Source organism: Loxodonta africana, chromosome 6 (genome assembly GCF_030014295.1).
Source record: "Loxodonta africana isolate mLoxAfr1 chromosome 6, mLoxAfr1.hap2, whole genome shotgun sequence".
Lineage (NCBI taxonomy): Eukaryota > Metazoa > Chordata > Mammalia > Proboscidea > Elephantidae > Loxodonta > Loxodonta africana.
The window spans coordinates 50,409,680-50,986,395 of record NC_087347.1 but is presented as its reverse complement, the minus strand read 5'-3'; the positions used below and the strand labels follow the sequence as shown (position 1 = coordinate 50,986,395).

General features: G+C 37.7%; 2 protein-coding genes across 5 annotated transcripts; one reads left to right on the top strand and one right to left on the bottom strand.

The window, feature by feature from the left end:
• The first annotated feature begins 249,582 nt into the window (after nt 1-249,582).
• SLC39A10 (solute carrier family 39 member 10) lies at nt 249,583-300,454 on the top strand. Of its 4 annotated transcripts, none has more exons than XM_064286873.1 (10): nt 249,583-249,700; nt 268,454-269,478; nt 271,459-271,663; nt 280,891-281,060; nt 282,972-283,160; nt 287,449-287,569; nt 290,946-291,314; nt 292,379-292,459; nt 294,962-295,152; nt 297,687-300,454. In XM_064286873.1, the coding sequence occupies exons 2-10, from the start codon at nt 268,465-268,467 to the stop codon at nt 297,843-297,845; spliced, it is 2,499 nt and encodes an 832-aa protein (XP_064142943.1). In that variant the 5' UTR covers nt 249,583-249,700; nt 268,454-268,464; the 3' UTR covers nt 297,846-300,454. The 4 variants fall into 4 exon arrangements, with proteins under 4 accessions (XP_064142943.1, XP_064142945.1, XP_064142944.1 ...); XM_064286875.1 differs by lacking the exon at nt 249,583-249,700 and adding an exon at nt 250,477-250,804; XM_064286874.1 differs by lacking the exon at nt 249,583-249,700 and adding an exon at nt 265,755-265,828.
• DNAH7 (dynein axonemal heavy chain 7) lies at nt 298,900-561,032 on the bottom strand. The gene is made up of 65 exons (XM_023542658.2): nt 559,767-561,032; nt 553,798-553,860; nt 548,637-548,699; nt 545,631-545,739; nt 544,724-544,871; nt 541,525-541,612; nt 539,545-539,725; nt 538,561-538,636; nt 536,100-536,225; nt 523,600-523,719; nt 520,782-520,965; nt 519,016-519,195; nt 514,131-514,403; nt 512,191-512,318; nt 509,497-509,575; nt 503,843-504,067; nt 501,959-502,105; nt 498,980-499,665; nt 491,757-491,943; nt 484,114-484,307; nt 482,130-482,328; nt 479,123-479,263; nt 471,428-471,640; nt 469,823-469,932; nt 466,881-467,049; nt 464,519-464,621; nt 464,271-464,398; nt 457,677-457,889; nt 454,229-454,327; nt 452,636-452,884; nt 449,801-449,950; nt 448,745-448,927; nt 443,494-443,670; nt 440,632-440,763; nt 438,245-438,469; nt 435,522-435,719; nt 424,412-424,567; nt 423,501-423,669; nt 421,018-421,144; nt 419,043-419,262; nt 413,183-414,055; nt 410,794-411,023; nt 406,433-406,763; nt 402,425-402,771; nt 399,582-399,762; nt 396,551-396,736; nt 394,276-394,439; nt 384,791-384,945; nt 381,332-381,522; nt 374,973-375,106; nt 373,909-374,244; nt 368,346-368,472; nt 365,864-366,058; nt 360,257-360,349; nt 354,847-355,023; nt 353,435-353,596; nt 350,319-350,519; nt 346,835-346,996; nt 328,091-328,276; nt 326,375-326,512; nt 321,732-321,962; nt 318,263-318,415; nt 316,668-316,845; nt 302,593-302,696; nt 298,900-300,895 (listed from the first exon to the last, which is right to left on the bottom strand). Exons 1-65 carry the CDS (start codon nt 559,779-559,781, stop codon nt 300,689-300,691), a joined length of 12,075 nt encoding a protein of 4,024 aa, XP_023398426.2. The 5' UTR covers nt 559,782-561,032; the 3' UTR covers nt 298,900-300,688.
• Nucleotides 561,033-576,716: the final 15,684 nt, after the last annotated feature.

Genomic DNA, 576,716 nt, shown 5'->3' with positions numbered 1-576,716 from the left:
GTCTGCTAATAAGAAATCTAATAAGAAAACCCAGTCCTCGCTCCCAAACCAATCAATCAAGCGAGCAGCTCACACGTGCTTACCCAGAAAATGTCTGTTTTTCCTTTTTACTTTCAAATAAACATTTTTTATATGCATACCAAAAAAAACTTACTCACTATCTTTACCTCACTGCCTATCACCTAGTAGATAGACAGTGAGGTAAAGAGACAGCTTGCTGAGTATTATTCAGTATGAAAACTTGTAGAAATAAGACACAGCCCCTTCCAATATTTCTTATCTAAACACTTTTTGCTTTATTCTCAAAGGACTTGGAATTGTCCATTTGATATCCCTCTAAAGGTTTTTATATCCCAAGGTAATGTTTCATACTAAGAGCTAGGAAAAATGGAGACTTAGGTCTTTCTTTTGTAAAGTGGGAAAAGAATGAAAAGAATGGTGTGAGGGAGAACTGGCTGACCACAAATATGAATTCAAAGAGATCCAAAGAATGGTACGTATGCCAGCTGATAAAAATTATCTTTATTTGGTGCCATGGAGAGCTATTAGTAAGTTTTAGCCAGTGTAAGTATTTGTGTGGATAGTTAATATACTCAACTAGACATTTTAGAAGGAAATTTATTTAAAAAAAAAAAACTTTGCTTGAGTTTTCTACAATGATCATCCCTATTCTCTGAACTTCTGCTGCAATTATTGTCAAAACCACATCATTTAACATTTTATTATATGCTCACACATGACATTTTAATTATAGGTTACTTGCATCTCCTTAACATTATATTAATAACTAATAGTATTGACTACGTGCCAGGCTCTGTTCTAAGCTCTTCAGAGTATTGACTCATTTAATTCTCATAATGTGTTAAATATTTATTTCCCCATTTTACAAAGGAGAAAACTGAGGCTTAGAGTATTTAAACTCCTAAGGTCAAACAGCTACTAAGTGTCAGAATCGATGCAAATATATGCCTTTCAGCTTGATACGCATAGTCCTAAACACTGAGTTATACCATCTCCTACTTGGTGTCTAGCTTGTGCGAAGGGTAGAGGCTTTAGAGTCAAAGACTTGTAGACACACGACTTTCTAATTTAGGGAATTCATTTAATCTCTCCCAGTGTGTTTTCTCCTCTGTAAAATCAGTCTGATAATACTAATTTCATTAACGTTGCTATGAAGATTAAATAATGTGCTGTTGTTAGGTGCTGGGTAGGTTCCAACTCATAGGGACAACAGAATGAAACACTGCCCAGTCCTGCACCATCTTCACAATCATTGATCTGCTTGAGCCCATTGTTGCAGCCACTGTCTCAATCCATCTTGCTGAGGGTCTTCCTCTTTTTTGCTGACCCTCTACTCCACCTAGCATGATGCCCTTCTCCAGGGACTGGTCCCTCCTAATAACGTGTCCAAAGTATGTGAGATGAAGTCTCACCATCCTTACTTCTACGGAGCATTCTGGTTATACTTCTTCCAAGACAGATTTGTTTGTTCTTTTGGAAGTCCATGGTATATTCAATATTCTTCACCAATACTATCATTCAAAGGCGTCAATTCTTCTTCCATCTTCCCTATTCATTGTCCAGCTTTCACATGCATATGAGGGGATTGAGAACACCATGGCTTGGGTCAGGCACACCTCAGTCTTTAAGGTGACATCTTTGCTTTTTCAGGCTTTAAAGAGGTCTTTTGCTGCAGATTTTCCCAGTGCAATGTGTCATTTGATTTCTCAATTGCTGCTTTCATGGGTATTGGTTGAGGATCCAAGTAAAATGAAGCCCTTGACAACTTCAATATTTTCTCCATTTATCATGATGTTGTTTATTAGTCCAGTTGTAAGGATTTTTGTTTTCTGTATGCTGAGGTGTAATCCATACTGAAGGCTATGGTCTTTGATTTTCATTAATAAGCACTTCAAGTCCTCTTCACTTTCAGCAAGCAAGGTTGTGTTATCTGCATAATGCAGGTTATCAAGGAGTCTTCCTCCAATTCTAATGCCCTGTTCTTCGTATAGTCCACGTTCTCCAATTATTTGCTCAGCATACAGATTGAATAAGTGTGGTGAAAGAATACAACCCTGACATACACCTTTCCTTACTTTAAACCACGAAGTATCCCTTTGTTCTGTTCAAACAACTGCCTCTTGATCCATGTACAATTATTAGGATTCTATGAAGATTAAATAATACTGTCATGGAAATATACTTTGTATATTTAAAAATGTTAAAAAGATTCACTTGTTAGATAGCTGGAGGGTGGGTGGGTAGGCGAACAAAAAGAGCAGCATGGTAGAGAGGAGTCAACAAGATCTGGGTTTGATTCTAACTCAAACAGTTGCTATATTGAGAGCCTGAAAAAAATCATTTAAACTTCATCGATCTTAGTTTTGAGATCTATAAACAAGGAAAATACGTGCTGAACTTCTGGGTTGTTCAGAGGATTAACAAAAAATAAAGCACCTGACAAATATAATGTACTCAACAAATGTCATTTCCTTTCTCACTCCCTGTCACATGAACATCATAGAATAATGCCCCATTTCTCCTACTTTATTTTTCTGCATAGAACTCGTCAGCCCCTGACGTATTATATATTGATCTGTTTCTTTATTTTCTGTCATTCCCATCCAGAATGTAAACCCCTTGAAGGTAAAGATTTTGTCCTTTTTTCCCTAATAGATAGACTAGTGCCTGGAAAAGAACAGATGCTCAATAAATATTTGTCAAATAAATATTTTTATTATTATTAATATTATTGCTATAATTGAGGTCAGGGGCCATATGACTGTAATTACTCAGCACAAATGAAGCAAATACTCACTGAATAGCTTGAAAGAGTGTAATATGCTCTCTAATCCAGTTTCCTCAGAGATTAAGACCCAGGACACCTGTATCAGAATTACTTTGGGTACTCACTACACTAAACAAAAAAAAACAGTTGCCATGGAATTGATTCCAACTTGTGGTAATCCCATGTGTGTCAGATTAGAACTATGCTCCATAGGGTTTTTAATTGCTGATTTTTCTGAAGTAGATCACCAGGCCTTTCCTCTGAGGTGCCTCTGGGTGGCCTGGAACCTCCAGACTTTCTGTTAGCTCTGGAGCAGGTTAACCATTTGCACTACCAAGAGACCTCACTCACTTAGAGTAGAGTTACTGAATCAATTGGATAAGTGCCATTGACAAGGAATTTATCTTTTAAACAAACTCTACCTTTTCTTCTCAGCCCCCTTTCTTTAGTCAAACTCCTAGTTACCAGCCATTTAGAAATTCTACTTCTTAATATAATTTTTGTTATTACTTGGGGGAAGGGAAGATGAGGCTTTTGAAACATAAAATGTTAAATTCACACATTGGCTCTGAAACTAATTTTACTTTCTTAACATGGATTAAGTCCAGGAAAAAAGATTTATTTTCTTCTTGCCATATATTTAAAATCCAAATATTTTCTCTAGTCCAAAACACTTGTCATATTTTTTATGAAATGATTTTTCTATTTTTTCTCTCATTTCAGTGTTTAAAATACATATTTGGTTAATATGAATTTGTCAGAGTTTAAGTTTGGTTAGTTAACAGGGTATCATTCAAAAGATATCTAGGAAGCCATTCATATATTCCAAAGATAAACTTTCAGAATGGGAAAATAAGAAGCAAAGCATTCAAGCGACTGCCTCATTCTTATTCCAAATGATCTTACTGTGTTGTGGACCTACACTAGGCTCAATATTGCGGTAGCAATGAAGACTTTACCCAGGATACCCTCTTGCTACCTGACTGCTTGCCACCTGACTACATGCTAGAATTTCTGCCATAGCATGAAGGAGCATTCAGACCCACTTACACACCAGGTTTTGTAGAAGTAAGCACAGTGGCAGTGTTACCTCCAGGTATCACACGGTATATTCTGGGGTTCAAAATTTAATAATGCTTTTCTCTAGGGAGGTATGTTTACTCAACTGAATATTCATTACAAATAATTTCATAGTCTCGGTGCCCTTTTTTTCTATCTGATGTTACTAGCTGAACAAAGAAGCGAAGATACCATGGGAACAATCATTTCTTCCAAACAATACCTGGGGAAGAAACCACAATGAGGCAGAGGGTCAAGGGAAGCCCCAGCCAGACTTCTAAACCAGGTTTTCCTCACCATCACTCACTGACACTAATCTCCAGGAAACCCGAAGTAGAAACATGTGAAGGGTGCTGTAGTTGTGAAGAGACCTCTCTGGAATGAATACTTAAGTTAAATCAGAAAGAATCAGTAAATGTCAATTTTAAACTCAACAGGCATTCAATGAAGGGCAGAAGTAAAAGATGCAGACCTCTTATATTTTAGAAGGTGTTATGGATTGATTGTGTACCCCCAAATATGTGTCAGCTTGGTTAGGCCATGATTCCCAGTGTTGTGTGGTTGTCCTCCATTTTGTGATCGAGGTAATTTTCCTATATGTTGTAAATTCTAATCTCTGCCTACAGTTAATGAGGCAGGATTGGGTTATGTTGAAGAGGATTAGGGTGGGATGTAACACCCTTACTCAGATCACATCCCTCATCCAAAGTGAAAGGAGTTTGCCTGGGGCGTGACCTGTATCAGCTTTTATCTTACAAGAGATAAAAGGAGAGAGAAGTGAGCAGAGAATAGGGGACCTCATACCACCAAGAAAGCAGCACTAGGAGAAGAGCAAGTCCTTTGGACCTAGGATTCCTGCACAGAAAAGCCCCTAGTCCAGGGGAAGATTAATGACAAGGACCTTCCTCCAGAGCTGACAGAGAGATAAAGCCTTCCCCTGGAGCTGATGCCCTGAATTTGGACTTGTAGCCTACTAAACAATAACAAAAAAAAATTGCTGTCAAATCAATTCTGACTCACAGCGACCCTATAGGACAGAGTAGAACTGCCCTATAGGGTTTCCAAGGAGCACCTGGCAGATTCGAACTGCCGACCTTTTGGTTAGCAGCTGTAGCACTTAACCACTATACCACCAGGGTTTCCATAAATGTTACTACTAAATGTCCAATACAGCCTAACACACAGGGCACAGTGTACTCCCTAAACAGACCATAGGCAGTAGAGCACAGTGGTTAAGAGAGGTTTTGAAGTCAGATTAGAATTTGAATTCTGGCTCTGCCACTTACTAGCTGTGTCTTTGTGCAAATCTCTTAATCTCACTTAATCTGAATTTCCATCTCTACTAAATTATGACAGACCTGGTTCCCAACAATCAATGCCCATAGAAGCAGCAGTCAAGAAATCAAACGATGTATTGTATTGGGCAAATCTGCTGCAAAAGACCCCTTAAAGTGTTGAAAAGCAAAGTTGTCACTTTGATGACTAAGGCACACCTGACCCAAACCATGGTATTCTCAATCTCTTCATACACAGTGAAAAAGGAACACTGAAGAATTGATGGATTCGAACTCTGGTGTTGGTGAAAAATATTAAATAAACTATAGACTTCCAGAAGAATAAACAGATCTGTCTTCGAGTAAGTACAGCTAGTATGCTCATTAAAAGAGAAGATGGAGAGACTTTGTCTCACTTACTTTGGTGAACATGTCATCAGGAGGGACTAATCCCTGGAGAATGACATCATGCTTGGCAAAGTAAAGGGTCAGCAAAAAGAGGGAGACCATCTGTGAGATGGATTTTTTACCACAAATTCACAAGTTAGAGCCGCCTGAGCCAATTCTTCAGACAGGGAGAGGTGGGTAGCAAGAGCTGTATTATATATATCGATACATAGGAGACATAGGGGAATGCTCTCCTCCTAAATCTGTCTGTCTCAAGAAACTGGAGATCAGCTGGGATTTTATAGGGAAAGGGGACATGGGTTTCAGGAATTTGTGGAAGGTCCATTCTTTTCTGTGAGGTTTCAGTGGTCATCACGTCTCAAACATGTTGATCTTCTCCTGCCATTATCCCATCAGCCCAGGGGGTGACTGGTGCCATCCTGGTGAGCATCGTCCTGTTTGACAGGCTTAGATTGATATCACTTGTTTTTCCATGGTCTTAGGGGAAACACTGGTTAACTTTTAACTTTTAGAGGCGCTAACAGCAAAATCATACTCAGAGACAGAGACAGGATAGGGAAAGGAAAAAAACATGGTGCAGGTACTATTCAAGATATGGCTGAGCAACCTGTTCCAGATTGACATAGTGGCTGCAATAATGGGCTCGAACACAGCAACAATTGTGGGGATGGTGCAGGACAAGGCCACATTTTGTTCTGTTGTGCATAAGGACACTATGAGTCGGAGCCAACTTGACAGCACCCAAGAACAATAACTTCTTCTTTTATGCATTAAAAGCCATGTGCTATATGTACTTAATAGTAACAAGACTCTTAAAATCAACAGTTATGGAGTCTTTCTATGTGCTAGACACTTTCCCAAGTAATATTTGTGTATTCATTTATTTAATTCTCTGAGGAGTCCTATGAGGAGTTGCAGACAAGAACTGAGATATAGAAGTTATATAGCAAGCCCAAGGTTATACCTCCTAAGCCAAGCTGAGAGCTGACCCCAGGATCTACATCCTTAATCACCATGTCCTCTGCTTTCCATAAATAGTAGCTAAAGGGAGGAGGTGGCCAGAGGCAGGGGATGAGATCAATGCTTAGTCACACGTCTGGGACACCTAGCTGCAACATAAAGAAGTCACAAATAGATAGTAAATTTTTTATTAGGACACACATATTAGAAGCCAGAGTCTCTTTAAGGAAACAGGATATAGAGCAATAAATATTCTACTCAGTCAACTGTAAGAAGTTAAAAAAAAAAAAAAAACCCTCTTTATTCCTATGAAAGAACTATTAACTATAATAGAACAACGACACTGTGATAAACATCAATATTTTATACCTGCAATAATGCATGAACTTTTATGATGCTCCCTGTGCCTAAATAATCTTTATTTCTGTTGCTATTACTGAAATCAAGCAGTTGTATCCTACCCTCACTCAGGAGCCAGTTAGAAACCTGCAACACCATTATCATCAGCAGCTTGTCTCACCACTCCTGGAGACAGCGGGTACCTAACCTAGGAGGGAGCCTCAGCACTCTTATAGCAGCCTTTAATCTCTATAATGATAGCATTTAGACCCTAATTATCCAGGCAAATAATTCATGTTACAGCAGTAAGAGCAAAGGCCTCTTTTGGTCTCCTTCCTCTCAGTGTTTTCCTCCAACTAAACTCAAAGAGAAGATCATGGCAGTTATCCAAGGAGGACCTGCCCTGAAATGAAACAATACCTCTCTGGGGAGGTCAGGACTACCTTAAGGATAGTTGATCACAGAATGGGAAGAACGCCCTAAATCCTGTGATTTAATCAAGCCTCACTAACTACTAACCAGCAGGCACTTGGTCGCTACTAAATACTACTATTAAAAATCTTACTCATCTTGTGAAAACACAGAACATATTTATCCTAATTTTTTTTTTAATATAGAACTGTAGTTTTCAGAAGAGACAAGACCAGTATAAAGGAAAAGAAAGAAAAGCGAAAGTTAACAGACCATTACATATACACACAAAGGAAAAAAAAAAAAATCAGAAAGGGAAATATCCCTGTGGGCTAGGGTATATAACAAAACTGGTAGTAATATGCTTATTATCACCATTAAACAGATAAGTAGAGTAAGATTATACAATTTGTTTAAGGTCACATAATCTGTACATAGGATTCAAACCCAAGTCCTCTAGCATCAGAAACTAGACTCTTTCCACTATACTGGACTGTCTCTTGTGAAAATGGTAGTATTTGAACTGGCACTTGAACAAGTACTGAATTTATCAAAGCTTTTTTTTTTTTTTTTAAGAGGAAAGTTCAATGCACTCCAAGAGGGAGAAGAGTATAAACAACAAAGACACAGAGGTACACTGGCATGTCTTAAAAGGATATATTAAAAAGGATGGTACAACTGAAGTGCAGAATTTAAAGATTAGCAAGAAATCAATTAGAAAATATGGGACCAGGAGGAGGGTCTTGAAAGTCAGCAGAGGAACTTTAATTCATTTTTAAAACCAAGGCAGCAAAATGAAGAAAGTGGTACCTTAGGAAAACCAATCTGACAGCTATCGAGTTTAAGAAGAAATAATGCCATTTGCTGAAGACCTCCTATGTTTCAGGCAAACATTATCTTGCCTAACCTTCATAACATCCTTGGAGATATAAGCATTATCATTGTTATTATTTGACAGCAAAGCTTCTCTGGAGGTGGAAAATCCATAGTATTTCTCTAAATTCAGGCATAAAGCAACAAAGTAAACAGGACCTAGACAATGGGAACCAGTAAAAAGACCTTCTTTGTGTTCTTATTTTCCAATGTGACAGGGATCTTCAGAAGGAAATTCTACACTAAAACTGTTACATTCTTGAAATTAGGAAATTAAAATACCAAATTATGTACCATTTTTAAGAACTGTCATTTACAAATCCGATGCATTTAGCATACAATTACAAAACTGTTTATGAACAAATTGATTTTATAAATAGAAAATCATTAAATAGTGTAATTTTGAATGGGTAAGTGCTTAATGAAGGGGCCCTGGTGGTACAGTGATTAAACACCTGCCTACTAACCAAATTTTTTACTAACCAAAAGGTTCGTAGTTCAACCCACCAGTGGCTCCACGGAAGAAAGATACGACAGTCTTCTTCCATAAAGATTCACAGCCTTGGAAACCCTATGAGGCAGTTCTACTCTGTCCTGTAGGGTCATTACGAGTCGGAATCAACTTGCCAGCAATGGGTTTTGGGTTTTCAGCACTTAATGAAGTATCTTATTCTCAGCATACTCTTTGGGTGAGAAAAAAATAATTATTGTGGTGAATCAAATCAAATTGTGTTCACGCAGGTTTTAGAGCAGTTCGATTGAATAAATATTTATAGAAGACCTACTATATGTTAAGCATTTTCCAGAGCCTTTGGAAGAATCAGCCCCTCACACAGGAGCTATGACACGAATAGTTGTGTTTTGTGCTTATATCCTGCCACTTCCTTCCCCTCTTTGCACAAGTGTTTGGAAGGTGTACACACCTGGCTCAAGAGTAGCCAATCCTTAGTCTGCCTATTAACATACAATAAACTAGGGCCTGGCTCAAAAGTATTAAAAACAATGATTCCTTTTTGGAAATTTGAACTAAGAAACTAAGGAGGAAGTTTCTAGATAGCGATGAAAGCTGAAAGATACAAGGTCATATACAGTCCGTTCCAGAACAGCATGGGCATTGTTCCCTCAGATTTAGAGGAAGCTAGTCTGACAGAACATGAGATGGAAATAAGAGACGCTCTGCATTCCCTGAGAAAGAGAGATAAAAACAAAATTCTTACTTTCTAACGTCTTCCAGTTCTGTTTCCCAAGTCTTGTACATACGTCAGTGCCTGTATTTAGATTTCTGCGAGATTTCACTGGTTGTCCTTACAATAACCTTCTTGTTGAGTGCTTTTCAATGCTTCTCTGTTCCCTGCCAGCAAAATATCCTTGCCTAAGTCACCTGCTGTGATCCAAGCTCTGAACTATCATTCCAATGGTTCAAACATGACTTAGGTAGAATCTCTGCTTTTAAAAGTCTTGCAATCAAGTAGAAAACAAATACAGGCACATATAAAATATAATGCAAGACAGATTGTGTTCAACAGAACAAAGTACAATAAAGGAACAATGGAAAGAATGCTTGGTTCAAATTAGTCGTACCTGAGAAGACTTCTTGAAGACGGTATAATTTTTGCTGGATTGTAAATAATGATAAGACATCAAAAGTAAGTAACGATGTAGAATTATACTCTAGTGTGGAGAAACAGTGTTAAGAAATACACAACGGAGGGAAGAAACAGCTTCTCTAAGGGAGAACAATTGGTCTGAAATGATTTTAGTAGAGAATGCATATAAAATAGGAGAATTTAAGAGGAAACAAAATAAGCACAGCACACGCCATAGAATGTGAAAATTATTTTGCAGCCCATGGAGGCTTTTAATGAGAGAGGTTGTTTTATTAGTTTAAGGCTGTAGAGCACTTAAAATTTAGTATTTAGGGTTCGGGTTTTTTGGGTTTAGGGTTCACTAGGAGCAGAGGGGAAACCCTGGTGGCGTAGTGGTTAAGTGCTATGGCTGCTAACCAAAGGGTCAGCAGTTTGAATCCACCAGATGCTTCTTGGAAACTCTATGGGCAGTTCTACTCCGTCCTATAGGGTCGCTATGAGTTGCGACGGCACAGGGTTTGGTTCTTTGGCTTTTAGATGCAGAGAGTGGCGAGGATGGCAAGGCTTCATCTTACAGACTCTGGATATATTATCAGGAGGGACTAGTACCTGGAGAAGGACATCACGCTTGGTAAAACGGAGGGTTGGTGAAAAAGAGGAAGACCCTGAAAGAGGTGGATTCCACAGTGGCTGCAACAATAGGCTCAAATATAGCAACAATTATGAGAGGCAGTGTTTTGTTCTGTTTTACACTGGGTCAATGAGAGTCAGAACCAACTCTACATAATCTAACAGTGACAACGAGAGGAGCAGAGACAATAACAAGAGCAGAGAAAGTCAAGGTAAGATACATGTTGTAAGACTGAGTGATTTTCAAAATTAAAAGTATAAGCAAGATTCAAGAAAACATATTTACTAGAACACAGAGTTCCACAGGTTACAGTGGAAAAGGTTGGAAAAGGAGTTAATAGCAAGAGGATGGGCCAAGAAGAGATGAAAAACAGGTCAGTCCAAAGTTTAAAGTATGTGAGAAAGTAGGAACATTTTGTATGACAGCCAGGGATAACAGAGTTGAGAAGCATGGTGAAATTAATTAGTCATTAGGCTCCAAGGGAACTCATTTAGAAAGTTATTGTAGTGGCTGCATTTATAGTAGAGAAACAATTCTTGAAACTATGAAAATTATCAGTGCATCAGGGTGACTCAGTAGGTTAGCGAGTAATCAGGCCCATGAAAATCAGAACAATTTGCAATGGATATTTAGAACTAATCTGAGCTATATGTCTAGATCCTAGGAAAATTTGCTTATGACCTAATTCCTGTGAAGGGTATTAAACCCAAGCTAAAATAAATATCAGATGTCTATATTTCTGAAAAGGCATTACTAACTTTAAAATGAAGAGTGCTTTTCTTTTTCCCCTTAGAAGACCATTATAAATTTTATAAACACATTGCAAATACTCAAGCAGTTGAAAATTTTTTAAATACCAACCTAGGTGCTATATTATTTATGATGCAGTCACTGAAAACCATTTGACTTCTTTCTGTCTTTTCCAAATGGCATGAACAAATGCTTGATATGTGGTAGTGCTTAACTCACTTAGAAAGTATTCCGTGAGGTGGATTGATATTCTGTAGACTATGCAGGAGTCAATTGTTGATAAGGGAGAGAGTCATTAAAAAACACATTCCTTTACTGCCTCCTGGTTCATTATTCCATTCTCGTTAGATAAAATAATGGTTTTCTATTACTAGCTGAAGGCTTGTGGTCCTTCTGGGGTGGAGGATGAAAAAAAGACAGTCGATATGGTATTCTTGATATTTTACATTATTTGGAAAGCTGTATTCCATACTGTGGGGTGGGGGGGAACTAGTTTATGATGAAAATTACCAAGAGTTTGATGAATCAAGAGAATGATGAAAAATTAATAAATCTGGTTATATAAAACCAAAATAAGGACTTCTGACAAATAAAAAAAAAAATTTTTTTTTAATAGAGCAGTATAAAAGCATGCCTACCTTACTGAAATCTGCTAAAATGAATGAAAAGAATCAAAACAGAGAAGGAAACTCCATCATAATAAAATTTGGGAATGGAGAAAACCCCATACCATGCTCTGCCAACTAAATCAAATATCTCTAGCAGAGTAGAGATTTTACAAAGTACATTATATGAGAGGTTGCCTGAAAGGCCACCTAAAAGTAATTCGTTTAGAAAACTGAAATTAAGGAAATAATAAGTATTGGTCATGAGAAGAGTAGAAGACAAGTGGCAGAGCAACATAATGACAAAGGAGGTAGAAATGAACTCAAGACCGTGTAACCACTCCTATCCAAACTACCTTCCTAACCAGCAGTAAGGCCAAAAGACAATACTGGTCAGAGGGGACACTTCAAACAGGAGGCAGAGAATCAACCTACCAGAGTTGTCTAAAATCACTTAGCAGAGATCATCTCTGAACTACCAAACAATAGTCTGGGCATTTGGGGCTTCACTGTGATCCACAGGGCTTCACATGGCGCTGAGCAGGATAATCTCCTTGCTCAACTCTAAGTAGAGCCAAAAATCAAAGGAAAGTCTTCCTCCCACAAGAGGATTTGACTTTGTCTCAGGACAAATGCTTCATCGTATTAAACGAGAAAGTGTTCAGAGAACTTCTCCCTAAATTGGAGCTGGCCAGCTATATAATATCACATCTTTTCACCTGCCCTACCAGCCTACAGCCTAGCAAATGAAAGATTGAACTGAGATTACAAATTACTATCATTCATTCCTCAAGATCAAGGTATATGTTTAAAAGAATGTCTATGAAAAGGGAGGGAAGCATGAAAAACAAACCCTTCCTTAGTAGCAAACAAACCCAATAGAACTGTCTCTTCCAAGGAGGAAAAATAAGCAGAAAGGATCAAAATGTTACCTTTACATAGTTACCACACACACAAGGGAAATGCCAGGTGAAGGTCAGGAGGTAAACTAATACTAAAGACATTAAAGTGAACATTACTACAGAAAATTTTTTAAAATGACAAAACCTCTGCATACTTTTAAAGAAAACATGAATTGCATGAACCAAAGATCAAAGAAAACATGCAAGTAACTAAAAACAAGGTGATATAAACAACAGAATAAGATGAAATCTGAGTTGGCAAAAGTAAAGAAAAGAAATCAAAGAAGAAAAATATAATCAAGCTAAAATGAAAACTACAAGGCAAGCATTAAGAATTGACACCACTGGAACTTAGCACAAGAAAGCAAGAGGAACAAAGACTACATCGGCACCACACACACAAAGAAGCACAAAAATATGACAGCAATAAACTCGTATCTACTGATAATCAGAAAACCCTGCTGGCATAGTGGTTAAGTGCTATGGCTACTAACCAAAATGTTGGCAGCTCAAATCCACTAGGTGCTCCTTGGAAACTCTATGGGGCAGTTCTACTCTGTCCTGTAGGGTCACTATGAGTCAGAATTGACTCCTTGCAATGGGTTTACTGACAATCATATTCAGTGTAAATGGCTTAAATGTACACATGAAGAGACGGAGTATCAGAGTGGATTAAAAAACACTACACGTCAATATGCTGTCTACAAGAGACACACCATAGACACAAAAACATAGATATATTAAAAATCAAAGGATGGAAAAAGCAAGCAAACAGTAACCAAAAAACAGCAGAAGTGGCAAAAACGGTCTCAGATAAAAGACAAGGAAGGACATTATATAATGATTAAAGGGATAGTCCACCAAGAAGACATAACCTTAAATAAATGTCAATGCAGCAAACAATAGGGCACCAAAATACATAAAAACAAACTCTAGCATCACTGAAAAGAGAAATAGTTCCACAATAATAGTAGGAGTTTTCAACACACCACTCTTGGTAAAGGACAGAATATTTAGAAAGAAACTCAACAATGATACAGAAGGTCTAAAGGCCACAATCAACTAACATGACCTCATAGACATATACAGAACACTCAACCCAACAGCAGCAAAGTATGCATTCTTTTCCAATGCACATGGAACATTCTCCAGAACAGACCACATTTTAGCCACAAAGCAACCCTCGATAAAATCCAAAGCATCAAAAAATACAAAGCATACTCTCTGATCATAAAGCCATAAAAGTAGAAATCGGTAACAGGAAGAGCAAGGAAGAAAAGTCAAATACAGGGAAACTGAATAACACCTTGCTTTAAAAAAATAAAATAACTAGGTAATAGAATAAATCAAAGAGGGAATCCAAAAATTCCTAGAATCAAATGAGAATGAAAAGACATCATACCAAAACCTTTGGGACACAGCAAAGGCAGTCCTCAGATGTCAATTTATACCAATAAATATACACAGCAAAAAACAACAGGCCAAAATCAAAACATTAGCCCTACAAAGAGAACAAAGCCCTAGAAAGAGAACAGAAAAAGAAGGCTCAGGCACCTAAAGAAAGGAAATAATAAAGATTAGAGCAAAAATAAATGAAATAAAGGACAGAAAAACAGCAGAAAGAATCAACAAGACCAAAAGTTGGTTCTTTGAAAAGATCGACAAAGTCAACAAACCACTGGCCAAACTAACAAAAGGAAAACAGGAAAGAAAAAAAATAAATGAGATGGGGGGGATGCTGGGTGAGAGCACTACAACGGAACCAACTGAAATAAATAGTATTCATAGAATACTATGAAAATTTACACTCCAACAAATTTAAAAACCTAGAGGAAATGGGCAAATGTCTAGAAACACACTACCTACATAAACTAACACAAAGTGAGATAGAAAATCTGAACAGACCCATAACAAGAAAAGAGATTGAATAGGTAATTAAAAAAAAAAAAAAAACTCCCAACAAAAAAAGCCATGGCCAGACAGCTTCACTGGAAATGCACAGAAGAGCTCACACCAGTCCTAGTCAAACTATTTCCAGGCATAGAAGGGGAAGAAATACCCCAAACTCATTCTATGTGGCCAGCATAACCCTGATACCAAAGCCAGGCAAAGACACCACAAGAAAATTATAGACCACTATCTCTCATGAATATAGATGCAAAAATTCTCAGCAAACTTCCAGCCAATAGAACTTAGCATCACATTAAAAAAATAATAATAATACACCACGAACAAGTGGGATTCACGCCAGGTATGCAAGAATGATTCAACATTAGAAAATCAATCAATGTAATCCACCACATAACAGAACAAAAAAAAAATCACATGATCATCTCAATTGAGGCAAAAAGGCATTTGATAAAGTCTAACACCTATTCCTGAAAAAATTCTCAGTAAAATAAGAATAGAAGGAAAATTCCTCAACACAATAAAAGGCATCAATACCAAAACAACTATGAGTCTGAATCAACTCGGTGGCAAAGGGTTTAATTTTGGTTTATACCAAACTAACAGCCAACGTCATTCACAACAGAGAGAGGATGAAAGTATTCCCCCTGAGAACATAAACAAGACAAGGATGCCCTTTATCACCACTCTTATTTAACATTGTGCTGGAACCCCTATCTACAGAAACAAGGCAAGAAAAAGAAATAAAGGTCATTCAATTTGGAAAGAAAGCAACGAAACTATCCCTATTCACAGATGATATGATATTATACCTAGAGAATCCCAAAGATTCCAAAAGAAAACTGCAGGAACTAATAGATTCATCAGAGTAGCAGAATACAAGATCAGCTTACAAAAACCAGTTGGATTCCTATATGCCAACAAAGAGAATGACGAAAAGGAAATCAGGAAAACAATTCCATTTATAATAGCCATAAAAAGATAAAATATTTAGGAATAAATCTAACTAGGAACCTAAAAGAACTATACAAAGAAAACTACAAAACACTATTACAAGAAACCAAAAAAGACCAATGTAGAAAAACATACCATGCTCACAGATAGGAAGACTCAACATTGTGAAAATGTAAATCCTACCCAAATCGATCTATAGGTATAATGCAATCTCAATCCAGATACCAACAGTGTTCTTTAACAAGATGGAAAAACTAATCACTAACTTTATATGGAAAAGAAAGAGGCCTCCAATAAGCAAAGCACTGCTGAAGAAGTAGGAGACATCATACTACCTGATCTCAGAACCTACTATACAGCCACAGTAGTCAAAACAGGCTGGTACTGGCACAATAACAGACACATAGACCAAGAGAATAGAATCAGGAACCCAAACATAAGTCCATTCACCTATAGTCAGCTGACCTTTGACAAAGGACTGAAGTCCATTAAACGGGGAAAAGGAAGTCTCTTCAACAAATGGGGCTTGCAAAACTGGATGTTCATTTGTAAAAAAAAATAAAACAGGGCCCATACCGCAACCATACACAGGAACTAATTCAAAATGTATCAAAGACCTAAATATAAAACCTAAAATATTAAAGACCAGGGAAGAAAAATTAGGGACGATGCTAGGGGCTCTAATACACAGCATAAATTCAATACAAACTGTAACTAACAATGCACAAACACCAGAAGATAAATTAGATAACTGGGAGCTCCTAAAAATTAAGCACGTATGCTCATCAAAACTCTTTACCAAAAGAATAAAAAGAGAACTTATGGACTGGGAAAAAAATTTTCTGGCTATGACATGTCCAACAAAGGTCTAATCTCTAAAATCTACAGAATACTTCAATATCTCAACAACAAAAAGACAACCCAATTAAACAATGGGCAAAGGATATCAACAGACACTTCACCAAAGAAGACATTCAGGCAGCCAACAGACACAAGAAAATTCTAGCAATCATTAGCCATTAAAAAAACAATAAAGAAATGCAAATCAAAACTACAGTGAGATACTATCTCACCCCAACATTACTGGCACTGATCAAAAAAAAAAAGAAAAAACACAAAATAACAATTGTTGGAGGGGTTGCAGGGAAATTGGAACTCTTATACACTGCTGGTGGGAATGTAAAATGGTACAACTACTACAGAAAACAATATGCGACCTCTTTAAAAACTAGAAAAAAGAAACACCATACCATGCATCAATTTCACTTCTATCTATCCTAGAGAAATATGAGCTGTCACATGAATAGAGATATGCACACCCATGTTTATTTCACAATCGCAAAAAGATGGAAGCAACCTGAATACCCATCAATAGATGAATGGATAAACAAATTATGGTACATACACACAATGGAATACTACACAATGATAAAGAACAGTGATAAATTCCCGAAACATCCTCACAACATGGATGAATGTGGAGGGTGTTATGCTGAGTGAAATAAGTCAATCACAAAAGACAAATATTGTACAAGAATGCTATTATTAAAAAAAAAAAATGTTTACACACAAAAAAATACAATCTTTAATGGTTATGAAGGGGGGGGTGGGAAGGAAAAATCACTAACTAGATAATAAACAAGTGTTAACTTTGGTGAAGGGAAAGACAACACACAATATAGGGGAAGTCAACGCAACCTAACCAAGGCAATCATAGAAGCTTCCTAGATACATCCAGAAACCTTGAGGGACCAATTTACTGGGACTGAGGACTGGGGACCATGGTCTCAGGAGACATCTTGATCAATTGGCATAACATAGTTCATAAAAATGTGTTCTACATCCTAATTTGGTGAATAGCATGTGGGGTCTTAAAAGCTTTTAAGTGGCCTTATAAGATATATATATTGGTCCCATCTCATCCAGAGCAAATGAGAAGAAAACCAAAGACACAGGAAACATTAGTCCAAAGGACTAATGCATGACACAAACCACAGCCTCCACAAGCCTGAGCCCAGAAAAACTAGACGGTGCCCAGCTACCATCACCAACCACTTTGACAGGGATCACAATAGAGGGTCCTGGGCAGCATCGGAGAAAAATGTAGAACAAAAGTCAAATTCACCGTAAAAGGCCAGGCTTACTGGACTGACAGAGGCTGGAGGAACGCCCAAGAGTATGGCCCCAGACATCCTGCTAACTCAGAACTGAAGCCACCCGTGAAGTCCACCTTTCAGCCAAAGATTAGGCAGGCCTATAAAACAAACAATATCACCCGTGACGACCATGCTTCTTAGTTCAATCAAGTACATGATACCAAGTGGGCAATACCTGCCCAAAAGTAAAGACAAGAAGGCCAGAAGGGACAGTGAAACTGGACGAATGGACACAGGGAACCGGAATGGAAAGGGAAAGGGGAAGAGTGCTGACACAACGTGGGGATTGCAACCAACGTCACAAAACAATTTATGTATAAATTTTTAATGAGAAACTGATTTGCACTGTAAACTTTCACCTAAAGCACAATAAAATTAAAAATAAACAAAAGGTAGAAAGATGCCAAAATACATGAGAGGAGAGAACAACAATGCCAGAGGAAGAGAAAGAGAGAAACAAAGACAGGCCGAAAGGAAATAACAGAGATAGACTGTGACTGAAAACATACAAGAGAGATGGGCAGAGCAGCAGAGACACCCAGAGTAATAAAGAGGCAGAGACACCAGAGGAAAGAGAGCAAGCAAGAGACTAAACCTTCCTTTCCTTATTGTCAAAGAGGAGCACGTGTGAACTCCATGACTGGAAACATACACACAGCTATGTGGTTATGAAAATACAACATTTATACTTGCAAACTAGGAAAAAGACCTCTCTCTTGCTCTTTCTCATTTACTTATCTACTCCTTTTTTGGATGGAGGACTGAATCAGCTCTCTACATTCTAAAAAGTCTGCTCAGCCAGAACGAGTGATAAAGTTATTTTAAATCAGAGCTACAATTTAACAACACAAATGTTCTTGAAATTCTTATCTCGTTGCGAAAATAAAGAAAACTGCATTTCATATTCTAGAAATTAAAATCATGCGGTCTCAACTCTTGAAGAAACAGGCTGTTTCTTATCACAAATCGCTCCTATTACCACTAACCTTCTAAAATACTGGTGCATTTTTACTATGACGATCCTGCTTCTGGTGTGGCCTCCATTGCGGGGGATTCAGCATTTGTTCAAAGGGCATTTATTAAGTACCTATTTGGTGCTGGGTGCTCTGGGTCAGCAGGAGGTCTCGCTTTGGCTACATTCTGTGTAACCATATCCCAAGTAAAGGCTGGATCAATACCTCGCTGCTCTCTATGTAACCCATGCTAAGGTGACCTTGCTTCTGTTCTCCGACTGTTTCCAAGGTCAGCCTGAAAGGTGAGCATAACCAGGGGGGAGTAGGGCCTAGACCCAGGACAAGCTTATCCACCTAACCTGATTCCTGTGGTCAGTGGTAAAAGCAGCCATACCTGGAAGCCCTGGCATACTCCCTGTTATTGTGCCTAGTTCTGATGGGATCAATGCAGCTATAGGAGATGGGGAGGAGACCAGAATTTCTGGAAGTGGCTTTAATATGCCTTGGCCTTGCACAGAGAGTTTTTGTAGCAGTCACTGAAGGTGGACTACCCACCCTGGAGGTTGCCTGCAGACAGTTCCCTATATACAGCTTCTGGCTTCCTGAGCCTTTCTATCTGAGGACATTCTCTGGAGCTAAAGTATGAGTGCCTGGGAGGTAAAGCCTGGGAGCAAACTTCAAACAATGAGGTCCAGGAATTAGTGAATAAACTACCCAGCTTCCTAGCTCCTCAGTTAGAAAATTCCAACTTGTGTTTCATGATTCGGAATTGAGTCAATAGCAACTATTTGTTTTTGTTTTTGTTTTTTTATGTTTCTCAGTCCCCAATAGGACTGAACCCTATTTACTTATAATGGTAACCTGCTTATAAACTCACCCTTTATTTGTGTTTTTCCCTCCCTCATCTCATTTCCCCCCTCTTTCACTGTGTTAATTGGGGTCAATAACCAAATAAACTTCTTGTACCCAAATTCTTATTTCAAGGGTAACCGAAACTAAGACGACAGCTCATTTAACCCTCACAACAAGAGTTAAGCTCATTATTCTCATTATTAGAAATCATTCACTGAACACCAACAGCTGTGCTGGGCATCAGGCATACAAACACGGTCCCTTCCTCATAGAGCTTATATTCTAAGATGAAAAAAGGTGTTAAACAAATAATCACATAAATAAATAGAAACTTATTATTGTGGCAAATGCTAGAGGTGAGAAGTAGCTGGGCTTTGAGAATGTAAAATAGGCAGATTTGACCCACTCATGAAGATCAGGGAGGGATTTCCTATGGAAGTGGCACTTCATTTGAGATCAGAAGTGGAGGCCGAATATAAACAGAGAAGTTAGAAAGGAAACATATTTAGAGCAATAAGTACAACTTGAATAAATGACGAAACAGGCAAACAGTGGTTAAGGTCACACACATATTAAATCGTAGGAAGAAGATTTGAATTTAGATCTGTGTGAGTCCAAAGTCCAAGCTCTTTACATTATACTTGACAGCTGGGATAGAGGTGGGTACGTAAGAGTGGACGGGGATTTGTTACTCTCATTAGTCATGTTATAAAAAGATTAACTATAAGCTTTCTTTAAATACGAAACTCCCATAGTGCGTTTTACAACTAACTCAATCACAAAATGGGGAATTACAAATTTATGCAAACGTATTTGTTGATACACAGAGGGAAAGTATCTGAAAGGGTACAGAGCAGATGCTTCCAAATCACCAAGAGGTTGGGCGTCTTCTCAAGCCTATTTCATAGCACCTGACTCCAAGGTAGAGCAGCGTTTGAAGGAAGAAGGAAAGGTCAGGGAAGCTGGGTTTTCCTGGGTAAGTGCTAGATGGGAATTAAGTGATCTCTGGGTGTCCAGGGTCATGGGCCTTCCTTTCGTCTCAAAGCAGGGACCCAAAAAGTATTATCAAGGAAAGATAGCACTCTGGGAGATGGGGGAACGGGTAGAGGCTCATTTTTTGTTTCTAGATGAATTATGTAAAAGTATGTGTAAAAGACCTTCACTTTATTCCCATAGTAACAACAATGAAAACACATATACATATACAAACAAAAACAAAAAACCAACTATGGCTTTATCAAAAGACAGTGAATGCGAGAAAGCCTAGATGAACTGAATTCCAGAAAAGAATGAACAGAAATTAATGGCAGCTTCCCTACCTGGGCCAAGTGTCTTATACTGATGCAAGCAGATAGAGGATCAGGCCTGCCCTAGACAGAAAATTTTCAAGGATAAGATGAACCAGCCAACCTTCAAATGACTGTCTGAGAAGGCAGGAAAAATAAAAAAAAAAAAAAAGAGAGAGAGAATTGACACTGTTGAAAGACATCAATAACATATGGAAAGGTTTGAAAAAATTATTCAGAAGACCATGAAAAACAGACATAAGAGATTATAGAAAATATGGTATATATAGAAGACAGCCAGTGGAAAGTCAGTAAATCCATAATAAGTTACCCTGAAAAAGACAACACAACAAATGTGGCAAAAGGAATATTTAGTGATGCCATAATATGAAAATCTAAAACTTAATATGTAATATGCTCCTGAGAGGTGGGAAAAAGAGGTGGTCAAGAGAAAACTTTTAAGACCCAGGAATAGCCTGCTGAATTTATTGGGCCTTAGAAAAAATCATTGAAACAGCAGACACTGTGACCTACAGGGAAAAAAAAATAATAAGGCTGGCCCCAGACTTCTAAAGACTGTTAATGTAAATGCCAAAAGACTATGAAAAAATTGGGGAAAAGAATCTTTAGTAGCGCCTTCTATTATCTTTACACATCACTTGACTCAATAGGAGGTGCTTATATATCTCAAAACCACCAATTATTACATTTCTAGAAATCAGAACCCAGTGGTCATGGTAAGCAACTTGATATAACTGAAATGTCAGCTTTGAAATTGGAACAAGCTTGAACTTTAACTCCCCTTCATGTTAGCTGTATAAACTTCAAGAAGTCATATAATGCCTTAAGTCCTCATCCCTGCTTATGTAAAATGGGAATATTAATATCCTTCTCACAAGGTTATTATAAGAATTATATGAGATAATGTTTTGAAGTTCCTAGCACAGACTGAGTGTTCAAAAAATGTTGATTTTCATCTATCACTCTATCACTTGACCTTGTAACATGAGATCTTTGAAAATCATGTTGTAGAATCAGGTTTTTTATATCTAAGGAGTGATCTCTTCTGAATCGTCTATTCACTAAAAAGCTCTTCTTGAAACCTTTGATGTGTTAAATATAGCTTTAGTTAGGAACACATGATACAAGAAGATATCTTCTTTGTTTTGTTGTTTTCTTTAATTAATTTTGTTTTTAACTTAGATGGTGCCCAAGTCAAAGCTATAAAACAATGCATTTTGAGAGAGGTCTAACCTTCTTCACCATCTCTTCCCCAGTTTGCTTCCTATTCCTACATGTAATCCTTTTTATTAGTTAATTCTTCCATTTCCTTCTTTTTGAAAATATTAGCAAATGCACACACAAAGTATACATGTTCATACACACATGCCAACATTTCTTGCCCAGGATGAGATTTGTAATCCACATTCTTTTGCCTGTTGTATTTTTAATTAACAGTATATCTTGGTGATTACACCAAAGCTTTTAGAAATGCATAATACTTTATTGTATGGATGCACCCTAGTTCTATTTCTGATGGCTGTTTAAAAAAAAAAATTTTTTTGCAAGTAGTTTATAATTCTTAAAGAGAATTATTTATTTTTTTACTTTTTTTTAGTCATTGATGTATTTCCCGTTGAAGACTTTAAAAATTAACTCTGTTCTTCTGGAAATACCCTTCTCTGAAGCACAAAAATGGCCGGCTCTCATGTGAAAATGCATATGTCCACGATGAGAGAAAATGAAGTACACTTTTTTAAACTCAAGCAGAAATTTGTGGTTAATGTTTCCCCTTTGGCACAGATTGAAATGTATTACTCTGTGGATTATAGAACACACGAAAATAAGCAGTAAATTATCGGTTTCAGGTCATGAACAGTGAACGTTCCTTATAAATGTGGATGGTGCTAAGAACTTGCTAAAACTTATTAAAAATTTGAAAAAGAAAACGTTTTGAGTCAAACGAGTTCATTTTTTTTAAACAACACATATCCGTTTCCTCTGCCAATACAGAAATGGCATAAATTTTTAATTCATGTGTGCAAACTCCAAAAATCACTAAATATAGATAAAAAAATAAAAAATATAGATACACATCACAGAAATATAGCAAATGAATTTGTCATTGAAGCTGTATCCATCAAACGCAATTCAACAAACATATATTGGGTACCTATTGTGAGTCACTGGTGACACAGTGGTTAAGAGCTCAGCTGCTACCCCAAAGGTTGTCAGTTCGAATCCACCAGTCGCTCCTTGGAAACCCCGCGGGGCAGTTCTACTCTGTCCTAAAGGGTTGCTATGAGTCAGAATCGACTCAACAGCAACGGGTTTAGTTTGATTTTATTGTGGGTCAAGCACTTGACTAGGCACTGGGAATACAAAGTTGGATTGGCTGCCCTGAATTTAATTTTTCTACTAAACTGTGAACTTCCTAAGGGTTGACAAAAGACAGACATGATTTTAAGGTTCTGGAACAGTGTGCTAAGGGCAACAATAAATACTTAAAAACTACAGCAGAGGCAGCGAAGCGGAGTACTTGATTAATTCTTGGGAAACCTCCCAACTCATGTGGCAGCTGGCTGGGTTGTGAAGGATAAATAGTCCTGGGGGGGGGGAAGTGGTGAAAGGAATATCTGGCAAAGGGAAGAGCAACCAAAATAATATTTTCCTTTAGAAAACTCTATAAATGGACCTTCTCGCTGAGCCTCAGTACCTCTGCCAGTTGCCGTTGAATCAATTCAACTCATGGCAATGCCACACGTGTCAGAGTAGAACTGCGCTGTATAGGGTTTTCAATGACTGATTTTTTTAAGTAGATTGCCAGGTATTTCTTCCAAGGTGCCTCTGGGTGGACTTGAATTGCCAACCTTTTGTTTAGCAGCTGAGCATGTTAACTGATTGCACCACCCAGGACTCCAGGGGCTTTAAAAAATACCAATATCAGGATGGCACACCCAAATTAATTGGTCTGGAGTGAGGCTTCTGCACAGGAATTATTAAAAGCTCCCCAAATAAAATAATGTCAAGCAAGGTTGAGAATCAATGTGATAATTGATGTCTGAACTACTCTAAAAGTTTTGAGCCTATATCAACAGACCCTTTTGGCTCTAGAATAGAGGGATGTCCTCTTTGCTTATAGGAATCCTATCATTGTTGTAGAACACTACATTCTGGATTTGATATTCACAATCTGCTCCTCTACCACAGCCAATTCCAATAATGATCACCCTTTTCAATGCGTATTAAAATCAGCCTTTTATATCTATGTCAATTGTGTTGTTTTTACAAACATATAGAAGCAGCAACGACTTAGCACTAGTTACAAATTAGGCTTCACCTTACACTGAAATCTAATACAAGTGAAGGAGGATTGCCCACCTTGTGGTCATTAATGTTTAATCATGCATTTCATTAAGTAAAGTTTTTTACTTCAATGGGTTTATTAGTAACAATTAGTCTTCTCTCTTTTCTAATTTATAAGCACCTGTTTCTAATTACAATGGCATTTTTTCAACCATAGAAAATGTATCTTAAGCCCTTTAAAGTAACTTCAAACTCCTGCCTACCTAAATATGTTAGTCTTCCTGTTTAAGAAATAACTCTATTTTACCTCAAACGCATTTTCTGTACTTTTCTGGTGTGATGATTTTTGTCCTCCTCTTCTATTTAATAGGTAAATATGAACTCTTCCATTTTGTTTTTGTTGTAAAGGCTCACATTTCACTAAGGTAGAGAGCTTGTCTGAATAAAAAAGGAGGCAGGAAATGTTGAAAGATAATTTATAATCATTAGGTTTTTTTTTTTTTCTTCTAATTCTCTGACCCTCAGAAAGCTAACCAAAGCCCACTAACTAGTATTGGAATGTCTTCTGCCGGAAAAATGTGATTATGGTCTCTGCAAAGGAATGGCCACTAACAATTTTTTGCTCCAAGCTGGTTCTTTAAACAGATGAAGGGCAGAGTTCTGTATTATCAGCAAGGGCAAGAAGGGAGAAACATTTGCTGACAGCAATCTGTATTTATAATGCTAATATGACATATTCAATGAAATTGTGGTATAATATGTAGCATTATAAGTTGTAGACATTAATGCACTTTTGAAAAACAATAAAAATTAATTTCCCATAATTAAAAAAGCAAAACCCATTGCCATGGAGTCTACTCTGATTCACAGGGAACCTTTAGAATAGAGTAGAACTGCCCCCAAAGGGTTTTTAAGGCTATAAATCTTTTGTGTGTGTGTGTGTGTGTGTGTGTTTTAGGGGAAGGTTTACAGAGCAAATTAGTTCTTCATTCAAAAATTTTATACACAAATTGTTTTGTGACGTTAGTTGTAATTTCTGCAACGTGTCAGCATTTTTCCCCTTCCCCTTTTCAACCTGGTTTTTCAGTGTCCGTTCATCCATTTTCCTGTCCTTTCCTGCCTTCTCGTCCTTGCTTTTGGGCAGCTATTGCCCATTTGGCCTCATATACTTGATTGCTCTAAGAAGCCCATTCCTCAAGGGTGTCATTGTTTCTTTTATAAGCCTGTCTAATCTTTGACTGAAAGGTGGACTTCTGGAGTGGCTTCAGTTCTGAGTTAGCAGGGTGTCCGGGAGCTATATTCTTAGGAATTCCTCCAATCTCTGTCAGACCAGTAAGTCTGGTCTTTTGTGTGTGTGTGTGTGTGAATTCTACTTTTGTTCTACAGTTTTATCCCGCTCTGTCCAGAGCCCTCTATTATGGTCCCTATCAGAGCAGTCAGTGCTGGTAGCTGGGCACCATCTATTTTTTCTGCACTCAGGCTGGTGGAGGCTGTGGTTCATGTGGTCCGTTAGTCCCTTGGATTGATATTTTCCTTATGTCTTTGGTTTTCTTCATTCTCCTTTGCTCCAAACATGATGGGACCAATAGATGTATTTTAGATGACTGCTTGCAGGCTTTTAAGGCCCTAGACACTACTCACAAAAGCAGGATGTAGAACATTTTCTTCATGAACTATGTTATACTAATTGACCTAGGTGTCCCCCGAGAACTGGTCCCCCAAGAGCTGTAAATCTTTACAAAAGCAGACTGCCACGTGGTTCTACTGAAGAGCAGCTGGTGGGTTCAACCACCTACCTTCCCATTAGCAGCCGAATGCTTAATCACTGTGCCACCAGGGCTCCTTTTCCCACAATTATAATGTAGAAAATTCTCTTACCAGGGTAAGCCTTGGAGAAAATCTTCAACATTCTCACTTATCTCCTGGGGCACCTTGTTCAGCTTTGCAGCACCTTTCTTTGTCCTTCCTTGCCCATCCTCAAATTCCATATACTTTCTAAGTGACATTCTACCCTGAGCCTGTCTAGCCCTAAAGCAACCCTGGACATCTTCTCTTACATCAAAACATAGCTATCCTCTTTCCCATTTCCTCTGATCTCAATTATCTGGCAAGGACTTGATAAACGAATACTTGCATATGCATTCATGGCTGACAGTAAGTTCCCTTCCAAGTATATTCAAGAATTTTCATTTATCATGTAGAACCTCTATTTGAAAATGAGTAAATTATCCTATATTAAGAGTTGAAGTGACATTGTGGAAAAGTACTAAACAAGATGCCAAAAGACCTAGTTTCACAACTCTGGATAAGTCACTTTGCCTTCCCAATCCTTAATTTTAACAACTGTAAAATTTATATAACACCTACCTTATTTGTTATGAGGATTAAATAGAGGGAGAAAAATAAAAGTATTTTGTATTTTGTAATATATATGTATATTTACACACACACACCAATCTATGGTAGTATTTACTCAATTGGAGAGAGGTTGTAGAACACACAGCTCTTTCAGCCCTGCCTTCAACAATTGTCCAATAAATGAATGACCAGTTAAAATATTAGATGGAAAAAGGAAGAGAAATGACCTTTCAACAGAAAAGGATTGCTATATACCTTGGAGACTACCACTGAGATGCCCAGAGAAATGGTTTTTAGAAAAATGACCACCATTTCATACCTTTAGACTTCCAAGTCCAATACAGCTGAATTTGACACAGTGGGAAAATACAGAATAAAAATAGCCCTGCAGGTAATTTCATCCTATTATGTTTATATGAAAGGAAGACTAGGAACTCTATGCAGTTTTGTGTTTTTTTTTCAGTTTTCTTACTTCCAGTTTTAGTGCACTGATTAGAACCAAGCTGAAGCTCTCTGCTGAAGGCTGTAATTTCATAGGAAGTAACACAGTAAAAAATTTGATGGATGTGTATCCGTAAGGAGATAACCTCAGGAAGGCATCAGGAGCAAAAAAAGGATTGTCTTATATAAACCCACTTAGGACTAGCCTATTTTTTTATCATATAGAGTCCAAACCTATAAAATTATGGATTGGTCAGAAGCAGCTAAAAAAGCTTGTAAGGTATGCTGAAGACACAGGTTCAGGCTAGCGTGCAATCTTAAAATTGCTGAGGCAGGAAAATGACTAACTGCATTTTCTGAGTGACACTTGTGATCATCCTAGCTTCTCATGAAAGAGGATTTTATGAAAATTGAAAGGGTGTTAGGATGTCAAGAAATCAGCCAAGTAGAGGTGTGTTTGCCAGAATATCACTTTCTGTTTTTGAAGGGATTAGCAGGAAGAAGGTTTGTTGCTGTTTTTCCACCTCCTACCCCCGCCCCAAAATCATACTGTGTCTGAGCAATTATTTAGGATGGGTCTCATATACAATGTCTCCTGACATAACTACTGAAGTGGAGAGAAATTCATGCCAACAAGATGTAAATGTCATCAGCTCCCTTTCCTTGTAATTTTACAAAAGAATCTTATAGAAATGTACTGATAAGACCAACTAGTAATAGGATTCTTGAGTGAGGAAAAGAAAGAGCAATATAATGAATGGCAGGCTTCAGGGCAAGAACAACATCATCGTGAGATAAAGAGAAGTTGGGCAGTGTTCAGGCTGAAAAATAATAAGAGGGCCAATATAACAGCTTTTTATCACTCATGTTATGATAACTGCTCTTTTCTGTAGGAAAGAAAGAGCTAAATACTCAGGCTATGGTGCTGCTGAATATATGAAAATATAGCATCTTAATAGAACCATTTAAAGACAGACATTGGCATTTTGGAAAAAGACCCATTTCTCATATCCTAACAGCTTTGATATAGCCTGGGGACATTGATGAGCTAAGTAACAATTGAGTCACTGGATAAAATGAAGAAGACAAAGGGCATTGCTACCTACCTACAAAAGTTATCTCCCTCTCACCTCATTTAAGCTCAGCTTTCTAACCTCTGCCCCAGAAATACTTGACTGTTTAAAAAAATAGTTTTTTTTAATTATTACTTACAATTGGTTAATATGTACCTCAATAGCCTGATGCTATTCTCTAAACCTTAAGATGAGAAAAATATTAGGTTAGCTTCATACATTTATGTGATTCAGCATTAAATGTTATTTATATATAAAATAAAAACCCAGTGCCGTCGAGTCTTTAAAGTTCGCAATTTTAAAAGTGTGTAAAAAGACTTTGCCACCTCTTTAAAAGAACCAGAATCAAACTAATTGCTCTAAACTGCAGATTTAATGCTTTTTTCCCCTATATCCGTATTTCTTATCAGTTAGTCAATCTGAATAAGTTAAACAATGTTGAAAGAATTTGGTATAAGAGAAAAAAGGAGGTGAAATATTTCCACACAAAACTAAGTGATGTACTTATAATTCGTTTCTAGAGAAAACATTCCAAAAAAAATTTCTTGAGCACCTACTACATACCTACCTGTGCTCAAAACTGTGAGAGATAAAAAAAAGAATAAGAACAAAATCTTCAGGTTTATTTGGTTGAAGAAGAAATTAACTATTTAAATATATATATTGGGTTGGTGTTTTATGTATGTATATATGGAACCCCGGAGGCACAGTGGTTAAGAGCTACAGCAAGCTACAGCTGCTAACCAAAAAAGTCAGGAGTTCAAATCCACCATCCGCTCCTTGGAAACTCAATGGAGCAGTTCTACTCTGTCGTGTAGGGTCACTATGAGTCAGAGCTGACTTGATGGCATCTGATAACAGCAAGATATAAACAGAGCCCTAGTGGTTCAAAAGTGATGATTAAGCAGACATAAGATGAGTACTTTACTATGTACACAATGAACTAGAATGAAAAATAGTAAGAAAATTTTGCAATGATCATTTTACTATTCGGGTTGTTTCCGTTTTTACAGTATTAGAGTTAAAAAAAAAAAAAAACAGTTCCCATCGAGTCGATTCCAAAGGGGTCCTAAAATCATAACACTGATAATTCTAATTCAAAAAAGATGCTCATTGTCACATTCTCATTGTTTCAAAGGCTGTAAATGTCTGTATATTTAGGTCCCAATCCATAAAAGATCAGCACAGGAAAACCTATAGCTAAAGTGAAAGAGTCATTGGACACATTTGGGAAAGAAGCTTTTTCTCCTACTGACCAAGAAGGAAAGGTGCTAGCCATACAGTGAACTGCAGATAAACTGGAACCAAGGTGGAAAACTCAAGACCCAGGTCATATCAGGGTTGTGCATGGTGAAAGAGAAGTTGTGGGGGCTGAATTAGAGCTGAGGATCTAGTAGGAGATTCACTTGAGGCCAATCTCTACTGAAGAGCCGAAGCCAAAAATCACTCATGGTTTTACATCTTTTTAAAACACGGCAAGGAATAGTGCTTTTTCTGATTGCTTCTTCCTCTGAACTATTATTCATACTCTTTATCCTTGAGCTTATATTGGTACTTATCATCTTGCAATATTTTCCCACCTGTCTTACAAAACTCTCTTTGTATCTCCAGTAACTAGCACATGATTGTTAAGTAACAGGGAAAATGTGTTTTTAAATGGATTAGGGTGCTTTTCTTATTCTGACTTCTTTGTGCATGGTCTTCCTCTCTACCAATCCCCATTTTCCAAGGGAGGATTACGACTTTAATAGCAGAAATACAGAGTCATTATATTCTGCTTTGACTCACAAAATAAAATATTGAAGTACAATTTTCCCTTAATCCTGATTTTGTTAAAAATTAAAGGGGTTTTCTACATTTCAAAACTATTCCTTTACATATGAAAAGTCGAGTCTGGCTGACTCAGATCAAAGAGTTATGGCATAGAGATAATGGAAAATATGATGTAAAGGAAGTTTCCACCATCAGGAAGTCTTCAGAAATGGGAAGAAGAGGGATTCACAGAGAATGAAATGATGTGAGGGTTATACGGGTCCTAGATAAGGGATCTAGTTCCTCTGCTCCCCAGGGTCTCAACCAAAGGGAATAGGTGATACAAGAGTATAAAAACCCCAATATAGCCCCAGATAGGTTTCAAGGAGAATATGACAGCATCTAATATGTGCTATACTCACCCACCTTGCCCAACATGTCAAGGCATGATAGAGCAGCAAAGTATGATGGAAGTATCTATTCTCGACCCGAAACCAAACCCACTGCTATCAAGTCAATCTTGACTCATAACAACCCTAGGACAGAGTAGAACTGCTCTATAGGGTTTCCAAAGCTGTAAATGTTTATGGAGGCAGACTGTCACATCTTTCTCTCACTAAGTTGCTGGTGGGTTTGAACCGCTGAACTTTCCATTCACAGCTGAGCACTTAACCACTGTGCCACCAGGGCTTCTATCTATTCTAGATAAAAATCTGGATAGATACACTTAAAATGGCATTCCGAGCCCCACTCCCCTTGCATGGAAATATCATGGGGAAAAAAAAAAAAAAACAGAAGTTCCTGGGCTGCCCAACTAACTCTGAAAAATAGCATGTTATACCCAAAAGGGCACCACACCAGCTCATAGCATCACCCAACGACCAACACAGACTAACCATATCACAAGAACACTAGGGAGGACAGCAAGACCAGACCACACTCTCAGTACCTCCAACGTAAGTTCCCATCAGTTTCTCCCTGGTTGGCCATCATGGCAAGAGGCACATTGAGAGGGTACAACCACAGATCAGATACAAAATGTATACTTTGAATTGACCGATTTTGACATAAAGTACACTAAATAGGTCATATGAAACCCAAACCTACTCTTATTTGTCAAGGTTAAGTTCATCGCCCTCCCACAGCATAGAAGTTTGGGGGATCTAGAACAAGATGTAACCAGCTACAGAAAATAAAAATTTCAACTCCACTACAAAAACTCACTTTTTATTAATAACACCTCACTTATTTAAATCAGAATTAACATCATATTTCCATAAATTGATACCCCACATTTCTATGACAGAGTATCAATACATGTATGTACATGTAAGTATATGTGTCACTCTCTTATTCATATATGACATTATTGACCCAACATCAGTAGCATGGTGAGGCTTTTTTTTTTTTTAACAAAGAAAGGTCAATTGAATAACGTCTTTTTCCTCACTCTTAACATTGGTTTAGAAGCACTGGTGGCACAGCAGTTAGCCCTCAGCTGTTACCTGAAAGGTTGGCGGTTCAAACCCACCCAGCCGCTCCACAGGAGAAAGACCTGATGATCTGTTCCTGTGGAATTACAGCCTAGAAAACCCTATGGGGCAGCTCTACGGTATCACGTGGAGTCACTATGAGTTAGAATCAACTCAACAGCACCTAACAACAACATTGGTTTGTTACCTGTACTCGCTATTTTTTTTAAGTCCCTGAAGAAGGAGAAGAATATGTACAACCTGCATTTCTAAGTCCACCGTGGTGACAAGATCAGCCCAAGCCCATTCATGGCAGCCCAGAGAAGGTACCGGAAGTCCCATATGGGCTCATCAGAAGATCCTCGAAAATTTTTTTAAGTCCCCCTTCAGAGGCAAACCAAAAACCAAACCGGTTGCTGTAAAGTCAATTCCAACTCATAGCAACCCTATAGAACAGAGTAGAACTGTCCCATAGGGTTTGCGAGGTGGATTTGAACTGCCGACCTTTCGGTAAGTAGCCACAGCTCCTAACCACTACACCACCAGGGTTTTCCTTTAGAGCAAGGACTAGATGAATATGTATTTATTAAATAAATGAGCGGCTGACTGCTCCTGGTACAGGTGCAGGGTAATCTTCCCTGGCTGGTAATACTTCATCAGACTATGCCCAAACTGCCTCAAGTTGTGGTCAAATTCACTCGTCTGTAGACATCCCGGAAACCCTGGTGGCGTAGTGATTAAGTGCTATGGTGCTAAGCAAAAGGTCAGCAGTTTGAACCCACCAGGCGCTCCTTGGAAACTCTACGGGGCAGTTCTACTCTGTCCTGTAGGGTCGCTAGGAGTCGGAATCCACTCGACGGCAGTGGGTTTGGTTTTTGGGTTTATAGACATCCCAGTAGAGACCTTCAGAGGAGGCCCCACGGGCAAAAGAGATAGATAATAAATAATTCCAAATATGAGCTATTGGAACCAAATCTGTACATGGGCATTGGATCAAAAACCCCTTCAACATGCAAAGATTGGAGGCTATTCTGTGAGGGTACCAAACCTCAGCCAGACTAGCATTCCACTGGAGATTGTTACTTTTTTTTTTTTTTTGCTGAAATAATTCTGTTTCCTTTGTGTTTTTTGCTTAGTTTTTTATATTTTAAATATGAAGGAACAAATCCGCATACTTCTACAATGACCTCTAAATAGACCTCTTTCCTAGATTTCTACTCATTCTATCCTAAATGGATTCAGGGCTATTTAATTAGGAAAAATACATCAAATTACTCATTCGTAACCTTCTCTTAAAAAATGGAAGCAAAAATAGAACGGACATTTTTCTCGGGGACAGCCTGGATAACAATACATTTATACAGTGAAAATAATAATAATGGACATCGCTCAGCTGGCCTGAGACACATGCCACATCACTTCCATTGCTCCAGTTTCACCTCTAAAACGTTGACAGGACTCTGTATGATGAATCTGAAGGACCGGGTTATTTTTTGTCTGTATCATCATTATAGTTTTATGAGAAGAGCCCTTACTTATTTTGAATGCCTTTGTATTTAATCTTTATCAATTTTATGGCCAAGCAAAACAGGAATCAAATTTACTACACACACTCTGATTCATGAAATTACTTGAATAACTATTAGCGTTGGACCAAAAAAGACTTTTACTTTCTAATATCCGAATCATTTCAAATAGGTAGCAAGTCATTTATTTTCTGAGAGTTTGTTATTTAAGAAGACAATGTTGTCCTATCGGGGAAAGTCATACATAGCTTATTAGACCATGTTTTGGCACAAGTATGGTTTGGAATATGGTTTGGAATTTGTTAATGGGTCTCAAGCAGTTTATAACAGATTTACGGGCATGGCTACTAAGGGCATAAAAGTACCAACATAAAAATGGAAAATAAAAAAAGTAAAGAGACATGGATATGACATGGATAAAATCTCCGTAAACAAATAATTTAAATAAGGATTAGACTTTACCTCTAATACATTTTCATTTATTGGACCAAATATTATATATAATAATTAAGATAAAAATCATTTATACCCGTAGCCTTTTAATTTTTATGTCACTGATCAGTATTATATACTTTAATAATGATCAATACTACACATTTTGTGTTCTAAAAGAATCTCCAAATATGTTTTCAATCTCTTGCTTGAAAAGTGAATATTTACATAAAAATACTTTTCTCATTTTATATCATCAAATATATAATGAGTAAATACAAGAGCAGATAAAATTCTGAAACAATAAAGCTATGACAGCAACTTCTGATGGTCACTTTTCTTCCAAATAATAGATTGGCTCATAAAATAAACACTGTCACCCATGAATACTATGCTGACTTAAATAATCAACTATAAGATACCAAACGGTCAACATTTACCCTAAAACAAAGATGAAAAGCTAAAGAGGGGCAGGGAAGCTAGATCAATGGAAACAGAACAAAAAGAATGGAAACGAGAATGTTGACACATTGTGAAGAATATAACCAATGTCATGGAACAAGTTGTATTAAAATTGTCAAATGGGAAACTAATTTGCTATGTAAACTTTCACCTAAACACAATATATTTTTTTAAAAAAACCATGATGGCCATCACTAGGAAATAATAAAAAGGATTATCTATTCATCATGAATCACTAAATACACAGAAGTTCTAGTATATTTTTGGAATTGCAAGTACCTCAGATGATCACTTGTCCCACCTACTATATTTGGATGGGTCTATATTTACAAGTTATCCTAGACAAATAGTCGTCAATTGTTCTTCTAAAGATGCGTAGGAATGGTCATCAGCCCCAGGCTCCAACATCTATTAACTACATTCTAACATGTCTTTCTTCCCTTTGCCTGAATTTTCTCCTGCTGCTATTTCCTGTGGTTTTACCCTCTAAGGGAATTGTAAATAATCTTCCATAAACTGAAGCAGTGTTTATCAAACTTCAGTACAACCAGCTTTTTTTTTAAACTTATTTTATTGTACTTTAGACGAAGGTTTACAGAACTAGTTTCTCATTAAACAGTTAGTACACATATTGTTTTATGACATTGGTTAACAACCCCACAACATGTGAATACTCTCCCTTCTCAACCTTAGGTTCCCTATTACCAGCTTTCCTGTCCCCTCCTGTCTTCTAGTCCTTGCTCCAGGACTAGTGTGCCCCTTTAGTCTCTTTTTGTTTTATGGGCCTGCCCAATCTTTGGCTGAAGGATGAACCTCAGAAGTGACTTCATTACTGAGCTGATAGGGTGTCCGGGGGCTGTACTCTCAGGGTTTTTCCAGTCTCTGTCAGGCCAGTAAATCTGGTCTTTCTTTTTGAGTTAGAATTTTGTTCTACATTTTTCTCCAACTCTGTCCGGGACCCTCTATTGTGATCCCTGTCAGAGCAGTCAGTGGTGGTAGCCAGGCACGATCTAGTTGTATTGGACTCATTCCAGTACAGACCATGGTAGATGTGGTCCATTAGTCCTTTGGACTAATCTGTCTCTTGTATCTTTAGTTTTCTTCATTCTTCCTTGCTCCTGAAGCGATAAGACCGGTAGAGTATCCTAGATGGCCACTCACAGGCCTTTAAGACCCCAGATGCTACTCACCAAAGGAGAATGTAGAAAATTTTCTTTATAAACTATTTTATGCCAGTTGAGCTAGGTGTTCCCCGAGACCATAGTCCCCACAGCCGTCAGCCCAGCAATTCGGTAGCTCAAGGCATTTGGATGTATCTGTGGAGCTTCCATGATCTTGCCTTGTACAAGTTGTGCTGGCTTCCTCAGTATTGTGTACTGGACTACCATTCACCAAAGTTACCACTTATGTATTGTCTATTTAGTGTTTTTCCATCCCCACCCCTCCCCTCCCTCGTAACCATCAAAGATTGTTTCTTTTTTGTGTGTAAACCTTTTCATGAGTTTTTACAGTAGTGGTCTCATACAATATTTGTACTTTTGCGATTGACTTGTTTCGCTCAGCATAATGCCCTCCAGATTCGTCCATGTTATGAGATGCTTCACAGATTCATCATTGTTCTTCATCATTGCATAATAGTCCATTGTGTGTATGTACCTCAGCTTGTTTATCCATTCATCTGTTGATGGGTGTCTAGGTTGTTCCCATCTTTTTGCTATTGTGAAAAATGCTGCAATGAACGTGGGTGTGCATTGTCTATTCGTGTGATGACTCTTATTTCTCTAGGATATATTCCTAGGAGTGGGATTGCTCAACCAGCTTTTTTTTTTATGTTAATGAAATAGAAAATATCAGAGTGCATTGTGTAAAGTAGGAGAAATTGATGTTTCATGAAACTTAGTTCAGTAATTTATATGTACACAATTAATATGTATGTATTTTTTATAGGTCAACTGGAGTCTGGGTGGTAAAAACAGTTAATGTATTCAGTTGCTAACCAAAAGGTTGCAGGTCCAAGTCTACTCAGAGGTACCTCAGACAAAAGGCCTGGTGACTTGTGAAAAATCAGTCATTCAAAACCTTATGGAGCACAGTTTTAATCTGACACATAGGGGATTGCCATGAGTTGGAATTGACTCAATGGTAACTAGTATTGATGGTATTATGGGTCACTGGATATTTATTTATATCCAGTTTAGTGTGTCTACACATCCAATTATGTGTGTGTTAGAATGTGAAATATATTTGTTACTGTCATGGTAAAAAACAATTGAAAATCATAGATGTCTATTAGGACATCAAGACTTTTCCTTGATCACTTTTTACTCCTTCCGTAATTGAAGAGGCTTTTCTGACATGTTTTTCCTCTTTTGGAAGGTGTAGCTCCTTTTTTTCACACAGTTGTACTTCTTGTTGATTGACCAATATTTGCTTTAGGAAAACTCATAATGTTTTCATACATTTCACACAGGCTATTTTTTACTAAACTATATAAACCTAGGATTATGACTCAGAAAATGAGACTAATTTAAATTAAACTTTTGACATGGATGTATGTTGCAGCATACACAATGGATGTATGTACCAGCAACCTTTTAAATTAGAATTGATATAGCCAAGAAGTGATTTTTTTCCTTATGTGATACAATTCAAGCCTCAATTATGTTACAGTATATTTCATTCCTTTGACATGAAATACAAAAAGGCACTTAAGAAAGAATTTTTCCACACTAATTTGACACAATTTCTCATGACTAGAGACAGAAATAACAAAACTTGCGATTAATTTCATGCATCAATCCTAAAACAAAAACTAAAGAAACGAAAAAGAATGTGGCAACATTATAAAATCCAAAATTTGCCTTGAGTTTTTTTTTTTTTTTTTTTCATTTTAAATCAGCAGCTTCCGTAAAGCTTTACAGCCTTGGAAACCCTATAGGGCAGTTCTACTCCATCGTACAGGGTTGCTATGAGTCAGAATCCACTCGACAGCAACAGGTTATCCTTGGGAGATAAAGGAGCTTTGAGAGTGTTATATGCACAGTAGACACTGAAACATTTGCTGACTGAATGAGCTTTACTATGCTTCCATCCTCCATCTGTTAAACTCTACCACATTTTAATCCTATACATTAAAAAAAAAAAAGAAATGTTACTAAAAATATTTTTTGGCAAATATGTAGAACTCTACAACCACCATATATGTGAAATTTTTATCCAGGCAAATGGCCTCCTGTGAATTAGCAGTTTGATCATATAGGTACTCCCCATAGCATCTGCAGAAATTCATTTAGCAAAAATTATATTTTCTACCCACTAGACAATTAGAGCATAGTGCTTGTGGGGGAGGAGGGGATGTGGAAGAAATTATCTATCAAGAATAGCTCAAGGCAGTTGGCAAATGTCCAGGCTTTGGAGGAACCTGGTTAGCTTCCTGTTTTAACCATTGCAAAAGTAATTTTCTTTCTGAAATTGAAAATTAATGTAATGTTCCTGAAGGGAAACATTTAATAATAATCAAGTCAAGGCATCAGGCATTTGATTCCCTTCTGTGACCTTAGTCCTAATATATTAGTAACCTTGCATCTCTACTTTTAACTAGATTGTGGTTCAGAGAATAAATCACTAAACCATGAAGTTATGATGCTCTCCTTGCCCCCATTTCATACGATAATCAATGTTGAGCTGATGGAGATCGCTAAAAAGTATAATAAACTTTTTTTTCAAATGTATTATAAGATTACGGTCCAATAGTATCACTCCATACCAAAAGAAAGCAATCACTTCCATGAGTCATGTTAAGATCAAATTCTAAGACATTTCTATATATTTAAGCTATCACAATTAAAAGATATCTAAGACAAAGATAGAGAATACACATTAACATTTCAAAAAAAGAAAAAAAATTTTTTAAGAGTACTGTTTTGCAATAATATACTATACCAACAGCAAATGCAAGAATTAACACTTTCAATAGAAAATTCATTTCCATTATTCTAAAGTCATAAACATAGCATATAATAATAAAAAAAAAATAGTCTCTTACAAACCTCCAAATTTCCTGCTGTGAAAAAACTCTACAATCGTCTAAAATGACCATATAGTATTTTGTATGATTTTAACAAAAGAAGTGAATATGTCTAACAGGAGACATTTTAACAATTGCAATTTTTTTTCCCCTTAATTCTTTGTCTTTTGAGCTCCTGTTCTATGGAATCTTGAAATCATCTATTTCCATTTTCTGCCTATGTGGAATCCCTTGCACAGCATTCCTGACAAGTAGACTTCCAGCCTGAAATATTTTCATAGACAAAGAACCCAAACTAGTAACCCACATCCTCATAAGCCAGAACACTTCACTGTTTGACAATTTAAATTTGCATCAAATTTTCCTGATACTGCCCTACAGAACATATTCCTCTTATATGGCATAGACTTTCAAATATTTCTCAGCAACTATTATGACCTGAGCAGATTTGCCTTTTAGAAAGATGATCACTTTGGCTGCAATAAACTGAAAGGGGACAAAGCTGAAGGAAATTGGGGAAGGAATAGGCAGAAAAAACATAGGAAAAGGGGAAAAAGTAACTTCTGGCTTCACATTGCCAGAACATCCAGTTATACCACTTGTGAATTTTAAATATAGTTGACATGATAAACTAGCTAACCACTTGGGGAACAATTCCTTAATTATATGCCTAAACCCGTTGAAACCAAATCGGTTGCCATCAAGTCAATTCCAACTCATAGCGACTCTATAGGACAGAGTAGAACTGCCCCATAAGGTTTCCAAGGAGCAGCTGGTAGATTCAAACTGTCAATATTTTGGTTAGCAGCCGAGTTCTTAAGCACTATGCCGCTAGGGCTCCAATTATACGCCTAAAAAAAAAAATGCCTACTATACCAAAAATCAAAAAAAAACAAACCAGTTATCGTTGAGTCATTTCCAACTCATGGGACGCCCATGTGTGTCACAGTAGACCTGGCCGCCATGGAGTTTTCAATGGCTGATTTTTTAGAAGTAGATCTCCAGGACTTTCTTCCCAGGGGTCACTAGGTGACTCAAACCTCCAACCCTTCTGCAGTCAGTCATGTTAATGGTTTGCTCCACCCAATAACTCTTAAAGTTGGGGGAAAAGCTCCATCTTACCTGCTGTTTCTCCACTTTGTATCTCTTCTCCTATTCTATCCTCCCCCTTTTTCTGCTACAATGAACTTTGATGGCATATTTTTAAATATTCAAATTATTAACAATTGAAAGAAAAAAAATATTAACCTTTCATCAAAGGCAAAGAAGGTTAACCTTTCAAACTCTCTCAGGAAAAAATATTTGAAGCAAGGAAAGAAAACTGAAAGATTTTTTACATATTAAAGAGTCTTAACATCCACATAACTACATAAAAGTTTCAAATTTCCATGTAGAAAAAAATCACGTAAAAATTTTTTAAAGATAAAAACCTGAGGAGATTCCTGTAATGTATGTCATAAACAGAGATAGAGAGTTTTTATAAATCAAGATGGAAAAAACAACACCTCATAGAAAAATTGGCAAATAACACAAAAGAGCAATTTAGAGGAAGAAATACAAACTATCATTAAATGTGAAAAGTTTGTCCTGATTCGAAATTTTTTTAATGTAAATTAAGACAATTATCATGTAAATCAGTGATAATTGGCTTTTTTTTTTTTTTAACGTCAGACCAAATATTTAGGGCCAGGATCAGGGTGATACGACTTACATGTTCATTTCAGGCACAAAATTTAAGGAGTCATGAAACTCAATGAACGAGAAAAACATCTAATGCAAATTAAATATAAACATAACAATTAAACATAATATAAAAATTTAAATAAATACAGAGCCTAGTCCTGCACTTACATGACCTTAATCCTGGCCCTTCCAATACTGGGAAATATCAGGAGAAATATGAACTAATATATACTGCATGGCCTACAAATTAGTGAACAATTTGGCAATATAAATCCACAATTGGGAATATACATAGCCTTGACATAAAAATTCCACTTTGGGTAATTTATCATGATAAAATAATATGATAAGTGAATAAAGATACCTGCAGGTGAACGCTCATTTAAACAATGTTTAAAGGGGCAAAAAATTGAAAAGAATGATAAACAGTTGTTGAAATAAATGATATTGAGCAATTAAAAATGACATAGATACACTGTATATACTTTTACATAGAAACCTAAATCATATATACCAAACCTATTACTGTCAAGCTGATTCTGACTAATAGTGACCTTATAGGCCAGAGTGGAACTGCCCATAGGGTTTCTAAGGAGCAGCTGGTGGATTTGAACCACCAACCTTTTAATTAACAGCCATAGCACTTAACCACTATACCACCAGGGCTCCAAACCATACACAAGTAACTGAAAAAAAGCTGCTTTCACTCTTTGTAAACAAATAGTAAAAAGAAAGAAAGGAAAAATATTTGTGTGCGTGTGTGTGTGTGTGTGTGTGTGTGTTATCTCAGAAAGTTTAGAAAGATCACTCCCAAGGTTATCATCTCTGAGAGGGTAGAACTATGGTTATTTTTTCTTTCTAAATTTCTGCATTGATGAAATTTTTTCTGATTCCTAAGGTTATTCCCACCAAGCTGGGGGAGGAGGAAGAACTCAGCTGAGAGACTGCCCATCAAGGGAATAATTTTGATACAAAATCCCAAGTCATGAGAAAAATTCTAAAAACTATTCAACTCATTTATTGCCTCCCTTAGAGTATGACATCCAAAATATCTAATGAGAACTGTAGTACTTTTCGTCCCCAGGTCTTTTCTTTAAGTCATCTTCTTCCCTTTAGTTTTTAGCAAATATGTATACAACTCTGGATTTCACTTTGCTTCACACTTGAATGCTGCGTCCATAACTGTAAAAATAATCAATCCCCAGCTTCCCTGATACTAAATGAGTTGAACAATCTATATCAATTTATTATCAGTTCAGTTCCCCTCTGTTTCACTTCTGTTCTGATACCAGCTGCACGTGCAGCACTTCTTGCTCTGACCCTAGCCCCCAGAGGTAGACCAGAGCTCACAAGTTAAAGGGCACAGTCCTCCAGACTGCCAAGTCTGCCCAAGACCACAGACTCTAGCTTCAAGTTGGCAGTCTATACAACATCATCACTTCTGACCTGCTGGCTACCCGCTCAGGAAACCAGCCATAAGTTGAGGGGTCCCCAGGACTCCCTTTCATTTCTCATTGCCGCTACTCCCTTGGGTTCCACAGTTCACTAGAACAACTTACAGGACTCAGAGAAGGTAGTGTACTTACAATTACAGCTTTAATACAGCAAAAAGGATACAAATGAATAGATGCATAGGTGAGGTCCAGGAGGTGTTCCCAATGCATCAATGTCTTTCACCAATCAAGAAACCCATAGAATTTTCTAGTCCAGAGCCTTTACAGGGGCCTCATTACATAGTCATGATTGATTTAGTCGTGTGCCCCTCAGGTTGGCTGATATCACACGGTGGTGTTTTGTACCTGATCAGACCCCACCTGAGTCACCATGTTAGCATAAACCCTCAGGTGTGGTCTGGGGGTCTCATCAAAGACACTTCATTCACTGGAGAGAGGTTATCTCTCAGGAACCGAAGATAAAGACAATATTCTTTGGATAAATTTAAATTCTTTACCCCACAGCATTCCAATTCTAAATTGAGGGGGATCTCTCTTGTGATTAAGATATATCACAGTTATAACTAATCATTCTCCCAGGCCAGTCCTTCAACCCCAGTTGTAAACAAGAAAGGAAACAAAAAAACCAAGATAATCCACTAGAGCCTTGGTCAAGGCTTGTGTCATGGAAGCTAGAGGAGAATGTTTCAGGAAAAAGCTGAGCAATCTAAAATTCCACAAAGATTTAAAGGCATGGAGACTAAGGCAAAATTGTTGCATTGGTGAACCAGAAATCATTGGTCACTTGCAAGAGTACATGTAGAAGCAAAATGTCAGAAGTTATGAAAGGATATTAAGAAACCCAAGACAATGGCTCAGAATCTTGTAATGTGTAATTTAACTAAGAACTGGTGGGAGAAGGAGAACTTGACATGATATAATAAAAGCGCAAGCACTTAAAAGCCAACGGAGAGGAAGAAATTTCACAAAGAAAATAAGTAATTAAAGGAAAATGGTCCCGGAAGATGTAGGACTGACAAGAATCTAAATTAGTGCTTCCCAAATGTGAACCGATATCAGCTAGGGATCTTGTTAATGTACATATTTTCACTCTTAGGTCCAAGATGGCCCCTGAAATTCTACACTTGAACAAGCTCCTAGGTGATGCCAGCGTTTCTGGTCTACAGGCCAGGCTTGGAAAAGCCAAGATCCCAGACACAGTGCTGAGCCCCAGAAAGGAAAGGAAATACCTTTTACTCTTAGACTAAAGGGAAGGAGACATAAGAACTATAGAAACCAAAGCAGAGCACAGAACAAATGAAGGAGTTTATGCTAGATGACTTTTAGCTCCTCCATCAAATAAGAGTGAACTCTTCTGCTGAGAATGAGGGACTGAGGAGAATTGAGGACTTGAAAATGATGGGGAAGTTTTGTATAAACTGCTTATTAGGAGATCAAGAAGAGATGAACTGGTTTTTTGCTGTGGTATATTAATAACATAATTAAACCATGGAATGAAGTGTGGGCTTCAGGAAAAGGAAGTAAAGATGACATTCCCTAATTAAAAATTAATGAGATAAATTTCACCTGTGGTACCCACACTACATTGGCTAACGACCACCTTGAAAGGCTCAGGGATTCAGTTCACTCCATCACCTACATATTTGAAACAGTCTATCCCAAATTTAACTCAATTGTCTAAGCTTTTTCTACTCACCAAATGCTCAGCAGGTGAATAACATAAAAAATACAGCTCTAGATATAATCAGGATGCCCAGAAACAAAAAACAGATGGAAAAATGATAGTTTCCAATTGTTCAATATGTGGACAAAGAGCAGTTTTCAATTTATCCAAGTTAATTTTTCCACAAGCAATTTTCTACAAGCAGGCATCTACTCAGAACCTAAGGCTGACATTAATCCTTCAGCAACAAATGGCCTGAAAATTCCTAATGACCTAAAGTTCTCCTGGTGTTGGTGGAGCTCCTCGTACCACATCTGAAAAACCACTTCCCCTTTCATTATCTGCACAGCCCCATCAGTGTTCTCACCCTCAGATGTTGCTTTGGTATCCGGTTCTAAATGTGAAAAGAACACTTAGAAAATGAACCTCCCCTATATGTTACTCTGCTCATTAAAAATGGAATAGCCAAAGGAGAAAATAAATTGCAGAAATTCATCAAAAGGAGCCCCTTAGCTGCCTTCAACGTTCACTGAGTTGGCTATTGAAATATGAAAAGGCAAATGTGAAAGAGCTGGAAATGAACAGACCTGAGTCACAGGGCTGAGAGCAGAATCGCAGCCTCTGGGTCTCCCCTGTCCTGTTCTAGCTGCCGCCGAAGCTCCCTGTTACTGATTATTTTATGTTATTATCACTCTCTCATTATTAGCCAGTTTATATACTTTGACCTTCCCTGGTTTCCTCATCCTCTGATTATTTCTAACAGATTCATTCTCAAAATTCATCTGCCATATTCCTCACCAGGCCTTCTCTGAAGCCACTTTCCTCTTCGCTAAATTATCCCTGATGTCCCTTTCCCATCACCTGTCACCTATCTGGTTTTATGGTTATTGCGTAGATTTGAATTATATCCCCAAAAAATGTTTTATAAATCCTAACCTGTATGCCTGTGGTTATAATCTCATTTGGGAATAGGTTGTCTTTGTTACATTAATAAAACAGGGTTAGTGTAGTATGTAATTTGAGTCAATCTCTCTTGAGATATAAAAGAGGTGAAACAAGCAAGTCAGTAAGCAGAGATGGGAAAATGGAGATGTCAAGCCACATGAAGATCACTCAGGAGCAGAAGTTCGGAAGAAACAAGGACATTCCTCCAGAGCCAAGAGAGAGAAAGCTTTCCCCTAGAGGTGGTGCTGTGAACTCAGACTTCTAGCCTCCTAAACTGTGTGAAAATAAATTCTGTTTGTTAAAGCCAGCCACTTTTGGTATTTCTATTATAGCAGCACTAGGTAACTAAGACAATTTGGTACTGGGAATGGGGTGCGGCTCTAACAAATACCTACAATGCGGAAGTGGTTTTGGAATTGGTAATGGGTAGAGGCTGGAAGGTTTTTAAGGTACCCACGAGTAAAAGCCTAGATTGCTTTGAAGAGATCATCACTAGAATTATGGATGTCAAAGGCAATTCTGGTGAGGGCTCATAAAGAAGTGAGGGGAGCTATAGAGAAAGTCTCTATTAGAGAACACATTTCGTACCAGCAACAGAATGTTGCTGGAAATGTGGATGTTAAATGTGCTTCTGGTAAGGCTTTAAAAGAAAATGATGAACATGCGATTGGACAATGCAAGAAAGGAAATACTTTTTTGCAGTGGCCAAGAACTTGTCAGAATTGTTAATGTTTGAGGGAAGCTATAACTTGTAAATGATGAACTTGGATATCCGGCTGATGAGGTTTGTAAGGAAAATCTTAAAGGGGGACCACATAGTTTCTCCTTGCTGCTTAGTAAAATGTGAGACAAAAGGGATGGAATTAAAAATGAACTGTGAGAAATGAAAAGAGAAATTAAAGATTCAGAAAATTCTCTTGTACAAATTAAGGACATGTATCCTAGACTGTTCACCAAGAACTTGGCTACACAGTCTTTTGCTACAGGGATTAAGCCTGTGACTGATGGGTCTAAAAAAAAAAAAAAAAAAAAAATTTTATTTTTTTTTATCCTAGACTGTTCACCAAGAACTTGGCTACACAGTCTTTTGCTACAGGGATTAAGCCTGTGACTGATGGGTCTAACCAACTACCACAGCAGAAAACCCATCAGCTTAGACTGAAGGTGACAGAGAAAGAACAAAAGGAAAGAACACTGTCTGCCTCTTGGAATTCTACAGGCAGGAAACAGGCTAAAGGAGCTACATCTGTTGTCCTCCAAGAAAAGAAAAGGACCATCCCTGAAGCAGCTTGGAGATCAGCAGAACTGTTGAAAGGAACAGGGAAAGCAAAGCCTTCTCGGTTTCGAAGGGTGTGGCCACAGTTTCCTGGATCTCAAAGGGTGGGGCCACAGCCTTCTAGGTTTCAAAGAGGTGGATTTTTTCCAACTCTTTTCTAGAGTGTGGGACTGCTGTTCAGGTGTGCCAGTGGGATGGGGCCACCATCCAAAGCTGAGGGGGAAGGGCTGCCATGCCCAAGAGACAAAAGAATGGGGCCTGCCAGGGCCAAGGGGTTGCCACTAAGATGCAATAGGAGGATGGGACTGCCTAAAGCCAAGCCAAGGGAGCAGAGTTGCCCTCCCAGAGTGCCTAGAAGGCAAACTGAAGCCCAGGGCCAAGAGGCCTCAACCCAGAATCCAGAGGGTATGGCCAACACCCAGAATCGGGAGGGCAGTGCCATTGCCCAGATGGCCCCAAAGAACAGAGGATTATTTTCAAGCTTTGAGAGCTAATGTAAATTGTTCTGCTGGGTTTTGGACTTGCTGGGCACTCGTTACCCCTTCTTGCCCTCCAGTTTCTCCAGTTTGTAATAGAAATGTCTGTTTTGCATTTGTTTCACCACTATTCTTTGGAAACAGATAACCTGTAGTCTAGATTTCACAATTTCACAGATGAAGAGGAATTTTGCCCCAGGATGGAATACACCTAAAGTCTCACCCACATTTGACTTAGATGATTCAGAAGATGAGGTTTTGGACTTGCAGTTGATTTAAGACTTTTGGAATGATGTGATGGGGTCGATGTATTTTGCATGTGGCAAGGACATGAATTTTGGGGAGCCAAAGGGTAGAATGTTATGGATTGATTTGTGCCCCCTAAAAATATGTGTTATAAATCCTAACCTCTATACCTAATCCCGTTTGGGAATGATTTGTCTTTGTTATGTTATTGAGGCAGGATTAGTGTAGGATGTATCTTGAGTCAACCTATTTTGAGATATAAAGGAGAGCAAACAACCAAGTCAATAAGGAGAGATGGGAAAAGAGAGATGCCAAGCTTCGTGAAGATTGCCCAGGAGCGGAAGCTCGGAAGAGACAAGGACACTCCTCCAGAGTCAACAGAGAGAGAAAGCCTCCCCCTAGAGCCAGAGCTCTGAATTCAGACTTCCAGCCACCTGAACTGTGAGAAAATAAACTCTGTTTGTTAAAGCCATCCACTTGTGCTGTTTCTGTTATAGCAGCACTATATATACATCATTTATACTGGAGCCCTGGTGGTGCAGCAGTTAAGAGCCCAGCTGCCAACCAAAGTGTCGGCAGTTTGAATCCACCAGCCACTCCTTAGAAACTCTATGGGGCAGTTCTACTGTGTCCTATAGGGTAGCTATGAGTCAGAATTGACTTGACAGCAACAAGTATCGCCTATATTGAACTATTAGCTTCTCAAAGACTAAATTCATAGCATACTAGTTTCATAATCCTGCATAGCATCTAACTTTATTTTTAAAGTGTTTATCTGTATGGATGTTATGTATACAATGTAAGCCAAATGAAGAGCTAAAATAAGTGGTAAATATGAAAATATGTTTCCATTTAAATTCTGGAATTCAGTAAGCACAGTCAGGGATACCACCCTGCATCCATCCATATCTTTCTTCTAACTGCATGCAGAGTATGTGATACGCATTCCAAAAGATGTTTGCAAGAGAGCTAGTAAGACCTACATAATACACTTTTGATGAGTTAGACTCTACACTCATAAACCACCATAAAATGCTAAATTCTATGGAACAGTTTTCCCCACATTCTCAAATTACAAAGAACAGACATGAAGGGGAAAGTTATAAACTTCAGGATAATAAGAACAAGCAGAGAAAATAATCCAGGCTTTTAAAATCCTTTTTTTTATCCAGCAAAAAATATCCAAGGCATTTCAATAAATATACTCTTCTGACTTCCACATATATCATGTAGAAAATTACAACATGGAATTGATAGAACGGTTTGGGCTTAGACAATACAAAGCTCATTTGCTGAGAAAATTCTAAATTAATTAATTTAATTTATTATGAGCAATTTTCTCAGTCTAACAGGCCCAGTAAAATTTTCAAAACAATCTGGGGCGTTTCTTTCCTGTGCAGTATCACCTTACTATGCTAATATATCAATGGCAGTGTGTCGTTCTTTCATCAAAGTGCTTAAAATATTGGTGTCTAATCTCAAAAATTTTTGCTCTACCCTTAATAAGCCAGGTCTAGTTTCTTGCCAACAATCCTAAGGGTTTTCTTCAGTGTATTAAAATGCTACTGCTTTATAAATAAGAAACATTTAAATTAAACTGAAACCCATTAAAGCCCCTTCTCTTGAAACAAGAAAGCTAACATATAATTGCACGACTTTTTCCAAATGGCACATACTAAATATGTCCACAACATGCAATTTTTAATATGTGACTCATTTCTCCTGAAGTATAATTAAAATAACTTCTCTGACAGGAATAATAGAAGCCCCTCAATAATAAAAGCCGAAAATTAGGAAATTTATCTCCCACAATATGCTGAGTAGAATCAGGGTAGACTTACTTAAGAGACAGACATAACTACCAATTACAAAGTACTTTAAAAATATGTTCAGTCTTCAACCACAAAGACCAAAAGAACATTTCCTAATTTCTGATTCTTATCTAGAATTACTATGGAATGTATAAATTTTCTAACCTCAAAGCGTAATGTGTTCATTGAAAAGTATTATGAACACCTAAGAGGGGAAAAACAAAAAAATTATTTTAAATACTATAGTTACTATTTTCCTCCGTTATTTTCAATCATGTAAAGCCTAAATTAACTAGGTGTGACTAAGGAAGTTAGTCTAGGATTTTTAATAACAAACAAGGATTGTTATGAGTCAATCTAATTGAAATATTCTAATCATTACTTGAATAGAGTAAGATGTAGGTTTTTTTAAGTAATCTGGAGTGGCCGTCTTAAGTACTTTAGCAGAAAGCATTGGGGAAATAGAATCCATCCTTTTCAAATTAGTTTCTGATCTGTAATCACCATGGAGATTTTGAACTGAGCAGACAGTAACTTAATCTATCTCCTTGCTAAAAGCATTACATCGACCTGACTCTATGTAGGTGAAACTTATGCTTGGGAACATTAAAAAAATTGTCCATCAGGATATTGTCTTGAAACAGTGGGCAAACCTGATTATCCCCTGTAGCAACAACAAATACCAACTTAAAATGCAGTAAGAAAAGATCTGGCCACTTATTTCTCCTCCCCAACAATATCCGGGAAGGCGATTTCAAGATGGAAATGCTTCTCTTTTTGTGTGCACAGCCGGCACAGGCATTTTGCTTCCACAGATGTTCCACATTTAAGTACAGGAAAGCAGAATGTCTTTTCTGAAGCCCGTCTCCGTTACAAAATGACAACGATAGTAAAGCGCATTCCCTTCTCCTCCTCATAAAAAAAAAAAAAATTTTTTTTTTTTTTTTTTTCCTCCTCATAGGAGCGTTAAATGGTTTCAGATAGTCGTCTCGTGTGACCCTTGCAATATCCCGCCTAGAATTGTCTTTGGGTTGGTCTCCTCATAATTCTTCCAACTTCTGCTCAGCTAGGACAAAGGTGAGCTGCTTGGTGTTAGAGTTAGAAACTGCTAATTATACGAAGACATATTTTGGCTTATCATTAAAGGAGGCTTGTTAATTATGGTCTTAGAGAGGTCTAAGCATCAATTAAAAGGTAAATGAAATTATTTTACTGACAGCTTGTGTGTCCAAAAATGATTGCTGTTGGTGAAATTGTAATGTTCAGGCATGCTGAAACTATTGCTAACTATACAGTTTCTTCATTGTTTAGGACTGAGCAGAGGAAAAAAATTAATTGAAATATGAAAAATGTTTAGTAAGGTATTATAGTAATTTACCACATGATATTGACTCCAGTCACTTTTACAACTGGAATTGCTGAAACACCTAGCAATTATTTATACATAGTAAAAAAAATTACTGGGTTGGTTAATAAAACATTCACCTCTCCTAGAAGAATTATTTTTAACTTCAAGAAAAAAAGTTAAAGGCTGTGAACACAACTGCTCTGAATTTTATTTCCACTAAATATATAAACCCCACGAAGCAATTATCTTTAAACTTTTATCGACTCTAACATTTTCACCAGAATCAATATAAAATCCAAGTTTTTCCACATAGGAGCCCCTGCAGAGGGGAAGACACTTCTTCCTTGCTTGAAAGTATTTGCATGTCTGAAATGAATGGCTCAAACTCTACCTTGTTCATTAACACGCTTACCAACTGAGCCGTAGCTAAATGAACCCTGAATTTAAGCCATACCCTATACACAGGAAATGTGCAAGAGCACCTAAATAGCAATTTAAATGCATCTGTTTCTGTAAAATGGATTTTTCAATGATTTGGTTTATATTAAACATTGTGCCTTACCTGATTTGGCATCTCCCCATTATCATATTTTTATTTACTCTCTCTCGTTGAAAACTTGGTGGCGTAGTGCTTAAGAGTTCAGCTGCTAACCAAAAGGTCAGCAGTTTGAATCCACCAGGTGCTTCTTGGAAACCCTATGGGGCAATTCTACTCTGTCCTATAGGGTCGCTAGGAGTCGGAATTGACTCGACGCAATAGGTTTTTTGTTTTGTTTTGTTTGTTTTTGGTCTCTCTCGTTACCAGTCTTGCTCTTGCGTATTTTTGGGGAGAAACAAAAAGCACACACCTTATTTTACATTATGATAATCATAATTAGAACTTCATAGAAATTAATGACATTTGTTTTTGATTGACAAGAGGAAACTTTGTTTTAGATGTCCTAAGAAGATAGCTGTATTCTAGTAGAATAGAAAAGGGTGTGTTAGGATAAATGTTTTTTAAAAAATTGAATATAGCTTTAAAAAATCCAGTAAACAAAAGTTGTTACTTAAGGGACTTTGTATTAGTAATTTTTCAGTGATGTTTTTGTTGTTATTTTGACCATTTCCCTCAGTAGGGGAGCACAACTAGCCACATTTGACCAAATAATGAAGGCTGTGAGTGTTTATACATTTTTTCAAAAGTGACTTGGTGACCCATAACTTTAACCAGAAGGAGCCCTGGTGGTGCAGTTTTTAAGTGTTCTGGTGCTAACCAAAAGGTCAGCAATTCAAACCTACCAGCCACTCTGGGTGAAGGATGTAGAAGTCTGCTTCCGTAAAAGAGAGTACAACCTTGGAAACCCTATGGGGCGGTTTTACTCTGTCCTGTGGGTTTGCTTTAACCATAAAATCTTTCTCATTAAAATTCTTTCATTGCATTCTCTTTTCTTTACCATCAAATTCCTTATCTATAGCTACAAATTAGAATACCAGGATATACCCAGACTGCTTATTCTGCTATTGGCTTTCTCCACTGTATCTACTCTTTAGGATATTTCACATGTTCTCAAATATTAGGGGAATATTTCTAATTCTTACCTATTTCAGTTCCATCAAGAATTTTCCATCTCTTCCTTCATAATTCTGATAGCTTTCCCCAACTATGTGGTCACAAGTGTAGAATATCTACACCCCATTCCAAAAGAATGAACAAATCTTAGAAGTACAACCAGAATGCTCCTTAGAAGCAAGGATGGCGCGACTGCATCTTACATACTTTGGACATGTTGTCAGGAGGAATCAGTCCCTGGAGAAGGACATCATGCTTGGCAAAGTACAGGGTCAGCGGAAAAGAGGAAGACCCTTAACGAGGTGGATTGACTCAGTGGCTGCAACGACGAGCTCAAGCATAACAACGATTGTAAAGATGGCGCAGGACTGGGCAGTGTTTTGCTCTGTTGTGCATAGGGTGACTGAGTCAGAACCAACTCAAGGGCACCTAACAACAACAACACCTCATTCCAGCAAGGATTATTATAATCCCTATACCAGAGATCCTCAGCCTCTTTATGGAAAGAAGTTACACTTAATCTATCATCATTATTTCTCAGGAACTCTCTATCATGGAAAAAAAGAATTTGAGAGTAATTATAAGAAAAAGGTTTAAAATAATTTGGGGGAATCCAGGGAACAAGTAGAGTGTAGGGTCAACTCTACGTGACGTAATTGAACTGAATCATCTATATGCAGGGTGTGGGGTGGTGGGGGTAGAAGAGTGGACAGGGAGGATGGGTGTGTATGTGAAAAACAGTAATGGTAGAAGAATAAAGACAGTATCTGATTCCAGAAAAGAGCCTTGCTAAAAGTCTTATACAGATGAGCAATGCAGAAGCTGTGGCCAACGTTATGAAGTCAGACTTAGTGGGAACCATCTAGAGACCTTTTACTACCAGATTCCAGCCAGTACAAATTAGTAAAGGTATATATACTTTGAAAAAAGTATGTTATCTTCTGCATACTTTAAGTCTATTTCTTAATCTTTTTCTAACTTCAATGACACCTATTTTAGGATCTGAGTTTTTCAAGGACAAGAAATACATCTGTTACGTTTTCTTGGCTTAGCACTTAGCACAGTAAATGAGAGTGTTAGATATTATTGGAAGAGGGAACAGTAAAAGTTAATTCATCTCACCTTTTGACCTATTCTTTATCCTGATAAACTTTTCTTTTATGATCCTAGGTGTAAAACTATGTTTGTCTTATATAAATTCCTCAAACTTATTAATATACACGGGAATATCCCGAATTTTTTTCTAGATACTGCAAGGTACAATTGAAGAACTGGTATTTTAAGTGAACCCCTTACCTTGTAGAAGATTAGAATTCTGAGTGACTTTGACAAACTGAAAAAAATATACACCAAAACACCCTGAGGATTAATGAAGGATAATTTGCTTTGTGAACAAAAATAACTCTCAAAAAGGAATGCAAAAAAAAGTTAATTATACACAGAGATGCATTAAAAATTATTGTCTCACTGGAGGAAGTCATAAGAGCGTTTACTTTCTCAAGACGATAAAAATCCTCTAGTCCAGTTCCTGCTATCTACGTATAAGCAAACCAAGGTGCAGGTAAGATAGGTGACTTGTCAACTCAACACGGATAATTAATTGGAAAGTGGGGCAGGGGAAGTAGATACTATCTCCTGACTCCCAGACCAGTGTTCACAAGATGGAGTGATATTGTTATGGAGATATTTTAGAATAAATCATGGGATGTGTCTAATTTGGATGGCAACAATTTTAAGAGACGTGAAGACATGAAGTGAACTTGACAAGAATCCAGAACAAAGTAACTGATTAAAGGTTTGGGAAATGAAATTTATAAGGCGTGTTCCAAGAATCATACTTATTAAGGCTTCAATGGAAACTTAATAACCAACTTCAGGTATATGATGTTATTATATAGAGAATGGTAACCAGATGTTTTCTCTTCACCAAAGCTAGAGCAAAGGACACAAAGCTAAACTGCAGGAAAAGAATTGATGACACCTACAATTTAGATATAAGGTGATTTCTTATGTAATTCTGTGAGAATTGATCATTTCTGTGGATATAAAATTCTATGACAAACTTTAAACAGAAATATAATCTGAAAATCTATGAAATTGAATAATTGATGGCATTTTTTTTTAATTATTAATGTTTGCTTTATGCCACTGTGGACTTTCTAAAATAATTTTTGACTAATATACTTAAAATTGTAGCATCTAAATGGTAAGTGTATCCATTTTACATTGAAAAAACAGGTAAGATTTTCTACTATGGTATAATAAGAAATATGTGAGGGCTTCAATGTAATGCCCATTCAAAATCCCACAATATAATACCCAACTAGGTAAAATATCTTACATTAGCCTCATTTTAACTTCAGGCATTGAACTATCTCAAGTAGAGAGAATGGATTTCTCTATAGAAAGGTAGCATTGTACAGAGGTTAAGAATGTGGATTCTGGAGGCAGTCGATCTGTCTGACTTTGACTCCCAAATTACAAGTTGTGCAAACTTGGAGAGGTTACTCATCCCTCTTCTTGCCACAGATGGATGCAAAATTGGGGTAGTAATAGTAACCAATTCCTACAGCTGTTATTAGGATTAAATGAGTTAAAAATAAAGTATATAGAACAATTCTTGGCACATAGGTTTCATTTATAGCAAAATACCAGTGTATGGAAAACCCTATCACAAAATTAAATACTCAGATTTATAATCCTAAATGCCTAAAAGAATGAATCTCTTCTGAAATGTCCCAGGGAACACACCTGAAAGCCATAAAAGCTTTCAAATATGAAGGAATCATGGCATACATTTGAAACTTGCCAATTTTTCATTTGATACTGAAAACATAAAATGCCTACCTGGAAAAACCTGTCACTGACCCTGCCCAAGGAAATATGGCAAATACAATCCCAGCACAGGAAACCCAAGCCTAAGGTATGCCTGGCTTCTTCTTCATAACAAGAGTGTCTCCCTTCTTCTCTACCAAAACAAATATGTCTGAAGACTTAAGACCAAACAAAGGAAAATATTCAGATACAACATGATAGTCTTCGAGACATTCTTGCAAGACAGAAGATGCTTTCATGGCTGATAGTCAAATACACAACAGTCAGAAGTTATCCCTCCTAAAGTCAGCAGCCAGATCCCACTTTTATTGTTTATAAACACTGGGCATTAGCAAGGATAGGTGCATTTCTTCTAAGCTCTAGTCCAAAGAAGAGAATATTGAAGCAAAACAGCTTTTCAGGATTTTGTGTGTAAGTTTTCAGGAGCACACTTCTTAGCTCCGGAGTTGTTTTTGAGTGTCTTTGAGTTGGTTCCAACTCATAGTGACCCTATGCACAACAGAACGAAACACTGCCCTGTCCTGCACCATCCTCACAATTGTTGTTGTGCTTGAGCCCATTGTTGCAGCCACTGTGTCAATCCATCTCACTGATGGTCTTCCTCTTTTTCCTCTTTTTTGCTGACCCTCTACTTTACCAAGCATGACGTCCTTCTCCAGGGACTGATCCCTCCTGATAACATGTCCAAAGTATATGACCATCCTCGCTTCTAAGGAGCATTCTGGTTGTACTTCCTCCAAGATAGATTTGTTTGTTCTTTTGGTAGTCCATGATACATTCGATATTCTTCAGCAACACCACAATTCAAAGTCTTCAATTCTTCTTCGGTCTTCCTATTCATTGTCCAGCATATGAGGCGATTGAAAACACCATGGCTTAGGTCCGGCACACCTTAGTCCTCAAGGTGGCATCTTTGCTTTTCAACACTTTGAAGAGGTCTTTTGCAGTAGATTTACCCAGTGCAATGCATCTTTTGATTTCTTGACTTTTGTTTCCATGGGTGTTGATTGCAGATCCAAGTAAAATGAAATCCTTGACAACCTCAATCTTTTCTCTGTTTATCATGATGCAGCTTATTGGTCCAGCTGTGAGGATTTTTGTTTTCTTTATGTTGAGGTTTAATCCATACTGAAGGCTGTGGTCTTTGATCTTCATCAGTAAATACTTCAAGTCCTCTTCACTTCCAGCAAGCAAGGTTGTGTCATCTGCATATTGCAGGTTGTTAATGAGCCCTCCTCCAATCCTGATGCCCCCCCATTCTTCTTCATGTAGTCTAGCTTCGCAGATGATTTTCTCAGCATACAGATTGAATACATATGGTGAAAGGATACAACCCTGATACACACCTTCCCTGACTTTAATTCATGCAGTATCCCCTTGTTCTGTTGGAACGACTGCCTCTTGATTCATGTACAGATTTCTCATGAGCACAATTAAGTGTTCAGGAATTCTCATTCTCTGCCATGTTATCCATAATTTTGTTATGATCTACACAGTCAAATGCCTTTGTACAGTCAATAAAACACAGGTAAACATCTTTCTGGTATTCTCTGCTTTCAGCCAAGACCCATCTGACATCAGCAATGATATCCCTGGTTCCACATTCTCTTCTAAATCTGGCTTGAATTTCTGGCAGTTCCCTGTCAATATACTGCTGCAGCCACTTTTGAATGATCTTCAGTAAAATTTTGCTTACATGTGATATTAATGATATTGTTCAATGATTTCTGCATTTGGTTGGATCACTTTTCTTGGGAATAGGCATGAATATGGATCTCTTCCAGTTAGCTGGCCAGGTAGCTGTCTTCCAAATTTCTTGGCATGGATGAGTAAGCACTTCCAGCGCTGCATCCATTTATTGAAACATCTCAGTTGGTATTCCGTCAATTCCCGGAAACTCCTTTCAGTACTGTCAGTTCCTGATCCTATGATCCCAAGGAGGGAGCTGGTTATCTGGAAGCCATTCTGGTAGGAATATGTGAGGTCAGAGTGAAAAACACATGTGCACACACACACAGAAGGATAAGATAATTATTAGACTTTGACTACCTCGTATGTCCTTTATCTATTGATCTGTTAAAGGTTCAGAACTACCTGTATAACTTAAGAAAGAGAAATAATTTTTTTTTAATTCATGAAATTAACAAAGTTCATTGAGTATCTATTACATGTGAGATACATAAGGGCTTTCACTATTTAAACATATTCAGATAAAAATGTTCACTTTCTACTTTATATTACATGTCTAGAGACTTAGTTTCTACCCAGAACTAAAGGACACCTAGATAATTTATTCCTGGCTAGAGGGATTTATCTTTTAACTCCTACCAATTCTTCTCCATCAATCAGGCAAGTCCCTAACTAAACAAATGGGCTTTTCACCAAGCTCTGATGGCCAGCAGGCATTGTTGAGCAAGAATGAAAATTAATTTCATAGACAGTGACCTTCTTCTGAAAATGCTTACATAGTCAAGGTTTTCATTCAGTCACTCAAGGCAGATGTATTCTACTGATTTAAGAGAGGCTTTTCCTTCTATTACTATATTGCCAGCTATTGAACAAGAACTCATAGGAAGGGTATTTGTCAGAAGACAGAGTTCTCTGCCTTTTTCCAAATGATGAGGTTCAGGTCATTTAAAATACGCTTTCTCCATTTGTAAAGTGAGGGTAATAATGCTCATTGCTTCTCCAAAAGTAAAGATAGTGTTGGGCACATCGAGAACCACAATAATTTGTAATGTACTTTGAATGTCGCAGACTCAGACGTTTATAGCATTTTTTAAGTTCCTACTTTATTACAGACACTTTATTACCTTTATTTCCAAGGATCCCAGAGTAACTCTTTGAGGACATGTCATTGCTCCTCTTTTAGATACAAAGAGACTGATGTTCAGTGATGTTACAGGATTTACCCAAAGTAACATTTCAAGTTAGTGCTAGAAATAATATTCAGAACAGTGTCTCCCAACGTTAAGTTCACAGCTCTTAACTGTTCCACCTATCTCTCTTAGAGCAATGCTATCCTATTGTCACAGTAATATCTCCAGATATTAAATTGTTTAGCATATATTGAAAGTAGCCTTCCTTGTAAACTCTGTAGACTACGGATGAAAACTTTCCCCTGTACCTCCAATCACAAAGACCTCACATTCACATCACCTCCAAAGAAATGTGTCTTTTGCTCAAAAGGAAACTGGTTTACAAACAAAAATAGGCCTTCGTAGTTTTTTTCAGTGATTAAAGGAATCCTTCACCAAAACATTTAGAGCCAGGAACTATGCCTTATTGCTTTACGTTTTAAACATATTTTTAATGAAATAAAAGCCTAGTTGGTATCAATACAGTCTTCAGAGGAAAGTTAATAACTTTAACAGAATATAACTAAGTTAGGATCTTTTCTCAACCTACAAAAGTAGTTAATTCACCACCTGGCTCATCGCCTCAAAAGGATTAAACATAAAACATGAAAATTGCTTTCAGTTAAGGGCCAGTGAGATGAGATCGCCTGAGAACTAAGTATAAGACTCACAAGATCAAAGACAGCACATTGGCAGCAGGTCAGGGATATCTGTTTAAGCACAGCTACTCTCACAGTTCAAACAATTGGCATTCATGTAGAGATATAAATAAGCAGGTTCAATCAAAAAACTGTCCCCAGTTTTTTTCCTCAGCAACTACTGGAGGGAGGCCTGTTTATCCTGGATTCTTGTGCTTATCCTGGATTCTTGGTTCTTATTCTTTAGAACCAAATACCATTGGCATAAAGGGAAAGACGTCTCTGGATTTTCCAAAATATAAAAAAATGAAATAAAATAAAATAAGTGTATTGAGTTTATGGAAAAGCCTTGGTGGTCTATGGTTGAGCATTTGGTCAACAGTTCAAATCCATCAGCAGCTCTGTGGGAAAGAAGACCTGCCAATCTGCTCCCATAAAGATTCCAGCCTAGGAAACCCAATAAGGTAGTCCTAGTCTGTCTTATAGGGTCACTATAATTCGAAATCAACTCTGAGGCACACAAAAATAACAACACTGAGTTTCTGCTTATGGTTATGGAAAATTTGGCAATGGATATCAGTGATAGTTGTACAATATGATTGATGTAATTGGTGTCACTGAATTATACAGGTGAAAGTGTTGAACTGGAAAATGTGTTACCTGCATTTTTATAGCAATAAAAACATAAAATAGCATAGGTGTAAGATTCATGAAATATTCTCCATAACTCTAAAAAATTTTTTATTGGCCGTTAGAGACAGGAATCAGATCATATTCGTGTTTGTTTTCTCCCTTCCTAGCACACATCTTGGCACATATTTGATGTCAGAATCATTAGGCTGGTAGGTTAGGGATGTCCACAAACAGCTTATCTGTCAGTGAGCCAGTAGAGTCAGTGATTGAACTATGGATGAACCACCTGGGGTCGAATACTTGCTCCATCACTTAAAAGCTTTATGACTTCACACATTATAAAAAAGGGTATAAAAATGGTATGAACTCATTAAATGAAATACAGTAGGTAATAAAATTAGTACAGTGCCCAGGACATAGTAAGTGTTCAATAAATGTGACCATTTATTGTTACTGTCATTGGTCTGCAATCCAGCAGGATATTTACCAACTTTTATCATCACATCTATGTGGCTCACAGAGAGAAATACAGGATGAATGATAGTTTCGTAAGGTGAATACTAACTGGATAAATGACTACAAAACAGTGGTGATAAATGACCAGAGGGAGATTTCAGGAGCTGTACTTTAGAGCTCTATCTTTGACCTGTTCTAATCAATAATTTTATCAGTGACTTGGATGGAGATTTATCACATTTAGAGATCACCTGACATTTATGGTATAAAATGACATCTAACAATCTCTGATTCAGCCTTTTCCATCTTCTCCCCAAAATATCTGTGGAAAACAAGCAAATTCAAAATATCGAAAACTGAGAGCAGTGATCAATGGATTGTGAAGATTCAAGAGGCATTTGTACTATCAATATGACAAGAAGTTTCTACATTAATTTTTCACAGTAAATACTGGTCCAAAATATATTCATTTTATTCAACAAATATTTGTTGATTGCCTTCAATGTGCTCTCCTAGGAAGCTGAGATCTATCAGTGAACAAAACAAAGATCCCTGTCCTCAAGGAGCATTGAGGTAGACAGGCAATAATCATAATTAATAAAAAAGATATGTTAAGTGCTATAGAATAAAGAGAAACCCTGGTGGCATGGTGGTTAAGAGCTACAGCTGCTAACCAAAAGGTCGGCAGTTCAAATCCACCAGAGGCTCCTTGGAAACCCTATGGGGCAGTTCTACTTTGTCCTCTAGGGTTGCTGTAAGTGGGAATCAACTCAACAGCAATTGTTTTTTTGGTTTTATAGACTAAAGAGGAGGTTGGAGAATACTGGCAGGAGATGAGGGTTGCAGTAAATAAGATGGTTTGGGAAGGCCTCATTAAGAAGTGAAATGTAAGCCAAGGCTCAAGAAAGGCTTGGAGAAGTGAACAGTTGGCTACAAAGCTATCTGAAGGAGGAGTATTCCAGATAGAGAAGAGCTAGAGGAAAGGATCCAAGGTGGAAAGAAAGAATAAAACAAGATAAATCATCTCTGTCTGTGCTTGTCCCTAAGTAAACAACAAATCAAATGAGACACAGGAGCCTATTTTTTAAAAGAAGAATGACGTGCGTGTTGAAAACAGAGTCAGAATCCAAGAAAAAACACACTGAATAAAACGAAGTTTCATATGGGAAAATGTAAAGTGCCATAATTGAGTAAAAAAACAACTAACTATAGTATAGCAAAGACATAGCTTAACAGTAGGATGTATCAAGTGCACTTGGTGATTTTAAGGGTTTTTTTAAACTCAGTTTGCTCAACAGTGAAAGAAAATGACTATATATATATGATATTAAAATGCATTATTACAATGTTATATGTAAAATCAGGAAATTGATATTTTGGTCCATTCTATATGGTTGGTGAAATCCTGGAGTATATTGATGAGTTCTGTGGACCACATTTTAAAGCATAGTCAGAAGAATGCAAACACTATGATAAGAAGACCCAGCAATTCCACTCTGTCTTAGTTATCTAGTGCTGCTATAACAGAAATACCACAAGTGGATGGTTCTAACAAAGACAAATTTATTCTTTCACAGCCTAGTAGGCTAGAATTCCAAATTCAGTTATCAACTCCAGCGGAAGCCTTTCTCTCTCTGTTGGTTCTAGGGGAAGGTCCTTGTCATCAATCTTCCTATGGTCTAGGAGCTTCTCTGCACAGGAACCTTGAGTCCAAATGATGAGCTCTGTTCCCAGCATTGCTTTCTTGGTTATATAACGTCCCCCACTCTCTGCTGGCTTCCTTTTCCTTTTATCCCTTGTAAGATAAAAGGCGATACAGGCCATACCCCAGGAAAACTACCTTTACATTGGATCAAGGATGTGACCTTAGTAATGGTGCTACAATCCCACCCTAATCCTCTTCAACATAATCCAATCTTCCCTCACCAACTACAGGCAGAGTTTAGGATTCACAGCACATAGGAAAATTACAATCACAAAATGAAGGACAACCACACAATACTCGGAATCATGGCCTAACCAAGTTGACGCATTTCTGGGGGACACAATTGAATCCATGACACACTCTTAGGTATATACTCAAAAGAATTTAAAGGAAAGTCTCAGGAACTTATATGCCAATGTTCATTGCAGCAGTGTTCACAATAGCCAAAATGTAGAAGCAACTCAAATGTCCATTAACAGATGAATGGATAGAAAAAATGTGGTATATACATACAATGGAATGCTACTAAGCCAACAGGAGATATGAAGTCTTAACACATGCTATAATATGAATAGAGCTTGAAGACATGCTGAGTAAAATAAGTCAATCACAAAAGGACAAATACTGTATGACTTCACTTTTTTTTTCACTTACGTAAAAAGACAAGAAAAGGCAAATGTATAGAGAGAAAAATTTATTAGTGGTGACCAGGGCTGGGAGGGAAGGTAAACAAGGGATTAACGATTACAGAAAAGTTGCATTGGTTAAGGGTAGGGTTGCACAGCTGATTATTGCAGTTACTATCAATAAGTTGTACACCTGTAAAAAATCAAATTGGCAAAAATTGTGTGACAGATGTACGTACAATGAGGACACACACACACACAAAAAGAGTAGTTGCTGAGGCTACTTACATACAACCAAAAACCTCATGGGATTTGGTTCCTTTGTTTGGAGGTTTGGGGTCATGGTATCACGGGACATCCCGGTTAATTGGTCTAATAACATGTTTAGAGCTTCTGTTCTATTTCCTAGCTCTTTTGCATAGTGCCTGGGGTCTTAAAAGCTTGCAAGTGGCCATCCAAGGCACAACAATAGGTGTATATGTGCCTGGAGCAACAGAGGAAGGAGAGTCAAGAATAAGAGGATATGGAATGTGTGGCTAATTGCCCCTGTGAACAGCTTCCCCCTTTGCCATGAGACCAGAACTGGATGACACCTGGCTACCAATACTGAACATTTTGATCAAAGATTCTATAGAAGAATCCTGATCAAAAGAGGGAAAACGCAGAAAAGAATTCCAAGTTCTCACGGAATCTAGACTTTCAGGAGCCATGGAGACTGGATGAACCTCTGAAAATGTTGCCATGATATAATCTTTAAACCTTAATCCAAAAATATCCCCTGAAGTCTTCTTGAAATGAAACAATAGTTTAACTTAACAGTGGTGAAGAATGTCTGCCTTGAGCATTGTACTCTTTCAAAATCTATCTGTAAGGGATCAAACTGACAACAGCAACTAAAAAGGTTAGATAGGAAGCTTCAGGGGTGGTGGGTTTATGTTAATGGGGAAGGAACAACTCAGAAAAGGTGGGTGAGAATGGTTGCACAATTTGAAGAATATAGTCATTGCTACATGTAGAAAATGTTGAATTGGTGTATGTTTTGCTGTGTATATTCTCAACAACAGCAACAAAATAAATAAATTTTTTAAAAAAGAACACTAGTGGCAGAACATCTGAGAAATAGTTGATGAAACTGAAACTGAGAAGCTGGAAAACGAAAGGCTTGGAGTGGGAATAAGAAAATATTTGAAGCCCGAGAGTATGGCCCCCAGATACCCTTTTACCTCAGTAGTAAAGTCACTCCTGAGGTTCACTCTTCAGCCAAAGATTAGACAGGCCCATAAAACAAAATGAGACTAAATGGGTACACTAGCCCAGGGTCAAGGACTGGAAAGCAGGAGGGAGAGGACAGCTGACAATGGGGAACCCAAGGTCGAGAAGGGGACAGTGTTGACGTGCCCTGGGGTTGGCAACCAATGTCACTAAAAAAAAAGTATTAATTGTTTAATGACAAACTAATTTGATCTGTAAATCTTCATCTAAAGTACAATAAAAAACAAAAATATTTGGATATTTATAAATAAGGTGCATATATGAAGCACTTTAACACAGTTTGTCTTGTTTTATCTTCACACTTCCTAAAGGTGATTGTCATTATCATTACCTTTATTACTACATCTCACATACTTTGGACATATTGTCAGGAGGGATCAGTCCCTGGAGAAGGACATCATGCTTGGTAAAAGAGGAAGACTCTCAACAAGATAAACTGACACAGTGGCTGCAACAATGGGCTCAAGCATAACAACAATTGTGAGGATGCCACAGGACTGGGCAGTGTTTCGTTCTGTTGTACGTAGGATCGCTATGAGTCAGAACCAACTTGAAGGCACCTAACAATAAAAACAACACTGCTGCTTTGAAGGCCGGTGTAGCAGGGGCAGGGGTCTGGGGAACATGGTTTCAGGGGACCCCTAAGTTAATTGGCATAATAAAATCTATTAAGAAAACATTCTGCATCCCACTTTGAAGAGTGGCGTCTGGGGTCTTAAACGCTAGCAAGCAGCCATCTAAGATGCATCAATTGGCCTCAACCCACCTGGATCAAAGCAGAATGAAGAACACCAAGGACATAAGGTGATTACGAGCCCAAGAGACAGAAAGGGCCACATGAACCAGCGACTACATCATCCTGAGACCAGAAGAACTAGATGGTGCCCAGCTACAACCAATGGCTGCCCTGACAGGGAACCCAACAGAGAACCCCTGAGGGAGCAGGAGAGCAGTGGGATGCAGACCCCAAGTTCTCATAAGGCCAGACTTAGTTGTCTGACTGAGACTGGGGGACCCTGGTGGTCATGGCTCCCAGACCTTCTGTTGGCCCAGGACAGGAACCATTCCCGAGGCCAACTCTTCAGACATGGATTGGACTGGACAGTGGGTTGAAGAGGGATGCTGGTGAGGAGTGAGCTTCTTGGATCAGGTGGACACTTGAGACTATGCTGGCATCTCCTGCCTAGAGGGGCGATGAGAGGGTGCAGGGGGTTAGAAGCTGGCAAAATGGACATGAAAAGAGAGAGTGGAGGGAGAAAGTGGGCTGTCTCATTAGGGGGAGAGTAACTGGGAGTGTGTAGCAAGGTGTATATGGGTTTTTGTGTGAGAGACTGACTTGATTTGTAAACTTTCACTTAAAGCACAATAAAAATAATTAAAAAAAAAAAAACAACAACACTGCCATCTCATTTCTTAAGCCAAAGATTGAGCCTCAAACAGTTGAAGGAAGCCCGGGTTGACTTAGGCCCTTGAGTGTGAACTCACACTCTTGGTCCACTAAGCATGGCTCCAATCTAAGTATGCTGACCTATCTCTCAGGATGAGCTCTCCTCGTCCCAGACAAATCCTCCATTCCAAACATTCCTGTTCCCACTCCCTGACAGACTGAGGGCCAGAGTTCTGAGTTGCCAGATGACTACAAATTAACTGAAGCCAGTCTTATAGTTTCCTGTATGTCTTTATCTTCGCCTTTTAGCTTTCACTACTCTCATTTCTCAGTAAATTTCTCTCTTCCTTCTACTCTGAGAACTAATGAATATTCATTAAGTATCTACCTTGTGAATGGCAGGAGAAGAAACAGCAAGAGGAGGGGGAGAGAAGGTGACAAAGATGAGTAAAAGCTCATATCTAGTAAGTCGAGAATATATATTAAACATCATGATTCAGTTTCTTTCTTTCTATGTATATCCTCTAGAGAAACTTGCACGTGTGTACAAGGAGACAGGTAGAAGGATATTTACAGTAGCATTGTTCGTAATATTGAAAAACTGAATCGAATCTAAAGTCCATCAATAGAAACACAGGTAAGCAGAATGTTATGTATTCAAAGGCTCTGTATAAAAGATAAGATGACTGAACCAGTTCTATATAGAGCTACACAGATCACAAAAACTTAAAGTTGGGTGAAAAAATAAATTGCAGAATGATATATACAGCATAATGCCACATATGACATTTTTTAAAAGGACAAAAAATATACATACATATATATTTCTCTGCTTATGTTGCTTCTAAGAATTGCCTTCCTCATTGTCACTTCATTTCTGCCCATGTTCAGATGTACCTATCTACTCTTTTTCTGGAGATTTGGTTAACCCCCACGCCACCCCACCCCATGGAGAAATGTCCTTGTCCTGGGAAGGGAGTGAATAGGAACATCTAGCTTGGAAAACTTTCAGCTGCATCTAAAGCTTGATTCAGTTCATGTTTCTTACCTATGTATCTTTGCTTAGAATGCCTGCCCCCACTGCCTAATATAAATTCTTATCCATCTTTCAAGTTCCAATTTAAACCAATCTCCTCTAAAACACTTTCTTAAATACTCTTAATTGGAATTTAATTATCTCTCATATTGTCTTAGCACCATTCTGAACCACGCTTTTAGCATGACATTTAAAATTATTTATGGGTCTCCCCACTAAACTGACTACCTGCAGAGACCATGGGTTTTATTTTACTTGTTTCTGAATTCTTTCTCAGCATGTAACACAGGTGGAAAACAATAGGAAGTACTCAACAAATGCTCGTTTATCTCATTTGAACCCTGACAGTGTATTCTCTCAAGACTGTTTGATCTCTTGACACCATGATGCCTGAAGCCAAAGCCTTTTTCCTCATCCTCCTGAAACTAGCTTTGTGATCTGTACACTAGACTTATCTAGACTGTGGATCAATTGCTTGTATGAGTCAGAATCAACTCATTGGCAAAGGGTTTTGGTTTTGCTTTTTATCTTCCAATTGGAGCCCTGGCAGCACAGTGGCTAAGGGCTCGGCTGCTAACCAAAAGGTCAGCAGCTCTAATCCACCAGCTTTTCCTTAGAAACCCTATGGGGGCAGTTGTACTTTGCCCTATACGGTCACTATGAATTGGAATCAACTTAACAGCAGTGATTAGCAGTTTTTATCTTCCAATTTACCAATTCTCTCTTCAAATTGTGCTCACTTTAGAGTATGGATGTGTTTTGTAATTTTGGCTTGCAGACTCATTTTTAATGGAATGTGTTCTCCCTCTCTCCAAACCACTCAGTCCTTCCATACTAGCAGTTTTGTGGCTGCATCTGTACAGCCCTCTGGGGAAACCAGTTCAGAAACTTTTTTTAGAGACTTGAGGCTCCTGCACTGTGATAATAATGAATGCCCAGCTTTGCTCAGATCCTACCTTGAGTCTAATCCGCGTCCTCCTGCCTCCCCAAGTATCCAGTTTAGTATAGCCCTAGACAACTGTCAGTAATGACTCTCGTAATCTACCTTTTGTGCAGTTTTATTCTTCCTGAACCTAAAAGACACAAAAACTCTGAGCAGGCCCACAGCTTTAGCACCTGTCACTATTTTGCAATTCTGTTCTGTTTCTGGTCCACAGATGTATATATGTTATCTTGACCATGGTTATGTCTGTTAGCTTTGTCTTTTTACTTGTTTCCAATCATTTTAAAGTATTTGTGGCTTAAGTTGGAGGGAAATGTTCCATTATCATCCACATTCTTGTTTTCCTTGAAACAAGTCACCCTACCACACTGGAGATCTTTCTTCCTGTATCAGGGTAAGTGGTAGGAGACATAAGTTCCTTCAGATGAGCCCAAGATCATGAGATTGTTCCCTTGGATGGGAGCAATCACCCTGGCCCATGTTCACAGCTGTTTTAATATCAGTTTTAAAAAACTGGCAAACGTATATACACTGCTGTCTGCTGATATTGATGCAGCAGAGTCATTTCACAACAACCAACCGATGTTTATATCTACCTAAAGCTGCTGACGTGTCTGTCAGTTTGTTGTACTGTGGGGGCTTGCATGTTGCTGTGATGCTGGAAGCTATGTCACCAGTATTCAGATACCAGCAGGGTCACCCATGGAGGACAGGTTTCAGCTGAACTTCCAGGCTAAGGCGGGCTATGAAGAAGGACCCAGCTGTCTACTTCTGAAAAGCATTAGCCAGTGAAAACCTTATGAATAGCAGTGGAACATTGTCTGATATAGTGCTGAAGATGAGCCCACCAGGTTGGAAGGCACTCAAAAGATGATGGTGGAAGAGCTGCCTCCTCAAAGTAGAGTCAACCTTAATGATGTGGATGGAGTAAAGCTTTCGGGACCTTCATTTGCTGATGTGGTATGACTCAAAATAAGAAGAAACAGCTGCAAACATCTGTTAATAATTGGAACCTGGAATGTACTAAGTATAAATCCAGGAAAATTAGAAATAGTCAAATATGAAATGGAACACATAAACATCAATATCCTAGGCATTAGTGAGCTGAAATGGACTGGTATTGGCCATTTTGAATCAGACAATCATATAGTCTACTATGCTGGGAATGACAACTCAAAGAGGAAAGGTGTTGCATTCATCATCAAAAAGAACACTTCAAGATCTATCCTGAAGTACAATGCTGTCAGTGATAGGACAATATCTACATGTCTACAAGGAAGACCAGTTAATATGACTATTATTCAAATTTACACACCAACCACTAGGGCCAAAGATGAAGAAATAGAAGAAATTTTTATCAGCTGCTTCAGTCTGAAATTGATCACACTTGCAATCAAGATGCATTGATAATTACTGGTGATTTTAACGTGAAAGTTGGAAACAAAGAAGGATCAGTAGTTGGAAAATATGACCTTGGTGATAGAAACAATGCTGGAGATCAAATGATAGAATTTTGCAAGACCAATGACTTCTTCATTGCAAATACCTTCTTTCACCAACATAAACAGCAAAAAAAAAAATCTTTATTTTTTTTATACACATGGACCTCACCAGATGGAGCACACAGAAATCAAATAGACTACATCTGTGGAAAGAAATGATGGAAAAGTTCAATATCATCAGTCAGAACAAGGCCAGGGGCCGACTGTGGAAGAGACCATCAATTGCTCATATGCAAGTTCAAGCTGAAACTGAAGAAAATCAGAGCCAGTCCAAACCAAATCAAAAACCAAACCCAGAGCCATCAAGTCAATTCCGACTCATAGTGACCCTATAGGACAGGGTAGAACTGCCCCATAGAGTTTCCAAGGAGCACCTGGCAGATTCGAACTGCCAACCCTTTGGTTAGCAGCCATAGCACTTAACCACTACACCACACCAGGGTTTCCAGAGCAAGTCCATGAGAGCCAAAATATGACCTTGAGTATATCCCACCTGAATTTAGAGACCGTCTGAAGAACAGATTTGACGCATTGAACACTGGTGACCGAAGACTGGATGAGTTGTGGAATGACATCAAGGACATCATACATGAAGAAAGCAAGAGGTCATTGAAAACACAGGAAAGAAAGAAAAAAACAAAATGGATGTCGGAGGAGACTCTGAAACTTGCTCTCGAACGTCGAGCAGCTAAAGCAAAAGGAAGAATTGATGAAGTAAAAGAACTGAACAGAAGATTTCAAAGGGTGGCTCTAGAAGACAAACTAAAGTATTATAATGACATGCGCAAAGAGCTGGAAATGGAAAACCAAAAGGGATGAACACGCTTGGTGTTTCTCAAGCTGAAAGAACTGAAGAAAAAATTCAAGCCTCGAGTTGCAATAGTGAAGGATTCCATGGGGAAAATATTAAACAACACAGAAAGCATCAAAAGAAGATGGAAGGAATACAGAGTCATTATACCAAAAAGAATTAGTCGATGTTCAACCACTTCAAGAGGTGGCATATGATCAGGAACCGATGGTACTGAAGGAAGAAGTCCAAGCTGCTCTGAAGGCACTGGCAAAAAACAAGGCTCCAGGAATTGATGGAATATCAACTGAGATGTTTGAACAAACAGATGCCACGCAGGAGGTGCTCACTCATCTATGCCAAGAAATATGGAAGACAGCTGCCTGGCCAACTGACTGGAAGAGATCCATGTTTATGCCTATTCCCAAGAAAGATGATCCAACCGAATGTAGAAATTATAGAACAATATCATTAATATCACACGCAAGCAAAATTTTGGTGAAGATCATTCAAAAATGGCTACAGCAGTATATCGACAGGGCACTGCCAGAAATTCAGGCCGGTTTCAGAAGAGGGCGTGTGACCAGGGATATCATTGCTGTTGTCAGATGGGTCCTGGCTGAAAGCAGAGAATACCAGAAGGATGTTTACCTGTGTTTTATTGATTACGCAAAGGCATTTGACTCTGTGAATCATAACGAACTATGGATAGCACTGAGAAGAATGGGAATTCCAGAACACTTAACTGTGCTCATGAGGAATGTTTACATAGATCAAGAGGCAGTTGTTTGGACAGAACAAGGGGATACTGATTGGTTTAAAGTCAGGAAAGGTGTGCATCAGGGTTGTATTCTTTCACCATGCCTATTCAAACCGTATGCTGAGCAAATAATATGAGAAGCTGGACTATATGAAGAACAGGGCATCAGGATTGGAGGAAGACTCATTAACAACCTGCATTTTGCAGATGACACAACCTTGCTTGCTGAAAGTGAAGAGGACTTGAAGCACTTACTAATGAAGATCAAAGAGCATAACCTTCAGTAGGGATTGCACCTCAACATAAGGAAAACAAAAATCCTCACAACTGGACCAATGAGCAGCATCATGATAGACGGAGAAAAGGTTGAAGTTGTCAAGGATTTCATTTTATTAGGATCCACAATCAACAGCCATGGAAGCAGCAGTCAAGAAATCAAAAGATGCATTGCATTGGGTAAATCTGCTGCAAAGGACCTCTTTAAAGAGTTGAAGAGCAAAGATGTCACCTTGAAGACTAAGGTGCGCCTGACCCAAGCCATGGTATTTTTCAATCGCATCATATGCATGTGAAAGTTGGACAATGAATAAGGAAGACTGAAGAAGAATTGATGCCTCTGAATTGTGGTGTTCGCGAAGAATATTGAATATGCCATGGACTGCCAGAAAAATTAATAAATCCGTTTTGGAAGAAGTACAACTAGAATGCTCCTTAGAAGCAAGAATGGTGAGACGCATCTTACATATTTTGGACATGTTGTCAGGAGGGATCAGTCCCTGGAGAAGGACATCATGTTTGGCAGAGTACAGGGTCAGCAGAAAGAGGAAGACCCTCAACAAGGTGAACTGACGCAGTGGCTGCAACAATGAGCTCAAGCATAACAACGATTGTAAGGATGGTGCAGGACCAGGCAGTGTTTCATTCTGTTGTGCATAGGGTCACTATGAGTCCGAACCAACTCGACAGCACCTAACAACAACAACAAACACTGAGTAAATCAGAGTAGACCGCTGGAAGGGCTGGTTTCTCCTTTTTTATGCTTTCATCCAACGAATCAAACAATTACATGAGCAATCTATCCTCTTAGTCGAGACTGCAGAATTTCTACATGTAGGAGGCTTGTTGAAAGGGGTATGAAGACTTGTATACAAGCTGCATTTGTGCTACAAAAATACTGTTTGTACCTAACTGTATGTTTAATTTGGTAGAGTTTTAAAGGAATTTGGTGGAATGCAGCTGCAAGTTACAACATGCATTATAAAAAGAGTTAGTAATTGGCAGACAGAGCAAACTGGTAACCCATAGCAACAATCACCATTCTGAAAACAACACTTTTAAAAAATAATTAAGAATTTAATCACTATTTTTCCAATATTACTTCTCAAAAATACATACATGGATTTATTTGTATGAGAAAGATGAAAAAGAGAAAAAGGTACTAATGGAGAATGGAGAAACAAAATTAATAAAAGCTCTGGTCCAGTATCTTCTACTTTTAATTTTCAGCATTGCTTCCAGTGCATCACATACTTTATCTACAAAGTACAAATGCTAATATTTGCCATATCTTCAACTGACATTCTTCAAGCAACTAGGATTAAGACTCAACATAAATACAGCAGAGTGCTATTTTTACTAACATTTTTCAAAGTCTTCTAAAATTTTTAATCCACTTGAAAATAATTGCTTAATTACATGAAAAGACATGAACAGTTGACTAAAATAAAATTTCACACCCTATGGGAAAATTCACATAGAGCTGTCCCATCAATTTGCAGAGGGAATAAATTAAGCCCATAACCTTGGATCCTTAAGTCAGGTCTACTCGGGTCTACAAAATTTAACCTTTTTGTACGAGATGAAAAAGTCATAAAACATACAGATCTTACACAACTGAATGACTCAAAGTGCCATTTCTCTCAGTAATTATCATATGAGCTACAGGAAGCAAATGAACTCAAGGGATGCTATGGACCACTGTAAAATGCCAGTGCTGATGTTTTAAATGAAGTGGCTGAACATTGTCAAATGAAGTGTTGTGTTATCAACGGTGCTAGAATTTAAAAAGGAACCACAGCTCTGTCTACCTATTCATCACCCACATGGGTGTTGGGAATGGAGGAGGACCCATTTGGAGTGGTTCACATTTGCTTTATTTTTCGACATGTTTATCTTAAAACATCCCTCGAATATCACTAATGATTGGTGTATTCGTTTTCTACGGTTGCCATACAAAGTATCACGATGTGGGTGGCTTTAAACAACAGAAATTTATTGTCTCACAGTTCTAGAAGCTAGTAGTCTGAATTCAAGGTGTTGGAAGAACAAGATTCTCTCTTAAGATTCTTGGAGATCATTTCTGATCTCTCTCAGTTTCTGGTAGCCCCAAACTTTCCTTGGCTTGCAGATGCTGCATAACTTCATCATCACATAGCTATCTTCCCTGTCTCTCTGTGCCTCTTCTCCTCTTTCACAGGACAGCACTGAGGTTGAATGGGGACCCACCCCATTCCTGTATGACTTCATGTTAGCCCCAGTCATTGTGGTTATACAATACATTTGTAATACACTTAGGTTCACTTGTTACGGTTTCTATCCATTTGTCCAAACCTCACCCCACCCTCCCCACCCCTCCCCACCCCACTCCCCCCTACACACACAAGTTGATTTTAATTATTCTCTATATATTAGGGATGTTAGCCCTTTACCAAAGAGGCCTGGTGATACAAACGGTTAAGCACTCGGCTGGTAACAAAAAGGCTGGTGGTACAAACCCACCCTGCTGCTCCATGGGAAAAAGACCCAGCAGTCAGCTTCCATAAATATTACAGCCCAGCAAATCTTATAAGGCAGTTCTACCCTGTCGCAAGGGGTTGCTATAAGTTGAAAATGACTTCAAGGCACCGAACAACAGCAGCCCTTTACCCATGGTGAGGTATCTAGGGTTGTTGTTGTTGTTGTTTGTATTAGGTGCCTTCGAGTCAATTTCGACTCATAGAAACCCCATGTGACAGAGTAGTACTGCCCTATAGGGTTTTCTTAGCTGTAATCTTTATGGGAAGGAGCCCTGGCAGTTCAGTGGTTAAAGTGCTCGGCCGCTAACCAAAAGTTTAGTGGTTCAAACTCACCAGCCACTCTGCAGGAGAAAGATGTGGCAGTCTATGTTGGTAAAGATTTGCAGCCTTGTAAACTCTATTTTTTTTTTTTTTTAAACCCTATGGGAGCAGTTCTACTCTGCCATATAAGGTCACCATGAGTTGAAATCAACTCGACAGCAGTGGGTTTGGTTTTTGGTTTGGAATCTTTACAGAAGCAGATCACTAGTCTTTCTCCAATGGAGACAATGATGGGTTCAAACCGCCAACTTTTCAGTTAGCAGTTGAGTGTTTAACCATTGCCACCACGTTGCAAATATTTTCTCCCAGTTTGGCAGTTGTTTTTACCCTTTGGTTATGGTAAGTTTTTGCCATGCAAATTACTGCTTTATGTAGTCACTTTTTTTTCTTTTACTGTCTCAAGATTTTGAGTCAGTTAGAAGGCCTCCCCCTACTTGAGGTAAAGTAGGAATTCACCCAACTCATGGTTCTTCTAATATTATGTTCTGTCTTACAGTTATTTCTAAGTCGGTCTCCACTACCACCACCACTAATTTCTCCCTTCCTCACTAAACTTTATGCTGTTGGCAGGCAGCCTTCTCTTTATTTTTATAATCTTTAGGGCAATTAACCCATCACCATCTTTAAATAAATCAGTTATCTGTTTCTCCAAAATCAAGTAGATGAGTTTATAAAATAATTATTTTGGAATGAAATGTAAAACAATCTTACTCAACTCTTTTATTCTGTAAATGAGGAAACTAAGACTCATGTAAGTTAAGTAGCTTGCCTGACATCTATGGCTAGAAGACAGAAGCATTAACTCGTTGGTCTATGACTTCTCAATCACACCTTTGTCTACAAACTCACCTCTTACTGTCCCAAACTTTCTCAACTTTGCTAAGAAAGTAAAGCTGGTTTTCAAAACAGTCTACACTCCAATATAATCTAAACAGAATAGTTAATATAGAATAAATGATATTTTTAAAAGGGTTAAAAAATCTTCCAGGCTTTGGTTAGGTTATACTTTGAATGAAGGAGACACCATGGATTTTGATTCCCAAAATAATTGTCTTCTCAACACACTCTTATTAGAAAATCAGCTAAGGCATGTGTAAAACACAAGATTTCCTGTAGCTACTAAATTAGGAACCAACTGCTGACAAACAGCTCAATAGACATGTCTTGCAGAGGCTTCAAACTGGTAGACAGCAGACTGAATGCAACCAATAGACCTATTTTTTTGATGTGCTATTTTCCAATATTGAGCCAACATTTTTTAAAATTAAGAAATTACTTATAAAATATCAATCTTCACCATTTCTAGAAAAACTTTTAAAAACTTGGCAGCTCCAGGCCCATAATTCCACATGATAATAATGTAACTTCTCAGCTTAGATTAACATTATTAGAAGAGTGGGTACCATTTATTGATCATTTTAGGTGCCAGAAATTTTACTCGGCACTTTACATGTATTCAAGCCCTGGTGGCGTAGTGGTTAAGAACGTGGATGCTAATCAAAAAGTTGGCAGTTCAAATCTACCAGTCACTCCTTGGAAACCTTATGGGGCAGTTCTACTCTGTCCTGTATGGTTGCAATGAGTCGGGACCAACTTGAGACTTGACAGCAACGTGTTTGGTGGTTTTTTTTATATATGTACTTTATATCATTTGGAAACCCTGGTGGTGTATTGGTTAAGAGCTATGGCTGCTAACCAAAATGTCGGCAGTTCAAATCCACCAGGTGCTCCTTCGAAACTCTACGGGGCAGTTCTACTCTGACCTATAGGGTCACTATGAGTCAGAATTGACTCGACAAGAGCAGGTTATATCATATGGAATTTACAAAAAAAAAAAAAAAGAAACTCTCTGAGGGAGATAAAATCCTCCCATTTTACAAAAGAAAAAGCTGAGGGCCCAAGAAGTTAACCTGTTCAAGAACACCCTGTTACAATGTAGACAGAGCAGAGATTCAAAGTATTTAAAGAAAACAGATGGTAAAAACAGATGGAGTGATCATATAGAGGAAATTAGAGAAGGCTGTACATCAAGAGGGGCACAGGAAAACTAGAAGAGTTAAAACAGTAAAAACAAATTACAGAAGAGTGTAAAAATACAGGGAAAATAAAGAGAGAATGAAAAATAAAAGAAAAAAGGGAGAGAGAAAGAGAACAATAAACATATAATAACGCTCAGCAACAACAGTAAAGCCCCAGAAGCAAAATATTCACACACCAAGTAAGAGGTCACACTAGAAGAAAACTGAGAAGGCGACATGGCCCAGGTCAGGAATGGAGAGTGGTACATCTTAGAGGATAGGACCATAGGCACCCTCAGCCCACACACTCTTTGAATATAGAGCAAAGTGATTCTCTAAGTTCCTTCACATTTTATTGAATAATTCATGTTTTACTGATTTGCTTAGTAAACCTGTTTCTAACTTTATTCACAGCAATTGTGGGTTACCCGAAGTAAATAAGATGTGGGGAGACTTCACTTGGTCCTATCTAATTTATTTAGCTGCACTGGGAGCCCTGGCACCACAATAGTTAAGAATTTGGCTGACAACCAAAAGGTTAGCAGTTCAAATCCACCAGACACTCCTTGGAAATTCTATGGGATAGTTCGACAACGACAACAAAGGGATATGTGCCCTAACAAAATCCACTTGGTACCACCTAGAGGACCTATTCTAGCCTCATTCCTAAATCATACTCATCACTAGTTTCCCTGAACCTATTCTCTTTTTGTTCCTGACCCTCTCAATTACAGTTAGCAGTTATCTTTTTATTTTCTCACTGGTGTTCTTTCCATGTACTCATTGGTATGCAGCTAAATGTTTAACAACAAGCTCTTCAAAAGAAAGAAAGAAGTAAAGAAGGGAGTTTGCAGATTTTCTGAGGACTCTGCTCCTTTGGATTCCAGTGCATGTCCCTCTTATGGCCCTTACTGTATTTTACTTATATTGTCTGTGTTTTAATCTGTCTCACCTAGTGAACTGTGAGCTTCTTGAGATGTAGATTCAGTGTTTTGCTCATCCTCATAACCTCAGAATGTGACACAATGCCAAGCACACAGTAGACATTCATTAATATAATTTTTTAATTAAAATTACCTTAAATACAGGTGAAAGCCAGAAAAACAGTTTCTGTAGAGTCAGTTTCAATTCATGGTGAACCCACATGTATCAGAGTAGAACTGTGTCCCATAGTGTTTCCAATGATTGATTTTTCAGATGTAGATCACCAGGCCTTTCCTCTGAGGTATCTCTAGGTGGACTCCATCCTCCAATCTTGTGGTTACCAGACAAGCACCTTAAACATTTGCACCACCTAGGGATTCCTGTGATTATATAAAGAAAAAGCATGTATCATTTAATTGGTTTAAAAATGCATTGTTTGGTATTGAAAAATAATCTATTGGCTACAAATTAAACCAAAGATCTAGTTAAGAAAGATGTTGGCTGGAGTTGCAGCAGGTCACATGTATCACTGAAATGAAACCCAGAGAAGCATCCTCAAGGAGCGTGAGATCATCTGGGAACTATCAGGCGCACAGCAGGTGAGGGGGAGTCATTCCCTGTATTCTCCTTTCCAACAGCTGTCACTGTAAATCCACCTTTCCCTAATTTTTAATCAGAGTTTCTCTTCAGTGTTTATCCCATCAACAAAAATATAAAAGCAGCCGCTACAAACAGAAAATGAGGTTCTCTTCTTTCATCACCAAGGAAACCACATTTTGAGAATTCTCCAGATGGCTGGTTATAAGGAAAACAAAACCCAAGCCAGAACACTTGACTAAACCAAGTCAGTAAAGCTAACTGTGGAAAAAGACAGACAAAGAGAACAAAGATCAATGGAAGAGGAGACTCTGTAGGTGCTTATTGTTGTTGGGTGCCATCAAATTGATTCTGACTCCTAGCTACCCCGTGTGACAGAGTAGAACTGCCCCATAGGGTTTTCTTGGCTCTGATCCTGCCAACCTTTTGGTTATTGGCTGAACGCTTGGCTGTTGCACCACCAGTGCTCCTTTCTGTAGGTGCAGGCTCTCGTAAATGTACAGGACTTCTCACAGCTGCTAGTGTGAGAATTGAGTCTCACCTAAAACTTGAGATCACACAAAAGAAGTTAATATTATCTATTTTCATTCTATGATCATTGCCAAATCAATACAAAAAGAAATAGTGACAAAATTCCATCGTTTGTAAGTCAAGAGAGATGAAAAGCATTCCTAATTTTTAATAAGGGAAAAGTCAAAGGGTTAGAAGGAAAAAAATCAGCAGCAAGCCATTTATTGCCTAAATTCATAAATAAATTACATATGGAAAATAACTTTTCTTCTTTTCTGCCTCATGTAAAAACTTACTTGTGCTCTTTCTTCATGGGTTCCTTTGTTCCTCTTAAGCCATTCCTCCAGCCCCTCTTCATCCCTGGTCTTCTGAAATTTCCCCAAATGGAAAACAAACAAAAAAAATTACTTCACATATGTATATTATAAATCTTCCAGTTTCATTTGCCTTCTTTTAACACCAGTCAGTAATCTTAACTCACAAAGTTAAATGTAATGTGGGAAAAACCTCTACAATTTTCAAACCCATAATAATCAAGTTCTATAATCACCCAAAAGAAGAGGACAAAAGAAAACCAATGCTGAGATCTTTTATAAAGCACGTACAAAGGCAGAAGGCAAAATTGGCTATGCACTGTCATTAACTAAAGCTCTCACAGTCCTTTTGTAATCTTAAGCAGCTATTTCATGATCTTTTCCCTTACAGTGATGAACTGAACTTTTGATAAAGGAAAATATTTGATCTCCTTTTAGCCAAAAATTTCCCCTTTGTAAACCCACTTAATATTCTAGAAGGCTTTTCTTTCCTTTGAAGAAATATAAGTTTGACATTCTAAAGGCATTTGTATTTTAAAGCCTACAAAAAGAATTTTGGAGAGTGTCCGGTGAAGTACTGACTTGCCCCTGTGGCTCAAAACTCAATTATTATACACATTTCACTCAGAATAGCATCTCTACCTTTTAACCTTCATCTAAATAATGTCCAATTCTCTTTCACTTTGATGGAGGTCAAGCCCCTGCCATACACTGTAAAAGTTGTAGGAGATACATAATTGTGCTTCTTTTTCTTTGTTCCTAGATTTTAAACATTTGTCTATACCCCCAAGATAAAATAAAACTTCATGTTTTCTGCAGATACAAGTTTCCCAAGAAATAAGTAAGGATAGATTGCTAGTCTTTCAGCCAATAGTAGGCATCAGGCTAGCATATCTCTTTTATTGGGCTTTTGTTATAAATACACAATAAATACATTCCCTCATTTGAGAAAACTATAAAAAGCATTTCTAAAATGTGAAAAAACTACCTCAATGATGAAGCATGAAACTCCCTTTCCAAACATATTTACATAACTTGCAAAGAGATGATTAAAGTTCATCTTGACAGGCAGCTGTATTTGTCGTAGGTGGAAAGGACTATAGGAAAGTGATTAAATGCGACAAGACTTGGCTTTTAAAGACTGACTTCATTTGGCAACTAATAAAAAGAATTGTGCTTACTTGATACGTACAAAAAAAAAAATTTTTCAGTATGAGAAGCAGTAAAATCCAAATGAAATAAAAGAATAAAGTTAAAGAATACATAATTTGAAAATGTGACTGAAAACATATCACAGGTAGAAACTCCTTGACTTTTGCCTCCGTCAGGGTTCTTTGTAAACAAAGATACTGACTCTGCCTAACTGCAGATGAAAGGGAATTTACAGGTAAAAATATAGAAGAAATCAAAGGATATAGGGCAGGAACTGGGATATCTTCAGCACTCTTGGTAGCAACACTTGGTCTCTATCGACCTGGAGCAAAAGAGGAAGGAGAGTCAGGAGTAGGTGGAGGATGGAATGTGTAGCTAATTGCCTGCATAAATAACTGCCACCCTTGCCGTGAGATCGGAAGAACTGGGTGATATCTGGCTACCATTACTGAACATCTTAATCAAGAGTTCTATAGAAGAATCTTGATCAAAAGAGAGAAAATGCAGAACAGAATTTAAAATTCTCATGGATTCTAGACTTTCTGGAGCCATGGAGGCTGTGTGAACCACTGAAACTATTGCCATGAGATAATCTTTATATCTTAAACCAAAAATATCCCCTGAAGTCTTCTTGAAACCAAACATTTTAACTAGTAAAAAATGTCTGCCTTGAGCACTATACTCTTTTAAGAACTATCTATATGGGATCAAACTGATAACAGCAACTGGAAAGATTAGATAGGAACCTTAGGGGGCACTGAGTTTATGTTAATGGGGGAGGAACACATCAGAAAAAGAGGTTGAGAATGGTTGTACAATTGAAGAATGGAATCAATGTCACTGAATTCTACATGTAGAAAATGTTGAATTGGTGTATGTTTTGCTGTGTATATTCTCAACAATGACAAAATAAATAAAATTAAAAAAAGGAAGAAGAAGAAGCGATAGGCCGTTTTGCCTGGGTACTACCACTAGGATGAATCAGCTCCAACTGCTTTCCCATCTAGATTCAAGTCTTGGGGAGAGTTTGATTAGCCTACCTTGGCTACCTACCTATAGGTGAAGGATTGAGTCTTTTGACCAAGGTTGCTCATGATGTGGGGGAGGTAATTTCTTCAAAACATATCAAAAAGTGTTTAAAAGAAGCAAGGAAAATGACTACTAGATGGCTTGTATGTACACATGCATAAATAATTAATTAAAAATATCCTCTACAAGTAAGCTCATGGGAGAGAAAACCCATTCAAAACTCACATTTCACCTGATAATAACTTTGTATGAAAGGCTCTATCTCTTATATGGAAGAAGGCACATGTACAGTATTCTCAACACACTTTAATAATAGAGATTAGCACAGGCGTGAAGAGACACAGGGAGACGAAATTGACTCTGCTGGGTGAGGCCAGAGAAAGCCCTTCAGGCTCTTCACCTGAGCCTTCAGTAATATGCAATAGTCCACAGTTAGTCTACAAACTGATCTTACTTTAATATTTTGATATGCTTAGTATTTTGTATTATTGCAAGAAAAGGCATAAAATTACAAAAAGTAAAATCATTTTTAAAAATGAAGAAGCTGACAAGTAGTATATGAATTAATAGCTAGGAGCTGACAAATAGCTAATTCCTAATTGCCGTTCAGCAAACTGTATCTTAATGTAGCAGTATCTTCCCATCAGAAAAACTTTAATTGTGTCCTAAGTGGCCTTTGGTTTGGGTTTTTTTTGCTTAAAAAAGATGTATTAAAAATTGTAATTGGTGATATAGTTTATTGCCTAAAAACACACCTAGCAAGCTTTGTTTCTCTACCTAATAATTTGTTAAGTACGCATTTACCCAGAAACATCCTGGTGAGCTTCTCACCACATAATAAAACAAAGTGTTAAATTGCTTTCATGACTTATCAAGACCAAGGAACTGGAAAGAGACAGCTTGAAAAAGGAAACCACATCAAAGTGGTTTTATTCTACGAATAAGATCAGGTCATTTAAAATAATACGGAAAAAAACTCTTTTCAAATTTAATTGGATTTTTTTTAAACCTATGTTGATGGAAATGGAAACGTTCTCACGTATTTTATCATAGCAAAATGGAGAGATAAATGCAAATAAAAGTCATGTACATTATTTCAAATGAAGAAGCTGCAGAGTAAAGGTTTTAGGCATAAAGTTCTTCATCTGATAGCAGTATTTTGGCTATCTTTATGCTGCAATCTTCATTTTGACAGTCTTGCAGCTATGAAAGTTTGCAGCTTCCTGAGGTAAACTCAAGAGGCTCTGGGCCCATGCCAGCTGTCTTTCAATTTCACATCAACTCTCTTGGTGTTTTGTCAGTTTAAAGCTTTTGCAAAGTTTGCAGGGCCTGAATTCATTAGATAAGGAAAATGGGTCATCTAAATCTTAGCCAACTTCAACTGCCATAGAGATACACTATTGTAAACTTCCTTCAAGACTGAATTAGAAAATAGACCCCATGGGTCTTTGTCGGTGTTGGTATTTGATGATACCGTTCCAACAGCAGCTGCTGAAACTGTGTGTGCTTCAATAAAAATTTCTGTTTTAAATTCCCTTTCCTTTATATTTTCGGAATAAAATTGGATGCTGACAGCTGCAATAACAAGGGAGAAAGGGTCATTTTGAGTTCAGTTTGCTAGCACATGGTAGGAAACAAATTTATTACAAAGGCAATTTTTTAAAAAATAATGGTAGTTATTAAAAAGAAAAATCCATTTTGTTTTTAGACAATTCTGCAGCATTCTAAAACAGATTAAAAAAAAAACACTGTCAGAGATAGTTAAGGAAGTTGAAACACAAAGCATCAACCAACAAAAGAATTCGCTGATTCCTCAGAGAGTGAAGAAGAGCCTTATTATCACAGACAATCACATGTTATTTTGGTACAGTTTGCATATCAAATAGACAGAGACCCAGTCCTTGCCACATCCCATTATTACATTTAAAAAAACTGTTGCCATCAAGTCAATTCCAAATCGTAGTGACCCTATAGGACAGAGTAGAACTGCCCTATAGAGTTCCCAAGGAGCGCCTGGTAGATTCGAACTGCCAAACTTTTGGTCAGGAATCATAGCTCTTAACCACTACAGGATCAGGGTTTCCACATTATTATATAGAAGTATTAATGGCATGTCTGTATTTTAAAAGGAGAGAAAAACTGAATGTGTGCAGAACAGGAAAAATTATTAACATTCTATAACACTGTAAACGAATGAATGATTACACAAAGATTATAATCTGTCCAAATTTTGCATTCTGGATGTAGTTTCAAAAACAGTGATAAAAGAAAAGAATAAAGTATCAAGGCAGTTGATTCTACAGAAGAGTAGAACTTGCCTTTAGTAGAATTTCAGGTTACCTGAGCCAACCTACGTTTATCGCCAACAGCTTTTCTACAGGAGTCCCTGGGTGGTGCAAATGGTTAACATGCTCAGTTGCTAACTAAAAGGTTGGAGGCTTGAATCCACCCAGAGGCACCTTGGAAAAAAGCCCTGGTGACCTACTACTGAAAAAGCAGCCATTGAAAACCCTATGGAGCACAATTCTACTCTGATACGCATGAGGTCACCATGAGTCAGAATCTACTCGACAGCGACTGGCGGTGGTGGTGTGCTTTTCTGCAGCTCAGCCTTTACAGCACAGTGTGACCTAAAGCATGACCTTCAGAATCCGAAAGACACAAGTTCAAATTATGACTTGGCCACTTAGATGATCTTGGGCAACTTATTCACACTTTTTGAGCCTCTGTTACCTCATTTGAAACATGAAGATTATAATATCTAACTCACGGTGCTGCTGTGAGGGTTAAATGAGATCTAATGTATGAGAAGTACCTGCATATAGTACTTGAACAACAAAGGCTAACTACTATTTTTTAATGCATGCCACAGTGCAAAGAACATAAGTGTATTGTGCTCTTTCCATTTGTAACCCACAGGGGGAAGAAATTGCCATCGAGTCGATTCTAACTCATAGCGACCTTATAGCACGGAGTAGATAGAACTGCCCCATACAGGCCGAGTAACTACTAAATACATTCTTGAGAATTTTGGGAAAATGAGAGTGCCTACTGAAGCTCTATTTCTATACACCACTCTTTACTTTCTTGGAAGAGGGAAGGAAAACCCATGTGGTGGAGTGCTTGAGACACCTGACAAGCCAACTAGGTCCCTGGCCGAGGGATCACAAGCTCTATAACAGCACTGTCCAGTCAAACTTTTTATGATGATAGAGGTGTTCTATATCTACATTACCAAATATGGTAGCCACTAGACCAAACCAAGCCAAAAAACCAAACCCAGTGCCGTCGAGTTGATTCTAACTCATAGCGATGAACCACTAGATACAGGTGGTACTTGAGAATGCCACGTGACTACTGGAACTGAGGAACTGAAATTTTTCTTTTATTTAATTTTAATTAATTTAAATGTAAATAGCCATATGTGGCTAATGCTACCATATTTCATAGTGCAATTCTGTACTAAATGACACTTTCATAAAACTCTCTTAGGGAACGTAAGAGAAAAATAGCACTAAGTGAATTAAAAGTTCAGCACAGAAATTAAAAAGGCCTGCCCTGTTAATGCAACACCTAGATCTTCAGAACAATTTTAATGCATCAAAACTTCTCCTTTGGGAACCAGCAGAAGCTTTGCTAAGTGGTACTGAGAGAAGTGGTGAGCTACCCAGATACCAAAGTATGGTGGAGCTACTTGTCAGCTGTTTAATGAGATGCAAAACAACAGGACCTTACAGGAGTTGTCACTGTTATCAGTTTTCCCAGGGAGTATCCCTGACAGAAGCCAATGCCAATAGGAGCCACCACCTGCAGAATCAGTACCAGAGAACCAACAAGGAGCTGTTGTTAGGGCTGGCTTATGAAGACATAACTTCCTGGAAATCCTCATCTCCTCTACTTTCAGTTGAGTGTAATCCTTATAGAAGAATCAATCTCAATATTGTTTGTTTGTTTTCCATTCCAAAAAAGAGATTTTTGTGTTCCATTGCACAGCATCCAAAGGAGAAAAATAATTTTTTTTTTATTTTTATACTGGGAAGTAGTAAAATGAAAGCCCTAGAAAGTCTGAGTTAGAACTCAAGCCAATTACAACTCAGCCCTTGAATTTTTAGCAGAGAAATATATATTATTAAGATTACATTTTTGCATGTATAAGTAAACATTTGAGACTTGTAAGGGTAAATTCTAGCAGTGCCTCTCCTGAAGCATGAAATCATTTCCCGTGACAGTATTCCAGGACTCACATAAAATGACAGGTTCTCAGAGAAGAACTTAATGCTGTGATGGTGGGGCCTTCATAGTCCTGTACCCACTACCATACTCCTTTGCTATAGAGTGGGTCTTTTGATCATACAGGTTGTTGTGTGGGATCCCATGTCTATGAATCAAACACTCTATGAGCCCTTGTGTAGCGATGCTGGCTGAGGCTCTGCTGAAAGGAAAAGCAAATCCATGCCCAGAATATTGTTTATTCTAGTTAAGATGAAACACTGCCTTTCCAAAGTTAGGGATCAATAAAATTAATTTACCACCAAGTGGCTGGTTGATCACCTTGAGCATGCATATTGGGGCTCATCAGTAGTCTCTTTCTGGCAGTGCCAGTAGCAAGATCAACCTAGATGTGTGGTAGCCCATGCTATTGGGTCCATGGAAAACCTACATCCCTGTCATTATGGTTACTCCAGTCATGAGACCATTGTGCTAGCCTCGGAGTACCAAAAATAGAGGCTGGCTGTCATCTACTAGCCAAGTCATTCTGTCCACCTGATTGATGCTCTCCAGTAGGTGTCATCATGAGACACAAAGATCTTCACACATTGTATTCACGTCTATAAGTCCATTCAATATTCCTCTTTTCCAGACCTTCTTGTCCCTGAACTTCCAATCTTTCACTTTGCAAGCCATGGACAAATCAGCCAAACATTTTTTCCAAGGTCCACGTATATTCTTACTTTGGGCCTCTTCTCTATCCAGATAAAGTGGATGATGAGGTGTAACACTCAAAGCTCTACCTGCCCATTGAGAATATATCCTCTCATTGCTGAGAGGGCCACCCATGAGTGGGGCTGTAGCAAAGTTGCTGTCCTTTTTTGGCTTGCACTTATGTACTGAGAAAGTGAATATATCAAGCTCAGCTGTCTCACTCCTCCATCGGCTGGTCTAAAAGGACACTCTCATGCAGCTGTACCATGTGAGCTGTGGGATAGGTGTTGGTGCAACAATGGTAGAGGACGTGAATATCTGGGCCACTTGCTCATGTGTTTACTTATGCCTTCTGTTCCTGATCTTGCCCAATCCCAAATGTACTAATGATGCACTACTGCTGGACCCACCCAAACATTTGGCTTGGTGGGTCTAAAAGAACTCAGCTCATAATGGACAAATCTGGCCACAAAATCTCTTGATTTTCCATGGTGAGGCATTCTATATGAGGGTCGAGCAGCATCCCAGGAACTGGCTTTTAATGGTACAAGGCCTACTCCAGAACGCTAATGGTCTACGTTGTGAGTATCTTATTGGGCTTGCCACAAGTTTCATGCAGTGATTTTTCCCATCACTGATATCTCTAAAGCCATAGGATCTGTAGGGTCATATGGCCCACATGTTAGGGCTGCTTGCCCTCAGCATGGAACTGCCACAAAGTGCTTTCCTGCTTTGAGTCTTACTCAAAGCACAGTCTTCCATGTCACTCAGTAAATGGATCGAAGCAGCATCCTCAAGTGTAGAATGTGCTGTAGAATGTGCCTAAAGAGGCATCAGACATTGTATTTCCTTCTTAATTGTAGGAGGTACAAAAAGAAAATTGTAGGAGGTACAAGATACAATAATTTGTTCTTCTGTTTGAAGGGAATATTTTGGCAAGTTCCAGGTCACTGGACTCTAAATCTTTTTAGGGTTTATTACTCATTCTCTGAGTGCATGTGTCTTACCAACACCTTCAGAGTACTTGATTATCCGGTTTAATTAACATGGTACCATTGACATAAAAAAATAGTTTTAAAAAATGTGATGTTCTATGAATGCCCAGATGGTTCAGCTGCCTCCAAACTACCCTATGGAACAAGGCAAAAAGCGAACATGTATAGTTCTGGTGATGCAATACATAAGGGCCAGCCTTCCAGAACACAAAGAAAGGCAGAGAAGTATTCAAAATCAGCTAGGTTATGACGGGCAAATGGAGAAAACCTAACACAATAATATCTGTTTATGGAGTATAAATTTAATAATTAAATTCTTTTTATAATTTCTTTACTATGTAGCTTTTTAATGTTCCAAGTTTTTCTGTCCATAATGAAGTCTTATGAGAGAATTTTAAAACCAGAAAGCATAAAAGTGACATTAAAAAAAAAAAGATAACCCTAAGAAAGACCATGTCCCTTGGGAATGTGAATTAATTTCTGTTAAATATGGGAAAGGATCCATTGGTCAAAATACTGGTTGCATCATACCTGAAGCCTTGTTAATCTGCTCTTGCAAAAATACATCTAGCACCACAACTACAATTGGGGCCACTACTTAGCTGAATTTTTAAGTATCTATTGTCATCTTCCAAGATCCATCTGCTTTTTGGATTTTGTAGTAGTCAAACTGGTGACTCAAATGGATTTATAAAGCAGATCATCCAAGTCATTTATGGGTGGGGCTAATCTCTGCTTTTTCCCTCCAGGATTAAATATAGCTTTTGATTTACTATCGTGGCTGAAGAAAAGTTTCAGAAGACTATTTGGCCTTCCCCACCATGATAGCTCTTACCCCACAAATCAAAGAAATGACTATGTCCCCTCCAATTATATATTTGGGGATCAGGCAAAGGACCATAACATGTGACTGAGAACTTCAGAGACCAACTGTTTGCTGGATTTGAGCCAAGTCTCCAATGATTACCTGATGTCTCTATTAGTTTCTTATTACTGCTATAACAAATTACCACAAACGTAGTGCCTTAAAACAACATAAACTTATTATCTTATAATTTTGGAGGTCAGAAGGCTAAAAATGGCTCTCACCGGGCTAAAATCAAGGTGTTGGCAAGGTTGAATTCCTTCCGGAGGCTCTAGGAGAGTATCTGTTTCCTGGTCTTTTCCAACTTCTAGAGACTGCCCATTTTCCTTGGCTCATGGCCACTTCTATCTTCCAGGCTAGCAATTTCAGGCATAGCCTTCTCACACTGCCATCTCTCTGGTTCCCTTTCTTTTGCTTCTCTCTTCCGTTTATAAGGACCCTTGTGATTACATTGGGCCCGTCCAAATAATCCAGGATAAGGAAACGCTAGAGTTTTGAAGAGGGAAGCATAAACCTCTGACACCACACAACCAAGACAGTGGTAGCAGTAGAAAGCCAAGAGAAAACACAAGTTGAGACTGTGATCTGAGACGGGTTCACAGGAGATACTTCTCTCAATAAGAATGGTGGAGGATCTGGGTTCTATCTTCATCCCTAGGATTTCTTTACAGTTCACAGTACTAAAACTCTAGCCTAAAACTTTCTTAATCATGTTCTTTCTTTGTGCATGGCATTTCAAGAGGCTCAAATAGAAATATACTATGACTTTCAAATATTATTAGATCTTACTCATTTTGTACAATGGAATATAAAAAAATAAAATTAGTACACGTAGTGATTTGTATGCAGTATAGTTCTTCTATAGTCCAACATCTCCTAAATAAAGTAACTAATAATTAGGACCAAGGCTATAACAAAATCATCTAAAATTTAATTTGAATAAGTGTAAATATTGTTGGTATTCACATTAACTATATAAAACAAGAAAAAATATTTATTTCACAAGTGAGCAAAGTCTGAATGCAATATTATTTTACTTCTTGTTGCTATAATATGGATAGAATTTGTCCATATATTGGATTATTCCAAATTGTATCATTGCTAAAATGTGTATAATTTATTGAATACCTACTGTGTACAAGAGATAACGGTAAATGCTTTATGTACATCAACTCTTTAATTCTTGCAAAAATACGATGTTTTTTATTATCTTAGCTGAGGCTTAGAGAGTTTAAGTAATTTGTCCAAGTTTACACTGCTAGTATGTAACAGATCTGGGATTCTAGATGACCTGTCTTCAGAATTCATGGTCTTAAACGCTATGCTACACAGCCTCTTAAGAGCACAGGAGACTATGTGATTCTTATCTCAATTTTCTCCTCTGAACCTATTAGATTTATGTAACCTCAAATCTTTCTTTCCTGAAAGATTTATTAATTTTACTGAAGCTTTTGCCTGGGCTTATTCCTGCCTGTGTACATACCCAGAGAAGATTCCAAGGTATTCTAAAATACCTTGATACAGGATGAGTCCCATTTTTTTAAAGATATATTTAATAACACTAGGAAAAGAGGCCGGGTGGATTAAGGGCACCAAGGAAATTTCTAGAAGCAGCTTTTAAAAACCATAATTGAGGAAGAAAAGAGACCACACGCACACACCCAGCCTGGGTGGTTAACTTTATCTCCATTTAAGCATCACAGAAAGAAGTGGCAAAACCTGGTCTCATTTAAAACAAGAATGCCTTTCTCATGATGAAATAAGCTATAAGAGTCTGAAACATTTGGCTCTCTCTAAAGAGGATTACCAAAATTTAACAAAAAACTAAACCATCTCACACCTAGGTGTTCTTTCTAGGTAATCAAAAATAAGCAAAAATAAATAAAAAACATGTTTCAAGAACTTCCAGCTATTTTAAGCTGAAAAGGTCTAGTAAAGGTAATCTTTGTTCAAACTGGATTTAACCCTGGAATGAGGCTGTTATCTGAACGCCACATTTCAAGCTGTGTACACATGTGAGGCAATGATTTTACTTAGGTTGGCATAGTGAGCTAGATGATATCCCTATCAGATCAGTCTGCTAATACCTGGTCCAGTCTAGCTCTTACCAAAAAAAGCAAATAGGTGAAAATGATAGATTTCCTGAACAGGCCAAAGAATTCTTCTGGGAATGTTCTTCTGGGAAATTAAATGAAGGACTTACTTTTATGTGGGGATAAGATTTCTGACCCATCTCAATACCAGAGACTTTTAGCATTTCTCCTCTAACTTTAAGCCACTTCAGTCCATCCTCATGAGATTTTTTTTTAATTGTGAAACGTTAAAGTCAAGATCCACTGTGTACAGATAAAAAAAAAAAAAAAAAGAGGTTAGAGAGAAAACAGTGATTTATATACTTGTAGATGCAAACATTTGATCTTATGACTAAGAGGTTAGAATTCTGTTCTCTTTCCCTTCACCAGTCATTTCTCCTTTCAAATACAGTCATGTGTTGCTTAATGTTCTGTGAGCTAGGACATCATGTGATTTGGACGTTGTACGAACACCCTATTATTTACAGGCAGTCTCCAAGTAACCTACAATTGTAGTTATGAATCAATGCCCGTAAAGTTGACGCCTTAAAAATTCGAGGTACTTACAATAGCTCATAATAACTAACAGGCGCTACTTTGGGACATACATCAAAGCATTATTATTATTATGACTGTATTACTAAGTTAAAGATGTTTTAGTGTATCTGGAAGTGTTCCTTTACTTTTTTTATGTGCAGAAAGGTATATCATATAACCTTATGGGACCATGGACATATATGCTGTCAAATGGAGGTTAAGTGACATATGACTGTACAAGTGGTCCCCGACTTATGACTGACAAGGTTCTGTTCCAATGACTCTGTAGTAAGTTGGTCCCGATGTAAGGTGATACCTCATTTTTTTTGTAGTTTTCATTATTACTGTCTTTTATTATCAGTATCTTTATAAATCCAATCTTTATTTGTCTTTGGGGGGTAGGAATATTACATATAAACTTATTTTAATTCATACATACATAAAAAATACATATATCATACAAATATACTCTGATAACAAAGAAGAGCTGGACAACATTGGTATTTTGTAAGTTTCAGCAATAACTCCACTTGTACAAGGTTCTGGATCATCTAGATTATCCCTGGAAATGGAGAAGGTGTTTTGTCTTAAGCCATCTAGTGCTGCTATAACAGAAATACCACAAGTGGACATCTTTAACAAAGAGAAATTTATTTTCTCTCAGTCTAGTAGGCTAGAAGCCTAAATTCAGGGCGTCAGCTCCAGGGGAAGGCTTTCTTTCTCTGTCTGCTCTGGAGGAAAGTCTTTCTCATCAATCTTCCCCTAGAGTAGGAACTTCTCCAAGCAGGAACCCCAGGTCCAAAGGACACGCTCTGCTCCTGGCACTGCTTTCTTGTTGGTATGAGGCCCTCCAGGAAAACTCCCTTTACATTGGATCAGGGATGCGTCCTTAGTCAGGGTGTTACAATCCTACCCTAATCCTTTTTAACATAAAATTATAATCACAAAATGGAGGACAACCACCCAATACTGGGAATCATGTCCTAACCAAGTTGACACATATTTTGGGGGGACACAATTCAATCCATGACATGTTTCTAGTCAGAGAATTAGTGAGAGTTGTCTGTATGGTCTTTTTCTTTTTTTTTTTCTTCATATATTTTGTAGTAACATCTCACTGCTTCCCAAATCTGCTTGCCAATTTTAGCAAAGCAATCAGTGTTTGGGTCCATCTTTTCAAGCAACTGACATACCTGATTTACTTTAGAAAAAATTTCCAGCTAACCCTTTCACTGTAAAATTTTTTGACATGTTCTTTCTTTTCCTCATTATCTCTTTCTCTTTCAGCATTTTTTTCCTCTTCAAAATCTGTTTAAGTCCTGATACGTCAATTCCTCTTCCCTGTGATTTGTGAGCTGTTCCACAATGGCAATATCAAGTTCTAAATTCAGCATTCTTGCCATATGAATGATTTTTCCACTAATCTCTTCCATCACATTATCCTAATCAAATGCTTGCTGCGTATTCACATCACTCAGCAATTTTTCCATATCCCCTGCATGCATTTCCCTGTAACTTCTTGCCAGGAAGAGGCCATGTTCCAAACGAACCAAGGGTCTTAAGTGCAGTTTGGCATAACTTGAATATTGTAGTAAGTCGGAGGCTACCTGTAGAAACGTGAATAAATACCTCATTCGTTTCCAGCTTAACTCAAATATTTATGTAATAAAAAAAGATGGATCTAGGCTTTAAAATCTCCCTTCATTGGTTTTAAAAAAAAGCAAAGAGGCTATCCTTAGGAAATTTAGTAGCCAACTGCACTTTTCACAGCTGAGGAGGTACTGACATCTATTTGTAATTATCTGAATAAGAATCACTTATATCTGAGTAAACTACAAGACTTATTAACAGCATCCTGTGCCCCACGCAGATTTTTTCCCACAGCACAGTAATAAGCCTTAGAGAATGCAGAGAATTTAGTAAAGTTTTGATTCAATTTTACATCAGTTTCATGAGTCATTTTCTATAGATGAAAGACTATAGTCCAGACAACAATAATAATAAGGATATATTCCATTTGTAATTGAACAGAAGTACAAAAAATAATTATGGCTAAATTGTTGCCTCAAATGAAGCACATGTGAGTATTGCTCGATACTTATGTTAGTAATATATATAGCACTGCAACAACATAAACAACGATTTAGCATCTTAACATTTGAGAGACTAAATAAAATTGTTAAAACTCGTTGAGCCCTGGAAAATTTATCCCCTTACACACACACACACCTTCCCAGGCCATGCTTATTCCCATGCAATATTGTATAATATTTATTGACCCATACTAGTCGAGGGCAGCAGAGATAATCCAAAAGAGATTAACCAAAACCTCTTGAACTTAATTAGATTAGTTTAAGCATTCACCCACTTGCATTTACTTTCCTTGAAATATTTTACATAGTGCAGAAGTGAGGGAATTTTCCAGATATCAATTTGATTTCATCTGAGTTCTGAGTCATTCTTCAGTTTTCTTTCTCTCCAAAAAAAAAAAAAAAAAAATCCTAATTAACTTCTTTATTATTTCAATGTGTTTCACTAGGTGTTATTAATCTCTAGTGTATTAGTGACCTTCTGTAGGAAAATGTTCCCAACTCCAGTTTAGGAGAAAAGAGTCTGTCTCCAAATTAGTATATAAAGCTTTCTTAAGTCAGTTGGTTAAAAAAACCTGTTGCCATTGAGTTGACTCTGACAGCAACCATATAGAATTGCCCCATAGAGTTTCCAAGGAGCCCCTGGTGGATTCAAACTTCTGACCTTTTGGTTAGCAACTGTAGCACTTAACCACTATGCCACCAGGGTTTCCAGTCAGTTGGTTAGAGCTTGGAAATAAAATCCCCCGAGAAATAAACTTTTAAGGGGTCCCCAGGCCACCTTACACAATTCACAATGTATGAAATTTACTGTAAAATCCTTCCATGATGTGTGGTGCCATTTTAATAGAACATCCCATCCACCCCTTCAGGTAGGGGACAGAACGACTGTTTAATAGAACAGTCTCATAATAAGAGTAGGGAATATGCTGGCTCTGGTCAAAGTCACAGTGGCTCACACTAAGGATCAAGGGACATGGGGACGGAGTGGGAAGTGATGGCTGCTTTCCTGGGAGTTGCCCCAACAAGGAGCTCCTGCTGGGGTCAGAGGTAGCCTCACAATATAGGCTTCAACAACTGCTTGTCCTCTGCTCCCCTCAAGGCATGTTCTGGTGTAGCTGCTCTAGACAGCCTTTACAATGCAAATTAGATCATGTTGCTTCCCAGTTCAAAGTCTTCCAAGGTTTCCCACCATGCTTGGAATAAATTTCTAAAGCCTTACCATGACCCGTATGATCTAGCCTCTGGGGGCTTCTCTGATCACACTTCCTGCCATTCTTCCCTCTACTCACTGCTCCTTGCAATTCTTCAAACATACCAAGCATGTTCCCATTTTAAAGGCCTTTGCACTTGCTCTTCTCTCTACCTGGAATTTTCTCCTCCATGTGAGACATGGCTTGCTTCCACATTTAATTTCTGTCTCTGCTCCAATGTCACCTTCTCAGATAGGTCTCCCTGATGACCATAAAAAAGCACTCCTGTCACTCTCGATCAATTTGTCCTGTTTCATTTATTGCCATAGCACTTAATACTATCTGGTTTATATTATGTATTAATTTGTTTATCTTCTTCAGTACAATGTAAGCTCCATTAAGCAGGGTATTAGTTTAGATTACCACTGTATTTCCTAAAACAGTGTGTGGCACACAGTACACAGTTGATATATATTTTTGAATGAATGAATGAGAGGTATGTATCTCTACAATAATTGTCCACAAATCACAGCCTTTCTAAATTTGAAATTGGCTTCTATCACCTGAGACAATATCACCAAATCCCAGGGAAAGAGAAATTAGCTAAATAGAAGCAGTCACCAATATGACAATTAAAACATTCCTCTTGAAAAACTATACTCTAGAAAATTAAAAACCCTGACTATTTTAAAAACCAGCTCATGGAACTGCTGTCTTTCATCCTATCATCTTGTGCCTGGATTGTAGCCAGAAATGCTAAGTGCTACCCACAGCTGCATTCTCCCTACTTCTGTACATTTTCTAAATTGTGCATGTCTGTGAGTTCCCAGGTGTCACAGCTAATGAGCTCGGGGCTACCTAAAAGGTGTGCAGTTAGATTCCACCCAGAGGTGCCTCAGAAGAAAGGCCTGGCAATCTGCTTCTGAAAAATTAGCCATCGAAAATCCCATGGAGCACAGTTCTGCTCTGACACAAGTGGGTTGCCATGAATTGGAATTCACTAAATGGCATCTGCTTTTCTTTTTTCATTCTTTTTTTTTTATTATTATTGTAGTTCTCGAAAGTACTTAGCTTAAATGGAAATCTAAGGCTACTGGCATTCACAGATGCAGTTTTTTCACCTTCACCACAGCTCAGCTTTTCAGGCTTAAAGAAACACAAAAACATTGAGCAGAAGTGAAGATTGCTGATCATGGAATGACAATGTAGAGCTAAGAGATTTCTAAGAGATCATTTTATCAACCCTCTAAACTTATATGCAAGCAAATCAAAGAAAGCCCAGAGAGGGGAACTTCCTGATGAATCTTTACGGTTATATTAAACATCGTTATAAAAGGATTTTGTTTCTATGGCATTATTTTCCCCAAAGAGCATAAATTTATGTTGCATTATCCAGGAGTTTTTGTAATGAACAAGTTTTTAGTAGCTGACCTGTGGACAATTGTTGACTTTTCCTGTCCAGTAACCCCCAATCCCTCCCAGAGACAGACATAGCTCTGAATCACTTTTTTTATCCTGAGGCCATGTCCTTAGATGAAGCTGATAGCTCTTGGCTACAGAAGTCAGACTCTGACCCAAGCCTGTTTAACTGGAGCATAGACTGCTCTGTCCACAATAACCGGTTTATGGGTGGACACATGACTCAATAAGAAGTAATTACAGGACTTAGAAGCCCTAGCCACAGGAGTAAAAAGGAGAGGACAATTTTTTTAAAACTGGGCTTGTAGCTGGAAGAATATGTCTTAATTCAGAGTCAGCCACAGGGAAAAAAGCCTGCCTGAAAACTAAGCCAACACAACTGAAAGCAGAGCCAAGAGATGGAAAGAAGCTGAGACCTGATGACATCGTTAGCCCCTTTGGAGTCAGCTATGCCTACACCTTGATTTTTCAGTTTATCAGGCCAATAGACTTAAGATGACTTTTCTGTCATGTGATACCCAAAATATCCTAATAACTGCAGAAAGTGTTGTATCTGAACCTACCCACCCCACCCATTGCCGTTGAGTCGATTCCAACTCATAACTACCCTACAAGACAAAGTAGAACTGCCCCATATGGTTTCCAAGGAGCGCCTGGTAGATTCGAACTGCAGACCTTTTGGTTAGCAGCTGTAGCTCTTAACCATTATGCCACCAGGGTTTCCATCTGAACCTACGAAAGGCGAATATAGGGGTATAATACAGAGAGTGATTTGAACACACAACGATATAGCTTTTCATATTCATTCACCTTCAGTAACGAGAACCATTGCTTTAAAACTTTTAAAACTAGAACCAATACAAATATACCGCTGGCAAGTTTCTTGGCTCTGGGTTGAAGTAAGGGGCCTAGTTGCCTGAGTTTTAATCATCTGCATCTTTTTTTTTTCCCTTCTTTCTCAATCTCTAGAGGAAATGACTGCCAATAAATTGTTCTAGAAAAAAAAAAGCTTGTGAATCAAATTTCTGTTTCTACTGGCTGATGAAAAACTCTTTAATATAAAAAGATACCATAATAAAGAGCTGCAGCTGCAGAAAATTAAGATCAATTTGGAGATTTGTTCTTATTCTTAAGGCAGAAAAATGGATGACTGTAGTCACAACTGCATACCTAAGTCTCCACAGTTCCTGTGATCCCCCAAATGTAGCTAAAGAAAAGACGCTGTCACCTGTCCCAGCTTTCAGATGAGGGGGATAATACTGCCAAGGAAAAGGGCTCAATTTCCCCTTCTCTCTGTGGGGTCACTTATCTAATGGAATGGGCTGTAATAACAACCAGCAAAACATAACGGAAAAGCTACACTGAGGTAAGCACTTTCCAGTTGTAGCCCCATTTAAAAGGGGGTATATTATAAAAATGCTTTTTTTAGCAACACATTTTCCCACCCCGAGGAGTTTTGGAAGGTTTAAAGTGTCCCCGGTCCTTTCTGTTGGGCTACAATCCCTGAGTCATTTGGCTAACTAATCCACTTTCACCCAACAACTTAAACATTTCTTTGTAATTTAACTGGAGATAGAAGGGTGGTGGTTATGATTATCCATGGCTTCGTCTATACAGAAGCAAAAGTTGTGCTTATGAATATTAGTATCAAAAATTAAATCAATCCAAAGAGTTGAAGAGGAAAAAAAAAAAGGCACTGTCACCTAATGGTGAGTAAAATGAGACCAATGTGTTTTTATTAGGAATTGCATGGAAAACTTCAATTCTTATGTTTTGTGAAAACATCAAATGTGAATTGAGTCTTAAATGCTAGCAAGCACCTGAAAACCCCAATCAGCACCCCTTCCCCCCGCCCCCCCCCCCATCCCTTCTTTGTCTTGCTAACCACAAGCTTGTTTGGAGCAACATTTTTGAGGAAGTCGCAGCAGGTAGCGGCTCCATCCACTAAACTAGCCCAAGCTACACCTTGAAGCACGCGCAGATTAAAGAGATCGCTTCCTTCAACCCTCCCCCGGACCCATTGTCACAGAAAGAACTATATTTCCCAGCCCATGATTTTACCAGATTCTATTTTAGAAACAAGGGGGTCCCACTACACGCACATCCGACGGAAGATGATTTCATATCCGGACCTCCAAGTATGGGCACGGGAGGACTAAGGACGGAGAGTTCTGGGTACCAAACCCAAACCCCCTATGCCACTGGAAACCAAAAGCTCCCCAGCCCCTTTAGACTGTGAGCACGTGGCCTTATGGTCACTAAACACCGTGTTACTCCTTGTCTGAGCAGACAATAAATTTCTGTTTTCTTTTTCCCTTGCAACTGGCGGTGTGGCGTAGGTCTTACTTTGATTAGCTAATAGGACAGGACAAGAACCCTCATTCAGTTACGCAGCCATCTAAGATGCGTCAATTGGTCCCAACCCACCTGGAGCAAAGGAGAATGAAGAACACCAAAGACACAAGGAAAATATGAGCCCAAGAGACAGAAAGGGCCACATAAACCACAGACTATCAGCCTGAGACCGAAAGAACTAGATGGTGCCTGGTTACCACAAATGACCTCCCTGACTGGGAAAACAACAGGGAGTCCCTGCTGAAGCAGGAGAAAAGCGAAGTGCAAAACTCAAATTCTAGTAAAAAAGACCAGACTTAATGGTCTGAGACTGGAGGAACCCCAGAAGACATGGCCCCTGGACTCTCTGTTAACCCAGAACTAAAACCATTCCTGAAGCCAACTGTACTATAAGATATAAAGCAATACTCGTAAAGAGTGTGCTTCTTAGTTCGAGTAGATAAAAAAAAAAGAAATTTTTTTTTTTTTTTTTAGTTCGAGTAGATAACTGAGACTAAATGGCAGCTCCTGTCCGGAGGCGAGATGAGAAGGCAGAAAGGGACAAGAGCTGGTTGAAATGCACAAGGGAAATCTGGAGTGGAAAGGAGGACTTGCTGTCACATTACAGAGAGAGCAACTAGAGTCACATAACAATGTGTACATAAATTTTTGTATGAGAAACTAACTTGAGCTGTAAACTTTCACTTAAAGCACAATAAAAGAAAAAAAAGTGAGTTGAACGTTCTATTAATTAGGAAATGAATTGATGCAGTTAAGATGCCCATTCTCCCCAAACTGATCTATGGCTTTAACGTCATTCCTAACAAAATCCCTAACAAAGGGTGTTTTGGAGGTACTGACAAGCTTGTTCAAAAATCTATATGGAAAGGCATAGAATTTAGAATAGCTAAAAGAATTTTGAAGAGGAAGAACAAAGTTGAAGAACCAATATCCCCAATTTTCAGGCTTATATACAATCACAATAATCAAGATGGTGTGGCAGTAGTGGAGGGATAGACACAGAGATCAATGAAGCAGAATAGAGAAGTCAGAAATAGACCTATACATTGTTTTTGTCAAATGTGCAAAGCAATTCAATGAATGAAGAATAATCCTTTCTAAAAATGGTGCTAAAGTTGAACAGTCATAGGCAAAAAAAAATGAACCTCAACCTAAGTCCCCCACCTTATACAAAAACTAACTCAAAATGGTCATGAACATCAATGGAAAATGTAACCAGAAAATAACCAGCTGCCATCAAGCCAGTTCTGAAAAATAGCAACTCCATGTGTGTCAGAATAGAACTATGCTCCATAGGGTTTTCAATTGCTGATGTTATGGATTGAATTGTGTCCCCCCAAAATATGTGTCAGCTTGGCTGTGCCATTATTCTCAGTATTGTGTGATGACCCACAATTTTGTTATCTGATGTGACTTTCCTATGTATTGTAAATCCTACCTCTATGAGGTTAATGAGGTGGGATTAGTGGCAGTTATGTTATTGAGGCGGGACTCATTCTACAAGATTAGGTTGTGTCTTAAATCAATCTCTTGAGATATAAAAGAGAAAATAGAGCAGAGAGACATGGGGGTCTCATACCACCAAGAAACAAGAGCCAGGAGAACAGTGTGTCCTTTGGACCAGGGGTCCCTGCACTGAAAACTCCTCGACCAGAGGAAGATTAATGACAAGGACCTTCCGCAAGAGCTGTCAGAGAAAGAAAGCCTTCCCCGGGGCTGGCACCCTGAATTCAGACTTCTAGCCTCCTAAACTGTGAAAAAATTAATTTATCTTCTTTAAAGCCATCCACTAGTGGTATTTCTGTTATAGCAGCACTACATAACTAAGACAGCAGATTTTTTGGAAGTAGATTGCCAGACATTTCTTCCAAAGTACCTCAAAGTGAAGTCGAACCTCCAACCTTTCAATTAGCAGCCAAACATGTTAACTGTTTGCACCACCCAGGGACTCCTCACACTCACTAGGATGTCTAATCAAAAAGTGAGATAGTAACAAGTCTTGGCGATGATTTGGAGAAATTGGAACCTTCATGTAGTACTAGTGAGAATGTAAAATGGTGCAGCCACTTTGGAAGACAGCCTGGCAGCTCCTCCAACTGTTAAACATAGAGTTACCTTATGACCAAGCAGTTCAATTCCAGACGTATACCAAAAATGAATGAATTAAAAAAAAAAAAAAATCCCCTCCAGCATCTTGTGATTCATAGCAGCCCCATAGGGCAGAGCAGAATTGCCACATGGATATCTAAAGTTGAAATCTTTACGGAAGCAGACTGTCACATCTTTCTCCCACTGAGCAGCTGGTGGGTTCAAACCACCACCTTTTCGGTTAGCCACCGAGTGCTTAACCGCTGCAATACTAGGGCTATTCTGGACATTTTATATAAGGGAAATCATACAATATTTGCCTTTTTGTGACTGGCTTTTTTCACTTAGCACAATGTTTTCAAAGTTCATTCACAGTGTAGGATTCCTTTTATGACCAAATTACAATGAGACCTGGAGACTCACTGTTTAAAGTACTTGGCTGCTAACTGAAAGGTTGGCAGTTCAACCCACCAGTGGCTCCTTGGGAGGAAAGACCTGGTGATCTGCTCCTGTAAAAATTTACAACCTAGGAAACCCTGTGGGGGCAGTTCTACCCTGTCACTGTTAGAATCTACTAGGTGGCACACGACATATGGATTTATCACATCCTATTTATCCATTCACTAGTTGATGAACATTTGAGTTCTTTCTTTCTTTCTTTTTTTTTTTTGGCACTTTGGCTATTATGGGAAGAAGCACAGCTAGAATGCTCTTTAGAAGCAAGGAAGATGAGACTGCATCTTATGTATTTTGGGCATATTGTCAGGAGGGATCGGTCCCTGGAGAAGGACATCATGCTTGGTAAAGTAGAGGGTCAGTGAAAAAAACCAAGACCCTCAACGAGGTGGATTGACACAGTGGCTACAAAAATGAGGGTCAAGCATAACAGCAATTGTGAGAATGGTGTAGGACCAGGCAGTGTTTTCTTCTGTTGTACATAGGGTTGCTATGGGGTTGTTTTACCCTCTCCTAGAGTCGCTATGAGTCGAAATCTACCCGAGGGCAGCGGGTTTCATAGCAATAAAGAGTAGATTAGTGGTTGCTCAGGGCCAGGAGAAGGGGACAATGGGGAGTGACTGATAATGAGTATGCCATTTCTTTTTGAGTTGATAAAAATGTTCTACAATTGATTATGATGATGGTTGCAGAAATCTGTGAATATACTAACAATCACTCAATTGTACACTTGTCCAAAAATGAATTGTATGGCATGTGAATTATATATCAAAAAAGATGATAAAAAATGAAGAAGAAAAACTCAACCGTAAAAATCAAGCAACCCAACTAGAAAATGGACCAAAGATATAAATAGATATTTCACTGAAGAGGATGTACATATGGCAAATAAGCACATGAAAATGTGTTTAACATCATTAGTCGTTAGGTAAATGCATATTAAAGCCAGAATTAGACATCACTGCAGACCTATCAGAATTAAAAAAAAAAAAAAAATTTTTTTTTTTTTTTTAAATAGCTAAAGTAAAAAATAGTGACAACACCAAATGCTGGCAATGATGCTGGAAAACTGGATTACTCATACACTGCTGGTGGGAACTTTAAATGGCAGTTTCTTACAAAACTAAGTATGCACTTACCATACAATCCAGCAATTGCATTTTTGAACATTTTTATCTCAGAGAAATGAAAATTTATGTCCTCACAAAAACCTGTACACTGATGTTCATAGCAGCTTTATTCATAATAGGCAAAAATTGTGTCATGGATTGAATTATGATCCCAAAAAAAATGTGTGTATCCACTTGGTTAGGCCATGCTTCCCAGTATTGTGTGGTTGTGCTCCATTTTGCGATTGTAATTTTATGTTAAAAAAAATTAAGGTGGGATTGTGACACCACTCTTACTCAGGTCACTCCCTGATCCAATATAAAGAGAGGTTTCCCTGGGATGTGGTCTGCACCACCTTTTTTCTCTCAAGAGATAAAAGGAAAGGGAAGCAAGCAGAGAGTTGGGTACCTCATACCACCAAGAAAGAAGCACTGGGAGCAGAGCACATCCTTTAGACCCTGGATTCCTGCCCAGAGAAGCTCCTAGTGCAGGGGAACATTGATAAGAAAGACCTTCCTCCAGAGCTGATGGAGAGAGAAAACCTTCCCCTGGAGCTGACATTCTGAATTTGGACTTGTAGCCTACTAGATTGTGAGAAAATAAATTTCCCTTTGTTAAAGCCATCCACTTCTGTTATTTCTATTAAAGCAGCTAAGACAAACAGGAAACAACGCATATGTCTTTCAGTAGGTAAATGGTTAAAAAAAACTGTTGTACATCATACCACGAAATGCTACTTATCAATGAAAAGGAATTGATGAGCTAAGCAATTTGGATGGATCTGAAGGGAATTATGCAGAGTGAAATTAAGCTAATCTCTAAAGCTTACATACTGTATAATTTCATTTATGTAAGATTCTTGGCATGACAAAATTATAGAGATGAAGAATAGATTAGTGGTTGCCAGGAAGTTGAGAAGCTAGTGCTACGGGTATAAAAGGGTAGCATAAGGGATCCTTGTGTTGGAAGTGGCCTTCACTATGGTGGTGGTCATATGAATCTACCCTTGCACAGAATTGAATGTGCACACACACACAAATAAGTGCACGTAAAACTCATGAAATCTGAAAAAGGTCTATGGGTTGTATCAATGTCAATTTTTTGGTTGTGTTATTATGCCATAATAATGAAGAATATTACTACTGGGGGAGGCTGGGTGAGAGGATATGGGGTTTTCCTGTATTATTTTTTTACAAGAGCATGTGAATATATACTTATCTCAAAAAAGTTTTTTAAAAAAATGATTTGAACGTCCTACAAAGTTGGATGATCAGGTGTTTTTAGATAAGGTCAGCTGAGCTAGTCATATCATCATTACTGCTTACCATATGAACCAGAGAGTTAACTTTATTTCACTTCATTTTGTCCCTTTAGGACATGGCAGACACTGAAAACAGTGTTCAAGAGCTATGATCTCTAGCTCTGGTCCCCTGGGAGCCAGCAGATTGAGGGAATACCCTTTTATTTTTGTTCATCACAGGTTTTGCCACAAAGGTGAATTGGTGGTGTACCAAGTGAATGGTTGTCTTAGGCTGGGTTCTCTAGAGAAGCAAAATCAGTGAAACATATATGTAGAGAGAGAGATTTATCTCAAGGAAATGGCTCATACAGCTGTAGAGGCTAGCAAATCCCAAGTCCACAGGTCAGGTGTCAGGCTGGAACCTTCTCTTGATTCACATAGTTGCAGGGACTGACGAACCCAAGATCAGAAGGTCAGACCACAGGCCGCTGGTTTACAGGCTGCAGAGACTGATGAATCCAAGATCAACAGGTAAGATGGCAGGCCACTGGCTCACAGGCTGTGGTGGCTGACGAGTCCAAGGCTGAGAGGCAATACAACAGTCCACTGCCTCAAATCCCAAGAACCGAAGGTCAGATTATGACATGCCAGATGCAGATCCAGGGCAAGCCAGCGAGCTTTGCCAGAATGTATATGTACTGGATGAAAGTCACATCCCTGAGGAAACTCCCCTTGCAACTGATTGGCTGATCACATCAGATCACATCATGGAGGATGACTACACCATTACATAACTGCCAAACTACATCATTACATAACTGCCAAACCACTGAGAATCATGGCCCAGCCAAGTTGACATACAACCTTAAGCACCACAGTGGTCCATGACGTCATGAATGTGGGCTCAAATTCCAGTAGGACCAAATCTGCAAGTTCTGTGGCATTGAATATGTTACTTACTCTCTCTCAAATTCAAGGCTCTAAAATGGGATGAAAATAATACCATAAAGAATTTTGTGAAAATTAAATGTGATAAAATATGTAAACAAATGGCCCTACTAAAGAATTAAACAATAGTTATTAAATAGAAATAAATCCATAATGGCACTTCAGAGTTCACCTAGTCAAATTCCTGAGTAATATAAATGAGAAATCTGAGACCAAGAAAAGTGATTGCCAGAGAGTAGTCAGCCTATCATATGCAGAGTAGGGGCAGTTGTTTTTCTAAGGCACCACACTTTGGAAGACCAGTCTCATTTTTACAAGAGAGAGATTTTTAAGCTTTTGAAAGAAATCACCTCTTCGACTACTTCCTGTTAATCTCACCACTGCACCCAGATAATCCTGTGCGCAATATTGTGACTTCATAAATGATGATAGATTCAATTACCAAGGAAGGGTCCATAGGCACATGGTAACAATATACATTTATTTCCTATACAGTTTTTTTTTTTTTTTTGTCCTATTGTTAGCCCTGATTTGAAAATCAACACAGCTTTTCTTCTCTCCTCTATCTCAAACGAAAGAAAGTGACATTCAAAATTTGTGGACATGTCTTTCTATATTTTCTTCTGTGGTATAGAGTCAAGCATCTCAGGCCATTTTTAATTCATTAAAATCAGGATTCTGTCAGCTTAGTCACTGCCTTTACCTTTGGAAAATGAGCTTTTTGATCTTTTCCCTTTATGGAAACTGACCAGATGTTAAAACAGACAGGTTTTTTTTTCTTGGGGAATATCAAAAACATTTTACAATTCTGTTTCTGTAAGTCATTCTGGATAAAAGTTTTAGGATTTTGTTTTATAGCAATGTTGTAGTTCTCCAAGTTGACCTGTCTTGAGACTTTTTTTTTATATTGCTTTATAGACCTGAATATTCAAGTTCTTACTTACCTGAGTCAATACTAGGAAGTCTATTTGAGAGTTCTGCCTTTTTCTAAGCTCCTGGACCTTTATTTGTGCTTGTTCCTATAACCTTACATAACTTCATATGTTTTAGATTTTAGCAGGTTTTTTTTGTAAGCCAGACTTGCTGAAACAATACCCTTAAGCTCCCTAAGGATTTTCTCATCGTAACATGAGCTTTCCTGGACTTTACTATGTCACCACAATTACCTAGGCTTTGTAATAATAAAAACTTTACATGTACAGCACTTTCAGTTTTTCAAAGAACATTAACCTATATAATTGTATCTTATGACTCCTTGGAGGTGCTTTTTTTTTTTTTTTTCTGTTTTATGTGGGGATGAAAACAGAGAGGAAAAGAGATGGTCTGTGTTCCCAGAGGTAGAACTTGGACCAGAATGCAGACGTCCCTCTGGCTGTCCGTCTCAGTTCCTTCCCTGACTGGTAATCAGCCCTCAAAACGATTTGGAAACACTGAGCTTTCCAGAAGGCTATACTGGCCATTGCAGAACAGACTCTACCCGGACAGTTCTACGAAACTGAAATGCTAAGTCTCAGGAGACCACGTGCTGTTGGTTCCTGGGAATGTTCAAACAAATCAAATGACCAGTTAAAGTGGATTCAATCAAATGGGAGATTCGACAAGCATTTTGATTGTCTCCTATTCACTCCATTGATGAGGAAAGGAATCCTGTTCTGGGTCACCTGAATAGCTGAACACATACGTGACACTGGACAGATGAGACTGACAGCAGTTTATTAGTCACATATACTCACAGTCTTGGGGACGAGGAAACCACATGCCATGCAGGGCCATACCGGGATTGTACTTGGTGACAGAGGGAACAAGCAGGTACTATAGGAGGCGGACTTTGTAGTATCAAGGGGATAGAGTTCTCCTGTTCCCATGGGAGAATGTGATTATCTTGTTTAAACAATTCTTTGGGCTGGCAAGAAACTAAATCTGGCTACTTAGGGATATAAGCAGGCACTGTGCATAGTCCCCAAAATAAAGAGTGTTGTTTGGCTGAGAGACCTTCTCTACAGGAGCGCAACAGAGAAGAGAACTTGTAGTTAGGCTGTTCAAAGCCGTCCCAGGTTTCCCCAGATGTCAAGGCACACAAAATACAGGTCTTTAACTTCAGACCTTGTACCACAACAAGAAGATGTGAAAAGTCACTTCCTTTGTGTGTGTGTGTGTATGTTTTAGATGAAGGTTTAGAGAGCAAACTAGTTTCTCCTTAAGCAATTAATACACACATTGTTTTGTAACATTGGTTGCCAACCCCACGACATGTCAACACTCTGCTGTTCTCAAACTTGAGTTCCCCATTACTAGCTTTCCTGTCCCCTCCTGCCTTCTTGCCCTTGCCCCTGAGGTGATTTGCCCATTTATTCTCATTTTGTTTTATGTGCCTGTCTGACCTTTGGCTAAAGGGTGAATCTCAGGAGTGACTTCAGTACTGAGCTAAAAGAATGTCTGGAGGCCGTAATCTTGGGGGTTTCTCCAGTCTCTGTCAGACCTGTAAGTCAGGTCTTTTTTGTGGGCGTGTGAGTTAGAATTTTGTTCTACATTTTTCTCCAGCCTTGTTTGGGACCCTCTATCGTGATCCCTGTCAGAGTAGTCAGTGGTGGTTGCCAGGCACTATCTAGTCTTGCTGGACTCAGTCTGGTGAAGGCTGTGGCAGTTGTGGTCTGTTAGTCCTTTTGACTGATCTTTCCCCTGTGTCTTTGGTTTTCTTCATTCTCCCTTGCTCCAGATGGGGACTAGTAGAGTATCTTACATGGCCGATGATAAGTTTTAAGACCCTAGGCGCTACTCACCAAAGTAGAATGTAGAACATTTTCTTTATAAGCTGTGTTATGCCAACTGAGCCAGATCTCCCCCGAGACTATGGTCCCCACAACCCTCAGCCCAATAACTTGCTCCCTCAGGGAGTTTGGTTGTGTCTATGGGGTAAAAACCTTATGAATTGCAGTGGTACATTGTCAGGTACCGTGCTGGAAGATAAGCCCCTCAGGTTGGAAGGCACTCAAAATATGACTGTGGAAGAGCTGCCTCCTCAAAGTAGAGTCAAGCTTAATGACATGGATGGAATCAATCTTTTAGAACCTTCGTTTTCTGATGTGGCACAACTCAAAATGAGAAGAAACACCTGAAAACATCCATTAATAATCGAAACCTGGCATGTACAAAGTATGAAGCTAGGAAAATTGGAAATCATCAAAAATGAAATGGAATGCATAAACGTCTATATCCTAGGCATTAGTAAGCTAAAATGGACTGATATTGGTCATTTTGAATCAGACAATCATATGGTCTACTATGCCGGGAAAAACAAATTGAAGAGGAACCATGTTCCATTCATCCTCAAAAAGACCATTTCAAAGTCAATCCTGAAGTACAACGCTGTCAGTGATAGGATAATATTCATACGCCTACATGGAAGACCAGTTTTACCACTATTATTCAAATTTATGCACCAACCACTAAGGTCAAAGATAAAGAAATTGAAGTTTTGTTTTTTTAACCAACTTCTGCAGTCTGAAATTGATCCAACTTGCAATCAGGATGCACTGATAATTACTGGTGATTGGAATTCCAAAGTTGGAAAAAAAGAAGGATGGGTAGTTGGAAAATATGGCCTTGGTGATAGAAACGACACTGGAGATCGCATGATTGGATTTTGCAAGACCAACGACTTATTCACTGGAAATACCCTTTTTCACCAACATAAACAGTGACTATACACATGGACCTTGCCAGATGAAATACAAAGGAATCAAATCGACTACACCTGTGGAAAGAAACAATGGAAAAGCTCAATATCATCAGTCAGAACAAGGCCAGGTGCTGATTGCGGATCAGACCATCAGTTACTCCTATGCAAGTTCAAGTTGAAACTAAAGAAAATTAGACCAAGTCCACGAGACCCAAAGTATGACCTTGAATATATCCCATGTGAATTTAGAGACCATCTCAAGAATAGATCTGATGCATTGAACACTAATGTCTGAAGACCTGACGAGTTGTAGAATGACATTAGGGACATCATACATGAAGAAAGCAAGAGGTCATTAAAAAGACAGGAGAGAAAGAAAAGATCTAAATGAATGGCAGAAGAGACTCTGAAATTTGTTCTTGAATGTAAAGTAGCTAAAGCAAAGGAAAAAATCATAAAGTAAAAGAGCCAAATGGAAGATTTCAAAGAGCGGTTCAAGAAGACAAAGTATTATGAAGACATGTGCAGAGATCTGGAGATAGAAAACCAAAAGAGAAGGACATGCTTAGCATTTCTCAAGCTGAAAGATCTAAAGAAAAAATTCAAGCCCAAGGTTGAATACTGAAGGATTCTACGGAGGAAATATTAAATGACTCAGGAAGAAACAAAAGAAGATGGAAGGAATACACAGTCACTATACCAAAAAGTGTTGGTCGAAGTTTAACCATTTCAAGAGGTAATGTATAATCAAGAACAAAATTATGCTGAAGATCGTTCAAAAGCGGCTGCAGCAGCATTTCGACAGGGAAATGCTGGAAATTCAAGCTGGAACCAGAGGTACCATTGCTGATATCAGACGCTTCCTGGCTCAAAAAAAAGAGGCAGCTGTTCCAGCAGAACAAGGGGTTACTGCACGGTTGTATCCTTTCACCATACTTATTTAATCTATATGCTGAAAAAATAATCCGAGAAGCTGGGCTATCTGAAGGAGAATGGGGCATCAGGATTGGAGGAAGGCTCATTAACAACCTTCATTATGCAGATGACACGACATTGTTTGCTGAAAGTGAAGAGGACTTGAAGCACTTACTGATGAAGATCAATGACCACAGCCTTCAGTATGGATTACACCTCACCATAAAGAAAACAAAAATCCTCACAAGTGGACCAGTAAGCAACATCATGATAAACAGAGAAAAGATTGAGGTTGTCAAGGATTTCATTTTACTTGGATCCACAATCAACGCCCATGGAAACAGCATGGTGTTTGAGAAGAATAGTGAATATACCATGGACTGCCAAAAGAACGAACAAATCTGTCTTGGAAGAAGGATGCTCCTTGGAAGTAAGGATGCCAGAATGCTCCTTGGAAGAAGGATGCTCCTTGGAAGTAAGGGTGCCAGAATGCTCCTTGGAAGTAAGGATGGTGAGACTACCTCTCACATACTTTGGACAGGTTGTTAGGAGGGATCAGTTCCTGGAGAAAGACATCATGCTTCATAAACTAGATGGTCGGCGAAAAAGAGGAAAACCCTCAACAAGATGAATTGACGCAGTGGCTGCAAATATGGGCTCAAGCATAGCAACAATTGTGAGAATGGCACAGGACCAGGCAGTGTTTTGTTCTGTAGTACGTAGGGTCGCTATGAATCAGACCCGACTCTATGGCACTTAACAGCAACAAAAACATGGAGCTGCCATGACCTTGCCTTGGACAAGCTGTGCTGGTTTACCCAGTATTATGTACTGTCTTACTCTTTGCCAAAGTTACCACTTATCTGTTGTCTGTTTAGTGTTTTTCCCTCCACACCCTACCCTCCCTCATACAAATCAACGACTGTTTCTCTTTGCAAGTAAACCTTTTCATGAGTTATTATAGTAGGGGTCTCATACAATATTTGTCCTTTTGTGATTGGCTTATTTCACTCAGCATAATGCTCTCCAGATTCCTCCATGTTGTGAGATGCTTGGCAGGTTCATCACTGTTCTTTATCGTAGTATTCCAATGTGTGTATGTATCATAGTTTATTTATCCACTCATCTATTGATGGGCACTTAGGTTGTTTCCATCTTGTTGATATTGTGAACAATGCTGCAATGAACATGGGTGTGTATATGTCTATTCGTGTGGCCACTCTTATTTCTCTAGGATATATTCCTAGGAGTGGGATTACTGGATCATATGGTATTTCTGTTTCTAGATTTTTAAGTAAGTGTCATCATTTTCCAAAATGGTTTTACCATTTTGCATTTCCACCAGCAGCGCATAGGAGTTCCAATCTCCCCTTAACCTCTCCAACGTTTGTTATTTTCTGTTTTTTTGAGTCACTCCAGTAATGCTGGAGTGAGATGGTACCTCATTGTAGTTTTGATCTGCATTTCTCTAATGGCTAGTGATTGCAAGTATTTCCTCATGTGTTTGTTAGCCGCTTGAATGTCTTCCTTGGTGAAGTGTCTTGTCCATTTTTTAATTGGATCGTTTGTCTTTTCGTTATAGACGTGTTGGATTTCCTTTAGGTTTTAGAGATTAGACCTTTGCGGAATTTGTCATAGCCAAAAATTTTTTCCCAGTCTGCAAGTTCTGTTTTCACTCTTTTGGTGAAGCCTTTTGATGAGCATAAGTGTTTAATTTTTAGAATATCCCAGTTACCTAGATTATCTTCTGGTGTTTATATATTGCTAGTTATGGTTTGTATCCTGTTAATGTTGTGTATTAGGGCCTCTGGTGTTGATTCTATTTTTTCTTCTGTGAACTTCATAGTTTTGGGCTTTATAATTAGGTCTTTGATCCATTTTGAGTTAGTTTTTGGTATGGTGTGAGTTATGTGTCCTGTTTTATTTTTTTTGCAGGTGGACATACAGTTTTGCCAGCACCGTTTGTTAAAGTCTGTCTTTTTCCCATTTGATGGACTTTGGGCCTTTGTCAAAGATCAAGTGACCATAGGTGGATGGATGTACATCTGGGTTCTCAATTCTGTTCCATTGGTCAATGTGTCTGTCATCGTACCAGTACCAGGCTGTTTTGATTACTGTAGCTGCTTCTGAGGTCAGGTAGTACAAGTCCTCCTACTCTACTTTTCTTCTTCAACAGTGCTTTACTTAGTTGAGGCCCCTTCCCTTTCCATATAAAGTTAATGATTAATTTTCCATCTCTTTAAAGAATGCTGTTGGTATTTGGATAAGGATTGCCATTGTATTTGTAGATTGCTTTGGGTAGAATTGACATTTTCACAATGTTAAGTTTATCGTATCCATGATCATGGTATGTTTTTCCATTTATGTAGGTGACTTTTGGTTTCTTGCAGTAGTGTTTTGTAGTTTTCTTTGTACAGGTCTTTTACATCCCTAGTTAGATTTATTCCTAAGTATTTTTTTTTTAAGGGGCTATAACAAATGGTGTTGTTTTCCTGATTTCCTTTTCATGTTTCTCTTTATAAGTGTAAAGGAATCCAGCTGATTATTGTATGTTTATTTTGTATCCTGCTACTCTGCTGAATCTTTCTAGTTCCAGTAGTTTTCTTGTGAAGTCTTTTGGGTTTTCTATGTATAGTATCGTATCATCACAAATAGGGACAGTTTTACTTCTTCTTTACCAATTTGGGTGCCCTTTATTTTATTTTATTTTTCTTACCTTGTTGCTCTAGCTAGGACATCCAACACAATGTTAAATAGGAGTGGTGTTAAAGGGCATCCTTGTATTCTTTCTGTTCTTAAGGGAATGTTTCCAGCCTCTCTCCATTAAGAATGATGTTGGCTGTTGGCTTTGCATAGATATCTTTTATTATGTTGAGGAATTTCCCTTCTATACCTATTTTATTGAGAGTTTTTGTCAGTAATGGGTAATTGGACTTCATTGAATGCCTTTTCCACATTGATTGAAATGATCATGTGATTCTTTTATTTATGTAGTAGATTACATTGATTTTGTAAGTGAAAGGCCATTTCTAACACTGACATTCTATCGTTATAATAAAAGACTTTCTTCAGTCTAAACTACAACTTTTTTGTAAATTCCTTTCTCATCTCCTTCCTTAGACTATAATCATTCAAAAAAAAATTTTTTTAATGCTAAAGGTGCTGGGTTATAAAAAGTGTTTTTTGTTTGTTTTTGTTTTGTTTTAATAATATTTGATTGTTTTTTGGTGAAGGTTTACACAGCAGTTTAGGTTTCCATTCAACAACTTCTACACAAACTGTTCAATGGCATTGGTTACATTCTTCATAATGCATGAACATTTTCATTATTTCCTTTCTGGTTGTTCTGTTTCCATTAATCTAGTTTCCTTGCCCCCTTGCATTCTCGTTTTTGTTTTAAAGTAATAGTTGACCATTTGGTCTCACATAGGTGATTTTTTAAAGATGCACAATACTTATGGTGATATTCATTATTTTTTGAGCCAATTTGTTATTTAGTATTTAGCTACAAGCTGACCTCAGGTTTTTCAGTTTCAGTTCAAAGTTTGAACAATATCTCAAGGTAATAGTCTTGGGAAGTTCTCCAGTCTCAACCAGCCCAGTGGGTCTTTTTTTTTTTTTTTTTTTTTTAAGGAATTTGAGGTTCTGTTTCACATTATTCTTTCATTCTAACAGAGTCCATCTATTGTGGCCTTGATTAGAATAGTATAAAAAATGTTTATGATACAGAAATGTTTGCATCATTTTTTGAACCAAGACTCTACTACATTAATAAAGTATTAATTTTTTTCCTGCTACCACTTTTTTACCCTCTCTAACCAGTGCTGCCCATTAGAACTTTCTATGATAATGGAAATGTCCTGTATTTGTGCTGTTCAATCCAGTTGCTACTCACCACATGTAGTTATTGAATACATGAAATGGGGCTGTAGTAACCATGTAACTATTTTTTTATTTTAATTAATTTAAATAGCCACATGTGGCTAGTAACACCATATTTTACAGCATAGTCTATATGACTGTCAACAGTTCTAAAAACAACTCTGTTTCTTGCTTATTCTCCTAAACTCCATTTACCCACATCAGTGTTTTTTTCAAACTATCCTGCCAAAATACCACTGACAGTTGAGGCTGAAGTGCATACTACTACAAAGGCAATGGGGTTAATTTAACACTACGCATATTGGAAATTAATTTGGAATCTCCTTTTTATCCTTAAATTGTGTGTAAAATTTGTCATCCTCTACATAAAAACCAAATTTCTATTATACTATATACAAGTTTAACATTTCTTGCCATCAAATAATACAACAAAATTTTCCTACTTCCTTCATGAAAATGGGTGAGCAAGTATTACATTAGTGATATCACTGGTAAAATTGACTACTAACAATTTGAGAAAATCCATGTGAATGAAAGACTGCTATTGCTACACATGTTAGATTTGACACTCAGTCAATTTCTCTTTCGGGTATGAGTGTCATAATATTTTGAGAACTGAGACTCACATAAATATGTGGATACAAATAGCGACAGTTTTTTTTTTTTTAATTGCTTTATGAGCTCTGTCAGGATAATCATTTCCAGAATGTTGCCAAAAGCATAATGGGTGAAAAATGATTCTAGGTACTTGTTGGTAGATATTTCTATAATCATACCAGTTTGCTGAAAGCCCTGGATGATGTAAACAGTTAACATAATGGCTGCTAACTGAAAGGCTGGGGCTTCGAGTCCATCTAGAGGCACCTTGGAAGAAAGACCTGCCAACTTCTGAAAAATCATCCATTGAAAGCCCTGTGATGCACACTTCTACACTGATGCACACGGGGTTACAATGAGTCAGAGTCAACTTGATGGCAACAGAATTTTTACTACTTTTCTGAGAAGTCGAATCTCTCTATACAATTTTTTTTTTTTTTTACTTTCAAGGAAAAGGCATGTTAAATCGTGTTTCAGCATATGAAGACAGGTGATGATTTGTTCTTTAGTTTATCACAAAAATTATGTTTAATCACACAAAAAATATGTGCTAAATATTTAAATGAACTTCGAGAATCATTCTTGTTCAATAAAATAAATAACATATTTATAACTTGAAAAAAATTACTTTACACAGAAGGGTAAAATAATGTGGTGTTCTTTATTTTCTATAACTGAATTAAACGTTCACATGTGATCCCATCCCACGGATGCATTTTAATTTGCTAGTTACACATCTATGGTCAAACTTTTGACAAAGGTGCTAAGTCCATTCAATGGGGGAAAGAAGAGTCTCTTCAATAAACAGTGGTGGGAAAATTGGATTTCCACAAGCAGAAAAGTTAAACAGGATCCACGCCTCACACCATACACAAAAACAAATTCAAAACAGACTAAGGATCTAAATGTGCAAACTAAAATAATAAAATTCTTAGAAGAAAAAGTAGGGGCAACACAGTAAGGCCTAGCTTTTAACAATACAGATCACCTAAAATAATAACAAAAGCACAAACAGCAAAAGTCAAAATAAATAAATGGGACCTCATAAAAATTAAAAACTTTCTTCATCAAAAGACTTTACCAAAAAAGTGAAAAGACAAGCTATCAACTGGGAGGGTATCTTCAGCAACCATATATCCAACAAGAATCTATTAATCAAAATATATATAAAACCCCAACAATTTAACAACAAAAAGACAAATAATCCAATCGTAAAATGGGCAAAGGACTTGAACAGACACTTCGCCAAAGTTGTTGTTGTTAGGTGCCATCGAGTTGGTTCCAACTCACAGAGACCCTATGCACAATAGAAAAAAACACTACCTGGTCCTGTGCCATCCTTACAATCACTGTTATGCTTGAGCCCATAGTTGCAGCCACTGTGTCAATCCATCTCACTGAGGGTCTTCCTCTTTTCCACTGACCCCATACTTTACCAAGCATGATGTCCTTCTCCAGGGGCTGATTCTTCCTGACAACATGTCCAAAGGATATAAGACACAGTCTTGCCATCCTTGCTTCTAAGGAACACTCTGGTTGTACTTCTTCCAAAACAGATTTGTTCATTTACCAAAGAGGACATTCAAATGGCCAACAAACACATGAAAAGATGCTTAACATCATTAGCCATCAGAGAAATCCAAATCAAAACCACAATGAAATGCCATTTTACTCCCATCAGGATGGCTAAGATTAAAAAAATAATAATAATAATAACCAACATTGGCAAGGATGTGGGGAAATTGGAACCCTGACCTACTGCTGATGGGGGTGCAGAGTGGTACAGCTGTTGTAGAAAACAGTGTGGTAATTCCTCAAAAAACTAAAAATAGAATACCATATGAACTAGTAATTCCAATTTTAGGTCTATACCCAAAAGACTTGAAAGCAGACACTCAAATAGGGATTAGTACACTAATGTTCATTACAACACTATTCACACTAGCCAAGGGTGGAAACAACTTAAATGCCCCTCAAGAGATGAATGGATAAACAAAATGTGCTACATACATACAATGGAATACTACTCAACCAGTAGGAGAAATGAAGTCTTGATAAGCGCTACAATGGGAATGGAGCTGGAAAACATTATGCTCAGTGAAATAAGCCAATCACAAAAGGCCAAATGTTATATGACCTCACTTATATAAAAAGACAAGAACAGACAAGTATATAGAGAACAAAGTTTGTTAGTGGCTGCCAGGAGTGGGAGGGAGGGGGAAGCAGAGGTTCACAGTGATGGAAATATCGTGTTGACTAAGGGTAGAGTTTGCACAGCCAGTTATTGTAATTGCTGTCAGTAAGTTGTACACCTGTAAAAAGTTGAATTGGCAAAAGTTGTGTGATAAATATATTTATAACAAGGACAAAAAAAAAAAAAACAAGACTAGCTGTTGAGCCTGCTTATATACAACCAAAATTCTCATGGGATTTGGTTTCTTGGTTTGAAGGTTTAGGGTCATGGTTTCATGGGACATCCCAGTTAATTGGCCTAATAGCATGTTTAGTGCTTCTGTTCTGCCTCCTAGTTCAATATGTAGTGCCTGAGGGGTCTTAAGAGCTTGCATGCAGCCATTCAAGGCACAACAACTGGTCTCTATTCACCAGGAAAACACAAGAAGGAGAATCAGGAATAGGAGGAGAATATGGAATGTGTGGCTAATTGCCTCCATAAACAATTGCCTCCTTTGCCATGAGACCAAAACTGGACAGTGCCTGGCTACCATTACTGAACACTTTGATCAAAGATTTCATAGAAGAATCCTAATCAAAAGAGGGAAAATGTAGAACAGAATTTCAAATTCTCATGGACTTCAGACTTTCTGGAGTTGCAAACATTGGATAAGCCCCTGAAATTATTGCCCTGATATAATTTTTAAACCTTAAACCAAAATTATTCCCTGAAGTCTTCATAAAACCAAACAATGGTTTAGTTTAACTAGTAAAAAGTGTCTACCTTGAGCATTATGCTCTTTTAACAACTCTCTACATGGGATCAAACTGACAATAGCAACTGGAAAGATTAGATAAGAACCTTAGGGGACAGGAAATTTATGATAATGAGGGAGGAACAACTCAGAAACAGAGGCTGAGAATGGTTACACAACTTGAACAATGTGTTCAGTATCACTAAATGGTACATGTAGAAACTGTTGAATTGGTATATTTTCTGCTGTCCATATTCTCAACAACAAAATTAATAAAATTATTAAAAATAAGTAAATTTGAGGAGAGGCCAAGATGGCAGAATAGTCAGACGCTTCCAGTGATCCCTCTTACAACAAAGGCCAGAAAAACAAGTGAAATGATTATATTTATGACAAAATAGGAGCTCTGAACATCAAAGGCAAAGTTAGAAAATGGACTGAGCAGTAGGGGGAAGGAGAGACAATTCAGAAGCAGAGAGGAATTGCTGGACCTGAATCGCCATGATCCCTCAGGCTCCATTCCTGGGAGCAGCTGCAGCAAGCTGGTGGTAGAATTTGGCCACAGTTTCCTAAGGGAGAAGCAGCCACGCACACAGCCTACTCACATCTTTGGAACCGGAGAAGAACGGGCTCTCAGCAAAAGCTAAGTACTTGCATATATTTAACCTTGTTCCCTGCCCCAAGCCTGCTTCAGAGGCTATTGATTTCCTCGGGCCTGAGATAGGTCCTGTTGAGTGCCTGGAGCCATTCTCCCAGCCTTAGAGAAGGAATAAATTCACAATTACGGGAAAAGATAATTTGCCAGGTCCACTAACCTCCCAGCCTTCGAGAAGGAATAAATTCACAATTATGGGAAAAGATAATTTGCCAGGTCCACAAATGGTCTGTGGACTTTGGATACCTTTCCCCACTACATGGACCTGTGTGGGCCTATTTCATGAGAATAGGCCCTTGTTGGCAGACTGCAACCATTTCAGCTGTGTGGTGGAGAGGTGGGTGTTTGATGATTGATACCACTTTGCCTATTAAACAGAGTCATCACCTACCCACATCAGGGGCCTAAGGACTGGTGGCTCCACTCAGGTCACCCAACCACCCAAGACAGGAGTCCAACGATAACTGGTACCTCCCAGTCCTTACAACCAATAGCATTGGGTGCCCATGGTCCAGCTGCAGAACCCACACACCTGTACACTCTAGGGAAGAGGAACACGCTTTCCTCAGTCACTTGGGGGACGATTCTCAGCCACCTGCCTTGTTCAGAGTGTGACCCCCTCCTGCAACCACATACCACTACCTACAACAACCACCCCTGCCCCTCTAAGACTGTAGGACAGAGCCTGTACCACACACTTGATCAGCTACCTGGACACCTGAGCTGAATTTATACAAGAGAAGTGAATGGACTCCTAGACTGATATACCTGATAGCAGCTCTACCCATCTGGCGACAGGACGTCAGAGCTCCAAAGGCAAAAATAATCAAGCTAGCTCACTCAAGCAACCCATCTGGGCATATCAAAATAAAACAAAGTGAGAAACTAGGATACAGTAAGCAAACATAAAATAAACTAATACAATAACTTATAAATGGCTCAGAGACAACAGTCAATATCAAACCACATAAAGAAACAGAACATGATTGCTTCAATGAGCTCTCAAAACAGAATCAAAGGATCTTCTGGATGAAGGTGCCTTCTTGGAATTACCGGATGCAGAATTCAAAAGATTAATATACAGAACTCTTCAAGACGTGAGGAAGATCAGGCAATATTCAGAACAAGCCAAGGAACACACAGACAAAACAACTGAAGAAATTAAAAAGGTTCTTCAAGAACATAATGAAAAATTTAATAAGTTGCAAGAATCCATAGAGAGACACCAATCAGAAATTCAGAAGATTAACAATAAAATTACACAATTAGACAACTCAGTAGAAAGGCAGAGGAGCAGAATTGAGCAAGTGGAAGGCAGAATTTCTGAACTTGAAGATAAAGCACTTGACACTAACATACTTGAAGAAAAATCAGATAAAAGAATTTTTAAAAATGAAGAAATCTTAAGAATCATGTGAGACTCTATCAACAGAAAAAACCTACAAGTGGTTGGAATACCAGAACAGGGAGGGATAACAGAAAACTCAGAGAGAATTGTTGAAGATTTGTTGGCAGAAAACTTCCCTGATATAGTGAAAGATGAGAAGATATCTATCCAAGATGCTCATCGAACTTCACATAAGGTAGATTTTAAAAGAAAGTCACCAAGACATATTATAATCAAACTTGCCAAAACAAAAGATAAAGAGAGAATTTTAAGAGCAGCTGGTGATAAATGAAAAGTCACCTACAAAGGAGAGTCAACAAGAATAAGCTCAACTACTTGGCAGAAACCATGTAGGCAAGAAGGCAATGGGATGATTTCTATAAAGCATTGAAGGAAAAAAATTGCCAGCCAAGAATCATATAACCAGCAAAACTGTCTCTCAACTATGAAGGTGAAATTAGGACATTTCCAAATAAACAAATTTTTTAAAGAATTTGTAAAAACCAAACCAAAACTACAAGAAATACTAAAAGGAGTTCTTTGGTTAGAAAATCAATATCAGGTATCAACCCAAGACTAGAACACTGGACAGAGCAATCAGAGGTCAACACAGTCAGGGAAATCACAAAAACAAATCAAGAAAAAAAACACTCAAAACAGGGAAACAGCGATGTTATTACGTAAAAGAAGACAACATTAAAACAAGAAAGAGGGACCAAGAAATGTAGTCATAGATCTTTCAAATGGAGGATACGAAAAAATAAAAGTTAGGTTTAAACTCAGAAAAACAGGGGTAAATATTAAGGTAACCACAAAGGAGATTAACTATCCTATTCATCAAAACAAAACACAAGAAAAAATAGAGACTCAGCAGAAACAAAATCAACAACAACAAATAAGACGAAAAGACAATATATAAAGATAAACTACTCAGCACAAAAAAATTAAGTGGGAAAAAGAAACTGTCAACAACGCACGAAAAAAGACATCAAAATGACAGCACTAAACTCATACCTATACATAATTACCCTGAATGTAAATGGACTAAATGCACCAATAAAGAGACAGAGAGGGCACAATGGATTAAAAAACATGATCCATCTGTATGTTGCCAACAAGAGACACACCTTTGACTTAGAGACACAAACAAACTAAAACTCAAAGGATGGAAAAAAATATATCAAGCAAACAAGAATCAAAAAGAGCTGGAGTTGCGACATTAATTTCTGATAAAATAGACTTTAAAGTTAAATCCACCACAAAGGATAAGGAAGGACACTATATAATGATTAAAGGGACAATATACCAGGAGGATATAACCATATTAGATATTTATGCACCCAACTGACAAGGCTGCAAGATATGTAAAACAAACTCTAACAGCATTGAAAAATGAGATAGACAGCTCCAAAATTATACTAGGAGACTCCAACACAGCACTTTCAGTGAAGGAAAGAAGCTTGATAAAGACACAGAAGATCTAAATGCCACAATCAACCAACTTGACGTTATAGACATATACAGAACACTCCACGCAACAGCAGTCAAGTATACTTTGTTTTCCAACACACATGGAACATTCTTTAGAATAGACCACATATTAGGTCATAAAGCAAGCCTTAGCAGAATCCAAAATATGACCGTAAGGCCATAAAAGTAGAAATCAATAATAGAAAAAGCAGGGAAAATAAATCAAACACTTGGAAACTGAACAATACCTTGCTCAAAAAAGACTGGGCTATAAAACAAAAAAGAAATTAAGGATGGAATAAAGAAATTCATAGAATCCAATGAGAATGAAACACTTCCTATCAGAATCTTTGGGACACAGCAAATGCAGTGCTCAGAGGTCAATTTATGTCAATGAATGGACACATCCAAAAAGAAGAAAGGGCCAAAATCAAACAATTATCCCTACAACTTGAACAAATAGAAAGAGAGCACAAAAGAAACCTTCAGGCACCAGAAGGAGGCAAATAATAAAAATTAGGGCAATCTGGTTCTTCAAAAAAAAATAACAAAATCGATAAACTGCTGGCCAAACTAACAAAAGAAAAACAGGAGAGGAAGCACATAACCTGAATAAGAAATGATATAGGTGATATTGCATCAGACCCAACTGAAATTAAAAGAATCCTATTAGATTATTATGAAAAATTATACTCTAACAAATTTGAAAACCTAGAAGAAATGGGTGAATTCCTGGAAACACACTATCTATCTAAACTAACACAAACAGAGGGAGAACAACTAAAAAGACCCATAACAAAAGAAGAGATTGAAAAGGTAATCGAAAAAACTCCCAACAAAAAAAGCCCTGGTCTGGAAGGCTTCACTACACAGTTCTACCAAACTTTCAGAGAAGAGTTAACACCACTACTACTGAACATATTTCAGAGCATAGAAAAGGACAGAATACTCACAAACTCATTCTATGAAGCCAGCATATCCCTAATGCCAAAACCAGGTAAAGACACCACAAGAAAAGAAAATTATAGACCTATTTCCCTCATGAATGTAGATGCAAATATCCTCAACAAAATTCTAGCCAATAGAATTCAACAACTTATCAAAAAAATAATTCATCATGACCAAGTGGGATTCATACCAGGTATGCAGGGATGGTTTAACATTAGAAAAACAATTAATGTAATCCACCACATAAATAAAACAAAGGACAAGAATCACATGATTTTATCAATCGATGCAGAAAAGGCATTCGACAAAGTTCAACACCCATTCATGATAAAAACTCTCAGCAAAAAAGGAAGAGAAGGCAAATTCCTCAACATAATAAGGGCACTTATACAAAGCCAACAGCCAACATCACCCTGAATGGAGATAGCCTGAAAACATTCCCATTGAGATCGGAAAACAGACAAGGATGGCCTTTATCACCACTCTTATTCAACATTTTCCTGGAAGTCCTAGCCAGAGCAATTAGGCTAGATAAAGAAATAAAGGGCATCCAGATTGGAAAACTCTAAGGAATCCTCAAGAAAACTACTGAAACTAATAGAAGAGTTCAGCAGAGTATCAGCATACAGGGTAAACATACAAAAATCAGTTGGACTCCTCTACACCAACAAAAAGAACATCAAAGTAGATATCACCAAATCAATACTATTTACAGTAGCCCCAAGAAGATAAAACACTTAGGAATAAATCTTACCAGAGATGTAAAAGACTTATACAAAGAAAGCTACAAGACACTACTGCAAGAAACCAAAAGATACCTACGTAAGTGGAAAAACATACCTTGCTCATGGATGGGAAGACTTAAGATTGTAAAAATGTCTATTCTACCAAAAGCCATCTAGAGATACAATGCAATTCTGATCCAAATTCCAACGACATTTTTTAGTAAGATGGAGAAACAACTCACCAACTTCATATGGAGGGGAAAGAGGCCCCGGATAAATAACGCGTTACGGCAAAAGAAGAACAAAGTGGGAGGCCTCACTCTACCTGATTTTAGAAACTATATGCCGCCACAGTAGACAAAACAGCCTGGCACTGGTACAACAACAGATTCATAGATTAATGGCACAGTATTGAGAATTCAGACATAAATCCACCCACATATGAGCAGCTGATATTTGACAAAGGCCCAAAGTCAGTTCAATGGGAAAAAGAAAGTCTTTTTAACAAATGGTGCTGGCATAACTGGATATCCATCTGGAAAAAAATGGAACAAGACCCATAACTCACACTATGCACAGAAACTAATTCAAAATGGATCAAAGACCTAAATATAAAATCTAAAACGATAAAGATCATGGAAGAAAAAATAGGGACAACGCTAGGAGCCCTAATTCGTGGCATAAACAGTATACAAAACATTACTAACAATGCAGAAGAGAAACTAGATAAGTAGGAGCTCCTAAAAATCAAACACCTATGCTCATCCAAAGACTTCACCAAAAGAGTAAGACTGGGAAAAAGTTTTTAGCTATGACATTTCCAATCAGTACCTGATCTTTAAAATCTACATGATGCTGCAAATAACCCAATTAAAAGACAAATAACCCAATTAAAAAATGGGCAAAAGATATAAACAGTCACTTCACTAAAGAAGACATTCAGGCAGTGAACAGATACATGAGGAAATGCCCACAGTCATTGGCCATAAGATCAATGCAAATCAAAACTACAATGAGATTCCATCTCACTCCAACAAGGCTGGCATTGATACAAAAAACACAAAATAATAAAAGTTGGATAGGTTATGGACAGACTGGAACACTTACACACTGCTGGTGGGATCGTAAAATGGTACAACCACTTTTGAAATCAATTTCGTGCTTCCTTAAAAAGCTAGAAATAGAACTACCATATAATCCTGCAATCCCACTCCTTGGAATATATCCTAGAGAAATAAGAGCCTTTACAGGAACAGACATATGCATGCCCATGTTCATTGCAGCACGTTTACAGTAGCAAAAAGATGGAAGCAACCAATGTGCCCATCAATGGATGAAGGGATAAATAAATTATGATATATTCACACAATGGAATACTACACATTGATAAAGAACAATGATGAATCCATGAAACCTTTCATAACATGGAGGCATCTGGAAGGTATTATGCTAAGTGAAATTAGTCAGTTGCAAAAGGACAAATATTGTATAAGACCACTATTATAAGAACTTGAGAAATAGTTTAAACAAAGAAGAAAATATTCTTTGATGGTTACGAGTGGGGGAGGGAGAGGGGCTTGCACTAATTAGAAAGTACATAAGAACTATTTTAAGTTAAGGGAAAGACAACACACAATACAGGGGAGGTCAGCACAACTGGACTGAAGCAAAGGCAAAGAAGTCTCCTGAATAAACTGAACGCTTAGAAGTCCAGTGTAGCAGGGGCGGGGGGCTTGGGAACATCTAAGTCAATTGGCATAATAAAATCTATTAAGAAGCCATTCTTCATCCCACTTTGGAGAGTGGCATCTGGGGTCTTAAACACTAAGAAGCGGACAACTAAGATGCATCAATTGATCTCAACCTGGAACAAAGAAGAATGAAGAACACCAAAGACACACGGTAATTATGAGCCCAAGAAACAGAAAGGACCACATAAACCAGAGACTACATCAGCCTGAGTCCAGAAGAACTAGATGGCGCCCAGCTACAACCAATGACTGCTCTGACAGGAAACACAACAGAGAACCCCTGAGGGAGCAGGAGAGCAGTGGGATGCAGACCCCAAATTCTCATAAGACCAGACTTAATGGTCTGACTGTGACTGGAAGGACCCCGGTGGTCATGGCCCCCAGACCTTCTGTTGGCCCAGGACAGGAACCATTCCCAAAGCCAACTCTTCAGACATGGATTGGACTGGACAATGGGTTGGAGAGGGATGCTGGTGAGGAGTGAGCTTCTTGGATCAGGTGGACACTTGAGACTATGTTGGCATCTCCTGCCTGGAGGGGTGATGAGAGGGTGGAGGGGGTTAGAAGCTGGTGAAAAGGACACGAAAAGAGAGAGTGGAGGGAGAGAGCAGGTTGTCTCATTAGGGGGAGAGTAACTGGGAGTGTGTAGCAAGGTGTATATGGGTTTTTGTGTGAGAGACTGACTTGATTTGTAAACTTTCACTTAAAGCACAATAAAAATTATTAAAAAAAAAAATATTCTACCATCTAGCCCACTGGCTCCCAATGTCCTGGAGATAGATACAAATATAAACATGGAGACAGCGATAGACAGAGCTAGAAATATATTGTTGTTGTTAGGTGCCACTGAGTCAGCTCCAACTCATAGCAACCTTATGGCTAACAGAACAAAATGTTGCCTAGCCCTGCACCACCCTTACAATCATTGCTATATTTAAGACCATTGCTGCAGCCACTGTGTCAACATCAATATCCAGACCAATTAACACTGGGGGTAGACCTTAGGCACCAGTAGTTTTAAAAAACTCCCCATGTGATTCTAAATTGCAGCCAGGATTGAGAACATTCTAGACATTCATGAAAAGTACACAATTAACCAAGTGGAAGAGAAGGATTCTGCTGGCTATGCTTGAACTTACATAAGCTAAAACATGTTTCCACCACCTAACGTACAGTCACGCTGCACGCACGCCTATGACCTCTGCCTTTGCTCATATCCCAGCAGGTGAACTATTTATGCTCCTAAGACCACCCTCTCCATCTGTACAATGGACCCCATTTTCTCAAGGACTTCTCTCTAGAAAGTGCCTCCTCCTGCTTCTCCACCATTTTTTTTTTTTCTTTCTCTACTGCAGTACTTCCATTAGCTTGCAAACATAGGGGAGTGTCCCCATTCTTTGAAAAAAAAAAAAAAAAAGAACAAAGCTCAACCCCACATCTTTCTCTAGCTACTTCCTGGTATTGCCCCATTTATCTCTTCCTCTTTCAGAAAAACATCTTCAAAAAATAGATAATATCTGCTTTCTCCATTTACTCACCTTTTGTCCCAACCCTCCAATCAAAGATATTCTTATCAAGGTTAGAGTGACATCTGTATGGCCAGATTCAGGGCGTAATTCTCAGACTTCATTTTACTAAGCCTTTGACACAGTCCATCACTCCCTCCTCAACGCATTGCCTGCACTTAGTGTCCTGGTTAGCACTCCCTCTTGAGATTCTTTGCTTACTCCCATGGTCCCTCCTTCTCAGTCTTCTTTATTGGTTTCTCCTCGTCTTCTCAGCCTTTACACGTTAGTTTGCTGAAGGGCTCACCTTGGACTCCTCTCATTGCTGTATACATTTATTCATTAGGGTTTAATCCCCGTGTCATGACTTAAAATGCCATCTATATGTTTGAGATTCCCAATTGTAAATCCCCAGTGCAGACCGTTCTCTTTAATTCCAAGCTTATTTATGCAGACTATGCATTTCAAACTCCACTTGGATATCTAAGGGTCATGTCACAATTATTATGTCCAAAATCAAATTTAATTCCCTATCCAAACCTGCTCCTTCCTCCATCTTCTCAATCTCAGTAAATGGCAACTCCAACCTTATTGCTCTCACCAAAATCTTTCATTCTTAATTCTTCGCTTTTGATTTCATCCTACAAACTCCACTGGCTTTACCTTTACAACATATCCAGAATACAACCCTTCCCATCACCACACTGCTATCACCCTAGCTGAGCAACTGTCACTTCTCAGGATAAATTTCAAAGTCCTTTTTTATAGGGTTTATATGTATTCTTCTTACCCCAGATTATCTGTCCGGGCACGTCTCTTCTCCATTTTCCCCCACAAATATCTATCTCCCAGAATGCATGTACCATTGCACTTTATAATGTCAATCTCTCCCACTAGGCTGTGAGCAGGTTCCTAGTTTTCTCTTTATCTGCAGTACATAGTGCAGTGGCTGAGCACATAGAGTTTCAATAAATAGAAAGTAGATGAATAATGAATGAATGATCCAACAATGTTACAATATTGACTGTAATGGATAAAGAGATATATCGATCTGCTTGACAGAAAATTCAAGAGGTTATTATTAGCTTCATTCCCTGTTCATGCCAACTGGAAAGCATTTCACACTTGCTTTGATATTTTTTTTTATATATATACCCATTTTTCTTTTTGGTTCAGTGGGAGAATTGAATTGTCTTTATTCTTTTTCAGAGACTGATTAATTTAAACAAAAGGGCATGTGTGGTGACCCTCACAGCACATTTAGTAAGTTAGTTGACTCCGATAATTCAACATGCAGAAAGGAAGAATGTTGAAACACGACAGGAGCTAACTAAACCCAACAAAATCAGACCTAAAAGTTCAGGAGGCCCCTAACGATCCATATATTTTACATGATCTCAAAACTGTTTATGAGGAGAATTGGTATCTGTTACATATTACTGGGTAACTCAAGGCAGCAGAATAAAATCTTTTAATAGCTTAGGCCATTTTTATTTTTATTTCTAGTCTAGTCGATATTAGTTCAGGGAGGCTTACTTAACACCTGGTTTCAAAATTAAAATTAATGTGCATTTCCCTAATTAGAATGACTTCATCATTTGCATTTGCATTAATTCTCAACAGGCTTTCTTAAAATTGTTTTGAATTAGAGTTTCATAATTAAGACTTAACATTTAAATCAGATTCAGGAGGCTGTGCGTATGGTTTAACAGACTGTCAGAATAAATTATGAACTAACAAAATAGTACTCTTTTACTTTAAGGCATTTGGTAAGTCATATTATAGTTATTCTTTTACATTTTCTTACAAAAAAAAAATAATCTCAGGTTTTTTGGCTACAGTCCACCCCCTCATGTGACCCACAGCACTTGCACACAATGATATCACATTCTTCATGCCACCTCAGTGCTCAGGCCTTAGTGAAGTTCTATGGGTCAATGACACGAAGGCAAAACTCAGTGACGTACCTACTGTGTTCAGTTATGTTCTTACTAGCTTAAGCTCTGCTCCTTTCCCCCTCCCAAGCATGGCTTAGCTTCCAATATTGTCATTTCAACTTATGATAGCACCTTCCCAACATTCTATTTAGGAACTGGCAAAAATCACAAGATTGGGTGTTCATACATTTGCTTTTGAAATTTGAGCGTCATTGTTTTGGTTATCTTACCTTCTAACCTTTCAGTCTTCCATCCCTCTCCAAATTTATTGTATCTTAGCTTGGCCACTTTGTCTTTAAGGCAGGGTTAACATTTTGGGCCAGGTGATTCTTCCTTACGAAGTCTGTTCTGTGCACTGTAGGAGGTTTAACAGCATCCCTGGCCTTTACTCGCTAGATGCCGGTAGCAACTTCTGGTACTCCCACTCCAGTTATAACAATCAAAAATGCCTTCAGACTTTATCAAATATCCTAGGGGAGGGGGGCAAAAGAGCCTCCAGTTGAAAATCTCTACTCTAGGGAAACTGAAGCTAAATGTCTTTCCAAGAGTCACTGCTAGTAAGGATCATTGAAATTCAAAACCTATCTGTCCTAATCCACAGTGTATTTCCATTCCCCTAAAATGAGAAATCCTGCTCTAGTGTGGTATGCAGATGGACCCCAACCAGCCACAGTGTGTTCCTGGAGGTCATGAGTATGATGACATAATTATAATTGTATAATTACAGTATGATGAAGTAATGAGTGTAATGAAATAACAATATTGATGCTCCCCCCCCCACACACACACACACATAAACGCACATACTTCCCCTAAGTCAGGAGAATCTTCTACATTGCCTTGAGAGGGATTATCGTTAGTTGTTGTTGAGGCATAACAACCCCATGTGACTGAGTAAAACTGCCCCAGAGAGTTTCCTTGGCTGTACTCTACAGAAGAAGATCTCCAGTTCTTTCTCCCACAAAGCTGTCGGGTGGGTTCAAGCCACCAGACCTTCAGTTAGCAGCCAAGCACTTAACCATTGTGCGGCCAGGGTTTCTTTGAGAAGGATTACTAATGTTTATTTTTTGCTTCTGAAAGCTGTCAAAGAATCAAAAGAGAAGGTTTAGAAGGTTTGAGGGAAGTAAGACCCAGAATTTCTATGATAACAATAGAATTATAAAAAAAAAAAAAAAAAAAAAAGAAGTATCAGACGTGAGAGGGATGGGACAAGAGACAGTATCCTGGACCTGGCGGGCACAGGCCACATGGACAGGAGCAAAATCAGCACTGAAAGCCCAAAGAACACTGTTGCGGGCTGGCCGAGGTTGGAGGTCAACACTAGGCCTGGAGGAAAACATCTGAGGAAGCACTTCGCATCTTCTGAGTGGAGAAACTGCATCAACTATAATTTTGTGACTAAAATGAGTCTATCATCAGCTGCCTACATGCTGCCCAGGAGTTGTGCTCTGAGACTTCTCAGAGGACCATTCAAACTGCCTGTACAGAAGCAACCCTTCTTTTTCAAAGGCTATTCTCGGGTAAAATCACCACAAAGTTATAGTAAAGCAAAAAGAAAGGTTTTATTCGGCATGTGTTCTAAGAGGCAAAAGCAGGAAATGGACAGACATGTGGTAAGAGCCGTGTCTGCCCCAGGCTGAGGAAACATTACAGAATCATCAGTATATATTAACATTACAAATGGGTAAAATCATTGGAAGTTTCACCTTTTCACAGATTGGCTAAAAACTGCCAAATCACCATGATTCTCTACATTTTGAATTGTCTTTCTTCATAATCGTTGGTGCAGGTTTCAGTAACGACAGTCAGGAGGGTCTTCATTTGCCCAACAAATCTTACTATGAGAGGCACCCTGATGCACAGTTGTTGAGCGCTAAGGCTGCTAATCAAATGTCGGCAGTTTCCTTGGCAACTCTATGAGGCAGTTCTATTCTCTCCTACAGGGTCGCTATTAGTCAGAATCCGCTCCAGGGCAGCAGGTAATAAAAAGAGATAAGAGTACAAAATATTTGGGTATTTTGTGCTCTGTTTATGATTAGTTTATGTAAAAGATTCCCTAAAAGATGTTTTCCAGGATTGCCCTGGTGATTGCCTTTATACCTCAGGGCCCAGTTGATGTCTTTGAGAGTTCAGCTCCAGCTAGATCATATTCTCTATACTCACAGACAGGGAATAATGGCTCCAATATTATCTCTTAAATCGGGGCCCATAGCACTTAAAAATCTCTTTCCAGAATAGAAGGTAGAGTTTTCAGAACTCTGAGATACAGAAGAGAAAGTGTTCTGACTGTGATTATAGAGGGGCGCCAGGACACACTTTAGCTGTGAGATGAGTAGGTGTTGCCTTGGCCAGATTTCTCTTCCCCTTTGGTGGTGCTCTTTAATATTTTCACTTTATATAGCACTTCACAGTCCCTGGCCTATGCAAATGGTTTGTGTGCACTGCTAATCTAAAGGTTGGCAGTTCAAACCCACCCAGTGGCACTGAGGAAGAAAGGCCTGGCAATCTGCTTCCATTAAGATTACAGCCAAGAAAACCCAATGGACCAGTTCTACTCTGCAATATATGGATTTGCCGTGAGATGGAATATCAACAGCAACAAGCTGGGGTTTGGTTTTCACAGTTTACCAATCTTTTGTCACACATATACTCTCATTTGAGACTCTCAATAATCCTGGCAGATAAGCCAAAAAAAAGCCAAGCAGGCATTATTTCCCCCTTTTTCATATAAGATAGCTAAGGATCAGGATGGTTAAGTGACTCTAAGTTTACAGAGCTAGTGTGTAGCAGACCAGACTACGCATTCAGCAGCCTTTCTTCAATGCCCACAGCAGTAACATCTGCACAAGACCTAAACCACAAAGCTGTCTTGTTCTTTACTAGACCCTTATCAAAAACCAGCCTCTGAGCCTTATTCACGATAAAGTGTGAACCATTGGTTCTTCTCAGTGGTGTCTTCACTTTATTATCGAAGGAAGCAAATTCAAAGGATAAAATTTCAGGCATTAGCAATCAAGTTAGGGAGAAATGGACTGGGATGGGAGGAGGGCAAAGAAGGACTAGGTCTTCTCAACACCTCTAAAACAACATGGGATAGCCTCTCCCAAATTAATCTAGATGGTAAACTCAATGCCAGTTTCCCCACGAAAATGAAACATTAAGTTAAATCCGCTTCAGACAAATCTCATTTTACTCCGCAAGTGAAATCAACATTTAACTAAGGGAAGATGGAATGTTTAGCAAGAATTAGAGCAAAGAAGTTACAAAGACAGAATGACAGATGGAAAAGAGGAAAATGATGCAGGTAAATAATATTCTGAAGTTGTTATGTTAAATCAGCTACATAATTTTCCATGAAGAAATGGAGAAATTGAAAACATGTCCTCTTCCAAATGATTGAATAACAGCAATGTGAATGCTTTGGTCTTTCTTGTTAAATCAGAATAAATTTCTCTGTACTGAACTCAGGAGAACCTCTGAAGCCCCTTTAGAAAAATGTAATCATCTCTGAAAGTATAGTATCCACTGTAAAGAGCACGAGTTCCTGCCCACCTTTTCCTTTTCCCTACAGTGTTTTTCCATTACTTTTGTCTTCTTGTTATATCTTGACCTGTTTTAGGCTATCAACTTCTCAAATGTCTTTTAACCGCATAAAGACAATCATCCACTTAATATTTCCCTCTTTGAAACCTCAGGCTACCAAAAAAGATTAAAGTAACCAAGTCTGATAAAATTAGACTAAAACCTTCTTTGAAGCAGTGCTGGGGTTTTTCTCTTTAAGTACAGAAAGTAACCACATCTTCTTTATGTCATTATAAAGGCAAAAGGGAACTTCGACAACTTTATTACCTGAATCTAGAGATACTACCTTAAAACCATCAAACAACAGCTCATACCCCTGTTCTTATTTATTTTCAAATCATCAATGAAGATAACTGTGGAGAATATTCATTCTTTTCATAAATGAAAAAAGAATAACAATGATTATCATGGTTAACATATATGGGTGTGTATCCAGTTAAAAAATATGGTTTCATTACTCATTAGATAGATGTCCTGCTTCATCTACTAAATGTAACTATCCATAAATTATGACTATGTATTTCTCTATTTGTTTGGAAACCCTGGTGGTGAAGTGATTAAGGGCTACGACTGCTAACCAAAAGGGCAGCCGTTCAAATCCACCAGGCACCCCTTGGAAACTTTATGGGGCTCGGATAGCTATGAGTCAGAATCGACTCGACGGCAGTGGGTATTTCTTTGTTTAAGAGGAAATAATAGACATGGGGAATTGAAAGTAATCTCCCTCAAAAAAAAAAAAAATAGGAATAATACAAAGTACAGAAAGAACTGATCAGCACCTATGGTCGCACCCAATAACTGAATAGAATGAGGATTAAAGATAATAGATTAATCAGAATTCTCAAGACGAAAGCTGCCCGAGTAGACTCACCCATCTTCTAAAGAGATGAAGCCTCTGAATAACCTGATTAGGTAGTAATAAGGCTGAATGAAGTGCTGAGACATTCTTCTACCAGAACTTCAAGGATATAGGGGAGGGATGCGAAAGTGCTAGAAGACAAGTTGGGAGGGAGAAAGGAGAGGAAACAAACCAGGACTTCTGCCTAAGTTTTTATAAACCAGACTCCCTATTATGTCCTTGAGCCTTAGCCAGGCTCTGAAGCCAGGGCTCTCAAGCAGGAATAAACTGAAAGTAGGGCATTGTCTCCTAGTTGTTACCGAGGATGACAGCTGGTTACATGGGGGATGCTTGACAGAATTTGATCTGGAGCCACTGATTTGATGCTTCACAGAAGTGTCTCTCTTGGCTTAAGATTGATGTCAGGGCTCAAGAAGAAGTACCAATTTATCACAAAACAAAGATGAGAATCATCATTCACCTCTCTGTTCTAATGAGGGAGCCTAAGTATTTTAGGTTCTTTTTACTTATAATTGGAGTATGCTAATATAGAAAACAAAAGTAGTTAAAAATTATTGATATTGATATTTACACAACCCTACTTAAATTAGCCAGATATGTTTTTAAATATTCTTAAATAGTCATAGGCTAGACACTTTCAAACAATAGGTGATCAGCTAATGTTTGTGGTTTATAATGAAATTAATATTCCAACTCCTAGATCCCCCTGAACGGTTGAATCCCAAATATAAATTTATTATCCATGAAAACCCAGCAGTGATGATTAAAATTAGTTGAGAATTTTCCTCAACTGATCTACCTTCTAGCTCCTTAAAAGAAGCATCTAATATCTCTCCCTATTCCTTACCCAAATGTGCTCAGGACTAGGCCCTTACAGATTTGGTGGCGACATCCGATCACTTTAGAACAAGAAAGCAGATCAACCATTCAATAGAAAATGATGACAGCTTTGATTATACTAAGACCTTCCCTCTGCCACTTCACAGTAGTAGATTAAATTTTAATGCATATATGTATATATATATATACACATATACATGCACGCATGCATACACACCTACATACATAAGCAGCCCTGGTAATGCAATGAATAAGGTTTAACACTCAGCTGCTAACCGAAACGTTGGCTATTCAAACTCATCCAGCCACTCCGGGGGAGAAAGGCCTGGTGATCTGCTCCAGTAAAGACTACAGCCTAGAAAACCTTATGGGGCAGTTCCGCTCCATCACATGGATCGCTGTGAGTTGAAAGCAACTTGATAGCACACAACAACAAGCATCCTGTTGCCATCAAGTCCATTCCAACTCATAGCCACCTGTAGGACAGAGTAGAACTGCCCCATAGGGTTTCCAAGAAGGGGCTGGTGGATTCAAACTGCCAGCCTTTTGGTTAGCAACCTGAGCTCTTAACTGCTGAGTCACCAGGGCTCTGATAACATACATACCGATATATTGGTATGTGTGTGTTTATATAAATTAGAACAGAAAGAACTTTATAACTTACTACTAACATAAAATACATTAATGATTTTTTTCCTAATCATAATAAACAGTGGTCTATCACTCAACTCTGCTCCAGGGCCCAGCTTCAACCTTTTCTCATTCATTAGGAAGAAAATTAGCAAATAACTTCATCCCTTCTCATAAGGAAGAGGGAATTATATATTGTAGGAGCATAAACATAATTTCAAATTATTTTTAGATCTAGAAACGATCAGAAACACTTGCATTTCATGTTTGCAAAAGAAAAACAACAAAATAAAAGGGTCATCTTAAAATTAAAAAATCAATTCTGATTTTTATAGTACGTAAAAACAAGAACTTAGTTTAATGTTAAGTTTGGTTATGCCTGAAGACTGAAAGATAAGCATGATTTCTGAAACATCAAAGCTCTCCTTTGCCAGTCCTGCTTTCTGTTCTCTCATAATTATCCCAATGTTCCATGATTTTGACAACCCAAAGGCTGACATTCAAGTTGGCTAATAAAACAGCATGAGAGGAGGAAAGCCTGTGTCTTTCGACAATGAATGGCTGGGAAACATATCCAAGGAACCTGCCAATTACTCTGGAGCAGAATCAAGTTTTAGTCTTACTTGAGAGGTTGTCTCAACCTGATCTGTTGGCTCGTAAGGTTTTGTTTAGGTCCAAAAGCTTACATATTCTGTATTCATACTTTTATCAGCAAAAAGAAGCAATCAGCCACATAATGCTTGAATCAACAGAGAGTACTGTTAGGTCTGATTTGCTTCACAGTTCCTTTTACATCAAAGTAGATTTCCTTTCTAAAGCAAGACTCTCATATCTGACTTTTTTAAAATTTTCTTTCTTCAAAGAAGGGCTTTAGATTATTCTGCTTCCACAACTCTATAAATATGTGTTCTTTCAAACTATACTTTCTAAGCCATATCACCCGGCTCACAGTATATAGTGTATAAAGTGTTCACACTACATGCTGATATTCTCACTCACCCTTTCCCATCCTCACATTCATATTCCTAACCTATAATAAATGCATTCTCAAACAGATACTCATTCTCACACATGCTCATGAATGACAAACATAAACCTTATAGATAATCAAAAACCAAAACAAAATGTCCATCAGAAAAATTCATCAATTATCTATTTTTAATCATATTTCTAACAAGAGAATTGCTCATTTATTTTAATAATGCCTATTGTTAGTTAGGAGTCCTGGTGGCACAGTGGTTAAGAGCTATGGCTGCTAACCAAAAAAGGTCAGCATTTCAAAACCACTAGCCGCTCCTTGGAAACCTTATGGGGCAGTTCTCCTCTGTCCTGTAGGCTCACTATGGGTCAGAATCGACTCAAGGGCAACACATTTGGGTTCTTTTTTTTTTTTTGGTTTATTGTTAGTTCACTAGCTCTGGCTTGCTTTAGCAAAAAGAGAATTTGTGAGAAATATCTGCTGTAGTACACATAACTGATAGGAATGTTGATCAATCAGATCACAGGGAGCTCCAGGAATCACCAGGGCACCACCTCCTAAGTGAATTTGTACAAACCAACTTCAGTCTTTTCTATATTTTAATCAAATTTCACATTCATGAAAAAAAAGCATCTATTCTTTAAGAGAGTTTGAATTAGGCTCTTTGTTCTCCCACAACAGAGAGTGCTAACTTCCCATTCCTTGGCCATGAAAAGGCAAAGAAACTTAATTAATAGTTTCACAGACTTCCCCACGGTGAAACTGATAATCTCAAAAAGAGATTATAGTGCTATTATCAAAATATGGGAAAACTGATACTACCAACCTTATTGTCATCGAGTTGATTCCAACTCATAGCAACCATATAGGACAGAGTAGAGCTTCTCCATAGGGTTTCCAAGGAGTGGCCCGTAGACTTGAATGGCCGACTTTTGGTTAGCAGCCTGAGCTCTTAACCTCTGCGCCACTAGGGCTAAAAATCAACAAATGTGCTTTGTATCCCTTGTTCAAAATACATATTTTAAAGCTTTATTGAAGTGTAACTTACGTACCAGAAATTTCATCCATTTATATATGCAGTTGCATAACTCCACTCCTAAGTGTATATGGAAGCAGCAATCAAGAAATCAAAAGATGCATTGCATTGGGTAAATCTGCTGCAAAGGACCTCTTTAAAGTGTTGAAGAGCAAAGATGTCACCCTGAACACTAAAGTGTGCCTGACCCAAGCCATGGTATTTTCAATCACAACATATGCATGTGAAAGCTGGATGATGAATAAGGAAGACCGAAGAAGAATTGACACCTTTGAATTGTGGTGTTGGTGAAGAATATTGAATATACCATGGACTGCCAAAAGAACCAACAAATCTGTCTCGGAAGAAGCGCAGCCAGAGTGCTCCCTAGAGGCAAGGATGGCGAGACTGCGTCTTACATACTTTGGACATATTGTCAGGAGGGATCAGTCCCTGAAGAAGGACATCATGTTTGGCAGAGTACAGGGTCAGTGGAAAAGAGGAAGACCCTCAACGAGGTGGATTGACACAGTGGCTGCAACAATGGGCTCAAGCATAACAACGATTGTAAAGATGGTGCAGGACCGGGCAGTGTTTCATCCTGCTGTACATAGGGTTGCTATAAGTCGAAACTGACTCGATAGCACCTAACAACAACAACAACAAGTATATACCCAAAAGAATTGAAATCAGGTGTTCGAACAAAAACTTGTATATGAACATTTGTAGCAGCACAATGCACAATAGCCAAAAGGTAGGAACAACACACATGTCCATCAGCTGGTTAATGGATAAGCAACATGCAATATATCCATACAGTGAAATGTTATTCGACCATAAAAAGGAATGAAGCACTGAAACATGCTTCAAAATGGCTGAAACTTAAAAACATTATCCTGGATGAAAGGAGCCACATACAAAAGGTACATCTTATATGATTCTATGTATATGAAATATCCAGAAGTGGCAAATTCAGAGAAACAGAATGGGGCATGGGGTGTGACGGCTTAATGGTGAGGAATTTCCTTCTGGGGTGATCCAAATGTTCCAGACCTAAACAGTGGTGATAGTTGTATAACACTATGAATGTGCTAATTTCCACTAAATTGGAAACCCTAAAATAATTAAAATGGTGAATTTTATGTTATATGTATTTACCACAATAAAATAAATAAAAATAAGACCAAAACCAAAAACCCACTGCTGTCAAGTTGATTCTGACTCATAGTGACCCCATTGGGCAGAGTAGAACTGCCCCACAGGGTTTCCAAGGAACACCTGGTGGATTTCAACTGCTGATCTTTTGAGGAGTGTCAAAATAACTCATTATCCCCCAAGAAACTATAAAGCTTTAATATGAAATTAGTTCCAAAATCTAACAAATATATCTACACGCCTTTTGTAAAGTGTAAGCAAGGCATCATCACAGCATGTTAGGGCACAATCTGAGCATTTTCAGGTTGCTGTCAGATAAGTGAAAACCCTGGTGGAGTAGTGGTTAAGTGCTACAGCTTCTAACCAAAAGGTCAGCAGTTCAAATCCACCAGGCTCTCCTTGGAAACTCTATGGGGCAGTTCTACTCTGTCCTGTAGGGTCACTATGAGTCAGAATTGACTCCATGGCAATGGGTTTGGTTTTTTTTTGGGAGGGGGGGGCAGGTTGTCATGTAAGCAGATGTCATGTTCTCCCAGATGATACTGCTTGGTCACTCACTCTGCACCCCTTGAGCTAACAGTTTTTGTTCTTCAAGGAGAATGATATAATAACCAAGCTTACTGTTTTATGTACCCACATCAATCAGATAAAATGAGTCTTGCAGTTTGATTCCTTTTGAAAATGGAGTTTTTAACACTATCAATATATTTCATACCTTAATTGTTATACTTTACACAGACATCTAAAAAATAGCTGATAATGGAACAGAATATGAAAAAAGATTTATTTTCTGAGATGCTTTCTTAAACAACTAACGCATCGGGGAAAATCTGAGCAACAGTAACAGTTTTTGTGGATATCAAAATAGCACATGCCCAGATTTATTTTACTGCCAACCAACTAAATTATTTCCAAGGCAAAATATCAGTATATGGTATTACCCTCAAATAAAACTGTGCCATCCAGCAACCTAACTAATGTGACTATTTACTTGAATCTGATTGCATGTTCCCTTTGCCTAAATAAATACAATAAAGTTACTACTTCCAAACTAACTGCCATTGAATAGATTCATAGGGACCCCATAGGGTTTCTGCGGCTGTAAAATTCTGTGGAAGCAGACTGCCACATCTTTCTCTCAAGGAGCCACTAGTGATTTCGTACTACCAACCTTTCCGATAGCAGTCGACCACTTTAACCCCTATGCCACCAGGGCTTATTAAAAAAACACTGCGTCCAGTCAATTCCAACTCATAACAATAGCTCTAAACAAATTAAAAAAAAAAAAGTGTGTGTTGGTGTGTGTGTGTGTGTGTGTGTGTGTACACTTGGGCTACGGAGAAAGAAGGCTCTTGCTGAACCTATTTTGTCTTTTTAAAAAAACATGCTTTACATCTGGGTAACAGGACTAAGAAGAATAATTCTTTCTACAGGAAGAACCTTGAAACAAGGATGGGTGAGATGAAGAGGACATTACTTCATCTGCTGCCCAACACAGTCACTCGACCTGAGCTCTTTTTGAGGACACCTATGAGGTCGCCATGGGTTGGAATCAATTGGACAGCAATGGGTTTGTTTTCTTTGTTTTCTTTTTTCATTTCCAGGCAGAATCATACAAAGGGAGCTACAGTGAACACCTTTGATGCCCAGATACCCAGCATAAACAAGCATGACTCCTGAAGTCATGGTGGCAGTGCCTGGTACTACACAGTAACTCCCTGGGAAAGCAGATTTGTTTGTAACACACTTTTGAGGACTTCCAGAAATCATGAGAGAAAGAGACTTTTCAAGTTCAAAGTTCTGGATTCATCAGTGGGCGTACTGAGCTCTCAACGACTGAGCACCAATGTCCCCGTGACCTCGTTTTTCATGATAAATTGGAGAAGTCCGGGGAAATTTGGCTTAGTATGTACCTTTAGATACCTTTTCCCCAAGCCAGTTCCAATCTCTTCTCTTCCTGTGTCCTGACTTCCCACTAAGATTTCCAAAATAATCTAGACAATCAGCAGTCTAAACATTCCTAAGCTTCTTTTCCAACAAGCAAAAATATAAGGAAGTAAAATAATTTCCCTACTCCTTGCCCATCTCTTTGCCTGAACTATTTCTTCCTGCTGAAAGGAATGGCAGGGAATAGTAATAATGACATTTATTGAACCAGTGTGGTGGTAGGTGTAGTATATATTACTTCCTTTTTATTCAAAACAAACTATATATTAATATTCCCAATCCTATTCACCATCCTTCCCACATTATCCATGGCTTTTTTTTCTCCCTCTTCTTTTGCATTCCTTCACCCCATAATATGTTCAGAGAATTCTGAAATTTCCCAAAATAATTTTCCCTGGTTATGGGCAAATCTTAAAATTCTAATTATTTACATTGTATCGATTTGATACAATGGATTTAACGTTTCATTAGTAATTTGTCTATTTAGGGTATTTTTATGATCCTCATTTCACAAATAAAAAACTACATTTACGAGGGATTAAGTAACTTAACTAGGGTCACACAAGGATTAAGGTGTGGAGCCAAGAATTGAAGAGAATAGTAAGCCCCCCTGCCAACCCACTCCCATATCAATTGCTGTCCAGTCAAGTCAGATTTTTTGCCAAGAGTCTTGACTCCCCCAGAGGCCCAAGTTTCCTCAGAAGAAAAAAGATGCATAGCAATAGCCTTTTGTTTCCTTTTTGCACCCACTGGAATTAATAAAAGCTCTTCAAGCAGCAAGCTGCAAACAATTCCACATGCCACTCTGATTGCAGCCAATAGTCTAGTGTAGATGCCAGAGACCACTAGATAGTGGAAATAACAGTGACAGGAGAGGGAAAGAGATTAAAATCAGTCCTAGACCCTATGACAGCTCATGCCAAAAGTATTGCATAGAAAATAAATTCTGCCCATTGAGCATTCAAAGAGGGTTTAAGACAAAAAGGAGGAGAAGAGTAGAGGTAGTTTCCCCCACTTCTTCACAAAACACCATTAGTAGCTTGAGTGCTCCAATGCAGCACACAGAGGAAGTGGCGGTTGTGTAAGTGTGTGCGTGTTCCAGTAGATGATGCCCCACGTAAGTATTACCCAGCAGGGGGAGCCTTAGCAAAGAAAAAATTGGCAGATTCCATATGGTAGCCAAATACAGAGTTGTTCTTTAGCCAGTCTCTCTCTCTCCCCACACAAATCACACACACACACACACACCCCCCACAATTTTGCCTGACAGAGCGTATGTTGGTAGTTGTTGTTAGTTGCTGTTGAGTCAATTCCAACTCATGGTGACCCCATGTGTGCAGAATAGAACTGCTCCATAGGGTTTTCAAGGCTGTGATTTTTCAGAAGCAGATTGCCAGACCTGTCTTCTGAGAACTTCTGGTGGGTTCAACCTTTCAGCTCGTAGTAGAGAACTTAACTGTTTGTGCCACCCAGAGCCTTCTGGCAGAGTGTATATTTAATATAAAACCAATTGCCATCCAGTCATGGTGACTCTATGTATTTCAGAGTAGACCTGTGTTCTAAAGGGTATTCATAGCTATAACCTTTAGAAAGCAGATGACCAGGATTTTCTTCCAAGACACCTCTGGGTGGGTTCAAATCACCAACCTTTCAGTTAGTAGCCCAGAGCTTACCCATCTGCATCACCCCGGGACCCCATATTCAGTACAGCATAAGATAAAACTTATAAGATTAGCAGTAAAAGTGCTGGTCTTGGCTCTGCCTGCATTCTATCTCTGTTACTCCAAACAAAATGAATTAACACTCTCTGCACCTCAGTTTCCTATTCTTTTAAAAGAGGCAATTGTACTAGGTGATATTTAAAACCCCTTAAAATTCTAACCATTTCTAATGTTCAAAGAGGTACCCAGCTCATCATTTGCTAAGGGAATTATAACATTTCTACTGAAAGAATGCCTTGATTCTCTTGATTCTAACAACAATAAAGTCTAAAACGTATTTCTTTTTCTGAATGCCCTAAATTAATGTTTAAGATATATAGAGAGAGAGATTTATATATATGAGGCGGGCAGCTGCCACATGGCAGCTGGGCAGAGCTAAGCCACCATTTCCCCTGCTTCACGGCTCCAGTGCTCTGCACTGACCCAATGACAGGGGCATCATTACAGGAGCTGTCCCCCAATCCTGATGGACCATGCCCTGAACACGCCCTGAAGAAGAGCCCACCCCTCCTCTGTTTCCTCCCCATGTATAAACCTCTGTGCCTGCCATCGAGGAGCCATTTTGGTAATGCAGGTCTCGTGTGTTCCTATGCTTGGCCGAACAAATAAGGTTTTTCTTCTTTCTCTTTCACCCAACTGGAGCTAGACCTGGAGGTCCGGTAACAGATACAGATTTGGTTTGGTTTGGTTTTTTGTTTTTTAAAAAAGTGCTTCTTGCCCTTCAGGCAAAAGAAAATTCTTTGTCCTCCCTCAATACAGTAGTTGGTTACCTCTCCAAGACACAATGCACCTCTAACCTTGGCAAGGCACTTTTTTCCCCCTTTCTTTCTCCCATTGTAAGAGCTCTCTAAAGTCTTGTTTGCAGAATGATGAAGAAAACGTGGCTGTCTGCAAGGCTGCTTGTCACTGCTGAATATACTCCATCAACATGCTGCCACTTCATCTTGTTTAGGCTCATCAACTGCTTTGTAGAAGGACGATGATGTCCACATCTATCTCCTTGAGACAGGGAGAGAAACGAATCCTTTTTCTTGTCTAAAAAAGAGCTGACAAGCTTTTAGTAGTGTTTATCTTCACTGAAGGGTGATAACCTTGAAAATGAAAGTTAAAAGAGACTGATATAATTAGGCACCCAGCTTTCTTCATTCCGTATTATGGCCGGTTCTCTTTTATAGTTTAACATACCAAAGTTTTCTATTGTTCGCATTTATTTTTCTAAAACTAAAAGTTGAGTTTGTTTACAGTATACAAGTGCATCATTTCTATGACAATTTTGCAAAAATGTAATTCCTCTGGTAAGTCTGAAATGAGTTAAAAATATTACTTTTATATTCCCTGCCCTATTCACCACCTCTCCCACAGTATCCATGATATGTTTTTCTCTTCCTTTGCATTCTGTGACCCTATATAGTATCAAGTTCAGAAAATTCTGAGATTTCCCTAATTATAGGAAAATCTGAGAATTCTAATTACTTGCATTGTTTCAACTCAAGGACAATAAAGAGTTGATTTAATGTTTCATTAGTAACTTGTGTATTAAGGTCCTCTCATGACCTAAATTGTGCCTGCTACTAGAGTTGAAACCGATATAGGTATGTCTGGCAAGCTGGCAGTTGGGTCCTCCAGAGGTCTGTTTGCATGAGGGACTGTGGAGTCTCTTAGGAAAACACTCACCCTAACAGAGCAGGAAGTCCGGCAGAAAGGTTTGCCCAGTCACAAAGCCTTGGTCACCAGAGGTCAGCAGTGCCTCTGAGTCCAGTGGCATGTCTATTACTCTGCTATATCCCAGGGCTAGCTCCCCAAGATTTCATGTTTAAGGCACAAGGGAAGAAGAGTCCCCAAGCAAAAACTAAGCGTAAGTCAAACTGAAGGGAGATATTCTTTCCCACTGTGTGGCAGAGCAAGGTGCAGCCATGGCCTCCTGGGGTCTCCTGATGCAGCGACAATGGCGCACAGGGGTTCCTGGTGAATGACTGGCAGAGGATTGCTGAGAAAAGCAGCAGCCAACAGGCATAAAATGGTTCCAAGCACATCTGAATCTCTCTATTGGGACTCATAGACATACTGAAGGGTCATCCTAGAGGGACTGATATCCTACATAGCTAGAGAGGAACAGTGTCTACAGCATCCTTTCTACTCACCCTTCTCTGCTATTGCTACCTGCCATTTTCCCACGCTCTCTCCGTGGGTGTGCTCAGCCAATCCAGAGTCTACAGCAGGAATGAACCCTGAAGTCCTAGCCAGTAATAGTCAGAAAGGGCCTTGGAGACAGATTTATATTGGCCTAACCCATCTCTCTCTGCAGCTAGTTGGTACTGGCGGGGCTCTAGGTACCAAAAGAGTCCATGAGTCAGCATCTGCCCACCTACGCACAAGGGAATGTTATTGTTTGTTCTCTATGGGAGCTGAATGCAGACAAAATATCCTGGTGGGCCTAATCTGGCCCACGGGCTGTATTTAGCTAACCCTGCTCAGGCCCTAAATTACTTCACAGTGATAGAAGAATGTCTAAAAGTCACATCATCTGGTCTTGGCTCAGAACTTGACATTACGTCTTAAGTGTGTTATTCTAATAAAATACATGCCGTCTCATGTCCTTTTTCATACCATTTACACAGAGCTAAAGATCTTGTGCTTGGAAGTCTTTCATATGGATCATTTTTTATCTTTTCATCTCCAACCTCCACAAAATAATTACTACGTCTAATAGATATGCCAGAGAGTAGGACAGAACAATGCAAATTGTAACTTTCACCTGAAATAGCACAATCTAAAACAAAGATATTAAGACTCGATAACAAGGTTTTAAGATGACTGGACTGTAGCAGAGGGCTGGGCATACAGTAACTACATCTCAGTAAGTAATTTTTTTAGTTGAATTTGGATGAATTAAATTGAATGAAATGTTTGCTTGTTTGTTAAATGCAAGACAACGCCATATACGCACAGAGAAGGAGCTTTGAAGAAGTCTCTTTGAAAAAGTCCTAGGTTCAAGATACATGCACAGCCATGTTCATTGCAGCACTGTTTACAATAGCAAAAAGATGGAAGCAACCGAGGTGCCCATCAACAGATGAATGGATAAATTATGGCATAGTCGCACAACGGAATACTACGTATTGATAAAGAACAGTGATGAACCCGTGAAACATTTCGTAACATGGAGGAATCTGGAAGGCATTATGCTGAGTGAAGTTAGTCAGTTGCAAAAGGGCAAATATTGTATAAGACCGCTATTATAAGAACTCGAGAAATAGTTTAAACAGAGAAGAAAATATTCTTTGGTGGTTACCAGAGAGGGGAGGGAGGGAGAGGGGTTTTCACTAATTAGATAGTAGATAAGAACTATTTTAGGTGACAGGGAAGACAACACACAGTACAGGAGAGGTCAGTACAACTGGACTAAACCAAAAGCAAAGGAGTTTCCTGAATAAACTGAACGTTTCAAAGGCCAGTGCAGCAGGGGTTGGGGTTTGGGGACCATGGTTTTGGGGGACATCTAAGTCAGTTGGCATAATAAAATCTATTAAGAAAACATTCTGCATCCTACTTTGGGATGCAGTGGCGTCTGGGATCTTAAATGCTAGTAAGCGGCCATCTAAGATGCATCAATTGGTCTCAGCCCACCTGGAGCAAAGGAGAATGATACAAGGTAACTTTGAGCCCAAGAGACAGAAAGGGCCACATAAATCAGAGACAACATCAGCCTGAGACCAGAAGAACTAGATGGTGCCTGGCTACAACTGATGACTCCCCTGACAGGGAACACAACAGAGAACCCCTGAGGGAGCAGGAGAGCAGTGGGATGCAGACCCCAAATTCATGTAAAAAGACAAGACTTAATGGTCTGACTGAGACTAGAAAGACCCCAAAGGTCAGGGTCCCAGGACCTTTCTGTTAGCCCAAGACAGAAACCATTCCCAAACCCAGCTCTTCAGACAGGGATTAGACTGGACAATGGGATAGAAAATGATGCTGGTGAAGAATGAGCTTCTTGGATCAAGTAGACACACAAGACTGTGTTGGAATCTGTGAGAGGGCAGAGGGGTCAGAAGCTGGTGAAATAGACATGAAAAGAGAGAGTGGAGGGAAAGAGTGTGCTGTCTCATTAGGGGGGAGAACAATTAGAAGTATATAGCAAGGCGTATATAAATTTTTATATGAGAGACTGACTTGATTTGTAAGCTTTCACTTAAACCACAAAAAGAAAAGAAAAGAAAAAGTCCTAGGTTCAAATACTACTTCTCTTACAAAGTATATAATCTTTGGAAAGATCATAAAAGAGATTAAAAAACCATATCTCACTGGAATGCTGTAGTAATTAAGTTAGGCAAGTATGTAAATCACCCAGTGTAATATCTAATTCGAAGAAGAGATTGAGTGGAAATTAACTATCATTTTTTTAAGTCATAAATTATGACTTATGGCTACATACAAGAAGAATTAACAGGTCAGCATATGTCACTTCTCTGAGCGAGTATTGGACAGAGCAGGTAAGGGCTTTTGTAAAGGGTCTCCAGGAATGTGCACACACCACGAGGGGTGTGCCATGTTTGCAAACTGAATGTCAGTTGTAACGTGAAAATGGAAACTCTTGATTGTGCCTGAGAATCATATGTTGTGGACAACACACCAAACCATTTTACTATTCAAAGAAAAGCTGTAGACAGCCACTTGTTTAAATATGGCACAGACCATTTGGCCTGGAACAGCTGGGAGGAAGGCGGTAATAAGACTATTTCCTGATTCCAGGGTCAGATCTGACCCCCTGAACAAGTCATGACCTCTCTGCACCTTAAACAGCCCATTGTGGAGAAAACATTGAACAGACATTGGGGTCTGAAACCATAAGATCTAGAACTGGTTCCACTCCTTCCTAGTGGTATGGCCTTGGGCAAGTTACTGAAGATCATTGAGCCTCAGTTTCTTCATCTATAAAATGAGAGGAATAATACCTGTTCTACCTAAACTATTAAGTTACTGTTGTTATCATCATCTGTGCTGCCCTAGCTCCACCAATAATGCTTGGGGCTGCCACTTAATGAGTGTCTCCTCAGCATTGTGTTAGGACTTGAGTTGTATTACCTCTTCTAATCCTCACATCAACCCAATGAGTTAACTATCATTTCCGTTTTAGAGATGGGAAAACTGAAACACTCAGAGGTTAATTAACTTACACACATGGTTAGTGGCAGAGCAGCAATACAACTTCAAAGCCCATGTGCCTAGTCATTATTCTATACTGCTTCTCAAAAACTAAGGTGGACTTTGAGTGCCCAGAGATGTTTAGAGATATGCAGGGTCAAATCACCATTTGCATCTACCCTAGAAGGGTTAACTGAACCTTGGGTCTTTCAGGTGTTTCATCTGACATGATGCGGGACCAAAACAGAGGCATCCACAACCCTAGTCACCGACACTAAGGTGGGGCTAGAAATAGCTGACCCCTGAGGTACAGCTTCCTCTCTGGCTTGTAAGCAGCTTCCCCTCTATTTTCACTAAAACCCAAACCCACTGCCCTCAAGTTCATTCCAACTCATAGGGACCCATAGGCAGGGTAGAACTGCCCCATATGGTTTCCAAGCTGTGTAAATCTTTACGGAAGTAGACGGCCACACCTTTCTTCCATGGAACTGCTTATGGGTTCAAATCAAAGATTTTTTGTTAGCAGCTTATCACTTTAACCACTGCACAATCAGGGCTCCATTTTCACTAAAGCAGCATTAAAATAAAGAAGCACTTAATTAGTGTCCTTTAGTCAGAAAGAAAAAATGTATTTCGTTTGATCTCAAACAAATTTCTTTTATATTGGGGAAAAAAAAAAACCCTTTTTAAAATATAAAAATGGTAATAAATCCTTGCTGGACTTTCTTACTAATATGTATGGAACTATGGTATTTAATTGCTTCCCCAATTAGAGCTTCAAGTTCAAGAATGCCTAGGTAGTTTTCTAATGCTGTTTTACATAAAAGAATTAGACTGAAAGATGGATCTCTTGATTCCCAGTCCTGTGCTCTTTCCACTGTAAGTATGCCTTTCTTTAGCTATGCTAGTTTTAATTCCCTACCTGAAGGAGAAGAATCTTGTCCTTTCTTCCACTCTGCCACATGCCTATTGATTGGTTGGTGATGAGCGAGTAAAAGCTTGATGAGAATGCAATCTAGGCCTTCAGTGTCAAGATCAAGGAAAGCTTATAAAGATATGCCTTTCATCCCTTCCTAAAGTCAGTGCCTTAGGTAATCACTTCTTGTCAAGAGGCAATGAGTCCCCCAGATGAGGTGCCGTGACTCAAGGAACTCTGCCCCCAGCTTTGTCAGCTCATTAAAAATACCGTCTACCACAAAGTGACTTTTGAACACAATAACGAAAAAGAATCAAATGGTTTCTGCAGAGACAGGGTCAGCTGGATCAGAGCCTGAGCGCCGGAATAAATCAGATATTGAAGAAGTAAACAACAAAAGAAGCAGAAGACAGATTGGATACAAACATGATGCTTTTATCTGTCAGCCAGCAAGCTGCCAACTTTCTCTTTTGCAAGCAGACATAGTGTTTCTGTGGTGCCATCTTATCACATTGTGGGTTACTTGTCCACCTTGTTTTAATGGCTTGTGAGCTCTTGGAGAGCAAGGACTCTGTCACAAATATTTTTATTCCAATAGGTTGCAGCATATTTCCTTTTATATAGTGGGTGTTTGATGTATGAAGAAATAAAAGAAGAAAAGGACAAAAACTCTATGCCCTGTATCCTCAAGAAATTTATAATGAGACTTTTTGCTCCTCTCCTAGACTATTTAAAACCACAATAGAAAATGTGCACAATTTTGTAGAAAGAATGGAGGAAATGGGATATAGGAGAGGCTAATAAAGAAGGGAGACCTGGTGGTGCGATGGTTAAGAGCTCAGCTACTAAGCAAAAGTTTGCAGTTTGAATCCACCGGCTGCTCTGTGGAAACACTATGGGGCAGTTCTACTCTGTCCTATGGGGTTCTCTGAGTCAGAATCAACTTGATGGCAACAGGTTTTTTGATTTTTGGAATAAAGAAAGGAATAAGAATTTGTTTAGAAACAACTAAGTGCCAAACACTATGGTAGATAACATGAAAATGGAATCTCTTGATTTTGCCTGAGAATCATATGTTGTGCACAACACACCAAACCATGTATCATCTCATCTAATCCTTATAGTAACATCTTGAGTCAGATATTCCTATAACTTTTTTTTAAAACAGATAAAGAAACTGGGGCTCAGAAAAACTAATCTTTCCAAAGTCAGACAGCTAGTAAGTGGCAGAGCTTGACTTCAGATCACTGACTCCAAAGCCCATATTCTCTTTCCTTTATCAAACTGCTTGCCACAAACAGAACATATTGTTCTACAGGCATAATTTCCTATATTTAACAGCATTCTAGCAATAAGCATTTCTATCACTGTAGCACCACAAGCACTACTGCCTCTTCTCTCATTGACGTACTTTAAAATAAACAAACAAAAAACACTGGGCCTTCTTCAAACCAAGGTGTCCAAATTTACCCTCTTGCCTGAAACAATAATAAAAAATAAAATATATTAAATGAGACACTGCTGAACATCAGGCAGTAAAGTATAGGGATTCCTGAGAGATGGCAAACAAATGAGGTGAGCCCTATGAATATCCCAGCTTACTGCTTTAAAAGTATTTGCAGTTTATGGCACAGAGAGGAAGTATCCTGGAAGAGTCCAGCAAATGATCTGAGTTGAGAAGACAGAACTGAGGGTCCAAGGAGACCCAATGGGGCTAGAATTTACGATGCAGAGTACCAAAAAGGAGAGAACTGTACAAAGTGAAAACTCCAGAGATTTGCACAGTGTCCCTGTTGAGTACCTAGCAGAGTACTGATTGGTACATGCATGTGAGGAAACTACCTGTGGTATATAAAGAACAACCCAAGAGAATTAAAGGGAATAGTGTCTGATGCCCATACAAGGCCAGAACAGGCTATTTTTCTAGCCAGATTGGAATATCTCATAATTCGTGAAGCATTGGGTAGATTACTCATTGGGTAGTCTTACTTCGCCACTCATCTGCAAGTTTGTCATACTGTGGTGGCTTGCATGTTGCTGTAGCTATGCCACCACTATTTCAAATACCAGCAGGGTCACCTATAGTGGACAGGTATCAGCAGAGCTTCAGACTAAGGAAAAAGGACCTGCTGATCTACTTCTAAAAAAATTGGCCAGTGAAAACCTTATGAATAGCAGCAGAACATTGTCTTACTTCAGTTAAAAAAAAAAAAAAAAAGTTGTTGAATCAATTCCAACTCATAGCAGCCCTATAGATCAAAGTAGAACTGCCCCATAGGGTTTCCAAGGAGCAGCTGGTGGATTCAAACTGCCAGCCTTTTGTTAGCAGCCAAGCTCTTAATCACTGTGCTACCAGGGCTCCAGTAGTGGGGAATAATTAGCCCTAGACTAAACACTGTTCTGATCCCACATAAAAAACCTTAAAAGCAAGACCCATATGATAAAACTGTTTTCAGTTAACTTAACTACATCCCAGAACAAAGTATGAAAATATTTATAGGAATACAAAGATATCCAGCAAACAAAAGTATAAAATTCACAATGCTAAAAAATGCTAGGGACCCAATTATCCAAAGAAGCAGACAAGCAAAGTAGTAGGAAAACACAACCTATAATAAATAGAAAATCAACCAATCAATACTGACCCAGAACTCACATAGATGTTAGAACTAGAAAACAAAGACTTTAAGATAATTATTATCGCTGTATTTCAGATATTCAAAATATTAATAGAGACATGAAACATTACCAAAAAAAGTGCAAATAAGGAAAACTATACTGAGATTTTTTTTAATCCACCAGATGAGATTAACAGCAGATTAAACATTGAAGAAGAAAATATTAGTGACCTAGAAGCCATAACAATTGCAATTATCCAAAATGTAACACAGAGAGCTAAAAAAAAATAAAAATAAGTGGAATCAGTGAATTGTGGGATGACTTTATGCAGCCTAATATACATTAATTGGTGTCCCAGAAGGAATAGGTGGGTGGGGCAAAAAATATTTGAGGAAACAATGGCTGAAATTTTTCCAAATTTAATGAAAATGATGAACTCCACAGACACAAAAATCTCAACAAAACTCAAGTACGAGAAACAAACAAAACTACATTAAGGTATATAGTAACCAAATTGCCAAAAATCAGTGACAAAGAAAAAATCTTAAAAGCAGGTAGAGAAAAAAGATACACTGTATACAGAAAAACAAAGATAAGCAAGACACGATATTTCTCCTTGAAAATAATGAAAGCCATAAGACAGTGGAACAACATTTTTAAATACTGAAAGAATAAACTGTCAATCTTGAATTCAATACTCAGTGAAAATCTTTCACAAAGGCAAATTACTTTTTCAGACATTGAAAACTGAAAAAATTCATCACCAATAGGCCTGCACTACAACTAATGTTAAATAAAGTCTTTCAGACAGAAGGAAAGATAATTTCTTTTAATGTTTATATCTCTTAAGTGGTAGTTGACTACCTAAACAAAAAATAACAGTGTATTGTGAGATTTATAACATATAAAAGTAAAATGCATAAAATTAGGGTAAAGGCTGGAAGGGAAGAAAAGAAATTGTTATAAGTTTTGTTTCTTATACTATACGTGAAGTAATATAATAACACTTGAAGATAAGGTAAGAAAGTATAAATCCTAAAGCAACCACTAAAATAACAAAACAAGTTATAGTTAATAAGCCAACAAAGGAGATAAAATGGTGCTATTAAAAAATTCAACTGAGAGGCTCTCGATTTTGCAATACTTACCAAATGGTTTTAATTCTCCTCAGTTATGACATTAAACTGCTTTACTTTCAATTTAGGTCCCTGGATGGAGCAAACAGTTTTCACTCAACTGCTAACCTAAAGATTGGTAGTTTGAATCTACCCAGCATCACCCCAAAAGAAAGACCTGGCAATCTGCTTCCATAAAGAAACCCTACGGAACAGTTCTATTTTGTAAAACACAGGATTGCCAAGAGTCAGAATCTACCTGACTATAATGGATTTGATTTAGGTTTTATCTTTCAACTTAGAGAAATGACTTTGCCTTCTAATATCACATTCTGTGATGATGCTTATCCGTGTAGATTGCAACATGAGATGCTTTGCTCCTTTGACTTCCTTTCATGCCAAACTCAGCAAAGGCTGGGAACTGGACTTCTGGATTATAGATCTTAGAGCTTAGCCCTTTCAGACCAGGTATTCCTGCTGTCTCCCCAAGGCCTCAGATTCTCAAGAATACTGTATTATTGCTTGAAGACCCAGAATCACAGTCCACTTTCCTTGCCCCAGTATCATTCACCAGGGATCAGGAAGACATTCCCTAACTGTTTTCCAAACAAGGTGTTTCTGACTGTATCTCCTTTTCCATACAATGGTGTCACCGTCCAGCTCTTCAGTCCCCAGGTATGACTAACCTTAGTGTCTCCAGGGAACTTGCACCTACACTTTAGGAGGCAGCTATCTTCTGTGATTCAGACGTCAGCTACCTTCTTATGAGAGGCCAAAGTAACCATTTGACACTCTCTTGACAGACGAGAGGAAAACATACACATGCACATATACAGACACACACCAAGTCTAATTTGGAGAAAGGTAACCCTCCTCTATGCTTGAAATTTTTTCTTTTCAGGTCCTCATTAATCATGAACAGAAAACATATCATTCCACAATTGGCTACAATACCTTAAGACTTAAACCAAACCTGTCGTAATAATAGCAACACAAACAACAACAACATTTAACATGAACTGAATGCTTCTTACATTCTCCACCTGATGAAACGCTTTGGTTACCAAAACCAAACCAAAATTAATGATAATAGTAATCATAACAGAAGCAGCAATAATAACAGCATAAACTGAATGTTTCCTGTGTTCTAGACACATTCAAACCAATATATACATATGCATATATGTATATTCACATTTATTTCTCATAGTGCTTCTATGTGAAAAAAACAAAAAACAAACCTGTTGACATTGAGTCGATTGCAACTCATATCAACCCTATAGGATGGAGTAGAACTGCCGAAAGAGTTTCTAAGGGGCAGCTGATGGATTTGAACTGCCAATCCTTTAGTTAACAGCCACGCTCTTAACCACTATGCCACCAGAGCATTGTTTGCCTCATGTCTTGTCATTATTTCCTAAACAATACTATTTACAAAGCATTTACATTGTTGTCATGGATTGGATAGTGTCCGCCAAATATATGTGTCAACTTAGTTAGGCCATGATTCCCAGTATTGTGTGGTTGTCCTCCATTTTGTGATAGATGTAATTTTCCTAAGTGTTGTAAATCCTAATCTCTGCCTGTGGTTAATGAGGCAAGATTAGATTATGTTAAAGAGGATTAGGGTGGGATTGTAACACCCTTACTCAGGTCACATCCCTGATACAATGTAAAGGGAGTTTCCCTGGGGTGTGGCCTGCATCAGCTTTTATCTTATAAGAGATAAAAGGGAAGGGAAGTAAGCAGAGAGTTGGGGACCTCATACCATCAAGAAAGCAGTGCCAGGAGTAGAGCATGTCCTTTGGACCTGGGGTTCCTTGTAGAGAAGCTCCTAGACCAGGGGAAGATTGATGACAAGGACCTCTTTCAGAGCCGACAGAAAAAGAAAGCCTTCCTCTGCAGTTGGTGCCCTGAGTTCAGGCTTCTAGCCTACTAGACTGTAAAAGAATAAACTTCTATTTGTTAAAGCCATCCATTTGCGGTATTTCTGTTATAGCAACACTAGATAACCAAGACAATTGTATTAACCAAACCAAAACCACACCTGTTGCCATTCAGTCAATTTTGACTCATAGACGCCCTATAGGACAGAGTATAACTGCCCCATAGAGCTTCCAAGGAGTAGCTGATGTATTAGAACTGCTGACCTTTTGGATAGCAACCAAACTCTTAACCACTATGGCACCAGGGCTCCTCACATCATATTAGGTGTTATAAGCAAAGTAGAGATGATTTAAAGTATAGTTACTATGAGTTGGAATCGACTGGAAGGCAATGGGTTTTGGGGTTTTTTTGGAGGATGTGTGTAGGTTACATGCAAATACTATGCCATTTTATATAAGGGACTTGAGCATCTTGGACTCTAGTGTTCTTGGGGGTCCTGGAGCCAATCCCCCACAGATACTGAGGAACAACTGTGTAGGGTAGTACCGAGAAAGAAATGATTCATGTATTCTGAAAGTTTTTTTGATCTGAAAAGAAAATTTACACTGAGTTACACATCAGCTGCAAGAACAACAGAATGAGAATAAATGCAACAAGATTTCAGTTCTTAAATATAATGAGGAAAAGTACGCAAAACTGAATTGATGTCTTTGTATTTTTTCAGTTGTTTTATATAGGTTTCCGAATTTGAAGTATGCAAGTGGTGGTAACAAGCAAGTAGATAAATGGTTATGCTGTTATTTTATTTTTTCAAATAGTTTTAGGAACTGCTTATGAGCTTTATTTTACCTGATTTTCATTTCTACAAATGGGAAAGTGTTACCAACTACTGGGCCAATGTAATCAAACTTGTAAATACTCAGTCCTTGCACAAATTGCAAGCAGGGTAACTAAGCTGAATTATCAGTCTTTTTCAAGATGGAGGAGCCCTGGTGGTGCACTGGTTAAGAGCTCAGCTGCAAACCAAAAGGTTGGCAGTTCGAATCCAACAGCTACTCCTTGGAAGCCCTATAGGACAGTTCTACTCTGTCCTATAGGGTTGCTATGAGTCAAAATTGACTCCACAGCAATTGGTTTTTTTTTTTTTTTTTCAGATCAAGTACAACACCGTGAGTGATAGAATAATATCCATAGCCCACAAGGAAGACCAGTTAATACCTCTATTATTCAAATTTACACACCAACCACTAAGGCCAAAGATGAAGAAATTAAAGATTTTTACCAACTTCTACCATCTGAATTTGGTCATGCAGTTAAGATGCATTGATAATTGCCGGTGATTGGAATGTGAAAGTTGGAAACAAAGAAGAAGGATTGGTAATTAGAAAATATGGCCTTGGTGACACAAACAATGCTGGAGATTGAATGACAGAATTTTGAAGGCCAACAACTTCTCCGTTGCAAATACGTTTTTCGACACTTAAACAGTGACTATACACATGGACTTTGCCAGAAGAAATACATAGGAATCAAGAAAGAGACAGTGAAAAAGCTCGATATCATCAGTCAGGACAAGGCCAGGGGCCGACTGTGGAACATATCAGCAATTGCTCATATGCAAGTTCAAGTTGAAGTTGAAGAAAATTAGAACAAGTCCATGAGAACCAAAGTATGACTTCAAGTATATCCCACCTGAATTTAGAGACCATTTCAAGAATACTTTTGGTGCACTGAACACTAATGATGGAAGACCAGGCAAGTTGTGGAATGACATCAAGGACATCATACATGGAGAAAGCAGTAGGTCATTAAAATGATGGGAAAGAAAGAAAAGGCCAAAATGGATGTCAGAAGAGACTCTGAAAGTTGCTCTCAGATGTAGAGTAGCTAAAGCAAAAGGAAGAAATGATGAAATAAAAGAGCTGAACAGAAGATTTCAAAAGGCAGCTCGAGAAGACAAAGTATTGTCATGAAATATGCAAAGACCTGGAGATAGGGAATCAAATGGGAAGAATACACTCAGCATTTCTCAGTCTGAAAGAACTGAAGAAAAAACTCAAGCCTCTAGTTGCAATAGTGAAGGATTCCATGGGGAAAATATTAAATGATCCAGGAAGCATCAAAAGAGGATGGAAGGAATACACAGAGTCACCATACTAAAAATAATTGGTTGACATTCGACCTTTTCAGGAGTTAGCATATGACCAAGAATCAATGGTACTGAAGGAAAAGGTCCAAGCTGCACTGAAAGCATTGCTGAAAAACAAGACTCCAGGAATTGACAAAATTCCGACAGAGATATTTCAACAAACAGATGCAGAACTGAAAGTGCTCACTTGTCAACACCAAGAAAATTTGAAAGACAGCTACCTGGTCCACCAACCGGAAGAGATCCATATTTGTACCCATTCCAAAGAAATGTAATCTAACAGAATATGGAAACTATTGAAAAATATCATTTGATATCACACACAAGTAAAATTTTGCTGAAGATCATTCGAAAGTAGTTGCAGCAGTAAATCGACAGGGAACTGCCAGAAATTCAAGCCGGGTTCAGAAGAGGACATGGAACATTGCTGATGTCAGATGAATCATGGCTGAAAACAGAATATCAGAAGGATGTTTACCTGTGTTTTATTGACTATGCAAAGGCATTTGACTGTGCGGATCACAATAAATTATGAATAGCATTGCAAAGAATGGGAATTCCAGAACACTTAATTGTGCTCATGAGGAACCTGTACTTAGACCAAGAGGCAGTCATTCAAACAGAACAAGGGGACACTGCACAGTTTAACATCAGGAAAGGTGTGCATCAGGGTTATTTCCTTTCACCATACTTATGCAATCTGTATGCTTAGCAAATAATCCAAGAAGCTAGGCTATATGAAGAAGAACATGGCATCAAGTTTGAAGGAAGACTCATTATCAACCTGCAATATGCAGATAACACAAATTTTCTTGCTGAAAGTGAAGAGGACTTGAAGCACTTACTGATGAAGATCAAAGACCACAGCCTTCTCCTCAACATAAAGAAAACAGAAATCCTCACAACTAGATCAGTAAGCAACATCATGATAAACTGAGAGAAGATTAAAGCTGTCAAGGAATTCATTTTACTTGGATCCACAATCAACACCCATGGAAGCAGCAGTCAAGAAATCAAATAATGCATCACATTGGGTAAATCTGCTACAAAAGACCTCTTTCAGGTGTTAAAAAGCAAAGATGTCACTTTAAGGACTAAGGTGTGCCTGGCCCAAGCTATGGTCCTTTCAATGGCCTCATATGCATGTGAAAGCTGGACAATGAAAAAGGAAGACTGAAGAAGAATCAATGCCTTTGAATTATGGTGTTGGTGAAGAATATTGAATAGACCATGGACTGCCAGAAGAACAAACAAATCTGTCTTGGAAGAAGTACAGCCAGAATGCTCATCTGAAGTGAGGATGGCAAAACTTCAACTCACATATTTTGGATGTGTTATCAGGAGGGCCCATCCCCTGAAGAAGGACATCATGCTTGGTAGAGTAGACAGTCAGTGAAAAAGAGGAAGACCCTCATCGAGATAGATTGACACAGTGGCTGCAACAATGGGTTCAAGCATAACAACGATTGTGAGGATGGTGCAGGACAGGGCGGTTCTTCATTCATTTGGTTGTACATGGGATTGCTATGAGTAGAAACTGACTCGATGGCGCCTAACAACAACAACAAGGGTTGTGTCAGGGAACAAAACAATGTTGTTGCAATGGAGCTGATGTTCTAGTCAGAGAGAAGGATAATCATTTAAAAAGTAAATATGTCCTATGTTATATGATGCTACTATGTTACATGATGTTTAGTTTTGGTATTTGGGGCATTTTCGTTTTGTCTGAGATGTTTTCACAAACTATTATTCTGGGCCCACAATCTTAAAAAAAAATCGTTGCAGAATTTCTCTTTAAAAGTCATGATTTCTGTGTGATTTAACCCATTGACACTCTTAAATTTGTTTTTCTTTTTATTTTAAAAAAAAAGTGTTAGGACGAGTAGTTAGAAGAGATTTTAATTCATTATTGTAGGGTTCATGAGAATTTGAGATAGGCTTCTTATCTGCAAAAGTTAGAGAAATATTTTGCGACCCTTGTCTTGTGTTTCGCTTTCATCCATCACTATAGATGGCATAGGCATTTAAATGCAAGTGGGTGCTTAACTACATTTTGATGATAATGGTGATGATGGTGATTATGGTGGTGGCAAATATGTCACTGGACTTTCTCTTTTATAATTGGGTTAGGATTGGTATTACTCTACAAAATATAGAAGAGTAAAAACTTACTCTGTATATCTAACTTTCAGATTCGGGGACCTCATCAAGTGTCAGGAAATAACTACCTGGCATTGTGTAGCTCAGAAAAGCTACACACAGCCACTCCTGCCTAGCACAAGCCTAGGAGGGGAAAAAAACCTCAATAAGGAAAACTCCATTAACTTTTTTCTTAAACCCAGCTACAAAAGCAGCTGGATAAGTATGGGAATGTAAATATTTTTCACCTAAAACTCATCTATCTTCCTGAGGCCTTCTGTTCTTGAAGATCATTAGAATAACATAATCACTCGAAAGATCCTGCTGAATAAACCCAACAATATTAATACTACTTTGATACTGATGCTGTGATAGATTGTTTATTGATGTGGGTTATTACATATAGATATAGGTTATTCTTTATAGATTTAGATTATTATATATAGCTAAATATGGGGAAAAGATTATTTGATTTAAAAAGTTAGCAATCAAGATTTCAAAATCTGATTTCTACCCTGCCACACACTGTGACCTTGAGCAAATTACTTAACCTCCTGGTGGCTTAATTTGTTCATCTATAGAAGAGTAAATTACCACCTACCTTATTTACAGAGAGAGGGTGAGAATTTACTTAATGTAGTAATTAGTAGGGCTCTATTATTTTGGTAAAATTCAAACTCAGCTGGAAATCTGTACAGATATAATTTATGGGGAATCTTAATGCTAAAATAACTACTGATGCATTTTTTTAAAAAGGAACTATCCAACTGTAAAATCGGCAAAGTGTTTCCCTTGGCTCAACAAATGAGTTGACTTTGTCAAAGCAAATGAGCTCACTGGCTCAGATTACAGGACTACAGAGTTCAAGGTCACTGGAGTAGTTCCCACATTGTTCAGCTACCTTCAGACCAAAAAAAAAAGGGTGAGCTGTAACTTGAATTGCATTCTTGACTACATCCTAATCTACTGCTTAACGGTATATGTCACAGGTCATGAAGGAGTCTGGCCTAAGAATGGGGATGCCTCCGTAATACTTCTATCATCTTTACTGAGAAAAGCAATGCAAAACTCAAGTCTTGCTAATCCTATTGGCCCCTAGGATCCTCTTTGTTTCATTACTAGAATGTAGGCTTCAAGAATATTGGGGTTCTTGTCTGTTTTTTTCATTACTGTATCTCCAGCTCCTAGAGCAATGTCTGGTACATAATAAGCAATAAATACCTGTTGAGTGAATTAATCACTCTCAATTAGCGATTTGAAGGGCTCTTTCATTCTATTTTCAAAGGAACTATGGAGTTTTCCAGAAGACAGTTATTTAAGAAAGCTCTTCTTTTAGATTATTATGATATAGTCAAATAGACATGTGCATCAAAAATATTTAGAAATAAACAATGTAAGGAAAACCAGAAGCATCTCTGTTTAATGTGATGCCTAATAGTGGGGTGCCATTTGTACCAGATTGCCTGAAGACATCCCCATTTATATCTGTTGACCTAACCTAATTATTAATAAACCCTTATCATTTTCCAAAAGTCCTGCTTGAGATGACAGAATATATGGTCAACCTTATGTATTGATCTAACGACCTAGATAGTCTCTTCAAGTTGACTTTCTCTAAGTCAAGCTAAAACTGAATCCTGAAATAATCCATTAAAGTGTCCAATAATAAAGACCAAAATGCACTGCAGTATAGAGGAAAAGATATTAAACTAGAAGTTAACAAGGTTGAAATATAGACTAAATTGTGCCCACTAACTAGCCAGGTGCCTTTGGAACAAAACATTTAAATGAATGTCACTTTACCCACTGAAGAGGGCAGGATCAACCTAAACTGGAAAAACTTTAAGATCTCTTCCGGCACTGCTAGTTTAAAATTCTTGGTTTATCTATCGCATTTTCTGTTTTATTTTTATTATTTGTTGAAATATGATTTTTGGTACACTATTTAATTTTCTAATGGCTAAATGATTTCTGAGAGCCCTTCAATCTAACTCTAAAAATGTAATTGGATTTTTAAAGTCCAGATCTGCTATACTCTATACTAAAGGAAAAAAAAATTATGGCGAGATAAAATAAGAAGGAAAAGAGCAAATGATATATATAAGTACAGTGGACGTTTTGACCGGGAAGGCAAGTCTGGATAGGACACCACAGTGTTAGGATGCTAGAAAAATGTTTGGGTTCTCTAAGATCCAGCAGCAAGAGGAGAGAAAACCAGAAGATAAAAGAAGGGACATGAAGGGAAATGTACCCTTCAAAGTCAATCTCCTTTCTGGAATTTGTTTAGATACAACTACACCTCAGCCACTTCACCAAACCAGGCCAAATCAGTTCTTAATTAATGAGATATACTATAATTTAGCCCCCTCTTCATTTCTGCATTATGCATACCCATTGGTAATTGTAATAATTTTAAAATATGTCCACAAATTCTTTGTTACTTTTCTCTTTAAGAAAAAGAGGTGGGACTTAATTCCCCTCCCCTTGAGTGTGGGCTGGACTCAGAGGCTTGTTTGTAACAAATAAAATGTGGTAGAAGCGATGGTGTATGATGTAGGTTAAAGTTTAGAACCCCAGGCAGGATCTCAGGCCATGTTCACCTCTTTTACCTTCATTGCCACCCACAGAGCACTGGAAGGGCCTATATCTTGAGCTTACAATCTAAGTGGATATCACAGGGCATCAAAGCAATTTCTTGCTCTATTCCATCCCCTTCCTGTAAAGAAACCTAGAAATGCCTGACTTGGCTATGTAACAATAGTAAGAATTTGTCATTTTCACAAGCAGCTCACTGCCAATGAACCACAAGGCCAAGCCCATTCATCAGCCCAGGCTCCCTTACAGCCTCTCTCACAGCCATCATCACTGTCCTCATCTGTTCCTCTGAATGTAGGATGTGGCTTACCCAACTTCCCTCCTTCTTGGAACCAGCATGTTGTAACACATACTTGTTTTTTATGGGTTTTGCTATTGCCAGTGCAGAGAAACAGGGCTTAATAAATTATTAAAAAGTGTTATAAAATTACAGAAATCCCAAAAAATATAAAAGTGGTACATGTGGTCTTCAAGAAGATGTCGTTGAAGTTTGGCCTGTCATCAGCACATGGCAATTGCTCAGTAATGATCGCTATTGTCACTTTATGAGCCACTTCTGAATATGGAGCCCTGCATTAGACCACTAAGAATAGAATGATAAGGAGATACAGTCTACGACCTCAAAGAGATTATGCTTCAGAAGGGTCACGAATATCTAAGCAAATAGGGCAATCGATGTTAAAAAGTATATGTGTCATATTGAGGTGACATAATTTAGTTGTCAGGAACAATTTCCAGAAGAAAATGAGTTTGAATTGAGGCTTAAAAAAAGTAGATGCTTGTCAAGTAAGCAAGGTAGGAAAGGACATTGCAACATGAGCTAGGGTCCAACAAGTAGGTTGGCAAATTTGGGGAAACTGCGAATAGTTTATTATGGATAGAGAGACATAAAATAAAATTGAAAACAAGTAAGAAAATCCATCTAAGGAAAAATATGTGGAGGGGAATATGATGATAGCAAAAGAGAAGTTAGTTCAGAAAAACATGCCATGAATGCCCATACTTTTTTAATAGATAGTTTTCACATATGGTGCTGTGCGTCATAGTAGGTAATTCAAAAAAGGTAACTATGGGTTAAGCTCACAATATTATAAGGTAAAAATGGATCTTTTGCTCTAGAGAACTAGAATAATATCAGCAAAATACAAAAGCATTGTCAAGGTAGCAATAAGGAAGAGGAGAGAACAGAGATGAAATTAAAACGGTAAGGGGGTCGAATAAACTGGACTTCATTATGGATGAAATACTGAGGATCAGGGGAGGAAGAACCACAGGAGGGCTTCCAGATTTCTTGCCCTGGTGACAAGAAGAATGGAGCTGCCATTAATTAAAATGGAGACTACAGGCAAGAAAGATAATGAGTTCAGTTGGGGAGATATTAACAGTTGAGTGCCATGTGGGAAAGTACTCCTGAAGCTGTGCAGTGAGCAACAGAGACCACAGAACTGGAACTCAGATGACATATTTTTTTTTCTTTCTGTTTTTTAAATTGTACTTTAAATGAAGGTTTACAGAACAAACTAGTTTCTCACCAAACAGTTAGTACACACATTGTTCTGACATTGGTTAATAACCCCAGTACATGTCAACTCTTTCCCTTCTCAACCCTGGGTTCCCTATTACCAGCTTTCCTGTTCCCTCTTGCCTTCTAGTCCCTGCCCCAGGGCTGGTAGTCCCCTTTGGTTTTGTTTTGTTCCATGGGCCTGTTCAATCTTTTTATTTCTTTTATTTTTATTGTGCTTTAAGTGAAAGTTTAGAAATCAAGTCACTCTCATACAAAAATTTATATACACCTTGCTATGTAGTCATAGCTGCTCTCCCCCTAATAAGATAGCGCACTCCTTCCCTCCTCCCTGTATTCCCCTTGTCCATTCAGCCAGCTTCTGTCTCCCTCTGCCTTCTCATCTCCCCTCCAGAAAGGAGATGCCCGCATAGTCTCATGTGTCTACTTGAGCCAAGAAGCTCACTCCTCACCTGTATCATTTTCTGTCTTATAGTCCCTTCTAATCCCTATCTGAAGAGTTAGCTTTGGGAATGGTTCCTGTCTTGGGCTAACAAAAGCTCTGGGGACCATGAGACCTCTGGAGTTCTTCTAGTCTCAGTCAGACCATTAAGTCTGGTCTTTTTACAGGAATTTGAGGTCTGCATCCCACTGCATCTATCAGGGATTCTCTGTTGTGTTCCCCATCAGGCCAGTCATGGGTGGTAGCTGGGTACAACCTAGTTCTTCTGGTCTCATGCTGATGTAGTCTCTGATTTATGTGGCCCTTTCTGTCTTTCGGGCTCATAATTACCTTGTGCCTTTTCTGTTCTTCATTCTCCTTTGCTCCAGGTGGGTTGAGACCAACTGGTGCATCTTAGATGGCAGCTTGCTAGCATTTAAGACCCCGGACACCACTCTCCAAAGTGGGATGCAGAATATTTTCTTAATAAATTTTATTTTGTCAATTGACCTAGGTGTCCCGTGTAACCATGGTCCCCAGACTCCCGCCCCCTGCTACTCTGGCCTTTGAAGCGTTCCATTTATTCAGGAAACTTCTTTGCTTTTGATTTAATCCAGTTGTGCTGACCTTTTCTGTATTGTGTGTTGTCTTCTCATTGACCTAAAATAGTTCTTGTCTACTATCTAATTAGCGAATACTCCTCCACCTCCCCTCTTAACCATCAAAGAATATTTTCTTCTCTGTTTAAACTATTTCTCAAGTTCTTATAATAGTAGTCTCATACAATATTTATCCTTTTGCAACTGACTAGTTTCACTCAGCATAATGCCTTCCAGATTCCTCCATCTTATGAAATGTTTCATGGATTCATCATTGTTCTTTTATCAATGCGTAGTATTCCATCGTGTGAATATACCATAATTTATTTATCCATTTATCTGTTGATGGGCACCTTGGTTGCTTCCATCTTTTTGCTATTGTAAACAGTGCTGCAGTGAACATGGGTGTGCATATATCTGTTTGCATAAAGGCTCTTATTTCTTTAGGATATATTCCAAGGAATGGGATCACTGGATCATATGGCAGTTCTATTTCTAGCTTTTTAAGGAAGTGCCAAATCAATTTCCAAAGTGGTTGTACCATTTTACATTCCCACCAGCAGTGTATAAGTGTTCCAATCTCTCCCCAACCTCTCCAACATTTATTATTTTGTGTTTTTTGGGTTAATGCCAGCCGTGTTGGACTGATGTGGTATCTCATTGCAGTTTTGATTTGCATTTCTTTAATGGCTAATGATCATGCGCATTTCCACATGTGTCTGTTAACTGCCTGAATGTCTTCTTTGGTGAACTGCCTGTTCATATTCTTTGCCCAATTTTTAATTGGGTTGTTTGTCTTTTTGTTGTTGAGTTTTTGCAGTATCATGTAGATTTTAGAAATCAGATGCTAATTGGAAATGTCATAGCTAAAAACTTTTTCCCAGTGTGTAGGTACTCTTTTCACTCTTTTGGTGAAGTCTTTGGATGAGCACAGGTGTTTGATTTTTAGGAACTCCCAGTTGTCTAGTTTCTCTTTGGATGTTCGTGCGTGGTTAGTAATGTTTTGTATACTGTTTATGGCATGAATTAGGGCTCCTAGTGTTGTCCCTATTTTTTTCTTCCATGATCTTCATCATTTTAGATTTTATATTTAGGTCTTTGATCCATTTTTCATTCATTTTTGTGCATGGTGTGAGGTATGGGTCTTGTTTCTTTTTTTTTTTTTTTTTTGTACAGATGGATATCCAGTTACATCCAGTTATGTCAGAACCATTTGTTAAAGAGACTGTCTTTTCCCCATTGAACTGACTTTGGGACTTTGTCAAATGTCAGCTGCTCATATGTGGATGGATTTATGTCTGGGTTCTCAATTCCGTTCCATTGGTCTACGTATCTGTTGTTGTACCAGTACTAGGCTGTTTTGACTACTGTGGCAGTAAAATATATTCTAAAATCAGGTAGTGTGAGGCCCCCCACTTTGTTTTTCTTTTTCAGTAATGCTTTACTTACCCAGGGCCTCTTTCCCTTCCATATGAAGTTGGTGATTTTTTTCTCCATCTCATTAAAAAATGTCATTGGAATTTAGATCGGAATTGCATTTTATCTACAGATTGCTTTCAGTAAAATAGACATTTTTACAATGTTGAGTCTTCCTATCCATGAGCAAGATATGTTTTTCCAGTTATGTATGTCTCTTCTGGTTTCTTGCAGTAGTGTTTTTGTAGTGTCTTATAGTTTTCTTTGTATAAGTCTTTTACATCTCTGGTTAGATTTATTCCTAAGCATTTCATCTTCTTGGGGGGCCATTGTAAATGGTATTGATTTGGTTGATTTCCTCTTCGACATTCTCTTTGTTGGTGTAGAGGAATCCAACTGATTTTTGTATGTTTATCTTGTTTCCTGATATACTGCCGAACTCTTCTATTAGTTTCGGTAGTTTCTTGAGGATTTTTTAGGGTTTCCTGTGTATAAGATCATGTCAGATGACATATTATTATAGCTATAAAAACCAAAAAACCAAACCCATTGTTGTCGAGTTGATTCTGACTCATAGTGACCCTATAGATACCAAATAAATGAGATTATAGGTGGATGTTGAAGCCAAAGAAATAGATAAGCTCACTCAAATGGACTGATAGAACAAGAAAAGAAGATATATGATGAAGAGGTTAATAGCACAGGTTATGGAGCCAGAATGTTGGGATTCATATCTTAGTTCTATGACTGCCTAGCAAAGTAGCCTTGGACAAATGAACCTAACTTCTCTATTTTTGTTCTCTCAAATGTAACATGTTGTGAAAATTAGATGAGTTATTTCATATAAGGTGTTTAGAAGAGTGCCTGACCCATATAAGTATTAAATAATATTAGCAGAAACAAAAATGAGGAAAGAGTGAAAAGAGAGAATGATTAAAGACAGCCAAGGAAAGAAACCTAAGGAAAAGTAGCACATAAGCAATAGACAAAGAGGAGTCTGCAAGAAAGCCTGGAAAGGAGCTAGTAGAAAGGGTGCCCAAGACAACAAGTGTCTCAAGAAGGGTATGTTCAAAAGTTGAGTCCTCAGATAGGTCTAAAGATGGATGAAGAGTCCACTCAATTGGCATTAGATCAATGAAAAGCTCTTAGTGCAGTGAAGGAATGGCAGCAGAGAGAGCAATTAGGAGGTACTGCAAAACCCTCTTCACTCACCTTATACTGTTTTAATGTGCATACACACACACATTATAGATAGAAACCATTTTCCTTGGTTTGGAAGTGTAAAATAAAGATTTAGCATTTCCTTCCAATTTAGTCACCTTCTTATTGTTCACGCAAATAGGCTTTGAGAAAGCATTTGAAGTAGATAATATAAGTTAACAACAATTTTATTATTTTTATCACTTTCCCCGATTCACTATTGCCACTGACCATCACTTTCCTCTCCCAAAGATAGTAAATAGTGACGATCCCAGAGAGGTAGCAGAGGCAATAAGGAAAATGCCACCCCCTAAAATGAAAAATATAAGAAAGTGGAATAAAAACTGTCTTAGTCATCTAGTGTTGCTACAACAGGAAAATTGCAAGTGGATGGCTTTAACAAACAGAACTTTATTCTCTCACAGTCTAGTAGGCTAGAAGTCCAAATTCAGGGTGCCAGCTCCAGGTGTAGACTTTGTCAGCTGTGGAGGAAGACCCTTGTCATCAATCTTCCCTTGGTCTGGGAGCTTCTTCTCTCAGGAATCCTGGGTCCAAAAGACACACCCTGCTCCAGGCGCTGATTTCTTGGTTGTATGAGATCTCCCTGCCTCTCTGTTCATGTCTCTCTTTTATATCTCAGGAGATAGACTTAAGACACAACCTAATCTTGTAGATTGAGTCCTGCCTTATTAACCTAACTCCCTCTATTCCTGTCTCATTAATATCATAGAGGTAGGATTTAAAACACATAGGAAGATCACATCAGATGACAAAATAGTAGACAAACACAAAATACTGGGAATCATGGTCAAGCCAAGTTGACACATATTTTTGGGGAACGCAATTCAACCCATGACAAAAACTAAATAAGAGCCTGTCTCAAGAGAAATCCTACAGCAGTGGAGAGAAAATTTCTGTGTACTGAAAAATCGATTGGAATGAGTGTTTAAAATGCAGATTTTCAGACCCTGCCTCCAGACAGGACCCAGAATCTGCATTTTAACACATCCTCTGTGTGATCCCCCTACAAGTAATCTGAGCATCTGACTTTTCAAAACAATCATTGAGTGTGGATATCACTTAATTGAGGTCAGTGGCGGTTCAGGGGTAGAACTCTCATCTTCCATGAGGGAGACCCAGAGTTGATTATGTCTGCCAGTGGAGGCTTGCATGTTGTTAGACTGCTGAGCAGTTTTCAACAGAGCTTCCAGATTAGGATGGACTAGGAAGAAAGGCCTGGTTGTCTTAGTCACCTAGTGCTGCTATAACAGAAATACCACAAGTGGATGGCTTTAACAAGGAGAAATTTATTTCCTCACAGTAAAGTAGGCTAAAAGTCCAAATTCCAGGCCTCAACTCCAGGGGAAGCCTTTCTCTCTCTATCGGCTCTAGAAGAAGGTCCTTGTCCTCAATCTTCCCATGGTCAAGGACCTTCTCAAGCACAGGGACCCTGGGTCCAAAGGACACCCTCTGCTCCTGGTGCTGCTTTCTTGGTGGTATGAGGTTCTCCTGTCTCTCTGCTTGCTTCTCGTTTCTATCTCAAGAGATTGCCTTAAGTCACAATCTAATCCTGTAGGTTGAGTCATGCCTCACTAACACAACTGCCACCCATTCTCCCTCATTAACATCATAGAGGCAGGATATACAATGCATAGGAAAAGCACACAATACTGGGAATCATGGCCCAGCCCAAATGATACCCATATTTTTTGGGAGACATAATTCAATCCATGACAGTAATCTGCTTCCAAAGTCAGCCAATGAAAACCCTATGGATCACAACAGTCAGATCAGTTTCGCATGGGGTCACCCTGAGTCAGGAGCCTACTCCACAGAAGCTAACTACATTCTTTAATTAAAAAATAAACAAACTGGTTGCCATCGAGTCGATTCTGACTCATAGTGACCCTATAGCACAGAGTAGAACTGCTCCATAGGGTCTCCAAGGAGCAGCTAGTGGATTCGAACTGCCCACCTTTTGGTTAGCAGTCATAGCTTGCCGTAGCTCTTAACCATTATGCAACCATGGCTCTCCATTCTTTATTTACCAACAAAAAAAAAACCTCAAACCCATTGCCATTGAGTTGATTCTGACTCATAGTGATCCTGTAGAACAGAGTAGAACTGCCCCGTGGGGTTTCCAAAGCTCTAATCTTTAGGGAAGCAGACTGCCACATCTTTCTCCCATGGAGTAGCTGGTAGGTTTAAAACACCAACCTTTCAGCTAACAGCCAAGCTCTTAACCACTGCGCTACCAGGGCTCCTTTCTTTAATTACAGGGTCAGAGATATCTCAAAAACCAAACCAAACCCGTTACCATCATGTCAATTCCTACTCATAGCGACCCCATAGGACAAAATACAACTCCCCCATAGGATTTCCAAGGAGCAGTTTGTGGATTTGAACTGCCAACCTTTTAGTTAGAAGCCGAGCTCTCTCAAAAGTATTCCTATGTAGAGATGGTTCTCAAATTTTAGAGATTATTAACATACAGATTTCTGGATCCCACACCTGGAGCTTCTGACTCAGTAGATCTGGGACGAGGTCCAAAAAAATAGAAGTCCTAACGAGCTTCCAGGTGATGCTGATTCTGCTGATCCAAGGACCACAGGCTGAGAACTGCTGCTCTTCAGCTTCATAAAATTACAATACTTTACTCTCCCTTGTCAGGAACGTGAAGAACCAGGGGTGGATTAACCAGTAAGCAAGGTACTCACGGACTTACTTGTGTAGCACACTACAGAGTAGTAAGTAAACACGAGTGAGCCCTGTGTACCTTGCTTATCAGGTAATCCGTTCCTGAAAAATCATACTCATTATACAAAAACAAAGCATAAAAAACAAAACCAATTCTGATCCACAGTGGCAAATATTGCAAAGCTCTAAATGTTAAAGGAGGAGAGTGCCTCCACACATCAATTACACCATGTGGCCTCAAGGTCAGCCCACATGGGTCAACGTAGAGACCCTATTATATTTCATTTCCTCGATTATATCACCCTCTCCCGAAACTATCCTGGGAAGTTTGAAATGACATACGCAAGAGTACTAGATTTAGCTCTTATTAAAGAGTGTTGTTTCAACTTGCTTTCCATGGAGGAATTCTGGGTTGAGGGCTTTGAGATGAAGTTCACCTGACTTGCAGTGAGGAATAGTTTGAGGATCATTTCTCCTCCCTAACTCTGGGATATTGTGTAAGAATCCAAAATGAAGATTAAGTTAATGATAAAGACCAATTTACTATGCTCGTGAATGACTTATTCTCTAACTATGATTCATAAGCACATACTTGTATGGTGTGTGTCTGACATGACTATACCATGATTCTTCTTAGCAAATTCCTTTAAAATGAGAAACCTGAAATAATTTTCATATGATGCATTTATTGTGTAACAAATTGAAGTGGAAGACTCCTCCATAAAATTGTACATTTTGCTAATATTTTTATACTAAGTACTTTTTTTATAAATGTACACTATGTGTTGAATTTCCTGTAAGAAAGGCTATCACAGTAAATTATATCTGTTAGGTTTTCATATTTTTGTTGAGAAAGTATTCTTTTAAAGGTACATGCTCAAGCTAAAATTGTTCATTAGAAAAAGAACAGATGTTTTATAAGAGCGAAGCAACATTTACAGTCTTTAATAAATTTATAACAATTAGAAATGAAGATCTGTGACCATCAACGACATAGTCACAGGTGAATTTCAGGCAAATAATTTTTTTTTAACAAAATCACAGGTGATGAGATTGGAAAATAAATACCATTTTGTCCTTACACCCTCACCCTGGCTTAGAGTAAGAGAGGTTTGGGCTCACAGGTGTTTTAGATGGAAACCAGGTGGTTCTGATCTAATTCCTTCTGGGGTGAAGATGAGATTTCTAGAGCCCTGTGGATGTCCAAAGCAAATCAGTAGCAAAACTCCTTCTTCTCCCCTCCCAGATACATTTTATGCTTCTGTTAAGGAAGTAATGTCCACAGTATGAGCCACCTAATGGCAATAGCTTTTCAAGTTAACTTCTACTAAGATACAGAAATAAGAGATTTCTTTTTAAAAAAAATACATACTGTTTTTAAAGTACAGTAGTATGTACATATGGTTTTAAAAAGTATGAAATAAAAGGGAAAATGGTTTATCCCTCCCATAATACTCCAAGTTTCTCTCCCCAAAATTAACTACAGTTAGTAGTGTAGTTAATAGAGAAATGTGTTAGATTAGCCAGTTTACATTGTCATGCAAGGCCTGGTATCAACAGCTTTGTGTATATACACACAAAAATATTTTATGCGTGTATCAGTTTAGACATATTTCTTTTTTATACAAGTGCAGTCATCCCATGCTTGTTGCTTTGCATCTGGTTGAAAAATATATCTTGAGAGCTGTCCATATCTATACATACAAATCTTCCTCATTCTTTCTTTTCAATTGCATAATATACCATTGAATATGTGTGTAATAAATTATGCAATCCTTTTCTTATTTTTTCTTATTAGCAAACATTTGATGGTTTCCAATTTTTTGCTATTATGAAAAATGCTGCAATGCAAGTATATCAACTGAGTAAATGCCTCACTGTAGAATTGCTGGGTCAAAGGCAATATGAATTTGCAGTTTTGATAGATAATACAAAATTGTTCTCTTCAAGGGTTATGCCAAGTTTCACTCCCACTTACAGTAAAACAGCCTCAATAGCACTGGTTCTTTTCTTTCTCCCCCCGCCCCCCTTCAATTTTTCCTTTCTTTTTTTAATTTTTTTAATTTTTATTGTGCTTTAAGTGAAAGTTTACAAATCAAGTCAGTCTCTAATACAAAAATTTATATATACCTTGCTATATATTCCTAATTGTTCTCCCCTTAATGAGGCAGCACACTCCTTCCCTCCACTCTCTCTTTTCATGTCCATTCTGCCAGCTTCTGACCCCCTCTGCCCTCTCATTTCCCCTCCAGATAGGAGATGCCAACATAGTCTCATGTGTCTCCTTGATCCAAGAAGCTCATTCTTCACCAGCATCACTTCTACCCCATTGTCCAGTCCAATCCCTGTCTGAAGAGTTGGCTTTGGGAATAGTTCCTATCTTGGGTAACAGAAGGTCTGGGGACCATGACCTCCAGGGTCCTTCTAGTCTCAGTCAGACCATTAAGCCTGCCCTTTTTACAGAATTTGGGGTCTGCATACCACTGCTGTCTTGCTCCCTCAGGGCTTCTCTTTTGTGTTCCCTGTCAGGGCAGTCATCGGTTGTAGCCAGGCACCATCTAGTTCTTCTGGTCTCAGGCTGATGTAGTCTCTGGTTTATATGGTTCTTTCTGTCTCTTGGGCTCATAATTACCTTGTGTCTTTGATGTTCTTCATTCTCCTTTGCTCCAGATGGGCTGAGACCAATTCATACATCTTAGATGGTCGCTTGCTAGCATTTAAGACCACAGACGCCACTCTTCAAAGAGGAATGCAGAGTGTTTTCATAATAGATTTTATTATGCCAATTGACTTAGATGTCCCTGAAATCATGGCCCCCAAACCCCTGCCTCTGCTACGCTGGCCTTCAAAGCATTCAATTTATTCAGGAAACTTCTTTGCTTTTGGCTTAGTCCAGTTGTGCTGACCTCTCCTGCACTGTGTGCTGTCTTTCCCTTCGCCTTAAGTAGATCTTTTTAAAGTAGATCTTATCTAATTAGTGACTGGTGCTTTTCTTAATCATTAGTTCCAACAACAGTAAGGGGAAAAGGCCTGTTCCAAACACTGGCAAGTATCCATCTATTCCCTGTAGGATTTTCCTCCACTTATCAGGATTCACTGAACTCTGGCGATAGCCGTCAAAGGCATCTCTCTAAGCTCCCTAGTCAGTTTATCATATGCATATATATATATATAGCATACTTGTCAAAGGATACCCACCATATGCTAGTTTCCCTAGAGCTTGCTGACAATCTGGAATTTTTGCATCTGTCCTGTATTTCCCTTTGTTCTTGGGAAACATGTAGTCCCAGCATCCGGATGGTAATAATAAATAGTAATAGCAGCCTTATATGGCACTTTTGCTCCAGGAACTCAGAACACATTATACATGTTATCTCATTAATCATCAAAACATCCCTTTAAGGAAGGCATTTTCACCTGTATTTCAAAATACCATAGAGCTTGAGTCACAGAGTTTTAAGGATTTCACTTAAGGGTCTTCATGAGTAAATGGGTTTTATGTATTTCATTCTCCTGACTTGAGTTCAGCAAAGTTCACCACGGAGGCTCTCTGAGCTCTCTTCATTAAGGAAAGTTTCCGTGCTCTTACAAAACTATAACAAGCAAAATGGGTCAGAGGTCACCAGATGAGAGACGTAGAAGGTTGTGAACTACTTTTCTCAAAGGGTTTTAGCTCCTTCCATTAAAAATTTACAAAGGAAATAGAAGTCAGGTCACAGGTAGGGAAGGAAGCATATTATAGATGCAAGTTTACAGGAGCGAAGCAGGAGATATTCAAGGTGGTGATCTAGATGAGATAATTAAATCTCTGATGTTTTATGAGACTCCTCAAGCTGTGATCGAATTGGAATGGATGGGGGTGATTTGAAAGTTATACTAGATTTGAAAGGAGAGAATGAGGATTTGGGGAGAAATGTGTTAGAGTAGCTGGTTTACATTGTCATGCAAGGCGTGATACCAGCATTGTCAGAACATGTCTGACAAGTAACACTGAGCAGAGTGTGCCATTCCACACCACCACTATGAAATCTAGTATTGGTTGCACAAAACTCCTGAGCTGTTGTGGGGGAGGTAATACAGCAGAGGCACAAACCTGTGGCATTTCCTTCAGGCTAATCTGATTGCCAGCTGCAAGCATATAATGGGTTTTCCCATTCATGCATTTCTATTTTTCTCTCATAGAAGTTAAGGTTCTGGGAATAATGTCTTACACAAAAGGGTAGAAGAGCTTTCCACCCTGGAGCCGACTCAGGAGTTGATCCCCTTCCTGCAGTTTTGAGGTCTTAGCATTGGCTGTCTTTGCCTCCTCTTGTTATAAATTACAGTAGAATTCTGCAGCCTCAGAACAGGAAATGCAAGGTGGTGAACAGAGAAAATAACACAAAATTCCGTAAATAAAACCCCCTCTCTTGCTTTCTAACTTCAGCCAATGATGGCTTGTAAACCAGTAGCACACAGATATTTCCAGAAAGAGTACTGGGGTAGAATTTTTTTAGCATTTCAATTACTAAAGCAGGCCGAAGGAATTCATAAAAATAATATGCAAAATACTGTGGGTTTTAACTAGCAGAACTGATTTGCTTTCTATAGCAGTAAAATTACGTGTGACTATTTTCAATGCTGAGAACAATGGAGCCCAACAGCATGGCTCATATTCATGTTAATCTAGTGTGTTAAAAGGTTTTTCTGGGGTCCACGGTCTTGGCGGACATCTAGATTAATTGGCATAAAATAGTTCATAAAGAAAATGTTCTACATCCTACTTTGGTGAGTAGCATCTGGGGTTTTAAAAGCTTGCGAATAGCCATCTAAGATACGTCTACTGGTCCCATTCGCATCCAGAGCAAAGGAAAAGGAAAAAAAACAAAGACACAAGGAAAATATTAGTTCAAAGGACTAATGAATGGCATGAACCACAGCCTCCACCAGACAGACCCCAGAAGAAATAGTGCCTGGCTACCACCACTGACCGCTCTGACGGGAATCATGATAGAGGGTCCTGGACAGAGCCTGAGAATAATATAGAACAAAATTCAAATTCTCAAAAAGAGACAAGATTTACTGGTCTGACAGAGACTGGAGGAACCTCCAACACTATGGCTCCCGGGCACCCTCCTAACTCAGAGCTGATGTAACTCCCGACATCCAGTCAAAGATTAGACAAGCCTATAAAAAAAATTACACGTCAGAGGAGCGTGCTTCTTAGTTCAATCAAATATATGAAACCAAGTGGGTGACACCTGCCCAAAAGCAAAGATAAGAAGGCAGAAGTGGACAGAAAAACTGGACAAATGGGCATGGGGAACCCAGGGTGGAAAGGGAGAGAGTGTTGACACATCGCAAGGACTGCAACCAATGTCACAAAGCGATTTGTGTATAAATTTTTGAATGAGTTAAAAGAGAGAGCAAGAAGGTAGCAAAAAATAAAATGAAAAAAGATTTCTTGTTGTTTTTATTGGTTCAAGCCACTCAAAAAACATGAACACTCCAGCAGTACCAAAAAAACCAAGCCCAGTGCCAGCGAGTCGATTCCGACTCATAGCGACCCTATAGGACAGAGTAGAACTGCCCCATAGAGTTTCCAAGGAGTGCCTAGTGGATTCGAACTGCTGACCTCTTGGTTAGCAGCTGTAGCACTTAACCACTACGCCACCAAGGTTTCCCACTCAAGCAGTAGTACTGAAAAAATTGTGCCATGTTTGATTGAAAGGCTTCTTAAGATAACATACAGTTGGGATTTCTGATACTTGAAATATTTCATAAATGGGAAGCAGTTACTTTAAACACACATGTCCACATACTAAACCATCTTCTGTAAGAAAAGACAAGGTCAGACACCAAGGGATGCCTGTCTCCCGTAGGGTTTGCCATTAGAGAAGGAAGGCAAATTGCCAGTGCCTGGCTAGATGAATTGTCTTTATTCTCCTTTATTTCAGTTTGGGGCCTATCCTAGTGATTTTACAAGAAGCCTGCTGTGTTCTTGAGAAAATAAAATGTGCAAAGTATCCTTCCCCTCAGCTTGTCCTCACCCAAGGGATATATCCTGAGTGATTAATTGCTGGACTCTTAACTGCTGCTCTCTGCACTCCTTAAGCAGTTCGGTGTTAATCACAATAAAGTTATCCTTTCCAGTGAAAATGCTGGCAGGTCCCTCTGGGTTTTATTGGACCCCAGAGATATTTGGCCTAATCCGAATCTGAACTGAAGCTTAACTTCCAAAATTTAACTTAATTTTTCTAATTTTTTAGAAAGTCACTGATATTGCTGAAAACATAGGTGACACTTTGAAGATCCTTTCAGGAAATGTCAGTGATTTAAAGGAACATTCGATGCAGAAATCTTTCTTTTCTCTAAAACTGAGAGAGCTTTTCATGGAAACACATGATAAAGTAATTTTAGAGCTAGGCAGGATCTCAGAATCATCTAATCGAGGTCTATCATTTTACCAGATAAAAATTTCCCTGATATAGGTTTTTTTAATTTATTATTTATTTAATTTTTTTTAAGTAATATAAATATAAAGGTGCCCAGTGGCACAATGGTTAAGCACTAGGCTGCTAACCAAAATGTCAGTGATTGAAACCCACTAGCAGCTCCACGGGAGAAAAGACCTGGTGATCTACTCATTTAAAGATTACAGCCTAGGAAACTCTATGGGGCAGTGCTATTCTGTAACAGGGTTGGCTATAAGTCAGAATCAACCTGATGGCACACAACAACAGTATAAATGTATGGTTCCAGTTCAAAAAGCTAGGCAATAAAAAGTAAATCTGCCCAACTTTTGCTCCCCAGTCAACTAGTTAGCATTCCTGGTGGCAACCACTGTAACCAGCTTCTTGTGATTCTTCCAGAGATACTCTATGTAGGAGATGACATCCCTTCAGCAAGAGCTTCAGATCTGGCAAGGCCAGAAATGTCATAACCAAATCATAATTTGATAATTAGTATCACAAAGTAGTATGGACCTTTTAATTCTAATCTCAGCTATGTCACTTACTAGTTGGGCAAGTTAATTATCTCTTTCTCAATTTCCCCATCAGTATGACAGAACTAATGATATCCACCAGGCAGGAGTGTCAGAATTAAGTGAGATAATATTTTAAAAAATGCCATATACACCCTGTGATTTTGACTATAGGGAGATATAATCTTTTTTGCTAACTACTTGCATTTCAAATGCAGAGGGCGAGGTCTTACCCAGGTATGAATGAAGGAGACTATGTTGCTGTTGTTGTTGTTAGGTGCCATCAAGTCAGTTCCAACTCATACTCTATGTACAACAGAACGAAACACAGCCCACTAATGCACCATTCTCATAATCATTGCTATTTTCGAGCCCATTGCTGTAGCCACTGTGTCAATCCATCTCTTCAAGGGTCTTCCTCTTTTACTCTGACCCTCTACCTTGACAAGCATGATATCCTTTTCCAGGACTGGTGCCTCCTGATAACGTATCCAAAGTATGTGAGATGAAGTCACACCATCCTCACTTTCAAAGAGCGCTCTGGCTATATTCCTTCCAAGACAGACTTGTTTGCTCTTCTGGCAGTACATGGTATATTCAATATTCTTTGCCAACACCGTAATTCAAAGGCATTGATTCTTCTTCAGTCTTCTTTATTAATTGTCCAGCTTTCTCATGCATCTGAGTCAATTAAAAATATCATGGTTTGGGTTAGGTGCACCTTAGTCCTTAAAGCAACATCTTTACTTTTTAAAACTTTAAAGAGGTCTTTTGTATAAGATTTGCCCAGTTCAATACACTGTTTTATTTTTCAACTGCTGTTTCCTTTGGCATCAATTGTGGATCCAAGTAAAATTAAATCCTTTGCAAGTTCAGCATTTATCCGTTTATCATGATGTTGCTTATTGATCCAGTTGTGAGGATTTTTGTTTCCTTTAAGTTGAGGTGTAATCCACACTGAAGGTTGTATTCTTTGATCTTCATCAGTAAGTGCTTCAAGTCCTCTTCACTTTCAGCAGGCAAGATTGTGTCATCTGCATATCCCAGGTCGTTAATGAGTCTTCCTCCAATCCTGATGCCAGTTCTTCTTCATATAGTCCAGCTTCTTGGATTATTTGCTCAGTATTTACATTGAAAAGTATGGTGAAAGGAAACAACCCTGATGCACACCTTTCCTGATTTTAAAACATGCAGTATTCTGTTCAAATGACTGCCTCTTGGCCTATATACAGGTTCTGCAGGATCACAATTAAGTGTTCTAGAATTCCCATTCTTCACAAAAGAAAATAAATAAAAAACCCGACCTGTTGCGGTCTAGTCAATTCCATCTCATAGCGACCCTATAGGACAGAGTAGAACAGCCCCATAGAGTTTCCAAGGAGCTCCTGGCGGATTTGAACTGCCGACCTTTACGTTAGTAGCCGTAGCACTTAACCACTACACCACCAGGATTTCCCTTTCTTCACGATGTTATCCATAATTTGATATAGTCCACACAGTTGAATGCCTTTGTATAGTCAACAGAGCACAGGTAAACTTCTTTCTGGTATTCTCTGTTTTCAGCCAACATCCATCCAACATTAGCAATGATATCCCTTGTGCCACGTCCTCTTCTGAATCTGGCTTGAATTTGTGGCAGTTCCCTGTTGATGTACTGCTGCAACTGTTTTGAATTATCTTCAATAGGAGTCTATAATAGAATACATATAATAAGGAAGTATGTGTCATGTTGTCTGTTTGCATAGCACTATCACTTTACTCTCCCTACCCTTGATGAAGTTGATTGGCTTCTTCCTTGCTCACTTTCATTCCATTATTAGTTGTTTTTAACATGTCTAGTCTATGAATCACCAAAACCACTTCATACAACCTGTCAGAAGCCTTTGATACTTGACTGCTTCCAAAGATTCTATGCAGATAGTGTTACTGAGAGAACAAGAGAGGGATGGATTTATCATTAAAAAATATGAATGATGCAACTAATGTGTCCCAGGCACACTGCTAAGTGACACAGAGCCAGGCAATGCACAGTAGAGAAAAAGGTGCCAAGGGCTACTCTCGGTAGAGATCTTAGAATTCAAGGGACTACTTGGTCTACTGAAACGTAGAGAACTATTAGTGTCACTTAAATTTAAGAATATTTTGATTATAAGGAAAAGAAAGCCAAACCAACCATCTTTAACAATTAAAGGAATTTATAAGTTCGTATGACTGAGAAATAAAAAATTTGGAGGAACTTTAAGAAAGACAATGGTTCCATAATGCCAACAAAAAGGAAAACCTAGTTTCTTTCCATTGCTGCATTCTCCCTTCCATGATGTTATTTTCATCGAAGACTGGCTCTTCTATTGTTCTCAAGATATTAGCCGTATCTACCAAAATAGAGAGAAACTTTGAGGCCACTCCTAAGAACTAGAGAGGAATTTTCTTTCCCAAAACCCCTGCAACTGTTTCTTAGACTTTATTGTCCCTAATCGATTCATATGCTTACTCAGAACAAATCACATGGGTTGGTTCAGGATGATGGGATGTGCTGATTGTTTTCAAATAATTAGGGATTATCTCTGGAGCTGGGCAGTCAAACCCAAACCAGGCCGGAAAAGTCAACATTTATTTAGAAAGTAGAAAAAGAGGCCTGAATGATGAAAAAGGATTTCGCAAATGTCAGCTATAACTCTCTTGACTGCTTTTCCCTGCATGTCTGACCTACGTCGCTTTCTTAGGTTGGCTCCACATGCCAAGCTTTTATTCCAGGGTCCCTCATATTTTTATTTACACATGGCTTACACTTGCCATGGGACAACTCTTACCTCAGGTATTTGTGGCTCTACAACTCTGATGCTCATCCACCATCTATGACTTAGATGCCTCTGTTCAAATTGTCAAAAGGTAATCTAATTGGCTTAGTCTATGGATTGGCTGTCTTGGGGTAATGTCCACAACACTGGTCCAATCAGCTGTAGCCAGAGTAGTAGGGTCACCTGATATAAACATGGATAACGAACCCCATCTGTTCAGCAGGGACTGTGGTGGGAACAGATTATTTGAGGAGTGGATGTGAGCAGAAAGGCAATTATATACACCTCTAACCAGGAAGATGCTAGGGATGAAAATGATATGAAGAAAATGGCACCAAATTTAAAGATAAAAGAAAAGTTGCAACCATGATTCAAGATTAGACTGTGTGACTGATCATAGTCTTTTGCTTTAATTGCTATTTTAACGTTATAATCTCTGAAATTTACAGAGCACTTACATACTTCTTTGAGGAGAAACATTGAAGAAGAAAATAATCTTTAATCATAAACAAATACATAACTCTAAAAAGATATTTATGCTCATTATATCCCAGGTGCAAAAAAGTGTCAAAGCATAGCTAAATTTCATACCTCTTACAAACTATTACTATTATTTCTTCAAAATGAGTTTAAATACTAAAAGGGCTATCAGAATATCTCAGTGAAATTTTTCCCAGCAAAACTTCATAGCTCATTTTCAGTTGCTTATTTGCAAGACAGTGTCAGAAATATGCATCACATGACCAGACTAAATCCAAATGTTTCACCTGGGAAACAGGAAATGTTCGAGTTCTCAGCAATACCTATGACCATAAGATAGAAGGCTGTAAGAAGCGCTATGTGGACAGGAATCAGGCAAGGATGCCCTTTATCACCTCTTATTCAACATTGTACCAGTGGTCCTAGCTAGAGAAATAAGGCAAGAAAAGAAAATAAAGGACATACGAATCAGTGAGGAAGACATAAAACTACCCCTGTTTGCAGACAATAAGATCCTGTATGTAGGAAATCCAAAAGAATCCACAGGAAAGCTACTAGAACTAATAGAAGAACTCAGCAAAGAAGCAGGACACAAGATCAACACACAAAATCAGTAGGATTACCATGCACCAACAAAGAGAGCATTGAAAAGAAAATCAGGAAAGCAATGCTACTTATAATAACCTCTAAAAACACAAAATACTTAGGAATAAATCTAACCAGGGATGAAAAAGACCTATACAAGGAAAACCACAAAACACTATTGCATGAAACCAAAAAAAATACATAAATGGAAAAACATGCCATACTCATGAATAGCAAGACTCAACATTGTGAAAATGTCAATTCTACCCAAAGCAATCTACAGATACAGTGCAATCCCAATCCAAATTCCAATGGCATTTTTTAGTGAGATGGAGAAAAAAATCACCAGGTTCATATGGAAAGGGTAGAGGCCCTGGATAAGTAAAGCATTACTGAAAAAGAAAAACAAAGTGGGAGGCAACATACCTAATTTTAGAACATATTATACCACCGCAGTAGTCAAAACAGCTTGGTACTGGCACAACAACAGATACACAGGTCAATGGAAAAGAACTGAGAATCAAGACATAAGTTCTTCCACCTATGAGCAGGTGATATTTGACAAAGGCCGAAAGCCCATTAAATGGTGAAAAGACAGTCTCTTTAACAAACATCATAACTGGATATCCATCTGCAAAAAAAAATAAAACAAGGCCCGTACTTCACCCCATGCACAAAACTAACTCAAAATGGATAAAAGACCCAAGAATATAAAATCCAAAACAATAAAGATCATGGAAGCAAAAATAGGACAACAGTAAGAGCCCTAATACATGCCATGAACAGAACACACAACATTACTAATGATGCACAAACACCAGAAAAGAAACTAGATAACTGGGAGCTCCTAAAAATCAAATGCTTATGCTCATCAAAAGACTTCACCAAAAAAGTACAAAGACACCCTACATACTGGGAAAAAAAATTTTGGCTATGACATATCTGATCAGGGTCTAATCTCTAAAATCTGCAAGGTATCGCAAAACCTCAACAACAAAAAGACAAATAACTCAATTAAGAAATTGGCAAAGAGTAAGAACAGGCACTTCACCAAAGAAGACATTCAGGCGGCTAACAGATAAATGAGGAAATGCTCACGATCATTAGCCAATAGAGAAATGCAAATCAAAACTACAATGAGATATCATCTCACCCAAATAAGGCTAGCATTAATACAAAAAACACAAAATAATAAATGTTGGAGAGGTTGTGGAAAGACTGGAACATTTATTTATACACTGCTGGTCCGAATGTAAAATGGTACAACCACTTTGGAAATCGATTTGGTGCTTCCTTAAAAACTAGAAATAGAAGTGCCATACAATCCAGCAATTCCACTACTTGGAATATATCCTAGAGAAATAAGAGTTCTCACACGAATAGGTATATTTCGATTCACACCCATGCTCACACCCATGTTCATTGCAGCACTGTTCACAGTAGCAAAAAGATGAAAACAACCTAGGTGTCCATCAATGGACGAATGAATAATCAAATTATGGTATATTCACACAATGGAATACTACGCAATGATAAAGAACAGCGATGAATCTGAGAAACATCTCATAGGTGAATCCAGAAGGCATTATGTTGTGTGAAATTAGTCGCAAAAGGGCAAATATTGTATAAGATCATTTGCATAAGAACTCAAGAAAAGGTTTAAACACACACACAAAAAGAAAGGTTTAAACACAGAAGAAAACATTCTTTGATGGTTATAAGAGTAGGTAGGGAGGGAGAGGGGTATTCACTAACTAAATAGTAGACAAGAATTATCTTTAGGTGAAGGGAAGAACAACACACAACAGAGGGGAAGTCAGCACAATTGGACTAAACCAAAAGCCAAGAAGTTTCCTGAATACAACCAAACACTTCAAGGGACAGAGGAGCAGGGGTGGGGGTCTGAAGCCGTGGTTTCAGGGGACATCTAGGTCAATTAGCATAACAGTTTATTAAGAAAATGTTCTGCATCTCACTTTGGTGAGTGGTGTCTACGGTCTTAAAAGCTAGCGAGCGGCCATCTACGGTGCATCAGTTGCTCCCAACCCACCTGGAGCAAAGCAGAATGAACACCAAAGAGTCAAGGAAAATATAAGCCCAAAAGATAGGAAGGGCCACATAAACCAGATACTCCATCATGCCGACACCAGAAGAACTAGACGGTGTTCGGCTACCACCAAAGACTGCCCTGACAGGGAACACAAAAGAGAGTCCCTGACGGAGCTGGAGAAAAGTGGAGTGCAGAATTCAAATTCTTGTAAGAAGTCCAGACTTAATGGTCTGACAGAGGCTGGAGGAACACCGGAAGACATGGCCTTCAAACTCTCTCTTAACCCAGAACTAAAACCATTCCAGAAGCCAACTCTTCAAACCAAGATTAGACTGGAGTAAACTAAAACCATTCCCGAAGCCAACTCTTCAAACAAAGATTAGACTGGAGTATAAGACATAAATTGATACTCGTAAAGAATGTGCTACTTTATTCAAGTAGATACATGAGACTAAATAGGTAGCTACTGTCCAGAGGCGAGTCGAGAAGGCAGAACGGAGCTTGTTGAATGGACATGAGAAAGCCCAGGTAGAAAGGAGGAGTGTGGTATCACATTACAGAGAGAGCAACTAGGGTCGCATAAAAATGTGTGTATAAATTTTTGCATGAAAAACTAACTCGAGCTGTAAACGTCCACTTTGAGCACAATTTAAAAAAAAAATAGTTCACCAAAAGAGTAAAAAGAGAACCTACGGACTGAGAAAAAACAATTAGGAGTTAAGAAAAGGAGGCAAGACTTTGGACATAAAGGTAGAGTGGTATTTTTTAAGTCAGCATTGCATGCAGCAGCTACACAGGGCTTTCCCATTTCTCAGTAGCTTTGATTTGTGGAAATAATGGTTATGCAATTTCCACACATTGTGCTCCAATCACAGCATGTAGGCAACAATAAAAAGAAAACAACCAAACACACTTGAGGCTGGAGATTTTGATAAGCTTTTCTTTCCATTTCACAAAGGTTTTTAACTCAATATTTTTGTAGGACAACTGAAATATTCCTACTGAGCTTTAAACAGAGATATGTGAACATAGCAAACTGGCTCTTTTTCTTAAATGTATCTGTGTGGCAGGAACGTTGGTTAATGTAGTTGGGAAAAACTAACCGAAAAGAATCTATTGGACTACGAGAATTCAACAGTTGACAGATTGTTGGTCTTTCTCTTAAAAAAAAAAAAAAAAAGCCATCTGTTTACAAAAGATGAGAAACGTTGCAGAAAATTATTTCCCTTCCGGTGTAATGCTACAGCCGTTCAGAAATAGGTCTCTGGCATTTTCAATGAGGATTTAGTACAAGGAACAGGACACAGCATCAGGTCTGCACAGTCTTGGCGAGAAAAACAAAGATGATTTCCTCTGGTCCCATTTTAGTTTTACTCTTTGAACTTTCAACAGTTTATTTATTATTGTTATTATTTTTAATTTGGCAGAGTTTGTTTCAGGAATCACCTTGGTTCCCTTTTTTGAAGTACATTTTTTTAAATTATTATTTGTTGAGACTGGTTTCTGAAGTACTCCACGCCCACCACCTATTACCAAATGGGGGGCTGCAGCTTGCAAAACATTCATCAGTCCTGAGTTCATCTGCTGACCGGATGGTGAAGGGCAGCAGCATAAGGAGGTAGAGGTGCAAATTTGGAGGTAGGTAATATTTCAAAATAAAAATTGCCAAGCTGAGGAGCAGTGATATATTTTCCTATGTCAAGAATACCTGGAGAAATAAAACTAATCTCTATCAATTTCAATTCTCTCAGAAAGATTTTTCCCCTGATATACAAAGTCCTGGGGATTTCGCCTCACCCAGCCATCTGCAGGTGATTAATTGAATATTGGTCACTCATCACTAGATGGCATTGTGTAGTGTTTCTTGACAGCAATAATTAAACAGGCAAAGTTAAGAGTTTGAGCCTTTTTTCAGTATTTTCTTCTTTGGTATAAATCTAGAAACTCAAAGTCTGTTGCTAGATATTTCCTCTTCATTTATTTACAAGATTTGATTTCGTAAAATTTGTATTTTCTGTGAGATTCTTTTTCCTGGGCATAACTTGCTTTTTGCCTGAACCCAGTAATTATTAGCCTTAAATGGACAATAAATTAGTTCTTCCTCTGAATTTTATTCCAAGTCACATACACAAATGTTTACTTAGAGAGAATTTGCAGAAATTAAAAACAAAACAAAACAAAAAAACTCAACGTATCTAGGACATCTACCTAGATGTGGAGTTAGAAAAAAATAAAACCACTTGAAAACTTGCGTTATCTGAACAAGACAAGGCGAAATTTAGGTCTGAATAAGTGATGTCAATGGAATGATATAAAATGATCAGTTGATGCTTTCATGAGCCTCTGGAATTTATAGAAGAAATATGATAACCATAAATAAGTACAACTGATGTAATATAATATGAGGTAATAGTCATAGTCTGGTATTCTCCCAGACGTGACAAGTGATTATGACTATTTGTATTTGTTGTATTTCAATTTGGCACTGAAGAATAAACTCTAACTTTTATGTTGTCAATGAAACAAGATAAATCTCCTACGTACGATTATGACCTAGTGACCTGAGAATTTGTAAATAATAGTGGATAATACAATGTATTCTTTGGAGTGATGCTAACAAAAAAAATCCAAACCCATTGCTGTCGAATCTATTCTGACTCCTAGCGACTCTACAGGGCAGAGTAGAACTGCCCCATTGAGTTTCCAAGCAGCGCCTGGTGGATTCGAACTGCCAACTTTTTGGTTAGCAGCCGTAGCACTTAACCACTACGCCACCAGGGCTAGATAAATAGATGAATAGATAGCACCTCATAAAATACTTTATATTCTGAATAGTTGTTTAAAAACTATAATATCAATCTTCTGATTTCATTTAATCATTTAATATCCAAAAAGGTATTTTTCTCTTTCAATTTACTTTTTTATTTCATGCATTCATTGAACACCTACTTTGGGTTAGGTACTCCGGATGAAAAGATAAGTGAGGCACAAAATTTGTCCTAAAAAACTGTTAGTTAAATTTTAAAATCATTTAAGAGTGGGGAGAGGGAAGAGAAAGAGAAAGAAATGTAATGCAAAGGTTGTTAGATTAGGAGACAAGATATGTGGTTAATGGTAATAGCTCTGCCAGTAACTCATGCTGTGACCCTTAGCCTCCCTCATTGTAAGCTCTAATAATTTTATATGAAAGTGCTTTGTAAAATGTAAAATACCTTTAAATTTATATTTTATTGAAGCTTTTTAATTTCTTCCAATAAGAATCCCAGTGTTTTTAAATAGAACTTTGACCCTCCTATCAAGTGCTTCCTCTCTTTTGATTTTCCTTTTTATTTCAAAATTCTAACTACATAAATAAAACCCACTGAATTTCCAACTCACCTTGTAAAACAAAAAGTAGACAGAAGCACTCTGATGCTGGAGAGAGAAAAGGTAGGAGGCTAAGCTAAATCGTCCTGTGATCACACTGGACTATAATAAAACAATGAGGCTGTGATTATTCCCTTCACCTCTTCTCTACTAATTCTTGCCACTTCTGTTGGTTTCTGCAGTCAAGAAATGTAATTTCAAGCAAATTCTGTTACAATTCACATGTGGGATAACAAGACCTTTTGTGAGGTTCATTCTGGTCCTACAACTTAACCTCTTCATGCTGTGATGGTACAAAAAACTTAACCAAAGGCTGTTCTAGTTGGTTACTGGATTAGGAGATTTGGTACAATGCCATTTATTCTTAGACAAGTTCTGTAGCTCTGCAAAATACTTCTTAATTTTCCTTAATGCCAGTTATACAATATTCTACAAAAGATACATGAGAAAACTTTTTCTTTTTCCACAAATTGTATGCAGAAATCAATATGTAATGAACTCTGAAGTCAAATGTATTTAAGCGCACTAAGAAAGGTACATAAAAAGGTGTCCTTGATTAAGTCCATGACTGGATCTGGGTGCATGTTGAAAGGTGGTTTATCTTAGTTCTTTGGTTCCACCATTTTGGGATTTTGTCTTTTAGTCTGTTATTATATTAAGTTGTATTTGTAGCATGATGAACTTTATCAGTAAAGATTAAATTCTAATTAACTATTTAGGCTGATAATATTGCCTCAACATATCAGAATATCCTTGTTTGAAATAATCTCACTTCATTAAGAAAAAAGTAACTTGGATTCATTCTACTGGTAAGAAACATATGCCTTTCCTTATTTCGAATGATTAGTTTCTGTCTAGAATATTTGTTTGCCGTCAGACACAAACTAGGAGAAAACATAGGGGTTAAAAATGAAAGTTCAGAGACCAAACTACTTATTTAACATGCTATTTCTTTGTGCCAGGCACTCCTTGGAAACTCTATTGGGCAGTTCTACTCTGTCCTATAGGGTCGCTATGAGTTGGAATCGACTGACAGCACTGGGTTTTTGTTTTTTTTTGTAATTTCTTTCTTGGCCCACCTTCCTTTTTTTAGGTTTATGGTATTTTCCGTTTTAACATATCGTTTCAGTCTAACAAGTATCATGTCTTATTAGTATTTGGGCACAAGATATCTAGGAAATGCAATTCTACTTCACCAGTTTCAGAGACCATAGCACTTCAGCCTTGTATCATCATTATGTCTGGGTAAAAAAAAATTCCTTATCATGAAAGTGTATGTACCCACATCTGGCCATGGAAAAAACTTCCCTGGAAGGTAGCAAAGGTTTACACATATAAATACACATATATATGTATATATATGTGTGTATATATCCCCATTCCCATTGAGTCTATTCTGACTCACAGCAACCCTATAGGACAGCGTAGAATTGCCCCATAAGGCATCCAAGGAGTGCCTGGTGAATCTGAACTGCCAATCTTTTGGTTAGCAGCTGAGTTCTTAACCAGTGTGACATCAGCGCACTCTCTCTATATATATTTATATATATATTAGGAAAGTATATTGATGCTTTTCTCTAAAAATAAAATGACATTTATTTCATTTGTACTGGTCATTTTCTAGCCATATATGACAAACGATTAAAGATGCTCACAAAAGTCTAAAAGAAAATGAATGTTGTTCTCTTGTGAAATGGCAAGATATCTTTCCTTTAACTGATTTTAAAACAAAAACAAACTTTACCACTTTGACTGAAGAGAAGGGAGGAAGTCATGTGGTCCCACCCAAAGTTCCTGCATTCAAAATGTCTCATGGGGAAGAAGGTTCAAGGTGTTTTTAAGAACCAGACTTTTAAGTTTCTGCCTATAACAATGGCATTTCCTGTTTTGACCTCTAACCTTACTTTGGCTATCAAGAATGCAAGATTATGGACTCCTTTTTACACAGTTAAGGGCATTTATACTCTTTTTCACCATATGTGTAGCATTCAAAGTGAAATTAATTACCACTACTCAATTCTCCTTGAGGTTCTGTACATTGATCTATGGTCTTCCAACAAGGGTTGGAATTTTCAGTAATTTATCATTAGTTAGTCATGAGCCTAGTATTGTAGTCAACAGAACATGCAATATTCGTTGTCTCAAATATAAATGAAGCTACATTTTGCCTCTAAATTAGCCCAGTGTTTACTAAAAATTATTAGTAACCTGGAACAATTCGGGTCTCAGTCACGCCTCCTTGTAGGCCACCTTCTTTCAAAAAGGAAGAAAGTAGAGAGGGAGAGAAAGAAGAAAGGGAGAAAAAATTAAAGTAGAACTAGGAGACCATCACTTCAAAGTAAGAAACAACTTGTGAGATTTAGTAATCAAAGTACATGTTTCTTCCTAAAATCAGAAAACTGTATTTTTTTAAAGCAAATTTAATACAACTAAAGATTGATGTAATGCTAAAGTTGTAAGCATGACATCATAATAAATAATAACAGCATTTCAGAAGGTGTTATTCTAAAAAATCTCCGCTATAGCACAAATTAAAAAAAAAAGACTACTGCATGTTAAAAGAGGACACTATTTGAAGTGGAAAAAATCACAGCAACTATTCTATTTTCTGTTTTATTTTGAGATTGACAGTTTATAAGAAATGAGAATATGCTTTCTTAACAAAAAAGACAGACCTTGTCCTGGAATTTATCCTTCAATTCTTGAGGGAAGTTACATATTTCTATGCTGTAGAAAAACTTTTTGTTGACTTTCTTTCCCAGATTCTATAAAATCTTCTTTAAATATAAATGTACCTGATGTGAAATATATGTATATAATTTAAAGTAATTGAAAATAAATGTTTTAGGAAGACTTAAATGACTACTTTCTTTAAAATATTTTAGTAATTGAGATAAATACAGTAAAAATAAACTCCTTAAGGCATTTATTATTAGTAGTAATGATTTACGTATATATTTTTAAAAAATAAATTCATGCATTTTTAATGCAAACTCTAGATTGTTGCTCATACCAAATGTTGTTAAAACAATAAAACCTTTGCTAAGGCAGAAAATAAGCAAAACACCTACAATGGATAATATTAGTGTAGCTAATAGCAGTTAAGACTGCTAATTTCATTTGAAAACATATGCAACTTGATGAACGGAGGCACAAAAGATATTAGTTGGAGACCAGAGGTACTTAGATGTCAATATTTAGCAGAGTGAGTTCTGGGGAAATAAAATAAGTCTTAGATGCAGAGTAGTTTCCGGCACAATAAGTAAAGTGATTAGGCTTTCATGACTAATATTTCTATAACTTTATAAAACTCCAGTAACAATGGATAACTGTCAAAAACTGATATTTTCTTCCCCTCACACAAAACAATACTTTCAAAAGTAATTTTTCTCTAAAAATTATCACTGGTGCATGTTTTACTGCAATTCTTAATTTAGGCTTCTATACATGGAAGCAGCAGTCAAGAAATCAAACAACACATTGCATTAGGCAAATCTGCTGCAAAAGACCTCTTTAAAACGGTAAAAAAAAAAAAAAAAAAAAAGATGTTCCCTTGAGGTCTAAGGTGTACCTGACCCAAGCTATGGTATTTTCAATGGCCTCACATGCATGTGAAAGCTGGACAATGAGTAAGGAAGAGCAAAGAAGAATTTGAATACCTTTGAATTATGGTGTTGGTGAAGAATATTGAATATACCATGACTGCCAAAAGAATGAACAAATCAGTTTTGAAAGAAGCACAGCCAGAATGCTCCCTATAAGCAAGGATGGCGAGGCTTCATCTCACATACTTTGGACATGTTATCAGGAAGGACCAGTCCCTGGAGAAGGCCATCATGCTTGGTAAAGTAGAGGGTCAGTGAAAAAGAGGAAGACCCTCGATAAGATGGATTGACACTGGGGCTACAACAATGAGCTCAAACATAGCAGTGATTGTGAGGATGGTGCAGGACTGGGCAGTGTTTCCTTCTGTTGTACATAAGGTCGCTGTGAGTCAGAACAGACTCAACAGCACCTAACAATGACTTAACAACTACAACAAATATTTCCCAGGAATAAAAATTTGATAAATTAATACTATCGATTCATTGGAAACCCTGGTGATGTAGTGGTTAAGAGCTACAGTGCTAACAAAGAAGTCAGCAGTTCGAATCTAGCAGGCCCTCCTTGGAAACTCCATGGGGCAGTTCTGCTCTGTCCTGTAGGGCCACTGTGAGTCTGAATCGACTCTATAGCAGTGGGTTTTTGGTTTTGGAGATTCATTAACAATTCTCAGTTGGTTCAGGGAATCAGGCAATAAATATGTAATTTTTTTAAACCTTTATAACTAAAATATATAATATGACCAAGATGATCCATCAAGTACAAGGAACACTCCATATATAACATTCCTTTTATCTCCAAAAGTTGTGCTCAGCAGATCTACTTTTAGACAGTGAGTTAGCGCTAAGCAGGAACTTGGGAATCAGACCATCTATATTTTAATTATAGTAGCACCACCCAGAAGCCATGGTAGTGCAGCTGTTAAGAGCTAGCCCACTAACCAAAAAGGTCGACAGTCCTGACTCACGGTGACCCCATCTACAACAGAGTAAAACGTTGCCCAGTCCTGCGTCATCTTCACAATCCTTGGTATGCTCACGTCCATTGTTGTAGTCACTGTGTATTTTGAGTGCCTTTCAAGCTAGCGGTCTTATCTTCCAGCACTATATTTGGCAATATTCTGTGGTGATCCAGAGTTTTCATTGGCTAAATTTCAGAAGTAGATCACCAGGTCTTTCTTCCTACCCTTAGTGTAGAAGCTTCACTAAAACCTGTCCTCAATGAGTGTCTCTGCTGGTATTTGAAATACTGGTGGGCTATTTTTTTTTTTATCTTCTAGCATCATAGCAACATGCAAGCCACCACACTGCAGAAAGCCGACAGAAGGGTTTCTAATCTTAACCTGGGCCTAAAGGGTAAGCCTAGACCTTCTGTTTTCTCCTTGAGAACTCAATTTCTACACAGGGGTTGTTGTTGTAATTTGCCATCAAGTCAGTTCCAACTCAAGGCAACCTCATGTGTACAGAGTGTTACTGTGCTTCATAGGGTTTTCAAGGCTGTGATGTTCAGAAGCAGAACATCAAGACTGTCTTCCCAGGCACCTCTGGGTGAATTCAAACCACCAATTTTTGGGCTAGTAGTCCTGCTTAACCATTTGATAAAATTCCGTTCTCACTTTGCTGACACTTTCACACTTCAGTAGTCCTTAAGGAGGCATAGAGATTTGAAGAGGAAAAGGCCTTCACTGAATATTTAAGAGCCGCTTCTGAAGGGAGAGAAACCATAAAGCCAGCTTTGGTTTTGTTTACAATTTGTTTACAGTGGGAGAAGAAAAAAAAAACAAAAACAACTATATAGTAAAGTCATAAGAATCATGGCATAGAAGGTATAAATTTTTGAGGTCAGTTATATCTCAACTGTAGAATCATAGTCCTATGGAATTTGATAAAATTATAAGGTGGATTTTGGAAGTTCAGGAACGTATGATCTGTGCTGAGGAAAACAAAGAGAACTAACAGACTACAAAAATTACAAAAGGTAGAAATATACAGTGAATTACGGTTTGATGGGTGAGCCATTGTGATGCTGATTACTACCAGCACGCCCCTCCCAAAAGACCCAATTGGTGGGAGCACAGGAATACTTTAGACAGAGGCAGGGTGAAGCCTTTTTGACTTCTCATTCTGTGTCCTGCAAGCCCCACCAAGATAGAGTGTTAAGGGAGAGCAGAATTATACCCTTTTCATTGGACCTAGAGCATCTTGGGAAGCTGTTGCCCGGTAAGTCTTCTAATGTCCAACTCACCAATGCTTAAAGCATAGTTAACAGAGGCCATGGAAAGAATATTCAGTGCCTCTCGGACCTGGCTGTGTATTTCCATATCATTTGAACATTTGAACTCGATGTTGTGGAGATGGCTCTTGACCAGGCTCCAGGGATGAGAGAATGCTTTTGAGGATTAGTGGAATAATCTGAAGAAGACATAAACCTATATCTCTACATAATAGAAACTGATTATCCAAGGAGAAATTTGCAGCCTTTGATTTTGAGATTCTTTTACCTTGTTTCTTCATCTTCAAGCCCTTTTTTCCCATATTCTTCTCAGAGTAACTAATCTAGGAACTACTAAGTATAATAAAAAATATATGTGTTCGCAAATACAAATTTAAATTATTGATGTTTATTGTATACCCAGGAATTCAATCATTGAAAGCCTTAAATTGTTAGATCTGTGTTTTTAAAAGCAATTCAATACAAGAAAAAATAAAACTGAGCAGCTGGATCTTTGACATCTCTCTAAGCAATATTAAGTGTTTCTCCAAAGTTTCATTGAGTCAATAGTGTGGCCACATAAATATAATTGTGAGAAATCAAATAAGCCAACAACCGCAAGTTTGATTTGATCCTTTCAAAGCTTCTTTCAGATCTGAGGATCTAGAGTCCAGGATGATGCAGAATGCTGAATATATGACATAGTTCTCAGGCAACATTGTATAAGGCAATGTGCAAAAGTGTGAAAGACACTTGTGTGTGTGCACGCATTTTAACTGCCTTGATAAACTTTTCAATTCAGATAAAAGGAAACAGCAACAAAAGAATTTTTAATTTCTGATGTGTGAAATACATAGTTTTGTATCCGCAGATAGTGGCACAGGTGTATGCTGATTGTCCAAAGTTTAAAGCCTCCCTAGTTTGGATGACATCACAGTAATTTGCACAGCAGACACACTAAGGTACTTCCGTTAACAGTTTGATAAATAGCCTAAGGCTTGTGTGTAATTTAGTCAAATAAACATTTTGATCAGCAAAGGTGTTCAGGCTGATCAGAAAACTGAATTAGTAAATTGATAAGTCAGTGAAATAAGCAAAATTGTACTGAAAAAGATATGTTGCTAGTATGACCTGATTGGTCTCTTTGAATTGACCATTAATCTCCCATGGTGAGAAAATATACTCAGAAAAATCAAGGGACAAACTGAACACTGAAAAAAAAATCTCCTACTCTAATTATCTGGAAGGACTGATTCAAATTACAGAACACTTTTGTGAAATGGCAAAATAGAATATTAAATGAAAGTGAAGTGCCCTTAGGAAGGACAATAGGCAATGAAAAGTAAATGCCAATAAATTTCCATATGTTCTTTTAAAATTGTTTTAAAGCAAGCGAAGTTTTCATAAAGCTAGTCTTGAAAGTTGATGAATCAAATGTAATACAAAGACAGCTGTGTATATAAGGCCATTAAATAGTATTTATGTTTCTTGGGGAACTAATATGGAATTTACAAGATGTTTAGCAATTTTTCAGATTCTGGTTTATATTATGTATTCTCTGCTGGAATTGTTTTGTGCTCTTAAAATTTTTTTTTTTTTTTTTAATGTTATACCTTGAGATTAGCTGTGCCAAGGGTACTACAATTTTAAAGGTAAAAGAAAATGACTTAGAGGCCCACACTGGTCAGTAAGTTTTTCGGGTCAATGCCAACTGTGAAATGAACTGGAGGCTGTTATTCCCTAGGAGAGAAGCTCAGACTCCAGGCAATAAGAAGGGTTGAAGTATGAATTAATTCTGTTGGTGCAAACCCTCTTCCAACTGGAAACACTCTCAGCACCTCGATGCAGGTGGCCCATCCTGATTTTACATCTCTGAAAACTTCTCTCTTAAAAAGTATGTGATTTGGAAGCTTAATAACTTAAAAAGAAATAGTGTTTGGGACGTGGAGTTTAGAAGTTGCCTTATATAAGCCCCTATGAATATTTTTCCATTCACTGAAACAAAGCAATGAAGTCAGCACACCAAATAAAGCTAATATCTGTGACATTTACACATTGGGAATAATAAATGTTTGTAGGGTTTTTTTTTTTTTTTAACTGTACCTTGTATGCTCAAAAAATTTCAGATTCTCAATTCTACAGAGTTCTGATGACACTGTCTTTGTTCCAGACCACGTGAATCCTGGGCAATTTTGTTTTTGTCCTACTGGTCCGGGTGGTGGCGGTTTGTTTGTGCATGTTCAGTCCTTGATCCCAGTGCTTCAGCCATTTTGTCATACAATAATTTCGATTTTTCTGTAATTCTGGATTTTCTTTATTTAACCTACACCATGGGAGCACACTAGGTATTTATCAATCCTCTCTAAAACCCATAGTTTTAAACTCACCTCTGGATAACCTCACACTGAAGCTCAGGCTCTCAGATCTGAAGCTCACTCAGATCTCAGTTGCCTTTTTCCTCAGGACACCATCCAGATGCACCTGGGAGGCCTGGAATTCTCTACCTCTCATCTTAACTTCTTTTTTGCTAATGAGCCATCCTCTTCAACTAGGTTTTCTTTTCCAAGCCTCTTATTTTCCTCTTTTCTAATTGCCACAAACAGGAGTACTCCTATTTCACAGTTGAGGTAATAATAAAAAAAATATCCAGACATAAATCTGTGTGTACTAGACTTTCTCTCAGGAGGACCTCAAGTAGGGGAAGCATTACCTTGCTGTAAGTAAATAGCCCTTTGTTTGTTGGGAAACTCAAACAGGTTGAGGTTTCAAGGATTGAAGGGTAGAGTGTGTAAGAGGTGAACCATGGACACAGTCCTCGCTGCATGCAGGTCTGACAGGACAACAATGGACTAAAATGTTCAGGCTTCTTGCTAGCAAGTCCCTGATTACAGATACAATACTTCAGCCCACCAGGAGGCATTTTGTACTGTTCAAATTCCTAAATTTTAAAACTACTGTGTGCCTACAAAATGAAATATTTAAAGGCTGTCCAGGCTTTGTAATATTTAGTGCTTGACTCTACAAGCCTTCAAGAGGTGCCCCTGTTAGCATTTCATTCCTTTTTTCATATGATAATAGTAGATTAAGGCCAAATTCTGGCCCAGGGATGGACTATTTCTGGCTCACCATTGTCTTTTGGCCAAATGCTTCAAACTGCTGACCCTTTGGTTAACAGCCCTAGCGCTTAGCTACTACACCACCAGAGTTTCCTTCGACCATTTAGTTATCAGACATTTCTAGGTGTGCTAATTAAAGAGATGGAATATGGTGTTGGGGCAGCTGCTCAAAGGAAATATTTCGGTAGAAGGGAGTAGAAAGATTAAATCAGAAGGAACCGATGTTCAGAGTCTGTAAAACCAAAAGCCCTCTGGCTGGGCCAGGCAGATCAGTCTTCTTTGCCTTGCTTCGCTCATCCACCAAAGGCATGTGGGAAAGCACTGAGGCGCTGCACTTAGATTGCGAGCTCAGCTCTTGTTAAAACCAAGCAACCTTCCACACTTAGTCACTGGCCCCTTTTCATTCAAAGGCACGGATGGATTTTTAAAACTGTAAGGGTGGAGCAATCAGTATTGTAGAACATGACTCTAGATTTGTAATCAGACCCATCATATTAAAAAAAAAAAAGTACATAAAATTGAAAAACCAAATCAAATCTACTCTCCAAAGTGAATTCTGGCTTCCAAAATTTTGATCTTTCTTTCCTTGATTTGCAGTCATTTAAAGGAGAGAGAGAGGGTAGCCGCTGTCTCCAAATTCACCACTTTGAAAAAGCACATATAAACAGAATACTTAGCACTGATCTTCCTCACAATGGAACCCAATGGGCAGGTTGGGGCTGTGCAAGACAAGTGATGGAAATAGAATGAAACCCCTGTTATTGTTTTCCAAAAGCTAATCTGAGGGTTGCTATGGCAACCCATCAGGGTATAGGACTGTTGTGAGCTTCAGGATACAATCTTGGGTTACATTCCTAAAAGGGGATGTACTTTCATCAAAATAGTAAGAAAAGAATCTTTTGGGAGTAGATTGAAACTGATTTAACATTTTGGTTTGCACTTTTGAGAGAGAAAGTGTCTTGGGAGAATAACAATAGAAATCTGACAATTCTTTCTAAGCTTCAGGGGAAAGTTTCAGACCAGGTCAAAAAAAAAAAGAAAAACCCAGTGCCTTCGAGACAATTCTGACTCTGACTTGAGTAGAACCGCCACAGAGGGTTTTCAAGGCTGAAATATTTACAGAAGTAGACTGCCACGTCTTTTCTCCCACAGAGTGGCTGGTGGGTTCCAACTGTCCACCTTTCGGTTAGCAGTGGAGCATTCGCACCACCAGGGTTCATTCGGAGCAGGTAGTAGAACTAAAAGAAAGAATTTGAATGTGAAAAACAATTGGAGGCATTTTATAATTTAAATGTGCACATTCTCATAAGAATGGGCGCTATGGGAGGAATTACTGTCTACGATTTCCCTTCTCTGTGGTCTTGGTATCACTTACAGGAAGACTCCATTTTAGAAGATTTGACCTTATATTTTTTTTATTCTGAAGTCATCTTTACAATGTATTATTAGCTTTTTACAGCTTTCCTCCTTTTTACAGAAAAACATGAGTGAAACAAGGTCTTATCACAGCAATTTACTTTCAAAATAATTACTGTTTGTAAGCCTATTGAACTATATAGAATTTTGCAATTAAATTTTTATCTAATATTTTTATTAGAGCAAGTAAGCCTGTCTCTTTGACTTTTCAAATTAGAGTTCTATATCCTTGTAGGAACAGGTTCTGTACAAGCAGGTACACCATTCTGGAGCTTTAGCTTTACTACAAAATTGGGGGTGGGGGATTGGGGGGGTGGAGGGGTGGAGGGGTGGTGACATATTATGGAATGGAATTTTAAATTTGCAGCAGCGTTTAAGAGAAAACACAGAACTTGAAAAATGTCATATTCGGGGTAGGACATGTTCCTATGCCTTTCTGTCAATGATAAAAAGAAAAATTTTTTTTTTTTTTTTACTTACGGAAAAGTTTGAGAAGCTGTGATTTAAGCAGTGAGTGTCTCGAAGATTCCTGAAGACTAATCCAAATATTTAATGGGATCACTGGTGGTTCAGTGGTAGAGTTTTCACTTACCATGGGGGAGATCCAGGTTCGATTCTTGGCCAATACCCCTCATGCACAGCCACCACCCCTCTGTCAGTGGAAGCATGTGTGTTGCTCTGATGCCGAACAGGTTTCAGTGGAGCTTCCAGACTAAGATGGATCTAACTCTGAAAATCAGCCGATGAAAACCCTGTGGAGCACAAAGGTCTGATCCACAAATGATCATAGGGATGGTGCAAGACCAGGCAGCACTTTGTTCCATTGTATAAGGGGTCACCATGATTTGGGGCCCAACTTGATGGCAGGTAAACAAACAAAAATTATAAACAATCCAAACACTTAGTGAAATATCCAAATAGACTCATCTTACTGTATCTAATTATTTACACTCTGTTTGGGGCATTTTGACCTATTTTTTTACACCAATTACAGATGGACTGTGGATTATCTAAGTCAGGGGTCAGCAAACTACAACTTGCAGGCCAAACTCAGCCCTAGACCTGTTTTTCTACAGCCCTTGAGCTAGGAATGGTTTTTACATTTTCAAATGGTTGAAAACAAATTAAAAGAAGAATAATATTTCATGACATGTGAAAATTATATGAAATTCAGGTTTCAGTGTCCATAAATAAGGTTTTATATATTATTTGTGACTGCTTTCGGGTTACAAAAGCAAAGTTGAGCAGGTGCCTCAGAAACCATATGGTCAGCAAAGCCTGAAATATTTACTGTCTGACTTTTTGTAGAAAAAGCTGGTTAACTTCCCATCTGTGTCACGATCCCCACTATTGCCAAGCTTCATCCTGAGCTGTCCAACTATAAAACATTAGTCAAATTATTTTAACACCACTCTAATGAGAGCTGCGATGTTCATTGCCCTGATGAAGAATCCTGAAAGCTAAAAGACCGGATTTCTGAGTGCTGGGACTGACAAGACAAGACACACAAAGAGAGAGCAAGAGATATTGTGACTTCTCTAAATAATCTTCCCCAAAGGAAATGAAAACCCTTTCAACAGTATTTGCTGTTAGTTTTCCTTTTTATATCAGAAACCAAAATGCTCTAGTTTCAACCATATGAAACTGGAGACATTCCCACCTGGTCAGTGATTTTCTTTCGGAGGAATTTGTGATCAAAGTGTGCAAGTTCAAATTCTGACCTCATTTGTCAAACTGTGGTTAAATGTTCTGGGATAACGACAAAGAGAAGGAAGCATATAGATATGTGTCTCCTGAGATGTCATTCCTCTCTGATTAACTGAGGAAACAGTAAAAATAGCTTTCTGGGCAAATGACAACCAGTTTGCTTTATGTAAATGGAGGAAAGGTATTCTTTTGAATTAGAAATCTACTAATGATTCTAATTTAGCCAAGTATCTTATCTTACTCTTAAAGTTAGGAGAATGTAGTACTTTATTCCTGGGTCTAAAGAAGTCTTCTTAAAAACAGAACAATTGAATTTAGATTATCAGAGTTGTACTCTTTCTTACACTGAGGCACGTATTGGGTGACATTCATATGGAGTAAGTACTCACTTGGGTGTGACCCACCAAAACAAAAAAAAAAGTTGCTGTCCTGTCAGTTCTAACTATTGGTGGCCCCATGTGTGTCAGAGTAGAACTGTGCTCCAGAGTGTTGTTTTTTTTTTTGGCGGGGGGGGGGCGGGGGTGGTATTTTATTTATTTATTTTAAAGTTGTTCATTGTTTCTCTGTGTGTGTGTGTGTGTTTTAGGTGAAAGTTTACAGCTCAAGTTAGTTTCTCATTAAAAAATTTATACATATATTGTTACATGACCCTAGTTGCTATCCTTATAATATGAAAGCGCGTTCCTCCTTTTCACCCTGGATTTCCCATATCTATTCAACCAGCTCCTGTCCCTTTCTGTCTTCTCATCTCGTCACCAAACAGCAGCTGCCCATTTAGTCTCATGTACCTACTTGAACTAAGAAGCACACTCTTCACGAGTATCATTTTATGTCTTATAGTCCAGTCTATTCTTTGTCTGAAGAGTTGGCTTCAGGAATGGTTTTAGGTCTGGGTTAAGAGTCCAGGGACCATGTCTTCTGGGGTTCCTCTAGTCACAGTCAGACCATTAAGTCTGGTCTTTTTACCTTTTTTTTTTTTTTTTTTTACTAGAATTTGAGCTCTGCACCTCATTTTTCTCCTGCTTTATCAGGGACTCTCTGTTCTGTTCCCTGTCAGGGCAGTCATTGGTGGTAGCAGGGCACCATCTAGTTCTTCTGGTCTTAGGCTGATAGAGTCTCTGGTTTATGTGGCCCATTTTGTCTCTTGGGCTAATATTTTCTTTGTGTTTTTGGTGTTCTTCATTCTCTTTTGCTCCAGGTGAGCTGGGACCAATTGATGCATCTGAGATGGCCACTCAAAAGCTTTTAAGACCCCAGATGCGACTCACCAAAGTGGGGTAGAGAACAATTTCTTGATAAACTTAGTTATGCTAATTGACCTAGATGTTCCCTGAAAACATAGTCTCCAGACCGCCACCCCTGCTACTCTGTCCCTCAAAGTGTTTGGTTATTTTCTGGGAACTTCTTAGCTTTGGGGTTCATCCCATTGTGCTGACTTCCCCTGTATTGTGGGTTGTCTTTACCTGAGATAATTCTTGTCTACTATCTAGTTAGGGAATTCCCCTCTCCCTCCCTCCCCACCCTTGTAACCATCAAAAATGTTTTCTTCTGTGTTTAAACTTTTTCTTTTTTTTGGTTTCTTATAATAGTGGTCTCATACAATATTCATCTTTTTCGACTGACCAATTTCACTGAGCATAATGCCTTCCAGATTCATCCATGTTATGAAGATGTTTCCAGGATTCATCGTTGTTCTTTATCCTTGCATAGTATCCCACTGTGTGTATATAACATTGTCTTAGTTATCTAGTGCTGCTATAACAGAAATACCGCAAGTGGATGCCTTTAACAAGGAAATTAATTTTCTCACAGTCTAATAGGCTACAGGAAACCCTGGTGGCATAGTGATTAAGTGCTATGGCTGCTAACCAAAGGTTCAGCAGTTCAAATCCGCCAGGCACTCTTTGGAAACTCTATGGGGCAGTTCTACTCTGCCCTATAGGCTCGCTATGAGTCAGGATCCACTCGACTGCAGTGGGTTTGGTTTTTTTTGTTTTTTTTTTTTTTTAGTAGGCTGCAAGTCCAAATTCAGGGCGCCAGCTTCAAAGGAAGGCTTTCTTTCTGTGTTGGCTCTGGAGGAAGGTCTTCATCATCCACCTTCTCCTGGTCTGGGAGCATCTCAGCACAGGAACCTCAGGTTCAAAGGACATGCTATGCTCCCGGCACTGCTTTCTTGGTGGGATAAGGTCCCCCCAACCCCCACTCAATTCTTTCTTTTATGTTTCAAGAGATTGTCTCAAGACACAATCCGATCTTATAGAGTCCTGCCTCACTGGCACAACTGCCGCCCATCCTGCCTCATTAATGTCATAGAGGCAGGATTTACAATATACAGGAAAATCCCAAAATAGCAGGAATCATGGCCCGGCCAAATTGATACACACATTTTTGGGGGTTCATAACTCAATCCGTGAAAACCATCATTTGTTTATCCATTCATCTGTTGATGGGCACCTAGATTGTTTTCATCTTTTTGCTATTGTTAACAGTGCTGCCATGAACATTGGTGTGCATATATCTATTCATGTGACAGCTCTTATTTCTCCAGGATATACTGCAAGGAGTGGGATTGCTGAATCCTATGGGTCTTATATTTCTACCTTTTTAAGGAAGCATCGAATCGATTTCCAAAGTGGTTATACCATTTTACATTTCCAACAGCAGTGTGTAGGTGTTCCAGCCCCTCCACAACCTCTCCAACATTTCTTATTTTGTGTTTTTTGGATTCATGCTAGCCTTCTTGGGGTGAAATGGTATCTTATTGTAGTTTTGATTTGCATTTCTCTAATGGCTAATGATCATGGGCATTTCTTCATGTATTCGTTAGCTGCCTGAATGTCTTTTTGGTGAAGTGCCTGTTCATATCCTTCACCCATTTTTTAATTGAGTTATTTGTCTTTTTGTTGTTGAAGTTTTGCAGCATCTTATAGATTTTAGAGATTAGACCCTGTTTGGATTTGTTGTAGCCAAAATGTTTTCCCAGTCTGTAAGTTGTCCTTTTACTCTTTTGGTGAAGTTTTTGGATGAGCATTACGTGTTTGATTTTTAGGAGCTCCCAGTTACTTAGTTTCTCTTCTGGTGTTTGTGCATCGTTAGTAATGTTTTGTGTTCTGTTTGTGCCATGTACTGGGGCTCCTAGCATTGCCCCTATTTTTTCTTCTATTATCTTTATCATTATAGATTTTATGTTTAGGTCTCGGATCCATTTTGTAGCTTTTGTGCATGGTGTGAGGTACAGGTCTTGTTACATTTTTTTGCAGATGGATAACCAGTTATGCCAGCACCATTTGTTAAAGAGACTGTCTTTTCTGCACTTAATGGACTTTGGGACTTTGTCAAATATAATGATGCTCGTAGGTGGATGAATTTACATCTGGATTCTCAATTCTGTTCTATTGGTCTATGTACCTGCTGTACCAGTACTTGACTGCTTTGACTACTATGGCAGTATAATCTGGATCAGGCTTCATTTCTAGACCACTAAAAGCTGCCAAGCATTCTCAGTGGCCTTTTTTTCCCCACAAAGTGCTGGGAAATAAAGCGTTTCTTTTATACTTTGGCTGGTGCAAATGGTTAAGCACACGACTACTAGCCAAGAGGTTGGCAGATTGAACCCACCCAGAAGTACCTTATAAGACCTGAAGATTTGCTTCACAAAAGTCAAAGCCTTGAAAGCCCTATGGAGCAGTTCTACTCTGCACACGTGGGGTCACCATGAATCAGAATTGATTTGGCAGCAAGTAAAAACTTTCTGTCAGTATTACTCATTTCTGTGCATGCACTGCAGTGTTTTCAAGAATGTACTCATTTTCATTAGACTTGAAGGGCACTCTTCCAAGGTCTTGCCTTCTCAACATCTTTTGCCCTCAAATATTTAAGACAGCAGGTACTTTAGGAATGAACACTCATCAAAATCATGCAGTGTGCGGTGCCTTCTTTTAGCAAGTTGAAGAAATAGAAGGAAGAGTTATGGAACAGTGGATCTAGGTTGAAAGGATACCTGCTATTAAGGGAAAAATGAAATTCTCTAAGTCAACACACGAGCTTTTAGATTTCTTCTTTTACCATAGCTTATGGCTTCACCAGACATGAGTGAACTGACTCAGTGGATCGGCAGGGGAGTACCAGCCTGCAGTAATGTGGTACAATGCAAGTTTGGATAATTGTTACAAATCTGCAGGAAATCTTCATCCTCAGAGAGTTGCAGTTCTAATTGCCTAAAAGAGAAGGCAGCCCACCACCTGATGTAGTAGAGAAAAGCCCCTTTGAATACGGTGACTGGCAGAGTACTCTGCAGGAGCAAAGGACATTTGAATGTAAGGCTTGTGGCAAAAACAGACATTTAATTAATGTCAAATGTCTAGATAGTAAATTTGTAATAATAGAACTTAATTTCTGAAAATGGCTTATAGTACATGGCAGCCAGGAGCCCAAAACTAAGGCTGCCCGAAGAAGCCTGTCTATTTGGTTGGGCTTTGTTCTCTATTTCTGCTTCCTTGAGTAGGAGATAATTTTTTTTTTCCTTTATTTGTACAATTCTTCCTTTTTGACTGTTCACTAATATCCTTTCACTTGGTTAACTTTTTTTTTCCTTCTTACTGTCTTAATACCAATCAATCAAGTCTAATATTTTTCTTTTTTTCTATGTTTCCCTTTTTATTTTCTGTGGTAATTGTGTTACTTCAATTTTAAACATGAATACGCTGATGTAGTCAAAACATCCTCTTTCAATGGAACTAATAAGGTGTGATGAATTTTCTTGGCGTTGTTAGGTGCCGTCAGATTGGTTCTGACTCATAGCAACCCTATGTACAACAGGACCAAACACTGCCTAGTCCTGCACCATCCTCACAATAGTTGTTATGGTTGAGCCCATTGTTGCTGCCACTGTGTCAATCCATCTTGCTGAGGATCTTCCTCTTTTTCACTGACCCTCTACTTTACTAAGCATGATGTCCTTCTCCAGCGACTGATCCCTCCTGATACCATGTCCAAGGTGTGTAAGATGAAGTCTCATCATCCTAGCTTCTAAGGAGCATTCTGGCTGTACTTCTTCCAAGACAGATTTGTTTGCTGTTTTGGTAGTCCATGGTATATTCAATATTCTTTGCCAACACCATAATTCAAGGCATCGATTCTTCTTCAGTCTTCCTTATTCATTGTCCAGCTTTCACATGCATATGAAGTGACTGAAAACACCATGGCTTGAGTTACCAAAAAAAAAAAAAAAAACCAAACCTACTGCCATCGAGTTGATTCCGACTCATAGTGACCCTATAGGACAGAGTAGAACTGCCCCATAGAGTTTCCAAGGAGCCCCTGGCGGATTTGAACTGCTGACCTCTTGGTTAGCAGCCATAGCATTTAACCACTACACCACCAGGGTTTCCTGGCTTGAGTTAGGTGCACCTTAATCCTTAAAGTGACGTCTTTGCTTTTTAACACTTTAAAGAGAACTTTTGCAGCAGATTTGCCCAACGCATTATGTTGTTTGATTTCTTGACTGCTGCTTCCATGGGCGTTGATTGTGGATCGAAGTAAAATGAAATCCTTAACAACTTCAAATCTTTCTCCATTTATCATGATGTGGCTTTTTGGTTCAGTTGTGAGGGTTTTTGTTTTATGTTGAGCTGTAATCCATTCTAAAGACTGTGGTCTTGGATCTTCATTAATAAGTGCTTCAAGTTCTTTTCACTTTCAGCAAGTAAGGTGGTGCCATCTACACAACGAAGGTTGTTAATGAGTCTTCCTCTAATCCTGATGCCCCATTCTTTTTCATAGAGTCCGGCTTCTAGAATTATTTGCACAGCATACAGATTGAATAAGTATGGTGAAAGGATATAGCTCTGGTGCACACCTTTCCTGACATTAACCCACGCAGTATTCCCCTGTTCTTTTGGGAAGACAGCATCTTGGTCTACTTATAGGTTCCTCATGAGCACAATTAAGTATTCTGGGATTCCCATTCTTCGCAATGTTATTTGTAATTTGTTATGGTTCACACAGTGTAATGCCTTTGCATAGTCAATAAAACACAGGCAAACATCTTTTTGGTATTTTCTACTTCCAGCCAGGATCCATCTGACATCAGCAATGATACCTCTTGCTCCATGTCGTATTCCAAACCTCCTTGAATTGTTGGAAACAACAACAAAAAAATCTACCTTTAATTAGACTAGACTTTTCATGTCATTAACATAGCCTCTTCTTTTTTTTTTTTCCAGCTTTATTGAGGAATCATTTATATATAATAAAACTCACTGATTTTAAGTGTACATTTTAAAGAGTTTGACAAATGTATAAAGCCCTGTAACCACTGTCAAAATCAACATAAAGAGCATTTCCATCACCCAAAGACTTCCTTGTTTTCCTTTTGCAGTTAATCCTCTTTCCCCCCCCAGGCCCTGACAATCACTCATCTTTCTTTCACTACACTTCTGCGTTTCTAGAATTTTATGTAAATGGAATCATACTAAGATTATTCTTTTGTGTCTGGCTACCTTCACTTGTTTTTATTGTTAGTGTTGCCCTCCAGTGAATTCTGTCTCATGTGACCCCATATGTTACAGAGTAGAACTGCTCCATAGGGTCTTCTAGGTTGTAATCTTAACGGAAGCCAATCACCAGGTCTATCTTTTAAGGTACCACTAAGAGGGTTCCAACTGCCAACATTTAGGTTAACAATATAATGCTTAACCATTTTGCCACCAGGAATCCTAGGGTAGTGGCCTAAAGAATTTTAATTATAAATTAAAATCTTTTTTGAAGTTTGTGTTTGGTGAGGAGCCCTGGTGGTGCAGTGAGTGGTTAAGCACTTGGCTGCTAACTGAAAGGTCAGAGGTTCAAACTCACGAGCTTCTCTGCTGAAGAAAGATCTGGCAGTCTGCTTCTGTAAAGATTACAGCCTTGGAAACCTTATGGGGCCCTTCTACCCTGCCCTACAGGGTTTCGATGAGTTGGAATCGATTCAGCGGCAATGGGTAATGGGGTGTGTTTGGTAGTTTGTGTCTTCCGTGGAACTTGCCCATTTTATCTAGAAAATGTAATGCAGTTCTCTTTTTTCTTTCTTGAAAGTTTTCTTTCTCTCTCTCTCTTTTTTTCTTAATCTACTTGGTAGAGGTTTATCAATTATATTGGTGTTTCCAGAAAAGTAGCCCTGATGGCACAGTGGTTAAGCACTGGGCTGCTAACTGAAAGCTCAGTGGTTCGTACCCACCAGCTGCTCTGGTGGAAAAAGACGTGGCAGTCTGCTTCCATAAAGACTACAGCCTTGGAATCCCCATGGGGCAGTTCTACCCTGTCCTATAGGGTTGCTAGGAGTCAGAATTGACTCAACTGCAATAGGTTTTCGTATTGGTGTTTCCAAAGAACCAGCTTTTGGTTTATTATTTTTTTTCTCTATTGTTTGTTCATTTTCTGATTCATTGATTCCGCTTTTTATCTTTTTTATTCCGTCTGGTGACTTTGAATGTAATTTGCACTTCTAGTTGCTTAATATGAAAGCTTAGATCAATTGTGAATTCTGCTGTTCTTGTGTGGAGTGTTCCACAAACATCAATTAGGTTAAGTTGTTCATAGTGTTGATAGTTTTTGTTCACTGCAAATGTTCGCTGCATCCTAGGCTCCTAGACTTGCGCCTGGCGTGTTGTCAGTATTCCGTAAATGTTTGTTGTGTGAATGAATGAATGAATAAGTACATGATTTATATCATGACTGTAATTATTATTTTTATCATCCGCCCAGATTTATAAATATGGGGCTGGTCCAAGAATAATCTCAGATCTAACCAGTGCATATCTTTCACTATGATACAAATGGTCACAGGTGAAAAATATATTGAAAGGCCATTCAAGTTGCACATTATCCTTTTTACGTCAGTTCTAAATATATCCCTGCAGAGTTAATTGGGTGTTCCTGGCTATTTAAAATTCAAGGGACTGTTGATCATTTGAAATGTAAACAGCTTTTCAATACTGTTCTGTAAGAAAACATCCAGAGAAAAAGGTCTTAAGTACATGTATGGAGAATCAGCACAAATTTGATTTCGTAGTGGACAGGTGAGGATGGAGTCTATAGAGGAGGGAGCCAGACGGGGATTATTGCACTGAAATGTTTATATCGTGAATATATTCCTTAATGATTGCAACATTTTTATTGCACTCTCTGTATAGAAAGCCTTTGCTTTTTTGCATGACTGTTTTAAGAGAATTGTCAGTCATGTTTGTAGCCCAAGAAAAAAATTGTAGTTCCTCCAATACCGATTATCAGTCTTCTTGAAGTAACCTCACCATTCTCCCCAAAAGTTGTATTTTGTGTGTATTTCTTTTCGAAATTCAGCTAAATCAACATTAGTTTTATTTTTAGACTTTTATAATACCCCTCAAAGTTAACGGTATATAGACTGGGATGTCAGACAAACAGGATTTCTAGAGTGGGATTTTGACTGATCAACTACATTTATAGCTTTTATAGTCTGCAAATGTGGTGGGAGGGGTACATTTTTCTTAAAGCACCTAAGTTCATTCACGTAAAATTTGTACGTTGTTGTTGCTTCCTGTCATTTTAAGCCTCTAAAAAAAAAAAGCCTCTAAGGGACTAATAACTTTTTCTTTTGTTTATCTCCCGCCAAGGAAACCTTGCTAGAAATCAAGTCTGACCAGTTTTGCTAGTTCTTACCTCAAAGTGTAAGTGCTATCTTGAAAATCATGGAGTCCTGCTTGCTAGTCTGAGGTGTTCCTCATTATGCCAAAACATGTCGTAGCCTGAGAATTTATCTGCATAACGTTAGATTTTAATATTTAAGAAAGCTAGCCAAGGGAATATTATGTGTGTATTTTTGTTGTTGTTGTTGTTAAGCCAGTTGAAACTAATTTAATATAAATCTTTATAAAAACTTTCCTAAACCCCCTGAAATATTTTAACTAGATGATGCTCTGAATATGCAAACATTAACTTGGCATTCACTTGTTTTTAGCTCATGGTCTTGTACATTTTTTCTTCTGACTATTTTTTCTTTTATTACTTCCACCGGTTACTCCAGCCCAAAAGGGATTCCTTGTGCCCTGTTTTTAGATATTCAGTAAGAATGACTTTGCCCTGGTATGGAGGAGAATCGTTCCAAGTCAAACAACAACTGTTCAGCCTTGAAAGTCTGAGAAGGAGACCATTAGTCACAGTTCTGGGGACCAGAGCTGCCAAACAGAGTCCCCTTAGGGGAGCAGTTGCAGGAAGAATGAGGGATTGTGTGAACACTTAGGCAATGGGAGTCAAAGCTACCTCCTCCCCAAGGCTCTTCTCAGATAGAAAGAAAGCTAGCACAGACTCTTTCCCTCCTAATGACAAAAGGAGGAAATAAATGTACTTCCCCTGGGAAATGGATTACTAATTATGGTGAAGGTCTGCAGTGATATTGGTCCTCTACATCCTCTATTGCCATCAAGTTGGCTCTGACTCACAGCAACTGCATGTATACCAGAACTAAACATTGCCCAGTTCTATGCCATCTTCATGATCATTGGTATATTTGAGTCCATTGTTGTGGCTACTGTGTTAGTCCATCTCGTTGAGGATTTCCTTCTTTTTTGCTGGTCCTCCACTTTCCCAAACATAATATCCTTTTCTAGCAATTGATTTTTCCTGATGACGTGTCCAAAATAAGTGAGCTGAAGTAGCATTCTGGTTATATTTTTTCTAAGACTGATTTGTTCCTTCTTCTGGTAGTTCATGGTCTATTCAATATCCTTTGCCAAACTACAACTCAAATGCATCAATTCTTCTGTTTTCTTTTTTCATTGTCCAGCTTTCGCATGGATATGAGGCAATTGAGAAGGCTATGACTTGGGTCAGGCACGTTGTCCATACTTAGGTATTAAATCGGGTCCTTGGGAGGACACCTTTAGTCCCCAGTACCAGCCTACTTTTGGAAAACCTTCCACTTGTTTTTTAGTGTGGTTTTATTTTGAGAGTGCACACAGCCAGTCCTAGTTGCGTGAAATAGAAAAATGCACTTCTTCATAGGCAGGTGAATACAACCTTTACCAGGGCACTCAGCTTACCTGGTGTTCTTATGCAGTAACAACCTGCACAAGTGGTTGTGGTTGCCCCGCAGCTACATCTGTGGCTGTGGCCCCAGGGTGACTCTGACCAAAAAAAAAAAATCTGTCCTGAGTGCTTCTTGAGATAACCTCTGAGAGTGATACCCAGCAATTACAGGGGAGTTACAGGACAGGGAAGCCTGCTAATTATCACCAGTGTTGCAGAGAAAGGCCATAGGTGTGGGGAGAAACTATGTCTGCTTTCTCATCTTCTATGTCTTCCTAAGCTTAAATTTCCCTTCCTAAGACAGGCCTTCCCTCACCAACCCATATTGAGTGCCAGTAGGTTTTTTGTTTTCTTACAAGTGACAATTATTGTATTTGTATGTTTTTCTTGGTAATTAACTACCTTTTCAACGATCTCTTCAAGGTGCTCACCAGCGTATCCCCAACACATAGCTAAGTGCTTGTCACAGGGTTGGCACACATTAAGTTTTTGTTGAATCAACGAATGTCTTTAGCAACCTCTGACAATGGCAAAGGTAAGAGATATAAAGAGGATCTAAAATAACAAGAGGACAGAGGGTGGCCAGCAGCCATTGATCAGAAAGAAGCAGTCTATCTAATTTCCCATACTACATGGGCTTTCCTTGACTTAGTAGCCTTTTTACAGATAGGAGCAGCTGAGTAGTTACTGTTTTGTTGTTTGTTTTTGGATAACATCCACTGAGAATGTCAGGCACTGTGCTAAGTGCTTTGCATACATTATGTCATCCAACCTGCACAATAGGTGCCCCATCAAGAAGATATCATTAGTATCCCCATTTTACAAATAAGGAAACTGAGATTTGGTGGGTATGGGGGTGGGGGTGATTAAGCAACTGACATCATAAATGTCAGTGTTGGAACTCAAACCAGGTCTGTCTGACCTCAAATGTTGTTGTTAGGTGTCCTTGAGTCGGTCCTGATTCATAGCGACCCTATGTACAACAGACCATAACACTGCCTCTTTCTGCACTGTCCTGGCAATGGTTGTTACACTTCAGCCCGTTGCTGCAGCCACTGTGTCAGTCCATCTCGCTGAGGGTCTTCCTATTTTTCACTGGCCCTCTACTTTACCAAGCATAATGTCCTTCTCGAGGAACTTGTTCCTCCTGATAACATGTCCAAAGTATGTAAGATAAAGTCTTACCATCCTTGCTTCTACAGAGCATTCTGGCTGTACTTCTTCCAGGGCAGAGTTCTCCAGGAAACTGAGACTTGGTGGGTATGAGGATAGGGATGCTTAAGCGGTGAACATAATAAATAGCAGCGCCAGGACTCAAACCCAGGTCTGTCTGACCCCAAATACCTCACTCTTAAACATTGTATTGCCTTTATCTTGATCACAGTAAGATAGGAAATAGAACAAGAGACTCAAAATTCAAATTCTTACCAGCCTTACTGTCCTGACAGAGATTGGAGAAACCCGAAGAGTATGGCTTCCAGGCACCCTTTTACCTCAGTAATGGAGTCACTCCTGAGGTTCACCCTTCATCCAAAAATTAGACAGGCCCATAAAACAAAACGAGACTAAAGGGGCACGCCAGCCCAGGGACAAGGACTAGAAGGCAAGAGGGGACAGGAAAGATGGTAATAGGGAACCCAAGGTCAAGAAGGGAGAGTGTTGACATGTTATGGGGTTGTTAATCAATATCGTAAAACAGTATGGGTATTAATTGTGTAATGAGAAGCTAGTTTGTTCTACAAACCTTCATTTAAAGTTCAATAAAGAAAAAAATTCAAATTTTTATTACAAACTTACTTAGCCCTGGGTCTTCATGCCCCAACTTTATATTTGGCCTTTCTTGGTAGTGAAGAATTTCTGGCTCTGCCCTAATCCTAATCTAATAAATCCCTGCCTCCATACCCATTGCCTTATCTTGTTTCTTTGGGATTGGCTTACTGCCCATGTTATATAGGTTGAGCTATCTGCTGTATAGTGACCACATTCCCTCAGGAGGCACATGGGGGTTTGGCTGCCTACTTCAGCAGTAAACAATGCTTAGTCTTCCAAGTTTGCTGTTGTTGGTTGCCTTTGAGTTTGCTCTGACTCATGGCAACCCAATGTATAACATTGCCTGGTCTGTGCCATCGTTATGATCATTGGTATATTAGAGTCCATTGCTGTGGCTATTGTGTCACTCCATCTCATTGAGGGTTTCCTCCGTTTTTGCCAACCCTCTACTTTATCAAACATGATGTCCTTTTCTAGTTATTCGTCTTTACTGTTGATGTGTCCAGATTAAGTGAGCTGAAGTATCACCATCCAGGGGAGCCACCTTAATTTGGACTCTAGAATTTAACTGGAGGGTGGTTCAGGTGGGACTTTTTTCCTCTCTCAGGTTTAACGACCTCTTATAATGGTGACCTTCTTTGCTTTTTCAGTTTTGAAACTACAGTAGTGGTGGCCCAGTGCCCTGGCAGTTTGGGAAGGTCAGCCACCCCCAGGAAAAAAGTACAGACCAACTGTTCCTTTAACATAATATCAGTAAAGTTTCTAAATTTCCTAATCCTAAATGATCAAAAAATGTTTTCACAATCAACTACAAACATTCCTATGCTAAACATTCACTTGGTAGGTAGTACATTATGATAATTATTAAGACTTGTACATCATTTCAATATATGCAAATTGTCTGATAACTTTAAAAATTATATATTAATACATATGTGTGGAAGGCCTGCATGGTAGGGTAGAAATAAAGATAATTAAGTTGCCTTCAAGAGGTTAAAAATTTAGTTGTAATTCTTCATAATGAGACCTAGATATAATAAATTGTTTTAATCTTTGGTTTAAAATGTTTGTACCACGCTTCCCTTCATAAACCATTCTGACACACCAGCCTCCTGCTAATAGGACATATGCTTTCATTCCTTTGAGTCTCCAGTAATGGTGTGGTAGCTCACCTTGTGTTATGAATTGAATTGTATTCCCAAAAAATATGTGTTGCAAATCCTAACCCCCATTCCTGTGGTGGCACAGTGGTAAAGAGCTTGGCTGCCAACCAAAAGGTCAGCAGTTTGAATCCAACAGCTGCTCCTTGGAAACCCTATGAACCAATTCAACTCTGTCCAGTAGGGTCATTATGAGTTGGAATCAACTGCATGGCAACAAGTTTGATTTGGTTTCATACCTGTGGCTATAATCCCATTTAGGAATGGGTTTTCTTTGTTATATTAATGAGACAGTATCAGTTTAGGGTGTGTTTTAAACCAATCACTTTTGAGATATAAAAAGCAGGGAAGCAAGGAGAGCTGAGGAAAAACAGATGCCACACCACATGAAGATTACCAAGAAGCCAAGGAACAAGGACCTTTCCCCAGAGTTGACAAAGAGAAAGACTTCCCCTAGAGCCAATGCCCTGAATTTGGACTTCTAGTCTCCTAAACTGTGAGAAAATAAATTTCTGTTTGTTGAAACCACCCACTTGTGGTATTTCTGTTATAGCAGCACTGGATAACCGAGATACCTTGAATATGAAAAACATACACACAGAGTAGGGTCACAGAGTTGTTGTTGTTGGGTGCCCAGTGGAGACAATTTCAACTCACAGAGATCCATGTGCCTGAGTAGAACTGCCCCATAGGGTTTTCTAGGCTGTAATCTTTATGGCGCAGTGGTTAAGAGCTATAACTGCTAACCAAACGGTTGGCAGTTCGAATCCGCCGGGCACTTCTTGGAAACTCAATGGGGCAGTTTTACCCTGTACTATATATAGGGTCGCTATGAGTCAGAATCGACTCGACTGCACTGGGTTTGGTTTGGTTTCAATCTTTATGGAAGCAGATTGTCAGGCCTTTCTCCTGTGGGGCAGCTGGGTGGGTTTGAACTGCCAACATTTTGGTTAGAGGCTGAGTGCTTAACCATTGTGCCAGGGCTTCTTGGGCACAGGGTAGTACAGCACAATTATTACTTCCCCTTATCTGTCTCTCCCTCTCTGACCAGGCTAAATTTTACGTATTAAAATATCAAGGCAATTTAGTTTGTGACTTTTCCAGAATTGAATGTGGAGTAACATAGAGACAAATCAGCAATTCACTGATGATTAAGAATAAAATAGCTAACAGATTAAAAAACAAAAAAAAAACCCATTGCTGTTGACCCTGTAGAACAGAGAAGAACTGCCCCATAGGGTTTCCAAGGAGCAGCTGGTGGATTCTAATTGCTGACCTTTTGGTTAGCAGCCAAGCTCTTAACCACTATACCACCAGAGCTCCTGCTAACAGATAGGCCCTAAATTTTATGATCTTGTGCACTGTGTAGTTATAACTAAAGGGAAATTTAGTTTTGGCTGCATTTTATTTGGTAAACTTTTGTTAAAGTTGGGACTTCACACATTCTAATTATTCTTGAAGACAGTTACACTAGCCAGAAAGTATTTAAAATCACAAATATATTTCTATCTGCATTTGTGAGGGCCTCCGCTACTAAACATTAAGTGCTATTCACCTTGTGCTATTTTAGGAATAGCTAATATTAAAATTTTTGGTGCTGCAATTTAAAAGTTACCCATCCTACTGTTTTGTGTGTGTGTGTGTTTTTTCTTTTGATTAGTATACTTCAGCAGCGTGTTGTGAGTTGAAGGTGTCCACTGAAATAAGTATTCTCTGCATTCTAGAAAAAGGAATACTGAGAAAGACCAAACAATTTATTTTGATTTCCAGGTAGTGCAGTTTGCACTCGACTAGTGACCTAAAGGTTGATTGTTCAAACTCACCAGCAGTGCCATGGAAAAAAGGTCTGGTGATCTGGTTCTGTGAGGAAGCAGTCAAGAAAACCCTATAGAACAGTTCTATTCTGACACACATGGTGTTGCCATGAGTCAGAATCTACTCAAAGACAGTGGGTTTAGCACGTATCAAGAGCCTAGGTGTTAGTGTTATATGTAGAAGGTAGAAAGAGCAAAACAATCCTAATAAGGGGATAAGACAGTACAGAAATGACTATAGTATAAAATATGGCAGATATTTTTTCCATAAGGGAGAAGATTACAGCTAAGGAGGGGGAATATTTGAGGAGTTGGTAATAACAGGTGTTATGTGAGATCGTTTCAATTAAGAATTCCTCCAGGAGGCTATAACCTCCTTGAAGGGGTCACATGCAATTTTATCAGACTGTGCTGGTTTCTATCTTGCACATTACTTCTCTCCCACTCACACTTCTCCATCCCCACCTCCCCTGGCAAACGTTTTGAGTGGTGGAAGGAAAGCACTTTCCTTTCTTTTCAAATGTAAAATGTATTGTTTGGCCTAAGGCTGATAAACAATGAACAAAGTTTTACACTCTGGCAGCAAACGCCATAAACCTTGAGAAATTTCAAAATGGCCACGGGGGAAAACGTAGGTGAGGGGACAGAGATGGGGCGGGGAGGGGCGGGACGGTGGGGTGGGGGAGAGAAGATGAAAAGCCAGAATGCGTGTGGGTACACATGTTGCCGGTTTACAGCAGTCATGTGTTATAAAAGGATCAGTCCAAAAGACCTTGTTTTATTGTTTTATTTATTTAATCAAATAATCACACTCTCTCTGAAAGTTTCGGATGCTAGCTCAGAGAAAAAGGTATTCATGAAGTCAGACTTGCAATTGCCTAAGAAGTAGTAAAGAATGCCAATTTAATCTCTTTGCTACCCATGTAAGTCCTAAGAGGAAGATGAGCTCATGAATGCAGATATAGATCATTATAAGGCTGAATTAAAATATATTAAATATGGAAGTCGGATATAAACCCCTGAGGGTTAGTCAACATAAAAAGAATAGTTAAAGAACAACCTGAAGCTTTAAAAGTGCGGGGAACCCTGGGAAAAACAGTTATTATGCACCCTTCAAGGAAAGCACCTTATGTATATAGATATATATATAGCTTGGTGTTTGAAAGCATCCCAGCTGATCTAAATGAATGTAAATGTAGGAGGGACTTACTTTCTCTTTTTTGTGTGTGTGGTCTTCATAGACCAGGACCCCGAAGGGCTTCAGTAACTGTTACTGAGTTGGACTGAGCTGAATCAAAGGGGTGAAGATCCTAAATCATCTACTGAAATCTTCTTTAAAGGGTAAGTTTCATTATCACTTTTTAAATGATATACTTAGTCAGTAAAGTATATGTTATTGGTTAAACAATTGAACACTTAATGTTTAATTTTTCAATAACTTCAGTAGTTATTTTTGAGTTTTTTTCAGTAGTCCAGAGGTCAGCGCAATGATGACAGCATGCCCCCCCAGATGTGCGGCAGGAAGTGTCACAGTTCTGGCGTATGCTATTCAATAGACACTTAGTACAGTAATGAACTGGCATCTCCAGAGAACTCAATGGGAACAAAAACTAAAGACCTTAAATTAGAATAAAGTGGCTAAGAAAGTTATATGTAGATTTATATAAAGGGATGAGAAAAAAAATCAAAATCAATTAAAATCAAGAGACTGTCAGGACAATGGAAAGCATTAAAAATGGAGAAGCATGAACAGGAAGATTTATGTGCAGAAATAGGTATCTGGCTACAAGAAAAAAGAGCCAGTGTGGACCTTCATTTTGAAGGCATATGGCTTCTCTAAAAGATACTGAAAAGAGAACCACAAAGGTAACCATTTTAGAATAATGGGGAAAAGATTAACAGTGCATTGGTACACATTATTAAACTTTCAGAAATATCCATTTGCTATAGTAACCAACATGAACAAAATAAGGAGACCAAATCTAGAAAGAAAGAAAAACTATTTTTCTTATAATCTCAGAACCGGACCTAACAAGACATGCTTGTAGTTGTAGAGATTAACTGATTACTTAAGAGTAGGTTTAGAATGACAAGGAAACTCATCCTACATGATTCTGAAGCAAAAAAAAAATCCAGTTGCCGTCCAATCAATTCCAACTCATAGCGACCCTATAGGACAGAGTAGAACTGCCCCATAGGGTTTCCAAGGATTGGCTGGTGGATTTGAACTGCCGACCTTTTTGGTTAGCAGCCAAACTCTTAACCATTGCTCCACCAGGGCTCCAAACTAGGTTTTCTGCCACAGTGACCCCAACCTGAAAACCTGAAGGTCAAATGAGCCTTTACTATCAAAAAGAGTATTTTTATTCTATGACATCACCTTAAATTCTGAATTACTCAACATCAGGCACATTCAGAATCTTAATAGAAAGAAGTAAATAACAAAGCACTCCACCTTGAAATTCTGCATGTCTTTAATAGCAAAGAATCATCAACAACATAGCAACTCAGAGCCCTGGTACAATTCTTTCAGTAACAAATTCTGATAATTTAAAAGTAAATAGACTAATTCCAGATACGATATTCAGAAAGAAAAAAAAAAAGAAGGCATTAAGAATTTAAATCTTTAGCACTTTTCTTCCAAGTAGAACAACCAAAATGAAATGAGTGGAAGTCCAGAAAAAAGTATTCAGTCTGCGTTTGGATTTGTTGGTATAAAGAATCGGTTATCAGAGTGTAACTTTACAATAGTTGGATTTTAGTCTGCTCATTTAAGTTCCATCTTGTATAAACAGCTCATCTTCTTGTCTCTGCGTGCTCTTTTCTTTGAAGTGATGCCACGTTTTGTGTCAGTTTTGCCAGGAAAGGCTTCGTGCTTGCTTGTTTGTTATTTGTGGCATAACAGAAATATTTGTCAATTTGCCTTTAAGCTAATAACCAGCTAATGCAATTCAGCATAGAGTTTCTTTTTATTATTTTGGTTATGTTATCATTTGGCATTTTAACCATTCTTTTTGCTGACTTCAGTTTGCTGCATTACCTTATATGGGTAAATTTTAATTTTTTCTGCAGGTCTTCAAATTCATATGGACAATGACATAGATGCCTACACATGTTTGAAGAAAGCGTGTGTGTGCGTGCGCACACGCATGTGCACACATGCGATTTTTTAAAAAAATAAACATCTCATGTATGTGCCTGTTTGGAAGTATGTACCCAAAAGCTAAAGTATTCTATGCTGCATAAAAGATGAGTGAAATTCATCTTTTGCCTTCATGGAGATTATCATATTTAGCTGATTTAATTTGTCAGATATGTTCTTTTCATAGGATGAAAATTTCTGCAGTTGAGTTCTGAGTTTGTTGAGCAGTAGTGAGATAAAATGTTTTTGGAATCAGGTGGATCCGAGTTTGAACTCTGACTGTACACAGTACCTTTGTTCCCTGAAGCCTGAGATTTCCACTTATAAAATGGGGATGCTAGTTTTTAATTTATAATGTAGTCATGACGGCTATAGAAAATACCCAACACCTAGATGTTATTGTAGTTGCCCGGAGTTGAATTGCAAGATGTAGAACTGCTCCATAGAGTTTTTAAGGGCATGACCTTTCAGAAGCAGGTTGACAGGCCTGTCTTCCAAGGTACCTCTGGGTAGGTTTAAACCCACCAACCTTTCAGCTGGTAGTTGAGCGCTCAACCGTTTGCGCTACCCAGGGACTCCTGCAACACCTAGATAGGCCCTCATTTTTTACTTCTCCCTTATATACATTATTTAAATGAACTGATCAATAATAAAACCAAAAATCAAACCCATTGCCATCGAGTCTCCTGTCGATTCTGACTGATAGCCACCCTATATGACAGAGTAGAACTAACCGCATAGGATTCCCAAGGAGCACCTGGTAGATTTGAACTGTTAATTCTGGTCTAGGATTTCTCTAATTCCATAAATGCAACCAGGTCGTAACTGACAATTCTTTGGATGGTAAGTGAGGCAACAATCTTGTTAAAAATTGAGACCCGGTGTGGGAATGTGAGAGCCTGAAACTCAGGGGTCAAGCAGCAACTCATCACTGGCCACGCCTCTACCCTTTGATATGATCTACTGGGCTTGTCCAGAGGTGAGGAGCGTGGGTGAAAGGATTCATTGTGTGCTTTACAAGCCTCGAGAAAAGAAAATGCTGAGAAGATTGAGCTTTCTTTTGTCAGAGTTCTAGATAAAAAGAAGAGCACTTCAATTTTAAAAAGAGAGTTTGACTAGAAACAAATACTGGGATTTCTCTCTCCCTTTTGCTTCCAATCTACTGTATCCATTATGCAGTTTTCACCAGAGAGAACACAAAGAAAGTTGAACCAAATGTACATCATTCATTGTGGGCAATGCTACTGCCGAAATCCGAGCTGCCTCTTTTCCCATTCTTTTGAACCGTGTTGAACAACACTGAAGATCAAACTTCAAGATCAAACTTCAGTTCTCTATCCAAAACACAGTCAATGTTCTGTTTATTCTCCTGGCCACACATTGTAAAGGGGTATTTTCTTAAAAGAGAATCGGAATACTCCACACAGTGTTTGAGGAGATAGAAGTGTCTCCCCAACTAAGAACTACTAAAATTTGACAGGTGTACCCAAATAGCCCTGGCCGCGCCAACAGTTAAGAGCTCAACTGCTAGCCAGAATGGTGGTGGTTCAAACCAGTGTGAGGAAGACCTGGTGATCCAGTTCCTTAAAGATTATAGCCAAGAAAATCCCATGGGGCAGTTCTCCTTTGTCACATAGGGTCACTGTGGGTCAAAAGTGACTCGACAGCACCCAACAACTGGAGCCCCCAGATCCCACTAGTTTTCTTGGAGCCTTTTTAATTCTTTACCCTCCTCTCATCACATTCTACACTTCCACGTCATAGGAGAGCAGGGAGATTAAAAGAAAAGCAAGTCAGTTGGATATTCTCTCAAACCCTGGCAGAGTCGTGTCTCTTTATTTTTTTTAAATGGGACTACCCCTTTGACTTTCGTTTAACCTGTAGGCATTTTGATGGTGGCTTTTTTACTTTTTTTTTTCCTCCACTGTGAATTATTTTTAATGTTATTTTTAAAAATATTGAGGAATAACACATAAAGTACGCAAATCTTAAGTGTCTAGTTCCTGAATTTTTTATATGTATATACCTGTTATACTTCACCCAGCTCAGGATCTAGGCATTGTCAGCACACAGAAGGCACCCTTCCCAACCAAAAAACCCTCCCTGGTAACCACTCTTCCGACTTCTAAGCCTTCCCTGATTTGGAACTTCATCAGATGTGCCCATTTTTGTGTCTGGCTTATTTTGATAAAAATTAAGTCAATTTGATGGGGGTTTTTTTTGCCATGTAGTATTTCACTGTATAAATATACCATAATTTATCCTTTCCTGCTGATGAATATTTGTGGGTTTTTTTTTTTTTTTCTCATTTTTGGCTATTATGAACAAATCTTGAACATCTTCACTGTGGATTCTAATATTCTCCAGGTGCCCTCTCTGTAGCAATTGTGACGAGAGGAATTGTGGAGAGGGTTTAGGGGCATCCAATTAATCCTGTGTCACATTGATTCTTCTGGTTACTTTGGCACCAGAATTCAAAGAAAGATAAAAATCCTCTGTCTTTCAAATTAAGAGAAAGAAAGGAAGAAGGAGAGAAAGAAACTGTATAGTCATGTTAGTATAAAACCTTAAACTCAGAATTCCCATTTTATAGAGGTATCTGGTAATTTTCATTTGCAATGGCTAAATAATGCTTCATGATTACAGAGTTCTTTACTCCACTTTTGGAAATATTCCATACCCTTTGGAAAGTATTTAAAGAGTTTCGTTTTATCCCTGAAGAAGTGATAAAATCACTGTCAAATGCAAGTTCCAGTGCCAAGTTCACTTTGAGTATTTTTCCTAAAAGGTTTACGGTGTTTTTTAACAATGTGGAGTCGAAACTCTTGAGCAAATCCCAAGGAAGCTGAAGAAGACAGTGAAATGCATCTTTAAATATTGGCTGTGTTTTATGCAATGTCATTAGCAACCTCCATTGCTGACTCTTAACCTTTTGATTCCTTGTTCCACTTCCCCTGGATTTCTCTGCTTTTGTTACTTTAATTTGCTTCCTCAAATGTACAAAGTCATCAGATGTTCAAGTTTCTTTGAGCCCCAGAATCTACTACATTAATAAATGAACTAGATAATTATCTAGATCCTATCCCCTTTAAATTTTTATATATAGATCACCTAAGAAGCTGGTTAATTAAAATAATCAGTGCATGGTAATCAGCAAATTATTTGCTCAGCAGTTTTTTTATTACTGAAATTTTAATTTCTATCATTCAGATTAAGGATAAATTTCATTTTGGAAATTTTTTTTTTTTTAACTGTGTTATTTGTTTAGTTATAGAGGAAATATACATATCCTTTGTCATGTCACTGCTCATGCTCAGTGTTTGGAATCAGATTGTTGTCATTTTCAATTCAGTTTGTGTCAACTGGAGATTTAGAGGCTTAGTGATAAGCCAAATTAGAACATTTTAGGAATAGCTACTTGGCTTGTAGAATACATTGCAAATGATATGAAAATAGTGGCCAATGGCTGTGCAGACCTGGCCAGCCAACGCCTAGGCATTGACTCTCAAACCAAAAAGAGTTAATATTAGAAAAAAATACAAATGACTTCTCAGTTTCTAGTTTTTAGAAAGCATAGGCAGAAGTTTAAGATACGGTTGTGACTATCCCCCCACCATTTAGGGATGGGTGAGTAAAGCTTCTATGATGAGCATATTACCTCATTGCTCATGTACTGGAAGCAGTTTTATTTCAAGACAGAATGGAAAGTCTATAGGCCAAAGCTGAGTGGAAAAAAGATAAGTATTTGTGTTGAAAGGACGTGGCCATAGAAATGCGTGTAAGTAATAAGTATATAAAAGGCTGGGAATTTATTACATTGTCTAGGACGTTTTTGATTCTCCTGAGTTTTCTTGAAAACTACTTTAGCAGCTTCATCTGGGAAAGCCTCAGTTCTGTGTCCTAACAGACATACCAAGGCCAACTTACAGGCTTTCCGAAAAACATGCTCTGTATTAAGCTGTCAGGAAACAACCGTTTGTTAGCTCTGTAGCTCTGGGCTCAAAAATGCTGAAGTGATAAAAATGTAGATTGTGATTTGATTAAAAAAAGAAACTTAGCTGGAGCTGGTTTTGAATTCCTACGATAGAGTTTAACTTGTTCCTGGTTGACATTCTACATTTACAATTGGCTCAGTGTTAGGAAGCAGGAGAAACCTGTTGATAGAGCTCCTTTAAGGGCTGTCGGTTTCAAAACACCAAGTAGATAGCACACATTCCTGTGGTGGGAGGCTGCCATTGAGCCCATAGGCTTCCCCATTCATTCAGAGAAGGGGAGAGAGACTGAACATACCTCCCAACAGGTGAAGTTTAGCATGTTCTTTAAGTGGATTGATTTGTTCTATAAATTGAAGTTCGCAGGGGCCATAAACAGTACTCTCACCTGGTACCCTTCTGTCCCCCTAATCCCAACCCCACATCCCCCTAGTTCACTGCTGAGAAAACATGTACTTCTGGCTCAGCGATACCTTTCTTCCTCTTTGATAATTGCTATTTTTTTTCTCTTTTTAGCTCAAAAGGAGAATGTTTTTTTCTTTGTCATGTCTTTGTGCCTGGTCTGTCTAATAAATTACGCTGTTTGTCTTTTCCTTTGTTACCATGCTTGTGCACTGGAACCATCTTAAAAACAAATGTGAGCTTTGTATCAAAACAAAATATGCATGCTTTATAAAATTACAAAGGAATAATACAGCTGTTCTCAGTGATTATATTCTTCCAGCATTTAAAATTTTGAAAGTGCTTAGAAACTTCCTTAAAAAAACTCAAGAAACTTCTTGTAGAAACCCATTTTGTGAAGCTTTAAATTGTTGCTCTTTTGGACTGTTTACAAAAATACCTAGTGTGTTCCAGAAAATAATTATGCATATTTTAGCAAAGTTGAAGTTCAACAGATTAAGGCTTTAGATTGCATGATTTAATTTTCATTTGCAATGAGTCAGTTGTATTTATCCTTACAAGTGATTTTATGCATTTCAGCAGAGGTAGATTAAAAACATTACCCAGTGCAACAAATTAACCTAAAAAAAAAAAAAGGACTGTATAGGGGTAGTGGGAGCAAGCGAAAATGTTTGCTGGTCTTTATTATTGCTTGAAAGGTATCTCCTCATATTGCCATTTTAAATTTTGTAACTGTTGTCAAATTCTTTAGCAATGTAGAGAGAGAAACCTGTGGTTTATCTTTACCTTTTCTGTACCCACTTTCTCCCTCCTTTTGCTCTGCCCATATCTCTGTGATCCTTAGTATTCAAAGACAATGCTACTGAGCTGGAGACAGCCTCTAATTGGAGAGATGGACTGCTCTGGGTTATGCACATTTTCATCTTCTGAGATCTATGAGCCATGACATCCGTTTTCCTGGACGCTGTTGGGGGAGGGATAAGGACAAAATCCATGACCATAAAATGAGTAAAGTTAAAGAACTTGAACTAGTACCTTATACACAATAAGAGTTGGTAAGTATTTGTTGGATAAAAGACTACAGCTGTTTTCATTATGCTAGTTATCCCCAACCAAATCGTGCGGGAGCAGGTTTTCTTTTTTTGCTCATTTCATATTGCAATAATAACACTTGCTTTAAAAATATTGAGTGATTTCACAGTGCCTCTGAATTAAGTAAATAAGCTTTATTCCAGCATTCCAGGTCTTCCAAGCCTTTATTTATAGCTTTATTTTCAATTGTTGTGTGTCATTCAGTCATTCCAACTCCTAGTGACCCTACAGGACGGAGCAGAACTGCCCCCATGAGTTTCCTTGGCTGTAATCTTTACATGGAGCCCTGGTGGCAAAGTGGTTAAGAGCTCAGCTGCTAACCAAAAGGCGGGTAGTTCGTATCCACCAGCTGCTCCTTGGAAACCCTATGGGGCAGTTCTGCTCTGTCCTATAGGGTCACTCTAAGGCAACAGATGTATGGTTTTCTTTCTAAATCTTTACAGGAGCAGATTGCCAGGCTTTTTTTCCCCCACAAAGTCGCTGGTGGGTTCGAACTGCCCGCCTTTCGGTTAGCAGTTGAGCACTTAACCATTGCGCCACCAGGGCTCCTTTTTTTCTTGTATAACCTGATGCCAGAGAGCCAATTCTGACATAGTTGCCCTATAGGACAGAGTAGAACTGCCCTATAGGATTTCTAAGGCTATAAATCTTTAAAGAAGCAGACTGCCACATCTTTCTCCCACGAAGCGGCTGGTGGGTTCCAACAGCTGACCTTTAGGTTAGCAGCCAAGCACTTTAACCACTGCGCCACCAGAGCTCCTTTAGTTCTAATATGCTTATTAAATTTTCCTTTAGGGTGTTGGGGTAAAGTGTTACTGAGCTGATGGTGCTCCAAACCCCCTACCAATTTAAGAGCAGTGTTAGATATTGACCTTTGACATAAAATATTGTTGGCAGGATTGCTTTAACTGCTCAAAAAAAAATTTTTGAGTAAATACCAAAAAAAAAATCCACATTTTCAGAACTTCTGCCTTAAAACAGCCTAAGCTTTAGACAAACTCCAGTAGTGCACCTTTCCCTCTATAGCAAACTGAGAGGCCTCAGTCTTATTTTGATGGCCTGCACATCATTTTCAATTATTTGTGTTGTTTTCAGCAGTATAAATAACAGTAGATTAACTTCAACCAGGCAGCCTGCGTTCCCCTATGGAAACGCTCCACTGATGATGGGCAATGAGGTCGCCCCTTCAGAGGAAGTCAAGGTTCTCTAGAGCAGCGAAGTCCCAAAGCTTTACAGTGTGTTCGAATTCCTGGAGATGTCTCAATGCAGATTCTGATTCTGTAGGTCCAGGGAGGGGCCTGGGATTCTGCATTTTAATGGGCCCCAGGTGATGAGGACGCTGCTGATACACATTGGAATCACCTGTGTGTGTGTGTGTGTGTGTGTGTGTGTGTGTGTATGTGTGTTAATGCAGATGCCTGGGTTCTTCTCCCTTGGATTCTGATTTAACTGGTCTGGATTATGGTCAGAGCAGAAGCCCTGGTGGCACAGTGGTTAAAGTACTCAGCTGCTAACTGAAGGGTCAGCGACTGGAACACATCAGCCCCTCTGGGAGAGAAAGATGTGGCCATGGCCACTTGCTTCCATAAAGATTAAAATAAACTAAACCCATGGCTGTGGAGTCTGCTGGTGGATTTGAACTGCCGACATTTTCTTTAGTAGCCAGAAGCTTTAACCACTCTGCCACCAGGACTCCTCCATAAAAATTACCTTCTTGGAAACTGTGGGCAGTGCTACTCTGTCCTACAGGGTCGCTGTGAGTTGGGACCAACTCCACGGCAGTGGGTGTATGGTCTAAGCAGGGATTTTAAAAAATCTTCCAGGTGATTCTAATGTGCTGCCAAGTTCAAATTCAAGAATCCCAGAACAGTTTCTACTTGTCCTATTCACTTAATCGATATTATCTGGCCCCTGTAGGCATTTGATTTACCTAAATTAAATACCCTTGCCTTTCCTAAGGAAACCACAGCAGTCTTTCAAAGCCCCTTTTCATATACTATTCAATTTTTCAGATGTAACACATTTTAAAAATTCTTCTAGTCCATACACATTCATTTGTAACTCCTAAAGCAATGATGACATGCTGCCTTCTAATTATATGCGTATTTAACCTCCCTAGTTGATAAATTTTTTTAGTTGATAAACTACCTAAGGGTAGAGATTGACTCACCTTTTTTTATCTTTCCCTGTAGTTTCCCACACAGTGCCCCCGCACAGTACCCTTGAATATGCATTTGTTCATTCAACAAATATTCATGTAGATCCCATGTGCCAAGCAGGCCAGGCTCTGGAGAGGCATGCAAACACAGTGTTCCCTCCCTGCCTCCAGGAGCTTCACAGCCAAGTGAGGGAGACAGACATCCACAAACGATTGACAGAAACAAGTATAAAATTACAGCCTAGATCTGAGAGAATTTAAAATTTTCTGAGCTGGAAACAAAGTCTCCTTTAAGGAAATGGTTGAGATCTGAAGACTATATAACTAGGTGTGGAGGTAGGAGATGAGGGTAAAGAATATTCTGGGTAGAGAAAACTATATACAAATACCCAGTGTTGGGAAGGAGCGTGGCAGTACATGGGCAGAGGATTCAGTGTGAGAGGTGTTTCTGAGTACCTAGGAAAGTGGCATACATTTAGTAAACATGTAAATGACAAAATAATGAACCAAAAAGCCAAGTAGTGGTACTGGTACAGTAAATTTCATTGTTTATATAATGATTGAAGCAGCAGGCTACTGGATCGATATGGTCACAGCATTTGGAAATTTGGAACTCACAGTAACTGGACTGATTTGATTGCATTGGCTGGTTACAATCTGAAGGTAACAATGAGTCTTAAAAAAAATTGTGCATTATTCTCAGAAAATGTCATAATCCCCAGCAAGATCTAAGTGTCTTATTTTTATCAATTTTAAGTTTTTAATAAGTAATACATTTACATTATTTTAAAAAGAAAAAAGTTTTTAGTTAATTCCAACCCCTAGTGCCATCTACCTGGATCCCCAAAGAATTGGGAACTGTTATTAGTTTCTTAGGTGTTCTTTCAGCATCTCTTTAAAAGCATACTCCAGCAAAAGCAGATTAAGCATTGTATTCTCACCTCAGAACCACGTTTTTGTTTTTAATTCCTCAACCATTTATTCTGTAGTTCTTTTCATTTAGTAGAGAGGGCTTCCTTATTTTTTCATGAGAAAAATTTGTTTTCATGCTGTGTATTAATCTATCATATGGATGAATTAACTGGTGTGTCCCCTACAGTTGGGTTGTCTCTAATATTTTGCTATTGCAAACAATGCCACAATGAATAATCGTATACTTTAGACATTTTTCTCAGATGAAAGTGTACCTGTAAGGTAATTTTCCAGAAGTGAACTTGCTGAATCCGAAGTACATGCATTTGTCATTCTGAGAGGTACTGAAAATTACATGATTTTACATTCCGCCAGCAGTAGTCGAGAGTCTCTCTTTCCCCATAGCCTCCCCAATCATGTGTTATCAACTTTTTTTTTCAGATCTAATAGGTTACAAAATGATTTCATAGTTTTAATTTGAATTTTTCTTATTATGAATGAAATCCTTTTGTTATGTTTTAGCCATTTATATATTTTTTTCTGTAAACTGCCTGTTTTCATATTGTTTGTCCATTTTTATATTGGCTTGTTGGTCTTTTTCTTATTGACTTATAAAAACGTATCAGTAACGTTACATTTTTATGATACAAGTTGCTAATAATTCTTCCATTTTATCTGTTGTATGTGCTTCTCATGTTTTGGAGCCTTTTATTTCTTTGTTGTTTGTTTTTTGCCTTACGGAAGATTATGGCTTTGATAGAATTAAATTTTTCAATCTTCTATTATGATTTCAGGAATAACTCCTAGTTAAAAATGCCTATACCTTTCCAAGTCTATAAATGGAGCCTTTCAAATACCTTCTATATCTTATAACCCCACTTTTTACATTTATATTTTTGATCTTTCACATAGATTTAACATATGACATGAAACATGAATCTGATGTTTTTGCATGCCCATCCATAGTCCAAATACCATTTATTGAATTTTTTTTTAAAGGTTAACTGTGAGAGCAATGAGAATGGAAAGCAAGACTGGATTCTGCAAGTCCAGTTCTAAGAAAATAAAAAGTTATGAGGTAATAAAGGAAATTTAGAAGAAATATTTATCTAATCTATATAGCAAGATGGGCAGCAAATAAATGACATAAGTGCTACCATTACCGCCACCCCTCTTCATGGTAGACATGGCCAATCTGTCATGATGCTTTTTTATACACCATAGTGTTTCAGGCAGCCACTTCTAATTGGTCAGAACTGACACATTTGACACATTTCGGAGGCATGGGGAAGGAGGAAAGTGGCAAGAGATGTGGCTGAAAAGACAGATGGTGTCAGGGTCTTGAATGCATTTAAGCAATGGGATCCTATTGAGTTTATTTAAGGCATGAAATGGCAGGAGGAGAAAATGATAGAAGCCAAAAGCTACTGCTATAGTCTAATCCAGGGATGCTGAAGACCTGAACTCAGATGACATAGAAAAGAAGAGCCATATTCAAGAGGTAAACTAAACAGGACATGTCAGAGTTAAACTCAGTGAAACCTGGAAACAACTTAGCTGTAGGCAGTGAGAGAAAATAGAATAAAGAAAGACTGATGTTGAGAAACCAGACAGAACTCAGGAGGAAGAACAAATTTGGGTATGCAAAATAATAGTGAAAAGAAAGTCTTGTCTTGGACTCCAGATATCAATACTATATGTGGGATTGTTTGCATTTGCATAGCACTGGGATAAGACTATGATGTGTTTAGTAATAAGGAGAACATTTAGTGTTGATACACACAAGGTGAAGTAATTATATATACCTAAGCTAGAGAATGACTAGTTAGATTTATAAACACTCAATTTATAAGGTGTTCAGAAATCGTGGGAAAGGCATAACTTGCAAATAGAACGTATAATTAGTGAAAGGAAAGGAAAGGAAAAACAAGTCTACATGAACTGAAAAAGGAATCCTGAGGTGCATCTACAGTAAATAATACATAGCATTAGACAGTCTCCACCTGCCAGTCCCAGGATCTTACATGCAAGCTTCTTGTTGTTGTTAGGTGCCTTCGAGTCGGCTCTGACTCATAGCAACCCTATGTACAATAGCCTGGGCCCCATCATTTCAGACAAAAAAATTCTGGAGAACATTCAAAGGGCAACAAATGTAAGTGTATTAGTCATGTAGTGCTGCTATAACAGAAATACCACAAGTAGATGGCTTTAACAAAAAGAAATTTATTTTCTCACAGTCTAGGAGGCTAGAAGTCTGAATTCAGGGTGCCAGCTCCAGGGGAAGGCCTTCTGTCTCTGTCAGCTCTGGGGGAAGGTCCTTGTGATCAATCTTTCCTGGCTGAGGAGCTTCTCAGCACAGGACCCCCAGTGCAAAGGACATGCTATTTCCTTGGTTCTTATTTCTTGGTGGTATGAGGTCCCCAGTCTCTCTGCTTGCTTCTGTCTTCTATAATCTCAAAAGAGGTTGTCTTACAACACTACCTAATCTTGTAGATTTAGTCCTGCTTTATTAACAAAGCTGCCTCTAATCTTGTTAACATTATAGAGGTAGGATTTACAACACAGAAAATCACGTCAGATGACAAAATGGTGGACAATCACACAATACTGGGAATCATGGACTAGCCAAGTTCCACACACTTTTGGGGGACACAATTCAATCTATAACAGTAAGTAAGTAAAGAGAAAGAAAATCTGAGGTGCGATATTTTATTTGAGTTAGCCTGGAGAAAAGAACAAATGGTGACTCCATTAACAACAGATGAAGACACTGTGGAGATACTTCCCCAGAATTCAGAGCAAGAGAAGAAGGAATTAAATTGTGAATTAATATGCATGATAAATTGGGGAAAATCTTCCTGGGATGAAGATCAAATACTAAATTAGAGTTAAATTTAGTGCCTAGAGGTTGTCTTCTGCCTATGAATCTTACACTGTTGAGAGCTATGTAGATACTCTATTTACCAAGCACTGTTTACTAAAGAACAAATCTGTCTTGGAAGAGGAACAGCCAGAATGCTCCATAGAAGCAAGAATGGGGGCACTTGTCTCACATACTTTGGACACGTTATCAGGAGGAACTAGTCCCTGGAGAAGGACATCATGCTTGGTAAAGTAGAGCCAAAAAAAAAAAAAAAAAAACCCACTGCCACCGAGTCAATTCTGACTCATAGTGACCCTATAGAACAGAGTAGAACTGCCCCATCAAGTTTCCAGGGAGCGCCTGGTGAATTTGAACTGCTGACCTTTATGGCTAGCAGCCACAGCACTTAACCACTATGCAACCAGGGTAAAGAAAGATCCTTGAGGAGAAGGATTAGACACAGTGGCTGCAACAATGGGTTCAAGCACAGCAATGATTGTGAGAATGATGCAGGACCAGGCAGTGTTTCCTTCTATTATACGTAGGTTCATTATGAGTTGGAACCGACTCCATGGTACCTAACAACAATTTTACTTAAGGATGGATGTTCCTGCTCTTTGCCAACAAAAATTCATCACGAACGTAAGATCCCCATTCTAGAAGGTTGTCTCCACTGTCAATACCCCTTCAAGAACCCATTCATTCATTCAATAAATATTTTTGAACAATACATGTGAGACATTGTTTTAGGTGTCAACAATACCAAACCAAACCCATTGCCATTGAGTCAATTCCCACTTATAGTGACCCTATGGAACAGAGTAGAACTGCCCCATAGGGTTTGCCAAGGAAGCGGCTGGTGGATTCAAACTGCCGACCTTTTGGTTAGCAGGCAAATGCTAAACCACTATGCCACCAGGGCTCTGCCATGGATACAAGGGTGAACAAAAGAGAAGAAAGAAATGTATCCAGTCAAATTTTACTGAGTGCTGCTATGTATAAGGTATTGAGCAACTAGCTGCTCAACCCTCTCAAAACCTACTGTCATGGATTGAATTGTGCCCCCCCAAAATACCTGCCAACTTGGCTAGGTCATGATTGCTACTATTGGTGATTGTCCACCATTTTGTCATCTGATATGATTTTCCTATGTGCTGTAGATCCTATCTCTATGATGTTGATGAAATAAGATTAATGGCAGCTATGTTAATGAGGCAGGACTCAATCTACAAGATTGGGCTGTGTCTTAAGCCAATCTCTTTTAAGGTGTAAAAGAGAGAAGCAAGCAGAGAGACAGGGGGACTTCATACCACCATGAGACAACCAGGAGAATAGCTCGTTCTTTGGACCTGGGGTCCCTGCACTGAGAAGCTCCCTGACCAGAGGAAGATTGATGACAAGGACCTTACTCCAGAGCCTACGGAGAGAAAGCCTTCCCGTTGAGCTGACAGCCTGAATTTGGACTTGTAGCCTATTAAACTGTGAGAGAATACACTCTTTGTTAAAGCTATCCACTTGTGGTATTTCTGTTATAGCAGCCCTAGATGACTAAGACACCCACCTTATTGAAACCTTGTCTCTTGCCATAGTCCCCACTTCATGGATCCCTAGTATACTTCTTCCCGTATCCCTGCCTACTCTGTTAACTCAGATCAGCCCAGTGTACTGGAGGGTTAGCCTCCATTCCAAAAGTAAGTAAACGGTTTAAGAAACTGGATCTAATATTTTCAAAAAGAACATGAATTATCTGTAGTTTTAATATGTATCAAATTCATTTCAGGTTGTAATTTATTCATTTGGCTTACCCATTTTGTCTTGAGTAAATGCTGTCTGACTGCCCCTGGTGATGAGATAGCATGATGCCCATTGATAGTGATTATCTGAGTCATAGACAATGGTTTATTTTAATTGCTCAGACAGGCAAAATTAGAATATGCATCATGTAAGTAGTCTGTTTGTACCATACATGCAGATGTAACAGTTATTTCTAGATGTTCAATAATGCAAAATATTTGGAAAGCAGGCTACTACAAGATGACATGTTTGGCGATTAGCTGAACTTCTCTTAAAGGCATATTTAAAGTTGAAAATTGATTGACAGGTGTGTTGTAAATTCTTTGATTTCTTTGAAGGTGGTATTGATGGAGTTTGCTTTTTTGGTACTGAGCTCAGCATAGGGGCAAAAAGGGCTGTTTATAGCTTTGTAGAAATCAGCCAAGTCCATTTAGAAGCTAACTGTGCTGTAGGAAGTCAGTTTCCTCTTGTTTTTATTATCTCCACTGACTTTAAAGCAGCTCCACATGATCTGATCCAATTCTCCAGGGAGAGGAACTGGTGGTAGCAGAAAGTAGGATTAAGGAGAAAAGTGGCAGTGTCGACACACTTGCAATAGATCATATTACTGATAAAATTTTCACCAATTTAGGCATGGCAAACCAGCCAGAATAAATTAGTAATAGCATGAAATAACCAAGCATTGGAACAGAGCTTCGATTGGAAAAGATAGGTGTTAACGAGCAGATTTTGTAGCTGTACCCAAACAGGTGGAATTTTTTTTTTTTTTAAAGCATTTTATTGTGCTTTAGGTGAAGGTTTACAGAGCAAATTCGTTCTCTGTTCAATAATTTATTACAAATTGTTCTGTGACGTTGGTTGCAATCCCCACAATGCCCCTTCCTGCCTTCACATCTTTGCTTTCGGGCGGATGTTGCGCTTTTGGTTTCGTATAGCTGATTGTTCTAAGAGGCACATTCCTCACAGTGTCACTGTTTATTTTATAGGCTGAAACAGTTTGAATTTGAGGATCCTTTGGGAACAGAAGAGGTAAAGGGGGTAAGTGATGAACACAGAGCATTCCAAAATTAATTCTTTGTGTTTTTATAGAACAATTATTTACTTACGATAGTACTAAATCCAGCGAATGATTTACCCTGTAGAGGGAAATGTGCTAGGTGGGGTATGTACACTATCCCACTTAATCTTCATAAACACCCTGTAAAGTGAGGAGTATTTTGGAGATGAAGAAATGGAGACTCAGAGCTAAATAATTTCCCCTACTTTGTAAATAGTGGTGCTAGGGTTCAAAGTGAAATCTCTTTGGCTAGAAATCTGTACCCACCTTTTTATATCACATTGCTTCTTGCTAGGGTGCCTATTATTGCACTTTTTAAGAAAACGAATGATTTAGAAGTTACTTTTTTAAATCCAAGCATTGTCTTGGGTTAAACAGACCCACCAAAGTCAACATTTTCAGTTTGAGGCCAAGGGTTAATATCTAACTACTGTTAACAGTTAGATGACAATATCAAACTATCACTAGTTAGCCATGCCTTCCAGGCATAAGTAAAGGTAATTTTTTAAGGGTAGGGAGCTTAAAACACGCAAATGTTTGAAAGAGAAATTGTGGTGAATGTGATAAAGTGACTTGGACAAGAACTTGAAGATCCCACAGAGAAAACGTGAGCAAGCAATGCTTACCTAGACTAAGTCAGCCCAGAAAACATGACTGAAAGAGATATGAGGAAAGTAGAAGAGTAAAAGTTTGTATGTAAAGGCATGATGTCACTTTAAAGTAAAAGGTGACACCCATTGAACAAAAAGGCCCATTGTATTCAGGGAGCAGCCTGTTCTGCCAAATTACATAAAGGCATGTGTTTTCATGACTTCATTGGTTTTGAGTGTGCTGTCCTATCAATACTGTGACTTTTTTCTAAGTGTAATTCATAATATTTAAATACTAATGCCTATGTATAGAATTCATTTAGGAATGCCTTGGTACCTTTATAAGTTTTTTTTTTTTTAATAAAAATGTACAGTCTCTCCACCCCCGCTACTTTAACTTTTTACCCAGTGTTATATCATTTATCGTAAATACAAACTTTATCAGTGATATATTACTGTACTAGAAGAAGATGTACCCTTTTAGACTTGGTTTCTTAAGCAATAGAGCCATATTAAACCAAATATTTAATATGAAGCAAATAACTGGAATTCTACACATACGGAGTCTTAGGGGAGTAATTTTATTTTAGTTCTATAAGTAAACTTGAGGCAACCCATTTATTGTATGTTTTGGCTCTCAAACAGAAATTTGGCCCAGAAAATACTTTGGCTTTATATAATTGCTTATTTTTGAATTTTAAATGGGACAAAATGAATACACTATATTATATTTTTTTATTTGCATTATTCTTTTTCTCAGCAACTAGCTTTTTCATCTTTTGAAAATGAAAGAGCCTGAAAACATTGTGAATATATTTGTAACATTACATAACCATTCCATAAAAGCAAAAATGTTTTGTTCATATGTTAAAACAAAACAAAAGGAACCAAAACCCATAGATACATAGATTAGGGAAAATTAGACCAAGAATTGAAAATAAAGATTTGTCATTTCCTGAAAATTTGTACTTGGGAAGAAAACAGAGGAGGGAAATCATTTACCACTTAAAATCCTATGACTTCTTTAGTTGTACCTACATGTAAAAGAAGGCTGGTAGTTTCAGCGGAAACCCTGGTGGCATAGTGCTTAAGTGCTACGGCTGCTAACCATAAAGGTGGGCAGTTCGAATCTGCCAGGCGCTCCTTGGAAACTCTATGGGGCAGTTCTTCTCTGTCCTATAGGGTCACTATGAGTTGGAATCAACTCGATGACAACAGATTTGGTGTTTGGTTTATTGTGAGGAAGGCATTGGAGTAGGAGATAGGTGAGGAAAATACATGCCTAAAATAAAGTCTTGGTCTATCCTGGATTACTCTGTGGACACCAGTAAAGAAGGGATACCATAAATTGAAGAGACTTCAGTGATGATAAATTTATCCAAACATTTATAACCAAAAAATCTGGAGAAAAGCTCTTAATTTAATTATGCATGTAAATTTGCTATTTTGCAACTTATGCCTAAAATTTAGAGAAATGGATTGGTACCGACTTTATTTGAACAATGTATGAGGAATCAAATCTTTTCAGAGCTTCAGTCCTCTGAAAGTTCTAAAGGAGGCCCTGTTCATGTCTTCCTAATCTTGGGGAGATTAAAAGCTTCTGAGATTTCTTTCTGTCCTGTACTCTTTATTTTTTCCCTAGAGATAGCAGTCTTATACACAAAAACCTTAAAACTTGTCAGACTCCCCTTGGGATAAGAAGGTATTGAATTCAGATGAGACCCTGAGAGCAGTGAATCCAGCTCTATCTCTGTGGTATGACTGTATAGTAGGGCCATTTTCCAATTTACGTCTTCTTTCATGGTGGCTTTGTTTCTAAGTCTTCAAGAGAGTCATAAACAAAATTTTAATTTGGCATATAAAAGAGAAAATCATATTAATAATGTTTTTCATCATTGCAAAATATGGATTACTAATCTATCGTTGTTGTTGTTGTTAGATGCCTTCGAGTCGGTTCCATCTCATAGCGACCCTATAGGACAGAGTAGAACTGCCCCATAGTGTTTCCAAGGAGCATTGATGGATTTGAATGGCCAGCCTTTCGGTTAGCAGCTGAGTTCTTTAACCTCTATGCCACCAGGGCACCACACTAATCTATATAATTTCTAAAAACACAAACAAATAAAATGAAAATAAAAGAGCTTCCATTTAAAAATAATAATAATAAAATAAAAACCAGTTCTCTAAATTTTAGGAAGAATTGTAGGGATTCTGGAAACACAGACCATAGTTAGGGACAGTTGGAAAGTAACTGTGCAAGATGTAGACAAGGGTGAAGAAGATGTCAGAGAAAATATCAGTAAGGGGTAATGATTTTGCTGAACAAATTTTCCCCGAAGAGATTTTTCTACATAGAGTCGCTCATCTGTATCCTAGGCTCACAAAATGGCTGGCAAGTTTTATTGGCAAGAAAATTGATGAATGGCTGTGGCCTGGAGATACAGTATCTCCCCTTGTACATAAATGTCTCCCTAGGTCCCTTGGCTGTTTTTATCTCAAAGCATTAATCTATGTTTCTTGAAGAAAATATATTTATGATGATGCATCAGTAAACTCTCAGCAGCTCAAAGATTTGCCTGAAAATTACATTTTAAAATATTACTTTTCTTTATTAAATTAAGAGTAGACTATCACCTCAGAGGTGATCTAAACCAGGAATTTGTAACCAGGGATATGCTTCAGTTCCACTTTGCTATATGACTCTGGATAGTTTATTCCTGAGCTTTTTCTGGGAGCGTTTTGATACAGTGCATCTAGAAATCTGCCTTAGGACAAAGCAAAAACCTCCTTAGATGACTCATACCCACCTCAGTGATTTAAACTAAAAAGCAACAGCTTCGAAAATCATCTGTTTTTGTATTTTAAAATGAAGTAAAGTATGAAGACGCTTATTTAAATAAGTGCCCAATTTACACCACTCTGTGTACCATTGTGTACCATAGAGCTGGTGATGTGATTCGAGCAGCACTAGTTTCCCGCCATTGGCAGCACACCCTAAAGGCATTTGTATTTTCCAAATGAACATAACTGAGAAGGTAATGTACTTACTTGAGTAGCTGGTAAAGTGAAGAAGATAGACTTCTAAGGACCTGCCAGATCTAGCATGCTATGAGTCTTAGAATAATTGTTCTATTAACCCACGGTCGCTCATTTCCTTGCACAACAGGAAACGAATCAGAAAGAAATTGGAAACAAGACAAATTCAGAAAGAAGGAAGATGTACATAGTATACCAAATGGCCAGAAGTTGCATTGGGAATCTCTGAATACCAAGGGGTAGCAAGAAACCACTGGTTATATTGGAGAGGAATAAAAATGCCCAAGATGGGAACAGATGGTTGTCAGCATCAAACTTTGCAGAGTTCACAGAGTTCACACTTCTCACAGTGCCTGCTGGGAGTACAATTTATTCGGTCCCTTGTGGAATAAATCTCTCTGTAAAGAGACATAGTAAAGTAAATCGTAGAAATGTAGCTCTGGATAAGGAACGTTTACAAAGATGGACACTTTGACTAAGATAATGACAGCAAACTCTGTCATTTCCTCATTGTTTACTAAAGTTATAATTAAAACGTAAGCAAATGTTTTAATGCTATAATTAAAGCATACACTGAATGAATAAACATTTATGGATTATTTATGGACTATCCATCATACATAAGAGGACTGTAAGGGAAGATATAGATGAATAAGACGTGCTTCCTCTACTCTGGGAGCTTGTGATGGAACACTTGTACAGTTGATGAATTGTACTTTGAACGTATAAAGTTCTTCACAAACATTTGTATATCACAAGCCTTCCATGGATAGTGAAATGGCATTCTCAGGTGCTTGAATCCTTTGCTGTATAGGGTTGCTATGAGTCAGAATCAACAGGACAGCAATGAGTTCGTGGAAAAGTTCAAGGTAAATGATAGTTGATTAATGATACCTTAAATTATATATATATTTTTAAATTATATGTATGTATTTTTTTATGTGCGCATATGTATGTTTGTGTGTATATATATATATATTTGAATTGTTATTATGTCCTTAGTGGAAATATTCACGTCCACTTTAATTTATTATCAATACTCAGTATTTATATTATATGAAACCCTGGTGGCGTAGTGGTTAAGTGCTACCGCTGCTAACCAAAGGGTCAGCAGTTCAAATCTGCCAGGCGCTCCTTGGAAACTCTATGGGGCAGTTCTACTCTGTGCTGTAGGGTCACTATGAGTCGGAATTGACTCGACGGCCCTGGGTTTGGTTTGGTTTTTTGGTATATTATGTGCTAGGCACTGTGCTAGGCACTGGAGATACAGAGTAAAACAAATGACCTCTGTCCGCGTGAAAGGTACATTCTATTGGAAAGACAAATGCAAAAACAAATATTCACAATTAATTGTGAGTTGTGATAAGTACTTTGAAGAAAAAGAATGAAAGTACATAACAGGGTCTGCCTAAATTAGACTAAGGGGTGAGGGAAGGCCTTTTGAAAAATGAAAATTAAGCAGAGACCTAAAAATATGAGAAGTTAGCCTAGTAAGTAGGCTGGGGCTATTGTCTGAGTTGTCTAGGCGGAGATCCTAGATCTTCTTTACATTTCACTTGATTATTCTTGAGCAATCTCATCCAGTCCTGTGGTTTCAAATGCCATCTAAATGCTCACAACTCTCAACCTTATTATCAGATTGAAGCTTGCCTGTATATTCCATTCACTACTTGACATTTCTGTTGGGATGTCTCAAACTTAAAATATTGCAAGCTATTAAGTCTTCACTTCCCTTCACCCACCTCCAAATCTGCCCCTCCTCCAGTCTTCTCACTTTTGGTAAAATGTACCTCTATATAGTTAAGGACCCTTGGTGGTGCAATGGGTAAGCACTCAGCTACTAACAGAAAGGTTGATGGTTCAAACCCATGAACTGCTTTGCAGGAGAAAAGACCTTGAATCTGCTTATGTAAAGATTGCAGCCTAGGAAACCCTATGGGGCAGTTCTGTTCTGTCCTATGGGTCACTGTGAATTGGAATCAACTTGATGGCACACAACAACATCCATATAGTTGCTCATACAAGAAACCCAAGGGCTATTCTTGATGCCTACCCTATGGACTGTAGACTCAGCTATTGCCAAGTCTTGTTCATTCTACCTCTAAAATATATCTCAAATCTATCTACTTTTCTGGGCATGGCTTCACACCAGCATCGTTCTCTTGGATGACTGCAATAGCACCAGTGAGAACAAATTCAGCATCTATGTCTGAATACAACTATAGCTGTGGAGGCATTGACTGAGCATGTCAATAAGACGTTTGAGTCTTCATTGTCATGGGAAATGCTTCACACTTATGTTATAAAAATGACTCAGTGAAATTCCTTTTAGGATGGCTAATAAAGCTACCAATAACTCAAAAATTGATTTTGTCCTGTAGCACCTAACAGGAAAAAAAAAGATGATTAAGAAAAGAAAGATTTCTACAATTATTGCTGGAAGAATTGAACTAGTTATTTCACTTGACATCTCTGCTTAAAATGTCAAATTGAATCTCTGATTAAAAATTTTAATCTCTAATTAAAACACAAACATATCTTAGCCCCAGCTGCTTAAAAATATTTTTTATAATGCCTGAAAACACTATATTTTTTGAAAGTTTAAGGAGACTATCTTTTTTAAAAAAAAATCACACCAAATTGTTACATGTAATTATAATTTAATCCATTCAGTCATAATTTACTTATAAGTTGCTGATACCCACCCAGTTTTCTGTTAGTGCTTGAAGATGGTTTTAAAAAAAATGCATTATTGAATGGAAATATATTAATTTTTGTTGAGCCTTTGGTTTGAAGTTATTTCTGAAAAATATCTTCTGAAAGCGATCTCAATTTGTGATTAAGAATATTCACTAGTGTATAACACTAAGTCCATTTGCATCAGGGATGTAGGAAAAGAATTGACATTAGCACAGGATCAATTTTCCTCTATTCTAAGGTACAAAACAATGCAAAATTTAATAAATATATTTATCAGTGTTTATAATAAACTACAAAATACATAACTAGAGAGTTATTTTTATTTTTATTATATTTTTGGTACAGGATAGAAGATTTCAATAAATGCACAATTACTGTTATATACAAACCAAAAAAACCAAACTCGTTGCCGCCAAGTTCATTCTGACTCATAGCAACCCTATAAAAAAAAAACTTAAAAAAAAAAAAAACCCTATAAAAAAAAATAGGACAGAATAAAACTGCCGCATAGAGTTTCCAAGGAGCGCCTAGTGAATTCAAACTGCCTGACCTTTTAGTTAGCAGCTGTAGCGCTTAACCACTATGCCACCAGGGTTTCCACTACTATGTATGCGATCCTTAAAAATCTTTGTAAAGCACACAGTTACTGAAGCTGCTGTAAATATACTGTTTCTTTAACTCGTAATTTGGGTAACATAACAAATCGGTCATGGAAGAAGTACAGCCAGGATGTTCCTTAGAAGGGAGGATGGCGAGACTTTGTTTCAATTTCTTTGGACATATTATCAGGAGGGACCAGTCCCTGGAGGACATCATGCTTGGTAAAGTAGAGGCTCAGCAAAAAAGAAGAAGACCCTTGGCAAGATGGACTGACACAGTGGCTGCAGCAATCGGCTCAAACTTAGCAATGATTGTGAGGATGGCACAGAACTGGGCACTATTTCGTTCTGTAGTACACAGGATCTCTATGAGTTGGAACTGATTTGATGGCACCTAACAACAACAACAACAGTGTTCATCAGTGAGGGTCTCCTGTTCTAGGATTTTAAAGATCTGCATTATCCATATTTGCTCTGACATTAGAGAAGAGGATTTTTATCATGCTTTCTATTTGAGATAAGCTATTCCCTGAGAAGTTCAATGGGTCTTGTTCTTATCAAAGTTTTTTGAAGTTGAATTTGAACAGTAATGTCAAATACAATGAAGGGTCCTTGATTCTCATTCCACTTCCTTTATACTTTTTATAGTACTTGATCTGCTAATATGAAATAAGATTCGTAGTTTCATCTAAGATGCTGTTAGTGCCTTAGACCCATTTCCACCTGCCAATTTGGCCTTTTCGTCTGGTAATAAGTTAAAGGTACTGCACTTCTATTGTGAAGCCTCTAAAATAGGAAATCTAGATTGTGGTTATATCTACTTATTTCAGAGCTAGTCCAAATTAAAATATACAACTCAATGATTTTTTTGCTTGAGCTTAAAGCATTGTTTCATATCATTGAGTTTTAGAATTATTATGCATTAGAGGAATTGAAAGTTTCCTTTTACAGGGAGAGATTATTTCCCTAAAGCTTCTTTATACCATAGACTAGATTCTCCTTGTAGAGACAAGAACTTAGATCTTGAAAGGCACAAAGAGTTAAGAAGCATTTCTGCTCTATTAACACAGAGGGAAAGTGGTTAGGAGAGCTTAAAAAAGAAAAGTAGTTTTTTCTATCTAAAAGAACAGTTTGTTTCTCTTTTATTTCTTGTCTTAAGCCTTTCCCCCTTCTGAATCTCACGGTGTGATAGTCAAATATTAACAGCAACAACAAAAAAAGGCATTCGGAAATCTCAAACCCACACGCAGATATCAAAAGATAGACCTGTTTTATTTTTAAAAGAACTCTTTATTGTAACCTGAAAATTCACAAATAGTTTTTCTTAACATTTCCTACTTCTGATCACATCTCCAAGTTTACTGGTAGAGCATTGTTTGGTTTAACACAAAATAGGGAACAGTTTTCTCTTGGTCTACTACATAATCTATGATTTAATTTCTTGAATACGCAGCAAGTGTTTTGCCTCTGAACACCTGGTTACTTTTCTAATCCTGATTATTGTATAATACTGAAAGAATGATTTCTAGTCCCAGAATTTTTGGTGCTATAGTCTCATCCCATTAAGGGTTTTCCTTATGTTTTTTATTAAAATTTAAGTTTGTTTCTCTCATTGGATTTGCCTCCATATAAGCCACCTGTTCTAATTGTTCAACTTGGTCTGCCTCCTTCCAGCTACTGTGCCCTGTTAAGTAGCTTGTAATCATCTGGTTTTCTCGCTCAGTTTAGGGAGTGTGGAATATATCAAACTTTTGGTGATCAGCCTCTTGGGGTCTCTTGAATAGTGATGGATTGGTAGCAGGTGTAAGAATATGTATGACTAAAGATGCCTTCAGCTGTAAGGAACAGAAAACCCATCTAAAAATCACTTAAACAGTAAGAAAAATTATCATTTCACATAACAAGAATTCTAGAGACAGGCCAGTTCCAAAGTTAGATGATTCAGTGATTCAAGAATGACATCAATTACCCGGGTGTTTTCCATCTTTCTCCCCTCTCAAATTCAGCATGGTGCTTGTCCACTTGGGCAGGTAGTTTTTAGGTTTCCCATATAGATGACAAAGTTCAGGAGTAGAAAAGGGAAATTACTGCTTCCACATTTCTTGTTAAAAGGAAGAAAGCTTTCCCAGAGGCCCCTTTGGCTTATTGGCCAAAGTTATGTCACGTACATATCCAAAACTAGTAATTGGTAAGTGAAACGGAATATCACATTGGTTTAAGTCAGCATTGGTATCTGGAACCTAGGGGTCCTTGAGACCGTTTCAGGGAGTTCACCAAGTTAAAATCATTTTCCCTAGTAATGCTGAGGTATCGTTTGCCTTTTTCACTACACTGACCTCTGCACTGATGGTACAAAAGCAAGAGTGGGTAATGCTGCCTACACTTTAGCACAAATCAAGACAGTGGCACCAAAATGCCTTAGTAGTCATTGTTTTTTTCACTGCTAGGCGCTCAAATTTTTTTTTAAGTCAATTTTAGTTAACAATATCTTTGACGGGGTATTAACCAAGAAAAAAAAAAAAACCCAAACCTGTTGCCAGAGAGTCGATTCCGACTCGTAGTGACCCTATAGGCCAGAGTAGAACTGCCCCATAGGGTTTCCAAGGAACGGCTAGTGAATTTGAACTGCTGACCTTCTGTTTAGCAGCCGAGCTCTTAACCATTGCACCACTAGGGCTCCGTTGATGAAGTAGTAGAAATTACTAATTTTGTAAATCTTGACCCTTGAGCCTATGTCTTCTCAGTATTCTGTGTGCTGAAATAGGAAGTACACATAGGAAGTTCTGCTGCATACCAAAGTGCTTTGGGTATCTTTGTAGCACTTGTGCAATTGTTTGAGTGGTGACCAGAAGTGACCAGTTTTTCCATAGAATACTTTTTTTTTTTACTTGAATGACTGACAGAGAACTGCCCCATAGGGTTTCCAAGGAGCACCTGGTGGATTTGAACTGCTGACCTTTTGGTTAGCAGCTGAACTCTTAGCCACTGTGCCACCAGGGTTTCCAACAGACAGTACAGTATATGGTTATTCTGACTTGGGTGTTTTGCAGACATTTTCTTGAAAATCAGCCATGTGAGCCTGTTACATCAAGGAAAATTGACAGTATTGTTTGTAAATGATAAAATTCAAGCATTCAGATAAAAATTAGAATGTTAGATAACTTATATACACTACTGTGAGCTTGACAGCCTCCCAGTACAGATTTTTTTGATGAGATTGTTGGTAGTTCTTTGATATAATAATAATGAAATGTGTTAGGATTTAGAAGTCTGTGTAACTCCGTGAATCAATATTTTTCAAATTATGCATGGGTAAAAGATCAATTCAAGGAGCAAATAGACCAACAGATTTAAGTGTAACAGAGTACAAAATTTTATTGATATCTTCTCAGATTCAACCTTGTAAATAACCTTCAAGAAACTACTACTCGAACTTTGGTATAGTATCAAAGAACAATATCCAGATTTATCCAAAAAGGGATTTAAAATACTTCTTCCTTTTTCAGCTACACATTTGTATGAAGCTCAATTTTTTTTTAATACTCCTCAGCTAAAATAGCAGACTGAGAGCAGAAGCAGATACAAAAAGCCTTGTCTTCTATTGTGCCAGACCTCTCAACATTTGTTTTGAAAAATATAGTTATTTTCCATAATATTGCTTATGTAATATTCAATTGGCTTATTAGTTTTAATGTTAAATGAATTAATAATTACTTTTTGATTTTTCTCATTTTTAATTTCTAAACTGATAAATATTGTTAGATATGACTCTCATAAACAAATCAGTCCTCAATAATTTTTTTAAAAGTGTAAAAGGGTCCTGAAAGCAAAAAGTTAGCGAACTTGGCTTTGGTTTCCTCTGAGTACATGATTTTTCTGTTGGCTCAATAAACTCGGGATTCTATTAACAAGGGAAAGTGGAGGTGGGGAAGGGAAGAAGAGCAGTGGCTTGATTATACGGGAATGATCTGTCACAGTTAAGGAGAATTTTTGCAGTGGACATGTGGCAATCAACAAGCTATAACCTCTCTTTTGGGAAATGTTGGCAAAGGTCCCTTAGGCCTCACAGGCTGAGACTTCATACTGCAATGTCCCTGGGCTGCCAGATTCTAGGGAAAAGCTGCACATAGAAAATGGACAGGCCATTGATTGCCCTTCATGCCCCTTGGAGATCACCCTGAATCTCTGTTCTGGCCCCCAAAAGCCATGAAGTCTGTGCCCCAAGCCATGGCTCTTTTGTATCTTTCCCAGAAAGTACAAATAACATCTTACATTAGTATGGTATATTTTTACAACTAATGAATGAATGTTGATATGCTATTTTTTTTTTTTAATTTTTTTACCTAATGTCCTTTTTCTGTTGCATTTAATTGTCATGTCTCCTTGGGCTCTTTCTGGTTGTGACAGTTTCTCAGACTTCTTTTTTTGATGGCCTTTCCAGTTTGAGGAGTATTAGTCAGGCACTTTGTCTGACATACTCAGATTTGACAGACATTTTTCTCATGATAAGGGTAGGGCTGTGGGTTTTGGAAGGAAGGAGGACGACGGAGAGCAGAGGTAGTGTCATTTTCATCATACCATCATATCAGGGGTTGGAAAAAAAAAAACCCGTTGCCAGTCAGTCGATTCAGACTTATAGCAACAGGACAGAGCAGAACTGCCCCATAGGGTTTCCAAGCAGTGGCTGGTGGATTTCAAACAACTGCGCCACTGGGGCTCTATAGCAAGGGTACATACTATCTGTCTTAGTCATCTAGTGCTGCTATAGTAGAAATACAACAAGTGGAAGGATTTAACAAAGAGAAGTTTATTCTCTCACAGTCCAGTAGGCTAGAAGCCAGCTCCTGGGAAGGCTTTCTTTCTCTGTCACCTCTGGAAGAAGATCCTTGTGATGCATCAGTCTTCCCTTGGTGTAGAAGCATCTCAGCCCAGGAACCTCAGGTCGAAGGGACACACTCTGCTCCTGGCACTACTTTCTTGGTGGTATGAGGTCCCTAGCTCTCTGCTTACTTCCCTTTCCTTTTATCTCTTGAGAGATAAAAGGTGGTGCAGGCCACACCCCAGGAAAACTCCCTTTATATTGGATCAGGGATGTGACCTGATAAGGGTGTTAAAATCCCACCCTAATCCTCCTTAACATAAAATTACAATCGCAAAATGGAGGACAACCACAGAACACTAGGAATCATGGCCCAACCAAGCTAATACACACATTTTTGGGGGAGACATAATTCAATACATGACACTATCAATACGCTGTAACTGTTGATATTGACCTGTCTGAGGTAGTGTTTGTCAGGTTTTTGCACTGTAAAATTATTCTCTTTTCCCTCTTTCCAAACTGTACTGTTTGGAAAGAAGATACTGCCTGCAACCCATACTTAAAGCTACGTGGATATGTAGATACTCCTTGAGGATGGAGTATCTACATAAATTATTTAGAATTTTTGTACATGAGAGATTTGTATCTTCTCCTTTATTTATTTATTCAATTACTATTATGTCAGTATGGACTTGTGGACATGTATTTTATACCTTGGGTTATAATCCAAAACTATTTTTTTTTAGTCAAATTATTCTGGCTTTGGTCATTGGGATCTCTTTCAGTTGGCTCCTATGTCTCTTTGACGTACTCCTTCAATAGTGACTGTGAGTGAGCCATTTTAGCAGAGTGGTAAAGACAGGCACAACAGTGCCTTGAGAAGTGATGAAGCAGTGGAAGGAGAAAAACAGTTAAGTGGCACTTAAAATCAAGGCGACACTGAATATATGTCTTTATAAATCCTACAGAATTTTAATTTCATAGAAACAGAAGTAGATAAAAGCCCTGGCTATGCCATGAAAAGCCCATAGAATTAAAAAAAAAAAAAACCAAAACCTAAAATGCCCAGAATGATCAAATTGGAGGAACACTGAGGATGCCATTTAAAATTTATATCTGATGAGACTGAGAAAAGAAAATAGCTACAGTCTGTTCTTACTGCTTTTACAGTTGGTGTACACTAATTTTTTTTAACAGAAAGTAAGGTGGTAAATGCTAATTATAATGTGAGCGTGCCAGAATTTTTGATATATTAAAACTCCTTTGTGACTGCCTACAGTACAGGATTATAGAGAAAATGATTTGATTTTAGGTCTCATTTAAATTCCTGCAAAGACTTGATCTTCAGAAATGCTATAAAAATGTTTCCCTGTGAATAGGTAATCCTTCTTACAGGGAATATCTTTTAGTAGTAAGGCAATTTAAAAATATTAGAAGACATATAAAGTGTGTTCATTTTCTCTTCTGATCATTTCCTCAGTCAAATTAACTGAAGGTGTAAAATTTTATAGGGGGCAAAAGAAGAGAGAGAGGGCTGGGGATGTTGTTTGATAGGGTGTGAGCAGGTTAAGAATGAAAAGAAACTATTAATTCTTAACTCCTTCCACACATGCCATTATCAGCCATGTTTCACGTTGTGGGCTTAAAGAAGTCATTTCAGTCAGCCTTTCTACTAGTATTTACTCAGTACCTACTTTGCACCAAGCAATGTTCTAGATGCCGGGGATGCTACGTTGAACAAGGCAAAGTCCCTTCTATCAAGGAATTGGGCGAGTATAGGAAACATTCTGGTATAGGGAGGGAGTGGACAAGTAAACTATCAAGTGCAATATAGTGCAGGATATGCGCTATGGTGGACGTAAATGTAAGAGCTTATGAGAGATGTGCTTAACATAGAATAGAATTGGTTTGGGTATGAAAAGGGACAAGGAAGCTCCACACCGTAATACCCAAACTAAATCTTGAAGGACAAAAAAAAAAAAGAGGGAGGTAATTAGATGAAGGGAAGGGGTGGAGGGGAGAAAGGGCAATTTAAACAAAAGCATGACATTTGAGAAAGTTAACAAATCTTCCAGTATGTCTGGATCATAGAGTTCTAGAGTAGCATTGTCTAATAGAAATACAATGCGTGTAATTTTAAAAGTTTTTAATAGTCACATTAAGAAAATAAAATAATTAATTGAAATGAATTTTGATATTTTATTTGGCCTAACATATCCAAACCTTATCATTTCAGCATGTAATTAATATAAAAGTTATTGAGATTTTAAAGCTTTTTTTTATATGAAGTCTTAGAAATCCCATGTGTATTTTACACTTACAGCACATCTCACTATACATTAGTCACATTTCAAGAGCTCAATAGTCAGATGTGGCTAGTGGGTAACAATTAGCACAGTTCTAGAGTGATTTTTTTTTTTTTAGAGTGAAGTCTTGTGGTTGTTGTGTGATTGTAGTGTTGATTCAGACTCCTAGCAACCGTGTAGGGCAGAGTAGAACTGTCCTATAGGCTTTCCAAGGTTTTAATTTTTATGGGAGCCACTGGTGGCTTTCAGCCACCCACCGTTAGGTCCAATAGCCTAGCACTTAACCGTTTTGGTGCTAGAGCTCCTAGAGTGAAGCAATGAGAAATAAATCTGCAGAGATAATATGGGGGCAGATTAACTAAGAGTTTAACCCAGGGGGTCTGGGGAGCTTTGAAAAGTTTATGCATGGGAGTAGTCTGATCAGATCAGTGATAACTTTCACTGGAGACTAGATTGGAGGTGGACTTGACCAGGAAGCCGATTAGTTCTAGGAAGCAAATAATAATAGCTTTTTTTTTTTTAATTTAGGGGAGTAACACAGATGTGGTGAACAACAGGAGTCAAGAGTCATAGGGAGAGGTAGTGGTAGTGTTCTGAGAGAGGAGACAAGAATGACTACCTCACTTCTGCTTTTGTTTTCCTCCTGGGTGTACAGTAGAGCTATTTTGAGAACCGAGGGAAGAGGAAGAATGACAAGATTGGGAGACAATGTGTTCAATTTGGAACATTTTAAATTAGAGTTGTCTGTGAGATGTCCAGTGGATACTTTCAGATCTGAAAACAGAGATAGATGTCATCAGCATATAAATAGTAACAAGCCAAGGGGTTGGATTACATTACCCAGGGTGAGTGTGTAGAACAGTAATTCTCAAAACTGAATTGTTAAATAAGAATTACCTGGGAGTTGATTAAAAATACAAATTTTTGGTCCTCACCCCCAAGATGCTGGTTCAGTAGGTCTCAGAGGTAGGAGGGGCCTGGGAAATTGCACTTTTAATAAGAACCCCTGGAGACTCTGATGCAAGTGGTCCTTAAAGCAGTCCTTTACAAACATTGGTGTAGAATGAAAAGAGGCTCCTGAAGAGATTCCTAACCGGAGCCCTGGTGGCATAGTGGTTAAGAGCTCCGCTGCTAACCTAAAAGGTTGACGGTTCCGAACCCACCAGCCGCTCTGTGGTAGAAAGATGTGGCAGTCTGATTCTGTGAAGGATTTACAGTCTTGGAAACCCTGTGGGGCAGTTCTACTCTGTCCTATAGGATCACTATGAGTCAGAATAGATGGTAATGGGGGAAGATATTGCTTACATAATGTATGGAAGGTCAGAGTCATAAGCCCTTGAAGAAAGCAGAAAAGGAGCTACTAGAGAGGTTAATTGAAAAAACCAGAAGAATGTTATTAAAGTTGTTGCATTCTTACTTAAAGGGCAGCAAGGCTGGGGTGGGACAGCAATGCAGACGCCTTGCTTGGTGGGGCACTCAGCATGGGATAAAGCCACCACCCTTTGGCTAGTCTCCCCTGATCAAGCCTTTTTCATCTACCATCAAACTTCTTGAATCCCCTAAGGGCTTGAAGGAGGAGGAAGTGCTTAGCTTCCTCCAAAAAAAGCTGAGAAATCAACAGAATACTAGCTGAAAGTGACAATTGGATTTAGTAACTAAGGTCCTTTGTGGCAATTTGAATGGCTAACCCATGAAACATCTCCACAAAAATAAAAGAGAAAGAAAGGTTTTATTACTGAATGAGCATTAAACCAGAATGTGATGCGTCACAGCCAATCCACTAAAGAGATTGCAAAACGAAAAGGCATCTTAACCATTACATACAGTGAAACCTGTGGGAGCCAGAACTCAGTGGGACTGCCTTGTTTTTCTGGGTCTCCAAAGTTTTCTGCCTTTGACAGGATGCAGTCTTATCACGTTTCTATCACTCATTTTAGTGGAAAATATTTGAGTTTTCCTTCTCTGACAGGTTTCCGCCTTACCCAGGTTCCAGCTTTTACAGGTTTTTCTGTAGCATTCATGCCAGTCTCCTTCCAGGAAAAGCAGGAAAGTTAAGGAGGGTTACCTGAAGTTACATTTCAAAGAGGAGGCAGCCAGAATCTAGGTTTTCAAAGAGACAAATAATTTACAATTACAAGCTATCTAAAATGAATTCTAAAGAAAATAATGGAGGAAGGACCTTCCTTCCCGTTTTCACCAGGGAAATTTAAATTCTTTTATTTCAATTTGTATTTGTCCTTACAAAGCCCAATTTCAATAGATGAATTGAGTAACTGGGTCCAGTGAGTATGTAGAAAAATCTTTTTAAGAATCCTGGTTATGAAAGGGGGGAAAGAGAAGCAGAGCATATAAATGGATGTTTCCCTAGGAAATACTAAGGTATACATGCCTTCCTTCTGAGTCTGCCCATCCTTGTTGCATTTTATTGTCTGTGTTGATTCAGTACTATAAAATCATAGAATCTCGGTCCAAGCTTCATAGAATCCAGTTATTAACTAATGTGCTTATATATTCAAATGAGTCAAATGGTGTTCATACTATCACCTCTCCTACTAACTATTGGAGTGGATAAATCATTTTGCTGAATAGCTAGCTGATTGCTGATGGTTTGGAAGAAGTGGGGTTGGAGTGATGGAAGAGAGGAAGAAGAAGAAATGAGGACTTTAAATTTCTAAGTCTCTTTCCCAACTGCCTTTTCTGGCCAATCATCTACAATTGGCAGAGCTTGCCTCTCCAGCCCAGAATTGTTAAATCTTATCATACCTTAACCATGGTTGGATTACAAACCAGTTTATGTATCTTTAATAAATACAATTTTATCAGAGCTTCATTGTTCAACAGTAATTTTGAATCAGCTGTTACTTCCTCTCTACCCTTCAACACCACCTCCATTACCTAGTTGAGAGCTGGCTGATCATCTGTCACCAAACTTGTTACTTAACACTGTAAAGTGCCAGTTTAGGTATTCTGCATATGCAGTAAATATTAAAAAGATGTGCTTTGCTTTTAATGTCAATGTGGAGTGCTACAAAGTATGAAAATTCAAATAAAATGAGATAAAAATAGAAGTATTTCAGGTTTACTTTTAAACATAGTTGAACACTAGAGTGTAGTTCAATTAGGTCTAATATAGTTATTTTTTATTTCCGCCAAAGAGGGTGGATCTGTTTTGGAATGAACTCAATTACTTTTTTTTTTTTACATTTCATTGTGGTTTAGGTGAAAATTTATAGAGCAAACTAGTTTCCCAATCAGCAATTCATACACAGCTTGTTTCATGACATTGGTTGCAAACCCCTGAACGTGTTGCACTCTCTCCTCTTCCTCCCTGGGTCCCCTGTGTCCATTCCCTCAGCTTTACTGCCCATATCTTTAAGACACAATTACTTTTAAAATCACATATGCGTCACTTTCAAGGAGTGCCCTGTTTGCCCCACCCATGACCAATCTAACTACTTTGTTTAAAAATGAGTGCTGGGTAGAAGTATGACAGTCTCGTACTGGCTGATGTCACAGCCCATACATTTGGTGATCTTAGAGCTGCTCAAGCTACAAAGCTACTGTATGGAATTTGAAATTCATGTTTAAAATGTAGGGAAAATCCACCTCTGCCCATCACCTTACTTTTTTACGATAAATAAACTTTATGAGGATACTTGGTAATTGAGGAGGGTAGGGATGAAAAAGCAGGCAGAGTTTTGGGGGAAAAAAACAACCCCAGCTTTATAAAAATTTCCAACTTCTTAGGAGGTCTGAGTCATAGTATATAGCCCTCTCCCTTCTCTTAACTCTGAAACCGAAGACATTTTTACTGAAGCATATAAAAATTAAAGGAAAAAAAAAGGTATGTATGAACCTGCATTCTCTTTCACCTTATTTGACTCTCTGGATTTTTCTGAGGTTTTAGTGATTCTTTTTTTTCTGCCTGTTTATATTAAACATAAGTGCCCCCTAAGGTTTCATTCTTAAACTTCTGTTCACTCTATACCAGGATGTTCAAAAGTTTTCAATAACACTGAACAACAAATATTATGTTCCAATCCTCCCCCCTCCCCCTACTACCCCCTACCAAGTGCTGGAGACATAGCATTGAACAAGACAAACAACATTCTTGCTCCCTGATCCTTACGTTCTTGTGAGGAAGACAGGCAATAGACAGTAAGTAGAAGTTCTTAGATGGTGATAACATGCTCTGAGGAAAATAAAATAGTGTGGTGAGTGTGATGGTGCTGGAGTTGTCAAGGAAGTCTCACTGAACAGAAGACATTTAAGCTCAGCCCAGAATGACAAGAAGAGTGAAAATCAACTGGTGAAATCTTGCCCCCACTCTTTTCGTTGCAGGTATGCTATCTATCTGGAAGAATAGTTTCTTTTTTACTATCTCCTCTTCTTCACTTTCCTTTTTTCTTCAGAATGTTGCTAAAAGAGGTTTTGCCCTCAACACCAGCCTGAACCTGCTGAGGTGGAGGTTAACATTGATTGCCTAAATCTATATCCAAGAGATGCCCTGCAGTCCTCATTTTACATAGCCTCTCCCTGGCATTTGATATTATTCACTCTCACTTGTTGTCACTCCCTCTTGCCTTGGCTTCCATGACATCACTTTTCTCTAGTTTCTTTCTAGCCTCTTACCTTCCTCCTCAGTCCCCTTTGTAGACTTCTCCTTTTTCCTACCTTGCTGGGTTTAGGTAGCAAACCTCTTCCTTCTCTTAGACACGCTCCATAAGAAAGTTCATCCACTTCAATGGCTTTCCTTATTACTTTAAAATGGAACAATCCCTAAATGAATTCTACAGTACAGGTCTTTCTGAATTTCAGGCCCCTCTCATCCACATCCAGGTGTCCCATGGTTCCCTTTGTCTGAAAGCTTTCCCTATCTGTAACAAGCCCCAAATAGACATGTTATGCCTCTCCCAAAGAAGACCTGATGGCACAATGGTTAAGCACTTGGCTGCTAACCAAAAGGTTGGTGGTTCGAATCCACCCAGGAGCTCCAGGGGAAAAGACCTGGTGGTCTGCTCCCATAAAGATTTCAGCCTCGGAAACCGTATGGGTCAGTTCTACTCTATCAGATAGGGTCTCTGAGTCGAAATCAACTGAATGGCACCTAACAACAATAACATGCCTCTCCCAACCCACCAATCACTACCAACTACTTCTGGCTTATTTGTCTAAGCCCACAAACCTTGCTTTATCTCTGATTTCTCATGCTCATAACCTCATGTCAACAAATTTGATTCTATCTCTTTGGCAGTTTTCAGATCCACCAATTTATCTTCCATCACTTCTTACATTGGGTTGTTGCTACAACAGCTTCCTAATTGTATTTAGCTTCCTATTCCTGCTCTAATAAATTACCAAAGTTGATGGCTTAAAACAGTACAGATTTATAGTGCTACAGTTCTATAGGTCAGAGATCTGACGTGAGTCTCACTGAGCTAAAACCAAGGTGTTGGCAAGGCTGTGTTCTTTTCTGGAGACTCTAGGAGAGAATCCGTTTCCTTGCCTTTCCAACTTCTAGTGGCCACCCACATTCCTTGGTTTGTGGTCCTCTTTCTCCAGCAATGATGCATCTCTGACCATTGTTCTGTAGCCACATCTTCTGACTTTCCTCTTCTGCCTTTCTTTTCCACTTTTAAGAGCCCTTTGATTACATTGGAAACCCTGGTGGCATAGTCATTAAGAGCTACAGCTGCTAACCAAGGGCTCGGCAGTTCAAATCCACCAGGCACTCCTTGGAAACTCTGTGGGCAGTTCTACCCTGTCCTATAGGGTCACTATGAGTCAGAATCAACTCAATGGCAGTGGGTTTGGTTTTTGTTTTTTTTTTTTTTTGGTGATTACAGTGGACCCACCCAGATAACACAAGATAATCTCCTGATCTCAAGGTAATCTGATTATTGACGTTAATTTCATCTCCAATCTTAATTCCCTTTTGCCACATAGCCTAACATATTCACAGGCCCAAGGATTAGGAGGTGGACATCTTTAGGAGAGCCATTATTCAAGTCTACAACACTAATTATATTATCTATTTCCCTTCCTGCTTGTGATCCTGCCACTTGCCTGGTTAAAATTGTTCAGTGGCTCCTTACTGCCCTCAAGGTAGCATTCAGATTTCTTAATGTGGTATACAAACACCTTGTTTACTGGTCCTATCCCATCTCTCATAATCCCCCATGCCAAAAACAAAAAATCACTCTGTTCTAGTCAGTTTGGACTATTTTCAGTTCCCAAAACTGAAACTCGTGTTTTCATTCATTTCCTTCTTCTGTCATTCATTTCATTCTTCTGGTTGAATTGCTCATCCCCATGCCCTTTCCGTAGCTCTCTCCTTCTCATCCTTCAAGTCAGACTTTAGTTGTCACTTCCTTTTGGAAGGCTGAGCATATCACCAGTTTTTGGCCTCTGCTACCATAGCAACCCATACCTATCTTCAAAATAGCACTTGCCACTCTACACTGCAATTGCTCATTAATTACCTCCCCCACTGGCCTGTAAGCTATTTAAGAGCAATAATCATACTTTGTTTACCTTTATATCCCAGCTACTTAACATAGTGTCTTACACATAAGAGGAGCACAAACTTTTGCTTGAAGATATTTCATCCCTTAGCACTTACTTGTCTCTTTTTAGGGCTATTTCTAGAGTACAGCTATAGAGCTAAAGTATCCTAACAGAAGGATATAGATGTGTATAAACCTAAGGATTGAAAAGTCCCTTTAGTCCCCTGAATTAATTTCACTCTAGGTCTTCTGGGATATGTTCCGCAACTGACCAATTCTCCATTGATAGCAAATTAGTAGGTCATATTTACATTACTGTGATTGATGTCATTAACACACATCTGATTCCGCCTAATTTTAAATATTTCACTGGCATAAATAAATTCTTGAACAACCACATCAAATCACCATGGGGGGAGGAGGGTTCAACAGATAGGCTCATTAAACATTTTAGCTTAAGAAAAATCAGTATCACCCTTGGAATTGATTCAAACTAGTCAAACTGAAAGAGAAAGCAAAAAAGAGCAAATTCGCAATATAAGTTTCTGGTACATTTCTATTGTTCTTTTATTCCATTTAAATTTTCTATTGACCTACAGTATTTACGCACTTGTGAGCCACCAGTTTATGGTTCTCTTGATTTTCTTTTCTTTTTTTTTTTTTAACTACCAATCTTTGCAGAGAAAGTAGTGTAGATATCCTCACAAATACTGGGACCTGCACAGTCTTGGTATAAGAAGTATAATGTAAGGGTTGAGAGCACAGCCTCTGGGATGTTGGCTCTGCCACATACTGTGGCCACCTCAATTTTCTTATCTGCATAGTGAGGATAATAATACCCACCTCCCAGGGTTGCTGCATGAATTAAACTAGTTAACATATTTAAAGCATTTAAAATGGTTCTTGGCACATAGCAAACAATGTATAAGCAACTGTTAGGATTATTTAGGAATGGCCATTTTAAACCATCCAGTTTTATGTGTTCAGGGTGGGAATAAAGACTGAAACATAACTGCTTAGAGAGACAACTGTCATTGTAATTGGAATGAAACTTGAGTGTGGTGAAGTTGTTAGAGGCTGTAGGTGAGATCATCTATGGGAAAGAAAGAAAGCCAAGCACAGTTGGTCGCTAACTATTGGGCACTGCCAGAAATGTTCCTTGCAAAATATTATGAAGTTTCTAAAACTTCTATAATGATATGTGCTGGAAAGTAGAGGTTACTTATAGGATTCTATGAAGAATGGAAATGTGTCTTATTCTATTATAAAATAAAATGTGATTTAAGCTTTACTTAGAAAGTGTAGAATAGAAAAAAAGATCAGAAATCTCCACGAACACTCTCGTTTTGACAATCCATTTATTACCTTCCCTAATATTTTAGAATTTTGCTGTCACATTTTTTATAAACAAAGGTAAGCAGTATTTGTTAAGATAAGCTAAGTATGTCTTGATGTTAAAAGATGCACTTGATTGTTATGCAAATGTCACTTGTGAAACGAGTCTCCTGATTAATTATCTTGGAAGCCCTTGGCAAGATTTGAAATTTGCTCTCAGGTGATGATATTTTTGAGGAGTTTTAAAAAAGGCTTTAGGAACTTCAACCAGTTAAACAAATGAAACTTTTTATTTTTTAAATATCTACATGGTAACTTCATGCTGATTCATTTCTGCATTGGCAATTTTCCTGAAGTGGAAGTGTAACCATCCACAAATACTTTTCAAATTGCAATATCCATGTGGATATTTATGCCACTTATAAAAAATTCTTTCAGACTAGGAGCTAAGTTTTGGACAGTTGCTTTCTGCTGTGCCCTAGTGTTCCAGGAGATCCAAAATGTCTGTCTGTCTGTCGATATCTAGGTCCCCCTGGTTGGTACAAGCAGCTGCCTACACAAGCCTACTGTTTATCTTCATCTTAGTATTCTGTTAGTGAACAAGGTTGGCTGGAAGCAAAATTGACAAGCTGGCAATTTGTCTACAGTTTTCCATCTGTCCCTTTATACCACACTACCCTTAGGAACCTAGGTATTCATTACTTTCTCCTTTTTTAAAACTTCCTTTTCAGAAAAGGTCTAGAAAAATATGCTCCCACAGTAGTATAAAGAAGTAATAAAATGGTAGTAACATCCCTGGGGGGTCAAAGTCCCTTTGGTTTCAAGCCCCAGGGATACAGTTCTAAACGTAGAATCCCAGGGACTAGTGAGCACGGTAGAGTAAATTTGACATTGAGAAGCCTTCCCAACACCATTATGTAGACAAATACCTGGTATTCCTGTTAGCACGACTCTAGTTCTATCTGAGCTTCTTGCTCTGTTCATTCTTCTGAGTGCGTGTTCCTCTTTCCATTGGGCCAGGTCTCACTCTTAGACTTTGCCGTAGCAAAAGAAGCCCTGGTGGCAAAGTAGTTAAAGCACTCGGCTGTTAACCGATGATTCGAACCCACCATTCTGCTCCAGGGAGAAACGTGTGGTAGGTTGCTTCCATAACGATTGAAACCAAAACCAAAACTAAACCCGTTGCCGTCAGTCCATTCTGACTCATAGCGACCCTATAGGACAGAGTAGAGCTGCCCCATATGGTTTCCAAGGAGCACCTCGTGGATCTGAACTGCTGACCTTTTGGTTAACAGCTGTAGCACTTAACTACTACGCCACCAGGGTTTTGGAAATCCCATGGGCCACCTCTAGTCTGTCCTATAGGGTTGCTATGAGTTGGAATCCATTCGACCACAGTGGGTTTGATTCCTTCAGTTTGCCAGCAGAGATGTCTAACGGTAAAGGCCTTTTGTTTGTATTGTCCTGGCTTGAAACTAAGGGAGCTGACTGCTGAGAACTAGTCTAGTATTAGGATCATCTTGGCAAATAATACAAAAGTTCAGTTTTTCTCTTTCAGTGGTAAGTGGCTTGAATTGTAGTGTTTCATTTCTCCAATCTATTTTTGTCTGTGCAGATAGCCTGAGACCCAATTTTACTGCGTAGGCTCAGCATATCAGAATGATCTCACTTGACTGGCACCTCAGTCAAATCTCTTACCAGAGTTGAATTAGCTCATCTCTGCCTGCCTTGGTGTACCCTCCTTGAAGTGGTAGGCTCGCTGGAAGAGAATGGCTTTCTCAGATGTACCAGTCCTGCTCTTTAGAAAGGGGGGTGGGGTTGGTCATGAAAGGAGTGTACAGTTGATCATACTCATCTAATGAGATCTTCCATAAAAGGTCTTAAGGTCCACTTATTTTAATTTTAGGAATGGCAAGTCTTTAGATTCTGTAGAAAATGAGATAGTAGAACCATAATTTCTGAAGGGATCAGAAAAGGACTGCCCTCACAGGTCCTGCCTCCCCATCATGACTTAGGCCAGCCATGTTAGATGTTAAGCAATGCCACAGGCCTCAAAGGACAGCAATAGGATGTACCTTTTGAGTTTCTCTGGCTTCAGATCCAGAACTGGGACCTCAGTCCCAGTCTCCAAAAGCGAACATGCAGGTGCTAATTTTGAGGCCTAGGTTTTGACCTTTACCGAAGTATTACTGAGCCCTTCTTCTCCCAATTCTTTAACGCCTATCCCTGGTACTTAGTACCCTCCATGCCTTGTCAAAACCAAAAAATCAAACCCTTGCCATCCAGTCAATTACAACTCATTGCGACTCTACATGACAGACTAGAACTGCCTCATAAGGTTTCCAAGGATCGACTGGTAGACTCAAACGGCCGACTGTTCGACTAGCAGCCAAGCTCTTAACCAGTGTACCACCAGGGCTCCAATTTGATCATTCTGGGCATTTTAGTGTAGTGTAGTGTTTTTTTTTTTTTTAACCCCTTGTAGTCTTCGTTAATGGCCTCTCTAGGTACAGCTTTGCCATGGTTTCACAGGAACCAAACTTCCTTTGCCATGTAAAAATCAAAGTTTAAGCTGAAGTTAAGGTGGTTGTCTGTTGTTTATTTAATCTTCGATTATTAACTACTCTTGATTTATGGAAAGAACTATTGAATTTGAAAGATGTGATTTCTTAGAAAAGATTTCACTAAAGATGCTTAACTTCGTTGCAGATGGTGGCTATTTTCACCTCTACTACCACCACTAGTTGCCCTAGAATTGATTCTGACTCATGGTGACTCCATGTGCCAGAGTAGAACTGTGTTCCACAGTTTTCTTTTCTTTTTTAAATTTTATTTATTTTGCTGTTGTTGAGAATATACCCCGTGAAATACACACCAATTCAACAGTTTTTACAGGTACAATTCAATGACATTGATTACACTGTAATCAAAAGCAACCATTCTCACCCTCCTTCTCTGAGTTGTTCCTCCTCTGTTAACATAAACTCACTGCCCGCTAAGGTTCCCATTTAATCTTTCAAGTTGCTGTTGTCAGTTTGATCCCACCTACATAGTTCTTAAAAGAGCACATTCAGACATTTTTTACTGGTTAAGCTAAACTGTTGCTCCAAACGGTTTTCAATGGCTGATTTTTCAGAACTAGATTGCCAGGCCTTTCTTTTGAGGTGCTTCTGGGTGGACTCAAACCTCCCTCCAACCTTCAGGTATCAGGCAAGTGCTTTAACCAATTCTACCACCCAGGGACTCCACCAGGTTTATGACATGGACTTCTCCTTAATCACGGCAAAAGACTGAGATATGAAGCAATGGTTCTTATTTCCTCCATTTGTTGTAGCTGGCTCTTTTCCTCTGAGGGACCCGAAGTCCACTGGATTTATTATGTCTCAGAGAGGTAGATTAGTCATGCTTAAAATAGTAGACATGTGAAACAAATTTGTGACCAAAGCAGTGTAAATAAGCAAAAGAAATGAAAACTAAGCAATTTACACATAAGTCAATACTCCTTCTTCCCTCCACACATGTGAATTATCTATACTGTTTTTATAGTTCAGACGAGTTTCCTCATGAATCAGATGATGTAGCTAGGAAAAAAACAAACAAACAAAAAACTGACCCTTTCTGAAAGTTCTGTGATTTTAGCATATTGGCAAATTCTTTTCCCTAAGACATATTTTTCTGTAAAACTAGTAAAAATAAAACAAAATTAATACATTAGAGTGATATTTTTGCTGCACCTTCCCTTGATTAACTCAGTGGGTGATTTCGAGTAAGCCTGTAAGTCATTTTCTGAGATTCCTTTTCCCAACAGGAAAATGATACACTAGTTTGCAGCTCAGTCATTTATCCTACCTAGTCATTTTGCTCTAAACCTTGCCCTAAGCTGTGCGTATGTACTTGAATGTATACGAATGGTTGGGTGAGCCTATAAAGTGATAGGAGAAATGGTCTCTCATTTTAAGTAGCTTACCATATATATATATATATTTTTTTTACCATATAGTGTTATTCAGGGATGATATCGAAAAGATGTAATAATTAGTAAAGCGTAGGCACCAACCAATCAGAATGGGAGTCATTGCTAAGAGCTGGATGCTGCAGATATTCTTCTTAGCCAGATATTAACCCTTTAGTTTCTGAAATGTGGGAGGCCTGGCAAATCCTGAGAGAAGGGGTGGGGTGGCAGTGGGGAGCATGGGGAGGTCCAACTCAGAGCTGTAGTTCACTGACCAACTTGTGTAGAAGCATTTATTTGATCAATTGGCACAGCTGTACCTGTGCATACCAGCTGAACATTAGCCATGTAAATACATAACCAAAATAAAAACAGCATCAAAAACAAAAAACAAATCCATTGCCGTGGAGTCGAATTGACTCATAGCAATTCTATAGGACAGAGTTGAACTGCCGCATAGGATTTCCAAGGCTGTAATCTTTACGGAAGCGGACTACCACATCTTTCTCCCGTGAAAGGCAGTGTAGGTGCCCTAAAATGTAAGCAATGTAAGTGCTATATGACATTTAGGGGAAAATAGTATGTATATTTTAAGGGTGCTGATAATAATGTGTCCAATAATTTAATTATGAGCCTTAAAATATCAGGGTAATTTGGATTTTTTTACACTTTGGAGCCAAAGGATATACTATACTGTTTTTATAAAATGTAATGACTCAGTTTTGGAACGAATCTTAGAATGCATTTAGATCGATCCCCTTAACTTATCCAGGAAATCTGAGGACCACAGTCATTGTCTTCCACAGTTGCCGGCAATGCTGAGACTTGAAGCTAGGACTTAGACTTGAGCTCTTTCCTCCACACTTCAGGACTCTCTTTGTCTAATAGACGCTGTGGAAACCAAAAGTGAGGTCGATGAGTTGGCTTTACCAAACAAGAAAAAAAGGATATGAGAAGCTTAGTATCTTGGTAGCCAGTAGGCATTTAAGCAGCACTTATTTTCTTTGTAGAGATACAAAACAGAAACAAAACAACCTTCATGAAGGTATAATAGCAGGATTCTGTATCCAGACTGCTGAGTTTGGATCCCAGCTCTCCTCCCTACCTGCTCTATGGTATTAGTCAAGTTATTTAACCTCTGTGCCTCAGTTTCCTGGGATAGGAGAATAGTACCTACCTCATTGTTACAGGGATTAAGTTAACATGAGTAAAGCCCTTAGAACAACCTGACACTTAGTAAACCTTGACATTACTATTGATCATGATTTCATACACTCTCCTAGGCACCAATAAGGCACCTCCAGAATTCACTCTCAGTATTAATTGGATACTGGTTGGACACAGAATACACAGATATATCAGGCAGAGCACAAATAAGCCTCAACATGGAAACTAAGTAAGTGCTAGGAAGCAGAGTAATGAGGCAAAGGGAAAGTGTCCAGGCCTAACCTTTTAAGAAAATGTGGGTTGTGGATTGCTTCAGAAGAGGGGAGGAGACAGTTCAGAAGGCAAGTATGGCGTGAGCAAAGGAATGGAAACAAGAATGAGCGTGATGTACACGAGAGTCCATGGAATTACTTGGCTTGATCGAAAGTTTGTGTGGTTGGCTCTTAAGAAATCGATGAATTAAGTATAAAGTGGTGGAAGACCTTGGAAAGTTGACAGAAGCCTCCAGAATTACTCTTGAGCGCTTGACATGCTCTTCGGATTTAACTTTTTCTTTTAGACTTAGATGGCCTGCAGGAAATAAGCTTTAGAATATATGAGGGAAAAAAACTATGCAAAACACCTCGCACTTAAAAAAAAACTAAATAAATATTAGTTCTTTTTTGTCCTAAGGTTACTTTAAAAGAGGGGGAGGGATTAGTTGAAAATAGATGTTTAATTCCTGTATAACTAGACATCCCAACTTATCAATCAAAAACCGTTTGGTTAAAAGGGTTGTGCTTAGAGCTCCCATTACTCATCCGCCTGCCGAAGGCCGCGGCAACCAACCGGCCAAGCAGCGAGAGTAGTAGTAAGGGGCCCTCCACGCATGCGTTAGAAGCCCGACTCCCGCCCACCCGCAACTCCCCGGTGGCGTCCTTTTCTTCGAAGAAAACTAGCGCGGAGCCATTGAGCTCCGCAGTTTGCGTAGACTCGAATTTCCAATTGCTCCGACCATCCAAGTAGAATCCGCGAGCGGTGCAGTTCTACGCAGGCAGCGTTGTCCGGAGTGAATGGCTGGGTGGCGCGTGTACGCCTACAGCGTAGCACCCCTAGGCGAACGGGGTGCGGCTGCGCAGGGACCTGAGTGCTCCTTGTACGCAGCTAGCGTAGAGTGGTGTCTGATGCGCAGGCCTCCGCGACGCAGTTAGCGCTGCCGGCTTTGGTGAATACACGATTTGGTGCAGCCGGGGTTTGGTACCGAGCGGAGAGGAGATGCACACGGCACTCGAGTGTGAGGTAACTATAAAACCCCGATTTGTTTACATTCCCTCCCCCAGAACCGGTCCCAAGCGCGACGGAGACAGCTAGTCCCGGGACGGCGAGGGGGGGGGCGGGGAGGGGGCAGAAAGGGAGGAAAGAACTGGGGAGCCGGGGCCCCGGGTGCTGGGGTTCCCGAAGCTGCTGCAGTCGGCGGCGGCGGCGAGGACGAGCCGGAGCAGAGCGCGCAGTGGACGGCGCGTGGAGCGCCGCGACTCCTCGTGTGCGCTCTGAGCTACTGCGGGCCGTGGGGTCTGTGGACGGGATCTTTCTGTCCCGCGTGCGGGACCCCACGCCCGGCTCGGCCTCCTGCCGAGGCTGGGGGAGCTGCGCGGGCCGCGCCGGGGGGTGTAGGTGTCTCCGCTCGGCGGGTGGCGGCGGTTAGGGGGCTGCGCGCGGGTGGTCAGGGGGCCCGTGGTGGCGTCGCCAGCGGAGGCGGGGACCTTGTGGCCCGATGTTGGGAGGATCCGCATTCGGGTCTTCGGGAGGCGGCTATTAATCCCCTCCGATTCCCCCTCCTCCCTTCCGGTTCGGGTGAGGGTACCCCAGGACGGAGCCTTGGCGCCGCTGTTCAGGCACAGCGGTCTAACGGACGGCCGCGCCACTGCTCCTACAGCAGGAGGCTCGTGGGGATTTCTCCCTGATCAACCGAAAAGCCGTGGCGGGGGAGTCAGCATTTAAGCCTGTTGGGTTCCCGGACCTGAGGGCTTGGGTGGGGCAGGGTCGGTGGGGGAGGCTGGGTGGGCCCGGAGGTGGCGCAGCCTCTGAGGCTTTGTTCCTTAAAGCGTTTTAATGGAGAGCGGTGCGGGGGTGCGGCTGAGGGAGGGTGTGAGGGAACCTTCGCGGCCCCCTTCCCTGGTCTGGGAGTGCTCTGAGCTCCTTGATTCTCTCCTTGGTACCCCCGAGCGCCTTATGTAGGATGGGAGCCTTGCCAGAGCGCGGGCGACGTGACGTCGAAGGGCTTCCTGTGGCTTCTGCAAAGACCAGCTCACGTGGGAGCCTGTCCACATGGGCCCTTTTGTTAAAGGAACTGGACCCGCAGCCCTCTGTTGGAAGGGTAGTTCAGCCAAGTACCTGATTTAAGTAAGAGTGACATAAACTACATAAGTTAAAAAAAAAAAAGAGCTCATCCTTTTTTAACTTTGATTTATGCCATTGTCACTGTTCAGTGCTCCAGTTTTACCTTGGAAATGACTTAATCTCTCTTGATGAAGTAAAAATAGCATGTGACTGGTTTGCATTTGCTTTTGTTTTTTGTTTTTAATGTGTAAGTTCTGCGTAATTAAGAACAAGCAAGTAATATATTGGAAAAGCTAGAGATATAGAAATTAGTTAATTGCAGCAGTGCAGTTGAAAGCCTATCTGAAGAGTCTTCTGTTCTGTATTATATTCTCACTTCTTATTCTGCAAATGGAAACCCTGGTGGCGTAGTGGTTAAGGGCTATAGCTGCTAACCAAAAGCTCTACAGTTCGAATCCACCGGGCGCTTCTTGGAAACCCTGTGGGGCAGTTCTGCTAGGGTCGCTAAAAAAAAAGGGTCGCTATGAGTCGGAATTGACTTGACGGTAGCGGGTTTTTATTCTACAAATATTTACTGACTTTACTATGAGCCAGGCACTTGTGAAAGGCTTGGGGGTCCATGCCAGACAACCTCTATCTCTTGCACTGAATTTGGCGGTAAAGGGAGAAACGATGCATAATGGCAGTGATAGTGCTATTAAAGAAAACAAAACGGTGGTGTGTGCTAGCAAGGTTTTTAACTTCTTTGTGAAATTAAAAAAAAAAAAAGTTCCCGTCGAGTCCATAACGATTCCTTGCGACTCTAGGACAGAGTAGAACTGCCTCGTAGGGTTTCTAAGGAGTGCCGGGTGGATTTGAGGTGCCACCGTTTTGGTTAGCAACCTGAGTTCTTAACCACTGCCACAACAGGGTTCCCTGTGTGAGCTAAACCTCTTCAAAATGGTAGTTTTAAGCCTATACAATCTGGCTTTAGAATCATCGGTTCTTGTTCCAAGCCCTGCTGAGAGTTTGCATTTCTAATAAGTTTAGGTAATGCTGATGCTGCTGATGAGGGTCCAGGTCTGAGAACCACTGGTAGAGCAGTGGGTCCCAAAATTTTTTAAACATAATCATTTGGGGATCTTGTTAAAATGTAGATTCTGATTCAGTATATCTGGGGTGGAAATGCAGGTTGTCAGGGGTTTAACCAGAACCAATGGGTTTGAAGCGCTGTATAAAATACATAGGATTACAGTGGAAACCAATTATATTGATATACAATGATCGAAACATTACATATGAAGTACTGTCTTTGCTTCTTTAGTAAAGCATTGATACAAGAGTAGTGGCAGTTAAAGAATTTGGAGAGGACATTCTTAGCTTCACCTGACAGGTCTTCTGAGAACACCGAAAACAACAGACTTTTATTGATACTTGGAAAGGTTTTGCTCTAACCCAGCCCAGTGTCGTCGAGTCGATTCCAACTCATAGCGACCCTATAGATTTTGCTCTATCAGGGAATAATTAATAGAAACAAGTTCATTTGGCAGTATAAATAATGTAAATAAAACTCTTAAATTAAGACTAGTTACTGTACTAGTAAATCGAGAGCCAGAAGCAATAATGTGATGATACGCCCATTTAATACTTTCATATCAATTTTAAGGTTTCTTATCAGGATAAACTTTGTGCACCACCCCCTCTTGCCCCCCAAAAAGAAAAGAGTAGTGGCAGATCTAGGATCCCTGGTGGTGCAGTGGTTAAGCAGTGGGGTACTAACCCAGCAGTGGGCAACTGGAACCCACCCAGCGGCTTCAAGGGAGAAGAGAAGGTGATCTACTCTTGTAGAGATTATAGTCCAGGAAAACTGTCACATAGATCTCTAGGAATTGGCTGCACACAACAATAGCGGCAGGGCTAATAATGACTAATCTTAAAGTAGCGAGTAAAAACGATCTTTAAAGGCAGCTATTTTATAACAACTACAATTTGATGAAATAGCTTTGATTTCTATTGATAAAGTATCAGGTACTCTGTGTTACTGTGATTTTGCTCCATTCATAACTGAAGGAATTGCCATATTTCAGTGGCTAAAGATGTATTTTTCCTCCTACTCCAAATTCAGGAACTCCTGCGTTCTGTCCACAGATGCCTAGTTAAAAATCCCTGTGCAAGAATGATTGGTGCTACTCTAAAGGAAGTAGTAATGAAAAGGCCACTCTTAAAAGGTTGTATCAGTAATACACTGCATTATAACCTGTACCGATTCTGCCTTTCACCAAATTATATTACACACACAGATGGCTAAAAGCTGACATCCTTTTTTGAGCATCTGGTTTGAAATATTTTTTAACAGGCCTCTAGTTTAGATTGCAAGTTTTGTTTAATAACATCTTTAAGATCTATAAACAAAAAAGACACAAGATATAGATAATAGGGAAAATTATTCAACAGCTGGGATAATCATTTGCTTTTAATTAAAGAGAATTTACCTTGTTAATATTATTCTATTCCCACCACCTCTTTTCTCTCCCTAGTATTGGAAGGAATTTTGGGCTTTGGAATGAAGCTTAAGGTTCAAGACTTTGACCCACTACTTCCAAGTTGCTTTATCTTACTCAGTTTTTTTGTGAAATTGAGATACTAAAACCTACCTCATGGATTTATTGTGGCTGTTAAATGAGATACTACACCAGAGTACTAAGCCAAAAAAACCAAACTCCTTGCCATCGAGTAGATTCCGATTCATAGTGACCCAAGAGGACAGAGTAGAACTGCCCCCGTAGGGTTTCCAAGGAACAGCGGGTGGATTTGAAATGCTGACCTTTTCGTTAGCAGCCAAACATTTAACCACTGTGCCACAAGGGCTCTTATGCCACCAGGTACTTAATTCATTTACCTTTTTTTCTATGTACAAATGTTTTGATTCTTTTATTCGTGGTTGAAGGACTACTTCTTTTCCCTGATAATTTATAACCCCAGAGTGAGGTTCAGTGGTCTCTATTGCACACCATGAGTGGGAATGAACCAGATGGCAATAGGGGTTGGGCCTTTGAGACGATGCAGTTATTCTATTGTTATTGCTCTGTTACTCATATATGATACCTATAGACATTTTCTAGCTTGTAATTACATATGCACATCCTGTTTTCCTTGCCAGACTAACTTCCTGTGGGGAGGGAGGGGGCATGCTCCACAGCTTTATTGTCATATAGTGGGTACTCATGACACATTAGTCAATGAGTGTGCAAAGCTTGGTTGTCAAAGGTTTTGTAACTGTTCGATCCAGTTTAAAATGTTGAGTGAAACAAAACATAAATTTAAGATTACTCCAAGGAAATACTCTGGGACAGTATCACTAGTGCCTTTTAAACTGATGATACATGCAAAAGAAGGTACACAGTAGGAACTAGAAAAGTGTAAGGAATCAAAACAGAAAGCTAGGGTTTTTTCCTCCTTATAACAAGTTATATAACCCTGTAAAGTTCTCTTTGTTGTCAGTGTAATTCTCCTTAAAAATATACTAACACAGAAGTTTACAAGCCACAAAACTGCCTATTCTAAGCCTCCACAGTTTGATGCTGCCCCCTAGTGTTTCGTTCCCCTTTAATACTCTTTGAACTTTGCTTCACCTTCATCTTTTCCTAAAACAAAACACTGTTTAAATTAAAATTAGATTCCATAGTGCTATAAATTCCACCATGGAATTACCTCCAGTTGATTAGTGTTGCATAGTCTTTTTGAACTGGTTAACTTTGATCACTTTTAGCCCCAGTTTTCCAGTGGGGAGGAGCTTTGGGTGGGGATAAAATAGTGTAACTCCAAGTTAACCTTGCAGAAGAGTACGTGGGATTTTTCAAAATGGGAGGAGGGGTGTATGTTAAAGCTGTATCGTTAAAGTTAGTTTCGTATAAGAATAACAGCAATTTTATTCATTTGATCTGAGCTTTTCTTTTTCTTGAAAATGGTTATGTAAAAATCTGCTTATGTCTTCATAACTTTATCTCCTCAACGGTAGTGAAAATAAAGTTCAAAATGTTAAATGCACACGGTGAACTTTTTATTAAATTCAAATTTATTTTAAACTGGATTTTATAGAATGATATTTGAAAAATAGTCTCAAGAATCTTTAATGACCACCAGATTTTCTGTAGTCATTTATATAAATTTTAAGATTTCAAATTATACCAATTGTCTATACTCAAAAGTGTTTTTTCCTTTTTGCTATTTTTATCTGTAAGTTTTATGTGTAGGCCACACTATGATTTTAGGTTTAAAATAACCAAGTGTGCATCCTCAAAAGTAAAAATTTACCACAGTCAGGGAACATTCAAAAGTATATCCTGTAGATATGAAGCAGTTTACAACTGAAATGTTTTAAGTAGCAATAACAATAAAGTTTTAAATAACTGTAGCATTGAAATTATTTCCAAACTGACAGCACAGGAGGCCACACTTCGGCTCAGGCATGCTAAACCAACACAATTTATTTTCATTATCACATCGTAAATAACGTAATGTCAGATTCTGTATTTCTCTTCTGCTGTCAGAACATAAGGGTTCTTCTGGCTGCCACATAAGAGGGTTGGATAATTAGTAGATTTTTGTGTTGAGTTTTCATGTTAAAAGATGTTTTACAGTAGGGTAATGGTGGTTATAAGTTTGTGCAAGCATGAGGATAAAATCGAAAATCATGTTCAACTAGTGTTTACATTATTTTCAGAATTTAAAAGTCAGTGGTAGATGATTTTATAATTAACAAATTATTTTGTACATATTTTACTCCTGAAAGAGAGTGAGGTATCAAATAGTATTTGTCCTTGTATAAACATCTCTAGCAAGCGTGGTTCTTCCCTTAATATGTACTCTGTAGTTTGGGGGACCACCCATTTCATTCAGAAGGGGTTTTTTTAGGAATTAGAAAGGTGAATCAAAGTGTAGGAAGTATCCTTATCTTGTTAATAAGATTATGCACTTTAATAGGGCCAGAAGTATTGTTTTTAATAAGAACACTATGAACTAAACTAGGGATCCGTTTATCATACTTGGAGTTGGAAAAGGAATGTGAAGCCCTGGGCCTTCAACAGTAGGCTACCACCTAATTTACCACACTGTTTCTACTAATTCTGACATAGCTTCTATCACAGTTTACCTTCTCGAATTTAAAAGCTGGTTGTGTCTTCCTCATAACTCCTTCAGAGCAGAAAAAGTTTATATATTTGGCTTATTTTTATGCCTCCCTCTTCTCCCTTCCCTTATAAAGTGATTTCAGGCCTGTGAGCAAATGTTTTGGTGTATTACCTCTCAGTGTGCTCCTACTGAAGGTGAATTTTTAATTTAATGTGCATATATGTGAAGAAATACACTTTGCACTGTATTACCTAGAGGAAAATAAAAATAGCCTCTTGAAGAAGAGGGGCAATGGAAGGATTCATTAATATTCCTTATCGAGATAAATAGTATAAAAAAAAAAAAACCCCATTGTTGTGGGGTTGATTCCAACTCATAGCAACCCGGGAGAGAGTAGAACGCCACAGTTTCCTAGGAGCGCCTGGTGGGTTCGAACTGCCGATCTTTTGGTTAGCAGCCGTAGTTCTTAACCACTATACCACCAGAGTTTACAAATAATATAATACATATTTCTAAATATTATAAAATAATGAGGTCAGTAAAAGAATGTATTAGAAAAATATATCTTATGTAAGATAGGATATAATTATAACAAAGTTATATATATAGCATTTGTTTGTAACGTGTTCCTATATATAGAAATCATAGAAGAAATTGCAAAAAATTGATAGGTTTTGTTGAATGTACGTGAAAATACCTATATACAAAAGGGGAGAGTTCTTAGTAAAGAAGGAGTTCTACCAGAACTGAAGATTTTTATTTGTAGAAATTATGATTGAGTAATGTTATAAAAGCTCAGATAGTTTGATAAAAATATCGAGACACTAAGAATAAGACAAGGAATATGAATTTTAAAACCTTGTTTTATTTCAAAATTAATAATATCAAGTGCTAATAGGGTGCAACCAGAATGCTATGATCATACTGCTGGTGACAGTAAAACTGAGCTTAATTTCCTTAGAAACCGATTTGGAAGTATGAAACAAGACCTGAAAAGTGTTAAAATTTTTGTAGCCTTTTCCCAAGCAATCCCACACCTGGGCATTAATTCCAAACAAGTGACCAAACATAGGAAATCCGGTGCCGTCAAGTCGATTCAGACTCATAGCGACCCTATAGGACAGAGTAGAACTGCCCCACAGAGTTTCCAAGAACCAAACATAATAGCACCAAATTGGGATAAAAATGTTTGCATATTGTGATTTAAACACTGCAGACAAACGCTTGTGAAAATCACAGAACCAACCAAATCCACTGCCATGGAGTCAATTCCACAACTCAATGACTCTATATATAGTACAGTAAAACTTGCCCCATAGGGTTTCCAGGACTTGTGTAAGTCTTTACAGAAGCAGACTGCCACATCTTTCTCGAATAGTTTTATGAGGTTTTTTAGGGAAAAAATACCAGTCCCCTGTTGTCCTTCTTAAATATTATTCTGCCTAAAGGTAGAAGGAACTTTTTTAGCTTCTTTAGTTGATTATTTTGCTATTTACGGCCATGTCTCTGTATAGCACATTACTGTTTGTTGATTTTCAATTTCACCCATTGTCTCTTTACTTCCCACAATGAAATATGAAGAGTTGATGCTCTTCTCATCTTTCCATGTACCTTCCCATTTCTCATATCCCAGTTTCTTAGTACAGTTATATTGGAATTTTGGTTCCAAATAGGATTCAGTGTTATATTTTATTCTATATGTTTTATTCGCAAATGAGGCATTATAATAAACTATTTTCCTTTCCTGCACAACTTCTGGTTTTCTCGGACAATAATTTTCTTAATTTTTTTCTATGTACCTTTATATCATGACATTCACCCCAGCTCTGTGATTTTGAATGCAGCTCCGTAAGGAAAGAGAATGTGCCCTAAGGAAACTTTATGTTTAAAAATTTGTAGTTTTCTTAAATATTGGACATTGTTAAAAGTTGACAATAAAGATAGTATTGGACTGGGAACTTTGTAGTAAAAATTCCATAGTTGGATGTTTGGATTACACATTTGTAAGAGCCTGCTGAATGACTGAAGTGAATCATTTTACCTCTTCCAACCATTAAGTAGATCTCGATGGCTTGAAATAATTAAAAGGACAGCTAAAGTTAATTGGACAGAAAGCTTCCGTTGTGGAGGAGAAGTAGCTTTTGTGTTGTCAGCAACACCAAAAACTGTCAGTATTATAAAAAGATTGCCCTGGACATTCTCTGATGAGTTGATTAGCTGATTTCAGGAAAGGATTCATCAGTTTAACTGGCGGTACTTCTGAATGGCAATCTGGTATAAAATTGGTACATGTAAGTGACAAGATGTTAAAAGAGGAAACACAAAGGGAAGAGAGAAGGTGGTTATAGTGATAAAGATTTGAAGCTGTGGAGTAGCTCTTCTTAGAAGGAAGGCAACTGCCAGTGATGATGAGCCGAAAGTGAACACAGCTCTGCAGGTTGAAGGGAAAATGCATGTGAGTCTAATTCAGGTTGTAAGTTTATCACTCATGTCTTGAAGCCCTTTTCATGGTGCATGTTACATAGGTTTGTGTGCTTTGGGGGTAGAAAGAGGTCGAAGCCTATTTACTGAAAGAGTACTGAAGTGTTCCATGTTTTAGTAGCTCCAGAGGACATCTCAATATTTAGTGACTGATAAAGGTACCCTGGGTGGTGCAAACTATTAACGGACTCGGCTGCTAAAAATGAAATGCTGGAGGTTCAGTAAACCCAGAGGTGCCTCGGAAGAAAGGCCTGGTGATCTACTTCTGAAAAATCATCTCTTGAAAACAGTATGGAGCACAGTTCTACTCTGACACACACGAGGTGCCATGAGTTGTAGTTGGCTAGCAGGCAGCTGGTGGCTTTAAAGGCATCCTAGCCAATGCATTTACTAATCTCAGATAGGGAGATATTCATTGTATGAATTGGCGACAAGCCGTAGTAGATTGGTGGTAATCACTTTATTGCCACCACTACCACTGTAGTCTCAAACTTAATGGACAAGTGAGTTTGAGCATGACTGAAAAATAGACCATAACTTCCTCCTTTCTTGCCTCCCTCCATGCTTTCCATAAATATCAAGCACTTCTTAAGTTCCAGGCACTATGCTAGATACTAGTGATACAGTGGTGAACATTGCCAGTATGGATCCTGCTCTCCTGGAAGAGTGGAAGCAGGATCTAAAGAACTAATTAGTAAATATATAATTACCTCTTGAGGTAAAAATGCTCAGAATAAACAATGGAAAACCATTAAAAAGGACTAAATGAAATTTTAAAACACTTCTTGTTACGGAGAAAATTAAAGCATATAAAATGTAGAAAAAATAAGTAAAATGAACCCTCCTGTTCCTACCACCCAGCTTCAGAAATTGTCAGCTCTGGCCCAATCTTTTGTCTGTATCGTTGTCTACCTCCCATGTTATTATGAAACAAATCCCGGACATCATGTAATTTTATCTACAAACATTTTAGTGTATGTCTTTAAAAAGATACTCTTTTTAATACATAACAGAACCATTAACCCTAAAAATAACTATTTGCATTAAATATTTAGTCAGTGTTCAAATTTTTGTTTTATTTATAAGTGTCTTAAAATTAAAAAAAAAAATTACCATTTGAGTCAGATTTCTCATTAGGTCCACACAAGGTGTTTATTTAATGTCTCTTAAGACCCTTTTAATCTATAGATACCACCTCCATCTCTCTCTCTGCAATTATGTTATTGTTGAAATGGGAACTGTTATATTTGATACTAAAATGATTTGTGGCTCTCCAAGAGGGCCACAGTACATAAACAGAGGGGTATGATTATGAAACATAAATGTGTAAAAAGACTCTATAAGGGGATGATACTGAAAAAAAAGTTAAACACTGATCTGTAGGCATGATTGGATTCAAGTTTGATTTTTCCTCCTCTTCCCTCAGCCCCGTCTCCCCTTTTGCAAGACTACTTGTAGGTGGTAGTGTATTCTACCACCTGAAGGCTTGTGATGTTACCAGTTGTTGAAGCTCAGTGTTCAGGCACTTTAATTCCTTAGGTGATAATCTAATTCTATTATTCCTTCTTCATTTATTGACTGAGATGCTTCCATAAAGAGGAACTTCCCCTCATTACTATTTGGTGACTCAGTGGTACAGATGGTTACTATCAGAAGTAGGAAAAACATTTAAAGAAATTAATTTGTGTTTTAAAAGGTCACTCAGTGGCATAATGGTTAAGAGCTAGGGCTGCTAACCAAAAGGTCAGCAGTTCAAATCCACCAGGCACTCCTTGGAAATCCTATGGGGCAGTTCTACTCTGTCCTGTAGGGTCTCTGGTTTTGGTTTTGGTTTTCAGTCTGAAAGGAGGAGGAACTAAAAGGGAGGGAGCTTCTGAAGAGGACGTTTCTAGTTAACAGTGCTTATTGGGAAGTAAACTGGAATGTTAATTCATAGAACTGAACTAAAGTGAGCCTAAGTCACTGGGTCAAATTTTTAGGTAAAGTGGTAAAATATTCTATTACTACAGATGAAGAAACTACAATTTATAATTTCGCAGAGGCATACATCTGTCAATGGTGGGGAAACAAAAATCTTTATTCTGCAGCTTATTATTAAAAGTAACATTTCCTGGAGTAGTTTTATCTCCTGATTTTGTGCAGTAAATCCACTTTTGTAAATTGCTGCTTGTAGATTGTGTGTGTGTGTGTGTAGATTCCCAACAGGAACACAGCATGGAATAGATGATCTAATGTTATTTTGAATAAAATTATTGCTTCCAGAGAACTCATTATTTAAAGAAATTCTATAATTAACCTTTTTTGGGGGGTGTTATTTTTCTTATTATGGCAAACAGGCATTACTTAGGTTATAAGTAATGAAATTCATTTTGACATTTTTTTTTTATATTGAGTAAGTAGTAGGGGAAACCCTGGTGGCGTAGTGGCTAAGTGCTGCCGCTGCTTACCAAAAGGTCAGCAGTTTGAATCCACCAGGCACTCCTTGGAAACCATATGGGGCAGTTCTACTCTGTCCTGTATTGTCGCTGCGAGTCAGAATCAACTCCGTGGCGATGGGTTGATTTTTTTTTTTTTTTTCCCCTAAGTAGTAGGAGACAGTTATTTTTTTCTTTTTTAAAAAAAATCTTTGTAGTATGTTTTAGACAGGTTACATTAGTAATGATCTCTCGGTGTTCTGACTTTAAGATGTACAAATAAGCTGATGTGGTAAAAAGAGCCCTTGTCTTTGAAGTTAGAGGGCTTGTGTTTTTTGCAAGTCTGCCACAAACTTGATATATCACCTTAATCATGCTGTATACCATCCCATACATGCTCGTATGTAAATAAGAGCATTTTGCTAGATATATTTAAGGATCTTTTCATCTTAAAATTTCTGTGATTTTATTATATTCAGCTGTATGAAATAAAAGCTAATTATCTTTTAAAGCATTAGAGAATATATCTGTAGGAGGATTTTTAACGTTAACAATTAGTGTATGTTCCATAACTGACTCTTGATATAGGTGTTCAATATTATTTATATATTTTAAGATTTGTAACTTGTCATGTTACATAGTAAAAACGATAATAGAAAGCCTGTAGTTAGAGATTTTTGTTAAGCCTTTATAAAAGAATTTGCTGTGGAGATTACCAACCCTCATTCCTTCCACTTAAGAATCTAGTTAACCTTTCTCTTAAGTATAACCATACATTTTGTTACGCAAGGTTCTCTGGTTATCAATGATACTTTTTTCTTTCTGGTTAAAAAGTAGATTTTCTATCACAGTAATTTTTAAAGGAATGCATGTAAAAAAAAAAAAAGCTGATGAGATTAAATTCTCTGGTTTAGTTTATAGTATTAACGTCAGCTTCCTGGTTTTGAAAATGTATTATGGTTATGTAAGATGTTATAGGAAACCCTGACGGCGCAGCTAAGTGCTACAGCTGCTAACCAAAGGGTCGGCAGTTCGAATCCTCCAGGTGCTCCTTGGAAACTCTGTGGTGCAGTTCTACTCTGTCCTATAGGGTCGCTATGAGTCAGAACCGACTTGACGGCACTGGGTTTTTTTTTTTTTTGGTTAAGATGTTATTGGGCAAAGTTGGGTGAATGGTACATGGGAACTGTCTTATTTTTACAACTTCTTGTGAGACTTAAATTATTTGAAAATAAAAAGTAAAACAATAAAATCGTCTTTGGGAATGATTAAGTATGAGTGTGTTTCTAGAAGCTGCATATTACTGATGTTAACTCATTGAAAGTTGAAGTACATATTTTTAATCTACCCAGAAAATCTAGGGATTAAAAATAAAATTTTTGTTGAAATACAATAAATCTGCAGAAAAATACCTAAATGCTATGGGTAAATTTCATTGAATTTTCATGAAGTGAACACACCCATGCAACCAGCACCTAGGTGACGAAATAGAGCATTAACAGTACCCCAGAATCCTCTTCACGATTCCTTCCCGTCAACTCCCACTCCAAAGTGTAAGTGTTACCTTAACCAAATACATAGTTTTAATATTAATGTTAAATACAGAAGTATATTAATGAACTTTTTTTTTCTGTCGGAAGCAAAATGTTTGCATTATAAATAGTATAATAGTTAAATAGCATAATGATTCAATTCCTTAACTAAAATTGCCCTCTTCACATTAAGGTAGAAACTATAAAGTGGTAGAATACTTAAACGTTTAACTCTGATGATGCGCTAGAAATTGACAGCAAAATAAGAAAATACATATGTAATGACAATTGCTAGTTATTTACCAGAATCCATTCTTCCTTTCTTGTGCAGTAAGATCAGACATAGACGTCCACAGGATCTAATAGAATTTCTTGGGTAGATAACTCAATATATATTTGCTGAATTGAAAAAAAAAAAAATTATAAAACTAACACATGTTCAATGCAAAAAACCTGAATAACTCCATACACAACAGATGTAATAGAATATTTTGGCTAGTACTAAGCATAATCCTGTCAAGGCCAGTGTTTAAAGTTGAGTGGGATATGGACTGGGGCAAAGTTTCCCCCATTTCTGTGTCTACCCAAAGATCCTCTTTGTTCTGTGGCTAGGAAAGGATCCTTAATTTCCTTAGAATGTGTGGTAAAGTTGTAGCTGAGACTGTATTTTCCAGCCTCCTTATTGCTGATTGAGGCCATGTGACTTGAGTTCTTGCCAGTGAAATGTGAGAAGTAGTAGTGTGTGCAACTTCTTCTTCACTTGCTGCTCCAGAGGAAATTTCTGAACCTGGACTTCAATTCCTTCTCCTTTCCCACTGGCTAGAATAGCACTCACATAAGCCCTATGTTGAAAATAAGGGTCTCTGAATGATTGGAGCAGAGCAGCCCACAGACCTGGAGCATCAGCCTTCTTTGATTTTGAGAGAGAAGTAAACTTTGTTGTTTCTTACACCACAACCTTGTAGGAGGGGTCTCTTTACTGTAGCTCCTTAACCTATGCTAATGACTCTTAAACACACATATGCAATAGCAGTTCCAAGCCAAGTTGAAAAGTTTATGAATGATTTACTTAAAATACTTAGACTAGGTTGAATATTACCCCTATCACGTCACTCATGTACTTAACATTCTGAGAACACCCTTTTGTATGTAAATAATTAAGGGACTCAGGATATTCAGAAACGTTTGCAGCAAACAAACTGAGTACTACGCTTTTAAATAAAAGTAGAGATGACAGTTTACAGCTCATATAGACCCCATGGCTCTCTGTGTGTGTGTGTGTCTCATTTTCCACCATTGATACCCATTCGTTTGACAGATAATGTGCACTAAAGAAACCTCAAGACATTTCTATATCAGATGAATGGGGCAAAATCACTGTGCATGTCAGCTTTCACTAGCATATTCTGGTGGAGAACTAAGGTAACTGCAAGGAGTATAGCTTACATGTGGGAGCTGGGAGCACATGCATGTGTGTCCACTTCTGCTTTATGGTGATTGGCCTTAATCAGCCATGCCCTTTTATCCTCCTTATACCTGTACCTGCTGCCTTTGAGTTGATTCCAGCTCACAGCGACCCTATAGGACAGAGTAGAAGTGCCCCATAGGGCTTCCAGGGAGCGGGTGGTAGATTGCAACTGCTGACCTTTTGGTTAGCAGCCATAGCTCTTAGCACTGCACCACCAGGGCTCCAATTATCTTCATTAGTATACAAATAAAATTGGTATATTTTAAATGGTGACTTTATCCATGATATTATATAAGAAATTGATGTGTTTGAATTAAAAAACCTCAAAATCAATGTAGCTTTGGAATTGATATAATACACGCAGACATATTTATAGACCAACATATATGTATATTTTGTAAAATAAATGCATAATTTAAAAATTCTTAGCTAATAAATGCCATATGTGATAATTCAACGTAATTTGTTCAGGTACTTATAACATTTGACAAAAGTATCCTAAATGGAGTGTTTGGTCATTTATTTGTATAGCTACTGGTGCTCAAATTTTTAGCTAGCTTGCATCACATTGACTAGGAGTTCGTTCAAGAAATGGCTGGGCCCATCCCTGAGTTTCTGATTCAGCAGGCCTGGGGAAGTTGCAAAAATTTGCGTTTCTGGTAAGTTCCCAGGAGATCCTGATGATGCTTCTGCTGCTTCTGCAACCGCACTTTGGTAAACTACTGATGATAGGTTATGTGATGTATCAGACTCACAGGAAAATGCATAAAAGGAGGTAACAGACACCGCTGAATCCCGTTACCCTGCTCTAATATTAAACACTTGCCACATTTGCTGCAAATCTTTTTTTAAAAGGAATACTGCAGATGCAATTAAATATGTATACCCCCTCCTCCATCTGATTCCCTTCCTGAGAAGATAACCACCCCCCAGAATATAATTTATCACCCAGTCTTTACTCTCGGTATCTGTAGTATCTATAGAGTCGCTATGAGTCAGAATCGACTCGATGGCAACAGGTTTTTGGTTTTTATATGTTTATGTATCCAAAAGTAAGATATAGTTTTGCATGTTTTTAAATATTCCAATATGAACGATACAAGGTATCTTTTTGCAGTTCTTCTTGTATGTTTCTGAGATTTGTGTATATTTGTATGTGTTCCTTCATATTCATACATTTCTAACTGTAGTGTATTCTTATATAAATATACCCCTTATTTTTTATCCATTCTTCCATTGGTGGGCAGGTAGGTTTGTGGCAGGCTCTAGTGGTTGCATAATCCACAGCCATTCCTCATTTACTTCCTTTCACCTTATTTTTAGACCCCCAAGTTCTGTGCATATTCCGCCTTCCGTATACTAAGGAAAGGTGACTCCTTTCCAGCCGCAGGGGAATGAATGTTGATTTGTCTGAGCCAATCATGGTAATTCTTCTTTACTAGTGATTGGTTTTGGCATGGGCATGTACTATGGTCCTGAGCAAAGATATGTAAGGAGAAATTTGGGAGAGGCTCCAGGGAAAATTTTCTCCCTGGCTGAACAGAGAGCCATGAAGATAAATCTAGCATCGGATGTGGTTGTCAAAGGTGGGATGGTGGTAGCAACAGCTGTTACCTTGAGATCCCGAGGTGACAAATCTGAGCATGAAAGCACTTGGAGTTTTGGTAATACAATTGTTTTGGAGCCACCCATTTCTCCTGACCTTTTATGTGAAATTTTCCTCTTTTAGCCACTTTTAGTTGAGTATTTGCAGCCAAGAACATCATGTGACGAGGTGGTTCACATTATAAAACAACATTTCAACCTTACTGCAATAAAGATTCTTGAACTTCTTTCCTGTGCCTACGGGCAAGTGTTTCTCTAGGGTATAGTATAGGAGTGGAATTTTGCAGCTATAGAGTGTGTTTATCTGCAGCTTTGGTAGTATATGTCCAATTGTATCCCAAAATAGTTGTACCAGTATATACTCCCTCCAGCAGTGTAAAATAGTTTCTGTTTCTCCATATTAGATTTTTGCTAACACCTGGTATTGTCAAGAAGCCCTGGTGGCACAGTGGTTAAGAGCTCGGCTGCTAACCAAAAGGTAGGCAGTTTGAATCCACCAGCCACTCCTTGGAAACCCTATGGGACAGCTCTGCTCTGTCCTGTAGGGTCTCTGTGAATCACAGTCAACTTGATGGCAACGGGTTTGGGTTTTGGTATTGTCAGATGTGAATTATCTCTATTTGCACCACCTAGTTTTTTTTTTTTTTTAGAGTACTAGTGATCATATGTTGCTGCTCAGTTAGCTTTTCTGTTTATGTCGTTTGTGTAATTGTCTATTAGAGTTTTTTCATTATTGATATATTGATATATGTTTTATATATTCTGGATACTGATCTTTTACATACATTGTTTATATATATGTACTGCATATATTTTCTAGTGTGTGGCTTGTCATAAGTTTTGTTTATGGTGTCCTTTCTTGTAGAAAAAATTTTTTAAGAATTTGAATTTTTCTTTATGGCATATACTTTCTAAGAAATCTTTTCCTACCCTAAAGTCATAATATTTTCTTATATATTGTTCTAAAACTTGTTAAAAGTTTTGCCTTTTTAGGCATTTAATCCTCTTGGAATTGACTTCTGTGTATGATGTGAGGAAGAACCATTTTTTTTGTAATCACTATTACTGATTCTCATTCTCAACTCAGTTTTACTCCCCTGGTCTATGTCTGTCCTTGTGCCAGTTTTATGTTATTTTATTTAACTTTATAAAAAGAAGTCTTGATATTTATTGCCTTGCCGATTTCTGAATTGGTTATTCTTGGGTTTTTGCTCTTTTGTGTAAATTTCTGTGTGGTATTCCATTGTGAGATTATTTCTGCTTCACTTACCCGTTGCACTAATGATGAACATTTTTTTTCCCAGTAGTGAGCTGCTATATGAATAAAGCTTGGGTAAATGTTCATGTGCGTGTCTTTTGATAGCACTTTTTATTTACATGTAGCTATCAGAAATAGCTCATCAATTTTCACAGAATAAACTCCTAAGATTTTGGGATTACACTGAATCTATAGCTCAACTTTGGTAGAAGTGACATTAATTTACATAAGTTTTTTAATCATAAAAATGATGTATTTAGGTGTTTCTCTCAGTGATATGTGATTCTTTTCTATGTAAAGGTCTTACACATCTTTTGTTAGATTTATTCCTACCTAAAAAAAAAAAAATTTTTTTTTTTATTTGTTACTCTAAATGGTATTGCCTTTTTTAAAAAAAAATTTTTATTGTGCTTTAAGTGAAGTTTACAAATCAAGTCAGTGTCTCACACAAAAACTTATATACGCCTTGCTACATACTCCCAGTTGCTGTCCCCCAGTGAAACAGCCCGCTCCCTCCCTCCACTCTCTCTGTGTCCATTTCGCCAGCTTCTAACCCCTTCTACCCTCTCATCTCCCCTCCAGACAGGAGATGCCAACGTAGTCTCAAGTGTCCACCTGATCCAAGAAGCCCACTCCTCACCAGCATCCCTTTCCATCCCATTCTCCAGTCCCATCCCTGTTTGAACCTTGGGGTTTGGGAATTGTTCCTGTCCTGGGCCAACAGAAGGTCTGCGGCCATGACCACCAGGGTCCTTCTAGTCTCAGCCAGACTATTGAGTCTGGTCTTTTTACAAGAATTTGGGGCCCGCATCCCACTGCTCTCCTGCTCCCTCAGGGGTTCTCTTTTGTCATCCCTGTCAGGGCAGTCTTTGGTTGTAGCCAGGCACCACCTAGTTCTTCTGGTCTCAGGCTGATGTAGTCTCTGGTTTATGTGTCCCTTTCTGTCTCTTGGGCTCGTAATTACTTTGTGTTCTTGGTGTTCTTCATTCTCCTTTGATCCAAGTGGGTTGAGACCAACTGATACATCTTAGATGGCCGCTTGCTAGCGTTTAAGACTGGTATTGCCTTTTAATTTCACTTTCTAATTGTTGCTGGTTTATAGAAATATAGTTTATTTTAGGCTATTATCCTTATATTCAGCAAGTGTACTAAAATAACTTATTAGTTCTTATAGATTTTTTTGGATTTTCTACATACCCAATGAAGGACCCCTCCTGGTGCAGTGGTTAAGCGCTTGGCTACCGTTTGAAAGGTCAGCAGTTCAAACCCACCAGCCACTCCATTGGAGAAAGATGTGGCAATCTGCTTCTGTGAAGATAACAGCCTTGGATACCTTATGGGTCAGTTCTACTCTGTCCTGTAGAGTTGCTATGAGTTGGAATTGACTCGATGGCACACAACAGCTACAACACAAAACGTGACCAGTTCTGTCTTTTGTGAATAATGACAGTTTTTTTTTTCTTCCTGATTTATACATTTTATCATTTTACCTGCTTTATTGCACTGACCAGGACCTCAAATGCAGGAACCAGAGAACTTTTTTCTGTAAAGAACCATCTAGGAAGGAAGTCAGCAATTTCTGTATAAATGTATAGACTGTTTAGTGTTATACTTACAAGAGATGAGGATAGTCTTGTAGGTGAGTCTTGAGCAGTTTGTGCTGATCAAAGAACTGTACATATTTTGATAGGTTAAAAGGGGCATTTTTATAGGGAATTGGTGAAGGAAAGAATCATAGCCATGAAAGAATTTGCCTAATATGTTAGCAAATGCTGGAGACTCTGATTATTTTGAATGTGTCTAAGTATAAAATTAATGCTTGTCTGTCTTTTTAAATCCCTTTAGGAAGAATAGAAATGAAGGTACATATGCACACAAAATTTTGCCTCATTTGTTTGCTGACATTTATTTTCCATCATTGCAACCATTGCCATGAAGACCATGACCATGGCCCTGAAGAGCATCACAGACACCATTGTGGAATGACAGAATCGGAGTCAAGCAAATTTTCAGTGCTGGATGCTGAAAATCAAAAAAAATGCTATATTGAAAAACTTTTTTACCGTTATGGTGAAAATGGAAGATTATCCTTTTTTGGTCTGGAGAGACTTTTAACAAACTTGGGCCTTGGAGAGATAAAAGTAGTTGAGATTAATCATGAGGATCTTGGCCACGATCATGTTTCTCACCTAGATATTTTGGCAGTTCAAGAGGGAAAACATTTTCACTCACATAACCACCAGCATTCCCATAATCATTTAAATTCAGAAAATCAAACTGTGCCTAGTGTATCAACAAAAAGAAATCGTAAATGTGATCCTGAGAAAGAGACAATTGAAGTATCTGTGAAATCCGATGGTAAACACATACATGACCATAATCGTCGCTTACATCATCACCATCGTTCACACCGTCGCCTTGATCATAACACTACTCGCCATTTTCATAATGATTCCATTACTCACAGTGAGCGTGGGGAGCCTAGCCATGAACCATCAACAGAGACCAATACAACACAGGAACAACGTGAAGTTAAGCCACAAAAACAAAAGAAGAGAAGAAAAGGGAAGAAAAATGACAATCCCGAGGTTATCACACCAGGTTTTCCCTCTAACCATGACCAGGGCGAACAGTATGAGCATAATCGGGTCCACAAACCTGATCGTGTACATAACCCAGTTCATTCTAATGCACATCTTTCAGAACATAATGGTCATGATCCTGGTCATGGACACCAAGGTCTTGATCCTGATAATGAAGGTGAACTTCGACATGCTAGGAAGCGAGAGGCACCGCATGTTAAAAAAAGTGCAATTTATTCAGCTGCTAGTCACAAAGATCATAATGAAGATGACCATCAACATGATGAGGTAGGTATGGAAAGATGATGGTTGCTCCTTAATTCTCAGTAATCGTGAAATAAGTAAAGAGAGGGCCAACAGTGAAATAGTTATTTAAACATATTTCTGGGCAACAGTCCTTAACAATATATTAAGGAACCAAGATCAGATTAAAGATTTTGTCTGGATTTTTGCTTATATTGTTTGCATCTTATGTCCTCAAATCTAAGTTTTTCAAATTTAAATGTTTACAGGTTGTTAGAGAATAGATTTCTTGTTTTAATTTCCCTTTTTTTATCTTGCTTATGACTTAGTTTCTTTTCCATAATTATTAATTTCTTGAATTAATTATTGAGTGGTCATTGCTCTAGCTCCGGTGTCAGTGTTTTACATTTCGCCGGCTTTTTTTCCCTGTGGCACTTTTTGATGGGGCCTAGTTGCTGACATTATTAGTCTTTTCCCATGCATTTAACAGATTTAAGGGAAAGATACTGTGATGGGAAGCCCTGATAGTAGAGGGATGGTCCTGTTTTCCTTCTAAATTTTCAAACTCTTTCTGATACTTCACATATGATTGGTTCCTTGTTTTTTTTTTTTTTTAATTTTTTGCTTTAAACACATTTATTTTTGTTTCATTAAAGTCATATCAGCGCTCTTGTTCTAATTTTTAGCACTTTTTAAAAATTGAAGTTTAGAAAACTTTGTTGAATCAGAATGTTGTTCCTATGTATAGAAAGCAGCAAAGGAAAGATGTTAGGTGGGCAGGCTTCTGTACCTGCTTCAACATCAAGTGTGGCAAATGACCTCAGCTATTGTTCTCTTTTTCACTGAGATATGTTTTATATCTAAGTAAATACCTTTGTATTTCTTTCTGAATAAATCATCAGGTATTTGGTTTTTAGCAGTTTTAAATACTAATGTTAATTTGAATATTAAAATCGTACTATACTTTTTAAGACTACATTCACTTATTACTATGTATAATAACCTAGAATCTTTTGTTGATAATAACTGGACATTATCATTCATGTTTACTCTTTGTAGCACACCTATGAGGTCTGCACTATAATACCTGTTTATTTTGTATCACCACAAGTCTGATGCGTACTAGGAATTTTCAGGATGTCTGGAAATGTTCTCCTTTGGATAGGGTAGTACCTCATGATAATAAAGACCTGAGAAGAATCACCTTTTTTTTTTCAGTTCCTTGGTTGGTTGTTTTGGTGCCATAGGTAAAATCATGTGGTGAGATAAGCCAAACCCATACATTTAAACAGAGCGGACATGTGTGAAGAGGGGCAGTACTGCCTCCTATGCCTTAATTTAGATAATCGTTTTTACTTCATGATAGAATCCATATATACATACACACACATATGTATGTATGTGTGTATATGTATATTTATATGTACATATATTCTTTATTTTGTGTGTGTGTGTGTGTATATATATATATATATTTTTTTTTTTTCTGTTTTGTTTTTAAAGTTCCACTGGATGGCCAGCTCTATTTCTCTCTCAACTAGCATTGGGCTAGAATTTCCCAATGTAATATTCTTTTGGGGTGTCTTAGACAATGGAAATGGCTATATTATGGTTTATTTTAATATAAAGCTATTAAAGTACTCTAAGTCTATTTAACACTGTTTCACAAATAAGAATCTCAAATCATTGATCATTGTAATCTGACCAGGGAAGTGAATTTTCTGCAAACCCCATAAGAATCTTTGGGAATATAGTTGCGAATCATTCTTACAGACAGCAGGAAGTCATTATCTTTCATGCACTGGAGTGGACAAATGGTTAAAATCCATGAAGTCTAAGTCATCTAGTTGAATATATCCCTATCGTGAATTCTTATCAAAAGTTTTATTTGTAATAGATACCTGTTATTGCAGATTACTTTCAAGTAATATTTAAAGTATTTTCTATTAAACAGTGATTTCTTTTTCTGCATAATCTTCTTAAAGATACTCTTACACTTAATTTGTTTTGTTAATTTCTTTGCAGTGTTTGAATGTCACTCAATTGTTAAGATACTATGGTCATGATACCAACTCTCCTATCTCACCGGATCTATTTACATGCCTTTGCCCTGCATTGTTATATCAAATTGACAGCAGACTTTGTATTGAGCATTTTGACAGACTTTTAGTTGAAGATTTAAACAAGGATAAAAATCTGGTTCCTGAAAAGTCAAATATAGGTGCATCAGGTAAGAAAGAGGTCTGAATGTTTCCTCCTCAGGATAGCTTTACAATACTTACTTTCTAAAGTAAATCCAGACTTGCAAATTTGTCTTTCAAAGTTAGTATTACTTTTACGATTTTTTCCATATACCTGTACACTATTTAATATTTTCATTAGATATCTAATATTTTTCTTATCCTTTACATTATATAGCAGTAATATTCATGAGAACACGGTTTTGATATGATGTGCTAATTATATTTTTTTCTAATATACATATACTTTACATGCCCCAATATGAAATGAACTGTGCATTACATTATATTGTCTCAAAGTTCAGACTTCTTTACTTGGCCCACAAGGCATTCCATACTATGATTCTATTCGTATCCCCCACCCACCATTTAGTTTCTTTCTCTTTCCTTGACTCTAACCATAACAAACTACTGGCTAATGGATTATGCCTTTTTTTCTCTTGTTCCTCTCTGCTTTTTCACATTCTAAGCCTATTACTGAGAATTTCCTTCTCTGCCTGGCTGACTACTATTATTCTTCAAAGATTCAGCGCAAGGATTATCCCTCAGGGATAGCTTAACTGACCATCCTAGGCTTAATTAAGTCCTCTTCCTTGTCACCCTCTGGATGCCTTCTAGTAGAGGTATTGGGAGAATTGTAGTAATTGGATCACTTACCTCTCTTTGTTGTACTTTAAGTTGCTTAAAAGTATGACTGGGTCTTTCATCTTAGTATCCCTAATGCCTAGGATAGAAGTACTTCATAGCAAAAAGCAAACACTCATATGTACACCAATGTTCATTGCAGCATCATTCACAATAGCCAAAAGGTAGAAACAACCAAATGTCCATCATCAGAAGAATGGATAGACAAAATGTGATACATACATACAATGGGATATAATTTAACCATAAAGAAAAACGAAAATTCTGACACATGCCACAGCATGGATGAACGTTGAAGACAGTGAGTGAAATAAGTCAGATGCAAGAGGACAAATACTGTGTGATCCCACTTACAAGAGCTATCTAGATTAGGCAAATGCACAGAGACAAAAGTTTGTTAGTACCAGTGGGGATGAAGGAATGGGAGTTATTGCTGAAGGGGTGCTAAGTTTCCATTTGGGGTCATGTAAAATGTTTGGAAATGGATAGTAGTGATGGTGGTACAACATGGCAAGTGTAAGTCATGTTACTGAACTGTACACTTAAAAATGGTTGAGATGACAAGCTTTTTGTGTTCATGTGTGTGTGTGTATATAGATATATATAAATTGTTTTCTTGTGATGAAACTATGTATAATAAAACATTTGCCAATTATAATTCAGTGACATTGGTTACATTTGTCATATAGTGCAACCATCACCACTATACATTTCCAAATATTCCACCATTTGTTATGTATTTTTTACCACAATACAATTTTTTTTAAAGTTGAAAAAAAAAAAAAAAGCACTCAAATATTGATTGAATGAGTAAATTGCTTAGTATTACTCTATAAGCTTTCAGTTATAATCCAGGAAAGACATTGGTTTAAAATGAGTCTTTGAAGGTCATTATATGAAAATACCAGCTCAGTATACTTTGAAAATAAAATGTTCTTAGAATGATAGGGATTTTTAGGAAGGTATAGATTCAAAACAAAAGTGTTTTCACCGTGGTCAAAACACTTCTGGTTGATATACCCAAGAAGTAGTGGTACTAGAAAATAGTAATTAAAGTGACTAAAATGATAGGTATGAATATGGACTAAGAACTGAATTCTGGCAAGATCAGTGATAGAAAAAGACAGAATTTTAAAAATTTCACAGTAAAGGAATAAGGTAAACATGTTTCCAGAATATAAAATTCGAGTATTAAGCATTTTATTTGGAGTAGAGGTATTCTTTAAATCTTGAAAGAATATAAGTAAAAGGAAATGCTATTGGTACATATTAAAGTAAGTCTCCTAGGCACCTGCATTTGTATTCCTGCTTAATTTCTCTGCAATAGTAAATAGATAATCCATTAACCTGTATTTATTGTTAACCTTATCGTGTACTGGGTGCTATATTAAGCAGTTTTATAAGGATATTTAAGCTATTAAACCCACAAATAGGTACTTTTATTACTTCCATTTGATGAGGAAAGGGAGGCTTAGAGAAGTTAAGTAACTTGTGCAAGGCCACACAGCTGGCAAAGAGCAGGGCTGTGATATGAACTCGGGTATTCTCCATCCAGGAGTCCCCAGGTGATGCAGACAGTTAACACGCCCAGCTGCTCACCAAAAGATTGGCAGTTCGAGTCCACCCAAAGGTGCCTTAGAAGAAAGCCCTGGTAACCTAAACCAAACCAAATTGTCGAGTCAATTCTGACTCATAGCGACGCTGTAGGACACAGCAGAACTGCCCCATAGGGTTTCCAAGGCTGTGAATCTTTACGGAAGCAGGCTGCCACATCTTTCTCCCGTGGAAAGGCTGGGTGGGTTTGAACTGCTGACCTTTTGGTTAGCAACTGAGAGTGCTTAACTATTGTACCACCAGGACTCCTCCTGGCTATCTACTTCTGAAAAATGGGCCATTGAAAACCCTATGGAGTGCAATTCTACCCTGATACACATAGGATCACCATGAGTCGGATCTACTGGACAGCAGCTGGTTGACTGATTCTCCATCTAAAGGCTATGACTGGAACCACTGTGGTCAGCTACTGTACTGTGGCCTACTACTTGCTGCAAGAGAAGTTCTAAAGCGTGTTTTGTTAGAATATAAGTGGCAGAGAGATGAAAAGAGTTATGTTTAATAGTGATTTGACAGATAATGCAGGCACAGGCAAGAAAGTGGTAGACATACAAATACACACAGTGGTTAAGTGCTTGGCTGCTAACCAAACGGTCAGCAGTTCAAACCCACCAGCTGCTGCACAGGAGGACGATGTGGCAGTCTGCTTCTTTAAGGATTTACAGCCTTGGAAAACCTATGGGGGCAGTTCTACTCTATCTTGTAGGGTTGCTAAGAGTTGAAATCGACTAGACAACAATGGGTTTATTAATTTAAATATTGATTAGTCTGTAACAAAAATCTAGGAATAGTCTTCTGGTAGACAAACTGAGTTCAGTCTAGGAAGTCAGTAAAGGCAGAGAAAGTGGATCCACAAACTAGGTTTGAATTCTGATCTTGAGGCAGATAAAAATCAGCCCTGTTTCCTGGCTTCACACTTGCTGTTCTTTGTAGATGAGTAAACATCTTGAGAGGCAGTCCCCCTCAGGTGCCTATAAATTCTCATATGGCAGGAGAAAGGGGTAGCTAGGTGTAAGATTATTTAACTTAAGTAAAAATAAAATAGATTTGTTCCATACAGGGAAAAAAGACAAGTTTGTCTCATCTGGAGTTAAAAAAAATTTTTTAAGGCTTCTAAGAATTTCTAGTTCTTTGTTTCGATATCACCTGTGGTTTACGTCTTTTAAGTAGAGTTGTCTATATTGTAATATTGCCATAATCCATATATTGTAATGAAGATGTTGACAGATGCCTGACTATAGTAACATTTAAAGTAACAACCTATTCAATCAGGAAAGCCTTGGAGGAAATTGTACTTGCTTTGAAAACAAATACATTACTAATAGTGAATATTGATTAGTTGTTTGCAGGTGGTTATTAGCATTGTCAGAAATGAAGCTTGAATTAATTATGTCCTGATAGATATTAATAATTGTTAGTGAGAATGCCCTGCAAGTAATTATTTTTAATGACCACTGCACCATTAAGAAAGGTTAACTTGTTCTATATAAATCTCCCATAGTGACACAGCTACTACCTCATTAACTTTGTTCAAAGACTGCAGTAAACCAAATATGCTATATACTGTGTATGGTAGAAATCGTTTGTTTCAAAGATTGGCTCATTTAGTCATAGAGTTGACCCTAGCTTAATTACCAAGGGGGGTTGCGAATAGGCTGCTAAGCATTTTCTGCCAATTAAAATGCTGAAACAGTGTAGAAAACTGCCATCTTGCACATGCTTTGGACCAAGTTAATTAGAAAGTTTCCACAGATGAGCGCTTCTTTTTAAAAGAATGCATTTTCTCTCTAGATAATGAGAAAGGGAGTTGGTGAATAACTAAGCTTGAAGACCTTTAACGTTTTAAGCAACCTAATTTGCAGAATAAGTGAAGCTTGTTTCAGACATTTAGTGCTTTTTTATTGCATATGGTATCTTGGGTACAAATAAAGAAAACATTTGCAAGTTGAATTTAATAGTTTGTATATTGTTAGTCCGTTATAAGTTTTATAAAAGATACCTTTTTTGTTTGTTTTTTTTATTTTTTGGCATCATACCAAAAAATGGTGATTGAAAAAGCACGATTTGGTTAGAAATAAAAAGTTTTATTACCTGAATTATTCTTTTTACATCTAAGAAATTATGGTACAATTTATGTAAGCCTAAATCTAAATAACTTATAAATTCTAAAAATAAGCACTTAAATAGTACAAGAAAGCATCTCAAGGTACACTAAATGCAAAACAACTTTATATTTCTTACAGGTCAAAAGGATTGTAGTTTTCTTGAACAAGATTTACAAGTTAGGAGGTACACTATCACTTAAATTTTTATTGTTAGGAAGCTAAAATTATTAAAAACTCAACAATAATAATTTAGGATAAGAGAACACGCATCTGTAGTAGCATGCGCTTACATTAAGGGAACAGTTGGGATGTTTTGCTGATGAAGCAGTTGTCATGGAAGAGTTGCAGTCTACAGGAGATAAATGGAAATTTTCTGATTTATCTGAGGAAAGAAATCTTGCTCTTTACCCCTTTTACTTTCTTGGCACTGGCAAGAATTAAGAGATAACTTACGTTAGATAGGAAATAAATATTTTAAATTAAACTTGCTAATACATACTTTTAGATGGCATTGAAATAAGGATAGATACAAACAAAAAAACCCAGTGCCGTCGAAGGATAAATAAGGATATTCTAATCATTTTATATAGCTATAAATATGTAGTAGTCATCTTTTGTCCCACTCCTTCTGTCCTAAATAATTGGCTCAAATTTTGAAGCATTGATGTTGCTTGGATTAATAAAATTAATATTCATATTTTTATGTTTAATTGCACTTATTTTTCTTATTCTCTTTTCTGTGAAACCACCTCTATAAGGTAAATACATAAGTGATAAATAAATCACTTGGCCAAGACTTCCCTGAAACTACTGTGATTAAGGAGAGTTAGAGGACTTTGGGTGTAGTTTGACTTCGCCATCTTAACATTTAACGTCTCTGTGCCTCAACGAGCAAATCTGTAAAGTAGTAGTAGGACCTTGGCCTTCATTAGCATTTTCCAAATTGTGTTCTGCAGGATACTGGCTTGTATATACTAATAGGTTTCACGATGAAGCAAATCAGAGAAGTGCTGCATATTGTATCCCCCTTTCAGAGACTCACATTTCTCATTAAACTCATAGGCTCTAAAGAAACATGTTTAACCCAGCATTACCAAAACTTATTTGATTATTAAACTCTCACCTCTTCCTTTTTGGAATACCACCTGTTAAGGTCCCACAGAACTGTATGAGCCCAATTTGGGAAATGCTGGTGTAGATTATTAAAGTCCTTTTTAGCTATATACAATGAGACAATAGCTAGTACATTACCAGTTTGAATAGTAAGCAAGGAATTAAGAAAGTTATTTTTTGAAAGTAGAATAATTGGCATCTCCGAAAATAAGTTTATAATGTCCAACTCTATCAAAGTAATGTCTACACAAAGGAGTAATTATACTGTATTATAATAGCCCTGGTGGCGCAGTGGTTAAGAGCTATAGCGGTAACCAAAAGTCAGTGGTTCGAATGCACCAGCCGCTCCTTGGAAACCCCATGGAGCAGTTCTGTAGAGTTGCTGTGAGTCGGAATCCGCTTGACGGCAACAAGTTAGTTTATAGTAGTCCAAATTGTGTCCTCTGTGTTTTATGTATAAAAAAAAGAAAAATGCTGTTGAAGGAGAATCATTTTTAGACGTAGAACTTATTTTTTTTCATCAGCTGAAAATCTTTTGAAGGTAACCTTCAAAATATTTTAACAAGCGCACCATTTCCTTTTGTTGAAGGAATGGAAAAGTACTTTTAAAGAGTTAATAATACATTCAAAGTCACGTGAAGGTAAGTTTTTACCTAAGAGCAAAGTCTTTTCCGATTCTTTACTTTTTGTTTTTCAATAACCAATTTACTGACAATCATTTTATCTTATAATCAATAAGTCAGAAACATATCAATTATTTAACACATACCCACATGCATATACGTAATTCTCAATGCATTTTCAAAAGGCAGTTTTCCGAGTTGAATGTAATACCAGTTCATTTAACAACTCCAGGGAGTACCATTCAAATTGTATTCTAAGGAAATGACATGCGTAAAAATACAGGGGAAATGGTGTCCCCTCAAGTTGGGCAGTTCTGTGACCCTAGATTGATTTGTGTAAGTCTTTCCTTTGTGGCATTATGGTTTCTTGTATTTTTTGAGTTTCAGAAGTTAAATATCACAAATGCCAAAGATTTTCTAATCATAAGGTAGGCTTCAAAGCATTTCTAATTTTTGTTCACAGATTTGCTTTCTCTAATGGTCAAGAAAGGCGTGTAGTTATCACAGCTGATACATAAGAAATTGTGCCTGGAAATGTATCCTGATATGTACCTATATGTACACATATGAACTCACAGACCCTTTCACACAGAGGCCGTTCCCCAACTACATGTGTAAACACTTGGCTAGTTTCATCTTGAGATTGGTTTCCATTTATCCATTGGCATATTGACATACTGATTTTCACTGATTTAGATTTTGGTTAACTTGTCGTTCACTGACTTAATTTTTGCCTAATAGACCAAAAGTCATTTGAGATTATTATTATTCATTTCCCAGAGCATTGCGAAGACTCTGTTCGACTCTTCATATTTAAGACATTCTTAGCCAGAAGTTGATATGAGAATCCTAGAAAGGAACTATTTGCTTCGAATAAATTTGTTTATTTTCAGATATTAGTTTTAATTATTAGAAAATAGAATCACATTTTCTCTCAACTCTTTAATAATTAGATTTTTATAAATAATGCTTATGAGTTGTATATATTACTTTAATATTGCCTTACATTTCATAATTAAGTATAAATATAAAGCATATTCTAATGCTAATATTTTATTACATTGTCAAATTGTATAAGCTATCTCAAATGTGTTCTGTATCAAATTAATGGTATTGTCTCTATATTAAGATTTAGAAATTTAATTTCTATTGTAGATGTCTTACTAGGCATAACCAGAAACAAGGGAAGATATATTTTGTAATGTAGAATATAATATAACCTTAGAAAAAAGAATAAACCAGGTTAATAAGATTTACCCAACTAGGTCTTGGCTAATAGGGATTCTAATTCAGCATCTTAACCTGATTTTATGAATTTTCTTGGACATTGTGGCAAAAGAATAAAATAAGACTTATTGGGTAATTTTGGTGACTAATTCTAATGTATTTAAAATAGTTCTGTTAATAAAAAAATTTCTAATAATTAAAAGAGTTTTCAAGTTGTTTACTCTGTATATATTGTATATTTAGAGTCTTGTATGTAGTTCTGGTGAATCCTATCCACATATATTAAATTAGTGGGCATATACATTTATTTTTTCTCTCGCAGAGCACTTAGAGTATTGATTACTGGCTTTTTGAAGTCTCTTGGTGCAGTTTTTTCTTTTAAGTTCTTATTTGAAGTTGTTTTTATGTTGATTGCTTTGATACAAAATTGCTTCTAGATTGGATTATTGTCAAATTAAGGGAAAATATAATTGGAAAGCTAAAGGGGTATATTATTTTCTAAGAAATATTTTGTATTCTGGTAATGTTTGTTACTAACCTCAACTTTTCCTATTTAATTATAAGTACTTTGTCCCTCCCAGCTCCCCTTACCCTCACCCTGTGAGCTAATGAGAAATTAGCTGTAGTGTTTTTAGGTACTATGACCAAAATGTCCACTGGATAAACACAATTTTATTGATAAAGTTCAGCACTTAGTGGATCATTTAAGTTTTGTTTCCTTATCTTTACTTCTGCTTGTCTTTGAAAATTTCAAGTTATCCTGATACGCAGATAGATTTTTCCTTTGTTCTCTTATCAGAAGACTTAATATAAAATCTTTTAGCAGATTTATAGTTTTATCAGATTTGACCAGGAAAATAGCACTTTAGATAAAAGCTTTTACAAAATTGTCACTCTCCAGTGAAATTTTCTGTAGATACATATTAAGATAAGATTTTTTTGACCTAATAATGTGTCTATTTTTAGGCCATTAATAGATAGAAATCCCCACATGCTAAATAAAAGTGCTCCCCCTCCCTACCTCTGGCATTTGTTTGTGGTATTTTATCTGCCCATGAATGGCCTCCTGGAAAAAGAAATGTGTTCAGAATTCCCCTTCCCTAAAAAAAAAAAAAAAAAAAAATTTTTTTTTTTTTTTTTTTTTTACCATACGTGTGTTTTTCATAAGCCATGTTGTGAAAACATTTATATTCTAAACCAGTTATAGTTACATAGTGAGATAGAAAAGTGATAGATTGTGTAGAAGGTCAAATTAGAGGAGAGGGAGTTTGGAGAGTTGGGTGTGGAAGAGAATATACCAAAGTAAACAGGAGTAAATTATTCTTTGTAAAATAAAAAATGAAACACAATGAAGCGATCAGTAATAAGGCTGTTTTGTTATTCCTTCATGTGAATATACTTCTATTTTGGGCAGATGCGTTAAATTTCTTAACTTTGTATTAGAAAGTTTGACAAAGATAACAGTGCATGAGATACTTTGACTCCTTTAATACTAGCAGATTTTTATAATTACATTATTTTAAATAGTTCTATTGCTGTGACTCTACCTTTAGACATTAGAAAAAAATTATTTATAGTCTGGATATTAACAGCGAATCACAGCCTTAAGTCATTTTAAGTCACTTTCTATTCCAGTGAGCCGCTGAAGGTACTATTTATAAATTGGTCTGAGTTGATCGGTTCTTTTTTTAAACAGTTGAGTTATGTTATGGGATTTTGTTTTGTTTTTAAGCAGCAGTGCCATAATATAAAGCTTCTTAAAAAGCATAGTCTGGGTGAGATATATCTATCTTCTATGACTCATTTATCTTTTGTTTATTTTTCTTTGGAGCTTTTTTTTTTTGGCTTATATTGTCATACTAATGTTGACTGTTAATTTCTTTCCAACAGCATGGATCTGTGGTATCATTTCTATCACCGTCATTAGCCTGCTTTCCTTGCTAGGCGTGATCTTGGTTCCTATCATTAACCAAGGATGCTTCAAATTCCTTCTCACATTCCTTGTTGCACTAGCTGTAGGAACAATGAGTGGAGATGCCCTTCTTCATCTGCTGCCCCATGTAAGAAATCTTTTTAATCTTAAAAAAATAAAAATACTAAGTAAAAGGGTTCGTTAGCAAGCCATAACACACTAGTATTTGTGTTTATCTACTTACAAAATGAAGTGATTTTTTTTTTTTCCTAGCTTCACAGGTTTAATAGCAATGTTTTTTTAATCAACTGAATCATTAGGTTCTTAGATAGTACCAAAGACTGGTTATAGCATACCAGTCTCTAAAAATACTCATTGGATAAAATTTGCTATATTAGCAGTTCTGAAAATGAATACTTAAAAGTCATTGAGTGATATGTCTTTTTACCTGTATGGTGTATCAAGAAAGCCTTTAGAAGAAATGTATAAGAAGCCTTATAATGATTGTACATACAGCCAGTATGCCACAGACATCTTTATTTAAGCAGGAATGGGGAGACAGAATTCAGTTAACTATTTTAGGCTTTATCTCTTTTTACATGGGGGCATATATCTTTTCACCTGCATGCTAATTTTCTTCTCCTTGGGGGCACGTCTGATGATATGTTCACAAGCTCCTACTCCTAGTACCGTGTTTATCAACCTGTTAAAACCTACCTCTCACACCCGAGAATATTTGATCTACTGTTGCCGTTTTTACTTTAAATTACTAAAAACAACAGGACCTAATTTTCTTTCCAAATATAAAATTTTGGTATTAAATTTTTAAAATATTATTACCTCCCCTCTTCTGGAGTTTGGGAGACAGGATTGTATTTGTGTGCTATGCGTACCCCTTCTGCACACTTGGTTGAGATCCTAGATCTAGTATCTAAAACAACAAATGTGGCATTGTCTTTTTTTTTTTTTAATGATTCATGGATCTTAAGAATGTGATATTAATTTTTACTCATTCCCCTCTTTCTTGCCCTTTTTACCAGTCACCAGGAACAGCATCAGCCTCTTTAGGAACTGGGCGTGATAAGAGCAGTTGAAGTGGGAACAGTGTTTAAGTGCTGTTTAACTCAAGTTTACTTAAGAAGGGTTAGTGTAACATAGCCCTTAACCTCTTTGACTCTCCTTATCACTCTGAGACATTTAGAAACTGCTTCTGTTGACCACTAGCAAATGGGGAAGGAATTCAGATAAATCTTGGAAGGAAGGAAAATAGTACTTAAGTCTAGTTCTGTAATGTTAATATTGTGAAACTTTAACGTTGACAGTGTTAAAAATTTACTTTATTTCCTGTACATTTATTTTTGCTAAAGTTTTAAAATGTAGAAAATTACACACACATTTAAGGATACACTGTTGCTAATGAGCTCTGGTGGCACAGTGGTTAAGGGCTTCGGCTGCTAATCATAAGGTCAGCAGTTCGAATCTACTAGCCACTCCTTGGAAGTCCTATGGGGCAGTTCTCGCCTGTGTTATAGGGTCGCTGTGAGTCAGAATTGACTTGACAGCAATGGGTTTGGTTTTCTTTGGTTCTTGCTAACGTCTGTAATATACGTAGAGGTAGCATCTCGTCACTACCTTGGAATAATTTATAAGAAGAATCTTATAAAAATGTAGAGTTAGATTATAGGGAGTCACAAGTGATAACCTGCTGGTGAATTGGTTTGTCTGTTTTGTTTTATTTTTACTAAATCTTAGGCATTTAAGTGTGTCATGTTCATTTTAATTTATGAAGGACCTATCACCCAATTCTATGTATCTTAACCCTGTATGCATTTGAGTTTGTGGTCATTGTTTTAGAGTTACCGTGGAGTATTGTACTTTCTAGGCCACTGAGTAAAGCAAATAAAATGGAAGACTGCTTATCTTTAAAGGGGACAATATTTAGGGAAGCCCTTAAGAAATTAAAAGGTATTTTTCTTGTGTTCTCTAGGAGATTATAATCGCAAATTTTAAAATATCATTTTAATTACCTATTTAAAATGTTTCTTCTTATCCTTAATAGTCTCAGGGTGGACATGATCACAGTCATCAGCATGCACATGGGCACGGACATTCTCATGGGCATGAATCTAAGAAGTTTTTGGAAGAGTATGATGCTGTATTGAAAGGACTTGTCGCTCTGGGAGGCATTTACTTGCTATTTATCATTGAACACTGCATTAGAATGTTTAAGCACTATAAGCAACAAAGAGTAAGTGTTTTTTTAATAATTTTATTTTCTAAAATGTAAAACTCAAAGCAAGAGCTATCTTTTTCTGCCATATGCTTTTCTTCATTCTGGTATTTGTATATATTAAATCTGTCTTTTCACAGGTCATCTTCACAGCAAAAACTAACTTTGATCTTTGTCATTTTATGTTAAAAAACAATTTTTTTAATGTTTTTTATGTTATGTTACATTTTATGTTACCTCAGTTAATTTGACATTCATATCAGGATATAGCAGTGCGTTTCGGTTAATTTGTACTGCATTTTACCTAATTGATTAAAATAGCTGGGAAAGCTACTGGCCAATTATGCCTATTATAAAAATGTATAAACAGAAGGAAGCCTCATCAGTCTTCTCAGGTAATATTTTCACTATAAGTGACTTTCATTGTAATATCTTTTAGTGAAAATATTTTTATGCAGCACATTTCTGTATCAGAAATTGAGAGTGATAGAAGTACTAGAGGTAGGGGGTCAGATTAAGGGTCACTATGAGGTGAGTCGGAATCGACTCGATGGCAGTGGGATGAGTCGGAATCAACCCAACTGCAGTGGGCTTGGTTTTTGGTTTGGTGATAGTAACAGAATGTAATGAAATGAAGGAAATAATTCTTAAGAGCGACTAACCAGTTAGGAGATGGTGCTTGGACCATTGATTAAATATCTTAGTATTATGCAGCAGCCTGTGTTTCATGTCTCATTTAAAATAATTTCCTCCGAGAAAGAAAGTTCAGGGCAACTGGCATTCATTATAGTACACATTCCTTCCTGTACATCCGCTTCTCAAACCCTGTCTTTAGTACACCTCAGTAACATGTTTGTGATGTTTCTGACTCATAAAGAGAAGATTGCATTTTTTTGAGTATATTATGTTTAAGAAAGAAAATCTAGAGAACATTTTGAACTTTCCGTAAAAAAAAAAAGTGTTAAAAACATTCTTAAATTTTGTTAGTTAACTCCAAATATCTTTTTTTTTTTTTTTTTTCTTTTGTCAAGAACTCTGAATAGTCATGGTCAATAGTGTATTCAGTCTACACTTATGCTATTTATAGATGTATTTTTTATTTTTCCGTATATGCTTTGTGTATGTCCCATGAGAGAAAATGGGTTTGGAACAGAGCTATGAACTTGGATTCAAGGGGTGCAATTCCAGTTTTTCCTCAGCCACAAATGAGCGGTGTGACTGTGACTCATTCCCCGTGATTTCTAGTAGCTATCTAATCATAGAAAATAAGTCTTAATTCTGGTCTGTATTTTCATATCATATTTTGAGTAAAAAAAAAAAAAAATTTTTTTTTTTTGTAGTGTATATAATTTTAGCTACCATATTTTAATCAGGACATCATCATATTTGATTTGCTTCAAAGGAAGGGTGTTACCAAGATAGCGAGCCCAGTAAAGAATTATCTGAGGAATGATAAAAGGAACTGAGAAGGTTCAACTTAGAGAAAAGTGAAAGAGCTGTAGTAGCATTTGGTTTTTGAAGGGTTATGGGAAGCTGGAGTGATTAATTTTGACGGATAAGCGAAGAATAGAATACAGTAGGAAGAATGCCAAAGCAGGACTACCAGGAGGGAACAAGAGCCTACTAAGGAGGTTAAAAACCCAACAAAACCTATTGCAGTCGAGTCAATTCTGACTCATAGTGACCCTGTAAAACGGAGTAGAACTGCCCCATAGGGTTTCCAAGGCTGTAAATCTTTATGGAAGTCGATTGCCACGTCTTTCTCCTAAAGACTGGCTGGTGGGTTAGAAACACCGAACTTTCAGTTAGCAGGCAAACCCTTATCTACTGTGTCACCAGGGCTCTGCTAAGGAAGGTTACTGCAGAATAATTTAGAAGAGAAGTGATGACGGCTTGAACTGAGGTCATGGCATAAGGATTGGGGACGAGAGGGTGATTAATAGAATTATTTAGATGAAAAAATTAACAAGACTTGATACTTGATTAGTTGTAAGAAATATAAGTAATGAAGAGTTCATTTCTGTGAGTACCTAGTTTAGAACTCAATACATTATGTATTAGAAAGTATATAAAAAAATTTTGAAATTACTGTGAAGCCCTGATTTTCTTCAGTCACGTGTACTTAGTAACATTAGAATACCAAATACTAAGTGTATAATATGTACAAAACATTTGGGACTGTGTAGTTAGCAATATGTATAAAATGTCCTTACTTCAAGGGATAGTTCTAAGCTTTTGGTTTTTTATAAATTAATCTTCTTGGTTTGATCTCATTTGAACTTAAATTTCCTGGCAAAGTTAAACACATTTATTTTTTTACAAAGTAAACTGATGTAGGAGAATGGAGTCCCCGGAACATGGTAGCTTTTTGGGTAAAATTTGAAATTGTGAGAAGTAAAAAAGTGGGGGGAAAAAAAAAGAAATGTAGTCAGATAAATCAGTACATCTCCTTTATGATGAATAGGACAGTAAGTAACTTAAGATGAAAAAGAATATGGTGTTTGTTGAAGGAAAGGAATTAGTGGTACTTTTTTTTTTTTTTTTTTTTATGTAGAATAGACACTTTGACAGGGTTTCAGCAACTTGGGGACATTGAGAGTAATGACTTAGCAAGTATTTAGGAAAGTGAATAATCAGAACCAAAGCAAGTAAGCAAAACCCTACCTGGTATTGGTGTTTTCTTCCTTAATTCTAAATCCTTCTTATTGACTTTGGTACTATCGTTGGCCTCCTTCCACCCGTCTTTAAGTCGTGACTGTTATATCTTCCCTTTAGGACATTCCTATATTATTTTTATTTTTTGGGATACTTTTATTTCCCCATTTTCTGTTGTCTGTTGCTATGAAGCAAATAACCCAAAATTAGTGACTTGCAACAATGACTTCTTCTCACAATTCTCTGTGTCAGGAATTTAGGCAGGATTCAGCTGGGCAGTTCATCTGCTGCACATGGCATCTGCTAGTCACCCCACTGTACTGCGTTCAAATCCAGCTGGCAGCTGGGCTGGGCTGGAAAGTCCAAGAATGCTTCACTTCGTGTGTATATCTTGGCGCCCCTCCACATGGCCTCTTAGAGTGTAGACTGAGCTTCTTTATAGCAGGTGACTGGCTTCCCTGAGCCAAAGCAAAAGCCACCTGGCCTCTTCAAGATGAGCCCTGAAACTGGCACAGCATTTTGTCTGTTGCATTCTCCATCTGCTGATGGTGGAGCAGCTTTTCCAAGGGAGGGAAGGAATTGATGATGACCATCTTTGGAGACTCTTTACCACACCACCCAACTACCTATAACAAGCTAACTTATGTAGAAGTTAGAAGGCTTAGATACCTGAAACAGTTCACAGCTTGTAAGCAAAATCAACAATAAGAAAATGTCATGCCGGTCAGCAAGCATCCCCCAGAAACACTGATTTTTTCTTTATACACAGTTCTAGCATTCTTGGTTATTTGCTTTCTTAAATTAACATAGATTAGAAGTGGAAATTTAAATTAGAAGATTTCTTAGAGGTAGGTACACTGATAAAAGAAGAACGCAATAGAAAGCTGTACTATTAAGAGGTACAAAAAATTTAAACCTAGACAATGAAGCACAATGATTACTATTAATAATTGAGGACAGGTTAAATTATGTTCACTGTCTGATTAAGAAATGACAAAAAAGAAAACTTGTCTTTGCTGAAAAGCTACTGAGGGGTCAATCACAGTGATAGACCATTTTCATGCATTAATCTTCTTAAAAATCTTAACATTTTCATTTTACAGATGTTCAATAAATTTAACAAACATGTCCAAGTCCCAGAAATAAGCTGCAAGCATGGGATTCTAACTCATTTTTTTCTCTCTAATTTATTATGCCATCTAGGGTCACTATGAGTTAGAATTGACTTGATAGAAGAGGAGTTTTTGGTTTTATCATGCCACGTTCAGGGAAATGTGAGATAGTATTAAACACAAATGATGTTCAAAAGAATAAGCTTTTAGTTTTTGGAACTCCCTATCTCCCTACACTATTTAATGAGATATAAAACATATATTTCATAGTTTCATTTGGATGGTTATAATAATATAGCACCATTTATTCTCAATTTTAAAGTAGATGAATTTAACCTTTTAGGTGAGTACTCCTCCCCCCAAAAAATACCTTAAATATTTAGTTGGACCTTCATCTGGTTAGATCCCTTGATTAACTTCTTAAAAAAACGTTCTCACCCCTTTTCTACATAAGTTAACACCGGTTGTTCCCATATGTGTTATTGCAGTTTGCTAATTGTGGTTCCAGGTCTGGTACTAACATCAGATGTTTATTTCAGGGAAAGCAGAAATGGTTTATGAAGCAGAGCACACAAGAATCAACTATTGGAATGAAGCTTTCGGACCATAAGTTAAATAATACACCAGATGCTGACTGGCTTCAGCTCAAGCCTCTTGCTGGTAGACGACATTTATGACTAATGACAGACTTTTAAAACATAAAAATTCAAATATTGCTTCCAGGCTATACCTGTGTTGCTTGAAATTTCTAGTCTTTGTGGCTTCCCTAACTAATGTTTCTAACTTACATTGCCTGAAATATGAGTGTCTCTTAGTTGTAATTTTATTTGTTAGTGTTTTTGTAAATTTCAGCTTTATTTATTGCTGGAATATAGAACCAATTCCTTACATTGTAGGTCAGGAAATATTTTACACTTCTATGTTACAGGGAAAAGAATGAATGAAAAAGGGCTTTCTAAGTGGTGGATTAGTGTTACTTTTGTTTCTTGGCCGCAAATCTCTATGCGGTGACTGATTTCATGTGGAAAAAAGAAAATCAGCCTTATTTTATCACATCTCTGTACTTAAAATCTCCGTCCATCCGTCCCTCCCTCCGTCCGTCCCTCCCTCCCTCCCATCCATCCCATCCCATCCATCCCATCCCATCCATCCACCTGATGAGTACCATGTGGTGTTTACAGTTCTCAGGGAAACATAAAAAAGTTTTTTTGACCAAATTTTTCAACCCTTTCTGTTTGAACTTGTGCTTCCTTCCCCTCAGTGTACCAATGATTTTATGCAGAAAAGGGGCAGCCTGGACTCTAACTGTAGAACTCTGCCTCAAAATACAGTTTAGGAAATATTGTCATCTTTGTCATATAATAAATAACTCTGGAAGATTTCTTTGGAAAACTAGGTGAGAGGCCAACCTCAATTTTTTTTTTTTTTAAATACCTATGTTTTTGTCACTTACGTGGACTTCTGAAATTTATTCTAGCAACAATCTCTGAGTAGCATTGTGGGATATGTTGAGCATTGAGGGTTGTAAAGAACTCTGCCATCAGATTACTGTGTGACATTGGACAAGTCATTTAAATTTTATGTGCCTTTGTTTTTGAAATGCTATGAGAAGGTTGTTGTTAGGTGCCCTCGAGTTGGTTCTGACTCATAGCGACCCTGTGTACAACAGAACAAAACACTGCTAGGACCTGCGCCATCCTCACAGTCGTTATTTTTGAGCCCATTGTTGGAGCCACTATGTCAGTCTCTCTCTTGAGGGTCTTCCTCTTTTTCACTGACCCTCTGTTTTACCAAGCATGATGTCCTTCTCCAGGGCCTGTTCACTCCTGATAACATGTCCAAAGTACATGAGACAAAGTCTCACCATCCTACCTTCTAAGGAGCATTCTGGGTGTACTTCTTTCAAGACAGATTTGTTCATTCTTCTGGCAGTCCATGGTGTATTCAGTATTCTTCGTCAACACCATAATTCAGAGGCATCAGTTCTTCTTTGATCTTTCTTATTCAGTGTCTGGCTTTCGCGTGCATTTGAAGCAGTTGAAAATACCGTGGCTTGGGTCAGGCTCACCTTAGTCCTCGAAGTGACATCTTTGCTTCTTAACGCTTTAAAGAGAACTTTGGTAGCAGATTTACCCAATGCAATACGTCGTTTGATTTCTTGAATGCTGCTTCCATGAGTGTTGATTGTGGATCCAAGTAAAACGAAATCCTTAACAACTTCAGTAAATTCTCTATTTATCATGATGTTGCTTATTGGCCCAGTTATGAGGATTTTTGTTTTCTTTATGTTGAGGTGTAATCCATACTGAAGGTTGTTGTCTTTGGTCTTCATCAGTAAGTGCCTCAAAGCCTCTTCACTTTCAGCAAGCAAGATTGTGCCATCTGCATATTGCAGGTTGTTAATGAGTCTTCTGCAGTCCTGATGCTGTGTTCTTCATATAGCCCAGCTTCTCAGATTATTTGTTCAACTACAGATTGAATAAGTATGGTGAAAGGATACAAGCCTGACACATATCTTCCCTGATTTTAAACCACACAGTATCCCCCTGTTCTGTTCAAATAGTTGGCTCTTGGTTTATGTAGGTTCTGCATGAACACAATTAAGTATTCTAGAATTTCCGTTCTTTGCAGTGTTATCCATAATTTGTTATGATTCACATAATCAAATGCCTTTGCATAGTCAATAAAACACAAGTAAATATCTTTCTGGTATTCTCTGCTTTCAGCCAAGATCCATCTGACATCAGCAGTGATACCCCTTGTTCCATATTCTTTACTGAATCCAGCTTGAATTTCTGGCAGTTCCCTTTCAAAGAACTGCTGCAGCCATTTTTCAATTATCTTCAGTAAAATTTTATTTATGTGTAATATTAGTGATATTTTTAGATAGTTTCTGTATTCTGTTGGATCACCTTTCTTTGCAGTGGGCACAAATAAGGATCCCTTCTAGTTGGTTGGCCAGGTGGCTGCCTTCCAAATTTCTTAGCAAAGACAAGTGGGAGCTTTCAGAATCACATCAGTTTTGTTGAAATATCTCAACTGGTGTCTGTTCACTTCCTGGAGCCTTGTTTTTCACCAGTGCCTTCAGTGCATCTTGGACTTCTTCCTTCAGTACCATTGGTTTTATGATTATATGCTATATCCTGAAATGTTTGAACATCGGCCAATTCTTTTTGGTACAGTGACTGTGTTTTCCTTCCATCTTCTTTGGTATTTCCTGTGTCATTCAATATTTTGCCTGTAGAATGAATCTTTCAGTATTGCGACTCAAGGCTTGAAATTTTTTTTTCAGTTCTTTCAGCTTGAGAAATGCCAAGCGTGTTCTTTCCTTTTGGTTTTCTAACTCTAGGTCTTTGCACATTTCATTATAATACTTTAGTTTTTTTTTTTTGAGCTGTCCTTTGAAGGTTAGAACGAGTAAACTCTAAGGCTCCTTCTTTCTCTGAAGAATGGGTTTCATTTTGTTCCCTGTAAACGCTGTGGTCACTTTCCATCCTTTGATTTTCATCAGCTGTCCCATGATGTGCTCCTTAAGTTTCACGGTATCTTCACGCTTTCCAGTGTTTCTCTCACTTGCCTGCTGTTGATGTCATTTCCCTCCCAGTTACCTTATTTGAGGAAACCCTGGTGGCGTAGTGGTTAAGTGCTACGGCTGCTAACCAAAAGGTCAGCGGTTTGAATCCACCAGGCACTCCTTGGAAACTCTATGGGGCAGTTCTACTCTGTCCTGTATGGTCACTATGAGTCGGAATCGACTCGACAGCAATGGGTGTTTTCACCTCATTTGGAGCATCTTTTGGAGCTCAGAGACCCCAGTTTGTTTCATATGCATATATGTGTTTATTTATTTTTATTGGACCTCATAAAACACTGCTGTATTAAAATGGCTTCTAATTAATTTGAGGGAAATATGTTAAGAGTTTTAAAAGGTATTCACTTAAGAAATGTTCATTACACTTCTATTCTGCCTGGGTTAAATTAGCAAATGTCTTTGCATTTACTTGTTGATCAAGCATATTTTTTGCTATAAATATAGGAACTGATGACTCCGTTGTTTCCGAAGATCGACTTAATGAAACTGAGCTGACAGATTTAGAAGGCCAACAAGAATCCCCTCCTAAAAATTACCTTTGTGTAGAAGAGGAGAAGATCATGGACCATTCTCACAGTGATGGGTTACACACCATTCATGAGCATGATCTCCATGCTACTGCACATAACCACCACGAGGAGAGTAAAACTGTGCTGAGGAAACACAATCATCAGTGGCACCACAAACATTCTCATCATTCACACGGTCCTTGCCATTCTGGATCAGATCTGAAAGAAACGGGAATAGCTAATATAGCTTGGATGGTAATCATGGGGGATGGTATCCACAACTTCAGTGATGGGTTAGCAATTGGTAAGTGGACTTGAAACTTGGGTTACGATTTGTTTTTCATTAAGACTGTTTTTCTTCTTTCACTAGGTCAGCAATAATCTTACGACTATAATATGTAAGATTAAAGTTTGTCTGGAGCTTAACTCTACTATCATACATTATTCCTGTTTACTTGGTGTTTCTAAAGGTTATGCTTATGAGCTTGATAGGTTTATTTGGGGGCATAAAGGTATAAGTTCAGTGGTTTTTTGGAACATATAAACAAATGCTTGTGTTTACTTCTTTAATAACTTGATTTCTTATTTAAAACTCAGTGCCACATAGTGAAAAGAGTACCTTAAAATTTATATCTTGAAATACATTCACACAACCCTGAGTGAGAATAGATTAATTTTAATCTTGGATTTAATTAGTTTTACCCATTTTTGAAAAGGTGATGAAAAACCCTGTAATGTTAAAAATCCAGTGTACCAAGTTAAAATATATTTTATTAGAATCTTGCTAACGTGATCAGTGCATGATTTTGAAATCCAGACTCTATTAATCTCTTTCAGAGAACAGAGAGCATATTTTTGAATGCACAGTTCCTGTGAATGCTCAGAATATGCCTTCTGTTAGTAGTTGAATCACATGCATTTATACTGCAGATCTCATCCGCAGGTTCATCAGACAAATAATATTTTGTGCCATTTATACTTTAGACCCAGAAAAGTTTGGTGAAGAATGGTAGCTACTTTAATATAAATATTAAAGAGTAAGCAAAATCATAAACTTACAAGACTTTAAATTAGGGCATTGAAAACTGTCACTACTCCCAAGCTATTAGTGAGTTAGAAAGCTATACAAATAGAGAAATTAATTTGATGGGGAATATTTTTTTTTGCTTTATTCTTTTTTGGGTAGCTCTTTCTTTGGCTGTCAGACACCTGTTATACCTTGTTATGTGTTCAAAAACTACTGTGCAAAATAGTCACAAATATATTATGAAATTAATTTAGATAGATGAAAGAGACTGAATTTGTAATCATTAATAAAAATGGAAAAACAAAAAATCAGTAAATGCCACTGATATTTTTCCTTCCCAGGAGCAGCTTTCAGTGCTGGATTGACTGGAGGCATCAGTACTTCCATAGCTGTCTTCTGTCATGAACTGCCACATGAATTAGGTAACAGAACTTTATAATTTTTACCACATTCTAAGACTTTTTCGGTTGTAAAATGCATCCAAATTGCAGAGGTTTTAAAACAAAAAATGGCTCATTGCAAGTGTAAAGTGACGTGATTATAAGATACATCCTGATATTAAACCAAGATATCATTGCCTCTGTTGTCTTTTCCTTGGACAGTTTCCATAATCTTTGTATCTCTGGGTTCATTCTGCTCTAGCCCATCTTATACGCCTTATTACCAGATATAGCTTCCTAAAATGTGGTTTCCTTATGTAATTAGAACCTTCCAATAGCTTCATTTACATATAAAATAAGGCTGAGGTTCATTAGTCCTGCTGTTAATGGCCTTCACATTTGGCCTCCGCCTGCCTTTCCAACCTGACCTGCAGTATATCCTGTCATGTTTTCCACTTCACCTAAACACAGTTCACCAGACATGTAGTGTGTGTGCCTAATTTCTTCCTTTGGTTATACCGTCCTCCTCCTTGGCTTGTCTGGCTCCTCTATTCCTAGTTTATTGTGGTGTGAGTCATTTTCTCCAACTTCAGTACCATCCTCAGTACCTCAGGCCTTGGATTATTTCTTCCTTTAAACCTTATCACCTACTTTCTTTTGGTATTTAGTGAATTTCCCTTGTAGATGTCCTGTTTCTTAAACTCTAGGTTCTTTGTGTGTGGATAGTGTATCTTACAGCCTTCTCTAACTACTTAGCATAGTTCCTGGCATATAGCAGGCATTTAAAATTTTCACAGTAATTTTGATGTATGTGATTGGTTTTTTTAAGTACTATTATGTATCTCTGACACTGCTAGAGTTTTATAAAGTCCAGTTGTTTTGTTCTCTTGGTTCAATTTTATCTTAGAATTACCTTTCCCGTGTTAGTAAGACACTGACTTGCCAAATACTTTCTTTAACCCAATTTTATAGGAATACAATTCAAGCCTGTCTTTAGCTTTTAAATATGATTAAGTTGCCTCATATTTGTAATGTTTCACTTCTTTTTAACTTTCTTAATAATAGCCTTGGATACTTAATGCACACATACACCCTCACAGTGTACTGGGAAAACGTCCAGCTTCCTTTCCTACCTCCCTATCCATTAGCTCTGTAAATGGAGTATATCAGGCCACGTTACGATTGAGTGTGGTTTTATTGAATTGTCCTAGCCCCCAAGGATCCACTTGGGCACAGAATTGAAAGCAAGAAGCTTTGGGGATTAGGGATGGTTCCTTTCCTACTACTACTTACCTCTCTGTAGTTTCTGATTGAGGAAGTGACATACAAGAAAGGGTAGCTACATGTCAGACAAATGAATTACTTGTATTAATGGTTAGGTGAGCCACTGATACCTAGTGCAGAGCTCAGGTAAAAGCTGGATTAGAGATTTCTGCTTGGGCCAGGACCCAGGCATTTACTGATGAAGATCAAAGACGACAGCCTTCAGTATGGATTACACCTCAACATGAACAAAACAAAAATCTTCACAACTGGACCAATAAGCAATATCATGATAAACAGAGAAAAGATGGAAGTTATCAAGGATTTCATCTTATTTGGATCCACAATCGATACCCATAGAAGCAGCAGTCAAGAAATCAAAAGACGCATTGCATTAGGCAGATGTGCTACAAAAGACCTCTTTAAAGTGTTAAGAAAGCAAAGATGTTACCTTGAAAACTTAAGGTGCGCCTGTCCCAAACCATGGTATTTTGAGTCACTTCATGCATGTGAAAGCTAGACAGTGAATAGGGAAGACAAACGAAGAATTGATACATTTGAATTATGGCATTGGGGAAGAACATTGAATATACCGTGGGCTGCCAGAAGAATGAACAAATCTGTCTTGGAAGAAGTACAGCCAGAATGCTCCTTAGAAGGGAGGATGGCGAGACTTTGTCCCACCTACTTTGAACCTGGTATTGGGAGGGACCAGTCCCTGGAAAAGGACATCATGCTTGGTAAAATAGAGGATCAGTGAAAAAGGAAGACCCTCAAGGAGATGGACTGACAGAGCGGCTGCAACAATGGGCTCAAACTTAGCAATGACGTTCAGTTGTACATAGGGTTCCTATGAGTTGGAACCGGCTTGACAGCACCTAACGTGTGGTTTGCAGTAATTTGTTGGAACAGAGATAAATAATGCAACGTGCCAGTATCTTACTCTTTCGTGCTATTCCTTTGTAGTTACATCCTTCCCCATCCCTGCTTCTGGCAACCACTGACATGTTCTCCATCACTATAGTTTTGTCTTTTGAGAATGCCGTATAAATGGAATCCTATTGTGTCTGTTTTCTTTTGGCATTATGTTTTTGAAATCCATCCAGTTGTTTGAATGTGTTAAGGTTTAATTTACTAAAGAATAAATTTTATGTAACATCAGTTATTAAAGCTGTGTCTTTTTGTGCCATTCTTAATATTGTTTCTTATTGGCTTTCTCCATTCAAATTTGTGTTTTAAATTGTGTGGTTTTAAAACTTTCACAATATGTCTTCATTGCAGGTGATTTTGCAGTTCTTCTTAAAGCAGGCATGACTGTAAAACAAGCAATTGTTTATAACCTCCTCTCTGCCATGATGGCTTACATAGGCATGCTGATAGGCACAGCTGTTGGGCAGTATGCCAATAACATCACACTTTGGATCTTTGCAATCACGGCCGGCATGTTCCTCTATGTAGCCTTGGTGGATATGGTGAGATATTTTATATTTTTGTTGTGGACTAAACCTCAATTAAATTTTCCAGCTTGCAAAAATGGAAGAAATCTTGGGAAGTGGTTTGGAAGCCATGCTATATTAAAAAAAATATAACCCATTTTAAAATGATATCCTGAATAATCTATCAAGAAAAGACATTCAAATGGGAGGATTCCTTCTTTGGAAGCCAGTTTAAATGCTGAAAGTTTCTGACCAAATGATATTAGCGTTCAAAATCATCATCAGTAGTTTTTAGAGATACAATTACAGAAATATACTACTTTGGGGATTTTGTAATGTTGTTAATAGAATAATTCTTTGAGCTTGTTTTATGGCAAAGAAATAAACACTACACCTGTTAGATAAGCCAGTCTTCTGTAGGACATGGCATATTCCAAGGGATTTTTGTAATTTCCCTTATATCTAACTGTAGTTAAAAGTTAATAAATCTAATCAAAAAAACCCCATTGCTGTTGAGTCAGTTCTGACTCATAGTGACCCTATAGGACAAAGTAGAACTGCCCCATAGAGTTTCCAAGGAGCACCTGGCTGATTTGAACTGCCGACCTTTTGGTTAGCAGCTGTAGCACTTAACCACTAAGCCACCAGGGTTTCCTAATCTAAGCACTAATAAATACCTTTATTTTAATTTTACTTTAATTTCCAAAAATGTTAGACAGTGTTATTTACGGAAATCCTAGAGATTTGGTTAGTTTTTTTCTTTTTTTAAATAGGTATTACATTCACTTTTCTTCCTTGTAGGAGCTGTAAGGTAGTCTCATTTCAAAATTATAAAACCTAGAATTTTAATCATAAAAAAGTAATGCCTATTCATTGTAGAAAGTTTAGAAAATAGAAACAAAAATAAAATAGAAATTATTTATATTCTGTTGCTTAGAGGTAGCCATTTCCTCCCTTTCTTCTCAGACTTCTAGTACCTCATTTCCTATCGTCATGCTCGGCCGGTAACCTTACTTCCTATTTCATGGAGACCACTGAAGCTGTCAAGACACCTTCCACAAGTTCCAATCACCACTTCTACTCACCCTCTGTTATCTATACCTGTTTAGAAACAGTCGTGTTTGTAGCAGCCCCGTAGCAGTGTGGTCTCTGCTACAACTAACTGAGCTCTGCTCTTGCAGTGCAAAAGCAGCCACAGACAGTGTGTAAATGAATAGGCGGCTGAATTTGCAGTTTGCCAACCCCTATCACAGACCATTTGTTGATTTGATAAAGTAATTTGGTGAGAACTTTCGACAGGAATAATGGCCTCATACATGTATAATAAGCCATTGTACACCACTTCCATAGACTTTTAAACAAAGTAAATGACCAGCATGTGGTAGTTCTTATAAATATGACCCTCAGGAAATTGTTGAATATACTTCAGCACTGTTCAGCAGAGCATGCTGGTTGGATTAATTGTACTCATTATTTAACAACTTTTATAATGACGTTTCTTCCTAGGCAGGCATTATAGACTAAACACTACTACATTTGTCCTCTCTAAACCCAAAAGCACTGTGATACTGTTTGGAGTAAAGCCTAGTGTCTAAGAGTAGCAAATCAATGTCATTTTTTGTAGATATTGATTGCAGAAATGTGAAAGTGAAAACTAGAAGTGGCAGTTCTTTCACAATTTCGATTAGGTTTGGGTGGAAAGAACTTACACTTATAATAACGCAAAGGCATTTCATCCTCAGTACGTCCTACTTACTTAGAGAACCATTTAATTTTTTGTAGTTCGTGGATTACTCTTAACATAATACTACATAGCATTGCTTATGCTTTAGGAGTTAAATGATCATTAAACCTTTCAAAGCGCTATTCCTTTAAAGAATTGAAAAATTTCGAAATATTTTGAACTTTATCAGTATTGAGAGAGTAGGTCACTGTGAGGGCAGCCTCACAGCAGGACTTGGTGCCAGTTCTTTTCGATAGCTTTGATACACTGTTTTCTACCTTGGAAGGAAAGTAATGGCTTAGAGGCATAGAGATGCCAATATGGAATTGTCTCTAAATGCCTATCCTTGCTGTCATATGCACTGGAAATGAGAATTTCAAATGGAAAAGAGTGAAGTAATAATCCAGTTTTGAATTAGGTATCCCCGAAAGGAATCTTACTTTCTCAGAAAGCTTAATATTTATCAATAAATGTGACACTTGCGGTAATCATTTCTGAGTTTTATTGGCGATAATTTACGTTATACTTTAGTATGAAATAAAATGTCAGAATTAATAAGGTCAGTGGAATTTAACTAATTAAAAATGACTAATACATATATTTTGTGTGTTTGCTAGGAGGCAGGAAGGGAACAGATTCAGTATTCATATATAGACAAAGTATAAAATTTCTTTCTCCGTGTTTGACTAAAACATGTCTTATGGTTAGCGTTGTGATCAATAAAATCAGCATTTTGTTTGTAGTTAACACTTTAGTCATTAGTTTTCTTAAGTAGGAAAATGTTTTTTAAAAATATTTGAGCTAAAGTATTATATAAAACTGCTTATTAAGATGTTCTTTTTTTCAGCTTCCAGAAATGTTGCATGGTGATGGTGACAATGAAGAACATGGCTTTTGTCCGGTGGGGCAGTTCATTCTTCAGAATTTGGGATTGCTGCTTGGATTTGCCATCATGCTGGTGATTGCCCTCTATGAAGACAAAATTGTCCTTGACATTCAGTTTTGACCATTCCCAGTAATCACTGTTGGTTACGAGAATGTTGCCATGCAGCTTTGCATCTGTTCCCTGTACTGTATGCACATTGCTCAAAGAAAAGTCAGTGGCTTGCACTACTTACAACTTCCATAGATTTGAGCCTAACCACAAAAGACTGGTGCTCAGTACGGTTTTCCCTGAGTGAAGGGAGTCTTTTAAAAACATAAAGCCTGTGATAAAAAAAGGAGAAAATGGGACTCTTTGAACCAATGTTGATGTAGGTTTGATTAAGACTGTTTTTTAAATAATCATATAAAACACTAGTCTCTTTATTAGTAGAAACTTCTGTGGCTATGCAGAAATAGAAATTGAACCAAAAAAATCATTTAAACTTTAAAAATATTTTAAATGGACTTTGGGCAGACTTGTTTGTGCTTAAGAATGAATTGTAGTGCCCTTTAATTCAGCTACATATATATGTACCGTAATAGGGACCAACTTGACAGAAGTTGGAAACTGCATAAAATAGACTGTAGCAATTAGAGGAAAGCTCAGGCTGCGTTAGAGTATGGATTTAGCATTGGGGAAAGCCCTTATTCTTGAATCTAGAGTTACTATTTTTGTATATATTTGCATAGTGTTTAAACTTGCAGCCTAAACTACTGAAAATTGTGATTGTATGTTTTCGTGAGCTTCAGTTGAATGAAAGATTCATAATGGTCCTTTGTATTAATATACTTGGTGTTTGGGTTTTTTTTTTTTTTTAACTTTAATTTTGTTTTAGTTTGGGTCTTTTGGTGGGGTGGTGAGGCATGTGGTAAAATGTTTTTTCCTTAAAATTGTAACCCCCTAAAATATAAACAAAAAATGATGAACCCAAACAAGGTCGAAGTATTCAGTTTCCCTGCCTTAACAGTACTAACTAGTTACCTGACTGGGGGATTGCAGTTCTGAACGTATGCATTGCTTTCCCAGTTTGGCTTTGGAACCAAAAGCGCACGCTGTGGCTGGCACTAAGTTTGTGAAGCAGAAGATCCAACTTCTCCATGTCCATAATCTGTATATGAAGTGGCAATTAAAACGATTACTAGGATAACCTCCACGGATACCATGACTATCATGGTACCAGGTGACTTGGACTATGTCTTTAAATAACAAAGCTGAAATCACTTGATCATTTTGTGCCAAGATATGCTGTCGGTGCCTGATAGGGATTAGTGTCTCTCTTAGGTGCCCTGTGTTCCTGCCATAATTGTGAATGATTTGTGAGAAGTGCAAGCCATGTTAATCCTGAATTTTGACCGAATAATTTGTAGTGCTAGTCAAATGCATGTAGCTTTCCGTTTACACATTGTGCCATACGGTCTTCATTTATGCCAGGTAAACTGTACTTGAACTGTGCAGCTAGCTTTGTTTTAATCTGCTTTGGCAACCAATGTAGCTGCTTTAAAAAATCTTACTGTTCAAATATTTAAGAGCCAAACTTCTTCCATTCCATTTAAAATGTTTTCATTTAGTCGTCCTCCTTTCCCCAGTTCTGTTCCTCTTAACTCCATCAACTTTAAAACAAAAATCGGAACTTTGAGAGCAGCACATGCATCCAGGTATTAATAGATGATTGCCAGTGTTCTTTAGGCTGTAAACAAGGGCATTCAGGTGGTGGTACTTTTAATTTATGCTTAGTATTTGAAAGTAGTCTTTCTAGCTCTCTCCATGGCCTCCTTGTAACAAGTAGGGGTGTCATACCTACATTATTTTCAGCACTGGGCACTGAATTAGGACAGTCCTCATCTCATTGCTTGGCACTTCAAGCAACCTACCAAAAGGTGCTGGTATTTTATTTAGTACTGCCAACGTCGAGTGATTCAAACGTCTTGCTTTCTGAACCAGATACATCTGTAGCTCATTTTGGAGTTTTTACACCCGAGGAGGACTCTGCATTCCAGCATTCAATCTGCTTCATTAAAAACTTTCACGTAAAGCTACAGCTGGAATACACTCCCAGTCTAAATGCCTGATTTAAAGCAGATGGGTTTGCTGAAGTATATCAAGTTTTATATTCTCTCAGAAATGGTATTATCTTTATTTGCTAGGATTTTTTAAACCTTTCAAGAGGGCTGTAACAGTTGCTGCTAGTATTTTGTTAGGGTTCCACCAGTATTTAGTTTCCACATCATTCTATTGTATATTTTCAAGTCTTATAGACAATCTGAATTCCACTACATTTCTCTTTGGCTCCAACATTCCATTTAGCCTGACCAGTCTAATTTTAACATGCGTTTGTTGGAGGTCATTAATGTTACTTGTACAATGCTGTCACTGTGTGACATCCATATGAATTTCGGTGTATATCACATTGCATTCAATCAGCTGTGATTATGCTTGGAAATATTGTAGTAACTAGATGCAGTGTGAAATTTTTCCATTACCAGTAAGTCAGTGGCTTAAATGTGATTATGGTCCTGCAAGGTGATAACTTGCTAAAATATCTAAACTTTTTTTTGTTGTAACTGAATCATTTTTTAAGAATTTGTAAAGCTGGAAATGATCAAATGCTGTTTTTTTTTTCTTTTCATTGTCAACAGTGGTGTGTCATTTTATGTATGTTCCTAATGCTTATGGAACTCTCCCAAAATAAAGTTACTCAAATAGAGCAAATATACCAGTGTGTTTTCTTTGTCTTTATTTCAGAACATTTACTTACACTGAAGCATGAATCATTGAAAATTTAGGCTGCATTTGTACATAAATAAATTCATTATTCAGTATAAATCTAGTCAAATTGAATTAAAGCAAAAAAATTGCTTAAAAAGTAAAATATACTTTCTACTCAACTGTCTAAGAAGAAAGAAGAACAGGGAAATGACATCTCATTATGAATTAAGTTGACATAACAGTGCTACACCCCGTCCGATCCAGTGCTCCTTGGGATGGTCAGAGGGAAGAGTCATGGCGATCACAAAGTTTGTAGAGTGGCCAGTGGTAGATAATGTTCCTCTCCGCTCACTTGTCTTATATAATGGAGCAACATAACTTGGTCGTTTTGGTATGTCTAACCTCTTACAGGGCTTTAGCCACATCTGGAAGAAAATATTTAAAACATCTTAAACAAAGGCTGTTACATTTAACATCCATTTGAGCCTAATACCTTGTCAAAGTAAGATTGGTTAAATTATGTCTGCTAATACCGTGGCTGACATTTTCTTTCAGCAGTGCTGCCATTGCTTTTTTTTTTTTTTTTTTTAGCGCTCTCAGAACTATCTTCAGAACCACATTTTCTTTCAGCAGTGCTGCCATTGCTTTTTTTTTTTTTTTTTTTTTTAGCGCTCTCAGAACTATCTTCAGAACCAGTTAGGGAGCTAAAGGAGAAAATAAGTCCATGTCACTCTCACCTGCTCTATCAGGAAACTGATTACCTTATTCATCACCTCCACCATACTTAATGGGGATGACTTTTGGCACTTAAAACAACCAAAAAGATACACTTTCAAAGGACAGAGAACTGCCACTATTGTTACTAAAAGAATATGTCTTATAAATTGGTGGCCAGTCATCCCCGAGAATTCTTAAGGCATTTTTATCAATGGCTAATAACTAGATGGCACTCGCTCTTCCCCCGCTCCCCACATTTTAGGCAACTGTTTTAAAGGAAATGTAGATGAATGCTGTTTTAAATGGAGTCACATTCCTTTATGCAATAAGCCCATATTCATTTCAGAGTCATTAGCCAAGATTCTAGAATATTGTGTACAACTCACTGGTGAGCCTCACCTAATCTCAAAAATGGGTGGATTTTGAGGGAAGTTGATCTCTGAATATGAGTAACGAACAAGCCTTTAACTATAAAGATGGAATACGATGCTTTGTTTTAGCATTTAGTTGAATTTATTTTTCCTGTACTAATAATAGTAGCGGTCCTTGAAGTAATACAGTTTGACAGCCCGTTGTTCGGAGCCATCTTTTAAGTTTCTCAGGTCAAAACAAACTGAAGGAGCAAAGAAAGGTGGTCTGTATTTCTCATGATTGTAGAATCCAGAGTCTTTATCATAGGGGGATCCACGAAGCAGCCTTGCAGATACAGCTACAGTAAAAGGACTCATAACACTTGAAAACTAGATGTATTTCAACCTAAAAATGGATTTTCCGAATGTTTTTTTTTTTTTTAATTTCTTATTAGTGGACTTACTTATTCAGAAGAATCATTATCCATTTATAAACAACTGCTTGCTGCCACTCACTGCAAGTTCCCAGGTGAAAGAAAAACTGCCCAATCCCAGACTACTGAAATTGCAGACATTTGCCCTGAGACTTCCAATTTGGGTCTCACATTTGAAACTTCTCTGCTCACAGTGTGCGTGTGTGATAGTTTTCTCCCACTTGGCAGTCAGCTGGCCCCTCACTGTGCCTGTAATAGCTGCTCTGAAGGATTTCTGCCTGTCTTTGAGCTGCTTCCACAGCCCCCAAACAATTCAAGTAAATCCCACAGCCTGTATTTTACCACCATCCCACTCCTCCCTTTCAAAATGATTGAAAATATCCAGCCATTATCTCATGATGCAGTAACAGGTGGAAACTTCTATAATTTAATCTGCTCCTGCTGAAGACAGGTGCCTACAAAAAGTAACTTTTCAGGCAGATGGTCTTCATGTAGGAATCTTTCAATCTTTTTAAGTTTCACATTTTTAGGTCAATATACATATATACTGAACGTGTGTGTGTTTGTGTGTGTGTGTATTATAGCTTCCCTCATCCCCATGTATTATTAGAAAATACTAACCACAGGCACTGTATCATAAAGAATTTTGGGATGGGATTCTGCAAGTTTCTTGATCTTTCTATTCCAGGAAGCGCCATCCAGAAACAATCCATAAATGAAAACACCTAATTGTAAAAGAAACGGGTTGATTACAACACTTTCAATATGCATATTGATTGCGCTCCGAATCTATAATTCCTACATGTGAATGCTATGCAGATGATAAGAGGTTAGCAGCCTAAGGCTTGTTCTAAAACAAAATTTTCTGAGTGCTTTGGGGGTTTTTTTTGGCAACATTTCGTTGTGCTTCAGGTAGAAGTTTACAGAGCAAATTAGTTTCCCATTCAATGATTTATACACAAGTTGTTTTATGACACTGATTGTAATGTGTCAGCACTCTTCCCCTTTCCACCCCAGGTTCCTCGTTTCTGTTCATTCACCCAATTTTCTGGCCTCTTCCTGCCTTCTCATCTTTGCTTTTGGGCAGGTGTTACCCACCTGATAATGAATACTTGATGGTTCTAAGGAGCATATTCCTCACGGGTATTACTGTTTTATAGACCTGTCTAATATTTGGCTGAAAGGTGAACTTCAGGAGTGTGAGAAGGGTGTTCAGGGAGCCAAGATCTCAGGGGTTCCTCCAGTCTCAGACTGTAAGTCTGGTCTTTTTTGTGAATCTGAATTTTGTTCTACATTTTTCTCCTGCTCTGTCCAGGACCATCTATTGTGATCCCCGTCAGAGCGGTTGGTGGTGCAGACACCATCTAGTTCTGGTCTCAGGCTAGTGGAGGCTGTGGTTCATGTGGTCCATTAGTCCTTTGAACTAATTGCTTCCTTGTGTCTTTGGTTTTCTTCATTTTCCTTTGCTCCAGATGGGATGAGACCAATAGTTGTACCTTACATGGCCCCTCACAAGCTTTTAAGACCCCAGACACTACTCATCAAAGCAGAATGTAGATCATTTTCTTTACGAAATATGTTATGCCAGTTGACCTAAATGTCCCCCGAGACCATGGTCCTAGCCCTCAGCCCAGCAACTTGGTCCCGCAAGGTGTTTGGTATCATCATGGTTTTGATTTGCATCTCTGTGATGGCTAATGATAGAGAGCATCTTTTCCTGAGTGCTTCGTTTTAGGGCCATATTTCAAGGACATCTGTACTTTGTCTAGTGAATTCATGCAATGGTAAAATTAGGGGTTGCTTCTAAAACTAAATAGAAGAGAAGATATTTAAGAAATTTTAAATTAGCCTGTGGGAAATCCTCAATTTTTTTAAGTGCTGTATCAGATTTGCCAGTGACTATTAAAATATGTTGTCAGAGGCCATGAAAAAAAGCTGCAAGAAAAAGACTATAATTATAGGGATCCCAGCGGCTACTAGGCAGCATATGCACAAAATACCATTCTGCCAAGACCTCTCCTTAGTCTGTATAATGGGAGGACACACGGATGAACTCCTTTAGAAAGTAATGTCACACAGTAACAGCTGAAGATGAACATGGATTAGGAAATTCATGAAATGCAGGGTACTTTCTCTGGCTGTACTTTTGTGTAAAGCCTCATGCATTGACTACTGGTGTTTGCACATGCAAATATTCATTATAGATGTTGCACAGATGTGAAGGGAGGCAATACTGCGAGCAGGAAGACACAAGTTTTAGTTCCTAATTTGTGCAACTGAGCAATTCATCTAACCTCAGGGCCTGACAGAGATTTGTGATAGAGAATGCCTGCTTTGTAGAGCTGTTAGACTCAAATCAGCTAATAAAAGTAAAAGCACTTTGGAAACCAGCATATCAAGTACTCACGTCTGCTGGAGCATTGATGTCCAACAGGACTTTCTGCAGTGATGAAAGGCTCTATGTTTACGCTGCCCAATATGGTGGCGACTAGCTACATGTGGCTACTGAGCACTTGAAACCTGATTAGGGTGACTGAGGCACTGAATATTTAATTTTAATAAATTTAAATAGCCACATGTGGATAGTCCAGTGATGAAAGTTGGAGGGAAGATTTATGCTTTCTCCCCTCCGGGTTTTAAATGATAAAAAGAATACGTTGGAATAAAATATCAGTTTTATTAATTGGCAAAGCACTTGCCTAATATATGCCAAAGTATAACTCTGAAAAAGCCAAATTAGAAAGTACAGTTTGAACCTTGGACAATGTGATTGGTGGGCCACCTCAGGAAGAGATGGGTCTTCAAAGCACATGCTGACCCCTGCAGGCAGCCCTAAGCCTACAGACCAGTCACAATAATAGATGGGAAAGGAGAAAATAGAGGAGAACCTATAGACAGGTCCATGAGAACTTCAAGGACTTACCATTCTGAGCAGTGACGTTTAATACCCTAGTCCTACTTGCTTATAAGTATAGCCCAGTAAATCTCTGGCTGTAAACAATCAGATTATTCTTTGTTTGGGAAGAAAGAGAATGGCATAGAGAATGAACAGAAGAGTCCATTCCAACACGTAGAAAAGTAGAGATAAGGATAAAAGTTCTCTCCAACCTGACAATATTACAGGAAATGTGATGGGGATATTCAAATGCATTTTTTATTTCTCATGGTCAGTTAAGTACCTTAAGGAAACACAAATTATGGACTGTTAAAGCCCGTTGCCGTCAAGTTGATTACGACTCATAGCAACCCTGTAGGAGAGCGTAGAACTGCCCCATAGAGTTTCCGAAGAGTGCCTGGTAGATTCAAACTGCCAAGCTTTTGGTTAGCAGCCATGGCACTTAACCACTACACCACCAGGGTTTCCACAGAGTATTAGGTAGATGTTAACTAGGTCCTCACTCATAAAAACAAACAAATTTTTTTTTTCCACTTCAAATTCTATGAATCACTCCTTTTGCCATCCATAGGCTATCCCTCTCTTGTTCACTATTTCTGCTCCTCTTCCCACTGTGTAGGGCTCTCAGTCGATGACTAGGAGTACTAATTCAGATAAGATGAATCTTAGGCAAATATATCTAGATTGTAGGATGCCAAGTACATAATACATAAGCTTACCATGGCATGGCAACCTTCAAAATGTCCTTCTCAAGTTTTAATTTAATCTTAGGTAAATGAGGTTGTCGTCTTTATGAGCCCAGCACCCAGAAAAAGGCACACACTAAAGTGTGTATAAAGAAGAGAGACTGGTGGAGGGGTAGAGATCGGAAAGAATCTTTGGTTCTAGCCCAGGCTGTTCTCATGTGGGATCTATGGTCTTACCATTTCTCCAAATCATACCATGGATTCTCATTTTCTTTCTGGTTACTAGCTAAGTAGGAAGGAAAAAAACTGGAATGATAAAGGCTAATTTGTGGAGCCGTGGTGGTGCAGTGGTTAAGAGCTACAGCTGCTAACCAAAAGGTCAGCAGCTTAAATCCACCAGCCGCTCCTTGTAAGCCTTATGGGGCAGTTCTACTCTGTCCTATAGGGTCACTACAAGTCGGAATCAACTCGACAGCAATGGTTTTATTTATTTTTTTAATTTGTGGGTATGTGTGTTTATCAGTGAAAATGTGTGTGTGTGTACAAAATAATAAAATTTATGATTTAGCTAATTTTTATCAGCTTAGTATCTATCAGTTATTATAAATCAAGCCAGGGCTAGTACTTTAGTATTCAATATGATGGTTTATTTAGCTGATGGCTAAATAGATTTCTCTTTACTGTATGATCTTGTAACACTAAATAGTCTTTATTGATCTTTAGATAAATTGAGCTTTATACCTGTTCCACCATTTTCAAGATAATATTGGATTTTTAATATCTGACCTTTTTTAATAAGAGCAGTTTTCAGTTAAATTAGCAAATCACTGTGAAAAGATATATCAGCTACCATGTACAATGTCTATGTTCAGTGTATAATGATTGGCAATTCAACAGTTTGGTCTTGGCTATTAGCTAGTTTACAAACTTTAGGCAATGCCTTTTATAAACTCAATCTTTCAGGTAAGCTCAGAAACATATAATTGAGGAACATCGTCAGTACTGCTCAGATTTCAGTCAAACACCACTTCCTATCTTTTATCACAATGATATTAGAAAAAAAAAAGTATATTCTTGCATCTGAATTAAATACTTTCCTTGGAAATTTAATGATGTTTTCTTACTTCTCCTATCGAAACACTAAGTAAGCCATAAGGAAAGCAATTAAGCTTGCAGGCTTGAAAGCCAGATGTCCTAGCTACTAGCCAGTAACTAGCTATGAGAACTTACTCAAGTTATTAAGAAGAAGAGCATGGCATCAGGATTGGAAGAAGACTCATTAACAACCTGCAATATGCAGATGACACAACTTTGCCTGCTGAAAGCAAAGAGGACTTGAAGCACTTGCTGATGCAGATCAAAGACTACACCTTTCAGTATGGATTACATAACATAAAGAAAACAAAAATCCTCACAACTGGACCAATAACCAACATTATGATAAATGGAGAAAATATTGCAGTTGTCAAGAATTTCATTTAATTGCATCCATGATCAATGCCCAGGCAAGCAGCAGTCAAGAAGTCAAATGATACCAAATGTTGGAGAGGCTGGGAGGAGCTTGGAACTCTCATGTGCTGCTGGTGGGAATATAAAATGGTACAACCATTTTGGAAAATGACATGGCACTTCCTTAGAAAGCTAGAAATAGAAATACCATATGATCCAGCTATCCCACTCCTAGGAATATATCCTAGAGAAATAAGAGCCATTACACTAACAGACATATGCACACCCATGTTCATTACAGCATTATTCACTAGCAAAAAAATGGAAACAACCTTAGTGCCCATCAACAGATGACTGGATAAACAAACTATGGTAACTATGGTACACACATACAATGGAATACTACACAACAGTAAAGAACAATGATGAATCTGAGAAATAATCTTACAACATGGATGAATCTGGAGAGCATTTGTTGTTGTTAGGTGCCATCAAGTTGGTTCAGACTCATAGCGACCTTATGTACAATGAAATGAAACACTGCCCGGTCCTGTGCCATCCTCACAATCGTTGTTATGCTTAAGCCCATTCTTGTAGCTGCTGTGTTAATCCATCTCATTGAGGGTCTTCCTCTTTTTCACTGACCCTCTACTTTATAAAGCATGATAACCTTCTCCAGGAACTAAGCACCTCTTGATAACATGTCCAAAGTATGTGAGACCTACTCTCTCCATCCTTGCTTCTAAGGAGCATTCTGGTTGTATTTCTTCCAAGACAGATTTGTTTGTTCTTTTGACAGTCCATGGTACATTCAATATTCTTCAACAACACCACAATTCACAAAATTTCAAAAAAATTCTTCTTTGGTCTTCCTTATTCATTGTCCAGCTTTCGCATGCATATAAGGTGATTGAAAATACCATGGTTTGGGTCAGATGCACCTTAGTCTTCAAGGTGACATCTTTGCTTTTCAACATTTTATAGAGGTCTTTTGCAGCAGATTTATCGAGTACAATGTGTCTTTTGATTTCTTGACTGCTGCTTCCATGGGTGTTGATTGTAGATCCAAGTAAAATGAAATCCCTGACAACTGGAGGGCATTATCTGAGTGAAATAAGTCAATCACAAAAGGACAAATACTATATGAGACCACTATTATAAAAACTCATCAAAAGGTTTACACACAGAAAGAAACAATCTTTGATGGTTACTAGGAAGGGGAGGGGTGTGGACAGAAAAACACTAACTAGACAATAGACAAGTGGTAACTTTGGTGAAGCGTAAGACGGTACACAATACTGGGGAAGTCAGCACAACTTGACCAAGACAAGGTCACAGAAGCTTCATAAAAAACCAAACCAAACCCATTGTCATGGAGTTGATTCCAACTCATAGCAACCCTACAGGACAGAGGAGAAATGCCCCATGGAGTTTCCAAGGAGCACCTGGTGGATTTGAACTGCCGAACCTTTGGTTAGCAGCCATAGTACTTAACCACTGCACTACCAGGGTTTCTGGAAGCTTCACAGACACATCCAAACTCCCTGAGGGACCGAAATAGTGGGCTGAGGGCTAGGGATCATGGTCTCAGGGGACATCTAGCTCAATTGGCATAACATATTTTATAAAGAAAATATTCTACATCCTACTTTGGTGAGTTGCATCTGGGGTCTTAAAGTTTGTGATCAGCCATCTAAGATACTCCACTGGTTCTACCCTGTCTGGAGAAAGGGAGATGAAGAAAACCAAAGACACAAGGGAAAGATTAGTCTAAAGGACTAATGGACCACAACTACCACAGCCTCCACCAGACTGAGTCCAGCACAACTACATGGTATCCAGCTACCACCACCAACTGCTCTAACAGGGATCACAGTAGAGGGTCCCAGACAGAGCAGGAGAAAAATGTAGAACAAAATTCTAACTTACAAACAAAAATGACCAGACTTACTAGTCTGACAGAGACTGCAAAAACCCTGAGAGTATGCCCCCCACCCCACCCCTCCATAGCCTTTTAACTCAGTACTTGAAGTCACTCCTGAGGTTCATCCTTCAGTCAAAAATTAGACAGGCCAATGAAAACAAACCCAAAATAGACCAAAGAAGAATTGATGCCTTTGAATTATGGTGTTGGTGAAGAATATTGGATATGCCAAGGACCTCTAGAAGAACAAACAATCTGTCTTGGAAGAAGTACAGCCGGAATGCTCCTTAGAAGGGAGGATAGCGAGACTTCGTCTCATGTACTTTGGACAAGTTATCAGGAGTCCCTGGAGAAGGACTTAATGCTTGGTAAAGCAGAGGGTCAGCAAAAATGAGGAAAGCACTCAATGAGATGGACTGACACAGTGGCTGCAACAATGGGCTCAAACATTGCAACAACTCTGAGGATGGACCAGGCAATGTTTTGTTCTGTTGTACAAAGGGTTGGTATGAGTTGGAACTGACTTGGTGGCACCTAACAACAACAACAAAGCCTTAGTTTCTGCTCTTGTATAATGGCAGCAATGATAGTACTTGTGGAACAGGGCTGTTTTTGAGACTAAATGTAAAAGACAGTTTCTGGAACCCAGCAGTGGCACAGAGTGACTGTACAGTCCGTGTCCATGCACTTCCTCTTTATTTGCCTATCTTCACCTTAAACGCCCCTTCACTCCCTTCCCACAAATTAATTTGAACCAACTTCTAATAGTAGGTTTGAACCCCTGCTGAGAATCTGCATTTCTAACAAGTTCCCAGGTGATGCTAAGGGTGCTGGTTAGGGACCAACTCTAAGAACCACTGGGATGGCAGCGGTTCTCGAAATGTTTTATACATGAAAATCACTTGGGGATCTTGTTAAAATGTAGGTTCTGATTCAGTATACCTGGGGGAGAAATCCAAATTCTCAGTAGGGGTTCGAACTGGAAAGAACTAGTTCGAAGCCTTGGTTTGAACACAATTACTTTTCCTTCTAGGTATGTTTGTGAGGCTAATTCACTATGTTTTGAATTTTATAAGAGCAGGGACTCAAACTTCTATTTATTGGTACCTTTTTTTTAGGCATGAAATACAGTGATATATTACAGAGAAGCTATTTTTTAAGGGCCTATAAAATTAAGGAAACAATAAACTAAACAATTTAGCAGGAAGTTGTTAAATTCCCTCAGGCATGCAACAACCTGCCGTTCTGAGTATATTAAGAGTAAAGGAATTCTGAATAAATGGCCAGATAAATGATGAGTCAGACATCTATGGCTGGAATAAAAAATGATTAGGTGTTAAGACATTCTTGTCTCAATGTTCCTTTTCCCCAGCATTTATTGCTCTTAAATGTGTTTCTGCAATAAGACTGCTAGAATTAAATGTTGTTGTTGTTATTAGGTGCCATCGAGTGGTTTCCAGCTCATAGCGGCCCTATTTGCAACAGAACGAAGCACTGCCTGGTCCCGAGCCACCCTTAAAATTATTGTTATGCTTGAGCTCATTGTTGCAGACACTTTGTCAATCCACCTTGTTGAGGGTCTTCCTCTTTTCTGCTGACCCTGTACTCTGCCAAGCATAATATCCTTCTCCAGGGACTGATCCCTCCGGACAGCATGTCCAAAGTATGTAAGACACAGTCTCCCCATCCTTGCCTCTAAGGAGCATTCTGGCTGTACTTCTTCTAAGACAGATTTGTTCATTCTTCTGGCAGTCCATGGTATATTCAATATTCTTTGCCAACACCACAATTCAAAGGCATCAATTCTTCTTCAGTCTTCCTTATTCATTGTCCAGCTTTCACATGCATATGATGCAATTGAAAATACCATGGCTAGGGTCAAGTGCACCTTAGTCTTCAAGGTGATACCCTTGCTCTTCAGCACTTTGAAGAGGTCCTTTGCAGCAGATTTGCCCAATGCAATGCATCTTTTAATTTCTTGACTGCTGCTTCCATGGCTGTTGATTGTGGATCCAAGTAAAATGAAATCCTTGACAACTTCAATCTTTTCTCCGTTTATCATGACGTTGCTCATTGGTCCAGTTGTGAGGATTTTTGTTTTCTTTATGTTGAGATGTAATCCATACTGAAGGCTGTGGTCTTTGATCTTCATTAGTAAGTGCTTCAAGTCCTCTTCACTTTCAGGAAGCAAGGTTGTGTCATCTGCATAACACAGGTTGTTAATGAATCTTCCTCCAATCCTGATGCGCTGTTCTTCTTCATATAGTCCAGCTTCTCGGATTATTTGCTCAGCATACAGATTGAATAGGTATGGTGAAAGAATACAACCCTGACGCATACCTTTCCTGACTTTAAACCAACCAGTATCCCCTAGTTCTGTCTGAACAACTGCCTCTTGATCTATGTAAAGGTTCCTCATGAGCACAATTAAGTGTTCTGGAATTCCCATTCTTCACAATGTTATCCCTAGTTTGTTATGATCCACACAGTCAAATGCCTTTGTATAGTCAATAAAACACAGGTAAACATCCCTCTGGTATTCTCTGCTTTCAGCCAGGATCCATCTGACATCAGCAATGATATCCCTGGTTCCACGTCCTCTTCTGAAACCGGCCTGAATTTCTGGCAGTGCCCTGTCGATATACTGCTGCAGCCGTTTTTGAATGATCTTCACCAAAATTTTGCTCGCATGTGATATTAATGATATTGTTCTATAATTTCCAGATTCGGCTGGATCACCTTTCTTGGGAATAGGCATAAATATGGATCTCTTCCAGTCAGTTGGCCAGGCAGCTGTCTTCCATATTTCTTGGCATAGACGAGTGAGCACCTCCAGTGCTGCATTTCTTTGTTGAAACATCTCAATTGATATTCCATCAATTCCTGGAGCCTTGGTTTTCGCCAATGCCTTCAGAGCAGCTTGGACTTTCTTCCTTCAGTACCATCGGTTCCTGATCATATGCCACCTCTTGAAGTGGTTGAACATCGACTAATTCTTTTTGGTATAATGACTCTGTATTCCTTCCATCTTCTTTTGATGCTTTCTGCGTCGTTTAATATTTTCCCCATGGAATCCTTCACTATTGCAACTCGAGGCTTGAATTTTTTCTTCAGTTCTTTCAGCTTGAGAAATGCCAAGCATGTTCTTCCCTTTTGGTTTTCCATCTCCAGCTCTTTGTAAATGTCATTATAATACTTTGTCTTCTCGAGCCGCCCTTTGAAATCTGTTCAGATCTTTTACTTCAACAATTCTTCCTTTTGCTTTAGCTGCTGGACGTTTGAGAGCAAGATTCAGAGTCTCCACTGACATCCATCTTGGTCTTTTCTTTCTTTCCTGTCTTTTTAATGACCTCTTGCTTTCTTTATGGATGATGTCCTTGATGTCATTCCACAACTTGTCTGGTCTTCGGTCACTAGTGTTCAATGCATCCCATCTATTCTTCGGATGGTCTCTAAATTCAGGTGAGATATACTCAAGGTCATATTTTGGCTTTCGTGGACTTACTGTGATTTTCTTCAGTTTCAGCTTGAAATTGCATATGATCAATTGATGGTCTGTTCCACAGTCAGCCCCTGGCCTTATTCTGCCTGATGATATTGAGTTTTTCCATCATCTCTTTCCACAGATGTAGTCAGTTTGATTTCTGTGTGTTCCATCTGGTGAGGTCCATGTGTATAGTCACCCTTTATGTTGGTGAAAGAAGGTATTTGCAATGAAGAAGTCGTTGGTCTTGCAAAATTCTATCATTCAATCTCCGGCATTGTTTCTATCACCAAGGCCGTATTTTCCAACTACTGATCCTTCTTTGTTTCCAACTTTCGCATCTGAATTGCCAATAACTATCAATGCATCTTGACTGTATGTTCAATCAATTTCAGTCTGCAGCAGCTGATAAAAATCTTCTGTTTCTTCATCTTTGGCTCTAGTGGTTGGTGCGTAAATTTAAATAACAGTCGTATTAACTGGTCTTCCCGGTAGGCGTATGGATATTATCCTGTCACTGACAGTGTTGTACTTCAGGATACATCTTGAAACGTTCTTTTTGACAATGAATGCAACACCATTCCTCTTCGAGTTGTCATTCCCAGCATAGTAGACTACATGATTGTCCGATTCAAAATGGCCAATACCAGTCCATTTCAGCTCACTAATGCCTAGGATATCAATGTTTATGTGTTCCATTTCATTTTTGACAATTTCCAATTTTCCTAGATTCATACTTCGTACATCCCAGGTTCCGATTATTAATGGATGTTTGCAGCTGTTTCTTCTCATTTTGAGTCGTGCCACATCAGCAAATGAAGGTCCCAAAAGCTTTACTCCATCCACGTCATTAAGGTCAACTCTACTTTGAGGAGGCAGCTCTTCCCCAGTCATCTTTTGAGTGCCTTCCAACCTGGGGGGCTCATCTTCCAGCACTATATCAGAGAATGTTCCACTGCTATTCATAAGGTTTTCACCGGCTAATGCTTCTCAGAAGTAGACTGCTGGATCCTTCTTCCTAGTCTGTCTTAGTCTGGAAGCTCCGCTGAAACCTGTCCTCCAAGGGTGACCCTGCTGGTATCTGAATACTGGTGGCATAGCTTCCAGCATCACAGCCATACGGAAGCCCCCACAGTACAACAAAGTGACAGACATGTGGGGGCTGGAATTAAATATTAATGACAGTTGTAGTAAATGGAAGTTTAAAATGTTGGGTTGACAAAAAAAAACAAACCCGTTGTCGTTTAGTCAATTTCAACTCATGGCAACCCTATAGGACAGAGTCGAACTGCCCCATAGGGTTTCCAAAGCTGTGAATCTTTATAGAAGCACACTGCCACATCTTTCTCCCAAGGTGCGGCTGGTGGGCTTGAACCTCCAACCTTCTAGTTAGCAGCCAAGTTAACCACTATGCATCCAGGGCTCTTTCGAATATTGGGTTAGATACTATGAATTTGTTGTGGACTCAAGCAGCGTAATTTCTGGAATTTCTACAGCAGTATTTGAGGACCAATTATGTGCCAGACACTGAGGGAAGAAGGGTGAAGACAGAAAAAGTCACTGCCATTTTGGTATTTGCACTGTAGTGGGAAGACAGACAATAAAGAAGGAAAAAAAGAAAATAATTTCAGAGTGTGACTAATGCTTTGAGGTTAATGAGCAGTGTTGTAAGATAGAGTAATGAGGTGGGGTTAGGAGCTTCAATACATAGAATGTTCATTAAGGGTCTTTCTGATGAACTGTACTTTAAACTGAAACCTGAAGGATGAGAAGTGCTCACTATGCTGGGTCTGGGTTTAAGAACAGCAAATACAAAGACTCCAAAGAGGAAACAGCTTGAGGCATTCTAGGAACTGTCAGCGGTCAGTGTGACAGAGTAGGGGAGAGAACGGCACAAGATGAGGTTGTTCATGATGAGGTTGAACAGGCAGGCAGTGGCTAAAACGTACTTGGCCTCATAGTCATGGCAAGGAGTCTGGATTTTGTTCTAATTACAATGGGAAAAATGTCTTTATTAGTCATTTGAATTTCCAGTGGGGGCTAAGAGGTGACATGATCTGTTTACATTTTTTAAAAATTTCTGTGGCTGCTGTATAACTTAAGGATTATAAGCGGGTAATGACACAAGTAGGGAGACAAGATATGAGGTTAAAGAAGAATTCTAGATAAAAGTAGCAATGGCAGTAGCATTGTAGGAGAGTGACTGCATTTGATGTGAATGTATGAGGCACCAGGAGAGTGAAGAACGGTCCACAGGTTTCCAGCTAGACAGTGGTGCCACTTATTGAAACTCAGTTTAAGTGTTAGATATCCAGGAGACATCAAAGTAGAGATGTTAGGTAGGCAGCTGTATACAGAGGTCTGGATCTCAGAGGAAAGATCTAGACTGAAGGTTTAAATTTGAAGGACAATAATGTTTAAAGATACAGAGAAAGATGAGGTCATTTAGGGCAAGGGTGTAATTAGAAAACAGAAATAGTTCAGGATTGAGGCCTTGGGAACTCTAATATTTAAAGGAGGAAGAGCCAGCAAAGAAGCACATGGCTAGTGACCATAAGAGGAAAGTCAGGAGAGGGTGATGTCCTGGAAGCAGAGAGAAAAGGATGTCTCTAAAAAGAGGAAGTTTTCAATTGGTGAAAACTGCTAAGGTGTTAAGTTCAAGTCAGAAGTGAATGCATGTGATTGGTCAACATGAACATCATTAGTAACTTTGACAAGAATGGCATCAGTTGACTGGAGAAGATGAAAGGCAAACAGGAAATAGGAAGTTAGAGCCTGGAAACAGCACGTAAAGACAATTATTTTGAGAAATTTCCTTATAAAGGGGAACAGAGATATAGGACAGAGACTGAGGGGATATGGATACTAAGACAATTGGGATTGTTTGCTGGCTTGTTTTAAGATGAAAAATTCTAGAGCATGTTGAATGCTGATAGGAATTATCTGGCATTGTTCATCCTGGAAAGGGAGGGCACAATTAAAAAAGCAAAGCCTTTGAGAAGAAGAAACAAAATGGGATAAACTATCAGACAGTATAGATGTTGACAGATATATGGATTTGGTGGTGATAAAAGTTCTGATAGCTTTTTATTTTTTCAGTGAAGGATGAGGTGAGCTGTGGGAGCAGAGTGAAGGGGAAAGCAGGTAGCAGTGGTTGTGTTGAGAGTGGGGAAGTGAATTTCCCAAGGAATAATTGTAGGACTGCCTGATAGTGTTGCAAACCCCCTTCAGATTTGAGATGCTCAAGAATATTTGGCTGAGTAATGTGATTATCATACTCTGTTGTGATTATATACCTACTAGCTAGTATGTCCCACCAGAATATAAATTAGTCGAGGGCCAAGATCCTGTCTCATTGGTCACTGTTGATATTCTCAATGTCTAGTATAGAGTGAGCCAGTAAACTGATGAGTAAGGAAGTACAATTGTCTTTGACACACTAGTTAAAGGAGTATACAATTAACAGTCATTTAGGATTAATGTCATTTTTAAAAAAGACAGCACCATTTTGGCTTAAGTCAAGAAGTCTAGAGAATTTTTGAAATTTTATTTATTTACAGTAGTGGTCTTGTCCACTAAAATTTAAATAAAGGATCAGTATAGACACAAAGTATGGAAAAGGCAACTAATCAGTTAAGAAAAAAAGTAAATATACTCATTATCAATCTTTTAATTGAAACACAAATGCTCCTGATAGCTATTAACTTTTTTAAGCTTTGTAATGATGTATAGAAGGAAGGGATACGTATTTTAGGAGTCTGCAAAGTGTGCTCTTCCAATTACCAGGGAAACTTTCTTCTTTTCAAGTTGTACCATCTTGATTCCCCAAGGCCAACATAAGATTATGGTTGATTATTCCATGTATCATTAATTTGATGATTACTTTCTTTTAAACTTCTTATTAGAAATAATTTCAAACTTAGAAAATTTTGCAAAAATCCTACAGTACAAGGGACATCCATATACCCTTTACCCAGATTCACCTATTATTATCATTTTATCCCCATTTGCTTAATCATTTGTGCGCTTATGCTGTCTTGTGCTTTCTCTCCATATATATATATATATTTTTTTTTTTTCTCAACCATTTGTAGTGGTTGTGCTATGGCTGCTAAACAAAGGGTCGGCAGTTTGAATTTGAGGATAAGTTACCATAATGATGGTTACTTTTTTAATAGCTGCAAAAAGTAAAAAACGAATGTTAAGTTTTTGTTTTGTGCCCAGGTATGAGTCACCTCATACTGTCACTGCACTTACCATCTTCAGGAGCAGTCTTATATTCTTTGTCTTCCATCACTTCGTAGTCAAATCCAAGCAGATCAATGGGAATGGTGTATTTCCTGGCATAGTTCTGCTGGGCACCAGTCAAAAAGGCTTGTGTGAAGAAGAAGCCAGAAAGCCAGAAGACCGGAGGAGGGCCAACCTCGTACCATTGCTATGGTTTCAAAACATAAGTGTCCTAAATTTGACTAAAGACACTCCCTTTATTATCTTTTAGGGAAACTAATAAATGAGCTAACACTCTGAGGAATAATAAGGCATACCATCAAGGTTCAGAAATAAGTAGCATATTCAGTGCTTTTTCTGGCTTTAATTTTGTATCTATCACACCAGCTTGGGAATCACAACATCCATGACTATAGATATAGATGTGTGTTTTATATATGCCCAATGGTCCTTCAGAAAGGCTCCATACTTTATTGAGCATCTAATGTCCATTGTTTCACCTTATATCATGTTATACAGTTGAATAGAACAAGAGATCCCTGTAAAGTCTAGACAGAAGGTAATTTTTTTTCACTTTCCCCCTCTCTAATTGGTCATTAGTACCCAGTAGAACTTTCTTTGGAAGTTTTTTCCTGCTATTTCACTAAAATATAGTGAAATCCAACATATGGAAACATAACAGTATAGAAGGAATACCCAGAAGAAACAGGGGAGTGAGAGTTTAAGGTCTTTATAAATACCAAGATGCCTTGATTCTCTGCCCACATAACAGATTCTAATCATGAGCTAGGTGAATACTAATGTAAACAAAATAGTAAATTATAGAAGTCAGTTCTGAGGATAGGAATTTGAAAAGCTTTTCCCTATTACAGTCCCAAACTTTCCCCATAAGTAATGCCTCCATGTTTCAAGAACAATCTTAATCCCTTAGTAGTATTGTAGTCCAACAGAGAACCTGTATTATGAAAAGGAAGTTCACATGTTTAGTCATTTTAGTCCCGTAGAAATGTCTTCACCGGCAGTTTTTGATATAATATGTATAGTCTTCAGGAGATTAATCGATACTTCTAATGGATATAATTGTTAACTATAACACAGTTAAGCACCAGTATTATGAGATAATTAGGAGGCAGGCTTCTGCCCACTCAACATTTTCAAGACACTTAGCCATTGAGGTCATTACTGTCTTCCATTGAACCAGCAATCTAGTGATTTCATGACCTAGAAGACTGCTGGGCAAGGAAAACATAACGTTCCTCACTAGTAGCTTGCCTGGCTTTCTAATATACACTGCTTTAGGGATCTGCTTTAATGCTAAATATTTAATGGAAAAATCAACATAGCCGTTGTTTTCTCTCTTCAAATGTCTTTGCTTTGGATGTTTTACTTCACTGAACATGAACAGCTGCTCCTAAAGAAGCTTTCAGAGATTCCATGCCCAACACTAGAATTTTGACAGGTCAGTGTAACAGTTACAATAGATTATATGCAATATGTATATATGGTCATTTGTGCCTGGGATGCACTGAAGAACTAAAGAGTAATACTCATCACACTAGCCTTACTGATGAAGAAAATGAAACCACAAGAAACTCAACAATACATGATTGTTTGGATGGACTCACCTGCAAGAATTTTAATCTTGCAAGGAAGTCATTGATATAGCTGCCAAGTGGTTTAAGGCTTGGGTAGGATTTACCCATCCACATTCCTGGAATTTTGACATTCAGAATGCTGCTAACCACTTCTTCAAGCTCTGTAGACATCACTACAAGGCCCTGAAATACATTTAATCTTTGGTTAACATGAAAGTATAGATGGTGAACAGTCTTTTCTTAAACAGCTTCTTCACAATTATCCTGTGTTTGTAACTGTGATTAGTTAAAGTTGAGTCATATAGCAAATACAGTCCACAAGTCAGCCATGGAGATTGTCATGGATTGAACTGTGTCCCCTCAAAATATCTGTCAACTTGGCTAGGTCATGATTCCCTTGTATGATAGTATGATTGTCTACCATTTTATCACCTGATATGATTTCCCTATGTGTTGTAAATCCTATCACTATGATGTAATAAGATGGATTAGCAGCAGTTATATTGATGAGGTCTACAAGATTAGGTAGTGTCTTAGGCCAATCTCTTCTGAGATATAAAAGAGAGGAGCGAGCAGAGAGACAGGGCGACCTCACATCACCAATAAAGCAGTGTTGGCAGCAGAGAGCATCCTTTGGACCTGAGGTTCCCGTGCTGAGATGCTCCCAGACCGAGGGAAGACTGATGCATCACAAGGACCTTCCTCCAGAGCCGACACAGAGAGAAAGCCTGCCCTGGAGCTGGCACCCTGGATTTGGACTTCTAGCCTACTGGACTGTGAGAGAATAAACTTCTCTTTGTGAAAGCCATCCACTGGTGGTATTTCTGTTATAGCACCACTAGATGACTAAGACAGAGCCTTTTCACTCTTCTTAGAAAAACATTAACAGTTTTAATCTAACTAAATTTTAATGGGCAGTCTTCTTAATCAATACTTAATCAAGTACTGGTTATTAACTACTCACTAGCTATTAAATCATAGCCTAATTTTGACTTAGTTTACTTGTCTATTAAATGGACAAGTAATTTATCTCTTCTGCCTTCTTAAAAGGATAGTCATAATTTAAAATTAGGAAAATGATATGAAATGCTTTGAAAAGGTAAAATACCCTGAATTCAATTGTGAAGTCTAATTACTCTTACCCCAAATACTAACTTTTCTCTCGTGTCCCCTTCAACCAAGTAAGGAATCATATGTACTTTTACCATGTCATTGTTTGGAAGTGGGTAGGAAGGATTAGGAAAAGCACATCCTTCAACAATTACTTAAAGGGTAAGAAAACAGAGAAGTTAAGACTAGCAACCACGCCTCCTCTGAGTCAAAATGATCCATCATTTAGACAACCCACTGGTTTCAGAAGATGATAAAATTAATTGACAATACTTATAAGTCAGCTGGATAAAAACTGAACAATGTCTCTCATCTCTTCCAGATTGATTCATTATTATACAAAAATGTGGTGTAATTTATCAATTTACAATTCAATGCATGGTAAGGGCCTAGCCCAGGAACAAGCATTCAAAACTGGTATTAATTATTGAATGAAGTCAGAGGTTTTGATTTATTTTTGGTCATAAATATTCCAATACATTTTAGTTGTATAAATGGGGAAAATATTACGATACATCAGAAATGGACTACCGTATAAAGAAGCAAAGTGAGTATATCAGAAAAGGACTACTGTATAAAGAAGCAAAGAGTACATAGAGTTGTCAGTGATTATATTAGTCTTCACCATTGAGAAGTCATTTCTTTTTGCCAACACTTGTTTATAATGGGTCAACATTCTCTTATAAAATGATTTTAAATTTTGTTAAAGGAGAAAGTATAAACTGTGACTGAAGGCTAGAAAAAATTTCAAAATACCAGTACTTATTCAAATCAATATAAGCCCAATGAACGGGAAAGTTACCAATTTGGCAATGTATGTGGCCACTGTATTAACGACACCATCAATTCTAGTAGTTTCTCCATGAGCACACGCCCATATTTAAAAAAAAAAAAAATCACAAACTGGCTCGTAAAATACATAAAGTTATAACTTTAGGTTTTCTAGGTAGGTGACTATATGTGCTGCAAATGATAGTTTCTCTCTACCTCTATATTTTTCCTTTGATTTGTTTTTATTGTCTTATTGTGTTGGCTAGAATTTCTGGGAAATATATCCTAAAGCAATAATAAAAGCATCTTTGTGTTGTTTCTGACCTTAATGAGAAGGATATTTGAGGTTCAATAAATTTTTTCATCTTAATGCAGTGAGTAGTGCCATTTACAGATTACTAAGAAATTAAATTTTTTTCCTATTTAAATCGGGAATAAATATAGAATTTTATTATCTATTTTTTGGGCATCTATTAAAAAAAACTCTATTAAAGTGACTATATAATCATCATATCTTTTAACTTTTATTGTATTTGCAGGAATGAATTTGCTGATCGTGGACCAACTGAGCATTATAGGATCAAACTTTATTTGGCAATGGTATAGTATTCTTTTAAAATACTTCTGGATTCCATTGAAAGACCATTATTCAGGATCTGTACATTTATATTCATAAATGAAACTGTTCTGTAGGTTTTGGTGCCTGGGTTATACTAATATTTCTAAGCAAATTGGTAAATTTTCAATCTTTTAAAAACCTGTGGAACAGTTAAACATCTTGTGTTTGGCATCTTCTTTGCAGGTAGTTCTTCCATGATGTCTATATTTCTCAAAAAGAATTCTAATAAGTTTTACATTTCCTTTCTAGATTTAAAACTTATCATAAAGTTGCTCATAGTATTCTTTACATGGTTCTCTTATATTCCTCTATATCTGTGTTTTCAATAATGTATATATATGTGATTTTCTGATTAAAGACTTGTCACTTCATAATAGCATCTGTTGGTTTTATTATGTCTAACATTGTTTTTCTATCCATTAATTTCTGTTTTTTGTTTAAAAAAATGTATTCATCCTTGTACTAATTTACAGGATATCTGTTTTCCTGTTTCTTGAGCTAACTAATTTACTTATTTTCAAATTTTCTTGGTTATAGCTTTAGCTGCATCCCATAATTTTGATACACAATTTCTTATTTTTATTAAACTATAAACTAGATTTTTAATTTTAAAAGTAACCCAGGGCATTTTATAAGAAATTACTTTCATAGAACTTATCCCTTACTAAAATTATATATTTCCTTGTTTATTTTTTTAATTGTCTCTCCCTCACTAAAACATAAGCTTCATTAGGGCAGAGGTTTTATCTTTCTTATTCCTTAACGTTTTGTGTCTCCTCAGCACACATGCTATCCAACAAACTACTGCTATTTACCATATTCCCTATATTATTATTTACCTGTTTTTTAACTGCATTCCAAGAATTCTAAAATGTCCTCAAGGGCAGGGATTTTCTTCTACCCCAGAACCAAGAACAGAATCTATGCTCATTGAATATATGCTAAATAAATGAGCGATATGCTTAATCCAATGATTTTCTTTGGCGTATTTCATCTTACCTTAATTGCCTTTTGAATGTTGATGCACGACTCTCTTATGGTCTTAAGCAACTTATTGAACCGTCCCATCTCTTGGACAAGTACAGTGTTCATGCTCTGAGTGTAAGTTGTTGGGTATCTCCTCATTGCAGCCTCAACATCAAAGTTGTTTGGAAGTTTACCCAAGATGTCACCAGCCACCTCATTTACTACTTCATCTGATGATTTTGCACCAGCACCTGCTGAACGAGACTATAAAGAATACAAACTCTAAAACAGAAATCCTAATAAAGGTGTAAGAATAATTGAATAGGAAAATCTTTAAGGTAAATCTTTATACAACTGAATCTTGTTAGGTTGTTGTTAGGTGCCATTGAGTTGGTGCCGACTCATAGTGACCCTATGTACAACAGAATGAAACACTGCCCAGTTCTGCGCCATCTTCACATCATTGTTATGTTTGAGCCACCATGTGAATACATCTCATTGAGAGTCTTACTCTTTTTTGTTGACCCTCTACTTTACCAAGCATGATGTCCTTCTCCAGGGACTGATCCCTCCTAATAACATGTCCAAAGTATATGGGATGTAGTCTCGCCATCCTTGCTTTTAAGGAGCATACTGGTTGTACGTCTTCCCAGACAGATCTGTTTGTTCTTTTGGCAGTCCATGGTGTATTCAATATTCTTCACCAACCATAATTCAAAGGTGTCAGTTCTTCAGTCTTCTTTATTCATTGCCCAGCTTTCTCATGCTTATGATGCCATTGAAAACACCACGGCTTGGATCAGGTACACCTTAGTCTTCAAGGTAACTTCTTTGCTTTTTAACACTTTGAAAAGGTCTTCTGCTGCAGATTTGCCCAATGCAATGCGTCGTTTGATTTCTTCACTGCTGCTTCCATGGGTGTTGATTGTGGATCCAAGTAAAATGAAATCCTTGGCTACTTCAATCTTTTCTCCGTTTATCACGATGTTGCTTATGGGCCCAGTTGTGAGGATTTTTGTTTTCTTTATGTTGAGATGTAATCCATACTGAAGGCTGCAGTCTTTGACTTCATCAGTAAGTGCTTCAACTCCTTATACAACTGAATACTGCTCTATTTTATCCATGATCCTTTTCCACACAAGATTTATTAGAGTAATGACAACAGGCATGGAGGGGGTGGATTTTCAAGAGAAAACAATTGTTACAGAGGTGCAAGAAGGTCATGAACAGTGTTCACAGGCAAAAGAGTATTTGGAGGAAGCAAATAAGCTGAGCATTTTGCTGCCTGGGTGGAGGAGGAAGAACGGGTGTTAAAAATTGAGGAAGGAAAAGTACTGACATGAGGTGGCTAAATGATGAAGGCATTAAAACCCATAAGGAGGAAATCTGATCTTGCTTTGAGAAAACTTGCCACAAAATATATTTGCTAATAACTCTGGTGCCTACTGGTTGCCAACAGAGATATAGTTTTCTCCTTGAGCTGGGAGGGCAAAGAAAATAATACTCATCTCCTATAAGCAGAAGGAAGAGTTACGGAGAAAAGGCAGACTTTAGTGATTCACGTTGGAAGTAAGGAAGGGAATTTCATCTCTATTTTAGTTTTATATGTTTATAGTGGCACTGTGTAAATGAATCTATATATTCTGGAAAAACCTTTAAATCTTCAGAACAAATGAATAAATGTGTGTGGGGGGGTGGGTTGCGTGTGCTCATATTTTCCCAGTGCTAGGCAATTGCGTTTATTCTTCTTTCAGATTTTATGTTTTCTGGTTTATTTCTAGATTCTATAAATATTGATTATTCCTTTTACTTAAGTTTATACTGTGACTTTCAGCACTACCTACTATGTATCAGCATAAGATCCTGTAAAGTTTCACGGTGAAAGATTTAAATGTTGTTAAGTTTTAATTACATGCTAGTAATAGAAGGGGGGTATACCAATATAATAGGTCTTTATTATGATCCCAAAGTACTCCGTTTGCAACTAAATAGATAAAAAAAAAATCATAGTGAACAGAGGACAATGAATATTTGGGCAAAATTAGTAAAATATCTATTTCTATTGTATTTAAGGAATCATCTGCTGATTTCTGTCCCTTTGTATTTTGAAGTGCATACAAAATACTATAAAGACACTAAACACATTTTTATTTTCTAACAAGAGCTGTGTCCCATAAAAATCCAAACCCCAATCGGTAGCCCTTCGAAAAGGTAAGAAAACTAGTTTAGTAACACAAACATTTCCCCCACTTATTTCTCACACCAAAATCATGTAATTAGTGTGGTAGAGTTGAAGGTTATAGCCAGTGGATACTGAGAGTTAAAGGTAAGCAGATGTTATTTGCCTGCAGTTGTTTAACTTAGCTTGTTCTCTTTTACCACCTTTCCTTGAGAGTTTTCACAAATGTCCCTTGAAATCTTCTAAGGGTTATTTTCCTTTTATCAAATAAAGATAACTGGGTTCATTTTTAAGGAATAATCAAGAGTTCAACCTTTTCAAAGATCTTAGATCATTTCCAGTTTTATAATATTTAAAATTAAGACAGTTTTCCTGTTCAAACAGTCTGACAGTTAAGCTTAAGTGAAAGAGCTCTGCAAAAGTAACATGCATTCTTAAGTCCACTCTCTCTTTTTTATTTGTTCTAAGATGTATTTGTTAGTACATGAATTGTTAACTTGCTCTCCAAGCTCTGCAATTCTGGTCTCTTTGCCTCTGAATTGTGGCAAACATAATCTCAAAGCACTGAACTACTGCCTACCCATTACTATAATTGTACTTGCCAATCTGAGTTGGAGGATATTGAAAGAGGTTGTTTAACTACATACTGAGAAGATACCCCTTGTGTATTTAAACTTATTTATTTGGTTCTGAGTCATTTTCTGTTGGAATGAGCCCACTGTTTTATATATTCTGTAATGTGGCACGCCCCATCAAGTTTAAATAAAGCCAAAAGATACTACAAAGATCCTGTTGCCAGACTTTCGTGTATTACATGCCTCTAACTTTTCTAAAGATGTCTTTATTCATGTCCATACATATACTTTTGGACCTTGACAATAACTTGTTTTAGTGCTATTAATGCTATAAAGTCAAATGGACATAAAAATAATCTTGGTCCTTTTGCCCTATTAGAAAATGCCATCTTGGAATAGACCAGAGCTAGGAGTTCCACAGGTTCTTCAATCAATGATAGCACAACATTATTCTCCTAATCTGGTTCTTTGAGCTTTTCAGCATCTCTGGCTATCTGTCTTCTATGCCTGACCCTATTTTTAGAGTCTAGAGGAATGGTTTAGCCTAGTGGTTAAGTACACAGATTCTGGAACCAAACTTGTGGAAGTCGACTGCTTGGCTCTGAGTCCCTCCTTCCAATTGTACTAGCTGACTGTGGGCAAGTTACCTTATCTGTCTGTGCCTCCATTTTCTCACCTCACAGGCTGGAGCCCTAGTGGCGCCAGTGGTCAAGCATTCAGCCACTAACCACAAGGTTTACAGTTTAAATCCACCAGCTGCTCCTTGGAAACCCTATGGGGCAGGTTTACTCTGTCCTATAGAGTCAGAATCGACTTGACAGCAACGGGTTTGGCTTTGGTACCTCCTAGGATTGTTGTAAGCACTACATTGTTTAATATACATAAAGCACTTAGAACACTGCTAGCATACAGTAAGCATTAACATTTACCATTATTACCCTGAGATTCCATAAAAATAGGAAAGACCAGTTAGAATTCAGTTAGTGGAATAACACACCTGATGGAATATCCATCTTTAATTTATTAAAATTTCTTTAAATAACCATGGGGACCCTTGTCATTTGGACAATAAAAAAAAATGCTTCCAAAAATTAAAAACCAAAGTGAGCACATCTTCTAAAGGGAGAACAATACATGGGTATATCTCTTAATAGACATACTAGATTAACCCATGATTTTCATTCAAAAGTACTGACCTGTGCCCATGCTGACTTCTGGTGTCTCTGAAGATGGCTCTACAATATGCCCGTGCTTAGTGCTCTCACTAGTGGAACTGCATATACACCAAGAATCAACCGTATTTTCCCCCTAAACCTTTTTATTCGTTTTGCACTTACGATTGCCATTGCACACTTTAATTAAATAGTATGTCATCTCATAAAATATTAGTATGAAAGAAACTATTTCTATGTCAATTAGGTTAAATGTTCTGGAATATTTGATAAAGATGAGTCATTAAAAAAAGTTGCTGTCGAGTTAGGGAGGAATCAGCCAAATGTGAAAGACCGAAAATAAGAGATGTAAAATTCTAAAAAGAGTCTGTCATCCATCTGCTCCCCAGATATCCCTGAAATTCTCCTTCCACCTTAAAGAAACTGAAAAGGGACATACATAATATGTCATGTATTTGGGCATGGGGTATGCAAGGAAGGCAAAATGGAACGGCTAGCAGCAGACTGATACTCAAGAGATCTTTGGTTCAAATAAAAAGATTGATGGAAAAAAAAAAAAAAACCCAAAACCCATGGAGTCTTGTACTTTATGTTGCAATCCACATTTAAGGTATGTATATGTTTTTTCTTTTTTAAGAATGATTCCCTGCTTTGGTAGAATTGTGTAAGAGAACTTCTGCTTGCTGGCACATGCTGTTTGGAGAGCATCCTTACAGACCTCAGCAGCCAACTCCTGTACAGATCACACACCTGGGTGAGAAGAATGTTATCGAACAGCAGCTGAGTTTCTGACTGATCCTTAGTGATATCTGCGTTGGCATTCATGCCAAAGATTTCTGGTGACGGGGTCAGTGGCAGAGTCTTTGTATATTCAATGTAGCTTTTGTGCTGCAAAGATGAATAACAAGAAGTCAACAGGTTAGAAATCAATTGTTCTGTAGAACCTTCTTACAGAAAAGAGGTAATTTTCAATCCTCAAGCTACTGAGTGGATGAGCCTGTGAGGCTTAGACACTGAATGCTTTCATTTTCTTTTAGCCTGTGCCAAAGTAAATTAAAAAGAAAAAAAGGACACATGGGGAAAAAGAAACTGTACCATTCAATTGGAATGGCTTTTAAAATGGAGGAGAGGGGAAGTAATTCTAGTAACTTCATTTAGAAATTTCTTCCAGAGAAACCTTCATGTATTGCATTTTGCTGATGACTATTCTTAATTTATTTTCACATTAAAAATAAGCTTTTCTGACTATGAACTTTACTTTTATTGTGAAAAACCCATCCAATTAGAAAAGTAAAAGTTATCTGAAATTCTCTTATCTAGAAATAACCTCTATTAACATTTGTATCTTTTTATGCACAAGCATAAATATTTTGGTATTTCATTTACAATTTTTCATTTTCAATTCTTTCAAAATTCCATACCTTTCCCGATGTTCATAGATAGAATCACACAAACACAACCCCATACATATATGGTAGGGGGGTTGGTCAATGGAGATTTTATAATATGGGTCACATTACACACACCTGTCTTCATCTTGCTTTTTTCTCACTTGACAATTCACCATTCGAGGTCTTCTGACTCATGATTCTCAACGTTGATGTGCTCTACCCAGTCAATGACCTAGCGCTCTACCCAGTCAATGACCTAGGCTATGGGACTGAATTTTTCCTTCATCCTTATCAATATCTGCCCTCAGCTAGCATCTATCCTACTGAATGGTGGAGTTCAGGATGGGGGCTATGGTATTTATCTCTGTGATATGTGGCTGTGCACTTAAATTTCAATATGTGCCCTTTTGATTTCTGGGAATAAAATGAGAACTAACTTGAATGTCCTGGCACTCCCTAGAAACCTATGACACAACCATTTGAAGGCAGATACCACATCTTCCACAGGACAGGTCTGGAAGAATAGCAGAAGGGAACCTTGGCTTGGTGCTGCAGGTGGTTCTGTGACTCTCTGCCACTTTCTAGCTGTGGGCCTTGGAGAAGTCACTTTAGCAAAACTGCTTTCTCATTTGTAAGGGGGATAAAATAATAACATTGTCAATTTGATGCTCTAGTGAGACAATCACGTGTAACTGCTTTGTAAATAATTAAGCTTGATATAAAAATTAACTATTACTAATATTTGTCACCCCACTCGTTTACATTTTCATTTTAAATGGGGACAATGCCTTTTTACCCAAAGGACTGAATTCACGATGATGGAATCTCAGGTCACTTTGGAAGCTATTCTTGGGTGAGGAATGTTGGGGATACTCCTCACATCACTGTGACCAGAAAACCATTAACTCCACCTATGCACAGGGTTTACTCTGTTCCTACAAGACGAGAGAAAGCTACAGGTAATACAGGGGTTAATAAGAAAGAAGCCTTTGGGAAAATCACCTTTTTTTTATAGCATCACTACCGGAAGAATTTCAGATTATACTGCATTCAGTTCTCTAAAGGGCATACTTACATCGCCAGAAGGAGGGACAAAATAGATGCCACTTGAGTCAAATTTATAGTCTGAATTTTCAACTAATTCTGCACTGAAGAATTTGTTCAGGATGCTGCGCAGTGTGCGCCGATCCCAGTCGTCAGTCACCCTGCCTCCATAATTGCATTCGCCCGTCATGTATCGCAGAGCATCGTAAGGCAGTTCCTAAAATTGAGAGCTCAAGTCACTCAACCAGTGGACAGTCACTGTAGCATACTATACAGAATTGTGTTTCTTATTTACTAATATTATTAACTTAAATATCTTACAAAAAATTTTGTATGATACAATCTCCTTTATATACTTCCTTGTGAAATGTTGCAATTTTTCCCAGGGTCTTTCTCGCCCTTTGTGGTTTTTCATTTCCATTCAATCAATGCTGAGAAGAAGGCAACTCTATTTACTTGTGAACTTGTGTACCATTCAACCAACATTTATTGAGCACCTGATTTTTTTTTAATATGTGCCAGACATAGTTAGACCACAATCTTATTCTTGAGAATCTTGCACTGCTGAGTGACATTCAAACAAAATCCAATATAATTCAGAGATAATCAGCATTAGTTTTCTTCACTGCCCTTATATGCATGTATATGTACATGATTGGAATCATACTGTACATACTAATTATTCACCAAATCTCATATTATGAGATTTTTAATCATTTCACGAAATATTATTTGAAAATACTATTTTAATAACTGTCTTCTAATGTTAAATATTTCAGTTGCTCCTAATTTTCTCTGTTAAATTGTTTCATTAAACATGCACTTCTTAAAATGTCTAATGTTTCTTTAGCCTAGATTTCTAAAAAGGAAATGACTATGTCAATGGGTAGGAGCTTATAAAAAGCCATTGATGAATGTCATCAAACTGTTCTTCTGAAAGGCTATAGCATTTTAAAATCTTTTTGGCAGTTAGGATTATTCATATTGGTTACTTTATAGGAACTAGGTGATGGATGTTAAGAGACTCTATAATTTTTCTCAGGGAACCAAAACCTGAACTTGGATACAATTAAATAAAAAATATTTGTGTTTCAGTTGCTAAAAAAAAAAAAAAACTTTACTAATTTGATGGGCCAAAGATAATTAATATTGTTTTAATTGCATTCTCTAAAATACTAGTGAGGGTCATAATTTTTTCATATGTTTAATAGCCTTTTGTAGTTTTCTGTGAACTAGCCTTCTTACCCATTTTTTTCTATTAACATTTTGTTTGTGTGTGCATATGTGTAAGCTGTTCTATAAACTGACCTTCATTTATCAAATTTGTGGTAATATTATTTCCAGCTAGTCTGCCTTTTGACTTTTTAAATTATGTTCTTCAGTGTAAGCATTTTTAAATGTTTATAATGATTGATTTTTCACATTACAATTTCTTTTAGCCTAAGTATAAAAACCTACACACCCACCAGCAGTATGTGAGAATTCTATTTCTCAACATTCTCAACAAAACTGAGCATCATCATTTTGGAAAAAAAAAAAAAATTGACAAAGTGTTTTTGATCATTTTAATTTTCATTCTTTATTAGTGATATTGACATTTAAAAATGTTTATTGGCCTTTTTTTTTAATTTTGTAAATTATCTACTCTGTTCTTTATGTTTTCCTAATATGAATGTTTATCTTTTTTCTTATTATTAAAGGCTCATTATAAAGAAATCAAATCACTGTCATGTAAATTTTAAGTATTTTCTCCAAATTTTCATTTATCTTTTATTTTTATGTTCCATTGTTTATATTATTTTTATATAGCAACATTTAAAAATATTTTCTACTCAAACATAGCAATCTTCTACTTTAGAATTTTTTTTTTACCACTTTTTTGCTTCAATGCCCTTCTAGCAGTTATCTGTTAAAATTTAAAGTGTATATAACCTACACTTCAGTAATCCTACTTTGAGGAAGCTCTTCAATAGAAATAATAGCAATAGGGAACAGGAAGAAGTGTGATCAGAGAAGGGAAATTTATTTACTTATCTCCACTTTTTTTAAAATTGTGCATTAAGTGAAAGTTTACAGTTCAAGTTAGTTTTTCATACAAACATTTAGACACACATTGTTATGTGACCCTAGTTACTCTCCCTACAGTGTGACAGCACACTCCTCCTTTCCACCCCAGATTTCTCCTGTCCATTCAACCAGCTCCTGCCCCTTTCTGCCTTCTCATCTCACCTCCAGACAGCAGCTCCCAATGTAATCTCATACATCTACGTGAGATAGGAAGCACACTCTTCCCGAGTATCATTTTACGTCTTATAGTCCAGTCTAATCTCTGTCTGAAGAATTGGTTTCAAGAATGGTTTTAGTTTTGGGCTAACGGAGAGTCTGGGGCCATGTCTTTTGGAGTCCCTCCAGTCTCAGTCAGTCCATTAAGTCTGGTCTTTTTACTAGAATTTGAATTCTACACCTGTCTTAGTCATCTAGTGCTGCCATAACAGAAATACCACAAGTGGATGGCTTTAACAAAGAGAAATTTATTTTCTCACAGTCCAAATGCAGAGCATTGGCTCCAGGGGAAGGCTTTCTCTCTCGGCTCTGGAGGAAGGCTTCCCCTGGTCGAGGAGCCTCTCAGGCGCAGGGACCCCATGTCCAAAGGACGCGCTCTGCCCTAGGTGGTGCTTTCTTGGTGGTGTGAGGTCCCCAATTCTCTGCTTGCCTCCCTTTCATTTTATCTCTTGAGAGAGATAAAAGGTGGTGCAGGACACACCCCAGGGAAACTCCCTTTACCTTGGATCAAGGAGGTGACCTGAGTAAGGGTGGTGTTACAGTCCCACTCAAATCCTCTCAACATAAAATTATAATCACAAAATGGAGGATAACCACACATGGCCTTACCAAGGTGATACACACATTTTGGGGGGGGGGGTGTAATTCAATCCATGACAGCACCTGACTTTTCTCTCGCTCCATCAGGGACTGTCCACTGTGTTCCCTGTCACAGTTATTGGTGGTAGCCGGCATCATCTAGTTCTTCCAGTCTCAGGCTGATGGAGTCTCTGGTTTATGTGGCCCTTTCTGTCTCTTGGGCTCATATTTTCCTGGTGTCTTTGGTGTTCTTCATTCTTCTTTGCTTCAGGTGGGTTTGGACCAGTTGATGCATTTTAGATGGCCACTTGCTAGCTTTTAAGACCCCAGACACCACTCACCAAAGTGGAATGGAGAACATTTTCTTATTAAGCTTTGTTATGCCAATTGACCTAGGTGTCCCTTGAAACCATGGTCCCCAGACCCCTGCCCCTGCTACTCTGTCCCGTGAAGTATTTAGTTGTATTCAGGAAACTACTTAGCTTTTGGTTTAGTCCAGTTGTGCTGACTTTCCCTGTGTTGTTTGTTGTCCTTCCCGTCACCTAAGATAATTCTTGTCTACTCTCCAGTTAGTGGAAACCTGGTGGCGTACTGGTTAAGTGCTACGGCTGTTAACCAAAAAGGTCAGCAGTTTGAATCCGCCAGGCGCTCCTTGGAAACTCTATGAGGCAGTTCTACTCTGTCCTATAGGGTCACTATGAGTCGGAAATCTACTCGAAGGCAGTGGGTCTGGTTTTTTTGGGTTTGTATCCAGTTAGTGAGTACCCCTGTCCTTCCCTCCCCACCCTCATAACCACCAAAGGATGTTTTCTTCTGTGTTCAAACCATTTCTTGAGTTCTTATAACAGTGGTCTCATATAATATTTGTCCTTTAGCTATTGACTAATTTCACTCAGCATAATGCCTTCCAGATTCATCCATGTTACAAGATGTTTTGCAGATTCATTATTGTTCTTTATCATTGTATAGTATTCCATTGTGTGAATATACCATAATTTGTTTATCCATTCATCTGCTGATGGGCACCTAGGTTGATTCCATCTTTTTACTATTGTAAACAGTGCTGCAATGAACATGGGTGTGCATATATCTATTCACGTGAGTGCTCTTATTTCTCCAAGATATATTCCAAGGAGAGGGATTGCTAGATAGTATGGTACTTCTATTCCTAGCTTTTTAAGGAAGCATGAAATCAATTTCCAAAGTGGTTGTACCATTTTACATTCCCACCAACAGTGTGTAAGTGTTCCAGTCTCTCTACAACCTCTCCAACATTTATTACTTTGTGTTTTTTGGATTAATGCTAGCCTTGTTTTTTTTGGTGTGGTGAGATGGTATCTCATTGTAGTTTTGATTTGCATTTCTCTGATGACTAATGATGGTGAGCATTTCTTCACATATCTGTTAGCTGCCTAAATGTCTTCTTTGGTGAAGTGCCTGTTCATATCCTTTGTCCATTTTGTAACTGGTTTATCTGTCTTTTTGTCGTTGAGGTTTTGCAGTATCTTGTGGATTTTAGAGATTAGACACTGATAGGGTTTGTCATAGCCAAAATTTTTTTCCCAGTCTTTAGGTTGTCTTTTTACTCTTTTGGTGAAGTCTTTTGATGAGCATAGTGTTTGATTTTTAGGAGCTTCCAGTTATCTAGTTTTTCTTCTGGTGTTTGTGCATTGTTAGTTATGGTTTGTATTCTCTTTATGCCATGTTTTAGGGAGAGGGGAAATTTACTGAATCAGTGGTTGGGAATTTATGAAGCTTATTATTTTGATGAACTGGAACTTGAGGAAGAGAACTTAAGAGATCATGTGTTAGTGACATGGACCACATAGAGAAACATGGAATCAGGAAGAAGGACTCGTGAATGTTTATGCTCTTCCAACTGCAAATGGGAATTCTTGGGCTTTGCCTTCTTGGAAGGCCCCCCTACATAAAAGTGAGATAAGGAAACTCATATGCTAATTAAATGTTATTGAAGTAGAGCAACATGCGGTCTAGGTAGTCCCTGACAGGGCTTTGTGATGCAGTCAGAAGAGATTTGGAAGGGGAGAATTTGAAATTATGCATAAAATTGGCCAATAGGCCCCTGAGAACTCATAGGTAAAATGTTACCTGTAGTTTCCCTCAGTAGTTTGGCCATACCACGGCCAATGAAACTAGGGAATACTTTCTCCCAGTGGCCCGTGGAAATTGACTGGGGTCACAGAAATAATAGTAGCTTTCTCCTTGGATTGATTCCCTGTCCTGATGTTATAGGATGGTTAAGACCATGAGCAGGGGGACGGAATAGATGAAAACTGAACTTGAAGTGAAAACCTAGTATGAAAGGTTATACACAAAGCTGTTCACGTCAACATTGTTTCATTAGCAAAAAACTGGAATAAAATCTTAATTGTCCAGAGAATCCCTGATGGAGCAGGAGAAAAGTAGGATGTAGACCTCAGATTCTAGTAAAAAGACCAGACTTAATGGTCTGAGACTGGAGGGACCCCAGAGATCATGGCCCCCAGACTCTCTGTTAGCCCAAAACTAAAACCATTCCCTAAGCCAACTCTTCAGACAAAGATTAGACTGAACTATAAGGCATAAATGATTCTGATGAGGGGTGTGCTTCTTAACTCATGTAGATACATGAGACTATGTGGACAGCTCCTGTCTGGAGGTGAGATGAGAAGGCAGAGATGGACAGGAGCTGGTTGAATGGACACAGGAAATACAGGGTGGAGAAAAGGAGTGTGTTTTCACATTGCAGGGAGAGCAACTAGGGTCACATAACAATGTGTGTACAAGTCTTTGTATGAGAAACTGACTTGAATTGTAAACTTTCACTTAAAACCCTATTTAAAAAAAATTCTTAATTGTCTACAAAGGGTAAATACTGTGTAAGCAGACATTAAAACAAAGATCTGTATCTACTTTGAAAGTTGTTCACATACGTAAACAAAGCCAGCTGAAGATAAATACACACAGTAAAATTATGTTTTTGAGAAAAAAATTTGTGTGTATATTGTATATATGCATATATGTATCTCTATATGCAGGGAAATGTCCACAAGCTGTGGAATTGGTTTCCTTGGGGCTGATGGGGGTGGTGAGGGTGGGGAGTGGCCATTTCTCTAACACACACACCCTAACAAAACTACCAAAACAACAGCAAAAGCAACTGCCCATCTGATAAATAGATAATATATGTTGTTGTTGTGCTCTGACTCATAACAACCCTATATGACACAGTAGAACTGCCCCCATAGGGTTTCCTAAGCTGCAATTTTTTTTAAAATAATTTTTATTGAGCTTTAAGTGAACGTTTACAAATCAAGTCAGTCTGTCACATATAAGCTTATATACACCTTACTCCATACTCCCACTTACTCTCCCCCTAATGGGTCAAAAAAAAAAAAAATTTTTTTTTTAATGGGTCAGCCCTTCCAGTCTCTCCTTTCGTGACAATTTTGCCAGTTTCTAACCCTCTCTACCCTCCTATCTCCCCTCCAGACAAGAGATGCCAACACAGTCTCAAGTGTCCACCTGATACAAGTAGCTCACCCTTCATCAGCATCTCTCTCCAACCCATTGTCCAGTCCCTTCCATGTCTGATGAGTTGTCCTCAGGAATGGTTCCTGTCCTGGGCCAACAGAAGGTTTGGGGACCATGACCACCAGGATTCCTCTAGTGTCAGTCAGACCATTAAGTCTGGTCTTTTTATGAGAATTTGGGGTCTGCATCCCACTATTCTCCTGCTCCCTCAGGGGTTCTCTGTTGTGCTCCCTGTCAGGGCAGTCATCGGTTGTGGCTGGGCACCATCTAGTTCTTCTGGTCTCAGGATGATGTAAGTCTCTGGTTCATGTGGACCTTTCTGTCTCTTGGGCTCATAGTTATTGTGTGACCTTGGTGTTCTTCATTCTCCTTTGATCCAGGTGGGTTGAGATCAATTGATGCATCTTAGATGGCTGCTTGTTAGCATTTAAGACCCCAGACACCACATTTCAAAGTGGGATGCAGAATGTTTTCATAATAGTACTATTTTGGCAATTGACTTAGAAGTTCCCTTAAGGCATAGTCCCCAAACCTCCGCCCTTGCTCCGCTGACCTTTGAAGCATTCAGTTTATCCAGGAAACTTCTTTGCTTTTGGTCCAGTCCAGTTGAGCTGACCTTCCTTGTATTGATTATTGTCCTTCCCTTCACCTAAAGTAGTTCTTATCTACTAACTAATCAGTAAATAACCCTCTCCCACCTTCCCTCCCCCCGCCCTTGAAACCACAAAAGTATGTGTTCTTCTCAGTTTACACTATTTCTCAAGATCTTGTAATAGTGGTCTTATAGAATATTTGTCCTTTTGCCTCTGACTAATTTCACTCAGCATAATGCCTTCCAGGTTCCTCCATGTTATGAAATGTTTCACAGATTCGTCACTGTTCTTTATCGATGCATAGTATTCCATTGTGTGAATATACCACAATTTATTTAACCATTCATCTGTTGATGGACACCTTGGTTGCTTCCAACTTTTTGCTATTGTAAACAGAGCTGCAATAAACATGGGAGTGCATATATCTGTTCGAGTGAAGGCTCTTATTTCTCTAGGGTATATTCCAAGGAGTGGGATTTCTGGGTTGTATGGTAGTTCTATTTCTAACTTTTTAAGAAAACGCCAGATAGATTTCCAAAGTGGTTGTACCATTTTACATTCCCACCAGCAGTGTATAAGAGTACCAATCTCTCCGCAGCCTCTCCAACATTTATCATTTTGTGTTTTTTGGATTAATGCCAGCCTTGTTGGAGATGGAATCTCATCGTAGTTTTAATTTGCATTTCTCTAATGGCTAACGAGAGAGAACATTTTCTCATGTATCTGTTAGCTCCCTGAATATCTTCTTTAGTGAAGTGCATGTTCATATCCTTTGCCCACTTCTTGATTGGGTTGTTTGTCTTTTTGTGGTTGAGTTTTAACAGAATCATATAGATTTTAGAGATCAGGCGCTGGTCGGAGATGTCATAGCTGAAAATTCTTTCCCAATCTGTAGGTGGTCTTTTTACTCTTTTGGTGAAGTCTTTAGATGAGCATAGGTGTTTGATTTTTAGGAGCTCCCAGTTATCTGGTTTCTCTTCATCATTTTTGGTAATATTTTTTATTCTGTTTATGCCTTGTATTAAGGCTCCTAACGTTGTCCCTATTTTTTCTTCCATGATCTTTACCGTTTTAGTCTTTATGTTTAGGTCTTTGATCCACTTGGAGTTAGTTTTTGTGCATGGTGTGAGGTATGGGTCCTGTTTCATTTTTTTGCAAATGGATATCCAGTTATGCCAGCACCATTTGTTAAAAAGACTATCTTTTCCCCAATTAACTGACAAATATCAGCTTTGTCAAATATCAGCTGCTCATATGTGGATGGATTTATATCTGGGTTCTCAATTCTGTTCCATTGGTCTATGTGCCTGTTGTTGTACCAGTACCAGGCTGTTTTGACTACTGTGGCTGTACAATAGATTCTAAAATCAGGTAGAGTGAGGCCTCCCACTTTCTTCTTCTTTTTCAGTAATGCTTTACTTTTCTGAGGCTTCTTTCTCTTCCATATGAAGTTGGTGATTTGTTTCTCCATCACATTAAAAAATGTCACTGGATTTTGGATCAGAAGTGCATTGTATGTATAGACGGCTTTTGGTAGAATAGACATTTTTACTATGTTAATTCTTCCTATCCATGAGCAAGGTATGTTTTTCCACTTAAGTAGGTCCTTTTTAGTTTCTTGCAGTAGTACTTTGTAGTTTTCTTTGTATAGGTCTTTTACATCTTTGGTAAGATTTATTCCTAAGTATTTTATCTTCTTGGGGGCTACTGTGAATGGTATTGATTTGGTGATTTCCTCTTCAATGTTCTTTTTTGTTGATGTAGAGGAGTCCAAGTGATTTTTGTATGTTTATCTTATAACCTGAGACTCTGCCAAACTCTTCTATTAGTTTCAGTAGTTTTCTGGAGGATTCCTTAGGGTTTTCTGTGTATAAGATCATGTCATCTGCAAATAGAGATAATTTTACTTCCTCCTTGCCAATCCAGATGCCCTTTATTTCTTTGTCTAGTCTAATTGCTCTGGCTAGGACCTCTAGCACAATGTTGAATAAGAGCGGTGATAAAGGGCATCCTTGTCTGGTTCCCGTTCTCAAGGGAAATGCTTTCAGGCTCTCTCCATTTAGAGTGATGTTGGCTGTTGGCTTTGTATAGATGCCCTTTATTATGTTGAGGAATTTTTCTTCAATTCCTATTTTGGTGAGAGTTTTTATATAAATGGGTGTTAGACTTTGTCAAATGCCTTTTCTGCATCAATTGATAAGATCATGTGGTTTTGGTCTTTTGTTTTATCTCTATGGGGGATTACATTAACGGTTTTTCTAATATTAAACCAGCCTTGCATACCTGGTATAAACCCCACTTGGTCGTGGTGGATTATTTTTTTGATATGTTGTTGAATTCTATTGGCTAGAATTTTGTTGAGGATTTTTGCATCTATGTTCATGAAGGATATAGGTCTGTAATTTTCTTTTTTTTGTGTTGTCTTTACCTGGTTTTGGTATCAGGGATATGGTGGCTTCATAGAATGAGTTAGGTAGTATTCCGTCATTTTCTATGCTTTGAAATACCTTTAGTAGTAGTGGTGTTAACTCTTCTCTGAAAGTTTGGTAGAACTCTGCAGTAAAGCCATCCAGGCCAGGGCTTTTTTTTGTTGGGAGTTTTTTGATTACCTTTTCAATCTCTTTTTTTGTTATGGGTCTATTTAGTTGTTCTACTTCTGAATGTGTTAGTTTAGGTAGGTAGTGTTTTTCTAGGAATCCATCCATTTCTTCTAGGTTTGCAAATTTGTTAGAGTACAATTTTTCGTAATAATCTGATATGATTCTTTTAATTTCAGTTGGGTCTGTTGTGATGTGGCCCATCTCGTTTCTTATTTGGGTTATTTGTTTCCTTTCCTGTATTTCTTTAGTTAGTCTGGCCAATGGTTTATCAATTTTGTTAATTTTTTCAAAGAACCAGCTTTTAGCTTTGTTAATTCTTTCAATTGTTTTTCTGTTCTCTAATTCATTTAGTTCGGCTCTAATTTTTATTATTTGTTTTCTTCTGGTGCCTGATGGATTCTTTTGTTGCTCCCTTTCTATTTGTTCAAGTTGTAGGGACAGTTCTCTGATTTTGGCTCTTTCTTCTTTTTGTATGTGTGCATTTATTGATATAAATTGACCTCTGAGCACTGCTTTTGCTGTGTCCCAGAGGTTTTGATAGGAAGTGTTTTCATTCTTGTTGCATTCTATGAATTTCTTTATTCCCTCCTTAATGTCTTCTATAACCCAGGCTTTTTTCAGCAGGGTATTATTCAGTTTCCAAGTATTTGATTTCTTTTCCCTAATTTTTCTGTTATTGATTTCCACTTTTATGGCCTTGTGGTCTGAGAAGATGCTTTGTAATATTTCGATGTTTTGGATTCTGCCAAGGTTTGTTTTATGACCTAATATGTGGTCTATTCTAGAGAATGTTCCATGTGCACTAGAAAAAAAAGTATACTTTGCAGCTGTTGGGTGGAGTGTTCTGTATAAGCCAATGAGGTCAAGTTGGTTGATTGTAGCAATTAGGTCTTCCGTGTCTCTAATGAGCTTCTTACTGGATGTCCTGTCCTTCTCCAAAAGTGGCATGTTGAAGTCTCCTACTATAATTGTGGAGGTGTCTATCTCACTTTTCAGTTCTGTTAAAATTCGTTTTATGTATCTTGCAGCCCTGTCATTGGGTGCATAAATATTTAATATGGTTATATCTTCCTGGTCAATTGTCCCTTTAATCACTGTGTAGTGTCCTTCTTTATCCTTTGTGGTGGATTTAACTTTAAAGCCTATTTTGTCAGAAACTAATATTGCTACTCCTTTTCTTTTTTGCTTATTGTTTGCTTGATATATTTTTTTCCATCCTTTGAGTTTTAGTTTGTTTGTGTCTCTAAGTCTAAGGTGTGTTTCTTGTAGGCAGCATATAGACGGATCGTGTTTCTTTATCCAGTCCGAGACTCTCTGTCTCTTTATTGGTGCGTTTAGTCCATTTACATTCAGCGTAATTATAGATAAGTATGAGTTTAGTGCTGTGATTTTGATGCCTTTTTATGTGTGTTGTTGACAACTTCATTTTTCCACTTACTTTTTTGTGCTGAGATATTTTTCTTTGTAAATTGTGTGTTCGTCATTTTCATAGTATTTGACTTTATCTTTACTGAGTTGTTATGTTTTTCTTGGTTTTTATTTTGAGTTATGGAGCTGTTATACCTCTTTGTGGTTACCTTAATATTCACCCCTATTTTTCTAAGTAAAAACCTAACTTGTATTGTCCTATATCGCCTTGTATCCCTCTCCTTATGGCAGTTCTATGCCACCTGTATTTAGTCCCTCTTTTTGATTATTGTGATCTTTTACATATTGACTTCAATGATTCCCTGTTTTGAGTGTTTTTTTCTTTTTAAAATTAATCTTTATTTGTTTTTGTGATTTCCCTATTTGAGTTGATATCAGGATGTTCTGTTCTGTGACCTTGTGTTGTGCTGGTATCTGATATTATTGGTTTTCTGACCAAACAATTTCCTTTAGTATTTCTTGTAGCTTTGGTTTGGTTTTTGCAAATTCTCTAAGCTTGTGTTTATCTGTAAATGTTTTAATTTCACCTTCATATTTTAGAGAGAGTTTTGCTGGATATATGATCCTTGGCTGGCAGTTTTTCTCCTTCAGTGCTCTATATATGTCATCCCATTGCCTTCTTGACTGCATGGTTTCTGCTGAGTAGTCTGAACTTATTCTTATTGATTCTCCTTTGTAGGAGACCTTTCTTCTATCCCCGGTTGCTTTTAAAATTTTCTCTTTATCTTTGGTTTTGGCAAGTTTGATGATAATATGTCTTGGTGATTTTCTTTTTGGATCAATCTTAAATGGGGTTCGATGAGCATCTTGGATAGATATCCTTTTGTCTTTCATGATGTCAGGGAAGTTTTCTGCCAACAGATCTTCAACTATTCTCTCTGTGTTTTCTGATATCTCTCCCTGTTCTGGGACTCCAATCACATGCAAGTTATTCTTCTTGATAGAGTCCCACATGATTCTTAGGGTTTCTTCATTTTTTTTAATTCTTTTATCTGATTTTTTTTCATAAGCTGCAATTTTTATGGGAACAGATCCCCAGGTCTTTTCTCTTGCAGAGTGGCTGGTAGATTCAAACCACTGACCTTTCAGATAGCAGCTAAGTGCTTAACCATCGGGCCACCAGGGCTCCTTAGATAATATATATCCACCCATCATTTTTTCTTTTATGCTTTAGTTTTTCCTAGCTTTTTAAAAATCCAATAGGAATTATATTGTATGCAGCAAGAATCTAACTTTATTCTTTCCTAATAGCAAATAACCAACTATTCTATCATTTTTTGAACACTTCTTTCATTTCCTATTAATTTTAAATGCTGCAATTATCATATGAAATTTCTACATATAGTAATGTTGTCATTTTTGTTTTTGAGAGATTGAAGATCCTTTCCCACATCACGATACAGTCACTCATTCATTAAATAGACAGCTATTGAGCCACCTACTACATACACTGTTTTATGCACAGGAGATGCAAGAGTAAACAAAACAAGGTCACCATAGAATCTAGTACTAAAAAAAAAAAGTACTAAAGATTAGACAAAATGTGCTCTCCTACTGGGCAAAAGTCTGCAGTTTTCAGTGACCCAAGTATATCGCCAGCTCTGTTAAGGCTGCTAGAGAAAGTTAAAGCCTGGGTACCCATGTTCCCGATCAATATGCCAGGGTATTTTATGCACAGGATGACAGAGATGATGGGCAAGTAGGCAAAAAAAATCTGGAATTATCTCCTGCTCCCATAGGTGTTCACCAACAATGATAAGGATCTCAACATAATGGTGAATAAAGTGACTATTAGCCAAAGTGGCACATAGAATGTGTCAATGGGAGGTGAACTTGGGTCCTGAGTGTGAGTTTAAGAGAGTTCAAAAGTAGACAAAGACTGAGCACAGGAAAAACCAAAACCAAACCAAACCTGTTGCTGTCGAGTAGATTCGGACTCATAGAGACCCTATAGGATAGAGTAGAACTGCCCTACAGGGTTTCCAAGGAGTGGTTCGTAGATGTGAACTGCTGACCTTTTGGTGAGCAGTGGAACACTTAACCACTGTGCCACTAGAGCACAGGAGAGGGCACAATAGATAGAAAGAAAATATGTGGTAAACCCAGTGATGTGAAAGAACATGTCACCCTGGGAAAAGAGTACACAGGCTGTAGTAACACTGTATAGGGCATGCGATAGAGGGGAGGTGGGGAAGGGAGGAATAGTGAATGTGGTTGGGAAGGAATAAGGAGTAACTGAGCATTAATAGCTTCCAGGTTTCTGGCTGCAGGGTTGGGTGATGGTAGTTCTATTTCTTTGATGCAGGAAGGGAAGGGAAAATGGCGAATAGCAATGTTTAATAATTCTCCATGGAAACAGGGTTCCTTAAGATAATCTTCCTTCTTCTGCCTCTTTTCCAAATTTTCCCCTACTCCTTGAATTAGTATTTCCTTACAGAGCATATCACTTTATATTAGCTCTATGGTCATCCAGCACCTGACCAGAAATTGAGGCTCATAGTGTTTTTCAGCCCCAATGCTTAGTATGGCTAGGATCACACTGGTGAAATCTTCATTTGATTGCTACTGATGTTTGATTCTTCTAAAATGCCTGAGGTTTGCCTGTAGATCTCACCCCTCTATGGGCTTGCTTTGATTTTTTATTCATTTATTCTTGGCTGGGGAAATGTAGCAAGGCCCTGTTTCCTGAAATCTCTCACTCTTTCTTCTTCCTCTTTTTCCCCCCATTTGAATTCTGTTGTTGTTGCTGTCAGGTGCTGTTGAGTTAGTTCCGACACACAGCAATCCTATGTACAACAGAGCAAAACACTGCCCAGTCCTCCACCATCCTCATAATCGTTGTTATGCTTGAGCCCACTGTTGCTGCCACTGTGTCAATCCACCTTGTTGAGGGTCTTCCTCTTTTTCACTGACCCTCTACTTTACCAAGCATGATGTCCTTCTCCAGGGGCTGGTCCTTCTTGATAACATGTCCAAAGTACATGAGATGAAGTCTCGTCTTCCTCACTTCTAAGGAGCATTCTGTCTGTACTTCTTCCAAGACAGATTTGTTCGTTTGAATTCTAGCTGCAGCAAATTAGAACTAGAACCTATCAGTTTGGTTCTATGGCCATGGCAGACCCACTGGACCAGAAACACATTCTGGTACAAGTTAGGAGGTCCTGAGATTTGAACTTCTGTTGCAACCATAAACCCATTCTTATTCCCAAGTGAAGATTAGTCTCCCCCCATTCCTTTGAGTCCCTAATTCTATTCATTCTCTTAATGGCAACAGCTGTTGTTGGTCTAGATTTCCTGTGTGTGTGCATGCGTGCACTAGACAGCTTAATTCTGATTGCTTTCTTTGTCAAGACACTGGATCACTATATTATAAGAAAAGATGTTGACTGATGAAAAATGATTGCATTAGACTTAATAACATCAACAGGAACTGTGGATTCACATTCTTCAAAGAATCCCTCTTTAACTCTTGCTGAATTTTATGTGACTCACGAGTAGCAGTTTTGTCAAGTTTGCTATGTGATTGCTATGCTCAGAGGAATGGGAAGCACTGCTGAACTGTCATTTAATAGAAGAAACTAGCTCAGTCAGCCCTGTATGCCATTAAGAGATTCTTGATTAAAGTGAAATAGCTTGTATTTGTACCAAGTAATTTATCACTGTACATTTAATATATTTCAATACCACATTTTTTGTGTAAATGGACTAGAAGAAGCACAAAAGGAAATGTCTAAATTAGCACGCCGCATAAATATATTTCTGCAAAGTCCTAGAGGTTAGATAGAGTCCAGCATTTACAGATATATAATACTTTTTTGAGATTACTATTGCAAATCCAAAGGGCACTTAATTTATTCTCTTGTAGCCTTCGACAGAGTAGCCTATGCCTGACTATCCCTGTTTACTCAGCTTGCTCTCTTCACATTTTTTTTTCTTTACTGCTCAGTCCGCACCTTCCAAATCTCTGTCCTCTTTCCTACCATCGATATTTGGTGCTCACCAATGCACAGTCTTACTTTGGTAAGGACATTGTCTTCACCACAACACTGTGCTACAACTAATCTGAATTCATATCAGTGCCAGATCAAATAATTTTATTTTCAATGTCGAACCTTAAAGCTGAATTCACAATAATGTGAGATGTTTCACCTTTGGCAGAATGAACTTCAAAAGCTTTACTTTGATTCCATGACATTTAGGAAAAATCAAGCCTTTATTGGAATTAACGTAAGTGATTTTCTATTGCAGCATCTCATGACATTGATATGAAAGGTGGCATCATTTATTTGTTTAAAATTTTCTTCTTCTGCCAATGGAGTCCACACATGAACAGCCATTACTACACTTTTGTACAGAACCCACAGGCATACATGCAAAATGGATGAATGAAGGAATGAATAAAGAAAACAATCTTGTAACTGGAAGTAAGAGAAATTAATTTAGAAGAAATATTTGATCTGAATACGTTGTACCCTCTGCAGACGCATGTGTTAAATCATCATTTTGGGGCAAAGGCTTTTTGAAATAACTACTAACTTTGGAAGTAGATGCTTCTTCAGTAAATTTGTGTTTTCAGGTTTTGACAGTAACGTCAGTGACAATACTGTGGCCCCATGGTGGACGATAAATGTCAACGTTTCGTGTGAGCTAATTATTCATCACTGAGTTTGCTAAGAAACAGCAACTCAGTTCTTAATTTTTTTGTTGTTGTTGTTAACTAGGCACATTTGCTTTTTTGAACTTGTTTCCTAAAAAGTTTACTGTAAAATAAAAAAATCATCAGAGAATACAATAAATAATAGTCATAGATTTACATCATGCAGTAACAAAATCACTGTAGCAAAAGCATTCAGACTATTCTATGTGTGTCTGTGGGGGGACTGCTCAGTCTTTGTTCCCCATGCATAGTTCACATACACTAAACCTATAGTTTTCCATGTCTTCCATTGATTCTTCTGACTGATGACTGGAATTTTGTGCATCCTGAAGGCAATGGGACAAGTCATGACATAACTATGGTTCACCAAGTGCCCATAACAGGCAGCAGCATCAGACACTTTTCCATGACCACCTGAGATGGGTGGCTTTAACCATTTGTGTCCAGGTTACTTGGATTTTAGTGAGCACTCTGCCTTCTATCCTTGAATAGGAAGTATTAGTTTGTGATCCAAAGGGTCAAAAGAGAGACTGGTTAACACTGATCATCTTTCACACATAGGTCTCTGGTGTTACTAGATATGAGAAACTGGAAGTATCAAGTATTACTAATTTTTCTTTTTTTAAATTTCAGAGCAAAGGCTAAATTAAAAGGAGGCTAGAACAATAGGTATGTGAGGATGCCCTGGCAAGCCAGGGGGTATGTACGCATAGACCTTATCACACAGTGTTGAAATTATCTGATTTCTGTCTTCCCCTCTGAACTCTGAGTACCTCGAATACAGTAACTGATGGATTCTTGTTCTTTTCATGCCTGTAAACCAGTTGCCGTGGAGCTGATTCTGACTCACGGTGACCCCATGTGTTTCAGAGTAGAACCACACTCCATAGTGCTTTCATGGCTGTGAAGCAGATCGCCAGGTCTTTCTTCTGAGGCACCTCTGTGTTGGTTCGAACCACTAAACTTTCAGTTAGTAGCCGATCACTTAACCACTTGTGCCACCCAGGGGCTCCTTTAGTGCCCATAGCAATCACTTATGTAAGGTTGTGAAATGAATTGCAATTGTAAGTAAACCATAAGACAGAGAAACATATATATAACAATAACAACAACTTCAGTTGGAAGCCTTCATTTCCGTCTATTCATATCAAATAAGCAATTGTCTTTGAACTTTAGATAGAATGATATTGCTTAAAATTACCTTAAAATAATTGAAATATCTCAGTTCAGTTAGAGTCACCTAAGTCACTTTACCTAGCTCTAGAAGATTCTAAAAGTCAGTGATTACAGTAGTGAATCACCAACCTATACTTTCTAATATGTTACCAATCTTCTGATTTTCATTATATATGTGATTGAGAAGGGAGTATACACCACAAAAAATACATTCCATGACTTAATTGTGCCGAGAGCTGTAGAAGAAGGTGAAGCTATAAAATTAAAAGAGCCAGAGCCCGCCCTCATGTTGCACAAAATCTAAAGAGGGACTGGAAAAACGCACAGTTAATACTGTGAAGTATTATCATCAAGATATACTCAGGGCGTATAGATTAAGGCCTTCTAACTCACCACTGGAGCCCTGGTGGCGAAGTGGTTAAAGAGCTTGGCTGCTAGCCAAAATGTTGGCAGTCTGAATCCACTAGTTGCTCCTTGGAAATGCTATGGGGCAGTTCTACTCTGGCCCACAGGGTCGCTATGAGTCGGAATTGACTTGATGGCAACGAGCTTGGGTTTTGGGTTTTGTAAGTCACCACTGGAATGGGATATAGGTGACAGGGTAGGGAAAGCTTCTTAGAGGATGAACTTCTGAGTTCAACAGAATTTAATTTTTAAAAAGGATAGTAAGTTCCGATAAAAAGAAAAGGAGAGGGAGAAGAAAGAAGGGGAAGGCTAGTGTGGATATGGATACTGCTAGTATGGGGTCTGTAGGTGGGAGAGTGATGGCATTACAGATGGAGCAAAGGTGTTGGTCATGAAGAGCCACACCTTGCTGGGAACATGACCTTCATCTTTAAATGAATGCTGTGATAGAAATCTATTTCATCACTTTTTTCCCTGATCATAAAATATTAGACTCTCATAAGCCTGTCCCTTAGAAATAATAATTATTGTAAATTTGTTTTGTTTTATAGCCTTTTATATGGATATAGATATGGATGTAAATATCTAATTGAAGTCATATCGTACATGCAATTTTGTAGCCTTTTCCCCAATTCCATCACATCCAGTGCCAGCACTGGATATAATATTTATTAATATCATTATATAATCTGTTAATCTTACAGATAAACATGTATTTAATTTTAAGATTAAGCAGGAGCAGGATATGATCAGGGTTTCATTAAAAAAGAGAACTCTGGCAGCAGAATAGAGGTTATAGGTAAAAGAGTGTTTTGTTTAGTAATATTCTTATAACTAAAAATTTTTAAGCTCCTCTATTAAATAAGACAAAGGGGAGCAATCTCAAAGGGAAATATACTATTTCAAAGTATGACAGCAAATATAAGCATGTGTGGGTGTGGGTGTGGGTTTGTGTGAGAACTGCAGAGGATGAAATGCAAGTGATGTGACAACATTAGGCTGTTTGGCTGCTTCCCCGAATCTATACTTCAGGTTAACACCAATTGCTGAAATAGTTGGTTTTCTCCTGACAAATGGCCCAAACTCTGGAATAATAATACAATGTCACTTCTCTAAAAATAAAGTCATGCTCCAGAACTGAAGGTAATCTGTCTGGTTCCCCACACTCCCCCCAACCCCTTTTCCTTTTCCTTTTGGAGCCTGGTTGATTTATGTGTCCTCCTAAATCCTTTACAAAATAAGTATAATATGATCACTTTTCATACTCCCTAGGTATTTATATGTCAAAATAGAGGACAAAATTCAGGTTTCTAATAGACAAACTGACGTCCTAACTACCTACTATAGCAGTTATAATATCCTGTAATAATAAAGTACTACTTAATAAGCTGTTGGGACCTATCCTGCCTACTCATTTTATAAGAGTAGAAATTAATCAGAAGTGCCTGCTTGCTGTACAAACATTTACAACATGATAAAGAGCAAAACAGGTAACATCCTGGCTGCGATCTTTACGATACCTCATACTGGTTCAGGAACATGTGGAGTTGCTGTACACTGATTCTCAGGTCAGTCTCATTGAACTCATAAGGAATATTCCACCCCAGAGGTCCAAATTTCCGTCTCTCTTGCACCAAGGCATGAAAAAAACAGAGGCCATAGAGCAATTTCTTGAATTCCTCCTATAATGATTAGAAATGGTGCAATATCATTATTTTTCCCCTAACATTGCATTATACTTACCATCTTTCAAAATGCAAATAATTAATTCCTTTTGTTTATAAATAGCATCAGGATATATTTGTCTCAACATATAACTAAAATAAAGTCTGTTTTCTACAGGCTATTCAGGCAAAAATATGCCTATTTGTATACATGTTCAATAGGCACACATAGCTATATATACCTGGATTTTAGGAAACAAGGCTGGCTTTGCAATTTAAAGTGACTACAGAACTTTATATCATTTGAGAGTAACCAGAAAAGTCATATGTTTGCCCAAAATTTTATCCAAGGGAAGAGGAAAAGTTTCCTCCAGGGAATAAATTTTAAAGGGAGACGAAGAGACAAAAGTAAAGTTGCATTCACCACAGAGGTGGCAGAAACTAAAGTAAAGCATTTTGTGCTCATTCTGGAGCTATTTTCGATATATTAAAGGATTGAGCAAGTCAGCAAATGTTTTGATGTTGTTAGGAGCCAGGCTTTCTTACTATGGAAGAAGAGACACACAAATAAAGAATGAGGAAAAAGAAGAGAGCCCTGGGTTGATGAACTGGAATTGGAGGTATGGGTATGAATTCATGGTTTCTAAAATATGTATGTATGAGTGTGTATTTATGTATATACGTGCACATGTACTTGTACATATATGTGTGTATGTGCTTACGTGTGTGTATGTATATTTGTATATAAGAGGCCTGGTGGCGCAATGGTTAAGAGCTTGACTGCTAACCAAAATGTCTGCAGTTCCAATCCACCAGGCACTCCCTGGAAATCCTATGGGGGCAGTTATATTCTGTCCTATAGGGTCGCTATGAACTGGAATCAACTCAATGGCAATGAGTTTAGTTTGGGTTTATGTGTACTTGTATATGTGTGTATACGTGTGTGTGTTTATGTATATATTTCCTAGTTCTTTCCACTGAAAGAGCCAAGAAACAAAAACATCTCAGTAGTAACGAGCACATCAATCACTCAAATCTTGGTCTCTAATACCATTCCCTACTAGAAGAAACCAGGGCTTCTCAGAAAACTGGCTGGTTCCAGGGCTAGGTCAGGATAGGTACAAGAAGAGCCTAGAATATCTTCTTAAGTCAGAAAGTAAGGACTGATAATAATAGTAATAATAGAATACTTAAAAAAAACATGGGCATGTCACGATTACAGATAAGCCAGCTCGAAGGGGCTCCTACTGACTACATCTGAGCACCAAAAGACTTAAGTGTAGTAATGAATTACAAACCATTGCAAAAACCCAGGGATTCAAGAGTCCACACTAACAATAAATAGGAAAATATACGGGGGTGAGGGGAGGCCTGCTGCTCACAGTGGAGTGCTAAGTGTCAACTGAGAATGTGGAAGGGGTACTGGCGCCAGAAAAGAACCATTCTACAGTCGTCACAGGAAATCACTTGCTTATGCAAGAACCATCAGTGGATAATAAATCTGGGCAGGAAGTGGATTTTGATGAGGGACAGGATATTTGTGTGGTCCTAAAATGTCTCCCCATAGACTGATTATTAATTGCAAGGGGGAGGAGCAGTTATCGTACAGTGGAGAAATCAGGTAACACCCTGCCAAATGATCAAAATTAATATCAGTGAGGGACAAATGGGCATTGTGTGCCTCCAAATGTGACACCCTGAAAAGGAAGCAGCAGCACCTATGCAGTATCCTAGCAAAGAAATTATAACCTGAATTTAATCATGAGGAAACATCAAACGAACCAAAAATGAGCTATTTTCTATTTAAAAATAAATGGGGGCAGGTGAATTCTTCAGAAATGTCAATGTCAGAAAAAACACAGAAGCTCTGGGGAAATGTTCCAGATTAAAGGAGGGAAAAAGACATGGCAAATAATGCAGTGCCTAACCCTAGATCACGTCCCGCAAAGGAGAGGAAAATGCTCTAAAGAATTTCACAGAATCAGCAGACAAAGCCGGCACACAAATGGTAGAAGAGATATAATATTGCAGCCTTGTTCAACTGACTAAAACCAGTAACTATACTGTGACTATGTAAGATGATACCTCTATTCTTAGGAAACACATACTGAGGTACTTAGGAATAAACACGAAATTTATCTGTAAATTATATGTGTGTGTGTGTGTGTGCGCAAAGAAAGACAACACAAATGGTGCAAACAGCAGGTGAATATGGGTAAAGGGTAGAGGGTGTTCTTTGTACTATTTTTACACTTGCAGCTTTTCTCTACATTTAAAATTAGTTGCAAATAAAAAGTTAAAACAGAAAAACCATCTTGCGCTGCTTTGACATTTGAAGAGATTTTCGTTTTGCTTTGGACTGTGGTTCAAAAATGCCTGGACCTATAATAACTGTGACTACAGCTAGAGAGACATTTTGATCTAGGAGAAAGGGACAGTCGAGTAAAATTTTGCAAAGGGCTCTGTGCAGCCCCTCATATGTAGAAATGCCCTTACCACCTACCTGGGGGTAACCTGCTGTCTCCCAACCCAGTCAATGCAAAAGCTAGTCATACAGCAAGTTTCAGTAGCTTAGGATAAGGTTTGATTCAATGTTAAATACAGGTTTTTGTTTCATTTTGTTTTAGTGCCCAAAACTTTTGTCTAGTGAAAGTACTTCTTCTTTTTAGTGTTTTCATTTGACATGTACTTAAAATATACTCAGACATCAAGAGTGTGAGCTTTTTAATGGCCAAATCTTACCAAGGTTCGTGACCCCTCTTAAAAAGAAACTGTTCCATTTTTAATTACGGTAAAACGCTGTGAAACGATTTCAAGCCACAGACATTCACACACAGAATTCTAATCATGAAAGCAGTGGGTGGCTTCCCTGCTTGCCTGGAGATGCTCAAAAAGGCTCATATGAGTCCCATCAATCAAGGAGTAAAATCATTTTGCCTCTCATTATAGTTATATGGAGGAAATATTTTTATGTTTTAATTTAGAGGTATGCCTCCAAACAGCAAAGGGTTCAGTTAATATACTGAAACAAGATTCTCCAACCTTGCAGATTTGTGCTGGGAATGGCTTACAGCTGACTTTCTAAATAGAAAGCTACATTATTAATGACACACCACAAGATCTCAGCTAAGCAGGGATGAGACTGGTGGTAAAATAAAAATAAAATATTAATAAAATTGACTTCCCCCCACAGTCAATAATCAGTAATCAAAACCAACTGCATTGCAGTGCAGGAAGCCTATTTAATTTGTAGTTTTACTCAGCACACACAGCCATAGTCACCAGGGGCCACTTGAATTGCTTTACAGGGCTGAGGTAACAAGACTTAGCCATTACTAACAGGCTTTTTGCAGCTGCCAAAGAACTCAGGGTCAGAGATCGGGTCCATGAGGTATGATCGAATGATATTCGCCCGTAAACCTTTCGGTGCTTCGTTGGTCATTTTCACACCATTTTGCAGCACAGACACAGGGAAATTTGGAGATGGGTAACTTGTCAGCCAAATTCGGAAATCTGGGTGTGTGGTTTCTGGGCTTAGCTCCTGTAAGAAAGGAAATCAGATACAAAAGGGTGAATGAAGCCCAAGGAAAATCTCAGGATCACGAGTGCGTGGGCTGGGGTGGGCAGGGGAGGAAGCATGTTGACAAAATGGAGCTGTCATTACTGTGATTTTAAGCAGACGTTTTAAAACCCGATTCTGTCCCTGAACCAAGATTATTGAGAAGGTCCAGAGTACTGTCATTTTCCTTGATAAAATTCATCTGTATGAGTATATAGTTTTTTTTTTTTTTTTTAAGGGTTACATAATTCAGAGCTGGCCAAAGTAAAAACACTCCAGAAAATCTCATATCTTCACTAATGCTGCTGAAATAATTACAGAAATAACACCTCTGCCCCAGGTCTAGATTAAGTATACTTTCTTCTTGCTGTAGCCAGGCTATGCAAATAAGCAATAAACTCAAGACAATATTAAACCAAGTGGGGATGGGAAAAAAAAAAAAAGGATTTTGAAGGTTGAAAAGAACTTGTATATCCTGAAGCATTAAAACATATCACAGTTAGCTACACTTGTTTAAGGGTATAGTCAGGCCTGAACTACAGAGGATAATAGCACTGGCTGGAAGTCTGTACAGAATCTAGAAATAATTACCATGGACCCTTCCCACTCTTCCCTCTCCTTACTGCTACCTCCCCCAATTGTCCATGGCAGTAGTATCTCCTTTTTGTTTTTAATCACAAACATTTGTCAGTAAAAAATGTCTGTGCACATATGTGGTGAAGAGGTGGGGAAGAATTAGGAAGGATGTATACATGTCTATTGACGGCAGTGGGTTTATACATGCCTAAGTTTTTCAATAACAATAGTAGCGAGTGGAGGCACCATTTTTTTCCCCACCAGCTGCCCTATGTTCAGTGACCTAAGCAACGTGACTCATGGGACTTTGAGTCAGGTTCATCATCCTAATGGGACAGCTCTTCCCTCTTAAATGACTCCATGGTGGGTACATATGAGACAGTTCAACAGGTCATGGGAATGGCCTGAGACAGGGAAACAATAAGGAAACAGGTACAAATATAAAACCTCTAATATGAGGCCCAAAGGATGAGTAGAGGTTGGTAAAGCAAATAATAGAAAGAATAGTTTTCTGGATACAAATAATATCTATCACGATGGCCTATATTCTTGAGAAAGTGTGTTGTGCCAACAAAAGTGAAAGCAGTTCAAATGACGGCAGCATAGAAGTCATGATGGAAAGTCGTCAAAAATGAAACCTGAGAGGCCAGATCATGAAGGGTGTTGTAAGCTATGTGTCTTAGTTATCTAGTGCTGCTATAACGAAAATATAACAAATGGATGGCTTAAACAAAGAGAAATTTATTCTCTCACAGTCTAGGAGGCTAGAGGTCTGAATTCAGGGTGCCAGCTCTAGGGAAAGGTTTTCTCTCTCTGTTGGCTCTGGAGGAAGGTCCTTGTCATAAATCTTCTCCAGTCAAGGAGCTTCTCAGTGCAGGGACCCCAGGTCTAAAAGACATGCTATTCTCCTGGCTCTTGTTTCTTGGAGGTATGAGGTCCTCGTGTCTTTCTGCTTGCTTCTCTATTTTATATCCCAAAAGAGATTCACTTAAAACACAACCTAATCTTATAGATTGAGTCCTGCCTCATTAATATAACTGCTGCTAATCCCACCTCATTAACACATAAGTCCATTGCCGTGTGACTCTTAGGGACCCTATAGGACAGAGTAGAGCTGCACCCTAAGGTTTCCAAGGAGTGGCCAATGGATTCAAACTGCTGGCCCTTTTGTTAGCAGCCAAGCTCTCAACCACTGTGGCATCTGGGTTCCATTAACATCACAGAGGTAGGATTTACAACACATATGAAAATCACATCAGATGACAAAATGGTAGACAATCACACAACACTGGGAATCATGGCCTAGCCAAGTTGACACATATTTTGGGAGGACACAATTCAATCCCTGACACCATGTTAGGGGTTTGAACTTTATCTTGCATGCAATGGGAAAGCCATGGAAAGGTTTTAAGCAATGAAACAATATTCATTTGCTAATTCAATAAATACTTATTGATTGCCTCCAAGGGGTCAGGTATTATTCAAGGTGATAGAGATAAAGCTTATATTCTAGTGGGAGACACATACATAGACAAAACAAAGTGGTGACAAGTGGCAGAAAGAGAAATAAAATTTGTCCTTTAAAGTTTCAGTTGGATAGTAGGATAGTGCAAGCTGCATCATTACCTTGGTTATTTAGCAGCCTGAGGGGTTCTGAGATAGGAGAGAGGAGGGGCTAGAGGCACAGGTAATCCCAGCTGACACATTTTGTCTATGTTTGTTGAAATCAAGAGCCCAGTTTTCTGTTTACTCAATTGAGTGAGCTGCATGAGATTTTCTTCCTGGAATTTCTGCCCACCAAAATAGGGGAGTACCGTGACCCACAGCAAGGAGGGTAGGAGCAGTACCCTTTAGGTTTGAGATTGCTCCTCTGTGGAGGTTAACTGGCCAAGCAGATGAGAAGCAGGTTAAAAGAAAAATTTCATCCTGAAGCCTTCTGGTTTAGAATACCCACATGAATTGCCTTCCGAACATCGTTTTTTGTCATTTTTGGTCCTTTGTTGTAAAAATTAAGTTGATTTCTGTCTACCCTGTGGTTTACTCTCATTTTTGGATGCGCTTCTCTGGATTAGGGCTATTTCCCTCTCACTGGATGAGCATATGAGCTTATCAAGAGGCAATCAGCAAGGCCTGGCCACACGCTCTCCTCTATTTCTCCAGATATAGTTCCTAAAATGACCCCATCGCACCTGCAATCCACCCATGCTACTAATCTGCAACCCCCCAAATTAGAGAACAGGTGTAGAGTTATGTGGATAAAGTATATATTAGTAATTACATTGGAGGAATACAATCTACTAAAAATAAACTTGAGATTTTACCTCACAAACTTTCTCCAGGGTTGGCATCCAAGAGGTGGCAAGGTGGCAATTCTGAAGAACGACCCACGTTCCCTCCTTGATAGCTTTTTCTAGCATCTTCATAGCTATGGGCCCTTGGCCTTGACCAAGAGATAGAGAGCTAAGTTTTGATCCTCCATATCCCTGTGTACAAAAATGGGAAATATTTTATTAAAAATAACATTTTTAGAAGAATCAATATTATTATTACAGGAAATATTAGCATTAAATATATGAAAATACAATATATAAAAATATATAGCATCCCTCAAAGATCTAAATATGATACACACCCCCCTAAAAACTCTTATTTAACTAAGAATCCTATAAACACTTAGATAAAAAGCAAGTCAATTCATGTAGGAAATAGTCATAGCCATGATTGGCAAACTCTATAGGGTCTTTAACAATGCAGAATAGAAAAAAAAAAAAAATGAAAAATACTTTTAATATGAGAAAGAGACAAAAGGGACTGCCTGGTATACAGCAACTCCTAAAATCTAAGCCAAAAAGAAGAGTATGAGTAGACTCACGAACTTGTCTTGGTTAAATACAAATCAGTAAAGAGTATTTTAACCTATTAGCTATGTGACTTTTGAGAAGCTACTTAACCTCTCTCTGCTTTAGTATCTCGATCTTTAAAATAGAGATATCACCATTTATCTCATAGGAGTGTAGTAAAAATTAAAAGAGAAAATGAGTATAACAAGGTCTAGCAAAGTGAACAATATATATATTAAGTATTCAATAAAAACAGTGATGGTGGTCTTAGAAATATCAGTAGTATTACAAAAAGTTATTTCAGCTACACCAAAAGGGAAAAAAAATTCACTTGAAAATGCCCCAATCACCTGTGCTTATTATTTTCTTGTTCTAGACTGCATGATTCAAGAAAATTTATAGTGAATTCGTTTGAATAATTTTAAAGCCCAAAACTTGAACATTAGAACATATTCTAACCTGGTAACTTGACTGTAAGGTATACTTTTCCTGGATAGTCAAGGGAGGTCCCCCTTTAGAGAAGAGGCAGGACTTATTGTCCAGACTTGAATTTCTTAAGTCAACTCAACTTTACACGCTGGTGCAAATGATGCCACAGAGCCCCACAGTCCCCTCCAAAATAAGAGAAGGGCAAATACACTTCCTAGGTCTAAATTCTGATTTTATAATTTGGGTTAGGACTTATTTTTAATGTCTATGCTGCTATTTAAGTATCATTTTCTTGGGAGCATGTCAATCTCTGGATCCCCAAGCCTTTCAAGGGCTAAAGTGATAATTTTTATCTTTCCATTACCCCTTAGGACTTCAATTATAAGCCAAATATAATTTTATATAATTTTATCTATATATATATGTATATATATACACAGATAACAGCATCTCCTTAAATGTACCTGGTCATCAGCAAATTTTAGAAGGGCAGCCATGGGATCTGCTCCAGGAGAAAGCACGAAAATCAGTGGTGCACAGCAGTTACTATCTCCAAATGCCTTGGATAAGTCAAAGGGTGGTGGTTCAATGAATATGCGTCCCAATTTGTTGATTATAAATTCTTGTATCATTGGAATAACCTAGAAAAGGATGACAATATACTTGGAAGAATTAGACTTATTAATGAAATAAGTTAAATTTTTGTTTAAAAGTTCAGATACAATGGAGTTTTGAAACAAAGGACTTTAGCTACATTGGCTTAGGTATTCATTAATGTTGGTAGACAATCAAAGGCACTGCTGTTTATATAAAGGCCTTTTAGACAGAAAATATTCTAATTATTTAAATAATAAAAGCTAGGTGGGTGACTATTGACACCAGAACCAAAAAGCGATTTTCTTCTTTTTGATGAATCTTCAAGACATAGTGGGTGAAGAAGAAACCCTAGCTCTTTTGTTTTAAAAACAGATCGTATTTCCCAAGTCAACAACTCAAAAATAGAAATTTTAGTGTAATTTATACAAAATTTCCCACATCATCAAGAAAGAATCGATATAGCCAAAAAAAAAAAAGAAAAGAAACAACATGGTGAAAAAAGAAACAAGTCATACACTCAAGAAACAGATAAAACTGTATTTTGCATGGTTTTTCTGACAACACGCCTGAGCTTTTTCTGGAAGCTTATTTAAGAAAGAGCAGGACTCTGTGGCTTGGAGTCTGGCCTAATTGGTCCCTATCAGGCTTTGATGCGGGAGATGTAATTTTATTGCTCAGTACAACTGATGTGCAGCCATGGTACACTGTTCCTTATTTCTGATAAAAGGTCTATGCCTGGCATCTCTGGGTAATGGCTCCAGGTTGTCATGACCCAGGTGAAGCCCAGAACAGTGATAAAGGTGGGTTAAACAAACCAACATCCCTGTATTTCATTAACAAATCATGTTAACATTTTTCCTCCAACTAGATAAATCCTCCTTCCTCGAACATTCTTTGTTCTGCTTGTTCTTTCATCATCCTGCTGGTTGCCTCATTAAGGAGCTCAATAAACTTTGTAATGTACTCAACATCAATTTGCTTTTTCAGCACAGAAATAGTTGGATATGGGAAAGGAAAAGCGTAATAGCAAAAGGAAGCAGAGATTTGAGAAGGAAAAGCAGAAGAGAAAATTAGATGAGACATGTGTGCATTCCTCATCTTGGATTTTCTCCTGTTTCTCGTTCTTAGTTTGACGTGTGATTTTCACTTTGAGACTTTATTTTCGCAAGTGAAAACACAGATATTGATTAATCCTTCTCCAGGAAAATAAAATAGCTAAGTTCTATGCTGAGTAACAAAATCGTTCAGATTTTTGTTATACACAGTGTAGGAGTCAAAATATTGTTTCACTTCAGTGAGGCATGGACACAGCAGCCAAGTGACAATGTTTCCTGCTTGATTTCCTAAGAATAATTGCAGATGCATCCTGGAAAAGTGAGTTGAAAAAGAGTTCCTGTCTTCAACTAATACAGCATTTTATCACCTCAAAGTTTCTCTAGGCCTTCCTGGCACTACTACACACTGAATTTTCTTCTTTGCATACAAGGCAACCAAGCTGAATGAACAATCCCAGGTTAAAGTATTCAAATACTAAATTAACTGCTCCAAAATGCCTGTTTTAGAAATATAGCTGTCCATTTCATATACACTTGCTTTGATTGAGATTTATATTCATGTTGATAACAACTAGAAACATACATATGAACAGTGTTCTGAACACAATTTGTTTATTATCTAACTTCAGTATATCTCTTAAGTATTAACTGCCAAATAAACTTTTTCTCCTGCTCTGAAACACAAACACAGAAATTTACTTCAAGTGATAAAGTAAATGCTGCTGTCCATCACTTAATCGAAGCTCTTGCAAATTAAATGATCCACATTCATGCAACACATTGTGAGCCCTGCCTTAATGTTTAAAATAAAAATCCTAGTAGATAAGAGGCTATCAGAGCATACCAACTTTACAAGGGAACAAGGGATATTCCAGGAAGATGAATAATGGAGTGACCAGAACACAAAGAATTTTTGAAAGGCTCCCAGAATCATTCTGACTGGTTATCTGCTCATATCCAAGGATGGAATTGTGTGTACACACAACACTCCCAATCAGGTTGGCAATTTCACCACCCTGCAACTTCTCTGAAACTGGAGCAAGCTGCAGAAGCAATGTGCAGGTGACAACTATTTGGAAAAAAATTGGTCTCCTCTGGGAAATTACAAGTATTTTCAAACTTCAATTGCGTATCTATTTACACAAAGTTTGTAAGGAGAATTCATTGGCATGTCACAATACCTTAAAAACAACATCAGTCCTGATGTGTGTGTATATGCATGTGTGTTTGTGTGTGTGTCTGAGGGTGTTAAGACGGGGAATGAGAGCCATGGGGGGATATCTAGGCTTAAATTAGATTTTTTAAATCCCTCCTCAATATTTCTCTAGATTCATTCAAATCTGAAAAAGGTAAGGGCAAGTAGCAACACGTACATAAGCTCCATGATGGCAGGAAACAGCAAGATAACTTCTACATTGTTTATGTGCAATAAATATCTATTGAACAAATGAATGGATAGATAATTCAGATGTCAACTTTTGTATGGGTGGAGCTCTAATTACAAAAATTCTAAACAAAAATTATAGAACAATAAGTCACATAAGGTTTTGTTTTTAGATAAGCTATTTCATGTTTCACATATTTTGAGTGAGCACAGATGTCAAGCTCATTGCAGGAAACTAAAAATATCTTAGCTGCCCTTCCCAGGCCTTTTTCCTGCCCTCCTCCTTATCAATCTTTTCTCTTAGTTGGCCTTTTCCCACAAGGAGAAAAAAAAAAAAACAACTAACAAAGCCTGTTCTCATAACCTCCTTCCTCCCAGGGCTGACTTCTTCACAAAATTATAGTTCTATAAACACAATACAAGCACAAAGATTTTAAGTGCATGGTTCTACATTAAGTAACTTTGAGTTACAAGTGGCCCTCTTTGTGGGTGGTTCAGGTTGGTGTCAACCATGTGCACATGCAAACATGGCTGATGTGCTGAAGGGATTCTTCTGTTAGCGCTGGAGGACCAAGTTAGGGATGTTCACCTGAGGGTGAGCAGAGACAAATTTTAGGGTTTCACTTTCCAATGTCAAAGTTGAACAAAGTTGCATGTCCCCAAGACTGAACTCCTGAGGTAAAAGAAGTGTACCAGCTATTCAGTTTACAAGAAAGTAGAACTAGGTTTGCTACTGCAATCCGATTATGCCTGCATTGGGCATGTTAAATGAAATCTGTCAGTAAAAAAAATTGTAGACTTATTGAGGCAACCATCTTTCCAAAGGCAGGAAAGGAGTTTGGGGCCTTCTATTACATTTTTCTATTTCTTGCAAGTTCCTATAGGATTTATGTGAGGTCAGAGAAACATATTAACTTATATTTGACAAATTTCTTATTGCAAACTGATTAAGTTGCTCTTGTTTACAGTTCAGAAGGACAGAAATGTGGCCACAAGCTCTTCATTTTCTAAGTGCACTCAAAACACTCCACACCTCAGTATTTATCCATTTGATAAATAAAACACTATAAATTGTTAAGTCCTAAAAGAAAGTTCAAATTCATCTCATTTTTGACAACATGCTAATCAAAATTTTACTGGATTTGTTGTTTTGTTTCAAATCTCTAGGATTATTTGCATAAGGAGTTTATATCTAGCATTGTTTACATATTTAAGTAACATTTTTATTAAAATAATTTCTTTTTTGTTGTGCTTTAAGTTTACAGCTCAAGTTTGTTTCTCATTAAAAAAATTTATACACATATTGTGTTGTGACATTGGTTACAATCCCCCAAATGTGACAGCACTCTCCCCCTTTCCACCCCAAGTTCCCAGTGTTCATTTGGCCAGTTTTCCTGTCCCTTCCTGCCTTCTCATCTTGCTTTTGGGCAGGAGTTACCCACTTGGCCTCGTATATGTGATTGAACTGAGAAGCCCACTCCTCATGTGTGTTGTTTGTTTTATGGGTCTGTCTAATCTGTGCGTGAAAAGTGGGCTTCAGGAATCGTTTCAGTTCTGAGTTCACAGAGTGTCTGGGGCCACAGTCTCGGGGGTTATTTTTTCCTACTGGTGATTTAACGAGCATCTTTTACATTTCTCCAAACTAGAGCCGTAGAGAGCCTGGCATACGTGGATTCTTAGTACTGGGTAAAACTAGTTCTGAGGGGAGAGGCGTAAAAAAAGAAGGGGGCAGAAGAAAAATTGTGCTGACAAATAAAATATACTGTAGCTAGAGATCAATCAATTGCTGATTTTCCCAGTGGATATACAGGTTGTAGTCATGACTTACAGATGGCAAAGATATGAAATATACATAGTACTAGTCCAGTAGGCACTACGCCTACTGTGGTCAGCCCCGGCTCAGATCATACTGTCAAGTTAAGTAAGAACTACACGTGTTCACTGTACAGATCATGGCTTACAGAGGAAGACATGCCTCGACCTCATATTATCACTGATGTCTGTAAACAAAATAAAATATTGCTCTCATCATCTAAGTTCTGCTTTTTTGTGTTAAGATGGGGGTATTGTCTTGTAGATCTTAATCATTCTAAGTGTGAATACAGTACGTTCTGAAATAATTATGTACAACTTTTAATTGAGTAGCAATGATGGACAATTAGAATATTTTCCCAACTATTTTTTCCAGTGTACCTAATGCCTACATTTTTTCACAGTATCTGGATATCTCTGGCTATATAAGTCAATAATCTTAGGTGAACAGTTTTTTGTTTTTTGTAGAATATAATACAAATGAGTATTGAAACTTGCTGACACAACAGATTGGTCGATTCATTGCTCATATAATGTATTACTTAAAGAGGCTAAAAGTGACAGCATTACTATTTTCCTTTGTAGTCAATAACAGTGAGCTTCTTAAAAACAAGATTCTACTTGCTTTCCAAAGGCTCACAAAATACTAGATATAAGGATAGCAATAGGAGTCCAGAGATTGTAATGTATCAGCCTGATATTGACTAATTTCACCTAAGCAGTAAGAATAAAAATGAGACTACAACATGTAAAGGAAGTAGATTGTAAGAAACTGGAGGAAGCATAAAATTTTAAAAGGAATCATAAAACTATAAAATATAATCTGTTACCTTCCAATTCAATATGGTTTTAATAAATATACAGTTTTGAAAAGCTTTTTGAAAAATGGCTACATTAGAAGGAAGTAGGGTCCTTTGCCAGGCTCCTCCACCTCCCACATGATTGCATAAGTAAATACACCTTTGGCTGGACTGTGCAGAGAAGAGGGCTTGCAATCACCGAGCTGCTTTCAAAGTCCACATTTACCTTGTCTGGCCTCAAGCAACGAATGATAAGCATCCTTTGAAACTCATTTGCTTTCTCTTCCCAAATATCAGGGAAAATCTCATGGTGTGGTTCCTGAAATTACATTAGATATAGTTCAATGTATCTTGAAGATTATTTCTAAAGAGAATGTATGCAGCAAAACATACACCAATTCAATAGTTTCTACATGTACAATTCAGTGACATTGGTTCCGTTCTTACCCTCCATTTCTGACTTGTTCCTCCCTCACTAATACAAATTTATTGTCCCCTAAGGTTCCTATCTAATCTTCTGAGTTGCTGTTGTCAATTAGATTCCATACGAATAGACCTTAAAAGAGCATAATACTCAAGGGAGACACTCTTTACTAGTTAAGTTAAACTGGTATTCATTTTCTGCTGCTATTCACAGCTGTTTTCAGTGCCCAATTTTTTCAGAAGTAGATCACCAGGTCCTTCTTCCTAATCTTTCTTAGTCTGGAAGCACAGCAGAAACCTGTCCAACATAGGTGACTCTGCTGGTATTTGAAATACTGGTGGCATACAGCTATGAGCACCTCAGGTTGGAAGGCACTCAAAATATGACTGGGAAAGAGCTGCCTCCTCAAAGTAGAGTCGACCTTAATGATGCTGAGGGAATAAAGCTTTTGGGACCTTCATGTGCTGATGTGGCATGACTCAAAATGAGAAGAAACAGCTATAAACATCCATTAATAACTAGAACATGGAATTATGAAACATGAATCTAGGAAAATTGGAAGTTGTCAAAAATGAAACGGAATGCATGAAGATCTATATCCTAGGCATTAGTGAGCTGAAATACACTGATACTGGCCATTTTGAATCAGACAATTATATGGCCTACTATGCTGAGGTTAACAAATTGAAGAGAAACGAGTGTTGCATTCATCCTCAAAAAGAACATTTCAAGATGAATCCTGAAGTACAATACTGTCAGTGATAGGACAATATCCATACACCTACAAGGAAGGCCAGTTAATACAACTATTATTCAAATTTATGCACCAACCACTAATGCCAAAGATAAAGAAACTGAAGATATTTACCATCTTCCATAGTCTGAAACTGATCAAACATGCAATCGAGATGCACTGATAATTACTGTTTATTGGAATGTGAAAGAAGAGAACAAAGAAGAAGGGTCGGTAGTTGGCAACTACCGCCTTTGGTGACAGAAATGATGCCAGAGATAGCAGGGTAGAATTTGGCAAGACCAATGACTTCTTTCTTGATAATAAGTCTTTCAACAACATAAACAGTGACTATACACATACAGACCTCGCCAGATGGAACATACAGGAAACAAGTCAACTATATCTGTGGAAAGAGATGATGGAGAAGCTCAATATCATCAGTCAGAATAAGGCCAGGGGCTGAATGCAGAACAGATCAATTGCTAGTATGCAAGTTCAAGTTGAAGCTGAGGAAAATTAGAACACGTCCATGAGAGCCCAAATACATAAGACTTTGAATATATCCCACCTGAATTTAGAGACTATTTCAAGAATAGATTTGATGCATTGAACATTAATGACCAGATGAGTTGTGGGATGATATCAAAGACATCATACATGAAGAACCCAAAACCAAACCCAACCCGTTGCCGTCGAGTCAGGTCTGACTCATAGCGACCCTATAGGACAGAGTAGAACTGCCCCATAGAGTTTCCAAGGAGCACCTGGTGGATTTGAACTGCCAACCTTTTGGCTAGCAGCCGTAGCACTTAACCACTACGCCACCAGGGTTTCCATACATGAAGAAAGCAAACTGAAAAAACCAAACCTGTTGACGTTGAGTTGATTCTGACTCATAATGACCCTATAGGACAGAGTAGAACAGCCCTACAGGGTTTCCAAGGAGTGCCTGGTGGATTCAAACTGCTGACCTTTTGGTTAGCAGCCAAACTCTTAACCACTATGCCACCAGGGTTTCCGAAGAAAGCAAAAGGTCATAAAAAAGACAGAGAAGAAAGACAACACCAAAATGGATGTCAGAAGAGACTCTGAAATTTGCTCTTGAACTTAGAGTAGCTAAAGCAAACGGAAGAAATCATAGTAAAAGAGCTGAACAGAAGACTGCAAAGGGCAGCTTAAGAAAACAAAGTATTATAACAAAATGCACAAAGACCTAGAGTTAGAAAACCAAAGAGAGAATGTGCTCAGCATTTCTCAAGCTGAAAGAACTAAAGAAAAAAATTCAAGCCTCGAGTTGGGCAAGATACTGAATGACGTAGCAAGCATCAAAAGAAGGCGGAAGGAATACAGAGTCACTGTACCAAAAAGAATCAGTCAACGTCCAACCATTTCAGCAGGTAGCATATGATCAAGAACCAGTGGTATTGAGGAAGAAGTCCCAGTTGCACTGAAGGCTTTGGTGAAAAACAACGCTCCAGGAATTGATGGAATACCAACTGAGATGTTTTAACAAACAGATGCAGTGCTGGTGGTGCTCACTTGTCTATGTCAAGAAATTTGGAAGACAACTACCTGGCCAACGAACTGGAAGAAATACATATTTGTGACCATTTCCAAGAAAGATGATCCAACAGAATGCGGAAATTTTTGAACAATATTATTAATATCACACACAAGTAAAATTTTGCTGAAGATAATTCAAAAGCAGTTGCAGTAGTACATTGACAAGAAACTGCCAGAAATTCAAGCTTGATTCAGAAGGGGACACGGAACAAGGGATATCAATGCTGATGTCAGATGGATCCTGGCTGAAAGCAGGGAATGCTGAAAAGATGTTTACCTGTGTTTTACTGACTATGCAAAGGCATTCAACTGTGTGGATCATAACAAAGTGTGGATATCATTGTGAAGAATGGGAATTCCAGAACACTTATGAGGAACCTGTGCATAGACCAAGAGGCAGTTGTTTGAACGGAACAAGGGGATACTGCATGGTTTAAAGTCAGGAAAGGTGTGCATCAAGGTTGTATCCTTTCACCATATTTATTCAATCTGTATGCTGAGCAAATAATCTGAGAAACTAGACTATATTAAGAAGAATGGGGGGTCAGGATTGGAGAAAGACTCATTAACAACCTGGAACATGCAGATGACACAACTTTGTTTGCTAAAGTGAAGAGGACTTGAAGCACTAACTGACAAAGTTCAGTGACCTCAGCCTTCAGTATGGATTATACCTCAACACAAAGAAAACAAAAATCCTCACAACTGGACCAATAAGCAACATCATGATAAATGGAGAAAAGATTGAAGTTGTCAAGGATTTCATTTTACTTGGATCCACAATCAGCATCCATGGGGGCAGCAGTCAAGACATGAAAACGACATATTGCATTGGGCAAATCTGCTGTAAAAGATCTCTTTAAAGTGTTAAAAGGCAAAGATATCACTTTGAGGACTAAGGTGTACCTTATCCAAGCCATGGTATTTTCAATCGCCTTATATACATTTTTTTTTTTTTTTTTATGAAAGCTGGGTAATGAACAAGGAAGAACAAAGAAGAATTGACGCCTTTGAAGTATGGTGCTGGTGAAGAATATTGATTATACCATGGACTACCAAAAGAATGAACAAATCTATCTTGGAAAAAGTACAGCCAGAATACTCCTTAGAAGCAAGGATGGTGAAACTTCATCTTGCATACTTTGTAAATGTTTCAGGAAGGACCACTGTCTGGAAAAGAACATCATGCTTGGTAAGGTAGAGGGTCAGCAAAAGAGAGGAAGACCTTCAATGAGGTAAATCGACACAGTGGCTGCAATGATGTGCTCATCCATAGCAATGATTGTGAGGATGGTGGAGGACCCAGCAATGCTTCCTTCTGTTGTACATAGGGTCGTTATCAGGCAGCACTGACTTTGGACACCTAACAACAACAACAACATTGTTTGGTTTTAAGAAGACCTCAGGGGATATTTTTGGTTTAAGGTTTAAAGATTATTCAGGGTACTAGCTTCAAGGGGTTCATCCAGCCTCCATGGCTCCAAGATATCTGGAGTCCATGAGAATTTGAAATTGTGTTCTACATTTTCACCCTTTTGAACAGGATTTTTCTGCAGAGTCTTTGATAAAAATGTTCATTAATGGTAGCCAGGCACTATCCAGTTCTTTTGGTCTCATGGCAAAGGAGGCAGCTGTTCATGGAGACAATTAGCCACATTGTCCATTTCCTCCTCCTATTCCTGACTCTCCTTCTTCCTCTGTTGCTCTAGGTGAGTAGAGAAAAATTGTTGTGGCTGGATGGCCATTTGCAAACTTTTAAGACCTCTGGCACTACAAAATGACCTAGGAGGTAGAACAGAAGTACTAAACACATGATTAAGGCCAATTAACTTGGATGTCCCATGAAACCATGACCCTAAACCTCCAAACCAAGGAACAATCCCATGAGATATTTGGTTGTACCTAAGGGAAGCAGCTTCTAGTTGCTGTCAAGTCAATTCTGACTCATAGGGTCACTTGAGTCAGAATCAACTTGACAACAATAGGTTTGGTTTTGGAGCCCTGGTGGCACAATGGTTATAAGCATTCAGCTGCTAACCAAAAGGTTGGCAGTTTGAATCCACCAGCCACTCCTTGGAAACCCTGTAGGGCAGTTCTACTCAGTCCTATAGGGTCACTGTGAATAAGAATCAACTGAGGGACAGTGGGTAGGATAAAAAGCAGCCTCAGCTGCTACTTTTTTTTTGCTGTAAATATATCTGTCACATAACTTTTGCCAATTCGACTCTTTTTCAGGTGTACAATTTATTATGGACAGCATTTACAATAATCAGCTGTGGAACCATACTGTTAATCAATGCAATTTTTCCATCAAGAGAGGAGAAAGAAACGAATAAAAAAAATTAACTAGAATTTGGGAATGTATTAGCCTCATGCTAAAGAAAAATTGAGGGATGACAACAGTTGCTATATATTCCAGATGTGAAACTGTATCGTAGTATGTGTCAATACTCTATTTTTACACAAATAACACTCGCCTTATACGTTTGTTTGCTGGCCACATCCTCCCCCCTCGAGGTATTTTCATAAGTGTGCTATGCTAATTTTTTTTCCAGCAACATGTGGAAGATGATTGGCATGGTGGCACTTGTGAGGGTGCCTTGCAGGGGGGGACACAGCTGGCAAACAAATGCAGAAGGTGGGCATTAAAAATATGGTAATATTATTCTCCAGTCAGCAAGATAGAGTCTTAAGAACATTATTTTATAAATACTAACTTTTCTTTCTCCTCAAATGATGAAAACATTTATTAGCTTATATCTTGCATTCATAAAATGTAAACAATTGTGTTTTGTAAATGTTAACTCATCTGCTGTTAAGATTCCCAAAATCTAAACTGATAATAAAAACTGGGCAGGAAATTCAACAATAATATTTTTAAGAACTATGCAGCTTTTTTGCATCTCCACACATTTCAAGGAGTTTGAACGGAAGTTCAAATAGAACAGCTGATTTAGAAGGTAGGGAAAATATAAATTAAAACTTCTATTTTAACGTCTTGCCACTTGTTTAAAACTTATTTAAATCTTGGTTTTATTAAGCATAAATTGATTTAATATTATTTTCTCTATGTGAAAGCTTTGAAATAAGAAAGAGGACTAAAAGCATACCAAGCTATCGTATACTTTTTTCCATCCGTCCTTCAGGTGCAAAAACTCCCGACGAATAGTTTTGAAGGCAGGCAAATCATCTAGTCGGCATATTTCATCCCAAGATTTTTGAGGAAGCCATGTACAAGGGTTGGCATGAGGATTATCCAGTCCAATGCCACCAGTTAGCAGAAATCTCCACTCAGTTGTATTAACCTTTGGAAAACAATGCAGCAAGATGAATCAGAAACTAGGAAGGGAAAGTCATCCATCTGTCATGTTTTCAATTATTTTCCATAAAGCATAATGAGGTAGTGATATAAAGCTTTTATAAGAAATGCAAGAAAAAGACATTCAGGCAGCTAACAGATACATGAGGAAATGCTCACGATCATTAGCCATTAGAGAAATACAAATCAAAACTACAATGAGCTTCCACCTCACTCCAACAAGGCTGGCATTAATCCAAAAAACACAAAATAATAAATGTTAGAGAGGTTGTGGAGAGACTGGAACGCTTATACACTGCTGATGGGGATGTGAAATGGTATAACCACTTTGAAAATTGATTTGGTGCTTCCTTAAAAAACTAGAAATAGAACTACCATATAATCCAGCAATCCCACTCCTTGGAATATATCCTAGAGAAATAAGAGCCTTTACACAACCAGATATATGCACACCCATGTTCACTGCAGCACTGTTCACAATAGCAAAAAGCTGGAAGCAACCAAGGTGCCCATCAACGAATGAATGGATAAATAAACTATGGTATATTCACACAATGGAATACTACACATCAATAAAGAAAAATGACAAATCCGTGAAACATTTCATAACATGGAGGTATCTGGAAGGCTTTAAGCTGAGTGAAATTAGTCAGTTTCAAAAGGACAAATATTGTATGAGACAACTATTATAAGAACTCGAGAAATAGCTTAAACAGAGAAGAAAATATTATTTGATAGTTATGAGAGTAGGGAGGGAGGGAGGGAGGTGTGGAGGGAGGGAGGGAGGGAGGGAGAAGGATTTTCACTACATAGTAGATAAGAACTATTTTAGGTGAAGGGAAAGACAACACACAATACAGGAGAGGTCAGTACAACTGGACTAAACCAAAAGCAAAGAAGTTTCCTGAATAAACTGAAAGCTTCGAAGGCCAGCATACCAGGAGCGGTGGTTTGGGACCACAGTTTCAGGGGACATCTAGGTCAATTGGCATAACAAAATCTATCAAGAAAACATTTTGCAACCCACTTTGGAGAGTGGCTTGTGTGGTCTTAAACGCTAGCAAGTGGCCATCTAAGATCCATCAATTGGTCTCAACCCACCTGGAGCAAAGGAGAATGAAGAACACCAAAGACATAAGGGAATTATGAGCCCAGACAACAGAAAGGGCCACATAAACCAGAGACTACAGCAGCCTGAGTTGAGAAGAACTAGATGGTGCCCAGCTACAACCAATGACTGCTCTGACAGGGAACACAACAGAGAGCCCCTGAGGAAGAAGGAGGGCAGTGGGATGCAGACCTCATATTCTGGTAAAAAGACCAGACTTAATGGCCTGACTGAGACTAAAAGGACCCCGAAGGTCATGGTCCCCAGACCTTCTGTTAGCCCAAGACAGGAACCATTCCCAAAGCCAACTCTTCAGACAGGGATTGGACTGGACTATGGGATAGAAAATGATACTGGTGAGGAGTGAGCTTCTTGGACCAAGTAGACACATGAGACTATGTGGGCAGCTCCTGTCTGGAGGGGAGATGAGAGGGCAGATGGGGTCAGAAACTGGCTGAATGGACATGAAAATAGAGGGTGGAGAGAAGGAGTGTGCTGTCTCATTAGGCGGAGGGCAGCTAGGAGTATAGAGCAAGGTGTACATAAATTCTTGTATGAGAGAATGACTTGATTTGTAAACTTTCACTTAAAGCACAATTTAAAAAAAAAAAATGAAAGAATAAAGCCTTTACGACTTCAGAATTCAACCAATACATCACCATAAAAAAAAAAAAATCACCATATGAAGTCAATAATTCTTAGGTACATAGTATAAAAAACAGTGAATTTGCATAATACCTCTCCTTTCTTTAAAAATTTTGCTATATTTTTTATGAATAGATTTTAAAAGATAGCAAAGATGTATAAAAGATATTGTTAAGTCCAGACGGTTAGATGTGACTAACTTGTACAAGTTCTTAAAAATATTTCCATTTACACTATTGATACAAATACATCAATACATTTAGTAGGTTTATATGCACACTTGTATGAAACTCTAATAGAAGCTGATTTATTTTAAACTAAAACATAAAAGTTTAAGTAATAGTAGCATAATGAACTCTGTGCTTAACTAATTTTTCACCTCCGTGAAATCCAAAGGCTAGTTGTGATGTTTTGTCTTAAGGATAATAATTTAACTACTTACAACCCATGTAAATTGGTAAATTAATAAATCATTGTCAGTATTATGATTTTTCCTCCTACAAAGGAAAACAGTACTGACCGCATGGTCATGTATCAGCAGGTTTACAGTTAGACAAAAGGAAAACAGCAGCTTATCCTTTTCAAAGAGTGACCGGCAGACATTAACATAGAGAGAGTAAGTAAAGTGATCCTTGAGGATTTGAAGCCTAGGGGTAAACAGAAAAGAAAAATAAATAAAAACGCACGATACTTTTAAGAAAACCTATAATAACCATTTAGATATATGTTCTTCTAATAAATTTTGTGGTCAATTACCCTCCAATCAAGGATGCTCCTTAACAGAGTGCAGCAATTTAAGAGCTATACAACATAGAAACACTTCGACAGAATTGCATTTTACTGCTGACCAATTTTTTTAAAAAACTTAATTTCCTTTTGGGGAAAAGTCAGTTTATATTAATCTGTTGCACTAAAATGTTTGTGAACTATTTTTAACAATTAAGCATTTCTTGGGGGTAAAATGTTTTCCATAGGTACTAAATAATGTTTTATATTATGTATCACTTATAAAAAAAGTTTTTTTAGTTAAGTAAAAAAAAATTTACTTAAGAAGACTAAAATTAATAGCTCCTTTATTAAATTAATATCAAGTTAGTACTGTGCTATACTTTTCATAAATCCATAAAAGCTGAAGAAATCACAAAATTTGAGGAACTACATTTTTAGCTACCACACAGACAAAACAGGGAAAGATAAATGATCACAGTATTTCTACCTAATACTGCTAATGTGTGTGACCTGTATTCATGGTAATTTTTAACCAACAAATATAACATATATAAGCATTTTTACTTTTTTTTTTATCTCATAAAGGAAATACTTTATCACAGAAATCAAACTTTAAAAATATTTTTACTACATAGTTTGTAATAGTTACAATAGAAATAAACCATTGGCTGAAAACATTTTTAGAGAGCTAATGACTGACATTAGAATTAACGGCCCAAACTTTCTAAGCAGGTTAATTTATCTGAAGGGAAAGAAACAGCATAGTTTGATTACAAATGAGCAAATCATATTGGCGTGTCTCAATATATCTACGGAAGAAAAAAAAATCTACCAGTACAATCAGATATTGGCTATTTAAAGGCTGATTTCTTAGACCGTGGATCATCCTAGCTCTATTTTTTCCCCATTTTTCCTAACTTTCCTATTTCCTTACCTGACTATTTTATTCTCTTCCAGCATTCCCATAGAGGGAATGACAACAGACTGATGTATCTTATTTCTAGTTGGGAATTCTGAAAAAGGATTTGATACAGAAGGCCTTGAAACTAGTTGCTAAAATATAGTTGAATTCTTTGCAGATTTAAAATACTCATATGATTCCTGTTTCCTCTGTTATGCTAATAGCTAGTTTTTCATGCATGGCATTTAATTTGTTTCACACTAACTGTACAATTAGCACAGGGTGACTCATATTTGTTCTTTCTAGAGTAAAATAAAAGTTTCTGTGCTTTAAGGCAAATCTCTTGTAGATAATAAGCTTGGAGGGAAAATTATAAGGGTCAATCATATTAGAAATTCAAGTTCAATCCCATTAGTGATAAAAATGCAGATTAAAATATAATACTTTAATAATCTATTACAGTGAAAAAGAAGATGAACATTATCATCTTTAATGCTGGCAAGTGATACAGTCTATGAGGTCATTCTGGTTCCGCCCATGAAGCTGTATATTTGAATAAATTTCCAGGAGAAAAATTTATATCAGGAGTCTGAAAGAAGTGGACACTTTTTGTCCTAATCCTGGGCTCTACCCTAAGGAAATAATCAACAGGATTTTTATATTTATTGTAGCATTATTTATGATAGCAAAAGCTACAGACTACTTACAGGTCTTACAATGAGGAAATTATGATGCATTCACAGTATGGTATATTGTGTGGTGGTGGTAGTTACTAAAAATTATGTTTCAGAAGGGTATGTAATTAAATGGGAAAATGATCCCGATATAAGCTAGAGGAAAATGAGACAAAACTCTGTGTGTTTGTGGATGTGTATATTTACACGTATGTACATATAGATTTCAGTTTGGTCCTTGTAACAAAGTTGTATCCTAGTTAGATTTTTGCTTATGTATTTATTTGCTATTACTATTTATTTATTTTGCTACAGTAAGTCTTCATGCAGTAAAAAATTTTATGACTAATCCATGATATAAATTATTATGGTTATTTCATAGTATACCTGTTGTAATATATGTTTGGTATCATACTTACACAGCTGTAATTATTATAAATAATAACCATCAGAAGATCAACAGAACTTAAGTATATTTACTTCTTTGAGTAAAAGGAAATAAGAGAGAATTTTCCCGATATTAAGGCTATAAAACAATTTGGTAGGCTGGTGTTAATAGTCACATATTTTCTACTTTTGGTATAATTATAGCCCAAGCAGTTGTCTGATGTTTATCAGTGACTGGCAAATAAACAAAGGATTCCTATGGGAACTCATTCTTGCTTTAATTTCTGATTTGGAAGTTAGCTTACTTAATTGAAAAACTCTTATTATACTAAAATAGACTGGCTAAAAGATACTCTCTTGGTATAGCTTCTTTGGAACACTATTTGGCAGGATTTACTAAAACATAATACTTGCATAGCTTATAACCACTGATTCCATTCCTGGATATATACCCACCAGAAATTTGTACAAGTATCTTCGCCAAAAATCATATACAAGAATGTTCAAGGCAGCAAGGGAAAATGAAGAAAACCAATGACACAAAGGAAAGATTAGTTCAAAAGACTAATGAACTACAACTACCACAGCCTCCACCACACTGAGTCCAGCACAACTAGATGGTGCCCAGCTACCACCACCAACTGCTCTGACATGGATCACAACAGAGGGTCCTGGACACAGCTGGAGAAAAATGTAGAACAAAATGCTAACTCACAAAACAAAACAAACAGACTTACTAGTCTGACAGAGACTGGAGAAACCCTGAGAGCACAGCCCCTGGACACACGTTTAACTCAGTACGAAAGTCAATCCTGAGGTTCACCCTTCAGCCAAAGATTAGACAGGCCCCTAAAACAAAACAAAATTAAATGGGCATACCAGCCCTGGGGCAAGGATGAGAAGGCAGGAGGGGACAGAAAAGGTGGTAATGGGGAATCCAAGGTCGAGAAAGGGGGAGTGTTGACATGTCCTGGGGTTGGCAACCAATGTCACAAAACAATATTTAATTGTTTAATGGGAAACTAATTTGCTCTGTAAACCTTCATCCCAAGCACAATTAAAAAAAAAAGGAAAAAAAAATGTTGAAGGGAGCATGGTTCACAATAACCTCAAACTGGAAACAACCCAAATGTTCTGAATAGTAGAATAGATAAGTAGTTTGTGGAATATTTACACAGTAGAATACCATTCAAAAACAAGAGTGAACAAACTACTGTACTATACACAATACGAATGAATTTCACAAACATAATGTTGAGTGGAGGAAGCTGGGCAGAAAAGTACATCCTGCGTGATTCCAGGTACATCAAGCTCTAAAACAGGCAAAACAAATATACGGTGGTATAAGTCGGGACAGTGGCCACCCTGAGGTGGGGGTGGGGAAAGTTTAGTGACTAGGAGCTGAAATGAGTGGGTCCTTCTGAGCCGATGATAATGTTCTAAGTCCTGATCTGGGTGCTAGTTATGCAGATGTATTCATTTAGGGGCTAGCAATCCACTGAGCAAATAATACTGGTTTCTGCACATTTCTGTATATTAATACTTCAATAAAAATTTAAAAATAAATTTTCTGCATTTAGTCTTTGGTTTCAAAATTATACCTTCTTGGATCACTTTAGTCACTTTAATCATAAACAATGATTTGAATTATTTCTAAATTAAAGGATTTTATTAAAAAGGAAATGCCGTATTTTATTTAAATTGCATACAAATCTCACATCTGGGTTAAAAAGGATTTGATTTTCTTTACATTGTGAGGGACAGTTACGAAGAAAAAGATGCCATGTATACGAACGAGTCCTAGTTTGAAATAACAAGAGATAATAAAGGGCCAGTAATTATTTTAAAGACAGAAAACTGTTCTAAATTTTTAATCTTATAAGAAAATATGCCTTTAAGTGGCACAGCCCAGCAATTTTCTTCTCCAGACTGCAGCAAATACCTTGACTTTAAACTAGTTAAAATGATAACATTCTGGTGGTGATTGTTTTAACTAAGGTGAAAATTAAGACCCTTAGTGAAAAGAAGAAATTCATTTACTATGTGGCTACAATGTGATTAGCACTGTGCTAAATGCTAGGAATAGTAAAAAATAAAAATAAATCCTTGCCCTCAGGGAATTCAAAATCCAGTGTGAAAACCAGACATGCATGTTCACTAAACTAACCTATGATGCAAATGCCTAGAAACTTCTAAGAAAGGTCACTTAAAATTCTGTTTTCTTTATTTCAGTAATCCTCGCTAAACTTGAAAATTTCAGAAGCTAGGAGAAATACAGAAAACTACCTAAACATTTGTAAATATCATAATATAGAAAAGAACTTTAAACTCTCTCATTAAGCAATTTTTCCCCTAGAGGTACCTGTCTCCTTCCCTCCATTCCTCCCTCTGTTTCTCCTGGGTGGGGATCTGAAAAATTGTCAAGCCAAAAGCTTCAGCGCTATACCTTTATTAGTCTCATATCACGAGCTTGGAAAATAATGAATGACACTAACAAAAAATTTGCTCAGTCTAAGAATGTTTACAATTTCAGGCCTCTAGGTAAAAAAAAAAAAGTGAAAGGACTCAATTCAGATTCCAGTAAGATTAGCACTCTGGATTTCTAAAAAAATAATTCTTAATGAGAGTGATAAGTACTAAATCGAGTTTCGCCTATACCTATGAACAGTCAAAAACCTGAAGTGCCTAGCTTTATATTTATCAATAAGGTTATAAAGGGCAAAGGCTGCAATTAATTACTTTCTTTGTTCAAAAAATAATTTCATGTTAGACCCTACTAAAAATGTTTTAATACCAAACTAAGAAAACTATCTCACTGATCAAAAATCAAATGAAATTTTATTCTCTGATAGACTTGCTATTACATATGACCCTAATTCCATTACTTGTTTGTTATAGCCAACTGTAAAATAGAGTGTTTCATGTAAGTAGTGATAACACAAAAGAGAAGCTCTGATTACCACAAAAACAATCACGCCAGTTTTTTATTCCTGTGACTTGACAAATAAATTGTATGTATATGTATGTATCAAAATGTGAATTTGTAACTTTTGGAATGCAGGCATGTAGAGGGTGAGGCTCATATCTTCTGGTGGTATTAACTCCTCTTTCCACACTTTCAATCATCAGTACATTTTACAAATGATCAACTATAAATATTTAGTTTTTCTAGAATTACACAATAGCCTTATCTCTGTAAACAATTCCCTGGCAGACTAAATTTGGAGACATCTGTTCAGTTTCTAACCTAATTTATTTCTGGAACAATGATTAATCAAGTTCATTTTAGCTAAATGGCTGCGATGCCTAAACCATTCTGAAACAACAATGAAATTTGCCAATTACTCCTGATTGTCATGCATTAATTAGTAATTAGTATTTCTTTTACGTACCTTTTTGCTAAAATTTCTGATTTCTCTGAATTTTCAATAGACAGGATGAAAAGGTTAATAAACCAGGTGAGTGAGTACTGGTACATCGGCTCAATGTTAGCCAAATCAGCAATAGAAAAAAACAGGATGGTGGAATGGATGGAGATGGGACGATAGCCCATGCGGGTGGCATCAATCTTTTTTTCTGTCACTTCGGCTACTGCCTGCTTTTGAGAAATCTCATCAGCCAAAGCCTTGGAGGAAGATAATATCTTAATAGCAGTTTCATCTTCCAATATATTGCCTTCTGAAGATGAAAGAACTTCTAAAATCTTGTCTTCTATTTCTTTTAACTGCCTGAAATAAAATACAATTTTCTCAGAGGCAAAAGAAGTCATTGAAAACCACTTTACATATACGTTCCTTTATAAGAGCCTGTAATCTAAAGAAACGCATCACTTCGTGACAAATATCCATAATGATGATGTTGTATAATTAATTTCTTATCTTGAAAAATGTCACAAAGACCATCCTTTCTGCTCCAGTTCTCCTCTTAATGATCATTTACGTGGTAACTGGAGAGAAATATGATAAGCCAATCTATTCTGCCATCAAGTATCTCATCCCAGAGTGAACAAAAAGTATCACTCCATTTATTTTCTGAAATTTTGCCTTCCTTATAGAGCTTTACCCTTTCTGCCTATGATATAGCTATTATGGACAGGAAGTGGGATGCCACATTCTCATCCATACCCTGTTCCAGTGAAAACAGGTGATCTTAGTTACATACGGAACACTAAAGCTTCTGTGCTAACACTTTGTTGAACAGTTGTAAATATATTGCCTTGACTTTGGCTGGCCTTTTAGTTCTTGCAGAACCTAAGAATTCACATGTGAGAGTATGCACTGTAATACAGTTTCCTTCATTAACGCAGAGGCACTGTAATGCCTAACACTGTCCTCTTAAATCTCCCCATTCAGCGTACCTATTAAATCTACCAAAACAGATCTTTAAAGTGTACTCTAATTCATTCTAAGTATTCGTGAAACAGGGAAGAACAATTCTGTTTTATAACATTGAAAACCTTTTGTTTTCTGCTCCTTGTAATATCAAAGCTTGCTTTTCTTCTTCAAGGTCTGGTCTTTCTCGTGCCACCACAATTCCCAGAAGCTGATCTTGCATTCCCTCGGAAGTTATCATAAAGTTCAATAGTGTTACCTACACGTGAAAAAATACAAAAATTGCATTGTTATTTCCATTGAAAAAGTCGCTGCTTATAGGCTTAATTAGCATATATATATGAAAAGGAGAACTTAAGTTGTACGGACTATGATTAAACATATGGGGCACTGGTGGTTCAGTGGTAGAATTCTCGCCTTCAGTGTGGGAGACCAGGGTTCAGCTTCCAGACAATGCGCCTCACGCGCAGCCCTTACCTGTCTGTCAGTGGAAGTTTGCGTGTTGCTATGATGCTGAACAGATCCCAGTGGAGATTCCAAACTAAGACAAGGAAGAAAGGCCTGGCGATCCACTTCCAAAAAAGTCAGCCAATGAAAACCCCATGGATCATAAAGGTCCAGTCCTGTTGCACACAGGTTGCCAGGAGCTGGAGCCAACTTAACGGCAGCTAACAACAACATGATTACATATATAGGCTGGCACGATTATTGGATTGAAAACCCACAGCCTATGGGACAATTCTACTCTGTCAGTGTCACCATGGGTCAGAGTCCACTCAATGGCAAAACAAAGTTTCTCATAGACTGAAATGTAATACTTTAAAAGGTTTTGTTTGGTGATTAATTTATTCTCATTTCAAACCACTCAAATTTCTGACAACTCTTTAAAACCAGAATTGATTAGAATCATATTGGAAGGTGTCCTTCATATTGGCTGGATTAACTGATTTACATTTTAAGAATTCTAGTTCGTCAAAAGTAATTTTAGGAAGTGAGATAGGAGAGACAGGAACCCCCTGTAATTACTTGTCATGAGTAAAGTGCTTTTACTATTTAATAATCAGCCACTACTGTGAAGCAAGGAATTTACATTTCAATGATGCTATCTGCTAACACCTGCTTCATCCGGGTATCTACTGGCTTTGCAAGCAGGTTGCTCTCTGTGGTTTACATTTTAAAATTCTCTATCTCCTGGTAAACATGTTTAGGTCTCTTTTTAAAAAGCAAACAACAAACAAATAATTCCCTTGCTCCCACAATTCCTTCAAGCTGTGGAACTACCTCTCTTTGTGCCTTCATAACTATACTTATTGAAAAGTTTATATATAATTTCTTGCTCCACCTCATTTCATTATTCAACCCCCTACAATCTGCCCCTATTTGCACCTCCCCATACACCACTAAACCACACGAACTTTCTTGCTCTGGTCAGCACTGAACCTACCAGCCAATAAACACTTACTTGACCTTGACTGAATTTCAAACCCTTTCTTTCCTCAAGTTGTCTCCTCTGTTTAGTTTGTGACACCACTCTCTCCATTTTCCTATGACATCTCTGCTAATGCTTCTTAATCTATTTTGCTCTGCCCTCAGGTCTTGCTAAGGTCTGCACCTATGTCTTGAGCATCATTTCCCTAATAGTTTCCTAACAGTTAACACCCCTTCCTACTACTTCCTCATTGCAGATTCCCATATACACCTGGCTGTGACATGCCTCCATACACTTCAGATTTTGGCTGTGCTGGGATGTTCTTCCTCTTGTCATCTATCAGATCAAATCCTATTCATCTTTCACTGTGCAGATTCCGTGTCACCTCCTCTTGGACACCAATTCTGTAAATGTGCTACCCCCACCCTCCTCCAGTGTCTTCCTGTAACTCTTCATAGTAGCCCTAACTCCTTCAGAGCACACCCCACTGTATGTAATCATGAGTCTACTTCTCTCTTTCTTAGACTGGTGTAAATAACTTTAGCACAGGGATCGCCTCTTATTTGACTTCATGGCTCTAGTGCCTGGCACCAAGTAGATGCTCCCTACAAACGTATTAGATGAACAACCAGAATGTCAATGTTCCCTCTTCATGGAGTTGTTTTCTGCTATTTCTACTTCCTTTAATGATTATTCCACAAGGCATTTCATAGAAAAGAATACCAACTATGAATCAGGCTCTGTGCTACGAAGAAGAATAAGATACTGTCTGGCTCCTGCCCTTAAGGAATTTTAATCTCTCGTTGGGGAAACAGAAGTACATACAACTCTGATATGGTAAATATAGGCTGCTATAGGAGCTCAGATAAGGGGCACCTAGCCCAGGCCACAAGGTCAAGGAGGGCGTCCCAAAGAGCACCTGAGCTAACTTCAAAGGTAATTATCAAGTAGTCAAGAAAAGGGAGGCAACATCCTAGGCCAGATGTTCTTGCCTTCGCTGCATATTAGAATCACCTTTGGGGTTTAACACTTAAGTATCCCTGGTAGTGCAGTGGTTAAGCATTTGGCTGCTAGCCAATAGGTTGGCAGTCCAAATCCACCAGCTGCTCCTTTGAAACCCTATAGGGCAGTTCTACTCTGTCCTATAGGGTCACTATGAGTCGGAATCAACTCAGTGGCAATGAGTTCGTTTGTTTGTTTCGGTGGCATTTAAAAACCATTGGTACCTGCATCCTATCCCAAGAGAACCTGATGTAAGTGGTCTGGAGTGGGACCTGGGCACTGGGATTTTGAAACACTACAGGCGTGATTCTAATGGGTAGTCAGGGATGAGAATGATTGCTCCAGGCAAGGAAACAGCCTAGCTAGGCAAAGGGAAGAAGCAAGAGAAGACGAAGCACATTTGGGGGAATAAAATATAGGCAGCTCACTATTCCAGCACTGGAAACGATGTGGGCAGATACCAAGGTGGATTCTTCATAGCCTATGGATAGTTGAACATTTTCTTTCATGCATATCTGAGAGGTCAGAGCTTGAAATCAGCAGTGTTAGTAGAAATGCCAGGGTCTCACCCTTGAAAATATTACAAAAAGTTCAACAGCTACCACAAACCATCAGAGGAGTCTCAGTGTTTGATCCAATTTTCATCCTTTCCCTCTTGAAGGGAAATTACTGAATAGGAAGCACTTTTCTAAACCCCTGTAAGACCAAACTCCATACATTACTGACAATTTGGTCTAAAAGTTTTTTTGTGTATTTTATATCACAATTTTGATAGTTTGGAGCACCTAAAAGGATGCCATTTTGGTATACACTAATCTGATTTTTTTTTAAATTAGAACTTTAGAAACAAGAGATCTAGGAGAGAAGAAACAAACAACCCAACTGGCGAACTACTCGTATGTTACAATTAACCCCGACATAACACACAAAATTTAGTAGGATTACTGACATTACACAAGTGTCGCTATTGTTTCTGCTACTTATTCTTCCCAAGGTTCTGCTAGTCTAGGAAGCACCTTGTGTGGATTAGGGCCAACGCTAGAACTCAAGGCCAGATTTCATTTTACTCGCCACCACCTTTGAGTTATGTACAAACTGCACAATCATAGAAGTGCCCCCTACTTTTCCTCCTAAGGATGACCAATATTTAATATTTCCCTAGTCATGGGAAGGTTGAAAAAAAAAGGCAGGATCAATTTTTTTTCATTTGGTGGTTATACCTAGTTTGTAAATTGTTTGCATTGACAAAGCTCAATAGTTTTCCATTCTTCCAATTTGAAAATTGAAACCCTAGTGGCGTAGTGGTTAAGAGCTACGGTTGTTAACCAAAAAGTCAGCAGTTCAAATCTACCAGATGCTCCTTGGAAACTCTATGGGGCAGTTCTACTCTCTCCTATACAGTCGCTATTGAGTCAGAACTGACTCAATGGCAACAGGTTTGGTTTGGTTTTGGTTTTAAACTGAAAATAGGTAACACTGTTTCTAATACTGCTGTTTTCTCTATATACTTGTCTTTTTATTCATGAATTTCTAGTCTTGGCTGCTGGGTAGGGAACCTGTTTTCCCACCTTTTTTTGTAAGAGAATAGCTCCTCTCCAGGAACACAGTAATTTTGTTTTTGTAAGAAAAATTCCTACTTGAGGTCAGGAAGTCTGAATGACTTCTTGCAGAATCCTTACGAAGTACTCCCTTCTCCTGGCCAAACCTGGGTACCTTCTCTGTGGTGAGTCTCCTCTGGTTTAAACTTTTCCCCCTCACTTTCCCCATGGGGGGCCTTGAATGCCACTAAGTGTAGATTACATGGGCACAATCATAAATATCAATGAGATAATAACAATATTTGAAATGGAGCAATTTAAAAAACTCAATAAATTTGTTATTTAGCTCTCTACTACTTTGGCATTTAGTTATGGAAAAACTATAATTAAAGCTATCAAGAGATTTCCCTGTTGGTATGAGAAACCAAGTGCACTGGTTACATTTACTTTAATCCAAAAATCACAGGCACAGAGTTGGCAAAATGCATGTTTTATAGCTTTTACCTCATTGTACTCAGATACAAGGAGGTATTCATACATATTCCATTACTGTTGGCTGTTTCAAAATTAACACTTGCAAACCCAGCCATTTGTTCACAACACTTAAAATCCTAAAAATACGGTTTCATAATATTTTCATTTAGACTCAAATGGATTATAGCACCATGCTACCATCCTTGGGCGCCTTTGAAAACAAAAGGTACATAAAAAAAATCCTAAAAATAGCATCAAGAGGAAGTAGTTTAATTTGTAAATGAAAGCAAGTAACTGCCTCACTATGTTTTCTAATCCCTGTTTAATCAATTCCAGCAATTAAAAACAACGAAGCAATATGACACTCAAGGGATCTTAAGGATTTCTATACTGAATCGTAGATCAGTTTTCTCCCAGAGTTTTACAATTTCTACTGTAACCAGTTATTACTGAACTAAGAAATGTTTATGTATGATATTGTCACATATTTTACTGAAAAGTAAAAAAGGTTTTTGTGTCATTTATTTAAAAATATTTGGGAGGGAACCAATATTTGTCATTCTTGGTTCTTGGTTCATTCTCACTTTTATTTAAAACTTAACAAAACTAATAGTTAACACTATGTGCTGAGCCTTATTCTAAGCATTTTTGCATAGATTAATTTATTTAATCCTCACATCACCCTATGAGATAGAGACTTTTGTTATTTCCATTGTACATATGAAGGACTTGAGGCACAGAGAAGTTGAGTAACATGCCCAAAGTCACACAACTGGGAGTGGTAGCACTGGGATTCAAACTGAGGCAGTATGGCTTCTAAGTCCAAGCTCTTTACTACTACTGGATACTGCCTCTCCGAATAGTTGTAAAGATAATAGATAATGGGGAATTTTACACGTTTAGATAATATATCATATTTTAACTGATTAAAAACATTGGCCAAGAATTCCACATTTTAACATTCTGCTTTTAAGACTAAACTGAAGGGTCACCCCAACTCCCCTTGTCTACCTGGTATTTTCTGAATGTCCTGTCTAAAATGTGTCCCCAACTCTGAGCTCCCAGGGCACCCTGTAGCACTTCTATGGCTTCCTAGTCATACAATATGGTCACTGCCCACACATTATTTAAAATGTAAACCTCCTGAGAGCAGGGATGCTGTTTTATTCATCTTAGAAGGAATTAATTATGCCACTGTAGTCCTTCCTCTGCTTCTTTGCAGAAAGATATGCCTGTTAATTTCCAACAAAGGAGCACATCTGAACTTGCTGGATGAATCTTGCCTCTATTTGTAAACTTCAAAATCTGTGTCAATAGTTCTTAATTGCCTCTATTTGTAAACTTCAAAATCTGTGTCAATAGTTCTTAACGTCCTCTCCCAGTTGCTCCTCTAAATTAAACCAGCCCTTACTTACTCAGTCATTCACACACTCACTCCACAAATATTTACATAGTGCCAACCCAGAGCTAAGAACTCGGAACAAAAAACAGAACAAGGCATAGTCCCTACACCTCCAGAAGCCTTTGTTGCTGATAAAACTCTCAAGTCATTTTAGTCATTGACTAAAACTTGAAACTAACTTTACTCTTTAAAGGAATTTTTAGTCTTTTGAAAGAACCAACAGGTTTTTTGTTTTTTTTTTTTGAGTAATTATATAAAATCAGATAGCAGCAACCTGATTCTGAGAAAGAAGACTGGAGTCCTGTTCTTGAATTCCAATTCTAATAATTAGCATATTATCATTTATTACAAAGAAAGAATGTGAACATATGTCATCTATTTTTAATGAAAATCTAAGAATAATATCAATTGTAGAAATTAGCTTTGATAGTCTTTTTCACAGCATACTGAGGGCTTCTTTATTACTTGCAAGCGCACACAAAAACAACATTTGGAAATTATTACAGCAATTTTAGGAAATGTCACAAAACGGCAAAATCCATTTTTCTTAGAAAGACCTGTTCTTCTTATGGGTCAGGAGGAAAATATAGTCATTAATTTTAAGATGTGACTAAAGAAACATCTGTTTCAGATACTGGCCTTTACTGATGTTTCAGGAAGATAATGAGGATTTCTTAGCTTGGTAGTGATGTAGAAGCGGAAGTCTGGTGCATACTCAATTGTAGAGTCCCCAAGTCGGATACATACACTCCCACCTTGCTTAAAGGTCTGCTTTAGTAGAAGAGGCTCCAGAATAGGATCGAGCTCTTCTCCGATATTTTCTAGCAACACTGGAGTAAAATCAGAAAAGGATTCCGTGTTATTTTAAATATTGACTATAAATGTTCAACCCTCTAAGTTCTTTCAGCCTTCTGGATTGATTCAATGTTATTCCTACTTGCCTATAAAATTATTTCTGTCTTCTAAGCATAAAGAAGGAGTCCCTAAGTGATGCAAATAGTTAACACACTTGGCTGCTAATCGAAAGGTTGGAAGTTCGAGTCTGAAGAAACGTTTGATGATCTACCTCCAAAAAATCAGCTATTGAAAAGGTCTACTCTGACACACACTGGGTCACTATAAACCAGAGTTGACTGGATGGCAACTGGTACTACTGGTAAGCATAGAGGAAATTGTTCCACAAAAATAACTGCATGTCTGTGGGAAGGACTTAACTGGTGGATCTACCAGATTATCCTCTCTGCTCTATACCCCTTGGCCATAGTCCTGCAGGGCGCTCCACCACCTGATCAAGGCTGGGATCTCACCGCGTGTGATGGAAGTGAAAGTCTATCCTTTGGAGACTCCACAGAAAACTCATTGCTGGTTGTAGTTATTTAAATGTCTACTTTTTACAATAATACAATTTTTAAATTATAAAAGTAAAACATGCTTATTGTAGGATATCTGTAAAATGTAGGAAAGTATAAAGAACAAATTGAAAACACTATTTCTAATCATATTATCTTAATCTTTCTCTCCCTCCCCTGAATATTTTACATACATGAATCATACTGTATATAGGTTAGGGGAACAATGACACAAAAATGACACATGGTATGATAATTATTTATTGAATAAATTATATTTTTCTGTTCAGTATTTTTATTCATCTTTTTCAACACACAGTTGAGATCAAACACATATATAATTTTACATCCTAATTATTTTGCTTTATGTTATAGCATAAATGTTCCCCACTGTTATTAAAAATTCTCATAAACATAGCCTTACCCATTGTTGTCAAGTTGATGCCAACAGAGTAGAACTGCCACATAGGGTTTCCAAGACTGTAATTTTTATGGAAGCAGATTGCCACATCTTTCTCCCAAAAAGTGGCTGGGGGTTCTAACTGCCAACCTTTTGGTTGGCAGCCGAGTGTTTAACCACCGCACCACCAGGGCTCCTTAAACATCTTTTAATGACTGCATAATGGTTCATCATTATAATGTTCCCTCACTTATTTATATAACTAGTGCTTTATTATCAGATATTTGGATTGTTCCCTGTTCTCAATATTATAAATAGCACAGCTTACCAAACTTTTGTTTCAGAATATTTTCTATTCTAAAAGAGGAATCCCTGTATCAAAGAGCAATGACATTGTTAAGGCTTTCTACACATTTGCCTAATTAAAGTCTCACATTCTAGTGTTTAGGGTGTTATCATAGCCCAGCTTGAATGTGGCATTTTGTAGAGTCCATCGGGAGACTGTGTGTGTAATTGTAATGAGAAGGGAGGGGCTCAGGGCATCGGAATAACTAGGGTTTGGATCTCTACTGCAATGAAAGTACAGGCAGATGCTGGTCCTTCCCATAGGCTACTCCTGTCCAAAGGAATTCCTTAAATTGTCTTTTTTTCTTTTCTTTTCTACTTGATTTATCTTAACTTAATATTTTGGCAGACATGTCAGTACATTTAGATGCACCTCATTCATTTTTAGGGCGGCCTATATAATTCCATTCTGGAGCCCTGGTGGTATAGTGGTTAAGAACTTGGCTGTTAACCAAAAGGTTGGCAGTTTGAGTCCAACAGCTACTCCTTGGAAATCCTATGGGGCAGTTCTACTCTGTCCTATAGGGTCACTATGAGTTGGAATCAACTCGACGGCAATGGATTTGTATTTCTTTTTTTTTGTATATCACCATACTGTGCTCTATGATCACCAGTTGAATGAATGAAATACTGTGTGTCCATCTGTGCATCTGTGTCCATACATACACAAAAAATTTTGTAGACTTAGAGATTTTTCTTCATTTCATGCTTACCCAAAGAGAACCTAAAATTACAATTAATATTTTAAAGACTTGTTATTAATATTCACAAATAAACTATCTGTAAGTCTACCTGGTATATTATGATTCTTCCATGTGGCACTATATCTAATAAAAAAAAATAGCAACTGAGATTTGCTGAACTTGTCCTTGGGCTAAATATGTTGCAGTTTTATAAGTGTTTATATTTATTTGATGAAATAAATAGCAAAAAAATAAGGTTACATGAACTTAAAATGTTACTAATAACCCCAATTTATTCAAATTATAAATTTAGTTTTTTGTTTTGACAAATGTGACATCTGCCCAGGAGCTTTATTGAAAAAATCTCTGCCATGTTTCTTATCTCTCCACTGTGAATGCAAATAGCAGCCATGTAACATCTCTACTCACTTCTCTGCCATTTTTGTAGGATCAGTCGAGAGAGGAATAATAGATAATTGGACTGATGTTGTGTTAACATACTTTTGACATGTCAAGAGGCCCTTTTAATTGCAAAAGTGGAGTTAAAATTAGAGCTAAAGAATGGTAAACAATAGACAAAAGTTAAAACAGCTAAATTAGAGGAAGCATCACAAATGAGTCTTAAGGCAGAGAAAATGTCCTAACCTTTTGGAAATACAATCTCTAAAATTCTCATTTGGTTGTCAATAAATAATTGAAGCAATTAAGAACTCGCTGTTATAGATTGAACTGTGGCCCCTAAAAAGAGATGTTGAATCTTAACCTCCTGATACCTGTGAATGTGACCTGATTTGGAAAATAGGGTCTCTGAAGATGTTATCAGCTAACACGTGAACCCTAATCCAATCTGAGTGGTATCCTCATAAAAAAGGAGAGAGAGACACAGAGGGAAGATGGCCATGTGATAACAGAGGCCAAGACTGAATCTGCAAGCAAATAAGGCCGAGGATTATATGGAACAGATTCTCCCTAAAAGCCTCAGAAGATTTCAACATGGCTGACACCCTGATTTCAGACTCATAGCATCCTAAACTGTGAAGTAATAAATTTCTGTCCTTAGAACCCACCCAGAGTCCTGGTGGCGCAGTGGTTAAGAGTTCTGCTGCTAACCAAAAGGTCAGCAGTTTGAATACACCAGCCACTCATAAACCATCCAATTTATCGTACTTTGTTACAGCGGCCCTAGGAAACGAATATACTCAAGATTTAAAATAAATCTGACACAGGTATCTTTTACAAGAAGAAGCAACCTACACGTTTTGGGTTAATTTGTGACCTCTGGGCATTTCTGTAAAGTGTACTTGTTTACTCAGCTACATACCAGGAGTACCAAACTGAATACAGTTTTCCAAAGTCCTGGCATAGTCAGGATCATTTAATTTAATTACATGAAGACTGTTGGTTTTTTCCATGTTCTTGACCCATTTATTAGCCTGACCTTGAGGATCTATCATCAGAGGCCACCTTCTTGCATTCCTGAAATAGAAAAGAAAGATGACATTGGTCAAGTCATAATTTGTCTTGACTCTTTTTTCTATTTATCATGTGTTACTTCTTTACAGTTGATCCTTTCTAGTATTTTTTTTTTAGTATTCATTTTTCAATTTGTTATGAAAAATTATGTTCTTGAAACAGATATTTTACATTGATCAGGTTACAGTAATGGCAACTACCAAACCATCTGGAAAACAAGTTGTTTTTTTTTTTTTTTAACTCCTTCTGGAAAATCAAAACGCTCTAAATGTTAAATTACACTTTTGCAAATATTTGCAGCTCTTGCTAATTAAGTCAAGATGGCAACCATTAAGAGGACTGGATTGGAAATCAGGGAACTCTAGGTCTACACTAGACACTGCCATTAACTAATCATGTGGGCTTAGGCAAGTCACTTCACTTCCTCAGTTGTACATGTTGTCATCTGTAGAATAGAGAAAGGACTGAAATAGCACAACGCTTTGACATCTAGACCATAAAATACATAACAGGTAAAAAACATAATTTTATATCATCTAACCGTCATGACAGCCATGTACATTTAAGTGTTAAGACAACTGTTGGCCCAAACTTTATTTCAAACACTTGTATATTTAAAACCATATGTGTAGTTCATTACATATTTGCCTATGTGATTATGAACTTCTTGTGGACAGGAATATATTATCTGAAGGTTGGGGGTTTAGCACTATGGGAGAGCTCATACTTAATTGCTTTTTTCTCACTCACATATCCTCTTTATAAAAACGGAGCAGTGTCCCATGAACTCCTTTTATTTCTCAGGGTGCTCAATTCACTGCTGTGGGATGGGGTCACAGAAGAATTAACTAGCATTTGCCATCATCATATGGTAGCCAAGCCTTATAGCTTTCTGCCTGTGTGAAATGTAATTAGCATTAATGTTACATTTTTTTCTTTTTTCTTAGAAGTATTGTAAACCATAATTCTGGCCAACTTCCTAAATGCATGCAAAGCATCAGAGATGAGCAGGAGGAAAAAATAAAAGGTAACTGGGGCTATATATATATATATATATATATATTTTAAGTGGAGATGGAATGATATCATATATCCAATTCAATCTCACTATAATATAAACTTCAATGTCATTGGATAATCAGTCCCCTCAAATGAAAGGGGCAGATCCAAACAGCATAGTGAAGATTTTCAAAATTGAACTGACATTGGAAACATCACTCACAGAGGTTAAGACAGAAATTGGGGTCTGAACCTGAGTTGTCTGACTGTTTAAAAAAAAAAAATCAATCTTGTCTAGAGGATTTTAACATGGCCCAGAGTCTCATATTCAAAATATTCAGGATACAGTCTAAAACTACATACAAAGAACCAGAATATGTGAATAATTATCAAAGAAAAAGTAAGATATTGGAATTATCACAAAAAAATCTTTAAAGTAGCTAGTATAACTATGCTTCAAAAGGTAAAGGTGAACATTTTTGAAATAAATATAAAGATAGAAGTTTTCAGCAGAGAAATAGAAAGAATAAATAAGAACCAAACAGAAATTTTAGAACTGAAAGATATAACATCTGAAATAAAACATCCATTGAATGGTTTCAATAGCAGGAAGGAGATGACAGAGGAAAGAATCATTGAACTTAAAGATGGCTGAACAGAAATGATCCAATCTGAACAACAGAGAGAAAAAAAATTGGGGAGGAAATGCACAGAGCCTCAGAGACCTATGGGACAATATGAAAAGGTTTAACATTCATGTCATTGGGGTCCCAGAAGCAGGGGAGAAAAGATTGGTGCAGAAAACACATTTGAAAAAATAATGGGTAGAACTTTCCCAAATTCAGGGAAATACCTAAATTTATAGTTTCACGAAGCTCAGCAGATCTCAAAAAAGAGAAAATTAAAAAAAAAAAAAAAAAAACCCACACCCAGACACATCATAATCACAGTGCTGAAAACCAAAGATTTGAATAAAATATTTTTTGAAAGCAACCAAAGAAAAATGATATATTGCATATAGGGAACATTCAAATGTCATTATTGAAATGACTCTGCATTTCTTATCAGAAATCATGGATCCAGCACAAAGAAGAGCAGTGCCTTTTAAGTGCCGAACAAAAGGAACTGTCGGCCCAGATTTCTCATAGGGACTCTATAAAACTATCCTTTGGGAATGAAGGCAAAGATCCCAGATAAAGGAAAACTAAGAGAATTCTTTGCCTGCAGAGGTGCTCTAAACAAATGCTAAAGAAGTTCTTCACCCTGAAGGGAAATGACACCATCAGAAAACTTGGAACTGAAGGAATAAAGCAGCTGCAACAGATATGTTAAATTTGTCGGTAGGTATAACAATTTTCTCCACCTAAGTTTTTAAAAATATGTATGAATGTTAAGATAAAAATATTAACATTGTCTGAAAGGTTTTCAATGTATGCAAACGTAATCCATATGACCGCTATAACATAATGGGTGAAGCTAGAGGGACTTACTTGGTTTCAAGGCTTCTACATTTAATTGAAGTAGTAAAATACTAACTTCAAACTGTAAAAACACACTGTATACTCATAAAAATCCATATGACTGTGTAATACAAAGACTGAACCCTATTATAAACTATGAACTTTAATTAATAATAATGTATCAATTTTGGTTAATCAATTGTAACATATATACCACAGGAGTGCAAACAGGAATGCAAGATGTTAAAAATAGGAGAAGCAGTGCGCAGGTGGGAGAGGGGATATAATGGAACTCTCTGAACTTTCTGCATAATTCTTTTGTAAGCCTCAAACTGATCTAAAAAATAATAAAGCAAAGAGATAGAGTAAAAAAGCCAATATGTAAATTAAATGGAATAAAAAGTAGTGGATTATTTAAATAATTCTAAAAAATGAGAAATGGGGAAGAGAGCAACAAAAATCTAATGGAAAAACAGAAAGATAATTTTACAAAATGTTAAATCTAAATTTAACCATATAAATAACCACATCAAGTGTAAATGGTCTAAACACACCAATTAGAATACCGAGATCGTCAGATTAGATAAAAATATGAGAGGTTTAACTACATGCTGTCAATAAGATATCCCCTATAAATATAATAATCTAACCATATTAAAAGTAAAATGATGATAAAATATGTGTCATGAAAACAGCTGGACTGGCTATAGTAATATTAGAAAACATACATTCCAAAACAAGAAAAATTATTAGGGATAAGGAAGAATATTACATGATAAAAAATGGCTCAGTTCATCAGGAAGGCATAACAAAAATAGAGCTCCAAAATACATAAAGCAAAAACTGATAGAACTAAAGAGAGCAATAGACTTTAAAAATCCTCTTACAATCATCAATAGAACAAGTAGACAAAATCAGCGAGGGTATAGAAGACATAAATATTACTGGACAATTCAATCTAATTGACATATATAGAACCTTTCACTCAACAATAGCAGAACACACTTTTTTCAGCTGTACATGGTAAATTCACAAAGAGAGACCTATATTCTATACCATAAAACAATCTTAACAAATTTAAAAACTGAAATCATGCAAAGTATGCTTTCTGAACACAATAGAATTAAATTAGAAATTAAAAAAATAATAATAGAAAGATATCTTAAAAATTCCCCAAACATTTAGAAGTTAAAAACACATTCTAAATAATCTGTGGGTCAAAGAAGTCTCAAAAGAAATTAGAAAATATTTTAAATGATAATGAAAATACAACAGATCAACGTTTGTGTGCAGCTAACACAGTGTTTAATGGTAATATTATAGTATTTAGTGCATTTATTAGTGAAGAAAAATAGATCTAAAAACCAATAACCCAAGCTTTCACCTTAGGAAACCAAAGAAAGAAAACCAATTTAAGCCTAATACCAGAAAAGAAATAATAAATATTAGAACAGAAATCAATGAGGTTAAAAAACAAAAATGATAAAGAGAAGCAATGAAACCAAAAGCTATTTCTTTGATGTTGTTATTGTTAGTTGCCATGGAATCAATTTTCAACTCATAGGGACCCCATGGGACTGGTTTATGAGGTTTTCTAGGCTGTAACCTTTATGGGGAGCCCTGTTGGTGCAGTGGTTAAGAGATAGGGCTCCTAACCAAAAGGCTGGCAGTTTGAATCCACCAGCCGCTCCTTGGAAAAGCTATGGGGCAATTCAATTCAATGGCAATGGGTAATCTTTACAGAAGCAGACTGCCAGGTCTTTCTTTCGTGGAGCTGCTGGGTAGGATCAAGCCACCAACCTTTCAGATTAGCAGCCGAGCACTAAATTGTTACACCACCAGGTTACTCAAATCATCCTATACCTAGTTTAAAAATTGAATTTAGAGAAAAAATCTACCAACAAAGAAAACTACAGGCACAGATACTTTCTTTGATTATTCCTACCAAACATTTAAGGAAAAGGTAGTTTTAATTTTATATAATCTCTTTCAGAAAATAGAAGAGAGAACACATCCCAATATGTATGATGAGGCCAGCACCACCGTGATACCAAAACCAGACAGACATTACGAGCAAACACAGACTAATATCCCTAAAAAAAAAAAATATCCCTAGTGAACATAAATACCAAAAAACTTCAAAAATATTAGAAAATTGAATCCAGAAATATATAAATAGGATAATAGGTTATGATGAGATGGGTTTTATCCCAGGAGTAGTTCAACATTCGAAAATCAGTTTAATTTGCTATATTAACAGACTGAAAAAACATAATATCATTTCTATAGATGCAGAGAAAACATTTGACATTTTAACACCCATTAATGATAAAAACTCTCAGCAAACTAAGAATAGAACGGATTTCCTTTATCTGATGAAAGGGATTTACAAAAAACCTGCAGCTAACACCAAATAAAGTGGTGAAAGACTGACTGAATTAAAATCAACACATACTGTATTTACCTGCTTTCTTCCTTCCAACCATTATTTCCATTACTTTGTTTTTGACAAGACAATATTTTTCTGCACACAATTCTTTTTCTCTCTTGCTTCCTCCATCAAACATTCTTAAACCCCCAGATACTTTAAGACCAATAGTTCCCAGTGGAAACATGCATTTTTATAGCACTCAGTTACTGTCTAGAGAGTATTGTTATTTGATGCTCTTTTGAGTTTTTGAAAAAAGGCAGACTTCTAACAGTGATAACCGTTCACTTCAGTCTGCATGGAAAAAACACTGTACTTGAATACATAGCGGCGGTGCATTTTAAAATGTATTGCTATTTTCCTGTCTACACAAAAAATAAATTAATTAATTAAAAAAAACTGACATGGAGATATGAGTGTTCCTCTCCATTTTATTTCTACCAAAACAAACTTAATTTATCTGACTCTTATAGAAACGGAAACATAAAGACTTTTTTTTTTTTTCTTAAAGCAGAGTTATAGTAAATTCAGGTCTGATCTACTTAGCAAGTGGCTAAACAATCCTAATATTTTACCCTTGACACATTCAGATATAACCCTATTACACATTTAACGTTATCACTAGCCTTTGAAATTCTGATTTGCCAAGAGCCATCAGGCGTCTCTAAGCTCTGAAATGTGTATGTATAACAGAGGATTGCTATGAGTTGGAAGCTACTCAATGGCACCTGACCACAAGAAGCTCTGAAAGTTAATTATATCCTAACTTGTCCAAATTTTATAGATTCTTCCAGTTTCCCTAAATTATCTACTCCTCACTCAGCTGAGATAATATGTCTAATGCAGTTAGCACAGGGTTAGATCCTTGGTAAGTACCCAATATTGTTGCTACTGTTGTTAAAAAAAAAAAAAAAGTTAGGTGCTGTCAATTCTCGCTCATAGCAACCCTACGTACAACAGAATGAAACACTGCTCAGTCCTGCACTATCCTCATAATCACTGCTATGTTTGAGCACGTTGTTGTAGCCACTGTGTCAATCCATTTCACTGAAGGACTTCCTCTTTTTTGCTGACCCTCTACTTTACCAAGCATGGTGTCCTTCCCCAGGGACTGGTCCCCCTGATAACATATCCGAAGTATGTGAGACGACGACTCACCATCCTTGCTTCTAATGAGAATTCTGGCTGTACTTCTTCCAAGACAGGTTGTTTATTCTTCTGGTAGATTCTTCACCAACACCATAATTCAAAGGCATCAATTCTTCTTCAGTCTTCCTTATTCACTATCAAGATTTCACATGTATATGAGGCGACTGAAAATATCATGGCTTGGGTCACATGCACCTTAGTCCTTAAAGTGACATCTTTGCTTTTTAACACTTTAAAGAGATCTTTTGCAGCTGATTTGCCCAATGCAATGCATTGTTTGATTTCTTAACTGCATCTTCCATGGGCACTGATTGTGGATCCAAGTAAAATGAAATCCTTTACAACTTCAATCTTTTTTCCATTTATCATGATATTGCTTATTGGTCCGGTTGGGAGGATTTTTATTTTCTCTATGTTGAGATGTGTAGTCCACACTGAAGGCTGTGGTCTTTGATCTTCATCAATATTATCATTATCAACCAAGTATCTCTGGTGAATGGAAGGCACTACTCAAGTATATAAGATACTTATCGGATACTTCAGAATGATCACCTTGAACCTATTTTCTGAACCCTCTCAGCATAAGATTATATCAACGAAATAAACCAATAATGAAAATTTTTAATATTCCCTTCTTAGTAAAATTTCTGCCATAACTTCTTGCTAATATTTCAACATTTTTACAAACAAATAGCAAAAATGTAGGGGTTATGGTTCCTTAACACTGTTTTCTATTCCCATCCCTCCCAAAATGTATGTTGTCCTGAATAATAATCATGGAAAGATCTGGAATCTTAAAAGCAGAAATGTTCATCAAAGTTTTATTACCATTGAAACACTAAGCCCAAGAGAAAGGGTACATTTATTTGTTAGAAAATAAGATGCAATCTGGTCTCCAGTGGATAAATATAGATGTCTTGCTAGGAGGGACTAAAGTATAAATTGTAAATCAAAGCAATGAAGACATAACTATCATTGTGTGGAACATGACCAGCGATTTTCACAGTTGCTTGGGAAGAACCAAAGCTCTTTTCTGAGAGGAAAACATGAGCAACAACAATAACAACAATCAATTCTTGCAGGCTGAAGTTGATCAGCCGCCCAGCAGGGCAAAGTAAAAGTAAAGTTCGGCTTCTAAACTTTCATAAGCCTCCCCTATATCTCTACTAAGAGCTCAGCTGCTAACCAAAAGGTCACCAGTTTGAATCCACCAGCAGCTCCTTGGAAACCCTATAAGCAGTTCTATGCTGTCCTCCTATAGGGTCGTTTTGAGTCAGAATTGACTTGACAGCAATGGATTTGGTTTGGTTTGCTATCTATATGTCTGTGTGAGTTCTCACATTAAACACCAGCAAAGACTGTCTGTATTCTACATACTTGCTAAGTAATTCAACAACAAGCTAGCTGCCATCCTGTACTTGTTAAAAGACACTTAAATATCTCCTATTTTAGAGACAAGCTGGTGCACGTATTTTTCATTTATCTAGGTGCTCTAATTTCTCTTTGTAGATGATCGAGGAGCAGAGTACCCAGTACTTAATTTCAGTCCCTGTTATGGATTGACTTGTATCCCCGCAGAAAGTTAACGTTGAAACCCTAACCCTTTTACCTGTAAATACGACCCTGTTTGGAAGTAGGAATTTTCTTTTATTGTGGTCAATATGAGGTCATACTAAAGTAGGGTGGGTGCTAAACCTAGTCACTTCTGAGAGGTGTCTTATAGAAAGAGTGAGATACACATAAAAAGACATGTTGTGCACAGAAGATGACATCACATATGTATCTATAAGCAGCAAAGAAACACCAAGGATTGCCAGCAGTCACAGAAACTAGAAGAGAGGCCCAAAGAAGGAACAGATACAGTCAGCCCCTGATTTGACTTTCAGCCTCCAGAACTGTGAGGAAGTTAATGTGTATTATTTAAAGCCACTCACTTGTGGTATTTCTCCTTAGGCAGCACTAAGAAACTAAGACAGTCCTCCAAAGCAGAGCTTTGTAACTGTTTCCTCTACATCAACATAATAATTAAATTTAAATTTAGTTCCTGCAATTAGTCTTCCTAACTGCAATTTACTTAGTTAAAAATGAAACTATATAACACAGCTTTTCTTTTTTGCTTCAGTTATTAGAAAGCTTTGTGCTTTATTCAGGGACAACTGTCTCAGGTAACTTCTCCTTCAACTTCCTATAGGTGGTCTCCTCAGTTTTGTATTACATTCAAATTGCACATTACTCAAACCCTTGTAAAAAATGCAGTAAATAAATGCTAAAGAAGCCATATGACAGGATAATTTATTGAGCAATAAAGAACTGTGTTCAATGAAGTTTTAATTTGTAAAATGATTTTCATGCACACTAGTTACAAAAGTTTTTAAGAATAACTAGCCTTCACATTTAATGGTTAACTCTGTTTTAAAGTTTTACATCTCAACCATTTTTACCTTAAATACCATCATTGCTTTTTCATCATTAAGTACTAATTGCTTTTTCAGCAGTAAACTGTCTAATAACTAATCAAAGTAATTCATGTAACACAGAGCTAAATATATTCTACTGGATGGTTCACCCAAGCTATTTCTAACATACAAAGCTCCCAGGAAGCTGGCCCAGTGATAAAAGGCCCATGGTTATATGAACTTGAAAATAACCCAAGCGACGATTGTCTTCACACTGGGGCAGGCTGAAGTCCTTGGCTTCTGGAGAGTGAGACCTGGAGAAGAGGGTGAGGCTAGATGAGTCTCCAGAATTCTCCCAGCCCAGACTCCAGATGATTTATCTACTAAGCAGAAGATTCCAGGAATTGTAGCCACTGTCTTGGAAGCACCAGTCAGCCCAGAACCCAAAAATACATCCGTGTGTTTTAAGCTGGTACCACACCAGGGACCAAGACAGAAGGTGGAACAACCACCCCATCACCAACAACAACCCACAGCTGCATATTTCATTAACGTGGAAGAATAAAACCTTTTATAAGAATGGAAATTCCAATTTCAATTATTTATGGCAGAGTTTTGCTCTATTTGCTAAAAACTGATTAAAATTTATGCAAAAGTGATCTGGGTTTTTTTTTTTTTTTTTTTTTGGATGTTTGTTTACCGTAGTCTCTAACACTAAACTATTCCAATATTAATATGAGAAAGAAGTGATCATTCATATGCAACATAATTAAAAAATTTAGTTAAGTAAAAATGCTTTAAATACTCAAAAACGTTACTAGCTATAATTGTTAAATGATGCACAAATAAGTTTAGTGATTATTTAACAAAGATCATTTGTGAGAAAAGTTATTTTCCTTACATGATGATGATCCCATTATCAATGGAAAATGAGTCAGAAGGTAACCCAGCAATATTCCAAGCTCGAATTGTCACAGCTTCTCCTAGGGTACCCATAAGAGAATAATCATCTGAACAGGGGATGTCTCTTCCTTTGCACAGATTTGTCCATTCCTTGGTTTGGTTCTTTAAAACACACAAAGCAAAATACAGAAATGGGGCTGGAGGTTATCACATGGAAGCTTTGTATACTTCCCGATGACATTTCATTCCTTGAGTCAACAATCCATTGTTGAAACTCTACCTTAAAAATGATTTGTGTTTATCAGATTTTGCTTAAATAAAACTAAAATTCAGAAGGTGATGCTATGAAGTCAAATACAAATCTTAGAGTTAAGGTTAAGATAAAGTCTAGATCACTTAATAGTGAAATCAGAAGGAACAGCAACATCAGAGACTCTTTGGGAAAAGTAAAGACATGGGGTAATATAGTGAGATAAGGGAAAGACGAAATTGCCTTCATGCCTTTATAGAGTTGAGATGGGATGGGATGAAGAGGCTACTTGAATCAGGGATGAGTACAGTGAATTCAGACAAAGAGATATGAATTTTGGTTGTGTTTTTTTTTTTTTTTTTTAGCTAGTGTGTGGCTTTGCCTTTGTCAGTAAATCCAAGGTCTCAGTTCTGGGTATCAAGGCTCCCCTCAAACATCTATGTGGTGATTTGGCTGGCAGCCCTCAGTCTGGTAGAGGCAGGGTGAATGTGGAATCAGCATGACACAGTCCCTCGGAATAAGTCTGTCAGAGAGGGCTGGGTTGAAAGGAATGGTTCTAGGTAGAGCTAAGCAAGACTGTACTTTTAACAGAGCAGAGGAATACTAAACAGGAGCCAGTGCAGACACCCAGGGGTATATTCTGAACGAACAGAGAAGGGATAAGAGTGGCTGCAGCTATTCTTTTCATTGTTCCACGTCAGTATAACCCACTGCCATCAAGTTGATTCCAACTCACAGCGCCTGAGTAGAACTGCCTCAAAGGGTTTCCAAGGCTGTAATTTTTATGGAAGCAGACTGCCACATCTTTCTCCCATTGAGCAGCTGGTGAGTTTGAACCTTCTGGTAAGCAACTGAGCACTAAACCACTGTGCCACTAGGGCTCCTTCAAGCCAGTGTAGGAGAGTAGATAAATAGTGCTAAATTGGATTTAGGTGACCAGGGGCCTCATTCCTGTACTGTCATTAACCAGCTGTGCAACTCTGGGTGACTCACTTGATCTTTAGCTAGAAGAATATGAAGGCTGTGGACCAGCACAAGGGCTACCAGAACCCTAAAGACAGAGGCACCATCTATGCGAGTATTATAGTTTGGTTAAAAAAAAAAAAAAAGACAAAACAAAAAAACTCAACCAATCAAACAAACCAAAACAGTGGCCACCAAGTGTCAAACTTGCTTAGGAGAACGTCTCGAAATTAAGTGAGGCTCCATTTAGACCATGTGCAAGCAAATCCTTTGTAAAACTAAAAAGCCCTATTAAAAAGTGAGTTATTATTTACTCTCTCTTCTTGCTTCACACCAAAAACTAGTAAGTAACAAATGTTCTGAATTTCTCACTTCTCTGTATTCTCATTACCCTCGCTGTCTTCTTTTTCTTTTAATTTTTCTAAATCTCTCCTCCTGCTTGGACAGGGACATGTCCTGGGTTGGATTACAGCTCAATTTTCCTAAACAGAGCTGAAGAATATGCTGGTCTCATTCAGGAAGAAACTGAAAAGTGGAAGAACGAAGTAGGGAGAAGGAATAGGGTTAGAAGTTTAGTCAGGGAGTAGGAATGCAGGGAACTTGGCATTGGTTTTCTAAGCAAAGAAGACACTTATCAACTGAGCTGTAGGCAGGCTCGCCTTTTCCTCCCCTAAAAGTTCCACTCTCTGAAGTGATTTTGAAATGACTTACGACTGAGACTCAAAGGGAGTGGTTGATTTAAAAAAGGATGGGGAGACTTCATACTTTTATACCTGTTTAAGAACTAAAATTTTATCATTAGGGCCTATCATTTCATATTATAATTTAAAGTAGAGTCTTTTGTTTCTAAAACCTATTATAGTTTAAAAGAACATTTCTTACAGAATCTTTTAGCTACTGGGTGGGTTTATAAGATACCTAAAATATACAACTAGAAATCATCTTAAAATATTTTGCTCCTTATACTTACAAACAAAACAAAACAAAAACCCTATGATTAAACATTGGCTGTGAATGGAGGGTCAAAAAGAGACCTTAGAGATGGAATAGTATTCCTTACCTGTCTATAGTTAGATGTAAAGGCTCCCAGGTAAGCCACAACTCCTGAGGAAATGAGGATATCACCCGTCAAGTTGATGTACAACTCCCCCAACTCCAGAGCTGTTTGGCTCCATCGTGTTTTCTCACCTCCAAGGCCTCCAATCAACTGCTCAGCTCTTTCTAGTTTTTTGCTGCACAAATCAACCTAAAAAATAAAAAGTAAGACTTTACCAATACTACATGTACAATAAGTTTAAAAATCTATAAGATTTTACCCTCAGAGATATTCTTTTTAATTACAAACTTCTGTCTGGAATTTTTTTTTTTTTAATCTAAAAGAAAAATGTGACGTATTTCATTATGAATACTGAGAAGTCCATGACATTTTAGAATAATTTTTTTCTATATAAGTTATGTACCTGAACACAATTTGTGAAATTCATAATGGATTTTCATATAATGCAAATAAGAAATCCATTTTTTTTTTATTTACAAGACTGTCTTAGAGCATAAGACTGAAAGTTAACTAATAAAGGACATTCTCTCACAAATTTAGATGTTTTCGCTCCATTTTAGAGAATGCAGATGAATTTTATTTTAAATACTCTACAAACATTTTTTCCTCATTTAGCTTATGGTTGATTTAATGATAACTTTAAAGGTTTAAGTGTTTAAAATTTTACTAGTTTATGCCTATTTACAAAGCATGATTTTCAAGATGTTAAATTGTGTCAGTCTATTTAGATACTTACAATTAATCTCAAATTAGGACATCAGTCAGTAGCTGAGAGCCCACTTTGTGCATAAGATTGCCAACCAAATTTTATTATGTATAATTAACCAATGTGATAAACAAAGGATAATTATGAAGGTGGCAAACTTGAAAAGCCATTTCAATCTACGCAGTGGCAATATTCCAGCAGAATACCAGTATTATTTTGATTTAATTTTTAAGTTTTATAGCATTATTATTTTTGGAAGAAGATAAAAAGTAAAGGTTATTTTGGGATTGAAAATGAAATAATTTACATGAAAAGACATTAAAAAACTGATAAATGCAAAGGCATTTCAATTATTTTGGAAAAAGAATCTGACTTATACTTTTTCCCACAGCTATTAATACTTATGTCAAATAAATGTTTTTAAATTAAAAGATGAAAAACACTCCATTGGTCTATCTAAAGATATTTTTTAAAGAGAAAAATGTATTTAATTTTTCATACTTCCTAAATTTAAACCTTTTTTCTTTTAATTTCCTCTCTTTAAATATCTTTGTTTTCTAAGTTTCTTCATCCATTTTTCTTTCAATAATGTTTATTATAAACTGAATCTGGTCTTGGACTACAAAAAGTTGTCATCAAAACTACTACATAAAAATATTTAAAATATTTTAAGATTTTTTTTCCTCCAAAGGCATATTTTTGGTACACATATATGCATATGTTCATTTTGTTTCCCCTTACTTTTCCAACATTTTATTATGAAATTGTTTTTAAACATGTATCAGGATTGAAAAAACTTTGTAGTGAGCAACTGCATATTCACCTATTGGTTATATTATTTAAACTAAAACAGATCCTTCAGAAATTATGCTCCGTAACATATCACACTTCTAAAGATTATACAATGTCATATATTTGTGCAAAAATAGAATTTGTGCTCAGATCCTACAGAGAGAGGCAGCCTGGTACTGTGGGGAAGAAGGCATCATTAGAGTCAGACTGCCTGGGTTCAGATCTTATTAGCCTTAACACTTAACAAGCTGAGTTGACCATGGGCAAGTTGCTTAGCCTTTTTTTGCTTTGTGTTTGTTGTTAGCTGCCATCAAGTTGGCCCCTGATTCACGGTGACCTTATGCGAACAGGATCAGACTATCGTGATCCATAGGGTTTTCATTGGCTGATTTCCAAAAGCAGATCGCCAGGCCTTGCCTCCTAGTCTGTCTTAATCTGGAACCTCTGCTGAAACCTTCTAGCCTAGAAATTCAGCATCACAGCATTATATAAGTTTCCACTGACAGAAGACTGCTGGCTGCACTTTTTTTTTTTTTAATTGTACTTTAGATGAAGGTTTACAGAGCAAATTGGTTTCTTATTAAACTACACACATATTGTTTTCTGACAATGGTTGCCAACCCACAACATGTCAACACTTTCCCTTTCTCGACCTTGGGTTCTCCATCACTAGCTTTCCTGTCACCTCCTGCCTTCTCATCCTTGCCCCTGAGCTGTGTGCTCATTTAGTCTCGTTTTGTTTTAGGGGCCTGTCTAATCTTTGGCTCAAGGATGATCCTCAGGAGTGACTTCAGTACTGAGTTAAAAGGGTGTCTGGGGACCATACTCTCAGGGTCTCTCCAGTCTCTAACTGACCAGTAAGTCTGGTCTTTTTGTGTGTGTGTGTGAGTTAGAATTTTCTTCTACGTTTCTCTCCAGCTGTGTCCAGGACCCTCTATTGTGATTCCTGTCAGAGCAGTTCGTGGTGGTAGCCAGTTACCATCTAGTTGTGCTGGACTCAGTCTAGTAGAGGCTATGGTGCTTGTGGTCTATTGTCCTATGGACTAATTTTTCCCTTGTGTCTTTGGTTTGCTTCATTCTCCCTCGCTTCAGACAGGGTGGGACCAGCGGTGTATCTTAGATGGCCGCTCGCTGGCTTTTAAGATGCCAGACACCATTCACCAAAGTAGGATGTAGAACATTTTCTTTATAAACTCCGTTATGCCAGTTGAGCTAGATGTCCCCTGAGACCACGGTCCCCACAGCCCTCAGCCCAGTAATTTGGTCCTTCAGGGAGTTTGGATATATCCATGAAGGTTCCGTGACCCTGCCTTAGTCAGGTTGTGCTAGTTTCCCCAGTATTGTGTACCGTCTTACCAAACAAAAATTGTTAACTCACGGGCCAAACAAAAACAGATTTGACCTGCAGGCTATTGTTTGTCAAACACTAATTTACAGGAGAAAGCAGGATTGATGCATTATTACTTTTTAGCACAAACACCATTCTTATTCACAATAACAGAGAATGTACTTATCTCTGTCTGTGTCATCACGTACCTGGTTTTCCAAGTCAGCCTTCTTTTGTTTATTTAATTCCAGTGTGTCCTGAAGCTTGGCCAGCTTGTCCTGTACTTCCTGAAGGGCTGCCTGCTTCTTTCTAAGACCATCCATGGCAATTTTAAGCTCCCCTTCAGCTGCAGCCAGTTTTATCTTTTTGGGAGCTACAATTTTTGCCACTCTATGAAAAGTGAAATTGGGAAATTAAATATTCATTTAATACTCTAGTGCACTTTCTACCACTGAGTTTACTTTTCTAATATCCTTTCTGTGACTTGAAGCACACCTTTAAGTAAAATCTACATTGATTTCTCTATCCTGCATTTCTTCTAAGGATCAGTCCAACCTTATCCCAGCACATAAGAAATGACTGCTAAAGCAGATGTCAAATACTGTGTTTTCAAGTAAATATTTTTTAACTGAAATAAGATATTCAATAGTCACCAGTGTGAATTTTAGTGATTTTCCCACAGAAAGATAGGATATTCACGTAGAATATCACAACGTTAGCAGAAACTATCCTAATTGGTTATGGCATAACTGTTATGAGCAGAAGGTGAGATATTTTATCTTGTCATTTTTCTTTTTCTTTAATCCCAGAATATACCCTGAACCAAAACCAGCTATCTTATAAACAGGCATGTTGGTAGTAAACAGGCCTATGAAGGAAAAATGAATGTAAATTCTCTTCCTACTATCTGGAACCACCATGCGCCTGTCAGTTTGTTACATTTGCATGTTGCTGTGATGCTGGAAGCTATGCCACAGGTATTTCAAATACCAGCAGGGTCACCCATGGTGGGCAGGTTTCAGTGGAGCTTCCAGACAAAGGCAGACTAGGAAGAAAAACCAACCAGAACCAAACCCAGCGCTGTGGAGTCGATTCCGACTCATATCAACCCTAGAGGACAGAGTAGAACTGCCCCATAGAGTTTCCAAGGAGCAACTGGCGGATTCGAACTGCTGACCCTTTGGTTAGCAGCTGTAGCACTTAACCACTATGCCACCAGGGTTTCTAGACTAGGAAGAAGGACCTGGCAATTTACTTCTAAAAAACGTGGCCAGTGAAAATGCTTTGAGTTGCAGCAGAACGCTGTCTGATATAGTGCCAGAAGATGAGCCCCTCACGTTGGAAGGCACTCAAACTACTACTGGTGAAGATCTGCCTCCTCAAAGAACAGTCGACCTTAATGATGTGGATGTAGTAAAGCTTTTGGTACTTTCATTTGTTGATGTGGCATGACCCAAAATGAGAAGAAACAGCTGTAAACATCCATTAATAATTGGAACAAGGAAAGTACAAAGTATGAATCTAGGACAACTGGAAGCTGTCAAAAATGAAATGGAATGTTTGAAGATCAATATCCTAGGCAAATGCACTGGTATTGGCCATTTTAAATTGGACAATCATATGGTCTACTATGCCGGGAATGACAGATGGAAGAGGAATGGCATTGTATTCACTGACAAAAAGAACATTTCAGTATATATCCTGAAGTACAATGCTGTCAGTGATGTGATAATATCCACACACCTACAAGTAAGACCAGGTAATTTGATTATCATTCAAACTAATGCACCAACCACTAATGCCAAAGATGAAGAAATGCAAGATTTTTACTAAATTCTGCAGTCTGAAATTGATCAAACATGCAATCAAGATCCATTGATAAAAAAAAAAAAAATTTTTTTTTTTTAGTTACCGGTAATTGGAATGCAAAAGTTGGGGAAAAAAAAAGAATGAGCATTAGTTGGAAAATATGGCCCCGGTGACAGAAAGGATGTTGGAGATCACGAGACTTCCTTTCACATACCTTGTCATGGCCCCAAACATATATTATAAAAACATGTACTATATAGTGCAATGATTCAAATTGGGTATGAATTTGAAAGACATCCTGTAATGGTTGCTTTTGGAAGAAATAACTAGCAATTTTTACACTTTTTTGGTATAAATGATTTTCATACAAACATCAAAAAGGCTCTCTTACAAAGAATACATATTATGCCAGCACTTTCAAAGTGTGGTTCAAGAACCCTTGGGAGTCCCTAAGGTACCTCCCCATTCAAGGGGTCCATAAGTTCCTCCCTAGTCCAACCAAAAATCTGTGTGAAACAAGATTTTCTTCATATACTTCAATCAAAACAATGCATCACAACAGACTGAATAAAGAAATAGAGTCCATCCAACTGTCTTCAATTAAACCAGAGATATATAAAATATGAAACAATGCCACTCTTTTCACTAAGAGGTTTTTTTTTTTAAGGCAGATGTTTTTTAATACAGTAAAACCTGTGAAAGCCAGAGCCTGTGTAAGGCAGAAACCTGTCAGAGAAGGAAAACTCAAATATTTTCCACTAACAGTGAGAGACAGAAAAGTGTTAAGACTGCACCCTGTCAAAGGCAGAAAACTTACGAGACCTGGAAAGACAAGGTGGCCCCATCAAGTTCCGGCTCTCATAGGTTTCACTGTATAAAATAAGTTGCTTATGCAAACCTGTAATGTCTTCATTGTTATTTTCAAAAAAACAATTAATAATAAAATTATTTTAAAATTTGTTTTAATTTCTAATATGGTAAATAAATGAAAGCTCTTTGAGGCTTTCAATAATTTTTTTAAGAGTATAAAGGCTTCCTGAGTCCAAAATGTTCAAGAACTGCTGCATTGCACTATTTTGATTGCTGTAATTTTGTTTCCAATAAATATGAAAATACATAGCAGGTATTATATACGATTTTTTGAGGAGTCTCTCACCTCAATTGCTTTTAAGTTTCATGTTGTCTAAGTGACCGAATGTGAAAGTAAAACACACCAGTTAGTTTTCTTTTCATCAGGACTTACTTATCATATGAATCCATTGCTATGACCCATTTGCACAGGCCTTCTGCAGCTGTGGAAGCATTTCTAATCTTTTCTGGAACAAAATCTGGATTTGGAATATAGTTTTTTCTTATGATATTCATATAAGCTGCAGGAATATTATCCTTGTCATATTCATGAAGTGACTGTAGAAATCTAATGTCACCCAGAAGTCTCTTTGCTGGACCCCAAAAATCTTCTATTTTTTTTCCTGAGCCTGTTGGGTCAGGGATTTTGTCAGCTTTGATGCCTTTCAAGATGCATATAGCCTCCATCACAAGCTTGACGCCAGCAGGAGGACTCTTCATGGATTTTACCACTGTAATGTCCTTGAAATAACAACACGAAATGCTTGTTAAGTGTAGTTGGTTCCTATTTTCAGACTAAGCCTTAGCATACAGAAGGGTTACTCTGTTCATTGGAGAGGAATGGTGACAATGGTAGAAGTGTGTTAAAAAGTGCTGAGAAGTGTTTCCCAATGGAAAAGTTAAAAACAAATAAGAATAATGAGAAGAAACCCTATGTGAGATACTTGAAGTCTACTTCCAAAAACACATCAAACAGAGATGTGGACATCACAAAGTAGAGTTTTCTAGCTTCTTAAAAATGATAAAATAGATGTTCAATCTAACATTAGAAAAATACAGAAAAAATTACACATATAAAGGCTTCCTATAATCCCATGGGAAACCCTGGTTGCCTAGTGGTTAAACGCTATGGCTGCTAACCGAAAGGTTGGCAGTTCGAATCCACCAGGCGCTCCTTGGAAACTCTATGGGGCAGTTCTACTCCATCCTATAGGGTCGCTATGAGTTGGAATCGACTCGATGGCAATAGGGAATAGGTTATAATCCCATCATATATAACTACTGTAAACATTTTCATTTATATTCTTCTATACCTTTTTCTGCTACAAACCAGTGCATATGCTATATTTTAAGCAATGAAATCATATTATACATGACATACATGCTCTATTTCAATAAGAAGATATAGTGGACATCCTTCCATGCCAGTGAATATTTATATTATTGTTTTTAATGACTGCATAGTGCTCCAATGTAGAGACATGCACTACACTTCTAATTTTTTCCCCTATTTTTTACTATTACAAGAACTGAAATGAATTAAAGACTATACCTTATATTTATAAAGCTTTTGGCACTTAGTGACAAATTGTTAGAAAGTATATAAGAGTGCCTATTTAACTACACTCTTTTGAGCACTAGTAGGCATTCTGCAGGCAAAAGATTTTTTTTTTTTTACATGAGATGAAGGTTTACAGAGTGAAGTAGTTTCTCATTAAACAATCAATACACATATTGTTGTGTGACATTGGTTAACAACCCCACAACATGTCAACCTTCTTGACCTTGGGTTACTCATTACCAGCTTTCCTGTCCCCTCCTGCCTTCTTGTCCTTGCCTCATTTTGTTTTATGGGCCTGTCTAAGTTTTGGCTGAAGGGTGAACCACAGGAGTGACTTCAGCACTGAGTTAAAAGGGTGTCTGGAGGCCATAGTCTCAGAATTTCTCCAGTCTCTGTCAGACCAGTAGGTCTGGTCTTTTGTTCTGTTTGAATAACTGTTTTGTTTGAATGACTGCCTCTTGGGCTAAGCACAAGTGTGTATCATAACAAATTATAGATAACATTGCAAAGCCTGGGAATTCCAGAGTAATTTATTGTGCTCATCCTCTGGCAGTTCCCTGTTGATATACCACTGCAGCCACTTTTCAATGATCTTCAGCAAAATTTTACTTGTGTTTATGATATTAATGATGTTGTTTGATAATTTCTGCATTCTGTTGTATCTCCTTTCTTTGGAATGGGTACAGATATGGATCTCTTCCAGTCGGTTGGCCAGGTAGCTGTCTTCCAACCATAGACAAATGAGCACTTCCATGACTGCATCAACTTGTTGAAATGTCTCAACTGGTATTCTGTCAATTCCTGGAGCCTTGTTTTTTGCTAATGCCTTCAGTGTAGCTTGGACTTCTTCAGTACCATCAGTTCTTGATCATATGATACCTCCTGAAAAGGTTGAATGTCAACCACTGCTTTTCGGTACAATGACTTTGTGTATTCCTTCCATCTTCTTCTTCTTTCTTTTTTAATGTACTTTAGATGAAGGTTTACAGAACAAACTGGCTTCTCATTAAACAGTTAGTATACATATTGTTTTATGACATTGGTTGACAACCCCATAATATGTCAACACTCTCCATTCTCGACCTTGGGTTCCCTATTACCAGCTTTCCTATCCTTTCCTGCCTTCAGGTTCTTGCCCCTGGACTGGTGTGCCCCTTAAGTCTCGTTTTGTTTCATGGGCCTGTCTAATCTTTGGATGAAGGGTGAACCTTGGGAGTGACTTATTACTGAGCTAAAAAGGTGTCCAGGGCCATACTCTCAGGGTTTCTCCAGTCTCTGTCAGGCCAGTAAGTCTGGTCTTTTTTTGCGATCTGGAATTTTGTTCTACAATTTTCTCTAACTCTGTCTGGGGCACTCTATTGTGATTCCTGTTGGAGCAGTTGGTGGTGGTAGCCAAGCACTATCTAGATGTGCTGTACTCAGTCTGGTGGAGGCTGTGGTACTTGTGGTCCGTTAGTACTTTGGACTAATATTTCCCATGTGTCTTTGGCTTGCTTCATTCTCCTTTGCTCCAGATGGGGTGAGACCAGTAGAGTATCTTAGATGGCCGCTGGCAGGCTTTTAAGATCCCAGACACTACTCACAACAGTCGGATATAGAGCATTTTCTTTATGTTATGCCAGTTGAGCTAGATGTTCCCTGAGACCATGGTCCTCAGCCCTCAGCCCAGTAACTCGGTCCCTCAGGGAGTTTGGATGTATCTATGGAGCTTCCACAACTTAGGCAAAAGAATTCTTGTTTAAATCTGTGTTTCCTTAAATACAAGTGAGGCAGAATGTCTATTGATATTTACTATTTTCACTTTCTCTTTTGTGTATTATCTCTTTATATTACTTACTATCCTACTTTAGAGCTATATTTTCTTATGGATTTCTAAGAGCTCTTTACATAAAGGCATATTAACCTTTTGTCTACAGTGTATTTCACTGTATTTCTAAAATTCTGTCCATGGTATTTCTGGCAAACAAAATTTGTAGATTTTTAGGTACTAAAATGTATCACTCTTTAAAAATTTTTTAATTTATTATGAAAAATACAAAAGAGTATATACAGCATATGTATTACAAATAAGACCACTTACTAGTTTTACTTCTGATTTCTCTCATATGTAGGAAGTCCTTTTCAACTCTAAGGTTATAAACATTTTGACCTACATTTTCTATAATTTTTTAATAATGCAACTATTTAAACTTAAAGCAGTATGAAATCTATTTGGGAATAAGGTGTGAGGAAAAACTCTAAAATTTTCCTCCTCACCCCACCCAAATATTTAGTCAAGATTTCCAACACTATTTTTAAAAAATCTACTCCTATTTTTCTTAATTGAAATTGTTCCCTTTCATACCCTAACTTCTAATACTACATTACATCAATTCTAAGAATGTTATTATAAAAATGCATTGTTGTAAGACATGTTATTTTCTGTATCATCAGGAAAAAAAACACTGACAAACACTGACACAATACTTTATGACATCTGTTATAAGACATATCCCAATTATAAAAGTGTTTAAATATGAAAAAAGTGAATCTCAAAATCAACAAAATACATACTTGGGTCTTATTCCTCTATTACTGTAGTGCAAAGTTCTTGTAATAACTCTTGTTTTATGATAGGTTATATCTGGCCACTTTCTTCCTTTTCAAAATTGTCTTAGTCATGCTCATGCATTTCTTTTTCCACATGAATTAGGAATATTTTTGCCAATTTCAAAATGATTTCAACTGAATTAAATTTGGAGACTAATTTGGAGAGACAGACTAGATTGTACCATGCAATGTTAAGTATTTACTTCAGCTATGATGACATGTTTCCTATCAAGTGCATGGCTGTGCACTTACCTGTGCAGTAAGAGTGTCAAGGGCAGCTAGGGCTGACTCTAATATTGGCAAGGCCCCTGCCAGGTCAGCATCACATTCGTCTTTGATGGCTTTGGCAGCCATAGCTTGGTCATTTGCTATTATTTCATCAGCTTTCACTATTTTTTCAGTTTTGGCAACCTCTACAGACTCCCTCTCAATGATTACCATCATTTCATCAACTTCTTTGCTAGCAACTTTTAATTGAGGATGCAAAGCCTCCAACTCAGTTTGCATTGTGGCTACTTGAGATGCAGCAGAGTCCAGTTTATCCAAACCCACTTCATACCTCTTCTTCATTTTTACTACTTCACTGAAAACAAACAGATAAACCAAGGTTAGGCTTGAGAATTTGTATTCTTCAATGAAAAAAGCCTTGTCTTTTTTGTATCCCCAAAGCACCTAGCAGAATGATCTGTTTTACTAAAATTGTCCCTTGACTACATCATCTCTTTAATTAATTTCCATCCCTATTAGTTTTTTAAAAACTTCAGAGTTCTTGAGCTTTCCCAGCCTTTTCAAGGCATACCTGATGGGGTGTTCTAAAAGATTTTCCCACATAACAATTTGTCAAACAATATGAACTCTGGAACATTGGACTATGTGCAATTAAGAGCAGAGAATAAGTCTTGTTCATTTTTGTTATTTCCAGCATCTAGTTGGAATATCTAGTCACACGACGGAAATTCAAAAGAATAAATACACTAGGCAAGGGGGCTTCCTGTATCAAAATGGATGATGTACCTCTAAAACTAGTCACCTTGGGAAGTTTATTCCAGTGATACTATTGTTCCTTAAAATATTGTTATAACCACTTCTTTTAAACAGACTTCAATGCCTAAAATATATTATTTTGAATGTTATCAAAGGTGGCAAAAGATTTCAAGATATATTAAGTATTTTGAAATAGAAATTTTTTTATTAAGGGAAGTATGACCGTTGCAGTGCATTCACAAGCAGGGGTGCCGTAGCTCTCCTAGGTGTCATGGTCCACCCCCCTGGGTTTCAGTCACACCGTTGTTAATTCTTCCATTGACCTATAGAAGAAGTCTACAACTCCCACCCAAGCCTGTTCCTTGACTTGGCTGGATTTTATTATTATTTGGTCTTTTAAATTATTGTCTTTCCATGTATATTGTATGATCTTTAACTTAATACAAGCTTGCTTTTTTTTTTTTTTTTTTTTAATATTTTCCCATCCAGGAAGATCATAAGCACTTAGGTAACAAATCTCATCACTTCATTATTATTTTGGGGGTGTAAAATGATAAAATAATAGCTGATTAGAAATAATATTTCAATGTAACTTAAAATTTTTATCTGCATTCATATATGTTCTCTAGATAATTATAGTTTATGCATAGAGATAACTATTTTTCCTTATAAATTGTTTTAATTTTTAATATTTGATATGCCGTAATGTTTCAAAGTAAAAGATGACACATTTTAGAAATCTCCCTTATAGAACAGGCTAGATGTAGGGATTGAACCAGCCTGATAATTGTCATAAAGGCAGAGGATTATTAAAAATCTTCAATTGAGTGCTAAACTGGCTTGACCTGAAAAAGGTAACCAGGAGAACATTGAAAAGACTGTCATAGGAAAAAAAAATTTAGAAGTGAGGGCATGCCACATGTCAAATTCCCTCTGTGTGAGCAACATATTTGACGGTTAATGTGGACTAAGGAGACTGCGTATGTGTTACCATATTACCTGTGAGTTCAGTTTCGGGAGAAACCCTGTGGAACAAGCACAGGAAAGTCTCATTCCTGCCAGCATGAAGTATGGTGGTTCATCCTACTGCAACGCTTTGCTAGCTAAACCACTGGCTTCCTGACAGGTGATCTGATGATCTGCTTCTAGCTTTAGCTATTAAGGAAAGGGTAACTACAGGCTAGAAATTCTAGATTGAGGTAAGAGAAAATTGAAAAAAAAGGAAAATTTTAAAGGCAAATAAGAATATCTGCAAACACCTAGAAAACCATGAAACCATTATTCTTTCAGGCTGTAAGTTTGCGTCTCATTTTTATAACCTTTCTTTTAGTTAGGATGGCCTTAAGCATTGTGAGAGCATAATCAAAGTCATGAGTAACATCCAGAATTTAATCAGAATCTCTAAGTGCTTATGATCTTCCTGGATGGGAAAATATTAAAAAAAAAAAAAAAAAAAAAGCAAGCTTGTATTAAGTTAAAGATCATACAATATACATGGAAAGACAATAATTTAAAAGACCAAATAATAATAAAATCCAGCCAAGTCAAGGAAGAGGCTTGGGTGGGAGTTGTAGACTTCTTCTATAGGTCAATGGAAGAATTAACAACGGTGTGACTGAAACCCAGGGGGGTGGACCATGACCCCTAGGAGAGCTACGGCACCCCTGCTTGTGAATGCACTGCAACGGTCTTGAAAGCAGGGACTCAAACAGACACTTATACAGCAATGTTCACTGCAGCACTATTCACAACAGCCGAAAGGTAGAAACAACCTAAAGGTCAAGATGAATGGATAAATAAAAATGTGGTATATTCATATAAAAAAACTTGTGCTATCAAGTTAATTCTGACTCATAGCAACCCTATATGACAGAGTAGAACTGCCCCACAGGGTTTCCAAGGCTATAATCTTTGTGGGAGCAGACCGCCACATCGCAACTGGTGGGTTCGAAGCACCGACCTTTGGGTTAGCAGTCCAGTGCTTAACAACTGCGCCACTAGGGCTCCTTATTATACAGCCATAAAAAGAAATGAATTTCTGATACATGCTATGACAGGGATTAACCTTGAAAACATTATGGTGAGTGAAGTAAAAGTCACTCACAAAAGGAAAAATATTGTACTATCCTGCTGGTATGAAACACCTAGAATAGGCAAATGCATAGAGAGAAGAGTTTATTAGTGGTTACCAGGGGCTGACAGGAGGAGAAAATGGGATAGTTATTGCTTAACACGAACCGAGTTTCTGTTTAGGATGATGAAAAGCATTTGGAAATGGATAGTGGTGATGGTTGCACAACATGTTGAATATAGTTAATGTCACTGAATTGTATGTTTTAAAATGGTTAAAATAGCAAATATTTTGTTATATATATTTTAGCACAATTTTAAAAAATGCTTGTGATAGTGGGTTAGCCACAGGAGCTCTGTGGTTAAGCGTTTGGCTGCTAACCAAAAGGTTGGCAGTTCGAATCCACCAATGGCTCCTAGGAAACCCTATGGGGCAGCTCTACTCTGACCTATAGGATCACTATGAGTTGGAATCGACTCAACAGCAGTGGGTTGGTTTGAGTTTTGGTACAGAGATGTATACAAAAATCGAACTCAATAGTATTAATATTTTTGTGTTAAGGGATATATCCACATTTGGTGCTTTAAATACATGTTTTAATATTTTAAAAATTGTATCTTTTGATTAACAGGTCGGCCTTGCAATTCCAATTTAAATTGTATAACTGAGCAACAGATATAGATTTGTGTTTGTAAGTCAAAATTCCATTAAGTTAACAGATAATATTCAAACATTTAAAAGAACTTAAGGTTCAACTTACTAGATTTATAAATTATTTAAGTACCTAAGCGAAAAAAAAAAAAAAAAACAAACCCAGTGCCGTCATAAGTCAAACCTTAAAAGAGAAACAATATCATAGCTGGAAATGGGAAATGTAATACAGAAAACTTCGTTTAAGTGAGTTTTTTAATGTGACCAGACATTATAATCAAAGATGCTCTTAAAGGTGATAGTTAAAATTTTCTAAATAAACTTTCTAGTTTAATGTTAAGTTTTTAATTATTATACGTAATGAGTATTCATTTTCAGGACCAAAGAAACTTGTGAATATACCTTTTTTGCATGTAAAAGCCACCGTCAAGGACATTAAAGCACTCACATTGACACTTGCTATAGTACATAAGTTTACTGATGTTTATGCCGATGTTTTCAAATGAGAGTTTATTTAGAGAAGTGGCCATGTATATTGAGTGGCTATCTCTGGGATCTCAGCTGTTCAATACTTAAGGATAAAAGTTTGTCTATTATCTAATTACTCATGTAAGAAAAATTACTTTTTCTAGAGGTGCTTACCAAAATATCATTGTCAAAACCTCCTGAGGCCACAACATAGCTCTGAGTGGCACATCTTTCTTCTTTCTTCAAATATGACCATATGTACTGAAGAATAAGACCCAGTGCCTATCTTCAAAATGTTTGTGGATTAAATCATTTCAAGATTTAACAAAACTCACAGTATATTTATATAAAGCTCTATTACATCATAGTTATGTGATTTTTGTACACACAAATATTTTAACACCATCACTTACTTAGAAATATGAAATTTCACTCTTACCTTCTTTTCTTTTCTAACAACAGCTTGAAGGTGGAGATTAATTCGAGATAAGAGGTAGGAGTCACATAATTATATCTTTGAAGCTCAATGTAGAAGGAGTTTGATAAGTTTATAGTAGAAGTGTGGAAGCTTTTACACATGTCGATACAGCCATCTCGTGTTTCCTCTGACATTTCAATGTCTTCTAAGAAGCGTGAGGCAACTGCCTGTAGTGCATCTTCAGGCCATGACTAAATTTAAGACAAATGATTTAGGACCTCATCAAAGTTACCAATGTGAGTTTGTTACTACAGCAGCCCTTTACAATTTATGGATGTTGCAGATGGAGGGGGATACTGTGGGAAGGGATAGAGTGGGAGAGATACTTTCATGAGGAACATTCCCCAAGTACTTGGATCTTAGGACATGCGATATAAACTCTGCATGGTTTATTCAGGGATTAGAGAAATTGTTCACGAGTATTTCTAGGAATAAGGATGAGAAAGGAATTACATTTATGGAATGTCTATTTCTATGTGCCTTTTACAGATATTATCTCATATAATTCTCCCAACAATCCTCTAGGGTAAATGTTACTATCCTTTCCCCTAACATCCAGAATCATATAAACAACTACTTCCTTGATATCTCTTGGATAGTTTATAAGCATCTCAAACTCAAGAAGTCCAAATTGTGGCTCATATCTCCCCTGTCAAAGTCGCTCCTCCAGCAGTCCTCCCCCAATTTAGTAACTATCACCATCATCCATCCAGTCATTTAATCCAAAAGATAGGAATCATCCTCTCTCTTCTTTCTCATCCCTACATCCATCCCATAAGCAAGTTCTATAGGCACCACACCTAAATAGTCCCAAATCCTTTCACTTTTTACTGTATCTACCACAACTATCCTAATTCAAGTTTGTTATTTGCTGCCTGGAATATTCTAGAGTGTCCTAACTGGTCTCCTTGCACCCAGTCTTGTGCCAGCCCCACAGTCCATTCTCCCCACAGCTGCAAAGGGATCTTTCAAATATAAGTCAACTCATGTATTTCCCCAGCTTTTCACCCTTCAATAACTTCACAGCATACTTAAAACGCAAACTACTAAGCAAATCTGTACCTGATCTGGCCCTTTCCTCCTTTTCAACCTCATCTGTATTATCTCCCCCTCTGCTCTCTTCTCTCCTCATCCTGATTTTCTCTCGTCCCATCATTCCTTCAGTTTGGCCCCTTGTCTTCACTAGCTTATTGTCTCTTCCCAGGTCTTCTCATTATTGGCTCTTTTGTTTTTTTCAGGTTTCCTCTTAAAAGTCACCTATTCAGAAAGCCTTTTACTGGCCACTTAATCTAGGGTAGCCTCTGAATTACTTTCAATCACATCACCCTTATATGATGGAATTATTTTTTGCTCATTTGTTTTTCTGTAGAAAGTAAGCTCAAGGACAGCAGAGGCCTTGCTTATCTCATTTACCTTTTTATCTCTGGCTTTACCTGGCACAAAGCAAGTATTCAATAAATATGTGCTGAATGAAATACTTTTACCAGAAAATGGAGGTACAGAGAGGCTAACATCGTAATTGCTTATGTGTTAGTTGTTTTTTGTTTTTAGTTAGGTCTCACTCGTGGGATCTACCAGAGCCCATGAATTTCCTGTTATACATGTGGAGAATGCATTGTTATATAGTGTTAAAAGGGAGAATTAAATTACTTTTCACATTGAGCTAGTTATTCTCCCTTTGCTCCCTCCCCTCCTGCTACCATCCATCCTTTGCCCTTGTCTGCCCTGCTCTGTTCTTCCTGATGATAAACTACTACAAAAAGCCTTGGGATTTCTTCCTTTTGGCAGCCTGTTGGGCTTGGGTACTGGTAAGAGATTGGAGGGTATAAGAGAGGAAGAGAGGTAGTGGTATTTATACTTTCTTCTCTTTCTAACAGTTCTGGAGTTGTAGGGTTCCTGTTCTTGTCAGGGCAGTCTCACTTTGAGTGCTCCAAGCTCTCTCTAAGCTACAGTAACACTGTTCTCTCCTCTTGTGCTTTTATACCCAGAGGTAGTAACAACTTTCTGCTATTGTTCCATCACTTTCCAAGTGCTTCACCATCCCCTCTTGGTTCCCTAAATCCTGCTTACAACTCCGTGAACAGTCCCTTCATTAAACTTTTCTCAGTGAAGCCTTGAAGCGTCATTTCCTGCTTGGACTGAAACACAAATTTATCTGAAAATGTTCTACAATACATTGAGGTTAATGACCACATAAAGTATTAATAACAAATTTCTCTATTACAATGATTTCTTGAATTATAATTTTACAAAATACATTATTAGTGATCAAAAAGTCTATAAAGTAAGTCATGGTAATGATGAAGATTCAACATTTCAAGAAATCTATCTAAAATTTACAAAGCAATACCTGAAACCAGTCGATTGTACAGCAGTTAACAAGAGCAGGGAACTTTCTAAGACGAATCCGAAAGGCGTCTCCGATGGGACTCATGGCGAGGACCACATGTAATTGATTGCGGCAGCGATCAATAAACATGTTGAAAAGAGCTATGGGGCTGCCATCTGTTTGTTTGGTTTTATCTCGCTGACGATCTATCTGACGCATCTTCTCACATATCTCCTGCTTCTCATCTAATGCAAAGAGGTTTGGAACCTCTCCAGCGTTTAGCAAATTGTTGACATCTTCTAGAAATGACTCTCTTTTAATCTGAGTATCTGTAAACAAGAAGACACCCTGCATTTCACCTTCGGCGCATTTCCTTAAAATCACTTTTAAATCTTCATGCCACTCAGAGCTACCATAGCCCTTGGAGATTTCAACCTGGAAAACGGAATAATCAGACATGTGGGCAGCTAATCTGGTGACAGACTGCCTTCCACTTCCTCCCACGCCAACCAGAAGAGCATGGCTGCGAGGTTGCTTCAGGATTCTGGAAATTCTGCAGATGTGTTCTATGGCAAATCGGAATAAGACAAGGTTCATGGTTTTTTTACTAATATTATTGTATTCTTCTAGGTGAGTTTCTACTATCACTCGAAGATCATCCACATTTGCAACTTCCCTGTAGTTGGTATCCTCCCTCTTGGGATCATGGAAGTCACAAAACATTAAACTGCGTAAGTCATCTTCTTCTACCACTCCATCGTTATCAAAATCCAGTTTTTGAAATAGCTCATGAAAATTTTCACCCATATATTTTTTCAAAATTTCCTGAATGCAGGTGACAAGCCAATTCCTATCTGCATTATCCAGAAGGCGATCATAATACACTCTAAGGACCTGTATAATAATTAAAAATTGGCTTTAGTAACTTTTTTTAGTTTAATTAATGCTGTGCTAATCCCAAGTCTCATAAAAAATACACTCAGAAAACTTCTATCAGCTTTATTAAAAGCATATCCACACAATGAGAACAGACTCATAATTATATTTATTTTAAAGATTATTTTTGGCCACATATATTCAGAATAATAGTTACATTCAATTATCAATAAATAGTAATTACGAGGCTGAAGCAGTGACTGCCTTTGATGGTCACTAGAGGTGGATAACAGAGCAGGATGCTACTATCTATAGTTCCCCAAATCTCTTTCAGTGTTTTTCCTTGATTCCAAGCCTGATAACATATTAAATGTTACTGGCAACTTAATAAAAAAAATTCTAAGCACATTTTCTAGACTAGAAGAAGAGGGAATGTCTTGAGAGAAGGGAGTTGTTCAGACATGTTAATTATTTTTGTTTTAAGTCATTGCCAAGGGCTGTCTACTAAAATAAATCTCTGGTTACATGCACACTTTATGGGACTGCAAGAAAGAGTTAACCAAGATTACTGCATCTAGTCATTTCCTCAAAGTGGCAAAATGAGTGTGCTGGGGCTACAGTCCTAAAACAATATGATATTAATAATCTATATTTTAGTCAGGGGAACTTCTAGTTTTGGGACCTGACTCTGCTATGCAATTTTGGGCAAATCACTTAAGCCTTTTGAATCTGCTTATTTACCTATAAAATGGGAAATACAATACCTACCTTGCAAATCTCAGAGACTTGTGGCAAAAAGAAATAAGATAACATGTGAAAACCTTTAGATTTGAGATACATAATTATTCCAGACTGCCTTTGGAAACAGTGTTTGATTCCACGGTGTTCAAGAATCATGATTTTAGGGTTTTCACTATTGTCAAGTTGCTGACATAGTAACATAATTCTTTTTTTTATCAATAGTGGCTTACAAGGCAAATGGTATAATTTAAGTCTTCTCCATACTCTAACCCTGGTGACACAATGGTTAAGAGCTTGACTACTAATCAAAAGATTGCAGTTCAAATCCACCAGCTGCTCCTTGGAAACTCTACGGAGCAGTTCGACTCTATCCTATAGGGTTGCTATGAGTTGGAATCGACTGGACAGTAAGGGGTTAGTTTCAGTTAGTTATACTGCAGCTAGTTCAAAATCTATTTCTCTATGGGACAATCTAGTTTCACAACATATACAAACGGTTACTTTCTTGGATTGAGGTAATGAAGACCTCAGACAACATTCCTGTGGGAGAAAAGAACTAAATTTAGCCAACCTCACATATTAGGCATCAGTGCCTAAGCATAAGTCAAGTTTTTTATTACCTAGTTGGCAATTTAGTAAGAACCTATGAGAGCGTTTCTCAAAGACAGTCAACAGAACCTGCATTTGAATCACCTGAGGTATTTGTTAAAATGCATATTCCAGGGCTTCACTCAGGGTCAGCTGACACAAAATCTTTGGGCAAGGTACCTGGGAATACCCATTTATCCTTTTATTTTTTTCCTTACGTAAGGTACACAAATCTTAAATGTACAGTTGAATGACTTTTTACACATTTATACACCCATGTAACCACCACCAAGATCAAGATACAGAATATTTCCAGTACCTTAGCAGGCTCCCTTAGGCTCACTCCTGATAACATGTCCTCTCCTCCAGAGGGAACCATTATCCTACCACCCCCCTCTCACAATTTCAGGCTGCATGTAAGATTTTCTATTATAAATCTAAGTAGTTGAAAAGGATATAATTTCTGGCATATTTATATTACACGTTTGCTTTAAATCTATTTACCTCAAAGCATTGATATCATTCACATGCTATAAAATTCACCTTTTTAAAGCATACGGTTCAATAGTTTTTGGTAGATTCACAAGGCCTTGCAACCATCGCCACTATCCAATTCCAAAGCATTTTCTTTACCCCAAAAAGAAATATCAGCAGATAATCTTCATTTCTCCCTCCCACAAACTCCTGCCAACCAATAATTTACTTTCTGTATCTATGAATTTGTTTATCTGGACATTTCAAAATAAATGGAATCATACAGTATGCGCCCTTTTGTATATGGCTTCTTTTACTCAGCTTAATGTTACCAAGATTCATCCACGTTGTACTATGAATCAGTACTTCATTTCTTTTTAGGGTTGAATAATATTCCATCATATGGATAAACCACATTTTATTTGAGTTAAGAGCTTGGCTGCTAACCAAAAGGTCAGAAATTCAAATTCCCAGGCTGCTCCTTGGAAACCCTATGGGGCAGTTCTACTCTGTCCTATACAGTCGCTATGAGTCGGAATCAACTCGACCATTCTTCAGCCAATAAATATGTAGGTTGGTTCTACTTTTTGGCTATTATGAATAATTCTGGATGAATAATTGTTTATAAGTTTTTGTGAGGACATATGTTTTCAATTCTCTTGGCCATATACCTAGAAGGAGAATTATTGGGTCATATGCTAATTCTGTAACTTTTTGAGGAACTTCCAAACTGTTTTCTAAAGTGGTCACACCATTTTACACTTCCACCAGCAATGGATGAAGGTTCCAAATTCTGTGCATCCTCACCAATACTTGTTATTATCTTTCTGATGATAGCAATCCTAGTGAGGGGGAAGTGGTATCTTGTAGTTTTGATTTTCATTTCCCTAATTAAAAGAAAAAAAATTTTTTTTTTCTTTTAATGGCTAATGAAAGGGGCCCTGGTGGTGCAATGATTAAACACTCAGCCGCTAACCAAAAGGTCGGCAGTTTGAACCCACTAGCAGCTCCAAGGGATAATGAATCTGGCAATCTGCTCCCACAAAGATTACAGCCTAGAAAACCCTAAAGAGCAGTTCTACTCTGTCCTATGGTGTCACTCTCACTATGAGTTGGAATCAACTCAACAGAACCCAAGAAGAACAACAGCTAATGATGTTGAGCATCTTCTTTGGAAAAATGTCTATTCAAATTCTGTGTCCATTTTTTAAATTGGGCTATTTGTCTTTCATTGTTGAGTTGTAATCTTTTTTTTTAAACATATATTCCAGATATTAGACCCTTATCAGATATATGATTTACAAATATTTTTTCTTAGTATGTGGGCTGTCTTTCACTTTCTTGATGGTGTCTTTTGAAGTACAACTTAAAAAAAAAATTTTGTATAAAAGCCAGTTAATTTTGTTTTTGTGTGAAATATCCATTTTTAACAAGCAAATCAGGCAATATGCACACTAAAGATCGAGAGCTTCGAGAAATCAAAGGTAATGAAAAACAGTAAGCTACTTTTGCACATTTGAAAAACATTTAGTGAAATTATACTAAGTCCTCTATTTTGATAAAGGGGTGTCTGGGAAGGAAAAAGAGACCTAAAGTATCTGACAGATATTTGACGTTCAAGAAATGTTTTCTTGAATGATTGGAAATAAATCTTAAACTACAGTGTCAAGCTCAAGCATTTTTTCTTGGGGGAGGAGGCGTTTTTGTGTGTGTGTGTGTGGTGAAATATACACAACGAAACACACATCAATTCAACACACTACATTTTTTGAAATGTCATTAAGCTCTTTTTATGTGCCAAGCATTGTTCTAGACACTAGTGATACTCAATGAAAAAAAAAAAAATTCTCTGCCCACATGGAGCTTGCATGCTGAGGGAGATGGACAATAAACGTAATAAATCACACAGCACGTTAGGAGATAATTAATGCCATGAAAGGCAGAAACACAGAGCAGGGTAAGAAGGAGACATCTGAGCAAGGACCTTAAGGAGGTCAATGAGTGAGCTTTATAGACAATGGAAAGGATGTTCCAAGCAGAAGGAATATCAATGGCAAAAATCCCTGAGCTGAGAGCATGCTAGATGTTTCCAAGAGTAAAACTCAGAAGAGAACAAAATGCTGCCTTCCTTTGCAAGGCATTCTTTTAATGGATTGAGTGACATCTTCCTCTCTAGCCCCTCTCCCTCTCCACTTGCAGTATATTTCTATCACTTATGTGGCTTAATGAATTTATAGCCTGTGTCCCTGTCCCAAGATATGGATCCCATTCAGGTAATCGAATAACTTGCAGTGAAGTATTATAAGGATTTCTGGATACTCCTTTTCCAAAGAATCACTTTTAAGGACCATGTGGGACCTTGCTGTGACCAAAATTTCCAAGTGGAGAGTTCCTTCACTTGGGCACATATTGAAATGTATGAGGATTTAGGAATTCAAATTGCATATCTAATAGCCTACAGAAACTGGATTTTTAAAAGCCCTTTAAAAATTCATGTCACTGTAGTAAATGGTTTTAACATAGTAGCACAATCCAGATTTCTTAACCAAGTTATTAAAGTTATAATGTTTACATTTTAAAGAAACGGAAGAACATTTGCCAGATTCTCTGACCACTTTATAAATATTAAACGATTATTTTGATGCATATTTTTCCTATTTTCTCTCCTTCTTTTTCTCTTTACCTCCATCCCCATCACTAGTTTTTAGAAGAAAATGTTCATCAACATACCTCTCCCAAAGAGAACCTAATACATGTTTAGTTTCTGTGCTCTCAAACTGAATTGTAAAACTGGTTTGCTGTGTGGTTCTTTTGGCATCTAGTAATACTACAACTAAGTAATGTAAATAAATAAATTCACTTATAAGAACAGCTCCTTAAAAAGTATTCCATCTTAACATTATTTGGAGTCAAACTGACAAAGACTAAGTCATTTAAAGAAGATAGACCCAAAGTGATTCCTACTTTGAAATACTGAAATATTCTGTAAATCAACAGAAAGTCCTAAAAATGGGAGAGAAGGCATTTTGAATACCATAAAATTCCTCAATGTTAAATATTTTAAAAAACCATCTTGAGTACTGGCCTTCAGCTGAATGCACGTGAACAACATAAATTGCTGAATATTCTTTTTACCCCAGTTTTTGGCATGGTAAAATCTTTGCTTCTTGAAAAGCCACATTTTTATAACATGTAATTTTACCTCATGAACCCAAAGTCGTTTAATCACTTCTTTGGTTTCTGCTGTTTCTGGTCTTGACAAACAAACACCCTGAATAACTCGGGAGAAATCGCGGAGGTTGAACAAGTAGTGAGATTTAGCTGGAGTAGGCAAGAGATTTTTCATTGCTTCTTTGTACAGACTCATTGTACCATTGACAATTTGTGAGGTCAAATCTAGAAATTCTTCTGGGAATTTATAACTTTAAGAAAATTTTTAAAAGAAGAATGTTAGCAAATATAGAATTATAATACATAAACAATACTTAACATAACCAACATATTTAATTCTGATTAAACTGATTGATTTGGTTTACAAAATCACCATTTCTTATCATCATAATTTAACAGTAGAATGCTTACTCCTTTAAAAGCAACTTTCCACTTACTACTGTATTTTATGCCTATTTCATGGCAGGATCAGTTTAATGGACTCAAAGCTACTTAAATAAGTAAACAAAAGAACCAGCCAAGATTATGTCCCCCCAGATCCAGTATTCACTCCCAGGCATTCTCAGATGCACAGAGAGAGAGCCCTTAAAAAACACTGGTGAGGTAGGTGTGTTCCAAGAAAGAGAATAAAGTAAAGAAAAATACTAAAGTTAAAAAAAGGAAAACAATAAATAGTAAGCCAGGATAAAAAGGACAAAGGTCATGGTTAGGGTAGAAAGAACGTGAGAAAAGAATGTTCATTTGGAAAGCCTGGCTCTTTGTTTAATTTCTGGCTTGACAGGGAGCCTCCAACATCACTGGATAGTCAAAAAAAAAAAAAAGACACTTTCCTGAGAATGGGCATCAGGGAGCTGAGACCTGCACCGAGGAGATCTGCTTGGCTGCCTCACCCCCACGCACTCTGCTGAGCAGCCCTGTATACCTAGAGCTAGCGAGCAGCATGTCCCCAAGATACAGGCTCCAAGGGGGGCAGTCGTGGTTCAGTAGTGGAGTTCTTGCCTTCCACATGGGAGACCTGGGTTTGAGTCCCAGCCAACACACCTCATGCTCATCCACCACCGTCTGTCACTGGTGGCTTGCATGTTGCTATGATGCTGATCAGGTTTCAGTGGCTCTTTCAGTCTAAAATGGACTAGAAGGAAAGTCCTGGTGGTCCACCTTCAAAAATCAGCCAGTGAACATCCTATAGATCACAACGGTCCACCTTCAAAAATCAGCCAGTGAACACCCTATAGATCACAACGGTCCACCTTCAAAAATCAGCCAGTGAACATCCCATAGATCACAACGGTCCACCTTCAAAAATCAGCCAGTGAACATCCCATAGATCACAACGGTCCACCTTCAAAAATCAGCCAGTGAACATCCCATAGATCACAACGGTCCACCTTCAAGAATCAGCCAGTGAACACCCTATAGATCACAACGGTCCACCTTCAAAAATCAGCCAGTGAACACCCTATAGATCACAACGGTCCAGTCCCCAACTGATCATGGAGGTGGTGCGGGATCGGGCAGCATTTTGTTCCGCTGTGTACAGGGTCACCATGAATCCAGGGCTGGCCCCATAGCAGCTAACAGTACAGGCTCCAAGGCTCAGACTTGGACATGGATACCTCTGGGGGACCCAGAGTTCTGCTAGAGAGTATCAAAGTCACATGATAAACACGGCATCTCTTTCCTGGAACATTAATTGTACTCCGTGGTGAAATTTCAAAATATTATTAATCCAAACATGGCCATATTATATAGTAGAAAGCAAAATTTTTAATAGATTTTTAGGTAAAAATCCACAACTTCAGACAAAAGAAAAAGGTACTCTGAACTCTTTGTGTTGTGCTCCCATAGCTGGATGCGGGAGGAAGGGAAGAGAACACGTGTTACTTCTTACATTTTCCTTCTCTAAGAATGTTTTCATGGAAAAGCTTGAGAAGTATTACTTACATTGATGTATTTCCAGAAGATTTTATACTCAATGAATTAAAAAAAAAACTTAAATTACTTACCAGATTTTTAAATGCCAGTTTAATATTCTAGAGAAGATTGTATACATGGATTTATCACTAAAATCATTGATTGTTATAATATTGAAATGTCGCATGTATCGAGGAGTTATCGGATTTCGGCCACCACCTAAATATTAAAAAGGATAAGTCTTAGCAATGTTACTATTCTACACCAGAATAGTTACCTGGATATTTTTGAGGGTAAAACAACTTGAAAGATGGTCAAATTCAAAGCACAGAGAAGTCAAGATAAATGAACTGTTTGGAAACTCTGATTCCAAAACTATTTTCTCCACAAACATAAGGTGTTTTTTTCCTAGCTGAATTATTAGAATGAGTTAAGCTAATCAGACATAATCTTGGGACAGATCTATGTTACCAAAGGAAATCAGGCCAGACAGAAAGATCCAATGCCCACGTTCCCCATGGCTCATACCTTTGACTGATCCCCAAAGCAGTAACCTATAAACATCCTGATTACTTTTTATGCAACATTAAGATAACCCTGAGGAACTCAATTGACCAAATTTTAGGGTTGTTTCCCATATGACTGAATCTATCAGCATGTCTTGGGCATACACCCTAATCCTTTCCCTACATCTTGAAATGAATTTCCCTGAGAACAGTCTATGTAGTTCATATGGCCACTTCACTGGCTGCCTGCATTTTTTAAAAAATTTGAATTAAAAAAAATTACATTTTCAAATATGAGGTTTTAATAACTGATTCAGTTATTAAAACAATTACATTTTCATGAAACAATTACATTTTCAAATGTGAGGCTTTAATAACTGATTCAGGATTTAACACATCATTTTACAAAATTAATATTATCATTTTTAAAATACACAGACATATTGTGTTTGCTTTTTAAAGGGATTGAGTCATGGAAAGTTTGGTAAAGAAGCAAAAAAAAAAAAAAAAAAAACCATTGTTGTTGAGTCAATTCTAACTCATAGCCACCCTACAGGAGAGAGCAGAACTGCCCCATAGGGCTTCCAAGGAGTGGCTGGTAGATTCAAACTGCTGACTTTTTGCCTAGCAGTCAAGCTCTTAACCACTTTGCCACCAGGGCTCATTGGTAAAGAAATATTGTAAAAGTGAATAATAGCTCTATGATATATTTTATACAGAATATATAGGTTATTGTTTAAAGCAAGGCAAATCTGTATTTTGCTTCTGTTGCTGAATTATAAATTATTCCATGCTGTTTCTGAAAACATGTAGAAGGTGAAAGCATAGAGCTGGTAGCCATCAGTCATAGGTTAAAAGGGTTATCTGTGTCAATATATTTATAAACTTATAATAAACACTAATTTACCTGGGTGAGTTTAAGGAGATGGTGAAAGGTTTTCAAAAGGAACGGTGAGAGATTATCTACTCCAAATCTGTCTTCAACCCTTCCTCTCAGAGAACATTCAGAACTGGTGGTATTTTTAAGAAAACGGGGCCCAAGAGGAAAAGAGTGCCTCCCAGATTCAGCCTACTCCTGTGCCCAGCGCCGAAGAAGGCAGGAATAAGGGGGCTTAAGAATGCAAAAGGCTGGCTTGGGGTGTTGAGGGAGGGACAAAGTAAACTGAAGTCTGAGACCCCGGACCAATAGAGTCTTTGATTAAAACAAAACAACAACAACAAAAAAAAAAAAAACAGTGTTGTTCAAAGTGGCCCACTGCACTCCCTGAAGAAGAAATTTTTTAAAAGAAAAGGATGCCAGTTTGAGGTCAGGAAGAGAACAGTTAAAGATATCTAGTTAGTTCAATCAAGCCATTTTAGATACCCTAGGATAAAAAATTTCCCTACAGAGATTTTTTTGAATTTATGAATTCCTCTTGAAAAATGTAAAGGGTCTTTAAAGGTTAACACTTTGGCAATTTCCTGTTTAAATTCCTCTCAGTAGCTGGTCTAAATCTAGACACTCACTAAAATGGGACTTGACTGGGCTTGATGAAAGGTGAGCTCTGAAGTGGGGCTGTTTCATACAGTTGAAGCATTAAGGAATAAAATAGATGTATCAGGGTTCTCAGAGCGCAGGAAATGGAGAACAAAGTTCCAGAAGGTGAGGGAAAGAGGATTTAGAAGAGCTGGTGGAAGAATAGAAACCCTGGTGGCATAGTGGTTAAGTGCTTTGACTGCTAACCAAGAGGTCAGCAGTTGAAATCTGTCAGGTGCTCCTTGGAAATTCTATGGGCGAGTTCTACTCTGTCCTATAGGGTTGCTATGAGTCGGAATTGACTTGATGGCAGCGGGTTTGGCGGAAGAATGACCCAAACCAAGGCCACCCATTTTGCAGTGTTGACTACTTTTCAGCCCTGATTGTGGTCTCTCCCTTAGGTCACAATGAATACAAATACAGAACATACACACAAAACATTTTAACTTAAATTGTGTAGTTGGGTTTCTGTTTCTTTTTCCAGATATCTCTTTAGCTATAACTAGAGTGATTGCTAATTTTTTTTTAATAATTACAAATTCAGAAAATGTACCTGGAGGTCCCATAGCACACATGATTTGAATGTCCACTAGCTTAATCATAGAACAATCTTTTAGGTCATACCAATTCCAGTGATCTAACCACTGCCTAAGTAACTCAATGGGTGGTTGAGCCCCATATACCTCCCGAGCAGGCATATTGACATCATCTACAAAGACAACCTGAGAAAGAAAAGAGGAGAGGTATTAGAAAATGTTAACACCTGCAACTAGTGTCCTCTTTTAGTGTACACAAAAAATACTGAGGCAAAGAATTAGATTGTCTTCTTGAAGAGTATGTCTGCAGTAAGTGACTGTTTCTTTTCCAATCGGGAATAATATCCCTTAGCACCCTTTGCTAATACATTGACTTCATCTGGGACTAGGGAGACATTCTCATTACTAATCTTTTAGGTTTAATTTAGCACTGATTAATCCTCTAGTATAATTTGTTTCTGAGTATACTTGATCTTTTTTCTTTGTACAACTCTAATACATTAAAATAAATCAGAAAGAAGTGATTTTGAACTGATTATAACCTTTGAGTGGTGAGGGTGAGGTGAGTCAACTGATAGCTCAGTTGTTTTAATACCTAGGAGAGCGAGCAACAAAGAATCCACTGAGTGAAAATGTGCAGAACAGAATTAGGAAGGTAGATAAATTCTCAGATGAGTATTCTACTTTCAGTTCAAAGGTTAACTGCTTGTTTGTGATGTCTAATTGTCTAGTGCAAGCACAAATTTAATCACAAATGTTAGGAAAATGTTGTAATCGAAATCTGTGATTAAGAAAATAAAAATGCACAAAACGTTGTAAAGCCCTGTATAATCTGGCATCCTGTATTTGGTTTCCTCGTTTTGACTGTAGCAGTGTATGTGCGTAGGCCCAATGTTATATTTCGTGTATAGAAACAGACAGGAATTACCATTCTCTTGCCCAAAGGAGGACCGAAAACGCCCTTTCTCCTTTTGTCCAATTTTGACATGATAATATTCTGAGTTTGAGCTGCTGTAGTTTGTGCTGAGAAGTTAATTAGCAGAGGCTTGTAGATATCCTTATTGAGTTGATTTAGAAGAAAATTCTACATAACAGGAAATAATAAAATAAGCCATTGTTGGAATTGTGTTTTGATGTTTCAAAATAAACACTGAACATCATCGTTGACAGGCTCAGATTTAACCTTAGAGCGCAATAACCATATAAAAAGAGATGGAATCAATAATAATAACAGTTACCATGTCAATGGAGTACCTCTGTCCACCCAGGCCCCATGCATGTGGCTTCTCTGATAGTCACAAGAACCATACAGAGTACACAGTCCTTCTTAATGTGAAGACACTGAGACTCAGAGGTTAAGGTACCTGCCTAAGGTCTCAGAGATGGGGCAGGAATCCAGGCTGCCTTTTGTCTCTCTCTCTGTCTCAAATCAATGTTCTTTTTAATACACCTTATTTCCTTTCCACTTATATACCAAGTCATCTGATTCTAGGAAGCTTAAATAAAATAATTGTATTTTCAAAATGGAATTCACTGAAAAGCAGAAGTAATTACAATAGCTCTATGGCACGAGAATGAAGAGTAGCAAAATTTCTTGAGAAGCTCTTCAAAATATGCTTGTCTCTCCTCATACTTCCTTCTCTTTCTCCCCACTCAAAAGCCCTGGATGTACCACTCCCCCTCCCCTATAACGGACAACTGGTTAGAAAATCTAAGTGATATTGTCTTAATGAGTGCTAATGTTTCGAATAATGGGAATTCCAGAACACTTAATTGTGCTCATGAGGAAACTGTACATAGATCAAGGGGCAGTCATTCAAACAGAATAAGGGGATACTGTGTGGTTTAAAGTCAGGAAAGGTATGCATCAGGATTGTACCTTTTCACTATACTTATTCGAGCTGTATGCTGAGCACATAATCCAAGAAACTGGATTATATGAAGAAGAATGGGGCATCAGGATTGGAGGAAGATTCATTAACAACCTGCGTTATGCAGATGACACAACCTTCCTTGCTAAAAGTGAAGAGGACTTGAAGCACTTACTGATGAAGATCAAAGATCACAGCCTTCAGTATGGATTACACCTCAATGTGGAGAAAACAAAAATCCTCACAACTGGACCAATAACCAACATCATGATAAATGGTGAAAATATTGAAGCTGTCAAGGATATCATTTTATTTGAATCCATAATCAACACCCACAGAAATAGCAGTCAAGAAATCAAATGATGTATTACATCCGACAAATATGCTGCAAAGGATCTCTTTAAAGTGTTAAAAAGCAAAGATGTCACCTTGAAAACTAAGGTGAGCCTGACCCAAGCCATGGTGTTTTCAATTGCCTCATACGCATGCAAAAGCTGGATGATGAATATGCAAGGCTGACAAAGAACTGACAACTTTAAATTGTGGCGTTGGCGAAGAATACTGAATATGGATTGCCAAAAGAACAGACAAATCTGTCTCAAAGAAGTACAACCAGAATGCTCCTTAGAAGCAAGGATGGCAAGACTACGTATCACATACTTTGGACATGTTATCAGGAGGGAAGAGTCCCTGGAGTAGGACATCACGCTTGGTAAAATGGAGGGTCAGCAAAAAGGAGGAAGACCCTCAATAAGATAGATTGACACAGTGGCTGCAAAAATGGACTCAAACATAGCAAGGATTGGGAGGATGGCACAGGACCAGATAGTGTTTCATTCTATTGTGCATAGGGTCACTATGAGTCACAGCTGACTTGACAGCACGTAACAACAACACATGCTCATATGGGTAAGGGATAGCAAAAGGTGAGTTAGCTTTTATATGTTTCAAAATTTACTTCCACTAAGTGCTTCCAGAATTCAGCTTTATCGTATATAGGATACTAGATTATAAAACCAAAACATCAGGTGATTAATATCACATGCAGGAGCCACTGTGGTGCAGTGGTTAAAGCACTTGGCTGCTAATCAAAAAGTCAGTCGTTCAAACCCACCAGCCTCTTTGCAGGAGAAAGATGTGGCATTCTACTTTCATAAAGATTTACAGCCTTGGAAACTCTATGAGACAGCTCTACTCTGTCCTGTAGGGTCAGTAAACCCAGTGCTGATTCTGACTCATAGCAACCCTATAGGACAGAGTAGAACTGCCCCATAGGGTTTCAAAGGAGCACCTGGCGGATTCGAACTACCGACCCTTTGGTTAGCAGCTGTAGCACTTAACCACTAAGCCACCAGGGTTTCCAAAGGGTCACTATGAGTCAGAATCGACTCAACGGCAGTGGGTTAGGGAGGTTTATATCTTATGCAAGTTCTCTTCATAATGTGGTCACATGCTCAGCATTAACATAATTAAGCAAATAAAAAATTTGAAAATACACTTTGAAATATTAACTTATGTATCAAGGCAAGACCTATATTTTAAAAAAGGGATCGACTTGATGGCAATAGGTTAGGTTTGTTTTTGTTTTTAATATATGTTAACTGTATGCAGCAGACATGTCAGAAATTATTGTTGTTGAGCACCACTGAGTCGCTTTGATTCATAGTGACCCCATGTAACAGAGTGAAACTGCCCCATAGGATTTTTTAGGCTGTAATCTTTTATTTTTTTATTATTTTTTTTTAATCTTTACAGAAGCAGATTGCCAGGTCTTTCTCTCTTGGAGCCACTGGGTGGGTTTGAACTACCAAGCTTTCAGTTGATAGCCAGGTGCTTAACCACTGTGCCACAGGAGAAAAAACATGTGGAGAATATCAGGAAGGGAGGGTAAGAAGCTGTTCAGAGATACTGGGTTAATGGCTAATTTTCACTTCTTTCACCAGCCCAGCAGGAGCTACTTATTTAAAATTCTCTTCCTTGCATGGAATGAGAACTTTCTAAAAACCGGTGAAGAATTTTTGCTCAAACCCAAAATTAACAGGTAGAATAGCAAAAAAGTAAGTAATAGGGAAGTTTAGCATAAAACTAGAAATATTTTTTCCATGATTATGTAATTAAAATGCCTCTTTTTGTAGTTTTATAATTAAAGTGTAAGGGATGGAATATTATTTGATGAGAAAAATAGTTAAAAATAAGCTGTTCTGTTTATCTAAGGGAACAACACTATCCTGAGTTTATTATAATAAAGCTTATTATAATAAAGGAGTCTTATAACATGTCTATGTAAAGCAAATTCAATTGAAATTTTTGTATCATTGGATTAAGACTTTCTAAAAAAAATTATTTCACTTTGTCTATATGGTATATAATTCAGTGTTTTTTTTTTGTGTATATGGTATTTGTTAGATGAATGGATGGACATTAGATGGATGGATGGACGAACAGACTAAATAAGACAAGAACAAAAATAAAGAAATCCTTAAGATAACGTAAGGCATGTCTTGAAAGGCTTCGCAGTAAGCATTGCAACCATTTAAAAGCAGAATTAAATCTATCTATAATTTTTTTATAATAAACGTAGGTAGTTATAAAACAAAATTTAAATGTGATATAAAAAAACTACTGAAAGAGATGATGCATAATATTAAAGATAATTTATAAATAATAAACTGAAATCTTTAAAATCCCAGTCTTAACCAGAAAGTGGTGAGTGGGACAGGGAAGTAACAATATGCCAGCCTTCCTAGCTAACAAGGTAGGGAAAGGAGGTCAGTGGGTGGATACCGTTTCACTTTGATGTTGATAATTTTAAAACTGTGAATTGATGGGAAAAAAAGACCAGAAAAACACTTCAGTGTTCTTCAATAGATTTAAATGACACTAGTAGAATTTTAAATAGTTTATATAATGTTCTTAATCAATAGAAAAAGAAAATAAACATCATCATAGCAACAGATGAAAATTTTAAAAAGAACATTTTTTTTGTTTGTTTAAGAACATAAGAAACCTCGCAGAAAATATGAGTGCAGAAGTCTGACTAAGCATACTTATGATAATTTATGAACCTATAGGGTTGCTATGAATCGGAATTGACTCGATGGCAACGGGTTTGGTGTTTGGAAGATTGATTTCCCTATTAAAATAAAAAGAGGACTCAGAGTAACATACAAAAACAAAATGTAACTGTATGTGGATTCTAAGACAAAATTAAAGTGATTCAGAAATGCTTACCCTAAAAAAAGAACAAGTAAAAATAGGCATGTGAATGCCAACAAAAAGCAAGCAAACGGAATTTAACTAAAGAGAACAATTAGTACACTAAGGCTTTTTTTATTGCTTATATATCACATATACACATAAAATGTAAAATTCAGCCCATTATCTAAATGGTTCCATAAATCCAGGTGTTTGTCATCACTGAATAAAAAATTCTAAATAAGTACATTTTTACTTTTTACCAGGAGTCCTAAAAATTATATAAACAAAATTTAGGTTTCCATAGCTATCATTTAAGTCTTGTTCTTTAGTTTAAATTAATTATCAATGTCTTACAATTTTTCAGAGATAAAATTGCACTTTATCCACTGAAAAATGCATGTTTTTAATGTTAAGAGATAACACTCTGAAAATTAAGTAGATACTTATAAAAAACTACTTTGCTTTCTTTTTTTGATTTAGTAATCAGATCATATGTGTTAATGGAAATGGTTTCTTTAAAGATACGTAGTTAAGTGAAAGGGAAAATATTCATATGCCAATAAGATTTACCTTTAAAAGAAAAATAAACATAAATATTAAATATTGTATTTTTAACAAATATTCCATTTATGACCCATTGTATGAAATTAAAGACTCCCTCCTCACACAATCAAGATGTCAAACATCTTTCCACAAGTTTTCGCAGCATCTCGTTGTTGTAAAGTGTCATTATTATAATTCATTATGTTTTTATGTAGTCTCTAACTGGGACACTACTTCTTACTTTTTCAATTGTTTATTTAAAATCTAAATAACCAGATATGTAATAAATACAATAAATAGAAAAATCACTTTTTAAAATTAAATATACTATTTAATAATTTCAGCAAGATAGGATGTAATACAAAAGGTTCATTAAGCATATTGTATGAATAAATTCTTAGTAAAATTATTTTATGGAAGTGAAAGTTATTGTCTCAAAATTATACTTTCTTTCACTGAAGAACAAATTTTTGATACTTTAGCTTTATATCTGTACTACTTACAATTATAACCAATGCTTAATTAATTGGAACAATAGAAGGGAAAAGTAGATCAAGGTCAACCTTAAGTCAGCATTAACATGAAACTATAATATTCAGGGATGGATCAATCTCTGGAAATAGGGACATGATCACCTGCCCAGAAAGGCCCAATAATCAGAGACCATCCAATTGGCGCGAATTCCTAGCTCTCTCAATGTCAGGAAAAAAAGCCAAACTTATGGGGCAGTTCTACTCTGTCCTATAGGGTCGCTATGAGTCGGAATCGACTTGACGACAGTGGGTTACTGCGTTTAGTGCTCACTGGAAGAAAAGCATTTAAATATCTCTCTTCTTGCAATTAAACCTGGCCATCTTTGCTAGAAACTTGATTCTGATAGCACTGCACCAATAAAGAGCAATTAGCAGCAATCGACCCTTGCCGCCATTACTGAGCTCTCCTGAAGAATCAAGCCCCTCAGATCGCTGTAACAGTTTAACCACAGTGCTCAGTTTAATAATCAGCTGCTGACTATGGTAATTATATAAATACTATCCTTAAATGCACTACTGCTTTATTCTTAGGTAAAAGTTTGCTTTAGAAACTCCTACCATTGTCAAATTATTCCAGACATATTGTTTTGACTGGGTCTGTGCAATTTAAACAGCTAGTTAACATTCAATATTATCATAAAAGGATGACTAGCACCCCACATATAAACCCCCAAAATACCTATCTCATTAGCAAGGAACAGTTTAATACAGAAAGGTGTAGTCCCACCAATGTTCTTAAAAGTGAAATAACTGAGAAATTCTTATGAAAGTCACCAATAAGCCAAGTATATTAAAATGAAAATTATTTTTAAACCTAACTATGGAAATTCCAGCTAATGAAATGATTCAGGAAAAAGAATGATTTTAGCCACAGAAGAATTTTTTTTTTAATTATTAATTTTAGATAACATGAGTGATAGCTAAGGAACAAACTAAAAAAGTATTAAAGTTAAATTTATTATTCTAGGTGGTTAGATAAAAATAAATGTACAAAAATCAATTATTTTATTATTTTAAAACTAGTTAAAATACAATGGAAAAATGTCCATCTATTTCAGCAGCAACAACAACAAAACATAAAAGACCTAGTAACTACATGAAGAAAATCACAAATGTTCTCAGGCGGCTCTAAAAGACAAAATGATTGTAAAGTGCATTGAACCCATAACTCATTGCTGTCAAGTCAATTCTAACTCATAGCAACCCTATAGGACAGAGTAGAACTGCCCCATAGAGTTTCCAAGGAGCAACTGGTGGATTTGAACTGCCGATCTTTTGGTTAGCAGCTGTAGCTCTTAACCACGGTGCCACCAGGGCTCCAAAATCCATCAAGTATTTGCAAACTGAAAATTCATAGGTGGAATCCAGCTTGAATCCATATTCTCTTAGGACCCCACAGAGTTCTTTAAAAGTATCTTGGTGCCAATTTTTTTTTACCCAGAGAATTTCACATATTCATATTGTATACCTAGTCCCCACAGGAATTTAAGTTTACAATCCTTGAAGGATGAAAAACATAAGAAATATTTAAACCAAGAAATATTTAATGGTAAAATATGACCAAAGAAAAATGTTTCTTCAAAAATTTGTTTTTTTCTATTGTGCTTTAGCTAAAAGCTTACAGAGCAAATTAGTTTCTCATTGAACAATTAACACACATATTGATTCATGACATTGGTTGCCAACCTTGCAATGTGTCCCTGTGACATACCAACACTTTCCCCTTCTCAACCTCGGGTTCCCCATTTCCATTAGTCCAGCTTTCCTGTGCCCTTCTGCCTTCTTGTCCTTGCCCCTGGGCTGGTGTGCGCATTTAGTCTCCTATATATGGTTGAACTACTTGTGTTACTGTTTGTTTTACAGGCCCGTCTAATCTTTGGCTGAAGGGTGAACCTCAGTAGTGACTTCACTACTGAGTTAAAACAGAGTCCAGGGGCCAAACTCTCAGGGTTTGTCAGATCAGAAAGTCTGGTCTAAAAATTTTAATTTTAAATATTTTTTTTTTAAAGAAGAGAAACATGGAAGGGATAGGTTGATGGTTAACATTATCAGAGTTTGAACTAGGTATTACTAGTTCTAGTAGCCCTAGCTGAGCAGTGGTTAGGCACTCAGCTGCTAACCCAAAGGTCAGAGGTCTGAACTCACCAGCCACTCCATGGGAGAAAGAGGGGGCAGTCTGCTTCCATAAGGATTTACAGCCTTGGAAACCCTATGGGGCAGTTCTACTCTATCCTGTAAGGGTGCTGGGTTTGGGTGCGAGATCTTTCTTCCAAAATGCCTCTTGGTGAACTTCAGTCTCCAATCATTTGGTAAGCGACTGATTGCGTCAATTGTTTGCACCACCCGAGGACTCAAAATAAATTCTAGATGGATTAAATGAGAATATCATAGCAATAAAGAGCTACAAATGGGACTAACACAAACTACTAGCAGAGAGTGAATTAGTATAATCTTTCTGAATAACTTAACAAAAATTATCAAAAACCAACAATTCCACTTCCAGGAATCTAGTAATTCATCATAAGCAAATAAGCAGAGATAAGAATCAAGATTTAGCTACAAAAATGTTGATTTCAGTCTTATCATTAAAGCATAAGAAAAATTAGACACTTAAATTAGTTATCATATAATTATAGAAGACTAATGCCATTAAAAATTACCTTGTAGAGGAATTTTAAAAAAAGGAAAATATTTTTAATAAATTAAACAAAACAAAAAAACAGGTTACAAAATAAAATGTACAGTATGTTTCCAATTTTGTAAAAAAAGAAAAGCTTTTGCCTGAGCAGAACTGGATGGGGGTACAAATGACAAAGACCTTTCTTTTCTCCCTGCAACCACTGCCTTTAACCATGTCAAGTCTCCACTCCCTGGCTCTTAATGATATCTTAGGGAAATTCCTTAGCTTTCTGCACACTTTCAATTATTTTCTTTAAATCCAAGCCAAATCAACAGCTCAATTTAAAATCTTAGTCAAAACCTCTCCCCTCCTGATCTCTTGGATAGTATCTGATACATATAAGCATTAGTTTATGATAAAGGTGTCACTTCAATCTGCTGTAAAAGAAAGATTATTCAATAAATGATACTAGAGAATTATTTAACTACATACCCAAATATATACCAGAATGATTAAAGTATTAAAACGTAAAATCAGTAAAGAACTAGAAACACGTACTCATATAAGCTGGGAGAAAGTGAATTGTCTGGGAACCTGCAGTGAGGGTGGGACCACCAATAGCTAGCTGACTACCACCTCTTTCCTTCTGGCCTTCTTGCTCTCTCTCCCTCCTCCAGGATAGGGGTGAAGACAGAGGAAAAGAGGCAAAAGTCCTTCTGGTTCTCTCTCAGCTGATGCCGTTTTACCTCCTCTTCATGGCAGGCTTCCAAATGCTGGCTGATGTGGAGGTTCTTTAGATACTCCACAGGACAACCATACTGCACCACTGCCTCACATAAGTCAAACTCACATCTTTTATTAGTGGCCATCTAGAATGGAGCCCCAAGAGAGCTCAAGTCCTCTTCCCATTGACCAATTAGCCCTAGGGAAAGTTGCATTTATTTGCCACACCAGAGGCTAGGAGGGCTACTTAAGGCTCCAGCAAGCTTCTGTCTTCAGAAATCTGAAACTACTATCACGTAGTCACTGGTCTCCAATCAACATGACCCCAAAACTCAAGGGAACACAAGCTGTGTAAAGCTACTGAGGTTTACCTGTTATAGTAGTTAACATTACCTTAACTAACTATGGATAGGAGCCCTGGCTGTACAATGGTTAAGAACTTGGCTGCTAACCAAAAGGTCAGCAGTTCGAATCTATCAGCCACTCCTTGGAAACCCTAAAGAGGCAGTTCTCTGTCCTGTAGGGTTGCTGTGAGTTGGAACTGACTCGACAGCACATAACAACAACAACAACAATGGATATGATTTCAGAAATCATTAATGAAAATCAGTGTTATTATTATATACTAACCCTTTAGATATTAAATAATTTATAAAACTAAATATCAAGTGTAATTAACTAGAACATATCTTTCAAGAGATTCTTTATTCTGAACAAGATATTATTATTAAAATACCTAAATAATTGGGATGGAAGGAATACACAGAGTCACTATACCAAAAAGAATTGGTCGACGTTCAACCATTTCAGGAGGTAGCATATGGTCAGGAACCCATGGTACTGAAGGAAGAAGTCCAAGCTGCACTGAAGGCATTGGCGAAAAGCAAGGCTCCAGGAATTGACAGAATACCAACTGAGATGTTTCAACAATGGATGCGGCACCGGGTGTGCTCACTCATCTATGCCAAAAAATATGGAAGACAGCTACCTGGCCAACTGACTGGAAGAGATCCATATTTATGCCTATTACCAATACAGGTGATCCAACTGAATGCGGAAATTATCGAACAATATCATTAATATCACACGCAACTAAAATTTTGCTGAAGATCATTCAAAAGCAGCTGCAGCAGTATATCAACAGGGAACTGCCAGAAATTCAAGCTGGATTCAGAAGAGGACGTGGAACCAGAGATACCATTACAGATGTCAGATGAATACTGGCTGAAAGCAGAGAATACCAGAAAGATGTTTACCTGTGTTTTATTGACTATGGAAAGGCATTTGACTGTGTGAATCACAACAACCTATGGATAACATTGAAAAGAATGGGAATCCCAGAACACTTAATTGTGCTTATAAAGAACCTGTACATAGACCTGTACATTGAAACAGAATAAGGAGATACTGTGTGGCTAAAGTCAGGAAACGTGTGTGTCAGGGTTGTATCCTTTCACCATACTTATTCAATTTTGTGCAGTGAGCAAATAATCCAAGAAGCTGGACTATATGAAGAAGAGCGGGGCATCAAGATCAGAGGAAGACTCAAAACAACCTGTGTTACTCAGATGACACAACCTTGCTTGCTGAAAGTGAAGAGGATTTGAGACACTTACTGATGAAGATCAAAGACCACAGCCTTCAATATGGATTATACCTTGACATAAAGAAAATAAAAATCCTCACAACTGGACCAATAAGCAATATCATGGTAAATGGAGAAAAGATTGAAGTTGTCAAGGATTTCATTTTACTTGGATCCACAGTCAACACCCATGGAAGTAGCAGTAAAGAAATCAAAAGACACATTGCATTGGGCAAATCTGCTGCAAAAGACCTCTTTAAAGTGTTGAAAAGCAGAGATGTCACCTTGAAGGCTAAAGTGCTCCTGACCCAAGCCATGGTGTTTTCAATTGCCTTATATGCACGCAAAAGCTGGATGATGAATAAGGAAGACTAAAGAATTGATGCATCTGAATTATGGTGTTGGCAAAGAATATTGAACATGGACTGCCAAAAGAACAAATAAATCTGTCTTGGAAGAAGTATGACCACAATGTTCCTTAGAAGTAAGGATGGCGAGACTATGTCTCACACACTTTGGACATATTATTAGGAGGGATCAGGTCCTGGAGAAGACATAATGCTTGGCAAACTAGAGAGTCTGAAAAAAAGAGGAAGACCCTCAATAAGATGGATTGACACAATGGCTGCAACAATGGGCTCAAGCATAACAATGATTGTGAGGATGGCGCAGGACCAGGCAGTGTTTCATTCTATTGTGCATAAGGTTGCTGTAAGTTGGAACTGACTCAAAGGCACCTAACAACAACAACAAATAATTGGGACAATAATTTAGTGATATAAAGTGGTATCATATCTTTAATCGATTTTCTAAAATAAATAGGCAATTACTAAAAAATTCTTCTCGGTATAAACATCAAAATACTTTTTTAAAAACAATGATTTAAGCCTATTTCAGGGAGGTTTAAAATAACATTCTTATGAATATTATGCACATTTTAATATGTATATTTTTACAATACTCACAATAATATAAACACTCTTTCCAGTTCCTGTTGGTCCTACAAATATGAAAGGTTTCTGATGCGTGGTCAATAATTCCATTAACGCAGAGCACTGAATAGTGTCCAGAGTTGGTACAATGATTTCATTAAACATCACATCCTTAGGAATTGGAGGAGCATCTTCCAATTTTTTTACCCATGGTTCCCATCTTCCTATTCCCTGTTTATAAAAAGCAGTCAAATAATGTTATAAAATACTTTTAAAAATCTGTACTGCTATATGATTGTAGAAGAGATTAAGACTGACAAGTTCTGATATTTATACATTTGTTGTTATCCTTTTAAACATTTCACCCTGAGTTTGAAAACCAAATTTCATGTGTAAATTAAGAAGAAACTAGGCTTTTACCTGTACCCTGTTGCTGTCGAGTCGATTCTGACCCATAGTGACCCTAGAGAACAGAGTAGTACTGCCCCATAGGGTTTCCAAGAAGTGACTGGTGGATTTGAACTGTTAACCTTTTGGTTAGCAGCCATATCACCAAACCACTGAATAAAAATAAAATGTTAATACTGTGACACTTTTGATGATACTGCTTATTCCAACCCAAAGATCAATTATTTTGGTCAAATGTTAGGTTCTTTAATGATATTAAGAAAATTGGACTAATCAGTGCGTTAAAGAGCAAGGAATTTTATTCAATAAATGTTAACCAAAATAAAACTATTTTCTCCCTAGAACATCAGCTATATATTGCTTGACTTATATAAGGTATTTATAACATCACCTTATTTCAGGTAAGATTTCTTAATATAAGATTATTATTATGAATGATCATTATGCTGTATCTTTGTTCCCAATTGGTATCCAATAGCAAACTAAAATATTAATTTTCTATGGCAATTTTTATAACAAAATTTTCAAAAAAGATCATGTCCATATTTTCTCCTTAGAAAAATACTACCATCTTCTCCATTCTTACAAAAATAAATCCAAATTCCTGAGCATTTAAAGCCCATCAGAATTCAGGCCCATCCTTCCTTCATACCATCAAGTCTCCCACAACCCAGCCTTATTTATGGGCTCACTGGTCCCAAATACACTCCCAGCCCCTTGATTCATGATATTCCCTTGGCCTAGAACATCACATGACTCTTCTGAAAAGGTTGTGAACTCACTGATGGCAGCACTGTACTTTATTCACTTTTCTATCCTCTGGCATAGTGGTTAAGTGCTACAGCTGCGAACCAAAGAGTTGGCAGTTCAAACCCACCAGGCACTCCTTGGAAACTCTACGGGGCAGTTCTACTCTGTCCTATAGGGTCGCTATGAGTCGGAATCGACTCGACGGCACTGGGTTTTTTAACACACTGCCATGCATATAGTGTAGATTTTGGGGGGTGGATGAATTCACATCAGTCTGAAAATTGTATTGCAAAAAAAAATATTTCTGGAACCAACGGAGAAGTAAGGATTAAGAATCAGAAAACTCAAATGTACAGTCATTTAGAAATTCTGTGATCCTGGGAAAATCACTCAGCATCTCTATGCTTCAATTTCCTCAGTGGTAAAATCTGCAAAATAACCCCATCTTTCCTATTTCACTGAGGTGTTAGTAAAATGAAATGGAAATAATTACAGAAAAGTTTAATAAATTTTAAAGTGCTCTGAAAATGTAGGGTATGATTAGTAATTTAAGATAAAATAAAATTAACTAAAAAAAAAAAACCCACTGCCGTCGAATTAGCAAAGATAAAAAGATATTATCTTGTGTTAGGCAGGGCTAAGAATGCCGTTCTGAAGTGGGCTTGGTGATACATCTCAAGGGCCGTGAAAATCCGAAAACTGATACAGTATTCCTTTTTTAGAAATACATCTTAAGGAAATAAGCATATATGTAAACAATGACTTGTATACAAGGATATCAACCAAAGCAGTACTTACAAAAGGAAAAAACTAAAAACAACAAAATGTCCAAAACGCCCAAATGTCTAAGAGTAGGAAACTGACTAGATCATGGTCCATCCATATAGAATACACGAAGGCTTTAAAAAATAAATTTACTAAAGAAAATAGTGAAATAGAAAGGTGTCCTCTTTATTAAGTGAAAAAAAAAATGATAAAACTATCCATTTGGGATATGGGATATGGTATGATCCCAATTTTACTTAAACCTATATATAGTTAAACAATACATATTCCTAAACTCTCTCCACGGTACAATACTTGTGGGAGCTGTTACATAAAAACAAACATGGAAACAAACACCAGCCAGGTTTTATTGCCCAATCAGTTTGGGAACTGCTGAATTAACATTAAACCAGCTGCTTCCCTGCAGGACTTCTTAGAGTCCATATTATACTAATGTGCATCATGAATCTCCAAGAGGCATCTTTGAACATTCTGTGCCCCGTGCTGGACTAGATATGTTAATGCACAATTTTATTTACTGAGTACGATTGCCCCATGAGGTATTATTATTATTATTACACTTTGTCAATAAGAAAACCAAGGTTCAGAGAGATTAAATAACTTGTCCAAGGTTACACAACAAGAAAGTAGCTCTACTAGGACTCAAATCCAGGTGTGTCTCTCTTTAAAATCAGCACACTATCCCTTATGCCAGGCTGTCTCTGAAGGTAAACTGTGATGAAAAAAGTGGCCCAGAGCCACGACATGCTGTGTGAATCTCAGAAGAGACTCTGCCAGGCTGGCAGCTACAATTCTTCCTTCAGAACTCTTACCTCAGTGACAAACTGATAATCATAAATTGTTCCTTTCTCAGGAAATGGGACAGTTAGTGCCTTGCAGGGCACTTGTTCAGCACCACTGAGTAATTTAAACCTATTTCGAGTTAGATCTGTAATTGGACCTTCCATGAGTTCTCGAAGAATCTTATTAAATTTCAACCGATCATCATCTTTACAGGAAGCACCAACGGACCAGATCAGTGAAAACAAAAAAATGCCCTGCAATGGAGAGATGAGAAAGAGATGAAGTGCAATTAAAGAATAACTTTAATCTATCCTTGAAGCTTAAATTAGATCTGAAAGATTATTTTATCTGAAAGGAAACACATAAGCTAACATACGACACAAACATTTGATTATCTCAGGATTTTGTAAAATTAGGTGTCTTTTTTTTTAACCCCCTCAAGTCATATCTTATAAAAATCTTAATGTTAGAGAAGATAATACAATGAAAAGCATAAATGCTAGTCATGGTGAAAATCCTAGAATGATTAATCTAGTAAATCACTTAATATTTTAAATTTACAGCAGGAACCTGACGTTAAAAAGAACATTGACATAACTTTTTATTAAGCTATAAAGGTACACTTTAGTAAGATAAATAATAATCAACCCATAACATACATGCTCTAACAGAACAGATCTTGATTAAAAAAAAAATTATTTGGAAGTAGAATAAATTATTTTCTTTTATTTGCTTTCTCAGGAAATGGACAGTTAGTGCCTTGGAGGGCACATGTTCATAACCACTGAGTAATTTAAACCTATTTCAAGTTATATCTGTAATTGGACCTTCCATTAGTTCTTGAAGAATCTTATTAAAATTCAACCAATTATCATCTTTACAAGAAGCACCAACAGACCAGATCAGTGAAAACAAAACGAAATACCCTGCAATGCAGAGATGATTTCATAATTAGAACTACTGATTTCATAATTAGAACTGCATCCCTCCAAGCAAAAGATACTAGGTTTTCTTCTTACCAGACTCAAGCAAGAAGGAACAGTATATATAATAAGACCCACCACTAGATAAGAAAATGTGTTTGCTTGTTTTAAAATCAAATCTCTTACTGCCAAAGCTAGGAGAATCCTGATGGTGTTCATAAAATCCTAGACTCTACTTTGACCCTGCTCATCTATTCCTGGTTTACTCACAGACTGTTTCTCTGTGGAAACTATTTAAAACTCAATTAAAAATTAAATCATTCCATAAAACAAAAGCTGTAAGACTATGTGTTGATTACATTACTAGTAATACTATTAGTAGAAATGTTTTTATTAAAGAAATACTCTGTTGCTATTTTCATTGCCATTTTAAAAAACTGTTTATAGGTTGGATATTTTCTTGATTTCCTCAAAATAAATAAATATTAATATAAACATGTTAATTTTGTTGTTGTTAGGTGCTATCAAGTCTGTTCAGACTCATAGTGACCCTATAGGACAGAGTACAACTGTCTAATAGGGTTTCCAAAAAGTGGCTGATGGATTTGAACTGCCACCCTTTTGGTTAGCAACTGAGCTCTTAACCACTACGCCACCAGGGCTCCAACATTTTAATGGTAATTATATTAATTCTATATTGATATATTATAATAATGTTACATATTATATACCAAACCAAACTCATTGTGGTTGAGTTGATTCCAATTCATAGCGACCCTGTAGGACAGAGTAGAACTGCCTCATAGAGTTTCCAAGGACTGCCTGGTGGATTCGAACTGCCAACCTTATGGTTACCAGCCCTAGCTCTTAACCACTACCCCACCAGGGTTTCCATATATTATGTAGTATGTTGTTTTGGGTGTGTGCCAGTGAGTCAATTCTGACTCATACAGACTCTCTATGACAGAATAGTACTGCCCCATGGGGTTTCCTAGGCTGTAATATTTATGGGAGCACATTGCCAGGTCTTTTCTCCCACAGAGTCGCTGGTGGGTTCAAACCACCAACGTTTTGGTTAGCAGCTGAATGCTTAACCATTGCACCACCAGGGATCCTTATTATATAATATAACCATGTAAATATATTATTAATAAACTATTATGACTTGGAGATTGGAGGGGAGGTAAATCTCATCAAACACTAGTCATTGACATTTTGGGGATCATATCATTCCTGAAGCTGGTCAAATGACCCAAGATTCAGCAACATACCTGAGGTGGTCATCAGGTTCACTCAAGCCTCATGATGCATGGAACTGCCAGATGAGGAGCTTCCCCATCTGTACCTGGTATATTGGGCCCAGCTTTTTCCTCATTGTTCAGCTACAACCCATCGCCCAGGCTCCAATTCCAGATTCATCAACAGGAAGCTCTGAGAAAAATTGTAGGTGGCTGTCTATCTTATTGCAAGACACAAAGGGCAATGGATCTTACCTCAAGTAAAGAGTAAGTTTCTCGGTCATTTCTATCTCTTACTTTGCCTTCATCAGCAAAATCATCCATAAAACAATCTATTAGATTCATTAAGGATCGTACTAAGTTTGTATCTGAAGTAGGAGATAATTCCTGAAAAATCAGAAAGAAAAGTCTGTAATACAAATTAAATTGGGAACTCATTAAAATAGCATCAGCTAATACTTAGTGAACTCTTTTAACTCTAACAGTCACAGCATATATGAAAAGGTACAATTATTATAATTCTAGTTTTATAGGTGGGAAACTGAGGCACACACTAATTTCCTTGCCTAGAACATGGAAGCAGTGGATATCACATCTAGGTAATCCACACTCCTTAACCGCTCTTTTATATCGGGTCCCAAACCTCAAAACCTTACGATTGCATGTTTGGTTAATTTAATCACACAAAGATCTAGATTCTGGGTTATACTAATTCTGTAAACCAAAACACTAAAAAAAAAAAAAAAATTCAGAGAAGAAAATTAATTTGCTTATTTAAAATGCTTCATAAATAAAAATGCAGCTTTGAACATAATTAAAAGCTACAGCAGAGTTTAGTAAATGTATCCCTATGAAATACAGTGCCAAGTCTCAAAGCACACGAAAGCATTGCTGGCATATTGTAAAAGTCACGCACTTTACTTTTTGGAGTTTCCTCTGACAGCTTACAAAGTAAATAAAATAACGTGTCTAGCTCCTAGGACTCTGTACCATACAGCAAGTTCTCAGTGAACGTTCATTTTCTTCCTGCTGGCTCTTCTCCAACCTTTAGAGTCGTATTATTTCATGGTTAATGTGCAAAAACTAATTCTCTGAAACTGACTCTCGGAGGATCAGAAGAAACTAACTTCAAGGTCAGTCACAACCCCACTAAATTCAGGCAGAAATGACCGCTGAATTTCTTACTGATGTAACACTAAAATATAAATACTGGCTACTACAAATAAGACAGATACTTATCACTACATAATAAATAACAGGTGTTCTTAATTTCTTCACAAGAAAACAAAAGAGCACAGTACATTTTAGAAAAGCTTGTTTAAAGTCCCCCCCCCCCCCCGCTTTGCTATTGAAAGGATAAATTCCAGTTATGGGGAAAACTCATTTATTGGAATACCTACATTTTCTGACAATGCAAAAAACATAGCTTTTTTAAATGATGAGCCTCAATTCATATGTTTAATTGTCTGTAGAACATGATTATTTCATACTTATATTATACTTAGGTTACATCAAGTTTCTCGGAAGATCACCCACTGTCTTGTCAATTTCTGTCATTACTCCATCAGCGAGTGCCCTTGTCTCTCCCCTGAAAGTGTTCATGCCAAGGTTTCCCCATGATCTTTTCAACTGCCAATCTCAGTCCTTACCTCCTTTGACCTGACCTCTTAGTAGTTTCTGGTAATAATACTTCTTTCTTAAAGGAATTCCTGGGTGATGCAAATGGTTAACATACTCGGCTGATAACCAAAGGTTGGAGGTTTGAGTTTACTCAGAGACACCTCAGAAAAAAGGCCTGGAGATCTCCTTCTGAAAAATCAGCCATCAAAAACCCTATGGAGCACAGATCAACTCTGACACATGTGGGGATCACCCGGAGTCGGAATCGACTCGATAGCAGCTTTTTTTTTTCCTTCTTAAGACACTATCTTCTCCCCTTCTCTTGTCCAAAATGTTGGTGCACTCCAGGATTCTAGCCTTTGCTCTCTTTCTCTCTCTGGGTAATCTACATGAACGCGGTTGTAAAGGCTAATTTCCAAATCTCTACCCTGAGCCAAACTTCTGTCTCAAGCTCTTCTACTATATATCCAAGACCAAAAAAACCAAAACCAAACCCAGTGCCGTCGAGTTGATTCTGACTCACAGCGACCCTATACGACAGAGTAGAACTGCCCCATAGAGTTTCCAAGGAGCACCTGGCTGATTTGAACTGCTGACCCTTTGGTTCACAGCTGTAGCACTTAACAATTACACCACCAGGATATATCCAAGAGCAGGAGAAATATCAACCCTATTTCCTATATTTGTCCAAAAGGCAAAGTCACTCTAAGAAACCATTAAACAACATTTTGCCAAGAAGAAATTATGCATAATTTCCAGCCAGGGAAGGTTTAAGAGCCTCAATGGAGTTTCACCAACTCTCAGAGGTAGAAGATTTCCATTCACGTTGCCATTTCTCTCCCTTCTACCGCTCCCCCAGCCCCGTCCCCAAGGGGTCTTGAATCAAAAGAAAGAAAAACAGATTTTCCCACTTTGGGATTTCTTTCTTGTTCTTCTCCCAGCAAAGGCTTCCCTCCCTGAATCCCAGGATTTTATCTATCTACAGTAACCCCTTAACAATGAGACACACTCACAATAAATACAGTGCATTCCTTATTTAATACACCTAAGACAGTAATATGTGTTCCTCCTTTATTATTCACCATCCAGTTCCTTGGATCCCAAAAATGAGACTATTTAAAAATTATCCATTTTCTGATTATAGAAATGCATTTTTAAGAACTTTGGAAAAGAAAGAAAAGCATAAAAATGGACATTAAAATCCAACAACTAATCAGAAACAAAAATAACATTTTGGGGCATTTTCATGTGGGCCTGTGAGATATTTTATTTAGAGAGAAAAGATTAGCAGCTATAACATTTTTTCAAAGTCTAAGATGTTATGTTTAAATTAGCTTTTGGAGAATAATTACATAAATTAAAATCTTTTTTACTTTAATCAGGAAAATGTTTTAATCAAACCAGTTAATATCTGGTAGCTGAAAATAAACACATATTAAAATTGATAAATTTGGTTAATTTTAATTTTTTTAATTATAAAATTCTCATTCCTCTTACCTTTGTGTGCTTTCTAATAAATTCAACAGAAACAGGGACCATTCTGTCAAATAAGCCTACTATAAATTCCTTCTGAAGACCACTGACTGCAGCAGGTAAAAGATTTATCCAAGACAGCATTAGCGGTCTCCAGCCTAACATGTGAGGCTCCATATAAATCATACCACATCTGGACACCTGGAAAAACAGTACAGGCATACCTTGTTTTATTGCACTTCACCTTATTGCGCTTTGCAGAGAATGCATTTTTTATAAATTGAAGGTTTGCAGCAACCCCGTACAGAACAAGTCTCTTGGCACCATTTTTCCAACAGTATGTGCTCATGTTGTGTCTCTGTGTCACGTTTTGGTAATTCTTGAAATGTTTCAAACTTTTTCATTTATTATTATATTTGTTATGATGATCTGTGATGATGATGATCTGTGATCAGGTGATCTTTGATGTTATTATTGTAATTGTTTTGGGGAGCTAAAAACCACACCCATATAAGACAGCAAACTTAATTGGTAAATGTGTGTGTTCTGACTGCTCCACCAACTAGCCGTTCTCCTGTCTCTCTCTCCCTCTTCTCAGGCCTCCCTATTCCCTGAGACACAATACTGAAATTAGGCTAATTAATACTCCCACAATGGCCTCAAAGTGTTTAAGTGAAAGAAAGAGTCGCACGTATCTCACTTTAAATCAAAAGCTAGAAATGATTAAGCTTAGTGAGGAAGGCATGCGGAAAGCTGAGGTAGGCCAAACACTAGGCCTCTTGTGCCAAATAGTTAGCCAAGCTGTGAATGCAAAGGAAAAGTTCTTGTAGGAAATTAAAAGTGCTACTCCAGTGAACACAGGAATGGTAGGAAAGTGAAACAGCCTTATTGTCGATAGGGAGAAAGTTTTAGTGGTCTGGATAGAAGAAGATCAAACCAGCCACAACATTCTCTTAAGCCAGAGCCTAAAGCCCTAACTCTCTACAATTCTGTGAAGGCTGAAAGAGATGAGGAAGCTGCAGAAGAAAAGTTCGAAGCCAGCAGAGGTGGGTTCATGAGGTTCAGGGAAAGAAGCCATCTCCATAACATCAAAGTGCCAGGTGAAGCAGCGAGTGCTGATGGAGACGCTGCAGCAAGCGATCCAGAAGATCCAGCTGAGATGGTTGACGAAGGGGCTGCACTAAACAGCATATTTTCAGTGTAGACGAAACAGCCTGATACTGGAAGATGCTGCCTAGAATGTTCACAGCTAGAGAGAAGTCAATGGCTGGCTTCAGAGCTTCAAAGGACAGGCTCTCCTGTCAGGGGCTAATGCAGCTGATGACTTTAAGTTGAAGCCAATGCTAATTTACCATTCTGAAAATCCTAGGGCCCTTAAGAATTATACTAAATCTACTCTGCCTGTGCTCTATGAAAGAACAAAGCCTGGATGGCAGCACATCTGTTTACAACATGTTTACTAAATATTTTAAGCTCACTGTTGAGACCTATTGGTCAGAAAAAAAAGATTCCTCTCAAAATACTACGGCTCATTGACAATGTACCTAGTCACCCAAGAACTCTGATGGAGATGTACAAGGAGATCAATGTTGTTCTCAGACCTGCTAACACCACATCCATTCTGCAGCCCATGGATCAAGGAGTACTTTTGACCCTCGAGTCTTATTATTTAAGAAATACACTTTGTAAGGCTGTAGCTACCAAGGTTAGTGATTTATTTGACGGATCTGGGCAGAGTAAATTGAAAACCTCCTCGAAAGGATTCACCATTCTAAATGTCATTATGAACATTCGTGATTCGTGGGAAGAGGTCAAAATATCAACATTAACAGGAGCTTAGAAGAAGTTGATTCCAACCCAAAGGATGACTTTGAGGAGTTCAAGACTTCAGCGGAGAAAGTAACCGCAGATGTGGTGGAAACAGCAAGAGAACCAGAGTTAGTAGTGGGGCCTGCAGATGTGACTGAATTATTGTGATCTCATGGTAAAACTTGCACAGATAAGGAGTTACTTCTTACGGATGAGCCAAGAAAGTGGTTTCTTGAGATGGAATCTACTCCTGGTGAAGATGCTGTGAACAACGTTGAAATGACAACAAGGGATTTAGAATATTACATAAACTTAGTTGATAAAGCAGCAGGGTTTGAGAGGATGGACTCCAATTTGGAAGTTCTACTACAGGTAAAATACTATCAAAAGCATCGCATGCTACAGAGAAATCTTTCTTGAAGAGTCAACCAGTGTGACAAACGTCATTGTTGTCTTATTTCAAGGAATTGCCACAGCCAGCCCAGCCTTCAGCAATCAGCACCCTGACCAGTCAACAGCCATCAACATCAAGGCAAGACCTTCCATCAGCAAAAAGGTTACAATTTGCTGAAGGTTCAGATGATGGTTAGTATTTTTTAGCAATAAAATATTTTTAAATTAAGGTGCATACATTGTTTTTTTAGACATAATGCTACTGCACACTTAATGAGACTGCAGTATAGTGTAAACATAGCTTTTATATGCACTGGGAAACCAAAAAAGTTTGTACGACTCACTTAATTGTGATATTTGCTTTATTGTGGTGGTCTGGAACCAAACCTGCAATATCTCTGAGGTATGCCCATAATTGTTTATTGTTGTTGTTAGGTGCAACATCTCTGAGGTATGCCCATAATTATTTATTGTTGTTGTTAGGTGCCATCGAGTCAGTTCCGACTCATATTGACCCTATGCACAACAGAACAAAACACTGTCCAGTCCTGAGCCATCCTTACAATCGTTATGCTTGAGCTCATTGTGGCAGCCACTGTGTCAATCCACCTTGTTGAGGGTCTTCCTCTTTTCCGCTGACCCTGTACTCCGCCAAGCATGATGTCCTTCTCCAGGGACTGATTCCTCCCGAGAATATGTCCAAAGTATGTAAGATGCAGTCTCGCCATCCTTGCTTCTAAGGAGCGTTCTGGTTGTACTCCTTCCAAGACAGATTTGTTTGTTCTTTTGGCAGTCCATTCAATATTCTTCACCAACACCGCAGTTCAAAGGTGTCAATTCTTCTTCTGTCTTCCTTATTCATTGTCCAGCTTTCATGTGCACATGATGCGATTGAAAATACCATGGCTTGGGTCAGGCACACCTTAGTCTTTAAGGTGACATCTTCGCTCTTCAACACTTTCAAGAGGTCCTTTGCAGCAGATTTACCCAATGCAATACGTCTTTTGATTTCTTGACTGCTCCTTCCATGGGTGTTGATTGTGGATCCAAGTAAAATGAAATCCTTGACAACGTCAATCTTTTCTCCGTTTATCATGATGTTGCTCATTGGTCCAGTTGTGAGGATTTTTGTTTTCTTTATGTTGAGGTGTAATCCATACTGAAGGCTGTGGTCTTTGATCTTCATTAGTAAGTGCTTCAAGTCCTCTTCACTTTCAGCAAGCAAGGTTGTGTCATCTGCATAACGCAGGTTGTTAATGAGTCTGCACATGTCATTATAATACTTTACTTTGTCTTCTTGAGACGCCCTTTGAAATTTTCTGTTCAGTTCTTTTACTTCATCAATTCTTCCTTTTGCTTTAGCTGCTGGACGTTCGAGAGCAAGTTTCAGAGTCTCCTCTGACATCCATCTTGGTCTTGTCTTTCTTTCCTGTCTTTTCAACAACCTCTTGCTTTCTTCATGGATGATGTCCTTGATGTCATTCCACAACTTGTCTGGTCTTCGGTCACTAGTGTTCAAAGCATCAAACCTATTCTTCAGATGGTCTAAATTCAGGTGGGATATACTCAAGGTCATATTTTGCCTCTCATGTGCTTGCTCTGATTTTCTTCAGTTTCAGGTTGAACATGCATATGAGCAATTGATGGTCTGTTCCTCAGATGGCCCCGGCCTTGTTCTGACTGATGATATTGAGCTTTTCCATTGTCTCTTTCCACAGATGTAGTCAATTTGATTTCTGTGTGTTCCATCTGGCGAGGTCTAGTCACCGTTTATGTTGGTGAAAGAAGGTATTTGCAATGAAGAAGTCGTTGGTCTTGCAAAATTCTATCATTCGATCTCCGGCATTGTTTCTATCACCAAGGCCATATTTTCCAACCACTGATCCTTCTTCTTTATTTCCAACCTTCGCATTCCAATCACCAGTAATTACCAATGCATGTTGATTGCATGTTTGATCAATTTCAGACTGAAGCAGCTGATAAAAATCTTCTATTTCTTCATATTTGGCCCTAGTGGTTGGTGCATAAATTTGAATAATACTTGTATTAACTGGTCTTCCTTGTAGGCGTATGGATATTATCCTATCACTCATAGCATTGTACTTCAGGAAAGATCTTGAAATGTTCTTTTTGACGATGAATGCAATACCATTCCTCTTCAAGTTGTCATTCCCAGCATTGTAGGCTATGTGATCGTCCGATTCAAAATGGCCAATACCAGTCCATTTCAGCTCACTAATGCCTAGGATATAGATGTTTATGCATTCCATTTCATTTTTGATGATTTCCAATTTTCCTAGATTCATACTTCATACATTCCAGGTTCTGATTATTAATGGATGTTTGCAGCTGTTTCTTCTCATTTTGAGTCGTGCCACATCAGCAAATGAAGGTCCCAAAAGCTTTACTCCATGCATGTCATTAAGGTTGACTCTACTTTGAGGAGGCAGCTCTTCCCCAGTCATCTTTTGAGTGCCCTCCAACCTGGGGGGCTCATCTTCCAGCACTATATCAGACAATGTTCCACTGCTATTCATAAGGTTTTCACTGGCTAATGTTTTTCAGAAATAGACTGCTGGGTCCTTCTTCCTAGTCTGCCTTAGTCTGGAAGCTCAGCTGAAATCTGTCCTCCAAGGGTGACCCTGCTGGTATCTGAATACCGGTGGCATAGCTTCCAGCATCACAGCAACACACAAGCCCCCACAGTACGACAAACTGACAGACACGTGGGGGAATTGTTTATTAAGGTATTGCTTATAAAAGAAATATGACTTGGTGTATATCTGTTGCTTACAAATTTCAGAAAACTCCTGGGAAATAAAAAAGCCTAATTTTAATATAATATCATGTTCTAAATTTTTGTGTATGATCTACCAAATGGTCACAGATGAAGAAAAAAAATTCCTGACTCTTAAAGTTGTCAAGGTATGTCAACAGATATATCTGTTCTCCAAGAATCACTAGTAAAGGAAATTCTACTAATATTTATCATTTGAAGTCAAAGTTTCTAAATAAATAAACACATTTATAACATTTCACAATTTATAAGCAGATGTCCAAACTGGGAACTTACAGTGGCAGGAGAAGCAACTTCTAAATCCATTGGTTCAAAAATAAGATTCATCTGTGGTGACATTTGAATAATCTCCCCACTCATCAGACATAGCTTTTTGTTGTCATCCAGGACAGTGTTCATATTCTCAATCCATACCGCATCTACTGGTCCATCAAAAATTAACCACTTTCTATCTGGAGACTAGTTTATGTATATAGTGAATAAAAGAAGCAAATATGTAATAGGAATAATGTAGGAAACAGTTCAATAATATTATTTCAAAATAAAAAAATGCAGCTCCCCAAAATTAATTTCACCAAGAAAATGTAAAGGCACCCTTTGAAAAAAGTATAGATGTATATATTGTCCCTCAAGAAGGCTATCCATGCATAAACATGACAGAAATATAACATCTTTCCATGTATCTAAACTCAAGTATATATAATATAGTTTAAACTAATATAAGTTAAAAAAAATTGCTGAGGAAAACAGAATTTTCATTTTGCTTATCTGATTCTATAGGACATTGTGCTCATACAATGTACACACATCTCCCATGAATTGAACTGTCTCATGGTACTATACAAAACAAACAAACAAAAAAAACCATTGCCGTCGAGTCAGTTCCCACTCATAGCTACCCTATAGGATAGAGAACTGCTCCATAGGGTTTCCAAGAAGTGCCTGGTGGCTTTGAACTGCTGACCTTTTGGTTAGCAGCCGAACTCTTAACCACTATGCCACCAGAGTTTCCAAGAGGATGATAGTATAGGACATGAAAATCAATACACCATTAACAGTCTCACAATCACATAATAAATATCATATTCCTCGTCCTTCTTCTGTATACCTCCAAAGCAATGGTGCTTGTTAACACGGTCTTTGGCATCTTTATTGGAGTCAACAATGTTCTTCACAGAAACACCACTACACTATCCAGTAAGGTGTTTTAAACGAGTATCTTTAACTATAAATATAAATCATTCAAGTGTTTGAACTGAAAAAAAATTAGAAGTTGGGGTCAGAAGGAAATATAATGTTTTTTAAAATGCATGCAAAAGTGTTAGTACTTACAGTTGAAGAAGCAAATGCTCTAAAACTGACAGCCAGGATCCCATCAGACCATTCGTGGGATACTAAATCAAACTGTCCATACAGCTGACCCATGGTGATAGATTTAGGATTTAAAACAGTAATCTGAACTTTGTTTTCTTCCATTAGTCCCTAAAAGAAAAACAAATCACTTATTTTATACATATAACAATATAACAAGTTCAATCCTTTCCAACACTGCCTTCCATCCTTTCCATCCCCAGAGTTTAAGAAACAAGCTAGCAAACTGAAAAAATGATATGGGCATAATAATATTGTATATTGCTTTCTTCTCTGTGCCCAGGAAGGGGTTAACAATGTATCTTCTAAATTCAGAAGTATTGCAAAATTCTGTCATCTTCTTAACCAGGATAAAGCTGTTGCCACCAACGAAAGATTTTACCCCAAAGGCAACAAGACTGGTATGAAGCTATAAGCCTGTGTGCACTGACTAAGGAAGCCCGTCCCTTCTATCCTGTCACTGTGTCACCATTAGAATTTCTAGGTAACGAACCATTTTGGACTTTACAATAGGACAAAAACACATGTTCATATCTTCATCTTTGTTAATCTTTGAGCGGCACCTTGTTTGGTTCTTTTAAAGACTTGTTTTCATAGAAAAACAAACAAAAAATGAAAAATCACAGGATGATAGGAAGACAAGGCAGGAAGACAGCGAGAAAAAAAGGGTGAAAGGAAGGGGAAAGAAAAGGAAGAGAAGGGAGATAAAAGGAAGGTAAGGGAAAGCAAGAGAAGGAAAGGCAAGAGAAAGAAAACAGCATAGAAAGGGAAAAGCAGAAGAAATAGATGACAGAAACAAGAAGCATATCCATTTGTAGGATAATAAATATAAATGAGTTTAAATTCTTCCATGAAAAGATAAACACCATCAAACTGGAGAAAATAAGAGTTGAACTATTTGCTCTTTATAAAAGGAAAATGATAGATCGAATTGGGCAGCAAATGACTGAATTTAAGGAAGTCACCACCTCTATACACATGAAACAAATATAGAGATCCTAGGGCTTAGGCAAAAGAGGACAAGACTATAGAAGGAGCTTAAAAAGCCCTCAGGAAAAATAAAGTAGGAAAGAAGTAGCAATTAATGAAAAAGGTTTTCCACGGGATAAATGGTATCAAGGTGTTTGTTTTCAATAAGAATTCTGGAATGATTCAGTACTTGAAAATATGTGATTTATCATTTTATTTTAAAGTAAACATCAAATAATACACAGGGGGAAAAAGGTAAATGACAACGACAACCAAAGTTACAAATAAAGACATGAACTAATATATATGCAGGGAGAAAGCAGAGGATGTGATATTGAAATTAGACAAAGTGAATTTAAGGCAAATAACGTAAATAATTTTGTACTGGTTGAAGGGCAGCCTCCATGAAGAAGATATAATAATCATAAATTCCATGTAGGCTATATTGAAATATATGAACCAAAACGTACTAGAAATACATGGAGAGGTGGAAAGAAACAGTATTACTTAGAGAATTTATACAGCCCCCTGACTTTAGCATATCAAAGTAAGCCAAAAAATGTGATATGTGAATAAGAATTTTGAATACAGTGTCTCTCTGAGTTGAAATCGACTCAACAGCACACAACAACAATAGCCATTATATATACATGTGTGTGTATAACATATATGTACATGTATGTTGTCGTTGTTAGGTGCTGTCGAGTCAGTTCCGACTCACAGAAACCCTATGCACAAAGAGCAAAACATTGCCAGGTCCTGCGCCATCCTCACAATCATTGTTATGCTTCAGCCCACTGTTTAGGCCACCACGTCAGTCCATCTTGTTGAGGACCTTCCTTTTTTTTGCGGACCCTCTATTTACGAAACATGATGTCCTTCTCCAGGGACTGATCCCCTCCTGATAACGTGTCCAAAGTATGTAAGACGTAGTCTGGCCAACCTTGCTTCTAAGGAACATTCTGGTTGTACTTCTTTCAAGACAGATTTGTTCATTCTTTTGGCAGTCCATGGTATATTTAATATTCTTCACCAACACCACAATTCAAAGGCGTTAATTCTTCTTCGGTCTTCCTTATTCATTGTCCCGCTCTTACATCCATATGAGGTGAGTGAAAACACTATGGCTTAGGTCAGGTGCACCTTAGTCTTCAAGGTGACATCTTTGCTTTTTGACACTTTTAAGAGGTCTCTTGCAGCATATCTGCCCAGTGCAATGTGTCATATTTTGTATATATATAACCCAGTGCCATCGAGTCAATTCCGACTCATAGCGACCCTATAGGACAGAGTAGAACTGCCCCGTAGAGTTTCCAAGGAGCACCTGGAAGATTCGAACTGCCGAACTTTTGGTTAGCAGCTGTAGCACTTAACCACTACACCACCAGCGTTTCCTTGTATACATATATATACATATACACATTCCAATTCAGTACCACTAGCAGCTAATAACAGAATTTGCATTACAAATTTAACTACCCCCAAAATAAAAAATACACTTCTAAAAGTATGAAAAGGAAACTTTCAGATTTTTCTGTGTTTTCAGACTTTTTTCTACAATGAAAATGTATTAACTTTTATAATTAAACTTTTTTTAAAAATGAAACAAAACATTGAGAGTGGCAAATTTGAACTACATCCTTTATATGCTGAACCTCCTGCTTGTTTCATTTTATGTTCCTAAGTTTATTTTCTCTTTGACTCATTTTTCTCATCATTTAAGTTACTCTATTACAAATATCTGTTTAAATGGTCTTACGTTCCTTCCTGAGCACAGCAGGTTAGAACTACATTAATGCATTAATAATAATAATGGTGTTGACTTACCTTTTCACATATATCATTTAGTGCTCCAGCTAAGACACGATATGCACAGGTCTTTCCTCCAAATGGTTCTCCAACAATCATAAAACCATGACGCACAATCATCATTTCATATATTTGAAGAATCTTCTCAGAAAAGAATTTGGTCATTTGCAAATTCATGGAGTCACAATTATCTTTGATAGCTGCCAGCAAATCATTGTAATCTGGCTTAGGTAATTTTACTCCAGGAAACAAATCTGAAGTAATTCCCTGAAAGTAGATGATTTTGGGGGCTATACATATACACACATACATACAAACACGATAAAATTTCTCTCATGTAATCTAATGTAATGTAATCAATCAATCAGTTGAGGTGGTACCACTTCTGAGTTATGAAAAGACCAGAATAGACAAAGGCACACACACGTAGGGAAAGAGAGAGGACTCGTGAGGATTATCTACAAGTAAAGGAATGCCAAGGATTGCTGGCAGACACCAGACACTAGAAGAGAGGCTCACAGAAGGAATAGACACGGCTGAGACCCTGATTTGGACTTTTAGGCTCCCGAACTGTGAGAAAATTAATTTCTATTCTGTGGTATTTGTGTTACAGCAGCACTAGATAACTAAAAAGGCACTGCTAAATGTTCACTGAATGAATACATGATTGCACAAGAATACATCTACTGGGGTAGAATTTCTCTTTCTAAGGATAAAGATAGATTTACTCCTAGAAAATCTGTACAGTGCACTAGTACCAACGAAACTGAGGGCAAACTTTAGGAACAAAATGTGGACCCCGTCCTTGTTGATTTGCACTAAGGAATAGTAAGGAAAGCCCCTTTTAGAGTGATAAAACCTGGTCCCTAGGGACAGCTTATGACACCGAGCACTATAGGGGAAGTGTCACTTCCCCCTTCCCCAAGACAGTCATATATTTCCCATCTTTACATGGTGAAAGCTGCCTGTACTACATGTTGGCATAAGTTAGTGCAACATCTAACATTGGCAGAAGCCAACTACCCTCTTGATTTCTTCTACCTGAGAAGAGGAAGTAGAAAAGGCAGCAAATGATACTACGAAAATTTTAGTCATTATTCTAATACTTCCTCTCAAATACCAATCTTTTAATCCTGAAGATTATTAAGCTTAATTCTTATCTTAATTTATCCTGAAAAACAATTCCATAAAAGTCGTCACATTCATTGGAAGAAAGTAAGCTTATTTCTTTTATTTCTTCAACCATTAATTTAGCAAACACTTATCACACCTATTCTGTTCTAGGGATTCATTAATGTGTTAGACAAATTACATTCCTTCACAGGGCCTACATTCTAGCGGAATAAAATCAAACATATTTTGTAAATTTAGTGTGCTCATTATGAGGTTAAAAAAATACTACCAAAAACCCTAAGTTGTTAAAAGTCATCCAAAGCAAAAAAGCTGTCTAAACACATGTCAAGTAAGACATGGAATGATCTGTGTCTCTGTGCTGTATCATTGTTTTATATAGTGGAAGTTTCTCATACAGAGCTTTGCGAACTTGGATATTTCATACATACATTACTATAAGAGTTTTGATACATTGTAGTAATAAATAAATGTTCTTACCTCAAAGAGTGGTAAATCATGGGACAAAAATTTTGGCAGATTTACATCAATAATAGATCTAAGCAGCAAAATTTCTTCATTTTCATTTGGGTATTTCAGCTAAAAGAAAATATACTCGTTATCATATTTGCATCTGCTAACCATACACCCGTGTGCACACGTACGCACATATACAAACGCACACACATACACATACTCAGGCCTCACAGGCAACATGAATATGCTGAATTTTCTACTAGTTTATTATAAAAACTTACGTTGAACTAACTATCCATTCACGGATGTGCTAGATAAAGAACTATTGGCCATGTATTCAGCATAGCTTGGGAGTTGTTATTGCCTATATATTGGGTAGGAGCTTGCTTGTCCTCTGCCTTTAAGATCAGTAGTGGGTTAGCTAATTGAAAACAATTATTAAGAGTAATCTTCTGGTCTCATGGCAAAAAATGGCTGCCTCCTTCTCCATGAGACCATAAGAATTGGATGGTGCCTGGCTACCAGTATTGAATGTTTTAGTCGAAGATTCTGTAGAAGAATCCTGATCAAAAGGGAGAAAATACAGAACAGAATTTCAAATTTTCACAGACTCTAGACTTTCTGGACCTGTGGAAGATGGGTGAACTTCCAAAACTGTTTCCCTAAGATAATCTTTAAACCTCAAACCAAAAATATCCTCTGAAGTCTTTTTAATAATAATAATAATAAAAATAGGTTGGCTTAATTAGTAAAGAATGTTTGCCTTCAGCGTTGTGCTCTTTAAGAACTATCTATATGGGATCAAACTGACAATAGCAACTCAAAAGATTAGATACGAAATTTAGAGGGCAGTAAGTTTATGTTAATGAGGGAGAAACAATTTAGAAAAGGAGAGTGAGGGTGATTACACAACTTGAAGAATGTAATAAATGTCCCTGAATTGTACGTGTAGGAATTGATGAATTGCTGTATGTTCTGCTGTGTACATTCTCAACAATAAACAATAATAAATTATAAAAATATAATCGTTTTTTAAATGATGCATTTAAATTTAAAACATAAATGCTTACTCTTTCGCCAATATTTTGAAGTCAAAGCCTTTTCTTTGACTGTAGAGCTATACACTGTTTTTCTTGCTAAAACGACATTAATAAATGCACCATTTACTTTGTGCAGTTTTGCCCTGTTCTTTTTTTTTTAAGGGGATAATGCTCTTAAAAGGTACTTGTAAGGCATTCTGAATATAGCAGCCTTCTAAATTTTTTTCGGTCTTTTACATTGGTCTCATCCACACCTAATTCAAAGTCAGTTTTTTAGCATTTCTCCTTTACTGAATCTTCCTAAAACAATGAACTTAGTTTTCATAGAAACAAAACTCTTCTTATTTTCACACTTATATATCACCAGTTTACACAAAATTTAATTAAATGACATGTTAATAGTAACATGTCCAACTGACTTCAAAAAGGTTTAGGAACAAATAAGCTGACTCTGGGTAAGGAATACAGCTCAACTGACTGAAATCGAAATGAGAGGGTAAAGCAGCACCATGCCTGCTGGCTGGGAGTTCAGCAGGTAGGTGTGTTACGTCAGCAAGTTGTACAGAGACTAGAGAGGATTGGTTAACATGCTAAGTAAGTTAAGTAGGGTTGCTTAAGAAAACTTGTATTAAATTCCAAAGCACCTGTAATATACCTAAGGTTTACTAAAAATGTGACTGAACTATAAACTTGTTGCTTGACTGAACTATAAACTCCTTGTTCATATCCATAACCCACCCAAAAAAGCCACTGCTGTCGTGTAAATTCCGACTCAGAGCAACCCTACAGGACAGAGCAGAACTGCCCCGAAAAAGGGTTCACCTAAATAACATAAATCTGAACTCAGAATTATTTCCCTCAAATTTAATACTTTGCTCAACACCTTTCTCCAACATTTTGTTTCCTAGAGCTTGCATTTAATTTTCCAGAACTTTCTTCCTTTTCTCTAAAATCTTTTTGCCTAATAATTCCATGTTCCTGCTTACCAAGCTTAACCGTACAAGGCCAGTAATGCCTGAAAGTTGAGTTTGACCATCTCTGAATCTCCAAAGCTCCCAATGCCAAAGCTAGTCCTGCTCATCTGCCAGCTACCTACATTGTGACTTGTCAGAAGTATGTTTTATTATTTGAGAGGCTATCATTTTAAAGCAAATGTCTAAATTGTTTTCTGATATAATAAAAACAAATTTCAAAGTATACAGGCCAAAATGTTTAACAATTCTAAATTAGTTTTGACAGAGAATGATAGGATTCATTTGCAGGATTCATTTGCTGCATAAACTCTAATAGATCAATTACAGAGCCAAGATTTCAGTGATGACATACACTAGGACAACGCATCATCTTTTCCATTATCTGACCACAATATCATGCTGACACGTCAGGTTAATACAAATTGTTGTGTCTAGTTGCTTTTGTTTACTGCAAAAAGCAATGACTTGATGTTAGACTAATGTGGAATAGGATATCATCACTATGTATCAGAATTCTTGATAACATTATTATAGAAGATAAAAATGCATGCCACTGCTCTTAATCATGTAGGATATATTTGAAAATTTATCTTTAACATGAAAATTTTACAAGGTCACATTGATGCATTTTGATATTAACTATAAGCTTATCTTTCATTAATAACTAATTAATATATAGTTATATTTCATGATTCCGCAAAATAATTTCAATGAAAAGTTGATCAAGTCTAAAAGTATTTGGGCTTTTCATTTGTATGGTTATAACTAAGGAGCCCTAGTGGCACAATGGTTAAGGCACTTGGTTGCTAACCAAAAGGTCAGCAGCTTGAACCCACCAGCCACTATGTGGGGGAAAGATGTTACAGTCTGCTTCCATAAAGATTACAACCTTGGAAACCCTGTGGGGCAGTTAGTTCTACTCTGTCCTATGGGGTCACTGTGAGTCGGAATCAACTCAATGGCAATGGGTTATTTTTTTTTAATAGTTATGATAAACACCGTTTTAAAATTCAAACATTATATTGTAAATCTATTATTACTAGTCAACAGCTTGTTGTGATTGTACAGTTAGATTAAGTGACAATGTATAAGGTCTTCTGTATATATTTATTAATCATATATTATTTCCTTTAAAGCTATACATGTACATGTAGACTGAAAGTCCTCAAAATGTTTCTCAGCAGCAAGCAAGTTTATTCTTTCACAGTACCTACCTTCATATACTCAAAATTATGGAACAGAACTCAAGTCACTAAGAATTACATGTCTACATTTTTGCAAATCAATATAAATTTCCTTCTTCACATGTGCAAAATAACCAATTTTTTTTTTAGTGCAATTATTGATTTTTTTTTTCAGTCAGTGTTGAAACCAAACAGTTACCGGGTCTGCGGAGGCACACAGCCCTGGGATTTACAAATAGGAAATTCATGTGTAAGAAGCACTTGAGCTTTCTACCTTTAGATTCCCAGCAGCGGTGAGCACTGACTTCACGGCTCTCATTCCATAATCATAGTGATGTTGAGATGACAACTGCTCTGAACACAAACGATACGTAGCCACGATTTTTACCGACAGCGGTCGAGCAGTGACAAACCCACAGGAGTACAGGACTATCTCGGCAATCATGGCATAGTCTGGCACCATCATTGCTACTGTCCGGAAGAGAGCCTATGGTCATGTAGAAAAGGTGCTTTTAAAAAGACCATTCGAAAGATAACCTTGTCCTTTATTTGTTAACATGTTACAATTTTATAGCTTTTCTGCAAAAATCTTAAACTACAATGTTCAAAACATTTAGATAAAAGGAAAAATTGGTTTTCTGTTGTTATATAATAAATATATCATTAAATTTCCATATTTTTTTCCCTTAAATCATGGTTTAAGAACACCTTCAAATTTCTATCACACCTAGATCTTTGGTGAATTATTAATTCATCAAAGTGTTAAGTATCAAATCATATTCTTCATGAGAAGCAACATGATACAGGGATAAGAACCTCAGTCTGCAAAATGTCCACAAGCCAGGCTTCTTAACTGGCCTGGTAAGAAAGTGACTGTGCTGGGAAACTGAGCTTTAAGAGAGGCTCCCTTTGTATCTCATAAATTGTGTAATTTTGCTAATCAGGTAACCCCTAATAATAAGGCTATGTTAAATGATATATTTTGAGATATTCTTAACCTTTGAATCTGCAGTCACCATGTGAGTCTTTCAACATGTATAGTAAAGGGAAAAAAAACTGTAAAATAAGTTATGGGCAATCATTATTAGAAATGCATCAATTTTAACCCAAAACCCTAATTATCATAGAAGAAAAAATAGGGTCAGTGCTAGGGTCCCTAATACATGGCATAAATAGGATACAAACAGTAACTAATAATGCACAAACACCAGAAGATAAGCTAGACAACTAGGAACTTCTAAAATTTAAACACTTGTGCAGAGTTCAAAAGAGTAAAAAGAGAACCTACAGACTGCGAAAAATGACATAGCCAACAAAGGTCTAATCTCCAAAATCTATAGGAAAATCCAACATCTCTAACAACAAAAAGACAATCCAATTAAAAAATGGGTAAAGGATATGAACAGGCACTTCACCAAAGAAGACATTCAGGTGGCTAATAGACATATGAAGAAATGCTTGCAATCACTAGCTGTCAGAGAAATGCAAATCAAAACTACAATGAGATACCATCTCATCCTGACATCAATGGCACAAATAAAAAAAACAGAAAATAACAAATGTTGGGGAGGCTGTGGGAAGATTGGAACTCTTTTGCACTGCTGGTGGGAATGCAAAATGTTACAACCGTTTTGGAAAACTATATGGCGCTTCCTTAAAAGGGTAGAAATAGAAATACCATATGATCCAGCAATTCCACTCCTAGCAATATACCCTAGAGGAATAAGAGCTGTCACATGAATAGACGTATGTACACCCATGTCCACTGCAGCATTATTCACAATAGCAAAAAGATGGAAACAACCTAAGTGCCCGTTGACAGATAATTGCATAAACAAACTATGGTTCATACACACAACAGAATACTATGCAATGATAAAGAACAACGAAGAATCCAAGAAATATCTCACAACATGGATGAATCTGGAGGGCATTATGCTGAGTGAAATTAAGTCAATCACAAAAGGCCAAATATTGTAGGAGACCACTATTATAAAAACTCATGAAAAGGTTTACACACAGAAAGAAACAATATTTGGTGGTTAAGAGGGAGGGGATGGGTGGGGAGAAAGAAATGCTTACTAGACAATAGATAAGTGGTAACTTTGGTGAAGGGTAAGGCAGTACACAATCCTGGAGGAATCAGCACAACTTGACCAAAGCAAAGTCATAGAAGCTTCATATACACATCCAAATTTCCTGAGGGACTGAGTTACTGGGCTGAGGGCTGGGGACCATGGTCTCTGGGGACATCTACATAGTTTATAAACTGGCATAACATAGTTTATAAAGAAAATGTTTTACATCCTACTTTGGTGAGTAGTGTCTGGGGTCTTAAAAGCTTATAAGCAGCATTCTAAGATACGTCTACTTATCCCACCCCATCTAGAGCAATGGAGAATGAACAAAACCAAAGACACAAGGAAAAGATTAGTCCAAAGGACTAATGGACCACAACTACTACGGCCTCTACCAGACTGAGTCCAGAACAATGAGATGGTGCTCAGCTACCACCACTGACTGCTCTGACAGGGATTACAATAGAGGGTCCTAGACAGAGCAGGAGAATAATGTAGGACAAAATTAACTCACACACACAAAAAAAGACCAGACTTACTGGCCTGACAGAGACTGGAGAAGCCCTGAGAGTATGGCCCCTAACCCACTGCCGTCGAGAAGATACGCTTTTAACTCAGTACTGAAGTCACTCCTGATGTTCACCCTTCAGCCAAAGATTAGACAGGCCTATAAAACAAACAATAACACATGTAGTTCAACCATGTATATGAGACAAAATGGGTGCACCACCCCAAAAGCAAAGACAAGAAGTCAGGAAGGGACAGGAAAGCTGGCTGAATGGAAATGGGGAAGCTGAGGTTGAGAAGGGGAGAGTGTTGACACATTGCAGGGTTGGCAACCAATGTCACAAAACAATATGCATATTATTATTTAAAGGAGAAACTAATTTGGACTATAAGCTTTCACGATAAAAAATAATATTCATAAAGCACAATAATAATTAATAAATAGGAAATAAACATAGCTCAATTAAAAAAAAGAAATATATCAATTTTCCAAATTGTAAAGATGATTTTTTTCTCCTGGCATTTTCAACACTGTGGGGCAAATAAACCTCATGCAATGGTAAGAAAATAGAAAATTTAGTAGATTTTAAAAGAATAAATTAGAAAATTTGGGTCTAGAATATGAGTATGGGTCAGGACTCATTTCAGTGGTTCATGCATTAAAATATGACTTTATTGTATTGATTATAAAAAGGAAAATAACAATATTCTAGACAAAAAGAAGTCCCTACGGAGAATGGCAATCATATTCAGAGAGTTTATGAACACATTGGGAAATAGTTGTATTACCCAAAACAGAAGGCAGATAGAAAATATGAACATCATGCCTAAGTGATCTGTTATGACTCTTCCAATTTCAGAACAAAGAAAAGATTTGCATCACGCAAGATCCTTCGAATGTGTTATGCTAAATTACTAGCTAGAGGCCTTATCACTACTATTTTATCAGCAAGGTCACCCTTAAAAACGAAAAGAATAAAATGTTTTTAAAAATAAAAAAATTATATTTTAAAAATAGCATGAGCAAATAAGTTGGAATACAGGAGGCTTAAGCAGGTGTTCTAACCACGACATACTTGAGGAAAAACAAATACAACAGAATTACTATATGGATGGTACCTCTTTAAGGGTAGATTCTCAACAACTATTTTTTGAGTGAATAAAAGAGAGAATGATTGAATGAACAAATCAGTCAGTCAGTCGGTGGTTAGGCTGGGGTGATACAGTCTTTCTACAAGAGTACAGCTTGATACTGGTTTGGAGACAGGATCCAGTACTGCGTGCATGCTGTAGGTTCCCTCTAAATGCCCCAGGTATTTCACAAATTCCTCTTCACATTCTCTCAGCGCTATCAGCAATATGGCTGTGGAACTCCTTGAAACAGACAAGTCAGTGGCCAGAGGAACAAAAACAGAGTGAGACAAAGATGTTTCAAGAGGCTATTGTGATTTTCCATTTATTAGGAGTCTTCCATTAAAGATTTAACTTTATCATTTTTTTAGACCTAAGCTGTTCTGGCGGTGAATGTTCTAATCCAGGGGTTTGCAAACAGGATTCGTGGCACGCTAATATGTGGTGGTTCAATTTTAGGTGTGTCAGAAATCATTTGTTACTAATAGCAGGAAGTTTGGACAACCTAACAATTTGGTTAATTTTTTAATTAAATCAGATTCTAGTTTAAGCAATAAACTACTTTCCCGAGTGTGAAAAAAAGGGTCTACAGATCCAGGCAACATACCAGGAATTGAATTCCAGTATACATAATCAATATCAGCATTACCCTTCAAGTTTACCTCAGCAGAAATAAATGATCAAGATTCGTTGTTCTATTGCTTCTGGTGAAAGAAAAAGGGTGGTATATAATGAACTATTTGCACTTCCTGAAACATGCTTCCAAGGGACTGCATATGGGTGTAATAAAAATAAATTCAAGCCATAATTTCTTACCATTCCTTTCTAAGGGACTGGATTTGGAGCCTAAGTATTGTCACCTATTCAGGAATGAGCTGAGTTTTATTTGAATGAAATGGAGGATTCAGGACATACTTTGCTTTATTTCTTCTACACTGTTACTGCTAGTTGCTATACAGTAGATACTACCAGGGTGTTTCACGCTGTATACTCTCTGGACAGGTATGTAACATGTTATTGGCTTTGTGACATTAGGATATCTAGACTATGTCTGTTTTGCCATGGTTTTTCACATTTAATTATTCTGAAACAATTATTTTGTATTGATTCTTCAGAATTGTTGCTACTTAAAGTATAGCTTTTCTAAAGTGGAGATGTGTTTAAGTAATTGCTCTACTATCAGGTTTAACCTAGGTGGCAAAGGGCACTTCTTGCGTGATATGATACATATCCATTAGCAAAGTTAGTTTGACCTGCCCCATATGCAGAATTTACCAAGAAAATAGACACAATTCTTGAGCCCTCTCATCTGATTGTAGATCATAAAATACTTGAGAGAGAGTAGGGAAGAAGGAAGGATTTGTGAACAGATTTGTTTCTTTGGAGAGAGCTGTTGTTATGTTGTGAGTTCCCACATCCATCATCCCTGCCCCAAGTTCAGTGAGAGCTTGGTACCAAACCAAAACCAAACGCAGTGCCATCGAGTCGATTCCGACTCAGAGCGACCCTATAGGACAGAGTAGAACTGCCCCATAGAGTTTCCAAGGAGCGCCTTATTTGAACTGCTGACCCTTTGGCTAGCAGCCGTAGCACTTAGCCACTACGCCACCAGGGTTTCCGAGAGCTTGGTAGGTATCTGCATATTTGGAGGGATTAGTGCCTGACTCAGGTCTGAGAAAGTTCCAGTGGCCTGGGCAGGAGGTTCAGTGTGGCCAATGGGGACAAAGGATGCATGTGATATGCACAATAATGAGAGGGAAAGCCAATCTTTGCCCAAGATAACCCCCTAGCAGAGTGAGAGCTCCCCAAGAGTGAGAGTCTATGTGGAGTCAACTACCAGAGGTCCAGGCAGAGAGAAGGGAGTGGCAACTGGAGAAACAGAATCTATTACCCAAGCCTCAGGAATGATAGGCAAGGAGACCTAGCAGAGAAGCCCCTGAAGAATCCGTGGACACATGCATGATAGAAGGATTCAGCTATAAACCTCTGCCAGGCCCAGAGGCTTCATCCAGAAGTTAACACTGAACTGTAGAGATTAAAGAATGAGTATGAAAAAAGAGGACTCGAGAGAGCAAAAATAGCATTTTGCAAAGGCAGGAAACATTTACAGGCTAATGCTGCGCAGTGTGAGAGAAAGATGTAGAGAAATGGCAGGACAAAAGGACTTGGGTCCTAAGGCTCTCACGGGTCATACCACAAAATCTGAACTTTATTTAGTAGGCAAAAAAGGAGCCCAGCAGTTTTTTAAGTTTGGAAATTATATGATTAGATTACTTTTGATATACAGTAATGCTGGTAGCATTGTAGCAAGGAATTCATTATCGTGCATTTCAGTGGGGAAGAGGTTGGTGACATACGGCCTTTTACAACAAGACATGTAAGACAGGATGAGGGGCCGAGCCAAGCTGTGACTGTGGGACTTGTAAGCAGTAGGAATTGGAAGATTTTTTGTGAAACAGCACAGCCAGCATTTGGTGACTAACTGAATCACTGGTGAAGAATACGTAGGCTTCGAGCATGACTCTGAAGACTGATAACATTCTCTAGGCCCCAGTACGCTTTTATTTTAGGAGTAAATAACTCTGAAGTAGACTCTTGCGTGTCAATGAAAACATTTCATGAGTTTTGTTCATTTAAAAATATAGTCCAGCTCTTAAAACTTCAGGTGGCAATAATAAAGCCATTCATTTCAGCCTAAGACATGTTTTCAGAATTGTTAGGTATTTCCAGATATACTTGAAAATGCCTAGGATTGTTTATAAAGATGGGAAATTCTCATAATATTAACTTGAAAAAAAAGAAACACAATTGTTTGATTTTAACATTGTAAAAGAGGCATTTAAAATTTGGGGGAAATAATACAGTAAGCAGAAGAATGCATAACTTTTGATTATTTCCTTGTATTTAAAAAATTTCTATAATGAGCACTATTTTTCAAATACAAATTTTGGAAATTGCATCTTTTGTGCATATTTATCTTGTAAAGGTGCTCAAAGCTTTAAAATTTTTTTTCTGTAACAATTTTCTGAAATATTATAATGTCTAAAAGCAAATACCTTGTATAAAATTCAAGGATAGTACATTCCTTCTTTATATGTACTAACATTTAAATTACAGAAAGGAAACAGGTGATATGATTAACTGTTCCATACCTTCAGATTATCTGGCAGTTCTGAGCGCCCAGCATACCCAGGGTTCATTGTTATAAAGACAGCGCAGGTGGGGTCAAGTTTTAGTTCAGTTCCTTCAAACACTAGTATGTCAGAGCCTGCATTAATACCTGTGGGTAATCAAGAATGAAATGATGTGACAATACCACATAAAAATGTGACTCGTACCATTCATTACCTGCCATATTTGTCCTTTTTTCACATAATGCAAAGACAGACTAGTCCATTACCTCTTTGGATAGTAAGAATTTGTTGAGCAACCACAGAAAGTACTTCCAAATCAATTCTATTAAACTCATCAAAGCAAGCCCAGGCTCCACAAGATAACAGTCCCTAAGAGAAAAGAATAATGAAATTTTTCAATTTTATCTGATTGAATATTGCAATGAAATGTTGCATTTTCACCTGATCTTTTCAAGGATTTAATATCTTTTCAAGGAAATTGCTTATTTGCCCATATCTTTAAAGACAGCTTATTTTTTTCATTACCAATTCATTATTCCACATGAATAAAGGGTTTGATCAACTGAAAAATCTTACAATTGTTATTTTTACTTTCTATATCTCTTTTGGCATGTACACCTGTAATTTCAAAGCCTTTCTTATTTTCATTTACAAGGTCATTTTACTTGCTTTTTCCGTGTGCACTCTATAGCATGGGTTGTAATAATTCTCTAACAAAATTACTTCTGTTGCCAATGAGACTGTCATGAAGTCTGATGCCCTTAAGCGCCAACTAATACTGTTTAAAGACCAAGTCTGCAATCCTAATTCACAGCTACCTCACAAATATGTGCCATGTGATCATAAGGAAAAACTGGAAAATAAAGCATGAGTAGCTCAGTCCAAATTCAGATTTACTTGTTAAAAAAAAATCAAACAACTCAACAAATACTTATTGAACACACACTTTATTGATATGTGTGTGTGTGTCTTTGTGTGCATGTGTTTCACTGACTACTTTGTACATATCTTTTATGCAAGGTAAGACTACATCATGCAAACATAGCTAACAGTGGCTGCGCTTAGATTTATACACAGTTCATTCTGGCAAACCACAATGGATTGAACATGAAACAAAAAAAAACAAACCTGTTGCCATTGAGTCAATTCCTACTTATAGTGACCCTATAGGACAGAGTAGAACTGCCCCATATTGTTTCCAAGGAGCGCCTGGTGGATTCAAACTGCTGACCTTTTGGTTAGCAGTCATGGCTCTTAACCACTATATCACTGGGGTTTCCATGCAAGTCATAGTATATTTTATTATTTAGAGAAGAATCTATGAGTTTTATCTCTAATGCATGTTATAACAAATAGGATCAGAAATCACAGACAACAGAATCCTTAGGAAGTCATGTATGCACACAGTTACACAGACTTGAGGCTCTTGACAGCACGAATTATGCCTTTTTCAAATTTTGTATCCCCTATTTTTTAACAGAATCTTAACTCAAAGTATCTATATAATTAATAAAGATTTATCAATAAGGCAAATTAAAGAATTAAGAATATCATTATATAGATTCAAAAATTGAGTACTATATACCTTATGTTTCTTTAAACATTCAGACTATTTGGCTATTCAAGCTGTACTTAGAATCTTAAATCATCATTACAACAAGGCTGTATAATTAGAGAGGGTGAACTAAAATGTTAGGTGGTTATCCAAACGTTTTCTTGATACTGCTTTCATTAGCATTTGATTGTTTTTTGTTTCTAACTTATTCTGAATGTTTCAGCATTATACTCTTTGTTAACCCAAAATCTGTTATAAAATGATCACTCCATGTTTCAGCCCAGAACAGCTTACTCTACAGGATGTGGTTGGTATACTCTTTTTTGTTTGTTTGTTTTTAATAGTGGTTTTTTCTGAAGAAAATTTCAAAATATAAAGATTATGGAATCTTTAAAATGTACTTTAAAATTATAAAAAACCATACCATCAAATAAAAAAACTCCATAATCCAAGGTGGATTATTTTATGTTCAAATGTACCACCTAACATTTTAAAGAATAATAAGCTGTAGCAACCAGGTGCTAAAATAACCAGCTGTTTATAGATAGGGGTTTTACATCCCACATTCTTTTGGAATCTGCCAGACTCATAAGCATGAGAATCTGACTCAGAGAAACAAAAACAAACAAACAAGGATTTCAGGTTTACAAAAAAAAAAAAAAAAAATTGTTAATTAGAATTTACTTATAAAAGTAAATTACTGAGTTATAATAACTTGTTAATAACAAGATTTACAAGTTAAATAAGTCTTTAGATTTCTACAGTCTTCACATGATGTACTGGCTCTCAAATTTATCTGCCCCAATGCATTTAAGGAACCCCACTATTTCTATCAGTAAGAGTGATCCACTATAGCAGGGACTGACAACTGGAGGGACGGGTAAAACTCCTCCCCAAATATGGTTTTGATACAACCCCACTCACCTTTAGAATTATTGACATAGCACTTTAATTTTTACCTTTAGCTAAACTACATTAAGTATTTTACTTGTAGTCAGCTATGTTTCGTCTATAAATAACTTTCCTCTCTGGTCAGTTATTCTATCGTAGAGATATGAGGAGTTAATTCAAACCTTAAAGAATTTTCCTAAAGCCAGATAATCCAATCCATCAGAGCAGTTGAAAACAACACATTGTTTGGCTACAGCTTTTGCTAAATCTTTGGTAGTCTCAGTCTTTCCAGTGCCAGCTGGACCCTCAGGTGCTCCTCCAAGGTGCAGGTGAAGTGCTCCAAATAATGTTCTGAAATATAAGAAGTAAGCCATCTTTGTAGAATAATTGAATTATTTTTCATGCATTCAAAAAAAGAGAAAATTCAAACAGAATGGAATTTGTTACCTCTTCTTTAACCGGAACCCTGGTGGCACAGTGGCTAAGAGCTCGGCTACTAACCAAAAAGGTCAGCAGTTTGAATCTACCAACTGCTCCCTGGAAACCCTATGGGGCAGTTCTCCTCTGTCCTATAGGGTTGCTATGAGTCAGAATTGACTCGACAGCAACAGGGTCTTCTTTAACTATTTCTTTCTTCATCATCACCTCTGAAAATCTTTGATAGTGCATTAATTAATCTATTATTATATTTACTTAGAATAGCTGTTTCTATGACAATCCCTACAAACTCACTTTTAAAATTCAATGCAGACTTCCAGTAAATGTGAAGAAGTAGGCTGACCCTAAACAATCCAGTCCCTCTATTGCAATGATATAGAAATACTAAATAAAATAAAACAAATAATAACTTTTAGAACACATGGACATTTTTGAAAGATGGAAAGGGAACTCACCAATGAAGATGGAATTCAAAGCTAGAGAAATAATTAGGTGCTAAAGTTACTGTGGTTAATATAGTTTTGGGATCTAGATATAAACACAAGCATATTTATAGCCACATAAAAACTAGAAAATGAATCCTCAGAACTGGGCAAAGTGGGAGTTGGAATGGAACCACCTATGTAAACCTATAAGCCTTAAAGGACTGCCTTAACTCTAGGTGGGAAATAAAATTATTCTAGCAACCTACTGAAAACAGAAAAGAAGAATGAACAATGGAAGAGACAAGGAAGCTTACCCTTCATATAGGGCCTTTTGAAAAGGCTGTCATGGGCTTGGGATCCAAATTTCCATTACCCATGGGCACATGAGCCCAAGCTGACAAATTTACAGTATGATTTTATCCTGGACCAGAGACATTCCCTAGAGTTCTTCTCAGAGACATGTGTGCAGCTGTTCCATAGGGACACCTCCACAACAGATAGCATTCAAGACTACATGGGAAAACAACCCCTAGTAAAATGAGCTCGCAGTTAAAAATGATGGACTGCAGAAGGAAAATAAACAGGGGGAGGGGAGCGATAAAGAAAGAGAGATTCTGAAGGGAAGAGTTGGACTTGCGGTAGTAAAAGCAGATAGACACATACGTGGTACCCTGTCCTCTTCAGTATCCAAATAGTCTGTTAAAAGAGATTTTAAATGAAAAGCAACAGATGCCAGAAACTTGTGAGGCAATGAAGTAGTCTATCTTGGCTTCTTAGTGTTGCTATAACAGAAATACCACAAGCGGGTGGCTTTATTGAACAGAAGTTTATTTTCTCACAGTTAGGAGGTTAGTAGTTTGAATTCAGGGCACTGCTTTTAGGGGAAGGCTGTCTGTCATCTCTGCGGGGAGGCCCTTGTCTCTTTGTAGCTTCTATTCCTTGGTTTCTTGGTGTTCTTCACGTGGTGTGGCATCTCTCTTCCCCCATCAGTGCTTCCTTGCTTCTTGTGACTCATCTGCTCCTTTTATATCTCAAAAGTGATTGGTTTAAGATACACCCTACACTGATATGGCCTCATTAACATAACAAAGAAAAACTCTATTCCCAAATGGGTTTATATGTACATGTATTAGGGGTTAAGATTCCAACACATATTTCCAGGGGACACAATTCAATCCATACCACAGTCAATTTGGTAAAAGAGACAACTTGAAATTCCAGCGATAAAAAATGTAATCATTGAACTTTAAAAACCCAGTGACCAGCTTAAATAACATATTAGACATAAGGAAACACCCAGAGATATACAGAGATAGAATATAAAAGATGTTAAGAAACACAGAAAAAGAATGAAAAGAAGCAAAATCTAAAAAACAATACCTGAGAATTTTCCAGAATTGAAGAAGTCCCAAGTAAACGTACCAAAAACTAGTTCTCATCTAGTTACATTATAATGAGCATTAACAATAAAAAGCAAATATTAGAAGCTACAACAAAGAAAAGAAAATTACCTACAATGGAATGATACTTAGAATAACAGACTTCACATCAGTGGCAATGGGTGCGAGAATATCTTTGAAGGGCTGAGGGAAAATTATTATTAAACTAAAGTTCTATGCCTAGCTAATCTGTCATTTAATAAACTGAAACCAATTTAATAATGGAAACCATGAAAAGTGAGACCAAACATCATATGGAAACAGAAGTCTAGAAAATTCAGTTTCTAGGGAAGGAGTTGAGTGACACAAAGAATCCAAAAGGAAGAATCAGAGTTTTAAGAAGAAAGGGGAGATGGGCAGTGTCAAACACAACAGTGAACTGGAGTAATATAATACTTAAATATTTCTTTTGAATTTGGCGAAATCAGCTTAAGTTGAGCAATACAGACAGAAACCAGATTGCAGTGTTCAAGGTCAATCTAACATTTGAAAGAAGAGGCAAGGAACATAGACTACACTTCAGAGAACTCTGAATAAAAAGGAAAGAATAATACTAATGAAGCAGCCAGAAGGAGACATAAAGGGCTTTCTTTTTATTTAAGTAGGTGAGATACTTGATAACAGTTAGAGCTTCAGATCTGTGAAGAATAAGCCAGCACAGAAAGGGAAATTGAACATAAAGTTGAGAAGAGAATTAAGGGTCTAGGAAAAGTAACAGGATAAATTTACAGAGTGGAAGATAATTAGGTACTTTTTAAGAAATCCACGTTCTAAGGGTGAGTGAAAGGTATTTCCAACAGATTCTTAAATTAATGGATTTACCTGTAACATCTATCAGTGAGTGGAGTAATAACCAGCCTGGGGGAATTGCCCAGATATTCATATCCATATCGCAGACCAGCATTGATCATCTTTGTTTCTAAATTATTTTCCTAGGATGAATCAGATAAACTGAAGTTAATCAATAAAATTTAAAATAATGTGAAATCTAAAGCTTATTTGTCAACAATAACCATGATTTAGACAACATCTCTACAGTTCACACTTTTAGACATCATTTGGTTTGGTAGAAGAATTAAGTATCTAGTATCCTTGGATTAGTTCTTGAGGTCATTGGCTTCAATTTTTACTGTAGAGATATTTTAGTAAAATATCTGCGTTCCTTATCTTTCCCATATTTTCAATCATTTTGTTTTCACTATAAAGTGAGTACTATCATTATCCCCATTTTGCAGATGAGGAAACTGATGCTTAAAAAGGGTAGGTAAATTGCCCAAGGTCACACTACTGGTAAGGGAAGGATCTGGCATTTGAAACAATGACTCCACAATATGAGCTCCTAACCACCATGACCACTGCCCCACACATGGTTTCCCAGTGTACTTGTTCTTGCCTCTCCTCTCCTCCCACCACACATCTCCCAAGTCTTTCACAAAAGCCCAAATGATGAGATTTTTCAAATCCAGATCTCTAGCCGTCAGCTCTCCCTGCCCAGGCTCAACCCAGCCCACCATACTAACTGTTCCTGCCCCTCCTGCCATTCTAATCATAATTACTGTCACCATCCACTCAGATACCCCGATAAAAACTTTCCTTCCAGATCACTTTTCTGGCTCTTTCAACTGAACAACAAAAGAAAACTTTAATGACTAAATTAGACTAAGACAGTCTGATTTATACATTCTTTAAATGCACTGGGAACCTAAAAACACATTTTTATCTAACTAGTACCAACATTTTGCAGATTCAACAAGCATAATGACTGTTGTTGTTAGGTACCATGGAGTCGATTTTTGACTCATTTGACCCCATACACCAGTGTAGAACTGCCCCATAGGGTTTTCTAGGCTGTAATCACCATATCTTTTCTCCTGCAAAGTCGCTGGGTGGGTTCAAACCACCAACCTTTTGGTTAGCAGCTGAGCACTTAACTGTTGCATCACCCTGGCTCCTTATAATGATAGGTAACTATATTTAAAATTAGTAATACTTGATAATTACTAATAATTTTGTGTGTGTCCATATATATGTATTAATATAAAACTACACATATGGATATAAACCAGAAAAACACGTTGCCATCAAGTCAGTTCTGACTCATAGTGACCCTATAGGACAGAGCAGAACTGCCCCACAGAGTTTCCAAGGAGTGCCTGGTAGATTCAAACTGCCAACCTTTTGGTTAGCAGCCACAGCACTTCGCCATTATGCCACTAGAGTTTCCAACATATGGATATAGATAGAGATAATATAGATATAGTTATTGGCTGCTTTAATGTTAAGTCTGGAAAATGCTTGTTTGGGACAGTCTGCCATCAACAAAAAATCCTATATTACTGATACTATTTTCCATGTGAACAAGCAAGCATAAATTAAAGAGCTATGAGATAAAATTGTTGTGTAATAACATTCAGTGATATCACTTACTTGCCAATAGTACCTAAGCTGACTTAACCATTCGAAGTCAGAATCATCACTAACTCTCTTTTTTACAAGTGATGTGAGGACATCTCTAGCATGGACATCCAATACCACAAGGGCGCCCAGAGTAACACGATTCTGCTTGGATAATTTGCCACGGACCAAAGTGACAATATCATCAATTTGCTCATTACATTTATCTAAGTATTCCTCGAGAGCCTGAAAGAAAATAAGATATGATTATTCAATGAGATCAGGATCATTTTTTAACAAATATTTGAATTAGCAGGTATACATAATATTCTTTACATTTGTATCCTAATTTTCCGTATGGCATAATTTTTAAATAATCCGTTTTTACTACAAATATGTGAACAAGCCCAATCTGACCAGATACAGTAGTCATATGGGGTTTGCATCTACCTAACATGCTTTACTTTGGAGAACCAACCCTTCTCTACTGTATGAGGCTCTGATGAAGCTGTCAATCATGTTGCCCATTCCCATGGCAAGAAGAAGGAGGGGTTGTGTGGCCCAACCACAGCCAATCATAGTTCTTCCCAGGGAATGCTATACAGACTCTGAAAGAAGTGCTTTTCACTAGGCTTCGTAGACTGATTATGCCAATCCAAAGCTACTATGAGCACTCCTCTTTACTACAGAATAAAGCCTTCCAGGGACTAGAAGAGAGAAAGATAGACAACAAAAGAGAGACTGGCAGAGCTGAAGCCCTGCGATTCAGATTCCAACTGCTCCTCTTTTGATCCTAAGAATCATCCATGTACTATTTGTGAAAGCTTCCTGAGTTGGGTCGTGCCACCAGAAATGTAAAGATCCTAATACACAAATACACAAACCATGTAAAGTTTTAGTTGTGATGAGCTGATGCCAATTCTGAGGACCAGGTTTGCTTTGGGAGGTCTCTTTTCTGGTCAGTAAATCTAATGAGTTAGTTTAAAAAAGAAGAGCGTTTATGATGAAAGTCAAATTAGAATCAAAGAATTACATGCTATGCTTTAGGGATGTGTCAATACAGCCCAGCAGGCCAATGCAGTCATTTTCTCCACTCTAATAATATTTAATAAACATTGTACATGGAGGACTTCACATCACTCATTTAGGGCCAGGTGAAGTGGTAACAAACAAAACATGCAGATTTCCAAGAACAAAGAAAAAAATTAAATGACAGCACTAAGGACTACAAGCTGTTTCTCGAATTTTATTTCTTGAAATATTTTCTTGATTATTATTATTATTATTTAAAGAAAGAGCTTCTTACAAAGGTTTGGTGTTTGAACACTACTTCATTTGTATGATTTACATGATTAATTTGCTATTAATTTGCCTCATAAGTACTAAAAAATAAATTTCTGAACCACTTATATTTAAATAACCGTAAGTGTTCAAATCCTTGGAGCCAATTAGTGAATTTAAATGTATTATGTATATAAATTAGTAAAAACATCTCTGATCTTAGGAACACAAGCAATTTCAATTAGTGCATCTTAGTCCCTCATCAGTAAAGGAGTTCCAAAAGCCTCACTGGCTCTCACATTCTACAGTTCAACACAAGACATAAAATAAAAACTTAACATTAATATGTCCATAAGAATTTATTGCTTTTTATAACAGCACAATGTAATTTCATATACTAGAAAATGACTTAAAACTGAAATTCAGCATCAAACTGTGATAAACTGAATTCTTTAGGAACTATGTTATATGAATCAATGAGAATTCCTTAAACTGAAAAAAATCATGATACCGATAGTATTTTTGTTACATTTCACTCCTTATAAACTTCTATTGAAGCACTCTAGGAAGAAAATATCCAGAAAACACTAAAACATTCTATACATTTTGTACAGTGCCATTCTATACATTCTATACAGTGAACTAATGGTTTATTTGGCCAAAATAAACCTTACCTGGGATCAAATATTTTTATCATACCTAGATTCTTCTAAACACACAATCATACACTGACTCATAATCACATGAATATTTATAATATCCCAAGCTCTGTGACAGTGGTGACCCATTCATTCATTTTCTAGCCCCTGTAATGCCTCACACAGACTAGTTCCGCAATCAACAGTCATTGAATAAATAAATAAAAACACAGATCCTGACATTAACAGGTCCTCTGGGAGTTTGACAATATAACATAGTGCTATTATGGCATCAAGGTCCAGACAACTTGCAAGAACAGAAGCACCTAGTCTTTTATGAAGCTCTCAACAGTGTCACCTCAGGTAGCTCAACCAAAGTCATAGGCTTCAAATGTGAACTAAACATTTATTGGGGGGAAAATCACCAACACAAAGAACACTAAAACATGTATGAGCTTCCCACGATAGAACCACACAATAAAAAAAATTCACTAATGCTATGTCGTTGTTGTTAGGTGCTGTCAAGTCAGTTCCAATTCATAGCAACCCTATGCAAAACAGAACGAAACACTGCCCGGTCTTGCGCCATCCTTACAATCATTGTTATGCTTGAGCTCATTGTTGCAGCTACTGTGTCAATCCACCTTGTTGAGGGTCTTCCTCTTTTCTGACACCGTACTTTGCAAGCATGATGTCCTTCTTCAGGGACTGATCCTTCCTGACAACATGTCCAAAGTATGTAAGACACAGTCTTGCCATCCTTGCTTCTAAGGAGCATTCCGGTTATACTTCTTCTAAAACAGATTTGTTCATTCTTTTGGCAGTCCATGGTATATTCAATATTCCTCGCCAACACCACAATTCAAAGGCTTCAATTCTTCTTCGGTCTTCCTTATTCATTGTCCAGCTTTCATGTGCATATAATGCAATTTGAAAATACCATGGCTTGGGTCAAGCACACATTAGTCTTCAAGGTGACATCTTCGCTCTTCAACTCTTTAAAGAGGTCCTTTGCAGCAGATTTACCCAATGCAGTGCATCTTTTGATTTCCTGACTGCTGCTTCCATGGCTGTTGATTGTGGATCCAAGTAAAATGAAATTCTTGACAACTTCAATCTTTTCTCCGTTTATCATGATGTTGCTCACTGGTCCAGTTGTGAGGATTTTTGTTTTCTTTATGTTGAGGTGCAATCCATACTGAAGGCTGTGGTCTTTGATCTTCATTAGTAAGTGCTTCAAGTGCTCTTCACTTTCAGCAAGCAAGGTTGTGTCATTTGCATAACGCAGGTTATTAATGAGCCTTCCTCCTATCCTGATGCTCTGTTCTTCATATAGTCCAGCTTCTCGGATTATTTGCTCAGCATACAGATTGAATAAGTATGGTGAAAGAATACAACCCTGACGCACACCTTTCCTGACTTTAAACCAACCAGTATCCCCTAGTTCTGTCTGAACTACTGCCTCTCGATCTACGTAAAGGTTCCTCATGAGCACAATTAAGTGTTCTGGAATTGCCATTCTTTGCAATGGTATCCATAATTTGTTATGATTCACACAGTCGAATGTCTTTGCATAGTCAATAAAACACAGATAAACATCCTTCTGGTATTCTCTGGTTTCAGCCAGGATCCATCTGACATCAGCAATGATATGCTTGGTTCCACGTCCTCTTCTGAAACCAGCCTGAATTTCTGGCAGTTTCCTGTCGATATACTGCTGCAGCCATTTTTGAATGATCTTCAGCAAAATTTTGCTTGAGTGTGATATTAATGATATTGTTTTATAATTTCCACATTCGGTTGGATCACCTTTCTTGGGAATAGGCATAAATATGGATCTCTTCCAGTCAGTTGGCCAGGAAGCTGTCCTCCAAATTTCTTGGCATAGATGAGTGAGCACCTCCAGCGCTGCATCTCTTTGTTGAAACATCTCAATTGATATTCCATCAATTCCTGGAGCCTTGTTTTTTGCCAATGCATTCAGAGTAGCTTGGACTTGTTCCTTCAGTACCATTGGTTCCTGATCATATGCCACCTTTTGAAATGGTTGAACATTGACTAATTTGTTTTGGTATAATAACTCTGTGTATTCCTTCCATCTTCTTTTGATGCTTTCTGCGTCGTTTAGTATTTTCCCCATAGAATCCTTCACTATTGCAACTCGAGGCTTGAATTTTTCTTCAGTTCTTTCAGCTTGAAAAGTGCCGAGCGTGTTCTTCCCTTTTGGCTTTCCATCTCCAGCTCTTTACACATGTCATTATAATACTTTACTTTGTCTTCTCGAGATGCCCTTTGAAATCTTCTGTTCAGTTCTTTTACTTCAATTCTTCCTTTTGCTTTAGCTGCTCGACATTTGAGAGCAAGTTTCAGAGTCTCCTCTGACATCCGTCTTGGTCTTTTCTTTCTTTCCTGTCTTTTCAATGACCTTCTGCTTTCTTCATGGATGATGTCCTTGATGTCATTCCACGACTTGTCTGGTCTTCAGTCACCAGTGTTCAATGCATCAAATCTATTCTTCAGATGGACTCTAAATTCAGGTGGGGTGTACTCAAGATCATATTTTGGCTGTAGTGGGCTTGCTCTGATTTTCTTCAGTTTCAGCTTGAACTTGCACATGGGCAACTGATGGTTCCACAGTTGGCCCGTGGCCTTGTTCTGACTGATGATATTGAGCTTTTCCATCATCTCTTTCTTTCCACAGATGTAGTCAATTTAATTTCTGTGCATTCTATCTGGTGAGGCCCATGTGTATAGTCGCTGTTTATGTTGGTGAAAGAAGGTATTTACAGTGAAGAAGTCGTTGGTCTTGCAAAATCCTATCGTTCAATGTCTAGCATTGTTTCTATCACCAAGGCCATATTTTCCAACTACTGATCCTTCTTTGTTTCTAACTTTTGCATTCCAATCACCAGTAATTATCAGCGCATCTTGATTGCATGTTCAATCAATTTCAGACTGCAGCAGCTGATAAAAACCTTCTATTTCTTCATCTTTGGCCTTAGTAGTTGGTGCATAAATTTGAATAATAGTCATATTAACTGGTCTTCCTTGTAGGCATATGGATATTATCCTATCACTGACAGCTTTGTACTTCAGGATAGATCTTAAAATGTTCTTTTTGACGATGAATGCAATACCATTCCTCTTCAAGCTGTCATTCCCAGCATAGTAGACTATATGATTGTCCGATTCAAAATGGCCAATACCAGTCCATTTCAGCTCACTAATGCCTAGGATATCGATGTTTATGCATTCCATTTCATTTTTGATGATTTCTAATTTTCCTAGATTCATACTTCGTACATTCCAGGTTCTGATTATTAACTGATGTTTGCAGCTGTTGCTTCTCATTTTGAGTCATGCCACATCAGCGAATGAAGGTCCTGAAAGCTCTACTCAATCCACGTCATTAAGGTCGACTCTACTTTGAGGAGGCAGCTCTTCCCCAGTCATCTTTTTAGTGTCTCCTGACTTGGGGGGCTCATTTTCCAGCACTATATCAGACAATGTTCCGCTGCTATTCATAAGGTTTTCACTGGCTAATGCTTTTCAGAAGTAGACTGCTGGGTCCTTCTTCCTAGTCTGTCTTAGTCTGGAAGCTCAGCTGAAACCTGTCCTCCATGGGTGACCCTGCTAGTATCTGAATACCAGTGGCATAGATTCCAGCATCGCAGCAACATGCAAGCCCCTACGGTAAATAAACTGACAGGCATGTGGGGGACTAATGTTATAGATACTACAACACGTGCCAGACCCTCAGGATGCTGATATAGAACTTGAATGGGATGAACATGAAGTATGAACAGGGACAAGGTATGCAGGCAGTGATGGACGGCAGGTTGAAATAGGGCAATCATTAGCAGAAGAAAAAGAAAAAAAATTAATTTTTAAGGACATGTGAAAAGCTGAATTTCATACCATGAAACTTAACTGTAAAAGAACCATGAAATGCAAGAAAGAGAGAAGCCTGGCAACCCAACAGTAACTAGGGAGTGTCTTGCTGAATTATAGCTTCCAAAGACCTTGAGTCTATGAAGCTGAATCACCCTACAGTAGAAGCCATTCAAGGGAAAGGCACAGGCTGTCACGTCGGCATTCTCACTAACTAGCACCATACCCACACCAAACTGTGAGGAAGAAGAAAAAAAAAAACAACTGAAGAGATTAATAAAACAGTATCTAAATAACTCCATCTCAGTATCAGTGGATACAATCATAAACCAAAAAAATGTTTGTGTGTGTATGCAATGTGATAACAATTACAGGCTGGTAGTTTTGAGCAAAGGACACAGTAAAATGGGAGTGAGCTAAACAGTGTGACACCTGAGATTCAAACTATGCTTAGGAGATGAGTAGAAATGTGAAAGGTCTATGGTTTTACACTTTAATGCTCTACCTCAACCCCTATCTGTCCCAGCCTGCCTGCAGTAAAACTAGAGAAAAACACGGTTATGACAGAGGGGGAGAGGTTTGATACACAACACCTTTAAATGAAAAAAAGGAGAGGGGAGGACTACATTGAGAATTCTGGAAATCAAGTGAATGGATTTGGAAGATGCATAAAGATCTGTCTGATTTACCCACATTTGCTACTTTGTTCCTTCCTCACTATTTCCCCACAATGGTAAACAAGAAAGTTTGTCTGATGGCTTGGGGGCCAATAACAAGGAGAAAGATTCCAGGAGCCTACATATCCCTGGCAGCCCACCTTGGTGATAGAGGAATGCCTCTGGGTAGAGAGGTTAGTGAGTGGTAGCTTAAAAGTGAAAACACAAGATGGGTTATCAGGCTCCACTGAGAAATGCAGAAATATGCATGAAGGGAGAGACAGCCAAGGGCTCAGAAGTAACCCCAAGGGCTTACTTCTTTTAGGGAAATTCTTGTTCCCCAGAGTTATGGTCTGCATGAAGAAAGACGTTCCAATCTCTGACTTCCTGTCCTACCCTTTTATTTCTTACCTCAGAGAATAAATGAGTGATCTGTTGGGAAGCTGAAGTGAAGAATTAAGCCTGAGGCCCTCAGCCCCTCCTTTCAGGAAATCTGTCTACAGAAAACAGGTACAGCTCTCAAACCCCAACACTTACCAGTATTCAACAATACCTTGGAATTAAAAACAATAACATTGAATTCCATATCAAAAATATATTAGAAGCTCATGGTTTTTAAACTAAGATTCCAATTGATCAATCAGTCAACTGAAAGTTGACCAGCTTGAAACCCTATCTCAAAGATAGGGCTGTTGCACTGAATATAATTTGTGTTTCTAATTAATGACAGAAATCCAATTAATAACAATATTAAACTCAAATGTCTGAATGTGTTAGAATATTTAATATTATTAAGGAACATTCAAATATTATTAATAATTATTTATTAAAAATCAATGCATTAAAAATAAAAATAGTTAAAGTAAGTCAAATGATGTCTTGTTTTCATAGGGCAGTTTTACTCAAGACATATAAAAGGATTATATTATTTTACCTCCTAATAATCCTTGAAAATTTAGGAAGTTTCTTAATCTTATTATCTATTTTTAAAGGCTCCAAAATATACATAATAACAATATTGAGGCTCATGTATCCCTGACTTTTATATACAGCAAATAAACAGATGGTTTAGACATAAATTTCACTAGTTGTTTTCTATAGTTTTTACTATATATTTGTTATGCGCCATTTTTTATTTTTAAAAATCTATAATTTGGCTTGTAGCATTAAAGTAGATTTTTGAGTGGGTCGTCTATTTTTTAGGATAAGTGTATTCTGACAATGAAAAAATGCAGAAAAAACTGGGAGTAATTAAAGGTTACCTCTTGCCCCTGTGAAATAGCTGTTTGTACTTCTGAAGTCCAATAGGTTTGGGATACGCAGAGAACAGTCTGTCCAGGCCAATCTCTTACCCAGTTAATTCGTTCATTTTTTGTATAGGCAATAATGGCATCTCCAATTACCTAAATGGAAAGAAAATGCTAAAGATGAATGGTTTCACACTTTACTTGAACAAAGCTATATAACAAAGAGCGAAAACCCTAGAGAGATTAACAGATACTACTGGATTTTTTTTTTTTTAGGAAAGACCTGCCTATAACAGGTGACTAGGCAATTTAAATTCAAGCTTATTCATATACCTTCCAGCAAAACAAATATACTACATTGCATTTTATTTTACTGAGACAGTATCAATTTGTGTGAACCAAATTATATCAAATATTCATTTGTGACCGGTTGTAGGGAAAAGACATCCTAGATATATTTGGCTTGAACAAGCATAAGAAATTTCACTGCAAAACATAAAATCAAATAATCCCAAAACAAGATGATAGGTAACTATTTTCCTTAATTTAATCAGATGCCCATTCAGCCTTGTACATTTGTGTACATGCACACTCAGACGAAACACACAAATCCCTCTATGGCTCATGTGTCTCCATACCTCACGACCTCTTAATTCAGTTCCAACTCAGTGATGACAGGAACAGATATATAATTCATTCATGGAGAGTTGATGGCTGTAAAGTTGGGAAGTCTAATTTTTGTTCCTTTGTATGTATGTTTTCAGTGGACTGATATATACACTTTTTCAATCAGTCATCATGGGTAAACATTCTAGCTTATTGTAGGTATCAACCAAAAATAGTAACACCTGTGAGGTGACATCCACTTTTATATTGGAATTTCAGAAAAGGCTTTCAAAATTAGATTACTCTGAGAAATATATAAGGATGATTGACCCTTTCTGGATTTCTAGTCTAGCTGGGATATTTAGCAAAGCTGAAAGGCAGACTATTGTTCATTAATAATAAAGAAACTTTAAAAGGCCAGAAGTCACAGAAAGGGTAGATGAAAATGAGCAACTAAGGGATGGGAGGGACATAGAAAAGAATAGAAAGGCACAACACAGAAAAGCCAAGGAGATGGAGTAAATATATGTGTTCTAGAAGGACACTGTTGGGAGAACAAAAGGAGGGCATTAAAATCTAAATCACAAAAGAGGCTTTGTATATAGTTGGATGAGAAGTCTGATTAGACGAAGTTCCAAAATTTATTATTATATTTATGCATATTATATTTGAGGAGCCCTGGTGGTGCAGTGGTTAAGCACTTGGCTGCTAACTGAAAAGTTGGAGGTTTGAACCCACCATCTGCTCCATGGGAGAAAGATGTGGCAGTCTGCTTCTGTAAAGATTTACAGCCTTGGAAATCCTATGGGGGGAGTTCTACTCTGCCCAATAGGGTCACTATGAGTCAGAATCGACTCAGTGGTAATGGGTTTGGTTTTGGTATATTATATTTATGTAATTGTGTATATTTTGGGGTAGCAAGCTACAGAAAACCCATGATAATGCATAGAAATGAAGGAGCAAAGGTACCGAGAACATGATCTTTTGATTATTTAGAAATGACACAAAATTCACTTAATTTAGGCATTCAATAGCTTTTCAAGCAAGCAAATATATATAGCACATTATAATGTATATGTCTTATTCGTAGTATTTTACATTATATTTGCATATTTCACCAATGCAAACTTACACAGTAACAACTTGAGAAGATATTTTCTTACACGATTCTTTGATGCCACATCCTAACACAATGAAATGGCAACCAAAATATTTTCACTAAGCACTTCGACAAACAAAACTAAAAGACTACTTGAAACAGTATCATATATGAATAGAATAATGAGTTATTATTGTATACCATATCAACGAGCAAACTATATAACCAAATTCAATGCTGCTAAAATACTGGCCCAAGTGGAATTCATTTTCATTGTTCAACAGTCATAAATACAAATGCTATTTGGCAATACTCATCAGTAATTACCAAAGCTCACTCTCTTTGGCCCAGTGGTCTTACAGATGAGAAGTTATCCTAAGAAAATAAGTAATTCAATCAAAGAAACTAGCTATATGCACAAGGACATTCATTGTAATATAACTCTTAATTGAGAGAAATGTGAAAGTGTCTAAAAGATTTTATACCCACTGGAAAAATATTATACAGGCAGGTATTAAAACTGTATTTAAAAGGAAGAAGTATTATTAAGAGACATAGTACATATTAAGCACTTAGGTATCAATGAATTTTCCACTAATATGTGAGAGAATCTGAAAAGTTAATGAAAACTTGCTCATCTTGCCTCAATGTCATATTTTCTTCACATCCTTGTCCCCATGCTACCCCTGCTCAGTCCTGATTTCTACTCCTGATGAAGAACTTGAATGCTAAATCTACATTATAGTACAAAATGAATTTAAATATTCAATTAATATCTATTTGTTGGCATGACTTGAAATCTCTACTAACAAAAATAATTATAATGATTAAGCTGACAATATGTTTTATGAGATGCAGAAAATATTAGGTTACCATTAATTGTAGGAAATATTTATAAATTTATAGCATTTTGGCACCTATTTTATATACACATAGAAGAGGATTCATTATAGCAGCATACATCCCAAGGAGACTGATGTGAAACTACAGAAAGAAGCTCCCAAGGCCAGACTAAAGGCCAAAGTGTGTGCAATGATGAAAGCACTAGCATGTTGCTATAAGAAACGAGACAGACACACAACTAAAACCCAAGTTTTCTATAGTCCCACTTTTCAAGTAACTCACTACAAATTCCTACCATGGACAAATAATTTCTTTACCTTCAAGTTATCTATTACATTTGAATTAGGAATTTATGCCTCAATTTCTGTGTAAATAACGGTTCCTCTATCAATGATATAATCACAATAACATTAATACTCCATCATGCTTTTTTTTCATGCTTTAGTAAAAATAATAATAAATACAGCTGGCCACCTTGTGAATGGACTTAATCATAATTCTCTCCAACTCAAGCAACCACTTCTCCACTTGACCTCTGGCTTTGGCTGTTGAAATGGTCTCTATGAGTTCTACAACCTCTCCTTCACTACTCTTCATGTGAGTAATGTCTAAAGTTTCTGTAAATTCCACCTTTGCAATTCCTTCAAAACATTTCTTCAAATGAGGCTGCACCCTATCAGGGGAAGAAAAAAAAAGCAATTAAAAGAGAATTAACCAAGTTGGCATACTGGTTAAGAGCTACAGCTGCTAACCAAAAGCCTGGTAGTTCAAATCCCCCAGGTGCTCCTTGGAAACCCTATGCGGCAGTTCTACTCTGTCCTGTAGGGTTGCTATAACTCGGGATCGACTCGACAGCAGTGGGTTTGGTTTTTTTTTTTTTTTTTGGAACCAAGTTACAGCATACCTTAAATATCAATGCTTTTTGTGCAACAAAATTCATTCAGTTCATAAATATGTACTATGTGCTAGGCCAGTGCTAGGTGTTGATGGGGATACAGTGCTGACCAACAAAAAGACACAATCTCTGTCTTCATTGATTGTACAGTCAGGTGGGAGGGTCATACATTAATGGAATAAACACAGGAAGATCTGTAAAATTACAACCACATTAAATGGTGATGCAGGAGAGATCTATGAGGCTTTGTTGCCAACACAATGAACTGAAAAGATGCTAAAAGTAACATGAAGAGCCAGCCAAATCTTGACTAACAGATAATAGACTGGTCTGAAGAATCCGCAAATGCACAAAAGTACCACTTCAACTGGTATCTTTAGAGATTGCTTAAAAATTATGAACTTGGTTTAGCACTTTAAATACTTTATGACTAACTAAAACAACTGCTTTGAAGATACCCAATTGTTAGTCTATTCTGTGTCATATAGATGAGACTGACTAAACTCTTCATATTTGGTACATTACCAAAAATCAGTTGCATTCATCTTTCAAATGAGCAAAGAGAAACACCTTATAAAAACTCAGATGGAAATAAATCTGAGCCCAAATTCATCTTTTTGTCTGGATTACTTGTCTCTTCCTACTTATAAGGTACAAAATTAACAAATTCCCTTAACAAACATTTATTTAGTGCCTACTATCTACCAGACATTCTTCTAGATTGAGGGCTCAGCATGGGGGGAAAAAAGTAAAAAATCTCTGACTTCATAGAGCTTACATTCTGCTAGAGGAATCCAAACAGTAAACAAGTAATTAAAGAGTGTACCACATGTTTACCACATGGTAATGAGTATGTTGAAGGAAAATATGGCAGTGAAGATAAGTCAGGGAAAGAGGCTAGGGAGTGCTGGAAAGGATTGCCATTTTAAATATGGTGGTCACAGAAGGCCTCCCTGAGTGGCAGATGTTTGAGCAGGTCTCCACAAAGACTTATACAAAGTCTATGGATATATAGGTAAAGAGCACCCTAGGCAAAGAGAACAGCAAGTATAAAGATCCTGAGGGAGGAAGCTGTTCCTTTTATGGGGAATTTCAAGGAAGCTGGTGGGCTGCAGCAGTGCAAGCAAGAAGACTAGTAGGAGATGGATTCAGAGAGATAATGGAGGGTCAACTCTGTAGGGCACTGTACACCATTGTGAGGGTTCTAGCTTTTACCCTGGATGTGATATGGAAGAACGATGTGCTCTGAAAATCTAAGCAAATATATGATAAAATAAGAAATCCATTCCAAGGTTCATCACATTTAGGAAAATAATATGCAATAATATTTATTACTGATGTTTTTGATAATTATTTTAAATTGATTGTGCTTAAAATATTCTTGGAGAAAAATTATTACACAAACAGAATTATATACACCTTCTCTAGGGTCACTATGAGTCGGAATCAACTTGATAGCTATGGCCTTGTTTTTTGTTTTTGTTTTTTATATTCTGTCTTGTTCTAAAATCTAAATTTAAGCAGATAAGTGTAGCCATGTGTTGTTACATGTAAGTAACTTACCTAGTGGGATCTTTAGTCTCAGACAGTATCTCAAGAAGTTCATCATTAGACAAGAAAAAGAATCTGGGGAAGAAGAGACGTTTCTTTTCCAAATATTCATTAAGTCCTTTAAGAATGAGTTCCAAAAGTTCATTAGATTTTTTCAACCTTTCCAGCATTCTCTCAATAGTCACAACTGTCAGAACACGTTTATCCTAAAAATAAAGGAAAAAACAATCAACTCAGAAATATCTGATACTAACCTTACAGATATTAACCTTACTTATTTTACCTAAGATTGCAATGCTTTTAATAAAACAAAGGTTATACAAAATTAAGGTGACATTTATAATTAAAAAGTAGGCTTACGTATTCTTGGTCCAACTAGCCTCTTTAATTGTGTAAAAGACATGTTGTCTTGAACCACAGCCATGTAGTCATAATTTCTCATTCTAAGTTGGAGAGTGTGAAGGACAGAAAACAGAAGAAGGGAAAGGAAAGAGAACACTGGCTGAACTCACAAGAAAGGTAAAAGGAAAAACAAAATATACGATGCATCTTTCTGTCTTTTATTCTTTGAAGAAAAGTGTTCTAAAAAGACACTGTCATTATTTTGAATATTATCATCAATAAAACAGGAACCGTATTCAATGTCATAGTCTTTATTGAATGAGATAGGTCTTCTTTGAAAATGACATAATCTTTGATAACTGTAGATTTAAAAAAATAAGGGATTTTGGAGTAGCAAGAATTTTTCTATGAAGAGGTTATATTATAAAGACCCACACTTGGAATTACATTCTAACACTCTGCTTGCTAAAGGATTTAAGTTCAAGATAAATTCTTCCTGAACACTAAAGAGACTAAGACTGTTCCGCCTTTAAGGAAGGCCTGGATTTCTGAACATTCTATCATATAAAAGTGTCATTGTGAGCTATTTGCTTTAAAGTGATTCATACTGAATAAAATATTTTAAGAAGACCTTTCCTTTATGTTATAGGATTCAAAATAAAATTTTAACAAAGAGCTCACCTTAGAACTTATCTTTCATTAAAAGTAAATAGTTGATTGATTTTTCCAAATATCCATAGAAGTAACTGCTGACTTTATGAAAATCATTAGAAGTACACATTAAAACACAATCTGGATGTAGTTGTATATAAAAATTCCTTTTACTTTTTTTTCCCTTTAAAACACGTGGTTTATGTCATCAAGGTCCATTCTTTGGACCCGACTGGTCTTATAATTTCACACACTATTTGCCATTCACACTATTCATCGTTGACACCATTGACAAAGTATGAAAAGTTCTTTACTAAATAAACTTAAAAGTGTTGAAAAGAGGTGCTAAAATATAACACATTAGAGTGAGATTTCAATTATTAGACCACAAATCAATTACGAGAACATACCAGTACATTTATTAATATGAGTAATAAGGCATTTTAAGAAATTTATATAAAAGTAAATCAAGAGACTATAGTTAAAAAACTGAACACCAAATTTCAAGATTAACTAATTAAACTTAGTTTTGGTATTCAGCCATGACCAAAAAATCAACCAAAAAATGTCAGCTGTAAACTGTTTCATACAGGGATTTTGTTCTATTGCAGGAATCTCTAAAATATGTCTGGGTTAATAAACTTTGAATGTGGCTGAAAAGGAAACAGGTAATTTTCATCTTTGTTTTGAACTGTTACAATGTAACTTGGAAACACAGGAATTTGATCAAAGAACAAAATAATTATTAATATCTATTTTCTCAATAAAACAGTTTCCTATGAAATTTGTGACATATGATTTGGTCATCTTATCTTTAAAGGTGCAAAATTTCTAAAAAGCCATTTATTATACTTCCTAATGGTTTTATGCTTCAAATAAACATCCAAAAACAAAAACACAAAAAATAGCATGACAGAGGCTCTGGTCATAATTTAAATGTACAGTGCATTTAGGGTCGCTATGAGTCGGAATCGACTCGACAACACTGGGTTAGTGCATTTAGTGAAGGACAGAGTCCTGACTCCTAAATCCAAAAACCAAAATGGTGTTCCCAGAGTGCCACCTTCTGGAAATGCCCTTTTTTGTTGAAAAATAAAGCTGAATATTGCTAATAAACATGAAAACTCCTTTCTTGGCCAAAGAATATTATTGTAATGTTGCGATTTTGGGTCTGAGACTTGAAAGCAAAAAAAAAAAAAAAAAAAAATCAGTTATTTAAAACAACAGTTCAAATTCCTTTCAATAAATATCACAAAAGAACTATCTCTGGAAACACTTGGCATTCAAGTAAAAATTTTCAGAGATTAAACCCCTGAGATCAAACCTATTTAATCAGATTAGCGCAATGACCCTGAACCAAATATGTTACTTCTAAATGAACATACTGCTAATCTTTTTTGTTGAAATGAACATAGGCAATAATCTCTGTACCTTTGTATATAGATTTAAGGGGAAAAAAATGTGAAAATAATCGTCTCATGACTGGAAATGAAACTCCCTTTATTTTCTCCCAGGGAGGAGACAAACATAATAAAGACAGAATCAGATAGAGGAAAGGCCTGAAAGTCAGACCTGGTTTGTGAACCACACTTTGCTCATTATCTGTGTGACCTTCGATCATTTACCCAACCTGAGTTTTTTTAAATCTTTAAAATGGGGATAAAAGTCCTCTCTCAAAGTTGTTATGAGGCCCAAATTAGATAACACATTTGAAGTGACTAAAACATACAGATAGTCACGAGTTAGTCTTTTTACTTTCTCTCCATAATTGTCCTTGGGGGTTAAAAAAAGAGGGAAGAAAACGAGGAGGTAGGGCCTATGATGGGATTGGGGGAAGAGGGAGATCAGGCACTTACACTATTCTGCCAGTTTTATAGAGTTAAATTGGAGACTTTATAATCCGCCATCCTTCAAGTAAGATATTTATCATAGTAAAAAAACCGATTTTACATCCCTTTTAAGCATTTCCACAAAAGCATGGTACAGAGCAGGCATGCCATGAATGTTTGTTGAAAGCTTGGGTGACCACAGAACAAGTTAAGCCTGTAGACATACAGAGAAACTCAAAAAGCTACACCCCACCATGCTCTACTAGGCTAGTACTTACTAGCTATGTTCTCAGGACATCACAGTATGATTTTATAATAGGAAGCTGCTAGAAATTCAAAACTTAGTATGACTTCCTTGACACTTTAATTACTTTCTGTCCCCAGAGAGGAAAACAAGGAATTATTAGCTGTCATATTTCTTGGTTAAAGGAACATGTTACAACTTTTATGTGTTCTCTGATTCACAAGCATCATCACTGTCATCAGCTGGCATAACAATCTACTGATTTATTTATATTTCTTTTGGGGAACCAAATGCCTATGATATTAGGAGCCTGAAACTTTAATTTGGGTATCTGTAGAGAACATCCTTATTATCACTGCCAGGAAGCTTCACAGAAAGTACAGCTTAGTATATTTAATAGAATTAATTCCAAACCAGTTCAGTAAACATCTGGAAGCATAAACATCCTAATCAGAAGTCCTGGGAGAACAGAAAGGTGGTAAGATCCTCATTTAACCATGTAAGCACTAAGAAAGGAAATCCAGGTTGACTGAGCAGGCCATTAAGCCTCCTTACAACTTTGAGATTCTTTGACCTCATCGGGATAGTTGGTTTTTCATTTAAGATCCAGGATATTTCCAGAATTAATTCAGATCTCAGGGCCCACCTTCCTACAATTCAATTTTCAGAGAAGATATTTCAGAATAAACTCTGAATCCTCAGAATTAGCAATAACTCAAGGATCAATCTCCATTTATTTATTCATTCACTCACTTAACAAATACTGATTGAGGGCCTGCTATGTGCCAAGCACTGTTCTCAGTGCCTGAGTTACAACAGTGAACAAAGGCAGACAAAGATTCCAGCCTCCATGAGGAAGATAGACAACAAACATAATAATTCATAAATCATACAGTAAATTAGAAGGTGATAGATGCTACAAAAAAAATGGGGATCAAGAGGGCCAGGAACAGTGAAGGCAGGTTTTAACTTTGAATAGGGTGCTCAATGTGAGCCTTTAAAAAGAGAGTATTTGAGAAAAGTCTTCAACAAAAGAGACAAAGGCATTAGCTCTGCAAATATTTGCAAGTAGCACATTCCAGGAAGAGGGTCCAGCCTGCACAGAGGCCCTAAAACAGAACGTGTCTGGCATATGTGAGAAAAAAAAACAATTAGGAAGCTTGTGTGCCTTTCCAAGTAAGACAGAAAGTTTCAAGGGCAGAGAGGTAAAAGGGTCGGGTGAGCAGATTAAGAACTTTTAGGTCAGTGAAACCATGGATGTGTCCCCACATTGAAGCATTTCTGCTGTGGGTTACTAAGATATTTCAATCAGCAAAGCCCAAAGTCAGGAAGGAAAATTGTTTTGAGTAGTCCATCTTGTGTATTGATAAAAGGTGCCACTTCCCATCTTCTCTCCTTAATTCTCAGACTCGTATAATCTGCCTATGGGACAAAACATATATTTGGAGCTGGCTGAGAACATATACCATGTTCCTACAAACTACTGTGTCCTAACTGATACAATAACTAAGTCATCAGTACAAGCCACTCTACTATTTTATGAGGTGAGATGCTTATAGTAAACAAAAAAAACCAAGCCTGTTGCCATCGAGTGGATCCCAACTCACAGCAACCCTATAGCTTATAGTACTACCTGTGAATCACATGGGTGTCAATCCGTTGCCTCATTTCTCTTGTAATAAGAGTTCATTAGCAGAACCAATGTTGTGTGGGAACTGTGACAATAAATAAGTCATTCAGTAAATCAATGGATGACAGTGCTGGCAGAGCTTACGGTGGGAAAGGAAAAATCCATCTAGTATAGACAAATTATTGCCACATTCCATGATAAAAGTGGTCCATCGTATTCAATTCCCTCTAAAAGGCTACCTGGTCCCTCCTGGTGTGATGCCATATCAAGGGTATTACGTTAGTTTCGCTGCTGACAGCTTGGGCACTCAGCACTGGTGATAGCCATATCAGTGTTAGTGAGGAATAATCCATAGTGTTAAATCCTTCCATAATTCCCCTCCCTTTTTTTTGGTTACCACCGTAACTTTGTTTGTATTAAAGTGACCATATATTACATTTTGGTGAGGAGAGCTCAAGTTTATGCTTGCTGTTCTGGCTTAATTATTAGTAGTTCCTCCTTAACTCTCGAAAAGCATCCTAGTTTAAACAATAAAGTACATCATTACTGTATTTATAATGCATTGTGCATACACTGGCTTATATTGGGTAACCTTCACAAAACAGGTCAATCAATCAACTATATTATTAAATGCCTCCTATGGCACAGTGGTTAAGTGTTTGGCTGCTAACCAAAAGGTCAGCAGTTCAAATCCACCAGCTGCTCCTTGGAAACCCTACGGGGGCAGTTCTACTCTGTCCTATTGGGTAGCTATGAGTCAGAATCAACTTGATGGCAATGGGTTTAGTTTTTCTGGTTATTATTATATGAAGGAGACTGGATGGTACAAATGGTTTACTCTTGACTGCTAAACTAAAGGTTGGTGGTTAGAATGGCCCAGTAGCTCATCCAAAGAGAGGCTGGGAGATGTGTTTCCATAAAGATTACAGCCAAGAAAACTCTATGGAGCAGCTCTACTCTGTAACACATGGGGTTTCCATGAGTCAGAATCGACTCAGCAACAATGGGTTTGGTTTTGATTTGGGTCAATAAGGAAGTCTCTCCCAATAAGAAAAGGGCTTTGACCATGCATATTTGGTAGCAGGTACCAAAATATAAAATGATTTCGTGTTTATACCTCAAAGAGGCAAGACCCCTCAATCAAGCCAGTTACATTAACACTATCATTTACATTCTGTTTTTATTCTCAGAGTCTTTTCCCCTGGAGAGTAAAAACCTTTATTAGGAACCCCTAAGAACACAAGTGATGGCCTTTTGTACCAAGCAATTAATCCCACAGCCTCTGCTATACAGGTCACTCATTAGACTTTCTGAAAAAATATGAGTTTATGTTTATTCTCAAAGCTTTGGGGAGTATGGACAAAAGCTGCCCTGAATACTAAACATGTTGAGAAGGTGAAAATGCAAAGCAAGGTGAGGAAGACAATCAAGTCTTTTAGCGAAAGTAAATGAAGTGTTACGCAAAGAAGACTGCTTATTTGGGAATGAGGGCAAGTAATGTTTTTTTGTTTTTAATTCAGCAGCTTTATCGAATCAGATATCTGCTTCCTTTATTTACTAGTCCCAACACTCCTGCCCCTTTCCACCCACTGAAGTGTCTATAAAGTTGGCTTAGCAATACGGAATTTTGAAGAATATTTTGATTAAAAACCAAAAAAAGAAATTATTTTTTCAATTATACTAACTAGAAAAATACAAGCATCTACTTTTCGCTTTTGGGGTCAACAAAAAAAATTCTACTTGATCTCTTTCCAAATGAAAATGTATACATGTTATACGGGTTTGTCTTGTTGCTAGGAAACAATGTATGAAAGGCTAAATTTATAAAATAAATTAGTAGAGATGATTAAGTACAAAGGAGTTAATACCAGTATGATTATTTTTACAGGAGTTTTATTTATATGGAGATTTGTCGTAAGAACTATTAAATAAATTGAGGTAAACTTCTTAAATAAACAATCCACATTTATCTTCCTATAATATTTCCTTATCAAATCATATAGTTCATGTCAACATAGTATTATCAGTATTTAGGGTTATTCTCATAAATCATAAAGATATTTATATTTTTATTTCAGGACAGGAAAAAATTAAGATAATATTCTTCCTATCTTACAGTACTATAAAAAAAAATACCAAACCAAAGTTGACATGCATTTAATGATATAATTTAATAGCTAATATTTATTCTAATTTAATTGTAACTTTCAATAACACACAACCAACGCTTCAAACGAAAATCCATTGCCATCGAGGCAGTTCCAACTCATAGTGACCCTACAGGACAGGGCAGAACTGCCCCATAGTGTTTCCAAATCAGCCAAGCACTTAACCATTGTGCCATCAGGGCTCTTTAAACCATACTTGGTAGATGATAAATAAATGCCTTGAATTAAATAAACAGCTTACTCTTTTCAGTGTTACTGGTTTTCATTAAATTGCCTACTCAGCTTTAGCTAATTTTAAGTTCTCCACAGTATTTGTGTATTTACTTATTTATTTAGCATTCTGTTTGCATTTACTGGACTTTTTAGATCTATTTATCTTTGTCGACTCATCATTTTTTTAGGTCCATACAGAGAAACTTCTTGACTAAGTGGTTGGCACAGTGAAATGTTTCTACAACAATACATTTCAGCGGTGCTGCAGCTCATAATATCAAGGAGCACACAGGACAGATGGGGCAGCAAACACTGAGTACAGTGTCTTCCTACCAGAACATCCAATTAGAACCAGTACTACCAAAAGTCATTAAATGATGCAATTTCAATTTGGCCCCCCAGGAGTAATCAGGGCAAGATACCTATTTGCTTTTGCTGCTTCTTGCTCCTGGAATTCTACCATGTTAGCTGAAAAGAGAATATGTATGGGAAAAGCACAATGGCTTACTGGATTGTTTTGAAAACAAAAACCATGTCACTTCAACCAAGTAATCACATCTTCAGAGGTTTTTACTTACTTGCATGAAACTTTTCATTATATCTCGCCATGTTTTATCCACAGCTGTAAATCGTCTGCCTTCCTCAGGCATTTGAGACATAATGTCTGGAGAGCTGAAAATGGGTTCCAAATACAGCCATGTGGCTTGGACCTTCAGCCATTCATCCAGAATCTCCTGAAGCAACAAGAGCTTGCCCTCCCATTCTCTGAGAAGCAAAACACAGCGGCTCTTAGCAACAGCAAACCAAGCAACATTTCAGATGAAAAACTCAAACCACGACTAGGCTATCCATCTTGTGTGCAGTGTTATTATTCCAATTTCCATTCATCTAGCTTCATCCAAGAATAAATCACTGGGTTTGTTCTACAAAATCCTTTTTTTTTTTTTTTTAATTATGGCATCAAGGTCTATGCCTATCGAGATATACAAGTTAAGATATAGCTATCTATAAATGGGCTGGTTTCTGCATATGTTCTAAAAATAAACCTTTCTGCGATCCAATTCCATAGCTACAGGGTACAAACTAAGAAATTAGATTTGGAGACAGCAATGGTGTTCTCACTGAAGGGCATCTGAACTTCTTAGAAAAGAGTAGTTATGTCCAAAACTCATTTGCTTTAATATTTATAGGTTTTTGTTGTTGTTGTTCATTTGTTTGTAATTGGAGCCCATAAAGGTTTTATCTCCAGAATAAAATATTTCAATTCCGAACATAAAGCTGGCATTTAAAGAAAAATCTACTTACTCCTCAATAAATTAGTGTAGTATTCATAAGAAAGAGGAATACTAGAATTTACGATAAGTTATCAGTTCGTTTCTAAATATGGAGAACATAAATAATGACTTCATTACTTTAAAAATAAATATGTGCAGAAACAACCTAAATGCCCAACCACAGATGAATGGATAAACAAAATGTGGCACATACATACAATGGAATACTACTCAGCCAGTAAGAGAAATGAAGTCTTGATACATGCTACAGTATGGATAGAGCTTGAGGATATTATGATGAGAGAAATAAGCCAATCACAAAATGGTAAATATTGTATGACCTCACCCATAAAAAGACAAGTGAAGGCAAATGTATGGAGAACAAAGTTTATTAGTGGTTACCAGGGGTAGCAGGGAGGGGGAAAAGGGAGGCTATCAGTGATGAAAAAATCACATTGATTAAGGGTAGGGTTGCACAGCCAATTATTGTAATTGATGTCAATAAGTTGTATACCTGTAAAAAGTTGAATTGGCAAAAGTTGTGTGATACATATATTTACAACAATGACAAAAAATAAAAGGTAGTGGCTGAGGCTGCTTATGTACAAATACCTCGTGGGATTTGGTTTCTTGGTCTGGAGGTTTAGAGTAACGGTTTCATGGGACATTCCAGATAATTGGCCTAAAAACATGGTTACTGCTTCTGTTCTACCTCCTAATTTTTTGTGTACTGTCTGGGTCTCAAAAGCTTGCAAGCAGCCATCAAAGATGCAGCAATTGGTCTCTATTCACCTGGAGCAACAGAGGAAGACAGTCAGGAATAGGAGGAGGATACGGAAAGTGTGCCTAATTGCCTGTATGAACAACTTCCTCCTTTGCCATGAGACCACAGGAACTGGATGGTGCCCAGCTACCATTACTGAACATTTTGATCAAAGATTCCATAAAAGAATCCTTATCAAAACAATGAAAATACAGAACAGAATTTCAAATTCTCATGGACTCTAGAGTTTCTGGAGCCATGGAGGGTAGATGAACCCTTGAAACTATTGCCCTGAGATAATCCTTAAACCAGAAATATCCCCTGAAGCAATCTTAAAACCAAACAATGCCATATTTTTCTGTAAATAATGCATGTTTTCTACATTTGTTTGCCAACCACGCCCTCTCCCACAAGGTATTTTCATAAGTGTGTTATGCTAATTTTTTTTACAGCAACATATAAAAAAAATTGGCATAGCAGCGCTTATGAAAATACCTCAGGGGGAGGGGTCAGTTGGCAAACAAACATAGAAAACATGCATTATTTGTGTAAAAATACAGAAGTTTAGCTTAATTAGTAAAGAAGATCTGTCTTGAGCATTACACTCTTTTAAGAACAATCTATATGGGATCAAACTGACAACAGCAACTTGAAAGATCAAATAGGAACCTTAGGGGACAGTGAGTTTACGTTAACAAAGGAGGAACAACTCAGAAAAGAGGATGAGAATAGTTGCACAACACAAAGAACATAATCCATGTCACTAAATTGTATGTGTAGAAACTGTTGAATTGATGTATGTTTTACCGTGTATATTCTCAACAACAAAACAAATAAAATTTAGAAAAATAAATAAACATCGTTATACCAAAAACTAACAAATGTTCAATACACCAGGGGCAGTTCTATGGTTTCAGTATGTGTTTACTCCATCTTCACAACAACCTTATGAGGTGTTTTTGTTAGGTGCTGTTGAGTTGGTTCCAACTCATAGCAACCCTATGTACAAGAGAAAGAAACATCGCCCAGTCATGCACCACCCTCACAACCATTGTTATGCTTGAGCCCATTATTGCAGCCACTGTGCCAACCTATCTCATTGAGGGTCTTCCTCTTCTTCAATGACCCTCTACTTTACCAAGCATGATGTCCTTCTCCACGGACTAGTCCCTCCTGCTAACATGGCCAAAGTACGTGAGATAAAGTCTCGCCATCCTCACTTCTAAGGAGTATTCTGGTTGTACTTCTTCCAGGGCAGATTTGTTCATTCTTCTGGCAGCCCACGGTATATTCAATACTCTTTGGCAACATCATAATTCAAATGTATCAATTCTTCAGTCTTCCTTATTCATTGTCCAGCTTTTGCGTGCATATGAGGCAATTGAAAATATCATGGCTTGAGTCAGGCACACCTTAGTCCTCAAAGTGACATCTTTGCTTTTTTAACATTTCAAGAGGTCTTTTGCAGCAGATTTGCCCAGTGCAATAAGTCATGTGACTTCCTGGCTGCTGCCTCCATAGGTGTTAATCGTGGATCCAAAAAAAAATGAATTCCTTGACAACTTAAATATTTTCTCCATTTATTATAACGTTGCTTACTGGTCCAGTTGTGAGGATTTTTGTTTTCTTTATGTTGAGGTATAATCCAAACTGAAGGCTGTAGTCTTTGATCTTCCTTAGTAAGTGCTTCAAGTGCTCTTCACTTTCAGCAAGCAAGGTTGTGTCTTCTGCATAATGCAGGTTGTTAATGAGTCTTCCTCCAATCCTGATGCCCTGTTCTTCTTCATATAGTCCAGCTTCTCAGGTTATTTGCTCAGCATACAGACTGAATAAGTATGGTGAAAGGATACAATCCTGATGCACACCTTTCCTGATTTTAAACCACACAGTATCCCCTTGCTCTTTTCAAACAACTGCCTCTTGGGCTATGTACAGGTCCCTCATGAGCACAATTAAGTGTTCTGGGATTCCCATTCTTCGCAATGTTGTCCATAATTTGTTATGATTCACACAGTCGAATGCCTTTGTGTAGTCACCCTATGAGGTTGGATCCATTAAAACATCTACTTAAAGATGAACCTCAAAACCTACTATGCAGCTACAGTAGTCAAAACAGCCTGGTACTGGTACAATGGTAGACACATTGATTGATGGAACAGAATCAAGAACCCAGATATAAATTCACCCACCAACAGCCATCTGCTCTGTGACAATAGGCCAAGGTCCATTAAATGAAGAAGAGACAGTCTTTTGACAAACAGTGCTAACAAAGCTGGATGTCCATCTGCAAAAAAATGAAACAGGACTCATACCTCATACAACACACAAAAATTAATTCAAAATGGATCAAAGGCCTAAATATAAAACCAAAAACTATAAATCTCATGGAAGAAAACAATAGGGTCAACATTAGGGGCCTTAATATATGGCATAAATAGGATACAAACCATCACTAACAATACACAAACACTAGATAACTGGACTCTTCTAAAAACTAAATACTTATGCTCATCAAAAGACTTCACAAAAAAAAAAGTAGAAAAAGAACCTATAGACTGGGAAAAAATTTTTTTGGCTATGATATTGGTGACAAAGGTCTAATTTCTAATATCTACAGGAAAGTCCAACTCCTCTACAACAAAATGACAAATAATCCAATTAAAAAAACAAGCAAAGGATATGAACTAACACTTCACCAAAGAAGACATTTCGGCAGCTAACAGACACATGAGGAAATGCTTGCACCGCTGGCCATTAGAGAAATGTAAATCAAAACTACAATGAGATGCAATCTCACCCCAACATTACTGGCACTAATAAAAAAACAAACACAAAAAATAGCAAATGTTAGAGAGGTTGTGGGAAGACTGGAACTCTTATGCACTGCTGGTGGGAAAGCAAAATGGTACAACCATTTTGGAAAATGATATGGCACTTCCTTTAAAAGCTAGAAACACAGAAATACCATACAATCCAGCAATTCTACTCCTAGGAATATATCCTAGAGAGATAAGAGCTGTCACACGAATAGACATATGCACACCCAGCATTATTCACAATAGTAAAAAGATGAAAACAACCTAAGTGCCCAACAACAGAAGAATGGATAAATAAACTATGGTACATACTCACAGTGGAATCCTAGGCAACGATAAAGAACAATGATGAATCTGCAAAACATCTCACAACATGGATGAATCTGGAGGGTATTAGGCTGGGTGAAATAATAAGTCAATCACCAAAGTACAAATACTGTATGAGACCACTACTACTAAAAACTCGAAAAATAAAGGTTTATATACAGAAAGAAACAATCTTTGATGATTACGAGAGACGGAGGGCTGAGGAGTGAAAAACACTAACTAGATAGTACATAAGTAGTAACTTTGGTGAAGGGTAAGACAGTATGCAGTACTGGGGAAGTCAGCTCAACTTGATCAAGGCAAAGCCATAGAAGCTTCATAAGCCCAAAAACCAAACCCATTGCCGTCGAGTCAATTCCGACTCATAAACACACCCAAACTTCCTGAAGGACCGAGTTACTGGGCTAAGGGCTGGGGACCATGGTTTCAGGGGACATCTAGCTCAGTTGGCATAACATAGTTTACAAAGAAAATGCTCTACATCTAACTGTGGTGAGTAGCGTCTGGGGTCTTAAAATCTGCGAGTGGCCATCTTAGATACATCTACTGGTTCTACCCGCTCTGGAGCAATGAAGAATGAAGAAAAGCAAAGACACAAGGGAAAGATTAGTCAAAAAGACTAATGGACCACAACTACCAAAGCCTGCACCAGACTGAGTCCAGAACAACTAGATGGTGCCTGGCTACGACCACCAACTGCTCTGACAGGGATCACAATAGAAGGTCCCAGACAGAGCAGGAGAAAACTGTAGAACAAAATTCAAACTCACAAAAAAGACCAGACTTACTGGTCTGACAGAGACAGGAGAAACCCTGAGAGTATGGCCCCCAGACCCCCTTTTAAGTCAGTACTGAAGTCACTCCTGAAGTTCATCCTTCAGTCAAAGATTCCTCGTACCCGTTGCTATCGAGTCGACTCTGACTCATAGCAACCCTGTAGGACAGAGTAGAACTGTCCCATAGAGTTTCCAAAGAGCGCCTGGTAGATTCGAACTGCTGACCTTTGGGTTAGCAGCTGCGGTTCTTAACCACTATGCCACAAGGGTTTCCAGTCAAAGATTAGACAGGCATATAAGAAAAACATCATTATTACCACATGTGAGGAACATGCTTCATAGCTCAACCATGTAAAAAAATTACGAGACTAAATGGGCATACCAGCTAAAAGCAAAGAAGAGAAGGCAGGAAAATTGGACAAATGGAAAAGGGGAACCTAGGATGGAAAAGTGCAGGGTGTTGACATATTGCAGGGTTGACAACCAATGTCACAAAACAATTTCTGTATAAATTGTTTAATAAGAAACTAACTTACTCCGTAAACTTTCACCGAAAGCACAATAAAAAATAAATTTAACAACAAAAAAATAAAAATGGGGAGACCAAGGCACAGAGAGGAAAGTACCAGGCTCAAAGTCGCACAGCTAATAAATGATAAAGCCAGGATTTGAACCCAGACAGCTATAACTGCAATGCCACAAGAGATAACGTAGCCATAAAAAATGATTTATTAAATAGCAACAGAACTCAGAAATGGGGCAGCTTTATATATACATTAATATATTATTCATTGTTTATAATTGGAAATCTATAATTTTAGATCATCAAAACCAAAAATGTAAATAGGGTTTTTAAAAGTTACTAGGCATTTTCAAGTGCCTTTCTCAAATACTTTCTTTTCTATGTTTATCAATGAATTTGTTTAACCTCTTTGCAGACCAGAAAACACAAATTCCCCTGCTTTCTTCTGATGTTCATTCTAATTCCTGAATGATGCAGAAAATTTCACACCAGCTAATGATATCAAGAAAGGTTCCTTAAAACAGACTCTAAATGAACCAATTTCAGAGTAGTTAAAAAATTACTCTCTTGATGAACACACTGGAGAAAGCTGAGCAGAAGCAGAACAACCAAACACAGTGACTAAGCCAACTCCAATCAGAGCTCACTCAAGCTTGCAGAAATATGTCAATAACCAGAGGCAGATATTTACCAAGCAGTCAGGTTTTCCTTGCCATTCAAATTTCACACTGAAAGTGGTAGTCTGATTTGGATTTACTCTGGTTTTTGAGGTAAAATATAAGCTGATTAATACAAATTACAAAAATTGAAATGACACACAGGATAAAGCTTTAACATAATCAGCTATATCAGATGCTTGAAACCTCAGTCTAGAATTGTGGTTTCATTCTTTTACACTTACCTAGCCATCCTTCATGCATATGAATGGAAATTACGATAGAATTTCAGGGATACTTTACTACAAACTAATTAATATATTTGGAAAATGACATTATTATCTTCAGTTTTATAGTCTCTACGTTCTAGTGTTCATAGACATAAAATTATTTTTGATAGTCAAATAAAAAATCCAATTATGGGCAATAAAAATGAGTATCTGGATGCTGTCACTGCCTTTGTTATGAAAATAGAAGTTAACAAACCATTATGATAGAAAGGTGATCAGTTCTGTTCCAAAAGCAATGAAGTTGACATTCCTTATAAAGAATTATTTAAATTATTAAGTACGAAATGCAGAATCCACTTTAAATAAAGAACTGTACCTTAAATGGAAGTGTTCTTGGCAATACAGTATAAATACTGTCACATAAATATCACTTTACCTCATCTGTGCTTCATAAGGCTTAATGAAAGGAGATCCTCTCATCGTTTGTGTTTTAATAATGTGGTCATCCAACAACATCTGGATTTCATCGACTGATGACAAAATAAATGTACCAGTTTCTCTATAAGAAAGAATGACAAATTCCATTGCATCCCATTCAGTAATCATCTTATCCATGGCCTTTTCAAGAGAATGTTCTTTGCTAGCTGCTTCACTAATACCTTCAAATCTATCTAAAAATGGTTCCAGGTTCATGTCTAAAAAAGAGAAGACAGTAGAGTCATCTGATGGCTTCAAGGGGTAACCAACAATGCTGGACATGGCCTCCCAGTGTCTGGGCCGCAAACCAGGATTACAGATCACTTGAATGAGAGGAAGGTGCTGCTTGAAATCTTCCACCTTTGTTCTTACTTTCTTTGTCATTGCCAGTGCATTTGGAGAATCGTGGAAGGTTTTCTCCAGCTTATATAGTCCTCTCCAATAATTTCCAACATCTAGTTCTACTTGATCTGGATTCACCTTGTTATATGGTCCTTCTGTCCACCCTCTATATTTGTTGCCAAACTCGACAGCGGTTTCATAGAGACGAAGATAAGGGTTCAAACCATCTTGGATTTTTTTACGTTGAGGATATACTGATGGTAGCCAACCAAATGCCTCCTCTTCAGCATTAAACTGCTCAATCTGGAAGAATAGGTATTAAATATATTAGTTATTATGAAGTGATATTCAAAATGAAGTTTTTAAAAATATTTATTTCAAAACATGACCTAAAATAACATTGCTATGAGTCAGAATTGACTCGGAGGCAATGGGTTTGGTTTTTGGTTTTTCAGCCCTTAAATTAAACTTAAGTTAGGCCATAATCTAGGAAATGGATAGTGAGCACTTCTTATTTCTTCTTCATTACTATTTCCTGAAAACAACGACTGGTTTAAACTACTTAAATAGTCAAATAAATTTATATATACAAAAAAATCTTTGCCCCCCAGGTATGTTAAAGATTTAGCTTCATTCATTCACTAACAAGAATTTAAGTACACTAAGCACTGTGTTTTTTTTAGGGACTTGGAAAATAGAAAAAAGTATTTATTGCAAAGTACCAACCCCAAGGAGTTAGTAAGGCAGCTGAGGAGGCAAGACATCCACTCCTGGATAGTTAAGTAACAATTGTACAGTAATAACATAAGGCAATAGAAGAGATATCTCAAAGCAGTATCTCTTTATTATAAAATGGAAAAAAAAAAAACAGTTACTGTTTTATTCTGATTCATGGTGATGCCATGTGTGTCAGAGTACAACTATGCTCCATAGGGTTTTTAATAACTGATTTTTCAGAAGTAGATCCCCAGGCCTTTCTTCCAAGGTGCTTCTGGGTGGACTTCCAAACTTTGAGTTAGCAGCTGAGAACATTAACTGTTTGTATTATCTACAGATTCCATAAAATGAATAACGCATAAAAAACTCGTTGCTGTCAAGTTGATTCTGATTCATAGCGACCATACAGGACAAAGCAGAGCTGCCCCATACGGTTTCCGAGGAGTGCCTGGTCGATTCGAACTGCCGATCTTTTGGTTAATAGCTGTAGCTCTTAACCAGTACGCCACCAGGGTTTCCATAAAATGAATAGTATATATAAAAAAAAGTTATCACTCAGCAGGGGGATCATGCTGAAACAGCACAGTCACAGATGTTGCAGAGAAGATGCAATCTGAGCTAGGTCTTGAGAATAAGATAAGAGGCAAAGCAGGCATTAACTTCCTCTTAGTTTAGTAGTAAAATATGTGAAAATGTAAATGGCTCAGAGAAAAAAATCTATAGAATTGAAAAGAGTGAGCTACATATGTAAATTATGCAGGTTACTTAAAATTTCAAATCTCAATTAAAAAAAAACTAGAATTTATTTCTCTTTTCTGAATGCATGTTTATATATTTATGATTATTATAAACTAATTCTATGAACTTACATTAAAATCTTTCAGTGTAAGAAAAATGGTAGAACATCGTAATATGGTATATTTTACTTTCCCTTTTTGTAAAAAATGTAATTAGTATTTCCCAACATCTTACATGGCAAAAAAAAAAAATTTTTTTTTTTTTTTTTACATGGCAAAGGTTGTGGCTTTTCCCCTTCCACCTTCTTCTGATGAAAAATCTGATTTCTGAAATAGTATTGGGAACAAAGAGGCTTGGTGGGAAAAAATAATGGGTCTAATTTAAAAACATAGTAGTCAAGTCTAAGCTGGCCTCTATTAAGATGGAAAAACTGCTTAAGAGTAGCCAGGTGCTATCATTTGCTTAGGGGACATTTGTGGTCCAGTGGTAGAATGCTTGCCTTCCATGCTGGAGCCAGGGTTCGATTCCCCAGACAATGCACCTCATGCACAGCCACCGCCCGTCTGTCAGTGGAGGCCTGAATGTTGCTAAGATGCTGAAAGGTTTCAATAGAGCTTCTAGACTGTGACAGACTAGTAAGAAAGGCCTGGCAATCTACTTATGAAAATCAGCCAGTGAAAACCCTATAGATCACAATGGTTCGATCTGCAATCGATCATGTGGATGACACAGAATTGGGCAGCGTTTCATTCCATGGTCCATGCAAAGGGCCAACTCAACAGTGGCTATCAACAACAACAATCATTTGCATGCTTCTGCTCAAAAATATGGATTCCCAACTATCATAGGGTAACTAATAGCTAAATGATGCAATATAAAAATTACGAAGCAGCCTCAGAGATAATTCTTTCTTTAAAATGAAAGATGGAGACCACTGAATTACTATCACTACCAGGGGAAACACCAATCCTGCTCCTCCTTGAAGCCTGCCTGTAAAACCCATTTGGATTGCTTCTTATTCTCTAACTAAATGGAGCTAAGCTATTTTATTTGATCTATTTCTTAAAGGTGCATCCCCAGTACAAATCTAATACTTTTTCACTTGAACCAATTCGCCCTCTTAAGAATTTGCGAGTTATACCTTGTCTGCTGCTGCATCCAACTTTCCATTCAGTGTCTGAGCCTTTTTCAGGTATCGCTGGACATCCTGAAGATCCCCAAAGGTGTAAAACTCTTCTGCCTGCTTAGAATAACTCTCCAGTTCCTCCAGAAACCGTTCACAGCGTAACTAATAAAAACGTTAATTACTATTTTAATAGTAGAAGAGTTAAATATTGTAAGAATGATCAGAATTAATATTATTATATTTTGTCACTGGCAAAATATGAAGAGACAATCTGGAACATGACTGGGATCTAAAATATACAGGAATTTTAAGAGTCAGGTTTAAAATTAATGGAGTAAAACTTCATGAATTCAATCACCTCGAATTCACAAATTAGGTAAGGGTTACCCTTGTACTGTTTATGTAAGAAGTTCTAACTAAGAAAATGAATAAGAATGTGTTAAACTCTGGTATTGTTCAGTATGCTTAAGAATTTGATGATCAAATGTTTTATAAGCATTTGAAAAATCTCAATAATCAAGTATGAGGCTAAAAGAAATTACCAATTTGTTAAGGGATGTAAAGATACCTGTGGTATTATGCAAACAATTGGGGGAAAAAAAAAACTCTAATTGTGTTCTGATACTCAGATACTCTCTTTAATTATCAATACAAAACCAAGTATTATAGGTTTTTTTTTCATGTCCTATAAGCTGTCTTTACGTGGGTAAAGGACATACATCCAGATTTAAAAGTCTAAAAACTATAGCTTTTCAATATAAAACAAGTGTATCATTTTCTTAGTGAGAAAGGCTTATTACAAAATTTTCATTGGGAAGTCACTCTAAATTAAATGACTCTAAAAATAGCTCTTAATAAAACATTCAGAAGTCAAATTTAGGTTCTTCAAAAATAGATTTTCTACTTTATAGATTATCTAGGTTGATTTCTGTCCTCTTTAGTTTCCTGGCAAATGTATTGCACTGGCCCCAGTGGAGGCAGGAAAATGGGAGGAAGAAATTCAGCAACATTATGTGTAGTTGGTAAAATAGCATAATTTACAAAAAAAAAGTATAGATAATTCTAGACTACCTAGCAATTTTCAAAGAGCCTATTTTACTGTAACTTCTGTACCTAATATTTACTTATGTGTCTAATATTTACTAATAGTGCCTCCTATAGGTTTGCTTAGATTTTGAAATGGCCTAAATGTAAAACAGACTACAGTTTTAGATGAAGATATATGTATATATTTAAGTCTATGAATTATTCTCCAAACAACATATTCAGTCAGTTATATCTGTTGTAGTGCAGAGAGGTGTGGGAGAACACGGCAGATTCAGGGGCCTGGAAGTTGCTCAGGGTCACTGAAAAGTCAAGAGCAAGGAGTGGTGAGAAGTAGGAAAGAAGGATGGACAGGTAGACTGGCCGAGTATCACAAAGCATCTTGTATGTAAGACCGAAAAAGAGATTAGAGATATGGAACATTAGAGTACTGACTCTGGGCAAGTACTCAGGAGAGTTTAAGCAGTTACGAGATGTAAAGGCACGCTTTACATTCAAACGATAAAAATAAAACGAACACAAATGCATGTTATAAACTGTATCAGATAAATGCTACTTTCTACTAATGGTCATTTATAGACAATAGGTTCCAATGTTTTGCTCCCTGTTAAAAATAATTTTTATCATTTTTGCTTTTCTGAAAAATCAGTTGACCCAATTTCATTCAACATACTGCTCCTTCACTCCTTAATCATTCAATTAGCATTGTAAAAGATCTATGTATTATCTTCTGATTCTATTTATGGTATGAGAATAAAATATACAGCTGTCAAAATAGAGGAGCTGACAATGCTACATAGAAACTTTAAACATTTTTGGAAAATGAAAATAATTAAAAGTATTCACAACACCAACCTTAAGACCTTCTTGATATTGTTCTGTTTTCTCTTTAATGATTTTCCTATGCTCTTCAAAAATTTCTCCCATTCTTCCATACCACTGGAAAACATTATTATTTAGCCGAATGTCTGCTGGAGAAAAGGTGGCACACTCAATAAGGAACGCGAGGCAGTTTTTGGAATCCACTAATCTCTGTCCCAGTTCAATCATATCAGCTGCCTCCACTTTCTGAATGTAAGCCTGAGGGAAAAACAAAATTACAGATGGCATTTTAATTAACAGCTCATGTCAGAAAATACTTGTGCAAATTTAGTGAATCAATATGCACAGACTTGGTAGAAGAAAAGCGTAGACTTTTGTTTCAAGATAGGGAGCTACGGCAGAGTGTACCTCTCATCCTTCCCATACACCCCTTCCAAAGTGAGAGATAAAAATAGCAATCAACATAAAAGCACTGGAAAACCAGAAGAATGCTATGGGGTACTGGAAGATATAAAGCAGATACTCTTTGTGACATCATTTATTCTTCCAGAATAGCATTATTGGAGTCCTGGTGGCACAATGATAAAGAACTACTGCTGCTAACCAAAAGATCGGCAGTTTGAATCCAGCAGTTGCTCCTGAAACCCTATGGAGCAGTTCTACTCTGTCCTATAGGGTTGCTATGAGTAGGAATTGACTTGACAGCAGATTTGGTTTTTGGGTACTATGGACTAGACACTACGGCAGGTCCTGGCAATTCAGTGTAACCGAAAAACAGTCATGTCCTTGCCCTCATGGAACTTACAGTCTAGTTGGGGAGGCAGATATAGTCAATTAACCACCATAATAAATGTAAAACCGCAAACTTGCAGCAGAGATGAGTGCTGTAAAGGAAAGGTGCACTGCTTAGGTAGAGCATATAGTAGGGATCTGAAGTAGTTCAGGGTGGAGTTGAGTTCCCCATAAGCAGAGAGTAGAAGCACGAGTAAGAGCTACTGAGGAAATGGGGAAGGTGGAGAGGATTACAAGCAGAGGGAAAGTGTGCAGGCCTAGTGGCAATAGGCAGCCAGTGAGAGAGCTGAAGGGTGGCGTGGCTGTAACAGGGAGGGGAAGGGCACAGTAGCAGGTGGGGAGGTAACTGAGGCCAGACCCCACAGAGCCTTGTGGGACCTAGCCAGCATGATGTGCTTGTACTGATACTTCATGTTTTCTGAAAACATAATTTTGCACAGAAAGTAAAAAAATTAAGTGAAACCTAAGTGATCATGTAGCGGAGATTTCAGAGAGTAAGAGAGTCCAAAATAGACACGTAGAAAATCTACAGTTTCCTATATAAATCAGCAGTAACCAGTTTTAGAAACTACAGTGGAGAAAAAGATCTCATTCTTAACAAGCACAAAAATTTAAAAAATAACTCTGGGCAAATTTAACAAGGATATGCTAAATCTATGTGAGGAAAACTATAAAACTTTATCAAAGGACATTTTAACATATGCTTCTGGATGTCAAAACGAAATACACCTACTCTTCACTTATCAGCATGATTAGGTTCCAAAGACCAGGTCGTTATGCAAAAATAGGTGTTATGCAAAAATGGAGGCTTTTTTTTTTCCTGTTTTCAGACTATCCATTTGCCCAATATTTTTCTAATTTATAAAATATGATCATTGAAATATAACAGCTAAGATGCTGATGTGCTCATCTCGTGACGAGTCCAGTTATGGATTATTTCTCTGTAAAAGAGACAAGGCTGGATAAAGCCAGGCTGAATGACTGGAGGGCCCATGGCTTAACCACTTCACCTTTCTCCTGTGCTGGGTCAGTATTTCCCTCCCAGAGTTGCCTCCAAGGTTCCACTCTCATCCCCACCAGCCTTGCATTCATGATCCTGGAGCCTGCACTGCCCTGGGCCTGGAGTCACACGGCTCAGGGTTTCTGTGAGAGTGCTGGGAACTGGCTGCCCACCCAGCCCTACCTAGGTGGAGGCTTCAAGCCCAGTTTGGCTCACTTGGATGTCATTAAACTTGTACGCATTTCTTCCAAACACCTTCTCTGATGCCTCTTTCTTTCCTCCCTTCCCATCCCACAGCAATTTTGAGCTGCAGAGCCTCTACTGCATAGTCATTGGGAACCCAGAACAGACACCTGCTGGATCAGTGCTGCCTGTGCGCCTACCGAGAGACCATGGCCACGGAGGAGGCTGGCTCCATGAGGCAGCTGCATGTGGCATCCTTGCCGGCCAGAGGGAGTGGAGGTCATGGGGCAGCATGGCCCAGCTCCCCAAGGGCCACCCAATGACCCTCGCTGAGAGAGGGGACACTCTGCAGCCACTGCTGTCATGCCCACCACCTCGTTAATGTGCAAAATAGTCAGATAGCATATTTTTTACTATTGTCGTAAATGCAAAATCTCAGATAAGCAGATAGATGGTAAGTGAGAAGTAGGTGCTTTATACAGATGTAAACTTTCCTCAAATTATAAAATCTATACAATTTTAATCAAAATTGCAATGGCATTTTTTAAAGCTGAGTTTGATATAATTCTAAATTAGTATCTAAGAATATCAAGGATAATATTGAAAAAGAAAAATAAGAGATTAGTCCTGCCAAATATCAAAACATACTATACCGATGCCATAATTTAAACAGTTGTTGGTCTGGCCCAGGAACAGAAGATGGAACAGAACAGTGAGTTCAGAAATAGACCCATGTGCACATAGGACTGTAATATGTAGGAGATTATGTATGTATTTATAAACTATATTTCAAATCAGGGATAAAATGACAGAGCATTTAACAGGTTATATTGGAGTAACACGCTATCAATTTTGGATAAAAGAGTTACCTTAAGTAACTAGTAGGAGAAATAGAAGCTATATTAAGTGAATAACATAATTTGTAGCATAGTATGCATGACAATTATTCCATCTTTGTAAAAAATTATCTCTCAGTGTGTGTGTGTAAATACATGCATGAGCATGTGTAGGTGTAAGTATGTGTGTGTGCTTATACACTCACACACACATATACACACACATACACATACATACACACACGTATACACACACTAATACATACACACATTATGCACACATGCATACACACATACACATACATACACACACATATACACACACGTGCGCACATATGCGCACACACTATTACACACACACATATATACACACGCATACACACACATACACACATACGCACACACATATACACACACTATTACAAACACACATATACACACATGTATACACACACATATATATGTATATACACACATACACACAATTACATACACACATATACATATGCACACATATACATACACACACATATACACACACATATACACACATACATATATATGCACACACATACATATGCACACATATACACGCACATATATACACACATACACACATGTACATACACATACATATACATACACATATACACACACATACACACACATATACACACATATATACATGCACACATACACGCACATATATATATGTATAACTTCCTCAAAGCTCTTTTTATACATATTAATTTACCTATATATTTTAATAATATAAATTCTGAAGGAAACCTCCTACCTTGCTTAAAAATGAGAAAACTGGTAATTTGTAACCACCTATGTTCACCTTCCCTATCCTTCAGGTAAATGATCATAAATTAAAAAAATATATTTTTTGAAGCTCTTTTCAATCTGTAGCTATTTTTCTATCGTTAACCTGCTACCTCCATCTCTCTCAGACTCTCGCTCTATTCGTATTTCTTTCTAGTGTTTTACATCTTTGCACATGTAGAGAAAAAAAGTTCCGGAAGAGAAAATGTCACAACAAAGTATAAAGAATTGTTACCCCTAAGGAAGGGAATTATGGAAAAGGAGGCAATTTTAATTTTATATTCATATAAAATTTATTTATACATGTATATGATTTAATTTATACAATTGTATAATGTTTACATTTTTACTTTTTAATTAAAAAGAAAAAAGCAGAATTGTCTAGAAATCTTTCAATGATATATCGTTCTAATTTGGTTAAATGTTTTTATTTTGCAAATCCAAACAAATAGAATGTAAACCACGGTGTTTCCACAAGTAACAAAATGTCTGACTAAAAATATGCTTTTGTAATTTAGTTAAAAGATTAGCTTTCTACATAGTGAAATGATTGGGTTTTTATTTCTCCCCAATGATAAAAAATGATTGATTTCTGGATTGAATAAACTGACCAGCTATTTTGTCTTTGTGGGAATAAACTTTTTTAAGATACCAGACGATGACTCTCTTATTTGCTAATTCCACTAACGGTTGTTACGTGCAGTAGAAATTCACACTAAATAACTCCAAATGCCTAAATATCTCCAGTGATGGCTAGGAGGGTAAATAAATTACACTCTTCATATTCAATATTCATTAAAAAAAAAAAATTGAAGAAGAACTCATAATTATGAGACCCTCCAGCTACATTTATAATCATCCACAACCAAAGAATCACTTGATCCCCTATAGCTAATACAAAAATATTCTAAAGAATATATATGTTTACGTGTGTTTTTACACACATACTGAGAACCCCAATCCAAGTATAGACACTTTAAAAGAAAACAGATTCTTTTTAGTTAGAGGCTAAAAATGTAAAAATTAGTTCAAATGATTTTGACGAACTTTTATTAAGTGGATAACTTTAGACTCCTTTTGTAACTTCCTGTCTACACAAAGTTTTGAATGATTTTACATGTTTTGCTGGATTAGCTTTCATTTTTAAATCTAAAAGCAAAAGTGCTCTATTTTGGATTTGGGGAATGCTAGAAAACAAAAAAGAATAAATCTTATAGCTTATTATAAGAACGAAAAGGGAATAAAATGAAAGGGTGATTAACTAGTTGTTTTGTATTACTTTATCTGCCATGATGGAGACATCAAAAACAGAATATGAAAAATTATGAAAGTGAGACTTACCTAATATGTTCGGTACCGTAAATCCTACGTTTAGAACATAATATACTTGAGCCAACTGCCACAAAAATTTTAATATGTAACAAAAGATAGCTTTTATAAAAAAGACAAAATAAAATATTACTTAAGGATTATTTGTCAGTAAAAAAAATGAAAGTTTGCCTGGGACAATCTGGTTTATGCCTGTTGGCATAAATTATTAATTATTAATAAAGTGTTCTCAAAAGTATTCTGGTAGACAATTGCATATGGCTCCAGCACTTCACCTCTGCCAGTATCCAAGCACTTTAGTGTCCTCTCACTCTGATCCTGTGGCCATGTGACTTGCTTTGGCCAAGTGAACCTCAGCTAATGTGACACCAGAGGAGGCTTAAAAAACACTTGTACAACAGGACTTGGCTGCTCTTGCACCCTCTACCATGCCATGAGAATACACCCAGGCTAGCCTGCTGGGGGTTGACAGACAAGTGGAGCACAGTGAAACTGCTGAAAGATAGCCACACTAGTCGACTCAACTGACCCCACGCATGTGAATGATCCAGAAGAACCATCTAGGAGAACCCAGCCTAAATCACCAAACTGCAGGCTCATGAGCTAAATATAAATGAGTCCTTATTATTGTAAGCTTCTGTTTTAACATTTGGAGTGATTTGTTACTTAGCATTAAATAACTGACATACACACAACTATAAAGAGCTTATAAACAATACCTTCATTTCCATCAGTTCTGCTGTATTTGGAGGAGTGCTAAGAGCTTTTTCAGCTATCCTCTCAAATTCATCACATAATCTGAAATACCAGACAAAATCAATCTTACACATTTGCAATGAAACTTCACTTTCTTAATATATTCCTGTATACTATTTAAATGTTCCACCACATGGAAAAGCAGTACTGTTGTTGCTGTTGTATGCCACTAAGTCAATTCCAACTCATAGCAACCCTACAGGACAGAATAAAACTGCCTCATAACGTTTCCAAGGCTGTGAATTTTACAGAACAGATTGCCAGATCTTTTCTCCTGCAGAGCCACTGGTGGGTTCAAACAGCTGACCTTTTGGTTAGCAGCCGAGTGCTTAACCATCGCACCACCAGGACTCCTAAAGTAACAGTACAACTTACCAATATGATTTCTCTAATGAATTAAAAGCCAATTTGTGTATGTATTCATTCAATATATATTTAATGGTTGTCTATTACTAAAACACTAAGTGATAGAGATACAGAATTGGATAATATGCAATAATGGCCCTAAAGCAACTCACAATCCAGAATGGAAGACAGGAACATAGACTATCATTTCCAACCTAGAGCTTTAAGGGCTCTAGCAGAGATTTAGTTGAGATGGCACAAAAGAGGAGAGCAATTAATGCTAACAAACAAAATGGTTATAATGGGTCTGCATGTTCAGAAACTTCTCGTAATGTACAAATATTTCTACTAGTTTGGACTGTAGCCAGTATAAATAATGAACTGACTGCGGGGTACAAAAAACAGTATTGGGAGCTAAGGAAGTCAGGATAAAAGGTGTAGAAAATTCTTCAAGAAGATTGGCTGTGAGGGGAAGGAAAGGAAATAGCATGGTGATGATACTGGATTAAAATGCAGGGTTGGGAGCTGGAAGAGGATTCTGAACATGTTTGTAAGCTTTAGAGGCAGAATCAACAGAGAAGGAGAGGTTCAAAATAAGGGCTTCAGAGGCGATGACTGGTGGACCCAGGTCTACAGGGATGGGAGGCAATGGGGCTGAGGTTATAGAGAGAAGAGCTTTGAAAGGCCTGACAGACTCCTTGTCCTCTGAGGACATGGGGAGATGGATATGAAGAGGTTCAAGGAAGGGTGAGTTGAAAGATTACAGGAACAAGAAGTTGAAGTCATTAATACCTAATGGTTCCTGTGATAGTCCTGACATGGCCTTTGTACATCCAGTACGTCTGGGGAGAGAGAAGAGGCACCGTTAGGAGTAAAGGGGAAAAGTAGAACTGGCATGAGCTCAGAGGGCAGTTAAGAGGCAGGGAAAGTAGCTATGAAATTAAAATAAATATGGAGTAGTGGTTAAGCACTCAGCTGTGAACCGAAAATTTGGTGGCTTGAACTCACCAGCCACTCTGCAGGAGAAAGATGTGGCAATCTGCTTCAGAGGAAAAGATGCTTTAAGCTGACAGATGATTCTGGTTCCTAGATAAGCTACCAAAGCCCTAGTTCTCTTTTACCTGGTGCTTCCTGCTTCAGCCTTACCTTTGACTTCTCCTCCCTCACAGTGTCTGCAGAAGCACATAAACCACTACTAGGTCTTGGAATGTATCATGCCTTTTCCATACTTCACTACCTTTTACAAATTATTTTACCTACCTGGAATTCTTTCACCTACTTTGTTCACCTAACAAACTCCTACTCATCCTTCAAAATGAAGCCTACACATTACTTCCTCTTTGCAGCCTTCCTTGATTTACCTCATCTCTCCCAAACTCCACCTTGTGAAAAAATGAATCATTTCCTTTCTGTTCTACTTCTGTGGTTCGTGCTTGCTTTTTAGTATAGTAGTTACCGCTTCATATTGTAGTTTACTGATTTGTGTATTTATTTTCTCTTCTATACTGTAACTGTTTTGAACAGTTTTATTCATATTTAGAGCCCAACTACCTAGTCTTATGCCTAACACATGGTAGGTAAATAAAGCCTCCTTCAGGTTTCTATGCTTCCTGAAATATTCTGTTTAATGATTTCTATATAATTTTTCCTCTGATACCATGACCATCAAAAAAATTCTGATTATTTGCTTTTTCTGTTTTTTTTTTCCAGGCAACTGATACGAGAAAAGAGGTTCCTGGAGCAACACTAGTACTAGTTCTTAACTAGTTATACTTCTTGTCTTAAATAAACAGGTATTTCACTTTACATTTAATGAGTTTACTTAACATGAGTCAATTTTCCTAAAAATTGCCATGTTAGCCAACAAATGAGTTATCAGTTAAGTTACCATGGCCTTAAAGAGTAATCATAGTAAGATACAGTCCCAAATGTGAGGGTCCCTTAAGATCCCTGACAACCACTGTGTAAACTCACTCTGAAACCCTACTTGGATACTGATTACACAAATTTAAAAATCTGAAGTTAGATGACATCCACTTGACCTGTGCAAAAGAAATGCAAACACTTTTTAATACTACCTTAAATCAGACAAGTGAAAAGGCATATCGGTAGTGAAAATAATAATGCTGATAATCTCAGATTAACACTTAAAGCCAAACAGAAATAAGCATTGGCATCATTTTTTTAGAATCATTTATGATACTACTATAATGCATTACCTTAAGTGATAATGATTTTGTTTAGCTTTCATCCATATATCACTTAATGAGACTATCTAATAAATAAAAATACAATTAAAATTACATAAATACCTTGTGTTTACTTCCTGGTGATCTCTGAACATCTTAGCTATAAGTTTTCCACAAAGAACATCTGATCGCTTCACCAAAGCTCTGATTAATTCTTCACAATGCATTTCAAACATTCCTAAACGAACAGTCTGCAGCATAATCGTTAAAAGGTAATTTTTAAATAAACATGAAAGGAAATAAAAGGTTCCCACAATTTTGCCTCTCATAATACTGATTTTTTTTATGATCTAAGAGTTTTCTTGGAAAATATGAGACAGGGAGGATTTTCTAAATGTGCATTTATATTTCACAATTATTTTCTGGGTAAGTCCTCTTAAAGGGTTTGTTATTCCAAAAGCCAAGTCTATTTTGGGACAACGATGGATATAAAAACCCTGGAGGGCTTGGTTATTTCTAAAAAGACAGTATGGGTTTCAAATGTTATATTTTTTCTGTATAAAAAAGTAATACATGTTCACGATAAAAATTTGCAGAATGTAAAAAAAGAACAAAAGAAGTATGTTTTAAATTAGCAGTAATCCTACTAAACAGAAGTAACTACATTTTGATGCAATTACCATATTTTCAAGAGGATTTATAAACACTAAAGCAAAAAAAATTATATCCTTGGAAATTTTTTTTGGAAAATTACATGAAGTAATTAAAAGTTAGTGTTGTGATACTAGACTATCAGTTCTGTAAGGACAAGAGACATGTCTGTTTTGCCTGCCTCCTTTTTCCCGGGAGTTATGACAATGCAGTAAAATGCGCAAAAGCTAGAGCCTGTATAAAGCAGAAACCTGTTAAATAAGGAAAACTCAAATATTTGGCACTAACAGAGAGTGAAAGAAAAGTGGTAAAACCGCACCCTGTCAAAGGCAGAAAGCTTGTGGGACTCAGAACAACAAAGCAGTCCCATCGAGTTCTGGCTCTCACAGGTTTCACAGTACTTCCACCACTGTCTGTCAGTTTGTTGTACCGTGGTGGCTTGTACGTTGCTGTGATGCTGAAAGCTATGCCACTGATGTTTCAGATACAAATCGGGTCACCCATAATGGACAGGTTTCAGCAGAGCTTCCAGACTAAGACAGTAGGAAAAAAGGCCTGGCAAGCTCTTTCTGAAAATTAGCCAATGAAAACCTTACGGGTCACAACAGAACCAAGTCCAACTCGCTTGCTTTGGATGTGTCATCAGGAGGGAACAGTTGCTGGAGAGGAACATCATATTTGGTGAAGTGAAGGGCCAACAAGGGTGACAGAAATCCTAGATGAGATGGATTGACATAGTAGCCGTTGTTTTAGTTATCTAATGCTGCTATAACAAATACCACAAGTGACTGGCTTCAACAAACAGAAATTTATTTTCTCACAGCTTAAGAGGCTAGGAGTCCATATTCAGCATGACAGCTCTAGGGGAAGGCTTTCTCTCTCTGCTGGATCTGGAGGAAGGTCCTTGTCTCTTTGGCTTCTGCTTCCTGGTTCCTTGGAAATCTCCATGTGTCTTGGCATCCATCTTATTCCATCTCTGATAACTCACTTGCTTATTTAATCTCTTTTGTATCTCAAAAGAGATTGTCTCAAGACATTCTACACTAATTCTGCCTCATTAACATAACAAAGACAACCCACCCTCAAATGGGATTAAACCAGGGGAACAGAGATTAGGATTTACAGCACATATTTTTGGGGGATGTAATTCAATCCATAATAGCCATAAAGATGGTCTTGAACATGCAGGACCAGAAAGCATCTTGTTCTGTTTGTACATGGGGTCACCATGTGTCAGAGTAGATTCAATGACAGCTATCTATGTATCACAATGCTTGGCACATATCAGAGTCTCAATAAATATTTTTTTCCTGTTCATAGTAATGGTCTAATTCTTTCACTGGAGGTGCTAAAAAAACTAGGAAAAGATCATTAGTTCCAGATAACCACTGTACAAAACTGGGGTTATTTACCTTTCTCGATGTGTACTGTATTTCCTCCACTAGTTGTTGGTATTTGCGAATTTCATCTATTATTTTCTCATAACTACGATTTTCTGCAAGGAATGCATCGACATCTTGCTCAGCTTTTTTGTTAACCAAAAATTCATACTTGTCATAGAGCCTGAGGTGCTCAGTAGGTGCCATACTCTCTCTCTCAATCACTTTCTTGATCTTTTCTTTGTGAGCATCGACAATTTCACTCAGAATTACCGGCTTCAAGGTTGTTCGCTTAGATTTACTTTCCTACACAAGGGAGGGGAAGACTAGTTACTAAAAATGCCCTATATGTAAGTTAACCATATCACTCATCTTTGTAAAAATGCCAATCTTACTACGTTATCTTTAAAAAAAAAAAAATTCACAAGGTCTTTTTGTTTTCCTAATCTCAAATCTATAGAAAGATGCCTTTGATAAATAACTGCTCTGATTCAGCCTAATCACAGCAGTATTTTAAATACCTAGGTTTCCTAGTCTTTTTCTTCAAGGCTACTTAGGTTCGTTTTTTCTGCATGAATGAAAGTCAAGTCACTTGCAAATATACACAAGATTCAGAATGTGAAAACGGCAAAACCCACATTTTATGTGTGCAACAGTACGTGCTAGCTTCATAAGGTAGCGCTTGCATTGTACGTGATTAAAAAACAAATAAGCTCAATGTCCAATCATCATACTCTTTGATCCTTGTATTTTTTCACCTTGAAGAGAACAAAGATTGTTTACTCATTCATTGACCTTTGATTCTGTGAACTGGAGCAGACTAAACTCGCTAGTTGTAAAATCTGCACTCTGCTATCACTATGGGGAAGCTCTGGTGGCGCAATGGATAGCGCTCAGCTGTTAACCAAAAGGTCGGCAGTTGGAACCCACTAGCTGCTCTACAGGAGAAAGATGTGGCGGTCTGCTGTAGAGATTTACAGCCTCAGAAACCCTATGGGACAGTTCTACTCTACCCTACAGAGTCGCTAAGAGTCAGAGTCAACTCAGTGGCAATGCGTTGGGTTTTTTGGTTTATCACCATAGGGATAATGGTGGGCAAGAACAGATTAGACAACAATATTAAATAAGCACACAAATCTTATCAGCCTGCCTCCTTCTCATTCCAAAAAAGGGGACAGGTAAATGAGTGGTGCAAACAGTTAATGGACTAGGCTGCTAACCAAAAGATTGAAGTTTCAAATCTACCCAGAGGCACCTCAGAAGAAAGACCTGGTGACCTACTTCCAAAAAATCAGCCACTGAGAACCCTACAGAGCACAGTTCTACTCTGACACACAGGTGGTCACCATGAGTCAGAACCAACTTGACAGCAACTGGTATAAATGTGCCTATGTGCTTTATGGGAACCCTGGTGGCGTAGTGGTTAAGTGCTACGGCTGCTAACCAAAGGGTTGGCAGTTCGAATCCACCAGGCAGTCCTTGGAAACTCTACGGGGCAGTTCTATTCTGTCTATAGGGTCACTATGAGTCGGAATATACTCGACGGCACTGGGTTTGGTTTGGTTTGGTTACATGGTTTATTATCCTGAACCAAGTTATTCTTAAAAATACATATGGCCTATCTGCTATACAGAAGAAGGGATTTTTAATTGTGGCAAACAAAAATCATGTCTTTAGTGGACATTTTTCAGCATTAAAATTAATAAGATCAAAGAATTTTTTGGAAAACTGGCAAATTTGCTCAGTTATCCAGCATTCACTGGACCACTATGCCCTCTAGTGGTCACTTTAGGACATCAGGTTGCTTAGAACTGATCCTTGGTGAGAACATTAATGATCCCCAACACCCCTGCTGCTACCATCACCACCACTTTGACCCTTGGCTCAGTGGATGCTTGCTATCTCCTTTGCTGAAAAAGAACATCAGGATAAAGCAATCTATATTGTGTACCGTATGTACTGTGAAATTATTGGATCTCATGTGAGGGTTATTAATATTCATTACAGATCTTTCTTAATTTTGTTAACTGCCTGTCTGATTTCTAAAGCCTACAGACCTGTCTTCAGAAGGAGACTTAGATACCTGAACTTCAAAACTATATTAGAAAGTACAATTTTGATGTGAATTCTAATCTGATCCTACCAAGATTAAAAGAAATTATATTTCTTATGAGACGTGTATCCATTCGACCCTTCCGATGTTCTAAAGTCTATCAGATTAGATCATGAGACAGTGACATGCTTAGGCTCACAGCACCTTAGCCACTTGCAGGTTTGCCGTCCATTAAAAAAAAAAAAGTGCATTTTAATTTCCTTTTCAGTTTCTATCAAAGATTGATACTTCTATAATTGCTCTCAAAGATCATTGAGACCAAGTTCAAATATCTTAATCAAAGTACCCTACATAGCACTTGTTTCCAAACCTGACTGACTGACAGGATCATCTAGGGATATTCCGCCAGTCCTGATTTCTGAGTCCTAGTTCTGTCAGTAAAAGTGCTTCCTTGGGGGAAGGTGCAGTGGACAGAGGAGGGTAAGTGGGGCAGGGATTCCTGGAATTTATATTTTTAAAATGTCTCCAGGTCCTGCTGATAGGACTTTGGAACCATTTCCTCATATTTAATGCCGTATATCAGACCAATCTTTCAAAATTGGATAGCAGAAAAGATACTGTTCTCTCCCAGAACTGTATAAATTAAGCTTTTAAATCTTAATTAAGGACAACCGGGCACAACTTGCCATATTTTCCTCTTTACTTCAAAAACCAGGGAGCTTAGAACTATGTTTTATACCCATAAAACCAAAGCACCTTGGATGATTATAATAGTTTCTTTTCTCCATTTAACAAAGTTCTATCTCTTAACTCTTATCTTATTAACTTACTGTATTTGTCTGGTTCATAAACTACCTCAGATCATTTTTGAAAAGAGGCAGGGTCTGAGTTGAACAGAATAGAATACAATAGATGAATTGGAATTAAACAGAGGGCAAGATAAACAGTAAGTTTCTTGAAACCTCCATTTATGACAATTCTAGGAATAGATATTCTAAAAACAGCAACCTAGTTCAAAAGACATTAAATATGCAGGGAAAATGATTTTTAAAAAATGGCTTTATAATGCTTAGAAAGGCAAGTCTAAGGAACCAAAATTAAAGAAAGCATCACTTGAGAAAGGTAATTTTGTGCGGAAGTAACAGCTGTCCTACGGATCCCATGGATTGCTGGCAGCCTATGGTCAGGGGGGTGTATGTGTGTGAGGAAAGTGTAAATGATGAGTCATAACTGACACCTCCCATAAAGCCAAGACTACTGAATGGTGACGGAACTTTTGAATAGGGCAGGGCCCCACAAAGAAAAACGGTAAAAAAAAAAAAAAAAAAATTGTCCAGTCTTGGCCTTGTTTCTCAGTGAAGAAAAAAAAAAAAAAAGATGTTTCTCTTAATAACTCATAACCACAAGCCTACTCTCATACAGGTCTGGGCCAGTATTCACACTACCAGCATTGTCCATACAACCCTTTGACAATAAAAAATTAGTTTAAAATGGTCCTTGGTCTGCAAGAGCCTCCAGAGTACCTGGCAAGAGAAGAGTCAAATCCCAGAGACTTAACTTAAACCCAAGACTTCTCTGTATTAAAGTCTTACATGATAAGCCCCTAATAAAAAAGTAAAAATACCCAGAGAAATAAACCACCAGGAGCAGAAGTCAGCAAACAATGTATGTAATCAGATCTGCAAAGGCTGCAGATATTATGTTTATTGATAAAAGATATTAAAAATATTTAATATTTCTAAAAAGAAATATAAGAACAATGACTATATGACTAAGATCAAGAGGCTATTAAAAATAACCACACCTATTTGAAAAAGAACCTACTGGAATTCATATAAAATGAAAATTAAATAATAAAAAAACTTAGAAACCCAGTGAAAAGAATAATTGAGGATAATACCCTCAAAGTAGATACTTTCAATTATACTGTTAAGTGAAAAAAAGTAGGTCACAAAAGATTACACAGGACTCCGTTTATATGATGATATGGAAAAAGTAAACAATTTTTTTTTAAGGATCTATAAACATGTGGTAAGTCTATTTTCAAAAATCAAGAATTACACAAAATTCAGGACATTGATTCTTGTATTAGAGGGTTGGAAGGGAAGAAGAAGGATGTGAACAGGGAGTGGCAATGGGGGTAGGGGCAGGTTTAAGGGTATCAGTATACGATTGTAGGTACATTAATTTTATTACTATTTCTTAAACTTCACATGCTAGTCTCCTGTACACTTTTGTATGTGTAAAATATTCCTGAAATATTTAAAAAAAATAGAAAAGGAAGATATAAGCTATTAAATGGACCTATAAAGCTTGAAAATCTTATAATTTAAGGAATTTTCAGACATGGTTATATCATATTTTACAATGCAATGACTCCAGCTACAATGTCATAGTTCAGGATAGCTGTTGTTAAAATATTTGGCAAGAGAAAAGAGGGGAAGATAGAACCTATGAGTTGAAAGTATGGAGACCGGAGCTCACCAGTTTTGAAAAAGGAGTATTTGGAGGGTAATCAACTGGACACCATCTGTTCAGAGCTGGGAAAGCACAATGGGGGTCTACAGCAGGGTACAAGTGCTACAGAAAACACTCATTGACTGCTTCAAACTGTATCCCAACTTTAATTCCTGCTCAGAAAGCTTTCAGCTGAGTCCAGTAGAAGACCAGACTGGGAAAGTAGGTATATTATAAGAGAAGCTAATAGGAAAAGAGCTTTTTTCTTTAAACAAAACTTCCTCATAAACCAGTCACTAGACCATTTATATTCTGCAGAGCACAAGGTACGTGTCTATAACGTCTAGAAGTTTTTGAAGTGATTAACGTTATGCAAACTCAAGCAATCAGAATATGCTGGTGACTTACCCACTTGGAATATAATTTTGTCTCAACTCTTGGCACAAAACTGACAGCCTTAATCATGACATCATAAACATTTACAAGGATATCTCTATAGTCACTAAACTCAGGCTCAAACTTAATGGCGTCGTTATCAAGAACCAGCCTCATGATGAACCCTGGATGTTCATAGGCTCTGACAGAATCCTAGAAAAATAAACAAATAAATAAGAATTGTATCAGACAAAGGAGGACACGTATTCCAGTACTCACCCTTCCTTCTATGCCCTTGATAGCTAGGCCAAGGGTGGTATAGGGCAGTGGGTTTCTTTATATATGGCCATTATGGACCTGAGTTTGTAGTTCTGCTAAGATGATTTGCTAGGCCACAGTCTTGCAAAGGGATTGGTTAGTCTACTATATAAATAAGGTATGTAAAATCCTTGCAGGGATTGGTCAATTACTATGTAAACTAGGTGGCTCTGGCCTGCCAGGGGGATTAGTCAGTTTTGCCATCCTACGAGACTTAAAAGGGCCAGTCCCACAGAGGCTGAAATGGTACCTCACTACCATCAAGAAGAAGAGCCGAGAAAGGAATGCATCCTTTGGACCTGGGGTCCCTGCACTGCAAACCTCCTATACCCAGGAGACAGAGGGAGAGCCGTAACACTACAGACAGCACAGGATGGTACAAGATGGTATGAGTGGTGAGAACCAGGAGACCGGCTTGAGGTGGCTGTAGTAGGCTCACTGACCCACGGAGTGAGAGAAAGCTGAGCACCTTCAGGTAGGAGGCTTCCTGGCAGAGTGGGGTGCCTCCGAACACTTATCAGTGGAGCAAAAGAGCTATAACACTTACTTGAGCAGGACAGAGGCCCAAGCTAAGGGCACAGTGACAGTAGGCCCGAGCAAAGGGCCTGTCTATGGGCACGGCTAAGAAGGAACTGGGAGCTGTCTTGGTTGGAAGCTGTCCTGACTGAAGCACTGTACTCTGTCTTCTGCGTTATATCCAGTTATTTCCAAGCTGATCCTGATCCTGAGTTGTAAACTATTACTTCCCTAATGAATGCCCCAATTGTGAGTATGGTCTGTGACTTCTGTGTGCTCATTGCAACAAATTATCAAACCCAACAGAGAAGTAGAGAGTGCCTTGGGGGGACGGCTGATGTCAGAATTGGTAAAAAAGGTTGAACAGTGCAGATATGTTAGACCTCCACCTCACAGGAATCAACTTAGAGCTAATGGTGGTTATCCTTTCTCCTCAGGAAGTTGGAGGACCTCTGACTCTACTACTAGCTCACAGGAGGCTCTATTAAGAAGGACAAGAGTGATTCCCAACTAGATTTGTTGGTATCTAGTATCCACTGGGCCTACAGATCAAATATTAGGTCAAGGTCCCAGATGAAGGAAGATGTTCAGAGCAGCGAAATTCTAGAATCATGTAAGAAAGAAAGACCAAGAGGAGAACATTCAAATTCCAAGGCCCTGCTTACACAGCAACCAGGACTGCCTTCCAGTGAGAGAAAGGGCTCTTTGTGGAAACTTCCCCAGCCACCATGGCCTAAATTTTTGTGTTATGGGAATTTTCACTTATTTGTACTAATCCTTACCTAATATGATGATAATCACATATCCTAAACATGCAGATTGACACTAATCTTTTTTAACAGATGAGCGTGATAGGTCTAAAGAGAAACTTTCTGCTCCTCCACTGGTAAAGATATTTTCCTCTCTGAAGAAATGAAAATAAGTATATTCATAAATGCATACTGGTGTAACTGAACCATACTTACCGGGGGTTGTGCAATTAAGTCTGTGAAATCTTGCATGGAGACCAAAGTGAGGTCCTGCAGCTGTAAAGTCATAAGTGTAGCAGCACAGTTGAAAAAAGATTCCAATTTGGCACTGCTGTCACCAGTTGGCAATTGCTTTTTTTTATTACCTTGGTAATAAATATTCTGCACTTCTGGAAACCACCTTGAAAGAACAAAAGACTTTTAAAAGTTAATACTTGCTGTGAATTACTCCTCTTACAGTAAGCCTTAACAGTAATTTCTGGACATTCAAAGGTCTTCACGGAGAGCTATATTGCTAAATGACATTATCCACTCTCTAAAATGTAAGCACTAGCATATTTCACTGCTCCTAGGAAAAGAAAGTTTAAATCATAGCCAACAGAAAATGACTCAACAACGTGATGCAGTGAGAAAGACGCAAATCTAACTCCTACGACTCCTGCACTTTTTGTAGAAATGTAGAACAAACTTTCTCGGATATTAAGAAATACTCCTTCCCTGTCTCCTAAATGTTCTTCAGGAGCTGTATTTGTGAGTTTAAAGCTAAACTGAGGGAGGGCTTATTTTATGCTATTCTGTCTGTACCACAACGACCTGAAAGCAAGACACAACTGAACAAAATCATGTATTTTATTTTCTTATTCCCTTTAATGTGATACCTTGAAAGAGTGGCTGATTCAAAACAAAGTTTCAAATGTGTACATATCCTCATAATAAAAGCTTAATAGTGAAATTTCAAATATAGGTGCAACATGATGACAACAAGTGAAGTTTTCAGTTTATAAAGCCACTGTCGACACCACAGAATTCAGGGATATTAGTCTTTTCCTTCATGAGAATTAACAGATTTTGCTTTCAATAGAGGAAGGGTCAATATAACAATCAGGAGTTGCCTGAATGTTCCAAGACAGAAGATCTAAGTTTTACATCTATTTACCATCCTGACAGCAAATGTGTTGAGTGTCTACTTTGTATTTGGTAGGAACAGTGTTGTGGGAGACATAAAAAGATATGACATCTTTTCTCCTCTCCTACAATCATAGAGGAAATGTGTCTTGGCAGAAAAACAGATGTGAAGTCAAAGAATGGAGATATCAATTTCCATCTAAGTAATAGAGAAGGATTTTATAATGAAGACAGCAATTTCACTAACAACTAGATAGAAATGATAATCAGGAGGGCCCTGAGAAAAAAATCTGAAATGGAAGTAGGATAACAAGGAGATGGGGTAGGAAAGGCTAATATATTTAATCATTTCACTACCTATAATAGAGATTAAATGACACACACACTAGTTGCCATGAATAGGAATCAATTCTGATTCATGGCAACCTCGTGTGTGCAGAGTAGAACGTGTGCAGGGTTTTCAAGGCTGTGACCTTTTGGAATCAGATCGCCAGGCTTTTCTTCCCAGGGTTATTCCTGGGGTATGCCCTTAAAGTTACAGTTCAAGATAATGTATTCTTATTCTGTTCTCAGGGTCTTTTTCTTCTCTTTATATCTCTGCCTTTTTCTCTCTTTTTTAATGTTAATGAAATAATCAGGTCACTGGGTGGTGCAAACGGTGTGCAGAAATATTCAATAACAAAGTTCTTTTACGTAATGTCAGACAAAGAATTTGATTCAACGTATTGGAGAAGAAAAAAAAATAAAAACACCATCTTAAACTACAGAGATACATTTCCAAGAAATTTTTAGAAATCATGAAGGTAAGCCTGAAGTTTTATGTCTACTGTTCTCTTAAACTTGATTGTATTTTAATGTCTTATTTATAATAACAAAGTGGTCCATGCTGGAGACAACTTTCCCATATCGTTTCAGAGCAAATTTTCTAGCATATGCACTAATAATTATCTTATGTGACTATTCCATTCTGAAGGGCCAAATCAAGGAGATGTTTGTCATCCAATAAGTCTAGTCTCCCAATGAGATTGTAAATTCCTTTAAAGAATATACTTTTCCCTCCTAATCATTCTTTAAACTCCTCTGCATCCCCCACTCAAAAACAAAATGAAAAAGGCCCAACGACCTGTATGTATTAATGGTAGATACTAAACAAATACCTGGTGAAAGATTGGTCTGGTAATGCTTTCAAAGCTTCTTAGGCTTCTTGCATGCCCCCAGGTACCCATCCCCAAAGCAGAGATGGAAACCAGACACTGAGGAATGGCTACCATTGATTACGATCCTTTTACTTTCTAGAAAATCTATGCTGTGTACATCATCTGGACAGATATTACAGACCAAGGCAGTTAAAGACATTATCTTAAACTCTCAAGCAGAAAAATAAAAAATTATTAAAACAGGATTTTCTAAAAGCAGTTAAAATTCAGTATGTTTCCCGTCCCCTTTTTAAATTTATATATCCTTACACTGGTGGCACAGCGGTTAAGTGCTCAGCTGCTAACCAAAAGGTCAGCAGTTGAAACCCACCAGCTGCTCCATGGAAGAATGATGTAGCAACCCGCTTCTGTAAAGATTACAGCCTTGGAAACCCTACGGGGCAGCTCTACTCTGTTCTATAGAGTCTCTGTGAGTCGGAATCGACCTGACAGTACGCAATAACAACACGTGAAATTTCAAGGAGCCCTGGTGGTGTAAAGTAATGTAATGGTTAACTGAACCATTCTCTAACTAAAAGGTCAGTGGTTCAAGTCCATTAGCCAATCTGTGGAAAAAAAGGCCTGGTGATCTGGTCCGGTAAAGACTGCTGCCTAGGAAACTCTATGAGCAGTTCTACTGTCCTGTGGGGTCGCTATGAGTGAGTCAGAATTGACTCGGCATACAACAACTACATGAAACTTCAAAACCTTACGTTTTAAGTAGAGTCTCTTTGGCAGATTCCATGTGCTTCATGACAATGCTCTGAAAATTCGACAGCTCCAGTGCATCCTGGCGATTGTGAAATTCTTCTATATCAACTAACCGTAATTTTCTGCAAGAGATAAAAATAAACGGGAATTTAAGAATGGGACTTTTTTGCATTCATTATTTTGGTTACTTTTTCCTTTCTCAAAAAAAAAAATCATATTCTGAGGTTTTATCATTCAAAAATTGTGTTCTATAAAATTAGATTTTCAAAGGACATAAGATATCCTAACTTTAAAAAATAATTTACATAATTCAGCTCAGCAGGAATATATTATGAAACTGCCCTGTGAAGTGGAAAGTTCAGAAACTAGGGGATGATGGATACTTTAGGCTTCTTTGCTTTCAAACTGGAACAATTAAAACAGGCAAAGAGGCAAGATACAATGCTAACAGGGTTCACTGCTCTCAAAACAAAAACTGCATCCTCTCTAAAAAGAAAGTAGCCCCACGTGACACAATATCAGCACTGGATATTAGACAGCCACAGGCTGCGAGAGTGCTTAGACTTAATGAAAATCCACTTTATCAAAATCTTTTGAATTTGTCTAGTTTCGATTTTTTTTTTAACACAGTGCTTCCTCCAGTCAACAGCTTTCAGTACAGCCCGTTCTCTGCCTGCACTGTTACAGATTCTCATTATATACCTCATTTACTCGTTGAAGAATTTTCTCTGGCAGATTAACCAAAATATTATTAAAATATTAACCTATTAGGATCATTGTGTTATTCATCTCAACTCAACTAGAGATTCCTTCCCTATTAGAGGAGACGCAATTTAATTTTCATGTGATTAAGTAATTTCTATATAATCTGTTAATAAACAACACTATTAAAAACATCACATTTAATGATTATTTAAAGGCCAATGTAAAACACTGGATAGTAAACAAAACACATTTCAACTCTACTTAGTCACGTTTTTTACAAGTTAAAAGTCATCTATTAGGTTAGGTTAGAGTGGACTCAGTACATAACACTGATAATACATTAGGTACGAGCATTGTTAGCAGAGCCCTTGGTATTGTGTTATTCTGGACAACTGAAGATTAACCCTTTGAAATGATCACTGTAAAGTTCAGTTCTAAACTATTCCTAACATGTTGCCTAACAGCATATACTAAACAATCTCATCTCTCTCGATGCTGGGACAACGGGTTGTGACTGCATGACAAACGCTCTCTCTGACATTAAGTGGGTTCTGTAAGTGCATAAAGGAGCCTTAGTGGCACAGTGGTTAAGTGCTTGGCTGCTAACTGAAAGGTCAGTGGTTCGAACCCACCAGCTGCTCTTTGGGAGAAAGATGTGGCAATTTTGCTTCCATAGATTACAAAAACAAACAAACCTGTTGTGGTTGAGTCAATTCCAACTCATAGTGACCCTATAGGGTTTCCAAGGAGCAGCTGGTGGATTCAAACTGCCAATCTTTTGGTTAGCAGCCAAATGCTTAACTGCTGCACCACCAGGCCTCCCCATAAAGATTACAGCCTTGGAAACCCTATGGGCAATTATATTCTACCCTACAGGGTCTCTATGAGTCGGAATCAACTCAATGACAACACAAAGGGTTTGGTTGTTGTTCAGTGTAAATACTGAATGGCATGAATTTGCATACTTGTATCTAGAGAACATCCCTTCAGGATTTTTCTTTTTTTCACGCATATTAGAGTCATTCAGATGATTTTTCTTGTGTTACCGTCCCCCAGACCCACTGTCACACATATAGATGACCTATACTTTCAAGGTCAGCTGAGGTCAGGGCAAATGACCATCACCCAGAGTAAGGATGTCCTGTGCAGTCACCACTGGCAACTACTCAAAGGTGCAGCACTCATGACTGCCCAACCCACCCTTCATACTCACACAGAAGGCTGCAACAACCTATGCCTTCAAAGGCAACACAGAAACTGGGGGTTCTCGTTCCACTCATAGCCTGCAAAGCTCCTTCTCAGTTGTCTTTACCCTAGAGGCCTGGAAGTTTGCTTCAGTTACTGTAGTTAACCCTTCTGCCTCCACAATCATGGACCCTAATTTTGGACACATCCACTACGCACTGTTGGCTTAGCTCCCCTTTGCTACTTTTTTTCCTCTTCCTCCTTTTATCCTCTTATCTCTTGCCCCCTGACAATGTCTAAATGACTAAAGTCTAGCCCTTCAGGGACAATACAAGGCAGTAGAGCCCCATCTCCCAGCTTCCTGCCCAGTGTTTTCTGGGAATTCCATCTGCAAATGGATATAAATGAAAAACAACAACTTGTGGTGTTGTTTTGAAGGTGAAATGCACTAATGCATGCAAACATACTTTGCAAAGTGATATGTTACATTGTTATGACCTCACTTGTATGATTTCATGCAAAATTAGACCAGGGGTCTTGTCAGGAAGAGTATTTGACTCCCCACATCCAAAGGAAAAGAAAAGAGGAAAACACTGGGCCTCTTCCTGAGACAGATAGGGTTAACTCTGCTGGAACAAAAGAGCTGTTAAAAGATTACCATCTAGAAGTTGGGTAAAAAGGAACCACACCCTGTCTACATGAGGTAAGGTTGAAACAATAGGTGAATTATTATCTCCTTCTTAGTGTTCTTCTAGTCCTTTCCCCCTTTACAGGCTCCTGCACGCACACCACACATGCAGAACAAAGTGTGACCACTGTTTAACCCTCCTTAGCCCTCTGATTCTCGGATTAATCTGAGAAGCTGGACTATATGAAGAAAAATGGGGCACCAGGATTGGAGGAAGAGTCATTAACAGCCTGCGTTATGCAGATACAACCTTGCTTGCTGAAAGCGAAAAGGACTTGAAGCACTTACTAATGAAGATCAAAGACCACAGCCTTCAGTATGGATTGCACCTCAACATAAAGAAAACAAAAATCCTCACAACTGGACCAATGTACCACATCATGATAAACGGAGAACAGATTGACGTTGTCAAGGATTTCATTTTACCTGGATCCACAATCAACACCCATGGAAGCAGCAGTCAAGATATCAAAAGACGCATTGCATTGGGTAAATCTGCTGCATGGGACCTCTTTAAAGTGTTGAAAACCAAAGATGTCACCTTAAAGACTAAGGTGTGCCTGACCCAAGCCATGGTATTTTCAATTGCATCATATGCATGTGAAAGGTGGACAATGAATAAGAAGACCGAAGAATTGACATCTTTGAATTGTGGTATTGGCGAAGAATATTGAACATACCATGGACTGCCAAGAGAACAAACAAATCTGTCTTGAAAGAAGTAAAACCAGAATGCTCCTTAGAAGCAAGTATGGCAAGACTGCATCTTACATACTTTGGACATGTTGTCAGAAGGGATCAGTCCCTGGAGAAGGACATCAGGTTTGGCAAAGTACAGGGTAAGCAGAGAAGAGGAAGACCCTCAATGAGGTGGATTGACACAGTGGCTGCAACAATGAGCTCAAGCATAACAACAATTTTTAAGGACGGCGGGGGTCCAGGCAGTGTTTCGTTCTGTTGTGCGCAGGGTCGCTATGAGTTGGAACCAACTCGGCGGCACCTAACAACAACAACAGCCCTCCGAAGGTGTGATGGAGTGCCGAAGATCAGTATGCTTGCACTATATCCTGTAATAAGTGATGCCAAGCGCTGCTGAGAGGACTCCATCTTGAATAACAGCGGGTTCCATCTTGTATTCCAGATGTGTGCACCATCTAATTAACATGCACCATTCTGAGAAGTGCCCACCCCTTGAAAGAAGTCCACTAAATACTCATTACTCTGTTGTCTCCACCAAACCCATATAAGCCCTAGCCTTGCTTCCCTTTTCAAGTCAGCCTTTTGGAGAGGCTTAGTTCCCTGTTGACTTCTTTTGCTTGATTCAAACAAAATAAAGCTTGCTGAAGATAAAGTTTGTCTGTCGCATGTATTCTTACAGGAAAAGACAAGGACCGTTTATGTCAGATTGGCGAATGGTAACAAAATTTGGTGAGCCAGCGAGGAGACTAGGGGCTCAAATTAGCCCCTGGTTACGGGACGCAGACCAGAGGGACTGAGCCTCCAGAACAGACCTCTACTCAGAGACAAGCGGCCGCTCAGACCTTTTTGTCTGGTGTCTCTTTGAAGTGGTTAAGTTTGGGTGACTCTCCCCTTCACTCCTCCTTCCCCTTCAGCAACTTTTATCATCCTTTTTTTCTTTCTTTCTGCATACCTTGTCTCCTTTTTTTTTTCTCTCTCTCTCTTCTTCATCTTTCCTCTTTCCACTGAACAGGTCGTGAGCCCCAATGAAGGGGGGTTCACGGACAGCGTTCCAGTCATTTGCCTTTCACGAAAGGAGGGTTGGGAACAAGGAGTGAGTCCTTTTGAGGGGATGATCACTCCAAATCTCAAGGGCGGTCTCCAGATCTTGGATAGAGCCACGAAGAGCACCCACCGAGTGGGCCACAAACCCTGCCACAGGGTTGCCGAGAGCACTCGGTAAATTGAGCAGGTTGCGAGCTTCTGATAGGAGGCCACAGAGAGCGATGCAGAGAGGGTCATGTACTCCCAGTGGGAGGTCGTGGAGAGCGCTCCGATAGTCACTTAAGGAGAGTTTGGGGACAAGGAGTGAGTCCTTATTAGGGGCTGACCACCCCATATCCCAAGGTCGGGTCACGGACCTCAGACAGAGCCACAGAGAGCACCCACTGAGTGGGTCACAAACCCCACCAAAGAGTCACAGAGAACACTTGGTAAATTGACCAGGTCACGTACCCCCAGCAGGAGGTGGCAGAGAGCACTCCAATAGTCTGCTTCCTTGACTTTATCCTTCCTTTCATTTTTAAACTACTTTCTCAGGAGGCCCTTCTATTGGTCTCTGGTGCTCCAATTTTTTCCTCTCTTCTTCTTTCCTCTTCCCACCAAATGGGTCCTGAGCCCCAAAGAGGGGGTTTCATGGAGAGCGTTTCAGTCCTTTGGCTTTTGCAAAAGAGAGTTTGGGGACAAGGAGTGAGTCCTTGTTAGGGGTTGATCACCGCATATCCCAAGGGCGGGTTGCGGACCTTGGACAGAGCCACAGAGAGCATTCATAGAGTCAGTTGTGAACCCCACCAGAGGGTCGCAGAGAACACTCAGTAAATTGAGCGGGTCACAAGCCTCCAACAGGAGGAGGCCGTGGAGAGCGCTCTGGAGTGGGTTGCATACCCCCAGAGTGAGGTTGCAGAGAGCGCTACGATAGCCTACTTTCTTGACTTTTTTTCTTCTTTCCTTTTGCTTTTAAACTATTTTCTCAGAAGGGACTCTTGGTCTTGGTGACTCTAGAGTTTGGGCAGGCATGTGTGTGTGTGGTGGCCATTGTTTTTGTGTGTCTGAATATTGTCTGTCTCTAGATGGTGCACCCTGGTTCGGGGGAATGGACGTAGACATCTGTTTAGATTGAGAGATTGGTAATCGGGATAAGAGGTATCTGAAGGATTGAAGTGGAGGTTCAGGTATTCCTACTAATGTGTTAGACCTCACTAATATCATCCTCATTCCCCCTTTCCCTTTCTGGCTTTTCTGGTCAGAGCACTCTCTGTCTGTTCGTCTTACGTGTAAATCTTATGTGCGACCATGGCTGTCTGGGAGGTTGAGACTGCGAGATTATCTCAATCGCCTCTGTGTATCTTATGTGTAATTTGTGTGTGCTGCATAAAAATTAATTGGTGAAAAGAAATTCAGGTTAAATTAGAACATACTCATAGAGACTGAGAATCTATTGATTGGCCTGAAGAAAAAGATAATTTTGTCTTAAAGCATCAGTTTCAGAACAGTAAAAGGAAAAGATATTGGTTATCTTTTGCCTTTCAAAAACGTCTAGGTCGACTTAAACATATGTAAATGAATTAGAATGATCACTCAATGGCACTGGGTTTGGTTTTTTTTTTGGAATCTTGTCTTCTGGAAACCCTGGTGGAGTAGTGGTTAAGTGCTATGGCTGCTAACCAAAAGGTTGGCAGTTCAAATCCACCAGGCGCTCCTTGGAAACTCTATGGGGCAGTTCTACTCTGTCCTATAGGGTCGCTATGAGTCAGAATCGACTCGACCGCACTGGGTTTGCTTTTGGTTTTTAATCTTGTCTTCTACCATGAGTTAAAAGGTAGGTAAGGGTGGGGCAAGATCAGGCCTTCTCAGCCCCCAGCCCCGGTCTCCAATGTATAGCTCCAGGGAAGCTTTTAAAAGACCCTTTCTAACATTTTTTTTTTTTCTAACTAGGTGGAGACCTTTTTGAAGACCAAAAAAAAAAAAGCAAGAAAATTGCTGCTTTACTATAGTATCAGAAATTGGGTAAATCCTAATCATAAAAGAACTGTAAACAAATTCTCACTATTGTAAAAGAAATTTAAGAAGCCAAATATATATATGTATATGCTTATACGTATATGTGTATATTTGGGTCTGCTAATAAGAAAGTTCATTTTTCCATTTAAAGGGATGTGCTAGAAGAGATATACAATAAAAAATGTTTAAGAGGTTTATTGAAAAATGAAATTTATTTGATAATGGACAAAAGTTTTATCTGACTGAAGTTTAATACTTTAATTTATGAAATTTTTAAGAGCTTTAATGTTAAATAGCATAAAACAAAGAATTATGTTTCTCACTGTTAAAATAACAAAAGTTTCTTTGATTACTGAGTTGAAGAGTTAATCTCTTCTTTGTGTAATCTGCCTCTCTCATTAGAACAAGATTTCTCAGTCAGAAACCAAACCACATGGCTTTAAGTAAAAAGAAAAAGCTAAGATTTTTATTTTTAAGATCTTTGGTTAAATAACTAAAAGTAGTATTTCTTGGTAACTTATGATAAACTCCTGAAAAGTATGAATGCCATGAAAAAATTTTTTATTAAAAAAAAAGTGCTAAAAAGGTTTATTTAACATGTTATAAATTACATAGAACATGTTGTTAAAACCAAGTACCTGATTCACTGTGAGTTAAAATTTGTTAGTAAACTTTAGTTTTTTGACTCTAGCAATATCAAAGCAAATGGATTAATTGAAGAATTTACATCATTTACTTATATTTTTATAATATAAAATATATTATAAATCTTCAGGTATTTAGAGACTTGATAATCTTGGTATATTCTTAGGATATCCTCACTATATGGTATTATGTCTCAAGATTATTACGTATTATATCTGAAGCTCTTTAAAAATGTGGTTAATGATTATATTTAGAGATTTTTTATCTAAAGTTTTTTTTTAACTGATTTTATTTGGCCTTTACATTATGCTTGTAATTAATTTCTATCAGGTCTTTCACTATTAAGAGTTATGTTTATAAATTAATCATGGCCACATTAAGTTTGCCATCTGCAGATGTTTTTACTTTGCTGATTTTCTGAAAACATTTAACCAGAATATCTCAACAAAAAAAGATGGACTATATTGGATTTATGAAATGTACTATGACTAGACTCATCAAGATTTCCTGAACTCTTAGGCAGAAGCTGACGGTTTTCCAGACTGAGGTTGTCCAGAATCACTTCAACAGAAGTTAACTACATAAGACTGAGTAAATGAAATGATACTATGGGTTTTATGTTAAAATATTGCTGATGTTTTAAAGTCTTTCTTTCTGGAAATAAATGCTTTAAGGTCCTACATTCTGGAAATAAGAAACTATTTTCCTCTTTTCTCCTAAATTATCTAACTAATGGGTTTAGTTATTTTAACTCTTGAATTAGAAGTTCCTGTTGGTAAATTTAGCAAAGTTGTAATATCATAACCAGAGAAGTGTCTGAAATTTGAGCTATAATTTTACATATTAGAATAACATTAGATTTCCTACTAGCTCTCTCAAAGAATAGTTTGTGCCTTAATAGATAAAGATAAATGTTGCTGTATTTATATCCACACACAGTCTTAGGTGTGGCAGAATGTAGTTGTTGCTGAGGCACATGAAAAAAAGGTATTGATTCTGCTTATGCATAAACAAACACCTCATGCAATTTGTTTCCTTGGTTCGAAGACCTTAGGGTCATGGTTTCATTGATTATATCAGACAATTGGCGTAATATTATTGTTAGTGTTTCTATTCTACCTCCTGATTTACTGCATGGTGCCTGGGATCTTAAAAACCAGATGATGCCCAATTACCATTAATTAAGCATTCGTAATCAAAGATTCTATAGCAAGATCATGATCCAAGAGAGGGAACCCTAACAGAGTTATACGGAATTCTCCTAGAATCCAGATTTTAGGCTTTCATGGAGGTTGGCAACCTACATAGGCCATTGCTTTTGGGTGTCCTTTTGAACTTCCAGCTTTGAGGAAAAACTGGTTCCAGAAGCCACTCTGAGGCAAACAATTGTCCAAATAAATTAGCAAGACCATTTTGCTCTGGGCATTGTGCTTTTTTTTTTTTTGGTAAAGAATTCATATTGTTTTGGGAAACTGACTCCCAAGATCAGTAAATAGAGTTAAGTTTAGGGTAAATCAGTAATTGGTTTAATCAGCCTTCTAGAAAATGTTACATGAAATACAAGTCTAATGTTTATAATCAAACTCTCACCCTCTTGCTATACAGAAGATTACATATCTTAAGAAAACCAGATTCTCAGAGTAGATTGACCTCATGGCTCGGACTCCACTTTGTCTTAGATTCCACATCTGCTTCTAAGAAAGTGACCCATGACTGTCCATAGGTAAAATGGGTGGGGGGGGCAGCTTGCCCTCAGGGAGAACACTTAGTGCATTTTAGACAGATTAACTGGAGACCTCCAACAGAAGAAGTCCATCCTGTATTATCTTGCTAATCATGAATTCTCTAATGAAAACTTGGTTGTCACACGTAAGTTCTATATTTTCTGTTTTCTCTGGACAAATTTTGTGTGTTCCTTCTAGATATGTTTTTACATGATATATCCATCTATACTAGTTTAGATGATCCCTTTTCAACTGATAGTGAATTTACGTGGACAATTTCTTGTTTGAATTCCTGATAAATGCATAGACAGTACACTTTGGGAACTTTAGGATTATCTTTAGATATCCATAGTAAATATTAAAAAGGTAATGTTAAGTTTGTTATCCATTGTAAAACAAGAGTCAGAAAAAGCCCACTGGTCCAACACTCAGGGTATGGTTGGTAACTTTAATTCTTATTTGTGGTATATCTGAATTGGAAAATCTTTAAGAAATTTATCAATCACTATGGGACAAATGACAGACGAAGTTGCTAGTGGGATGAAAACACAACACTGATCACTGACCTCATTAAGCCAAAGTGACATGAGATAACAAAATAGCCTTAGATTTTTATTTATTGGTCCAAGAAAAGTGTAGTCTGTACTGTAACAAATACCTCTTGTTAAATAACACAAGAGAAGTAGAATACATAGAATTGGACAACAAGCTACTTGGTTACATGCCGAATACATAGAATTGGACAATAAGCTACCTGGTTACAAACACCAGATTTACTGGGTTGGTTACTATCAAGAATAAGTACACGAGCTAGATCACTACTGCAAGGGATAGTCCTGATAGTATCAGGCACGATAAAATTTATCCTCTATTGTCTTACACACTTAAAAGGCAAAAAAAAAAAGCCTCAGGCTAAAATGTTGATGTACATTGAGTCTGTGATTGATGAGAACTTTCCTCTTACTTAAGATCCTGGTGAAGGACCAGATGGTATCCAGTAGAAACCAGCACCATGAGTTTAAAGAGCCTGCAATGGCTGCCATCTAGGAGCTCAGCTAAGTCCAGGTATTGATCATCAATGTGTTGAGCATAGAGAATGTGACCCAGCTGAAGCTGGACTCACAAAGTCTCACAAGGACTCGCAAAGACACATCAACTGAGCCCTGAGATAAAGACGATAGATGGGACAATCTTGAAAATTACCTTTTAGAGAAGAAAAATATCTTTTAGAGAACTTTTCACACAAAGCCAATCAAACAGAACACAAAAGACTTTCCACTCTTCTCCCTTTTCTATTACCATTTAGTAAATAGAAAATTTGTTGGCCCAATAAAGACCCCCAAAATCCTGACAAACTGCCAGCCAGTAAAGCAGTCCCTGAAGTTGATCGAGAGTGGGACTACTATTCAAAGGAGGGCATGAGTAGGCTGAGGCATTATAGAAAGTGCTTACTAGAAGGCCTGGAAACTGGGGTAGAAAAATCTCTCAAAAATTAGGAAGTAATTCAGGGATCTAAAGAAAATCCCTCTGAGATTCCTGAAAGAATTTTTCAGACCTTCCAGAGACACACTGACATAGATCCTGAAGCTACTGAAAATCAATGAACAACATCATCTTCATAGGACAAAGTTCTACAGATATCTGCAAAAACTCCAGAAATTGGATAGAGGACCAGACTGCAGCTGGGGAGATATTCACACACTTCCAGTCACGGCGCTGGGTGGTGAACGAAGGAAAATACAGGGGCCTGGCTTGTCAGTCAAGTACTTGAGTGTCATCTGGTCAGGTAAGACGAGAGTGATGCCTAAAGTGGTGATAAGGTCCAAGCCTACCCCCTCCCAGAAACTGTAAAGCAACCACAGGCATTTGTAGGGCTCCTAGGATATTGGTGCCCCTTCATACCCCATGAAGCCCACACTCTATAGCTCCTATATAGGTTAGTGAAGAAAAAGTGAGACTAAAGGAAAGATAAACCAAAAGATTGGGTGAGAAAGTGATACAGGAGGATAGAGAAGAAGAGAATGAGTGAGAGAGAGAGATAAAAAGAGACAAAGATCGGAGAGAGAGACAGAAAAGGTGAGACTGGACAGAGTTCTAGAAAATGAGGGTGTGAGGAAAAAAAAAGAGCCCGTAAGAAGAGATAGACACAGAGAACGTTAAAAAAAAAAAAACAAAACAGTGTGAGATTGAGAAACAAAAGAGGGGGAAACCAAGATATTTGGTAGACAGTGCAGGAGGCATTTGCCTCTATCACTTGGTTTCTACCCTTTTAGGGCCCCCTAGTTGCTATACTTCTACTTCTGATTTTTGGGCCTTGTCTCCTCAAGCTTCTGATAAAGTTTGTGTCCTCTAGGTTACAACAATTCCAAGATGATGCAGGGTTTCCAGCCCATTCCTGAAAGTGAGACCAGCAGTCCGCACAAAACTTTAGACCAGATAGGGAGATATTTCTACTCTGCTAGGCAGTCCAACAACCCGGTGTCAGCTTGAAGAAGTTACAGAAGAAGAGACCTCTGCCCCTACACCCTCTTAAAGAATCATGAGTATGAAATCTCTCAGGGGGGATTGAGACAGATAGGGTTAACTGTGCTGCGGAACAAAAGAGCTGTTAAAAGATTCCTATCTAGAAAGTTGGGTAAACAGGAAACACACTCCGTCAACATGAGATAAGGGTGAAACAACCTGTGAATTACTATCTCCTTCTTAGTGTTTTTCTAGTCCCTTTCCCCTTTACAGGCTCCAAGTGCAGAGAAGAACAAAGTGTGACCACTGTTTAACCTTCCTTAGCCCTCCAAAGATGGCGATGTAGTGCCAAAGATCGGTACGCTTGTGCTACATCCCATAATAAGTGATGCCAAGGGCTGCTGAGAGGGCTCCATCTTGAATAACAGTGGGTTCCATCTTGGATTCCAGATGCATGCGCAACCTAATTAACATATGCCACCATTCTGAGAAGTACTCACCCCTCGAAAGAAGCCCACTAAATATTCATTACTCTATTGTCTCCACCAAATCCATATAATCCTTAGCCTTGCTTCCCTTTTTAAGCCAGCCTTTTGGGGAGGCTTAGTCCCCTGTTGACTCCTTTGACTCAAGCAAAATAAAGCTTGCTGAAGATAGTTTGTCTTTTGCGTATATTCTCATTTGGGAAAAGACAGGACCCTTTGTGTCAGATTGGCAAATGGTAACATTCCTACCCACTATAAGCCAAATCAGGTAGACAAAGAAACCCATGATATGTATTGCAAAGTTGAAAGGATGCATTTTCTAGCAGTATGTAATCTGATAGACAAATGCCAGTGTCAAGAGCCCTAGCCCATTCTCTGATGTCACCAGACGCTCCTTAAGTATGAAGTAAGGTCAGCATAGGCTTTAGAGATCCAGTACAGTATGATTACATTCTATAGGTCTTGGTTCATTCCATTAAGTAAGCTGGCCCTAGGGACTCCAGAGGTTCACCTAATGCCATTCATGTGGGCAATATTTACTGGGTTTCTAAACGGTATAGATTAATTATAGCAGCTAATATTCTGTGGAATTTAAAACAAAGTATGACAATCCACAACTTTAATTGTGATTACCCTGGGAACTGTGGGACTTGGGTCAGGACTGGGGAAGGGGAGAACTGGTTTAGAGATAAAAAGTTGACTTTCATTTTTTACTCTATATATTTCTGTATTTCTTTATAACAAGTTTGAATACTTAACACTAAATTTCTAATTTTTTTTTTTTTTAATTTGCAGTTAAAATAGTTTAGGTGTGATAAAATAACTTTCACCTTCTTTTGGAAAATTCCATTAAGGCCAGAAATACTCACTTAAAAGTGCTGTGCCACAAATCTAGCACAGCCAGCATTGTGGGGTTCATTGCATTCAAATGATCCCTAATATAACTGCTTGCAGATAAAAAAGATTTCCTCCAAGGTTTTGGCAGAATCTCCATTCTGAAAACAAAGAAAAAATAGTTAACTTCTCTAAAACTCAAAAGAAAGCATTTTTATAGTCAATGTGTATTTTGTGTAGTAATGGTTCAATTTTAATAAAAAATATGATGTATCTCTCACAATAATAATAGAACATACGCATTTATGTCATAAAATATATAAAGGTCATACTCTTTATGGTTTAATATAATTTCATAATTATAATTAATGATGATAAAATTAGATGTGAAGCTTTAATACAGAAGGTATTATGTTGTTTTCTCTAAGTAAGACAGATAGGGTTAACTGTGCTGGCAGAACAAAAGAGCTGTTAAAAGACTACCATCCAGAAGTTGGGTAAACAGGAAACACATTCTGTCAACATGAGATAAGGGTAAAACAATTACTATCTCCTTAGTGTTTTTCTAGTCCCTTCCCCCTTTACAGGCTCCACGTGCACAGAAGAACAGTGTGACCGCTGTTTAACCTTCCTTAGCCCTCCGAATATAGGGATGTAGTAGCAAAGATCTGTGCACTTGCACTATATCCCATAATAAGTGATGCCAAGGGCTGCTGAGAGGACCCCATCTTGAATATCAGCAGGTTCCATCTTGGATTCCAGACACACATAAAACCTAATTAACACGCACTGCCATCCTGAGAATCACCCGCCCCTTGAAAGGAGCCCACTAAATATTCATTATTCCATTGTCTTCATCAAACCCATATAAGCTCTAGCCTTGCTTCCCTTTTCAAGTCAGCCTTTTGGAGAGGCTTATCTCCCCACTGACTCCTTTTGCTTGACTCAAGCACAATCAAGCTTGCTGAAGATAAAGTCTGTCTTTCATGTGTATTCTTACAGGAAAAGACAAGAACGCTTTGTGTCAGACTGGTGATTGGTAACATAAGTACTTAAACCTTCTGAGTCTACAAATAGCTTACAATGATCAAGGAGAAAAAACAGCCAGCTATCTTTCACGTACGTCTTCAAAGATTCTCTATCCGTTTCAGGACATAAAATTTTTAGATTTTTTCATTATTTTTAAAACATTTAATGGACATGGTCTAGCCTACATATGGAAACCTTGAACTTTGTCCTCTGTTTATCTGTAAAGGTCATTTACAAATCACAAACACTCTAACATTATCTGAAGATACATTTCTTCTGTAACTCCTGTCACTTGAATGAAGGTCTGTTATTTATTGAAGGTATGTCATCTTCATCCCTCAGAATCTAAACATTTACATTTTAGCTTATTGCTATGATATTGTTTTTATTCTCGGTTATTTTAAACATTTAGTCTTGTTTTACTACATAACCCATAACCCATTGCCATGGAGTCGATTCTGACTCATAGCGACACCAAAGGACAGAGTAGAACCACCTCATAGGGTTTCCAAGGAGCAGCTAGTGGATTCAAACTGCCAACCTTTTGGTTAGCAGCCCACTAGGGCTCCGTTTTACTACATAGTTTTAAGTCTAATTCAGTTTTTCAGTTGTGGCTATACTACCTGTACAGTTACAAAAGATGATTTTGTCTTTCCCCATAAGAAAAGCTATCCTCCACAGAAATGGCTACATGGCTTTTTGTTTTTGTTTTCGTTTTTTGGTCAGTATGAGAAGCAATTTATGGCACTTTTAAATGCTATTAAAAAAAAAGTAAAGCTGAGTTATTAATCATACAAATCTAAGTTCCATTCTTCAATCTATTGATGAGATTTATTCCTAAATGTTAATTCTTTATAGGCAAAAATTATACCAAGTGGATTTTCCCATTATGTGTCCTATATTTTAATACATACAATAAAATGAAATATATTTTATATGCATACATTTTCTACAATGTTCCCAATTTGTTTTTGTGCTTTCAAATTGCCATCAAGGTTTTATATCTCTACAATATCTAAAGCCTGTGCTAGGAGCTGTGACATATAAAGATATATATCAAGTCCCTGCCACCAAGGTACTGATGTTTTAACTGTCTATGTATCCATCTGTCTATGTGTCTATTTACCATCTTGAACTTTGTCCTCTGTTTATCTGTAAAGGTCATTTACAAATCACAAACACTTTTAACATTATTATCTGAAGACATATTTCTTCTGTAACTCCTGTCACTTGAATGAAGGTCTGTTATATATTGAAGGTATGTCATCTACATCCTTCAGAGTCTATTTGTAAATGTAACATGTTACAGCTTAAGTACACTAAAAAATAAATAAGATAGAACAATCAGTTCTTACTATATTTATATAAATTATATATATATGACAAAATATAACCAGTGTATAAATAAGCACACAAACACAGAAATGGTCACATAATCAATACTCTTAAAGAGGTCTGATTGCTTACTCAGCACGATGCGGTAGGAGCTCATCTGTCTTTTTATCATCTTCTTTTTCTCTAGGATCTTTTAAAACAAAATCAACTAAAAGAAAATTGAAAAGAAAGTTCTGATAAATAGCTTTATCAACTGTATTTCCAGAAAACTGCAAACTGTAAAAGTTATTTTTTCAACTTAAAATTGTTTACATTATGTTGTTTTTCAAACAATGAGCAAATTGCACTTTTGTGAACAGATGACCTACACTGTAAAATCCTTGAAGGAAGGGATCATTTTGAAGGAGGAGACTATGTCCTAAGTGCCTAATGCCTTGTATAAACTAGGTACTTACTCAAATATTTCGAGGGTTTGAAATTAAATTTTTGTAATATTCTTCAGTTCTGCCCTTTGTTGAGGGCATATCTCTGTTATGGACTGAACTCTGTCCCCCCAAAATATGTGTTGTAAATCCTAATCTCTATGCCTGTGTTTATAATCCCATTTGGGAATGCGTTGTCTTTGTTACGTTCATAAGGCAGGATTAGTACAGGGTGTATCTTGACTCAATCACTTAAAAGGAGCAGATGAAGCAAAAAGAGATGGGGGAAGATAAATGCCAAACCACATGGAGATTTCCAAGGAACAAAGAAACAAGCTAAACAGACAGGGACCTTCCCTTAGAGCAGCCACCCTGAATTCAAACTTCTAGCCTTCTGAACTGTGAGAAAATAAATTTGTTTGTTAAAGCCATCATCCATTTGTAGTATTTCTATTACAGCAGCACTAGATGACTAAGACAGTACCCCTACAATTAGAAAGACTGATTTTTTGCTGCTGTACTTCACTAATGAAATTTGCCCAAGCACCTAAGTAATACAACAGCAGTGAAAGAAACAGCATAATTAATACGCAGTAAAGAGTACGAAATACAGGAATTCACTTTCAATACGAAAAAATTTTATCTTTAATTAAGATGTATATTCAAGTTAGAAAAGAAAGAAATACCAATTTACCTATGGATTTTTTTACACTAAGAAGATAATCTTCTCTCATTTCATCAGACAATGTGAGTATGCTGTCAGTGAGGACTTTTAGATGTTTTGGGACTAAATTCAATACATGTTCCAGCCAAGAATCTTCCATTGGGGCTACATGGTCTGTATCAATTCCATGGTGAATATAATAGTAATACCTCTACATAAAGAAGACAGAGGAAACATAGATAGGTTTAGTACCCTAATAAAAAAATAAAATTTTTACGAGAACAAAGTGCACCTACTCCTCACTTATCAACTATCTCGTTATCCAACATTTCACATTTACAACGATAGTAAAAAAAAAATGACTATTTTGCATATTAACGAGGCAGTGGGCACGGCGGCAATGGTTGTAGGGTGTCTCCACCCTTGAGGAGGGTCTCTGGGTAGCTTCAGGGAATTTGGGCCGTACTGCCTTGTGCTCCCTCCTGCCGGCCCCTCCAAGAGCACCACATCCAGCTGCCTCGAAGGCCAAAGCACAGGCAGCACCGAGCCAGTGGAGCGCCTGTTTGGAAGAAATGCATGTGAGTTTAATGACATCCCAAAGTGAGCTAACTGGGCCTGAAGCCTCGTCTCGGTGGGGCCAGGTGTGCTGTCAGGCTCCCAGCATCCTCACAGGAAGCCCCAAGCTTTAGTGACTTGCCAGGCCCGGAGGGCAGAGCAGGCTCAAGGATCTTGAACACAGGGCTTGCAGGGGTAGGAGTAGAGCCCTGGAGGCAGCTCCTTGAGGGAAGCTCAGAACCAGCACAGGGGAAAATGAAATGGTTAATAAACTGTGGGCTCTCCAGTCACACAGTGTGGTTTGGTCCAGCTTTGTCTCCACCAAGCCTCCTTCTCCACAAAGGAATAATTCGTAACTGGACTCGTCACAGTGAGGAGCGCATCAGTAAATTTTGTCTGTTATTATTTCTATGATTATATTTTCTAAATAAAAAAAAAAAAATCAGAATAATGGATGGTCTGAAAACAGAAAACAAAAAAATCTTCCATTTTCACATAACACCAATTTTTGCTTAACGACCTGCTCTTTGGAATCTAACCATGCCGATAAGTAAGGAGTGGGTATATTTATAAAGCAGATAAAAGTATATTTTGAAACTTATTTTAGGCATTATTTGAGATCTCCTAAATGTAAAAAACATGATATTATTATCTCAGTTCATAACCACACTAAAAACAAATATAAGATATATTTACCAAATACATGATATACCTAAGAGAGTGCATGCTGAATTAGAGTTAGACATGTGTAAATGAGTAAAAATGGGTATTTTGTCCTTTTATTAGATCTTAGAAGCTGCTAGCAAATCCTTATCCATATACATTAATCTCAGGAATAGTATTTGACAGGATTTAGAAAATTCCCAATTGACCTATTAGTATTCCATATTATAATGCTACAGCTGCAATTATATGCATGCATCAAATATTCATTTTAAAACACAATATTCTCTAATAGTGAAAAGTTTAATCTCAATACAGTTGTAATTTTAACCTCAATCTATTTAACATAAAAACTTGTAAGTTTTTCACATAAAAAAGTTTAAACATCCAAATACTTTCAAACTGGCAATGTTAATCTTTGATATTTACATTTTAAAAAACCTTCCGTATTTGAAATGCTTAAAGAATTACTCTTTCTAAAATAAGCTTTATAAAGGGTACATCATAAGATTAAAATAATCTCTCTTAAAAAATTAAGACATGTAAAACTTATAGATGACAGAGAAAAGTTTTAACACAGGAAGCAGGTAGACCTGAGATTCTTTCATTGTGGTGTTAGGTGGCAAGGGAGAGAATGGTTTCCTCCATTAATCAAACAGAGTAATTCCATGAGACCTGCGTATTTACTCCTGTGGCCACGAAGAGGAGCACAGAATAATCTCAAAAGTATAAAAGTACTTTCAAGTGTTTCCTTTAATTTCAATTATAGTGACAAAAGAAATAGCCTGTTACCAGGATGTCTTTCTCTATTGCAGAAGTGGTCATTTTGGGAAACGTGTTTTCATCAGGGGTAGTTGAGTCTAAGCCAGCATCTTGTTGCCTAAGGAAATGATAAACATACTATTCAAACATGTATCAAACAAAGGCAGTTAGAATATAAGACAACGGACGAAAACACCAGGACCATCTTTTGTTAATTTATAAGGAAAAATACATTACTGAACATGCTATAAATTGTATACATATTTGTTGGGTGTTACAGATTGAATTGTGTCCCCCAAAATACATGTTGAATTCTTGGCCCCTGTACCCGTGGATGTGATCCTGTTTGCAAATAAGGGTTTTCTTTTGTTATGTTAATGAGCTCATACCAGTACAGTATATAGGTTTATACCATAAACCTAATCATGTCTGAGTCATAAAAAGACCAGAATAGACACAGAGATACCACACAGGGGGAAGACAGACACCAAGGAATACCAGCAGACACCTGAAACTAGGTGAGAAGCTCAGAGAAGGAATCGACATGGCCAGGTTTCCTTGATTCATGGAGTATACTACTGTCATATTGTATCGCTTTTCTGTACATATAACAAAAATAATGAGCTAATTACTTTTTTAATTAATAATCAACTTTCATGGCCTCTTATTCCTTCATTCAACAATGCTAAGCTGAAGTATTCTAAGATCCTGCTGTGCTGTTCAGAAGGAAGACAGAGAGAATGATATTTAAACTTTGAAAAATATGAATAAAAATTATGTAGATTTAAATGTTAGGGAAACCACTAAAAAGAATAGATTTTAAACTAACAGAAATAAAGAGGGAATAGAGAAAACCCAATTCAATACAAAGCATGAAAAGAGGAAAAAAAGGCAAGGCAACACATGGTAATTAGAAAACAAAATAAGTTGGGAAGAAGTTGAGTCCACATATGTAAGAAATATTAACAAATATAATTGGGATTAAACATGCAGTTAAAGCAGAGAAACTCTACAACTGAATTTCATTAAGTCCATCTATATTCTTGTTTATAATTAAAAGTACCAATAGAAAATAATATGAAATGGTCAAAAGTAGACCTCTGTTTCTTACAACATAGCAGCAAAAATAATCTGGAAAACTTCCCAGTAAAATTCTATGAATGCTTAATAATATATCACAGAGCTTATTTTAAATGTATAGCTTTCGTAAGAAAGAAAAAAAACAATACCCAGGAGACAGACAAAATGAAATGGAAAGACACAGCGATCAGCAAAAACCTGATGGTATGGCTGCCTTTGAAGAAGATTCCTTAGGCCTCAGGAGGAATTCAACCTGTGACCCCTGCATGAAGCTGGAACCCAAGACAGGCTCTAACCTCATCTAAAGAGCTACAAATACAGGCACAGGGAGTTGTGTCAAGAAAGCTCATCTCTCTGGCCAGGGCTCAGGGCAGGAAAAAAGTTTCTTCTAAGAATTTATAAGCAGAGGCCTGCGACCATGAGTTTGGGTGTTGATTTTACATTGCCTGCATGATCTGAAAGCACTTAAGCCAAGAAATCAATATAATAAGTGGACCAAGCTGGTAATATCCTCCCAGTGCCGTCGAGTCGATTCCGACTCATAGTAATATCCTAGTAAACCAAAAAAACCAAACCCGTTGCCACTGACTCGATTCCAACTCATAGCGACCCTATAGACAGAGCAGAACTGCCCCGTAGGGTTTCCAAGGAGTGCCTGGTGGATTTGAACTGCTGACCTTTTGGTTAGCAGATGTAGCTTTTAACCACTATGCCACCAGGGTTCCCAAACCAAACTCACTGCCATCGAATCAATACTGACTCATAGCGACCCTATAGGACAGAGTAGAACTGCCCCACAGGGCAATATCCTAGTCAATTCCTAGTAGCACCTGTCAAATGCAAACTCAAAATCACTCCAGTAGAAGCCCATACCCACCCTCAATCCAGCTGCACTGGACTCCCACAAATACCCATTCTTGCCTATTGTAAGTACACAGTGTCAACTGCCTTCCCTTCAAGAAGGCCATCTAGCCAGTAAAGTGCCATACAGGGTTCTGTGGGTGAGTTCCTTACCAATACATGTCATGAAACTCCATTTGTTCCACAAATGGCAGCTTGTGCCCTGAAAGCCATAAAAATTGAAAATGAGTATACCCTCTCCTCACTTATCGACATCGTTAGGTTCCAAAGACCAGGTCATTATGTAAAATCAGCATTATGCAAAAATGGAGGATGACCACATCAGATCACAAAAATGGAGGATGAGTACATCCTTATATAGCTGCCAAAATACATCATTACATAACTGCCAAGCCACTGAGAATCATGGCCCAGCCAAGTTGACACATAACTTGAACCATCACATTCAGCGTTACTCTTGTCTCACACTCGGCATTCATTACTGCCAGACGTATGTTGGTAATGCATAAAATAAATAGTAGTTTTTTTACAATTGTCTTAAATGCAAAATGACAGATAAAGAGATGGTCGATAAGTTAGGAGAAAGTGTACTAAGCAACTAGCACAAAGATGTGAGGAAACCAGGCAAAGAGGAACTAGCGACTAGCTTCTGCATTGCTCCCCACGAGCCATTCTAAAACTCAGACCAGGCCAAGCACCAGCCCTGCTCACACTGCTTGTCGTTTCACCCCAATTCCTCTTCTACAGAAACCCTGGTGGCGTAGTGGTTAAGTGCTACAGCTGCTAAACAAAGGGTCGGCAGTCTGAATTCGCCAGGCGCTCCTTGGAAACTCTATGGGGTAGTTCTACTCTGTCCTATAGGGTCACTATGAGTCGGAATCGACTCGACAGCACTGGGTTTAGTTTTTTGTTTGTTTGTTTCCTCTTCTACACACGGAGGCCCACAGCTCCAGAGAAGTCACCACATCACCTAAACAGACAAGCAAAACAGAAACAAAAACCTGCCCAAATCTATCAGAAGAGCTATAAACAAAATTCTCAGAAATGCTATTCTCTCAGTCAACATTAGTATTAACACTGATACCTCTATATTCCATGATATTCAAAAGTGGGACACACTTAACAGAGTTAAGCTCAATATTTCCTTCATTCTTTATTTATGCTCTGACCTTATTCCAAAGGGCATTGAGGCATCCTTACAGATGCACAGAATCCTTGTATTTTTAGATAAAAAGTTCCCAAGAGCTTTAGACAGGGTAATACATGTTGGTTAGTTTATGGAACTTACATAATAACATTAACAAGGGTGCTTCTGAAGTTTTCTCGCTCTTTATGTGGAGTTTTGCCCTTTGATTTGGAAGTAGATGGTCCAGGACAGCTATCATCAGTTTGGTCTAGTATTCTGGCTTTTTTCCCACAGTGTTCCACGTATTCAGCTTAAATTCAAAAGTACAAGTTAGTCACTTTAAAAACAAGCCAAAGCATTTACATGCTTAAAACAAATGCTAAAGCATTTTTAAAGAAAGAATTATATGCTTTAAGTTCTCAAGTAACCCGAAGTGCATTTTATTTTCTTCTATAAGGAAGTTAAACTACACCTATTTTATGTCATCATAATAAAAGCCTCTATTCTGAGAATATGCAATTAACTTATTTTATAGTTGGATTAATATGCTAACGAACACAAAATTATCAATTATATTTATATAGTATCTTCTGAAAATGAACAAGATTAAAATTATGGTTAAAAACAATACAAAGCTATTTCAGAAAATTTAAAGAACTATGATGACAACTGTTAATATTAACTATAATCAATTTGATGAGCACTATATTTAATAAAAGTCAAAGTAACAAAAACCCTTAGGATGATCATGTTTACAACTTAAATAAAACCCCTCTTGGAAAGAAACTCCTGAGAATTTGATGCAGAGGCATACTCTGATTACAATAAATCAAAGTTTTACTACAAACATCGAAATTCCTAAAGTATCAGCTTTGATAGCATTTCCAATGGCCTGAAATAAGTAAGAACTGGAATCGATTATTTTCTGAGGGAAACAGTTGGGAGAACTTTTTCTACTTGCTAAAAATGTTAAGTATTACACTTTTATTACTCTATTAACGGAACGCTGTACTACCTTTTTCTTTGGACAATTTCCTTAAATCTGCATTTAGAACACTGACGTTCTTACCGTACGACTGCTCATTTTTAACACTAAACCGCTCGGGAACAGCCTCATCCTGCTTTATGTTCAAATGGAACGACGGTGCTGCCTGCTGCCACTGGGGCTTTGTACTCACCTAAAATATGAAATTCAAATAGCGGTAACAGAACACCATCAGAAAAACTTTTTTTCATGAAACGAACAACTATTTATAAACACAGACTTCTCAACTATATCAAAACACCTAGAAAAAAGAAGGCAGGCATAAACACTCAACGACAACTCTTATTCAAGCCTGTGAATTGCAGTGGTTTGTGACAGACAGGAGACCTTACCAAAGGCCCTGCCGTGGGTTGATGGGAACATCTGGTACCTAAGAATAGGGTGCTTATTCCAGAGTCCACTCATCCTCAGATATTGGAAAGTGTTTCCTAAGCCTTCCATTTTAATTAAAGGCACCCTCTCCTGGTCTCCAATGCTAGTGAGTTTCCTCTGCATTCCAGCTCCAAAAGGTCTTCCTGTTTTTATGGCTTTAAACTGCCCTAGATTGCTCTGACAAATCAGAAATTTATTCCATTGTTTAAGGCAGGGGTCTCAAATTCTTATACTTACAGGATCCAGGCAGGTAACATAAAAGAGGGAGGAAGACTAGAGATGATAGACAACTCGCACTCCGCTTCGGTGCTGGGAAACAATAGGGTATGATGGGGACTGTGGCAGACAGAAGAATACCTACATTTCTAGAAAAGCAACTACTAATTAGCTCGAGCCGATTATTGCGATTACAGAATGCAGGGCCAGTTATTCTTCATTAAACCATGGTTCTTCAGTAAACTCAGACATGCAGATTTTACATAACTTTTAACACTGACAATTCCATTTTAGTCTGTGTTTTCCTTTCAGATGACGACTTCATCATATGTAATCTATTCCTTCTGCCTTGGCACTCATATGGTCCAAAGGGAATTCTATTGACTTTTTTTTATCAGATGAGTTTGAGCACTGTCGCACAGCCTCTTGTCCTCACCTCTAATTCCAGACCTGCCTACAGTGAACAGTCCTGTGCTGGCTCCAACTCATTTGGGATGATGGCATTTTACCTCAAGCTAATGTCTTTGCCTTCATCCATGGGGCTTCTCCAATGTCATAGCCTGGAACTCTATAGGCAGCCCACTGTGCGCACACACACACGATGGCCAGGCTGGGGTGGTGTTAACACCTTCAGGAGCAATTCTCAATCAATGAAAACCAACCATCCTCAGGTGGACAATTCCAAGAAGGATTCTAAAACCTTCTTGGAAGGACATGGCAGGGTCGCTCCAGTTGCCTAGTGTGGAGATTAAATTGATAGCACATGCCTGTATTGGCTTCTCTTCCCACCCAGTGTTACTCTCCCCAATCCCTTAGTCCTGCTTCCTAGCATCACTTCCCAAATAAACCACCTGTACACAAATCCTTGTTGCAGGCTCTTATTTCACAAGAAAACAAAGCTAAGACACCTTAAAAGCAGCGTTCTTCTCTTCTTCCACCTTTCCTTCCATTCTTTCACTCTTATCTTGCTCCAAAAAGGATTTAAGATTCATGGGTGTGCTATGAGTGAGGTGTCCAGAAAGGGCGCTTTATAGATTTTAAGGTCACCCTTGATTTTAACTACAGTGATCACCTCTAGAAGCATGAAGGTCTACAATGAAAATCACTAGAGATTTTACTGCTGCAAGAACATTTTATCCAAGTGTAAACCTTAATATTCAGATGAAAATAGTTTCTAAAAACAAAATCATTTTTAAAAATATGTCTTAAAAATATTATTTCCTTTAAGAGACATAAAACTCAAAGAACACTAAAAAGATGGCAAATACAGGCAAATATGAACATAAAATCAGGGGCTAAATCAACCAGCAACAGCATTTTGGATGATTATATGCTTCACTGACAAGAAATGATTATTATTCATCTGGGCCACTGAATATTCAGTAAGTAAATTTAAAGGGGTATTTCTAAAACTGTAAACTAATAAAACACAAAAACTAATGACAATTTTTTTTTCCAATTTTAAATCTTGTTAAATTAAAACAAATAAAATGTCTATTCCACTCCAGGTCTTCATCTTTTAAACTAGAAGAAATCTTCCGATTGATTTTGCAGAACTAGGAAAAACATGCTATGGAACTTTTCTATAGGACTTGGTGTGACAATTTAACATGATCAATAAAAATACATTTTCAGTTAAAATGGGTATTTCAAAATGTTCAAGATCATTCATCTAAGAATTTTCATTCAACAAAAAAAGTGACCTTCATTTCTAATTATCAGGAATCATCTTTGTATAAAACAAAACAAATTCTGTTTCAAACCTCATTCTGAGATTTATATTACCTTTCGAATCAAATAATATTTATATAATTTAAATGAAACTGCCAGGAGTTACAAGAGTATAGCTCAATGGCATAACTCAACATAATTACGATGGTAAAATTTTATTACAATAAAATCTAACTTGTCGGGCACTTTATCAGCCGAAAATGTCTACTAACTACCTCTTTCACAGAACAATTATAATTTATAGTCATAATAATGAAAAAGAATGTCAAGATCTGAGATGTCTTCTGTGCAAAGCATGAAAGCGCCATCTCCTCAGAGATCATCAAGTCAATACTTTTCTCATTTTCAAACTTGGAAACTGAGGCTCAGTGAGGTGACCCCCATAACTTCAAAGAGAGCAACAAAGCTGTAACCCAGGCCTAGTTTCCTGACTCCAAAGTGGATATTCTTTCTGCTAGTCCATCTTGGTAATTTTTTAAACAAGAATATTCAAATAGTTTGTATACACTAGGAAATTATAGCTTGGAGTTAGCTCATTAAGCCAGATTATTTTTGTAACATATGCACCTCACAGAATTTCTCCATTAGAAAAGAATCAAATGCAGCACAAAATGTAAAATTAGAAATTCAGTAACTTATTTTCAAGTTGAAAAACTAATAAACAACATTCTTAAGGAGCAAAAATGGAATGAGCCTGTATAGGTAAATTACCATAGACAGCTGTGGTAAAATTCTTGCTGACGCCTTGGATTTTTCTTTGCTGGCTGATTTATCCTGTATGGAGGGGGGAAAAAAACCTGCTTACTCTGTTAATGCTCAACCAAAGTTTACAGTGTCTACTATAAAATAAAGTACTATCTAAAATATTCAGAAGTATACTCTACTATTTTTTAAATTATTGATGTTTATCTTTGAATGGCTTCTTTTATAGGCAGTCAATGAAGGAAACAGGCACTCAAATAATACTTATCAGAAAACCTTAAAAAGTGTGTAAACTCTTTCATGCATCATCTCTTTTACTGAGAGTTTCTCTGAATCTGCTCATGTCCAGCTCCACCTTGCTTTTACAGGGCTTTAAAAAATCAACTTCTTTCTCTTATTGACAGACCAGAATGTTCCACTTTCTAAGGTAACACTGTATCCAAGCTAATGTACCCTCCAGTTTCTGTAAGCAATGTTTGTACTTTTTAGCAGTAGCTTTCAGAGTAAAGTACTTCTGCCTCCTTTGCAGTAGAGAGTAATTCTATGGTAGAAATTTCATCTAGGTAAGAGGAGGCACTGCTGAAAACAATACTTTGATCTATAAAACAGATTAAGTTGTGCTTTGTGCCAGTTATCAAATGATTGCCCCTCATCGCCAAATCTACCCTTTTAGCCTTCCTGTATGATACCTGACTGAACCCTACAAACATTCTCCTTGGCCAACCAGCATATTATAAAGGGTACTAAAGGGACACTGTAACAGGAAGGGGCTTTTCTTCCTGGTTCCAGTGCTTTTTCTTTCTTACTCCTACGCTGTAGATGTCAGCAGCCATCATCCTTGGTTGTGGGTACCTCCTGGCCAGTGGTGTGTGGCTGACCCAGTGGCAGGCACCTTCCAGGATAGCTGTAAGACGGAGGAAAGCTATCTGACCCATGTTAGACTTCATGTGAACAAGTAATCTTTGTTGGGTCACATCTCTGAGATTTGGAGGTTTGTTGGTTACATAAGTTAGTATTAATTACCCTAACTCAGCCACCAATATGCCCCTGAATATCTCCCTGTTAAGATCTTACCCTTTCTTCAAGATGAAGATTAAAAAAAGTTTAGATTTTCTTTCTTAACTTTAACTGCAGGTGATCTTCCTCCTCAATTATTTGAATATACACAGCACTTTTTTGGTAATTCTCTTGTTCTTTACATTCTGTCTGAAATAAAACTCGTGTATATGTACCTAGCCAGCTCTTCTACCCCCTCACTCTGCTCTACTTCCATCTACTAAATTAAAGACCTATAGAGCTGGATCAAACAAAATAATAATTTCAACTTTATCTTAGAAAATTAGAAATTTGTTCAACAAGCTTAATAAAAGTGTAACTAAAAAAGGATTGTATGAACTTAAATACTTTTCAAAGTACAAACACCAGCTTAGACGACTGTTTCATACATATTCAATGTTGTACCACGAATGGCTCTTGCTGTGTTGTTGTCAGGGCGCCATCGAGTCAATTGGATTCCAACTCATAGCTACCCTGTGTACAACAGAACAAAATGCTACCCAGTCCCATGCTATCCTCACAATTGTTGCTATCTTTGAGCCTATTGTTGCAGCCATTGTGCCAGTCAATCTCTTTGAGGGTCTTCCTCTTTTTCACTGACTGTCTACCTTACCAAGCATGAGATCCTTCTCCAGGGACTGGTACCTCCTGATAACATGTCCAAAATATGGGAGACAGTTTCGTCATCTTCATTTCAAAGAAGCATTCTAGCTGTACTTCTTCTGACACAGATTTGTGTGTTCTTCTGGTAAAGTAGTCCACAGTATATTCAATATTCTTTGCTAACACCATAATTCAAAAGCATCAATTCTTCTCATGCCTTCCTTATTCATTGTCCAGCTTCTGCATGCATATGGACCGATTGAAAATACCATGGCTTGGGTCACACACACCTTAGTCCTCAAAGTGATATCTTTACTTTGTAACACCTGAAAGAGGTCTTTTGCAGCAGATTTGCCCAATGCAATACGTCGTTTGATTTCTTGACTGCTGCTTCCATGGGCATTAATTGTGGATCCAAGTAATATGAAATCCTTGACAACTTCAATATTTTCTCCACAACTCATCTGTCAGTCTGTAGTACTGTGGTGGTTGAGTGGTGCTGTGATGCTGGACACTATGCCACCAGTATTTCAAATACTATGTCACCCATGGTAGACAGGTTTCAGCAGAGCTTCCAGGCTAAGACAGACTAGTAAGAAGGGTCTGGTGATCTGCTTCTGAAAAAAAATACTGGTCAGTGAAAACTTACACAGCAGTGGAACAAATGGCTCTATAGTCTACAAGTTCCAGTGAACCACAGGATGTGAAGAGAAACACCAGCACAAAATTTTCAGGTACAATAGTGTCAGAGTTGAGGGTTTCCCTTCAGGGAGAACGAGGGTGTGGCAAAGGCCTGAAAAGAATCCAGTTGTAGATGACAGGAAGGAAAGGTTCTGGGAGACAGGGTCCAAGTACCCTGGAGTTTTTATACTAGAGTCGAGAAGCAGTTCCAATGAGATCTATTGTATTTGAACCACTACAAACGTAATAAACATCTTGCTCAACCCCATTCCTCCTACACCAACCTTCATACATGTAACTTCTTAAAATTTCTACACCACCCATTTTGCTTGCTGAGTTATCACCTCCAGTCCCCTCAGCAGCCTGGGTGGAGAAGGATGGCAAGGGCCTTAATGGTTCCTTCTTACACTGCAGTGCAGAATATATCTTTCATAGAATGTTTTATAAAAAATGGTTCTCTGGCTAAACAAGAGCAACCACACATAAGCCAGGATGTCACCTAAATAAGTAATGTAGTTCTTCAATAAAACCAAACAGGTGGATTTTAAAGTTAAAAAATATCTACATATCCATACGGATGTTTTTTAACACTGATAGTCCGTATCTTCCTCTCAGAAGATGACTTCAACATATTTCATCTCTTCCCTCTACCTTGGCACTCACATAAGGATGATGCAAAGGAAATTCCATTGACTTTTCTATCAGATGACTTTGTGTCCGGCCTTACATCCTCTAACATCCTCTTGACCTCACTTCTGATTCCAGACCTGGCTACAGTAAACAGTCTTGTGCTGGCTCCAACTTATGTAGGGATGACAGCACTCTTCACTTCAAGCAATGTCTTTTGCCTTCTGCCATGGGGTTTCTCCAATGCCATAGCTTGGGATTCTAGAAGTAGCCCACTGCCAGAACTAGATGGGAGTTAACACTCTTAGGACCAACTCTCAACCAAAAGGGGATAGGGCTGATGAATAAATGCTACTCCCTGATGATCCTCAGGAAGTATTCTATATGCTCCTCAGGTCATGGCAGGGTCACTAGTATGGAGACCAACTTGACAACGCATCTTGTACTGGCTGCTCCTCCTTCCCAGTTTTACTCTCCCCAATTCTCTTATCCCTGCTTCCTGGGATCACTTCCCCCAAAAATTCAAATCCTTCTTTCACACTCTTCTTTCACAGGAAAACAAGGATACATCAACTTAAAAGTCAGTGCTCTTCCATTCTTCCATCTGTCCTTCTATTTTTCCACTCTCATTTTGTTCCATTAAGTATTTAAGATTTGTGGAGGTGCTATGAGTGAGGTATCCAGAAAAGATAAGAATCAGGTCACCTTCTCAAAGAGGCTGAAAGCCCCCCAAGTGCTGGTCACCCTTGATTTCAACAATAAGGATAACCTCTAGAAGCATGAAGGTCTGTAATGAAAATCACTCTAGGTCTTAACTGCTGCAACAACATTTTATCCAAGTGTAAACCTTAGTATTCAAATGAAAAAAAAATTTTTAAGAGACCAGTGGACTATATTTTAAAATATCTCTTAAAATATGATTTCCCTTAAAAGATATAAAACTCAAAAAAACACTCAAGAAAAAAATGCAATATACAGCCAAATATGAGTACAATGTACAATTTTTAAAAAGTATTTTAAAGGAGCTTATGCTTTGCTGACAGGATAAATGTATTTTTCATTTCAGCCACTGAATATTTACTCAGTAAGTAAATTTAATTTCCAAACCTGTTTATAAGAAAACACATACACATAAAAAAAAAAAAAACACTACAGGCAATTTTTATTTTTTTTTTAATTTTAAAATTTGTTAAAATCTTAAAGAGAAAATAAAATGTCTATCCCATATCAAGTCTTTATCTTTTAAACTAGAAACCTTGACATAAATTTTTGCACAAGTTAAAAAAAAAAAAAACTGATTCTATTTGATGTTATAATCTTTGCATTATCGACACAATTAGATTTTCAGTTATAACATGTATTTTGAAATGCCCGATATCATTCATCTAAGAATTTTCATTTAGGTTTTTTAAGCTTAAAACAGTCTTTCACTTCAAATTTTCAGAAATCTTCTCAATATAAAAACAACACATAGTTGGTTTCTATAGTTCATTCTGACCTTTTAAATTATCTTTCAAAACAAATAATGTTTATATTGAACCCCGACTTAAGCTTAACTTCCAGGAGTCACAGGAGTATAATTTAATGACATTAAACTCAACATAATTATGACAGTAAAATTTATCATAATAAAATCTAACTTATCCAGCACTTTATCGACCAAAAATATCTACTAACCACCTCTTCCACAGTACAATGATAATTTATAGTCATAATAATGAAAAAGTATGCCAAGACCTGAGGATACGTCTGTAGCACAACATTTTGGTTTTGGAAGAGTCATCTCCTCAGGGATCATCAAATCAACTCTCTTCTCATTATCAACCTCAGGAACTGAAGCTCAGAGAGGTAAGTAAACCAGGCACAGCACCTAAGGTCACAGAGCGAGTTTTTGACAATCTGAAACCTGAATCCTCATTTCCTGACTCCAGCCTTTATATTCTTTTAGCTAGTTTATCTTGGCATTTTCTTTCATCAGAATATTTAAGTATTCTGTCATACTAGGAAATTACAGCTTAAGGTAAGTTTATTAAGATTAACTATTTTTTCCTAAATACATACCTCATAGAATTTTGCCACCAGAAAAGAATCCAACAGAGTACAAAATTCAAAATGAGAAATTCAGTAACTTATTTTCAAGTTTAAGAATGAATAAACACTTATTAAAAGAAGAAAAAAGTAAGAGAGCATAGAGGTAAATTACCATAGATAGCTGTGGTAAAAACCTCACCGGTGTCTTGGATTTTTCTTTACCAGCTGATTTATCCTGCATTGAAAAATATGAAAAAACAGAACTGTTCACCCTGGTAATGCTAAAATTAATTCACCTAACCAAATTTTACAGTGTGTACTATAAAGTAAACCACATATTATCCAATACTAAAAAACATATTCTACAGATTACATGATCCTGTGTTTAGAAAATCCTAAAGAATCCACAAAAAATCATTAGAGCTAATAAATTTTATGGCAACGTTGCAAGACGTAAGATCAATAAAGGAAAATCAACTGTATTTCTATAGTCTAGCAATGAACAATCTGAAAATTAAATTAAGAAAATGATTCCATTTACAGTAGCATCAAAAAGAATAAAATACTTAGGATTAAGTATCAAGAATTCTACTGATGTATAAAGTGGGAACTGTCTCTGAGGGCTGAATTTATAATAATGTCTATACTAGTTATTCCCTGCCCTTCACATTAAGTCTCCATCCCTTTCTTCCTGCTCTGTGCCTGAGGCTGAATGCTGTATATGGACATCTTCTGGGCCCTCAGCCCTCTGGTTTCTGATGGGAATCAGCCAGTGAGAGGCACCAGCAAGAGACTGAATAGCTGAAACTGAGAGAGGTTGGGATACTTATTTCCCAGGTACTCTACCTCCCCATGGTTCTGATAGTGGCCAAATTCCTCAACAGCTCAGCTCTCTCAGGCAGCTGCTTTTCCAAGCCCCTGCTTCTCACCAGGTTCTGAGGATGGTGTTCAGTCCCCATCCCATCAGGCCTAGGAATGGTAATGGCTTCCTATTGCTATTAACCCATTAATCCTTGGGTAATGGCTTCCTACTGCTAATTATCACCATGTTGGTTCCCTTAACCTTGCCCACACCTCTGCAAATAATCTCTTTACAAATTTTCTTCAATTAAATCCTTTTGAGCGTACCATTTTACGTTAAGAAAATTATACTGCTAAAGAGCCTAGGTCTTCCTTAAGTACTCTGACTTTGTATTTCATTTTTATCTTGCTGATTTTCAACTACTTGTCTGTTGGAAGGGATCCTGTACACTTGGTATAATCCAAGTGTTAACCATTCTATGGAGTTTTGATCAAATTACCAGAATCTATGAATGTGTCCAGTTAAATAAAAAATAACCTCTCAAATTTTAATAAGGTTGATTTAAATATTGTAGTCACATGTTTGAAGCCCTGGTGGCACAGGGGTTAAGAACTCGACTGTTAACCAGAAGATGAGCAGTTGGAACCCACCAGACACTCCACTGAAGAATGATGTGGCAGTCTGCTTTTGTAAAAATCACAGCCTTGGAAATCCTATGGGGCAGTTCTACTCTGTCTTATAGGGTCACAATGAATTGGAATTGACTCCATGCCAATGGGTTCGGTTTTTTTGGTTTTAGTCACATGTTTAATTTATGGTTTTTAAAGTTACCACCATGCTGCTGACCTCATATTCAACTGATCTCTCTCTGACCTTCTTAAAAAGCAAAGACATCAAAGAGATATGACCAAGGAGGGAAAAAGAGAATGAGCATCATATACATGCAAAATTACTTCATTCCACAAGCAGAGAAAGTGCTGGAGTAGAGACAGGCTGACAACTTTTTCCTCTTCCCTGCCCACAGTCTGTAGTGATTTGTGGGGAGCCTCCTGGTCGTTGAGTATTTATATCTTTAAACCCTTGAAAGTTCTTCAACTGAAACTCCAAATATCTTATTTTCTTTAACTAATTTTAAAAAAGAAGTGAGTAGTTGTGAAAAGCTTGTATTTCTTTTAAATATCTCACTTAAGAGCCTGGCCATTGTACCACGCTTCCTGAAAAATGCCATGTCACTCTCAGCCTTACACTCATGAGATGAATATGTTAAAACCTACTTCAGCAAACAGGATTTTACTTCAAACTGAATGAATTCATAAGTAAATGTCAAGTAAAAATGGCATTTCCAAAAGTTTAATACAGTCTGTTTGTTTTAAGTTAAAATACAAAAAAATTTCATCCTTTTCAAAAGGGAAAAAAAAAATATAACACTAAATTAGCGTAACAAAAGCATTTTAAAATTTCAAATCAACCAAAACAGTGAAAGAGGGCCCCCTGCTGTTTAAAAATAGTATGTCCAGAATGGAAGTAATCCTATATGGTCTAACACCCATTCTTTCAAGACCCCACAGTCTCTTAACAACACACATCCCATTTTGGGGGAAGGAGGGTATCATTTCCCAACACTATTTTATAAAGATAAAGTGAAACTTAAAACTCAACTGACAGTGGATTTTTTTTTTTTTTAATTGTACTTTTTACTTTCGGTGAAGGTTTACAGAACCAGTTTCTCGTTAAACAGCTAGTACACATATTGTTTTATTACATTGGTTAACAACCCCACGACATGTCAACACTCTCCCTTCTCAACCTTGGGTTCCTTATTACCAGCTTTCCTGTTCCCTCCTGCCTTCTAGTCCTTGCCCCTGGGCTGGTGTGCCTCTTTAGTCTCGTTTTGTTTTATGGGCCTGTTCAATCTTTGGCTGTAGGGTGAACCTCAGGAGTGACTTCATTACTGGGCTGAAAGGGTGTACAGGGGCCATACTCTCAGGGTTTCTCCAGTTTCTGTCAGGCCAGCAAATCTGGTCTTTCTTTTTGAGTTAGAATTTTGTTCTACATTTTTCTCCAGCTCTGTCTGGGACCCTTTATTGTGATCCCTGTCAGAGCAGTCAGTGTTAGTAGCTGGGCACCATCTGGTTGTACTAGACTCAGTCTGGTGGAGGTCATGGTAGATGTGGCCCATTAGTCCTTCGGACTAATCTTTCCCTTGTATCTTTAGTCTTCTTCATTCTTCCTTGCTCCCTCAGGGGTGAGACCAGTGGAGGATCCTAGACGGCTGCTCACAGGCTTTTAAGACCCCAGACGCTACTCACCAAAGTAGAATGTAGAACATTTTCTTTATAAACTATGTTATGCCTATTGAGCTAGATGTTCCCTGAGACCATGGTCCCCACAGCCCCCAGCCCAGCAATTCGGTCCCTCGGAGTTTGGGTGTGTCTATGGAGCTTCCATGACCTTGCTTCCATGACAGCACCAAGTTGTTCTGGCTTTCCCAGTATTGTGTACTGCCTTACCCTTCACCAAAGATACCACGTATCTATTGTCTATTTAGTGTTTTTCCATCCCCACTCCTCCCCTCCCTCATTACCATCAAAGATTGTTTCTTTTTGTGTGTAAACCTTTTCATGAGTTTTTATACTAGTGGTCTCATACAATATTTGTCCTTCTGTGATTGACTTATTTCACTTAGCATAATGCCCTCCAGATTCATCCATGTTATGAGATGCTTCACAAGATTCATCGTTGTTCTTTATCATTGCATAATAGTCCATCATGTGTATGTACCACAGTTTGATTATCCACTCATCTGTTGATGGGTATCTAGGTTGTTTCCATCTTTTTGCTATTGTGAACAATACTACAATGAACATGGGTGTGCATACGTCTATTCCTGTGATGACTCATTTCTTTAGGATATATTCCTAGGAGTGGGATTGCTGGATCATACAGTATTTCTATTTCTAGCTTTCTAAGGAAGCACCATATCGTTTTCCAAAATGGTTGTATCATTTTGCACTCCTGCCAGCAGTGTGTAAGAGTTCCCATGTCCCCACAGCTTCTGCAACATTTGTTATTTCTTGTTTTTTTTGTGTGTGTGTGCCAGTAATACCAGAGTGAGATGGTATCTCACTGTAGTTTTGATTTGCATTTCTCTAATGGCTAGTGATCGGAAGCATTTCCTCATGTGTCTGCTGGCCACTTGAATATCTTCTTTGGTGAAGTGCCTGTTCATTTCCTTTGTCCATTTTTTAATTGGATTGTCTTTCCGTTGTAGAGGTAGAGGTGTTGAATTTTCTTGTAGATTTTAGAGATTTGACCTTTGTCTGATTTGTAATACCCAAAACTTTTTCCCAGTCTGTAGGTTCTCTTTTTACTCTTTTGGTGAAGTCTTTGGATGAGCACAAGTGTTTAATTTTTAGAAGATTCTAGCTTACCTTCTAGAGTTTCCGTGTTGTTGGTTGTGGTTTGTATCTTGTTGATGCTGTGTATTAGGGCCTCTAGCATTGATCCTATTTTTTCTTCTATGAACTTCACAGTTTTTGGCTTTAGATTTAGTTCTCTGATCCATTTGGAATTAGTTTTTGTATATGGTGTGAGGTATGGGTCCTGTTTCATTTTTTTGCAGATGGACATCCAGTTTTGCCAGCACCATTTGTTAAAAAGATGGATAGTAGATTTTTAATGGATGCTATTTGGCCATGCAGCCCTGGTGGTACAGTGGTTAAGAGCTCGACTGCTAATCAAAAGGTCGGCAGTTCAAATCCAGCAGCTGCTCCTTGGAAATCATATGGGGCAGTTTTACTCTGTCCTATAGGGTTGCTATGAGTTGGAACTAACTCAACAGCAATTTTTTTTTTTTTTTAGTCATAGATGAGTAAGTTAGGTGCTTTGTGAAGTAACAGCTCTTTAGAAATACTGTTGTAAATACAGTAAACATGTATTTTAAATCCCAACATCAGATGTGGTTCAAGGTCAGGAAAAAGGCTAATTTGGCATCAAGCAAAGAAGCTGCTCAATATATACTGATGACAATAATAAATCATTACACGATAACAAATGGTTTAAAAAATACAAACAACTCTGATTGCAGTAATATCACATAGAAAAAACTCACTACTGAGGTATACTAATCAATTGCTCAGCTTTTTAGTTATCTGCCTCTAAATTTACTTATTTGTTGCATGTTCATTTGTTCTTTTACCAATAATTATACTTTGGTATATGGACCAGGGTGTCTGTTTTTTAGTGCTCAGTGTATCAAACTTATTTCAATAAAATACTGAAAACCAAATTTTCTTGAGCACTTAGGTATTAATTGCTTATTAATTAATGAATTAGAGTTTTGACATTTTTCTGTTAGTAATCTATGCCCAATTGATAGGGAACTAAATTATCTTTTACCATTGCTTCCATATTAAACTCTAACACTACAAAAAAAACACTATAAAGCAAAGAAAAAGAAAGAATTGTAGTTTGGTGTCAAAACAAAGAAGCTAAGCAAAATTTGCAAGTTTACAAACAACTGTATTCCATTCATTGCCAGAATGCTTACAGGGTCCTTTTTCCTATTCATCGCTAAGCTGACAGAGTTGTTTTCTACCTAGACCAAAAAAAAAAAAAAAAAAAATGCCCACGCCTAATGCCTGCCCATTCTGTTCTGGTATTTAAACGTCTGAACATTGTTCCACATTCACTTTGGTTGCAGGCGCTCTTAATTAAGTTCAACAGAGGGTTCTTAAAAGAGAAAGTTCTATTGCAACGTGCAACTTTTATTACATACTCTGGGGATATTAAGACGTTTCATTTGCCACCTACTAAACTCTTTCACCTGTGGTTTAGTATAATACAGTATCTTATTTGAACCTCACAACAAACTTATGAAAGGGAAAGCTGTTCCAATTTCCTCTCGGCATAAAAGAAGAAATTTCAAGCTTAGACTAAATGATTTGTCCAAAGCCACACAGCACAGCTAGAAAATTGGCTTAGACTCCAGTCCCAGAGCTCAAACCCACTGCAACTCCCCGCCGAGCCGCTTCCCACTCCAACACATCCACCACTAGGACGCTGGGGGCATTCAGGGGTTGTACTTTAAACTGCTGGCACATCGCTAGACTGAAATGTTTGGTTGTTAGGACAACACCAAGGGCGAATGACTGGGTAGAAAACGTAAAAAGTATTCGCAGAAAGCGCCCAATATCCCAGTTGCTAAGAGGGGTGAAGGGAGCTGTATGTATATCGCGGGTTCAAAACTGCAAAGTCCTGAGGGTGGAGTTTCAGCCTCATTTGAAATACTGGCGAACCTTCGCGGCCGCAGCCAGCGGTGCGCGGTGCCGCCCTCTCACCTGCTCGTTGCTCATGGCTGCGAGGACGCGCTGGCAGCCCCTGGCGGCTCCTGGGTCCGGTCTGCTTCCGGGTCGCTCCTGCTCCGCACCCCCAGAGACCCTCAGAAGAGAGTGGCGGCGCCGTGGGACCCTGCCAGCAGCTCCCACTTTTCTTCCTTGGCGCTGGATGCAGTCTAGCGTCGGGGAAGCGCTCGTTGCTATGCAACAGACCCGCGCACAGTTCCATTTCCGGTCATCTGTTGCGCCCGGGACCCGACCGGAGAGTGGGAGCACGTTCCGGCAGGGGGCGCTCCAGGGCTCACTTCTCCTCGGCGCCAGCTCGGCCTAGTGTGGTGGAGGCCGCGGGGTGCGCGATGACGAGCTAACGGCGGTGGGTGGTTCTCCTCCTGCCCTGCGAGAAAACATCCTTTGATTACTGATCTTCAGACTACTGCACCCTCCTCTAACTGAGCTGGGTGCGCGGGACCTCTGCCACAACACATCAATTAGTTTCATTTGTGCCTAGGTCTCAGAGACTGTGTAATGAAATGATCGCAAATTTCAGTGGAAAGAAATTATGAGAACAAGGCATACAAAGACTGGAGCCAGTAAACACTTTTCTTCTATCATCCATTTGCTTCCAACCCCCTTTCTTCTCCTGACTCTTCCCACACGCTGGAAAACTATGCCTTGGAAGAATATCAGAAAAAGAACCTTCAAAATTCACTTAAGCTAACCTTCTGAAAGGCGCTGTGCTAGGCACTAAGCATGCAAAGGGGTAGTCATCAAGACGCAATCCCTTCAGCACAGGCTAACCAGAGACATCTGTCGGTTTGGAGTCCCACTCATGGGGACTCCAAATGCTCCAGAGCAGAAAAAACTGTGCTCCATGTGCTCCACTGGGGTTTTAAGGCTGTGACCTTTTGGAAGCAGATGCCCAGGACTTTCTTCTCAAGGCACCTCTGGACAGATTCAAACCACCAACCTTTTGGTTAATGGTCTAGTGCTTAACCTTTTGCACCACCTGGGAACTCTGTTTCACATAGGCTAAAACAAAACAAGACAAAAAAACCCGTTGCAGGAGTTGAGTGGATTCCACTCATAGTGACCCTACAGGACAGAGTAGAACTGCCCCATGGAGTTTTTAAGGCTGCGATCTTTACCGATTCATAGAGATTTGCAGTGAGTCTGAATCCACATGGGGGTGGGGGGCAGAGTTGAGCAGGGGTTTAATCTTTACAGAAGCAGACTGCCACATCTTTCTCCCATGGAACTGACTGGCCTTTAGTTAGCAGCTGAGCACTTAATCACCGGGGCTTCATACCACCAGCTATTTAAAAAAAAAAAAAAAAAAACCATAGCAACCCTACAAGGCAGAATAGAACTGCCCCATTGGATTTCCAAGGAGTGGCTGTTGGATTCCAACTGCCAACCTTTTGGTTTGCAGTCACAGCTCTTAACCACTGTGCCACCAGGGCTCCTACCATAGGCTAGGGAGGTGCTAAAAACAAGCAGTTATAAGGCTGTGGAGACAGTGCTGGGAATGAGCGTGAGCGTCCTCAGGGAGAACAAGAAAGCATCACCTAATTTCCTCTTGGAAGATGTGGAAAGGATGTGAAAGCTGGGATCTGAAGGAAGAAGACATGGCTGGGCAAAGAATGTTCCAGGCAGAAAGCAAATCGTATAGGAAGGCCAGAGACAAAGAACTATTGCTATGGGAAGAACTGAAAATGGTTCTGAAATGTTGGAAAGTAGATTTGGGTAAAGAGGTTAGAGAGCGTCTAGAGGCGAAGCTGAGGATATAAGCAAGTGCTGTATCTTAAAGGGGAGCCCTGGCGGCACACTGGATAAGAGTTTGGCTGCTAACCAAACAATTGGCTGTTCAAATTCACCAGCCACTCCTTGGAAACCCTATGGGAGCAGTTCTGTTCTGTCCTCTAGGGTTGCTATGAATCAGAATTGAGCAACAGGTTTGGTTTTGTTTGTTATATCTTAAAGGGCCCAGTAAAAATGATAAGGATTTTAGACTTCAAGGGCGATTGACCTCCATTTTCAAGTTTTATGTTAAGAAATGTCAGGATCACATTTATGTTTTAGAAAGCTCACTCTAGCTTCAAGATGGTGAATGAATGGAAAGGAGAAAAGTTGAAATGGAGGCAAGTTAGGCTATTATAAGAGTGCAGGAAGAGGTGACAGTGGCTGGGACTGGGAGAACAACAGTGGGAATGGAGAGAAGTGAGCAGATTTAAGAGCTATGTGGGAGATTGTATGACTAAGATGTGGACTTCTAAGAGGGAGAAAAGTAAGGTTGAAGATCATCTTACTGCTTCGGGTAAATGGTGGTACAGAAAAGAAAAATATGAAAAGACTTAAAGAGAACAATTATTAGTCCAGTGTGGGACATGCAAGTACAAATACAACCAGCTGTTATTGTACATATTGGTCAGAGCTCAGAAAATTATTTCTGAGTTGGGGGCGTTGATTTGAGGCTTACTAGCATATAAATAGAATATAAATGACATTTGAATCCATGAGCATAGATAAGATAGCTCCAAGAGTATGTAGAGAGAATACAGAAGAAACTAATTGAAAAAAAAAAAGAGCAAACAAACAAAATACTAAACAACACCAACATTTAAGGGTTAAACAGAAGGACAGCCTGTAAAGGGAACTGAGAAGAAGTAGTCAGAGATAAAGAAGGAGAACTAAGAGTATAGATTCATAGAAGCCAAGGAAGACAGTATTACAGAACAAAGAATATGTCAATAGTGTCTAAAGCTGTGGAAGGTTAAGTAAGGATTAAAAAGTTTCCATTGACTGTAGCAACAAGGAGATCATTGGTGAATGTGTCAAAAGGAATTTCAGTGTGATGAGGTGTGATGATATGGAGCCAGGTAGCAGAGGATTGAGGAGTGGAAGGGAGGGAGACTGCCAGTGCAGACAAGTCTTCAAAAAAGTTTGGGTTATGAACTAAAGGGATAGGGCGGAAGCTGAAGCAAGTCACGGAGACAAGGGCTTTATTTTTTTCAGATTGGAGAGTCTTGATTGTGTTTATATATGAAAGGGAAGGGAGAACATAAAGATAAAGGGAAAAGTAAAAGGAGATAGAATTAATCCCGTATGAAGAGACACCTCCTTGTAAAAGGAAGAAGGAGGAAACTATGAGTAGAGATGTGAGTGTTTTAGAGCTTTGCTGGTGTGTAGTTGGGGCCATTCCCCCCCAAATAATTTTATTTTCTGTATGCAATAAAAGGCAAAATCAATAAGACGGATGGTAGGGGCAGGAGTTGGTCATAAATTTGAGGAGAAAAAAAAAGTTTGTTGAAATAACTACTTGGTAGAAAAGGAGAGAACAGAACTAACCAAAGAAATAGAGGAAAGGTCAGGTTGAAGTTTTTGAATTAGTAGTGGTAGCAATCCACACGTCTCTATGATGCTCTCCAATGACATTCAACACACCAGGCTCAGGCTTAGAGATGACAAACACATGGGGGTGTTTCCCAGGCTGGTATGAAGGAAGGACAACTGAACAAGAGAAAGGAGAATCTGATAAGAGCCAAGTTGAATTGAAGAACCACAGAACTTAAAATCAATAGAAGAAGTAAAAAAGGGAAGGGCTATTAAACAGGGAGAAAGAAAAGTAGGTGGGATGGTAGAGGTGTCAGTGGGGTTAACATTGTGGGAGAAGCTGCCAATGCAGAAAGGATAGGAGTGAGGGTGTTGGCTTTCTGATTTCAGAAGTGGAACAATTCCAGGTGTCGACAAGGTCCAGAACGTGGCCATGGAAGTGGGTGACTAAAATTGAGGACTTGGCTGTGGAAAGCCAAGGAACTAAGATGCTGAGGCTTTCACTCATGTGGAGTAGAGAGTGAAACTGTGAGCTGAAGTCTTCATTGAATGAAGTAGGAGACAAGGAGAAAAGATGCTGTGAACATAAAATTGGTAAGAATTTCTACTAGAAAACAGGATAGATGTTGCAGATTCTACCTCCCAAACTTAGAATGTAAAAGAATTGAAAGACCCAGATAGAAACAGAAGCTTCAGGGGAGAGAAAATTTTCACTAAAGGCTGGGAGGCAGAGGGAGGATTCAGGAATAGATGGAGAGTTTTTTTATAACCTGAGAGCACAATGAAAAGATTTGAAAGCCAGTAGGGCAGTAAAAGGTTGAGTCAGGCAAGTAGAAGAAAAACCTTTAAACAGCAATAGAATGAGAAATGAAAAAAATTGCCTCGAGGGCTTACACACAGACAATAACCAAGAGATGTAAAGGTGTGATAGGTTTACTGGTTGCTGTGGCATCAATTCCAACTCACAGTGACCCTATAGGACAGAGTAGAACTACCCCACAGGGTTTCCAAGGAGCAGCTGGTGGATTTGAACTGCCAACCTTTTGGTTAGCAACCAAGCTTTTAACCACTGTGCCACCAGGGCTCCGTGATAGGCTAAATTGTTGCCAAAATGCTGCCAAAAGAACTAGTCCAAACAGTTCTTCAGAGGTTAAGAAGGAATTTAGGTCTCTTGGTAGAAGTCAAAGGTGGGCTTGCTTGCTTGCTTGCTTGATGAAGGGTCATAGTCCGCATGAGCAAGTCAGGGAAGGATAGGTGGATTCACATCAACAGTGACAGAGATAGCCCCAAAAGTTACCATTCACCTCCCACTCTTTCCCCACCTATGAACTTTCTTTCCTCAATTCTCTGTTGTCTCTCTGTCCATTCCCCCTAATGTCAAAAACCATACTCTAAATAATCAATCACTGGGGCATTCCAACTTTCTACATTGCCTTTACCAGACCCCCATTTATAACTTCTCTGGGGTCAGTTTTTCATTTGCAGAATCCTGTTTCTAAATTTGACATCTGTGGGGCACCTTGCCAGAATTATGGAAGGAAAAACAATTCATAAAAATTGGCAAAGACCATTCTTTCTTATTTGTTATTTATCATGATTCATGTCAAGCAAGAAGAATATGGCTTCTGGGACTGAATCTCTGGTTGTCATAGTAATCACTAATGTCACCGACTGAGTGCTGAGATGAGAGAAACAATCAAAGTGATCCCTGTCCTCACTGTTCAGATTAAGGCCAGCTCAAAATTCTGACGAGAGTTGATATGTTTCTCACAAGGATCTGAATGAATTTTAGATTAGATATGTTGGACTATTGGATCCCTCAAACTACAAAGGCAGTTTATCCCTCCTGCTACTCGTCTCCTTGAAAGGCTTCCTTATACATTTAGGGCTTAATTGGAGAAGAGCTATCTATATGCTTTTGACTTGCTAATCTACAAATAGGAAGTCCATTTTAGGAGAAAGTATCTGGGAACAGAAACTGGTTGCCCCAGTTACCCAAATATGAAAGACCAAATGGAGAACAGAAATTGACTTGCTGATATTTTGGTTGTCCGAGCTTCCAGTTGAGTTGCATTTATGATCTTGTGTTTTCTTTCATGGTTTGGCGTTTTTTGCTAAAATGATTTTATTAGACATGAGCCAAATCCTTGCTTAGGGATTTCATGCCCAGGTTTGTGCTGATTCTAAGGGAATCTTTTACTAGTTTTTTTTTTTTTCCTTTAAAATATATTGTGTAAACTTATGCAGATGCTGAATTCTAAGTTTTTATGTTATTTGTTACTTTTTTTTTTTAACCTCCTGCTTTTGAAACTGGAGCATGTGTGGAAGGCAGGCTGGAGTGCTGGTGTCTGTTAAACATGCTCCTTTTGAGGCAGTATGGCAGCTTTTTATTGTTATAGGGCATGGTAAGTGGTGAAGTTAGGGTGTACTACTGAAAGCAGAGTACAGAATCTGTTTTTTTTTTTTTTGCTGCCTATGATCTTCTCTTTTTGTGAAGCTATATACTCTTCCTCATCTTTCTCAATCAACAAATATTTCTTGAACACCTGCTATGGGCCACTGTTCTAGGTGCTGGAGATACAGGGGCACCCAAAGGCTCAGCTCGTGTAAGGACATACAGAAAATTAGCAGGAAAAATAATTATATTAATAAATAATTTCAGATGGTAAAATGTGCAAGAAGAAAATGAAACAGGGTTATGGGAGTGAACTGTGGCCAAGGAGAGTCTCTCTGAGGAGATATTTGAGCTGAGTCCTGAATGACAAAAGGGATCTAGCCAGTCTAAGATGTTGTCAGTTGCTGTCGAGTTGATTCTGACTCATGGCAACTTTGTGTGTGCAGAGTAGAACTGTGCTGTCTTAGCTGTCTAGTACTGCTATAACAGAAATACCACAAGTGGATGGCTTTAAAAGAGATTTATTCTCTCACAGTTTAGAAGGCTGGAAGTCTGAAACCAGGGTGCTAGCTCTAGAGGAAGGCCTTCTTTCTTTGTCCACTGTGGGAGAAGGCCCTCATCAGTCTTCTTCTGGGTCTAGGAGGTTCTCAGCACAGGTACCCCAAGTCCAAAGGACATGCTCTGCTCCTGGCTCTTCTTTCTTGGTGGTAGGAGGTCCTCTGGTCTCTATTTGCTTATTTAATCTCTTTTATATCTCAAAAAATATTGACTCAGGATATAATCTAATCCTGTAGATTGTATCCTGCCTCATTAACTGCCTCTAATCCTGCCTCGTTAACATCATAAAGGTTAGGATTTACAACATATAGGATAATTACATCACATCACAAAATGGAGGATAACTTCATTAGATCACATGATGGAGGATAATTACATAATACTCACAATATTGACCTTGCCAAGTCAACACACATTTTGGGGGGACACAATTCAATCCATAACACACTGCCATATGGTTTTGGAAGCAAATTGTCAGACTTGTCTTACAAGACACCTCTGGATAGGTTCGAACAAACAACCTTTTGGCCCGTAGTCCAGCGCTTAACCATTTGCTCCATCCAAGGACTCAACCAAAGATGTAGGGGGTAAGTTTTCTAGGAAGTAGGATGAACTAGTATAAAGGACTGAATGCGGGAATGAACTTGACACATTCAAGGGCCTGAAGAAGGCCACGAACACAGTAAGAAAGGTTTTCAGGTGAATTATGTGGAGAAAACATGAACTGAAATGGGACAATAGTGGAGGCAGGAAGGCCAATTAAGAGCCTATTAGATGTTCTATCCCGGGTTTCAGCACCAAAAAAAAAAAAAAAAAAAAGCCTATAGGAGTATGCCAAGGAAATAACAATGGTGGTTTGAATTAACAGGAGAAGCATGGAGATGGTAATAAGTGGACAAATCCAGGATATATTTTGGAGGAAAATCTGATAGGACTTGCTGATGGACTACATGTAAAAAATGAGAATAACGTAAAATAACTCTTGAGGTTTTTATCTGAGCCACTTGATAGATAGTGGTGCCTTTAACTAAAATGGGGAATGCTGGGCTATGGGGTTGGGGGGAGATGGAGAGGAGGAGGCATTTTGGGAGGTACAAGAAAATCAATAAGTTGGTTTTAAATGTGCTAGGTTTAAGATCCATATTAGACATCCAAGTGTAGATGTTGAGGATACAGGAAGCTAGACAACTCTAAAGCTCAGGGGAGGGGTCAGGGTTATATTAGAGCGTCAACCACAGATAGATGCTAATCAAAGCCATGAAATCATCAAGCAAGAGTAAATAGAGAAAAGAAGAAAGGTGGCCAAGGACCAAGCCCTGGGGCTCTCGTTTTCTCTTTCTCGGAACTTGAAATTAAAAAATTACTTATTTTATTGATCCTTTAACAGAGAATTACACAAGTACAAAGTTAAAGTTACAATATCTTAGATATAAAAGAACCCTACAAAATTTGGTTGACAATTCATGCATGTGGTATTTGTTTGTGAAAATACTGAGCTATATATGGACCAATTCCCATAAAAACAAATATATATGGACCAATTCCCATAAAAACAAATAAAGTCGCTGCTTTATTACCACACATTGACCTTCTGCTAATCATAACCAGACCAGGAAAAACACAAATGATTGCATTTGGGTTTTTTGAACACTAGAGGGAGATATATTCACCTGTAAATAAGAAAGAGAAAATTTTTTCACTTTTTTCTATAGAATTACTCGTTTGAAATAGAATCATAGAATATTTTAAATTTTTATATTTTTACAATCATCCAGAAATATAGTCATTTATTAGGACTGAAACAAATTACATGTTTGGAAAGTCACCCCATTTCTTTGTTAAAACAGATCATACTAAAAAGCTGTTCCATATAGATTTATGATATATATTCAGGTGATACCTCAGTCATTTTTCTCCAGGGCAACATGAAGCAACAATATATAAATTAGCTGATTTTTATTTGGAGGAAATATCAGTTCTTCTTTCCTGGAAATTCTGGTAAAATGCTTGTTGTAAGCCCAAGTGTCAAAAGTTTTGACTCTTAACCTTAAGCCTGAACCTCAAACATGTGATTATACTTCATCACATTCAGTGTTTTTCAGGTGGCTTAAAGGTCATTGGCACTGAGTTCATTCTGAACTTCATATTTGTCCAATAAAATGCTTTTCAACTTTGCTAGGTAATCACATAGATATGTAGTGTTTTTATGATTGCTTGGGGCAACTAGAAAACTTTCTCTTTATTTACTTTGGTAATCTTTCCAAAGAACACACTTCAAGGCGACCTCTTTTCCTCATCAAAGGTTGAGTATGAGCCTGATCCAACCATTTTTGCCTACCAAATACTTTATTTGACCTTGTAACAAATTTAATAATTCTTCTTTTCTGTAACTTTGACACTGAAATGCTTCTGGTAATTAAATTCTTTTCTATCTATAAGGAAGGAGTAAGGCATAAGAAATAGAGGCTATTTTTAGGCTCAGAACCGGTATGAATCCTGACTTTGTCTCTCCTGGTTGGTGAAGGTAAATAAGTTACTTTACTCTCTAGACTACCATTTTTCTCTTCTCTAAACCAGGATCACAACCTTTTAGTATTGTTGTGAGGGTTAATTCAGATAATGTATGAAAAACATCTAGCTTAGTTCCTAGTACAAGGCAAGCGTTTAAAGTTTCTTGCCCCTTTCTCTTTCCTCCCATCTGAAATGCTTTATAAAATAACCTATAAATCACATGGTCATAGATTATGTGCTTTGAAGTATTTATCAAGTGTTTTTTAGTGATATGTACAGAACATGACTTGGGAGACATTTGCAAGGCAGTCCTGGAAGGGTTCAAAGTGTGGTCAGAGCTATACCGCCCCCTGCTGTACACAACTAGGCCGGATATAGGACCACACCAAGTGATGAACCACTCCTAAACACGGGCTGGTGAGCAGGGAAGGGTTGAGAGAGGTAACTGAAATTCAGGCAAGGACTGTTGTCCCTGAGAGGAATGACTTCCCTTCTCCCTCCACAAATGTACATTCTACCTTTCCATCCCGTAGAGGTCCAATTCAATTTATCCTTTCCCCAAAAGACATTCCCAGCCTGATTGAACTCCCTTCTCCAAACACCGATAACATTTATCCAATTCAATCACCTGGCAATTCATGCCTTGCATCCCAACTCAACCATTTCATTTACATGTGTCTCCCCATGGAGATGTTTGTCAGGCACCAACCACGTTGTTGAAGACATATTTTTTTTTTTTTAAATGTTCTTTAAAAGAAAAAATTGAACAGTATAACATATTATGCTGATATTCATGCCGTTTACTCTGGCGTCCATGCAATAGTTTTTGCGGAGTATTCACTTTCAGTGGGAGTAAGATTACAGTTACCATGATATAAATTAAATGCCTTAATTTACATGCATAATATAACAAAGAGAGTGTGATAAACATTTTCTTGACAAATAAGCTATTGTTTCTTTTTAAACCCCTTAGTCAAACCTCACTAAAGGTCATAAAAATGCATCAGTGTTAATCTGACACCTGTAAAGCTCTAAGATCGATATACCTAACTTCGCACTTTTACATACATAGAGCTGAAACAGAAATTGAAGGCATATTGTTATTTATTATTCAAACTAATGAATAAAATGGTGCTGAAGCTGGAATTAGAATGCTTTTCAAGGGCATGAAGGATAAAGAATCACACATAAGGTGGATCACCTATTTCCCAGTGTCAAACCACAGCACAGGAAAGTAATAATCATTAAGTGCTTGCTACCTACTTGCTACCAGCTCTCACTCTACTTTAGGTTGGCTCCATATTTTTTCTAAGGAAAGCCTAGGTAAGGCTCATGTAATTCAAGAAGACAATAAAGGAATATACTTTCAAATACTAATAATTATGATTCAAGCAACATCATTTTCAAAATAATTGCTTGGTTTTTTATATATTCGTGTTTTGTTCTTTAAAAAAAATATATTCAGGCGATGGCTACAGGTCAAAAGAAGAAAAGATAGACACAAAAAAGTTATGGAGGTAGACTCTTTCCCTTCTGCTTCAAATCATTCACAGACCTCTTTGTGCTAAAAAAAAAAAAAAAAAAAGTAAATGCTTAATTGACATTTTCTTCTAATTTTACACAATTTTTTTCCTTTCTTTCATATCCTAAATCCTAAAATAAGGGCTTTATTCTGAATCAAAATCGATAGGTGAACCAAAATGAAACCCATATTCCTAATCCACTGGGCCAATGACTTCCAAATTTTTTTTTACTGCAAAAGTTTTCATAAATGGCCTTCTTTCCTTTTCCTGTTGCTATAGAATCAATTCTGACTTATAGCCACCTTAGAGGGCAGAGCAGAACTGCCCCCATCAGGTTTCCAGTGCTGTAAATCTTTACAGAAGCAGATTGCCACATCTTTCTCCTCTGGAGTGGCTGGTGGGTTCAGACTGCCAACCTTTTGGTTAGCAGATGAGCACTTTAACCACTGCACCACCAGGGCTCCTTTTTTCTGTCCTCTTATTCTCTCTAAATTGCCACTGAGTCATCTCCTTGAAAACTCTTTCATTGACCAACTCTACTCTAAGCTACCTGACCTCATGTATTTCTGCCCAATAAGACACTGTGACCAGTGTCAGATGGGCCTCCTTCATCAAAGCTTTTTGCCCTTTTCCCTTTTCTCCATTTCCTTCTTGGCTTTCCCATGGGGGAAATCTCCCTTTCTTAAAGAATTTAAATAATATCTCTGCCTAGTGAACTGAAGTCATTGTTGGTCAGTTTCCAGCCTCCTTTTTTTTCTACTTTTCAGTCTTTATTGGCCAGGAGTCCCTTCCGGAAGTCACCATATCCTGACTCTGGTCTGGAACATGTACCTCCCAGGTGACCCTCACATAGAACATACCTTGAAAATTGCAGGCTCATTTTAGTAACACGGAGGTGTTATTCAGTGTCTCCTGTCTATGAAGGGGGTTTTCAATCCACAATAAGAAGGAGAAATTTTCCACTGGCCATATTTCTGCCAAAGGAGCCCTGGTGGCAATGGTTAAGCACTCTGCTGCTAACCGAAAGGTTGGTGGTTCAAACCCACCCAGGCTCTCCATGGGAGAAAGCCCTGGTGATCTGCTCCCATAAAGATTAAAAAAAAAAAAAAAAAGATTACAGCCTAGAAAACCCTATGGGACAGTTCTACTCTGTCACATGGGTTCACTATGATTCAAAACTGACTTAACGGCACCTAACAACAACAACAAAAAATATATATATATTTTTTTTTAACAACAACAACAACTTATTTTTACCAAAGCTTTGTCCCGTCATCCATTTCTACCTTGCCACTCCACACACACACACGCACGCACACACTACCACTACTGGCACACATTATAATCACTGATGTTCCCACACTCACATATGCTAAATGCTTTTATGTTAAGAGAGGATGAACTTCTTCTTTTGTCCCAAAATCATTACAGGCAGTCCCCAGGGCACGAATGAGATCAGTTCCTAAGTGTGTCTTTAAGTGGAATTTGTAGGTAAGTCGGAACAGGTGCATACGGTTCTTATGTAGCCTGACTTAGTGCAAGACAAAGGCTCGAAGACTTTTCAATGATTTAAATGCTGCACATGCAGCAAGTGAAGGAGATTGTGATGAAGAATTTGTTGTGAGTAGGGTTTGGTTCAGGCTTTTCAAAGTGAGAGCAAATATGCATAGCATTAAAGGGGAAGTACAGTTGGCCTTAAGTCAATGTTCATAACCCCGGGAACTTACTGTGTCTCTATAGATCGCCTTTTGGGATTTTTAGTGAGAATCCTGTATAGAATGTACTTATGTAGGGCAAGATACTTAGTTAGCCAAAGATATCCAGAATGTTTGCTTAGAAAAAATTCTTGTTGGGCCAATCTTTATTAAATCCTCCCCAGGAGCTGATATTTTGGGGAAAAAATATTACTGGTAAAGAGAAGCATGTGAAGTTTCCAAAAGCAAAAGCGTATGTAACCAATGAGAGTATAAAATTTCAGAACCTGTGTAGTAAAGCAGCTGTTAGAAGATTTACAGGAAAATTCCTCCAAAACATAACAGATGCTGCCTACTACAAAGGGAATATTTTCCTTCAAGTCCATAATATTAAAGTTCATTATGTTATGTAATCAAAATACCTTCCTATTAAAATCCGATATTTTCACGATAACCTCCACCCTAGAGACTTGACTCTCATTCCATCCCACTAGAAAAGCCAGGGCACAACTGGTGCGAAATTCATGGTGTGTGTTCTAAGCTCCAGAAAGCCACTCCTTTTGTGCAGTTTCCAAGCATTAACATCAGAAGATGGGACTTCATTTCTCAGGTATACAAGTGACTCACGCTAACCTAGGCAAACCAGAAAACGTCTCACTTTCAATTAGAGAAATTATTTTACATCTGGCCTCAGGGTGTGATTTACAAGGCAATGAGGACAATTACAAAGGATTACTTGCAGGGGGTCTGAGAAATTGAGAATAGCACTTCCCTTAGCTCTCTACACAGATGACTAGCATGCAGAAGGATGTTCTCAGGTGCTCTATCACCTGAGCTATTCAGCAAAGCCCCAGTGGAGGCCAGTGAAAGCAGCAAAAGAGGCGAAGGCAACTCTGAGGTGGGCAGCATATACGACGGTCACTGCACCACAGTGCCAGAGATTTGGGGGCACACGTGAATTGGCCAAAAATTTCTCGATAAGTCACAATACCAAGATTTCCCCCATTTCGCATAGTCCTTGACCCCATTGCCACCACCCTTCTGTCCAGGTTGTCATATAGTGGTGTGTTGTGTGTTGCTATGTTGCTGGGAGCTATGCCAACGGTATTTAAGATACCAGCAGGGTCACTTGATGACAAGTTTCAGAAGAGCTTCCAGACTAAGAGTAGGAAGAAAGATCTGGCAATCTACTTCTGGAAATTAGCCAATGGAAATCTTATGGATCACAACAGAACATTGTCCAACTCACTTGCTTTGGACACATCATCACGAGAGATCAACCACAGGAGGAGGACATCATGTTTGATGAAGTAAAAGGCCAACAAGACTCTCTCAGTGAGATGGATCAGTGCAGTAACAAAAATGACGGACTTGAACATGACAGCTGTTATGAGGATCACTGTTCTGTTGTACTAAGATTGCCACGAGTTGGGGTGGATTTGACAGCATATACCTATCTACCTCTGACTCTACTGACCGACAGGCCATTTATTAGGATTTATCAGAAATCTAGGAGCCCTGGTGGCACAGTGGTTAAGTGCTTGACTGCTAACCAAAAGATCGTCGGCAGTTCCAACCCAGCAGCTGCTCCACAGGAGAAAGATGTGGTAGTCTGCTTCCGTAAAGACAGCCTTGCAAACCCTATGGTGCAATTTTACTCAGTCCTGTATGGTCGCTGTGAGTTGGAATCAACTTGACAGCAACAGGTTTTGAGTTTTATTAGAAACCTCTTGGACTCTATGTAACGTTGTATTTATACATAAGACATCCTCTGGCTAAGACTACAAGGGGACCCCACCTGCACAAAGGACACCATTGAGCTTGCAAAGGGCACTTAAGATATACTTGGGAAAAATAGAAAAAAAAAATCACAGCGATACAAGCTGAAGTCAAAACAAGAGGTGTTGCCAGCCACTTGTCTCCAACATTTTGAAGATTCCAACTAATTCTACCTGCCCACCCACCCATGGGCCAGAGCTGCGGGCTAGGCCACTATCCCCAGTCCCCAATGCCGTCGAGTCGATTCCGACTCATAGCGGCCCATAGCAGGAGACTTTTCCTTCAGCAGATGATTTAGCTCTTCATCTAGTTAGTGATTGTGAGGAGGCAACTCTTAGCTTTCTTTAGCTGTTCAGACAAGAGGATGCTTGGCTTCAATATTTACCTTTGTTTGAACTTCAAGACTAAAAATCCTACTTAAGAAATAATATGGAAATTGTCAAATGACAACAGGAACCTCGATATAAGAATGGTTTGTTCAATAACTATGATATATGAGTCAAGGGTCCAGAGTTCAGTTGTGACATAAATCTGTATTGTGCCAGAAGGAGGTTCTGAGCTGATAGGCGGTTCTGGCTTAGCCTCCTGGGGCTGTTTGGCAGGGAAATACCTGTGTCAGTGACTCAGCTCTGCCCTGCTCAGGGCAGATAAATTAGGTGTCACGTGCCTTACTCCTGGTAGAAATGGGTTATTTTTGAGGAAATGTAGAAAGTAATTTTTTAAAAAAATTTCAGTGACTATGAAAGGTCCCTATCTGAAAAGGTGCATATTTGGCCCATGGTGAGAACTTTTTCCTTCATTTAAAAAAAATTATCTTCAAAGTTATCTGAACCTGTTTACTACGCTGTCTCTTTGAGTTATACTGATAAATAGGGAGCCAAACACCATTTCCATTAATACTCCTCTTAGTCACAGTGATGGCGTGCACCTCCATCTCAGCTGAAGAGTAGCCATGAAGTCTGGATCATAGCAGTTAACAGCCAGAGGGCCTATTATAGTTACACATGACAGGAGATACTGTAGGGTCAGTTACAGAATTATTTTTTTAATACGTGTTTTAGGCATCTTACATTTTGCACTCAATTGGTGTGTGTGTTCCAGAGAAGGGCAAGCTCTATTGTTCCCTCTTCTCTCCCTTTGCTAATAGACCCTGGGCTTTTCAGCTATCAGGCAGCAATATGCTCACAGAAGCTAGACTCAGACCCAGGGATGAGTCATGACCGGCCATTCCCTTTTCTGGTAAGTGGTATAGGGATCCACCTAAAAAAAACTTCACCGTGGCATTTGGGCGAAAGGTTTTTTCCCCAATAAAAGAACTTTCACATGACTGAGCTGCTGAATTAACCCACCCTGTAGCCCTATAGGGTCGCTATGAGTCAGAATTGACTTGACGGCAGTGGGTTTTTGGGTAGCCCTATCTATAAGGTCGCTATGATTTGGAATGGACTCGACGGCACTGGGTTTGGTTTGGGTTTTGGGTAGCCCTATCTCTGAACTTCTTGTTTGGGAAGATGACAAGTTCCTTATTGTTTAAACCCCACTAGGTATGATGAAAATTGCAGTTGAAAGTATCCTAACTGATCTTCAGCGACAGGAACCTGAACTGACTTTCTAATTCTGGGAAAACATTATGAGCCCCTGGCTTTCGGCTCCTGTGGAGAATATAACCACTCATAGTAAATCCAAACGGCACACAATGGCTTGTGGGTCATCTCCCACAGGAGTGATAGACATGACAAGGCTACTCTAGGTCAGAAGAAGTGTGGCTCAGAGGCTATGCCCAGCTCTGTTACATCGCTGATGAGTCACCTTACTACATTCTTTTCCTGACATTTAAAATCAGAGAGTTCAGATTATAGGAAGGGGAACAATGAATTATAATAAACGAACGCCTCTCCGAAGTTCCTTTCAGTTCTAAAATTCTAAGACAGTGAGAATCAACTTCAATTATATCCAAGTAGCACGAACTTGCTCATAATAACGTTGGAAAGTAGTGTTGCTAATTCCAAAAATTGAAGACGATTGTCCAAAAAGACTCAAGGGAAAGGTCACCAGGGGAAAAGTTTAGTGTCCATATTCCACTCTTTATGGTTAACTCCCAAAATATGTTATTGGTGCAATCTATCCACTCATTAAATATTCTGTGGTATTCTTTGACTCTGACCAACATCAACGTAGAAAAATTAACTCCTGTCAGGTTACACTAAAAGTGGCTATTAAAGTGCTTCTTTTTCTCATCATATTTTTTGAGATTCATCCATGTTATTGTGCATATCCATTGCTTATATTGCTGAGTATGGATATACTGGAATTCGTTTATCCATTCCCGGTTGGGTTGTTTCCAATTCTTGTCTTTTTTGAATAAAGCTGCTATGAACACTTATGTATCTTTTTGTAGACATAAATTTTATTTTTTTTAATGGCTCCTTTAACAAGCAGAAGTTTTTAATTTTGGTGAAGCCTATGTTTTTATTTTTGCTTTTTATGATTAGTTCTTTGTTAGCTCTCTTCTCTAAGAAGCCCACCCCAAGGACATGAAGATATTCTTACTACATTTATTTCAGAAGCTTTATTGTTTAGCTTTTATGTTTAAAACTGATTCATTTCAAATTAATTTTTGTAGATGTTGTGACGTAGAGGTCAAGGTTAATTTCTTGTATATGTTTTCCAGTTGCTACACAATTTAGTGAGAAGACTTGTAGATGCTTCCTAAAGTCACACAACTGGATGAGATTACCAAAGAAGGTAGAGGAGAAAAGAGGATTGAGTACTGAATACAAAGGACAAAAAAGCCTAAGGGTCAGAAGGGTGGCACTCTGAGGACAGATCTGGAGATCCTTTTCCTTATATCTCCACCATTGCAGACTTACCATAGGTTCAGCATAATGGTACCTCTCAGTTTACTATCCTTCCTTAAGGTAGTGTTTTTTGCTCATTTAGAAAATAACATTTCTCTAAAGTCCTTGTTGTTGTTAGTTGCTGTGGAATCGATTTCAACTCATGGTGACCCCATGTGTGCAGAGTAGAACTGCTTCATAGGGTTTTCAAGGCTGTGAGTTTTCAGAAGCCACTGATAAATTTTAACACTTGCCATACCTACCTCTGGTTATCTAATGGGACAGGCATGCTGAGAAGATTTAAAGTAGATTGGTGGAGTTTTTGG

Coding starts and splice junctions, on each gene's coding strand:
- SLC39A10 (XM_064286872.1), top strand. Junction 281,061..282,971: donor TTCTTCATCTGCTGCCCCAT/GTAAGAAATCTT, acceptor TATCCTTAATAG/TCTCAGGGTGGACATGATCA. Junction 295,153..297,686: donor ATGTAGCCTTGGTGGATATG/GTGAGATATTTT, acceptor TCTTTTTTTCAG/CTTCCAGAAATGTTGCATGG.
- DNAH7 (XM_023542658.2), bottom strand. Junction 548,700..553,797: donor TTTTACCACAGCTATCTATG/GTAATTTACCTC, acceptor CCCTCCATACAG/GATAAATCAGCCAGCAAAGA. Junction 464,399..464,518: donor AATTCTTACTATCCAAAGAG/GTAATGGACTAG, acceptor GATTACCCACAG/GTATTAATGCAGGCTCTGAC.